This window comes from Somniosus microcephalus, chromosome 2, assembly GCF_052327205.1.
Source record: "Somniosus microcephalus isolate GS21.2 chromosome 2, FLI_Smic_1.0, whole genome shotgun sequence".
In the NCBI taxonomy this organism is placed as follows: Eukaryota; Metazoa; Chordata; class Chondrichthyes; order Squaliformes; family Somniosidae; genus Somniosus; species Somniosus microcephalus.
This window is the reverse complement of record NC_140988.1, coordinates 318839198-319415913: the sequence shown is the minus strand read 5'-3', so window position 1 is coordinate 319415913 and position 576716 is coordinate 318839198. Positions and strand designations below refer to the sequence as shown.

Sequence of the window (576716 nt, the reverse complement as noted above, 5' to 3'; positions counted from 1 at the left end):
AGAAGGTGGCAGCATCTACCATGACCAGTTCAGAGGCAGTTGATGGTTGTCCACTGTTTGTGAGGAAGGTTTGATCCTTCAGGTTGTACTGTGGGGTCCTCTATAAGGAATCTATTCCATATGTCACAGTTCTTCCAAGCATTTCGCCAGCGGTCATCAAGGCTGAGGGGGAAATCGCTGAAGGGCTTCGGCGACGGTCCAAAATGGCCTTCTAGATTTGAGACGGGTTGGTGGTAGGTTGTTCAAGTCGGCCTGGATCGGCATGTCTTTGCTGGTGTAGCGGTCGTATTCGCTGGAGACTGCATATTCGCGGTGTATGTGTCAGAGGTGCTGTCCTTTGGTGGGATTAACACAAGTGTAATGATCAGTAACCTGTCATTCTGGAATGGTACACTAGGTGGTGCTGTATGTATATAAGAGTGGGCTACCCACGATGCACCAGGCTACCCACAAGGCAGCAGTCAAGATGGATGCCTTTACAGATACTGTACCTAGTCCACATGTGCTCAATAAAGTGTCTAGCAAAAGCTAACTGTTCTTAATAAAAATGACTAGTTATTAATGAACATAACATGGTACCAGGATTGGTAAGATCTGCTGAATATTGTGTAACGCGACATGGAGAATTTGAAGCCACCAGAGCGTTTGAAACTCACAGAAAATGTCGACTACAATTGGCAGACTTTTAAACAACAATTCAAACTCTACATTGCTGCCATCGGGTACAGTATGAAGCCAGACGCAAGGAAAATAGCATTGCTGTTCACGGTTGCAGGCCCATAGGCAATAGAGGTATTTAATACATTTGTATTTAATCCAGAGGAGAACAGAGAAAAATTAGACGATGTGATAAAGAAGTTTGATACACATTGTTCTCCCAAAAAGAATGAAACCTATGAGAGGTACATCTTCCATTCTCAGACACAGCAGCAAAATGAGACTTTTGATAGCTTTATGACTGATCTGAAACTGAAAGCACAGACATGTAATTTCTCTGAGCTGAAAGCATCCATGATTCGTGACCAGATTGTGTTTGGTATTCATGATAAAAAAGTCAGGGAATGTCTGTTGAGAGAAACCGAACTAACATTGGAAATTGCTGTGAAAATATGCCAAGCCAGCGAGCTAGCTCAAAAGCACGCGAAGACTTTCAGTGAAATCAATAATGATGCGATTGTAATGAGTGATAATGCTGCTGTCGGTGCTGTGTCCTACAAGGGGAAGAAACGTGGGCAGAACAGAAATGAAAAGCAATCGGAGGATGAAATTTTTAATTGTAAACGCTGTGGTTACAAACACCAGTTAAGACAATGCCCAGCGTTTGGAAAAATGTGCACAAAGTGTAATGGAAAGAATCACTTTGCCAAACAATGCTTTTCAAAAGTAAAAACAAAGAAAGGGCAACGAGTTAATGTGATTGAGGACACTGATTTAAGTGAGACATTTTTTGTAGGAATGGTGTCATGTGACAATATAGAAAAGGATACAGAAAATGTGCAGCCCTCAGGAATAAACAATGCTGAACATAAAGTTAATGCAGTAAAAGAGGACACATGGATGATCCCACTGCAGGTAAATGGAGCATTAGTTACATTGAAACTAGACACTGGGGCAAAAGCAAACTTAATCAGTATGAGTGACATTAAAAATATGAAAGAAAAGCCCAAAATACAGAAAAAGTTAGTACTACTGAAGAGCTATAATGGACAGAAAATAGATAGCTTAGGTGTATGCAGACTTAAAGTGACAGTCAAAGACAAAGTGCATCATCTCATGTTTTCTGTTGTGGCTGAAGGACTTGATTCACTACTAGGTGACAAAGCTTGTGAGGACTTAGAACTGGTCAAGAGAGCATACCGTATAAACTGTGCCATAAACAGACCAGACGACTCAGTGGATTCTGTAGTAAATAATTTCCAGGATGTGTTCAAAGGATTTGGAGTTCTACCATTCACATACAAGATCCAGCTAAAGGAGGATGCTCAGCCAGTGGTACATGCTCCACGAAGAGTTCCAGCACCCCTGCGTGACCGGCTCAAGAATGAACTGGACAGAATGACCACACTAGGAGTCATCAGGAAAGTCAAAGAGCCAACAGACTGGGTTAACTCCATGGTATGTGTAAAGAAAAAGAACAATGATCTAAGAATATGCATGGATCCAAAGGACTTAAATGCAAACATAAAACGTGAACACTACCAGATTCCCAAGCGAGAAGAAATCACCAGTGAAATGTCAGGTGCCAGATACTTTACAAAGCTCGATGCGTCACAAGGATTTTGGCAACTAAAACTGGATGAAGAGAGCACCAAATACTGTACCTTCAACACACCATTTGGCAGGTATTGTTTCCTCAGAATGCCTTTCGGGATAATATCTGCATCTGAAATCTTTCATAGAGCGATGGAACACATAATTGAAGGTCTGGAAGGAGTTCGGGTCTATGTTGATGACATCATCATCTGGGGCTCCACACTGGAAGAACACAATGAGAGACTGACTAAAGTGCTACAGAGCATACGCCGGAATGGACTGAAGCTCAACAAAGCTAAGTGTCAGTTTGGCGTCCAGGAAGTCACTTTCCTAGGAGATAATCTATCTGGTAAAGGAATAGAGCCAGATATGGAAAAAGTAAACGCCATACTCAAAATGCCCCGACCCACTGACAAAAAAGGAGTGCTACGCATTATGGGGATGATAAACTTCATTGGAAAGTTCATTCCTAATTTGTCAGCCAAGACAGCCTGTCTGCGAGACCTGCTACATAAAACAAATGAGTTCGCATGGACAGAAAGACATGAACAAGAGTGGATAAACCTCAAAACAGTGCTGACAACCACACCTGTACTCACCTTCTTTGACCCAACAAAAAGAATCAAAGTGTCAACGGATGCATCAAAAGATGGCCTAGGTGCGGTCTTGCTACAAGCAGAGGGTGAAGATTGGAAGCCTGTTGCCTATGCCTCCAGGTCTATGACTGATACTGAGTGTTGATACGCCCAGATTGAAAAGGAATGTCTAGGCTTGGTAGTTGGACTAGAAAAGTTTCATGGCTACATATATGGACTTCCCACCTTCACAGTTGAGACAGACCTCAGCCCTCTGGTTGCCATCATAAAAAAAAACCTGAATGAGATGTCTCCAAGGATTCAACGACTCATGATGAAGCTGCAAAGATATGACTTTGAACTGATCTACACACCAGTGTTAGCAGATGCACTATCCCGAGCACCCACAATGAGTCATGTGAGCTCTACTGAAGAAGACGTGGATGTTCATGTGAGTATGGTCACTGCTGCGCTGCCCGTGTCAGACACAAAATCAAAGCAAATAGCAGAAGAAACTGTAAAAGATACAGTATTACAAACAGTAATAGAGAACATTCTTCATGGTTGGCCAAAAGGTTCCTGTCCAAAATATTTTCACATAAGGTCAGAATTGAGTGTCGCAAGTGGACTATTACTAAAACAGAACAGAATAGTCATTCCACAGGCTCTACGTCAAGACATGCTCAAAAGGATTCATGAGAGACACCTCGGAATTGAAAATTGCAACAGGAGAGCAAGAGACACTGTTTATTGGCCTGGCATAAATAAGGACATTGAGAACATGATAGGCAAATGTGAGACATGTCAGAAACACCAAAACAAACAAGCAAAGGAACCAATGATAGTAGCTGACATGCCAACAGCACCATGGCAAAAGGTTGGTATGGATCTTTTTCATTTAAATGGTAAAGACTATCTAATAGTGATTGATTACTATTCTAACTATCCTGAGATGGCGCTGCTCTCAAGCACCACAGCAAGCAGTGTCATAATACATGTGAAATCCATCTTCCCCAGACATGGAATTCCCAGGATTGCCATTAGCGACAATGGTCCATGCTTCAACTGTAAGGAGTGGCAACAGTTTGCAGCACATTATGACTTTCAACACATCACATCCAGTCCTTTGTATGCTCAGTCGAATGGTAAGGCAGAGAAAGGTGTTCAAGTTCTCAAGCAGCTACTGAAGAAAGCGACAGAAAGCAAGTCTGATCCTTATCTCGCCCTGCTGAGCTACCGAGCCTCACCTTTAGACTCTGGCTCTTCACCTGCTGAACTCCTAATGGGTCGCATGTTGCGTACCACGCTACCCTGCTGTGCAAAAGAAAAGCAGAGTAAGGAACTGAGACAGAGACTTCAACTGTTAAAGCTGAAACAGAAATCATACTATGACAAGTCATCCAAAACTCTGAAACCATTGACAAGGGATGATGTTGTCAGGATTGATGATCCAGATGCATGGAACAGGAAAGTTACAGTTCTTGAGGAAGTAGGACCAAGGTCATACACTTTTAGAACTGAGGAAGGACAGATTCTCAGGAGGAACCGCCGTTCCCTCCTAAAAACACAAGAGACTATCAAAGAGCAAATCGATGACAATGCCGCAACTGAATCTTGTCACTCATCACCAGAACAATCTAACACAAATACACATACAGGCTCTCATGAAAACACATCAGACTTACCTGTGCTGAGAAGATCCACACGTGAAGTAAAAAAGCCTGATAGACTTAATCTTTGAGTACAAAGAAAACTACATTGAAAATGTATTGACTGTTGAAGATGTTTATGTTGTTATGATTGATTGATATTGATTGATACTGATTTTGTTTAACCTCAAAGAAAGGGGGATGTAATGATCAGTAACCTGTCATTCTGGAATGGTACACTAGGTGGTGCTGTATGTATATAAGAGTGGGCTACCCACGATGCACCAGGCTGCCCACAAGGCTGCAGTCAAGATGGATGCCTCTACAGATACTGTACCTCGTCCACATGTGCTCAATAAAGTGTCTAGCAAAAGCTAGCTGTTCTTAATAAAAACGACTAGTTATTAATGAACATAACACCAAGGTCCCATTTTATCTGCTCTGATATTATAAGTGAATGTTAAATAATCCATGGTACTATATGAAATAGAGTGGGGTGTTCTCCCTATGTCCTAGAAAGATTCTTGCTTCAGCGAACGTCACAAAAACAGATTAACTGGTCATTCATCTTATTGCTGTTTGTGGGACTATGTGCACAAAATGGTTGCTCGTTTGCCTATATAACAACTATAAATCTACTTCAAATGAATTCAAAGCACTTTGGAATATTTGAGATAAGGTGGTATATAAATCAAAGCATTATTTTTATTATTGCTATTATATATACTGCTACTTTGTTGCTGACTGATATGGTTTGGTAGCAGAGTGGGTATGTTACTGGACCAGTAATCCAGAGGCCTGGACTAATGGTCAGGAGACATGAGTTCATCATCCCACCAGGGCAGCTGGGGAATTTAAATTCAATTAAATAAATCTGGAATAAAAAGCTAGTATCTATAATGGTGACCATGAAACTACTGGATTGTTGTATAAAACCCATCTGGTTCATGTATGTCCTTTAGGGAAATCTGCTGTTCTTACCCAGTCTGGCCTATATGTGATTCCAGACCCACAGCAATATGGTTGACTCTTAACTGCCCTCTGCCACTCAGTTGTATTCAACTTCTCGAGGGCAATTAGGGATTGGCAATAAATGCTGGCCTTGCCAGTGACGCCCACATCCCGTGAATGAATTAAAAATAAATGGAACTAATTACAATATTACAATACTAATTACAAAGATAGCAAAAATGAGTGTTTTTGTTGCCAACTTCATTGTCACTTACAAAGGCTGGCTCTGATCAGACAACTGTGAAATTGGGTGTAACTCAGTTCTGCCAGGATACCAACAGTACTCTGCTTGTGCCCGTACAAGAAATTCTGGGGGGAAGCTTGAACCTTTCATCCCTGCATCCCCCACCCCCCCACACACACACACATCAAGGGGACATGTCTTGGGGAGTTTCCAGCTTAGCTCAGGAATTCTGCCCTGGGTAGGCCTCAACCAAATTCACCAGTTGGTGAGAGTTCCGTGAAGGTCCCAGGAAAGATTCTAAATTCTCCCAGACAGAGTAAGTCAATCCCGGAGGGGATTAATTTTCTTTGGCTCCTTTTAGAGCTGAAGATTTTGCAAGTTACCTGAGACTTTGGCCCACAAAGGCTGGATCAGGCTGCTGCTGCTGAAGCACCCCTGCATAGGCTGACAGCTGAACCTGACTATGCTAATGACCCTCTCCCTGCAATTTAGGTTGAGTGTCTCCATCTTCAGTATTGGCGGACATACAGTCCACTCCGCCACGCTTCCACTGGCTGAGTAGGTCCATCGCAAATTGGCACTGGGGTCCTAGATTTGGCCCAGCACCAAAATTTCCTCCAGATGAACAAATTCTCCAGTAGTACTAACTAATCAAGTGAAATTTGACTCCACATTTGAAGTTCTCTGTATACAAGGAAGAAAGGACACTTTTTAATTTGGTACTTCTGTAGTTCAGATTGTGGGACAGCAGCATCTCTGTTCTGGCTCCCCACGTTTATATTGTCAAAAATGACTCTGTTATACCTATGGCATAATCGTTAAGGTCTATGGGGGGGATTTTCCCAGCCCTGGGGAGGCGGGTATGCAGGTGGGACTGCCGGGAAAATGGCAGAATCTGGGAGCGGGTGCCCATCCCGCCCCCAACCTGCCTCTGTGCCATCTTCCCAGGAGGTGGGTACCCAACCCATGCTGGGTCCCGTCTCCTCGAGGCGGGAAGGGGATTAGCGCCAATTATACTGCCAGTTATCAGGCAGTTAACAGGCAGTTTTTTGGCTAATCCCTATTTTGAGCCCTAAAGTGTGGGCTTCCCGACGGCTCCAAACCTCACCAGGGTCAGCGAGGCGAGCCGTGGGTCTGCCGGGGTCGGAGGGGCCGAAATGTCCGGTGTGCAGGTGCGTGATGAGTGCAAGTCTGGAGAGGCAAGTGTGTGAGGTGAGTCTAAAGTGTTTTAATAAGATTACTAACCTTTGCTTCTTCCTCCAGGCTTCATCCCTTCAGGCTGCGGAGCTGCCTCATCTCCACGGCAGAGATGACAGAATGGTTGCTGCATTCTCCGATGCAACAGCCATCTGATTTTTGCTGAGGAAAGAGGTTTGGTGAGTCTCAAGTACAAGGACTCACCAAAGAACAGAGATTGTCAGTGTTTGGCAGCTTCTCAAAGCTATCAAATGATGACAATTCATTTGTCAAAGATTTTTGACAGATGAAACATCATACGCTGATGTTCTCTGTCACTGGATTTCCCTTAATTGGCCGGCTAGGCCTGCTGGGCGGGCTTAACAAGGCCAATCAAGGGAAAATAGCATGGGTTGGCCAGATGTCGATGGAGGTGGGACTAAAACTCGACAAGCAGCTTTCCCGCCTCCATCACGTTCCCATTGATAAAATCACCCCCTATGATTCTGTAATTGGGATAAGAGAGACAGTTGTAGCTGCCGCAAGGATCCCATGACCTGAACTAGAGAAGTACCGAATGTAAAAATAATGATTCTGTCTGGGAGAGAGTTTCACAGGCAGGAGAAGTGGTGCACAAAGTTTCACTGCTAGAAAACTGTGTGGATCTTATTGCAAATAAGTTCAAGTCCCACTCCAGGGACTTGAGCATATAAAGCTAGGCTGACACTCCAGTGCAGTGCTGATGGAGTGCTGCAGTGTCGGAGGCACCGTCTTTCAGATGAGATGTTAAACCGAGGCCACGTCTGCTCTCTCAGTTCGACGTGAAAGATCCCATGGCACTATTTCGAAGAAGAGCAGGGGAGTTATCCCCGGTGTCCTAGTCAATATTTATCCCTCAACCAACATAACAAAAACAGATTATCTGGTCATTATCACATTGCTGTTTTGTGGGACCTTGCTGTGCGCAAATTGCCTGCCGCGTTTCCCACATTACAACAGTGACTACACTCCAAAAAAGCATGCCATTGGCTGTAAAGCGCTTTGAGACATCCGGTGGTCGTGAAAGGCGCTATATAATGCAAGTCCTTCTTTCTTCCAAATCTTTCATAAGTTGCTCTTAAGTTGGTCACACTAGTGAACCGACTCCCAATGTGCAGGTCTCACACTCTTAGCAACGACCTCCCATCCCCTTTTCCCTTACTCTGTACATGCTTAAAAGCTGTTCAGCTCCAACATCTTCTAGTTCGGATGAAAGGCCATCAACCTGAAACATCTGTTTCTCTCTCCACAGATCTGCCTGCCCTGCTAAATGTTTCCAGCATTTTCATTTTTTTATTTCCGATTTTCAGCATCTGCAGTATTTTGCTTTTGTGCCAAAATAAGCTTGCCAGATTCACCGAGGCTGGTCACCGGGGAGACTTGGTGAAAAGCGAGTCTCTGGGCCATCGGTTAGTGAATTTGGCGAGTTTACTTTGCCCTTATGCCTGCTGTGCAAGATCCAAATGCTGAGACCAGACGGCACTAGACCAGAATGAAATAATATAAAAGCAGCCACAAACCCTCCCACATTTGGCACAATCTACATTTACAGGTTTCCCAGCTCCAGTGCCCGATCTAATAATAATCCATCAGACATAATGATGAGCAAATTATGGTCATACCCTTTGCAACAAAACATACCCAAAGCAAATGAACCTAGCAGTAATGTAAAATGTTTTCACAAACAGGCTTTGCCTCTGAAAGGGCCTCTTTTGTTAGCAAATCTCTCATTACCTCCACTCATGCTGCCTAAATGCTTAAGTAGCATGTTTTTTAAAAAGGAAACCAATTAGTGCCTCATCAGCGCCAATTAGGAGAGACAAAGGCAGTGTAAAGATAACTCAATGAGAGAGAGCAGCACAGCGTCATTTAAGTAGTTAAGACACATTGAACGATTCACGCTGCTGGCTGTGCCAGGACCATTCACCTTTTCTCCTTTCGGATGCATTTAAGCCCTAATTCTGCTTTGCTGGGAAGCTGCTCCTCCTGGGAGTCTCAGAGATCCCATTCAGAAGCTATCTGCTCTGAGCTCCCAAAGCAGAAGGGCCCAGACAATCGCATATTGTGAGCTGAATGCTTACTTAAACCACTGCAAAAATTCATCAACAAAGCCGTGTTTTCAGTGACTAGACAGAATAAGTTAAAGGCCAGCTTTACATTCATTAAAAGCTCTATTTGTACTATCTAATAATGACATGGGAGGGCAACAATGTAATTCTCTTCCAATAAAAAAAACCCCGGCTTCAGGCAGTTAATTTGGTGCTTGTAATAAATGACCAAGCATTAATTAGCGCACGGGGAAACCCTAATTTCCTCTGCAGCTTTCCTCTCCATTTACTCCCCTTTTACACAAGCTTGGATGAGCCGTTCTAATGAAATTACCTCATTAATGCCTTTGTTCAAACACAGTAACTCTTTCAGTCTGCTCCATTTAGTGCTAATTTGATGCTGTCAAAAGCAGGAGGGTGCATTCATGTCTCCGATTAAGGATTTTTTTTATATAGTGGATAGTTTTAAATAATGAGGACTGCAAGCAGTGAGATATAATTGGGAGCAAGCAGCACTTCAGCAAATATTTGAAATCTTTTTTGAGCACAACCCCATGTACGCCGTCTATTAATTAACTGAAAATGTTTTCAAATGAGACAAGATGTTTTTGTGTCAACAGACCTGCCTTCAACTGTTGAGGAGAAAATCCGAACATAAAGTGCCCTTTCTGGGGCTGCACTCATACCAAAGCTACACAACATCTTATTGAAAACAAAAAAGTGCAGGATTTTGTTGAATTCTGAAAGCTTTCAGGCCACATAAAGTGTGAACAAATTGTAACTCCGAAAGAATTTGGATGGTGTTTTATGGACACTGATGGGATTCATTAGGACAATCCACATTTCTATAGTTATTTTTAATGAGGTTAAAACTTATTTTGCAACATAGATATACAATTGTCTTTATTTTTTTAATTAAGGAACCTAGATGAAAGGACTATGCCCTATTGCAGGACGCTCATAAGATTGAAAATAATAGAAAATATGATTTAAACTAAGAAGTAGTGGTTGTGTGATGGCAAACTGGGGTGTAAAAGCTTGCAGATTATAGAAAGAAGGGAAGACTAATACTGTTCTAACTCTATCCCACCCAAGTCCCACGCCTTTATGTGTCCACTGCAACTGCACTAAGAATGTATCTATCTCCTTGTCAAACACTTGCATGATTTTTATATTTTTGTTCTTGTTGAGCAAATTATTAATATATCCTAAGGCATTCTACTTTATGCTTTATATTCCCTTTTGATTCATAATTATTGTTGGATTAGGCTTTTGTAGTACTTAGGCTCAAAGCTGCACTTTAAAAGACAACCTATTGGATCTCCGAAAGGATCTCTGTAAGACATTAGTACTGATCTTACATGTCTAATTTCATTTCTTGGAAAGGAAGAAGTCAGATTGGAGACCTTTTTTAGGACACGACTTATTTTCCATATTCATAAATTAAACCTATAAATAAAATGTATTTTTCTATAATGATACTTGATATAAATATATAGGTAAGCATCAAAGAATATACTATATAAAATACAGTTTATATGAAATCAGTCTTTATCATCATCATCATCACAAGACCCATGCTACTACATTCTCCTTTCTGCTATCTTCTGCATCTGCTTGGTCATTAATACTTTTCTTTCTGGATCTTCCTGTACACTGTCCCACCTTCTAAGGCTTGACTTCTGCCTAACTGGAGCTCATCTATCACCCTTCCAAGGGGAAACATGGCCTGTTCATTGCAATGGGTGCACATGTCCTACTTAGTGCAGTCTTCTCACAATTTTCTGGGCTATTTCTGCATGCAGGCCCCTCTTCATTAGCTTTGGTCACTCTGGCCTCAGAGCTGATAATGTGCAGCATGGTTGAAAAGCATCTAGCTTTTGCTTTTCTTCTCACATCAGGATGTAAGTCTCAACACCAATCAAACAAAAATGGGTACTTACCTAAGCACCCTCCTTTCATGTATGGAATATGCATTTATTCCTAACACTTTTTAATTCGAACTAATTAATAACATTTTTTGAAGGAGGTGAAGTGAATTTACAGCCCTGATTTTGCTGGAGCAGGGCATCTCACAATGTGTCCTGTTAGTTAGACTTGTTCGTGCATGTTCAGGTTTTAAAATATTTTGTCCACAAAGTTGCTGAAAGTGCAAGCTGATAATGGCGTCGCGAGGTCAACAGGGCATCTGGGACTTCAGTCAACAACGGGACCAACAGCCTATCTCCTTAACCAATGAGATTAAAGGATTGAGAAATAAACAGAAGAAGGACTGAGAAGAGGGATGAATTAGAGTGGGTGACTTCAAATCAGGTACAGAAAGAGAAATAAAGAGAGGGAAAGAAAGATTGGATTAAGAAAGAGAAAAAAAAGAGACAGAAAGGAAAAGTAAGAGAAAACATTGGCCCAGTAATTCGGGTCCCAACGCGTGAGTACGGACGGGGTACTCACGCGTGGGCCCGATGGAAGTGCCGGTTTTCAGAATGCACAGCGCATGCGCTGAAAACCGGCATTTCCTGTCCTCTGAAGCAAGGGGTTAAGAGGCGGAACGCGTGCAACGTTTCAGGCAGCGCGTGCGCGCTGAAATTCCTTTTTTTTTAAAGAGTTGCCCATGCGTAAAGGCCTCCGGTTTTTACGCGTGAAAAAGCAGACGTAAGTACTTCGTTTTAAAAGGTAAGTGGTCTATTAATAAAATTTAGAATTTTTTTCCACAGGTTTATTATTTCTAAAGAATTTATAGTAAGGTAAGTGTATTTTTAGACCCGATTTGTTAAAAAACTATTTTTTTCAAAAATTTGATTAATTGTTTAAAATAGTTTTTTTACAGTTATTCATAGTTCATTTATTTAGTGGGATGTTTTTTTAACTTTTATTTGAAGTTTAAGTACTGTTTTGGGCGCCCTGAGTTTTCATGAGTTTGACAGTTCTTACTATCAAACTCATGAATGAACTTTTGCAACCTCCAATTGGTTGCCCAGTGCTCACGTGATCCCAGCTGGCTCATCGAACTAACTACGCCGCTGGATCACGCAAGCACAGCGCGTCGGGAGCTGGACCGGGTCACAGAGCGGAAATCCACGCAGGCCCAGGCCTCAAATGTCGGCGCGATAGGTAAGTGTAGGTCGGAGGCTTGCACCCGCGGGAAGCCCCCGACCCGAATTTCTGGGGCATTAACAAAATTAAAATTTGAGATTTTTTGAACCTCCTAAAACAATTCACAACTTGAAGGATTGAGAATCCACACTTTTAATTGTTCCCTTTCTGGATAAGAGAGGTTGATTGGCAGTCATTAACAATTATCACATCATCAATAAGATGCTGTTAATTAATAGACTTAACTTCCTGTGGTGAGTTTAATGTGCAAATGCAGCAACTTAATGGTGAGGCTAAGAAGCCATTTACACGAAGCTAAGGGTGGAGCGGCGCAAATCGTCCAGCAACGTGTGGCGATTTGCAATTCACAGGGTATCTCTTCCTCACCACAAATTGCTGGCCGGTTTGCACATTAATAACAGTGTTTGTCATTCGGACGCTGTTATTTTTCACAAAATCTGGGCCTATGCTTATCAAGGAGATGCATGATAGTAGAGAATGGAACATTGTTCCACATAATTGCACTCATGTTTGCATCAGGCACTCCAAGTCAAATACAGCATGAGATACAGAATAAAGCTTTCTGTAAGCTGTCCCAAAATGTACCTCCACCTCAAAAATCACATCTTCTACAACAGCTACTGAGGGCTTCCCCATATCCCATACCAGCTGCGGTCTGTCTGACTCAGTATCAATTTTTGCCAAATTAGGATACATTTGTACTAGTGTTACATAAGAACATAAGAAATAGGAGCAGGAATAGGCCACTTGGCCCCTCGAGCCTGCTCCGCCATTCAATAAGATCATGGCTGATCTTGGGCTCAAAGCCACTTCCCTGCCCACTCCCTATCACTCCCTTATCTTGCAAAAATCTGTCTATCTCCACCTTAAATGTATTTAATGACCCAGCCTCCACGGCTCTCTGGGGCAGAGAATTCCACAGATTTACGATCCTCTGAGAGAAGAAATTCCTCCTCATCTCAGTTCTAAAAACTAGAAACTTGGTTATGAATGTTTAAGTTTCTTTTGCTTAGGACCTTTAAGACTATTAGAATTGCCTGCTTTACCCTTATGGTGCCAGCACAGTAGCAACATCTCGCACCAAATTTACATCGGCAGATTTATGGAAGTATGAACTGTTATACCAGCTGAAGTGATACTGACTCGTCCCCACGAGCATCCATTGAATTATTAAACAGGATTACACATACATGAGACTTAAAATAGTAGAAAATAAAAAGCAATAATTTTGTTAAAAAATTATATTTCAATAAACGTCCAAGAAAAACAACTGGAGTGTGTGTGTAATTACAGAAAAATGTACACTGCATTCTAACCTCAGTGGTGTTGTAACGTTTTCTTAAGTTGTCCTATTTATTGTTATTAGTATATTACAGACTTTGCTTATCGCTTGTAGAGAATTGCAAATCACTAATACTAAAATAGATCAAAGATTAAATCTAAAAATCTCCTGTAATTAATCTTTTTATGTCAAACTGCTCCTTTGAAAATATGTAGGAGTTGTCAGCCTGTTGTACGTTCAGTCATTGTCTTCCTTCGATGCCTAATCCTTAAGAATTACAATACTTTCAGCTTTGCTCATCTCAGACAAAGCAGAAATCTACCCATCAGAGCGGCTCTCCAATCTCCACACCATATGGCACTCTGCTAACCAAAAAATTATCTATGCGCCTCATTCTTTTAATACATTCCAATAGGAGCTGATTCTGACAATTTTTTCTCAGTTAATTCTGATCAATTGAATAATCTGTTTGCAGCAAATGGTATTCTCTTAGGCAAAACGAATACAAGTATTTTTATAGAAATATTAGTTTACATTTTTTAATTAATCTGCTTGGGAAGAAAGCAGCCATTATTACATGATGTAAGATGAGACTGATTAATTGGGCTGTAAGCAGAGTCAAAAGGGATTCACCTATCTTCCTCGTTCAGATGCTACTTGACCTGCTCCGTATTTCCAAAATTTAAATTTCTTTTTATTTCAGGTTTTCAGCATTTCACTATGGCAGCCAGGCAAGTCAAGCCATTAGAGGCTGACATCCAATGTGGAGGTCATTCATTTAGGCCCAATCGTTCCTTTTAACTTGATTCATTTGTTGAGTGAGAAAGAGAGAGAGGAGTGATTTTGTCAGAACACTATGGGGTCGATTTTCAGTGTGCCGTGGAGTCGGGATTGGAGGCGTGCGGGGGGTTAAATTCCCGAATTCGGGGGTCCCGACACCATCCCGCCCAAAACCCGCCTCCATGTAAGTTTCAAAGGAGGCGAGTACCTGCCCCGCACTGGGACCCGCCGACCCGAGGCGGGAAGGGATTAGTGCCAATTAACTGCCTGTTAACAGGTAGTTAACAGGCAGTTTTTAGCCTAATCCCTATTTTGAAGGTTGTCGTGTGGGATTCCCGATGGCTCCAAACCACGCCAAGTTAGAGGAGTCAGGCCGTCGGGTTGAAGGACTTGGAGGGGTCGAGATGTCAGTGTTCAGGTGAGTGATGAGTGCATGAGTGCAAAGGTAAGTGTGTTTGGTGTGTCTAAAGTGTGTAAAGAAGTTTAAATTACCTGTACTTACCTTTACAGCCTTCCTTCCTCTAGGTTTCGGGAGTCCATCATCCAGCCGGCACAGAAAGCAGAATGGCTGCGATCTGTCAAAAGTGACAGCCTGCAGCTTTCAGTGCCAGTGAGATTTCTGAGTCTGCGTAGAAGGACTCAGATTAGAAGTAAGACTGTCAGTGTTTGACAGCTTCAAACAGCTGTGAAACACTGATATTTCATCTGTCAACACGTCTTGACAGATGAAATTTCAGTCTGTGACGTCACCTGTTGCCGGGTGGCCCTTAATTGGCCTGCTGAGCCCGCTGGGTGGGCTCAACAAGGTCAATCAAGTTAAAATCGCGTGGATTGGCCGCATCTCGATGGAGGTGGGATTACAACCCCGAAAGTTGTAGTCCCGCCTCTTTCCCGCCTTCTGAATGAAAATCCTGCCCTATGGGCTAGAAATTCGGCTCCTTTGCGCCTGCTGTTAACGCCTCCGGAGGGCGCTAACGGGGCGCAAAGGGATTATTGTCTGGGGGGAGGGGGAGCGAAAAATGTGCTTACCAAGAAATTCGGCGGGGTGTTGCTGAGGCGCTACCCGATAGTGGCGTGCCCCTGCCAGTAGCGCCCCGGGCCGCTGCACCACCTGCGAGCGCTGCGACCTCTTACCGCCCCGCGGCAGAAGTTCAGCTGCGCCCTGCGAGGCTTCCACGAGCAGTGTCAGCGCCAGCCCCGTGGGTCACGAACCAGGCCGACCTCCGCTCGCGGGGCAGTATTTAAAGGAGAGGTGCGGCCACGACCCCATGCTGCCATTTTCTTTTTTTGGCCGACCTCCAGGTCGACCCTCCGTGGTGGGCCATGGCGTGGTCCTGGCCAACATCGCACAGCCCGGCACCTTGTCTCGGTCTCTCTGTTCCTGCACCCACTTTAAAATTGTAGCCTTTAGCTTATATTGCCTCTCCTCATTCTTCCTACCAAAATGAATCACTTCACACTTCTTTGCATTAAATTTCATCTGCCATGTGTCTGCCCATTTCACCAGTCTGTCTATGTCCTCCTGAAGTCTGTTACTATCCTCCTCACTGTTTACTACATTTCTGAGTTTTGTTTCATCTGCAAACTTTGAAATTATGCTCTGTATACCCAAGTCCATATCAAAAAGAGTACTGGTCCCTGGGGGACACGACTACACAATTCCCTCCAGTCTGAAAAACAACCGTTCACCACTACTCTTTGCTTTCTGTCCCTTAGGTAATTTTGTATCCATACAGCCACTGGCCCTTTAATTCCATGGGCTTCAATTTTGCTAGCAAGTCTCTTATGTGGTGCTTTATCAAATGCCTTTTGAAAGTCCATATGCACAACATCAACTGCACTACCCTCATCCGTCCGCTCCTTTACTTCATCAAACAACATAATCAAGTTAGTCAAACATGGTTTACCTTTAACAGATCCGTGTTGGCTTTCATTTATTAACCCATATTTTTCCAAGTACTAATTCGTGCCACAGAAGTGCCAGGCAATGACTATCTCCAACAAACAAGAGTCTAAACACCTCCCCTTGACATTCAATGGCATTACCATCGCCAAATCCCCCACCATCAACATCCTGGGGTCACCATTGACCAGAAACTTAACTGGACCAGCCACATAAATACTGTGGCAACAAGAGCAGGTCAGAGGCTAGGTATTCTGTGGCGAGTGTCTCAACTCCTGACTCCCCAAAGCCTTTCCACCATCTACAAGGCTCAAGCAAGGAGTGTGATGGAATACTCACCACGTGCCTGGATGAGTGCAGCTCCAACAACACTCAAGAAGCTCGACACCATCCAGGACAAAGCAGCCTGCTTGATTGGCACCCCCTCTACCACCTTAAACATTCACTCCCTCCACCACCGGTGTACCATGGCTGCAGTGTGTACCATCTACAAGATGCACTGCAGCAACTCACCAAGGCTTCTTCGGCAGCACCTCCCAAACCCGTGACCTCTTCCATCTAGAAGGACAAGGGCAGCAGACGCATAGGAACACCACCACCTCCCAGTTCCCCTCCAAGTCACACACCATCCTGACTTGGAAGTATATCGCCGATCCTTCATCGTCGCTGGGTCAAAATCCTGGAACTCCCTCCCTAACAGCACTGTGGGAGTACCTTCACCACACGGACTACAGCGGTTCAAGAAGGCGGCTCACCACCATCTTCTCAAGGGCAATTAGGGATGGGCAATAAATGCTGGCCTTGCCAGCAATGCCCACATCCCATAAAAACAAATTAAAAAAAATAATAATTTTGTCCCGGATTAATGGGGTGATTTTCTCACTGGAGGCGAGTTTCGGCTTGGGTGTGTCTGAAACTCGCCTCCACTGATAGTCTACAAAAAAATTGAGATTTTCCCATGATTGGCCACTTGATTTCAGAGGTGTGGGATGCCTTGCTCAATTAGTGTTTTGGGACTGAAACTTGCCTCTGTTGACAGAACTTTTCCAGTCTGATTTTATGGCTTCTTGCCCCCTTGACTCATTCCACAGCATTTCTGCTTCTCCTGCACCACCTCCAGCATCTTTTGAGATACCTATGTCCAATTCCAAGGCAAGGGCCTACCCGAGGCTCTCAGATGAGGTGCTGCAAATGTTGTTTGAGGGGGTGAGAACTAGCATAGACACATAGAAACATAGAAGATAGGAGCAGCAGTAGGCCATTTGGCCCCTCGAGACTGTTCCACCATTTAATGAGATCATGGCTGATCATCCAAATTCAGTACCCTGTCCCTGCTTTCTCCCCATATCACTTGATCCCTTTAGCCTTAAGAAATATATCTAACTCCTTCTTGAATATATTTAATGAATTGGCCTCAACTGTCTTGTGTGGTAGAGAATTCCACAGGTTCACCACTCTCTGGGTGAAGAAATTCCTCCTCATCTCAGTCCTAAATGGCTTAGCCCTTATCCTTAGACTGTGACCCCTGGTTCTGGACTCCCTGCCATCGGGAACATCCTTCCTGCATCTAGTCTGTCTAGTCCTGTTAGAATTTTATAAGTTTCAATGAGATCCCCTCTCATTCTTCTAAACTCTAGAGAATATAAGCCTAATCGACCCAATTTCTCCTCATACGTCATTCCTGCCATCCCAGGTATCATTCTGGTGAATCTTCGCTGCACTCACTCGATGGCAAGAACATCCTTCCTCAGATAAGGTGAACTAAACTGCACATAATACTCAAGGTGTGGCCTCACCAAGGTCCTGTACAACTGCAGCAAGACATCCTTGCTCCTGTACTCGAATCCTCTCGCTATGAAGGCCAACATACCAGTTGCTTTCTTAACTGCCTGCTGCACCTGCATGCTTACCTTCAGCGACTGGTGCACAAGGACACCCAGGTCTCATTGCACTTCCCCTTTTCCCAATCTATTGCCATTCAGATAGTAATCTGTCTTCCTGTTTTTGCCACCGAAGTGGATAACCTCGTATTTATCCACATTATACTGCATTTGCCATGCATCTGCCCAATCACCCAACCTGACCAAATCATACTGGAGTTTCTCGGCATCCTCCTCACAGCACACATGCCCACCCAGCTTTGTGTCATCTGCAAACTTAGAGATATTACATCTAGTTCCCTCGTCGAGATCATTTATATATATTGTGAATAGCTGGGGTTCTAGCACCGATCCCTGCGGTAACCCACTAGTCACTGCCTGCCACTGGGAAAAAGACCCGTTTATTTCAACTCTTTGCTTCCTGTCTGCCAACCAGTTCTCTATCCAAGACAATAGCTTACCCCCAATCCCATGTGCTTTAATTTTGCACGCTAATCTCTTATGCCGGACCTTATCGAAAGCCTTCTGAAAGTCCAAATACACCACATCCACTGGCTCTCCCTTATCTATTCTACCAGTTACATCCTCAAAAAATTCCAGTAGATTAATCAAGCATGATTTGCCTTTTGTAAATCCATGTTGACTTTGTCCGATCCTGTCACTGTTTTCCAAGTGCTCTGCTATTACATCTTTTATAATGGACTCTAGCATTTTCCCCACTACCGACGTCAGACTTACCGGTCTATAATTCCCCGTTTTCTCTCTGCCACCTTTTTTAAATAGTGGGGTTACATTAGCTATCCTCCAATCCATGGGAACTGTTCCAGAGTCTATAGAATTTTGGGAGATGACCAGCAATGCATCTACTATTTCTAGGGCCACTTCCTTAAGTACCCTAGGATGCAGATTATCAGGCCCTGGGATTTGTCGGCCTTCAATCCCATCAATTTCCCTAACACCATTTCCCTATAATTACTGATTTCTTTCAGTTCCTCCCTCTCATTAGACCCTATGTTCCCCGACATCTCTGGGAGGTTATTTGTGTCCTCCTTTGTGAAGACAGAACCAAAGTATGTATTTAATTGGCCTGCCATTTCTTTGTTCCCCATTATAAATTCCTCTGATTCTGACTGCAAGGGACCTATGCTTGACTTCACCAATCTTTTTCTCTTCACATATCTATAGAAGCTTTTACAGTCAGTTTTTATGTTCCCTGCAAGCTTACTCTCATTATCTATTTTCCCCCTCTTAATTAATCCCTTTGTCCTCCTTTACTGAATCCTAAACTGCTCCCAATCCTCAGGTTTTCTGCTTTTTCTAGCCAAATTGTATGTCCTCTCATTGGATCTTATGCTATCCTTAATTTCCCTTGTTAGCCACGGTTGAGCCACCTTTTTTGTTTTATTTTTATGTCAAACAGGGATAAACAAATTCTGTAGTTCATCCATGCGATCTTTAAATGTTTGCCATTGCCTATCCACCATCAACCCTTTAAGTAATGTTCCCCAATCCATCCTAGCCAACTAGTGCCTCATACCATTGTAGTTTCCTTTATTTAAATTTAGGACCCTAGTCTCTGAGTCAAGTACTTCACTCTCCATTTAAATGAAGAATTCTATCATATTATGATCGCTCCTCCCCAAGGGGCCTCGCACAACAAGATTGCTAATTAATCCTTTCTCATTACATAATACCCAGTCTAAGATGGCCTGATCTCTAGTTGGTTCCTTGACATATTGGTCCAGGAAACCATCCCGTATACACTCTAGGAATTCCTCCTCCACAGTATTGTTACTAATTTGGTTGGCCCAATCTATATGTAGATTAAAGTCAGCCATGATAACTGCTGTGCCCTTATTGCATGCACCTCTAATTTCCCATTTAATGCCATCCCCAACCTCAGCATTACTGTTTGGGGGTCTGTATACAACTCCCATTAATGTTTTCTGCCCCATGGTATTTCTGAGCTCTGCCCATACAGATTCCACATCATCAGAGCTAATATCCTTCCTTACTATTGTGTTAATCTCCTCTTTAACCAGCAATGCTACCCCACCTCCTTTTCCTTTTTTCCTGTCCTTCCTGAGCATGGAGGTGCTCTTCTACTCATCTCGGAGGAAGAGGCCTGCCAAAGAATCCAAGGCTGTGTGGGTGCAGCTGGCAAGGGATATAAGCTCCAGACATGTGTGTAGATTGGGAGACTGTTTCTGTGTATTGATTAAATGCCCTCCCTGTTGGAAAGCATTAACATGATTTGATGCCAAAATGTTGGCATTATGCCATCTGTTACTTAGCCTTAGGGAGCTCCACATTGCGGGCAATGCCACACTTGCGTTGTCAGGTTGGTGGCCTGACTGAAAGGAGGCCAGAGAGTCATGTCCATTTCAATGAAGTCCTAGCATGGAGCCAAGGATATGTGCCAACTTGGCCAAACTATACAAATCTGGCCATGATAAGCTCATCCCTTGCATCCCTGGCAGCCATCTGCTCGCATGCTGCCACTGCCGCTGGTCGAAACACCGGCGCTCTGACCTCCTCCTGCTCCTCCTCCTCCTGCTGCTCCTCCTCCTGCTCCTCCTCCTCCAGATCCTCCTCCTCCTTCTCAGCTTCCTCCTCCTCCTCATCCTCATCCTCATCTGAGGTCCAAGGTGAAAGGAAATGAACGTTTCCCATTCTGCTTGCAGATGCCTCCTCTGGGGAAGCGCTCATTGTAAGCGGGGCGAGGGTCTTCACAGGAGGTCTCACAGTTGATGGAGTCAAGCTGTAGCACCTCCGACTTCGGAAGGCCTTCTAAAAGTGCTTAGAGACCTTTTAAAGCCAAGGTCTGGCACCTGCAAGTAATCCTTGCTGCAGTAAACAATGTCTTGTTAGGCCTGCAGCAGTGAGGAGGCCACCCACGAGTCAACCCGCCAGGTTTACCTGGCATGGTTCAGAAGTTGCATGAAGCATGCCGAAATGATGGGAAATTCACGAGGGCCTCTCAAAATAGGCTTAGAGAGGCCCTTAATGAGCATTTGCAGCATTTCATTAACGCAATGGCCAGCTGGAGGCAGAAAAATCCCACGGAGGTGGGTTGGAGTCGGGTTTCGAATCCGACCTCATTGATTCTAATTTTCCCACCTTTCCCGACTCCAAATCCGCCTCCTCCGGCGTCAGAAAATCGTCCCCAATGTCTCCAAAAGTTTCGTTCCTAGATGGGTTCTAAAAATTTATGAATCTGAGATAAATAATTCAAAATTTCTCCCCCAAACTGCGCACAGTAATATGCAGGAAGAAAACCATTAAAATATACACTTTGGTGCTGAAACAATCTTCAGTTTCAAACATTGAATGTTGGAGATTTGAAATAAACACAGATGTCCTGAAATTCTGCTGGGATTCTCCTGGATTCCTGACGCAACTCCTTTTTTAGTGGTTCTGCCTGTCTCCTTCTGGAGTTACAGTGGGATACCGGGAACCACCACCCCCCCAAAACCCCCCACTGCCCCCGACCCCTTGCAATTTCAGGGCCAGATGATGCTGGAGAACTGCAGCAGATCAGTTAGCACATGAAGAGAAAGACACGTTAATGTTTTGGATGTGAATCTATATCAGATGCGATGAAGGGTCCCACCTGAAACGCTCACCTATTTATCTTTTTGAGATCCCGATTGACCTGCTGTGAATTTTCAGGGAAACATTTAGAAAGCTTTGACTCACGCTACTAGAATTAAGATCCATAATTAATTTTTTTTAAATGAATTCACGATTTGTGGACATTTATTGCCCATCCCTAATTGCCCTCGAGAAGGTGGTGGTGAGCCGCCTTCTTGAACTGCTGCAGTCCGTGTGGTGATGGTGCTCCCACAGTGCTGTTCTATCGGGAGTTCCAGGATTTTGACCCAGCGACGATGAAGGAACGGCAATATATTTCCAAGTCAGCATGATGTGTGACTTGGAGGGGAACTTGCAGGTGGTGGTGTTCCCATGCACCTGCTGCCTTGTCCTTCTAAGTGGTAGGCGTCGTGGGTTTGGGAGGTGCTGTCGAAGAAGGATATGCTACAAAATACTTTGCAATTGTTGACTTTTCTCAGTCATATTCCATTCACAGTGTTTCAGTTCTGAATTGGTTTTCTCAATGCTTAGGGACAGATGGTTATTTCTTAATCAATTGAAAATTAAGCTATGACGAGGATAAAATTACTGATATTTCGTGAAGAGATTTCCTTTGATAAACAAAAGCTATGATCATTGACATACATTTCATTTGGCTGCACACAGATGGCAAGCTATTAATCTAGATAAGGATAAAAAAAGCAAGTGACCACCATGACTAAATTGTTTAATACAGTCCTGTAAGGATAAAAATCTTATAGTAAACGTTGTCTTTTTGTAAAGAACACAGAAACGATATAAGTTGGAAGCTTAATGGGCCTTAAATTTGTGGAATTGCTCTTCAATCCCTTTCCACATGGGAGCAATGTCTACATTTATAAGGTCAGCAAGCATCACCCTCTGATGCACACAATTAAGAAATAATTCTGATTTTTTCACTATTTCTTATGATTGAGGCTTAGCCCCTTGCTTCGTTTATCTTCTATAATAAACTGTCAGCTTGTATTGAATGAATTGGACTGAGCACAGCAAGGATTGTCTACCACAATCACTATCAGATTGGACCACGGTCTCCGTCGTTTTAGGAAATAAACTATTAAGCCTGGAAAGTCTGGTGCACAATTGCAACACCTGTTGTCTAGGGGCAAAGATAAGCACTTGTGGATAGAGCATTGGGATAATATTCCGAGGTTTTATGTGTTTTTAAAATATTTATACCTATACATATTCAATATGAATTGATTATAAATTCATACAAGGTCCATGAGTTTCCTTGAAGTAAATAAATATGCACAAATACATTTGTTGATTAAAGAACATGTTTTGTTAGAAGGAAAAGTGAGTTGCCATTCTCACAGCTAACCAGGTAGAGCACCAGAGTTTGTAACACAAATCCCAAAATGCGAACAATGCCTTCCTCACCAAATTCTCCTCCTTCTGGTCTTCTTTCTGTCTCTGCACTGACCAACTTGCGATTTGAGCATACAAGCTAGGCTGCCACTTCAGTGCAGTAGTGAAGAAATGCTGCATTGTCAGAGCTGGGGTTTCTTCTGCTGAGATGTTAAACTAAAACCCCATCTGCGTGTTTAGGTGGATGTAACAGATCACATGGCACTATTTGAAGACAAGCGGGGAGTTCTTGGACAGGGTACAGTGGAGATTTACTGAAATGGTACCAGGGATGAGGGACTTTGGTTGTATGGGGAGACTGGAGAAGCTGTAATCGTTCTCCTTAGAGCAGAGTGGGTTAAGGGAAGATTTAATAGAGGTGTTCAAAATTATGAAGAGTTTTGATAGAGTAGATAGGAAGAAACTGTTTCCACTGGCAGGAGGGTCGATAACCAAAGGACACAGATTTAAAAGAACCAGGGGGAAGTTGAGACATTTTTTTCTAAAACACAATAAAGCAAAGAGAGAGAGAATCACAAACCCCAGTGCTAAGCGAACCAGGAAAAATCTTCAGAGCAACCATATGTCTCTCGACAGGGAAAGGTCGTCCGCCCCCAACCAGTCAAGAAATCCCACCCCCTCCTTCCCCCTGACAACTACAGGAGATGGTGGGGACACAGGAGGGAGCTGTAGGAAGAAGTATTTGACCCATCATGTCAAACAGTGTGCACTCAGGAATAAGATTAGACAGGAAACAGCTGGATCCAATTAATAACTGCTTGTTACTACATCAACCATAATGAAATAATGAATGAGAAGAGTATCTATCTGAATTAAGTTATTAAAATCTTTCCTTTGCAATTTTCTAGTTATTTGCTGTAAGTATTTTAGATGCTAAATAGATTCCTGTTATCAGTATACCACTAAGTAATTTGTTTTGTACTATAAAAGACATTATAATATTAAAGCAAAAAATACTGAATTATTATCTACTGATTCATTTCACCGCATATCATTTTTGTTCTGCAATGATCCTTATCTATTACATTTTTCCAATTATTGATTCAATACAGAGTACATTGAATGTCATTAGTCTATTGTAGTATTTAGTCAAAAGACAATGGCCTAGAAATTGGGTTTTGGCGCAGCGACGGCTTTAGCGCCGGAAGTTAGTGCCGGAGCTAAGTCGCGCTGGGCGGGCCAAAAATTCACTAGTTCTGCGCCCAAACGGCTGCCGGCGCTGCTGAAAGCTGTTTGCGCCTGAAAACTGGCGCTACGCGCTGAATTGCGGCGCTATTCCGGCGCTGCGGCGCCCGCTGCGGTGCGGCAGGTTCGGGAAGTGCAGGCCTCCTCCTTCCCTTAAGGAGGAGCTGCCTGCACCCGGCCGCGGCCCGCGAAAATCATTGTAAAAATGAGCCCAGCACCTCGGACAAGTGCCGGGCTTGCATCTGTCCCGGGGGGGGGGGGGTGGGGGGAGAAGTCCGGGGAGGGAGCTGCGGCCAGGCGGCCGGCGGGAAAGCGGCCGGCCGCCGCGGGGTCTTTAATGCGCCGGCGCAAAGTCCAGTAAGGCACCTCTGCCAGAACGTTGCTTGCGGCTGCCACGGGCGAGGCGGCCGCAAGTCAATTTCGGAGTTCGGGCGGGTTACCATGGCAACCGGGACGCTGCGCACACCAATGACGTCATCGGTGCTGGCGCAGCGCTAACGGCCTAACGCCGATTTAGGGACCCACTCAATTTCCAAACTGGCCATAACTCCGGCGCTAGGCCCTCTAGCGCCTCAAAAGCGGCGCCAAGCCTACCGAATTTCTAGGCCAATTAGTATTATCTTGTAAGTAATCGTCTTTGATTTTAAGATCATTTATAATAATTAAAAAAAAATATTGGTTTGATATCAGTTATTTCAATAGATATTACCATTATATATTGCGATACAAGTGTTATAACACTGAAAATGTAATGTTGGTCGAGGAATAAATGTTGACCAGGACTCTAGGAAACCTCCCCTACTCTTCTTCAACAGTGCCATGGGATCTTTTATGCCCACCTGAAAAAGCAGACAGAACCTCGGTTTAATGTGTCATCTGAAAGACATCACCGCTGACAGTGTAGCAATCCCTCAGTACTACACGGAAGTGCCTGCCTAGATTATATGCTCAAGTCTTTGGAGATGGGGGGCGGTGCGTGGGGGTATATTTCCAACTGCCGACCACTTGTTTCTCATCTGAAAAACGGGCAGCGGTATGGGGCGGGTGGGGGCATATTGATGCCCAAAGCCCGCCTGAAAATTTTCAGGCGGGTGTCTAACTGGGCGAGCAGCAGGAGATTGCTTAGTATTCAAATCTGGATACAATTGCCTTTTTCAGGCACGCTCCAGCCATTTGTACCTTAAAGGGACTGCAGAAGTGCTCCTCCTGGGACCATGAAAAAATTCTGGGCCGCCGCTGATCTGTATGACATCTTCACTCAGGATTGCGTTTCCTGTTTTCCGCCCACCGCTTATCGGAGGCAGTTAAATGCTGAAATAGTTCAGGCCTCCCGACATGGCCTTTGGGCGAGTGCAGCCGTTCTGCCAACCTCATGCCTGTTTCTGTCAGAAGTTGAATTCGTCCCCGGGCTTGACTTCACGAATGACTGACTCAGAGGCAAGTGTGCTACCACTGGACCGAAGCAGAGACACATACGACTTGGAATCCCAGTGGTACAGAAGAAGGCAGCAACTGAGAGAGTCCTGCATCACTCAGGCAAACTTTCACAACAACCAACACAGCTTCATCCACTCTGGGGGATTTTAGGTAGTAAGCTTGAGGGGTTTGTGCCCTTGATCCCAGCCCACTTTCCAGGGTTTAAAATATTTTGGATGGGTGTTAGGGCCATTTATGACATCATTGAATCACTCACCTCAGGTGGGCAGAAGAGAATTCACTGTGGCGACTTGCCACAGTCTTGGCCCAAGCAATTGCAAAAAGTTTTACAAGTGCTAAAATCATATTCTTTCAGGAAACCAGCCTTTTAACATTTAATAGATGATAGAAAACACGTCTTATGATCTATACCTATCATAGTGTCATAGTACCCACCTCTATTTCCAGTGTATTTTTGAGTGGTGCAAAACGGGGTAGGGAGCCAACGTTAGGGACTCCCCACACATTTTGCACCTCTAACCACACAGATTATGTTGGTTTCTTGGCATAATGACGGAATAAATTCAGTGCCTTTATATCCTGTTGTCTTGCCTTCCTCGCACAGGTTTTTAAAACTAAAGCTTTTGTATAACCTAACTAATACTTATTAACTTATCTTATGTTCTCTTCCCTGCCACTTTTTGTCAATCTTGGTAGTGCCCTGAATTTTGGACTATGGCCTTTCATCTCAGTTTCTCAATAAAAAAATATGGATATGCCCATATTGCAATATGGATCAATGTGGGTAACATAGAGACATAGAGTCATAGAGTTATACAGCACAGAAAGAGGCCCTTCGGCCCATCGTGTCTGCGCCGACCATCAATCCCTGTCCAGTCTAATCCCATTTTCCAGCATTTGGTCCATAGCCTTGTATGCAATGGCATTTCAAGTGCTCATCCAAATGCTTCTTGAATGTTATGAGGGTTCCTGCCTCTACCACCCTTTCAGGCAGTGAGTTCCAGATTCCAACCACCCTCTGGGTGAAAAAGTTCCTCCTCAAATCCCCTCTAAACCTCCTGCCCCTTACCTTGAATCTATGCCCCCTTGTTACTGACCCCCCTACTAAGGGGAAAAGTTCCTCTTTATCTACCCTATCTATGCCCCTCATCATTTTGTACACCTCAATCAGGTCCCCCCTCAGCCTTCTTTGCTCCAAGGAAAACAACCCCAGCCTGTTTAGTCTTTCTTCATAGCTGAGGCGCTCCATCCCAGGTAACATCCTGGTGAATCTTCTCTGCACCCTCTCCAAAGCAATCACATCCTTCCTATAGTGAGGCGACCAGAACTGCACACAGTACTCCAGCTGTGACCTCACCAGCGTTTTGTACAGCTCCATCATAACCTCCCTGCTCTTATATTCTATGCCTCGGCTAATGAAGGCAAGTATCCCATATGCCTTTTTAACCACCTTATCTACCTGTTCCGCTGCCTTCAGGGATCTATGTACATGTACACCAAGGTCCCTCTGACCCTCTGTACTTCCTAGGGTCCTACCACTCATTGTGTATTCCCTTGCCTTATTTGTCCATCCAAAATGCATCACCTCGCACTTTTCAGGGTTAAATTCCATTTGCCACTTTTCCGCCCATCTGACCAACCCGTTTATATCGTCCTGTAGCCTGAGGCTTTCCTCCTCGCAATTTACCACCCCACCAATTTTTGTGTCATCTGCAAACTTACTGATCATACCTTTTACATTCTCATCCAAATCATTTATGTAGATCACAAACAGCAAGGGTCCCAGCACCGATCCCTGAGGTACCCCACTGGACACAGGCTTCCAGTCACAAAAGCAACCTTCGACCATCACCCTCTGCCTCCTGCCACTCAGCCAGTTTAGGATCCAACGCGCCAAGGCACCCTGGATCCCATGGGCTCTTACCTCCTTGACCAGTCTCCTATGTGGGACTTTGTCAAAAGCTTTGCTGAAGTCCATGTAAACCACATCCACAGCATTTCCCTCATCCACACACCTAGTCACCCCCTCGAAAAATTCTATCAGATTGGTCAGACATACTTTATCATTAATGCATGACACCTCCAAATATATCAGTATGGTATAAACACACATTCTAACTGACATTTTGAGATATATTAGAAATGGATTTCAATTGTATAGGCTTTAGTCTTCTAGTGTGGACTAAGCCTTGGCCCAAGTGTAACACCTAATGGCAGTGAAATGGACTGTGTTACTTTTCAGAATTTTCTACTTTCAATCCACTGGCATAAAGAAAAAAAGAAAGACTTCAAAGAACTTCCACTTACTTCATCGTATCTCTCAGAAACGTCTCAAAGTGTTTCACATTCAATGAATTGTTTTAAAGGTCAGTGGGGGAAAAATTCAGTATCGCCCCGTTTGGGGCGCCATTATCGGCCGTATGCAAAGTTTAGCGCCTGGCACAAATGATCACCTCCGACGGCAAACTTGGCTTTTATTGCCCCTGGAGGTGATTGGAGCGTTAAATCAGGCACTTCACACCTGTCTTAAGGCGCAAAGGACAAGGAGCGAGGCGCTACCTGACAGCGCTGGTGAAGCAAGGAAGGGCAAATCAAAATGAACCTGCAAAGTGCTGCTCAGTACCCAATACTCCTTCACACAGCGTTGAATCTCTCCAGAAGTGTCTCTCTCTCTCTCTCAGAATGCGTGGTGCAAAAATGTCGCCAACAAAATAAGGCAGGAAGCAGTCGCCTTTAAATAGTGCTCCCGCAGTCCCTTTCTGACTGCAAAACGCTCCTCTCAAACTGTCGTTGCTAGCGGCAGGCAGTAAGGCAGGGGGCGCCACTCAATATCCGGTCCAGGGTGCTACCGGGGTGTTGCGCACTCGACTGACATCACAATCTGCCGGTGCAGGAGATTGCGGCAGTAGTGTTTAGCGCCGCCGCAAAATGTCTAGTTAATTTCGCGAGCAGCGCAAACATCGCCGCGCCCGGCGCTAGTTGCTTTACGCCCCATTAGCGCCCTCTTAAGGCGCTAACCGGAGGCGCAAACAACTGAATTTTTCCCCCAGTGTCTGTTGTTGCATAGGCAAGCAACTTTTGTAAAGGCTGAAAAGACTTACTACAGTACATGGCTGTAATTTGTCATAGAAATGATTTTAGAGTTGGGATATCACTCCAAAAATTATTAGTGGGGGAAATAATAAGCCTCATTTTATGATTTAAAAATGAATCTCCCACAGGTGGTCTGGTTGAGAAAAATATCAATGGAAGACTCAGCAACTGAAAATATCTAGAATCTTTCACAGTAAGTCATGGTAACTGTTGTGTATGTACCTTTAAGAGAATAACTGGTCTCAGACTGCAGTACCGGCAGTGACCACCCCTGTATAAAAGGCAATAGAGAGCCTCTGTTTGTTAGTTTCACTATTGACTTCCACCAGTAAAGACTTGTTTGTTTTCACTCCTGCTGGTCCGTGTCTCAATCATTCACGGACTTAACACTGGCGACGAATAAGAAACGAACTTACCTGCAACTCGGCAGCACCTCAGACGACGTTATTGAAGGTCGGAGCCAGAAGAAAGAAAAAAAAAAAATAGAGTCCAAAGAAACTCGGGAAACGGGCGTCGACCGTCAATCATCGGTTTGAAAACTTGCAGGAGAGACTGTTCAGAGCCAGGCTGGGTTCCTCGGTCTGTGGTTTCCCAGCTAATCGGGCTGGTGGCAGGTAGTGCTCTGATCCTTCCTGGGCTGCGGCGGGCTGAAGCTTGATCGGGTGGCTTTTCAACAGGGCCGGGCAGCGAGTCGGGAAGCAAAGAGAGAGAGAGAGGGTGGAGCACACAGGGCGCGGCCGGTGCTTCGAAGCCGGGCAGCGTTCGGACCTAAGAAGAGGGAGGGAAGTGTCCCAGAGGGTCCGCTCCATGACGGGAAAATAATAAAAGAAAAGAATCAATATTTAACGCGCAAGAAACCGTGGAAAGCAACGCTAACAACAGCGGGGAAGAAGGCAAAGTGCGGGAGGCGCCATTTTGTTAAATCGGGGAAGAAGGCAAAGCGCGGGAGGCGCCATTTTAGATTTGCAAGATGCTGAAGACTGGCTGTATCACTGCTTTTGATAATACATTAGAGGACTGGACCACGTATGTGGAAAGAGTCAAGGTATATTTCGAGGCAAACGAAATAGCGGAGGGGAAAAAGGCATCAATATTGCTAAACTTAATGGGCGCTAGAACGTACGGCCTATTGCGGGACCTGATTACTCCAGCCAAACCGAAGGCGAAGAGTTTTAACGAAATTGTTGCTGTCCTACAGGAACACTTAAACCCTGCACCGCTGTTGATAGCAGAGAGATTTAAATTCCACAGGAGAACTCAGCACAAAGATGAGAGCAATGCTGAGTATCTTACGGAACTATGCAAGCTATCAAAGCACTGCCAGTTCGGAGCAGGACTGGCAGATACCCTACGGGACAAATTTGTCTGTGGACTCCTGAGTGAAGGAACACAGAAGAAGTTACTCTCAGAAAAAGAGCTGACGCTAGATAAGGCTTTCAGCGTGGCAGTATCATATGAAGCAGCAGCCAGGGGAGCTGCAGAAATTCAACAAAAACCACAGGAATACGGCACCCACGAAATGACACGGGGATTTGCAAAATGTTATCGCTGCGGCAGAACTAACCATGACCAGAAGGACTGCTCGTCCAAAGACAAAATATGCAGACAATGTGGGAAGATTGGACACATTGCACGAGTTTGCAGGTCTGGGAAGAAGACCAGCGACAACAAAAAGGCTACTAAGGAACCGTACAAGAAAGTACAAAAGATGACGGACAGTAGTTCTGAAGACCAGATGAGCGATAGTGAATCCGGAAACAGGAGACTAAGCTGTCTCAAACTTCACAATGTAATCGCAAAAGAGGATCACCGAGCCATTTGGGTCACCTTCACGATAGCAGGGTCCCAAGTTAAAATGGAATTGGATACAGGATCAGCACTAACCGTCGTGAATCGACGAGACTACGAGCGGCTATTTTCACACATACCCTTGAGAGAGACATCCATCGTCTTGACGACATACACGGGGCAAAAAGTATAACCCAGAGGAAAAATAAGGGTGCCTGTCGAATACAATGACAAGAAAATACGGAAATTGTATCTCTACATACTGCCAAATGGTGGACCACCGTTATTGGGACGGGAATGGATCAGGAAGATAAACTTAGATTTGCATTCCATTCATGCAATGACGGTGGACGGTAAAAAAGATGAAGATGTCACTCCTGGACGATTGTCAACAATCTTAGCTAACGCCAAAGAGGTATTTCAACAAGAACTGGGCACGCTTAAAGGCATAACCGCCTCGATAAAAATAGAAGAGAATGCAGTTCCCAAGTTTTTCAAAGCAAGACCGGTACCATATGCAATTCGCCCAGCCGTCGAGGCAGAGCTGGAGAATCTGGAGAAGGTGGGCGTATTGTCTAAGGTCGACTGGAGCGAGTGGGCAACACCCATCGTTCCTGTCATGAAGAAAACATTAAGCAATAAGCCCAGAGAGCCAAGGAAGATTTGCATCTGTGGGGATTTCAAGGTGACAGTGAACCCTGTCCTTCACACAGTACAATATCCTCTTCCAAGGATAGAAGACATCTTCGCCTCACTGTCTGGAGGGAAGCGTTTTACAAAAATTGACCTAGCACAAGCATATTTGCAGATGGAGGTTGAAGAGTCCTCTAGGAAGTATCTCACGATAAACACTCACAAAGGTCTTTACCAGTATCATTGATTGGTATTCGGAGTAGCATCGGCTCCGGCGATATGGCAAAGAGTGATGGAACAAGTCCTGCAAGGGATTCCGGGGACTCAGTGTTACTTGGACGACATCCTTGTAACAGGTGAAGATGACAGTGAACACCTTAACAACCTAGAACAGGTGCTCACTAGACTACGGGAACATGGGCTGCGAGCCAACCGCCCCAAGTGTGAATTTTTAAAGAAACAGATATCGTATTGTGGCCACGTGATTGATGAAGAGGGGTTACATAAGTCCCCTGACAAAATTGAAGCGGTTGTTAAGGCCCCAGTGCCTGAAAATGTGTTGCAACTGAGGTCATTCCTCGGGTTGGTGAATTACTATCATAAGTTTTTGCCGAATTTGTCGACAATTTTGCACCCACTGAACGCCCTGCTACGAACGGGGGTAGCATGGAAATGGAGCGATGATTGTAAGCGTGCTTTTCAGAAGAGTAAGGACTTAATCACTTCAAGGGAAGTATTGGCTCACTACAACCCAGCACTGCCAATCAGGCTGGCGTGTGATGCGTCTCCCTACGGCATTGGGGCGGTACTGTCACATAAATTCCTTGATTGTTTAGAGAGGCCGATAGCTTTTGCGTCACGCTCGTTAACTTCTGCCGAGCGTAACTACGCCCAGATTGACAGAGAGGCCCTCAGCCTAGTGTGGGGGGTGAAGAAGTTCAATCACTATCTGCACGGTCAAAAATTTACTCTACTAACCGATCATCAACCTCTTGTCTCCATTTTCAACCCTCAGAAGGGTGTAACGATAATGACGGCACAACGGCTGCAGAGATGGTCCCTTTTCCTAGGGGCACACCAATGTGACATCGAGTACAAAGGAACTAAACAGCATGGAAATGCTGATGGATTGTCATGCCTACCGTTGCCGACGGTGGAAGAAGAAGATCTTGCAGTGGATCCAATGGAGTTATTCCACTCGACCATAGTCGAATGTCTACCTATGACGAATGCAAACATAGAAAAGGAAACACGGAATGACCCGACACTATCACGGGTCTATGATTTAACGGTGAAGGGATGGCCAGCACATGGCGAACCACTGCTGCCAGCATTCTCGCCAAGAAGAGAACAGCTGTCAGTGTGCAGAGGAACCTTGATGTGTGGATCCAGAGTAGTAATTCCACCTAAGTTGCCGGATAGAGTACTCAATGAGCTTCATGAGGGTCATCTGGGTGGGGTAAAAATGAAGAACTTAGCCAGAGCGTTTGTGTGGTGGCCGGGAATTGATAGAGAAATCGAAGAGATGACCAAGAGCTGTGCAGGATGCCAGAAGGTCCAAAACGCCCCACCACAAGCTCCTCTGCATCCATGGGAGTGGCCCTCATCTCCATGGCAACGGGTGCACATTGATTTTGCTGGTCCCTTCATGGACTCGATGTTTTTAATTGCGGTGGATGCACATTCAAAGTGGCCAGAGGTAATAAAAATGTCCTCAACCACCACGGAAAAAACTATTACAGTTTTGCGAACCATATTCGCCAGGAATGGGCTGCCTGAACAGATTTGCTCTGACAATGGACCACAGTTTGTGTCTGAAGAATTCCGGAGGTTCTTAAAGAACAATGGCGTTAAGCATTACACATCTGCCCCATATCATCCAGCCACTAATGGATTGGCCGAGAGGTTTGTCCAAACATTCAAGAAGGCTATCAAGGCAATGTGTAATGAAGATATACCCCTACAACACAAGGTGGACAACTTCTTGTTTGCCTACCGGAATGCGACACATGCGGTTACCAACCAAACCCCAGCCATGATGTTCTTCAATCGAAGACTACGATGCCGCTTGGATTTGGTTAAGCCAAACGTCCGAAGAGATGTGGAGAACAGGCAGTTTCAGAATATGAATGAAAGGCCGACCAGGAGTTTTAAGATAGGTCAACCAGTTTTGGCCCGGGGCTACCGCACTGAGAAATGGCAGCCAGGAACGATTTGTACACGGCAAGGACCTCTCATGTATACCGTGGACGTTGGAGAGAGCATTGTACGACGCCATGCTGACCAGATTCTAGAGTCAATGGAAAACGTCAACTCCACACCACGATCTGATACACCTGGCAATGAAATTGACGTACCAATTGCAGCTACCGCAGAATCGGTGATATTGGAAGCAGATGAACCAAACAACGACATTGATCTCGACTCAACATTGCCAGAAGAACCTGATACCCCAAAGAGGCGTTATCCAGACAGAATCAGGAAGCCTCCTCAAAGACTGAACTTATAATTGCTTAAACTTAACCAATGTATCTAGCAACCGTGATTGTGATTGTAATTAGTTATCATTTAGTTGTTAAATGAATGTTATGTACTGTTTATCTAAAAGGGGAGGAATTGTTGTGTATGTACCTTTAAGAGAATAACTGGTCTCAGACTGCAGTGCTGGCAGTGACCACCCCTGTATAAAAGGCGCTAGAGAGCCTCTGTTTGTTAGTTTCACTATTGACTTCCACCAGTAAAGACTTGTTTGTTTTCACTCCTGCTGGTCCGTGTCTCAATCATTCACAGACTTAACAGTAACCAATGAGCAAACCCAACATTATTTCATTTTCCTTTGTCCCAAATTTGAATACAAATCCCATGACTACTCGAACCATCTCTGTTGTATTCCTAAACTGAACGGCAATAGATTGGGAGAAGGGGAAGTGCAACGAGACCTGGGTGTCCTTGTGCACCAGTTGCTGAAGGTAAGCATGCAGGTGCAGCAGGCGGTTAAGAAGGCAAATTGTATGTTGGCCTTCGTAGCGAGAGGATTTGAGTACAGGAACAAAGATGTCTTGCTGCAGTTGTACAGGGCCTTGGTGAGACCACACCTTGAGTATTGTGTGCAGTTTTGGTCGCCTTATCTGAGGAAGGATGTTCTTGCCATGGAGGGAGTGCAGCGAAGATTCACCAGACTGATTCCTGGGATGGCAGGAATGACGTATGAGGAGAGATTGGGTTGATTGGGCTTATACTCGCTGGAGTTTAGAAGAATGAGAGGGGATCTCATTGAAACTTATAAAATTCTAACAGGACTAGACAGACTAGATGCAGGAAGAATGTTCCCGATGGCAGGGAGTCCAGAACCAGGGGTCACAGTCTAAGGATAAGGGGTAAGCCATTTAGGACAGAGATGAGGAGGAATTTCTTCACCCAGAGAGTGGTGAACCTGTGGAATTCTCTACCACAGAAGGCAGTTGAGGCCAGTTCATTAAATATATTCAAGAAGGAGTTGGATATATTTCTTGAGGCTAAAGGGATCAAGGGATATGGGGAGAAAGCAGAGACAAGGTACTGAGTTTGGATGACCAGCCATGATCTCATTGAATGGCGGAGCAGGCTCGAGGGGCCGAATGGCCTACTCCTGCTCCTATCTTCTATGTTTCTATGTAACAGGATGAAAGCAAAATCTTTTTCACCTCTGGTCCCTATCTATCTCTCTCTCTCCATCACAACCATTCTGTTCCTCTCCCCCTATTTTATGAATACTGTTATTTTATGGCCATCGCTTCTCTGAACTTTCTTCTCTTCTTCCTGCTGAGCTTCAAATATGTCAACCTGCATAATCATCTTTTCCCCTTGCATTCCCACTATGTTGAAATCAAAACTTTGGAGCTCCTTAGCTGCTTTAATCCTCAAGCTATTAAAACCTAAGTTTAGTGTCACCTAACCACTGCGTCTTGTTGGTGTCCTGCACCATGGTCCTTCATTCCATGTTCTCAATAACAAAAAAAAGCAGCTACCAACACAACAACTTGCATTTATGAAACAGGAAACCTTAATGGGTCTCAAGAAGGAACTAGACAGATTCTGGTCAACAAATGGTGTTTAGGTTTATTAGAAATGCACCAAGGGGCAATTGTGGATTGGTGAGGTAGATGGACCAAAGGTCTTCTCTTGCCTGAAACTGTCACTGTGTCACTATGTTACTATGTTTTTTCTAACCAATGTCTGATAGTAAACAATTTAAGGTTTCATCAGTCTGATTTACTGGTTTCATTTTCACTCTGGATTATTATGAAGTTTAACTGATTCAGAGCATCTTGAGATCGCACTCTGTGATACTAGTGTGCGAACATTTAACACGTCAATGTGAAATGCCTTCCTCTGTAATGTTGTAGGAGGCATTAACCCATTTAAAATAAATGGGTTAGCACCTCTATTAAAATGGGTTGAGGAAAAAATTTCATATAAATGTGTTAAATGATTGTATGCTAGTATCTCATCACGTAATTTCAAGGCTAAAATACATAAAGATTTGAGACTGCTGTCGGTTGCGGAAGCCTGTATAAACTGCATTAAGTTTTCAGTGTGAAAATTCCATAACTGAGTAAACAAATTGTAGACAATAGCACCATCTTGTGGTTAAATCGATTGAGGATCATTTTGGAACGAACAGCTGAGTATTTATCGCTTTACGAAGCTTCACATGTAACATAGAGATCATTATCATTAAGCCTAGTTGGCCATTCTTTATTAGTGCTATGAACTCAAGTAAGGCAGAGTTTGACATCTGAATATATTGCTATCACATTCATTTTACACCAGTCCCCTTACTTAATAATCCTTACTTTTTAGGGCTTAATGTTATTTTATATGGGCTTAATACTGTTAGTTTGGGTTTGCTGATGTCACCCACTTCAGAATTATGCTGGAGTGCTGGCTTCTTATATTACATATGTTAGTTCTGTGTCATTGTATGGCATCATTTAATATTTAAATAAATGCTTAATGTTATTTGCAGAAGGCTACGTGGCCAACCACAGTACAGATAAATTCTCCGCCTGCACCCATAGTAGTTCTAACAGTAATTGATGTACATGCACACATCCAGCCCAGGTAAGTACGAGCTGGATGACTTGTGTCCAAAGAATAAAGATTATGGATAAACCTGTGACTTGAATCTGATATTTAAAGAAATAACAACAACAACTTGTATTTATATAAAATATATACTTTGACCAGAATTAAAGATGTATGCTCAGAGAAGGAAATCCTTCAGCATCTAAGCAGTTACAGCCCACCTTCAATGCATAAGGAGCTTATAAAACCAGGTGGAACAGGTAACTCTCCCACTACCAGGTTGGCCAGGGCACTCCAGAGGGCTCAGTGTTCCTCTAGGCATGTTGTGTAAATATACATCTGGAGAGCTGTACACGGCAACAACCCTTGTGAAACTAGACTGAGACTACCTGAATGATTCGGCCGTAGGGAATTGAAAACAGCACAACATGAAACCTGATGGTGAGAGTACTGGCAGGTGAATCTTTCTGAAATTGATCATACTTCGAAATGCAAATGACTTCTAAGCTGATTCTGTTTTCTTACATTAAAGGGGTGAATTTCTGCCAGGGCTCTCCTGTTCATCCGCTGGGTTCCTTGCCTGAATGATAGGCCACAGGGAAGTATAAATTCATTAAAACCTACATCAAACTGGCCTCAACACTATTCTAGGCTTAAGGAGGGTAAATGCCCTTAGGGGGGTTCTCCTGCTCATCCACCATCACTCAGAGTAAGAGCCATGGAAACCTCGGAAAAATGGTGTAAACCTGGGTTTGTAGGCTCATTTTACACTGAAAGTGTGCTGAAACTGCTTATATGCTGGAGGATTTCCTATTAAAGGGCATACATCGCTGATCATGGCTTATCAAAGGTTATTTACCTCAATAGAAAGGGAGGAGAAAGAAACAACAACAATTTGCAAGACCCGTCTTCAGGTTCTTTGGGAATCTAAATCCTAGAGTGGGAAAAGACTGACCACTCTATCCTCTCTGCATTCAATAGGGGAACGGTAGCATAGTGGTAATGTCACTGTGCTAGTAATCCAGATGCCTGGACTAATGATCCACGGCAGCTGGGGAATTTAAATTGAGTTAATTAAATAAATCTGGAATAATTACCAGTATCAGTAATGGTGCCCAGGAAACTATCAGATTGTTGTAAAAACTCATCTGGTTCACGAATGTCCTTTAGGGATGGAAATCTGCCGCCCTTACCTGGTCTGGTCTATATGTGACTCCAGACCCAAAGCAATATGGTTGACTCTTAATTGCCCTCTGAAATGGCCTAGCAAGCCACTCCTAACAAAAACAATAAAAAGAATGAAACCGGACGGACCACCCAGCATCGACCTCAGCACCGGCAACGGTAAACCCAGCCCAGTCGACCCTGCAAAGTCCTCCTCACCAATATCTGGGGACTTGTGCCAAAATTGGGAGAGCTGTCCCGCAGACGAGTCAAGCAACAGCCTGACATAGTCATACTCACAGAATCATACCTTTCAGCCAATGTCCCTGTAATGTATATACCTTTAAGGGGGGGAACTACTTTTTACAGCTCATGTATACTGTAGTACCGGCAGTGACCACACCTGTATATAGCACTGAGTAGTAATCTGTACAGTCAGTTCAACTGTGAGCCACGTTGAGTAAACACCTGTTGTACCGTTTCTGCTGCAGTCTGTATCTTATTATACACGGACGCAACAATGGTGACAAGGCAGGTTCGAACCTAGCTGCAACTCTGCATCACCTCCCGGGTATTCGTTCCTGGAGAACAGTGGATTGGAGGTCAAGGCCAGAGACTCGGGCGTCGACCACGGGCAACCGCCCAGTCATCCAGCAGAGACTCGAGAATTGCGGTGGAGGCTGTCGAGAGCCAGGCTTGGCTTTCCAGTCGAGGTTGTCCAGCGAAACGGGCTGGCAACAGGTAGTGCGCAGACCCTTCCCGGACAGCAGCGGGCTAGAGCCCGACCGAGCGGCACAGCAAAGGGCTGAGCAGCGTCGATGGGGGAGAGAGAGAGAGAGGGCAGAGCGCACAGGGCGCAGCCGGTGTTCAGGGGCCGAGCAGCATCGGAGAGAGGTAGAGAGAGATGCGCAGAAACCCGCGAGGCGCCGCCATTGCCATGAGGACCGCCGAGAGCGGCATTGGCAGCAGCGCAGGAGAAGTGCGCGAAACCTACAGGGCGCCACCATTGCCATGAGAACTGCCGGGAGCGGGGGAGGAAGGAAATCGCAGGAGACACCATTTTAAGCCATTAGGAGACGCCATTTTAAACCACACCCAAAATGCCGAAGAGTGGCAGTATCACCGCATTTGACAATGAAGTCGAAGATTGGACTACATATGTCGAACGAATAGAGGTGTACTGCAAGGAAAATGAGGTGTCAGATGACAAGAAAGCGTCGGTATTGTTAAATTTAATGGGTGCAAAGACGTATGGTTTATTACGAAATCTAGTAACCCCAACGAAGCCAATGGAAAAGAGTTTTGAAGACATAGTAATGATACTAAAGGAACATTTAAACCCCACACCGCTGCTGATAGCAGAAAGATTCAAGTTTCACAAACGGAACCAGCATAAGGATGAAAGCAATGCTGATTATTTAACAGAACTGCGCAAACTATCGAAACACTGCCAATTTGGAGCGGGACTGGCAGATACCTTAAGGGACAAATTTGTGTGTGGGCTTCAAAGTGAAGGAACCCAGAAACGGCATTTATCTGAAAAGGACCTTACGCTGGAAAAGGCTTTCAGCATTGCGGTATCATATGAAGCAGCAGCACGGGGCGCTGCAGAGATACAACAGAGACCGCAAGAATATGGCACAAACGAAATGTCATATGGAACAGAGAAGTGCTTTTGCTGCGGCAGAACAACACACGACCAGAATGATTGCTGGTTCAAAGACAAAGTGTGCAGACAGTGTGGAAAAGTAGGACACATAGCACGAGTCTGCAGGTCGGGAAAGAAAACCAGCAATAAGAAACCTACCAAAGGAAAGTACAAGAAGGTACATAAGATGACGGAGAATAGTTCAGACGAACAAAAGAGTGATAACGACTCCGAAAGCAGGGAACTGAGTTGTCTGAAACTACATAATGTGATCACAATGGAGGATCACCGAACCATTTGGGTCACTCTCAAGATAGCAGGAGTCCAGGTAAAGATGAAATTGGACACAGGATCAGCCCTAACAGTCATAAACAGACAGGACTATGAGCGGCTACTCTCACACGTACCCTTGAGAGACACAAAAATTATTTTGAAGACGTACACGGGGCAAAAAGTCTACCCCAAAGGAAAAATAAGGGTGACCGTTATATATAACGGTAAGGAAACACCAAAACTAGACCTGTATGTATTGCAAGATGGAGGACCACCATTACTGGGACGTGAATGGATCCGGAAAATACAACTGGATTGGCATTCCATACAGGCACTGACTGTGGCTGATAAAAAGGATGACGACATCACACCTGGGCGACTGTCAAAGATCCTAACTGACGCGAAAGAAGTGTTCCAGCAAGGACTCGGAACACTGAAAGGCATGACACTGACGATTCAAATTGAAGAAAACGCAAGCCCAGAATTTTTTAAGGCCAGACCGGTACCTTATGCGTTCCGCCCAGCCGTCGAAGCAGAGCTGGAGAGTCTGGAACGTTCAGGTGTACTGTCCAAGGTAGACTGGAGCGAGTGGGCTACACCCATCGTCCCTGTGATAAAAAAGTCATTGAGCAGTGATGTAAGAAAAAGGAGGCTTACCATCAAGTAACTTTAAAGTAAGCTTTAAGTAACTTATAAACACACTATATACAAGAGAGGTCTTTACCATGCCTCTGGTAGAAGCCTCTTACAATACTGAACAGACCAGTATTTATACCAGTCCAACAGGAAGTGACACATGACAGGAAGTGAGGTATGTACACAGTTCATAGTTCACAGTTCACAGTTCACAGGAAGTGATGACATAACTTCCCGGAAGTTATTATTTTTATCACATTCTTCCCTCCTGCAGGTTTAGGAGGCTGTGGTCTACCTTTTGGTCCGCAGCCGCCGAACAAGGAAGAGTCGCACCCGTTTGGATTCCCGTCGTAGAGGATCGCTGGTCCGCTTACATGCGGTTGGCCATTGGCCAGAGTCCGTGTGGCCTGGATTGCCCTGTGAAGGGTCGGGGAGATCATGGCTTCGAGTACGAGCCCCAATAGGTTCAAAGTCAGACTGCCTCTGTTCAGAGGGAGGTGCAGAGCTGGTCTGTGGCAGACCAGTACTTTCATGCGTGGTACTGGGAGGGTCGCAACCTTGAGCACGGGGTTCTACCGGCACCAAGCTAGTTGGTGTCCGATCAGGATCCTGGAGAGGGGTACCCGATAGGTCCCAAGAGTTTCCTGGTGAAATGCCATCACCCGATGTCCCACTAGGTCCTGGTGGGCAGGGAGCCAGATCCCGTAATGATACGGTAGATTCTCGGCCGTCGGAATATCGTATGTTTGCATAGGTGGGGTTGGCATCGGTTAGTTCGACCTCGTCTACAAGAGGATCATTTTTAGACGTCCGAACGTATCTTCGGAGTAATACAGGTCCAGGAGTAGTTAGCCATGACGGGAGTGATGTCCCATGAGATGAGCGACGCTGGAATCCAAAGAACCGCTCATGAGGTGTAGTATTTGTGGCTGTAGAAAGCAGGGACCGTATAGAGTGCAATGCATCCGGAAGCACTGTTTCCCATTGCTGGTCTGGTAGGCCCCGAGATCTTAAAGCGAGACGTACGGAATTCCAGATGATACCGTTATACCTCTCTACCTGCCCATTTCCGATGGGATGGTATGGTGTTGTTTTGCTTGTAGCAATTCCCCGTTCTGAGAGGTAGTCCTTGAGTTCCCTCGACATAAAGGATGGACCCCGATCTGAGTGAATATAAGCCGGCATGCCACAGAGAGAAAATACCTGCTCAAGGCAGGAGATTACTGTGGACGCCAGCATATTGGAGCAGGGGAAGGCAAACGGAAAACGTGAATATTCGTCGATCATGGCGAGCAAATATGTGTTCCGAGTTGAAGAGGGCACTGGGCCCTTAAAATCGATGCTAAGTCGTTGCATCGGTTGGGTTGCATGTATGAGTATACCATCTGAGGGGCGGAAGAACTGAGGTTTTAATTCCGCACAAAGCCGGCATTCTGAGCATATTTTCTTTACATCTCCAGTGGAAAAAGGGAGATTCCGTGATCGTACGAAATGTAGCATGCGCGTAACGCCAGGATGGCACAAACCATTGTGGACATCCATGAGGGTGGAGGATGACATAGTGGAGCAGAATGCCCGTGTGAGGGTGTCCGGGGCCACATTCTCCTTGCCAGGCCGATAGAGAATGGTATAACCAAAAGAGGCCAGTTCCATCCTCCAAAGTTGTATTTTATTATTCTTAATTTTGGTTCGTTTTCGATTATCGAGCATGAAGGCGACTGATCGTTGGTCCGTGATCAATGTAAAGTGCTGGCGAGCTAGAAAATGGTTCCACTTCCGTACTGCCTCAATGATGGCTGTGGCTTCTTTCTCAACCGGAGGATAATGTAGCTCGGCACCTTGTAAGGTCCTGGACATAAATGCTACAGGACGACCTTCCTGATTCAGAGTAGCCGAGATCGCCACCTCCGAGGCATCACATTCAACCACGAAAGGGAGATTCTCATCAATGGAGTGAAGAGCCGCTTTCTCCAACTGTTTTTTGAGAAGGTTAAAGGCTGCAACAGCCGCTGTTCCCAGTGGAAATGATCTAGCATGCAGCAAGGGTTGGATTTTGTCCGAAAAATTAGGAATCCATTTAGCGTAGTATGCAAACAGACCGAGAGCCCGACGTAAAGAAGCCGGATTCTTAGGTGACGGGAGCTCTTGGAGCGGGCGAAGTCTTTCTGGGTCTGGCTTAATGATACCATTGCCTACGCAGTAGCCAAGGATGTTGATGGTCGGTTGCGACTCAACAGATTTGGATTCATTCAGGGTCAAATTACGGCGATGGAGGGCATCCCGAAATTTTTGGAGGTTGGAGTCGTGTTCCTGTTGATCGTGACCTGCAATGGTAATGTTATCAAGATAGGGAAAAGTGTCCCTTAGGTTTTCCTGCTTAACCAGGCCATCCATTGCCCATTGAAAGACAGCCACTCCATTAGTAACCCCGAATGGGAGGCGACAAAATTGGTAAAGCCGTCCATTAGCCTCAAAGGCTGTGTACTGCTTATCTGAGACCTTCAAGGGTAACTGATGATAGGCACTTTTTAAATCGTAAGCTGAGAACACTTTGTATTCGGCCAGTTTATTAACCATATCATCAATGCGTGGCAATGGGTAGGCATCCAAGTCGGTATATTGATTGATGGTTTGCGAATAATCGATGCATAGTCGCTGTTTGTGAGGTTTTAGAGGGTTCTTGACAATGACGACTTGAGCCCGCCAGGGCGACGAACATGGTTCAATGATATCCTCTGCTAGAAGTCGAGAGATTTCAGCCGCAATAAAAGATTGGTCTTCCTGATTAAAGCGCCGCGATTTCGTTATTATCGGTTGGCATTGAGGCGGAATACTGGCAAATAATGAGGGTTCATCAAGTGAAGCTGCTGATAATGCACAAAATGGTAATTTAGACGGTATATTAGAAATAGTAAGTCCGGGTTTGGATCCACCAAACTCAATGGTGAGTTTCTTATGCTGTTTTTGGAAGTCCAGTCCTAAGAGGAGATCACTACATAAGTCCTTGAGCACCGAAAGTCGGGTGGAGGGATACATACGACCATGAAGTGTCATATCAACAACACAAAAGCCGGAGATTCTGGTATTAAGTGATGACTGGGCCATCGCAATTGCCTGGTCCGATGGGAAGACATGTAGTTTCAATTTCGCAACAATCTGTTCCTTAATGAAACTATCAGTACTTCCTGAGTCAATTAAGGCATCTAAGGTATGCCCTTTAATTGAAATTTTTGTGGCAGCATGAGACAGGTTCTGTGGGCAAGCAGCTGTAATTGGTGTCGTTGCACAGAGAGTGGCTAAAACTCTCGGTGTGCTTCTTCGGGAGAGAGCTCGAGAGGAAGCTTGATAGGTCCTAGCTGGAGCATCTTGATAGGCCCTAATTGGGGCAGTTCGGTAGGCCTTAGCTGGATTGGCCCTCGTAGAGGCCCTTGATAGGCAAACTTTAGCAAAGTGTCCTTTTTTCCCGCAATAACTGCAGATTGCATTGCGAGCAGTGCAGGTTTTCCTAGGGTGAAAAGCATCTCCACAAAAGAAGCATTCCTTCCTAGATTGCCAAGAGGCTGCTAAAGTGGGGTCATCCTCCTCTTCTTCATCAGAATTATCAGAATTAGATTCCCCCATGATAGGGTTCACCTGAGACCGCTTGAATTGTCTGGTTGCAGCTACAGCAGCAGATCGAGATCTGGGCAGCTGATAGAGGTCTGCATTTCTCTTTGCCAAATCCAGTGAACAAGCTAGGTCAAAAGCTTTTTGTAGCTCAAGTGTTTTACTTTCTAGTAGACGCTGGCGTATAAATGGAGAGGCAATCCCGCAGATGAAAGCATCACGAATCATTTCTTGGCGGTACAGCTCAGCTGAGGCTGCCTGAAAGTTACAATCTACGCTGAGCCTGCGAAGTTCTTGCAGGAATTCGTCAATTGATTCCCCTGGCCCTTGTCGGGCTGTGGCCAGTAGATGTCTAGCATAGACCTCATTTGGGGTCTTGGCATACAGTTTCTTAAGTGCCCGAATCACCTCATCGTAATTATCCCATTCATCAACATATTCGAACACTTTTGGGGTCACATAATTGATAAGTATCTTCAATCTAGCAGGAGCATCCGCTTCACATTCATCCAGAAAATTCTCAAAAGTACGGTACCAATGCTTCCATACCCTGCCAGCTGCTGGTGCATTCGGGTCCAAGTCCAGACGAATAGGTCTAAGGATTTTCTCCATGATGGGTGGTTCCCTGGATCCTTAATTCCGAGTTTTTCCGAAGGTCTAGTATTCGTGAGTGTAAATACTAAGTTACTTAAATTGATGTAAGAAAAAGGAGGCTTACCATCAAGTAACTTTAAAGTAAGCTTTAAGTAACTTATAAACACACTATATACAAGAGAGGTCTTTACCATGCCTCTGGTAGAAGCCTCTTACAATACTGAACAGACCAGTATTTATACCAGTCCAACAGGAAGTGACACATGACAGGAAGTGAGGTATGTACACAGTTCATAGTTCACAGTTCACAGTTCACAGGAAGTGATGACATAACTTCCCGGAAGTTATTATTTTTTATCACAAGCAGCATGCCTGGGGAACCAAGGAAGGTTCGCATCTGTGGGGACTTTAAGGTAACAGTGAACCCGGTCCTTCACACCGTACAATATCCACTTCTGCGGATTGAAGATATTTTCGCCTCGCTATCTGGAGGGAAACGCTTCACTAAGATTGATCTGGCCCAGGCGTATCTGCAAATGGAGGTAGAAGAAGCATCAAAAAAATACCTCACAATCAACACCCATAAAGGTCTCTACCAATAAAACCGGCTGGTATTCGGGGTAGCATCAGCTCCGGCTATTTGGCAGAGGGCAATGGAACAAGTCCTGCAAGGGATCCCAGGGACCCAGTGTTATTTGGATGACATCCTGGTCACGGGCGAAAATGACAGTGAACACCTTGCCAACCTGGAGCAGGTGCTCACTAGATTGCAGGAATATGGGCCCCGAGCTAACTGCCCCAAATGCGAGTTTTTTAGAAAACAGATCTCGTATTGTGGCCACGTTATCGATAAAGAGGGGTTACATAAGTCCCCAGAGAAGATTGAGGCAGTAGTCAAGGCTCCAGCACCAGAAAATGTGTCACAACTGAGGTCGTTCCTCGGGCTGGTAAACTACTACCATAAGTTCTTGCAAAATTTGTCTACAATACTACACCCACTGAACACCCTACTGCAAACTGGGGTGCCATGGAAGTGGAGTGACGAATGTAGACGAGCTTTCCAGAAGAGCGAAACACTAATCACATCGAAAGAGGTATTGGCCCATTACAACCCAGCATTACCAATTCGGTTGGCATGTGATGCGTCACCCTACGGCATTGGAGCAGTGCTGTCGCACAAATTCTCGGACGGCTCAGAGAGGCCAATAGCCTTTGCGTCACGATCACTAACCTCAGCCGAGCATATCTACGCCCAGATTGACAGGGAGGCCCTCAGCCTAGTGTGGGGAGAGAAAAAGTTCAATCACTATCTGCACGGGCAGAAATTCACTTGGTGACTGATCACCAGCCTCTTGTCTCCATTTTTAATCCGAAGAAGGGTGTTCCGGTGATGACTGCGCAACGACTACAAAGATGGTCACTTTTTCTAGGGACGCACCACTATGAGATTGAATATAAGGGCACGAAACAGCATGGAAATGCTGATGGGCTATCACGCCTGCCACTGCCTACTGCGGAGGAAGCACCAGCAGTGGATCCTGTCGAAATATTCCATTCGACTATAGTTGAATACCTACTGGTCACTAACGCTTGTATCGAAAAGGAAACCCGAAATGACCCGACACTGTCTCGGGCATATGATTTGACGGTGAAGGGATGGCCAGCACATGGCGACACACTGTTGCCAACATTCTCGACAAGGAGAGAACAGTTGTCAGTGTGCCGGGGGACCTTGATGTGTGGATCCCGAGTGGTAATTCCATCCAAGTTAAGGGATAGAGTGCTCAATGAGCTTCATGAGGGTCATCTAGGAGGGGTAAAAATGAAAAGCCTAGTCAGGGCTTATGTGTGGTGGCCGGGAATCGATAAACAAATTGAGGACCTGACCAAGAGCTGCTCAGGATGCCAGAAAGTCCAAAATGCACCACCACAGGCCCCTCTACACCCATGGGAGTGGCCCTCATCTCCATGGCAACGGGTGCATATTGATTTTGCTGGTCCATTCATGGACTCAATGTTTTTAATAGCCGTGGATGCGCACTCGAAATGGCCTGAGGTCATCAAAATGTCCTCCACCACCACGGAGAAAACTATTGCAGTCCTACGGACCATTTTTGCCAGGAATGGCTTGCCAGAACAGATTTGCTCTGACAACGGACCACAGTTTGTGTCCGAAGAGTTCCGGAGGTTCATGAAAAAGAATGGGGTAAGGCATTACACATCCGCCCCGTATCATCCAGCCACAAATGGATTGGATGAGAGTTTCGTACAAACCTTTAAGAAGGCAATAAATGCTATGTACAGTGACAACATTCCGCTGCAGCACAAGGTGGACAATTTCCTGTTCGCCTAACGGAATGCGACACATGCAGTCACCAACCAGGCCCCAGCCATGATGTTCTTTAACCGAAGGTTAAGATCTCGCCTGGATTTGCTCAGACCAAACGTACGAAGAGATGTTGAGAGTAAGCAATTTCAGCACATCCATGAGAAGCCAACAAGGAGCTTCAATGTAGGGCAACCAGTCTTGGCCCGCGACTACCGAACAGAAAAATGGCAGCCAGGAACGATATGCACACGGCAGGGCCCACTAATGTACACAGTGGATGTTGGGGAGAGCATCGTGAGACGCCATGCTGACCAGATCCTAGAGTCACAGGAACAAGTCAACCCCATGCCTCGCCCATACGTACCTGGTGATGAACCTGATGTACAGGTAGCATCTACCCCAGAAACAGTAGCATCGGAAGCTGATGAACCAACCGATGACAGGGGGCCAGAATCGCCTCCGCACCAAGAGCAAGACACTCGGGAAAGGCGCTATCCAGAAAGGATCAGGAAGCCTCCCCAAAGACTGAATTTATAAATAGACTATTTTCAGCTAATGTTGCATGTTAAAAGTGTTAATTGTAATTAGTTTGATATTTAATTGTTAAATGAGTGTTATGGTACTGTTAATCTAAAAGGGGAGGAATTGTAATGTATGTACCTTTAACGGGGGGAACTACTTTTTACAGCTCATGTATATTGTAGTACCGGCAGTGCCCACACCTGTATATAACGTTGAGTAGTAATCTGTACAGATCAGTTGCAGTCTGAGCCACATTGAGTAAACACCGTTTGTACCGTTCTCCGCAGTCTGTGTCTGATTATACACGGACGTAACACTTTTCTTATCTGCTCTGCTTCATTCCCCATTACTAGATCCAATAGCGAATCCTCCCTTGTTGGGCTTTTTACATATTGGGTTAGAAAGGAGTTCTGTACACATTCTAGTAACTCCATTCCCTTATCCCCTTTTCCCAAATCTTCTGTCCCATTAATATCTGGGTATATGATGATACAAGACCATCTACGGCCCAAGCACCCAAGGCCCTTCCCCACTGCAGGCCAAGAATGGAGAGGTACTCATCAAGGACAGAGAGGCAGTCAGTGCCCGCTGGAAGAAACACTTCAAAGATCTCCTTAACCACGACTCTGTCTTCGACACGAGTGTCCTCAACTCCATCCCACAGCATGCTACCCGCCACCATCTCAGCACAACCCCAGCCTGGCATGAGATTGAAAAGGCCACCTGACAACTGACGAACAACAAGGCCTCAGGAGCAGATGGAATCCCCGCCGAGGCACTAAAGCATGGTGGAGAAGCACTACTGGCGTGAATTCATGAACTCATTTCTCTTATCTGGAAGGAGGAGAGCATGCCAGGGGATCTCAGAGATGCCGTAATTGTGACCATCTTCAAGAAAGGTGACGAGTCCGATTGCGGTAATTACAGAGGAGTTTCCCTGCTGTCTGCCACAGGGAAAATCATCGCAAGAATCCTCCTCAATCGCCTTCTCCCAGTGGCCAAAGAGCTCCTCCCAGAGTCGCAATGCGGATTCCGCCCACTAAGGGGCACAATGGACATGATCTTCACCGCACGTCAATTACAAGAGAAATGCAGGGAGCAGCACCAACCGCTGTACCAGGCCTTCTTTGATCTCACAAAGGCCTTCGACACTCAGCTGTGAGGGATTATGGAGTGTCATCCTCAAATTCGGCTGCCCTCAAAAGTTTGTCACTATCCTCCGCCTGCTTCACGACGACATGAAAGCCGTGATCCTGACCAATGGTTCCACCACAGGCCCAATTCACGTACAAACCAGGGTCAAGCAAGGCTGTGTCATCGCACCAGCGCTCTTCTCGATCTTCCTTGCTGCAATGCTCCATCTCACCCTCAGTAAGCTCCCCACTGGAGTGGAGCTAATTTACAGAACAGACGGGAAACTGTTCAACCTCCGTCGCCTCCAGTCCAGATCCAAGGTCATCCCATCCTCTGTTGTCGAAGTACAGTATGCAGATGAAGCTTGCGTCTGCGCTCACTCGGAGGTCGAACTCCAAACCATCGTCAACACCTTCACTGAAGCGTACAAGAACATGGGCCTTACACTAAACATCCGTAAGACAAAGGTCCTCTACCAACCTGCCCCCGCCACACAGCGCTGCCCCCCCGATTATCAAAATCTACGACAAGGCCTTGGACAATGTGGACCACTTTCCATACCCGGGGAGCCTACTATCAACAAGGGCAGACGTCGACGACAAAGTCCAACACCGCCTTCAGTGTGCCAGTGCAGCCTTCGGTTGCCTGAGGAAGCGAGTGTTTGAAGACCAGGACCTCAAACCCGGCACTAAGCTCATGGTCTACAGAGCAGCAGTGATACCTGCCCTGCTGTATGCCTCAGAGACATGGACCATGTACAGCAGGCACCTCAAAGCACTGAAGAGGTACCACCAACACTGCCTCCGCAAGATCCTGCAAATCCATTGGCAGGATAGGTGCATCAACGTCAGTGTTCTTGCTCAGGCCAACATCCCCAGCATCAAAACATTGACCACGCTCGATCAGCTCCGATGGACGGGTCACATTGTCCGCATGCCCGATACGAGACTCCCAAAACAAGCACTCTACTCGGAGCTCCGGCACGGTAAGAGAGCCCAGGTGGGCAGACGAAATGCTTCAAGGACACCCTCAAAGCCTCCTTGAAAAAGTGTAACATCCCCACCGACACCTGGGAGTCCCTGGCCCAAGACCGCACAAAGTGGAGGAGAAGCATCCGGGAAGGCGCCGAACACCTCGAGTCTCTTCTCCGGGAGCAAGCGGAAGCCAAGCGCAGGCAGTGCAAGGAGTGCACGTCGACCCAAGCACCCCACCCACCTGCCCCTTCAACCACCATCTGCCCCACCTGTGACAGAGACTGTAGGTCCCGCATTGGACTCATCAGTCACCTGCAAACTCATTTTTAATGTGGAAACAAGTCATCCTCGGTTCCGAGGGACTGCCTAAGAAGAAGAGAAGATATGATGATATTATATTTTGTATACATTTTTACCCCTCAATTTCCTTCCTCTTCTTCTGAAGACCCATGATGGGCTACAGTAACTGGTTGTCCTTACATTACCTCACCTAAGTGGCCACAAGATTCTTGTGGCACAGTGGCATAGTGGTTAGCACTGTTGCCTCACAGCGCCAGGGACCCGGGTTCAAATCCGGCCTCGGGTGACTGTCTGTGTGGAGTTTGCACATTCTCCCCGTGTTTGCATGGGTTTTCTCCGGGTGCTCCGGTTTCCTCCCACAGTCCAAAGATGTGCGGGTTAGGTTGATTGGCCATGATAAAAATTGGCCCTTAGTGTTAGGGGGGATTAAATATGTGGAGTTACGGGGTTATGGGGATAGGGCTTGGGTGGGATGGCTGTCGGTGTAGGGACCGTGTGCTAGGGTTTGGATGATCAGCCATGATCTCGTTGAATGGTGGAGCAGGCTCGAAGGGCCGAATGGCCTACTCCTGCTCCTATCTTCTATGTATCTTGACTGTGGGTGACTTTGATTATGAAGGGCATCACAGCTGAATAAAACCATTCACCTTCCAGCAGTGGTTACTAGATTGTGATCAGCAGTGGCCACCTTGGACGATTGTCCCCTTCCTAACACGGGAAACGAAGGCCAAATGTGAAGCCCCAACTTAGTACAGACTGGGGATTGAACCAAGGTTAGCATGCAATGATCCACACGTGGGCAGTGCTGTTAACAACTGAGCCATCAGGGTTTTAACTTCATTTTAGTTCCATGAAACAAGATACTCTGGCCTAGAAATTGGATCATGCTCGAATTGGGGCCTAATCCTAATGGCCACACGGAATTAGTTTGCCGGCCTCATCTGTTTATTGACCAGTTGTGGCCCCAGAGGCAGCTCGATGATCCCAGGAGGAATGTAGATGGTAAGCAGAGTCCAGGAAGGTGGGGGGTGGAAGCAATCGTGAGGGCAGCGGCCCACAAATTTATTGCAGAGCCGGGAGAAGCAGGAGTGCTCTTCCTGGCTCCGTAATAAGTTTAGTACAAAAATAAAAACTTACCTTTCTGAAGGCAGCCTTTTAAGGACAGTTGGTTTGGGTGCCAAGCCTGAGAAGCGCTAATAAATTTTGCAAAGGGGGCCGGCAACAAGCGTCAAGGCCCTGGATGTCTATATGCATACCGCCCACCATATTGGATGCATAGGCTTCCATTTTAAGCATGTAAAATGGACATGGCGCCAACAAATTTCTAGGTCTCTATGGTTACAACAGTTGTAGAAGTTTTGGATGTGGTGATGGAGTGAATTACATTACCTCACCTAAGTGGCCACAAGATACTTGTGTATCTTGACTGTGGGTGACTTTGATTATGAAGGGCATCACAGCTGAATAAAACCATTCACCTTCCAGCAGTGGTTACTAGATTGTGATCAGCAGTGGCCACCTTGGACGATTGTCCCCTTCCTAACGCGGGAAACTTCATAATCAAAGTCACCCACAGTCAAGATACACAAGTATCTTGTGGCCACTTAGGTGAGACCATGATAATTATAAATCTAGATGGTATAAAATAACAATTAGATGTGTAACAACAGGCTACAAAAGAAAGTAGATGTGGTTTATTATGCTAATTTCATAAATCTGGCCCAGTCGATGATTTATACATTTGAACAAACCTGCAGAGCATTAAGCTAAAATATACAGAGCAATAATTTGTGTCAATCTGTGCATTGCTATCGTTTTCCTTGAGAAAATTTCTGAGTTGATGCACCTTATCTGGAATTCTGATTGCTGCTATTCATTCTATTGATAAAGACCCTTGACTCTTCTATCTGTGTTGTAGTGTGATATGATCATAACTCACTCATAAACATTTTGCCCATTAATTATATGACCATCTGACATGTGAAAATGAAAGTCACATCACATGAGCATCAATGAAGCGCTATCCAAATATTTCAAACTTGGTGATAACGTTCTTACTTTTAACTTCTTTTAAGAGTTCTTTGTAATCCAAGATTGAAAGAAAAAGGAATAATTTTATTGGGGTTCAAAATATAGCAACAGGAGTAGGCCATTCAACCCCTTGAGCCTGTTCTGCCATTCAGTTAGATCACGGCTGATCTGTATTGCAACTCCTTTTACCCGCATTGGTTCCATGGCCTAGAAATTCAGTATAGCCACTTTTGGGGCGGTAAAGTCGGGCGGCCGCTAAAGTTTGCGCCCGCTGGAAAGTGGAGGGCAGTTCGCCGAAATTCAGTAGCTTTGGCCAAGGAGTTTGCTCGAGCGCTAAAACTGGCGATGCACGGCTATCCTTAGGTGCTAAGCCAGCGGTGCAGACTGATACCGCCGAGGCCGGGCGCAGCGCAGGTGCGGTCATGTTTTGATTGACAGCAGACACCCTGGCGCCGGCCAGCTCTTAAAGGGGGAAGGGTCGACTTGGTCTGCTGCCACGCCCTGGATACTGCAGCCCTCCAGCTAGGCCTAAACACTGCTGCTGGAGAGAAATAGCGCCAGGAAGGATGCAGAGGGCCCGTGAGCGAGCGCAGCGCTTCTCTGGCCATGATTTAAAGGTGCCGGTTAGGGCTTTGGAGAAGAGAAGCCATATCTTGTTCCCGGACAGTGGCAAGAAGCCTCCCAACAGGGTGTACAGGAGAGCCTGGAGGGATATCGCCCAGAGGGTCACAGCCACCTGCGATGTCCCCCGGACTGTTGTCCAATGCCGGAAAAAGTTTAACGACCTCACTCGGATTGTCAGGGTGAGTACCCTTTCCAGTGTCCTCCTCATCTTTGCATGTGCACCGTACATTATGGGCAAAGGGACCTCAAAGGCCTAATGGCCAGCCCTCATCCAGCAGCTATGGCACTGGCATGAACATCAATTGCACTTTCTGCACTTTACACACTGGCCAAGCTATTCGACCATGGGAGGCAGTGCACACAACAACAGGGCACCACACTGGCCAAGCTATTCGACCATGGGAGGCAGTGCACACAACAACAGGGCACCACACTGTACTTAGAGGCCGTCCTTTCTCTTGCAGGCCAAGCTGGCCCAGAATCTGAAGAGCCGGACTGTCACCGGGGGAGGCCGTCCCCAGTTCCAGCAGCTCAGTGACCTGGAGGAGCACGTGGGTCGACTCATGGGTGCCCGGGTGATTGGCCCCGTTGCAATTGGAGATGCCGACCCTGTGCTGGGCCCCAATGGTAAGGACATGACCTTTTGGACCTCTCTCGTTCCCCTTGCGCTTCAGATCTACATCCTTTGCCACTGTCCGACCAATGCGCAGAATGCCACCACTCATGCCTCCCTCGCTGACGCCCTGTCCTCACTCTAAAGCTACTCTTGTGCCTTCCTGCTTTCAGCTGGTGAGGAGGAGGTCCCTGAAGCTGCGAGTGTCAGTCCCTCGGAAGAGGAGGACGAGGAGGAGTAAGAGGAAGGCGGCCCATCGGGGGAACCCTCATCTGCGCCAGGGGATGGCAATGGAGGGGACACGTCTTCCCTGGAGGAGAGCCAGGGGGAAGTGTTGCAGGGGGGTATAGCTCCTGTGCCCAGTGGCGTCCAGCCACGCGGGAAGGGTCGGGCAGCACGGCTGCCTTCTCCCCAGAGGGGGGAAGTGTTGCAGGGGAGTGTAGCTCCTGTGCCAAGTGGCGTCCAGCCACGCGGGAAGGGTCGGGCAGCTCGGCTGCCTTCTCCCCAGAGGGGGGTAAGTGTTGCAGGGGAGTGTAGTTGCTGGGCCCAGTGGCGTCCAGCCACGCGGGAAGGGTCGGGCAGCTCGGCTGCCTTCTCCCCAGAGGGGGGAAGTGTGGCAGGGGAGTGTAGTTGCTGGGCCCAGTGGCGTGCAGCCACGCGGGAAGGGTCGGGCAGCTCGGCTGCCTTCTCCCCAGAGGGAGAGTCCGGCCTCCAGTCCGGAGACGGTCCTCGCCCAGGAGGTGCGCCTCCTTGATCAAATGTCCGCGGACTCGGATCGTCGGCACACTGAGTTCATGGGGGTTGTGGCACGGTTGCCTGAGGCCATTGAGTCCCTGGCTCATAGTGTGTCCGATTTCGGGGCCTCACAGGCCAGGGGTTTCGAACAACTCGCGGCAGCACAGGCCAGGGGTCTCGAACAATTCGGGGCATCACAGGACGCGAATCGGGCCGAATTCGGGGCATCACAGGACACGAGTCGGGCCGAATTGAGGGCAGCACAGGACGCGAGTCGGGCCGAATTCAGGGCAGCACAGGACGCGAGTCGGAACGAATTCAGGGCAGCACAGGCAGCGAGTGGACAGTTGATCAGTGGTGCTGTGCAGTCACTGGCTGGTCTGATGCGGGCACAGACCAGGGCAGTACGGGCACTCACTGCTGCCACACTCGCTGTGTCAGGCAGGCATCGCCAGGGCACCTGCCGCGCTGCAGCAGCACAGCGGTCTGGCCTTCACCAGATTGCTGCGCTTGCTGCAGTGCCAGCCCGGCCGAGTGCCAGTGTCTCAGGCGAGCAGCGAGCGCCTGGCATCAGCCAGCTTGCCCCCATTGCTGCAGCCGCCACTGCCACTCCCCCAGCGAAGCTGCGACGAGCTGCTGGAGGGACTGATGCTGCCCAGCCACAGCTGCAGCAGTCAGCAGCCGGCCCCTCGAGGGCCAGAGCTCGTCTAGGCCGACCCCCAAGGGCATCTGCCGTCACGCAATGTGCCCCTCAGGAGCCTTCCCCCAGCCTTGCAGCACCCACAGGGCCCAGGTTGAGGCAGAGCAGCAGGTCGGCCAGGGGCCGGAAAAGCCTGGACAAGGACTCGCCCTCTCGGCACACAAAGTAGAGTGTGTTGGCAAATGTTTTTTTATATGGGGGTGGTTGTGTTGTCTATGGGGGGTGTTCTTTTGGTAAGGCCGAGGATGAAGGCCATTTGGATGGACAAGTTTTGTTATTCCTCCCCAGGTTGTGGGAGTGAGCTATGTTTTTGACTGTTTTTTGGGGGTGTTGTCTGTTTTAGGGTTTCATGTGGGAAGGGCCCTGAGTTTGTTCAATAAAGCTTTTTCTTTATTCAGCTTGTCCATGTGTGATGTTTCAAGTGGTTGTTGCGTTAACCGGCTGAGGGCTTGCGGAGCGGCTGCATTCATGTGCCTTCATTGCCACAAGCCATTCCCTGACAGGGGGCCTAGAAGTGTCGTTCAATAAGCCGCTGACGGACGGCCCTTGGACCTTGTGGCTCCCTCCTGGGCTGGTACTCCTCCTCCTCCTCCTCCTCATGCTCCTCCTGCTCGTCCTCCTGAGGTGGTGGTCCAACGTGAGGTGGCAGTGCCTGAGTCCTGCGGATAGCCAGGTTGTGCAGCATGCAGCAAACGACGACGAACTGGGAGACTCTATCCGGCGAATACTGCAGAGATCCGCCGGAGCGATCCAGGCAGCGGAACCGTTGCTTGAGGACGCCAATCGTTTGCTCTATGATGTTCCTTGTGGCTTGATGGCTTTCGTTGTATGCCTCCTCAGCAGGGGTCCTGGGCGCGAGGAGCGGGGTCATGAGCCATGTACACAAAGGATAGCCTTTGTGACCGATAAGCCATCCTCTTGGGGGAGGCTGTGCCTGGAACATGTCAGCCACAGTAGTCTGGCGCAGGATAAATGCATCGTGGCTGCTGCCTGGAAAGCGGGCATTGACAGCTAGGATGCGCTGCCTGTGGTCACACACCAGCTGTACATTGAGGGAATGGTAGCCCTTCCGGTTGCGGTAATCCTCGGCATTGTCGATAGGTGCCCGCAAAGCCACATGCGTGCAGTCAATGGCGCCCTGCACCATGGGGAAGTCGGCGATCCTCGCAAATCCGACTGCACACTGCTCCTGCCTCTCTAGGGTCATGGGGAAGGAGATGAATTGGTGTCTCCTTGTGAAAAGGGCATCGGTGACCTGCTGGATGCAGCGATGCATGGCGAACTGGCTTGGAAGGAGCCGCTTGCATAAAAGTTCAGAGCCACCGTGACCTTCAATTCCACCGACAGAGACGTCCTGCACATCAGCTGTGGACGCAGATCTCTGTGAAGCAGCTGGCAGATCTCTGCAACCACCTCCCTTCTGAAGCGCAGCCTCTTAACACACTGCGCGGCAGTCATGGTGAGATAGGACACCTGCTGGCGGTATTCCCTGAGTGGGTAAGGCCTACGTTGCCGACGCCTGATGACCCCTCTGCGTCTAGGCATGGCTGCCCCTCTCACACAGCATCTGCGAGCCCTTCGCACATAATGCTGGAACTGAGGGTTGGAACCCCATGCAGCCCCCATAATATACTTGCAAACAATGAAATCACAATGAGTCAAATTTCCAAGCTCTGGCCAGAAGCCAAAAATACCTCTCCTATATTGGGCCAAATCAGTAAGGTCTCTTCCTTGGTCTCTGTCCAGAAATCCGTTGCAGAATAGTCATTGCAGCAAAATGGCTGGCCTTTATAGTTCAGTGTAAGTGCCCTTTAATTAGCGCTCCCCGAGGCCCGCAGGGCCTCTGCTGCGTTCCACTTCACAGTTCTTAACACCGCCATGCCCACATTGGGCGGGCGCGACTGAAGTTCCGGTTTGGGGCGCACAAAGGGCGTTGCACGATGAAATGATGTCATAAGTTGCGCGCGCAGCTGAGCGCGCGCAAACACTTTGCGCCGGCGCTAAATGTCTACTGAAGTTGGGCGTAGGCGCAGATCGTCCTGCGCCCGGGCGCTAAGTGCCTAGCGCTCGAGATCTACCCCTCCTAAGGCGCTAACGGCTGGCGAACGCAACTGAATTTCTAGGCCCATATCTCTTAATACCCTTACCTAACAAAAATCAATCAATCTCAATTTAGAAATTTTCAATTAACCTAGCCTCAACAGCTTATTAGAGGAAGTTTCAGATTTCCACTACTGTAATATACTTGGGTAGAATAAATGAAGGACAGAGACACGATGAGCTGCTAGTCCATGTGCTTGCTTTATTAGGCCAGAGTGAACTGAGCATGCTCATACCAAACCATACCAAACATTACACTGCTTTCCCTCTTTAAAAAAAATGTATGTATTCCCCTCTGAAATAAAACAAAACTATGGTCCTATCTTTCCCAGCATTACATGTACCACATAACATGGCTTTTTTTCTTTTAAATGAATTACAAATCCAGTTTAATAACAGGTTTTGGTGTTGAACCAATTTCCGGGCTGTTATGTTTTGGTTCCAAACTCAAAGATGATCCTGTTTCTATCTCAGACTTGTTTCAACCTGATACTTCAGTTACTGAAGTCTGAACTGAGTCAAACTCACGTATGTGTTCATGATCAAGTGGTTCAAGATGACAATCCAATCCACGCCAGTAAACAAAGCGTCTTGCAAATGATTTCATACTGACGATCCCTGGATGTTCAGTGTGAAGTTCGGTCAGCATTCTATCTCTCAAAGAAGTAGGTACCACCACTCTGTTTCCCCACTTGATACAACCTTGCCACAAGACAATTCAGTATGACAGTTATGGAATGGTTTCAACTCTGTGTCCAGACACTGATCAGTCTACCCATTCAAGGTGTTTTCATACACCCTTTTGAGTCTCATCTGGAATCTCAGTTGCATTCACGAGAATTTTTTTGTCAACTGCACCTAGTGTGAAAATCGCACCTTCATCCCCAACACACAAGTCCTCATGTGGCAATCTTGACAAGGCATCAGCGATTGCATTTTGCTTTGAAGTGTGATATTCACTCGTATAGTCATATTGTGACAACAACACTGCCCAATGTTGCATTCTTGATGTGGCCATTGCAGGGATGGCAGATTTGGGCTCCAATATTGCTAGGAACGGTTTGTGATTGGTTATCAGGGTAAACTTTCTGCCGATCAGGAACTGTTGGAATTTCTTGATTCCAAACACAATGGCAAGTACTTCCTTTTCAATTTGATCATAGTCTCGTTCACTCTTTGTGAGAGTTCACGATGCGAATGCAATTGGTTTCTCATGGCTGTCATCCATTACATGGCTTATGACAGCTCCCATATCGTAGCTAACAAGGTCGCTAACTCAGGTAAGAAATGTGTGTAGTACTGGACCATTCCAAGGAAAGATCTTAACTCAGACATGTTCTGTGGCTTTGGAGCATTGATGACAGCATCAACCTTTTCCTTCACTGGTTGCAAGCCATTTGCATCGACTTTCAGACCAAGGTACACAACCTTGGGCTGCACAAAAGCACATTTGCTCCTTTTCAATTTGACATTGTGGGTATTCAATCTTTGAAGTGCTATATCTAACACTTCTAGATTTTCTTCCTTGCTGCTTATTGCAATCAGCCCATCATCTTGATTGCATAAGCAATTTGGAACTCCTTGCAAAATCGTATCCATTGTAGCCTGGAAGATTTTGGGGAGAACTTTACACCATACAGCAGCTTGGTGTATGAGTACAGTCCCTTGTGTGTGTTGATGGTGAGATACTGTTGACTCTCTGTGTCAATATTCAGCTGAGTATAAGCGTGCGACAGGTCAAGCTTGGAGAAAATCTTTGACCCAGAGAGTGCTGTATACAAATCTTGTGATGCAGGTACTGCTCATCATCAACTGCTTGGTTGATAATAACTTTGCAGTCACCGTCTGCTTTGGGCACTACCACAATTGGGGTAGGTCATTCACTTTTGTCAGTTTTTACTTGCACTCCGTTCTCTCTGAGCTTTGCCAGCTCTTCCTCCACTTGACTTTTCAATGCATAGGAGACTGTCCTTTCCTTACAATAGACAGGCTTCACGTTGGACTTGATGCGGATATGTGCGTCATACCCAGTGATGCCCTCATAACTGATTGAGAACATGCGTTCGGACTTATTCAGCATTGTGTCAAGTCGCTTCTTTGAAGTATCTACACTGAAGATGTTTTTCCAGTCCAGTTTTAACTTTCTCAACCAGTCCTTGCCCATGAGGGTTGGCCTGTTGTTGTGGCTCGCTAAAATAATAGGCAGCTTTACTGATGGCCCATTGTGTTGAACTGTATGTTTCATTTATCCACATGTCTCTAGGATTTCTCCAGAGTAGGTTTTTAACACTACAGTACTCTTTGTAAGTGGTATTTGATTAAACTTACTCTCATATGTGTCCTTACACATGATAGAGCAGTCCGCCACCGTGTCAATACACATATCAATATATTGCTCATTGATCAAAAGCTTTGTACGGAAGTCTTTCTCACGACTGCTAGCATTGCCACTAGTGGCATAGATACTGTAGATGCCTAGTTCTTCAACATCAGGTGTGTTCATAGAGTCATAGTCATAGAGTCATAGGCCGCGATTTTGCTGGTGCTTAGAGGGTGGGCTTGGAGGCGGGACAGAGGTTAAAGTCGTTTTGATTGACGGCAGGTTCCGAATCCACTGTCAACCCGCCTCCACACAACCTTCCTAAGTGTCAGGTCCCCGATTTTTGAATGGACCCGACACCTAGAGGCGGGAAAGGGATTAAAGGCAATTAACTACCTATTAACAGGTACTTGTGAGTAGTTTTCAGGCTGTTTTTCAATTTTCCAGCTTCTGGGTTGGGTTTCACGACATCTGGACAACACGCCAGGTAAGTGTGGCGTGTTGTGAGTCTGGTCTGATGTTTGTGAAAAGATGACAGCTGCAGAAGTGGTGTGAAGGATGCAATGTTGCACATGGTGAGTTTCAGAGCAAGGAAAATATTGGTTACTGCATTTTTAATACATATACAGATTTCTTTAGCTTACAAGTTTTTAAATCCAACTCTATGTCCAGTGCTACTGAAGGGATAATTACTAGTCCTAGCCTTTCGGGCTACTCCGGATCAGGCGTATTCCCCAGACGTTCACCTTCAACTAAAGTTCGAGGTAGCCGAATCTCAAAGAGGCTTAATTGGGTCTAAAGGTCCAGACTATCTCTCCCTAAAGGAAAGGAATGACCTGAAGATGTTACCATCCTCCAGATAGCACTTTTAATAAGTTTAGCTAGACTGTAACCTTCCGGATATTATGAGTGTCCGGAAAACTCCCCCAGAATTCTGCAACTCCTCACCAAAGAGTGTACAGAGATTGAGTTTGCGAGTTTGATACAGAAGTACTGTGTGAGACAATTCTAAAAAAATATATATTTATTAAAGAACCGGCATGTAATTTACAGCTGGTGATTCAGTTGCAACATTAACAGTTCCAAATACAAAAGCTTACAATTCTTATTATCAGAGATCCTTATTCTCAAATCTTAACTTCATTACATTTTTACATTTTTTAGCCTTATTACAGGGTATCCACCAAAATCAAATACCTTTGATCCCCGAGACCCAAAGAGTTGTAAACTTACAGAGCCTGCCTCTGAAGCCTGAGAATCGCTTTGCCCCTTTCAGCGAATCTATCTTCCCATTTGAAAGCTCTATATTTATACCCTTTTTTCAGTGGTATATCCTTTGAAGTTTTCTGCTGATGTAAGCTAATTATCTCTAGTCATTTTTCTGTTGACTCCTGCTGTTCTTACAGTCAGTTCAGCTGTAGCATTAAGAATTATGTCTCCTCCTTTAGGTGTTCGAAGCTTATCATAAAAACAATGTGACAGCAGTGGTTCTATTTGATGTCATTTTTATCAAAGTCTCTTGTTTGTATCTTTTGCATTTAGAACACCTCAACTGGTTGCAACATCAACTTTGTGTCTCCTAGGTGTTCCAAGTTCAATGCAAAAACAATGTGATGGCTGGTGCCTCCTGTGTTTCATTTGATGTCAGGTGTTTCTTTTACTTGATGTCATTTTTACAAAGGCACATGTTTCTTTAATCTTTCTGTGTTTCTTTCTGAAGTGTTGGTTTAAGACAATTTAACTGGGTATAGTATTGTGTTCTTTCCAAGGCTGCAGACTTTCAGGAACCTCTAACCTTCTGTTTCAATAGGGCTATTGTTTCAGTGTCAACAAGTTATCTTATCTCAAAAGCCTGTATGCTGTTTACAGCTTTTGATTGTTAAGGCTTCCAGACTTCCAAACCCAGTATGTCATGTTTTAATAAAGTCAGAATATTCCATAGAATGGTGTATTTTTCTGAATAGGTATGGCTCATTCCTTCACACCACCTCATTGGGAGAACCTCTTTCACCAGTGACAGATCGCTTCTGTCATCTCACCTGCAGCTGCCATCTATTCCAGCAACAACAGAGCCAATGAAACAATTAGACCTCGGTCCTCCGAATCCTTCCACAATCATTCCCAACACCAATATCACCAACCTCATCACCAACCTTCGCCGCCATCACCTGATGTTGCACTGGACACAGGGCATTAGCCCCTGACAAAATTGCTGGCCGGGAGGCCAGTGATGGCATCACCATGGCCAGACTTTCTTCACTTGATGCTGTAAACCCTGGGTGCCACATGATGCGCCATGTTGACACCATCCCACACCAGCACCGTGAAGCATTCCTTTAATGTCCAAGCTATTCCATGCACACACATCACTATAGCTGGGTGGAGGGTTGGGTGGAGGTGCAAGGTAAGTTGGTGTCCTGGGAAGGTCTCTTCTGCCCTTGGAAGGGAAGAGAACCTCACTGAGTATTGTGACTCCCTCCATAAGCATATGGAGGGAGTCATCGGAGAGCCTGGGTGCAAGAGTTCACCTTTGTGCAGTGATTGTCAGTGTTTTCAGCACCTCAATGCTGTCAAACACTGAAAAATCAACTGTCAAAATAAAATTGTGCATGGTCCCTTTAAAGAAACTGGCAGATGACACATCATCAAATGATGTCATCAGACCCGCTTCCTGTTATTGGCTGGTAAGCCTGCAGGGTGGGCTTAACAAGGCCAATCAAGGGAAAATCACATCTGCAGAGTGGAGGCAGCAGGGGGCAGGACTGGAACCCGGAAACCAGCTGACCCGCCCCCATCCCAGCACCGCTGAGAAAATTGTGGCCATAGAGTCATAACGGCACAGAAGGAAGCTATTTGGCCCATCGAGTCCATGCCAACTCTCTGTAGAGCAATCCAGTCAGTCCCATTCCCCCGCTCTGTCCCTGTAGCCCTGCAAGTTTATTTCCCTCAAGTGCCTGTCTAGTCTCCCCTTGAAAACATTGAGTGTCTCCGCTTCCACCACCTCCGTCAGCAGTGAGTTCTAGGTCCTCAACACTTGCTGCGTAAAGAAAGTTTTTCCTCAATATTGTGGACTCCTCCCTTTTGTTGTCGCTGCTTTGCATTGCCACTAGAATGGTTCTTACTTCCTGCTTTAGATCTAGCTCTGCAAGCTGTTGAAATATGGCCTTGCTTCTGGCAGTGAAAACACTTCACATTTTTGTATTGGCAGGACTGTGCTGAGTGATTTCCATTGCAGCGATAACAATTCACTGAACTGCTCTCACTGACATGTTTTTGACTCGGTCTTTCAGCTTTAAGTTTGGAGGTGGCTTTGTGACTGTAGACCTCAGCTACACTAGTCACTTGAGTTGGATGGAGCTCCCTAACATTCTTAGACACCATCTTCACAGATAGGGCAATTTTGCATGCTATGTCAAACGTTAGGTTCGGTGTGTTCAGTAACTTGGACTGTGTGCACTCATCCACCACACACACTTATCTCGCAAAGCACGGTCCAAAAATGTGCCGAAGTTACATTGCAAAGACAGGTTCTTAAGAGCTACAATGTACTCACTGATGGTTTCACTTTGCTTTTGGTTTCTGGTACCAAACTTATAGCTCTCTGCTATCTCTAACAGCTTTGGGTTGAAATGGTCCTTGAGTTTCTCGACAATGTTTTCAAGTGACGCATCCTTCGCTTCCCCTGGTGCGAGTAGGTTTGTCAACGTTCTGTAAGCATCTGGCCCGATCACCGTTAGAAAAATCACTTTCTTCCGTTCACGAATTACTTTATTTTGAGCTTGAACATTTTCATCTGCACCTTCAGTCTCAATAATGTTATTGGCCCTAAAAAACATCTCCATCCGCTTGATATAAGAACTGAATGGTTCGTGAGCTCGGTCATACATGCCAAGGCTTCCGATGAATCATGTCGGCGTGGCCATGATTGTCCCGATCCTGTCGAACAGTGACTCAGCACACTACTTGTGTACATGTGAGAATCAACACTGTTGTTGCTGTCTATACAGACATGAGAAGGCAAAGCACAGACGATTCTGCATCAGCATTAATGGTAAAACATCGCAAAAATTCAGTTTAGGTGTCACAAATTCACCTTAAACTTGTCCACTCGAATGAAACTTAATATACTTGGGTAGAACAAATGAAGGACAGAGACAGGATGAGTCGCTAGTTCATGTGCTTGCTTTATTAGGCCAGAGTGAACTAAGCATGCTCATACCAAACAATGTGATAATACATTACAACTATGCATTGTGTGAAGAAATGCTTCCTGACATCACCCTTGAATGGCCTAGCTCTAATTTTAAGGTTATGTCCCCCTTGTTCTGGACTTCCCCACCAGAGGAAATAGTTTCTCTCTATCTACCCTATCAAATCCTTTAATCATTTTAAACACCTCAATTAGATCGCCCCCTTAGTCTTCTATACTCCCAAGGAATTACAATCCAATAATGACTGGCTAATGCTTGCAGTAAATCAGTGTAATGCGCCAGTAAAATTAAAAGTTTTGTGTAGCACATATTTCCTGGCTGCTAAATGCTGCATCCAATATTACTGTACCTGGGTAAGAAGCTTTGGTGTGTTAACATGCAAGGTCCACATTTAAGTCCAATTTACATTATTAGTGCTGGCACAATTGATGGTTTACTGGGGAATTAAGCAAATCGGATAGAGTTCACATTGTAAGTGTGCTGCGTTCCTGCTTCCCTTATGAACTCAAGTATAGCAGCTGAGCCAGCATCTCAGCTGTGGTGAGTAACTAGGATACATATATATTTCTACATACATATGTTTGGAATTTCTGTGAGGATTCTTCAGCAGGAGATTGGCAGAGCCCCTGGAGAAATGGTGCAACTGGCTCATAATGGCCATTTACGATGTTTATTCAGCAACTTTGCTGAGCTGCCGAAGCTATGGTAAGAGATCAGAATAACCCTAAGGAAACTCAGTCTACAAAGTTTACTACAATGGGAATTGTATTCAGCATTCCTCATCACTCAACTTAACTGACAAAGATCAGCAGGAGTAGTAAAGAACTAGCCTAGGTGAAAGATGGCAGCAAAGACGTAGGGCTGGATTTTGTGGGGGATCAGTGGGCATGATCGGTGGCGGGTGTAGGGGGGCATCCTTTACCTGGTTTACGGTAATTTACCTTCCTTTACCTGGTTTACGGTAATTCACCTGGTCAGGCAGCCTTTTTCCACTGCACGGTGACCAATCCCAATCAATGGTTTCGAATCGCTAATCCACCCCTTCAAGTTCTGACTGGAGGAACTTATAATTAATGATATATTAAAATGGACAAATGGTCTGGATGCGAGAAAGTCAAACTTTATTAAACTAAAGAAACTACACCACACGATCTTGTAATCACGGTAAAATTGCTTAAATAGGGGAGGAAAAAAATGGATACAAGGAGGGAAAGCGACTAAAAAACAATTCTAAACGAAGTCCCCACTTTACCCCCACCCCTAAGCCTACCCTAAGTTGCCTTGTGGAAGGCCAGAAAAATATATGCTCACCACTATAATGCCAGCTCCGTGCCCCATGAGATCTTCACTGTCCTGATGTAAAGAAACACCCCAGTGTTTTAAAAGTAAACTGCTGGTGTTTTTACCTCTTCAGACAGACTCCACACTGTAGAGGGGACACGGAGGCAAGCCAGAGAGAGAGAGATGCCTCTGAGAAGCTATCTCTTATCTCCAATTTTGGGGCCCAAATGTTCCCGCCCAGATCCGGAAGTTTCTGGGCTAAAACAAAAGGGATCCAACTGTCCCCATTGTCCAGTAATGGGTGATTCAAACACATTCAATTTTAAACTGTTCCTCTTCTCAGCTTAAGTGTCTCTTCTGTGATAGCTGCAGTTTTGAATGTGTCTTCATTCATCCTGATGGGTTTGCATGGAGTTGTATTACTATGTAAACAGAAACCCATTGTCTGTGGTCAACTGAGACTGCAGTCTCAAGCAGTTACTCCTTGTGCAAAGATCCTTGTAGCAGTTTCTGTAAACAAATCGATTGTCTCTGCAGGGAGGGGCTTCCCGAACTGCTTTTGATTGGCAGATTCAAACAGGCTACTCCCCAGTGTAAACAAACAGCTTGTAGGTTACCTGACCCACCCAATACCACAGGGTGATTGACAGCTCGGGCTCCATTCAAATGCTAATGGCCTGTCTGTCCTTTTTCCTGCTGAAAATTCTGTTTCCATGAGATTCAAAACTCAAGAGTACATCCTTTTCTTTAATAAAATGTACTATCTTAAAGTGTGCGATTTTTACAAAGTCCTTTGATTCCAGTGTCCAAGTGCTGCTTAGCTCATGGGCTCCTTAACGCAGCCTTTTGCGGTTCTGGGCACATTTTAAAAACTTGTCCAACCCAGAGACAATTTAAATCACACAAAGTCTTCGTCCACGATGTGGATTAATATTTCCTGATCTTCGGGGGCTGAGGAGATTTTGTGAACCCCTACATTCCCCCCTTGGATACTCCCAACTTGCTTGTAGTACCCTCTTGAAGAAGTGAGCAAAATTTTCTGACCCCCGACAAACAACCATCCCCTGTATTTACCTATAGCTACCTATCACTGATCCCCCGACCAGTCTATTTTCCTCCAATCCAAGAAAAAACGTGGTACGGTAGGCATTTACAGATACATCAATTACAAAATGTTACAATAAGGGGTCTCATACCCCTGCACCACTTGTTACATTATAACATATTACAAAATGTTGCAATCTTGGTTATACAATGTAATCAAAATGATTCCAAGCACGGAGAGTGTCTTATGCCTCTGCACCACTTGGAACTGTAAAACAAAATACAAAAATCTCCATTAAACATTTGAAACAAAATGCTGAAATAAACCCTGACCATCACGTGCCAATGATGGGTCGCGAAATTCGAGTGGGTATTGCTCCTCCCACCCGAGCAATAAATGTTCCTTCCACCCCCCCTTTTAATGGTCTTAAACTTTTAAAACACACAGAATGGATTTTACAGAACAGTCTGATCCACCAGCCCCGAGCCGTTCCCTTGTCCCTTTGTGGAGGTGGGGTACCCCTCATGTTTCACAGGCCGAGACCGGGGAGTATGGGATCGCGACTCCCAGTCCCTCCCCCTCCCGTCTTCCCTCGACTGGCTGGAGAAAATGATGGGTGCCTGTGTGGCAGCTCTCACTGGCCCCACACTCAAACTTGGATCCCAGATCCGGCCACCCACTCATCCTTCTCAGCCACACTTACACTCTAACTTTGCCCGTGGGCCCCGGGTGAATTCCTCCCTTCCCCGGGTGCACCCACGCGACTCTCAGGTCTCCCCCTCCCCTTTACAATCTTTCCCGGGCCATCACCACCCACTGCCGGGGAACGCATCCCTATCTGACAAGGTGCCCACACTTCCCCACCATGACTCCTCAATAGCGAGGTCTCCCGCAAGTGAAATTCGGTCAGGATAGTGCTGGGTTGCAGCTGGGGCCATCTCTTCCACGTAGGATGAGTAGGCAAGTTCCTCCGGACCCTGTCCGGTTTCTCCTGAAGGTCACTGCGGGGTCTCCTCCTGGATTTGTCCAGTGGCGAGGTGATCCCCAACATTCTGTATCCATATCTTCATTCGATGCCCAGCTCGGGCTGGACGAACAGGGCTGCTCCTTTGTCCACTCTCCTGCAAAAGAACTTAAAAGGACATGCAGCCCGGTCTCTCACTGACCTGCTGCCTTAGGTGGAGACATGGTCGGGTCCCTCGACCTCGGACCAAAATACAAGCATTTGGCTGGGAACCTTCTCCCCCTGATGCAAACAGCCCGCACTGTTTAATATACCTGGCAGCCTGCCGGTACTCCGGGTTTGTCTCCTTTTCCCTACCCACTCCTGTACTGGGGGCAGGTATTCCCTCACCACCCGCTGCTGTTGGCTGAAAATCTTCCTCCCCAGGTCTAAAACCTGGTACCAGCTCCTCCCATTTGTCCCCTGCAAGAGGAATTGCTATCTCTTCCTCCCCAGAGTCCCACACCATAGGGGGAACAACTCTAGAAGCAGGCTGGGAAGCTTGTCCCTTTAAGCAGGTGACTGCACCTGCGCGAACCTCCTCCCCGGAGTCCCCCGGCAGAGGCTGTGAAACCTCTGTCTTCAAACAGGCGACTGCGCCTGCGCAGGAAAACTGAAGAGGAGCCGCTGGGGTCACAGGCTGGGGAACTGCGCCTGCGCGAACCTCCTCCCCAGAGTCCCCCGGCAGAGGCTTTGAAACCTCTGTCTTCAAACAGGCGACTGCGCCTGCGCGGGAAAACTGAAGAGGTGCCGCTGGGGTCACAGGCTGGGGAACTGCGCCTGCGCGAACCTCCTCCCCAGAGTCCCCCGGCAGAGGCTGTGAAACCTCTGTCTTCAAACAGGCGACTGCGCCTGTGTGGGAAAACTAAGGAGGAGCCGTTGGGGTCACAGTCTGCTGCGAACCCAGTGTTGGGAAACCTCTCCCCTCAGGTGCGTGACTGCGCCTGCACAGGGAAACTGAAGAGGGTCTGTGAATGAACTCGCAGCAGCCTGCAGATTTACATAGAAACATAGAAGATAGGAGCAGGAGTAGGCCATTCGGCCCTTCGAGCCTGCTCCACCATTCAACGAGATCATGGCTGATCATCCAAACCCTAGCACTCGGTCCCTACACCGACAGCCATCCCACCCAAGCCCTATCCCTGTAACCCCGTAACCCCACGTATTTAATCCCCCCTAACACTAAGGGTCAATTTTTTTATCATGGCCAATCAACCTAACCTGCACATCTTTGGACTCTCAGGCTGCTGTTTTTCTGTTTCTGAACTAGATAACTGGTTCAAATTTAAACTTTGGCCAAAACTTAGGTCCCACTGGGGCGGGGAAGTGTCCCAATTGGTGTGCCAGACAACTTTTCCCTTGGAACAAGCCACAGTGCCTGTCTTTACAGCCTGTGAACTTGAACTTGTATGGTCAGATTTATACAATTTACATTGGTTGGCATGGAACCACTTTGTGCACCGGGGTAGTTTTACTGCATAGACCATGGGGCTGGCCCTATCAACTATACTATAGGGTCCCATGTGGAGTGGCTCTAAACTTCCCACCTGGGCATAGTTTCTTACCATCACTAGGTCTCCTATCTCCCACTGGTGGCTCTTGCTAGGCTCGAGCAGCAGCCGGTTATTCAGATGCTGCTTCCCCATGCTGTCTGCTGCCTGCCCATAAATTCGTTTGAGGTGTTCTAGAAGGGTTCGGGCGAATTTATCCCGGTTTATTTCCTGCAGTTGTCCTTCAGTGAGGACTGGGGCAAGGACATGAGTGGGGGTCTTCATAACTCTGCCGGTCATGAGCTCATGTGGTGAATGACCTGTACTCTTGAATTGGCTGGCCCGGATCCCCATGAGGATCAGAGGTAGGGTCTCTGCCCATTTTTGGGGCGACCCCACTGTCTCTTTCCTCAGCCGTTCCTTAATGGTCTGGTTCATGCGCTCCACAATCCCTGAGGACTGGGGATTGTAAGCGACATGCCATTTCCCCTGAATACCAAGCAGCCTGAGGGTGTTCTGCATGACCTGGCCAGTGAAGTGGCTTCCCTGGTCGGACTCCACGAACTGGGGCAGTCCCCACCGTGAGAACACCTCCTTCACCAAGATCTTTGCAGTCCCCATTGCTGTGGCCGTCCTGCAGGGGAAGGCTTCCACCCACTTGGAAAACACATCCACCAGGACGAGGCAGTATTTGTAGCCTCCCTGGGTGGTGGGCAAGGGCCCTATATAGTCGATCTGGATCAACTGCCATGGTCCCTCCACCCTTCTAATGTGTCCCATGGGCACCTTCCTTTTGTGGGGATCGGGATTATTTGCTGCACACACAAGACAGCTAGCACAGAATTGGTGGACATCATCCCGGAGTCCTGGCCAGCATCCCGCCTGTTCCACCCATTGCCAGGTGGTCTCAGGCCTGGGGTGTCCTGCTCCTGGCCCCTCATGGGCCAGCTGAAGGAACTCCCTCCAGTGTTGCTGGGGTACTACCCACTGTTACCCCCTGAACAGCATGCCTTCCCTTATGGAGAGGGGGGCTGCGCTGTAGGGGCCTTCTAACTTCCTGCCCTCCATCACTGCGCTAATGACAACTTTCAGGACTGGGTCCTGGGCTTGGACCGTCTTGAGGTCTGGGGCTAACACTACTCCTGATTTTCCCTGTGTCCCATCCCTGCCTGTTATCACTGCCACTGGCCCGGACTCATATGGGTCACAGAAAGTGCCTGCCCATGCACCCTCCTTGGCCAGCATATCGGCTTGCTGGTTGCCCTGGCTGCGGGGTTCTGTGGAGGAATGGGCTTTCACCTTATGGATGAAAACTGCACCTTCCTCCCCCACAGCTGCCAGGATTTTCTCCAGCAGGTGCTTTACTGTCAAGGGTTTCCCGTCGGCGGAGGTATACCCACGACGGGACCAGATGGCCAAGTACTCCGTACACGAGTTGCAAGTGAACATACTGTCAGAGCAAATCATATACGGGGTAGGGAAGATGTCGGGGTGTGTAACCACGTACATCACCGCGGACAGTTCAGCCTGCTGGGCACTCATGGTGTTAGGGAGCTTGATTGCCAAGGCAATGTCTGCCGTTGGGTCAAAGATCCCGCAACCCGTGAGTCGTACTCCAGCGGATACCATGCTGGAACCGTCTACATAGATCTCGCGGCCCTTGGGATGTATCCCAGCCCGTAAACCTATGTTCACTTCCCATACCCCATCTATGGAACATCGATGGGCTGTCCCAGGGTATACCACATTGGCTGCAAGCTTTGGCTCGCAAAGGCTCTTTACCTTCAGATCCATCTGTGAGAGGAGAAGGGTCCAGCGCGCAATGCGGATGCTGCTGACTGTCCCATCTTTAATCCTCCCATCCAAAAGCATCTGAGTGGGTGTGTGGTGTGTGAGGAGGGTGATGGGAGAGGTGCCTGTGAAAATTAAAGATCTTTTCACAGCCCAATGTGTGGCCAAAAGGTGCCGTTCACAGTTGGAGTAGCTCCTCTCCACATCCGTGAGGACTCTGGAGGAGTAGACCACGGGCCTTAGCCTGCCGTGCCGCTCCTGGAGCAGCACAGCACTCAGGCTATCCCCACTAGCTGCTACCTCCAGAAAAAACTCCCTTTTTCCACCTATCGCTCCTAGGGCTGGTGCGGTCTGCAGGTCTCCCTTTAACTTAACAAATGCCACCTGGCATCCCTCATCCCAGGACCACTCCACTCCCTTGTGTAGGAGACGGAGCAGAGGGGCCGCTGTGGCTGCATAGTCCTCTATAAAATCCCTGCAGTACCCCGTCAATCCCAGGAACGACCTCACCCCTCTAACTGAATTGGGAATCGGTAACTCCTGGACCGCTTCCCTCCTTGCCTTATCTATGGCCCTCTCTCCTGTGCGGACAGTCAGACACAGGAATTTAACCTCTTGCTGACCGATCTGCGCCTTCTTGGGGTTGACTTTAAACCCCTTTCTCTGCAGCAGCTCCAGCAGCTCAGCCAGCAGTGGGCCATGCTCCCTGACCGAGTTGGTAAATAAGAGCAGGTCATCAACATACTGCAGTAACTGAGTGGGCTGACTGAACTCTTTTAAACTATCCTTCATGCATTGGTGGAAGATGCTGGGGCTGTTGTGGAAACCCTGTGGCAGACAGGTCCAGGTATACTGCTGTCCCTTAAAGGTGAAGGCAAACTTATATTGGTCCTCCCATTTTAAAGGGATGGACCAGAACCCATTCGAAATGTCCAGCACCGTGAATGTGTTCGCGGATGCTGGAATACTGCTAATAAGATTAGCTACTGCTCCTACTGTGGGGGCACATGCGGGGATATTGCTGTTAAGCACCCGATAGTCCACCGTGGCTCTCCATGAATTGCCCGGTTTCCTAACCGGCCAAAGTGGAGAATTAACATGTGTGGCTATGGGCCTCAACACTCCCTGTTTAACTAAGGAGGTGATGGCTGCCTCCATGTCGGGTTCTGCCTCCTTGGGGAAATTGTACTGCTTCTGTGGTCGGGCCATGGGGTCCCCGTCTATTTTAACCTCAAACCCTGTGATCCTCCCGCAGTCGTGTTTATGGGTGGCAAAGGCTATGAGGTTTGCCTGCATGACTGCCTGCAGTGCCTCCAGGACACCATTTACCATGAGCCCGAGGTCGTAACATTCTTTGGGCTTCACAGTACACAAGGTCCCCTTACCCTCCTTGGCCGGGATGACCACTACACCTTCTTCCATGTCTGTGCTAGCCCCCCAAAGGCAATGGTTGCGGAGATCCACGAGGATCCCGTGGCCCACCAGGAAGTTGGCTCCTAGGATCCGCTTTCCTTCCTCCTTATTCCACTTTGCCAGGATGCACGTCCACTTAGTTTGGAGCATGCCCAGACGGACTGAGAGGGGTCTGGAGTATACCCCCGCCTGCTCCTGACCGGTGAATCCCGATAGTATGTATGGAACCCCGTCAGACAGAGGTGAGGTGGTGGGATTATCCATATGGATCACTGTAGTGTATGTACCTTTAAGGGGAGAACTACTTTTTACAGCTCCTGTATACTGTAGTACTGGCAGTGACCACACCTGTATATAAACACTGAGTAGGGATCTGTACTGTAGTTTTAGAGTAACCCTCATCCAGTAAACACCTGTTGATTGTTCCTCTGCAGCCTCTGTCTATTTCTTGAAGGACACCATACATCAAGATTCACGGATTTAACATTGGCGACGAGGCGATTCGAACCTACCTGCAACTCTGCAGAGGAAGGCTGATTCCAGAGGCACGGGCGTCGACCATCCGGCGGAGACTCCAGCGAGGCGGGCTGGCAACAAGTACAGCGCAGAACCTTCCCGCTCAGCGGCGGCTAGAGCCAACCGACGGCACAGGATAAGGCCGAGCAGCGTCGACGGGAGCAGAGAGAGAGGGTAAAGCGCACAGGGTGCAGCCGGGGTTCAGGACCGAGCGGCATCAACGAGAGAGGCGCGCAGGAAAATGCGCAGAGCGCGGCCAGTGTTCAAGGGCTGAGCAGCGTCCGCGGGGGAAGAAAGGAAAGCGCGGGAGATGCCATTTTCGAACCGCAGCGGAGAAGAAGGGAGAGCGCGGGAGACACCATTTTTAGCCAGTCTAACCATACCCAGGGATGCCGAAGAGTGGCAGTGTCACAGCGTTCGACAATGAAGTCGAAGATTGGGCGAAATATGTAGAACGCATAGAAGTGTACTGCAAGGCGAATGAAGTGCCAGATGCCAGGAAAGCACTGGTATTGTTGAATTACATGGGTGCAAAAACGTATGGCTTACTGCGAAACCTAGTAACCCCAGAGAAGCCAGTGGAAAAGGATTTTGAAAGCATAGTAGCAATCCTACAGGACCACTTAAACCCCACACCGCTGCTGATAGCAGAAAGATTTAAGTTTCACAAAAGGAACCAGCATAAAGATGAAAGTAATGCTGAGTATTTAACGGAACTGCGCAAGCTATCGAAACACTGCCAGTTTGGAACGGGACTAGCAGATACTTTAAGGGACAAGTTTGTGTGTGGGCTTCAAAGTGAAGGAACCCAGAAACGGCTTCTATCAGAAAAGGATCTTACGCTGGAAAAGGCTTTCAGCATGGCAGTATCACACGAAGCAGCCGCACGGGGCGCTGCAGAGATACAACGGAGACCGCAAGAATATGGCACAAATGAAATGTCATACGGAGCAGTGAAGTGTTATCGCTGCGGCAGAACAACACACGACCATAAGGATTGTTGGTTCAAGGACCAAGTGTGCAGACAGTGTGGAAAAGTAGGACACATAGCAAGTGTCTGTAGGTCGGGAAATGAAACCAGCAGCAAGAAATCTCCACAGGAGAAGTACAAAAAGGTACATAAGGTGACGGAGAGTAGTTCAGGCGAACAGAAAAATGATACAGACTCCGGAAGCAAGGAGCTGGGTTGTCTGAAACTACATAATGTAATCAAAATGGAGGATCACCAAACTATCTGGGTCACGCTCAAGATAGACGGAGTCCAAGTGAAAATGGAATCGGACACAGGATCAGCCCTAACAGTCATAAACCAAAGGGACTACAAGCGGCTATTCTCACATATACCCTTGAGAGATACAGAGATTGTCTTGAAGACGGACACGGGGCAAAAAGTCTACCCCAAAGGAAAAATAAGGGTGAACGTTATATATAATGGCAAGGAAACACCAAAAATGGACCTATATGTATTGCCAGATGGAGGACCACCACTACTAGGACGTGAATGAATCCGGAAGATACAGCTAGATTGGCATTCCATACAAGCACTGACTGTAGATGCCAAAAACGATGATGACGTCACACCTGGACGACTGTCAAAAATGCTAACTGACGCACAAGAAGTGTTCCAGGAGGGACTCGGAACACTAAAAGGCATAACAGCGATGATCAAAATAGAGGAAAATGCAAGCCCAAAGTTTTTTAAGGCCAGACCGGTGCCTTATGCGATCCGCCCAGCCGTCAAAGCAGAGCTGGAAGGTTTGGAACGTTCTGGAGTACTGTCCAAAGTGGACTGGAGTGAGTGGGCTACACCCATCGTTTCTGTAATGAAGAGGTCGTTGAGTAATACGCCTGGGGAACCAAAGAAGGTTCGCATCTGTGGGGACGTTAAGGTGACAGTGAACCCAATCCTTCACACGGTACAATATCCGCTTCCGCGGATTGAAGATATTTTCGCCTCACTATCTGGAGGAAAATGCTTCACTAAGATTGATCTGGCCCAGGCGTACCTGCAAATGGAGGTAGAAGAAGCCTCAAAACAGTACCTCACGATCAACACTCATAAAGGTCTCTACCAATACAACCGGCTGGTGTTCGGGGTAGCATCAGTTCCGGCTATTTGGCAAAGGCCAATGGATCAAGTCCTGCAAGGGATTCCAGGGACCCAGTGTTATTTGGACGACATCCTGGTCACGGGCAAAAATGACAGTGATCATCTCGCCAACCTGGAGAAGGTGCTCACTAGATTGAAGGAATATGGGCTACGAGCTAATCGCCACAAATGCGAGTTTTTCCAGAAGCAGATCTCGTATTGTGGCCACGTTATTGATGAAGAGGGGTTACATAAGTCCCCTGAAAAGATTGAGGCAGTAGTCAAGGCTCCAGCACCGGAAAATGTGTCACAACTGAGGTCGTTCCTCGGGCTGGTGAATTACTACCATAAGTTCTTGCCGAATTTGTCTACAGTACTACACCCACTGAACACCCTACTGCAAACGGGGGTACCATGGAAGTGGAATGACGAATGTAAACGAGCTTTCCAGAAGTGCAAAGAATTGATCACATCAAAAGAGGTGTTGGCTCATTTCAACCCAGCACTACCAATTCGGTTGGCGTGTGATGCATCACCCTATGGTATTGGAGCGGTGCTGTCGCACAAATTCCCGGATGGCTCGGAGAGGCCAGCAGCCTTTGCGTCTCGGTCACTAAACTCAGCCGAGCGTAAATACGCCCAGATTGACAGGGAGGCCCTCAGCCTAGTATGGGGAGTGAAAAAGTTCAACCACTATCTGCACGGGCAGAAGTTCACCTTGCTGACTGACCACCAACCACTTGTCTCCATCTTTAATCCAAAGAAGGGCGTTCCGGTGATGACTGCGCAATGGCTACAAAGATGGTCCCTTTTTCTAGGGGCGAACCAATATGAAATAGAGTATAAGGGCACGAAACAGCATGGAAACGCTGATGGGCTATCACGCCTGCCACTGCCTATGGCGGAGGAAGCACCAGCAGTGGACCCTGTCGAAATATTTTATTCGACTATATTTGAACGCTTGCCAGTAACTAACGCGGATATAGAGCAGGAGACCCGAAATGACCCGACACTGTCTCGGGTATATGACTTGACGATGAAGGGATAGCCAACACATGGCGACTCACTGATGCCAGCATTCTCATCCAGAAGAGAACAGCTGTCAGTATGCCAGGGGACCTTGATGTGTGGATCCCGAGTGGTAATTCCACCCAAGTTAAGGGAGAGAGTTCTCAATGAGCTTCACGAAGGCCATCTGGGAGTGCTGAAAATGAAAAGCCTTGCTAGGGCTTATGTGTGGTGGCCGGGGATCGATCAGGAAATCGAGGACCTGACAAAGAGCTGCTCAGGATGCCAGAAGGTCCAAAATGCACCACCACATGCCCCTCTACACCCATGGGAGTGGCCCTCCTCTCCATGGCAACGGGTGCATATTGATTTTGCTGGTCCATTCATGGACTCAATGTTTTTAATAGCCGTGGATGCGCACTCGAAATGGCCTGAGGTGATCAAAATGTCCTCCACCACCACGGAGAAAACGATTGCAGTCCTACGGACCATATTTGCCAGGAACGGCTTGCCAGAGCAGATTTGCTCTGATAACGGACCACAGTTTGTGTCCGAAGAGTTTCGGAAATTTATGAAAAGGAATGGGGTAAGGCATTACACATCCGCCCCGTATCATCCAGCCACAAATGGATTGGCTGAGAGGTTCGTACAAACCTTTAAGAAGGCAGTAAGGGCCATGTGTGATGACGACATTCCACTGCAGCATAAGGTGGACAATTTCCTGTTAGCCTACAGAAATGCGACACATGCAGTCACCAACCTGACCCCGGCCATGATGTTCTTTAACCGAAGGTTGAGATCTCGTCTGGATTTGCTCAGACCAAATGTACGAAGAGATGTTGAGAATAAGCAATTCCAGCACATCAATGAGAAGCCGACAAGAAGCTTCAGTGTAGGGCAACCAGTCTTGGCCCGTGACTACCGAACAGAGAAATGGCAACCAGGAACAATATGCACACGGCAGGGGCCACTAATGTACACAGTGGATGTTGGGAGGAACATTGTGAGACGCCATGTCGACCAGATCCTAGAGTCACAGGAACGAGTCAACCCCATGTCTCGCGTACCTGGTGATGAACCCGACATACAGGTAGCATCTACCCCAGAAACAGTATCATCGGAAGCTGATGAACCAACCGACAACAGGGGGCCAGAATCGCCTCCGCACCAAGAGCAAGACACTCAGGAAAGGCGCTATCCAGAAAGGATCAGGAAGCCGCCCCAAAGACTGAATTTATAAATGGACTATTTGCAGTTAATGTTGCATGTTAAAAGTGTTAATTGTTAAATGAATGTTATGGTATTGTTAATCTAAAAGGGGAGGAATTGTAGTGTATGTGCCTTTAAGGGGAGAACTAATTTTTACAGCTTCTGTATACTATAGTACCAGCAGTGACCACACCTGTATATAAACCCTGAGTAGGGATCTGTACTGTTAGTTTTAGAGTAACCCTCATCCAGTAAACTCCTGTTGATTGTTCCTCTGCAGTCTCTGTCTATTTCTTGAAGGACACCATACATCAAGATTCATGGATTTAACAATCACGGTGCATGATGCCCCCGTATCCAATAGATAAGACCCTGTAACCTTCTCTACCTCCATCTGTACGAGTGGTCTCTTCCATTCATCGTACCGGAGATTACACAGACGGACAGGCTGCTCGGGCTCCAGTCATTGTGGGGAGGCAGAGGTGGGCGAGGGGGCTGCAGCACCACTGATGGCTGCTACCTTTCCCTGATTGGCCCTGAGGAAAGTTTTTATCGACTCCATGACGGACTCGACTGTATCGGGAGGAGTTTCTGTTTCTGCCTTCTGAGTTGGGGCTGCGGGGGTCCTGGCTTTATCGTCTCTCCCAGGCTTTTTACAATCCCTGCGCCAGTGGCCCTCCTCCCTGCACCTGTAACAAGTGACCTTGTTCTGGGAGGGACGGCTCCCCTCCTGGCACCACTCTTTCTTGTATTGAGCCCCAGGTTTAACCTCGTGGACCATACCCTTTTGCTGGGGGGTCCCACTATTCCTACCGTTCCTATATGCTACCGTGAGCTGCTGGATTACAGTCTCTTCAGTTGCTAGGGGGTCTCAGTGGTCAAACCAAGTATCAGCCTTTGCTTTTATCTGGGGCAGGCAATTGGACACCAGGCAACGATGCCATTGGGTCCGCTGCTGCGGTTTCAGGTGTGCCCTATTTTGTCCCCCTGTACACGCGCTGTTGTAGACTGGCCACAGCCTGTCTGCAAATGCCTGTGGGGTCTCCCCTTCCTTCTGCAGTGTTTTCCCTATGCGATCGAACGGACTGCCGTCGTTCGCACCCATGGCTTCCAGTATTTCCTCCTTTAGGTCCTCAAAACCCTTCTGCCCTCTCTTAGCCTCGTCTGAAAGGGTCTGATAGAGCTTACTATCTACAGAGAAAAGCAACATTTTGGCTTTCTCTTCGTCATCACAGCCGTTAACACAGGCTGCCTGTTCTATCCCTTGGAAATGCACTGAGGGGTCTCCTTTTTCAGAGAGCAGGGGAATATGTTACACCAGGCCTCTGAGCTGTGGGGTATCATAGGGTACCAGATAGGTATGCTGAACAGCCCCTGGGTCATTATCGTTCACGGGCAGACCGTACCTCCGTTGTCGGAGGGGGTACACTGTTCCTGGTCCCCGCCTGCCTAGCGGGACCTGCTGGTGTTCTCCTACCACCCCATTGTCCACCCCTTCTTCCTGCCAGATCTCCTCAAAACTCGGAGCTGTGGGCTGCGGTCTTGGGATCTCTAATTCCCTGGCCAGCTCTGTTCTGGGTGCTGCCTGTGGGGCGGTTTGATTTGGGCGGCTGGTACTGTCCAACGGACTTCCCTTTGGACTTATGAGACATACCATCCCTTTAGTCCTTTATAACTCCATACCCAAACTCTCTATCTTTCTGTTACATGGGGTATGATCTGCTCCACTAAACCTTTGGTCGCAGACCAGCTTATAAGCTGCCTTTACCTCCCTAACCATTTCCTCCTGCTCTGTTACTTCTAAGGTGAGGTGGGCATTCTCTTCCCGCAGTCTCATCTCGTTACTCTTAGCTTCTGTAATTTGGCACTTTAGGAACTCTATCTTGTGCCTCGCGTGGCTTTTGCCCTCGCTAGCTTCTTGGGTGAGGTGTGTGTTTTCCTCCTGTAGCCTCATCTCACTGTCCCTAGCCTCTGTGACTTCCTGCACAAGGCGCTCTATCTCTGCCTGGCATTTTGTGACCTCTAGTGTGAGGCGTGCATTTTCTTCCCGCACCCTCATCCCAATATCCCTGGCCTCATTCACCTCTCTTATGAGGCATTCTACCTCCGCCTGGCATTTTCCAAACACTGACTCCCGATTCTTGGCCTTTTTAACCTCCTCCCACACCCTCATCTCACCCTTCTTAACCCAGCCACCTATAACATAATAGGTCAGCTTACACGCTGCCGCTAACTTCTGTAGGGCTACCCACAGACTAAAAGCAAGAAAAGCAAGAGCTGATGCTTTCTCCAGATCCAGACCACTTATCATATCAAAAACAGCCTCCAGTCCTGCCGCGGTCGTCAATTTGTAGGGGGGCATCCTTTACCTGGTTTACGGTAATTTACCTTCCTTTACCTGGTTTATGGTAATTCACCTGGTCAGGCAGCCTTTTTCCACTGCACGGTGACCAATCCCAATCAGCGGGTTCAAATCGCTAAACCACCCCTTCCAGTTCTGACTGGAGGAACTTATAATTAATGATATATTAAAACAGACAAATGGTCTGGATGCGAGAAAGTCAAATTTTATGAAACTAAAGAAACTACACCGCACGATCTTGTAATCACGGTAAAATTGCTTAAATAGGGGAGGAAAAAAAACGGACACAACGAGGGAAATCGACTAAAATACAATTCTAAACAAAATCCCCACTTTACCCCACCCCTAAGCCTACCCTAAGTTGCCTTGTGGAAGGCCAGAAAAATATATGCTCACCACTATAATGTCAGCTCCGTGCCCCACGAGATCTTCACTGTCCTGATGTAAAGAAACACCCCAGTGTTTTAAAAGTAAACTGCTGGTGTTTTTACCTCTTCAGACAGACTCCACGCTGTAGAGGGCACACGGAGGCAAGCCAGAGAGAAAGAGATGCCTCTGAGAAGCTATCTCTTATACTCCAATTTTGGGGCCCAAATGTTCCCGCCCAGATCCGGAAGTTTCTGGGCTAAAACAAAAGGGATCCAACTGTCCCCATTGTCCAGTAGTGGGTGATTCAAACCCATTCAATTTTAAACAGTTCCTCTTCTCAGCTTAAGTGTCTCTTCTGTGATAGCTGCAGTTTTGAATGGTCTTCATTCATCCTGATGGGTTTGAATGGAGTTGTATTACTATGTAAACAGAAACCCATTGTCTGTGGTCAACTGAGACTGCAGTCTCAAGTGGTTACTCCTTGTGCAAAGATCCTTGTAGCAGTTTCTGTAAACAAATCGATTGTCTCTGCAGGGAGGGGCTTCCCGAACTGCCTTTGATTGGCAAATTCAAACAGGCTATTTCCCAGTGTAAACAAACAGCTTGTAGGTTACCTGACCCACCCAATACCACAGGGTGATTGACAGCTCAGGCTCCATTCAAATGCTAATGGCCTGTCTGTCCTTTTTGCTGCTGAAAATTCTGTTTCCATGAGGTTCAAATCTCAAGAGTACATCCTTTTCTTTAATAAAATGTACTATCTTAAAGTGTGCGATTTTTACAAAGTCCTTTGATTCCAGTGTCCAAGTGCTGCTTAGCTCACGGGCTCCTTAACGCAGCCTTTTGTGGTTCTGGGCATGTTTTAAAACCTTGTCCAACCGAGAGACAATTTAAATCATACAAAGTCTTCGTCCACGATGTGGATTAATATTTCCCGATCTTCAGAGGCTGAGGGGATTTTGCAAACCCCTACACAGGTCAGGTGGGAAAGTGCTTTTTTCCCCCAGCGGGTCGGGACCCCGCTGTGAACCAGCCACCACGCACCTTTACCAAATGTCGGATCTGTCAGCGCTGAACAGACCCGACACGCAGCGGCGGGGGAGGCAATTAAAATCATTAGTGGTTTGTTTACAGCCACTTGTCAATGATTTTTCCCCAGCTTTTTGAATTTTGGTTTCCCGCTGTGCCTAAACCTCATCTGTGAAGCTGAGGTGGGTGGTCAGTGGCCATTGAATCAGCTTCAAATGTCAAGTCAAAGCTCCCAGCTGATTGAGACATGTTCCCTTAGCCACTAACTTCTCTAAAGTGCATTTCCACTACAGATTCAGGATGCTGCAAGTCTTTACACAAGTCTGCATCAAGTTTGACCTCATTACCTCTCCTACCATTGACAGATCGTTTCTGTCATCTCTACTTCACCTGCCATCTATTCCATCAGCATGGGTGCCCTTGAAACTCTTTCACCTTGGTCCTCAGAATCCCACCACGATCAGCCCCAACACCAGCATTACCAGGCACACCAGCATCACCAACAACAACACCAACCTTCTCCGCAATCAACTGATGCTGCACAGGACAGAGAGCATCAGCACCCGACCACATTGCTGCTTGGGAGGCCAGGGATGGCCTCACCATGACGAGATTTACTTCACTTGATGCTGTACACTTTGGCTGCCACATGATGCACCAGGTTGGCACCACTCCACACCAACACCATAAAGCATTCCTACAATGCCCAAACCATTCCTTTCACACTCATCACCATTGTGGTGGGGGGGGGGGGCGGTGCTACCGTTATGTCTCAACATTCTCTGCAGCTCACTAAGCCACTTCCAAAGGTACACACAAATCTGTCCAAGAAATCAAAGTGTTGAAAATAAAGGTTTCAATGTTTGACACCACATTAACAAAAACTTTACATGAATGTTGCATAAAACACCCAAGTGCCTTCCCTTGTGTGTTGTTAGTTGGTATGCTTGCACCAGGATGAGGGTGAGTGTGAGGGTGGCCAGTGAAATGAGGATGTGATAATGTAGATAGAGAAGGATGGGTGGAGGTGCAAGGTAAGTTGGTGTGAGTAAGGATGTGCAGGAGTAGTGTAGGGAAGGCAGAGTGATGGAGATGTGATGAGAGGCACAGCAGGATGAGGTTGAGTGTGGCTTTGTACTAACATTTTGTGACCTACTGAGATCATTGAAACATTTGCGGCACTGCACCCAGGTCCTCCTGACCACATCCCTGCTTGTGCCATCCTCTACAATGTGCAAAGTGTTGATCTCCTGGGGAGGTCTCTTCCACCCATGGGGAAGGGAGAGGACCTCCCTGTGTGCTGTGACTCCCTCCATAAGCATATGGAGGGTGTCATAGGAGAGCCTGGGTGGAGCCTGCACCTCTGTGCAGTGATTGTCAGTGTTTGCAGCACCTCAATGCTGTAGAACACTGACAGCACAAACGTCAAAGTAAATTTGGACATGGTCCCTTTAAGGAAACCGGCTGACAATGCATCATCAAATGATGTCACCAGACCTGCTTCTTCTAATTGGCTGGGAAACATGCTGGGTTCACAAGCCCAATCAAGGGAAATTTATTTCAGAGGCCGGGATGGAGACAGCAGCAGGGTTGGGACCCGCCACCAATGTTGCCCGCCACGGACCCGCCGCGGTTCGTACAATCACAGCCGTACTGCCTGAATCTATTGCTACGCTGTCATAATGGAAGAGACATCTGGTGGTATCATGTGCATGCTGAGCATTGTTTTATTTAAAGGGCTAAGTACCTCTAAACTGGGCCAAATTCAGATGGTTAAAAATTGATCTGAAATTTGGATTTATGCATCAGGCTTAGTGCTCAATCCTAATGATCACAGAATCACAGAATCACAGAAACCCCACAGTGCAGATAGAGGCCATTTCGGCCCATCGAGCCTGCACCGACACATATCCCACCCTATCCCTGTAACCCCAACACATATCCCACCCTATCCCTGTAACCCCACCTATTTAATCCCCCTAACACTAAGGGTCAATTTATCATAGACAATCAACCTAACCCGCACATCTTTGGACTGTGGGAGGAAACCGGAGCACCCGGAGAAAACCCACGCAAACACAGGGAGAATGTGCAAACTCCACACAGACAGTTGCCCGAGGCCGGATTCGAACCCAGGTCTCTGGCGCTGTGAGGCAACAGTGCTACCCACTATGCCACCGTGCTGCTAATTAAGGTAATTCAAAACACGTTCCTTCCAATACTTTCTCAATATGTATTTGAAGTTTCTTTTACTGACATATTTAAAGAAATACCTCAGGTTAGTTGTCTATATATCTGACTCACCAATTTTGGATAAAAAGGCTAATATTGGTAAAAAGAACATAAGAACATAAGAAATAGGAGCAGGAGTAGGCCAATCGGCCCCTCGAGCCTGCTCCGCCATTTAATAAGATCATGGCTGATCTGATCCTAACCGCCAATCTACTATCACAGAACCATCTCCTGAATCTAACAGAATTAGACACACAAAATAGGAGCAGGATAAGGCTACACGGCCCCTGGGCCCGCTCCGCTACCCACAGGGCCATGTCCGATCCGAACCTAGACTCATGTCAAAATTCCTGCCCGCTCCCCGTAACCCTTAATTCCCTTTACTTCTAGGAAACTGTCTATTTCTGTTTTAAATTTATGTAATGATGTAGCTTCTACAGCTTTTTGGGGCAGCATATTCCATGGACCTACCACCCTCTGAGTGAAGTAGTTCCTCCTCATCTCAGTTTTGAAAGAGCAGCCCCTTATTCTAATACTATGCCCCCTAGTTCTAGTTTCACCCATCATTGGGAACATCCTCCCCGCATCCACCCGATCCAACCCCTTCACAATCTTATATGTTTCAATAAGATCGCCTCTCATTCTTCTGAACTCCAATGAATAGAGTCCCAGTCTACTCAACCTCTCCTCATATGTCCATCCCCTCATCCCCGGGATTAACCGAGTGAACCTTCTTTGTACTGACTCGAGAGCAAGTATGTCTTTTCTTAAGTATGGACACCAAAACTGTATGCAGTATTCCAGGTGCAGTCTCACCAATACCTTGTACAACTGAAGCAATACCTCCCTATTTTTATATTCTATCCCCCTAGCAATGAAAGCCAACATTCCATTGACCTTCTTAATCACTTGTTGCACCTGCATACTAACCTTTTGAGTTTCGTGCACCAGGACCCCCAGATCCCTTTGTACTTCAGTACTTTCCAGTTTCTTGCCATTAAGATAATAGCTTGCTCTACGATTTTTCCTGCCAAAGTGCATAACCTCACACTTTCCAGTATTGTATTCCATCTGCCAAATCTCTGCCCGCTTACTTAGCCTGTCTATGCCCCCTTGCAGGTTTTTTATGTCCTCCTCACTTACTACTTTCCCTCCCATCTTAGTATCATCTGCAAACTTTGATATGTTACACTCGGTCCCCTCCTCCAAATCGTTAATATAGATTGTAAAGAGTTGGGGACCCAGCACCGACCCCTGCAGAACACCACTAGTTACTGATTGCCATTCTGAGAATGAACCATTTATCCCAACTCTCTGCCTTCTGTTAGATAGCCAATCCTCTATCCATGCCAGAATATTACCCCCAATCCCGTGATTTTTTTTATCTTAAGCAATAATCTTTTGTGTGGCACCTTGTCAAATGCCTTTTGGAAGTCTAAATACACTACGTCCACTGGTTCCCCTTTATCCACCCTGTGAGAACACACCCTATATGTTACTTCCTCAAAGAACTCCAGCAAATTTGTCAAACATGACTTCCCCGTCATAAAACCATACTGATGTTGTCCTATTAAATGATCATTATCCAAATGTCCTGTTACTGTCTCCTTAATAATGGACTCCAAAATTTTACCTACCACAGATGTTAGGCTAACCGGTCTATAGTTTCCAGCCTTCTGTCTACTGCCCTTTTTAAATAAGGGTGTTACATTAGCAGTTTTCCAGTCTGCCGGGCCCTTTGCTGAGTCCAGGGAGTTTTGGAAAATTATTACCAATGCATCCACAATCCCTACCGTCACTTCCCTCAAGACCCTAGGATGTAAGCCATCAGGTCCAGGTGATTTATCTGCCTTGAGTCCCATTATTTTACCGAGTACCACTTCCTTAGTGATTTTGATCGTGTTTAGCTCCTCCCCCCCTATAGCCCCCTGTTTGTCCAGTGTTGGGATATTCTTAGTGTCTTCTACTGTAAAGACTGATACAAAATATTCATTCAGTGTTTTTGCCACCTCCATATTTCCCACCATTAATTTCCCGGTCTCATCCTCTAAGGGACCAACATTTACTTTAGCCACCCTTTTTCTTTTTATATAACTATAAAAACTCTTACTATCTGTTTTTATATTTTTTGCTAAATTACTTTCATAATCTATCTTCCCTTTCTTAATCAATCTTTTTGTTATTTTTTGCTGTCTTTAAAGTTTTCCCAATCCTCTATCCTCCCACTAGATTTGGCTACCTTATATGCCCTTGTTTTTAGTCGAATACTATCCTTAATTTCTTTACTTAGCCACGGATGGCTGTCTTTTCTTTTACACCCTTTTCTTCTCAGTGGAATATATATTTTTTGGAAGTTGTAAAATAACTCCTTAAATGTACACCACTGATCATGTATCGTCTTACCCCTTAATCTATTTTCCCAATCCACTCTACTCAATTCCACTCTCATACCTTCATAGTCTCCTTTATTCAAGCTTAGCACGCTTGTTTGAGATCCAACCTTCTCACCCTCTAATTGAATATGGAATTCAACCATGTTATGGTCACTCATTCCAAGGGGATCCTTTACTAGGACATTTTTAATTAATCCTGTCTCGTTACACAGGACCAGATCTAAGGTTGCTTGCCCCCTGGTCGGTTCAGTTACATACTGCTCAAGAAACCCATCCCTAATACACTCAATGAACTCATCCTCAAGGCAGCCCTGCCCAATTTGATTTGTCCAATTAATATGATAGTTAAAATCCCCCATAATTATAGATGTTCCCTTATTACAAGCCTCAACTATTTCCTGATTGATACTCCGTCCAACATAGTTGCAACTGTTCGGAGGCCTATAGACTACGCCCACTAGTGTTTTTTTTCCCCGTATTATTCCTTATCTCCACCCAAACTGCTTCATTATCCTGATCTTTTGACCCAATATCATTTCTCTGTATTACAGTGATTCCTTCCTTTATTAACATAGCCACCCCACCTCCCCTTCCTTCCTGACTGTCCTTCCTGATCGTTAAATAACCTGGTATGTTTAATTCCCAGGCATTGTCACCCTGCAGCCATGTTTCTGTAATGGCCACAAGATCATACCCATATGTAATTATTTGTGCCATTAGCTCGTCTATTTTGTTACGAATGCTACGTAAATTGACTGCATAGGTTTTTGAAGCAATGTTGGCCAGGAAAATGTTGACCTTAACAATAAATACACAAAACACAATCAGTGATTCCAAAGATTAATCTGTTTAGAATATATTCCAATGGGTAAGTTAGCCAAAGGTCTGCTAACTCAGGCAAATCTCCAGAGATAGTTGTCTATAGAATCTTTGATTTTCCCAAATAATGACAGAGACAGACACAGCTGGAATGAATCCATCTTATTTCTATGTCTTCATTTTCAGACAAATCCCTCAACAATATGTGCTTGCTCATATATGAGGACTTGCGGCTTACAGCATGCAATGTAGAGGAATAATGTTTTCTCATCTATCTGACCCTCTGTTGACAAATGAAATCCAGATAAGCTGAGAGAAAGCGGACTGCACTAACTCATTTTCTCACCCAAGGGGGAAAAAAAGATCTTGTTGTAGATGTTTACAGGGAAACTGATAAGTTGTAAAAGCTCATGAAGTGAGCCACACTGCTCACAAATTTCATGCTGGTTTCTGAACAGGCCATGGGGAAATGCTCTTGTATTCAGAGCCAGAATTCTGTATAGTCACCCTTAAAGACAAGATAATAGGTCCTTAATGGATTAGTATTCCTTGGACTGCAGCCATTTTGCATAATTTGATAGACTTTTCCAGACTGACGGGTCCAATTCCTTGGTTGATACTGCAGTCAGTAAAAAAAAAAGGAAATGAACTTGATGTGATCTCTTTAAACTGAGTCATTTCTATTAAGGAAAGATAAAAATACATCTCAGATTAGAATATATTCACCAACGCCGCTAGCTGCGGAGAAAGTGAAGGGTCAGTTGACGACATAATAAGACTTGCCTTTACTTGTAGTGGCAGTGTTCTAAAACGATATTTTCTTAATGTTTCAAATTAATTGCCCCACCAAGAATTATGTTCCATTTAATTATAAATCTTTACAGACAATAAGTAATTGTTGTCAGGACCTTTAGTGGGTAACATGGAATCACTGACATATCTCTAAATGTGCAACTTTTTTGTTTACTGGTGATAACTAGAATTTACAGGCCTGTCTCCAACTAAAATGTATTACGGATGAAAATCAAAACACCCAAGTCTTTAGCCTAATTGTAGCTCTATTTGTATTCTAGAAGGATACAGTAGTGTAATGCTTATGTTACTGGACTAGTAATCCAGAGGCCTATTAAATTTAAATTTTACCATGGCAATCTGAGAATTTGAATTGGGTTTTTAAAAAATTCTGGAAATAAAGCTGTTGCAGCCCAGTCCATCCTGCAAAGTCCTTCTCACTAACATCTGGGGACTGATGCCAATGTTGGAAGCTAAGTAATGGAAGGAGTTGTCAACAGTGTTAGGTCATACCTGGCACAAAGGAAGATGGGTGTGGTTGTTGGAGGCCAATCATCTCAGCCTCAGGACATTGTTGCAGAAGTTCCTCAGGTCAGCATCCTGTGCCAACAATCTTCAGCTGTTTCATTAATGACCTTCCGTTCATCATAAGATCATAAGTGGGGCTGTTCACTGATGTTAGCACAGTGATCAGCTCCAATTGCAATTCCACAGGTAATGAAGCAGTCCATGCCTGCCTGCATCCAAGCTTGGTCTGAAAAGTGGCAAGTAACATTCGTGTCACACAAGTGCCAGGAATTTGATGTCTCCAACAAGAGAGAGCCTAACCACCTCCCCTTGGCATTTAATGGCATTATCGTCGGCAAATCCCCCACCATCAACATTCATGGGATCACCATTGATCAGAAGCTCAATTGGACCAGCCGCATAAATGTCATGACGATCATAGCAGGCCAGAGGCTGGGTATTCTGAAACAAATAGTTCGCTTTCTAACTCCACAATGCCTCTCCACCACCTACAGGGCACAAGTCAGGAGTGTGATGGAATACTCTCTTCCCTGGATGGGTGCAGCTGCAACAATAGTCAAGAAGCTCAACACCATTCAGGATAAAACTGCCCGCTACTTTATTGCTGGGCCAAATTTCTGGAATTCGCTATGTAACAGCATTGTGAGAACCACTTCACCACATGAACTTTAATGGTACAAGACGAAGGCCCACCGTTATCTTCTCAGGGCAACTAGGGATGGGCAATAAATGCTGTTCTTGCCAGTTGTTACGTCTGTGTATAATCAGGCACAGACTGCGGAGAACGGTACAAACGGTGTTTACTCAACGTGGCTCAGACTGCAACTGATCTGTACAGATTACTACTCAACGTTATATACAGGTGTGGTCACTGCTGGTACTACAGTATACATGAGCTGTACAAAGTAGTTCCCCCCCTTAAAGGTACATACATTACAATTCCTCCCCTTTTAGATTAACAGTACCATAACACTCATTTAACAATTAACACTTTTAACATGCAACATTAGCTGAAAATAGTCTATTTATAAATTCAGTCTTTGGGGAGGCTTCCTGATCCTTTCTGGATAGCGCCTTTCCCGAGTGTCTTGCTCTTGGTGCGGAGGCGATTCTGGCCCCCTGTCGTCGGTTGGTTCATCAGCTTCCGATGCTACTGTTTCTGGGGTAGATGCTACCTGTACGTCGGGTTCATCACCAGGTACGTATGGGCGAGGCATGGGGTTGACTTGTTCCTGTGACTCTAGGATCTGGTCAGCATGGCGTCTCACGATGCTCTCCCCAACATCCACTGTGTACATTAGTGGGCCCTGCCGTGTGCATATCGTTCCTGGCTGCCATTTTTCTGTTCGGTAGTCGCGGGCCAAGACTGGTTGCCCTACATTGAAGCTCCTTGTTGGCTTCTCATGGATGTGCTGAAATTGCTCACTCTCAACATCTCTTCGTACGTTTGGTCTGAGCAAATCCAGGCGAGATCTTAACCTTCGGTTAAAGAACATCATGGCTGGGGCCTGGTTGGTGACTGCATGTGTCGCATTCCAGTAGGCGAACAGGAAATTGTCCACCTTGTGCTGCAGTGGAATGTTGTCATTGTACATAGCCTTTATTGCCTTCTTAAAGGTTTGTACGAACCTCTCAGCCAATCCATTTGTGGCTGGATGATACGGGGCGGATGTGTAATGCCTTACCCCATTCTTTTTCAAGAACCTCCGGAACTCTTCGGACACAAACTGTGGTCCGTTCTCGGAGCAAATCTGTTCTGGCAAGCCATTCCTGGCAAAAATGGTCCGTAGGACTGCAATAGTTTTCTCCGTGGTGGTGGAGGACATTTTGATGACCTCAGGCCATTTCGAGTGCGCATCCACGGCTATTAAAAACATTGAGTCCATGAATGGACCAGCAAAATCAATATGCACCCGTTGCCATGGAGATGAGGGCCACTCCCATGGGTGTAGAGGGGCCTGTGGTGGTGCATTTTGGACTTGCATTTTCTTCAATTTTAATCGTCGCTGTCATGCCTTTTAGTGTTCTGAGTGATCAGTTAGGATCTTTGACAGTCGCCCAGATGTGACGTCATCATCCTTTTTGTCAGCCACAGTCAGTGCCTGTATGGAATGCCAATCCAGTTGTATTTTCCGGATCCATTCACGTCCCAGTAATGGTGGTCCTCCATCTTGCAATACATACAGGTCTAGTTTTGGTGTTTCCTTACCGTTATATATAACGGTCACCCTTATTTTTCCTTTGGGGTAGACTTTTTGCCCCGTGTACGTCTTCAAAATAATTTTTGTGTCTCTCAAGGGTATGTGTGAGAATAGCCGCTCATTGTCCTGTCGGTTTATGACTGTTAGGGCTGATCCTGTGTCCAATTCCATCTTTACCTGGACTCCTGCTATCTTGAGAGTGACCCAAATGGTTCGGTGATCCTCTGTTGTGATCACATTATGTAGTTTCAGACAACTCAGTTCCCTGCTTTCGGAGTTGTTATCACTCTTTTGTTCATCTGAACTATTCTCCATTATCTTATGTACCTTCTTGTACTTTCCTTTGGTAGGTTTCTTATTGCTGGTTTTCTTTCCCGACCTGCAGACTCGTGCTATGTGTCCTACTTTTCCACACTGCCTGCACACTTTGTCTTTGAACCAGCAATCATTCTGGTCGTATGTTGTTCTGCCGCAGCGATAGCACTTCTCTGTTCCATATGACATTTCGTTTGTGCCATATTCTTGCGGTCTCTGTTGTATCTCTGCAGCGCCCCGTGCTGCTGCTTCATATGATACCGCAATGCTGAAAGCCTTTTCCAGCGTAAGGTCCTTTTCAGATAAATGCCGTTTCTGGGTTCCTTCACTTTGAAGCCCACACACAAACTTGTCCCTTAAGGTATCTGCCAGTCCCGCTCCAAACTGGCAGTGTTTCGATAGTTTGCGCAGTTCTGTTAAATAATCAGCATTGCTTTCATCCTTATGCTGGTTCCGTTTGTGAAACTTGAATCTTTCTGCTATCAGCAGCGGTGTGGGGTTTAAATGTTCCTTTAGTATCGTTACTATGTCTTCAAAACTCTTTTCCATTGGCTTCGTTGGGGTTACTAGATTTCGCAATAACCCATACGTCTTTGCACCCATTAAATTCAACAATACCGACGCTTTCTTTTCATCTGACACCTCATTTGCCTTGCAGTACACCTCTATTCGTTCGACATATGTAGTCCAATCTTCGACTTCATTGTCAAATGTGGTGATACTGCCATTCTTCGGCATTTTGGGTGCGGTTTAAAATGGCGTCTCCCAATGGCTTAAAATGGCGTCTCCCGCGCTTTCCTTCCTCCCCCGCTGCTGCCGGTTCTCGTGGCAATGGCGGCGCCCTGTAGGTTTCGTGCGCTTCTCCTGTGCTGCTGCCAACGCCGCTCTCGGCGGTCCTCGTGGCAATGGCAGCGCCTCGCGGGTTTCTGCGCGTCTCTCTCTCCCTCTCTCCGACGCTGCTCGGCCCCTGAACACCGGCTGCGCCCTGTGCACTCTGCCCTCTCTCTCTCTCTCCCCTGTCGATGCTGCTCGGCCCTTTGCTGTGCCGCTCGGTCGGGCTCTAACCCGCCGCTGTCCGGGAAGGGTCTGCGCACTACCTGTTGCCAGCCCGTTTCGCTGGACCACCTCGACTGGAAAGCCAAGCCTGGCTCTCGACAGCCTCCCCCGCAATTCTCAATCTCTGGCCTTGACCTCCAATCCACTGATCTTCAGGAACGAATCCCCGGGAGGTGATGCAGAGTTGCAGGTAGGTTCGAACCTGCCTCGTCGCCAATGTTACGTCCGTGTATAATCAGACACAGACTGCGGAGAACGGTACAAACGGTGTTTACTCAACGTGGCTCAGACTGCAACTGATCTGTACAGATTACTACTCAACGTTATATACAGGTGTGGTCACTGCCGGTACAACAGTATACATGAGCTGTACAAAGTAGTTCCCCCCCTTAAAGCTACATACATTACACCAGTGATGCCCACATCCAAGATGAATTTTTAAAAAGCCCTTCAGGCTATTAAGAGCCTCTTTTTTTTTGCCAATGTCAAAGTCCCAAAGCACATAAAACATGAGTTATAAACATGGTTACATCTCTAACATTCTTCAGTTCTAATGAAAGGTCATTGACCTGAAACGTTAACTCTGTTTCTCTCTCCACAGATGCTGCCTGACCTGCTGAGAATTTCCAGCAGTTTCTGTTGTTATTCCATAAAACATGAGCTTTGGTATTAGACAATCAGAACTTCATCTTGAGAATGAATAAAAGAAAAGTTGGATGCTGTGGTTGATAGAGAACCATAGGTTTCAATGGAAGTATAAAGTAGGTAGACTGATTGACCTCGCTCATCTATACTTTGTGATATTGTAGACTACCTATAACATCATGAAAAATTTCAATTAACCTCACAAACTAAGTAATAGGGCTGGAATCTTGAGAGTGGGGGTTGCTTGGCAACTTAATGTGGCAGGTGCTCTGATACTTGCTGTTACTGAAAAAAAATACAGAATAAGGTTATGTCCTTAAAATGGCATTAAGTGATGCTGCATATTTCTGGAAAGCTATTTGAAAAAAATATTTCATAAAACAAATTCCAGATGTTCTTACTTCCTTATGTTATGGGCCCATTATGAAAAAAATATTTTCCATAAACAACTTCTTCCTTCGTTTTTTATTTATAAATTACAATCAGATGTCCCTGTTGGTAAGACATATATCAGAAATCACTTGTCCTTCACATGTAATGTGAGGTATGTTACCCCAGAACAGGGAAAGCACAATCTCGCTTAACCCATGGGAGCAAGTACAATTTGCTGTAAGATGATTTTTTCTATTTGTTATGGTCAGCCAGAAAAATAGACTCCAAAACTGGTGGAAGCAGAAGAAAAGCTTTCAGAAATACAAGGGTCTATTTTTGTCAGTTACATTGGCCTGCAATTAAAATGGCAGGCAGTGATTTTGCATTGGACAATTGTGTTACATAGGATTCTATTAGTGGGAGCAACTGAAATTCACCAAACACGAGTACCTATAAAAATGTTCTTTGTTCTCGTCAATTTACTATCCGATACGTCCCCTATCTGGGGAATATATATTAAATTGATTTTTGGAACAGGGAGATGGAATAGGGGCTGACTCCATCCACTCCAAGCATCAACACTCTGGAGAGACATTAAAAATGAAAAAAAAAGCCATTTAATAGATATAAGACAAAAGTTCAGTAATCCAGCTGTGGATCAAGGCTCCAGATAACTTATGTTAATATACATACTTGTGTTTATCAATATTATAGCAATTCCTTCTACTGTATTAGGTTCCTATCATTAATTTTGCTTAGTTTCTTTACACCTCTTTGTCACCAATTTCCCTGTTATTATATTTTTCTTATTCTCCATTTAATGTATTTCCTTCCCTGTGTGCCCACTTTCTAGTGTTCTGTTTGCCTCCGAGGTCAGCTTTCTCTAACATATCCTCTGCATTACTAAAACTGCTTCCTTTTACCTCCTCAGTATTACCTGACACTGCCCCCACTTCTCCCTTTCTACTGCCAAAATCCTAGCCCATCACTTCATCATCGTAAGGCTTGACTTCTTCTATGCCCTCCCATCTAATATTTTTATTTTTTTTATTTTTATTTTTTTATTCATTGATGGGATGTGGGCGTCGCTGGCTAGGCCTGCATTTAGTGCCCATCCCTAATTGCCCTTGAGAAGATGGTGGTGAGCCGCCTTCTTGAACCGCTGCAGTCCATATGGTGTAGGTACACCCACAATGCTGTTAGGAAGGGAGTTCCAGGATTTTGGCCCAGCGACAGTGAAGGAACGGCGATACAGGTCCAAGTCAGGATGGTGTGTGGCTTGGAGGGGAACTTGTAGGTGGTGATGTTCCCATGCGTCTGCTGCCCTTGTCCTTCTAAGTGGTAGAGGTCGCGGGTTTGGAAGGTGCTGCCGAAGAAGCTTTGGCGAGTTGCTGCAGTGCATCTTGTAGATGGTACACACTGCAGCCACAGTGCACCGGTGGTGGAGGGAGTGAATGTTGAAGGTGGTGGATGGAGTGCTAATCAAGCGGGCTGCTTTATCCTGAATGGTGTCGAGCTTCTTGAGTGTTGTTGGAGCTGCACTCATCCAGGCAAGTGGAGAGCATTCCATCACACTCCTGCCTTGTGCCTTGTAGATGGTGTATCCCTGTATCAACCCTCCACAAGCATCAACTCTTCCAAAATGCCACAGGCCATGTGCTCATCTGCATTAGGCCCCACAATCTCATCATCCCATCCTCTCTAAGCTGCACCGGCTCTCTGTGCCCCACTGTGCTCATTTCAAAATTTCTGTCCTGGTTTCAAATCACTCACCCAACCTGACCTCAGTAACCTCTTATTGCCTGCCTGATATTTTTACATGCACGCTTCACTCTTCTAGAATCAGACATCTCCTCACCCTTCCACTTCCTCCACTTCATCATTGGTTGCCTCTTGTCCTCTGAAATGATCTAACCAGAGTTTTCCACCTCATCACCTTCCAAAGAGCTCCTCAAAATCTTCATCTTTGACCATACATTCCGCTCCTCATCCTGGTCTCTCCATTTCTCTCTCCTTTCCCCATGCTCAATGCCCACTGCATTTCTTTCCTTCTTATTGGAAAGTCATTTGCACATGAGAAGCACTATGTAAATGTAAGTTGTTGTAATTATTTCACAATTGGGCTAAATTGGATTTTGTATTCCTTTCCTCATGTATATCTAGTTCTAGTCCATTTTGTCTAAATAGTTATGCCTTCACAAACACCATCTCAATCTAACCCTAAACAGAAATCCACACTGTTACTATTTCCCAAAACATTTTATTTGTGCTCAGAAAGAAAACCCAGATTCCACAGGCAAACTGTGAACCAAGTATGTGATATAACATGTTACAAGGTAAACAATGAACCTTTCCATCATTTAGTTATTCACCAAAAATTGTAAGGTTGACCTGATATGTCCTCCTGATTTCTTCAAACTGGTGGAATACATTGCACTGACAGATTATATAACTCAGACGAGAAAAAAATTAAACGAGTTTCTTGTAAGCATTAGAATTCATAGAATCATAGAATAGTACCGCACAGAAGGAAGCCATTCAGCCCATCGAGTCTGCGCCGGCTCTTTCGAAGAGCAATCCAGTTAGTCCCAGTCCCCCGCTCTTTCTCCGTAACTCTGCAATTTTTTCTCCTTCATTTATCCAATTCCCTTTTGCAGGCTAGTATTGAATCTGTATTCACCACCCTATCAGGCAGTGCATTCCAAATCCCATCCACTTGTTGCGTGAAAAAGTTTTTCCTCTTGTCGCCTCTGGTTCTTTTGCCAATCATCTTAAATCTGTGCCCTCTCATTATCGACCCTTCAGCCATTGGAAACAGATGGTAAGCAGAGTCCGGGAAGTGGGGGAGGCAATGGGAATTGGGGCCAGTGGTGGCCGGCAGCTGCCCAGAAATTTAATGTGGAGCCGGAGGAGCAATCCTGCCGGATGTTCAGATGGAACTGTCCGACTCAAAAGTAATGAAATTATGGAATAAGACTATTAAAGCGCACAGTATAAATGGGCCCAAAAGATTGGATGTAAGAGCAAGATTGGGACACCCTGAGGATATTATATGGTGCTATATACATACAAGGTCGCTGAAATTCCTCGGGGCATGATCATCTCTATTCATGGTCCCCTTAGCTCCCTGAGCAAGGGGACTGATCTACAAAAGATAGTAAAATAAATTATTTGGGGGTCGACATCCACTCTTGTGGAGACCAGTGCCTCTCCACTCACTCAGCGTACTGGTCTTCACTGATATGTTGGGTCCCACTAGAGCCTAAAGAGTGGGACTTCCTGGAATCGGGAGTCCCCACCCCTGGCTCTGCCCTCTGGCTGTCACTTGCCTGGTAAGAAGTGTGGAGGAAAACACCACGTTATCAGATGGTAACATTTCAGCTAAAATTATTGGTCAGATTTATTTATACGTAAGGCAATTACAAGGAAGTAAAAGAATGCAGAAATACAAATCTTTGAGTTACACTTAACTTACATGGGTTAAAAATAATATTATTGAAATTCACAAGATTTTGCCTGTATGAAGTCATATAAAAAAATACAATTTACTGTTTGAGGCATAATTGAGGCATAATTTTCCCATCTTTGTACAAAACAAAGACTTTTAAACTACCCAAATGGTGTAATTGTACAATATTTTGGTCCTAGCTCTGTCTCCAGCCCTAACTGTTGCAGTCTGAGTGGTGCCACTATGGTAATGGCATGGAATGTTCTAAACTTTTGCAGCAAAATTTCACTGCCTCCCCCTTTTTAAAGGGAGAACAGATCAGCGAATCAGTATTATATTGTTGTAGCCTTATTTCTGGCTCACACTCCCTTTCAGTGAAGTTTCCTACCGGGTGCTCAGGATCAGTGAATTAGCCCTTCTAACTCCCAAATGCAATTCTTATCCTCACTTTCATTTCTACATTTCTCCCATCCTCCCCTGAAGATATTTACCCTAGATTTTTGAGAGGCTAGGTACAGAGTTTTGTTTACAAAATGCCAATAAAACTGATTATCTGTAGGTTTTAATCCCGCAATCCAAAACTGAATAAGGAGAAATGCACAAAACTCAAAGATTTTTGAAAAGTTTTCTGCATTTCCTGAATATACAATGCAATTCTAATGTTAAATATTTCTGTTGTTACTCCAATACTGGTGCAAAAATGATCAGTGGGGCTTTCAGCGAGATAAGCTAAATACGTGGCTTGAGCAGTGGTGCAAGGGAGAGGGATTTAAATTCTTGAGGCATTGGAACCAGTTCTTGGGGAGGAGTGACCTGTACCAAGGGGACGGTCTACACCTGAACTGTGAGGGAGCCGATGTCCTCGGGGTAATATTTTCTAGGGCGGTTCGGGAGGATTTAAACTAATTTGGCAGGGGGATGGGAACCTAGGTAGTGGAAAAGAGGGAAGTCATATGAAGTCAGAAATAGATGGTAGAAAGGTGAGAAGCAATAAGCAAAGGAGAGAAACACAAAGGGCCAAACTAATTCATAATGAGAGTGTGAAAAAAGCAAGCCTGAAGGCTTTGTATCTTAATGCTAGAAGCATTAGGAACAAGGTGGATGAATTAGTTGTGGAAATAGAGGTAAACAAGTATGATTTGATTGGGATTACAGAAACGTGGCTGCAGGGTGGGCAAGGCTGGGAACTTAACATCCAGGGATATACAATATTTAGGAAGGATCGGCAAAAAGGTAGGGGAGGTGGGGTAGCATTGCTGGTAAAGGAGGGGATTAATGCAATGGAAAGGAAGGATATTAACTCGGATGAAACGGAATCTGTATGGGTAGAAATGAGAAATAGCAAGGGGAGGAAAACGTTAGTGGGTGTGATATATAGGCCTCCAAATAGTAATATGGAGGTGAGGGAAGGCATAAAAAGGGAAATTAGAGAAGCGTGCGATAAGAGCACAGCTGTCATCATGGGTGACTTTAATTTACATATTGATTGGACTACCCAAATTAGTAAAAATTCTGAGGAGGAGGAATTCCTGGAATGTTTTCGGGACGGTTATCTGGACCAATATGTCGAGGAGCCGACTCGAGATCAGTCCATTTTAGACTGGGTATTGTGCAATGAGAAGGGACTTATCAGCAATCTTCTTGTACGAGGCCCCTTGGGTCAGAGCGATCATAATATGATCGAGCTCTCAGTCGAGATGGAGAGTGAGGAAATTGAATCAGAGACTAAGGTCCAGAACTTAAATAAAGGGAATTACGAGGGTATGAGACGGGAATTGGGTAAGATTGATTGGGTGGTGTTTCTGGGGGGATTGACAGTGGAGAGACAATGGCAAGCATTCAAAGATAGAATGGAAGAATTCCAGAACATGTTTATACCGGTTTGGCATAAAAATAAACCTAAAAAGGTGACTCAACCGTGGATAACGAGGGAAATTAGGGACAGCATAAAATCAAAAAAAAGGGCATATCAACTGGCAAAAAAAAGCACCAGACCGGAAGATTGGGGGCAGTACAAGATACAGCAAAAGAGGACAAAGGGATTAATCAGGAAGGGGAAAATAGAATACGAAAGTAAACTTGCAGCAAACATAAAGACAGACTGCAAAAGCTTTTATCGGTATATCAGGAGGAAAAGACTGGTAAAATCCCAAGTCGGTCCCTTGCAGTCCGATTCGGGAGAATATATAATGGAGAATAAGGAAATGGCAGACCAATTAAACTCATACTTTGGTTCTGTATTCACAAAGGAGGACACAAATAACCTCCCAGGAATATCGGCAAACATAGGGACTAATGAGAGGGAGGAGCTGACAGAAATTAGTATCTCTAGGGATATGGTGTTGGGTAAGTTGAGGGGACTGAAGGCCGACAAATCCCCGGGGCCTGATAAACTACATCCTAGGGTACTTAAGGAGGTGGCCCTGGAGATAGCAGATGCTCTAAGGATCATCTTCCGGAACTCCATTGACTCGGGAACAGTACCCGTGGATTGGAGGGTAGCTAATGTTACCCCAATATTTAAAAAGGGGGGTAGAGAGAAAGCAGGGAATTATAGACCAGTAAGCCTTACATCGGTTGTGGGCAAAATGCTAGAGTCCATTATTAAGGATAAAATAGCGGAGCACTTGACAAATGGGGAAAGGATCGGACAGAGTCAACATGGATTTACAAAGGGTAAATCGTGTTTGACTAATCTGCTGGAATTTTTTGAGGAAGTAACTGGTAAAATAGATGGGGGAGAGCCAGTGGATGTGGTGTACCTTGACTTCCAGAAAGCCTTCGATAAGGTTCCACACAAAAGATTATCATGCAAAATTAAGGCTCATGGGATTGGGGGCAAAGTATTAACGTGGATAGAGAACTGGCTGGCGGATAGAAAACAGAGAGTTGGAATAAACGGCTCGTTTTCGGAGTGGCAGGCAGTGACCAGCGGGGTGCCGCAAGGATCTGTCCTGGGACCCCAGCTGTTCACAATATATATAAATGATCTGGATCAGGGAATTGGATGCAATATTTCCAAATTCGCTGACGACACTAAACTAGGAGGAGGGGTGGGCTCTGATGAGGATGTCAGGAGGCTACAGTGCGATTTGGACAGGTTGGGGGAATGGGCAGATACGTGGCAGATGCACTATAATGTGGATAAATGCGAGGTTATCCACTTTGGGGGTAAAAACAGGAGGGTAGATTATTATCTAAATGGCAATAGATTGGGAGATGGGGAAGTGCAGAGGGACCTGGGTGTTCTTGTGCACCAGTCACTGAAGGAGAGCATGCAGGTGCAACAGGCGATCAAGAAGGCAAATGGTATGTTGGCCTTCATATCAAGGGGGTTCGAGTATAGGAATAGGGATACCTTACTACAGCTGTACAAGGTGCTGGTGAGACCGCATCTGGAGTATTGTGTACAGTTTTGGTCGCCCCATCTGCGGAAGGATGTTCTTGCCATGGAGGGAGTGCAACGGCGATTCACCAGGCTGATACCTGGAATGGCGGGAATGACCTACGAAGAGAGATTAAATAGTTTGGGCTTGTACTCACTGGAGTTTAGAAGATTGAGAGGGGATCTCATCGAAACATATAAAATTATGGCAGGCCTGGACAGGCTGAATTCAGAGAGAATGTTTCCAATGGCCGGGGAGCACAGAACCAGGGGCCACAGTCTAAAAATAGCGGGCAAATCATTTAAAACAGAGATGAGGAAGAATTTCTTCACTCAAAGAGTGGTGAGCCTGTGGAATTCCCTGCCACAGAGGGCTGTGAAGGCTAATTCAATAAATATTTTCAAGAGAGAATTGGATATATTTCTGAAGGCTAAGGGGATTAAGGGTTACGGAGAAAAGGCGGGGACGGGGTACTGAACTGGTAAGATCAGCTATGATCTCAGACGAAGATCAGCCATGATCTCATTGAATGGCGGAGCAGGCTCGAAGGGCCGAATGGCCTACTCCTGTTCCTATCTCTATGTTTTCTATGTTAAATAATTGCAGTAATTGATCCATCATGGATTGGGAAAAAATAGGCATTGGGTATCTAGAGAATTTTTAAAAAATGTGAAGGCAGTCTTTGTCAGAATTCAAGATAAATGACCCAACAGTTCCCCGTGAGGGCTGGGAAAAGTGTACGAGTCTTTGCCCGCACGCACACGCATTTATGTGGAGGATGTTTCTCCAATCATGTGGTGAGAGGCCACAGTGAAAAACCGAGCTCCAAAACCCAAGTGACTCAAACTGGGCAAGTTCAGTTCAGTTTGCTAAACACCACATTTGTCTCAAATCAACTTTGTACATCTTTTGCAAGCAAGGCCATGTTCCTATCGCTGAAGTTGGTGGATAAGTAATTTTCACCTGTAGTGAGAATTCCTACAACAACCATTGCTATTTTTTTTTAACATATATTTTAAAACTTTAATCCAATTCTCTTATTCTATTCGAATGTTAAACAACAGGAACATGCCATTTGGCTCATCAAGCGTCCCTGGTATTTATCTCTATGTGAACCATCTAATCTAATTACACTCTTCTGGTTGCTCCACATACCCTTTAATATTCCCATTTTTTTCAAGCAGTTATTTAAGTCCTTTTTGAAAGAATTGATGAACTCTGCTTCAGAAACATTCAGAGAATTTCACATTGTAACAACACTCTAGGGGCTATTTTAACTCTATCCACCTGGCATAAATCGGGTAAGCAGGCAGTTAAAATCAGCCGGGTGACCTACCTACCTGCCGGCGTCCTGCATGGATCCCACCGTCTTCAATGTTAACCATGCTTTTCTAAATATGTAGAACCGTGCCCAATGATGTCACTTGGCCCTGACTGCAATTTTAACTCTTGCTTGAGCTGGAGAGCCGTTGTGGCTTTCCCGCCTGGTGAAGCGGGAAGAGGATCCATGACCAGAAGAGGCCATTTAAGGTAAGCTTACCCCGCTCCCCGAATCTCATTACAGGTTAAAATCGGGGCTTCTATGTAAAGAAAGTTTTCTTGAATTCTTCTTATGTTTATCTTAAATGTGTGCTCCCTTTTACTTTCTCGCCAACCAGTGGGAACAATTTATCACTATTTACCGCTTCATAAAAACATAACCTTGAAGAACTTTACAAGGTCGCCCTTTAACCTTAACATCTCAAGAAGAAATGGCAAAAATTGCTAGTCCAGGAACTTGAGCACATAATCTAGACTGACACTTCGGTGCAGTACAGAAGGAGTGCAATATTGTTGGAGTTGCTGTCATTTAGATGAGATGCCCCCCCCCCTGCAAAGCGTGCAACTGGTTAAAGGATTTTTCAATGAAGGACATTATAAATTAAAAAGGTAGCTGAAAATTATGAAAGATGAGGATAGGTGTATGTTCTGTTTATATACTCACATCAGCTTGCACCTGGCCTAAGTTTCCAGCAACTAATATGCAGAATAACAAGCTGAGTCTGATTCATTTTAATTGAAAAACCTAAATGAAGAATCAGGGCTGATCATACAGGACAGCACAAAGTTTTGAAAGAATTGGAGGGCAAACCAGACAAAACAAGCATTATTGTTAGGTAACAGCAAGCTTGGATTTAAAAGCCTGTACTTGGAGGTGAAACTTAGGTAAATATCATGAAATAATTGACAAGCAAAAGGGCTGCAATTGTGTGTGTTGATGCCTGTTGGTGTGTGCGTTGGTGTGTGTGTTGGTGTGTGTATTGGTGTGTCTATTGGTGTGTGTGTGTGTTGGTGTGTGTTAGTGTGTGTGTTGGTGTCTGTTGGTGTGTGTGTTGGTGTGTGTGTGTTAGTGTGTGTGTTGGTGTCTGTTGGTGTGTGTGTTGGTGTGTGTGTTAGTGTGTGTGTTGGTGTGTGTTGGTGTGCGTGTTGGTGTCTGTTGGTGTGTGTGTTGGTGTGTGTGTGTTAGTGTGTGTGTTGGTGTGTGCATTGGTGTGTGTGTGTGTTGCTATGTCTGTTCGTGTGTGTGTGTGTTGGTGTGTATATGTGTATTGGTATGTCTGTTCATGTGTGTGTGTGTTGGTGTGTGTGTGTTGGTATGTCTGTTCGTGTGTGTGTGTGTGTGTGTGTGTTGGTGTGTATGTGTGTATTGATATGTCTTTGTGTGTCTGTTGGTGTGTCTGCTGGTGCCAAATAGGACATTTCATCAAACATCAGAAACACAAAGCCGGAATTTTCCTTACCTTGGCGGGTCCAGTGCAGGCGGTGGCCATGTCGGGTCGCGACCCCACTGCTGGTTCCATTCCGCTGTAGAAAATGAACTTACCTTAATGGGGCCTATTAAGCCCACCCAGCGTGTAACCCAGCCCAATGAGATGGAGCGGGTCTGGCGACGTCATTCATGACATGTTTTCAGCCGGGATATTTAAAGGGTCCATGGCCACATTAAATCTGAAGGTTAATGTAACATAGTGCATTGGAGTGCTGCAAACACTGACACAGAGGCAGAGGGCTGCACTCAGGTTCTCCGATGACTCCCTCCATATGCTTATGGAGGGAGTGAGATCATGCAGGGAGGTCCTCTTCCCTTTCGATGGACGGACGAGACTATAAAGTATGTGTCTATACTTAATGCAATAATGACGAGACAGCTTGGAAGATTCAACGTAGGTCTTTACTTAATACCAACAGGCGGGAAACTGAGGGGAGATCAGTATCCACAGTACTATTTATACCCCTATGGCCAGGAGTGGTACTACGGTATCACTACGCCCTACAAAGTAGTGCTGCCCTGGCCATAGGTTTAAAGTAACATACCTATTACATACACAACATTCCTCCCCTTTTAATTAAAACGTACCCGTGCAATTAAGTCAATAGATGCCCCATAACTAGGGCTAATAACATTTGGTAACACAATATACATAACGGCCTAGAAATTCAGTTGCGTTTGCGCCCAATTAGGGGCGAAAGAGTGGGTTGCGCCGGAAGTTGCGTCGCGCCCGAAATTAGGTGGGCCCTAACATCGGCGTTAGCCGGTAGCGCTGCGCCAGCACCGATGACGTCATCGGTGTGCGCAGTGCCCCGGTACCGCCCGAAACCACGCCGATCCCCATCTTCAGTAGCGGCCGCCTCTTCCGTGGCGGGCGCTAACAACATCGGGAGACCGGGTCCTTACTGCAGCCTTAGCGGCGCAAGTTAAGGTGGAGGTGCGGGGCGGCCGCTTTTTCGGCGGCCGCCTGCCCGCACCTCCTTCCCCGGCCTCCTCCACCCCCCCCCCGCGGCATTGCCGGCTGGTTTCCGTGGAGCCCGGCACTTCTCCGTTGTGCCGGGCTGTTTTGCCGGCACTTGCAATCGGGGCTCCGGCCGTTGCAGGCACCTCCCCCTTAAGAGAAGGGGGAGGCCTGCAGTACAGCAGCCTGCCGCACCGCATCGGGTGGCGTAGCGGGACCGGGAGCGCTGAAATTCACTTTCAGCGCCCCAAGCGGGGCGGACACACCCTGTACCAGCGCCCGGTTCCGCTTTGGGGCGCTGAAAGTGAATATGGGGTGGGCACAACTGGCTCCGCGGCGGGCGCAAAATTTTCGGCGCAAACGTGCTGGCGGGGCTATACCCAATTTCTAGGCCAACATATTTACATCAAGAGTTGTCTACTTATCTATATATAAACAGAAACATGTTATAGATTCAGTCTCTGAGGAGGCCTCCTGTCTCGACTAGGATAACGTCTTTCTCTAGTCGGTCTCGGTGTAGGCGGCGGTACTTCCGTCACCCCTTCATCGCTGGACTCGTCGGTGTCTGATGGCACATCCTGTGCCGTGGAGATCACTGGAGTGCTGAACTCCTCGCAATCCTGAGACCTCTGTAACGATAAGCTGGGCCGTGATTCCGCTGTAACAATGTGCTGAGACGTTTGAGGTAGTGAATCAGTTGGGTTTCTGGACTCCACAAGTTGATCAGCATGTCGTCTGATTATGCCTTCCCCTGTCTCAACTGTGCACCTCAAGGGTCCCTGGCGGGCCTTTATCGTACCAGACCGCCACGTTTCCTTCCTATAATCACGGGCCAACACTTGCTGCCCCACCTCGAAGCTCCGTGTCTGTCTGTCAGGAGCCCTACAAAATACTCGGTTTTCCACATCTCTCCGAATGTTTGGTCTGAGCAATTCAAGGCGAGACCTTAACCTTCTATTAAAGAACATGACGGCGGGGGCCTGGTTGGTCACTGTATGTGCAGCATTACGGTATGCGAATAGGAAGTTGTCCACCTTGTGTTGTAGTGGCAACCTTTCCTCCCCCATCGCCTTGATGACCTTTTTAAAAGTCTGTATAAATCACTCTGCCAGCCCATTTGTAGCCGGATGATATGGTGCGGACGTATAATGTCGCACTCCATTCCTTTTTAGGAATGCTTGAAATTCTTCTGCCACAAATTGTGGCCCATTGTCCGAACAGACTTGCTCGGGCACCCCGTTTCTGGCAAAAATGGTCCTTAAGACTGCGACCGTCTTTTCGGCTGTCGTTGATGACATCTTTACGACCTCCGGCCATTTTGAATGGGCGTCCACTACAATAAGGAACATCGCATCCAGGAAGGGGCCAACGAAGTCCACGTGGATCCTTTGCCACGGCGTTGAGGGCCACTCCCACGGATGTAGTGGGGCTTGTGGTGGTACGTTCTGTACCATCTGGCACCCTTGGCACGCTTTTGCTACTTCCTCAATGTCCCTGTCAATGCCGGGCCACCAGACGTAGGCTCTGGCGAGGCTTTTCATTTTGACACCCCCCAGATGACCTTCGTGTAAGTCCTGCAACACTTTATGTTGTAATTTTTGAGGGACCACCACCCTGGCTCCGCACATCAATGTGCCCCGGCAGACGGACAACTGGTCCTTCCTTGCCGAAAACGCCGGCAATGATGCGTCACCCTGCGCCGGCCAGCCTTTCACGGTTAATTCATAAACCCTTGCCAATGTCGGGTCGTTCCGTGTTTCGTATTACATACACAACAGAGACCTCCACAGGAGACCAACACAGCCTGGTTGCAGATTGCAGAGGAGGTCACAAGCAGGGATGTGCTCAGGAGGACCTGAGTGCAGTGCTGCAAACGTTTCAATGATCTCATTAGATCAGGAAATGTTAGTACAAAACCACACTGAACATCATCCTGCTGTGCCTCTCATCACATCCCCATCATTCTGCCTTCCCTACCCTACTCCTGTTCATCCTTGCTCACACCAACATACCTTGCATGTCTCCCTATCCCTCTCTCTCTATCTACATTATCACATCCCCATCTCACTAGCCACCCCTCACACTCACCCTCATCCTAGTGCAATCATACCAACTAACAACACACAAGGGTAGCCACTTGGGTATTTTCTCCAATGTTTATGTAAAGTTTCTGTTAATATGGTGTCAAACATAAAAATCTTTTCAACACTTTCCGGTCTTGGACAGATTTGTACGCACCTTTGGAAGTGGCTTAGTGAGTTGCAGTGAATGGTGAGACATAATGGTACCCCCCACAATGGTGATGAGTGTGAAAGGAATGGCTTGGTCATTGTAGGGATGCTTTATGGTGTTGGTGTGGGGTGGTGCCAACCTGGTGCATCATGTGGCAGCCATATGGGTGTACAGCATCAAGTTAACTAAATCAGGCCATGATGAGGCCATCCCTGGCCTCCCAGGCAGCAATGTGCTCGGGTGCTGATGCCCTGTGTCCTGTGCAACATCAGGTGATTATGGAGAAGGTTGGTGTTGTTGTTGTTGCTGCTGGTGCGCCTGGTGCTGCTGGTGTTTGGGCTCATCGTGGTCCGATTCTGAGGACCAAGGTGAGACTGTATAAATGGCACCCATTTTGATGGAATAGATGGCAGGTGAAGTACAGATGACAGAAGCATTCTGTCAATGGTGAGAGGGTTCTTCCAATGAGGTGAGACTGGATGGAGACTTTGCTGGAAAGATTTGCAGCCTGCAGAATCTGTGCTGGAAATGGACTGAGCAACAGCTTCTGGCTGAGGAAAGTGATCATCTGTCAGGTTGGAGCTTTTACTGTACATTTGATGCTGTCAAGTAATCAGCTGGAGCAATGGCCATGGAACTCCTGCCTCAGGTGGACAGACGTGGATCCCAACCTGCAAGAATCCCGTGGCTATGCAGGGAAATTAAAAAAGTAAGTGAAAAAAGGCTCTTAAGTGCCTGCCAACTATCTGATAATCATCTCAATTGGGTCCCCCGCCGCTGCCGGTCATGTCAGCTCCACGATGACAGATGCGCCAGGGGAAAGGCACGTGGGAGCGAGGTTACATTGGGTTCACGACCCGTTGTCAAAAATAATAACTTTCCCACCTGACCCGCCACCGATCGCGCCCACTACGACCCTGGAAAATTCCGGCCAAAATGATTCATGGGTGATGTCATTATTAATGGCCCAGAAATTCGGGTCGGGGGCTTCCGGCGGGTGCAAGCCTCCGACCTGCACTTACCTTGCACGCCGGCCGTTGACCTGTGGGCCCACGTGGAATTCCGATCCTGGGCCTGCTCCAGCTGCCGACGCGCAGTGCTTGCGTATCCCAGGGGCGCAGTTAGTTCGATACATCCCCGAGGATCACGTGGGCCATGGGGAGCCAATCGAAGCAGGGAATGCTCCATTCATAAGTTTGACAAGAAGAGCTGTCAAAACTTATAAATACTACGGCCCCAAAACATCACTAAAACTTCAAATAATTTTTTTTTTAAATCACATTTTTTAAATAAACTATAAATTATATGAAATAACAACAATAATTTAATTTTTTGAAAAAAATAATTTTATTTTCTAACGGGGCTAAAAATAAACTTACCTTGCTTTAAAGTATTTAAAAATAATAAACCTGTGGAAAAAATGCTTTAATTTTAATTAATTCACCACTTACCTTGTAAAAAGCAGGCCTTACGCCTGCTTTTTAAATGTGTAAATTCTGGAGACTTACCCTCCCGGGAAAACCTATAAAAAAAACCTAAGTTCGATACGCACGCGCAGCCTCTCCTGCGCACGCGTTCGACCTCTGAACCCCTGCTTTCAGTGGAACGGAAGTGCCGGTTTCCCGCGCATGCGCAGTGCATGCAGGAAACTGGCACTTCCATTGGGCTTATGGGTGAGTACCCCGTGCGTACTCACCCGTGGAGACCCGAATTTCTGGGCCCATGATGTCCGAATAAACACTCAAATTGGTGTGGTAATAACCAACTGCTCTTTTATTTCCAGACCCTATAGAAAATTCTCATCAAAGAATAATAAAAGTAAAAAATAAATAAAGTAATGCAAGAGAAGTGTAATTGCTGCAGTGTGCTTACTTCCTAGGTTGCCATCTAGTGTCCAGTTAACAGTATGTTTCCAAGACTGTCACTGACTTCATTTCCTTTGGAGATCTTCCCCCCACGGCCGCCAACCTCATAGTTCCCCAACCCCGCACAGCCCGCTTCTACCTCCTTCCCAAGATCCACAAACAGGACTGCCCTGGTAGATCCATCGTTTCAGCCTGTTCTTGCCCCACGGAACTTATCTCTTCCTATCTCGACTCTATTTTTTCTCCCCATATCCAGTCTCTTCCCACCGCGACTCTTCTGACGCCCTCCGCCACTTTAACAGTTTCCAGTTTCCTGGCCCTAACCGCCTCCTTTTCACCATGGACGGACAATCCCTCTACAATTCCATCCCCCACCAGCGTGGCCTGAGAGTGCTCTGCTTCTTCCTTGAACGGAGGCCCAACCAGTCCCCATCCACCACCACCCTCCTCCACCTGGCTGACCTTGTTCTCACATTGAACAACTTCTCCTTTGACTGCACTCATTTCCTCCGAATTAAAGGTGCTGCTACGGGTACCCGCATGGGTCCTAGCTATGACTGCCTTCTCGTGGGATATGTGGAACACTCTTTGTTCCAGTCCTGCTCGGGTCCCCTCCCTCACCTCTTTTTCCAGTACATTGATGACTGTATCGGTGCTGTCTCCTGCTCTCACCCTGAACTATACAATTTCATTCACTTTGCCTCCAATTTCCGCCCTTCCCTCACCTTCGCATGGTCCATCTCCAACTCTTCCCTTCCTTTCCTTGACTTCTCCATCTCCATCTCTGGGGATAGGTTATTGACCAACATTCACTACAAGCCCACTGAATCCCACAGCTACCTGGACTACACTTCCTCCCACCCCGCCTCCTGTAAGGACTCTATTCCATTCTCCCAGTTTCTCTCTCTCCGCCGCATCTGCCCCGACGATGCCACCTTCCACACCAGTGCTTCCGACATGTCTTCCTTTTTCCTCAACCAAGGATTCCCCTCTACCGTGGTTGACACAGCCCTCGACTGTGTCCGTTCTATCTCCCGTACTTCTGCCCTCACCCCTGCGCCTCCCTCCTGGAACCATGATAGGGTTCCCCTTGTCCTTACCTTTCACCCCACCAGCCTCCACATTCAACAGATCATCCTCCGCCATTTCCGCCACCTCCAACGTGATCCCACCACCAAACGCATCTTCCCCTCCCCTTTCAGCATTCCGTAGGGACCGCTCCCTCTGCGACACCCTAGTCCACTCCTCTATCACCCACAACACCCCTTTCCCTTTGCCCGGCACCTTCTCGTGCAAGTGCAGGAGATGCAACACCTGCCCTTATACCTCCCTCCTTCCCACTGGCTAGGGCCCCAAACACCCCTTCCAGGTGAAACAGCGATTTACTTGTACTTCTTGCAATCTAGTATACTGTATTCGCTGCTCATGATGTGGTCTCCTCTCCACTGGGGAGACCAAACACAGATTGGGTGACCGCTTTGCGGAACACCTCTGTTCAGTCCGTAAGGGTGACCCCGAGCTTCCGGTCGCCTGTCATTTCAATTCATCGCTCCACTCCCACTCAGACCTCACCATCCTCGGCCTCTTGCATTGTCCCACGGAAGCTCAGCGCAAGTTTGAGGAACAGCACCTCATCTTCCGATTAGGCACTTTACAGCCTTCCGGACTCAATATCGAGTTCAACAATTTCAGATCATAACCTCGGCCCCTATCATATTTTTATATATTTTTTATCCACACTTTTGGTTTGTGCCTTTTCCTCTTTTTTTCTCTCCCACATGGCAGCTGTCTTTCATTCTGCCAGCGCATTTCACACTTCATCTAGAGCCATCCTTTGTTTGTTTACCTGCCTATTACCATCTTGTCTCGCCTTGAATATCTCTTAATGTCTCATCACCTCTCACAGACCTTCCCTTTTGTTCTTTCATCTGCTCCCCCATTTCCCAGCCCCCAAACTTGCTTTTTCTTCCGTTTCATCTCCTGCTTTTCTCTCAGTTCTGACGAAGGGTCTTCGACCTGAAACATTAACTCTGTTTCTCTCTCCACGGATGTTGCCTGGCCTGCTGAGTTTTTCCAGCGTTTTCTGTTGTTATGACAGTATGTAAGTACATTTTGAATATATTGCACAACTTGGAAGATTACCGAGGGAGGGCTGGGAAGATTTCTTGATTGCCTTTCTGATCTCATGTATGCAAATCAGATATAATATGAGAGAATATTATATTAACCTAACATGGAAATTTATAATTTCAGGTAGGCATTTGATACTGTCGCACATAACAGGTAGATTCACAGAATGCAGGTCCATGGAATAGATGGCGAAGTAATTAGCTGGATTGATGCATGGGTGAAAGTTTGACAATAAAGCATGGCGGTGCGTGATGGTGTTGGAGTGGTAAACTGTTGCCGGTGGATCCCGTTGAGGATCATTTTTGGGGCATCTGTTTATTATAAATGACTTAGGGGATGGAACTTTGTCCAAGGTGTCTAAGATTTCAGATGACACCATATTGGGTGCAGTGGCCAGTAATGCTAATCAACGTGCAATAATCCAAAGGGATCTGGGCAGGCAAAGTCCATGGGCAGCGAGGTGGCAGATGGAGATGAAGTGTAAAGACTTGAGGTTAGGTAGAGGACCACTGATTAGGCCACTCAACCCTAGCAGCAACAGGCAGAGCATATGTTGTGCATGCTCTACCCATTTGTACCTTATGATTTTGTCAGGGATCCATGTATGTCATTGGACCCCAATATTCTAGTAAGATAGTGAAAGAATTGTGGAACAGGTTATCAGCAGGGATGGTGGTATACAAAGCCATTGCAGATTTAAAAACAAGACTGGATGACTTCCTACTAGGAAGTGAACAGACTGGTGTTGGGATGGATGACTTTTGTCAGGCCAGCGGGAGCATTCATGTTCTTCCTGGCCCTACAAAAATCAAAGGAAAATGAATAAAACCGTACCTTACTCCAAGCAGCTTGCAGCAGTCCCTTTAAGGACCGCTGGTAGCAATGGGCGAAGCCGGTGTAGTGCACGCTTCACCTATTGGTATCTAAAAATTGCATCAGGAGCCCCTGTACACCATAGGACCCCAATTAACATATTGGAATGAGGCTCCCACCTGATACAAGCATAGCGAGGCTCCCCAGGAAAATGGTGGTTGATGATAATGGAGCAGGAACGGGGTATAAATTACAGCCCTATGATTTTCAGCTTGCTCCCCAACCCCCATCCCACCTGATCCCGCCCAGCGTGACACGATGGTTCTTTGCTATCTAAAATATTATTACTATATTACTGCTACTACTCTGTTACTAACAAACACTTGCTTGATGGCCTTTGGGGGTGAAGGAACATTTCCCAGAGTTTTTCCTAAATTGGCCTAAGAAGTGTTTAGGAGATTGCAAGACTGTGGGGTTGGGGGTTGTTGGGGGTGAGTGGTGGGGAGGGGGGATGGTATATGTGCTGCACTATGTCAGGATGGAACAGGCTTGATGAACCAGTTGGTCTTTTTCACGAGTTTTGCATGTTTCAGGATTACACTGAGAAGAGGTAAAGGACACCCTCATCTTTCTCGTTTCACTTAGGTGATAACAAAATCCTAACGGACGTTAAGTATGTAGCATATAGAACATGTGCCCAAACAGTTCTCTTTCAGCGTTTGAAGTTCTGAGCTTGCTTTGGCTGATGTTGGTCTTTTTTTAATTTCTTAGGTTTGAATATTCAGCAGAGTTCAGCCATCTCAGCCCCTATCTGGGTTTGAGATCTTCTTGGACCCGCATGGACCTGTTCCATACAGGTAATGAAATTACCAACTGAGCCATCAGGATAAGTCTATTCTATCCAAATGTACAGTTGTTCCAAGTATATCATCAGCAATTTCTGGCTAGCAATTGAGAAATTCCTGTCAACAAAGCAGTAAGATAGCAGCAGGCATCCAAATCCTTTTCTGTTCCCACTTTCTCTCATTTCAAGCTGCTCAATCTTACTTTGCTCTTTAGCTGGGAAGAAGGGCAACACAATAGCTTCCCAGTGTCACTCTTTGATTTAAGGAGGCACAAAGAATGCATGGTGAGGATATCAGCCTTTGCTTTTTTGCTGAGAGGGTATGTATGAACCTGAGGATTGGGAGCAGTTTAAGATTCAACAAAGGAGGACAAAGGGATTAATTAAGAAAGGGAAAATAGAATATGAGAGTAAGCTTGCAGGGAACATAAAAACTGACTGTAAAAGCTTTTATAGATATGTGAAGAGAAAAAGATTGGTGAAGTCAAGCATAGGTCCCTTGCAGTCAGAATCAGGGGAATTTATAATGGGGAACAAAGAAATGGCAAACCAACTAAATACATATTTTGGTTCTGTCTTCACAAAGGAGGACACAAATAACCTCCCAGAGATGTCGGGGAACATAGGGTCTGATGAAAGGGAGGAACTGAAAGAAATCAGTATTTGTAGGGAAATGGTGTTAGGGAAATTGATGGGATTGAAGGCCGATAAATCTCCAGGGCCTGATAATCTACATCCTAGGGTACTTAAGGAAGTGGCCCTAGAAATAGTTGATGCTTTGCTGATCATCTTCCAGCATTCGATGGAATCTGGAACAGTACCCATGGATTGGAGGGTAGCTAATGTTACCCCACAATTCAAAAAAGGTGGTAGAGAGAAAACGGGGAATTACAGACTGGTAAGCCTGACATCGGTAGTGGGGAAAATGCTAGAGTCCATTATAAAAGATGTAATAGCAGAGCACTTGGAAAACAGTGACAGGATCGGGGAAAGTCAACATGGATTTACAAAAGGTAAATCGTGCTTGACTAATCTACTGGAATTTTTTGAGGATGTAACTAGTAAAATAGATAAGGGAGAACCAGTGGATGTGGTGTATTTGGACTTTCAGAAGGCTTTCGATAAGGTCCCGCATAAGAGATTAGTGTGTAAAGTTAAGGCACATGGGATTGGGGGCAAGGTATTGACTTGGATAGAGAACTGGTTGGCAGACAGAAAGCAAAGAGTTGGAATAAACGGGTCTTTTTCCGAGTGGCAGGCAGTGACTAGTTGGGTACCGCAGGGATCGGTCCTTGGGCCTCAGCTATTCACAATATATATTAATGATCTAGACAAGGGAACTAGATGTAATATCTCCAAGTTTGCAGATGACACAAAGCTGGGTGGGCGTGCGTGCTGTGAGGAGGATGCCAAGAAACTCCAGGTTGATTTGGACAGGTTGGGTGATTGGGCAAAAACATGGCAGATGCAATATAACGTGGATAAATGCGAGGTTATCCACTTTGGTGGCAAAAACAGGAAGGCAGATTATTATCTGAATGGCAATAGATTGGGAGAAGGGGAAGTGCAACGAGACCTGGGTGTCCTTGTGCACCAGTCGCTGAAGGTAAGCATGCAGGTGCAGCAGGCGGTTAAGAAGGCAAATGGCATGTTGGCCTTCGTAGCGAGAGGGTTTGAGTACAGGAACAAGGATGTCTTGCTGCAGTTATACAGGGCCTTGGTGAGACCACATCTTGAGTATTGTGTGCAGTTTTGGTCGCCTTATCTGAGGAAGGATGTTCTTGCCATGGAAGGAGTTCAGCGAAGGTTCACCAGGCTGATACCTGGGATGGCAGGAATGACGTATGAAGAGAGATTGGGTCGACTGGGCTTGTACTCGCTGGAGTTTAGAAGAATGAGAGGGGATCTCATTGAAACTTATAAAATTCTGACAGGACTGGACAGACTAGATGCAGGAAGGATGTTCCCGATGGTCGGGGAGTCCAGAACCAGGGGTCACAGCCTAAGGATAAGGGATAGGCCATTTAGGACAGAAATGAGGAGGAATTTCTTCACCCAGAGAGTGGTAAACCTGTGGAATTCTCTATCACAGAAGGCAGTAGAGGCCAATACATTAAATATATTCAAGAAGGAGTTGGATATATTTCTTAAGACTAAAGGGATCAAGGGGTATGGGGAGAAAGCAGGGACCGGGTACCGAATTTGGATGATCAGCCATGATCGTATTGAATGGTGGAGCAGGCTCGAGGGGACGAATGGCCTAGTCCTGCTCCTATCTTCTATGTTTCTATGTTTCTATGTATTGTCCATCTCCTGCCCAATCAAAGCCAGCGAGTGCCAGTGTGTAGTGAATAAAGGACGTTCCTTTAAAAAAAAGGTTTAAATATATTGTGCATGCTGTTTATTACATTGTCATTCCTCTACCATGCATGCCAAGCTCACACATCCTACTCTGACTACTTCTTGTGCCAGTCACCTTGCTGACTGCATCTACCATGCATGGAATGCACCTATTGCAAAAAAGTGAAATGTGTGGCGAGCTGCCCCGGGGGTTTGAGGTCATTAACACTCCAACTCTGGTATCAGTCCAACAAGACCACTGCAATTTTTATAATAATTATATATTATTCCACAGTTTTAAAGATGCAATGTTAATGGAAATATCTTTCTGGCTCGTGGCAAGATATTGCCAGTTTTGATATAAACACCAATAATATTTGAAATGTCAAAAGTTAAGTTTACTTGCCTAAAATGTTTGTGTAAGGAATAGCTAATATATCCGTTAAGCGTTTTTAGCTCTGGCAAAGAATGCTGAAAATGTCACTGCTGACATTGATGAATCACCAGTCACTCTAGTACACAACAGCATAATCAACATCACGCAAACCCAGCTGATGTTTCCCTTCTGTTGCAGTAATAGTGGAAAATCAAAGGAGCCAACTCCTCTTACAGAATTCTCAGCATTGCTTCTGTATGTACATCAGCAATAGTGTGGATCCTGATTTGACATTTATAGCTGCTCTGAGAGCAATGCACTGGGTTCTGCTGGCCTGTTCACATCCATCTCAAGCCATAGTTAAGTTCTGTACATGCAAACTAAAGGGTAAATCTTGCCAGGCCCCATGTGGCCTTGCATGCACCCAGCATATATCGGAAAATCGCAGTGCACTGTAATCTTCCAATATGGCCGTGTGCAAGACCCTAGCTGGCAAAATCTACCCTCAAGTGTAGGTGCAGAACCAGAATGCTGGTGAAGCTTTTTAAATTATTAACAAGCGAACGGTCTTGTCAGTTTTTTCACCAACATTAAAAACTGAAAAGTGAATTACCTGGGACATACTTATAGCTGGATTGTAAAATTTAAAAAGAGTGCTTTGTACGCGGCACCATGGTATCATATTACTTCTGATATGTTGTTCAGATCATTATTTTTTTATTGAGAAAAGCAAGAGAAGGGCCAGTGCCTACTGTGCAGAACACCAATAAGGTTGAAATGTTTAAGCATAAGACAAAACAAGTCAGGAAGTAGTGGTTAGTGAATGCCAAGCTCGGGTCTCAAATAACAGCTATATGATAGATTCCGCATGAGTGTTATGTGAAAACTGTCAAATCAATGCAATAGCATGTAGTATAAATGGCTGTAACATTTTCATAGATAATTCAACAAAGGAAAATTGGTGAACACTAAATGTTTCTTCATCATATTTCTGTTGGTGGTGGTATAGCCCCTTTCTTCCCACACAATCAGAATTATTATCAAACTGTCCATGTTGATGAAAACGTTGTCAGAATATTCAGACATATTGGGGGTGAAATTGGTCAACGCCAGTAGCACGAAACAGGGCGAGAGCGAATCGGCCACCCATTGCACACCACGACTGGTTTACTTTTCCTTTGAAGTAAATGGGCGTGATGTAAAATAGGCTGCTGATTCGCTATCAGCCCGTTTTGTGGTACTGCTGGTGACCAATTTCACCCTGATATTCACAAAACAGAGTGACACAAATTATGTTATTTCACAGTACTGCACTCATTCAATTAATGCCCCTTATGCCTCCCAGCTTAACCTTTCATGCTTCACATACACTACTGAACAGGTGCACACTCTCCTGCCCTCTCAGTAAATCTGTCAGAATGAGAAATAAATATATGTTTGCTTGATAATTGTAGCTGTCCAAAAACGATTATTGCAAAATCTTCTGCAGGCTCTTCCCCCACTTAATGCTTCAGATTTGTCACTGCCAAGCCAATTTTGACCTTTTGGGCAGCCTTATCTAAAATCCAAAAGCTCATTGTTGAAAACTCACCTGTTGACTTGTTCAGCTACTGGCCATCAACAAAGTGGCATCCAACTGAAACCAATGTATGGTATAAAATGCTGGACAGATGCATTCAGTTGACTAACTAGTTGAAAGAGATTGCTTGACCTGTAAACATTCAATATTTATTGCTGTAACCAGTGCAAAACATAGGTCCCGATTTTAACTGGGGCCTGTTTTCGGCGGATGAATTTTGATATCAGTTCAAAACTCAGCCGCTGCAGCAAAAATAAGGCCCGGGATATTTTAATTCCCAGGTCAAATTTAAATGATGCCAGTTAACTTCCCACCTGTTTGTGACCGAAAGTTATCTGGAAGCGTTGCAAATTTGCGCGGCCTCACCAAGAGCAGGTAACTTCACGGGATCAGCTCCTGCTCCTCCTGTCTCCACAAGGAAATGACCTCTTGGGCCATCTTCTGGCCCTGATCCAGTTTCTCGCTTTGAGGAGAAGATAGCTCATATTAACAAAGGAAGGCCATACGCCATAGTGTATCTAGATTTGCAAAAGGCCTTAGGTAAAGCGCCACAGAAGAGATCTCATTACGAACTAAAGTCAGTAGGTATTAAGGGTAAGTCACAGTAATTGACTAAAGGGAAGGAAGCAGAGATACTTGTAAGGGAGGTTAGGTCAGAATGGCAGGAGGTATTTAGTGTGGTGGTCCAACTTATATACTAAGATCGCTCTTATTCCTGGTAAGCATAAATTATTTGGATTTGCAGTCTTAATGCAAAGTAGATAACTTTTCAAATTACATTAAACTGAGGACTCAGAGGAGGCTGACAAGATCTTACAAAGAGAACCCAACAGGGTATGCATCTGGGCTGATCAATAGAAAATAAAGCTCAATATGGATAAATATAAGGTTCTGCATATTGGGAGTAAAAGTATGTGTGGGATAGTTGATAGCCAAGGGGGTGGATGAAAGTGTTGGTTGACTCGTCACTTCATCATATCTAAAAGTATAAAGTGACAAAGACACAGGATGCTGGATATTTGTCACATTAGTTGAGTTCAGGAGTCATGCTGAAACTGTTCAGTGCTCTGGTTAGGCTGCAGCTTGGATACTGCATATAGTTCTGATATATGAGGGGCTTCCAGGCCTCATAAGTGGTGTAAAGGAGAGCAATAAGACTGATTCCCAGGCCAGAATTTTCTTTACCTGGGCGGGTCTGGTGCAGTCGGTCACCGTGGTGGGTTGCGACCCCATTCTTGCTTTCATCCCACTGCAGAAAATCAACTTTGCACTATTGGGACCTATTAAACCCACCCTGTGCATTACCTGGCCCTATTAAATGGTGTGGGTCTGATGGCGTCATCCATGACACGTTTTCAGCCGGGATATTTAAAGGAGTCATGGCCATATCACATTTCAATGTTCATCTAAATGTGTGCAGTCACTGCAGTGGAGCTTTTGATTGTTCCAAACACTTGGAAACATGACTGCACAGAGGCAGAGGACTGCACCCAGGTTCTCCGATGACTCCCTCCATGTGCTTGTGGAGGGAGTCAGTGCATGCAGGGAGGTCCTCTTCCCTTCAAATGGGTGGAAGAGACCTCCCCAGGAGACCAAAAGAGCCTGGCTCCAAATAGCAGAGGAGGTAAACAGCAGGGATGTGTTCAGAAGGACCTGGGTGCAGTGCTGCAAATGTTTCAATGATCTCATTAGATCAGGAAAGGTGAGTACAAAGCCACACTCAACTTCATCCTGCTTTGCCTCTCATCACATCCCCATCACTCTGCCTTCCACAACCTACTTCTGCACATCCTTACTCACACTAACATACCTTGCATGTCCACCCATCCCTCTCTCTCTATCTATATTATCACATCTCCATCTCACTAGCCACCCCTCACACTCACCCTCATCCTAGTGCAATCATACCAACTAACGACACACAAGGAGGCCATTTGGCATTGGCACCCCACTCCATCATAATCTACCTCTAAAGATGTAACCCATTCCTTACACTCATTCCATCACTCTCACTCAACCTTCTCTTCTTTCCCTCCTTGCAGGAAAAGAGAGCGCACAATAAGAGGGAGAGGGGGAGAACTGGAGGTGGCCCTCCATCATTTGCCACACTCACAACAGAGGCGGCAGTGTTAGAAGTACCGGGAGTGGCCGAGCAGCTGGAGGTGGGAGACATAGAGAGGGAGACATCTCAGCAACCCGGTGACAGAATTACATCTCATATAGCTACATAGCATACATCAGTCACTCATATGGGGACTGATTTCATCAGCCACTGAATGATCATCATGTGTCCAATGGTATCTGTACCCATTCTTCATATGACATATCTAACTCATCTCTTTATTCTCCCACAAGTCCATCAAGAGCCCCTCCAACCCGCTCCACTATCCAGGAGGAAGAGGAAGACGACTCCTCAGAGGAGCCTCCAGCCTCTGAGGGCGCAGCATCACCAGACATAAGCGCACCCAGCACCAGCACAGATACGTACACCTCGGTGGGTCACACGTGAGATAGAGTAGTTTTGTCACCTAGTGTGTCACAAGTCACAAGAGCAGATGGTGGAGACAGGGACAGCAGTGGGGAGTCCACGTTGGATGGCACAGGACTCTCCAAGCTCTGCTCGGCTGCATGCAGACGCTGAGCCTCAGGGGCCATCTAGAAAGAGGGTGTTCCTGGAGGTGCAGGAAGAAGTGCAGGGGGCTCTGACAGGTTTTGCAACCGCGATGTCTGCAAAAGTTCAGAGAATGGAGGAGTGCATCTCCAACATGAACACCACCATGTCGCAGACGATGGCGACTGCAGGCTCTTCCATGGAAAGGATGGCCACCTCCATGGAGCAGCTAATGTGCCACTCACATGAGCATATATTATCTATGGAGGATAGATGGCAGAGGCTCATCAGCCTCCTCTCTAGGAGGGATGCCAGCATAGACGTGGGTCCTCATGGCCCCACTGATGTGCAGCAAGGTGCTCTCCAGCCCCTTGCGAGCGGGGAAGTGTGGGTGGCCCATGAGAGGGATGATGGTGAGAGGGTCATGGATGTATGAGCTCCTCTCAAAGCACCTACACTTCTCCCCCGTTGCCACCCTCTCAGTCAGGGCCCCAGCTGCCTCCTCGGACCGTGATGGCTGAGTCTGCTCCTGTACTGTCGCAGGAGGAGCAGACTTTGGCAGGGCCATCAGAGGCTCCAAAACCCAGAGGACATCCACCAAGAGTGTCTAAGCAGTCGCTGCAGGGAACTGAGCAGGCTGCCTCTACCTCTGCTGAAGCCACAGCAGTAGCACACATAAGAGAAAGATGACACACAAGTAGATTCACAAGCGTAGCCACTTGAGTGTTTTATTCAATGTAAATGTCAAGTTTCCGTTAATGTGATCTCAACCATACAAATCTTTATTTTCACCACTTTCTGGTCTTGGACAAATTTGTGTGCACCTTTGGAAGTGGCTTAGCGAGATGCAATGAATGGTGAGACATAATGGTACCTCCAGCAATGGTGGTCAGTGTGAAAGGAATGGCTTGGTCATTGTAGGGATGCTTTATGGTGTTGCTGTGGGGTGGTGCCAAACTTGCGCAGCATGTGGTAGCTATATGGGTGTACTGGGTAAAGTAAATCTGACCTCATCCCTGGCCTCCCGGGCTGCAATGTGCTCGGGTGCTGGTGGGATCTGGACCGCAGGTTCCTCCAGCTCCTGCTCCTGCTCCACCTCGTCTTCCAGCTGATGCTCCTCCAGTTCCTCCTCCTCTGAAGAAGCTGTGCGCTCAGTGCCTTGCTCCTCATGCAGCGCTAATCCTCGCTGCGGCGCTATGTTGTGCAGGGTGCAGCAGACCACGATGATTCTGGAGACCCTGGCTGGTGCATACTGAAGGGCTCCTCCAGATCTGTCAAAGCATCTGAAGTGCATTTTGAGCATGCCTACTGTCTGCTCTATGACACATCTGGTGGAAATGTGGCTTTCATTATATCTCTCCTGAGCCTAATTACTTGGCCTCCTCAAGGGTGTCATGAGCCATGTCTTCAGTGAATAAGTCTCCAAACAGCCAGCATGAAAGTCTGTTTGGAGGTGTGAAGAGCTGAGGGATGGTGGACTGGCAAAGGACGAAAGAGTCATGGCAGCTACCAGGGAATTTGGCACACACATGCATGATGATCTTACTATGGTTGCAAACCAGCTGCACATTGAGGGAATGGAAGCCCTTGTGGTTGACAAAGACTCCTGGGTGATGATGGGGTGCCCTGATGGCCACATGTGTGCAGTTGATGATGCCCCGCACCCGTGGGAAGCCAGCCAGAGCAGCACAGCTGAATACCTGCTCAGTAACACTGGCTTCATCAGTGGTAAAGTTTATATAATTGTCTGACTTGTCAAGGAAGGCATCGGTGACCTATGCAAAGCATCTGTGGGCGGCCGACTGCGTGATGCTGCAAATGTCTGCTGCAGATCTCTGGAAGGAGCCTGAGGTGAAGAAGTTGAGGGCACTGGTGACTTTGACAGCCACTGGTAAGGCATGTCCACCCGCTCCTCTGGGCTGCAGGTCTTGCCCCAGCAATGTGCAAATGTCTGCGATGACCTGGCGTCCTTTGGCACTGCTGTTCAGTCATGTTGAGGAAGCCTGTATACCCTGTGTTGGGGGTACCGCTTGTGGCGCGGTGCAGCCCTGCGCTGATGCCCTCTGACCTGTACAGCATTAGATGGTTGAGGAGAAGGTTGGTGGAGTTGTTGTTGGTGCTGCTGGTGTGCCTGGTGCTGCTGGTGGTGGGGTTCATTGTGGTCAGATTCTGAGGACCAAGGTGAGATAGTATAAATGGCACCTATGCTGATGGAATAGATGGCAGGTCAAGTACAGATGAGAGAAGCAAGCTGTCAGTGGTGTGATAGGTTCTACCAATGAGGTGAGACTGGATGGTGACTTTGCTGGAAACATTTGCAGCCTGTAGAAAGCTAAGTCTGTGGTGGGAATGCAGTGAGCAACAGCTTCTGCCTGAGGAAAGTCATCAGCTGTCAGGTGGGAGCTTTTATAATACATTTCATGCTGTCAAATAATCAGCTGGATCAATGGCCACTCAACTCCTGCCTCAGGTTGACATACATGGTTCACAAGCTGCGAGAATCCTGTGGTTATCCAGGGAAATTGGAAAGGTAGGCAAAAAAAGATGCTTAAGGGTCTGACAACAAGTTGATAATGATTTAAATTAGCTCACCTGCCTCTGCTGTTTGGGTCTCTGCCGCACTGGCAAACGCGCCCGAGGGAAAGGTGCATGAGGACAGGATGACGGTTCCTGACCCACTACAACTTATTTCAAATTTTCCACCCCACCAGCCTCCGATCGCGTCCGCACGGACCCCAGAAAATTCTGGCCCCAGTGTTCGATGGATGCGCTTTGAGGAACAACTAGGTAAGTTTTAGCTCTTCAACAACTAGGTAAGTTTTAGCTCTTCAACAACTAGGTAAGTTTTAGTTCTTCAGCCTTGAAAATGATATCTCAGGGAGGACCTTATAGAAATATGCTTAATATGACAGAGAATAAAAGCCAGAATAATACTTTCACTGCACTAAGACACCAGGATACATTAGGATAGCAGGACAAGAAGGCATATGTACAAGGTTGTGAAGACCAAGTTTAAGAAGGACATCATGAACTAGTTCTTTACCCAAATGGTGATCAACAGCGGAAATTGGATGCCAAAAATGGTGTTTGAGGCCAGGAAACTGGACTCATTTAAGAAAGGTTTTCTTAAATGAATCCAATTAGGTACTCAATTAGATTGGAAGACAGTAGGATTAATATTCTGGGAGGATGAAATTAAATGGACAGAAGGACCTTTTTAAATCTCAACCTATCTTGTAATTTCTTCTGTTATGAACAATCTATTACCTATCATTACCTATTTATAAAGATTAAAAATGCAACGATTCCTAAATAGAGAAGGCCTGAACAAAACAGAAAATGTTATGAAAGGTTTGCTACAGAACCAAGATGCTATAATTGCTCGTATTAAGGAAGAATTTGCACAATTCCGTCTCCCACAGATCTGATCTGTTAAATGCAACTCCCAGTGCGAAAGAACATCTGCTCAAAATTTACCATTCTGAACTGGTATATTATGGAATTACCTTAAGACTCTAGAACTTATCTCAATTATTACATTTGATAAAAGTATTTCTTCGATACTGATAATGAAATAAAATTCTACAACAGCAGTGCAAAATTTATTACATCCTCACTGGTTCAATCTCTTCAACTGAGTCCCAATAGAAAAGAATTGCAATGCAGTTTTGAAAGCCATTTCACTTCCATGTTGATGTTCTCTTTGGGAGTTCCTGCGATGAACCTCTATGTCTGTAGTCTTCTCCTGATCCCCAATCGGGACTTTCATGGCTCTGGGGCTCCTCCCCAGTGGCGCGATTCCCACGGCCAAAAGCCTTCAGTTGGAGCTCTGCAATGTCATTTCTAATGTCTGCCAACATCAGAAGCAAAAAGTCAAAGGAGCCTGGTGGACCCTGCAACCAACAATTTCAAAATTAGTTCTGAATTTCAATCTAATTGCTGTTTGAATTTCGGTGAGTCGACAGTTTTGCAAATACTTTTAGAATAGCTGGTACAACCATTTTGTTTCACTATTTCTAAGAACACAAGAAAGCATAAGGAATGAGGAAAGGGCATTCAACCTGTAACACTTGTGAGTTTATTTTACTTTTTTGTCACATAAAATAACTTTGGCTTCCATGTTTCAGACTACTCTCATGGAGTGAAGGAACACCACCTTCTCAAGGGCAACTAGAGATGGTCAATAAATGCTGGCCTTGCTAGTGACAGCCATATCCCGTGAATGAATTAAAAAAAAAAATTGCAAGTGAAGACTGGGGACATAAAGGACACTGTGCTACCTCATGGGTATTGATACTAAGTTATTAAAGCACTTTAACACAACAAGGGAGAAATGGTTGCAAATGGTGGACATGCTTAATACAATGCATTCTTGGAAGGTATGGCTGGCTCCCCTTACCTTGCCCAACTGGTGTGGTCATTAAACTTTTTGCACATTAAGTGGCCATGAGTTGAATATTGACATTTATACTGCAAGCCCTGGTCATTTCCTTTCATCTATCTGTTGTACTCTTCTTGAGGCCTATTATGAGAGATCTATCCAATGTCCAGGGCTCAGCCTGATTATTCAAATGGAGCAGATTCCAGTAACTTTGCCAGAGTTGGTGCTTTTGCCTTCGGGATCAGGGACCTCCACCTCCCCACAATGCTGACGGTGATTGCACTGTCAAGGGAAGTCCAAGCTAACGTATTTACTGATCTTCCTTCGTGTTAGAATTGTGCTGCGTACAGTCAATGTACATACCAAGTACTTCCACTCTAATACAAAAGGAAATGTGAAAGTGCACTCCCTATTAACGGATCATAACTTATCATGAGTTGGCTCTCATAGCTACAAATGGAAACTAAGAAGCACTTTGGTGGCACTGATAGATGCAGGGTCATGTTCTCGCATATTTAAATAAATTAAATATTCTAAAAATATATGCAAGGTTAAGTTGAGTACTCTCATGCTTTCAGCAAGAAGCCATGCTTGAAAAACGTCCAGGGCAGAAATTGAGGCTACATAGTTGTAGCCCTATCTCCTTCGAGCACAGCTTCCCCTCTGGGAACATGGAAACTTTGAACTTTGTACTCCAGCTGACTTTCTGCATTTTAGTAATAAATTATATTAATAGAACTCTATAGGAGGTTGTCGCCTTTTATATATATATTATATACTAAAATGTGCACTTTTATGAGAAACATTTTAATTGTGCCTGCAATTTTCTTTTATTGTGTACACTTTTTAAGATCTACAGAACTATGCAAATTAAACATGTTTTACTTACAGGGGATCCCCTTGGTCCTGGAGCACCTCTCTCACCCTGTGATGGGACAGGACAATGATTATTACTGTCTTTGATTTTCCAACATCTATAACATTTGTGACCTTATTAAACAGAAAGGATAGGTTACATGAGATAAGCATGGAGATTGTTTTTCATTATTTCCCCCTCCTCGCCCTGAAGGCAGTGACTCAGGTTGGAATACAGTTCTAAATGTGTCAACAGCCCTACACTACCTCGCCCAATGGCTATTCTTTGTGCATGAGCCTAGGAAGGGGAAGAGATTGCTGGGGGGTCGGCCGATCGTGGGGTGGGAGAGGGTCGGGGAGTGGGTTAAATCGTTAAGAATATCAAACCTGACCCCAACCCGTCACGATCATGCCTACTTCCGGTTTAACCATGGCAGGTTTGGGGGCCTCTGGCTAACATGCTCTGGAGAGGCGGGCCTGTAATTATAATATTTAAATGAGCCTCTGTTCCTCAGATTTTGGGAGGTATTTGAATTTAGTGGCTGCGGGCTGGGATTCCCAGGGCTTGGGAAACCCCAGGGCTTGGGAAACCCCGCAGCTAAAGGGGGGCGAGAGCTGCCAGATCCAGCACTGCTTGTGGGCCAGGAGGAGCAGGAGTGTTCCCCTCCCCCGGCCCCTCAAGTAAATCTTCTGCTGCGATCACTCCCTCCCCATGATCGCCCCACCCCCATCTGCGGCCTTCTCCCACTGGCTTTCCCACTCGCCAGCCAGCCAGCCTGGCTGACGGGCAGGAAACGGGCATTATAAAATGCTAATGTGGTCCTGCTGTTAAATTCGGCAGGACTTCTGCATTCTCGACACTTCCAAGTTTCCTGGCTGCAAACACACGCCCCTGCTCCCTCCCCGCAAATATCGGGGCCTGCGTGTCAGCAGGCCATTTGACCATATAGGGCATCAAACCACTTCCTGACCCTATCCTCACCTGATGTCCCTATGCATGTACTTTTCAGCAGAGTTCGCTGAATAGTGAGACCCAACTTGATTTCTTACTTTTCAGTACGGAAGAAGGGTCCACACTGATATGTCAACGTATCTTTTCTTTCCACAGTTGCTGGCGGAACTGCTGAGTGTTTCCAGGATTTTCTGTTTTTGTTTCAAATTTCCAGCATATGCAGTATTTTGTTTTTTACTGATTTGTATCCCCCCTTCCTAGGCCAGGCTGCCTGCCCAGGCTGAGATGTACAGGCCAAAGATTCAACTTGGGATTCTTCTGGTCTGTACCATCTATTGACAAACCATGCACGATATTTATTCACCAATCCATCAAGGGAAAACAGATTTTAAACAAATTTTTACCCTGCATTTTCATGATTCAATCCACTCCTATGGCCACACATATTGCACAAATTCACTGGTAGGTGTATGAGAGAGGGAAAGTTCCCTTTCAATCCATATTCATTCTATTCTGATATTTCATCCCTCCCTGAGGAGAAGACCTCACATCTGTATAGCACCACTTTCAAAGTATTTAACTGATTGTGAAGTATTTTTGAGATTTCTCAGAGATGTGAGGAGACACCATGGGCCAGAAATCTGTGGCCCACTTGGCACTCTCCCGCCATAACTCCAGCGGGAGTCCCACGGAAAGGGCACAAATTAGGTTGTGTCCTGGATGCAATAGGGAGCGGGAGTTAAAAAAAGGAGCACCTATCAGATGGCAAACTTTTAATATTATCCTAAGAGTGCGATAGAAGTGCCAACAAAAGCCTCCTCACATACGGAAGCAACAGTCAAGTCTTGCTTAAGTAAAGAGTACATAAAGGAAATGTATTTTTATAGAATTATAGAATCATAGAACAGTTACAACACAGGAGGAGGCCATTTGGCCCATCGAGCCTGTGCCAGCTCTCTGCAAGAGCGCTTCAGCTAGTCGCACTCCCCTGCCCTTTCCCCATAGCTCTGCAATTTTTTTTCCTTCAGGTACTTATCCAATTCCCTTTTGAAAGCCATGATTGAATCTGCCTCCGCCACCCTTTCAAGCAGTGCATTCCAGATCATAACCACTGGAAGGCACTGCCTGAAAGGGTGGTGGAGGCAGATTCAATCGTTTTCAGATTTTACCACAGGGACAGGCCCTTTTATGAGGCTCTTTTTCAGTGCCTGTGACATGTGAAAGTCAATTTTACAAAACTGAGCTCCCAATGCAAAGTCTTGCCTGCCAGGAATGCATATTTGGCCATGCACTTCCTACCATTCTCTGTCCATAAATATACCTGTGATGCATTAAAGTAAGAAAGGACATGCATTTTTATAGTGCCTTTCATGTCCTCAGGATGTCCCAAAGTGCTTTATAGCCTGTTAAGTACTTTTTGATGTGTAGTGACTGTTGTAATATAGGAATCGGGGTGGCCATTAGACTTTGACCAGCATCTGGCCTTTGCCAATGAGTGTGGTGGAAGCTATGGTCATGTTAATAAAAAAAACAATCGTTTTAAGTCATTTTGGCATTGATGTTGTAAAACATGTGGGCTGCTGTGCATACCTTGGTACCATCTCTTCCAGGTGCTCCTGGCAGTCCCTAAAATAAATGCAGCAATCATTATCATCATAAAAAACCATAAAAGTAAGGTAATGACACCAGAGAATTAAACAATATCCAGTAGAGTGCAGGTCCACAATCCTTGGCACATATAAGAGAGAAAAGGGAATCTAATTGATACTATTTGAGACCTCTTTTGCCTACATAATTTGCAAACGCTCAGTTAAAACAATTCCTAATACATTCATCAGTTTTCCCCCTTTTTTGCCCTCTTCCCTTGTAAGGGCCGATACAAGTTTGTAGCTTGACTGACACCAGGTGCCCTCAAGGACCACATCCAAGTGGTCACTCTTCTTTTGTGAGCCAAGGCTATGATTGTGAATAGGTTATTTACTATGAAGGATGCTCTTGTCTTCATTCAACACTCACCCATGCACATTTTTCAGCAAGGGTCACTGGGCAACAATAAAAGGTAGACAGGGAGGAGATTTGTGAAGTTGGTCATGGTGAGGAAGTCAATAAGCACATGAGGAGATTCAGGTTCAGCTCTCATGGTTATTATTTCTTGTACTTGGCTGGATTAAGAACTCTTGTGGGGCCCTGGGCACCAAGAACATTCGGGACCCACTAGCAACGCCCACCACAACCCCTCCAATCCATTAAAAACAAATGTGTTAGTAAAAGGCACAAGAAAATAAGAATGTTTACACCCTGCATTGATAATAAAGCAAATCATATCACAATGAAACAGATCCAATGGTTGTATGCAGTTTTTCTGCCTTATGCTGGGTTTTACTGAAATCTCCACATTTGGCCAGGGCCTCTGGGCCACCCATAGTTTACCACCAGCTTTATTGGATTCTATTACACACCTTATCATAATGGGTTTGCACTCAGAACCTCTGGGTTGTTAATCAAGTAGCATAATCCCACACCACCCTACCGCTGCTCATTTCTAATTGATTGATTTCATAATAAAATTGGTAACCAAAAATACAATACAAAAACTTGGTGATCTAATAGAAACAGTAAATAAGACATGGAGATTTTGACATTATTTTAACTGTGTCACAGATAGTTTGCTGATGTAAAAAACTCAGAGGGTAACCTTCGACTTCAGTGGGGTCAAATAACTGGCACTATCAGATTTGCTCACCCGTTATACACCCCACCTGATCTTCTTGTTCAATGCTACCAATTTTTCACTTCCGCCAAAGTTGAACGTTACCTCAATAGTATTTGACATGCTTTGTTGTTTGTTAGCTAATTACGAGCAACATTTCAGGAAAATCATAGCGTTTCTAAAAACAGATACTGACCACTGCCCCTCTTCTTCCCTGTTTAATGAGAGATATGTCAGGTGAAGGGCCAATAGGTCCCATCATTCCTCTGGGTCCTGGTGGTCCTGGGGGTCCTGATTGTCCCTTTGGACCAGAGCTTCCTTTAGGACCAGGCAGACCTGTACAGTATCAGATAAGACAATGATAAGATTGTATGAATTTAGAATAATATTTCAAGAAAATGCTGTTGAAGGATCTTGGGCTAGAAATTCAGCTCCTTTCCACCTGCTGTTAGCGCCTCCAGGGGCGCTTACGGGGCGCAAGGAGCTTATCGCTTGGGGTGGGGGGGGAAAAATCGCCTCCCGAGAAATTCAGCGGGGCCTTGCTGAGGCGCTACGCGATAGTGCCGCGCCCCCGCCATTAGCGACCCGGGCTGCTGCGCCGCTGACGATGACGTCATCGCCGTGCACCGCAATCCCTTAGCGCCCCACCACAGCGCCATACTGCCTTGCCGTAGAAATTCGGCTACGTCCCGCGAGGCTGCCGCGGGCGATGTCAGCGCCAGCCTCGCGGGTTGCGAACTGGGCCGACCTCTGCTCGCGGGGAGGTGCGGCTGTGACCCGTGCCGTCATTTTCTTTTTTTGGTGGTGGGCCATGGCGTGGACCTGACCGCCATCGCTCTGCCAGGCACCGTGTCTCGGTGCCAGGTTGCTGCCATGGCACCACGCTGCCCTGGAGGCCCTGCAGGGTGCGCACCGGCCCTCCCCTTTAACTGAAGGGGAGGGACGCTGAAACGTGACAGCGCTCCGTGGAGCACTGCCGATCATGCCCAGACATCGCCTCAGTTACCGCTCCAACAGGAAGTGGATAACTTCACCAATCTTTTTCTCTTCACATATCTATAAAAGCTTTTACCGTCAGTTTTTATGTTGCCTGCAAGCTTACTCTCATATTCTATTTTCCCTTTCTTAATTAATCCCTTTGTCCTCCTTTGTTGAATCTTAAACTGCTCCCAATCCTCAGGATTATTGCTTTTTCTGGCCAATTTATATGTCCTCTCCTTGGATCTTATACTATCCCTAATTTCCCTTGTGCGCCAGTCGCTGAAGGTAAGCATGCAGGTGCAGCAGGCGGTTAAGAAGGCAAATGGTATGTTGGCCTTTGTAGCAAGAGGGTTCGAGTACAGGATCAAGGATGTCTTGCTACAGTTGTACAGGGCCTTGGTGAGACCGCACCTTGAGTATTGTGTGCAGTTTTGGTCGCCTTATCTGAGGAAGGACGTTCTTGCCATGGAAGGCGTGCAGCGAAGATTCACCAGGCTGATACCTGGGATGGCAGGAATGACGTATGAGGAGAGAGTGTGTCGATTGGGCTTATACTCACTGGAGTTTAGAAGATTGAGAGGGGATCTCATCGAAACCTATAAAATTCTGTCAGGCCTCGACAGACTAGATGCAGGAAGGATGTTTCTGATGGCCGTGGAGTCCAGAATCAGGGGTCATAGTTTAAGGATAAGGGGTAAGCCATTTAGGACTGAAATGAGGAGGAATTTCTTCACCCAGAGAGTGGTGAACCTGTGGAATTCTCTGCCACAGAGGGCGGTGGAGGCCAGTTCATTAAATATATTCAAGAAGGAGTTGGATATATTTCTTAAGGCTAAAGGGATCAAGGGATATGGGGAGAAGGCAGGGACAGGGTACTGAATTTGGATGATCAGCCATGATCTCATTGAATGGCGGAACAGGCTCGAAGGGCCGAATGGCCTACTCCTGCTCCTATCTTCTATGTTTCTATGTTTCTATGTTCTGCCTTCCACCCCCAATGACAATGAACCCACCCGCCAGTGAATAGAAATCATGGCCAAACCACATGGAGCAGAGAACAACCAACTCCCCATAGATGAAAAAGTATCCACTGTGACCACTGATTGTTCCCCACCCACCCACTTAGCAAACATTGCGACAAGTCACATCATCCCCATTGATCAGATATTACCCACATCCCAGCCCTCTCCACCTGCCTGCCTGAAGGAGAGAGGGCTTTGGGAGGTTCTCGCGAGAGGGAAGTGGGACAGGGCAGGCCTAAACTTCCCTTGGGTTTCCTGCTCCTCCTAGCCTCACAAGGAAAGTAAAAAAACTTACCATAAAAGGCCTCTTCTGATCTGGGTAGGGTTGAAATTTCCCTTTTTATTTCAGTATATCATCATGCTGAAGTGTGATGTGTTTCTTAACAGATTATGATACAGCCATAAATGTCTTGTTTGTGGATCTTTGTAGCTTAAAGTCAGCACATATGATCACATAAGGAGTTTTAGGGACAAGCAAAGGCCATTAGGCCCAATCAGCCTGTCCCTGCTTCAGAGATCAATCCCACTGACTTGTCTTTTCACTTTATATTCCTCAACCCTTTCTCTCGCCAGAAAGATGTCTAATTGACGTTTAAACCTAATTTATGCTGGCCCAGAAATTCGGATCCGAGGCTTCCCGTGGGTGCAAGCCCCCGACCTGCACTTACCTAGGGCGCCGGCCGTTGTGCTGTGGGCCCGCGTGGGATTCCGATCCTGGGCCTCCTCCAACTGCCGGCGCGCAGTGCTTGCGTATCCCAGGGGTGCAGTTTGTTCGAAACGTCCCCTGGGATCACGTGGGCCATGGAGAGCCAATGGTAGCAGGGAATCTGTATTCATAGATTTGACAGGAAGAGCTGTCAAATCTATGAATATAATTCAGCCCCAAAACATCATTAAAACTTCAAATAAATTTTTTAAAAATCACATTTTTAAAATAACTATAAATTACATAAAATAACTATTTTAAACAATAATTTAAATTTTTGAAAAAATTAGTTACAATTTCTAACGGGGCTAAAAATAAACTTACATTTCTTTAAAGTATTTAAAAATAATAAACCTGTGGAAAAAATGTTTAAATTTAACTTAATTCACCACTTACCTTGTTAAAAGCAGGCCTTGCGACTGCTTTTTACAAGCATAGCTCCTGGAGACTTACCCTCCCGGAGAAAGTTGCAAAAAACCCAGAAGTTCCAGGCATACGCGCTGCCTCTCCGACGCACGCATTCGACCTGTGAACCCCTTCCTTTAAGGGAACGGAAGTTCCGGTTTCCCGCGCATGCGCAGTGCATGCACGAAACCGGCACTTTCGTTGGGCCTACGCGTGAGTACCCAGTGCATACTCACCTGTGGGGACCCGAATTTCTGGCCCACTGTCTATTTCAATAGCCTTATCTGGTAATTTATTCCACACCTGCATTACCCTTTGAAAAAAATAATGTTGGTTGACTAACTTTCTTACTCCATACTTCCCAATTTTTAACTTGTTTTTCTGGTATTTGAACCCTTCATCATGGTGAACTGCAGGTTGCAATGTTGAGGGAACCATGAAGGTTATTTCTTACCTGAAGGCCCTGAAGGCCCAGGCTGTCCAATGAGTCCAGTATTGTAACTGTTAGCTGCAAATAACTTTTCACTGTTTGATCTTTGCTTACTAATATCAGCAACATTGTTGGGCAATAAAGTGATCTGAAAAAAGATGAAATTCAAGGTTACTTTAATCAGTAAATGAACCAGCTATTAATCTTGTATCCACACAGATGCTATGATTTAATAACTGGCTTTCAGCATAATAGAAATATTTTTTTTTCCAGTTTCCTCCTCTCCTGTCCTCACTGAGAAATGGCTGTAATGGTGCCAGCACCTCATTCAATAGGCTATTCTTCATGTGCGAGGCTGAAAAGTAGATAATGGTAGGCTACATCGGACAACACAGGGAACCATGGCTAAGTTTTTCCCCTCCCTAGTGCATTAGCACTGAGGCTAATTGTATCATTCCTACTGCCTGGTTAAGCTTAGATCAGCTAACTCAGCAACAAACTGGGAATCAAATCTGGGATCAACATTCCCATTAAGTTGCGCAGCCTCGTGGCCGCGCAGTGGTCTGGAGGTCTTCTTAGGCAGTCCCTCGGAACCGAGGATGACTTGCTTCCACACAAAAAATGAGTTCTCAGGTGACTGGTGAGTCCAATGCGGGACCTACAGTCTCTGTCACAGGTGGGGCAGACGGTGGTTGAAGGGGCGGGTGGGTGGGGTTCTTGGGTTGACGTGCGCTCCTTCCACTGTTTGCGCTTGGCTTCCAATTGCTCCCGGCGAAGAGACTTGTGGTGTTCGGCGCCTTCCTGGATGCATCTCCTCCACTTTGAGCGGCCTTGGGCCAGGGATTCCCAGGTGTCGGTGCGGATGTTGCACTTTTTCAAGGAGGCTTTGAGGGTGTCCTTGAAGCGTTTGGAGGTCTGCGCAGGCCACTCACTGGCTTGTACACGGGAAAAACCGCGCATGCAAAAAATTTGAATGGGCCGTCCAGCCAGTTAAAGGGGCCGCACAACAACAAAAAAATGATAGGGAACATTGCCTGAAAGTTAAGGCTCACGACTGTAAAGGGTGGGGTTGAGGGGTGATGACACCTTACCCTTGGTTGTGAGGTGATGACACCTTACCCTTGGTTGAGGGGTGATGACACCTTACCCTTGGTTGAGAGGTGATGACACCTTACCCTTGGTTGAGAGGTGATGACACCTTACCCTTGGTTGTGAGGTGATGACACCTTACCCTTGGTTGAGAGGTGATGACACCTTACCCTTGGTTGTGAGGTGATGACACCTTACCCTTGGTTGAGAGGTGATGACACCTTACCCTTGGTTGAGGGGTGATGACAACTTACCCTTGGTTGAGAGGTGATGACACCTTACCCTTGGTTGAGGGGTGATGACACCTTAACCTTGGTTGAGGGGTGATGACACCTTACCCTTGGTTGAGGGGTGAAGACACCTTACCCTTGGTTGAGAGGTGATGACACCTTACCCTTGGTTGAGGGGTGATGACACCTTACCCTTGGTTGAGGGGTGAAGACGCCTTACCCTTGGTTGAGAGGTGATGACACCTTACCCTTGGTTGAGGGGTGATGACACCTTACCCTTGGTTGAGGGGTGAAGACACCTTACCCTTGGTTGTGAGGTGATGACACCTTACCCTTGGGTGAGGGGTGATGACACCTTACCCTTGGTTGTGAGGTGATGACACCTTACCCTTGGTTGTGAGGTGATGACACCTTACCCTTGGTTGAGGGGTGATGACACCTTACCCTTGGTTGAGGGGTGATGATACCTTACCCTTGGTTGAGAGGTGATGACACCTTACCCTTGGTTGAGAGGTGATGACACCTTACCCTTGGTTGAGGGGTGATGACACCTTACCCTTGGTTGAGGGGTGATGACACCTTACCCTTGGTTGAGAGGTGATGACACCTTACCCTTGGTTGAGAGGTGATGACACCTTACCCTTGGTTGAGAGGTGATGACACCTTACCCTTGGTTGAGAGGTGATGACACCTTACCCTTGGTTGAGGGGTGATGACACCTTACCCTTGGTTGAGAGGCGATGACACCTTACCCTTGGTTGAGGGGTGATGACACCTTACCCTTGGTTGAGAGGCGATGACACCTTACCCTTGGTTGAGGGGCGATGACACCTTACCCTTGGTTGAGGGGCGATGACACCTTACCCTTGGTTGAGGGGCGATGACACCTTACCCTTGGTTGAGGGGTGATGACACCTTACCCTTGGTTGAGGGGTGATGACACCTTACCCTTGGTTGAGGGGTGATGACACCTTACCCTTGGTTGAGGGGTGATGACACCTTACCCTTGGTTGAGGGGTGATGACACCTTACCCTTGGTTGAGAGGTGATGACACCTTACCCTTGGTTGAGAGGTGATGACACCTTACCCTTGGTTGAGGGGTGATGACACCTTACCCTTGGTTGAGAGGTGATGACACCTTACCCTTGGTTGAGGGGTGATGACACCTTACCCTTGGTTGAGGGGTGATGACACCTTACCCGTAAATGAAGCCTCCCCGCCTGGCTATACCTTCCACCAATTGCCCCGCTCAGATTGCCATGGGGGTGGTGTGGCTCTCAGCACCAAATCACAAAGAAGGTCATAGACTTAGGTAGCAGTGGGGAAATTAAAAACCAGAGCGTGTCAGGAAGGGGCAGAAGGTATGGAGTAAAAGGTAAAGTAATAAAAAGGGCAAAAGCAGGAACTAAGTGTCACAAAACATCTTTGAAAGTTCTCTATCTGAATGCACATAGCATTCGTAACAAAATAGATGAGTTAATGGCACAAATAACTACATATGGGTATGATCTTGTGGCCATTACAGAAACATGGCTGCAGGATGACAATGTCTGGGAATTAAACATACCAGGTTATTTAACGATCAGGAAGGACAGGCAGGAAGGAAGGGGAGGTGGGGTGGCTATGTTAATAAAGGAAGGAATCACTGTAATACAGAGAAATGATATTGGGTCAAAAGATCAGAATAATGAAACAGTTTGGGTGGAGGTAAGGAATAATAAGGGGAAAAAACACTAGTGGGCGTAGTCTATAGGCCTCGAACAGTTGCAACTCTGTTGGACGGAGTACCAATCAGGAAATAGTTGAGGCTTGTAATAAGGGAACATCTATAATTATGGGGGATTTTAACTATCATATTAATTGGACAAATCAAATTGGGCAGGGCTGCCTTGAGGATGAGTTCATTGAGTGTATTAGGGATGGGTTTCTTGAGCAGTATGTAACTGAACCGACCAGGGGGCAAGCAACCTTAGATCTGGTCCTGTGTAACGAGACAGGATTAATTAAAAATGTCCTAGTAAAGGATCCCCTTGGAATGAGTGACCATAACATGGTTGAATTCCATATTCAATTAGAGGGTGAGAAGGTTGGATCTCAAACAAGCGTGCTAAGCTTGAATAAAGGAGACTATGAAGGTATGAGAGCGGAATTGAGTAGAGTGGACTGGGAAAATAGATTAAAGGGTAAGACGATACATGATCAGTGGTGTACATTTAAGGAGTTATTTTACAACTTCCAAAAAATATATATTCCACTGAGAAGAAAAGGGTGTAAAAGAAAAGACAGCCATCCGTGGCTAAGTAAAGAAATTAAGGATAGTATTCGACTAAAAACAAGGGCATATAAGGTAGCCAAATCTAGTGGGAGGATAGAGGATTGGGAAAACTTTAAAAGACAGCAAAAAATAACAACAAGATTGATTAAGAAAGGGAAGATAGATTATGAAAGTAAATTAGCAAAAAATATAAAAACAGATAGTAAGAGTTTTTATAGTTATATAAAAAGAAAAAGGGTGGCTAAAGTAAATGTTGGTCCCTTAGAGGATGAGACCAGGAAATTAATGGTGGGAAATATGGAGATGGCAAAAACACTGAATGAATATTTTATATCAGTCTTTACAGTAGAAGACACTAAGAATATCCCAACACTGGACAAACAGGGGGCTAAAGGGGGGGGGGGAGGAGCTAAACACGATCAAAATCACTAAGGAAGTGGTACCCGGTAAAATAATGGGACTCAAGGCGAATAAATCACCTGGACCTGATGGCTTCCATCCTAGGGTCTTGAGGGAAGTGGCGGTAGGGATTGTGGATGCATTGGTAATAATTTTCCAAAACTCCCTGGACTCGGCAAAGGTCCTGGCAGACTGGAAAACTGCTAATGCAACACCCTTATTTAAAAAGGGCAGTAGACAGAAGGCTGGAAACTATAGACCGGTTAGCCTAACATCTGTGGTAGGTAAAATTTTGGAGTCCATTATTAAGGAGACAGTAACAGGACATTTGGATAATCATAATTTAATAGGACAAAGTCAGCATGGTTTTATGAAGGGGAAGTCATGTTTGACAAATTTGCTGGAGTTCTTTGAGGAAGTAACATATACGGTGGATAAAGGGGAACCAGTGGACGTAGTATATTTAGACTTCCAAAAGGCATTTGACAAGATGCCACACAAAAGATTATTGCTTAAGATAAAAAATCACGGGATTGGGGGTAATATTCTGGCATGGATAGAGGATTGGCTATCTAACAGAAGGCAGAGAGTTGGGATAAATGGTTCATTCTCAGACTGGCAATCAGTAACTAGTGGTGTTCCGCAGGGGTCAGTGCTGGGTCCCCAACTCTTTACAATCTATATTAACGATTTGGAGGAGGGGACCGAGTGTAACATATCAAAGTTTGCAGATGATACTAAGATGGGAGGGAAAGTAGTGAGTGAGGAGGACATAAAAAACCTGCAAGGGGACATAGACAGGCTAAGTAAGTGGGCAGAGATTTGGCAGATGGAATACAATACTGGAAAGTGTGAGGTTATGCACTTTGGCAGGAAAAATCGTAGAGCAAGTTATTATCTTAATGGCAAGAAACTGGAAAGTACTGAAGTACAAAGGGATCTGGGGGTCCTGGTGCACGAAACTCAAAAGGTTAGTATGCAGGTGCAGCAAGTGATTAAGAAGGCCAATGGAATGTTGGCTTTCATTGCTAGGGGGATAGAATATAAAAATAGGGAGGTATTGCTTCAGTTGTACAAGGTATTGGTGAGACCGTACCTGGAATATTGCGTACAGTTTTGTTGTCCATACTTAAGAAAGGACATACTTGCTCTTGAGTCAGTACAAAGAAGGTTCACTCGGTTAATCCCGGGGATGAGGGGATGGACATATGAGGAGAGGTTGAGTAGATTGGGACTCTACTCATTGGAGTTCAGAAGAATGAGAGGCGATCTTATTGAAACATATAAGATTGTGAAGGGGTTGGATCGGGTGGATGCGGGGAAGATGTTCCCGATGATGGGTGAAACTAGAATTAGGGGGCATAGTCTTAGAATAAGGGGCTGCTCTTTCAAAACTGAGATGAGGAGGAACTACTTCACTCAGAGGGTGGTAGGTCCATGGAATATGCTGCCCCAAAAAGCTGTAGAAGCTACATCATTACATAAATTTAAAACAGAAATAGACAGTTTCCTAGAAGTAAAGGGAATTAAGGGTTACGGGGAGCGGGCAGGAATTTGGACATGAGTCTAGGTTCGGATCAGTCATGGCCCTGTGGGTAGCGGAGCGGGCCCAGGGGCCGTGTAGCCTGATCCTGCTCCTATTTCATGTGTCTAATTCTGTTAGATTCAGGAGATGGTTCTGTGATAGTGGATTGGCGGTTAGGATCAGCTCAGCCATGATCTTATTGAATGGCGGAGCAGGCTCGAGGGGCCGATTGGCCTACTCCTGCTCCCATTTCTTATGTTCTTATGTTCTTATGTACACCTTGGTCTGTTCCCCTACTCCTCCGGCACTTTCTTCTCCGTTGAGCATCTCACCTTATTCCACCCCTCTCACCTCTCACTAACACCCACCAAAGTCCATAAAAATTTTATTACTGAGATATCTTCACTGCTTTCCTCCCTCAGCATCTATTGGTGATTTCAACCTCCATCTCAATTCATCATGCTCTCTCTCCTCTGCGTTCACTAGCCTCCTATTCTCCCTTAATCTCTCCCTCCATGTAAACTCCTCAACCCATATTTACAGCCACCCCCTTGACCTTGCCATCTCTCGTGTCCTCGCTTCTCCCATCGTGTCAATCGCAGATAAGGCCATCTCTGACCACTTCCTCGTGCTCTCCACCCGCATCCCCCTTCCACTCCCGCCCAACTCTACTTCCTTCGGTATCCGCCCCTGGAAAAAACTCTCTCCCAACTTTCTTACAACTGCACTTATGAAATCCCAACAGTCCAGCCTTTGGCCCTCCATTCACCACAGCATTTCTGCAGCTACCGATCTGATCAACCACACCCTGACCACCACCTTTAATGCCCAAGTCCCTATTAAAACGATTACTCTCTCTCACCCTGGCCGTTCCCCCTGGTATGGCCCTCATCTTCACTCCCTTAAGTCCAAAGGAAGCAGACTTGAATGGATATGGTGGACAACTGGTTTAGCCATTCACCGCCAGATCTGGCTGGACCACATAAAGAATTATCGGCTCCTGCTTTTGTCTCCCAAAACTGCTCACTATTCCAGAATCATTCTGAAATGCAAAGATAAACCCCAGCTTCTATTCTCCACTACTAACCGTCTTCTTAAATCCCTCTCCCCTGTCTACTCCACCCTCACCTCCGAAAACAAGTGTGAGGAGCTCATGGACTTCTTTGTCTCTCTGCCTCTACCACTTCCCTTCCTTCCCAAGCCCACTGGGCTAAATTTCCTCTAAGGCTGCCCCTGCACTAGTCTTGAACTCACATCTTTCTCTCTGATCTCCCCTCATGACCTCTCCGTGCTCATCTTGTCCATGAGAACCACTTCCTGCTCCCTTGACCCTATTCCCACCAAACTGCTGACCACCCAAATTCCTTTTCTGGCTCCCATATTAGCTGACATTGTTAACGGTTCTCTCTCCTCAGGTACTGTCCCTCTCTCCCTCAAATCTGCCGTCATCACCCCTCCCCTCAAAAAAAACCCTTGGCCCCTCCGTTCTGGCAAACTACTGCACCATCTCAAACTCCCTTTCCTCTCCAACATCCTTGAACATGTTGTCACCTCCCAAATCCGTGCCCATCTATCCCGCAATTCCATGTTTGAATCCCTCCAATCAGGTTTCCGCCCCTGCCACAGTACCAAAATGGTTCTCATCAAAGTCACAAATGACATCCTTTGTGACTGTGACAAATGTAAACTATCCCTCCTCGTCCTTCTTGACTTGTCTGCAGCCTTTGACACGGTTGACCACTCCATCCTTCTCCAAAGCCTCTCCACCGTCGTCCAGCTGGGTGAGACTGCACTTGCCTGGTTCCATTCTTATCTATCTAATCATAGCCAGAGAATCACCTGCAATGGCTTCTCTTCCCACTCCCACAACGTTACCTCTGGTGTCCCCCAAGGATCTATTCTTGGCCCCCTCCTATTTCTCATCTACATGCTGCCTCTTGGCGACATCATCCGAAAACACAGTGTCAGTTTCCACATGTACGCTGATGACATCCAGCTCTACCTCACCACCACTTCTCTCGACCCTTCCACGGTCTCTAAATTGTCAGACTGCTTGTACAACATCCAATTCTGGATGAGTAGAAATTTTCTTCAATTAAATATTGGGAAGATCGAACCCAATGTTTTCAGTCTCCGCCACAAAATCTGTTTCCGAGCCATTGACTCTATCCCTCTCCCTAACATCTGTCTGAGGCTGAACCACACTGTTTGCAACCTTGGTGTCATAGTTGGCCCTGAAACGAGTTTCCGACCTCATATCTGTGGCATAACTAAGACTGCACAATGCACTCCTGGCTGGCCTCCCACATTCTACCCTACATAAACTTGAGGTCATCCAAAGCTCGGCTGTGCATGTCCTAACTCACACCAAATCCCGTTCACCCATCACCCCTGTGCTCGCTGACCTACATTGGCTCCCGGTTAAGCAACGCCTCGATTTCAGAATCCTCATCCTTGTTTTCAAATCCCTCCATGGCCTCGCACCCTCCCTATCTCTGTAATCTCCTTCAGCCCCACAAACCCCCAAGATATCTGCGCTCCTCTAATTCTGCCCTCTTGAGCATCCCTGATTATAATCACTCAACCATTGGTGGCCGTGCCTTCTGTTGCCTAGGCCCTAACCTAAGGAATTCCTAAACCTCTCCGCCTCCCTACCTCTCTTTCCTCCTTTAAGAACATAAGAAATAGGAGCAGGAGTAGGCCATTTGGCCCCTCAAGCCATTCAATAAGATCATGGCTGATCTTCTACCTCAACTCCACTTTCCTGCACTATCCCCATATCCCTTGATTTCCTTAATATCCAAAACGCTCCTTAAAACTTACCTTTTTGACAAAGCTTTTGGTCACCTGCCCTAATTTCTCCTTATGTGGCTCGGTGTCAAATTTTTTGTCTTTTAATACTCCTGTGAAGCACCTTGGGATGTTTTCCTATGCTAAGGACGCTATATAAATACAAGTTGTTGTTGTTTGGTATGTACACATACTGAGTCACCGGAGGAGTTTCATACACATTTTGAAATACTAAGTGTTGCAATATCTAATAATTCGTATTCGTGTTCAACTGAAGATCAGTTTTGACATGAAACAAACCTTGAACTTAATGCACTAAGTATTTGGAATATCATTGCTGCAGGGCAAACAATAAGCTCTTCTCCTGGCTCAAGAGAGTTGGGACCTGCTGGCAACATGTAAAGGCCTAAACAGGTAATTTTTTAACTTTCCTTTGTGGGACCGCACAGTTCTTCATTCAATTTTACAATTAAAAAAACTGTTCTCAACAATTTTAACACCAACGCATTTAGTTGACTCTGGCACTGAGACTGGTCAAAACAGTATTAAAAGTGTGCTGGTCCTACCATTTTTATTGGCCCAGAAATTCGGGTCCCAACGCGTGAGTACGCACGGGGTACTCACGTGTAGGCCCAACAAAAGTGCCAGTTTTGTGCATGCACTGCGCATGCACGGGAAACCGGCACTTCTGTTCCCCTGAAAGAAGGGGTTCATGGTCGAACGCGTGCGCCGGAGAGGCAGCGTGTGCGCATGGAACTTACGTTTTTTTTGCAGGTTTCTCCGGGAGGGTAAGTCTCCAGCAGTTACACTTTTAAAAAGCAGGCGCAAGGCCTGCTTTTAACAAGGTAAGTGGTGAATTAATTAAAATTAAAACATTTTTTCCACAGGTTTATTATTTTTAAATATTTTAAAGAAAGGTAAGTTTATTTTTAGCCCTGTAATTAATTTTTTCAAAAATTTAAATTATTGTTTAAAATAGTTATTTCATGTAATTTATAGTTATTTTAAAAATGGGATGTTTTTTAAAAAATGTATTTGAAGTTTTAGTGATGTTTTGGGGTTTGACAGCTCTTCCTGTCACACTTATGAATGAAGCATTCCCTGCTACCATTGGCTCACCATGGCCCACGTGATCCCAGGGGACACATCGAACAAACTGCGCCCCTGGGATACGCAAGCACTGCGCGCCGGCAGTTGGAGGAGGCCCAGGATCGGAATCCCACGCGGGCCCGCAGCTCAACGGCCGGCGCGCAAGGTAAGTGCAGGTCAGGGGCTTGCACGCAGGAAGCCCCCGACCCAAATTTCTGGGCCAATTGAGTAAATTTAATTATCTATATAACAATGCACCTAACATTCAGCAATATTTACCATTAGAACTAAGCGCTTTGAGGAAAAACATTTTTATTTCAAGTAATCTCTTTACCTTCTGCTTTAGCTGTAGTACTGTTTGTTTCATCTGTTGGAAATCTTCACATGTTGTGGAACAGGTGCCAGCTTTCATCACAGTGTCAGATTTTATAAACTGGCCTGCTACAATTAAAAAGTCAAAACATCTAGTTAATTGAAGAAGATGCAATTTTCCCATATTGGCATTAGCTATATTTAATCTTTAGACTGCCAATAGATCCTACAAAACTATTGTCTCCCCAGCTGATCAACTTTGTTTACTTTCAGTTCTTGTATGTGATGCTGAAAATAATGCTACCATGGTAATAATGCTACCATGGTAATAAAGCTATGTAAACAGCTGGAGTAGTCTTGCTACTGACTGCAGGATTTCCACAGTTTTGAGATTCTAGGAAACATTGGGGTAGATCTTGGATGTGCGATGGTGTAAACTGAGTGATAGCGAGTCAGCAGCCATTGTACATCGCTCCCAAATTTTACATTAATGGAGGTAAAAATCGGGAGCGATGTAAAACGGGCTGCCGATTCACTATCACCTGTTTTACACGACCGCACAGTCAAGATGTACCCCAATGAGAGTGTGAGAACGTGTGGTCAGTGTTGATTTGAACATGTTGAGAATGCAGGGCGGAGGAGTGCATGGGATGGTATATTTGGAACTTTAGAACAACAAAACAGGAAGGGTCCATAGAATTACACAGAATTTACAGCACAGAAACAGGCAATTTGGTCTGGTCTATGCTGCTGTTTATGCTCCACACGAAGTCTCCTCTCACCCTACATATCCTTCTGTTCCTTTCTCCCTCATGTAGTTATGTTCCCCTTAAATGCATCTATGCTATTTACCGCAACTACTCCATGTGGTAGCAAGTTCCATATTCTAACCATTCTCTGGGTAAAGAGGTTTCTCCTGAATTGCTTATATAGAAAACAATAGATGAACAGTAACCATAGTAGTATTGATTATATATAAAAAAATGATGGAGAGAAGAGGGAGACTAGAGGTGCATGAAGAATTGTTTATCAAATGACAAGCTTTTTCTTGTACCTTGTCTGGGAATGGGGGGGTGTTGCTTAAATAGCCTGGGAACCAGGAATTACAGAGAGCTAGGAGTTGTTGCGAGCACAAGAAATATTTGGCACAAAGACAGAAAACAAGCTTCTTAGTAACAGCTTTAGCGATGCAATGATGTGGGGTTTGAGAGCAAGGCCTAGGTTTTCCAATTATAATGTAAATGGATGGTGACCCATCCATTTTAATGGGTTACCATCATCATTAAGACTGGAAAGCTCAGACCTAAATCTCAACTGTTTTGCAGAACACAAAACCCTGTCTTGAAGTGCAACCCATACACTGGTCCATATCAAGAATTAAAAGATCCAGGTTTTGCACTGCTGTGAAACAACAGGTTATAAAAATTCTAAACTTTAGCAGATGAGTACTGGATGGTTGTCCCAATTATTGAAAGTTGAATAATGGCCATTTTTAAATGGGCTAATGTGGAGGCGGATTGAATGCGCCAATCTTTAAAACTAAAATGTGTCATTTTGTAATTACTAACACAGTCAAAGACACAGAGATCATATTTCTACACCATATCCAACAACAATAGAATCTGTAAGTGACCTTGCCATTTTCCATGATAAATTGTAAAAATGACTGTGCTCCGTATACTTGGTTAATTATAGTTTATAAAATTTGGCGTTTTTTGGAAAAAAATATTTGAGTACAATATATAGAGAGAGAGAGAATATTTGTGTCTGTTTTAGGACAATGCCAAGCTCCTAGTTCCACATGATTTGCAGTTGTACAAAAAAATGAATTATTCTGGGTTGGAATTGTGGAAAAACATTCTCAACTTTACTACCACAGGAATATTCCAGACAGGAACAGGGGACACCACAGAAGCAACCACTTTGTTTGGCTTTTTAATAACTGGTGCTGGGGTAGATTTCTGTCTTTACAGCCTTCAGGGTTAATCATTGCTCAGGCATAGCGCAGAAAGAAAAATCTGGCAGGGAGGTCCGCATGCCCCAACGGAACCCTCCGGGTGTTCCTTCTATTCATTTCAATGGAAGAAAAATCCGGCAGGCTCTGTAACAATCCTGCGAATCTCCCTACCAGATTTTCCATCTTGGGCTCCATCCAGGCGACGTTTAATGCCCAGGCGGCAAAGTGGAAAATCTACCTTACTCTTTTCTGCATAATGAAAGAAAGACAGACTGCAGGATACAGCAGCAACTAATATTATTACATTTCGCTGTGCTTGCAGTATACATTTATTTTGCTCCTCTTTTTCCTATAAGTGTTGGTCACCCATGTGACTGAATGCCCACAAAGGTGAGGGTGTAGTATTAGAATTCCTTGTTATAGTACATTTGCCTTCCCATTATGGTATGTATGAAGTAATTTGTAAAACCCTGCTGAAGAGAGATTTTTCTATCACATTTAACACAGTACCAGTATCCTTAGTGAGAAGGGCACAATAATTTTTCAGTGTGATTTTGGCCGTAAAAATGTTGAACTTGTGAGCCTTGCCTGAAAATGTTTGAGAGCCACTGCTTTAGTGGATAAATGCCTTCTGTTGTGTGCTACTGAGCCATAGGAAGGTTCCAGATTCACTTTGCAGTCTATGCTGAGTTAGCTGACCTCAGCCAAGAGGCAATAGGAGCATTACATTTGACCTCAATGCTCCTATGATAGAGAGGGAATAATTGGTCCTCATTCCTCCCCTTTGTCGATATGCAATGACTTTGGCTGGAAAGTGCATGTGTGTAGAGATCAGGTGAGAATAGAATCAAACTCAGTGACAATGCCTCCCACAGTCAAATAGCCTGCTCATACTCACTATCTCGGCTCATACATGAAGGATAGTCACCTGGGCAAGGTGCTGGAGGGTGATTGCCACCTGTGTATTCCAGCATAAGTCAGTGCCTTCAGCAGAGCAAGAGAAAATGGGAGGGAGGAAAAGCAAAAAGGAACAATCTATTCTGATGAAGTATTGAAGGCATGACTCAAATCCTCCTTCAGTAGTTGAAGGGCCAAAGGACAACTCCAGCCTAATTATTATGCAGATAAGCTGAATGGTCACTTACCATTCTAACTTCCTGTGAGTTCCTTGGTGTGGTTCTGAAAGAGAAATGTATAATGGTGTCACCCTAGTTTATAAAAACTCAGGGGGACAATTTTCAAATGTTCCTTAATTTTATTGCAATATTTTTGCGAGTAAATGTTTTATTTGTTAAGGTGAGGAATGTCAGGAATGTCAACCCTGGAAAATGGAACCCTTTCTTACTTCAGGTATCCAGCACTTCTTTGCAAGGTGTCACATGGGTTAGATACAAACTAAGATGCCATATACTCTGCTCTAAAATGTGCCTTAACCTCATAAAAACAACCTTTACTTTAGAAGTCCTTGTGGTTTCTGTTAGTGAGATAGCCAATTTTGTGCTGTGGCACACACCAACTAGGATTCAGAAGGAAATCAAACTCATTTCACCTAGGAACCTTAAACCAGCAGATGGATGAGACTTGAACCATAAGTTTAGATTGGATTCAAATCTGGGCCTTGAGCTAAAAGGAGAATGTGCACTATGTTGCCCAATCCCCTTTACTACATATTTGTTGTCATTCCCATTATAATGTTAGTATAGTCTTTCAATGGACTTGCAAAGAAAGCATGAATCCTGCCATTTTGCAGAATTATTCAATACAACCAAATATATCACCAAACAAGAGCTCACAAAGGGGCTATGAATTAATTTAGGTTTGTAAACTTCAGAGTTAAATGTAAAGTGAACCAAAGCAAGCCACTGGACCACTAGGGGGATCAGCATGTATTGAAAATTTACCCAAAGAGCACTTCAGTGCCGCTTTTGTCAAAGCTTCATGACCTTCTCTACAACATCGAGCAACTGACCCATTCAACAACATTCAAAGGGGCCACAATGTCATAGCAATTTTTAAAGCAGAATCATTTGCACTTCAATCTCATTTGAAAAGGAGCCACAACCTTACATTTTCCCCATCTCATGAAAAGTTGTTCCAATTGCAACCAAGTCATAAAATGCCAATTTGCAAATAATTTGTGATTTAAAAATGGCAATGTAACCATCTGTGAATTAGGTAAAATTGTTTTCCTCCCCTTAAGTACAGTTATGTATAGTTTCTGACACTAGAAGGTTCCCTTACAAGGACACATGTGAAAGAAAAAAAACTAGAACAGTAAGTAACCTTTCAGCTTATCCTCATTGAATAAATAAGGTGGAGTTGCCTGTCAACTTGATGCTTTATCTATGAAGGTAAAATAGTCTAATCGAAAATCAAAGTATTTTCATTCTTTATATTCATCAGCTCACAACTTACCACTTTCACTTTTGCTGCAAGTCTTCCCATCCTCTTTGAGATAGAAGCCTTCCTTGCATGCACATTGGTAACTGCCTGGTGTGTTGAGGCAGATATGAGGACAAACAGTCCCATTGCTTTTGGTGCATTCATCAATATCTGTCAAATAGACATTTAAAATAAAACATGCGTCAATGATCTAAAGAAAATTGTTTTAAAATGAAATTGTTTTAAAATTATTTTTTCAGCTTCCTTCATGGTTCAACTGGTTAAGATAGTGACAGCTGAACCATAAGAACCAGAAAGTTCCCAGGTTTGATTCCTGGTCTGTGATGAGTTAGCAGATCTCAGCCAAAATGGCAGAAGGGGTGCTACAATTAACCTCAGTGGGGAAAGCGTGCGCAGGAAAGGCTGCACGTGCGCATCGAACTTACATTTTTTTTGCAGGTTTTCCCGGGAGGGTAAGTCTCCAGAAGTTAGACATTTAAAAAGCAGTCGCAAGGCCTGCTTTTTACAAGGTAAGTGGTGAATTAATTAAAATTAAAACATTTTTTCCACAGGTTTATTATTTTAAAATACTTTAAAGAAAGGTAAGTTTCTTTTTAGCCCCGTTAGAAAATAAAATTATTTTTTTCAAAAATTTAAATTATTGTTTAAAATAGTTATTTCGTGTAATTTATAGTTTATTTAAAAAATGTGATGTTTTAAAAAAAATTATTTGAAGATTTAGTGATGTTTTGGGGCCCGTAGTATTTATAAGTTTTGACAGCTCTTATGAATGAAGCATTCCCTGCTACCATTGGCTCTCCATGGCCCACGTGATCCCAGGGGACGCATCGAACTAACTGCGCCCCTGGGATACGCAAGCACTGCGCGCCAGCAGTTGGAGGAGGCCCAGGATCGGAATTTCACGGGGGCCCACAGCTCGACGGCCGGTTCGCAAGGTAAGTGCAGGTCGGGGGCTTACACCCGCGGGAAGCCGCCCACATTTTAAAAATAAACTATAAATTACATGAAATAACTATTTTAAACAATCATTTAAATTTTTGAAAAAAGAATTACATTTTCTAACAGGGCTAAAAATAAACTTACCTTTCTTTAAAGTATTTAAAAATAATAAACTTGTGGAAAAAATGTTTTAATTTTAATTAATTCACCACTTTCCTTGTTACAAGCAGGCCTTGCGCCTGCTTTTTAAAAGTGTAACTGCTGGAGACTTACCCTCCCGGAAAAACCTGCAAAAAAACATAAGTTCAATGCGCACGCGCTGCCTCTTCGGCGCTCACGTTCGACTTCTGAACCCCTTCTTTCAGGGGAATGGAAGTGTCAGTTTCCCGCGTATGCGCAGTGCATGCATGAAACCGGCACTTTTGTTGGGCCTACGCGTGAGTACCCCGTGCGTACTCACGCGTAGGGACCCGAATTTCTGGGCCAATATATATTAATGATCTAGACGAGGGAACTAGATGTAATATCTCCAAGTTTGTAGATGACGCAAAGCTGGGTGGGCGTGTGTGCTGTGAGGAGGATGCCGAGAAACTCCAGTATGATTTGGACAGGTTGGGTGATTGGGCAGATGCAGTATAATGTGGATAAATGTGAAGTTATCCACTTTGGTGGCAAAAACAGGAAGGCAGATTATTATCTGAACGGCAATAGATTGGGAGACGGGCAAGTGCAATGAGACCTGGGTGTCCTTGTGCACCAGTCACTGAAGGTAAGCATGCAGGTACAGCAGGCGGTTAAGAATGCAAATGGTATGTTGGCCTTCATAGCGAGAGGATTTGAGTACAGGAGCAAGGATGTCTCGCTGCAGTTGTACAGGGCCTTGGTGAGACCACACCTTGAGTATTGTGTGCAGTTTTGGTCACCTTATCTGAGGAAGGATGTTCTTGCCATGGAGGGAGTGCAGCAAAGATTCACCAGACTGATAACTGAATTGGCAGGAATGACATATGAGGAGAGATTGGGTCTGTAGTGTATGTACCCGTCTATCTTTAAGGGAACTATTGAATGTAACCGTTCACCTTTAAGGGAACTACTTTAGGTGTGGCACTATTTGTTTGGCTTCTGTATACTGTAATACCGATAGTGACCACACCAGTATATAAGTGTTGTGGCATGATTGCTGGGGCAGATTCGCCCGGACCTTCGAATAGTAAAGACCTGTTTGTTTGTTACTTCTGAAGTTTGTGTATTTATTAACTGCACAACCCACAGACTTTACAGTGGCGACGAGTCCGATCGTACCCTGCGGCAAGACTACCAAAAGCAACGAAGAGCGTCGAAGAGAGACAACCGCCCTCGTCGTGCTACCAAAAGAAAACACGAGGCTGCAACAACAGAAAGCAGGAAGACTAACAACAAAAGCTGTATCAGCAACAGGCACTGACTACCCTTCTGCCACGGTGCGGAGTGAGCCGACCAGCAAGAAACAAGGCGGCCGAAGAGACTGTGAGTAGGGGAAGGTGTAGAAGTATCCGGAGGATAAGGGCAGAGCACTCAACCTCGGTCGAGGGGGAGCTGTGCCGGCCAAAAGTCGGGTCCAACGGCGTCGGGTGACAGCCGGACCGCGATCGGCGGGAAAACTCCGGGCAGCGACCGCAGCCACGAAGCGCTGAGCCTGCGAGTAGGCGCGGGAAGAGAAACCCAGCCGCAGCCGGGGAGGGAAACATCGGTCTGCGAGAGGGCTGGGGAGGCAAACGGGAACCGTGCGGGTGAGAGCCGGGTGCGGAGAGAGAGACTGCGAGGAGCCAGTCCAGCGGCTGAGCTGTTCTCCACCAACGGGGTACTCAGAGCCGGCAAAACCGAATGTGCGGGAGTGGGTGAGAGACACAGCCGAAAACGGGGTGAGAGACTGCGCGAGAGCCAGTCCAACGGCTGAGCTGTTCTCCACCAACGGGGTACCCAGGGCCGGTAACACCGAACGTGCGGGTGAGAGAGCGACAGAGCCGGGTACGGAGAGAGAGACTGCGCGAGAGCCAGTCCAGCGGCTGAACTGTCCTCCGTTAACGGGGTGTACCCAGCGCCGGTAGAGCCATGCGGGCGGGAGGAAAAGACATAGCCGAGTAAGGGGAGCTGTGCGGTAGCCAGCCAGCGGCTGAACCTGTCCGCTGTGGGGGAAGCGTACCCCTTCCACCGGGAAGAAACGCGGGAAGCCGCCATTAGGCAGAGAAGACGCCAGAAGCGGGAAACCGCCATTGAAGTGGGCGGGGCAAGAAAGGAAGAGCGGGAAACCGCCATTTTCGCGGGAAAACCACCATCTTGATTGACATACCGCCATTGAAGTGGGCGGGGAGAGAAGGAAAGAGCGGGAAACCGCCGATTTCGCGGGAAAACCGCCATCTTAGAAACAAACAAATAAATAAGAATACTTAAAGAAATACTGGTGCTGCTCCCAAGGGAAGAAAGATGCCTAAGCGAGGGAATATTAACGACTTTAATTCTGAAATAGAAGACTGGGCCACGTACGTGGAATGCATAGAGATCTATTGCGAAGCCAGCAAAATAGAGGAAGACGACAAGGCGATAACATTGCTAAACTCGATGGGGGCAAAAACATACGGGCTCTTGAAGCATCTAATAGCACCAAATAAACCAGCGGATCAGACCTTCGAAGAGATTGTGGCTGTGCTGAAGGACCACTTGAACCCCACACCGCTGATGCTGGCTGAACGATTCAAATTCTACGCAAGAACGCAGAAGAAAGACGAAAGCAATGCGGAATACTTGGTCGAACTGCGTAGGCTAGCGAAATACTGCCAGTTCGGAGGGAATCTGACAGAAGCGCTGCGGGACAAGTTCGTATGCGGATTGTCCAAAGAAGGGACGCAGAAGCGACTACTGGAAGAGAACGACCTCACACTGGACAGGGCTGTCCTTATAGCTGCATCGCACGAAGCCGCAGCGAAAGGAACGGCGGAAATGCAACTAAAGGCGGCGGCACTCGGGGTGGACCAAATTACTTCAAGCACAACAAAATGCTACCGTTGTGGGAAGACAACGCATGACCAGAATCAATGCTGGTTTAAGAACCAAGAGTGTAGGAAGTGTGGCAAACTGGGTCACATCGCGAAGGTATGCCGGTCCGGGAAAAAGACCAATAATCAAAGGAAGCCACCACCAGAAAAGTACAACAAGGTACACAAGGTGGCTGAGAAGAGTTCAGACGAACAGAATCCAGACTCAGACCCAAACAACCAGGAGCTGGGTAGTCTGAGAATCCACAATGTGGGTAAAGAAACGGATCTACAGGCCATCTGGGTCATACTAAAAATAGCTGGAGTCCAAGTAAGAATGGAGCTGGACACTGGATCAGCTCTATCAGTCATCAACCGAAGGGACTACCACCGGCTATTCTCTCACATACCTTTAAGAAATACCAAGTTCGTATTACAGACATACACGGGGCATAACGTATACCCCGTGGGGAAAATAAGAGTCAAGGTGAGAGATAGGGGTAAAGAACACCCAAGAATGAACTTGTACGTATTATCTGAGGGAGGACCACCACTTCTAGGACGGGAGTGGATTAAGAAAATAGACATGGAATGGCATTACCTAAAAGCCATAATGAGGGAGGACTCGGTGCAAGCTATTAGCTCAGATTCTGAAATGGATGATGATAAGACCAAGTCGGAAATGGAAGACAAGGCTAAAAGGGACTTGCCGACGATGGGAAAGAAAACGAAGACATGCAGAAGGACTTATGGTACCAAGAAGAATAAAGCTGCAGAGCAGAACTCCAGGTTGACAGAGAATTCTGAGCCTGTTCAAGCAAAGGATTCATCCATGACGGAAGAACACCGAGCTCGGACGCAAACTTATGTCAAAGTACGACAACAATTAGAACAGTTGAGTGACCGTCTCGTACAGGAGATGAAAAATATGGAAAAGTTCTGGGACACCGAATGGGGGAACCTGGAAAGACTACAGAGACAGCTAGCTCAAGCAGAGAGCGACCATAGAGCCATCGTGGTCAAATACCAATCACATTCCCCTGATGCTGTTCAGGAACTAGAATATTTACAGAATGAACCAAAGGAAGAGGAATCTTCAGGGAGCCAGGATTTTATTCCAGTTCTTCTCTACGACTCCTTACAAGCAGAGTGTGAGAAGTTGAAAGAACAGTATGAACAGGCCCAGGCTACAATTCTGGAGGGGGTTAACTCGGCAGCCTCCGAAAAGCTAGTTTCAGTAGAAGCATATGAACAACTAAAGGTTGAACATGAGCAAGAAGTCCAAAGGATGCAGGAAATTCTTGATGAACTCAAGGCCAAGACAGACTCATCGATAGAAGCTCCATCCATAGATGAGCAATTAGAGGTGAAAATCATGGCAGCGCATGAAAGACAGGATGTCCAAGAACTTATAAAAACATTGAAGGACACCCAAGACAAGTATGAGGTGGCAATGACCGAGGTTCAACAACTTGAAGAACAGATTCAACTGGGAATCCTTTCAGTGGAAGAACAGGACACTGTAAGAATGGTCCCTGAACATGAACTAGAGAGCATCAGGGCGCAACTTTGCCGAGCGCTGAAAGCCAAAGTTCAAGAGGAACATAAGGTGGAAGTATTGGAGAAAGAGGTGGATGAAATGGAGAAGACTCTGATCCACCGTGTTCCCAGGGAAGAGTTAACGGTCGGCCAACTCCTTCATATGCTGAAGGACAAGACTCGGCAAGGGGAACAATCTGAACACAAGCTTCAATCTTCAGGGGGAACGAGTTCGGAGCTCTCAAAAGTCACGGAGATAGCTGAGGTGGCAACACAAATTTTACAAGGATGCCAAAAGTACATTGAATCACGTCAAGGTGAACAGAAGAATGTGGAAACCGTTATTTCAGTAGAAGGGTTAAATAGCCTGATAACGCAATTACCGATGGAAAGGAAGGTATTGAACTCACAAATGAGGTCCGTCGTGAAGGAATGGCAGATAACCCAGGAAGAGCGGGATGAATATGAATGCATGAAGAAGGCTTTTCAAGAAAGATGTTTAGGGAAGGAACCACCGTCAGCTAACGTCCAGACGGGTGAGGAGGAAGAAGAAGTCTCTCTCGCTGGCCTAACTCAGTACGAACCTGAATATTACCATGACCTGTTGAGTGACACTGAATATTACGAGGATGTGGTCTGCCCAGCTTGTGATGAAAACTCTCAAAGTGCTGAAATCCGGATGAAGCACTTAAGGTCTAAGGAACATAGAGAGTTGGTGGCGCTACAGCTGGCAGCCGAGAAAGGAGCTCCGAGAGTTTCAAAAAGGCAGAAAAGAAAAAGAAGAAGCAGAAGATAATAACTGTCTAAAATATTAGCACTTCTACCATTCCAGGCGGGACATTACGAAAGGAGCTAAATTAGTTGAAAAACTGGAAAATGTCAAGACAGCCAGTTGGTTGTAAAAGTCCGCACTGCTGGTTCAACAGGACGAAAGTTCAAGCTGTTACGTCAAGAAAAAGGCTATGGAGGAGTCACGCTAGCCAGGTGAACCGGCTACACCAAAGAAATGTTGTTCGGAACGAGTCAAGATCAGAGACTGAATCTATGAACTGTTTCCGCAGAGACTGAACCTGTGAACTGTTTCCACCGAGATTATATTTGTAAATTGTTTTATATGACATTGACTCCACCGAGATTATATCTGTAATTTGTTTTATAGGAATTTGAAGATATGTATGTTTAACGGGGACTCTGTAAGTAATAAGCTAAAAAGGGAGGATTGTAGTGTATGTACCCGTCTATCTTTAAGGGAACTATTGAATGTAACCGTTCACCTTTAAGGGAACTACTTTAGGTGTGGCACTATTTGTTTGGCTTCTGTATACTGTAATACCGATAGTGACCACACCAGTATATAAGTGTTGTGGCATGATTGCTGGGGCAGATTCACCCGGACCTTCGAATAGTAAGGACCTGTTTGTTTGTTACTTCTGAAGTCTGTGTATTTATTAACTGCACAACCCACAGACTTTACAGGGTCGATTGGGCTTATATTCGCTGGAGTTTAGAAGAATGAGAGGGGATCTCATTGAAATTTATAAAATTCTAATAGGACTAGACAGACTAGATGGGGGAGTCCAGAACCAGGGGTCACAGTCTAACGATAAGGGGTAAGCCATTTAGGACAGAGAGGAGGAGGAATTTCTTCACCCAGAAAGTGGTGAACCTGTGGAATTCTCTACCACAAAAGGCAGTTGAGGCCAATTCATTAAATATATTCAAGAAGGAGTTAGATATATTTCTTAAGGCTAAAGGGATCAAGGGATATGGTGAGAAAGCAGGGACAGGGTACTGAGTTTGAATGATCAGCCATGATCTCATTAAATGGCGGAGCAGGCTCGAGGGGCCGAATGGCCTACTCCTGCTCCTATCTTCTATGTTTCTATGTTTCTATAAGAAATAGGAGCAGCAATAGGCCACTTGGCCCCTCAAGCCTGCTCTGCCATTCAATAAGATCATGGCTGATGTAGGGCTCAAAGCCACTTACAAGCCTGCTTCCCATAACCCTTCACTCCCTTATCTTGCAAAAATTTGTCTATCTCCACTATAAATGTATTTAATGACCCAGCCTCCACAGCTCTCTGGGGCAGAGAATTCCACAGATTTACGACCCTCTGAGAGAAGAAGTTACTCCTCATCTCAGTTCTAAAAGGGCGACCCTTTATTCTGAGACTGTGACCCCGTGTTCCAGATTTCCCCATGAGGGGAACCATCCTCTCTGTATCTACCCTGTCGAGCCCCCTCAGTATCTTTTATGTTTCGATAAGATCACCTCTCATTCTTCTAAATTCCAATGAGTATAGGCCCAACCTTCTCAACCTTTCCTCATAAGTCAAACCCCTCATCTCTAGAATTAACCTAGTGAATTGTCTCTGAACTGCCTCCAATGCAAGTATATCCTTCCTTAAATAAGGAGACCAAAACTGTACGCAGTACTCCAGGTGTGGTCTCACCAATACCTTGTACAGTTGTAGCAGGACTTCCCTGCTTTAATACTCCAACCCCCTTGAAATAAAGGCCAACATTCAGTTTGCCTTTTTGATTACTTGCTGTACCTGCATGCTAACTTTTTGTGTTTCATGCACAACGACCCCCAGGTCCCTCTGAACTGTAGCATTTTGTAATCTCTCTCCATTTAAATAATAGTTTGCTTTTTTATTTTTCCTGCCAAAGCGGATAACCTCGCACTTTCCCACATTATACTCCATCTGCCAAATGTTTGCCCACGCACCTAGCCTGTCTATATCCCTTTGCAGATTCTTTGAGTCCTCTGCACAACTTGCTTTCCCACCCATCATTGTATCATCCGCACACTTGGCTACATTACACTCGATCCCTTCATCCATTCTTGTTCTTGATTACTATCCAGTGACCCTTACTGAATTATCCATCCCAGCCCTGACCCAATTTCCTGAGTCAGGGCTCAAGAAGTATGCATGCCACAATTCTACCCATGGTGTGGGTTAAGATATGGGCAGCTGACATTTGGATTAGTTGAAGTTGATGGAGGGTGGAGGGTGGGAGGGAGCATTGGAATAGTTATATCTGGGTGTGACAAAGTCATGGATGAGGATTTCAGCAGGAAATAGACTGAGGCAGAAATGGAGGCGGGTAATATTATGGAGGTGGAAGAAGTGATTTTTGTTATGGAGAGGATATGGGGTCAGAAGCTCAGCTCAGAGTTGAATAGGATGCCAAGATTATGAACAGTCTTGTTCAACCTGAGTCAGTGTCCAGGGAGAGGGATAGAATTAGTGGTGAGCGTATGGAGTTTGTGGCTGGGCCGAAAATTATGGCTTTGGTCTTCCCAATATTTAACTGCACCCGTGTGGTCGCTGGTGTGCAACGGCCACCCCACGTTAAAAGAATTAACGCACAGGCATCATCCACCCTTTAAAATGAAGTTCGGGACATGGAACGTCAGGACCCTTATGGACAACCCCAATAGTGACAGAATAGACGTACTGCTATTGTTGCCCGGGAGCCCGCATTGGACTTGTCAGTCACCTGAGAACTCATTTTTAATGTGGAAGCAAGTCATCCTCGGTTCCGAGAGACTGCCTAAAAAGAAGACGATTTAACTGCAGGAAACTGCAGCTTGTCTAAGACTGGAACAGCCTGACAACACAGAGGTGGTGCAGTCTATACAGGTGGTGGAGAGATCGATCTGGGTGTACATGTAGAAACACACACCAGGTCTTTGGATGATGTCGGCTGTGAGCTAGAGGAGGGGGGCCAAGGATAGGTCCATGAGGAACTCCAGAGGTAACCGAATGAGGGCGGGAAGGGCTGAAGAAACAAACACAAATACTTCCAGAAAAACAGGTGGACACAACAAAAAAAAGAACATAGGGTCTGATGAAAGGGAGGAACTGAAAGAAATCAGTATTTGTAGGGAAATGGTGTTAGGGAAATTGATGGGATTGAAGGCCGATAAATCCCCAGGGCCTGATAATCTACATCCTAGGGTACTTAAGGAAGTGGCCCTAGAAATAGTAGATGCATTGCTGATCATCTTCCAACATTCGATGGAATCTGGAATAGTACCCATGGATTGGAGGGTAGCTAATGTTACCCCACTATTCAAAAAAGGTGGTAGAGAGAAAGCGGGGAATTACAGACCGGTAAGCCTGACATCGGTAGTGGGGAAAATGCTAGAGTCCGTTATAAAAGATGTAATAGCAGAGCACTTGGAAAACAGTGACAGGATCGGACAAATTCAACATGGATTTACAAAAGATAAGTCGTGCTTGACTAATCTACTGGAATTTTTTGAGGATGTAACTGGTAAAATAGATAAGGGAGAACCAGTGGATGTGGTGTATTTGGACTTTCAGAAGGCTTTCGATAAGGTCCCGCATAAGAGATTAGCGTGTAAAGTTAAGGCACATGGGATTGGGGGCAAGGTATTGACGTGGATAGAGAACTGGTTGGCAGACAGAAAGCAAAGAGTTGGAATAAACGGGTCTTTTTCCGAGTGGCAGGCAGTGACTAGTGGGGTACCGCAGGGATCGGTCCTTGGACCCCAGCTATTCACAATATATATTAATGATCGAGACAAGGGAATTAGATGTAATATATCCAAATTTGCAGATGACACAAAACTGGGTGGGCGTGTGTGCTGTGAGGAGGATGCCGAGAAACTCACGGATGATTTGGACAGGTTGGGTGATTGGGCAAAAGCATGGCAGATGCAATATAACGTGGATAAATGTGAGGTTATCCACTTTGGTGGCAAAAACAGGAAGGCAGATTATTATCTGAATGGCAATAGATTGGGAGAAGGGGAAGTGCAACGAGACCTGGGTGTCCTTGTGCACCAGTCGCTGAAGGTAAGCATGCAGGTGCAGCAGGCGGTTAAGAAGGCAAATGGTATGCTGGCCTTCGTAGTGAGAGGGTTTGAGTACAGGAACAAGGATGTCTTGTTGCAGTTATACAGGGCCTTGGTGAGACCACATCTTGAGTATTGTGTGCAGCTTTGGTCGCCTTATCTGAGGAAGGATTTTCTTGCCATGGAAAGAGTTCAGCAAAGATTCACCAGGCTGATACCTGGGATAGCAGGAATGACGTATGAGGAGAGATTGGGTCGATTGGGCTTGTACTCGCTGGAGTTTAGAAGAATGGGAGGGGATCTCATTGAAACTTATAAAATTCTGACAGGACTGGACAGACTAGATACAGGAAGGATGTTCCCGATGGTCGGGGAGTCCAGAACCAGGGGTCACAGTCTAAGGATAAGGGGTAGGCCATTTATTCAATTCAATTCAATTCAATTTTATTTGTCATATATGCAGCAGACGTGTGTACTGCACAATGAAATGTTGATTTTTACGAGTCCTCCCATTTAGGACAGAAATGAGGAGGAATTTCTTCACCTGGAGAGTGGTGAACCTGTGGAATTCTCTACCACAGGAGGCAGTAGAGGCCAATACATTAAATATATTCAAGAAGGAGTTGGATATATTTCTTAAGGCTAAAGGGATCAAGGGGTATGGGGAGAAAGCAGGGACCGGGTACTGAATTTGGATGATCAGCCATGATTGCATTGAATGGCGGAGCAGGCTCGAGAGGCCGAATGGCCTACTCCTGCTCCTATCTTCTATGTTTCTATGTAAAAACATACAGTTTATGAATTCATGCTCTCACTGCAGAATCAGCTTGTTTGTAGCATTTATTGTGAATGGACTTGCTGCAATTCTAAAGGATTTGACCAGATCTTCAGACCTGAGGATGCAGGAGGAAAGCTTGTGCGTCTATGTCATTAAATTTTATTGTTGATCTGATTCTTGTTTTTCCTATAAAAATAGAAGCTGGATTCTGTCTGCGGTAATCTTCACTCAACAATCACTTTCAGCAGGTTTTAGCTAGCTTGCTAGATGGGCTGCTTCATGTAAGGTACTTATTCAGACAGAAACGATGAGATTGATATAGTTTGTTAACTCCTTTATGAGGGTATATAAGTGTGGGTATGAAGGTGTTCATAAGTAGACGCTTGATGCTGTGATGTTTGTATAGGTGTGATGGGCGAGAGTTGGCATGAATTCAATGGTGCAAGTGTTCATACTGACCAAGACAATATGGCTTCTCTCTGTTCCTGTGTTTCACACGGTCAAAGTAGTATCCCCGGTAACATGTACACAGCACTCTGCCAAAGTTATCAGTGCACTGTTGTTCACATGGAGCTCCTAAACACACATCATAATCTGGAACAGAAACAAAAAGATGAGAGTTATCACTGAATGATTAAAAAGATCTCATAGAAGACTCAGAGCTGCAAGATTCAAACTGGAAAAGGGTATCTCAGGCTCGGACTTGGGACTCCTGCCATTTATAATAAATGTCAATGATTTTTATGAGGATACTAAAAGCAACAATTCAAAGTTTGTAGATGGTAGTTTTGGAGATGGAGCAAATAATGAGGAGGAACACAACCAACATTAGGAGGATTTTGAACTTAGCAGTCTAAACCAATTGAAACCAAGCACAGTTCAAAGTAGACAAATGCAAAACAATTTCTCTCAAACCACGAACCAAAGTAGGCAGTATAGGGCTTATAGTCTGGTCCTTGTGCAGCAGTGGGTCTGGGCGAATTGTTCAGGCTCCCTGGGATGAATTTCCACATTTACCCTTGGGCCAAAACTGGGCGGTAGTGGATTGGCTGCTCATTTTACACCCCACCTTAGTTTCATTTCCATTAGAGCCACGCCCATATGTTCCATTGGTACGTTGTGTAGAGCCTCGCCAATGGTCCTTAAAGAGTCCGCTGTAGGTTGCTCCCATAAAATGCAATGGCATTGATTTTGTGGGGCCAGGCAGAGCTGCTTTTGCTCACACAAAAATCTTCTCACCCACAGCTGGTCCCTTCAAGCCCTTCTTCTGGGGTTTGCCTCCCCTCTTTAAGATTTGACTTTCGTCTCGGCTCCCGCTGCCGGCATGTCCGCAGTAACCGCCCCTCCCCCCACGATTGACTTACTTTCCTTATTGTGCTCCTTCAGCTCAGCTCCGCTGAGAAGACACTGGTAGTTCTGCTCCCCTCCCTGCAACAGTGCTCACAGCTCTCCAGTATTAATCAAAGAGACTGTCCTTCAAAATGATTCTGACCTCTCAGAAAGGAGTTAGGGCAGGTGGCACAAGTGCTCCACGCTGTGCCCACCCGAAGGTTGCCCAAATAGAAATTTCCAAGACTGAGATGAGTAGATTTTTGTTTAGTAAACGTGTCAGCGGGAAAAACTTTTTTGTAAAGAACATAAGATATAAGAGCAGGAGTAGGCTCAACCCCACTCCTCCATGTCTGAAGTCTCAATTCCTCAAACTGGGTGCACCTCAGCACTTACACCAAGATGTGCCACGCCACAGATTTTCAGGGGCACTATATACAGAGATTCAAATAAAAATGAGAATTTTTAAATTGTATTTGAATCTCTATATATAGTGCCCCATAAAATCTGCGGAGTGGCAAATCTCGATGTAAGTGCTGAGGTACACCCAGCCCGATCTCCAACACTGACCCTACCAAAGTTGACCAAAAGGGAAGGTCCCACAATGAAAGATAGCTTCAGTGGGCTGGGGTGGCTGGGGCCCTGCCCTACCAAAACCATCACAGTGTCTGGGGTCAGGACAGTGGGGTCAGGTCTGCTCCTGGAAATAACTAATTTGGTGTCCTCATGGCATAGGAAGGATACGAGGCTTTACAGAGGGTGCAGTGCAGATTTACAGGATGCTGATGGTATGAGGAAATATAAATACAAAGAAAGACTTCAAAAATCAGGGCTTTTTTAGTTAGAGCAACACAAATTACGGAGTGATATGATAGAAATGTATAAAATAAAGAAAGGATGGGACAGGGTAGATTGGAGCAGACAGGGTGAAGAAAAAGAGGCTGTAGATACAAAAATAATGTGAGAGATTTAGACGAGAGTGGAGGAGAAACTTCTTCTCACAGTGAGTTGTGAGGATGTGGAATTTGCTTCCAGGGTTAGGGATTGAGGCAGAAAATGCGTCAACATTCAAGATTAGATTAGATAGGTGGATGAAGGAAAAGGAGTTAAAGCGATATGAGAACAGGGTGGGTAAATATGATTAGAATAATTTTCTCACATGGAGGGTAAATGACAACATGGACTGGTCGGGCCGAATGGCCTGTTTCTGTGTTTGAACTTCTGTGTATTCCTATGTGAATCTGCTTGCCTTGGTGGCAGTTCAGAGAAGGTTCATTAGGTTGATTCCTGGGATGGAAGGGTTGTCTTATGAGGAAAGGTTGAGCAGGTTGGGCCTATAATCATTGGAATTTAGAAGAATGAGAGGTGATCTTATTGAAACATATAGGGGGAAAAATTCAGTATTGCCCCGTTTGGGGCGCGATTATCGGCCGTGCGCAAAGTTTAGCGCCTGCCGCTAATTATCGCCTCCAACTGCAAACTTGGCTTTTATCGCCCCTGGAGTTGATTGAAGCACTAAATCAGGCGCTACACACCTGTCTTAAGGCACAAAGGCTGAGGAGCGAGGCGCTACCTCAGAGCGCTGGCTAAGCTCATGTGATGTCAGTCAGCAATGGAACACAGACACAATAGCGCCAGCCAGTTCTTAAATGGGAGGGTTGATCTTGCTCTACATCAACATCCTGCTCATTGCAGCCTTGAATCTCAGCCTGGAGAGACCTGTACATCAAATCTGCTGGAAAGAACAATGGAGAGGCCCAGGGAAAGAGCTCAGAGTGCAGCCCCCACAGTCTCTTCTAAATCAATACAAGGAAGGGCAAATCAAAATGAACCTGCAAAGTTCTGCTCAGTACCCAAAACTCCTTCACACAGCATTGAATCTCTCCAGAAGTCTCTCTCTCTCTCAGAATGCGTGGTGCAAAAATGTCACCAACAAAAAAAGGCAGGAAGCAGTCGCCTTTAAATAGCGCTCCCCCAGTCCCTTCCTGACTGCAAAATGCTCCCCTAAACCTGTCGTTGCTAGCGGCAGGCGGTAAGGCAGGGGGCACCACTCAATATCCGGGGTGTTGCACACTCGACTGACGTCACGATCTGCCGGCGCAGGAGATTGTGGTGGTAATATTTAGCACTGCTGCAAAATGTCTAGTTAATTTCGTGAGCGGCACAAACATCGCTGCGCACGGGCGCCAGTTACTTTGCGCTCCATTAGCGCCCTCTTAAGGTGCTAACGGGAGGCGCAAACCAACTGAATTTTTACCCCATAAGGTATTGAGGGGGATGGACAGGGTAGATGCTGAGAGGAAGTTTCCCCTCATGGGGGAATCTAGGACGAGGGGGCATAGTCTCAGAATAAGGGGTCACCATTTACCCCAGAGAGCTGTGGAAGCTGTGTCATTGAATATATTCAAGGCTGAGATAGACAGATTTTTGAGCAACAGTGGAGTCAAGGGTTATGGGGAATGGGCAGGAAAGTGGAGTTGAGGCCAAAATTGGATCAGCCATGATCTCATTAAATGGCGGAGCAGGCTCAAGGGGTCGAATGGCCTGCTCCTGCTCCTATTTCTTATGTTCTTATGTCCTTATCTCCTTAGCGTGCCAAAAATGAAGGATGGCCAAACTATTCAATTTGAATCAGCTGACCCACAAGTAAAGATAAGGGGATCCAGGCTTAGTCCAGAAGCATTGTTTGTACTTGAATACTGGTGTAGTTGTGAGGGCTACAGTTTTTTTCATGTCTTTTGTTTCAATATATTTTCAAAGGATTCTGAACGATATATCATCGGTTGACTTTATGCTAGTCAGCAGTCAGCCAGAAGCCAGCAGGCAGACTGAGCTAAATTAGTGGTTCCGTGGTAGCGTTTTACTTTGTAAGAAGTAAGCAAACATGTTTCCAGGAACAATTTTATGTTCAAAGGTAGTGCTAGAGAAGTATTTTTGTTCTGATATTTCAAAGAGTATAACAGAGGTTGTAATTACTGTAAATGTAGACCCTGAAATTACAGCGGTGGATTGGCCGTATTTGCACAAATGATTCTGAAATTCCACCAGTCAATGGTCTGCAAAGCTGAATCCAGCAGAATTTCATGGGTAAGCTCATTGACATATCCATTGGAGGATCCATTGGCACAAATCCTGTATAAAACGGGAAGTAATGTGCTGGGGGCGCTTGAAAATTAGAGTGCAGCCTTTAAAAAGCCAATTCTGGTTTAAGATTGCAGCAGCAGGCAAGTAGCAAAATATTTGGTTCACTCCCCTGACATTAAGGAGCTCACCCACCATGAGGAGCAGGTCATAGTGCTGATGAAGAGGCACTCTGCTCTTGCCATGGGAGATGGTGAGGTTGGGGCCCTATTTCTGCTACCAGGTTATGGACTGCAGAACTACACATCCCTGTCAAGCACCACACAGCCGCAAGCTTCCACCCCATTCAATGTCTCCTTAATCCCAAGGCAGTAATGCTCACCCATTCTTAACTTGTACCCTCCTATCCTGCAAATCCATCACATTAATGGGGGTAGTTAATGAGGAAGAGGAGGAACATGATGGTGATGCTGAGGAGGAGGAGGAGGAGAGACAGAACATCTTCCTCGTGGATTATGAAGGCGCCAAAGGCAAAGAGGATGATGATGAAGACAGATTAATTCCTGCACCAACATCCCTCCCCGTGCTTCTCTGCCACAGCCTTCATGATCTCATCCCCTGCATCACTTACTGTTTACCTCCCACACAGCAGTTCAAATACTTTTACCCAGGGGGAATTAGATAGTGTTAGTGAAGATTTTGGCACTGGATAATTCACAGAACATGTGGGAGCCAGAGGAATGGGTGAGGATATGCCACCTTCCAAGTGAACACCGAACATTGCCTGAAAGGGTGGTTGAAGCAGATTCAAAAGTAACTTTCGAAAGGGAATTGGATCTATACTGAAAAAGGAAAAATTTGCAGGGCTTTGGGGAACGAGCAGGGGAGTGGGACTAATTGGTTAGCTCTTTCAAAGAGTCAGCACTGGCACGATGGGCCAAATGGGCACCTCTGTGCTGTATGATGGTATAATTCTATGAAATGGTTGCCCACAGCAGTTGCAACTGACAGGGAATTTTCTTTTTCATTGCATGCATCAATGAAAAGTGTGGTAGCTTCATTGGAATCTGCAGCAGTGCCCCACCTAAGAAGTGGCCAGGGATGAGTCAGTGCCTACACTTCCATGATAGCACAGACTGCTATCTGGTGGCAGTTGGGGATAGAGGAAAATTGGCTTCCAGACCCTGAGTTCTTGAACTCACTTCCTAGATCCTTCCACGTTGTCACTTTCCTCCCTGTTTTTAATAACCTTCTTAAAATGCTTCTCTTTGACTGAGTCTTCTACCCTTTCAACTTCCTTAGTTTTCCCAATCTCCTCTTGCTCAGCATCTGCCATTTTTCCTGTACAACCTAAAGCTTCTTGAGATCTCTTCCTGTACATAAGGAGCATTACATAAATAGTACAGTCAAGTAAGAGCAACTTACATTTCTATGGTGCTCCTCATGAATTTGGTAAAAAAAAAAAGCTTTGGGTGATGGAGTGGGAAAGAATAGATTGGATAATGATTACTCCTGGCTATCCTTGCGAGGGACCCCCAAAATCCAAATGCGACTTGGATTTTTTTGGTAGGTAAAGCCCTGAGAAATTAAGGAATTTAGCAGATCTATTTTTTTCTGTATACACTTAATCCGAGGATTCCTTCCAGTTGTACCTATTGGGCTCCAACTTTTGTGCTTCAGAAACCTCCTGAATCATCTGTTCCTCATATTTTATCACACATTGTGCATCTATGCAAAGTGGTTTTCAAGTCTGCTTTTATGCAAGCTTTGGATCCAATGTTGCCTGACTCAAATTTAGGCAGGCAGTTGGAGACTGGCTCAAGGAGGCAGTCGCATATCACTTTGGCTTTGGACTGGTTGCAATCTTACTGGCGTTTAGGCAGACCTTTAATTAACTGTGTGTATAAAAAAAGCTTAAGGAAAGGGCCTCTCTGTTTCTACCAATGAGCATTAATTGCACTCTGGGAACTATCTGTTGTTAGTAGAAAATCAATGTTCCTTCTATTTGTTACTAGTTTTGTTTCACTTTTCTATCACATCTCAGTGTCCACATACATTATGAATAAATTACTATGATGTAGAAGGAGGTAGTCTCACTCTGCTTGGCTTCAGAGTCAGTTCAAGACTTGTCATCTGGTTTAGATTCCACAAGTTTATCAGTGGTACAAAACCAAATCAGCTTCACACCAATGCTAAACTTTTAGTACGAATGCACTGGCATTTCTTCAAATGAAGCCACTTTCTTCTCCACAAAGTTATTGGTGTCGCTTACCTTCTGGGATGCATTGGCCAAGAACAAATTTATAACCTCGACAGCATTTCTTTCTGAAAAAGAAAATAGATATTTATTGCACAGGACAGAACCACGTAACAAATGAGCTCATTTTAAAGCAACCATGTAATATATCACATGTTTTAAATTAATTGAAAATTTAGATAAGATACTTACTCTCATTATTTTAAAACTATGATTAAAAGGTAAACTTTCCGATTGCGTGCTCCTGGCGTGGAAGCTACCTCACTGGGAAATTGGGAAATTACACGTGCACTCACCATTATTTTCCATACATTAAAATTAACGTAAAATCATGGTCACATGCAATTTCCTGATATATTCTCCTAGCTGGTCAAGTCCAGCTCTACCTTAAAATCATTTGTAAAAAGTCTTTGGGGGTGAAATTGGATGCATTTGCACCTCCCATTAGTGCCCCCGAGGGCACTAACAGGGTGCAAATGGCTTTGCGACCTGGCGCGGCGCTGACATCTACGCCTGCCATATTCGGCGGGAGTTTTGCGGTGGCGTAATGGTGTATTGGTCCGATCTCCTTCGCCTGAAGATCGTGACGTCATCGCCGTGTGCATCGCCCTGGACCCGAAAACACCGACAGCTGCAGGAGGCGTGCATCGGGTGGCCGGCCGCTTCGGGGGTGATGATTAAAGGCGAGGTGGCCGAGGTAAGTGGAAAAAAAACGTACCTTTCCTATTCTAGTTTTTATCGCGGGTTCCCGCCCACAATCAATCAGCCCGGCACTCTGCTTGAGTGTTGGGCTGAACGCGTGGGATCGCAGCTGCCTTGGTGGTCCAGGTAGGTACTTTTTAAATTGCAGCGCCTGCAGCGATGGCCCTTCCCTTTAAGGGAGGGAAGGAGCCTTTGAACGAGGCAGTGCTGCTCGGCCCATTGTGCAATGCTGCTGAAGTCTCCGCCCCGCTCTCCAACGTTAGTGCCTTAAGAAGGAAGTGGAGCACTTGATTTAGCTCTCCACTTCCCTCTTGGCGCGTTAAAACGCAATTTCGCGGTCACCGGCGCTAATTAGCGCCGGGTGCTAAAGTTAGTGTCCAGGCGATGTTAGCGCCCCAAAATGGTTGATACTGAACTTTTCCCCCTTTAAATCTAATTTTTTGGCTATGCCATAGTGGAGTATTACAAAATTATATAATTCTCTTCAGGCCAGAAACTTTGACAAATGTAATTGTGACAAAATTTACATAATTTTGTCTAAGGCTTGATTAGTGACCGTTTCTTTAAAACCCAGTCATTGTGCTTAGAGAGTTTAACAGCCAGCTAAAGGCTGCTGCAACAGAAGGGAAATGGTGAGCGTCTAACTTCTCAAAGGTTGGTGTGGAAGTGCTGCTGTCCCAAATTTGAGAACGGAGGGGTGCCATTGTTGAAATACCAGGGAAGACGCTGTCACATGCAGCAGCATGGGCCATGTGGAAGAAGGTAGCTGTGGCTGTTGAAGTAAAGCTGGGACACTGGACTGGTGACGTATAAAAGCATAATGGAAGTGTATTGTGACTTCTTGTGCAAGAAGCTGAGCCTGTCATCACAAATAACCTGCACATTTAGAGAGTGAAAGTCTTTGTGGTTCATATCAATATGGGGGTTTACATTTGAGCACACAATGTGCAATCAATAGTCCTCACAACCCTGGGCATTCCAGAGATTCATAAAAATGTGATTGGCCTCTCAGTCATCTGTCTAGAAAGGAAGGAAGGGCTTGCATTTATATAGCGCCTTTCACCAACTCAGGACGTCCCAAAGCACTTTACAGTGAATGAGGTAGTTTTGAAGTGCAATCACTGTTGTAATGTAGAAAACACAGCAGCCAATTTGCACACAGCAAGGTCCCACAAACAGCAATGAGACAACCAGATAATCTGTTTTAGTGATGTTGGTTGAGGGATAAGTATTGGGCCAGGATACCGGGGAGATCTCCCCTGATCGTCTTCGAAATAGTGCCATGGGATCTTTTATGTCCACCTGAGAAAGAAGAGGGGGACTCGATTTAATGTCTTAGCTGGAAGATAGCACCTCCGACAGTGCAGCACTCCCTCAGTACTGCACTGGAGTGTCAGCCTAGATTTTGTGCTCAAGTCTCTGGAGTGGGACTTGAACCCACAACCTTCTGACTCAGAGGAAGAGGGAGTGAAAGCCTTGTGGTTCTTATAAATATACGGGTTTTCATTTGGCCGCACAATGCCACATGAGTGCAATCAATAGTCCTCACAACCCTGGGGATCCACCGATTCTTAAACATTTGATGGCCCTCTCAGTCATCTGTCTAGGAGCATTGTCAAATTGTATAAATTGAGTTGCCATGGCAAATAGGGCATTGGTGACATGCTTTATAGAGGAGTGCATAGCCAATTGGCTGATCTGACAAAAGTCTCCTGTGGCATCCTGGAATGACCATGTGGTGTAAAGTTGAGAGCTGTGGTCACTTTCTCTGGCACAGTCAGAGGTATACATGTTGTGGACCTTGGTTGCAGATCTGGCTGCAGCAATGAACAAAGTTCTATCAAAGCTTCATGTCTGAAGTGCAGCCTCCTGAAATCTCCTTAGTTCCAGGTAAAAAGGTCTTGGAAAGTGCACCTGGGTAGATAGATCATGCTTAATGGGTAGTGCTGGGAGGGTCTGGCTATCCTTTAATGCTGCCTGATTAATATGAGTTCCCTTTCAACTTCCTGCAGCTTCTCTTCCTTGAGCATGTATATCATGTACAACAACAACAACAACTTGTATTTATATAGAGCCTTTAACACAGTAAAACAACTCTACTGCTCTATTTTCTTTGGGTAAGAGGCTAGAAAATTCATCCCCATATATGTTGTGATCAGGAGGAAAGAATATGATAAATAATCCATCAGAGATAAATGTTTGCGTGCACATGATGTCTGAGTATGCATTGTGTTAGAATGCATGTGGGGTTAGAGTGCATGTGGGGTTAGAGGGCATGTGGGGTTTGAGGGCATGTGGGGTTTAAGTGAACTTATAGTAAACAAAAGGTTGTTTTTCTCTTTCCACTATTAATTATATGGCCAATCTTTGACAATGGTAAGGAAATCTGTGAGCGAATGTAATGGATCAATCAGGTCATTTAAACAATGAGCACCTTAGACTCCGTATTGTGCTTTTCCTTAACACCTTGTGGAGCCCACCCTAGCCTGACTGAACTCTAACCTCATGATTTATCTTTTGAAATACCTTTTATGACCTTGGGTTTTAACCCCTCACATGTTGGTTCCGGCAATGAAAAATACAAGTTAAAAATTCAATAAAGGCAAAAAAAAATATCAATTTCTCTCACAGGGATATATTGTTGGGCTTAATAATCTTTTCCTGTTTCTAAAAATTCTTCTGTTCTTTGAAGCATAAGTCAATTAGCTCTTTTTATTTGCAATTTATGAAATCCTCGTGTTTAGTCTTATGAGTTGCTGTCTACTGATAATGTTTAATCAACTACAGAAAATGACAATCTGCACTTCCAACTGGGGATTATCCTAAAAAAGCATTCCGTCAAGCTCTACGGGTATAAAATTACAGTTTGAGCATACAGTGCAAGAACAGTTGATTTTTCCTAATATTTGAAAGCATCCTTGTAATATTTAATAAATATACTGCCCAGTAGTTTTCACAGGGGCATTGTAGAAACTCTTATTGTGTTCACTTATTTACTTTGATAATGTAAAAATAAACTTTAACCATGGGAAAGCTATATTTAACTTCCATGTAAAGGAACATAATCCCAGGACTTTATATCCAAAATTCCTGTAAAGGCTTTCTGGCATGTAACCATCCAGAAACAGTATCAGCTTTCTTCTAAAACCAAATAGGATTCCATGAAAGTGAAGAACTGAGTATCAAAGATAAACAAAATAAAATTGCATTTATTAATTTAGCTAAGTGCAAGATTAAAAAAAAAGTGCCACTGCACATAAAAATTACAAGATTGTTGAAACTTTTCCAGTCAGCACCTCATGATCTCCATTGGTCAGGCTTCTGCTAATTCTTTGAACAAAGAGAAGTGTCTTGTTAGGGAGCTATGCCACTCTAGCAAGTGTGGTTAATTGCTTCAGATTACAGAAGCATTCCTGAAAGGCTGTTGCTAAGTGCACCGCTGGATATAGAACTGCACCAAATGCAATTGTGATCCAGGTTCAATCTTCAATCTCTGCTCAATTGGCTGATTACAGGTTGGGTCGTACAAAAGGCCTTAAGTGTTGGAAAAACCCTTATAAATCATTGGTTTGGCCTCAGCTGGAATATTGTGCCCAATAATGGGCAACACACTTCAGGAAGTAAGTCAAGGCCTTAGAGAGGGTGAAGAGGAGATTTACCAGAATGGCACCAGGGATGAGGGATTTCAGTTACGTGGAGAGACGAGAGAAGCTGGGATTGTTCTCCCTCGAGCAGAGAAGTCTAAGGGGAGATTTTATAGAGGTGGTCAAAATTATGAGGGGTTTTGAAAGAGTAAATAAGGAAAAACTGTTTCCACTGGCAGGAGGGTTGGTAATCAGAGGACACAGATTTAAGTTATTTGGCAAAAGAACCAGAGGGGAGATGAGGAGAATTACTTTATGCAGTGTGTTGTTATGATTTGGAATGCACTGCCTGAATGGGTGGTGGAAACAGATTCAATAGTAACTTTCACAATGGAATTGGATAAATATTTGAAGGGGAATAAATTGCAGAGCTAATTGGATAGCTCCTGCAAAGAGCTTGCGCAGGCACAATGGGCCGAATGGCCTCCTTCTGTGCTGTATGATTCTATGACTCATTTACAGGCTGAGATAGGAGAAATTATAATGGGGAAGAAGGAAATGGCAGAGAAATTAAACAAATACTTTGGGCTCGATTTTGCCAGGCCCGAGTGGTGGGATTGGAGGCGTGTGAGGTGTTAAAATTGCAAAAACTGGCGGGCGGCCCCGATCCCGCCTCCATCCCGCCACCGAGCAATTTTCCCACATGCGAGTTTTCTGACCCCGTCTCCATCCCACTTCCCATAGAAACATAGAAGATAGGAGCAGGAGTAGGCCATTCGGCCCCTCGAGCCTGCTCCGCCATTCAATGAGATCATGGCTGATCATCCAAATTCAGTACCCTGTCCCTGCCTTCTCCCCATATCCCTTGATCCCTTTAGCCTCAAGAAATATATCCAACTCTTCCTTGAATATATTTAATGAACTGGCCTCCACCGCCCTCTGTGGCAGAGAATTCCACAGGTTCACCACTCTCTGGGTGAAGAAATTCCTCCTCATTTCAGTCCTAAATGGCTTACCCCTTATCCTTAGACTATGACCCCTGGTTCTGGACTCACCGGCCATCAGAAACATCCTTTCTGCATCTAGTCTGTCCAGGCCTGACAGAATTTTATAGGTTTCGATGAGAACCCCTCTCAAACTTCTAAACTCCAGTGAGTATAAGCCCAATTGACCCAATCTCTCCTCGTACGTCATTCCTGCCATCCCAGGTATCAGCCTGGTGAATCTTTGCTGCACTCCCTCCATGGCAAGAACGTCCTTCCTCAGGTAAGGTGACCAAAACTGCACACAATACTCAAGGTGTGGTCTCACCAAGGCCCTGTACAACTGCAGCAAGACATCCTTGTTCTTGTACTCGAACCCTCTTGCTATGAAGGCCAACATACCATTTGCCTTCTTAACCGCCTGCTGCACCTGCATGCTTACCTTCAGCGACTGGTGCACAAGAACACCCAGGTCTCTTTGCACTTCCCCTTCTCCCAATCTATTGCCATTCAAATAATAATCTGCCTTCCTGTTTTTGCCACCAAAGTGGATAACCTCACATTTATCTACATTATAGTGCATTTGCCATGTTTCTGCCCAATCACCCAACCTGTCCAAATCGTACTGGAGTTTCACGACATCCTCCTCACAGCATACCCTCCCACCCAGCTTTGTGTCGTCTGCAAATTTGGAGATATTACATCCAATTCCCTCGTCCAGATCATTAATATATATTGTGAACAGCTGGCGTCCTAGGACCGATCCTTGCGGTACCCCACTAGTCACTGCCTGCCACTCGGAAAACGACCCGTTTATTCCAACTCTTTGCTTTCTGTCCGCCAACCAGTTCTCTATCCAAGTAAATACCTTGCCCCCAATCCCATGTGCCTTAATTTTGCACGCTAACATCTTATGCGGAACCTTATCGAAAGCCTTCTGAAAGTCCAAATACATCACATCCACTGGTACTCCCTTATCTATTTTACCAGTTACATCCCCAGAGGTGGGATAGGCCCTTAAGGCCCTTAACAACCAGTTAAGTGCCTCTATAATCCCATTTTGAGAGGCCTTTCCGATTTTAACAGTTTTCCCACATGCTGCACGCCTCCTCTGAAACACGCCAGTGAAAGCTGGCGGCAGCACAAGTGGATTGCTTACTAACAGCTGCAGCTCCGCCATTAAAAAGGAGTTTTCACCAATCTTCATTTGCAGGTGGCAGAACTTTGTTGTCTCAGGTCTGGGGGAGCTTTTAACAGGCCTACTCATTGTTGTGGAAGTTTGGAGCCTGACCCCCATCTCCAGTGTGACCTCCTGGAAAACCCCTCTCCCCACCTTGAATGAGCGCTTCCTCAACTGAGGTATATACCAGAAGAATGGGAACCATTTATTTCCTTTCCTCCTGGACATCAGATTCGGACGAAGACCAGCCGCGGCAGCAGCAGAACCCTGAACAACAGCAGCACCAACAGCAGCAGCAACAACAGGAGCTCCAAGCTGCTGCTCACCCAACTGAAGCTGCACAGGCCAGAAGGCGCCAGCGTGCGACCACATTGCTGCCCGGGATGCAAGGGACACACTCATCTTGGCCAGATTTGCTTAGCCTGCACAATCAAACACATTTGCCTCGCACATTCTTATCAGACCATCGACAATAGCCAAGAACCTGCGGATTCCTATCACTCTGACCACCATACTGAGAATTGCAAGTTGCCCTAAGCCCTCAGTGTGGAAGTCCCATTTGTGAAATGACACATGCCACAACTGCAACAGTTTGCCATCAGAATTTTTATGACAATAAGCAATGATGGCATTTTAAAAATAAACACATTACACCCAAGTGACTACCCTTGTGACTACTTGTGCATTATCTTCCTCTTATGTGTGCTCCTATGTGGTGCTTCCCCTGTGGCGTCAGCAGATGTGAAGTCCCCTTGCTCACTTTCTTGCTGCTCCTGTCTCGACATCTTTGCGTCCGTCCTCTGGGGTTGCGAACCTGTGAGGGCTCGGCAACAGTCAGCTGCTCCTGCGGCTGTGCAGGGGCTGAGACGCCGATCTCAGTTGGGTGGGGACTCTGGTGGGACTCTGACCGAGGGCTCTGCAGTGGCATGGTCGTGTGAGCGCTTGGAGAGGAGCACCCACTTCCTTGTTGTATGCCATCAACATCCCTTTCATGGGTCAGCCCCACTTCAGAGCTAGCAAGTGGCTTGACAGCACCTTGCTGCAATTCAGGGGGGCCATGAGGACCCGTTTCTGTACTGGAAGTCCTACTCCCGAGGACTTGCCTGAAGGTCTGGTTTGTTTGCTCAATAGCTGACCATCGCTCCTCAAGAGATGTCAGTCTATTCTGAACAATGACCTTGTTTTCATGACTCTGGCGACTCAGCTCCTCCATGGCCATAGCCATCCTCTCCTCTACGGTAGCCATCCTTTCTACGGAGATTGCCATCCTTTCCGTGGTGATGCGTACATGCGCCGACGCCTCCACAAAGGCTCTGCTCATGTTAGCGATGGACTCCTCCATTCGCTCCACATCGCAGCGACCCTGGAGACAAAACCTGCCAGAGACTCTTGCAACTCTTCCTGGAGTTCCAGCACCGCTCTACTTCTGGATGGACCCGGAGGCAGAGGGTCGATATGCAGCTGAGCCAAGCTGGCAGAGTCCTGCGCCCTCCAACTAGGACTCTCCACTGCTGTCCCTGTCTCCACCATCTGCTGATGCTCATTTGTGAGCTGTGATACACCAGGTGACAACACTGCACTATCTTGCGACGGTCCCACCGAGGTGTGAGTGTCTGCGCTGGTGCTGGGTGCACTGAATTCTGCTGACGCTGCGCCCTCAGAGGTTGCAGCTTCCTCTGAAGAGTCTGGAGGCTCAGGCTGTTCCTCCTGGCTAGTGGGGATGGGGGCTTTCGATGGTCCTGTGGGGGAGTAAAGGAAAGAGTCAGAGATGTGAGGCCAAGGTTACATGCACATTGAATATTGCAGATGATCAAAAGTCAATCTGTTAGAGCATCAGAATCATTATCAGTGACTCATGCAATGTCAATGACAGAGGTGATAAACTATTCTGTCACCAGCTTGCTCTGATGCACCCGTCTGTCCTTCCCCCACTTGCGCATCCTCCTCCACTCCGACGATCTCCAGGGCCGCCGCCTCCCAGGGGGTGAGCTGGGCTACTGAGGGTGGCCCTCCTCCTGTCCTCGCTCTTTCCCTCTTATTGTGAGCTCTCTTTTCCTGCAATGAGGGAGACAAGTGGAGTTTAAGTGAGAATGAAGAAGCGAGTGTAGAGAATCCATATCATTGATTGTTAGAAGGAGACAAAGATGGAGTGAGGTGGCAAAACCAAGGGCCCTCCCTGTGTGTTGTAAGTTGTTTTCATAGCATCACAGTGATAGGGAGTGTGAGGGCTGCATAGTCGAATAGTTAGGTGAATGTGACCATAGAGAGAGAGGGAATGGGTAAGCGTGCAGGGATGTCAGTGTCAGGTGGGATGTAAAGGAAGAGGTTGTCAAAGCTGAGTGCTGGTGAGGAGAGGCAATGGGGATCAGTTTGAGGGTGATGGGAAAGTCATACTCACTTTTCCAGTGCGCAGAAGGTCATGAAACCTCTTCCTGCAGTGCAGCCAGGTTCTGTGGCAAATAGACAAAGAGTTGACCTCCTGGGTCACTTGCAACCACACAGCTTTTGTCTGCTGGGGAGATTCTTCCTCCCTGAGGAAGGGAAGAGCACCTCCTTATTTCCTCTTGCTCCCTCCACCAGAGCTTGCAGGGTGGCGTCATCGAACCTTGGTGCAGACTTTGGCCTACTGCTGGACATATTGGCTGGAGGAATCTATCACAGCAAAGGGCATAAGGTTTGCAGTCTGCAGAAGAAGCAAGGCTGCTTGCAGGCCTTAAATCCACCAGCACTGATGTTGTTATCGGAGGTGACTTTCAGGATGGAAAGACTAAGTGGGCCAGGGGTTCCCACACGCTGGAAATCAATTGCCCAATTCGGTGAAAATCGCATATTTTTCCCACATCAAATTGGAGTCGGGTGGCTAACACGAAAAGCGGCTGACACGTACCCAGCCTGCCCCAATGGCAAAATCGAGCCCTTTGTGTCTGTCTTCATGGAAGAAGATGCAAAAAACTGCCCGGAAATAGTGGGGAACCAAGGGTCTAGCAAGAATGAGGAAATGAAAGAAATTAGCATTAGTAAAAATATAGTACTGGAGAAATTAATGGGACTGAAAGCTGATAAATCCCCTGGACCTGATGGCCTACATCCTAGGGTTTTGAAAGAGGTGGCTATAGTGATAGTGGATGCATTGGTTGTAATTTTCCAAAATTCCATAGATTCTAGAACGGTTTCCATGGATTGGAAGGTAGCAAATGTAACCCCACTATTTAAGAAAGGAGGGAGAGAGAAAACGGGGAACTACAGACCAGTTAGCCTGACATCCGTAGTAGGGAAAGTGCTAGAATCTATTATTAAGGACGTGGTAACAGAGCACTTAGAAAATAATAATAGAATTGGGCAGAGTCAACACGGATTTATAAAAGGGAAATCATGATTGACAAATCTGTTAGAATTTTTTGAGGTTGTAACTAGCAGAATAGATAAGGGGGAACCAGTGGAGGTGGTGTATTTGGATTTTCAGAAGGCATTCAATAAGGTGCCACACAAGAGGTTATTAAACAAAATTAGGGCTCATGGGATTGGCGGTAATATACTAGCATGGATTGAGGATTGGTTAACAGACAGAAAACAGAGAATAGGAATAAATGGGTCATTTTCGGGTTGGCAGGCTGTAACTAGTGGGATACCGCAAGGATCAGTGCATAGGACTCAGCTATTCACAATCTACATCAATGATTTGGATGAGGGGACCAAATGTAATATATCAAAGTTTGCTGATGATACAAAGCTGGGTGGGAATGTAAGTTGTGAGGAGGATGCTTATGTTCTTATGTTCTTATGACTCCTGACCCTGATTGCGATCCAGGGATTCTTGCTGGAACTCCACATGTATGGAGGTTGGGTGAGGATAGAATTAGGCTTGGCAGTCATAAATCCTCATAAACAATTGTCCAATCAATGCTCCCAAGGGCACACCTTGTTGAGGTATTGGAGTACTGCAGGCACCTGTGGAAATAAATCCCATGTGAGGCAGGATCTTTAGGAGAGGATCAGTGAAGATTGAAGGAAAAAAGTATAGATAGACTTAACTTTGCCTGACTTAAAAAACAGACTGCCTTGAACCGAGCTTATTTATCACGTAAAATTCCTGCTAGACTATGTAATACATGTTGGTGTTAATCTAAATGAATATATATTGTAAACATTGGACTTTTTTCCCCTTTAATTCTCTCCCTTCATTCCTTCGCTCAATGTATTAGGGAACTGGGTTACTTTCTTGGACAGTTTTGGCAAGAAAGATAATTTAGACATAGCCAGATGGGAAGAAAGGTATTCACTGAATGTATAAAAACAATAACCTGGATTCCTTTCAATTAGATCTGAAGGAGAGGTTAATACCCTTGGTAAAGCAGATAAGAAAATGGATATCAACTTTTCGTAACTGTAGGAGCGCAACCCACAGAACCCCAGAACACCAAAACTTTGGACTAACAGAAAAGTTTGACTCTCACCAATGGCTGCTTACCCACCTGCAAACCGATGCACCTATAGGCTTCCCAAGATGGTTCTCCACTTATTATCATTTTGATTTTAATCAGGTGGTGTGCTTAAGTTCCAGTAATTTGCCCCTTTTGGCTTCACTAGCTGGTCTTACAGTCAGCAAGCACTCTGCTTAAAGAGATTTTAATGCAGACTTTGGCCCTAAATTTATTTTGAGGGTTCTACCAGACTCCTGCTGTAACTCTGTCAACAGTTTGTCAGAATCCACCAGAAAAAAAACAGGGACTCGATTACACTGGCTTATTGCTGATTTTGGGGGCTTATGAGGACAAAACTCCTGTCCACCCCTCACAAGGCCAATGAAGCCAAGTGGTTGAAGCCTATGCTTGGGGCTTTTCCCTTCCCTGGCAGAAAAACCCAGTGTATTATTGCAGGTTGGTATGTTAAAAGAGCTAGGTTCTAGGGGAGGGGAGTGGTCTAGACTCCTGAAGAGGGGTAAACACCTAAAAAAAATTATGTCAGCCCCCTCACGAAGGGAAGATGGATGGGGTCTTGGGAAGGGTGGACGATGCCAGGCAGGCACCAAATTTCTGACTGTATGGGGTACGTGGGCATTAGAGATGTGCCTGTCATCATGCAGATGCCTGCTGGCCCCATACTGATTAGATGATCTCCCTCTGACCTCACAAACACAGGAGGGAGCAGCCCTGGAGGGCACCACAGGCACGAACCCAGCATAACTACCTTTAATTTTAAACAGTCCCAGTGAGCGGAGTGATGCTCGGAGCAATGTGGAGAGTAGAGAGCGACCAAGTTCAGTACATAGAAGCTGAACTCAGGTGGGAGTGGGAATGGGCAGTGGGGGTTTGGGGGGGGGGGGGTGTTGAGTTGGCGGGGGGGAGTTGGGGAAAGGGAGATGGATAACAATTGAAGGGGGAAATGGATGGTTATACTATGATGTTTATATATATAACAATTGTTTGTTTCTCCCCAACCTACACTTGGCTTTGATTGGCATAAAAATGCTTTAAGAGAGTGGAATGAGGTCTGTCTTACCTCTCTGTTCCAAACTTGAGGATAATAAAATTTCCAGGAACTGTGATGGGACTAACAGTAAAGTGTAATATTGTAATTATCAATGTACCGTGTTTTTTAAAATCCTATTGTTACCAGCTGGGTTCAAATAATTCAATTTATTGCTGTAAGTAAACATTTCTCTTTTAAATGATGGCAATGAAGGTAGCAAATGTTTGTCTATTGAAGGGGGCAAATGAATAGTAATTAAAGGGGGTGGTGGATGGAAATTGGGAGAGGGACAAGGTTTTGGCATTATTGTGAATAACATAACATTGTGTGATTTGCACATATATTTTACAAATAAACCAAGCATTATCACAATAAGATTTCAATACATATACGTATAGAACCGCTTTTGGATTTTCCTGCAGGAATTGAAATGAATCTGTTCAAAATGTTCAGATTCTTAAAACATGAGCTCAGGGAATTGACACTATTAAGTGCATCACCTGTCTGAAGCTGACTTAAGGCATTAAAAATGGAAGCACTATACTAACTTATGACAGCTGAGCATTGATTACATTTGCGCCGTTGATCTTTTCTCTTGTGAAATATTAATCTGTCAGCATCCATTACACAAAATGTACTTTCCAGCCTGTAAATTACCGTGAAGGTTTTTAGAGTCTGCTGAAAATATATAGATGTAAAAAGTTTTTAAAACATGCATTTTTCTTCAGTGTTGCTGACCAGAGAATGTACTTGTTTTAGTAACCTTTTGTAACTGATAAATGTTTGGCTGCTGTGGCTTCATCTAGGTGAACTAAATGAATGTCCGTAAATTTGATGTTAATGTGGTAGGCCCCGAAATTCCACAGGCTATTATGTTGGGACCACGCCCATTGCTGTGCTATGCAGAGTCAGGGGGAGGGCACCTAATTAGCATGCAGCCAACAGGCACTTACTTCACTAGGGTTGTATCCCAGGCTGCCCCCAGAAACACTTCAATTCAGTCCCAATATAAGTATATTCAGTATAAGTCCCTTTAGAAGTGGGCCCTCTTTCTGCCCCAAACAAGCTCCCTGGATGCCAACATTGCAGCATATCTGGGTCCTCACTTATTTCCCTACATATGGATGATCAGCCATGATCTCATTGAATGGCGGAGCAGCCTCGAAGGGCCGAATGGCCTACTCCTGCTCCTATCTTCTATGTTTCTATGTTTCCCGGGCTCTCACTGCACTCCCCCGGAGTTTTGGCCGGAATGCACCAGAAGGCCCACATATTTTTGGTGCCATGGGCCTCTATATATCCCATAGTATAACTCAGAGTAAGGTTAGCTCCCACCCAAAGATCCCTGCTGGGCGTCCCCAGGCAACTCGCTGGTGAAGACCATTTGAATTTCGGGCCGCTGCACTGCAGGCAGAGGCCCTCAGGTAGATTTTGGAAAGTAGCAGGAGGCAGACAATTGGCAACTATTGCAGAAGAAAATCAGTGCCATTCTGGGCTTTGCAACTCAGGGTCACTCTCAGCTCCGCCCCGAGAGCTCTGCCCAGCTCTGCCCCACAGCACTACTCCCAGCCCTTACCTGATGTTGCTGTTGCTCTGGGAATAGAGCACTGATGATTAGCTTCTCCCCCTCCCTTAAGGCCACAATGGCACTCTTCTCCCCTCTCAGTTCATACTGGCACTTTTATCTGTCCTCGCCCCAGTTCATGCTAACATTCACCTCCTTGCTCATGTCTAGCAGGCACCATGCTGCTCTATCCATTGATGCTGCCTCCTCCCGTCTTAGCTCATTCTGCCATCCCTCTCCTTCTCCCCTCTCATTCATGCATGCGCCCTGTCTCCCTGATGTGCCTCAATAATTCCGAGACTCGAAGGTAGCAGAACAAAACAAGGCTTTTATTAACTTAGAACGAAACACGTAAGCGAGAGAGATGTCGTCCTTCTGGAGACTGGGGCTAGACTGAAGCTAGCTTACAAACGGGGCCAGGTATGGGCGGAGCCCTACACACAGCACATTCCAGTATACAATACAGCACATTCCAGTACACAATACAATGAGGTCTGGGGGAAGGGAAATGACACTGAAACCGATCTCAGTCACAGGCAGTGATGAATGGAAATATTTCATCACATTCACCCCTTCTATAGATTTAGTCTGTTCGGGGGTTTGATAGTCCTCTGCGACCGACGTGGCTGTTGCGGTGCCGCGGGTGTCGGCTGGGTGTCCCCGGTAGCCTCCTGGGTCTCTGCCGGGGGTGCCGCCAGGGTTGTTGAAGGGGTAGTTGGTGGGGGTGCCGTTGGTCGGTGTTCTTCCGGGGGTGATGAAAGAGTAGTGGGTGGGTAAGAGTTGCTGTGATCGTCGTTGCCGCTATTGCCGTGGTTGTTGTCGATGCCGGCTGGGGCGACGTCTTGTATGGACACGGTGTCCTCCCTTCCGTCGGCGTGCCGGACATATGCGTATTGGGGGTTGGCGTGGAGTAGGTGTACTGGCTCCACGAGAGGGTCCGTCTTGTGGCCCCTCACATGCCTTCGCACGAGTACCGGACCTGGGGTGGAGAGCCATGACGGCATGGATACGCCTGAGGTGGATTTCCGGGGAAAGACAAACATTCGTTCATGAGGCGTGGTATTAGTGGCCGTACATAATAGCGACCGTATCGAATGGAGCACATCCGAGAGGACTTCCTGCCAGCGGGAGATAGGGAGGCCCTTGGTCCTTAGAGCTAGAGTGACTGCTTTCCATACTGTCCCGTTCTCTCGCTCCACTTGGCCGTTACCCCGGGGGTTGTAGCTGGTGGTACGGCTCGTGGCGATCCCCCTGGACAGCATGTACTGGCGTAGCTCTTCACTCATGAAGGACGCCCCCCTATCCGTATGGATGTAGCTCGGCATACCGAACAGGCAGAACAGGCTGTTGAGGCATTTAATGACCGTGGCGCTGGTCATGTCTGGGCAGGGGAAGGCGAATGGGAACCGGGAGTATTCGTCCACAATGTTCAGGAAGTAAACATTGCGGTCGACGGATGGGAGGGGGCCCTTGAAATCTAAGCTGAGCCGCTCAAAGGGCCGTGTAGCTTTGATTAAGTGGGCTCTATCTGGGCGGTAGAACCGAGGCTTGCACTCAGCGCAAGTGCGGCAGTTCCTGGTCAGGGACCGAACTTCCTCAATCGAGTAGGGTAAGTTACGGGACTTTATGAAGTGGAACAGCCGCGTGACCCCTGGGTGGCAGAGGTCATTGTGGAGGGTCTGTAGCCGATCCCCGGTGGCGCTGGCACACATCCCTCGTGAGAGGGCATCAGGGGATTCGTTAAGGGCCCCTGGCCGGTAAATGATGTCGTACTCGAAGGTGGAGAGCTCGATCCGCCACCTAAGAATCTTATCATTTTTAATCTTCCCCCTCTGTTTATTATTGAAAATAAACGCTACCGACCGCTGGTCGGTAAGTAGGGTGAAGCGTTTGCCGGCTAGGTAGTGGCGCCAGTGGCGCACTGCCTCCACGATGGCTTGGGCCTCCTTTTCCACGGAGGAGTGTCTGATCTCGGGCCCTTGGAGGGTCCTCGAGAAGAAAGCTACGGGCCGCCCCGCCTGGTTGAGGGTGGCCGCCAAGGCGAAGTCAGACGCATCACTTTCCACTTGAAATGGAGTGTTCTCGTCCACTGCCTGTAGCGTGGCCCGCTCAATATCCTGCTTAATGCTTTTGAAGGCGGCGTGGGCCTCAGCAGAGAGCGGGAAAGAGGATGCTTTCAAGAGGGGGCGGGCTTTGTCGGAGTAGTTGGGGACCCATTGGGAATAATAAGAAAATAACCCCAGGCACCTTTTCAGGGCTTTGGGAGTGTTGGGCAGGGGCAGCTCCCGTAGGGGGCGCAATCGGTCGGGGTCTGGTCCGATTTCCCCATTCTCCACCACGCTGCCTAGTATGCAGAGGCGCGTGGTGTTGTAAACGCACTTGTCCTCGTTGTAGGTGAGGTTGAGTTTTTGTGCGGTTTTCAGGAACCTCTCGAGGTTCGAGTCGTGATCCTGCTGGTTGTGACCGCAGATGGTGACGTTGTTGAGGTAGGGGAAGGTTGCCTGCAAGTGGTGGTCATCGACCATGCGGTCCATCTCTCTCTGGAAGACCGAGACCCCATTCGTCACCCCAAAGGGGACTCTGAGGAATTGGTAGAGGCGTCCGTTCACCTCGAAGGCAGTGTACGGGCGGTCCTCTGGTCTGATAGGGAGCTGGTGGTACGCTGACTTGAGGTCGATGGTGGAGAACACCCGGTATTGGGCGATTTGGTTCACCATTTCTGATATGCGGGGTAGCGGGTAGGCGTCTAGTAGGGTGTACCTGTTGATCGTTTGACTATAGTCGATCACCATCCGTTTCTTCTCGCTACCCCTTACCACTACCACTTGGGCGCGCCACGGGCTGTTGCTGCATTCAATAATGCGCTCTTTCAGGAGCCTGTCTACCTCGGTCGCGATAAACCGCCTGTCCTCCCAGCTGTACCTCCTGCTTTTGGTCGCTATTGGCCGGCAGTTAGGGGTAAGGTTCGCGAATAGCGAAGGCGGCTTTACCTTCAGGGTAGCCAGACCACACACTGTGAGGGGTGGCTGGGACCCACCGTACTTGAGCGTGATGCTTTGGTGGTTGCACTGGAAATCTAGGCCCAAGATCACGCTCGCACATAGGTTCTTCATGATTAATACTTTAAAATTATCATATACCGTTCCGTTAACGCACAATTGTACCGTGCAGTAACCCAGAATGGTCGATGTCTGGGTTTTGTCAGCCATAGAGATGGTACCCTGAGTAGGGACCACCTTTAGGGAGAGTTGTTGTGCCAGTTCTGGGTGGATAAAGCTCTCCGTGCTTCCACTCTCAATTAAGCATTTAACCCGGCACCCGTTTACCTCGATGTCCACCATTGATCTGGATAGCGGGTGCGGCCTGGTCTGGTCCACTGTGACCGATGCCACTGTAGGGCCCTGATCGATACAAGATGGCGTCCACGCTGTCTGCTCACAAGATGGCGGACCCCACGAGGTCGGGCAAGATGGCGTCCAAGATGGCCGCTCCCACGGCGCACACGCGGCGGTGGCGGGTTTTCCGGCGGTTGGTTTTCCGGCGGGGTTCCCCCTGCACACCTTCCCGAAGTGACCCTTCTTACCGCACTTAAAGCAGGTGGTGCCTTTCGCCGGGCACAGGTTTCTGGTGTGCTTTGGCTGCCCGCAGAAGTAGCAGTTGGGTCCCTGACGCGTCGCGGCTGTCGTAGGGCTTCTGGGGGGAGAGCGGGGCCCAGCCGGTGTCGGGCTGTCGGGCGGGGAAGATGCCTTCCAAGATGGCGGCGTCCTCGGTGCACACGTGGCGGCGTGGACGGCGCGGGCTGAAGAGTAGGCGTCCGAGTTTCTCTGGGCCACATCCAGGGATCGCGCGGTGTCCGCAGCCTGTTTCAGGTCCAACCCCGTTTTTTCCAGCAGTCTTTGCCGGATGTAAGTGGAGCTGAGGCCTGTGATGAAGGCATCGCGAACAAGCTCGTCAGTGTACACTGCGGCTTTTACATCTCGGCACTTGCAGTCTTTGCCAAGCATTTTCAGGGTGCTTAGGAACTCCTCTACCGATTCCCCAGGTCGCTGTGCGCGGGTGGCGAGCAGGTGCCTAGCATACACCTCATTCGTAGGCTGCTGGTAATGCGCCTTTAAGATGTCGCAGGCGGCCAGGTACGTCTCGGCGTCTTGGATGAGGGGGTAAACCCGGTGGCTTACCCAATTCCGCAGAATTCCGAGTCTCATCCTTGCAGCGTCCGTAGCGTCTTTGACGGCTGCGGAATTGTCCAGGAAGAATTCCATACACTCAAACCAGTGTCCGAAGCGCGCTGATGCGTCCGGAGCATGTTGATCCAAATCCAAACGTTCGGGTTTCAGGAGTTGATCCATAGTGTTGAAAATAAGTTAATAAAATTGATGTGCCTCAATAATTCCGAGACTCGAAGGTAGCAGAACAAAACAAGACTTTTATTAACTTAGAACGAAACACGTAAGCGAGAGAGATGTCGTCCTTCTGGAGACTGGGGCTAGACTGAAGCTAGCTTACAAACGGGGCCAGGTATGGGCGGAGCCCTACACACAGCACATTCCAGTATACAATACAGCACATTCCAGTACACAATACAATGAGGTCTGGGGGAAGGGAAATGACACTGAAACCGATCTCAGTCACAGGCAGTGATGAATGGAAATATTTCATCACACTCCCCATCCACACTGGCAGAGCACACAGGTCGGCTGCCTGTCCCTGCATCAAAGATGCCCCTACCATTTTGAGGACCCTGCCATTTTAAAATTTGGCGGGCCAGTTGCGGGGCACCAAACAGGATTGAGGCTTCAAGATCGGGCTGGGACATCTGTCACAAAGTAAGTTATAGAGGGGCGTCACAGCTATGGAGGATGGAGTTCTGTGGGCACCGGAGGAGCAAGCTTGCACACAAAAACTGCGACACTTACCTTTGGCAGCCTTCTTCGGTTCCATCGCCCATGCACGGTGCAGGCGCTGACCAGTTCTGACCTAAAATGGCAATCGGGTTCTATTTATGTTATAGGGCCCCAATTTGCATGTTAAAAGGGGCCCTTCATTTGAAACAGGCAGACACTTTGGACACCCAACAGTGGGCCCCTTATAAAATGGAACTGACCGCATTACGGGTCTTATGAACATAAGAAATAGGAGCAGGAATAGGCCACTTGGCACCTCGAGCTTGCTCCGCCATTCAATAAGATCATGGCTGATCCTGGGCTCAAAGCTACTTCCCCGCCCGCTCCCCATAACCCTTCACTCCCTTATCTTGCAAAAATTTGTCTCTCTCCAACTTAAATGTATATAATGACCCAGCTTCCACAGCTCTCTGGGGCAGAGAATTCCACAGATTTATGACCCTCTGAGAGAAGAAATTCCATCTCATCTCAGTTCTAAAAGGGTGACCCTTTATTCTAAAACTGTGCCCCCGCATTGTAGATTTCCCTACGAGGGGAAACACCCTCTCTGCATCTACCTTGTCGTGCCCCCTCAGTATCTTATATGTTTCAATAAGATCACCCCTCATTCATTTAAATTCCACTGAGTATAGGCCCAGCCTGCTCAACCTTTCCTCATAAGTCAACCCCCTCACCTCTGGAATTAACCTAATGAATCATCTCTGAACTGCCTCCAATGCAAGTATATCCTTCCTTAAATAAGGAGACCAAAACTGCACGTAGTACTCAAGGTGTGGTCTCACCAATACTTTGTACAGTTGTAGCAGAATTTCCCTGCTTTTATACTCCAACCCCTTTGAAATAAAGGCTAACATTCCATTTGCAGTTTTGATTACTTGCTGTACCTGCATGCTAACTTTTTGTGTTTCATGCACAACGACCCCCAGGTCCCTCTGAACTGTAGCATTTTGTAATCTCTCTCCATTTAAATAATACAGGAAACTTTGGTTTATCCGGAGGTTGTATGTCCGGAATACTCGATCTAACGGCAAAAATCAGGAGCCGTTTTCTGTAAGTTTTTTTAGATCTCGTTCTTTTTTTTCCCAGTCAGCCACTGCAAGGTCTGTAGCTATAGCAACAGCTTCAGCTAGAGACGCTTGCAGTTGCAGCCGACTCTTTAGAAGTTGTTGCTAAGCAACAGTGTTTGTTGTCAGATACGGAGATGAAAACCTCCGTCTGCTTCAACATTAACTTTGTATGTCCGGCAGTTTTGATAGATCGGCAACACGCCGGTCCCATCGATGCCGGATATCACAAAGTTTCCTGGGGTAATTTGCTTTTTTATTTTTCCTGCCAAAGTGTACAACCTCGCACTTTCCCACATTATACTCCATCTGCCAAATGTTTGCCCACTCATTTAGCCTGTCTCTATCCCTTTGCAGCTTCTTTGAGTCCTCTGCACAACTTGCTTTCCCACCCATCTTTGTATCATCCGCAAACTTGGCTACATTACACTCGGTCCCTTCATCCAAGTCATTAATGTAGATTGTAAATAGTTGAGGCCCCAGCACTGATCCCTGTGGCACCCCACTAGTTACCGTTTGCCAACCGGAAAATGACCCATTTATCCCGACTCTCTGCCTTCTGTTAGTTAGCCAATTCTCTATCCATGCTAATGACCCCCAATTCCATGAGCTCTTATCTTATGCAGTAACCTTTTACATGGCACCTTATCGAATGCCTTCTGGAAAACAAAATACACCACATCCACTGGTTGACCTTTGTCTACCCTGCTCGTTACCTCCTCAAAGAACTCCAGCAAGTTTGTTAAATATGATTGCCCTTTCATAAAACCATGCTGACTCTGCTTGACTGCATTATGATTTTCCAAATGCCCTGCTACTGCTTCCTTAATGAAGGACTCCAGCATTTTCCCAACGACAGTTGTTAGGCTAACTGGTCTATAGTTTCCTGCTTTCTGTCTCCCTCCTTTCTTAAATAGGGGTGTTACATTTGTGGTTTTCCAATCAACTGGGACCTCTCCAGAGTCCGGGGAATTTTGGTATATTGCAACCAATACATCCACTATCTCTGCAGCCACTTCTTTTAAGACCCTGGGATGCAGCCCATCTGGTTCAGGGGACTTGTCATCTTTTAGTCCCATTATTTTACCAAGTACTATTTCCTTAGTGATAGTGATTGTCTTTAGTTCCCCCCTCCCTGTGGCTCCTTGATTATCCATTATTGAGATGTTGTTGGTGTCTTCTACCATGAAGACAGATACAAAATATTTGTTCAGAGTCTCTGCCATTTCCCTGTTCCACATTATGAATTCCCCAGTCTCATCAATGTTTACTTTAGCTACCTTCTTCCTTTTTGTTATGTATTGTGTGTTCTCCTCCCACCTGCGGTGGCGCTGTCACAGCAGATACATTGTTGGGTGTTCTCTTGGTTAAGTTTAGCTCTTTGTTTGGAACTCTCCAGAACTTTCCTTTCCTTCCTGAATAAAGCACTTCATGTTTGAATCTCTGGGTTCTGAGTCCTAATTGTGTCTAGGTAGAAAGGTACCGACACAACAAGTGGCGATGAGGATCGGATGAATCTGCGTTCTGGGAACTTTCTTGTTTTCGACTACAAAACACTCGGAACAGAGATTGCAGCATCACATTAATGTTACGGGTGCAGTGAGTAAACAGAAATTTTAATTTGAAACGTGAGATGGCTACTATATTAGGAAACATTGGTGATTTTGATGAAAATGTGGAGCAATGGAGTGCTTATACGGAACATTTTGACTATTTTGTATTGGCGAATGCGGTGGCAAATGAAAAGGTCGTGCCTACCTTTTTGAGTGTAATGGGGCCAAAGACATTCAATTTACTTCGCAGCCTTGTGCAGCCAGATAAGCCAGGAACTAAAACATATAAGCAACTAGTGGAAATTCTTGGAGCACATTTTTCACCAAAACCTCTGGTTATTGCTGAGAGATTTAGATTTCACAAACAGAATCAAGAGGAGGGGGAATCAGTGACGATGTTTATTGCTGTTTTAAAAAGGTTGTCAGAACACTGCGAGTTCAAGGCGGTGCTGAATGACACCATTAGTGACAGACTTGTGTGTGGTCTGCAAAGTGCAGCCACACAGAAGCACCTTCTTACTGAGGACAACCTTACTCTTGAAAAGGCCATTGAAGTTAGTGTCTCCATGGAGATGGCGGAAAAGGAGGCTCACCAGTTGAGTTCAACAGGGAGAGTTCACAAGGTGTCATCTGAGCCTAAAGGTGCGTGGAACGGCACATGTTACCGTTGTAGGAAAACGGGCCATCACGCTAATGACTGCTGGTGTACGGAGCTGGAATGCCAAAATTGTGGCAAAAAGGGTCACATTGAATGCGCCTGTAGAGGTAAAAAAAAGAACAGACAGAGCTGGGAAGCATGAAGAAAAATGTTTGTATTTGGACAAGAGAGGAAAAAGAGTGTTCATTCAGTGCAGTATGATGGAACAAGCAAAACAGAGGGGAGCGACACCTCTGAGGAGGAAGAGGTGCACATACTGATGGTTGCAGGTGGTTCAAATGGCTACTGGGTGTCACCACTGGTGGAGGGACAATCAGTGCGGATGGAGGTGGACACAGGCGCGGCTGTGTCCCTTGTTTCAGACACTGCCTACAACAAAATGCAAAAGCATCTTACCCTTCAGCCAACAAACATTGTGCTAAAGACGTATACCGGCGAACCTGTGGCCATGAGAGGCGCCATTGAGGTGACAGTTAAATTGAACGGACAGACTGCGAAACTGCCACTATATGTGGTAAAGGGAAATTACCCATTGGTACTGGGACGTGCGTGGCTAGAGAAAATCACGCTGGACTGGCCTGCAGTCTGCATGATGTCAAAAGGGGAGTCAGGTCTGACTGCAGTGTTAAACAAACATGCAGAACTCTTCAATGGGGAACTTGGGAGCATGAAAAAGATCAGCGCGAGACTGGACATTAAACCTGACAGCAAGCCGAAGTTTCACAAAGCCCGACCTGTACCCTATGCAATTAGGCCAAATGTTGAGGCTAACTTGGAGGCCTTAGTCGAGAATGGAGTCCTGGAGCCTGTGAGCATGAGCAAATGGGCCACACCCATTGTTCCTGTCCTGAAAAAGGATGGATCTGTTTGAATCTGCGGGGATTTTAAAGTGACTATTAACCCGGTGCTGTCTGCGGAACAGTACCCTCTTCCCCTCATTGATGATCTTTTTACGGGCCTGGCCGGAGGGCAAAAGTTCAGCAAAATAGACTTATGCCAGGCTTATCTACAAATGCATGTCGATGACAAATCAAAGGAGCTGCTGACAATTGTGACACACAAGAGGCTATACAGGTACTGCCGCCTTCCGTTTGGAATTACGTAGGCCCCTGCTCTATTCCAAAGGGCAATGGATCAGATTTTGAGTGGAATGCCAGGAGTCCAGTGCTACCTGGACGACATCCTTGTCACTGGGACAAATGAGGAGGATCATCTTCTAAGCTTGGATGCGACACTACAATGACTGAAAGAGTACGGACTCAGAGTTCATAAAGACAAATGTGAATTCTTTCAGTCTTCAGTTGAGTACCAGGGGCATGTGATTGACGCTACTGGCCTGCCTAAGGCGCCGTCAAAGGTCAAGGCGATCGTGGAGGCCCCAGCACCCCAGAATGTGAGCCAGTTACGTTCATTTCTGGGGCTACTTAACTACTATGGGAAGTTTATTCCAGACTTAGCAACATTGCTGAAGCCGTTACATCAGTTGCTATGTCAAGGCAAAACCTGGAAATGGACTGAACTGTACAACGAAGCTTTCGCCCAAGCAAAGAAAGCATTGCTGAAATCGGAGGGCCTGACACACTTCGACCCAAAGCTACCCGTGCAGCTAGCATGTGATGCGTCACCATATGGTGTGGGAGCAGTCATATCCCACATCATGCCTTCTGGTGAAGAGAAACCTATCGCCTTCGCATCACACACCTTGAACAAGGCCAAGAGTAACTATGCACAGATTGAGCATGAGGCCTTGGGAATCGTTTTTGGAATTCGAAAATTTCATCAGTACCTGTTTGGGAGAAGGTTCACACTCCTGATGGACCACCGTCCATTGACTTCAATCTTCGGGCTCCACACCGGAATTCCGTCTCTTGCTGCAAGCAGGATGCAAAGGTGGGCTTTACTGTTGTCAGGACACACATACGACATCAAATATCGCAAATCAGACTTGCACAGCAACGCAGACGGTCTCTCGAGGCTACCCTTGCCTGTTACTCCCCCAGAGCCTCGTCAGATAGACATCTTCTACTTTAGACAAGTGGAGGGAGCACCTGTCACGGCAGTTCAGGTGCGAAGGTACACCCGCAACGATCCAGTCCTGTCTGAGGTAATGGACGATGTCATTCAAGGGAGAGCTATAGGAGATTCTCCTAGTTTGAAACCTTACGTTTCAAAAAGAAATGAGCTCTCCGTCCAGGCAGGCTGTCTTCTTTGGGGATGCTGTGTCATCATTCTGCCACCTCTGAGGGAACCTATATTGCAACAACTTCATACAGGCCACAGTGGGATGGTTCGGATGAAGGAAATGGCAAGAAGCTTCTTCTGGTGGCCAGGTCTCGATGGAAATATTAAGGAGAAAGCCAAAACATGTTCCCCATGTCAAAGTGTCCGGAATGTTCCACAGCTGGCAACCCTACACCCCTGGGATTGCCTGCAGAAGTGTGGCAGTGAGTACATGCGAACTTCACCGGCCCTTTCGAAGAGAAGATGTTTATGGTGGTTGTGGACGCTCATAGCAAGTGGCCAGAGGTCGCTGTGATGAGGTCTACCACAGCAGAGAAAACAATTGAGAAACTTGGTGAGATGTTCAGCCGTTATGGCTCACCGGAACAACTCGTAAGTGACAACGGTCCACAATTTGTATCACAGGAGTTTGCAACCTTCCTGCATGTGAATGGTGTCCAACACATCAGGTCTGCGCCCTATCATCCCTCTACTAATGGCCTGGCAGAAAGGTTCATGCAAACTTTGAAGCATGCCTTGAAGGCATCGCAAGGTCAGGGCTCAATCCACCAACATCTGAACAGCTTCCTGTTGTCCTACAGGAACAAGCCGCATGCCACAACCAAAACTTCCCCTGCTTCGCTCATGATGAAGAGGCAGTTGCGGACAAGTTTTGACTTACTCAAACCTCCAAGGACAGAACAGGTTGTCCATTGTCAACAACAAGCTCAAGTTGAAAAGAGAGAGAAAAGAGCCAAGAAGAGATGGTTTCACCCTGGAGAGCATGTCCTAGCTCGAAACTACAACACTGGACCGAAATGGGTTCCTGCTACGGTGATCGCGCAGACGGGCCCTGTATCTTACACAGTTGAGACTGCCGAGGACGTCGTCTGGAGAAGACACGCAGATCAACTGTTGCTAGGAGCAGAGACAGCCACAGAGGCTCCAACGGCTGGTTGGCCTGAACTGTTTCCGGATGATACCGCAAACTCGCATCCTTTGCCACAGTGCTCTTCTCCAACACAGGAAGTCATAGAGGCTGTTCCACCTGTGCAAACTCCTGACTTTCGACTGACACAGGCACCTTCTCCATCCAGACCTTTGTCAATGCCTACTGCTGTGGAAGCCAGCGATGACCACTGGTACCCTGTCAGAGAGCGGCGGCCTCCAAGACGCTTGGATCTGTAGGCTTAGTGACTTACCCACAAGACTGGGGCAGAATAAACCCCAGGGTAAAGTCAGGGTTTGAGGCAGTCTACCTCTACCCTTGGTTAGTTGAGTGCATTGAAAGTAACTTACCTGTTGAGGAATAATGTGGACCTTTCATTTAAGAGGGGAGGAATATGTTATGTATTGTTTGTTCTCCTCCCACCTGCGGTGGCGCTGTCACAGCAGATACATGGTTGGGTGTTCTCTTGGTTAAGTTTAGCTCTCTTTGTTCGGAACTCTCCAGAACTTTCCTTTCCTTCCTGAATAAAGCACTTCATGTTTGAATCTCTGAGTTCTGAGTCCTAATTGTGTCTAGGTAGAAAGGTACCGACACAACACTTTTTATATACCTGTAGAAGCTCTTACTATCTGTTTTAATGTTTCTTTCCAGTTTACTCTCATAATTCATCTTCTCTCTTAACGGGGCGGTAAGGCTGCCAACGGCTTATTGAGGCCGTTTACATCAGGCGAAGCAATGATACCCAACCCCCCTATGCATACAAGAGCGATGTAGGTGGACTTCTTTACTAATTTTTTCCCCCTTTCCATTCATTTATCAATCTTCTTGGGGAAAAGTCTTGCCTATGCTTAGTGATTCCTGCAGACTGTGACCAAGAACTCGTTCTCTGTGATATCAGAGCCATTTCTGGCTTCTACACGATGTTGCTGCTCTGTGAGTGGGAATTCCTGATCTCTCAAAACTATTGGGAGAATTCCTGCTCACAGCAGTGTTCTATTCCCAGAGCAGCAGCAACATCAGGCAAGGGCTAGGAGTAGTGCGGAGGGGCAGAGCTGGGAGCAGCTCTCGGGAGCGGAGCTGAGCATGGCCCTGAATTGCAAAGCCCAGAACGGCACAGATTTTCTTCGACAAATACAGAGAAGTGGACCCAGACCTCAAAACATTGTTTTTCAATGTCAAATGCAGACAGTTGACATCTATGGAAATGGAAAGTGTTCAGTTCCCCAACATAAAAATCCCACACCTTTATTCACAACATAAAGATATTCCAGAGTGATACCACTAAATAGTTCAGTCATTATTTTTAAATTCAGGAAATTAGATTTATGATTTTAATGCATCTGTGTGGAATGTGTGATTTATTATTTTCTACTGTACGCTACACTGCATGGTACAGTCCCAAAGGAGATTAGAGTTGATAACCACTGTCTATAGCCAGTATTTATCTGACCAAAATACTTTCTTGACATGAAACTGCACCAGTAGCTGAACTAGAAGGTCAGGTTACTGAAGGAATTGTCAGAGTTAAAGGATATGCTGATTTATCAACTTTTGAGAAGCTGCTAAAATTTTCCAGAACTCAACACAACCCCTGCCCTGTCCTCGATCTAAGGCCCATATCACAGTGGTTTCTGATGTCTGGTTCAATACATTTATCTTTCTTTTAAGGTTCAAACTACGGTCTCTTCAGCCTGACAGAGAGGAAACAGCTTAACTGTTGTGTTAAAATCCAGTTCAAAATATATACGAACCAAATATATGTGTTCCATAATCACTGGAATCTCTGTATTTAATTAACTACCCCATTTATTGTCTGCTCCAGATTGTTTTGCTATAATTAGAAAAAGGTATAAATAAGAACATTAAGAAAGCGGGTTTGTCCCTTGGGATGGAATGGAATTAATAACAAAGCAAAGTAAATTACTTCTTTTGAATGTGCTATCTGGTGTCACTGACTTCAAACCAAGTGTTCAGATGGTGTTCCAGAGAATCTACCCACAGTTAATCGCGGATGAGAAAAATAATTAAAGTCAGACTACATCCGTCAAATAATCGAAGCAATTAAATGTGAGATTATGATCAGGTGCACTCCCTAGCCAACATCTTTGTCTGTAACACAACAAATTGGGTGCCAAAATTCCTTGGGTGAGGATCCCAGGGGTTATGCTGGGAGTACACCCGCCAGTCGCTTCCAATGCTGACTCCACCAGAGTTTGTGAAGTCAGTGGGAGAGCCCTTCATTTGCATGGGGAAGATGGGTGCAAGTGCCACAATGGTAGCATCTCCGGCTACCACCTGCCCCATGTGGCTGGTAAATCCAGTGCCTATAGGCCATGGGAAGTGGTTGCCTGATCCCAGCCATGTCCTCCTTGGCCCTCTGTGTAAGGGGGATAATCAGTAAATATTTTTAAAAATGACTATCCTTTGGGGCTCCAGACAACTTTCCTGGCCTGGAGCACCACTTTTCACCCATCCTGAGGCCGGTGCATTCTGTGTACCGTCCTCCACAGATACACTGGGTCCCAACTGAACCAGACTTGCAGGGACTGCCGTATTGGGACCCCTGAGGACATGTGCTTTGTAAGAGGCAGGGAGAGGTTCTGCCCCTCACAAAGCAAGTCAGAAACTCCTGAAAGCGGCGGAGACACAGCACAAGCAAAATTACAGTGGGAGACCAGCGGATCCTCCTCAGAATTCTTTTGATGAAGTTACAAATGCTATAAAAATAATTTTACCTTATGTCCTCCGATTTCCCCACAAAATTTGAACCAGCTAAACAGGAAGGCCCTGCACTCAATTGCTCAGTCAGAGTGGCAGTAGAAATGCTACCCAAGCACCTCTGGGAACACAAGAACAGGAGCAGGCTATTCAGCTTCTTCAGCCTGTAGCATAATTGAATTAGATCGTGGCTGATCGGTACCTCAAATCCCTTGGCTGGAAGGGGCAGAATTAATCAAAGTTCCTACTGCTGACCACTATCCAATGGCTACTACTAGAAAGTGTGGATGTCACGTGGGTGGGAATAGAGCTCAGCTATGATGCCCTCTATGGATAAATCACCTGCCAACACTCACTTGTGGCTCACACATGAAACATAGAAACATAGAAACATAGAGATAGGAACAGGAGTAGGCCATTCGGCCCTTCGAGCCTGCTCCGCCATTCAATGAGATCATGGCTGATCTTCGTCTGAGATCATAGCTGATCTTACCAGTTCAGTACCCCGTCCCCGCCTTTTCTCCGTAACCCTTAATCCCCTTAGCCTTCAGAAATATATCCAATTCTCTCTTGAAAATATTTATTGAATTAGCCTTCACAGCCCTCTGTGGCAGGGAATTCCACAGGCTCACCACTCTTTGAGTGAAGAAATTCTTCCTCATCTCTGTTTTAAATGATTTGCCCGCTATTTTTAGACTGTGGCCCCTGGTTCTGTGCTCCCCGGCCATTGGAAACATTCTCTCTGAATTCAGCCTGTCCAGGCCTGCCATAATTTTATATGTTTCGATGAGATCCCCTCTCAATCTTCTAAACTCCAGTGAGTACAAGCCCAAACTATTTAATCTCTCTTCGTAGGTCATTCCCGCCATTCCAGGTATCAGCCTGGTGAATCGCCGTTGCACTCTTTCCATGGCAAGAACATCCTTCCGCAGATGGGGCGACCAAAACTGTACACAATACTCCAGATGCGGTCTCACCAGCACCTTGTACAGCTGTAGTAAGGTATCCCTATTCCTATACTCGAACCCCCTTGATATGAAGGCCAACATACCATTTGCCCTCTTAATCGCCTGTTGCACCTGCATGCTCTCCTTCAGTGACTGGTGCACAAGAACACCCAGGTCCCTCTGCACTTCCCCATCTCCCAATCTATTGCCATTTAGATAATAATCTACCCTCCTGTTTTTACCCCCAAAGTGGATAACCTCGCATTTATCCACATTATAGTGCATCTGCCACGTATCCGCCCATTCCCCCAACCTGTCCAAATCGCACTGTAGCCTCCTGACATCCTCATCAGAGCCCACCCCTCCTCCTAGTTTAGTGTCGTCAGCGAATTTGGAAATATTGCATCCAATTCCCTGATCCAGATCATTTATATATATTGTGAACAGCTGGGGTCCCAGGACAGATCCTTGCGGCACCCCGCTGGTCACTGCCTGCCACTCCGAAAACGAGCCGTTTATTCCAACTCTCTGTTTTCTATCTGCCAGCCAGTTCTCTATCCACGTTAATACTTTGCCCCCAATTCCATGAGCCTTAATTTTGCATGATAATCTTTTGTGTGGAACCTTATCGAAGGCTTTCTGGAAGTCAAGGTACACCACATCCACTGGCTCTCCCCCATCTATTTTACCAGTTACTTCCTCAAAAAATTCCAGCAGATTAGTCAAACACGATTTACCCTTTGTAAATCCATGTTGACTCTGTCCGATCCTTTCCCCATTTGTCAAGTGCTCCGCTATTTTATCCTTAATAATGGACTCTAGCATTTTGCCCACAACCGATGTAAGGCTTACTGGTCTATAATTCCCTGCTTTCTCTCTACCCCCCTTTTTAAATATTGGGGTAACATTAGCTACCCTCCAATCCACGGGTACTGTTCCCGAGTCAATGGAGTTCCGGAAGATGATCCTTAGAGCATCTGCTATCTCCAGGGCCACCTCCTTAAGAATAGCCTATTGGATGAGGTATTGAAAGTAACTGTACCCCAGTTTCAGTCAGCATCTTCAGGGGAGGAAGAATAACTTACACATCTCTTAAATTAGTAGACAGGCCTAACTAAGGTCTTGTACAGATCAACACTTCTTCCTTGCTTTTGGGTATGGGGCAAAATTGGGTAGCGCCCTCGTGTCTGAAATTCACTGGTAGTGCCCCAAGAGGGAGGCGGGGCACTACTGGAAGCCTTCCCCCTCCCTCTTGGGGTGCTGCGAGTGAATATCGCGGCACTATGTGCTGCAGCTCCACACAGCACGTCGCGCCGCAGTACTACAGACCTTCCTCCCCTTATTAAAGGGGAGGGGCCATGCGCAGCGTGACCCGGGGCCCAGCTGGGCCACCAGGGATCGGGGTGCCGGCAAAAGAGTCCAGCACTCAAGAGGAGGGCCGGGCTCACGGAGCGCAGCTGGCACCCCGTGGGGGGGCTTTACAGGAGGCCAGGGACAGCAACGGGGGCAAGTGCTGGCAAGCAGTAGGCAACAAAAATAGCCGCCCGGTACTCCCCTTTAATTTGCGTCGCCCCGGATGCAGGTAGACCCCCCTGACCCTGTCGGACATAGCGTCTGGCAGTAAGTCAGGGGGCGCTACCAAAGATCGCGGCCAGGGAGCGAGCGGGGCGCTGTGCATGGCGATGATCCAGAGATGTAGCGCCGCGGGGCACTAACGGTTGCCGCTGCAGTTAACCTCCCACTGAATTTCGTGGGGGGCGTTAGCGGTGCCGCGCCCGGGCGCGAGTTGCTTTGCATCCCATTAGTGCCCTCTTTAGATACAAAACCAAGGAGAACATTTTCCTTTTTCATGGCTTAATTTACTTGTGCTGCCAACTTTAATCACCTGTGTGTCTGCACACCAATGCCCTGCTGCTCCATTTACAATCTCAATAATTAAGATGTCTTTGCATTCCCTTTTGTTATTTCTATAATTTGTTATTTTATATTGTTTACATTGAACTGCAGCTTCCACCTATCTGCCCGTCCTGCTGGCCTATCAAGGTCATAGAGTCATAGGGCGCAATCTTGCCAGCCCTGGGGAGGTGGGTATGGAGGCGGGACTGCCAGGAAAATGGCAGAATTTGGGGGCGGGTGCCCAACCTGCCTCCGTGCCATCTTCCCAGGAGGCGGGTAGCCGTCCCGCCTCGGGTCCCGTCTCCTTGGAGGTGGGAAGGGATTAAATAGGAGAAAATAGGATTATCCCCTTTTTGCCCTCACAAGTGCAGGCTTCCCGAAGGCTCCGAAACCCACCAGGTCAGTGAGGCGAGTAGTGGGTCTGCGGGGGTCGGGGGGTGCAAAGGTGTGCTGTGAAGGTAAGTGATGGGTGCAAGTGTGGAGAAGTGAGTATCTGAGGTAAGTGCAAAGTGTTAGTAAAAGTGTACTTACCTTTGTTTTTTCCTGCAGGCTTCAGTCAGTGTGTATGCGGAGAGTCTCGCACCTCCGCGTTGGAGATGACAGATGACTGTTGCATTCTCCAATGCAACAACCATCTCATTTCTGCAAAAGAAAGAGGTTTTGATGTCAGAATGTCACTGATGACAATTCATCTGTCAAACATTTTTGATCGATGAAACGTCATACGTTGACGTTCTCTGCAACCGACTTTCCCTTAATTGGGCTGCTAAGCCCACTGGGCGGACTTAACAAGGTCAATCAAGGGAAAATAGCGTGAGTTGGCTAAAAGTTGTTGGAGGTGGGACTGAAACCTGACAAGTGGGAGACCCGCCTCCAAAAGCTCCCCATTGGCAAAATCACCCCCATAGAGTCATAACAGTGCAGAAGGAGGCCATTCGGCCCATCGAGCCCATGCCAGCTCTCTGTAGAGCAATCCAGTCAGTCCCATTCCCCCGCTCTATCCCCGTAGTGCTGCAAGGTTATTTCCCTCAAGTGCCTATCCAGTTTACTCTTGAAAACATGGAGTGTCTCCACTTCCACCACTTCCATTGGCAGTGAATTCCAGGTCATCACCACTCGCTGCGTAAAAAAGTTTTTCCTCACATTCCCCCTGTATCTCTTGCCCAAAACCTTCAATCTGTGTCCCCCAGCCCTTGTACCATCAACTAGTGGGAACAGCCTTTCCCCATCTAGCCTATCCAAACCTGTCATAATCTTGTACACCTCTATCAAATCACCCCTCAACCTCCTTTGCTCTAATGAAAACAAATCCAGCTTCTCCAACCTGTCCTTGTAGCTAAGATCCCCCATCCCCGTAACCATTCTGATAAATCTCCTCTGCACCCTCTCAAGTGCCTTCACATCCTTCCTAAAGTGTGGTGACCAGAACTGGAAGCAATACTCCAGTTGTGGCCTAACCAGCACTTTATAAAGGTTCAGCATAACTTCTCTACTTTTGTACTCAATACCTCTATTTATGAAGCCCAATATCCCATATGATTTGCTAACCACTCTCTCAATATGTCCCTCCACCTTTAGGGACCTATGCACAATAACTTCCAGGTCCCTCTGTCCCTGCAAACTCTTTAAAACTGTGCCATTAAGTGTATATTGCCTCTCCCTTTCCCTTCTGCCAAAATGCATCACCTCACACATCTCTGTATTAAATGCCATCTGCCACTTGTCTGCCCAGTCTGCTAGCCTTTCTATGTCCTGTTGCAGTCAATTGGTATCATATCACTGTTTGTCACACCCTCAAGTTTGGTGTCATCGGCAAATTTAGAAATTCTACACTGTATTCCAATATCCAGGTCATTTATATATATCAAAAAAAGCAGTGGCTCCAGCACTGAGCCTTGGGGAACACCACTGTCTACCATCCTCCAATCTGAAAAACAGCCATTTACCACAACTCACTGTTTTCTGTCCTTAAGCCAATTCTTTATCCAAGCTGCCACTGACCCACCTATTCCATGAGCTTCAATTTTGTTAACCAGCCTTCTATGTGGTACTTTGTCAAACGCCTTTCGAAAATCCATGTAGACAACATCCATTGCATTCCCTTCACATGCCTGGATGAGTGCAGCTGCAACAACACTCAAGAAGCTCGACACCATCCAGGACAAAACAGTCTCTTTGATTGGCACCCCATCCGCCACCTTAAACATTCACTCCCTCCACCACCGGCATACCATGGCTGCAGTGTGTACCATCTACAAGATGCACTGCAGCAACTCACCAAGGCTTCTTCGATAGCACCTCCCAAACCCGTGACCTCTTCCACCTAGAAGGACAAGGGCAGCAGGTGCATGGGAACATCATCACCTCCAAGTTCCCCTCCAAGTCACACACCATCCTGACTTAGAAGTATATCGCCGATCCTTCAGCGTCGCTGGGTCAAAATTCTGGAACTCCCTACCTAACAGCACTGTGGGAGTACCTTTACCACACGGACTGCAGTGGTTCAAGAAGGCGGCTCACCACCACCTTCCCAAGGGTAACTAGGGATGGGCAATAAATGCTGGCCTTGCCAGCAATGCCCAGATCTCATAAACAAATAATTAAAAAAAAATCCTCGTTACTTCATCAAAAAATTCAATTAGATTAGTCAAACATGTCCTCCCACAAATTTTTATATTCTTCATCTCAATTTGCTGTACCCTCCACCCCCCCGCACCACCCCCACCCCCGCAACCCCGTAGTGTGGGGTCCTCAGCCAACTTCAAGGTAACTCCCTCTATTTCCTAAATCCGGATTATTTAGTAAATAAGACAACACCATTTACCATATCTTTTTAACCTGAATAGCCTAGCAATCCAGAGGTTGTGAGCTCAAATCCCATAATGGCAAGTAGTAAAATGGAATTCAATTATTCTGGTGGGCTGGCATCAAATAAAATAATCGCGAAAGCTGGTGGATTGTTGTAAAAAGCCTAATGGTTCGCTAATGGCCTTCAGAGAAGAGATATGTCATTTCTACCTAGTCTGACTTACATGTGACTCCAGTCACTATATGGTTAAATTTTAATGCCCTCAGTGTAACTGCTTTCTAACCATCTCTCTCTCCATATGGCCACATTCTCTTTAAATCTATGTTTCATTATTTTCTCTTCTTATCAAATGCTTTTTGAAAATATAAACCACATCCACTTCACTTTCTTTATCTATCACCTTGTTATTTCAAGCACAACCTATCATATTTTTATATATTTTTTATCCACACTTTTTGTTTGTGCCTTTTCCTTTTTTTCTCTCCCACATGGCAGCTGTCTTTCATTCTGCCAGCGCATTTCACACTTCATCTAGAGCCATCCATTGTCTCTTTACCTGTCCTATTACCATCTCGTCTCGCCTTGAATATCTCTTAATGTCTCTTCACCTCTCACAGGCCTTCCCTTTTGTTCTTTCATCCCCTCCCCCATTTCCCAGCCCCCAAACTTGCTTTTTAATCTGTTTCATTTCCTGCTTTTTTCTCAGTTCTGATGAAGGGTCTTCGACCTGAAACATTAACTCTGTTTCTCTCTCCATGGATGTTGCCTGGCCTGCTGAGTTTTTCCAGCGTTTTCTGTTGTTATTTTGGATTTCCAGCATCCGCAGTATTTTGCTATTGTAACTTTTAGAAATCTGTGCTTTACTAGTCCTGATTAGCTCATGTTTCTCCAAGTGCTTAGTAATGTCGCCTCATAATTTAGACTCTACAACACAACTTGCATTTATATAAATGCCTTTAATGTAAAAAATCGCTCAAGGTGCTTCACAAATAGAAATAGGAAAGGGAACAAAGGAGAAGATTAAAGGCATGACTAAAAGCTTGCTTGAATATGTTTTAAATGTGGAGGAAAAAGTGGAATTATAGATGGTTTTAGGGAGGGTGTTTAAAAGAGTATGGTCAACTTGGCTGAAGGCTCTGCCACCACTGGTGGAATGAATGGAGGACAGGATGCAGAACTACTCTGGTAGTTTATTAACAGCTAGCCCGTAAGACTAGCTGACCTACTCCTATCTTCTATTTTGAAGAGGGAAGTCAAATTTGCCACCTTCTAGTGCTTTGGCACACTTTTTTAAGGCACATGGGATTGGGGGCAAGGTACTGACTTGGATAGAGAACTGGTTGGCAGACAGGAAGCAAAGAGTTGGAATAAACAGGTCTTTTTCCGAGTGGCAGGCAGTGACTAGTGGGGTACCGCAGGGATCGGTGGTAGAACACCAGCTATTCACAATATATATTAATGATCTAGACGAGGGAACTAGATGTAATATCTTTAAACAACCCTTCCAGGTGAAACAGCAATGTACTTGTACTTCTTGCAATTTAATATATTGTATTCGCTGCTCACGATACAGTCTCCTCTACATTGGGGAGACCAAACGCAGATTGGGTGACCGCTTTGCGGAACACCTCTGTTCAGTCCGTACGGGTGACCCTGAGCTTCCGGTCGCCTGTCACTTTAATTCACCACTTCACTCCCACTCTGATCTCTCTGTCCTCGGGCTATTGCATTGTTCCAATGAAGCTCAACATAAGCTCAAGGAACAGCACCTCATCTTTCGATTGGGCACTTTGCAGCCTGCCGGACTCAACATTGAGTTCAACAATTTCAGATAATTATCCCTGCCCCCATTTTTCATGCAGTATGATTTTTGTCATTCCCATTTGCAACATTTTATCTTTCCTGCCTCTTACAAAAGTACAGGATGTTCTTTCTACTCCTTCCTCCCCTCCTAACCCCCGTCTCTGCACCTCCTTAATATCTGTTACATCTCCAGCTTTTTCCAGTTCTGATGAAGTGTCCCAGACCTGAAACGTTTACTCTGTTTCTCTCTCCACGGATGCTGCCTGGCCTGCTGAGTATTTCCAGCATTTTCTGTTGTTATTTTAGATGTAATATCTCCAAGTTTGCAGACGACACAAAGCTGGGTGGGCATGTGTGCTGTGAGGAAGATGCCGAGAAACTCCAGTATGATTTGGACAGGTTGTCTGATTGGGCAGATGCATGGCAGATGCAGTATAATGTGGATAAATGCGAGGTTATCCACTTTGATGGCAAAAACAGGAAGGCAGATTATTATCTGAATTGCAATAGATTGGGAGAAGGGGAAGTGCAACGAGACCTGGGTGTCCTTGTGCACCAGTCGCTGAAGGTAAGCATGCAGGTGCAGCAGGCGGTTAAGAAGGCAAATGGTATGTTGGCCTTTGTAGCGAGAGGGTTCGAGTACAGGAACAAGGATGTCTTGCTGCAGTTGTACAGGGCCTTGGTGAGACCACACCTTGAGTATTGTGTGCAGTTTTGGTTGCCTTATCTGAGGATGGATGTTCTTGCCATGGAGGGAGTGCAGTGAAGATTCACCAGACTGATACCTGGGATGGCAGGAATGACGTATGAGGAGAGATTGGGTTGATTGGGCTTATACTCGCTGGAGTTTAGAAGAATGAGAGGGGATCTCATTGAAACTTATAAAATTCTAACAGGACTAGACAGACTAGAGGCAGGAAGGATGTTTCCGATGGCCGGGGAGTCCAGAGCCAGGGGTCACAGTCTAAGGATAAGGGGTAAGCCATTTAGGACTGAAATGAGGAGGAATTTCTTCACCGAGAGAGTGGTGAACCTGTGGAATTCTCTACCACAGAAGGCAGTTGAGGCCAATTCATTAAATATATTCAAGAAGGAGTTAGATATATTTCTTAAGGCTAAAGAGATCAAGGGATATGGGGAGAAGGCAGGGACAGGGTACTGAACTTGAATGATCAGCCATGATCGCATTGAATGGTGGAGCAGGCTCGAGGGGCCGAATGGCCTACTCCTGCTCCTATCTTCTATGTTTCTATGTTTCTAGGTTTCCTTTTCACAGAATTTTGTAAAGGTGTAGTCAGAGGGTTGAAAAATTGGACACCACTGCACCCGTTTTTCAGGCACAAAATGGGGCCACAAAGCACCGATTTCATGGTGCTGTCTCATGCGCTCCAAGGACACCTGAAATACGTCCGACCCCTAATTGGGGGCAAACTTGGAGGACTCACCTGATGCTGCCTCCAACCGCAGCGCCAGCTTCATGATAATGTGGCCTAATATCCTGGGCTCCTTGGACATAACCATTTGTACATGGTTGAATAATGCTGCGTGGGGTTGGGGGGAGCAGGAGGATTGGGGTATTGTGATCCCAAAAGTGGGCACTCCCAAATTTAACCCACTATGCCTTTATTTATAACATCCAAAATTCTATTGTTTTTTTATGGCCTTATCTACATGCATTAGTAGGAAATTAAGTATTTTAGCTCCCGAGATCTCTGTTCATTAACACCCTGCAGTGCCTTTCATTGAGTATATATTCCCATTTCTTGTTTTTGCTTCCAAAATATACTATCTCACACTTCTTCACATTAAATTCCAGCTGCCATCTATCTGGCCATTCTGCTTATCTGCACGATAAAGAATTTTTTACATCTAGAGAATTAGTAGTTTTTATCCAGATCACAGAGTACTTTGCTTTAACTGCCTTAATTATTAATACTCCTTTAGTGACCCCACATTATTATGGTTAAAAAAAGACAACTGGAACTGCTCAGACCATAAGTATGTAAGGAACTTTGGAAGGAGAAAAGACTATTTAGCCCATCAAGACCATTCTTTCTATAAACTGCATCCAATGCAACTCTATCATGGATTCTACTCCACCCATTTAATCATGTGCTAAGCTTCAGGTGGATAAAGTATATTTATGGAGGTGGATTCAAAACTAGGAAGTAATTGAAAGATTTCATAATTGTTGATGGGGGCCATTACAAAGAGTCTAAGGTTCTTCTGCTTCAAATCTCTTGGTTTCTTTAACTAACTAGATGATAAGCAACTATTAGACATTGTTTAGACAATGTAATTTACACTGAATTCAAATTTCATAAGTGTCAACTTGGCTCAGTTAGTAGCACAGTCACTTCTGAATCAGAGCTTGTGCATTTTATTTATTCGTTCTGAGATGTGGGCGCCGCTCATTTATTGTCCATCCCTGCACTATCAATGCTATCCTTTGAATGAGACATTAAATCGAGGCCCCACCTGTCTGTTCAGGTGGATGTTAAAGATCCCATTTCATAATCTGAAGAAGATCAGGGAGAACACCAACTCTACCAGCTTCCCAGTAACAATTTTTTCTTAAGGAAAATGACAGTAAAGTGTGCCTCTGATACTTTTATTGAGAAAAATTTAGATTACAAGGTGCAATGGCATTCAGGGCCCTACAGGTGCCTTTAATCTGGTAAACAATGAACATTTACTAGAGTTTTTTCTAATACTTCAGTGCCAAAATACCATACTTGAAATGGGCCTGGTGAGAAGAGGGAAAGGTGATGGTGATGCATCGTAAAAGGATAGGCTTGTTAGACCCAATAGACTTTTGCTGCTCCTACAAATTCTTACTTTCTTATAACATGATGGAGTTAGGTACAAAACAGAACAAAATAACACAACATAGCTGCTTATATGGCTACAGTAATTTCTACAGCTTGGTGTTTTAGTGTTGACTGATTCTGTCTGTTAGTGGATCTATTCAAATACAACCCTTGAAACTGGATGGCAATGTTCCTTTAAAGGATATCTAATTTCTTTCCATTCAATTAACTTTGTTGTCACATGGAGAATTATAATACTAAGATAGATCTTTAACATGTGCAAATTATTGGAAAGTAAAACTCAGGTTTGCTCTGTTAAAGAGCCAAAGAGCTAAGAGATGTCGAGTGAGTGACTACAGGTAAATTTTGAAATGACTTATTACATGTTGGTCTGAAAAGCTCCTACTTTTGAATGGCTCCCTTGTCTAAGGTTAACAACCAATTTTAAATGGCTGTCTTATGCTTGAAATATTTTTACCACTCTGTGGGGATTGTTCATGTAGTCATTCATTTTATGGCTGAGGTTTGCCCTTCTACCACTTAATTAGCTTGCTCAATGTGAGTACCAGCAGGAGTCAGGATGTGATAGCATGCAGCTTATGCAGGAAATGTGAGAGTTGGATGTGTATTGTACCCATAACAAATGTTATCATTAGATGATTGTTAGGCAAATAACCTTGGAAAAGGCATTACTTTAATTTGTGGAGGCCTACAGGCTATGCTAGTTATATCACATTGCATGCAGCAGGGATTATTGTGTACAAACTACATGCTGGGAACTCTGCAGTATAGAATGAACTATGTTAGGGAATGATCCAGATGATTCCTTGATAATCACCTCAATACAACAATCATTTTAGCTTCTTGATACTGTTGTCAGCATAATTTGTCTGTTCGTGGTGGATATTTTTATACAGAGAGGGACTGAAAATGGCAATACGAGCCTCCCTCAATGACTCAATGGTCAAATACAATAATGTGGTGTGGAACTAAGCAATATGGTGTCAGTTTTGATTCCTGATCTATGCTAATTTAATTGAGGGTTAGGGTAGCCCAGTAGTGATCATAACAATTAGCCGCAGTAACACCAGGACTAAGAAAACAGAAGAAATCAACCAGAGTTCCTATTCCTGACTACTATCTAGTGACAGCAGTTGTTGAAAAGTTCACCTGTGGATTGGTGAGGTGAAGATCAGTCTTTTCTATTGCATTGCTCCATGGTCAAGTAAGCCTGGTCAGCACTCACAGTCCAGGCTTAATGATTAAGAGTGGTCACTTGGGCAAGGAACCATATCCCAGGGGAGGGGAGAGAAAAGGGCAAAAAGCTGTGGAAAAACCAATGAATGAACAGATACCAAGGAATCATCTGAGTGTATCTTCTTGCTCTTCTCAGTTCTTACCTCGACACTAAAGGGGTCATTTTTAGACTTTGAGCTCTTGGCAAAGAGCCTTACCTGCCGGGAGCACATATTGGAAGTTTCGATTCGTGCTGTGCAGCATCTGGCAGCTATTAGATTTAAACAGTTGGAAAATTATACACAGTGCTCACCCCTATTTCCAATATGCCTTCCCAGCAGGGGAGTATCTCCGTCAAAAGCAGAAAATTACCCTTAAATAAGATTACTTTAGCATCTTTGGCATTCATTTATGTCGGTGCAATGCTTTGGATTTTTTGGAGTATGCTACAATGGAAACCATGGTTTCTGTCTCTGCTTCTCACGTTCTATTATAAGATTAGTGTTAGATGCTCATAGAAAGATCTATTCCCTTAAAGCTCTTTCCAGTGGAATATAATTATCATGCACTGTCAAAACAGTTCTTTCATACAAGATGGAGTTAAGTGACATTGTAATGCTTTTATAACTCATTTCAATTATTTTTTACTATCCTCCAAAAATAACAAATATATTAATTAACAAAATAATGGAAAATGACACTATAAGGGATGTTTACTTTTCCTCCCCCTGTCCTTGCTGCCATGTCAGAAAATAAAAATGTCTGAAAGAGCTGCAGGGAGTTGACTGTGAAATAACATCTTCTCCTCAATAGAAGGAAGGATTCATTATTAAATCCCCTCTCGCGTGTAATTTATTTTGTTCCTTTCTCACTTAGATTTTCCCAATTACTCAGTCAAAAGGTCAGGCAAGCAACCTCCTTAGAGTCATAGGGGGAGAAATTCGGTATCGCCCATTTTGAGGCGCGAATATCGGCCCGGCGCAAATTATCGCCGCCGGCTGCAAAATTCGCCTCTCTTGCCCCTGGAGGTGATTGGAGCGCTAAATCAGGCGCTACACAACTCTCTTAAGGTGCTAAGCCTGAGGAGCGAGGCGCTACCTCAGAGGGCGGGCGCAGCGCAGGTGCTGTCAGTTAGCGATTGAACACAGACACACTGGCGCCGGCCAGTTCTTAAAGGGGAGGGTCGATCTTGCTCTGCAGCCATGCCCTGCTCACTGGAGCCTTGATTCTCGGCCTGGACAGACCTGTGGCGAAATCTTCCAGCCAGGGTCTATGGAGAGGGCCAGGGAGTGAGCACAGTGCTTCAGCGAGCGTGCCTTGGAGGCTCTGGTTGGCGCGGTGGAGCGCAGAAGATCTCCACTGTACCCAGAGAGTGACAGGAGGCCTTTGCCAAGCGAATACAGAAAAGCGTGGAGGGAGATGGCTCACAGAGTGACCTCAAGCAGCATGGTGCCTAGGACCCCTGCGCAATGCAGGAAAAAGTTCAACAACCTCACTCGGGTCGTCAGGGTGAGTGCCTTTTTTCAAAACCTCCTCATCCCTCCATCTCCACCTCACTTTATGGCCAGAGGGTCTTGAAAGCCCCAATGCCCAGCATTCATCCAACACCTATGGCCATTTCATGAAACACATTCCACACTTTGCATACAGTAAGGGCTATTCAACCATGGGAGGCATTTCAGGCAAGATCATGGCTGCATACAGTAAGGGCTATTCGACCATGGGAGGCATTTCAGGCAAGATCATGGCTGCATACAGTAAGGGTTATTTAACCATGGGAGGCATTTCAGGCAAGATCATGGCTGCATACAGGAAGGGCTATTCAACCATGGGAGGCATTTCAGGCAAGATCATGGCTGCATATTTGCTCAGAAGCCGTCCTTTTTCTTGCAGGCCAAGCTGGCTCATAATAGGAGACAGCAGCAATGGACCGATGGAGGGCGGCCTCACCTTCAAGCCCTCAGCAATCTGGAGCAGCGCGTCCACAGGGTTGTGGCAAGCCGGATGCTTGGTCCCGTCGCCACTGGAGATGCCGACCCCCTTCTGGCCAGCAATGGTAAGGTCATCACCCTTTTGTCCTCTCTCCTTCCACTTGTTCCTCACAACAGCAGCCTTTGACACTTTCAATCCAAATCAGTACATCGCTGCACTCATGTCTCCCTTGCTGCCACCCTGTCCTCACACTAAAGCCACACTTGTACCTCCCTGCTTTCAGATGGTGATTCACCAGGTGAGGATTCGGGCCCTCAAGCTGCCATTGGGAGTGAAGCTGAAGGCGAGGAGGAAGTGGAAGCTGGACCATCAGCGCAACCCTCTGCTGAGGCAGCCCATGCCCATACTGGGGACACGATTTCCCTGGAGGGGAGCGGAGGGGAATGGTCTGATGAGGGTGAAGCTCCAGGACCCAGCGGGCTGCAGCAACGCGAGGGGGTTAGGGAAGCTCGGGGGCCTTCTCCCCGGATGGAGAGTGTAGCCTCGAGTCCTGCTGCACTGAACGCAGACAAGGAGCAGGTCCTTGCTGAAATGAGCGCCCAGGTGGAGCAAAGGCACACTGAGCTCATGGCTGCAGTGGCAAGGATGCCCGAATCCATTGAATCACTGGCAAGGAGTGTGGAGCACTTCGCTGGAGCACAGGCGGCTGCCACGCAAATGCTAAATGCTGCAATGCAGTCAGTGGCTGGTCTCATGCAAACACAGATTGAGGTCACGCGAGCACTGACTGCTGCCACCCTCGCTGGATTGGGCAGATGTCCCCGGGGCTCTCTCCGCACCGCAGCAGGCCAGCAATCTGTGCTCCAGCAGATTACTCCGCATGCTGAGGTGCTGCCCCGTCGGAGTGCCAGTGTGTCGGTCGAGCAGGGAGTTGCTGTCCTTGCTCAAGATGACAGCATTCCTGCTGCCAACACTGTCACTTCTCCACTGCAGCTGCCACCACCTATAGGACAGACTGCTGGCGCCCATGCAGAGTTGGAGCAGTCAGCAGCCGGGCCCTCCAGGCCCAGAGCTGGCCCAGGCCGTCCCTCAAGGGCATCTGCAGTCTCAGTTTCTGACACTCAGCAGCCTCCCCCCAGCCTTGCTGCAGCCACTGGGGTCCCATTACGGAGGAGCTGCAGGGTGGGAAGGGGGCAATTTCGCAAGGGAGGCAGATCACCCTCGAAGGGCAAAAAGTAGGAGATGTCGTAAAAAATGTATTTCATTGTTTTATTGAAGGCCGAGGGTCGTGGTCAAATTTTTGTTACTGTTTTGGACATTGTCTCCAGGTTGTGAGAGCCAGTTATGTGAATGACTGTTTTTTGGTGTTTCTTTCTATTACTTTGTCATGCGGAAATGAGACACAGTTTGGGAAATAAAGAAGTGTCTGTAATCAAAATGTGCATGTTTGGTCTTTGCACTCATTGTTGCCTTGACCGGCTTAGGGGTTGCGGGATGGTTTCATTCAGGTTGTTTGAATGGCAGAAGCCATTCCCTCAGAGGGGGCCTAGAAGCAACTTGCTATGAGCCTTTGACGGACGGCCCTTCCACTTTGTGCCTCCCTCCCGCCTTGGTGCTGCTGATGACCATCCTCCTCATCCTCCTCCTCCTCTGCTGGTGCTCCAATGTCTGGTGGCATTGGCTGGGTCCTGAGGATTGCCAGGTTATGCAGCATGCAGCACACAACAATGAAGTGGGAGACTCGCTCAGGTGAGTACTGCAGGGCTCCTCCAGAATTGTCCAGACAGCGGAACCATTGCTTGAGCATGCCGATTGTGTGCTCAACGATGTTCCTGGTAGCTTGATGGCTCTCATTGTATCGTAGCTCAGCAGGGGTGCTGGGCGAACGGAGTGGGGTCATCAGCCAGGTGCACACAGGATATCCCTTGTCCCCGAGAAGCCAACCTCCTGGTTGAAGCGGTGCCTCAAAAAGGTCTGCCACAGAAGTCTGGCGCAGGATGAAGGCATCGTGGCTGCTGCCTGGAAAGTGGCCATTGACAGCGAGTATCAGCTGTCTGTGGTCACAGACCAACTGGACGTTCAAGTAATGGAAGCCCTTTCAGTTGCGGAAATCCTCGGCATTCTCTTGTGGCGCCCGCAAAGCCACATGGGTGCAATCAATGGCGCCCTGCACCATGGGGAAGCCCGCAATCATCGCAAAGCCCGTTGCGCGTTCTTGCTGCTTGTCCGGGGTCATGGGGAAAGAGATGTACTCTCGTCTCCTTTTAAAGAGGGCATTTGTGACCAGACGGATGCAGCAATGCACCGCAAACTGGGAGATATTGGCGATGTCCCCAGTAGCAGATTGAAAGGAGCCGGTGGCATAAAAGTTGAGAGCCACTGTTATCTTCACTGCCACCGACAGAGACATCCTGCTCCTCAGTTGAGGCTGCAGATCTGGCTGAAGCAGGTGGCAGAGCTCAGTGACCACCTCCTTGCTGAATCGCAGCCTTCGCAAACACTGCTCCTCAGACATGTTAATGTGTGAGAACTGTTGGCGAAAAACGCTGGGAGGGTAAGGTCTCCTGTACCAACGCCTGTTGGCCCTCCTCTGTCTGGCCATGATTGCCACTCTCTCTCTGCGTCTCTGTGCCCTCCGAATGTGATGGAGAAGGACGACGTTCCCATCCATTGCAGCCCCCATAGTATCTGGACAATCAAAGTTATGACGGTCAAAAAGCAAAGTACCTGCAAAGTTATGGTCAGAAGCCAAAACTACCTCAGACACCGTTGACTCAATGCAGAAGTCTCTCTCTCTTTGTCTCTCTCCAAATCACTCTCTCTCTCTCTCTCTCAGAACGAGTGGTGCAAAAATGGCTACCACACAAAAACCAGGAAGAGGCCCCCTTTAAATAGCGCCCCCCAGCCCCACAGCGACTGGGAAGCGTTCCAGTCAACCTGTCGTTGGTCGCGCCAGGTGGAAAGGAGGGGGGGACACTGAATTTCCCGTCCGGGGCGCCCCAAGGGCGTTGCACTCTCGAATGACGTCAAGATCTGCGTGCGCAGGAGATCGGGTGGTAGTGTTTAGCGCCGCCGCAAAATGTCCGGTCAATTTCATGAGAGGCGCAGATATCGCCGCGCCCGGGCGCTAGTTGGTTTGCGCCCCACTTAGCGCCCTCTTAAGGCGCTAACAGGTGGTGCTACCAACTGAATTTTCCCCCCATAGAGTTATACAGCCATTCAGCCTATCGTGTCCACGCTGGCCATCAAGCCCTGTCTACTCTAATCCCATTTTCCAGCACTTGGTCCGTAGCCTTGTATGCTATGGCATTTCAAGTGCTCATCTAAATGCTTCTTGAATGTTGTGAGGGTTCCTGCCTCTACCACCCTTTCAGGCAGTGAGTTCCAGATTCCAACCACCCTCTGGGTGAAAAAGTTTTTCCTCAAATTCCCTCTAATCCTCCTGCCCCTTACCTTGAAACTATGCCCCCTGGTTATTGACCCATCTACTAAGGGGAAAAGTTCCTTTCTATCTACCCTATCTATGCCCCTCATAATTTTGTACACCTCAATCAGGTCCCCCCTCAGCCTTCTCTGCTCTAAGGAAAACAACCCCAGCCTGTCCAGTCTCTCTTCATAGCTTTAGTGCTCCAGCCCAGGTAACATCCTGGTGAATCTCCTCTGCACCCTCTCCAATGCAATCACATCCCTCCTATAGTGTGGTGACCAGAACTGCACACAGTATTCCAGCTGTAGCCTAACGAGCGTTTTGTACAGCTCCATCATAACCTCCCTGCTCTTATATTCTATGCCTCGGCTAATGAAGGCAAGTATCCCATATGCCTTTTTAACCACCTTATCTACCTGTCCTGCTGCCTTCAGGGATCTATGTACATGCTCACCAAGGTCCCTCTGATCCTCTATCCTTCCTAGGGTCCTACCATTCATTGTGTATTCCCTTGCCTTGTTAGTCCTCCCAAAATGCATCACCTCACACTTTTCAGGGTTAAATTCCATTTGCCACTGTTCTGCCCATCTAGCCATCCTGTCTATATCGTCCTGTAGCCTGAGGCTTCCCTCCTCGCTATTTACCACTCCACCAATTTTTGTGTCTTCTGCGAACTTACTGATCATACCTCCTACATTCATATCTAAATCATTAATGTACAGTACAAACAGCAAAGGACCCAGCACCGATCCCTGCGGTACACCACTGGACACAGGCTTCCAGTCACAAAAACAACCTTCGACCATCACCCTCTGCCTCCTGCCACTAAGCCAATTTTGGATCCAATGTGCCAAATTGCCCTGGATCCCATGGGCTCTTACCTTCTTGACCAGTCTCCCATGTGGGACTTTGTCAAAAGCCTTACTGAAGTCCATGTAGACTACATCCACTGCACTACCCTCATCCACACACCTAGTCACCCCCTTGAAAAATTCAATCAAATTGGTCAGACATGATCTCCCCCTGACAAAGCCATGCTGACTATCCCTGATTAATCCCTGCCTCTCCAAGTGGAGACTAATTCTGTCCCTCAGAATTTTTTCCAATAATTTCCCTACCACTGATGTTAGGCTCATTGGCCTGTAATTCCCTGGTTTATCCCTACTACCCTTCTTGAACAATGGTACTATGTTAGCTGTCCTCCAGTCCTCTGGCACCTCCCCTGTGGCCAGAGAGGGTCTGAAAATTTGCAGACCTCTTCGAATTTCCTTCTTTAATTGGTGAGAAGGAACCACGTAGGGATTGGCCAGGGTGAATCGCCCTGCAGTTTTCTCTCCCTCTCTGTGGGCAAGTACCTGGTTTGGCTTGGCACGTTTGCCTGATGGCACAGCCAAGTCCAGTTCCTAATACGGAAGAGACAAGTGTGAAGTCCAGTCCTACCACACTGTAACAAAGCAGGCGACGGCACCAATGCTGCTATGCACCACAGTTTTCTAATGATGTGATAGAGCATACACCATGGTTTGATAGCAGTAAATCCAAATAAGATAATCAAATACTTAAGTCCCAACACACCATAACAAAGCAAGCTAGAGCACCAATGTGCCTTGTTGCTATGCACCATAGATTTCTACGGATGTGATAGAGAGTACACGAGGGGTTTGGTAGCAGTAAAACCAATTTAAATAATCAACTACAGAACTGAAGAATTTTACTGTTGCTGTGAGTAACGGAAATTCTGAAGTAAACCATAGGAAATAATGGAGAAGGACCATCGAGGCTTGTGAAAAGTATTGAAATCATTTCTCCTAATAACAGTTTCAAAATACTACTCCTAATTAGCTGGTTAAAAGTTGATTTGGAGCTTCACAAGAATAACGTGAGGAAAACTGGGTACACACTTGGTGTTTAAACTGTTCAACCCTCCCTGTGGGCATATAAATAAATTCATAACGATATATTTTGGATTGTGTTATTAAGGAAAATAAATGAAAATGCACTACCACTTCATCAATTATACTTTTTATTTCTTCAAAATAATTTAAATGATTAGTTGACCTTGTCCCACATTCTGTAACATTTGCACTGCCAATGCATTTTGTTATGATACAAAGAATTTCACTTATTCTACCCCCTTCCTACGCAAAGGCACATCACGCTTTTATTGTGCCAGGACTTCACCTTCTCTCAAGGGCAATTATGGATGGGCAATAAATGCTGCCCTTGCCAGCGATGCCCACATCCCAGGAACAAATAAAAAAATAAGAATGAGGGCAAAGACTGACTTGTTACATCAGTGCCCATCCCAACAAAACAGGGCTGAAAATGCCACACATGTTGATCATGTTTTACATGCCCAAAATGCCTGTCTTACCCACCCAAGTAATGAGTACAGAATAACAACAGAAAATGCTGGAAAAACTCAGCAGGCCAAGCAGCATCTGTGGAGAGAAAAATAGAGTCAACGTTTGACTCTATTTCTCTCTCCACGGATGTTGCCTGGCCTGCTGAGTTTTTCCAGCATTTTCTGTTGTTATTTCGGGTTTCCAGCATCCGCAGTATTTTGCTATCATAATGAGTACAGACCCTTGTCTATTACTTTTACTTTTTCCCGATGAACTAAATCCCAAGGTTTGAATGTGGTTGCTGATAGAACACTATCAATGTATGCATGATCTACAGGAGGCACTGCAGCAAATCACCATGGTTACTTCAACAGCACCTACCTCCCTTACAATCTCTACCACCGAGAAGGATAAGAGGAGCAAGGTCATGAAAACACCATCACCTCCACATTCCCCTCCAAGTCATTAGAGATCCTGACTTGGGCATATATCACCAATTCTTCATTGTTCCTGGGTCAATATCCTGGAATTCTTTCATTGTGGGAGCACTATAATCAGCCGTTCAAGGAGAACACCTTCTCAGGGCAACTATGGATGGGCAATTAATGTGGCCTTGCCAGTGTCACCCACATCCCGAGAACAAATAATAAAGAATCCAGAGGTACATATAATGCAGTCCACCACCACTTCTTATAGGTTGCAGGTATACTGCTGCTACCAATCTGAGACTAGTATTGTAGCTGGCACATTCGAGTTATACTGCAGGGTGACCATAATCTGATTGGCACTGATTGGCACAACAGAACTTTGCACGAGTGATTTGCCGCATGCTTAGGGCTCCAATCTCCCAGCAGCTCACTTTAAATATTAGGGAAATTGGCAAGAGCGCCCACTTTATCATAACATTAAAAAGATTCCATACAAAATGTTAAAAGTTCCCAGGCAGTTCAGTTAAGTTTAAAAATGTGGCTTTGCACTGGATTGAAATTTACTGCATCCAGTGTGAGGTAAAAGCAATGTGAGAAAGTGTCTGGCAGAAGGTCTCACACCATTTTGCATGGGTGTCAGATCAGGTACTTGAATGAGTGATTGCACACTCACAGCTCGTATGGTTAAGCAGCTGTTTAGTTAGTTAATTAATGTTTTTGCAGGTGTTTCCAGAATGACACTTTACTTTAAGTACATCCTAACATAGACAGCTTCAAGAAAGTGCAGAGAGTAAAGTTATGGTATTTGGCGAGTGCATTAAAAAAGGAAAAGAAAACCACCCATTTAACACACCTTGGGGTAGATCTTGATTTTATGCAATAATGTATAACAACTGATAGCGAGTCAGCAGTCTGCTTTACATCTCTCCCGATTTTTATTTCCATTAACTTCATTGGCATTGGCAATGAAAATGACCTGACAGCAGGATACCTGAAACCCTTCAATGTTTATTTATTTTTAAGAGTTGGGAAATGGGGGGAATAAATCACAAGATACTTGTGGATGAGGACAGCCATTCGGTCTATCTCAATTCATCCATCCAGAAAACCCTACATTCCTCCCATTGCTGTATCTAATTGTTTTTTAAAAATGAATCCAGGCTTTTCACCGCCATCACCCTGCTCAGAGGTGCATTTCAAGTGTTGACCACTCAGCTCGAAGTTACATTTTACTAGTGCAAATTTATGTCCCCTTGTCTTATTCTCATAGTTTCACCTTGTGATCAACCTTGCGGCTCTTGTCTGTACAATCACCAGTGCTGAATGTCTTCCTTCTTTCTTGGTGACCAGAACTGAACAGAATACTCAAGGTGTGGTCTGACCAGAGCACTATACAGTTTGATCATGATTTCCTCTGAGTTCTATTCTACTGTTTTGACTATGTAGCTCAACATTCTATCAGCTCTGTTGATTGCAGCTCTGCAATAGTTGGACATGTTGAGAATTAATTCTACAAAGACTCCTTGGTCTCGTTCAACCTAATCATAGGAATTGTGCATATTTGAATAAATCCTACACGACATTTGTCATTAAATTGAATTGCTTGGCCCTTCCCTCAAACAACAGGCACAATTAAACCAACTAATTCCATAACAATTGCATTGAGTTAAGCTGGGATTTCTGTATGTAAAGTAGTTTTTTACACCCTTATATACCTTAACAGCATTAAAAAAGCTCATCTTGGGAGAAAAAGGTTTCATTTTTGTCACAGGATCCATCTTAGAAATGAATGGTCAAATGCACCAGCTAGTATATTACTATACCATATAGACTAGCAGATAATAGGTTCTGATGCTGAGTGATCTCAGCCAAGTAGCAATTTAGGCACTGTAAATGGTCTGAACAATCCTGGTTCATGCTCAAAACTGTATCCAGTAACCTTGCATTTATTAATTTTGGGCGAGAAAAGAATTGGACTTCGCTGTATTGTCGCCAATGAATAGCCTACCAACACTAGCCTCAGAAATAAAAAAAATGTTGAAGGGGAAAATATTAGAGGGCATCATGTGTCCATGGAACAACATTTGTTAAAGAAGGAAAGATCTTACATAGAAACATAGAAGATAGGAGCAGGAGTAGGTCATTCGGCCCCTCAAGCCTGCTCCGCCATTCAATTAGATCATGGCTGATCATACAATTTCAGTATCCTGTCCCTGCCTTCTCCCCATATCCCTTGATCCCTTTAGCCTTAAGAAATTTATCCAACTCCTTCTTGAATATATTTAATGAATTGGCCTCCACTGCCTTCTGTGGTAGAGAATTCCACAGGTTCACCACTCTCTGGGTGAAGAAATTCCTCCTCATCTCTGTCCTAAATGGCTTACTCCTTATCCGTCGACTGTGACTCCTGGTTCTGGACTCCCCGGCCATCGGGAACATCCTTCCTGCATCCAGTCTGTCCAGTCCTGTTAGAATTTTATAAGTTTCAATGAGATCCCCTCTCATTCTTCTAAACTCCAGCGAGTATAAGCCCAATCGACACAATCTCTCCTCATACGTCATTCCTGCCATCCCAGGTATCAGTCTGGTGAATCTTCGCTGCACTCCCTCCATGGCAAGAACATCCTTCCTCAGATAAGATGACCAAAACTGCACACAATACTCAAGGTGTGGTCTCACCAAGGCCCTGTACAACTGCAGCAAGACATCCTTGTTCTTGTACTCGAACCCTCTCGCTATGAAGGCCAACATACCATTTGCCTTCTTAACCACCAGCTGCATCTGCATGCTTACCTTCAGCGACTGGTGCACAAGGACACCCAGGTCTTGTTGCACTTCCCCTTCTCCCAATCTATTGCCATTCAGATAATAATCTGCCTTCCTGTTTTTGCCACCAAAGTGGATAGCCTCACATTTATCCACATTATACTGCATCTGCCATGCTTCTGCCCAATCACCCAACCTGTCCAAATCATACTGGAGTTTCTCGGCAGCCTCCTCACAGCACACATGCCCACCCAGCTTTGTGTCATCTGCAAACTTGGAGATATTACATCTAGTTCCTTCGTCTAGATCATTTATATATATTGTGAATAGCTGGGGTCCTAGGACCGATCCCTGTGGTACCCCACTAGTCACTGCCTGCCACTCGTTTATTCCAACTCTTTGCTTCCTGTCTGCCAACCAGTTCTTTATCCAAGTCAATACCTTGCCCCCAATCCCATATGCCTTAACTTTACACGCTAATCTCTTATGCGGGACCTTATCGAAAGCCTTCTGAAAGTCCAAATACACCACATCCACTGGTTCTCCCTTATCTATTCTACCAGTTACATCCTCAAAAAATTCCAGTAGATTAGTCAAGCACGATTTACCTTTTGTAAATCCATGTTGACTTTGTCCGATCCTGTCACTGTTTTCCAAGTGCTCTGCTATTACATCTTTTATAATGGACTCTAGCATTTTCCCCACTACCAATGTCAGGCTTACCGGTCTATAATTCCCCATTTTCTCTCTACCACCTTTTTTGAATAGTGGGGTAACATTAGCTACCCTCCAATCCATGGGAACTGTTGCATTTGTCCGGCACCTGTCACATCCACAGGGCATCTAAGCTGCTTCAGAGCAAATGAAGTACTTTTGAAGTGTCGTCACTTGTAATGGAAGCAAATCCGGCAACCAATTTGCAAATAGCAAGGTCCCACAAACAGCAAGGACAAGACAATCTTTTTTTTGATGGTGTTGGTTGAGGGAGAAATGTTGGCCAGGACAGCTCCCCTGCTCTTCTTCAAATAGTGCCATGGGATCGTGTACAAAGAACGCTGGGTTTCAGTATCCAGACAAATATATGCCAAGGAACCAGACAAATCCTTGATACCCTCGCTAGGAAGCATCTGGTGTTTACCTTCCAGCATAGAAGAAGAAGAAGGTCCAGGAGTGAGTGGTGCCTGAGTCCGCTTGTACTACATTAACCAGTTTGAATTAAATTCAAGTTTTAGTTTCACCCACAATTAGAATACGCACAAGTTACTGAGTGAATGAATTAATCCTTTCTTTCCAAATCATCAAGGAAGTCATCAGACAACAATAAGACAGGCACGATAAGACTGTTTATTAGTTACAAATCACAACTTAAGGTTAAAGTTGGGTACACAAACATTAATGTATATGAATAGATGTAGTCAGAGTTATCTAGCAGGTTAAATAACAAATCATTAATGGATAGAATTACTTAACAAAATTAGTAGTCAAAGTTGCATAGACAATTTAGTGTATCACTGTGAATCAGCAGTAATGGATATTGAGCATTAATTATAGCAGTGATCTGAGTATGAGATTATTTTAGGGTTAAACCCTATATAGCTGACAAGTTAACACAATGGATAGCCAGTCTGTTGGATAGATTAGCATTTGGATACTGGTGGTTTGCAATGTTTCAGAGCTTATACGACCTTGTCTTTATGAGCAGCATGGTTGCTCCTTACTTTGTTAGGTCCTGCAGCGTCGAGTTGGTGAGCTCTCTTTCGTCAGCGGAGTTATCTGTTCCACTTGGATCTTTGGTTCTGGCTGAACCTGTCTTATGCATGCGCAATAGTATCTGAGCTGGCTCCACTCTCACCCTTCTCTGATCTCGCACACTTATAAGATTAAATGAAACTTTTCTTATCCTGCAAATGCCTCACAAGCTAACTTGGTATTTTGCTCCCTGTTCCAATATACTGTACTTATAAAGGCACCTTTCAGTATCTGCCAGATAAATCTTCTTACAGAACAAAGAGAGCCTGAGAACTCACAAAGAGAGAGACTGCTATTTCTAAAAGAAAGACTTGCATTTATATAGCGCCTTTCATGACCTCAGGATGTCCAAAAGCACTTTAAAGCCAGTGAAGTAGTTTTGAAATGTTACGGTTGTAAGATGGAAACGTGGCAGACAATTTGCTCACAACAAGGTTCCACAAACAGCAATGAGATAATGACCAGATAATCTGTTTATAGGTGTTGGTTGAGGGATAAATATTGGCCCGGACACCAGGAAAACTCCCCAGCTCTTCTTTAGAATAATGCCATGGGATGTTTTATATTCACCTGAGAGGGCAGATGGGGCCTTGGTTTAACATCTCATCCAGAAGACAGCACCTCTGAAAGTGCAGCACTCCCTCAGTACTTCACTGGAGTATCAGTCTAGCTTTTAGTGCTCAAGTCCCTGGAGTGGGACTTGAACCCACAACCTTCTGACTCGGGGTGAGAGTGCTCCCCCTGAGCCACAGCTGAGAGAGAGACAGCTTGCTCTCTCTACTACTGAACTGCTTCTAGAAAAAGATGACTACAGACTGCCTACTCTAGAAGGGTGTAAAGCCCTCTATTTTATATCTAAATTTCAAAAGCAAGTGTCCCTACATTCACTTAACTAATCAGGGTGACACATGTACTTTGAGGTCTCCTTCCCTGTTTTGTCCACTGGAGCATGGTTTCCTTGGAGCGGGACAGACTTCTGTCTGTTTTTACGAACCCCCCTACTGATCCATTTTGCATTTCTCAAGGGTTTTTCACAGAGATGTGGAGATGTGACATGTTTCTGTTCCATTAGGTGTTATCTAAGTGGTTTGAGTTTTCCAAATGTATTTTTTGACACCATTAAGGAATGATGTAATTACACAAATCTTCCTAGTGTAATTAACTTAGCGGTTCTGTGACCTGATTACCTGAGAACTTCCATGGATTGAACCAACTGAGACAGTTTGCTTTCCAGCCACTTCCCAGCATTCAGTTCAAAAACTGAACTCTATTTTGGTGGGCAACTTTAAAACTGAAAAGTCCATTTTAAGCACGTTATCATAGAATCATAGAATGATTACAGCACGGAAGAAGGCCATTCGATCCGTTGAGCCCATGCCGACTCCTTGCAGGAGCACCTCAGCTAGTCCCACTCCCCCGCCCTTTCCCCGTAGCCATGCATATTTTTCTTTCAGGTACTTATCCAACTCCCTTTTGAAAGCCGTGATTGAGTCTTCCTCCACCACCCTTTCAGGCCGTGCATTCCAGATCCCAACTACTCGCTGCGTAAGAAAGTTTATTCTTATGTCGCCTTTGGTTCTTTTGCCAATCACCTTAAATCTGATTCCTCTGGTTCTCGACCCCTCTGCCAATGGGAACATTTTCTCTCTATCTACTCTGTCCAGACCCCTCATGATTTTGAACACCTCTGTCAAATCTCCTCTTAATCTTCTCTGCTCTAAGGAGAACAAACCCAGCTTCTTCAGTCTATCCACATAACTGAAGTCCCTCAGCGCTGGAATCATTCTTGTAAATCCGTTCTGCACCCTCTCTAAGGCCTTTACATCCTTCCTAAAGTGCGGTGCCCAGAATTAGACCCAATACACCAGTTGAGGCCGAACCAGTGTTTTATACAGGTTCATCATAATTTCCACACTTTTGTACTCGATAGCTCTATTCATGAAGCCCAGGATCCCATAAGCTTTTTTAAACTGCTTTCTCAACCTGCCCTCCCACCTTCAACGATTTGTACACATATACCGCTCGGTCTCTTTGTTGTGCACCACCTTTAGGATTCTACCCTTTAGTTTATATTTCCTCTCCTCATTCTTTCTACCAAAATGTATCACTTTGCACTTTTCTGCGTTAAATTTCTTCTGTCACGTGTCCGTCCTTTCCACCAGCCTGTCTACGTCTTCTTGAAGTCTATCACTATCCTCCTCACTGTTCACTATACTTCCAAGATTTGTGTCATCTGCAAATGTTGAAATTGTGCCCTGTATATCCAAGTCCAAGTCATTAATATATATCAAGAAAAGCAGTAGTCCTAGAACTGACCCCTGGGGAACACCACTGTCTATCTTCCTCCAGTCCTGAAAAACAACCGTTCACTATTCTCTGTTTCCTGTCACTTAGCCAATTTCATATCCATGCTGCCACTGTCCCTTTTATTCCATGGGCTCCAACTTTGCTGGCAAGCCTATTATGTGGCACTTTGTCGAATGCCTTTTGGAAATCCATGTACACCGCGTCAACCACATTGCCCTCATCAACCCTGTAGTGTATGTACCTTTAAGAGAGAACTACTTTTACAGCTCCTGTATACTGTAGTACCGGCAGTGACCACACCTGTATATAAGACCTGTGCAGGGATCTGTACTGTTAGTTTTTAGACTACCCTCATCCAGTAAACACCTGTTGATTGTTGATTTGCAGTCTCCGTCTATTTATTGAAGAACACCATACGTTAAGATTCACGGATTTAACAGTGGCGACGAGGTCAATTTGAACCTACCTGCAACTCTGCATTTCCTCCCAGGGATTCGCTCCCAGTGCGGCATCGGCAGTGGGTGGAGGCAGAGCAGCGCGGCAGAGTGACTACAAGAGGCCTCAGAGGCTCAGGTAGGCCTCACCAATCTCTAATCTCAGGCAAGGAGAGAGGTAAAAAGTATTCAAGGTGTGACGTCACCACAAAACAGGTAGGTGATTGGTTGGAGTATTTCTCTCGTTTTAAAACTTTAAGTCTGTGGTTTATAGTTTTTAAGGTTGCTGTGGTGTACCAAGGCTTTTCTGGTGCAGAGTGACTGTTGGTAAACCATTTAACTGGTGTAACTAGAGGGATTGATTTAATTTAAATCCAATTAATTAAAGGGGATACTAGCATCTAAAATCGGACAGAGGGTGTCCATAACTAACAATAAAAAATTAATTAATTAAATAGAATGGAGCAGGTGATGTGTTACTGTTGCGAGATGTGGGAGCCGGTGAACCCCATTGAGGCTCACGGTGATTATGTCTGTGACAAGTGTCTGCTGCTACAGGAACTCCAGCTCCGTGTTGATGAGCTGGAGTCTGAGCTTCAGACACTGCGACACATCAGGGAGGGGGAGAAGTACCTGGACTCTGTGTATCAGGAGGTGGTCACACCTATGAAGTTAAGTAATTCAGATGTAGCCCATGGTCAGGGACAGGACGGTGTGACTACAAGTGAGGCAGGTACGGGGATCCAGGAGGTAGAGCTGGAGGAGCTGCAGCCCTTGCTCTTGACCAACAGGTTCGAGGTTCTTACTCCCTGTGGGGACAGGAGCAGGGACTACAGGGAGGATGAGCAACCTGGCCACAGCACCGTGGAATGGGGGGCCATTCAAGAGGGGGGAGTAAATAGAAATATTGTAGTGGTAGGGGATAGTATTATTAGGGGGATAGATAGAGTTCTCTGCAGCCGAGAGCGAGAGTCCCGAAGGCTGTGTTGCCTACCCGGTGCCAGGATTAAGGACATCTCCTCTGGGCTGGAAAGAAACTTGCAGTGGGAGGGGGTGGATCCAGTTGTCGTGGTCCATGTTGGTACAAACGACGTAGATAGGACTAGGAAGCCGGTTCTGTTAAAGGAGTATGAGCAGCTAGGGGTCAAATTAAAAAACAGAAACTCAAGACCTGAGCCACGAGCGAATTTGGCTAGGACAAATAAAATTAGAGAGTTAAATGTGTGGCTCAAAGACTGGTGTGGGAGAAATGGGTTTTGCTTCCTGGGACACTGGCACCAGTACTGGGGCAGGAGGGAGCTGTTCCGTTGGGACGGGTTTCACTTGACCAGTGCTGGGACTAGAGTCCTGGAGGATTATATAACTAGGGCTGTAGAGAGGGCTTTAAACTAACTAGTGGGGGGGAGGTTCCTAGAGAGCAAATAATAAAAATGACAACAGAGAAGGTCATAGACTTAGGTAGCAGTGGGGAAATTAAAAACCAGAGTGTGTCAGGAAGGGGCAGAAGGTATGGAGTAAAAGGTAAAGTAATAAAAAGGGCAAAATCAGGACCTAAGTGTCACAAAACATATTTGAAAGTTCTCTATCTGAATGCACGTAGCATTCGTAACAAAATAGACGAGTTAATGGCACAAACAACTACATATGGGTATGATCTTGTGGCCATTACAGAAACATGGCTGCAGGGTGGGAATTAAACATACCAGGTTATTTAACGATCAGGAAGGACAGGCAGGAAGGAAGGGGAGGTGGGGTGGCTATGTTAATAAAGGAAGGAGTCACTGTAATACAGAGAAATGATATTGGGTCAAAAGATCAGGATAATGAAACAGTTTGGGTGGAGGTAAGGAATAATAAGGGGAAAAAAACACTAGTGGGCATAGTCTATAGGCCTCCGAACAGTTGCAACTCTGTTGGACGGAGTATCAATCAGGAAATGCATACTTTGGGTCAGTCTTTACGAAGGAAGACACAAAAAACCTCCCTGGGATATCGGGAAAAATAGGGACATTGGCAAAGGAGGAACTGACGCAAATCGATATCTCTAAGGATATGGTGTTAAGGAAGCTAAAGGGATTGAAGGTGGACAAATCCCCAGGGCCTGATAACATGCATCCTAGGGTACTGAAGGAGGTGGCCCTAGAGATAGCGGATGCACTAAGGATGATTTTTCAGAATTCATTAGACTCGGGAACAGTGCCGATGGATTGGAGGGTAGCTAACGTTACCCCACTATTCAAAAAGGGGGGTAGGGAAAAAGCAGGTAATTACAGACCTGTAAGCCTTACATCAGTTGTGGGCAAAATGCTGGAGTCCATCATTAAGGATGAAATAGCGGAGCACTTAGCAAATGGGGACAGGATAGGACAGAGTCAACATGGATTTACAAAGGGTAAATCGTGCTTGACTAATCTATTGGAATTTTTTGAGGGAGTAACTGGTAGAATAGATGGGGGAGAGCCAGTAGATGTGGTGTACCTGGACTTCCAAAAGGCCTTCGATAAGGTCCCACATAAAAGATTAGCATGGAAAATTGAGGCTCATGGGATAAAGGGGAAAGTTTTGGCGTGGATAGGGAACTGGCTGTCAGATAGAAAACAGAGAGTTGGAATAAACGGCTCATTTTCTGAATGGCAGGCAGTAACAAGTGGGGTACCACAGGGATCTGTCCTGGGCCCCCAGCTGTTCACAATTTACATTAATGACCTGGATCAGGGAGTCGGATGCAGCATTTCCAAATTTGCAGACGACACTAAACTAGGAGGTGGGGTGGGCTCAGAGGAAGAGACCAGGAAGCTCCAGAGCGATTTGGACAGACTGGGCGATTGGGCGGATAAATGGCAGATGCACTATAATGTGGACAAGTGCGAAGTTATCCACCTTGGGTGCAGGAACGGGAGGGCAAATTATTATTTAAATGGCAATAGATTGGGAGAGGGGGAAGTACAGAGAGACCTGGGTGTTCTTGTACACCAGTCACTGAAGGCGAGCATGCAGGTGCAACAGGCGGTCAAGAAGGCAAACGGTATGCTGGCCTTCATAGCAAAAGGGTTAGAATACAGGAACAGGGATACCTTGCTGCAGCTGTACAGGGCACTGGTGAGACCACACCTCGAGTACTGTGTACAGTTTTGGTCGCCTCATCTGAGGAAGGATGTTCTTGCCATGGAGGGGGTGCAGCGGCGATTCACCAGGCTGATACCAGGAATGGCGGGAATGACCTATGAGGAGAGACTATGTAGTTTAGGGATGTACACACTGGAGTTTAGAAGATTGAGAGGGGACCTCATAGAAGTGTATAAAATTCTGACAGGTCTAGACAGACTGGATGCAGAAGGAATGTTTCCCTTGGCGGGTGAGAACAGAACTAGAGGACATAATTTAAGGATAAGGGCTAAACCATTTAGGACAGAGATGAGGGGGAATTTCTTCACTCAGAGAGTGGTGAACCTGTGGAACTCATTGCCACAGAGGGCAGTGTACGCCAGCTCATTAAATATATTTAAGAGGGAATTAGATATATTTCTACGGGCAAAAGGGGTTAAGGGTTACGGAGAGAAGGCGGGGACGGGATACTGAATTAAAGGATCAGCCATGATCTCATTAAATGGCGGAGCAGGCACGAAGGGCCGAATGGCCTACTCCTGCTCCTATCTTCTATGTATCTATGTATCTATGAAATAGTTGAGGCTTGTAATAAGGCAACATCTATAATTATGGGGGATTTTAACTATCATATTAATTGGACAAATCAAATTGGGCAGGGCTGACTTGAGGATGAGTTCATTGAGTGTATTAGGGATGGGTTTCTTGAGCAGTATGTAACTGAACCGACCAGGGGGCAAGCAACCTTAGATCTGGTCCTGTGTAACGAGACAGGATTAATTAAAAATGTCCTAGTAAAGGATCCCCTTGGAATGAGTGACCATAACATGGTTGAATTCCATATTCAATTAGAGGGTGAGAAGGTTGGATCTCAAACAAGTGTGCTAAGCTTGACTAAAGGAGACTATGAAGTTATGAGAGCGGAATTGAGTAGAGTGGACTGGGAAAATAGATTAAAGGGTAAGACGATACATGATCAGTGGTGTACATTTAAGGAGTTATTTTACAACTTCCAAAAAAAATATATTCCACTGAGAAGAAAAGGGTGTGAAAGAAAAGACAGCCATCCGTGGCTAAGTAAAGAAATTAAGGATAGTATTCGACTAAAAACAAGGGCATATAAGGTAGCCAAATCTAGTGGGAGGATAGAGGATTGGGAAAACTTAAAAAGACAGCAAAAAGTAACAAAAAGATTGATTACGAAAGGGAAGATAGATTATGAAAGTAAATTAGCAAAAAATATCAAAACAGATAGTAAGAGATTTTATAGTTATATAAAAAGAAAAAGGGTGGCTAAAGTAAATGTTGGTCCCTTAGAGGATGAGACTGGGAAATTAATGGTGGGAAATATGGAGATGGCAAAAACACTGAATGAATATTCTGTATCAGTCTTTACAGTAGAAGACACTAAGAATATCCCAACACGGGACAAACAGGGGGCTATGGGGGGGAGGAGCTAAACACGATCAAAATCACTAAGGAAGTGGTACTCGGTAAAATAATGGGACTCAAGGCAGATAACTCACCTGGACCTGATGGCTTACATCCTAGGGTCTTGAGGGAAGTGGCGGTAGGGATTGTGGATGCATTGGTAATAATTTTCCAAAACTCCCTGGACTCAGCAAAGGTCCTGGCAGACTGGAAAACTGCTAATGTAACACCCTTATTTAAAAAGGGCAGTAGACAGAAGGCTGGAAACTATAGACCAGTTAGCCTAACATCTGTGGTAGGTAAAATTTTGGAGTCCATTATTAAGGAGACAGTAACAGGACATTTGGATAATCATCGTTTAATAGGACAAAGTCAGCATGGTTTTATGAAGGGGAAGTCATGTTTGACAAATTTGCTGGAGTTCTTTGAGGAAGTAACATATAGGGTGGATAAAGGGGAACCAGTGGACGTAGTGTATTTAGACTTCCAAAAGGCATTTGACAAGGTGCCACACAAAAGATTATTGCTTAAGATAAAAAATCACGGGATTGGGGGTAATATTCTGGCATGGATAGAGGATTGGCTATCTAACAGAAGGCAGAGAGTTGGGATAAATGGTTCATTCTCAGAATGGCAATCAGTAACTAGTGGTGTTCCGCAGGGGTCGGTGCTGGGTCCCCAACTCTTTACAATCTATATTAACGATTTGGAGGAGGGGACCGAGTGTAACATATCAAAGTTTGCAGATGACACTAAGATGGGAGGGAAAGTAGTGAGTGAGGAGGACATAAAAAACCTGCAAGGGGACATAGACAGGCTAAGTAAGTGGGCAGAGATTTGGCAGATGGAATACAATACTGGAAAGTGTGAGGTTATGCACTTTGGCAGGAAAAATCATAGAGCAAGCTATTATCTTAATGGCAAGAAACTGGAAAGTACTGAAGTACAAAGGGATCTGGGGGTCCTGGTGCACGAAACTCAAAAGGTTAGTATGCAGGTGCAGCAAGTGATTAAGAAGGCCAATGGAATGTTGGCTTTCATTGCTAGGGGGATAGAATATAAAAATAGGGAGGTATTGCTTCAGTTGTACAAGGTATTGGTGAGACCGCACCTGGAATACTGCATACAGTTTTGGTGTCCATACTTAAGAAAAGACATACTTGCTCTCGAGTCAGTACAAAGAAGGTTCACTCGGTTAATCCCGGGGATGAGGGGATGGACATATGAGGAGAGGTTGAGTAGATTGGGACTCTACTCATTGGAGTTCAGAAGAATGAGAGGCGATCTTATTGAAACATATAAGATTGTGAAGGGGTTGGATCGGGTGGATGCAGGGAAGATGTTCCCGATGATGGGTGAAACTAGAACTAGGGGGCATAGTCTTAGAATAAGGGGCTGCTCTTTCAAAACTGAGATGAGGAGGAACTACTTCACTCAGAGGGTAGTAGGTCCATGGAATATGCTGCCCCAAAAAGCTGTAGAAGCTACATCATTACATAAATTTAAAACAGAAATAGACAGTTTCCTAGAAGTAAAGGGAATAAAGGGTTATGGGGAACGGGCAGGAATTTGGACATGAGTCTAGGTTCGGATCGGCCATGGCACTGTGGGTAGCGGAGCGGGCCCAGGGGCCATGTAGCCTGATCCTGCTCCTATTTCGTGTGTCTAATTCTGTTAGATTCAGGAGATGGTTCAGTGATAGTAGATTGGCGGTTAGGATCAGATCAGCCATGATCTTATTGAATGGCGGAGCAGGCTCGAGGGGCCAATTGGCCTACTCCTGCTCCTATTTCTTATGTTCTTATGTTCTTATGTTCTTAAAGACAAGGCCAGAAGCACGGGCATTGACCACGAGCAACCGCCCAGTCATCCAGCAGAGAGTGAGCATCGCAGGGGAGGCTGTTGAGAGCTGGGCTTGGTTCTCCAGCCACGACGATCCAGCAACAGGCTGGCAACAGGTACAGCGCAGACCCTTCCTGGACAGCGGTGGCTGGAGATGACCGATGGCACAGAAAAGGCCGAGCAGCGTCGACGGGGTAAGAGAGAGGGTAAAGCGCACAGGGCGCAGCCGGGGGTTGAAGACCGAGCGGCGTCAACGAGAGAGGCGCACAGGAGAACGCACAGAGCGCAGCCAGGGCTCAAGGGCTGAGCAGCGTCCGTGGGGGAAGAAAGGAAGTGCGGGAGACGCCATTTGAGCCGCGGAGAAGAAGGGAGAGCGCGGGAGATGCCATTTTAGCCAGTGTAACCGCACCTAGGGATGCCGAAGAGTGGCAGTGTCACAGCGTTCGACAATGAAGTCGAAGATTGGGCGACATATGTGGAACGCATTGAGGTGTACTGCAAGGCGAATGAAGTGCCAGATGCCAGGAAAGCACTGGTTTTGTTGAATTCCATGGGTGCAAAAACGTATGGCTTACTGCGAAACCTAATAACCCCAGAGAAGCCAGTGGATAAGGATTTCGAAAGCATAGTGGAAATCCTACAGGACCACTTAAACCCCACACCGCTGCTGATAGCAGAAAGATTTAAGTTCCACAAAAGGAACAAGCATAAAGACGAAAGTAATGTTGAGTATTTAACGGAACTGCGCAAGCTATCAAAACACTGCCAGTTTGGAATGGGACTAGCGGATACGTTAAGGGACAAGTTTGTGTGTGGGCTTCAAAGTGAAGGAACCCAGAGACGGCTTCTATCAGAAAAGGATCTTACGCTGGACAAGGCTTTCAGCATGGCAGTATCACACGAAGCAGCCGCACAGGGCGCGGCAGAGATACAACGGAGACCGCAAGAATATGGCACCAATGAAATGTCATATGGAGCAGGGAAGTGTTATCGCTGCGGCAGAACAACACACGACCAGAAGGATTGTTGGTTCAAGGACCAAGTGCGCAGACAGTGCGGAAAAGCAGGACACATAGCAAGAGTCTGCAGGTCGGGGAAGAAAACCAGCAGCAAGAAATCCCCACAGGAGAAGTACAAAAAGGTACATAAGGTGACGGAGAGTAGTTCAGACGAACAGAAAGTGATACAGACTCCGGAAGCAAGGAGCTCGGTTGTCTGAAACTACATAATGTAATCATAATGGAGGATCACCAGACTATCTGTGTCATGATCAAGATAGACGGAGTCCAAGTGAAAATGGAATTGGACACAGGATCAGCCCTAACAGTCATAAACCGAAGGGACTACAAGCGGCTATTCTCACATATACCCTTGAGAGATACAGAGATTGTCTTGAAGACGTACACGGGGCAAAAAGTCTACCGCAAAGGAAAAATAAGGGTGAACGTGATATACAAGGGCCAGGAAACACCAAAAATGGACCTATATGTATTGCCAGATGGAGGACCACCACTACTAGAACGTGAATGGATCCGGAAGATACAGTTAGATTGGCATTCCATACGGGCACTGACAGTAGAGGCCAAAAAGGATGACGACGTCACACCTGGATGACTGTCAAAAATGCTAACTGACGCACAAGAAGTGTTCCAGGAAGGACTTGGAACACTAAAAGGCATAACAGCGATGATTAAAATAGAGGAAAATGCAAGCCCAAAGTTTTTTAAGGCCAGACCGGTACCTTATGCGATCCGCCCAGCCGTCGAAGCAGAGCTGGAAGGTTTGGAACGTTCAGGAATACTGTCCAAAGTGGACTGGAGCGAGTGGGCTACACCCATCATTCCTATAATGAAGAGGTCATTGAGTAATACGCCTGGGGAACCAAAGAAGGTTCGCATCTGTGGGGACTTTAAGGTGACAGTGAACCCAGTCCTTCACACGGTACAATATCCGCTTCCGCGGATTGAAGATATTTTCGCCTCGCTATCTGGAGGAAAATGCTTCACTAAGATTGATCTGGCCCAGGCGTACCTGCAAATGAAGGTAGAAGAAGCCTCGAAACAATACCTCACGATCAACACTTACAAAGGTCTCTACCAATACAACCGGCTGGTGTTTGGGGTAGCATCAGCTCCGGCTATTTTGAAAAGGGCAATGGATCAAGTCCTGCAAGGGATTCCAGGGACCCAGTGTTATTTGGACGACATCCTGGTCACGGGCGAAAATGACAGTGATCACCTCGCCAACCTGGAGCAGGTGCTCACTAGATTGAAGGAATATGGGCTACGAGCTAATCGCCACAAATGCGAGTTTTTCTAGAAGCAGATCTCATATTGTGGCCACGTTATTGATGAAGAGGGGTTACATAAGTCCCCTGAAAAGATTGAGGCAGTAGTCAAGGCTCCAGCACCGGAAAATGTGTCACAACTGAGGTCGTTCCTCGGGCTGGTGAACGACTACCATAAGTTCTTGCCGAATTTGTCTACAGTACTACACCCACTGAACACCCTACTGCAAACGGGGGTACCATGGAAGTGGAATGACGAATGTAAACGAGCTTTCCAGAAGTGCAAAGAATTGATCACATCAAAAGAGGTGTTGGCTCATTTCAACCCAGCACTACCAATTCGGTTGGCGTGTGATGCATCACCCTATGGTATTGGAGCGGTGCTGTCGCACAAATTCCCGGATAGCTCAGAGAGGCCAGTAGCCTTTGCGTCTCGGTCACTAACCTCAGCCGAGCGTAACTACGCCCAGATTGACAGGGAGGTCCTCAGCCTAGTGTGGGGAGTGAAAAAGTTCAACCACTATCTGCACGGGCAGAAGTTCACCTTGCTGACCGACCACCAACCACTTGTCTCCATCTTTAATCCAAAGAAGGGCGTTCCGGTGATGACTGCGCAATGGCTACAAAGATGGTCCCTTTTTCTAGGGGCGAACCAATATGAAATAGAGTATAAGGGCACAAAACAGCATGGAAACGCTGATGGGCTATCATGCCTGCCACTGCCTACTGTGGAGGAAGCACCAGCAGTGGACCCTGTCGAAATATTTTATTCGTCTATAATTGAACGCTTGCCAGTAACAAACGCGGATATAGAGAAGGAGACCCGAAATGACCCGACACTGTCTCGGGTATATGATTTGACGGTGAAGGGATGGCCAACACATGGCGACTCACTGTTGCCAGCATTCTCATCCAGAAGAGAACAGCTGTCAGTATGCCAGGGGACCTTGATGTGTGGATCCCGAGTGGTAATTCCACCCAAGTTAAGAGAGAGAGTGCTCAATGAGCTTCACGAAGGCCATCTGGGCGGGGTGAAAATGAAAAGCCTCGCTCGGGCTTATGTGTGGTGGCCGGGAATCGATCAACAAATCGAGGACCTAACAAAGAGCTGCTCAGGATGCCAGAAGGTCCAAAATGCACCACCACATGCCCCTCTACACCCATGGGAGTGGCGCTCCTCTCCATGGCAACGGGTGCATATTGATTTTGCTGGTCCATTCATGGACTCAATGTTCTTAATAGCAGTGGATGCGCACTCGAAATGGCCTGAGGTGATCAAAATGTCCTCCACCACTACGGAGAAAACGATTGCAGTCCTACGGACCATATTTGCCAGGAACGGCTTGCCAGAGCAGATTTGCTCTGATAACGGACTACAGTTTGTGTCCGAAGAGTTTCGGAAATTTATGAGAAGGAATGGGGTAAGGCATTACACATCTGCCCCGTATCATCCAGCCACAAATGGATTGGCTGAGAGGTTCGTACAAACCTTTAAAAAGGCAGTAAGGGCCATGTGCGATGACGACATTCCACTGCAGCATAAGGTGGACAATTTCCTGTTAGCCTACAGAAATGCGACACATGCAGTTACCAACCAGACCCCGGCCATGATGTTCTTTAACTGAAGGTTGAGATCTCGTCTGGATTTGCTCCGCCCAAATGTACGAAGAAATGTTGAGAATAAGCAATTCCAGCACATCAATGAGAAGCCGACAAGGAGCTTCAATGTAGGACAACCAGTCTTGGCCCGCGACTACCGAACAGAGAAATGGCAACCAGGGACGATATGCACATGGCAGGGGCCACTAATGTACACAATGGATGTTGGGGAGAACATTGTGAGACGCCATGTTGACCAGATTCTAGCATCACAAGAACGAGTCAACCCCATGTCTCGCGTACCTGGTGATGAACCCAACATACCGGTAGCATCTACCCCAGAAACAGTAGCATCGGAAACTGATGAACTATCCGACGACAGGGGGCCAGAATCGTCTCCGCACCAAGAACAAGACACTCAGGAAAGGCGCTATCCAGAAAGGATCAGGAAGCCGCCCCAAAGACTGAATCTATAAATGGACTATTTCAGTTAATGTGCATGTTAAAAGTGTTAACTGTTATTTGAATGTTATGGTACTGTTAATCTAAAAGGGGAGGAATTGTAGTGTATGTACCTTTAAGAGAGAACTGCTTTTACAGCTCCTGTATACTGTAGTACCGGCAGTGACCACACCTGTAAATAAGCCCTGAGCAGGGATCTGTACTGTTAGTTTTTAGACTACCCTCATCCAGTAAACACCTGTTGATTGTTGATCTGCAGTCTCCGTCTATTTATTGAAGAACACCATGCCTTAAGATTCACGGATTTAACAAACCCTCTCTCTTACCTCATCAAAAATCTTGATCAAGTTGGTTAAACATGATTTGCCTTTAACAAATCCATGCTGGCTTTCCTTAATTAATCCACACTTGTCCAAGTGACTGTTAATTTTGCCCCTGATTATTGTTTCTAAAAACTTCCCCACTTCCAAGGTTAAACTGACCGGCCTATAGTTGCTGGGTTTATCTTTACACCCGTTTTTGAACAAGAGTATTACATTTGCAATTCTCCAGTCCTCTGGCACCACCCCCAATTCTAAGGAGGATTGGAAGATTATGGCCAGTACCTCCGCGATTTCTTCCTTCACTTCCCTCAGCGTCCTAGGATGCATTGCATCTGGTCCTGGTGACATCTACTTTAAGTACAGCCAACCTTTCTAGTACCTCGGCCTAGAAATTGAGTTTGCGCTGCGCCAGGGCTTTAGCGCCGGAAGTTAGCGCCAGCGCTAAAGCCCTTTGCGCGCGCCAAAAATTCAGTAGCGCCGCGCCCAAACGGCTGCCGGCGCTACTGAAGGGTTTTAGCGCCTGAAAACTGGCGCAACGCGCCGCATTGCGGCGCTATTCCGGCGCTGCGACGCCCGCTGCGGTGCGGCAGGCTCGGGAAGTGCAGGCCTCCTCCTTCCGTTAAGGAGGAGCTGCCTGCACCCGGCCGCGGCCCGCACAAATCTCATCAAAAATGAGCCTGGCACCTCGGACAAGTGCCGGGCTTGCATCTGTTCCGGCGGGGGGGGGGGGGAGAGAAGTCCGGGGAGGGAGCTGCGGGCAGGCGGCCGGCGGGAAAGCGGCCGGCCGCCGCGCCTCCTTAAAGCGCCGGCGCAGACTCCGGCAACACTCGTTTGCTGGAGTCTTAGTTGCGGCTGCCACTGGCGAGGCGGCCGCAACTGAATTTTGGCTTGGGGCCGGGTTACCACGGCAACCGGGGCGCTGCGCACACCGATGACGTCATTGGTGCCGGCGCAGCGCTACCGGTCTACCGCCGCGGAAGGGCGCCAGGCAATTTAGGAACCGGCGCCAATTGCAGCGCTAGGCCCTCTAGCGCCGCAAAATCGGTGCTAAGGGCACTGAATTTCTAGGCCCTCATCTTTATCAATTCTTATCCCATCCAATTTCTCCTCTACCTCCTCCTTCACTATGTCTATGGCAGCATCTTCTTCCTTGGTGAAGCCAGATACAATGTACTCATTTCATACCTCAGCCATACAGACTGCCTCCATGCGTAGGTCTCTTTTTCAGGCAGTTTACACGGCATTACCCTTACGGATTTTAAAGACAATCTTTGGGCAACTCAGGAATCACTTTTAAGAAAATCTTTTGAAAGAAAGAAGCATTACTGAAGACTTGTGCTCCAGGACTAGCCTCACCTCTAGCCAGGCTGTTCCAGTACAGCTACAACACTGACATCTAACCGACAACGTGGAAAACTGCCCAGGTACGTCCTGTCCACAAAAAGCAGGACAAATCCAATCCGACCAATTAAGGTCCCATCAGTCTACTCTCAATCATCAGCAAAGTGATGGAAGGTGTCATCGACAGTGCTATCAAGCGGCACTTACTCACCAATAACCTGCTCACTGATGCTCAGTTTGGGTTCTGCCAGAACCACTCAGCTGCCGACCTCATTACAGCCTTGGTCCAAACATGGACAAAGGAGTTGAATTCCAGAGATGAGGTGAGAGTGACTGCCCTTGACATCAAGGCAGCATTTGACCGGGTGTGTCATCAAGGAGCCCTAGTAAAACTGAAGTCAATGGGAATGGGGGGGAAAACTCACCACTGGCTGGAGTCATACCTAGCACAAAGGAAGATGGTTGTGGTGATTGAAGGTCAATCATCACAGCCCTAGGACATCGCTGCAGGAGTTTCTCAGGGCAGTGTCCTAGGCCCAACCATCTTCAGCTGCTTCATCAATGACCTTCCCTCCAACATAAGGTCAGAAATGGGGATGTTCGCTGATGACTGCACAGTGTTCAGTGCCATTCACAACTCCTCAAATAATGAAGCAGTCCATGCCCGCATGCAACAAGACCTGGACGACATTCAAGCTTGGGCTGATAAGCGGCAGGTAACATTCGTGCCACAGAAGTGCCAGGCAATGACTATCTCCAACAAGCGAGAGTCTAAACACCACCCCTTGACATTCAATGGCATTACCATCACTGAATCCCCCACCATCAACATCCTGGGGGGTCACCATTGACCAGAAACTTAACTGGACCAGCCACATAAATATTGTGGCAACAAGAGCAGGTCAGAGGCTAGGTATGCTGTGGCGAGTGTCTCACCTCCTGACTCCCCAAAGCCTTTCTACCATCTACAAGGCACAAGTAAGGAGTGTGATGGAATACTCTCCACTTGCCTGGATGAGTGCAGCTCCAACAACACTCAAGAAGCTCGACACCATCCAGGACAAAGCAGCCTGTTTGATTGGCACCCCATCCACCACCTTAAACATTTACTCCATCCACCACTGGCGTACCGTGGCTGCAGTGTGTACCATCTACAAGATGCACTGCAGCAACTCGCCAAAGCTTCTTTGGCAGCACCTCCTAAACTGCGACCTCTTCCACCTAGAAGGACAAGGACAGCAGACACATGGGAACACCACCACCTCCAAGTTCCCCTCCAAGTCACACATCATCCTGACTTAGAAGTATATCGCCGATCCTTCATCGTTGTTGGATCAAAATCCTGGAACTCCCTCCCTAACAGCACTGTGGGAGTACCTTCACCACACGGACTGCAGCGGTTCAAGAACGCGGCTCGCCACCACCTTCTCAGGGCAATTAGGGATGCGCAATAAATGCTGGCCTCACCAGCGACGCCCACATCTCATAAAAACAAATTTAAAAAAATTATATAGTGCGTTTCATGACCTCGGGCCATAAACCATTTTACAGAAAATTAGGTACTTTTGAAGTGTTGTCACTATTGTAATGTAAGTAAACACAGCAGGCAGTTTGCACACAGCAAGATCTTGTAGACAGCAGTGAGATACTGATCAGGCCAGGACATCATCAGAACTCCATTGCTCTTCTTTGAACAGTGCCGTGAAATTTTTTATGTCCACCTGAGAGGGCAGGCAGGGCCTCAGTTTAACATCCTATCCAAAAGGGAACACTTCTAACAGCACTTTTGCAGTACTGCACTGGAGTGCCAGCCTAGATTATGTACTCAAGTTTCTGGAATGAGACTTGAACCCACAATTTTCTGACTCAGAAATGAGAGTGCTGCAACTGAGCCAAGGCTGACACAATAACACTTTTAGGAGGGAAGCGAGAAAAAAGGAAAGGTTTGTCAAATAAATAAATCGGTGGCTTAAACAAAGATTTTCCAGATCAATAATTTTAACAACCAAGCGAACAGGATATAAATTGTTTTTGTTGACTGCCCAAGCATTTGTCAATTAATTAATAAGTATATTCATTGCTTTATTTATGAAGTGGTGAATTTATGAGCTGTGGGTTTGCTTCAACCTCTTAGCATTTCTCAGCTAGAAATGTCTGACACCAGAGTGACAGAACAGTTTCCAAACAGCTCATGCTGCATGAGTCTTTTATGTGAGGAGGTGTTGTTTTTGGCAAAAAATATATAATTTTCCTCTTTTTCTTTTGTTTTATCGAATCTGTTGGGTAAATCCTAGTGTTAAAACAAACATGATGCTTTAAATGAATGTGATAGCAAAGGGAAAATTAGAAATGTCAAACGTGAGAGGCAACATGTGCAAATGAACTCTAAATAATTTGGAGGGGGAGGGGTTGCTTTACGAGACTTATCTGGAAGAGAATGAGCACTGATTTATGCCAGAAATCAAAACTAATCTGAATTTCTTTTGTTTAATGATGCCAATACTAATCATTGCACCTTTGGGGTTTGGATTTCTTACATATGACATAATTACATATGGCACAAGATATCTGAACACCGATCTATATTGTTATAATAAGAACAGAACCAGATTTTCATGACTCTATTGATGGCAATAACAATTTAAGCAGTTGATAAGTGGCTCCAGGTTTGATTGGGATTGATTTGATCATTTCAAACCCCTATCCAATCTACTGTTATTTTGCTCATCCCTGCTATCTTGTACTTTGAATGAAGAGGCTTCTCTTTAAGTATGTAAATATCCACTTAGCTGCCTATGGATACATTATGGCAACCCCCCAGTAAGGATCACATTGCGTAAGAGTTCTACCAGCCTCAACCTAAATCACAATGAACCTGCTGTCTGTTCAAGTGGTAGTGCTTTTCCGGGGTGTTTCTCCATGAATTGGTGGAATGAAACATTGGGATGAAAAACAAAAGTGGCAGTCAGAGAAATCAACGGTTTAAATCAAACGTGGCCACAGTAAATAATAATTCTAATAGGTCTAAGAGCGTTAAAAAAACAAGCCTGAAGGCTTTGTGTCTTAATGCGAGGAGCATTCGTATTAAGGTGGATGAATTGGCTGCGCAAATTAGAGGTAAACGAATATGATTTGGTTGGGATTACAGAAACGTGGCTCAAGGATGGCCAAGACTGGGGACTCAACATCCAGGGGTATTCGATATTCAGGAAAGATAGGCAAAAAGAAAAGGGAGGTGGGGTAGCATTACTGGTTAAAGAAGGGATTAACACAATTGTAATGAAGGATATTAGCTCTGATGATGTGGAATCTGTATGGGTAGAATTGAGAAATACTAAGGGGAAAAAAACATTACTGGGGGTGGTATATAGACCTCCAAACAGTAAGGCGGAGGTTGGGGATGGCATTAAAAGGGAAATTAAAGAAGCGTGCAATAAGGGCACAGCAGTCATCATGGTTGACTTTAATCTACATATAGGTTGGGCCAACCAAATTAATAACAATACTGTGGAGGAGGAATTCCTGGAGTGTTTACGGAATGGTTTCCTGGACCAATATGTCGAGGAACCAACCAGAGATCAGGCCATCTTAGACTGGGTATTCACAGAAATCACAGAAACCCCACAGTGCAGATAGAGGCCATTTCGGCCCATCGAGCCTGCACCGACACATATCCCACCTGATCCCCGTAACTCCTACACCAACACATATCCCACCCTATCCCCGTAACCCCATGTATTTAATCCCCCTAACACTAAGGGTCAATTTATCATAGCCAATCAACCTAACCCGCACATCTTTGGACTGTGGGAGGAAACCGGAGCACCCGGAGGAAACCCACGCAAACACGGGGAGAATGTGCAAACTCCACACAGACAGTCACCCAAGGCCGGATTTGAACCCGGGTCCCTGGCGCTGTGAGGCAACAGTGCTAACCACTATGCCACCGTTATGTAACGAGAAAGGATTAATTAGCAATCTTGTTGTACGAGGCCCCTTGGGTCAGAGCGATCATAATATGATCGAATTCTTCATTAAGATGGAGAATGAAGTAGTTGACTTAGAGACTAGGGTCCTCAATTTAAATAAAGGAAACTACGATGGTCTGAGGAGCGAGTTGGGCAGGATTGAGTGGGGAATGGCGCTCAAAGGGTTGACGGTGGATAGGCAATGCCAAACATTCAAAGACCGAATGGATAAGCTACAGAATTTGTTCATCCCAGTTTGGCATAAAAATATAACAAAAAAGGTGACTCAACCGTGGCTAACAAGGGAAATTAGGGATAGCATAAGATCCAAGGAGAGGACATATAAATTGGCCAGATAAAACAATAATCCTGAGGATTGGGAGCAGTTTAGGATTCAACAAAGGAGGACAAAGGGATTAATTAAGAAAGGGAAAATAGAATATGAGAGTAAGCTTTCAGGGAACACAAAAACTGACTGTAAAAGCTTTTATAGATATGTGAAGAGAAAAAGATTGGTGAAGTCAAGCGTAGGTCCCTTGCAGTCAGAATCAGGGGAATTTATAATGGGGAACAAAGAAATGGAAGAACAACTAAATACATATTTTGGTTCTGTCTTCACAAAGGAGGACACAAATAACCTCCCAGAGATGCCGAGGAACATAGGGTCTGATGAAAGGGTGGAACTGAAAGAAATCAGTATTTGTAGGGAAATGGTGTTAGGAAAATTGATGGGACTGAAGGCCGATAAATCCCCAGGGCCTGATAATCTACATCCCAAGGTACTTAAGGAAGTGGCCTTAGAAATAGTAGATGCATTGCTGGTCATCTTCCAGAACTCGATAGACTCTGGAACAGTACCCATGGATTGGAGGGTAGCTAATGTTACCCCACTATTCAAAAAAGGTGGTAGAGAAAAAGCGGGGAATTATAGACCGGTAAGCCTGATATCGGTAGTGGGAAAAATGCTAGAGTCCATTATAAAAGATGTAATAGCAGAGCACTTGGAAAGCAGTGACCGGATCGGACAAAGTCAACATGAATTTACAAAAGGTAAATCATGCTTGACTAATCTACTGGAATTTTTTGAGGATGTAACTGGTAAAATAGATAAGGGAGAACCAGTGGATGTGGTGTATTTGGACTTTCAGAAGGCTTTCGATAAGGTCCCACATAAGAGATTAGCATGCAAAATTAAGGCACATGGGATTGGGGGCAAGGTATTGACTTGGATAGAGAACTGGTTGGCGGTCAGAAAGCAAAGAGTTGGAATAAACGGGTCGTTTTCCAAGTGGCAGGCAGTGACCAGTGGGGTACCGCAAGGATCGGTCCTAGGACCCCAGCTGTTCACAATATATATTAATGATCTGGACGAGGGAATTGGATGTAATATGTCCAAATTTGCAGACGACACAAAGCTGGGTGGGAGGGTATGCTGTGAGGAGGATGTAATGAAACTCCAGTACGATTTGGACAGGTTGGGTGATTGGGCAGAAACATGGCAAATGCACTGTAATGTGGATAAATGTGAGGTTATCCACTTTGGTGGCAAAAACAGGAAGGCAGATTATTATTTGAATGGCAATAGATTGGGAGAAGGGAAAGTGCAAAGAGACCTGGGTGTTCTTGTGCACCAGTCGCTGAAGGTAAGCATGCAGGTGCAGCAGGTGGTTAAGAAGGCAAATGGTATGTTGGCCTTCATAGCAAGAGGGTTCGAGTACAGGAACAAGGATATTTTGCTACAGTTGTACAGGGCCTTGGTGAGACCGCACCTTGAGTATTGTGTGCAGTTTTGGTCACCTTACCTGAGGAAGGATTTTCTTGCCATGGAAGGAGTGCAGTGAAGATTCACCAGGCTGATACCTGGGATGGCAGGAATGACGTATGAGGAGAGATTGTGTCGATTGGGCTTATACTCACTGGAGTTTAGAAGATTGAGAGGGGATCTCATCGAAACCTATAAAATTCTGTCAGGCCTGGACAGACTCGATGCAAGAAGGATGTTTCTGATGGCCGGGGTGTCCAGAACCAGGGGTCATAGTCGAAGGATAAGGGCTAAGCCATTTAGGACTGAAATGAGGAGGAATTTCTTCACCCAGAGAGTGGTGAACCTGTGGAATTCTCTGCCACAGAGGGCGGTGGAGGCCATTTCATTAAATATATTCAAGAAAGAGTTGGATATATTTCTTAAGGCTAAAGGGATCAAGGGATATGGGGAGAAGGCAGGGACAGGGTACTGAATTTGGATGATCAGCCATGATCTCATTGAATGGCGGAGCAGGCTCGAAGGGCCGAATGGCCTACTCCTGCTCCTATCTTCTATGTTTCTATGTTTCTATGAAAGGACAATCCCAGCAAATGCCTTGAAACGGTATGAAAGAATACTTTAGAATATGCTCGACAAAAGCTAACACCTTTTACTGGAGATTTAATTTGAACATCTTATCATTTTGAAATGTTACAGAGATTTTAAGACAGATTATACACTCCCAGTCATTGAATTCTTTAGAAAAAATAGGAATAAAAAGGGCAGGAAAGATTTTAAAAGAATTATAAAAAATAATGGGAAAATGATTTTTTTAAAAGATGAAACTCCACTAATATCGTCAAGCCTTAAGCCTAGGAAACCCCAAATGGAGGCAGTCCTATCAATTAATTAGGTGCATTTGGTTTATCTAGGCAATGTATGAAAGACTTTTGATCATTTGTAGTCTATTAAATTTGTTGCTGTTTTAGCAACCCGTGTTACCTCAGTAATCTGTCACTTCTGAAGAAGTTTTTTTTAATTTGTTTCTGGGATGTGGGGGTTGCTGGCAAAGCCAGCATTTATTGACCATCCCTAATCGCCCTTGAGAAGGTGGTGGTGAACCACCTTTCTGAACCGCTGCAGTCCCTGTGGTGATGGTACTTGTTAAGTCTGTGTGTTCCAGTTGTATTAAGATTAATTACTGACACTGACTACAAGAATAAAGTTCAACAGGTCTTTACTAGTTGGAGGTCAGGACTATACTAAATACAATATCACTACACAGTACTTATATACCGGTGGTCACCACCGGTATTACGTATACAGCAGCCAGAGAAAGTAGTACATCTCTTAAGGTGGAACAGGCTTAAGTTCTCTTAAGGTGGAACAGGTTACATACACCACAGTACTCCCACAGTGTTGTTAGGGAGGGAGTTCCGGGATTTTGACCCAGCGACGATGAAGGAACGGCAATATATTTCCAAGTCAGGATGGTGTGTGACTTGGAGGAGAACATGGAGGTGGTGGTGTTCCCATGCGTCTGCTGCCCTTGTCCTTCTAGGTGGTAGAGGTCGCAGGTTTAGGAGATGCTGTTGAAGAAACCTTGTCGAGTTGCTGCAATGAATCTTGTAGAGGGTACACAGTGCAGCACGTTGCGCTGGTGGTGGAGGGAGTGAATGTTTAAGGTGGTGGATGGGGTGCCAATCAAGCGGGCTGCTTTGTCCTGGATGGTGTCGAGTTTCTTGAGTGTTGTTGGAGCTGCACTCATCCCGCCAAGTGAAGAGTATTCCATCACACTCCTGACTTGTGCTTTGTAGATGGTGGGAAGGCTTTGGGGAGTCAGGAGGTGAAACACTCTCCGCAGAATACCCAGCCTCTGATCTGCTCTTGTGGCGACAGTATTTATGTGGCTGGTCCAGTTAAGTTTCTGGTCAATGGTGAGCCCCAGGATGTTAACGGTGGGGGATTCGGCGATGGTAATGCATTGAATGTCAAGGCGAGGTGGTTAGGCTCTCTTGTTGGAGATAGTCATTGTCTAGCACTTGTGTGGTGTGAATGTTATTTGCCACTTATAAGCCCAAGCCTGAATGTCATCCAGGTCTTGATGCATGTGGGCATGGACTGCTTCATTATCTGAGGAGTTGTGAATGGCACTGAACACTGCAGTTATCAGCGAACATCCCCACTTCTGACCTTATGATGGCGGGAAGGTCATTGACGAAGCAGCTGAAGATGGCTGGGCCTAGGACACTGCCCTGAGGAACTCCTGCAGCGATGTCCTGGGGCTGAGATGATTGGCCTCCAACAGCCACAACCATCTTCCTTTGAGCTAGGTATGCGTTTTCTGCCTGTAGGTGCAGCGAATGTTGAGCTTCCTTGTTGAATCCTTCAACTACCATTTGATTTTTTTTACCTTCCCATCTTTTTAATCCCTTTTTGAAATAATTGTGTAACCCATTTTTATATCTCTCATGGACAATAATCCAAACTTTAAGCATTATTTTTAAATATTTCATTTCTTACAATAATTACATATTTTGTCCTAACCATTTGACAAAGTCTTCTAGTTGACCTTATCCTTGCTGGTTTTTCTAATAACTGAAAATTGAAAGAAAGCCAATAAAAGTGCCTATCCAGATGACCATTTACTCATTTTATTGGTAAATCACTAAAGCCAGTAATATTAATTTTTACAAGCAGTTAAAACTCTCAAATATGGAACATTGATCTTGCCGCCAATAGGAAAATTGAAGTTGTTTTGCCCTTTCCCGGGTAATTTGTCAATTGCTTTACAGTTGCCTTTACTGTAATAGACTGGATAATGTTGCAGAGGCTGGTCTCCTAACTCATTATACTTATGGAGCAATAAGAAAAGGTTGTACATGGGCATATTAATCAAATATACCAGCTGGCAGCAAAACTATGTCAAATTATCTAATAAATTCTCAGTTTGATAGCTGCCAAAGAATATAATAAGTTAACTATCCCTTCCCACACGCACATTAAGAATCACATAGAAACATAGAAACATAGAAGATAGGAGCATTTATTAATTTTGGGCGAGAAAAGAATTGGACTTCGCTGTATTGTCGCCAATGAATAGCCTACCAACACTACCTGTCTAGCCTCAGAAATGAAAAAAATGTTGAAGGGGAAAATATTAGAGGGCATCATGTGTCCATGGAACAGCATGTGTTAAAGAAGGAAAGATCTTACATAGAAACATAGAAGATAGGTGCAGGAGTAGGCCATTCGGCCCCTCGAGCCTGCTCCGCCATTCAATGAGATCATGGCTGATCATACAATTTCAGTACCCTGTCCATGCCTTCTCCCCATATCCCTTGATCCATTTAGCCTTAAGAAATATATCCAACTCCTTCTTGAATATATTGAATGAATTGGCCTCCACTGCCTTCTGTGGTAGAGAATTCCACAGGTTCACCACTCTTTGGGTGAAGAAATTCCTCCTCATCTCTGTCCTAAATGGCTTACTCCTTATCCTTAGACTGTGACCCGTGGTTCTGGACTCCCCGACCATCGGGAACATCCTTCCTGCATCTAGTCTGTCCAGTCCTGTCAGAATTTTATAAGTTTCAATGAGATCCCCTCTCATTCTTCTAAACTCCAGCGAGTACAAGCCCAATTGTCCCAATCTCTCCTCATACGTCATTCCTGCCATCCCAGGTATCAGCCTGGTGAATCTTCGCTGAACTCCTTCCATGGCAAGAGCATCCTTCCTCAGATAAGGCGACCAAAACTGCACACAATACTAGGGTTGCAAAGGGGTGGAAAGTTTCCGGTAAATTTCCGGAAATTTTCCACGGGAAGTTTAGCTTGGGAATTTTGGGAATTTTGCCCAAAAAAGCACATGCTAGCATAATATTGTTTTTTTTGTATTTCTTTCTTTTTTTTCCACAGGTCCTCTCTTAAAATTACTAACAGAGATGGTGTTAAGTCTGTGTGTTATAATGAGAATTACTACACAGACCACAAGAGTAAACTTTAACAGGTCTTTACTGGTTGAAGGTCAGGGCGGAACTGCCCAATAAATCGTTACACAGCACTTATATACCGGTGTGGTCACCGCCGGTATTACAGTATACAGCAGCCAAGATAAAGTAGTGCAACTCTTAAAATAGTTCTCTTAAAGGTGGAACGGTTACTAAAATAGTTCTCTTAAAGGTGGAACGGTTACATACACTACAATCCTCCCTTTTTAGCTCAACAGTATATATATATATTCCCCATTAAACATAACATCATAACATATATACACAACTTCATGTAAAAACAGTTCACAGATTCAGTCTCTGCGGTGGCGCCTTCTGCGCTTCCTGACTCGGTCCGGATAATGCCTCGGTGGTGTAGTAGTTCTCGGTGGTGTAGTAGGTTCTCGTTGCTGGGGTGACTCATCTAATAGTCCTTCACTGGACTTAACAGCTTGAACTTTCGTAACTTCAGAGCCAGCATTGCTGACTTCTAAAGGCTCGAGTACCTTGGGAAGTTTTTCTACTTCCAGACTGATTTGGCTCAGTTCGGAGGGACCACGTGCGTGACCTGGTAGGGGTGATAATGGTTCAGATGAGTCGTCATTTTCTGCTTCTTCTCTATTGTCTTCTATTTCCTCCGTCACTTCAGCCTTTGCCTCTGCCACCAATTCTCGGAGTGGCTTATTACTGCTGACACTGCTCACAAAAGGGTGCTCTTTCTTCTTAGCTTTCAACTGATCGATGAATTTGACATATTCCCTTTCTTGCTCAGCTTTGATTCGTTTGGCCTCATCGCGCAGACGGTTTGTGTGTTCCTGTTCCATTTTCTCAATCAGCTGCTTCTGCTGTCTTTCCAGAATCTCCCACTCTGTGTCAAAGAACTTTTTCGTTGCATTCATCTCTCGCTCAAAACGGCGAATCATTTGTTCTAATTGCTGTTGTAGTTTTAGATTGAATTGAGTTCGAGCCCGGTGCTCCTCAGAAATGTGCATGTCTGTAGACTGAACAGACTCAGAATTCTGTCAAACTATGTTGTTGTTGTTCAGTGGAATTCTGTTCTGATACTTTGTGCTCTTCTGAAGCATTTATGCACTCCTTCGTTTTTCCGTCATTAGTCTGCAAGTCCATTTTAGACTTGTCTTTTGCACATGGGCTGATCTTACCATCATCAGTTCCAGAGTCTGAGCTGATCCTGGGTAGGCGGCAATCTTCCTCGCCGTCAAAGAAACTGCACGGCTCGAGTCTTCCCTCGCGATCGGACGTGATGACAGTTCTGGTGGAGTTGTAGTAGTATTCCATATCCTCGTCAGAAGACGTGCTTGGATCATCGGCTCCGTCTACCTGCCCTTGAGTTGACTGCTCTCCTCTTTTCTTCCCCGAAGGATCTCGGTAGAATGGAAAATCCTCTTCACCATATGACTTGCCACCATAAAAGGGAGTCAACCCGAAAAATGTAGTTGAGCGGGCCCGGGCACTGCGTCGGGGGTACCTCCTTTTGTTTGAATTATTATCCTGGGCTTTGTTCCCGTCACCATCCTCCTGTGAAGTCTGGTTTCCGCACTGCAGCACGTGCTTCTGAAACAGGTTTTTCACCCTTTGTTTGTAGACTTTGTTGCACGTTGGACACCTCAGGACTTCCCGCTCATTTTCTGGACTTTCCGTCATTGCTTTTAGGGGGTGCCAGTCCATATTTATTTTCCTGATCCACCCCCGTCCCAGAAGTGGTGGACCTCCCTCAGGTAGTACATATAAGTCCATTCCTTGGTGTTCTTTGCCCTTGTGTCTCACCTTGACTTTTATCTTTCCGATGGGGTATACTCTTTGCCCCGTGTATGTCTGCAATACTATCTCCGTATCCCGTAGGGGGATATGTGTGAATAACCTTTTATAATCTTGCTTATTCATGACCGTCAACGCCGATCCGGTGTCCAATTCCATCTTCATTTGGACTCCTGCGATCTGCAGTGTGACCCAGATAGTTTGTCGGTCAGCTTCCTTACTCACATTGTGAATTCTCAGACTACCCAGTTCCTTGCTGTTGGAGTCTGAATCCGAATTCTGTTCATCCGAACTCTTCTCAGCCACCTTATGTACCTTTCTGTACTTTTCCTGCGGTGACTTTTTGTTGCTGGTCTTCTTTCCTGACCGGCATACTTTAGCTATGTGACCAAGCTTGCCACATTTTCTACATTCCTGGTTTTTAAACCAGCATTGGTTCTGATCATGTGTTGTCTTTCCACAATGATAACATTTCGTTGTACCCAAAGCCATTTGATCTACGCTGAGTACCGCTGCCTTCAGCTGCATTTCCGCAGTGCCTCTCGCTGCGGCTTCGTGCGATGCTGCAATAGTGACAGCCTTATCAAGTGTAAGATCATTCTCTTCAAGCAGCTGCTTTTGTGTTCCTTCTTTCAACAATCCACACACGAATTTGTCTCTCAGTGCCTCTGTCAGATTTTCCCCAAACTGACAGTATTCCGCCAGCTTACGCAGTTCAATTAAGTACTCCGCGTTGCTTTCCTCTTTCAGTTGCGTTCTCGCATAAAATTTAAACCATTCCGCTAACATCAGCGGTGTGGGGTTCAAATGATCCTTCAGGACAGCAACAATATTAGTGAAAGTCTGATCCGCCGGTTTAGCTGGTGATAGAAGATGCTTCAATAGCCCGTATGTCTTTGCACCCATTGAGTTTAGTAAGGTTAGTGCTTTATCTTCATTTGATATTTTATTTGCCTTACAATATATCTCTATGCGTTCTACATACGTGGCCCAATCTTTCACCTCGGGATCGAAATCGTTGATGTTACCACGCTTAGGCATCCTTGCAATCTTCTTGAGAGACAAAAAGAAATTTTTCTTTTATTTTTTTTTTTCAAAATGGCGGTTTCCCGCGCTCGTCTTCTTCCCTGCCTTTTTAAAATGGCGGTTTCCCGCGCTTGTCTTCTTCCCCGCCTACGAAAATGGCGGCTTCCCGCGTTTGCCTTTCACCCCCGCTGGCTGTCTCTTGTCACTCCCGCTCGCTCGGTCTCGGTCTCCCTCGCTCGCTCTGTCTCCCTCGCTCGCTCGGTCTCGTTCTCCCTCGCTCGCTCGGTCTCATTCTCCCTCGCTTGGTCTCGGTCTCCCGTCTCGCTCGCTCGCTCGGGCTCTGTCTCTCCCGCTGGCTGTAATGGCGATTGCCGTATTGCTGCGTTCGCCCTCCCCAGCGGTTTTCAATTCGTGGCTCCCAGCCCCTCTTGCAGTCCGGTCCTTTCCCCCCCGGCTGCGGCTGAGTTCCCCGCGGGTTTTTTTTTTGTATTTTTTCCCGCGCCTTACGCTGTCCCTGTCGCTGCGCCTCACGGCCTCGGTAGCTGCCCAGCCTTTTTCACCGGCCGCGGTCGAGCTCTCTCTCGACGCTGTTGCGTCTCCCAGCCCGCTTGCAGCCCGGTCTCTCACTCCGGCTGCGTTTGCATTCACCGCGGCTTCCGTGCCTTACGCTGCCGCAGTCTCAGCGCCTCTGGCCCCGACTTCTGTCCGGCTCTTTTCCCCGGCCGTGGTCGAGTTCTCCGCCCTTATATCCTCCGTTTCTTTTTTATTTTCTCCCCTACTCACAGTCAACGTGGCCGACTTGCTGCTCGTCGCTGATCGGCTTACCCACCACCGTGATAGAAGGGATGATCACTGCCTGTTGCTGATGGAAGGCTTCATGTTAGAATTCTTCCTTTGCTCTGCAGACCCGAGTCTTCTCTCAGCAGAATGATGAGGGCGGATGCCTCTTCTCGACGCCCGTCAACTGCCTTGGATGTATCTCTGCCGCAGGGTAAGATCGTACTCGTCGCCACTGTTAAGCCTGTGTGTTATAATGAGAATTACTACACAGACCACAAGAGTAAACTTTAACAGGTCTTTACTGGTTGAAGGTCAGGGCGGAACTGCCCAATAAATCATTACACAGCACTTATATACTGGTGTGGTCACCGCCGGTATTACAGTATACAGCAGCCAAGATAAAGTAGTGCAACTCTTAAAATAGTTCTCTTAAAGGTGGAACGGTTACTAAAATAGTTCTCTTAAAGGTGGAACGGTTACATACACTACAGATGGAATCTTAATTATTAAGGAATTTCTTAATCAATATATGTTTATCTTCTTACTTGGCTTGTTTTAATAATTACAAGTTTTGTGTGTGACTGTGAACAAGTGTGTCCTGATTGGTTGGATGAGTGGATGAGCGATTAGCTCCCTCTATTTGTAATATTTGCATATCGAATTGTGATTGGCCTGCAGGCATCTGTAAGACTGCTATAGTTTTGTAAGATCCAGGTTAGGGGTCCTGAGGGAAGTCATTTTGTTTTCTGCTGATGTTGTGATGATGCAGTAAGTAAATCAGACTTTATACCAAATAAACCAGTTACTTGTTGAACTCTGTTGTCCTTCAATTTAAAATATACAAAATAATACACTATTGGTGATGTAGCATCGTGTGTGTACAGGTCATGCCTCCATCACATGGAGCATCAGCAAAAATGTACTCACCCTGTTGCAATCGTGCTGATCGACTGCAGTTCGACACAGAGATGAATGCCCTTTATTTCTCTGCATAGAACAATGCCACGTTTACCGTCGGATGTGTGGAAGCATTTTACCCCAGGCATTAAAGATGGAAAGACTGTGTACATGTGCAAACACTGTAGAAAGCCATATGTAAAGAATGCCACAAAGATGCAGCAGCATTTATCCAAATGCAACAACTTCACTCAAAGCTCACAGCAGTCAGCCCAAAGTTCCTCTGCTTCCATTCAAGAAGATGATGGTTCTCATTCAGCATCAGGCTCCTTATCATCAGCAACTCCTGGCCCACTTGGAAGGTTCTTTGATACAATGGATAACCATAGCCAGAAGAATGCAGATGAGTGCCTTGCTCGAGCTGTATATGCAACAGGCTCACCCCTCATGCTCACAGCCAATGTGTACTGGAAGAGATTTTTCAATGTTATTCGCCCTGCATACTGTCCTCCCACCAGACATGCTTTGTCTACTTATTTGCTGGAGGCTGAGTATAACAGAGTCCACGGAAAGCTCAAAGAAACGATAGCAATGGCAGACTGTGTTGCAATTGATATACCTATCAATTCGTCCAATGAAAAGCGACGAGTTAAGAAAGTAACTATAGGTTTTTATTGACTAAATGACAGAGCCCACCCTCGTGGGTGATCGGATCCAAGAAGGAGGAATACCAGCCAGTCGACCACCTTTATACCTGGGCAGGTAGGTGGAGCCATGGGCGGAGTCGGCAGTAGTCAGCCCAGGTATAGCAGCGTGACAAGAGGCGACCTCGTACAGTGATACAACAATGTGAACAGTGATAACTATAGGGAAACGATCTAACAGTGATAACTATAGTGTAACGATAGTGAACGGTAAAAGTGGTTTACCACAGCAATTATCACAGATGGGTGGTCAAATGTACGAGGGGAGGGCATCATAAACTACATCGTCTCCACTCCTCTCCCAGTGTTCTTCAAGAGCACAGACACGAAGGACAACAGACACACAGGCACATACATTGCTGATGAGCTGAAAGCGGTCATCAACGATCTTGGATCACAAAAGGTCTTTGCAGTAGTTACTGACAATGCTGCGAATATGAAGGCTGCTTGGGCTCAAGTGGAGGAGGCCTACCCTCATATTACGTCTATTGGGTGCGCAGCTCATGGGCTTAACCTGCTCCTCAACGACAAATGTGTCCTGATTGGTTGGATGAGTGGATGAGCGATTAGCTCCCTCTATTTGTAATATTTGCATATCAAATTGTGATTGGCCTGCAGGCATCTGTAAGACTGCTATAGAGAGCCAAGCAAGTTGTTAAGTATGTCAGGGGAAAACAGGTAGTTGCAGCAAACTACAACTCCAAGCAAATGACAAAGAACAAGAACACCATACTGAAGCTGCCCAACAACACTAGGTGGGGTGGTGTTGTCATAATGTACAACAGCCTTCTGGAGGGTAAGGAGTCGCTGCAAGAAATGGCAATATCCCAGTCTGGGGATATGGAAACCACCATCAAGAAAATACTGCTGGATGATGTGTTTTGGGAGAGAGTGGTTAGCAGCCTTAAACTACTCTCACCAGTAGCATCTGCAATTGCTCAGATTGAAGGAGATGACGCTGTCTTGTCAGATGTTCTCAGGCTTTTTACTGATTTAAAAGAACAAATCAGCATTGCCCTACCCACATCCCTGCTGCTCAAAGCAGAGGAGAAGGCAATTGTTCAATTCATACAGACGCGTCAAGAATTTTGTGTCAAGCCGATTCATGCTGCAGCATACATGCTGGACCCAAAGCATGTTGGGAGACCAATACTTTCTGGAGAACAGATCAACAGCGCTTACAGTGTGATTTCTACCCTCTCACACCATCTCAATCTGGATGTGGGCAAAGTTCTGGGAAGTCTGGCAAAGTTCTCTACCAAGCAAGGTCTTTGGAATGGGGATGGGATATGGGAATCATGCAAGCATATCAGTGCACATACCTGGTGGAAGGGACTTTGTGCATCTGAGGCCCTGTCACCTATTGCATCGGTGATACTCCAAATCCCACCTTCATCAGCGGCCTCTGAACGAAACTGGTCACTTTTTGGGAATACGCATACAAAGGTGCGCAACAGGCTGACTAACAAGAGAGTGGAGAAACTGGTGGCTATCCGGGCGAACCTACAACTTATTGAGCCAGATACAGAAGTGTCCACCACACAGCTAGACACTGACACAGAGGAGGAAATGGACACGTCAGAGCCAGAGTCAGAGAATCAGGAGGAGCAATGAGGAGTAGAAGACTCAGAAGACTCATGAGTAGAAGACTCAAAGGGACAAAATAAGGACAAATTACAGGCTAAATAAGCTGACGCTCTTTTTATTTTATTTTAGATGGGTCTTTTTTGTGGGGGTTCAATAAAGTTCAAAATTATGACCTAAATAAAGTTTTGAAAGCCTGTTTATATTTGTATGGAACAGTATGTCTATTTTGACGACAAAGATAATATAAGGGTCAGAGACAAAAACCATCAGTGTGCAAAAAAACTCAAAATTCCCATAAATTCCCAAAATTCCTGAAAATTCCCATGGAAAGTTTCCTCTTTTAAAAATTCCCAGAATTTTGCAACTCTACACAATACTCAAGATGTGGTCTCACCAAGGCCCTGTGCAACTGCAGCAAGACATCCTTGTTCTTGTACTCAAACCCTCTCACTACAAAGGCCAACATACCATTTGCCTTCTTAACCGCCTGCTGTACCTGCATGCTTACCTTCAGCGATTGGTGCACAAGGACACCCAGGTCTCGTTGCACTTCCCCTTCTCCCAATCTATTGCCATTCAGATAATAAGCTGCCTTCCTGCTTTTGCCACCAAAGTGGATAACCTCACATTTATCCACGTTATATTGCATCTGCCATGCTTCTGCCCAATCACCCAACCTGTCCAAATCATCCTGGAGTTTCTCGGCATCCTCCTCACAGCAAACACACCCACCCAGCTTTGTGTCATCTGCAAATTTGGAGATATTACATCTAGTTCCATTGTCTAGATCATTAATATATATTGTGAATAGCTGGGGTCCAGGACCGATCCCTGCGGTACCCCACTAGTCACTGCCTGCCACTCGGAAAAAGACCCGTTTATTCCAACTCGTTGCTTTCTGTTTGCCAAACAGTTCTCTATCCAAGTCAATGCCTTGCCCCCAATCCCATGGGCCTTAACTTTACATGCTAATCTCTTATGCGGGACCTTATCGAAAGCTTTCTGAAAGTCCAAATACACCACATCCACTGGTTCTCCCTTATCTATTTTACTAGTTACATCCTCAAAAACTTCCAGTAGATTAGTCAAGCACGATTTACCTTTTGTAAATCCATGTTGACTTTGTCCGATCCTGTCACTGTTTTCCAAGTGCTCTACTATTACATCTTTTATAATGGACTCTAGCATTTTCCCCACTACCGATGTCAGGCTTACCGGTCTGTAATTCCCCATTTTCTCTCTACCACCTTTTTTGAATAGTGGGGTAACATTAGCTACCCTCCAATCCATGGGTACTGATCCAGCTTCCATCGAATGTTGGAAGATGATCAGCAATGCATCTCCTATTTCTAGGTCCACTTCCTTAAGTACCCTAGGATGTAGATTATCAGGCCCTGGGGATCTATTGGCCTTCAATCCCATCAATTTCCCGAACACCATTTCCCTACAAATAGTGATTTCTTTCACTTCCTCCCTTTCATCAGACCCTATGTTCCCCGACATCTCTGGGAGGTTATTGGTGTCCTCCTTTGTGAAGACAGAACCAAAATATGTGTTTAATTGGTCAGCCATTTCTTTGTTCCCCATTATAAATTCCCCTGATTCTGACTGCAAGGGAGCTACGCTTGACTTCACCAATCGTTTTCTCTTCACATATCTATAAAAGCTTTTACAGTCAGTTTTTACGTTCCCTGCAAGCTTACTCTCATATTCCATTTTCCCTTTTTTAATTAATCCCTTTGTCCTCCTTTGTTGAATCCTAAACTGCTCCCAATCCTCAGGTTTACTGCTTTTTCTGCCCAATTTATATGTCCTCTCCTTGGATCTTATGCTATCCCTAATTTCCCTTGTTAGCCATGGTTGAGTCACCTTTTTTGTTTTATTTTTATGCCAAACTGGGATGAACAAATTCTGTAGTTCATCCATGCGGTCTTTGAATGTTTGCCATTGCCTATCCACCGTCAACCCTTTGAGTGACATTCCCCAATCAATCCTACCCAACTCGCGCCTCAGACCATCGTAGTTTCCTTTATTTAAATTCAGGACCCTAGTCTCTGAGTCAACTACTTCATTCTCCATCTTAATGAAGAATTCGATCATATTATGATCGCTCCGACCCAAGGAGCCACGTACAACAAGATTGCTAATTAATCCTTTCTCGTTGCATAATACCCAGTCTAAGATGGCCTGATCTCTGGTTAGTTCCTCGACATATTGGTCCAGGAAACCATCCCGTAAACACTCCAGGAATTCCTCCTCCACAGTATTGTTACTAATTTGGTTAGCCCTATCTATATGTAGGTTAAAGTCACCCATGATGACTGCTGTGCCCTTATTGCACACTTCTCTAATTTCCCTTTTAATGCCATCCCGAACCTCCACATTACTGTTGGGAGGTCTATATACCACTCCCACTAACGTTTTCTGCCCCTTGCTATTTCTCAGTTCTACCCATACAGATTCCACATCATCGAAGCTAATACCCTTCCTTACAATTGTGTTAATCCCTTCTTTAACCAGCAATGCTACCCCACCTCCCTTTCCTTTTTGCCTATCTTTCCTGAATATTGAATACCCCTGGATGTTGAGTTCCCAGCCTTGGCCACCCTGGAGCCATGTTTCCGTAATCCCAATCAAATCATATTCGTTTACCTCTATTTGCGCAGCTAATTCATCCACCTTATTGCGAATGCTCCTCGCATTAAGACATAAAGCCTTCAGGCTTGTTTTTTTAACGCTTTTAGACCTATTAGAATTATTATTTACTGTGGCCATGTTTGATTTAAACCACAGCACATAAACTCTGAAAAATTCAGCTTTATGTCCATCAATTCTTTAGCGAAAGGAATAAAAATGGCAGGAAATAAAATTATTTTTAAAAAGGTGACACTCAATTTTCTTTGGGTGGGGGTGGTAGCGAGTGGTGCACCTGAAGAGTTTGGGGTCATGGTGGCCCTTCCAATCTTAATTTACGGGACCTTATTTAAGTAAAATTCCCAGAGTCCCGGCTGACACCTGGCCAGATCCACTACCTGGCTGACAGGTGGGAGCGGAAAATGCGTGGCAGAAGGCCACAGCTAGGGAACTCATGGGAGCGGACCTTGCCAGTCAGGTCTGGTGGTGATCCAGGATTGGATGGATGGGGCAGCAGGGGTGTGGTGTAAGCTTCCAGCACGATCGGGGGGAGGCCGGGGCTAGGGAGGCCCATGAGCTCCTTGCGGGACCTGGGGGGAGCACTCCTGCTCCTCCTTGACCCACAAGGAGTGCCACATGAGGCAAATTTCTAAAACTTACCTTGGCCTGTTCTGGCCAGTCGGCTCCACCCGCTGTGCTCTGCTGCCAGAAGGCAGACAGTGTGGAACTCCCTCTGTGTTGACATTAGTATTATTTTGCAACGCCATTGATGTCATTGGGCCTGACATTTGCATATTAAGTAGGCCCCCGCCTGCTGTTAGTGGGAACCTCATCAGTGGCCTGAATCAGCGGCGTTAATATTATGGCGGCCAGGAATGTAGGGGTTTGGAGGCGGGTTTGAGGTTTTCAAGATTTTAACACCTCGCCTGACCCTTTCCTACCTGTCGGGGTTGGCAGGTTAAAATCAAGGCCGTTTCACCACTAATATCTTTAAGCCTTAAGCTGGTGCCTAGGCAACCTCAAATACAGGAAGTCATATCAAAGTCGTTGGAGTGACAGCCCTGCATGCTGGTCCACACCGGCCTACGGTTAGAGCTAAATTTGGCTTCCGGCCTCACTTAAATGCTGCTGTGAGCTGTAAACAGCAAATGGATGCCCTGCTGCAGCTCGCCAGTTAGGAGGGTGGGAAATAAAGTGGCAACCAATGCAAAGCCGGCCGGCAGGTCGGATCTGGGGAGGGGATTTGCTGATTCTGGTGGAGGCCTTGAACGAGCCGGCAGCAGGCAGAAGTTTTTTTGCGAGGCCCGGAGGAGCACGCCTGCATTTCTTGGGCCCACAAAAATAAAAACTGAAAATTTCCTGGGCTTACTTTTAAGCTGCCTTCAGCGGTTCCTTTAATAATTGCTGGCTAGGTAGCTCAACGCCCAGTACAATAAGTAGTGTATGCATGGTGCATGCTCTGCCCATTTGTAGCTGAATTTCTCATTCGGGGTCCCACAAATGGAGAACCCTGATTTGCATTTTTAAAGAACCTAACACCTGTTTCAGGCAGGTGCCCTGGCTGACTAACAGTCAACTGAGTCAATATGGCACCCAGCGCATTGCCAACACAGTTCCGATGCAACAGATCGTGACGTATTTGGACGTCTTACGCCAATTTTAACCTAGAAAATCAGACAGCCTTCAGTTGAATTTCTCCCCAATATATGCTCACATATCATCCCTCAAGATGGCGCCCGAGATGGTCCGGTGCTAGCGCGCTCTCCCTGTTTTGGGTGGCCCGCTCTCGCCGTTCGCTCCCACAACCGGATCGAGGTGTTCGGCGAGTCGGGCGGAGGCAGCACAGCGCGGCAAGCAGCAGCAGCCATGTCGACCCACTAGGGCACGTCGGCCGGCCGCTCCTCAGCGGGAAGGGATTCCGACCGGGAGGAGGGGAGCTGAGCATGGCGGCCAGAGGCTGGACTGGAAGCGGGAGAAGCAGGCCTGGGCCGTCGGACCGTGGAGCCGGCGACGGTGAGGTGGAGGCCGCGGTGACCGGAGGATGTGTTGGGCGAGTCGGGCGGAGGAGCGCAGCGCATCGGGACGCAGCAGCAGACTCGACGACTCGCAGTCCGACTGGGAGGAGGGGAGCCGGGAATGGTGGCCAGAGGGTGAGCGGGAGAAGCAGGCCACCGCACGTGGAGCCGAGCCGGCAACAGTGAGGAGGACGGAACGGCTGAGGGACATCGTGCTCCCACTGCCACTGGATGCCAAAGAATTGACTTTCTGAACACGGCGCTGTAAAAATAGCTGACGTGTCTCTGTGAGCTCCCATAGCTTTATTGTGGGAGTGATTGGGGAGTAAGCATTCCATTGTACTAGTTACATGTGGCAAATAAAGAATCTTGAATCTTGAATCTCAAGACGTATAATTTGTCTGTTGAGCATTTGAAGGAGGGATTATTGAGACTCTTACAATTATTGTTCCTCTTTACATTTCCTCTTCAATTTTTCACAATCTTTTGTTGATTAAGTAGTGTTCCTATAATTGTAGACTTTGATGTAAATCATGTCTTGGTCTCACCTGCATCTTTCTCATACAATATTTCTGTGTAAAAATTGAAGCAAGTTTCATTGTGAGATTCTTTAAGTAGTGCTGACATAACTATGCACAACGTATAGATAAGATCAAAACCTGCATTTTCCATTTCAACCATCCATACTCCCTCTCTAAGTGAGACTAGAATCTAAATTAGTATTATATTATGAGCAATTTTGTGGTGTAGACCACATCTACAGAAGCTCTAAATTCAATTCAGGTGGTATCCTTACAACTGGTTGTGTGAAAAGACTTGCATGCCATCGATGGAATTGGATTTGATCTATCTTTAGCATATGATCTGAATTTTGCAGCGCAGTTTGCCATATGGGGCATTTAATGATCCTTGGTTTGAACCAGAATAACAAAAACCTGCATTTATATACCACCTTCAATGTAGAAAATGACCCACTTCACTTTATAGAGGAGAAAAGGAGCAGGTGACCCTTTGCGAGAGGGTTAGGAGAGGTGACCAAAAGCTTGGTCGAAGATGTGATTTGAGAAGTTTTTTAAAATGGGGAGGGAGGTTTGGATGCAACAGCTTTCAGGGAGGGTGTTTCAAAGAGTATGATAACTGCAGCTCAAGACTCTGCCACCAAAGGCAGAATGGAACAAGGGAGGGGTACACAGAAGACTAGAGTCAAAGGATTGGTGGATATGGGAGGGGATGTAAACCTGGTGAAGGTTGCATGGGTTGTATTGGCTACCGAGGGATTTGTGGATAAGGAATTTAAATTCAATTTGTTGGGGGAATTTGGAACTAATTTTATTGGACTGGGAGGATGGGGTGACAGGCAAGCTATGCTTCGTGTGAGACCGATGTGAACAATAGAGTTTTGGATGGATTTGAGTTTATGGGCTCAGTGGTAGCATTTACACCTCTAAGTCAGAAGGTCATTGGGTTCAAGCCCCACTCTAGAGACTTGACCACATCATCCAGGCTGACACCTCAGCGTACTACTGAGGGAGTACTGCACTGTCAGAAATGTTGCTTTTTGGATGAGATATTAAACTGAGAACCCTGTCTGCTCGCATGGGACTGTTTGAAAAAGTGCAGGGGAATTCTCCTGGTATCCTAGCAATATTTATCCCTCAACCATCACTAAAAATAACTTATTATCTGTCATTATCACATTGCTGTTTGTGGGATCTTGCTGTTTGAAAATTGGTTGCAGTTGTTCCTACATCACAACAGTGTCTGCACTTCAAAAATACATCATTGGTGGAAAAGTACTTTGGGATGCCCTGAGGTCGTGAAAGGCACTATATAAATGCAAGTCTTACTTTCTTTTCTTTTTGAAGTTGGTAAAACACTTCTCTCCAAAATCATGTTTCTCTTTAAACTGCATATCTTCACAAATTATGTAAACCAGATGTGCATTTTATTTTGATCATTTCTTCACTCTTAGTTTCTCAGGTATTTACTGAATCAGATATCCAAAAACTACAAAACAGTTCAAACAATGGCAGGTGAATTGAAAAACACTTTAGTTGTTTGCATGAATACAAAACACAAAGGGTAAATTCAACGATCCCATGTTCCCAGTGGGGAGTCACACTCAAAGGAAGCTTGGGGCAGCAAAGGGCGACACGACTTGTGCTCCTTTCAAGTGTAGCTCCCAACTTGGAATGTGAGAGTGGTGAGTCATAGTCATAGAGTCTTAGGCCTAGAAATTCGGTTTTGGCGCAGCGAGGGCTTTAGCGCCGGAAGTTAGTGCCGGCGCTAAGTCCCCCTGCGCGCGCCAAAAATTCAGTAGCGCCGCGCCCAAACGGCTGCCGGCGCTACTGAGGGGTCTCAGCGCCTCAAAACTGGTGCCACGCGCCGCATTGCGGCGCTATTCCGGCGCTGCGGCGCCCGCTGCGGTGCGGCAGGCTCGGGAAGTGCAGGCCTCCTCCTTCCGTTAAGGAGGAGCTGCCTGCACCCGGCCGCGGCCCGTGATAATCTTTTTAAAAATGAGCCCGGCACCTCGGACAAGTGCCGGGCTTGCTTCTGTTCCGGGGGGCGGGGGGGGGGGAAGTCCGGGGAGGGAGCTGCGGCCAGGCGGCCGGCGGGAAAGCGGCCGGCCGCCGCGGGGCCTTTAATGCGCCGGCGCAAAGTTCTGTAAGGCACCTCTGCCAGAACGTTGCTTGCGGCTGCCACGGGCGAGGCGGCCGCAACTCAATTTCCGAGTTCGGGCGGGTTACCATGGCAACCGGGACGCTGCGCACACCGATGACGTCATCGGTGCCGGCGCAGCGCTACCGGCCTAACGCCGATTTAGGGCCCCTGTCAATTTCTAAACTGGCCATAACTTCGGCGCTAGGCCCTCTAGCGCCTCAAAAGCGGCGCTAAGGCCAGTGAATTTCTAGGCCATAGAGTTTTACAGCACAGAAAGAGGCCCTTCGGCCCATCGTGTCTGCGCCGCCCATCCATCCCTGTCCAGTCTAATCCCATTTTCCAGCATTTGGTCCATAGCCTTGTATGCAATGGCATTTCAAGTGCTCATCCAAATGCTTCTTGAATGTTGTGAGGGTTCCTGCCTCTACCACCCTTTCAGGCATTGAGTTCCACATTCCAACCACCCTCTGGGTGAAGAAGTTCCTCCTCAAATCCCCTCTAAATCTCCTGCCCCTTACCCTGAATCTATGCCCCCTTGTTATTGACCCCCCTACTAAGGGGAAAAGTTCCTCTTTATCTACCCTATCTATGCCCCTCATCATTTTGTACACCTCAATCAGGTCCCCCCTCAGCCTTCTTTGCTCCAAGGAAAACAACCCCAGCCTGTCCAGCCTCTCTTCATAGCTGAGGCGCTCCATCCCAGGTAACATCCTGGTGAATCTTCTCTGCACCCTCTCCAAAGCAATCACATCCTTCCTATAGTGAGGCGACCAGAACTGCACACAGTACTCCAGCTGTGGCCTCACCAGCGTTTTGTACAGCTCCATCATAACCTCCCTGCTCTTATATTCTATGCCTCGGCTAATGAAGGCAAGTATCCCATATGCCTTTTTAACCACCTTATCTACCTGTTCCGCTGCCTTCAGGGATCTATGTACATGTACACCAAGGTCCCTCTGACCCTCTGTACTTCCTAGGGTCCTACCACTCATTATGTATTCCCTTGCCTTATTTGTCCGTCCAAAATGCATCACCTCGCACTTTTCAGGGTTAAATTCCATTTGCCACTTTTCCGCCCATCTGACCAACCCGTTTATATCGTCCTGTAGCCTGAGGCTTTCCTCCTCGCAATTTACCACCCCACCAATTTTCGTGTCATCTGCGAACTTACTGATCATACCTTTTACATTCTCATCCAAATCATTTATGTAGACCACAAACAACAAGGGACCCAGCACCGATCCCTGAGGTACCCCACTGGACACAGGCTTCCAGTCACAAAAGCAACCTTCGACCATCACCCTCTGCCTCCTGCCACTCAGCCAGTTTAGGATCCAACGCGCCAAGGCACCCTGGATCCTATGGGCTCTTACCTTCTTGACCAGCCTCCTATGCGGGACTTTGTCAAAAGCTTTACTGAAGTCCATGTAAACCACATCCACAGCATTTCCCTCATCCGCCCCCCTAGTCACCCCCTCGAAAAATTCAATCAGATTTGTCAGACATGATTTACCCTTGACAAAGCCATGCTGACTATCCCCGATTAATCCAAGTGGAGACTAATTTTGTCCCTCAGAATTTTTTCCAATAATTTCCCTACCACAGATGTTAGGCTCACTGGCCTGTAATTCCCTGGTTTATCCCTGCTACCCTTTATTTAACCTAAATATTCACATTGGTGGTACAACATAGGAACATATGAAGGAACATAGGAACAGGAGTAGGCCATTCAGCCCCTCGAGCCTGCACCACCATTCAGTTAGATCATGGCTGATCTGTATCTTAACTCCATTTGCCCACCTTCCTTGGAGCTTCTCCAGCTCTGCCACCGTAACTTTGGAGGAGGTTCGGTGCACGTTAACAGGGTTTCCACTGAAGGTACAGTGGTGGAAACTCTGAAAAGATTCACCCTCATTATCTTCAAAAGCAAAAATTATATTCCCCCCTGTATGTTGATGGTTAAATACATTGTCCAGGGCGCTACTGAGCAATACAGATCAAGAAAGTCCCAGTTTACAGCTGGTCTGTGCTGACGTTGATGACCTTGTTTCATGTGGCATTAGGGGCACTACAGCTGGGCTCAGAGTTAAGGAGGGAGGAAAAGTTGCCTGGGTTCCCTGTTCCTCATCTGTGACATCTGAGGATGTTGAGTGAGTACAGGGTCCATCTCAAATGTGATGCCTGACTTCTCAACTAGCTTGCTGAAACTCACTGTCTAGGATGGCACAAGACAAAATTGCCACTTAGGAATTGATCGACGAAAAAAGACCAAGTCCATCTAGTTCGCCTTCTGCCATCCTGGTAGTCACATGATACAGCAACAATGGAATTGTTGACTAACTATGGCAATCAATCACTATCAATTAGGCTACAACAACAACTTGTATTTATATAGCATCTTTAACATAGTAAAATGTCCCAAGGCGCTTCACAGGAGAATTATAAGACAAAAAATTTGACACTGAGCCACATAAGGAGAAATTAGGGCAGGTGACCAAAAGCTTGGTCAAAGAGGTAGGTTTTAAGGAGCGTCTTAAAGGAGGAAAGAGAGGTAGCGAGGTGGAGAGGTTTAGGCAGGGAATTCCAGAGCTTAGGGCCTAGGCAACAGAAGGCATGGCCACCAATGGTTGAGTGATTATAATCAGGGATGCTCAAGAGGGCAGAATTAGAGGAGCGCAGATATCTCGGGGGGGTTGTGAGGCTGGAGGAGCTTATAGAGATAGGGAGGGGCGAGGCCATGGAGGGATTTGAAAACAAGGATGAGAATTTTTAAATCAATGCATTGCTTAACTGGGAGCCAATGTAGGTCAGCGAGCACAGGGATGATGGGTGAATGGGACTTGGTGCAAGTTAGAGCAGGGGCAGCTGAGTTTTGGATGACCTCAAGTTTAAGTAGGGTAGAACGTGGGAGGCCAGCCAGGAGTGTGTTGGAATAGTCAATTCTAGCGATAGCAAAGACATGGATGAGGGTTTCTGCAGCGGATACAAGGGCGGAGACGGGTGATGTTATGGAGGTCGAAATATGCGGTCTTAGTTATGCCGCGGATATGTGGTTGGAAGCTCATTTCAGGGTCAAATATGACACCAAGGTTGCGAACAGTGTGGTTCAGTCTCAGACATAAATTAGGGATGTTACAACAGATCCAGAAATGACACGAGGAAAACACCAGTAGTGGCGAGCTTTGGGAACCTTAGGCCCAAAGTCACCTTTTTCCTCTCAAGCATGTTACACTTGTCACATGTCACTTGGGTGAGTTACCAGAGGGTAATCAGCACCTGCTGAACTAAACCCCTGGAAGAATTAAGGGGAGAACATGTGAGGAAAATATACGACTTACAAAAGGTTAAAGAGTAAAGGCTCTAAACAGAGTTTTGAGAAATTAACCTTTTTACTTGATTCCTGCATTTAAAAAGGAAAACAAAACATTGAATATTCTAGAAATTGCATCTTTGGTGTAAAGTTGTTCTCCCCATGTACAATGCAAGTAGCATCATTTATTAATGTTAAGTTTCCTTTATGATTTCACAATATTTATTCCTGCAGGCAAAGCAGGTTCAAGGCATCACATTCCTGTGAATTCCAGAAATTAGTTTAATGAACTTATTAACATGTTAAGGATCTCAGCGACCAGATCAATAATTCAAAAGTGCACCTTTTGCATTCCGTAGCTTAGAATCCGAAACATGTTTTGACTGTCTTCCAAAACCCAATCTCCATTTGTATTTTCATGTGATTTAACATGTAATGTGGTACAGCACCAATGTTACACATCTCTGTCACTTCATAATTATTCCACTAAAGTGTTCAGATTTGAGAATGTGTAAATGAGAGATTTCAGCAGCTACACAAGGAGGTATGAAGCTTTGTTTTAATAATAGAGGTGCCACAATATCAGAGCCATATTAATCTGTTGGAACAAAACTTTGATTGCATTTTTTAACAATGCTTCGCAAGGTGTGCAGGGGTGCTAATCATTTTTAAATAAATTCTATCTTTCATGCTCTGAATTCATGTCGCTTCCCATTTCTGCACATCTTAACTGTACACTGTAAACTCAAATGCTGAGGAACCTACGCATCTTAACTTAAATTCCACTATTCATTTTCCTTTCAAAAGTAGGCTCTTACATTTTTGAGCTTCTGTAAGGATTTAATTATATTTTATTTCTTTTGAATGTTATTTTCTAGTGGCCAATTTATTGATTTTGAACTGACGAAATAAGTGACTTACGCTATAGAACATAAATGTTTACGGCACAGAAGGAGGCCATTCAGTTTATTGTGTCTGTGCCAACTCTTTGCTAGAGAAATCCAAAGCTAATCACGCTGCTCCACTGTCTTCCCAGAGCCCTGGATCTTCTGTTTCAAATATTTATCCAATTTTCCCTTACAAGACTCTGTCTCAACCAATCCCCGTATGCTCCAACAACTCTTAGTAATAATTTTAAATTGAAGACCAATCATCACTGATTTCCCACCCCATAGAATTAATCTTTCCCTGCTCACTCTATCAAAACCCTTCATAATTTTATAAAGCTTCTATGAAATCTCCTTGTAGCCCTCTCTGTTCCAGTAGAAATTTTCCTTGTGTCTCAAGTATCTCCTCATGACTAGGGATTTCTATCCCTGGTATCATCCTGGTGAATCTTCATAGTATGCTCTCTATGACTTTAATGCTCTTTCAGTAATTTGCTTTGATGGAAAAAGGTTTAATTTTTCCATCAATCCAAATTGTAGGAAATAAATCAGGGAAGAGGTACAAGACTACCTCAAGGAGAAAGTCTGGCTTCGCACTAACTAAAGTATAACTGCAGATGTGAATATAACACACTAGTTTATGAATTCCTTTTTAATGCTAATTGTGCAATAAATAGCTCAAGTATATTTTTTATTGAGAAATATAGGGGGTGAATTTCCTCGAAGCTATCCCCCACTCTGACAGGGTTATTTTGGAAGGAGTTTGGTGGAATCACCGTTTATATGGTTACCCTCACTTCAGAAGCCCTGAGGAAATGTACCCGCCCACCCCCCCCACAGTTTAGGGGACAATGTCCACAGTGCAGGACACCAGCAAGGTTGAAAAGAGTACAAGAACAAGAACAACAACTTACACAGCACCTTTAACATAGCAAAACATCCCAAGGCACTTCACAGAAGTGTAATCAGACAAAAATCTATACAATCCAAAGAAAGAGATACCTTATTACCAAATCTCACCCTGGTCTGTCCCCCTAACCTCCTGGCCTCCCCTCACCTTGTTCCACCCATCTCCATCTTCTTGGCATGAGTAGACCTTTCCCATGCAGGGCAGGCGTATTCGGCAGTGGAATAGCAAAGAGCAAGTGCACTGGTTCACAATGTTTTCGGGCTTGTTCCCCATCTTGTGTTAGTGAGCTTATTCAGGATGTTGTTTCATACGCTCACTTTTGCCTTTGTCTTCTCGATGTGGTTCTTGAAGGTGAGGCATCAGTCAAGGGTGACTCCTAAGTAGATAGGGTGCTCGCAATGCATCAGTGTTGCTCCACACCAGGTTACTTTCAGCTGGCGTTTGGCTTCACGGTTTCTGAGGTGGAATGCACAAACTTGCGTCTTTGATGGGTTTGCGCGAAGATGGTTTTCTTCATAGTAGGATTTTAGTCCCTCCAAGGGCTCAGAAAGCGTTTTCTCCACGGTGTTAAAATCAGTGCTTTGGGCAGTGACACATAAGTCATCAGCATATATAAAATGGCGTGTAACACCGTCTATAGGTTGGTCATTCGTGTAGATGTTGTACAGCAGCGGTGCAAGCACGCTTCCCTGAGGTTAATGACAACCACCTCTGCCTTCTCCAGTGTTGGAGGAGAATGGTGTGTTCAACTGTGTCAAAGGCTGCAGAGAAGTCGAGAAGGATGATGAGGGATCTCATTAGTGACTTTGATTAGGGCTGTTTCATTGCTGTGGCAGGAGCCTGAACCTGATTGGTGAGATTCAAACATGGAATTACGGGAAAGATGGGCATGGATTTGGGGGGTGACAACATGTTCCAGCGCTTACGCACTTCCAACGGGTAATCAGATTCATGAGAACACTGGTCAAAGATCTGGTTACAGCACTATAGCACCAATTCTCTGACCCACTTTCGCTTTCATCAGGGCTCCCCACTAGGTGCACTGAATTTACCCTTAGAAAGAAGGTGAGATAAATTATGATGGGTAGCTGATGCCAAGTGTGAAAGAAATGCAGGTAGCAGCAGGTAGCATGTATATAGTGCCTTTCCTATCCCCAGGATGTACCAAAACACTTCACAACCAACGATTACTTTTGATGTGCACTCACTTATGAAGGCAATAGAACTATCAGTTTGCATACAGAAAAGTCCCACAAACAGAAAATGCGATGGATAAACAGTTGATCTATTTTGCTGGTTTTGGTTGAGGGAAGGCTATTGGTTAGGACACTTGAACAACTCCTGCTCTTATTCAAAAGGTGTGATAGGATTTTTTATGTCCACCTGTACAGGCAGCTCAGACCTCAGTTTAGCTTCTTATCTGAAAGACAGCATGGTTGATAATGCAGCACTCTCCGTACTGAACAACACTGCAGCATGGGTCAAAATACCTCAATGTTGCTGAAATCGCAATTTCATAAGATATTTGCATTATTTATTGTAGAAGTGGTCCTGGAGCTGAAGAATACTCCAGGATTTGGAACTTCCAGAAGTCAAGTAATATAGCAATAATGATAGGTCACATTATTAGGTAACATTCCATCCTAGAAAAAGGACATTCTATAGAGAATTAAAAACATTCTGAAAATATCACTATCTCTAGCACACATAAACAACATGTGGATCATGACATCCCAGTTACATATTCTGTTTTGCATTGAAATCAAACTCCAATTGTCTTCTTATCCCACCTCTTCCAAGGGTTTGGAGCATGAGAACATCCCATTACACAGCCATTACTACTTTTCCTATTATGCAATATTCCAGATCACATCAATCAACCCATTTCTATCCAGACCTTCCTCTGAGAATTATTCAGTCATCTATTATATCTGGTGAGGATTAAGTTAGATTGCTAAAAATCCTAAAACTGACCACAATAAGGAAGTGGACTAGAAGTTGAAACAAAGGGGTCAGGCGAGAACCTATCCAGTTTCTAAGGTGCATTACCAAATTAAATGAAAAACATGTGCTGCATGGTTACTGTCTTTGCAGAATGTTTAATACACACAATGATATAAAGGAATAACAGAATTTAACTATTTGCTCAGGGTCTGCACAGAGCGGGATTAAATGGAGTGGACTTGAACAGAGTGTTTTATTTGGGAATTTGGAAAGAGTTGGAATTCGGGGAAGGAGTTGCTGCTTTTTGCCTACACTATTTGTAGTGCTTTGTGTTACAGGTAGATATATAATTTCATTACCCATAACTTAATCTAGATAGTAAGTAGTCAAGAAACTACACTGTAAACTAAGTTACCTCATTAAAATTGAATTAAATTTAATTAAATAAAACAAGGTCATATAGGGATGGCAGTGCAGGTGGTGTGCTGCAACTGCAGCATGTGGGAGTTTGTGGAGAGCATTGTGATCCCAGACAACCACGTTTGCAGTAAGGGAGCTGTTCCGTTGGGACAGGCTCCACTTAAACCGGGCTGGGTCCAGTGTCCTGGCGAACCGAATAACTAGGGCAGTAGACAAGGCTTTAAACTAATGAGGGGGGTGGGGTTGGAGGATTCAGGAAAGAGTAAATTTAAAAACAGCGAGAGAAATGTCAAGGCTCTAGAGCAGAGTAGTGTTTTGGGTAAAAATAAGCAGAGTGGGTCAGGAAGGGACAGAGAGAGTAACAAAGGTAATAAGGCATCAGTGACTAAGGTGACATCAGGGAAAAATAGAAACTGAAAGCGAAAGGCACTATATCTGAATGCGCGAAGGATTCGCAACAAAATAGATGAATTAATAACGCAGATAGAAATGAACAGGTTTGATCTAATAGAAAGAAAGACTTGCATTTATATAGCACCTTTCACAACCACCGGGTGTCTCAAAGCACTTTACAGCCAATGAAGTACTATTTGGAGTGTAGTCACTGTTGTAATGTAGGAAATGTGGCAGCCAATTTGCACACAGCGAGCTCCCACAAACAGCAATGTGAAAATGACCAGATAATCTGTTTTGTTATGTTGATTGAGGGATAAATATTGGCCAGGACACCGAGGATAACTCCCCTGCTCTTCTTCATAGTATTATTAGGGGGATAGATAGAGTTCTCTGCAGCCGAGAGCGAGCATCCCGAAGGCTGTGTTGCCTACCCGGTGCCAGGGCTAAGGACATCTCCTCTGGGCTGGAAAGAAACTTGCAGTGGGAGGGGGTGGATCCAGTTGTCGTGGTCCATGTTGGTACAAACGACGTAGATAGGACTAGGAAGCCGGTTCTGTTAAAGGAGTATGAGCAGCTAGGGGTCAAAGTAAAAAACAGAACCTCAAGGGTGATAATCTCTGGATTATTACCTGAGCCACAAGCGAACTTGGCTAGGACAAATAAAATTAGAGAGTTAAATGCATGGCTCAAAGACTGGTGTAGGAGAAATGGGTTTTGCTTCCTGGGACACTGGCACCAGTACTGGGGCAGGAGGGAGCTGTTCCATTGGGACGAGCTTCACTTGGCCAGTGCTGGGACTAGAGTCCTGGCGGATCATATAACTAGGGCTGTAGAGAGGGCTTTAAACTAACTAGTGGGGGGGAGGTTCCTAGAGAGCAAATAATAAAAATGACAACAGAGAATGTCATAGACTTAGGTAGCAGTGAGGAAATTAAAAACCAGAGTGTATCAGGAAGGGGCAGAAGGTATGGAGTAAAAGGTAAAGTAATAAAAAGGGCAAAAGCAAGAACTAAGTGTCACAAAACATATTTGAAAGTTCTCTATCTGAATGCACGTAGCATTCGTAACAAAATAGACGAGTTAATGGCACAAATAACTACATATGGGTATGATCTTGTGGCCATTGCAGAAACATGGCTGCAGGGTGACAATGCCTGGGAATTAAACATACCAGGTTATTTAACGATCAGGAAGGACAGGCAGGAAGGAAGGGGAGGTGGGGTGGCTATGTTAATAAAGGAAGGAATCACTGTAATACAGAGAAATGATATTGGGTCCAAAGATCAGGATAATGAAACAGTTTGGGTGGAGGTAAGGAATAATAAGGGGAAAAAAACACTAGTGGGCGTAGTCTATAGGCCTCCGAACAGTTGCAACTCTGTTGGACAGAGTATCAATCAGGAAATAGTTGAGGCTTGTAATAAGGGAACATCTATAATTATGGGGGATTTTAACTATCATATTAATTGGACAAATCAAATTGGGCAGGGCTGCCTTGAGGATGAGTTCATTGAGCGTATTTGGGATGGGTTTCTTGAGCAGTATGTAACTGAACCGACCAGGGGGCAAGCAACCTTAGATCTGGTCCTGTGTAACGAGACAGGATTAATTAAAAATGTCCTTGTAAAGGATCCCCTTGGAATGAGTGACCATAACATGGTTGAATTCCATATTCAATTAGAGGGTGAGAAGGTTGGATCTCAAACAAGCGTGCTAAGCTTGAATAAAGGAGACTATGAAGGTATGAGAGCGGAATTGAGTAGAGTGGATTGGGAAAATAGATTAAAAGGTAAGACGATACATGATCAGTGGTGTACATTTAAGGAGTTATTTTACAACTTCCAAAAAAAATATATTCCACTGAGAAGAAAAGGGTGTAAAAGAAAAGACAGCCATCCGTGGCTAAGTAAAGAAATTAAGGATAGTATTCGACTAAAAACAAGGGCATATAAGGTAGCCAAATCTAGTGGGAGGATAGAGGATTGGGAAAACTTTAAAAGACAGCAAAAAGTAACAAAAAGATTGATTAAGAAAGGGAAGATAGATTATGAAAGTAAATTAGCAAAAAATATAAAAACAGATAGTAAGAGTTTTTATAGTTATATAAAAAGAAAAAGGGTGGCTAAAGTAAATGTTGGTCCCTTAGAGGATGAGACCAGGAAATTAATGGTGGGAAATATGGAGATGGCAAAAACACTGAATGAATATTCTGTATCAGTCTTTACAGTAGAAGACACTAAGAATATCCCAACACTGGACAAACAGGGGGCTATAGGGGGGGAGGAGCTAAACACGATCAAAATTACTAAGGAAGTGGTACTCGGTAAAATAATGGGACTCAAGGCAGATAAATCACCTGGACCTGATGGCTTACATCCTAGGGTCTTGAGGGAAGTGGCGGTAGGGATTGTGGGTGCATTGGTAATAATTTTCCAAAACTCCCTGGAATCAGCAAAGGTCCCGGCAGACTGGAAAACTGCTAATGTAACGCCCTTATTTAAAAAGGGCAGTAGACAGAAGGCTGGAAACTATAGACCGGTTAGCCTAACATCTGTGGTAGGTAAAATATTGGAGTCCATTATTAAGGAGACAGTAACAGGACATTTGGATAATCATAATTTAATAGGACAAAGTCAGCATGGTTTTATGAAGGGGAAGTCATGTTTGACAAATTTGCTGGAGTTCTTTGAGGAAGTAACATATAGGGTGGATAAAGGGGAACCAGTGGACATAATGTATTTAGACTTCCAAAAGGCATTTGACAAGGTGCCACACAAAAGATTATTGCTTAAGATAAAAAATCACGGGATTGAGGGTAATATTCTGGCATGGATAGAGGATTGGCTATCTAACAGAAAGCAGAGAGTTGGGATAAATGGTTCATTCTCGGACTGGCAATCAGTAACTAGTGGTGTTCCACAGGGGTCAGTGCTGGGTCCCCAACTCTTTACAATCTATATTAACGATTTGGAGGAGGGGACCGAGTGTAACATATCAAAGTTTGCAGATGATACTAAGATGGGAGGGAAAGTAGTGAGTGAGGAGGACATAAAAAACCTGCAAGGGGACATAGACAGGCTAAGTAAGTGGGCAGAGATTTGGCAGATGGAATACAATACTGGAAAGTGTGAGGTTATGCACTTTGGCAGGAAAAATCGTAGAGCAAGTTATTATCTTAATGGCAAGAAACTGGAAAGTACTGAAGTACAAAGGGATCTGGGGGTCCTGGTGCACGAAACTCAAAAGGTTAGTATGCAGGTGCAGCAAGTGATTAAGAAGGCCAATGGAATGTTGGCTTTCATTGCTAGGGGGATAGAATATAAAAATAGGGAGGTATTGCTTCAGTTGTACAAGATATTGGTGAGACCGCACCTGGAATACTGCATACAGTTTTGGTGTCCATACTTAAGAAAAGTCATACTTGCTCTCGAGTCAGTACAAAGAAGGTTCACTCGGTTAATCCCGGGGATGAGGGGATGGACATATGAGGAGAGGTTGAGTAGATTGGGACTCTACTCATTGGAGTTCAGAAGAATGAGAGGCGATCTTATTGAAACATATAAGATTGTGAAGGGGTTGGATCGGGTGGATGCGGGGAGGATGTTCCCGATGATGGGTGAAACTAGAACTAGGGGGCACAGTCTTAGAATAAGGGGCTGCTCTTTCAAAACTGAGATGAGGAGGAACTACTTCACTCAGAGGGTGGTAGGTCCATGGAATATGCTGCCCCAAAAAGCTGTAGAAGCTACATCATTACATAAATTTAAAACAGAAATAGACAGTTTCCTAGAAGTAAAGGGAATTAAGGGTTACGGGGAGCGGGCAGGAATTTGGACATGAGTCCAGGTTTGGATCGGTCATGGCCCTGTGGGTAGCGGAGCAGGCCCAGGGGCCATGTAGCCTGATCCTGCTCCTATTTCGTGTGTCTAATTCTGTTAGATTCAGGAGATGGTTCAGTGATAGTAGATTGGCGGTTAGGATCAGATCAGCCATGATCTTATTGAATGGCGGAGCAGGCTCGAGGGGCCGATTGGCCTACTCCTGCTCCTATTTCTTATGTTCTTATGTTCTTATAGTGCTATGGGATCTTTTACGTCCACCTGAGAGAGCAGACAGGGCCTTGGTTTAACATCTCATACGAAAGATGGCACATAAAGAAAAAGAAAGACTTGCATTTATATGGTGCCCTTCACGACTAACGGACATTTCAAAGCACTTTACAGCTGATGAAGTACTTTTGAAGTGTAGTCACTGTTGTAATGTGGGAAACGCAGTAGCCAATTTGCACATAGCAAGGTCCCACAAACAGCAATGTGATAATGACCAGATAATCTGTTTTTGTTATGTTGGTTGAGCGATAAATATTGGCCAAGGCATGGGGGATAACTCCCCTGCTCATCTTTGACATAGTGCCATGGGATCTTTTACATCCACCTGAGAGAGCAGGCGGAGCCTCGGTTTAACGTCTCATCTGAAAGACGGCACCTTCGACAGTGCAGCACTACCTCAGCACTGCACTGGAGTGTCAGCGTAGATTTATGTGCTCAAATTCCTGGAGTGGGACTTGAACCCACAACCTTCTGACTCGGAGGCGAGTATGCTACCCACTGAGCCACAGCTGACACTAAAAGCCATAACGGAGATGTGGTTGCAAAGTTGCCAAGGTTGGAAACTAAATATTCCAGGATACTTAACTTTTAGAAAAGATAAGCAAAATGGAAAAGGAGGATTATAAAGGATGGGATAAAGACAGTAGAGAAAAAGGGTCTTAGCTCCGAAAATCAAGAAGAGAATCAGTTTGGGTGGAGCTTAAGAAACAGCAAGGGCCAGACAATACTGGCGGGAGTTGTTTATAGGCCCCCAAACAGTAGTTGTAATGTAGGGCAGAGTATAAATCAGGAAATTAGAGGCTTATGTAACAAGGGTAATACAGTAATCATGGGGGTCTTTAATCTACATATAGACTGGGCAAACCAAATTTGCAGTAATAGTGTGGAGGACAAATTCATGGAATGTATGCAAGATAGTTTTATGGATCAGTATGTTGAGGAACCAACTAGAGAACAGGCTATTTTAGATCTAGTATTATGCAATGAGAAAGGGTTAATTAATAACCTTCTAGTAAATGGGCCTTTAGGAAAGAGTGACCATAATATGATAGAATTTTATATTGAGTTTGAAAGTGATTTAGTTAAATCCGAAACTAGGTCCTTAAATCTAAACAAAGCAAACTACGTAGGTATGAGGGGTGAGTTGGCTAAGGTAGATTGGGAAACTACATTAAAAGATATGACAGTAGAGAAGCAATGGCTAGCATTTAAAGAATTAATACATAATTTACAACAAATATACATTCCTTTAAGGCACATAAACACCACAGGAAAAGTGGTCCAATCGTGGCTAACAAGAGAAGTTAAAGATAGTATTAGATCAAAGGAAGAGACTTAAAATGTTGCCAAAAAGAGTAGTAAGCCTGAGGATTGGGAGGATTTTAGAATTCAGCAAAGGAGGACCAAGAAATTGATAAAGAAAGGGAAAATAGAATATGAGAGTAAACTAGCGAGAGACATAAAAACAGAATGTAAAAGCTTCTATAGGTATGTAAAAAGGAAAAGATTAGCAAAAGTAAATGTGGGTCCCTTACAGGCTGAGACAGGAGAAATTATAATGGGGAATAAGGAAATGGCAGAGAAATAAAACAAATACTTTGGCCGTGAATTTAATAGCACTCAGAGGGCGGGTTTGGAGGCGGATCCACTGTGAAAAAAGTAAAGATTGACAGCGGGTAGGAAACCCGCTGTCAGCCCGCCTCTACGTGAGTCTCCCAGGTGTCAGGTCTGTCAGCGGAGAACTGACCCGACACCAAACGGCGGGGGAGACAATTCAGCTTGTTAAATGGCTTGTTGAGAGCCAATTTAAGAGTATTTTGAGGCTTCCTTCAAATTTTACCTTCTCCCCCAAGGGTTACCCGCTGTTTGGGGAACACGCCAGCTCAGCCTGATGTGTTTTGAGTCTGCTCTGATGTTTCTGATAAGCTGACAGCTGCAGAAGTGGTATAAAGGATGCCATGTTGCAGATGGTGAGTTTCAGAGTGCAGAAAATGTTGGTTACTGCATTTTTTATACATATAGAGATTTCTTTAGCTTACAAGTTTTTAGATCCAACTGTATGTCCAGTGTTACCTCATTGGGAGAACCTCTCTCACTATTGACAGATCACTTCTGTCATCTCACCTGCAGGTGTCATCTATTGCAGCAACATCGGTGCCCTTGAAAAAATCAGATCTTGGTCCTCCGAATCCTTCCATGATCAGCCCCAACACCAACATCACCAGGCACACCAACATCACCAACAACATCACCAAACTTCTCCGCCATCACTGGACACAGGGCATCATCCCCTGACAACATTGCTGCCTGGGAGGCCAGCAATGGCATCACCATGGTCAGATTTTCTTCCCTTGACGCTGTAAACCCTGGCTGCCACATGATGCTCCAGGTTGACACCATCCCATACCAGCACCGTAAAGCATCCCTTTATTGTCCATGCCATTCCATGCACACTCATCACTATAGCAGGGTGGGGGAGGGGAAGTTGTGTCTCAACATTCACTGGAACTCAGTAAGACACTTCTCAAGGTGCGCATAGATCAGTCCAATAAGGGGCAGTGTTGGAAAAATAGATTTCACTGTATGACAACACATTACCAGAAACTTCACATGGACATTGGCTAACCCTCTCAAGTGCCTACCCTTGTGTGTTGTTAGTTGGTATGCTTGCAGTAGGATGAGGGTGAGTGTGAGGGGTGGCTAGTGAGATGGGGAAGTGATAAAGTAGATAGAGAGGGATGGGTGGAGGTGCAAGGTAAGTTGGTGTGAGTAAGGATGTGCAGGAGTAGGGTAGGGAAGGCAGAGTAATGGGGATGTGTTGAGTGGCACAGCAGGATGAGGTTGAGTGTGGCTTTGCAATAACGTTTCATGATCCACCGAGATCATTGAAAGGTTGGCGCCACTGCAGCCAGGGACCCCTGACGACATCCCTGCTTATGCCCTCCTGTGCAATGTGCAACCAGGCTGCGTTGGTGTCCTGGGGAGGTGTCTTCCGCCCTTGGAAGGGAAGAGAACCTCCCTGCGTGCTGTGACTCCCTCCATAAGCATATACACTAACCCTCCTTGTATTTGCATAAGCCGCTTCGTTTAGCTTGATACTGTTTCTTACTTTATTTGTTGACTATGGTTGCTTAACTACACAAGTGGAGTTTTGCATCTAGGGGTATGTATTGCTCTTGTATCGTACCAAATACTTCTTTGATACTTTCCACTGCTTATCTGTAGGTTTACCTATTGACAGTTCAGCCCAGTTCATTGCAGTCAATTTATTTCTCATCTATTCGAAGTTTACCTTACTTAAATTTAAAACACTGGTTTGTGACTCTCCCTTCTCCCTCTCAAACCTAATATCAAATTCAATCATAATGGGACATAGGAAAAGGAGTAGGCCATTCAGCCCCTTGAGCTTGTTCTACCATTCAATAAGATCATGGCTGATCCGTATCCTAACTCCGTCCACCTGCCTTGGCTCCATATCCCTTAATAACCTTGGCAAGCAACAATCTATTGGTCTCAGGTTTAAAATTCTTAATTGCTTCTATTGCTTTTTGTGGGAGAGAGTTCCACAGTTCTACCACGCTTTGTGTGTAGAAGTGTTTCCTAACTTCTCTCTGAATGGACTAACTCTGATTTTAAGGTTATGTCCCATTGTCCTAGATTCCCCCACAAGCGGAAAAAAATTCTCTCTATCTTGCTGGATCATGCTGGAGTGGGCCACCTTGTGGCAAAGAACAGGTGCAACGCATACCAATTTCTACCCCACTGCTCTAGAAAATGATCCCTAATACATTTGAGTAATTCATTGGGCAGGATTTTCATTGGGCCGTGAAGGCGGGATTGGAGGCGTGTGAGGGGTTAAAATCCCTAAATTGGGGGGCACAATCCCTTCCCGCACCCAACCCACCTCCATGCCAGTTTCAAAGGAGGCGGGTATCCGACCCGCACTGGGACCCGCCTCCCCGAGGCGGGAAGGGGATTAGTGCCAATTAACTGCCTGTTAACAGGTAGTTAACAGGCAGTTTTAGCCTAATCCCTATTTTTAATGTTGAAGTGTGGGATTCCCGACGGCTCCAAACCATGCCAAGTTAGAGGAGGCGGACCATTGGGATGAAGGGCTTGGAGGGGTCAAGATGTCCGGTGTTCAGGTGAGTGATGGGTACATGAGTGCAAAGGTAAGTGTGTTTGGTGTGTGTAAAGTGTTTAAATAAGTTTTACTTACCTTTACAGCCTTCCTTCCTTCAGGTCTCGGGAGTCCCTCATCTCACCGGCACAGAAAGCAGAATGGCTGCGAGCTGTCAAAAATTGCAGCATTCAGCTTTCGGTTCTGGGGAGATCTCTAAATCATCCTGAGAGGAAGGAATTAACTTAGAGTACAGATTGTCAGTGTTTGACAGCTTCAAACAGCTGTGAAACGCTGATATTTAATCTGTCAAAAGGTCTTGACATATGAAATATCAATCTGTGACGTCACCTGTGGTTGGGTGGCCCTTAATTGGCCTGCTGAGCCCGCTGGGCGGGCTCAACAAGGTCAATCAAGTCAAAATCGTGTGGGTTGGCTAGAACTCGATGGAGGCGGGACTACAAACCCGAAAGTTGTAGTCCCGCCTCATACCCGACTCCTCAGTAAAAATCCAGCCCATTGTAATAATAATAATAATAATAAACTTTATTGTCATTGTTAGTGCACAAGTGCAGTACAACGAAATGTAGGCTTGCGGCTCCCGAGAGTGTACATTTAGATTAAGACATTTAAACATTCACATTCATTTGGCTTGTAATACATTAACATAAACATAATAAAGTGCATTGGCAGATGTGCAGGCTTTAGAGTTTATTTGTGGAGTTCAGTAGGATGACAGCCCTGGGAAAGAAGCTGTTCCTAAATCTGGTTGTTCGGGTGCGAATGCATCTGTAGCGTCTCCCAGATGGCAGGGGGGCGAACAGACTGTGGCTGGGGTGGGTAGGGTCTTTGATGATGGTCCGTGACCTCCGTAGACAGCGTTTCTGGTAGATGTTCTCTATGGTCGGTAGCCGGGTGCTGGTAATGCGTTGGGCAGTTTTGACGACCCGCTGCAGGGCTTTCCGGTCATAGGAGCTACAGCTGCCATACCATACTGTGATACAGTTCGTCAGGATGCTCTCTATTGTGCAGCGGTAAAAGTTAGAGAGGATCAGGGGTGACAGGTTACATCCCTTCAGCCTCCTTAGGAAATATAGGCGCTGCTGGGCCTTCTTCACCAAAGAGGAGGTATTGAGGGACCAGGAGAGGTCTTCCATGATGTGGACTCCAAGGAACTTAAAGCTGTCCACCCTTTCCACCACAGCCCCATGGATGTGGATGGGGGTGTGACTTCCACCTTTAGACTTCCTGAAGTCCACAATGATTTCCTTGGTTTTCTTGATGTTAAGGGCCAGGTTGTTATCGGCGCAGCACTTCACTTCACTATTGCTGCTTGAGTTGTTCTGCTTTTCCTAGTCTATGTGAAAATTCAAATCTCCGATTATAACCACATTGTTTTTGCTACATGCTTCCTGGATCTTTGTTTATACCTCACCCCAACTATATTAGCATTATCAAGAGGTCAGTCAACAACTCCTACCAGAATTTTGCATCTTTTGCTGTTCCTTAACTCTACCCTCATTGTTTCCCATAGTATTTCCACTGCATGTTCATCCTTACTGAAACCCTTCTTTCTACTGCTATAATTCTCTTTTTTTTATCAATATTGCTACTTCTTTCTCAATTTCCCTGCCCTTTCTAAAGATCCTATAACCTGGAATATTTAGCTAAATTTGTGCTTCTAAGTCACTTGTTTTATTTCTTATGCTATGTGCAGTAGTATCCACAGCTCTTATTTGCGTAACTGTCGCCACCCTGCCCATATTTTTCCCACACTATCTAAATTTGTGGATTTTCTCCTCCCCCCCGCCGCCCCCCCCCACAGACTGGTTGAAATAATTCCCTGCTGCCCTATTTATCCTTTCAAGAAGGCCATTAGTATCTCTCCACTTTAGGTGAAGGGCATCCCATCTGTATAGCCTTCCCTGGCCCCAAAAGTGGTCCCAGTGTCCCAGGAAGCACCCCACTCTGCACCATCCTTCCAGCCACCCATTGGCAATCATAATCTTTCGCTCCCTGTCTGGTCCAGGGCGTGGCAATGGGAGTAATCCAGAGATTACTATCCTGGAAGTTCTGCTCGTTAATCTAGAACTTAACACCTTGAAATCCCTTTATAGAGCCTCAAATCTACTCCTACCAATCATTGGTACCTACATGAACCATGACCTCTGGTTGCTCATCCTCTCATTCCAGAACCATCTGTATTTGCTCCATAATGTCCCAAACCCAGGCACCTGGGAAGCAACATACCATTTGGGACTCTGGATTGCGTCTACAAGAGAAGACATCCAACCCCCTGATTATAGAATCCCCCACAATCACCACTCACCTCAGTTTCCCCCATGAGTAACCACTTGCTCCTCAGTGCTTTGTTATCCACAGTTACCCTTGTCTGCATCACTTTTTTTGTCCACATCAATGGTACTTAAACAAATCTTAAACAAATCCAGCTCCATATATGATCCCCTTTCTATCCTCACCTGTTGATTCCTGCCCTCTCTGCCAATGGTCACCCGGTCTTCCTTACCAGCTTCACTACTCCTGGCAACCTGTGAGGTGACTACCCTCTGGGACATCTGCTTCAGAAAACTTTCTCCCTCCCGAATGTTATGGATTGTGTCCAATGGACTCTTGAGCTGTCCTGCTTTCGGCTTGAGGAGTGCAACCTTCAGGCATGTGTATTCACCCTGTATGTGAGTCCAGGACGGTCAACATCAAGCATGCCACACACATCACCCCAGACTCTGCCCCTGCCATACCTATTGCTTGCTGAATTATTTCTGTTTACTCACTCTAATTTGTTATTTTTACTTATTATGTTTTGAAAGTCTCTGGGGGAAAAATTGGGTTGATTTACGCCTCCATCGGGGCGCTAACCCCTAGCAAAGCCCCTAGCGCCCGGGTGCGGTGCAGCTAACACCTCCCGCTAAATTCAACGGGAGGATAGCGGTGGCGGTATCCGGTAGCGTCCCGTGGTGCTGTGCCTCCGGCAATGACATCATCACCGTGTGCAGCGCTCCACTCGCACCCCGGCCGCAAACTTCGCTCGCGTCCCCTGACCTACTGCCGGATGCTATGTTCGACAGGGTCAGGGTGCCGAGTTTGTGGTGACGCAAATAAAAGGGCAGGTGCCGGGTGGCCAGTTTTTTTGGGCTGCCTGCCAGCACCTGCCCCCTCTGCCCTCCTCCTGTGGGGTGCTGGCCGCGATTGGTCAGCCCGGCACTCCTCTTGCGTGCCGGGCAATTCTCTCGGCACCCCGCTCCCCGGTGGTCATGCAGGGCCCCGATGTGCACTGCGCTAGGCCCTCCCCTTTAATCAGGGGAGGGAGGCCTGTAGTACTGCGGCGCTACGTGCCGACATGTGTGGCGCTGTTGCACGTAGTGCCGCGATATTGAATGGTGGTGTCCCAAGAGGGAGGGGGAGCGCTTCCAGTAGTGCCCTGCCTCCTGCTTGAGGCGCTAACATTCAATTTCCAGCACAGGGGCGCTAACTTTTTTAGGATGATAAAAGTAGCACCCGGCAAAGTTAGTTCCCCAAAGGGGGCGCCACCCAATTTTTCCCCCACTGTCTGTCACTTATGTTCAAGACTGTAAAAGCTTTTATAGATATGTGAAGAGAAAAAGATTGGTGAAGTCAAGCGTGGGTCCCTTGCAGTCAGAATCAGGGGAATTTATAATGGGGAACAAAGAAATAGCAGACCAATTAAATACATATTTTGGTTCTGTCTTCACAAAGGAGGACACAAATAACCTCCCAGAGATGTCGGGGAACATAGGGTCTGATGAAAGGGAGGAACTGAAAGAAATGGTGTTAGGGAAATTGATGGGATTGAAGGCGGATAAATCCCCAGGGCCTGATAATCTACATCCTAGGGTACTTAAGGAAGTGGCCCTAGAAATAGTAGATGCATTGCTGATCATCTTCCAACATTCGATGGAATCTGGAACAATACCCATGGATTGGAGGGTAGCTAATGTTACCCCACTATTCAAAAAAGGTGGTAGAGAGAAAACGGGGAATTACAGACCGGTAAGCCTGACATCGGTGGTGGGGAAAATGCTAGAGTCCATTATAAAATTGCAGAGCAGTTGGAAAACAGTGACGGGATCGGACAAAGTCAACATGGATTTACAAAAGGTAAATCGTGCTTGACTAATCTACTGGAAGTTTTTGAGGATGTAACTGGTAAAATATATAAGGGAGAACCAGTGGATGTGGTGTATTTGGACTTTCAGAAGGCTTTTGATAAGGTCCCGCATAAGAGATTAGCGTGTAAAGTTAAGGCACATGGGATTGGGGGCAAGGTATTGACTTGGATAGAGAACTGGTTGGCAGACAGAAAGCAAAGAGTTGGAATAAACGAGTCTTTTTCCGAGTGGCAGGCAGTGACTCGTGGGGTACCGCAGGGATCGGTCCTTGGACCCCAGCTATTCACAATATATATTAATGATCTAGACAAGGGAACTAGATGTAATATCTCCAAATTTGCAGATGACACAAAGCTGGGTGGGCGTGTGTGCTGTGAGGAGGATGCCGAGAAACTCCAGGATGATTTGGACAGGTTGTGTGATTGGGCAAAAGCATGGCAGATGCAATATAACGTGGATAAATGTGAGGTTATCCACTTTGGTGGCAAAAACAGGAAGGCAGATTATTATCTGAATGGCAATAGATTGGGAGAAGGAGAAGTGCAACGAGACCTGGGTGTCCTTGTGCACCAGTCGCTGAAGGTAAGTATGCAGGTGCAGCAGGCGGTTAAGAAGGCAAATGGTATGTTGGCCTTCGTAGCAAGAGGGTTCGAGTACAGGAACAAGGATGTCTTGCTACAGTTGTACAGGGCCTTGGTGAGACCACACCTTGAGTGTGCAGTTTTGGTCGCCTTACCTGAGGAAGGATGTTCTTGCCATGGAAGGAGTGCAGCGAAGATTCACCAGGCTGATACCTGGGATGGCAGGAATGACATATGAGGAGAGATTGTGTCGATTGGGCTTATACTCACTGGAGTTTAGAAGATTGAGAGGGGATCTCATCGAAACCTATAAAATTCTGTCAGGCCTGGACAGACTAGATGCAGGAAGGATGTTTCTGATGGCCGGGGAGTCCAGAACCAGGGGTCATAGTCTAAGGATAAGGGGTAAGCCATTTAGGACTGAAATGAGGAGGAATTTCTTCACCCAGAGAGTGGTGAACCTGTGGAATTCTCTGCCACAGAGGGCGGTGGAGGCCAGTTCATTAAATATATTCAAGAGTTGGATATATTTCTTAAGGCTAAAGGGATCAAGAGATATGGGGAGAAGGCAGGGATAGGGTACTGAATTTGGATGATCAGCCATGATCTCATTGAATGGTGGAGCAGGCTCGAAGGGCCAAATGGCCTACTCCTGCTCCTATCTTCTATGTTTCTATGTTAAGAGTGTTATCAGTAGCACGAGAATCATCTGTACTTCTGTTCAGCTCCAACAATTTTAAAACACTGGCAGAACACACCCTGGCCTTCAGGCTCAGTAAAAGCGAGACTTCAACTCAATCAAACCTTTAAAGTACTTGTGTGGAGCTCCCCACAACATTTCATCTCATTTGTCTTCATTCACATCCACTCCAAGGAGAATTCACTTTTACATCATCGTGGTAGAGGAGATAACAGTTTATACTTTGAAAAGCATCATGTTTTAAATGTTTTCAATATTACTGTAAACAAGGTTTCACTTCACTCTCCACACCCTAAAAAGGAATCCAATTAAACAGCAAGTAACATCTCAGAAAGTTTCAGGATTTGGCGTATTAAGCCCGGAACTCAGAATCCATTATCAGCAACATGTAATAATTTTCAAGCAAAAATGACCTTATTGATCCATAGCAAAGTCACCAGGTCACGTGCTGCTTTAATATCTTCTGCTCTCGAAGCCACTCCTCCCCACAGTGCTGCTGCCTGCTAACCAGGCTTCAGCTGCTCCCTGCTCATCAGAAAATGCCACTCAGGCTTTTAAAGTCTTGATTCTATTAAAGTCCTTGGCCCCAATATTTACGGGGAGGCAGGGAGGGAGCGGGGGAGTGAGTTTGCGGGGGTGGGGGGTGGGCCTTGAAATGCCAGGAATGTGAAGGTTCTGCCGAATTTTTTATCCGTTTCCCGCCCGGCAGCCGGCCAGATTGAGAGGCTGGAAGGCTGCCGCACGTGAAAGCCAGTGATAGAAGGTTGCAGCCAGACACCTAGTCCTGATTTTAAACTAAATAAATTACTAAACAACACACAGAATCATAGAATGATACAGTACAGAATGAGACGATTCGGCCCTTCGGACTTGTGCCAGCTCTTTGGTAGAGCTAATCCCAGTCTCCTGCTCTTTCCCTATAACCCTGTACATTTTTTCCCTTCAAATATTTTTCCACTTCCCTTTTGAAAGTTACTATTGAATCCACTTCCACCACACCTTTCAGGCAGTGCATTCCAGATCACAACAACTCGCTGTGTAAAAAAAAGTTTCCTCACATCGCCTCTGGTTCTTTTGCCAATCACTGTGAATCTGTCTCCTCTGGTTACTGACCCTTCTGCCACTGGAAACAGTTTCTCTTTATTTATCTATCAAAACCATTCAGGATTTTGAACACCTCTATCAAATCTCCTCTTAACCTTCTCTGCTCTAAAGAGAACAACACCAACTTCTCCAGTCTATCCACGTAAATGAAGTCCCTCATCCCTGGAACCATTCTTGTAAATCTTTTCTGCACCCACTCCCAGGCCTTGACATCCTTCCTAAAGTGTGGGGTGTATATTGTAGAAAGCCAATGCACCTGGGTGTTACACCATGTTGGGACATCAATTAGGGTACTTCAGCATGCCGTAAGTTGAATCCTATGGTTCCTGATCCCAGTAGCATTACTGTCTAGAGGGACTGAGTGAAGTAATTCCCTAGAGATGATGGTGGAAATATCAATAGGACCACCCATGCTTGCTTCCTGAACCAGTTCAGAGTGGCACAGAGCTTGGAGGGTTCCTCCATTACAACAGTGACTATACTTCAAAAATATTTCATTAGTTGTAAAGTGCTTTGGGACATCCTGAGGTCATGAAATGTGCTATATAATAAATGCATGTTCTTTCTGTCCTGACATAGCAGTTACCATCACTTCCTGTCATTTGCACCCCATCTGTTAGGATTGCTAGTGCATTTCTGATGGCTATGTGGTTAGCGGGGGGGGGGGTGGGGTGGAGGTGGAGAGGGTGGAATTTAAAATTAAAGGTTCACATAGCCTATACAATCGATCTTAGGGGACCAATTCCACAGGCTGAGATGCTATTTAAAGAAAAATTAAATTTTTCTTCTGAGCCCAACCCTGAGGCCATGCTGGCAGATGCCTACCTAAATTATGCAAAACAGCCTGTTCCTGGAAAATTGGCCTGGTGGGCCATTGGTGTGGGCAAAGCTCCTGTTCAAATATGGCCTACTAGGATACCACTAAAGTGGAACATCCTGGCTCTTGTCTCTCGAGTTCTTAATGTTTTAATGTTCTAGGATATTTGACATGCTTATATTTACTTTCAGTGCCTAAGTCACCTTTGTAGCTTAGAAACAGCCAGGGCTCAAGCACTCATTCCACTCAATACCCCCACCCCAGTTTGACATTACACCGATCAAGGGTATTCTGTCACCTATTTTCTAACTACCTTTATATTCAGTCTATGTTCTACCCTGGATTTCTGTGGGATTTTTAGTCCAAGTTATTCCATTTAATTTACATCTAGAGGTAAATTATTTGAGGCCTCACGCCACCAGTGGGGCCTCATGCATAGCAGTTGGCTTATCGGGAAATTGTGGATACACTGCTCAGTGATTTTTCCATCTATATTGAATTATAGATGCTGCAAAATGGATGGAAAATTATGGGAAGTGCGCCGGCTGCATTTAGGGCAAACCAATTTGGTAAAGGAGCCATCAAACAGGTGCTAGGGCCCCAATTTGCATATGAAAAGGGCCAAATGCCTGTTTCAGGCACAGGCCTTGAATGCCTCTTTGATGCTTATACCAATATACTGTCTCAGAATGTGCACTGTCCGCCATATTAGTCACTTGGGAACCCATTTTACACCTATAAAATGGGCGTAACATCGTCAAATTTCTAGGCCAAATCAGAACCAGAGGACACAGATTTGAGGTGAACCAAGGGCGACGTAGAGAAAAACTTTTTTACGCAGTGAGTGGTTAAGATCTGGAATGCACTGTTGGGAGGGTGGTGGAGGCAGACTCAATCTTATCTTTCAAAAGGAAGTTGGATAAGTATCTGAAGGAAATACATTTGCAGAGCTATGGGGAAAGGGCAGGGGAGTGCGACTAGCTGAGAGTCGGCATGGGCGCGACAGGCCAAATGGCCTTAAGAACATAAGAACATAAGAAATAGGAGCAGGAGTAGATCATTTGGCCCCTCGAACCTGCTCCGCCATTCAATAAAATCATAGCTGATCTGATCTTGGCCTCAACTCCACTTTCCTACCTGCTCCCCATAACCCTTGACTCCCCTGTAGTTCAAATATCTGTCTATCTCAGCCTTGAATATATTCACTAACTCAGCCTCCACAGCTCTCTGGACTAGAGAATTCCAAAGATTCACGACCCTCTGAGAGAAGAAATTCCTCCTCATCTCTGTCTTAAATGGGTGACCCCTTATCCTGAAACTATGCCCCTAGTTCTAGATTCCCCCACTAGGGGAAGCATCCTCTCAGCATCCACCCTGTCAAGCCCCCTCAGAATCTTATATGTTTCAATACGATCACCTCTCATTCTTCTAAACTCCAATGATTATAGGCCCAACCTGCTCAGCCTTTCCTCATAAGACAACCCTTTCATCTCAGGAATCAACCTAATGAACCTTCACTGAATACCCTCCAATGCAAGTTTATCCCTCCTTAAATAAGGTGACCAAAACTGTACGCAGTACTCCAGATGCTATAATCATTCTATGATTCTGTGATTCTATGATATGAAATCATGCTGTTCATATCATACATTAATAAGTAACTATATACAAATAATGAAGAACTGTTAGTGAGTTAAAAGAGATGGGCTTAATGGTGCACTTATTCCTTAGTGGTTTGGTTCCAGTGCAGACTCTAGTGTGAGAGTTTCTTCAACCTTTCTTCTTTACACCTGGAATCAGTCTTGTTCCCCTCTTCTGCACTCTCCTGTGCTCGGTCACCTCTCTGGTACCTCAACCAAGTAGCCGTTCTTTATAGGTGAGCCCTGACAGTGAGTGTCAGGCTGTTCGATCATGGGTACCATTACACCCAAACCTGACCCTGTCCCCCTCTACCCGAGTTTATGAAAACACATTTTCCACCAGGGTCCAATGGACAACAATCACTTTTTCCTTCTCTAGATGCACTGTGGCCAACTGTATCATTCCATCCTGATCTATATGGCTCAGCACCACATGAGTGATCCATTGATCCAAAGAGCCACTTAGTGTTATCATATAACCATGTTATGTTCCAGATTTACTACAAAAACATGACTCAATGCAGCAAAAATAAAGTTATGCATTTGTGTTTACAAATGTATACCAAAGCATTAAAAGGCTTGCATAATCCTTGTAACCTTAGATCTCAGTATGAGCTACTTGATTAAAAGAAAAGCACAAGTATGTACTAACAAAGCCAAACTTATTATACATTAGTAATCACACTTTGGCACAATGTACATTCTCTTAAAGTGACAAAGTACTCCTCTCTTACATGTTTTCATAAAACACCACGTGTTTTCTTTTAATCTCTCTTTAAGTAAGAAAATTGCTTTTCAAAGCTGCTGATTGTGTTTAGTTGATTTGGAGCCAACTTTATATTTCACAGGGGCAATCCATCATTCTGGAACGATGAGGTTTACTCTTGTTCATGACAAATCAATAGAATGTAAACATTACAGTTTGAAATGGCACTGTGGCACAAGAACATCCTTTAAAATAAAAACCCAGGGGTAGAGTTTCCGCTCGGTTGCAGTGGTTTTTTTGACGCAATTCGCCTGAAATCAGCTTAACCCGCGCAGAAGATCACGGAATTTTAAGCGCAAATTACCTTCAGCGCAACTCGCGTTTCCGTGATCTTTTGCGCTGGTTTAAAAAACAATGTGCCAGAAGCTGGCCCCGCCCACAAAACTGGCCACACCCCCGAGGATAAATTAATCACCATTAGGAGTTTCCGCTAATTTGCAGGGCTTCGAGGAGGCTCTAAAAAGTAAGGTGGTTCTTTTGGATGCAAGGACATTAATAGGCATGTTTTAAAAGCTTTTGAATATAATTTTTTTTTAATTTACTAAGAAGCTGACTACTGTACCCCAATATAACTAGGAAATGTTTCTGTATATTTTTTAATGGTAATTTTCAGTCATTTAAACACGGGTTACTCACAGGTGGTGGACTAGACAGCGTGATTAAAAATGTTTATTTTTTGTGATAAACCCAAATTAATCAACTGTATTAATCAAACTGCACCAAGTTACCACTTTTAAATCTGTGAAGGAATCTAGTGAAAGCAATTTTTTTTAAATTACATTTTAAAAGGCTGATTGTGCCCAAAGCTGAAACTCTACTCCCCAATATTTAGTTATTAATGCCCTTGTCAGTTGGTAGCAATCCCACTCCACTGTGGACTTGAGAACATAATCTAGGCTGAAACTTAAAGTGCAGTCCTGGGGGAAATGCTGCATTGTTGCAGGCGTTATTTTTCAGATGAGGCGTTAAACCGAGGCCCCATCTCCCAGCTCAGATGGACTTAAAAGATCACATGGCACTACTGAACGACAAGCAGGGGTTCTCCCTGTATCTGGGCCTACATTCTTCCCTCAACTAACGCCACTAAAACAGATTATCTGGTCATTCATTGGCTGTTTATGTGCAAATTGGCTGCCCTGTTTTTCTCTATAACAGCAGTGACTGCACTTCAGAATATTCTATTCAGTTAACAGCAGTTTGGAACATCTTGAGGATGCAAAAGTCAGTATATAAGTGCAAGTTCATTGATGCTTCATAGTCAAATATGTTGGTTACTGAGAAATTCAAATTAACCTCTAAAATTGACTATTTAGCTGTGTTCCATTTTTGGGTCTTTTCTGCCCTTCTTACTTTAGATTATTTTGACCATCATATCATCTACACGGTTGCCTTAATGCCTTTTTTCATCTTGGACGATTTCATCCATGAACTGCTTTACAACTGACCTCACGACCTAGAAATACGATCATACCCAAAAATGGGGGAGCAGGGGGCAGGGTGCACACTGAATGCACCTGTTCACATGGTTTGAAGCATACAGCCCACGCTATCCGCGCTACTTAGTGGCTGCATGCCTGTTTAAGGGAGCAGGAAATCAAGCTTGACTGATGCCACTTAAAGATACTCAGCACCTCTTAAAGGGGAGGTACACTCTAGCTGCAGAAGGGAAGAAAGGTGCCTGAAGAACAAAACAGCTGCAAGACCTGGAGATCGGGCTCCCGGGTCACTGATGCTACATTGGAGGCCCTGGTCCAGGCAGTGGACAGAAGGAGGAGCATTCTGTTCCCCCAGGGCAATAGAAAGCCCTCCAGGTAACATCACTGGCACCAGTGGGAAGAGGTTGCTGAGGACATTAATGCCAGGAGCTTAGATCTCAGGTCATGGCTGCAATCTGGAAAAAAGTTCAGTAACCTCACCACAGTTGTTAAGAATCCTGATCTCTTACTCTCTGCTCACACCACCACCACCTCCAGCCTCACGACTCGCGATACTCCCCTCCCCCACCGCCCTTCACTTTCCTACAATCACTGCAACACATTTCAATCCACCTCCTACTCACACACTCTGCACTTCCTACTCACACACTCTGCACTTCCTACTCACACACTCTGCACTTCCTCACTATTGCAACCCTCGCTACTCCGCATGTCATATCTTACACACTACATACGAACTATTCAAGAATGACAAGCACATTCTCTAAACACGTCACTAACACACTCCCTTCTATTTTGTAGTAGAAGGTTGTGCACAGCTTGCGACAGGAGGCCACAACCAGAGGAGGCCGAGCCCTCTCATAGAATGATACAGTACAAAAGGAGGCCATTCGGCCCATTGCGTCTCTGCCGACTCTTTGGTACTGGCCATCATGGCAGGGGGAGAGTTATGGCCGTGGCGAGTGGCAATACTGAAAGAGACATCGTCTAGTGTTTCTTCACATCCTTATCCTCTTTTTCCTTCTTACTACTATATCACCCTGCATGACAAACTGAAGCTGCTTTCGCCAGCCACTTCTCTCTCTGCTCTCCCTTCACACTAAGAGCTAACCCTTGTGCTTCTCTTTCATTTCCAGTGCTGAAAATATGGATGCCCCTCTGCTATTTCAGGAAGAGGAGGACAGCCTTCCTGAAACTGCAGCATCACTCGATCTGACCCTAGCAAGCAACAGCTCAGAGACTGGTACCACATGTATGTTAGAGGCTCAGCTAGAGGAGGAGTCTTCATGTGGTCAATCACTGGCCACATGTGTGCAGGAGGTAGGGCAGGGGGAATAGGATGCCACAGGTGCCAGCTCTATGCAGAGGTTATATTGGAAACTGAGCTGAGCTTAGCCCCCATGCCACGGGCACAGACGCACCCACACTTTGGACCAGCACAAGCTCATTTTTACCAGGAGGGCAACATCAGGGCTCTAATGTAAATGCATCAGGTTCTTCTGAAAGAGGTGGACTTACTCAGTGTAACAGTTGCTCAGTAATTCCCTTCCCATCTGTTGCAGTGTTTGTATCTGAACAGAACAGTATACCATCAGCTGCAGTAAGAGGGTTCACAATACTCAGAGTACAACTGCTCTGGGAGTTTAGGGTAGAGTGGAGTGCCTTTAAATTCTTTCTTTTTCCATCTGTTTCTGCCTCATTAAATCATGGAACTACCGATTTGTACAATGTATATGATAGTTATGGCTTAGCATTTGGTAAACCTCCAAATGTCTTTCAAGCTTCTTTTTCCATTTGCTTGCTACCACTTCTAAAGCCTCTGGTCAACCTAAATCCTCAGCTGTGTTGGTCTGGTGCTAGCTCTGATGCTGTAATGTCCTTACAAAATGAAGATCACTTGGCTTGAACCAAACTCTAGGGCATAGGCCCAGGACTATCACTAGAAGAATGAAGAGGGAAAGTAGAAGGTTTTTTTTCCACAGGCGGTTATCAAAATATGGAATAGTTTACCAGAACTGGCTATTGAGGCAGAAACTATAACATAATTTAAATTGGAATCAAATAAATATTTAAAAGGAAGAGTATGTGGAACGGGCAGCGAAATGGGACTAGTGTAGATAGCTCCAATAGGAGCAACAACATAGATGCAATGGGCTTCTATACTATAATTTTTATCATCCTATGATCCCATGGAATTACGTTGAGTAATAAGGTCTTGATATTCTGCCCCTCTTGCCTGAGTGCAGGACAGGCAGAGAACATCAGAAGTGTATTCCACTTTTTCAACCTGCCATGCTCCCAAATTTGGTGTCCCAGTCTCGGGGGAGGGGTGCGTCCCGGCACAAGACCCAGTGCAACCTTCCTGGAAATGAGCAGCTCTTGGCTATAAATTGAGGAAGTCGAGGCGGGAGAACCAGGAATGCTCCCTCCCATTTATATTACAATGCTGGGTGGGCCTGCACTTATTTCAGGGTCAAGCCGAGGTCTACTCATGTAGGCTAGCTCTGGAAATCTTGGGCAATATAAGGGAGCAGAGACACTTTTCTTTTCTTTAGTGCCTGGGAAATAAGGATAACTCAGGCACTACAGATAAAAAGATCAGTGCCAATCTCTTTTTGTCCTGAATAAATTAGTCCTGTACCAGACTCTAGTGCACAGATCTACCGATGGCCCAGTTGATTAGTGCACTTTGCAGTGAAGAACTGAGCCATACAGACCATGAAGAACTTAGGTTCAATCCCTGGTCTGCACAGGGTTAGCTGATGCTCAATCAGGGCCCTGGGCTTGTGTTGAAATCTGGGTCTTCCGCCTCAGTTGCTCCTGTGAGCGGTCTGAATATCCTACTTTTATGGGAGTTCACTCCTTATATCTACCTGTACAATAGCACAACCTGGGAGGGCTAACAGTAGAGCCTCCTTGTGATCTGAAATGGATATCTATGTGTTTTGCATGTATTTCTTCAATCTCTTCCTGAGGTGGACTAAGTTAACATTCGGTGAGGTAAGATTTGATTCAAATTGCTAAATTGCTTTACTCTGAAGTAAGATTAATACTGTATGCAGAGTAACAGTTATGATCTGATTGCCCTTGTTCAATCGGTAAATCTTATTGTTACATAATGATATAAAAATACTGACCACGCTACGCTACCCACTTCAGTGAGTGATCTTAATTAAACAACAACAACAACAACTTGTATTTATATAGCACCTTTAACGTAGTAAAACATCCCAGAATATGTCTTCTACATTCTGACTTTTAGAACCTACCTCAGCTGCTGCTGCGGTTACAAAATTTAGGCTGCTTTCTAGATGCTTTATTTGATTTACATTCTGCTTTATTTCTGACTGCTCACAGAAAGAGATCAAAATCATTCCGACACAATGGATACGAGTTGTTTATTAATTACAGAAAACAATGTGCTGAAAAAGTCTGAATGGCTTATTATTTAGTCTATGAGGTAACAACATTAAGGCCAGCTCATTAGCATTTTAACTGCCTACTGTCTCCGACCCCTTTGTTACTTGTAGCTACGCTCGTAACATTTGGATAAAAATGTTTTTAAAAAAGCCCTGAAACAGGACAGCTTGGAAAAGCAAAAACAAAATCTACCAGGGTTCTTGCTCCTACTCGCCAATGAAAGACTTTTTGGAAATTGTGTATAGTTGTATGTCAGGTGAAGACAGGGTCAGGCTTATCTGTGGTGCTTCCCATAATTAAATAGTCTGTCAAGTCTCAATGTCTAGGATCGCACAAGAAGAATCGCACTTGGTTGAGGTGCTGGACAGTGGCCTATGGCTATCGAACTGTACCTCAAGCTGAGTCAAGCTGTTCAGAAAGAAAGGGAGAAAGTTGAAGGAAAAAAGATGTGGCCACAATTTACATTGAGATATTTAAAATATTACTACATAGTTCTCAAAAGGTTGTAAAATGACACCTATACCAATAAGACTTTCAGCATATTAATTTACTAAAGGCAGCTGCATCATATCACAGCTCAGAAACCAACGAGGTGGGAGCTGTTTCTTCTTTACCAGGATGTGGGAGATTCTGTATCAGATGAGGCAGAGTTATCATGAGCTCGCCTTAAAATTCTTTCCAAAAACTGTCACTAAATGAAGGAGTCTGGGCAATTAGAGATTAGCCTCCTAGCAAGTTAGAAACACACTGGTGTTACAGCTCTTATGCTGGCTGCCAGAATATTTTAATTCTTTTTTCCATTTGTTCTCACTATGCTTTTCCTCCTGTAGCTGGTCACCTTCACAGGCAGAAAAACATCCAATATGGCACGTGCAAATTCTGAGCCGGAAGTGCATCGCCCGCCATGTTGATATAGGCATCAAAAGTGGCGTCCAGGTCTTGCGCTTGGAACAGGTGTTAGGCAGTTTTCATAGAAGAACATAAGAAATAGGAGCAGGAGTAGGCCATACTGCCCCTCGAGCCTGCTCTGCCATTCATTAAGATCATGGCTGAACTTCTACATCAACTCTACTTTCCCGCCTGATCCCCATATCCCTTATATCCCCCTATGGAGTTAACTATTAAATCCTCATTTCAGGCTTAATGTGTGACATTTTCAAATCTGACACTGTTGAAAGGTTGATGCGCTATCAATTACTCATAAAAGACTGAGAGTTAAGAGAGTAACTAAAGGCTTTTATTAACAAAAGAATGAAGGTCTGCCTCGAGTGGTCGACCGGTCCAGAATACAAAGGGCTGGGGAGCAGTCACCTTTATACTAGGACTTGTGGGAGGAGTCAGCCGAGGCATGTCCAGGCATGTACACAGTGGAATACAAACAGTGGTTTACCACATTCACCCCTTGTTTAAAATTGAGTCCGGCGGGGTGAAGTGTATTAAAAGTTAGTGTATTGGAGTCTCTCCGGAGGTCTTGTCTGCTGCTGTGATCGGCGTGGCGACGGCAGGGGTAGTGGAGCTTCCGGCGTCGAGTCCTGCGTAGGCTGTGGCACAGGCATGTCGTCCTCGTAGATGTCGAGCGGGTCGCGGGGCCCAGGCCTGCCGTCTGCTGGGGCTGGATATCGGATCGGGGGGGGGGGTGGTAGTGAGTAGTGGGTTACTGCGGCCCCCGAGGGTGCGAGGTCTCTTATGGAGGCTGTGTCCTCCCGCCCGTCCGGGTATGCAATGTAAGCATACTGGGGGTTGGCGTGGAGGAGGTCGACCCTCTCGACCAGGGGGTCCGTTTTATGGGTCCTCACATGTCTTCTCAGTAGGACCGGCCCTGGGGACGTCAGCCATGGCGGTAGCGATGTCCCCGATGTGGACTTCCTTGGGAAGACAAACATTTTCTCGTGAGGGGTGGCATTAGTGGCAGTGCAGAGCAGTGACCGAATAGAATGGAGCGCATCGGGGAGCACATCCTGCCAGCGGGAGGTTGGAAGGCCCCTAGACTTTAAGGCTAGCAGGGCGGCCTTCCAGACTGTCGCATTTTCTCTTTCCACCTGTCCGTTCCCCCGGGGGTTGTAACTGGTGGTCCTGCTTGTGGCAATACCCCTAGTTAGCAGGTACTGACAGAGTTCGTCGCTCATAAACGATGAGCCCCGGTCGCTATGGATATAGCTGGGGAAACCGAACAGGGTGAAGAGGTCGTTCAGACATTTAATGACCGTGGCACTGGTCATGTCCGGGCAGGGGATGGCGAACGGGAAACGGAGTACTCATCAATAATATTGAGGAAGTACACATTGCGGTCGGAGGAGGGGAGAGGCCCTTTAAAATCAACGCTCAGGCGCTCGAAGGGGCGAGTGGCTTTTATCAGGTGGGCCCTGTCTGGTCTATAAAAGTGCGGTTTGCACTCAGCGCAGACTTGGCAGTTCCTGGTCATGCTCCTGACCTCCTCAATAGAGTAAGGCAGGTTGCGGGCCTTGATGAAGTGGAAGAACCTGGTGACCCCCGGGTGGCAGAGGTCATTGTGGAGGGCCCGCAGTCTATCGATCTGCGCGCTGGCGCAGGTGCCACGCGATAGCGCATCCGGGGGTTCATTGAGCTTCCCGGGCCGGTACAAGATCTCGTAATTGTAGGTGGAAAGTTCGATTCTCCACCTCAAGATCTTGTCATTTTTGATTTTGCCCCTCTGCTTGTTGTTAAACATGAAAGCAACTGAACGCTGGTCAGTGAGCAGGGTAAATCGTTTTCTGGCCAGGTAGTGCCTCCAATGACGCACAGCCTCCACAATCGCCTGGGCCTCCTTCTCAACAGCGGAGTGTCTGGTCTCCGGGCCTTGGAGGGTTCGTGAAAAGAAGGCCACGGGTCTCCCCGCCTGATTGAGGGTAGCGGCCAGGGCAAAGTCGGATGCGTCGCTTTCCACCTGGAAGGGGATGGATTCGTCCACTGCGTGCATGGTGGCTTTGGCAATGTCCTCCTTGATACGGTGGAAGGCTAAGCGGGCCTCTGCCGTCAAGGGAAAAGAGGTGGACTTGATCAGCGGATGGGCCTTGTCCGCATAGTAGGGGACCCACTGGGCGTAATAAGAGAAAAACCCTAGGCACCTCTTCAGTGCCTTGAGGCAGTGGGGCAGTGGGAGTTCCATAAGGGGACGCATCCGGTCGGGGTCGGGGCCGATGACTCCGTGTTCCACAACACAGCCAAGGATGGCGAGACGGTTTGTGCGGAATATGCACTTCTCCTTGTTATATGTCAGGTTCAGGAGTTGGGCGGTGCGGAGGAATTTTTCGAGGTTTGCATCATGGTCCTGCAAGTCACGGCCGCAGATGGTCACATTGTCCAGATATGGGAAAGTGGCCTGCAACGCATTTTGATCTACCATCCGGTCCATCTCCCTTTGGAAGACGGAGACCCCGTTGGTGACGCCAAAGGGAACCCTAAGGAAGTGATAGAGGCGGCCGTTTGCCTCAAAGGCAGTATACTGGCGGTCCTCAGGGCGGATAGGGAGCTGGTGGTACGCTGATTTCAGGTCAATGGTCAAGAAGACGCGGTACTGCGCGATCTGGTTGACCATATCAGCTATGCAGGGGAGTGGGTAGGCGTCCAGCAGGGTGTAGCGATTTATTGTCTGACTGTAGTCGATGACCAGGCGCTGCTTCTCGCCGGTCTTAACGACCACAACCTGGGCTCGCCAGGGGCTGGTGCTGCCCTCAATAATCCCTTCCTTCAGGAGCCACTCCACTTCGGTTTTAATGAAAACCCTGTCCCCGGCACTGTATCGCCTGCTCTTTGTGGCGATGGGCTTACAGTCGGGGGTGAGGTTAGCAAACAGTGGGGGGGGGGGTGACTCTGAGTGTGGAGAGGTTGCAGCTGGTGCGCGGCGGGCAATTTGGAAGTTGCTGGCTGCGGACTGAGTGGGGGTAGGGGTCCACCGTACGCCATCGTAACACTTTTAAGGTGGCACTGAAAATCTAACCCCAGCAGGACGGCAGCGCAGAGGTCGGGCAGGACCAGAAGTTTAAAATGATCGTACACAGTCCCGTCTACTACGAGTGTCACCACGCAGTAGCCGCCGATGTCCGCCGACTGGGACTCGGAGGCCATAGAAATCCGCTGGTGCGCAGGCAGGACTGGGAGAGAGCAACGCCGCACCGTGTCGGGGTGGATGAAGCTCTCCGTGCTCCCAGAGTCAAAAAGGCAGATTGTATCGTGACCATTTACCTTAATGTCCATTGTGGAACTGGCCAGCTGGTGCGGTCTCGCTTGGTCCAGTGTAACGGATGCCAGCGTAGGGGTCGGTGTGTCGCTGCGGGTATCAGATGAGGCGGTGTTGGGGGCCTGCTGCATTCCGGCTGTCGTCCAAGATGGCGGCATCCATGATCCCCATGTGGCTGGAGGCGTCCAAAATGGCTGCTGTACCGGTGGTTCGCACATGGCCGGGGAGGCCCAAGATGGCGGCCCGCATGGCCCACACACGGCGCTGCTGGGGTTCGGGGTGGCTTTGGCCCTGCAGACGCTAGCGTAGTGTCCCTTCTTCCCGCAGCCCGAGCAGATCGCGTTTTTCGCCGGGCAGCGCGCTCTGGGGTGTTTTGCCTGGCCACAGAAGTAGCATTTCTGGCCTTGGGGCACTGCTGTCTGTCCTTGGGACACTGCTGCAGTGGTTGGGCCGTTGCTGGGGTGTGGCTGGGGTGGCACGGCACTATGAGGCGGTCCTACCGTGTCCCAGGCTGTCATTCCCCGCGGCGTCCACGGTGCAGAGGAGTAGGCATCCATGCCCCGGTAGGCTGTATCCAATGATAGTGCGAGTTCAGAGGCCTTGTTGAGGTCGAGGTCACTCTGCTCCAACAGTCGCTGTCGGGTGTAATTGGATCTGTGGCCCGCTACAAAAGCGTCCCGGATAAGTTCCTCTGTGTACACGGCGGCCTTTACATCCTTACAACCACAGGCCCGGCCAAGCACAGACAGTGCCTGAAGGTATTCCATGGTCGATTCCCCAGGTTGTTGTTTACGACTCCCCAGAAGGTGCCTGGCGTACACTTCGTTCACTGGGCGCGTGTACTGGTCCTTGAGGAGCTTGATAGCGTCCGCGTACGAGGTCGCGTCTTGGATGACCGAGTACACTCGGTGGTTCACTTTGGAGGTCAGGACATCCAGTTTGTCCTCGTCCGATTTGATTGCTGCGGAGGCGGTCAGGAATTTTTCGAAACACTTAAGCCAGTGAGTAAACTTGGTGGATGAGTCCGCCTCCCGATGACCTAAGTCCAGGCATGCTGGTGTGAGGATCTTCTCCATTATAAAAATTTTGTTAATAAAATTGATGCGCTATCAATTACTCATAAAAGACTGAGAGTTAAGAGAGTAACTAAAGGCTTTTATTAACAAAAGAATGAAGGTCTGCCTCGAGTGGTCGACCGGTCCAGAATACAAAGGGCTGGGGAGCAGTCACCTTTATACTAGGACTTGTGGGAGGAGTCAGCCGAGGCATGTCCAGGCATGTACACAGTGGAATACAAACAGTGGTTTACCACAAAGGTATGACGTGATGAATGTGCATTAGATGCCAGCAGCATTCATTTCCATGGGAGTTCTTCCGATCAATACACTGTAACTTCAGTGAAGGATCCACAGGAACCCAGAGAAACAGAATAAGTGCTGTTTATGGAATTTCTCTGGATCTTTTGCTGAAGCTATGGCAGACAATCTTGGCGAACCCCTCGCACAAATTCAACCCAAAGATGTTTCATTAGCTGGATATATTAGCTGGGTATTAGTTGGAGTCTGTTGGAACAAATTTTATTTTGTGTCTGATCCATTTTCTTGCATTGTTTAGCAACAGGTGCCATGTGAATATTGCTGGCCAGGCCACGCCGTGCTGTTGATGCGTGATGTCAACCTCCTTGAATGATTAAATTAAGCTAGAAATTACTATTATTGATGTTTTATGTTTAATGTTTTAATTACGTGTTAAAATAAATGGATCATGATTGTGCTAAAATAATGGACGGAGTAAAGTCATACAAATGCATCGAGTTTTCATCTGCTATTATGTCAACAGTAATTTCTGGGTGAAATAAAGAATAGATTTGCCTTCCAAAGCTAGGCTTTATTAACTTTAAAATCTGCAGCACATCTTTCCACATCCAGTCCCAACCAAAGCTCGAAAAGAACTGAATTTAAGGTGGCCACCACACATCATGTGACATCAACTACCAATGAGATTACAACATATATCCCAAGGCAGTTAACAAACAACAATCACAATACTTTTACTAAACAAGGAATAATCACCACACTGGGCTTTACTGATATAATCATGATGACCAAAATGTAAACTGCAATTGACTTCTGGGAATAACACTCTAATATATATTATGCTAGCTGAAGTGCCCGGTGGTGCCGAGGGTTTTTTGAGGGCATGTTATTGTTGGAAGAGAGAGAGAGAGCAACTGGGGAAGAGAGAGAGTGACTGGGGGGAAGAGAGAGAGAGTGACTGGGGTGAAGAGAGAGAGAGACTGGGGGAAAGAGAGAGAGAGACTGGGGGAGAGAGAGAGAGACTGGAGGAGAGAGAGAGAGACTGGGGGAGGGAGAGAGTGACTGGGGGAGAGAGAGAGAGACTGGGGGAGAGAGAGAGAGACTGGGGAGAGAGAGAGAGACTGGGGAGAGAGAGAGAGACTGGGGGGGAGAGAGAGAGTGACTGGGGGAGAGAGAGAGTGACTGGGGGAGAGAGAGAGAGTGACTGGGGGGAGAGAGAGAGAGAGAGTGGGGAGAGAGAGAGTGGGGGAGAGAGAGAGAGAGTGGGGGGAGAGAGAGAGAGAGTGGGGGAGAGAGAGAGAGAGAGTGGGGGAGAGAGAGAGAGAGTGTGGGGGAGAGAGAGAGAGAGAGTGGGGGAGAGAGAGAGTGGGGGAGAGAGAGAGAGAGAGTGGGGGGGGAGAGAGAGAGAGAGAGAGAGTGGGGGAGAGAGAGAGAGTGGGGGAGAGAGAGAGAGTGGGGGAGAAAGAGAGAGAGTGGGGAGAGAGAGAGAGAGTGGGGAGGTGAGAGAGAGAGAGAGAGTGGGGGAGAGAGAGAGAGAGAGTGGGGGAGAGAGAGAGAGAGTGGGGAGAGAGAGATAATGGGGAGAGAGAGAGAGTGTGGGGGAGAGAGAGAGAGAGTGGGGGAGAGAAGAGAGAGTGGGGGAAGAGAGAGAGAGAGTGGGGAGAGAGAGAGCGGGAGAGAGAGAGAGAGTGGGAGAGAGAAGAGAGAGTGGGGAGAGAGAGAGAGAGTGGGGAGAGAGAGAGAGTGGGGGAGAGAGAGAGAGTGGGGGGAGAGAGAGAGTGGGGGAGTGAGAGAGAGTGGGGGAGAGAGAGAGAGTGGGGGAGAGTGAGAGAGTGGGGGATGAGAGAGAGTGGGGAGAGAGAGAGAGAGTGGGGGAGAGAGAGAGAGAGTGGGGAGAGACAGAGAGAGTGGGGGAGAGACAGAGAGAGTGGGGGGGGAGAGAGAGAGAGAGAGTGGGGGAGAGAGAGAGAGAGTGGGGGAGAGAGAGAGAGTGGGAGTGTGAGAGAGAGAGTAGTGTGTGAGGAGGAGACTGGGAGTGTGAGAGAGAGAGAGACTGGGAGTGTGAGAGAGAGAGAGACTGGGAGTGTGAGAGAGAGACTGGGAGTGTGTGAGAGAGAGAGAGAGAGGGAGAGAGAGACAAAGAGAGAGAGGGAGAGAGAGACAGAGGGAAAGAGAGAGAGACAGAGAGGGAAGGAGAGAGAGAGGGAAGGAGAGAAAGGGGAAAGGGGTGGGGGAAAGGGGTGGGGAAAGGGGGGGTGGTGGGGGAAAGGGGGTGGTGGGGGAAAGGGGGGGTTGGGAGGGAGGAAAGGGGGGTGGGATGGGGGGAAAAGGGGGTTGAGAGGGGTTGAAAGGGGGGGGTGGGAGGAGGGGGAAAAGGGTGTGTGTGAGGGGGGGAAAGGGGGGGTGGGAGGGGGGAGGGGGGAAAGTGTGTGTGTGGGGGGGGAGGGGGGGGGTGTGGGGGGGGAAGGGGGGGTGTGGGGGGGAAGGGGGTGTGTGGGGGGAAGGGGGTGTGTGGGGGGAAGGGGGTGTGTGTGGGGGGGAAGGGGGGTGTGGGGGCAGAAGGGGGGGTTGTGGGGGGGAGGGGGTGTGGGGGGGAAGGGGTGTGTGGGGGGGAAGGGGGGTGTGGGGGCAGAAGGGGGGGTGTGGGGGGGAAGGGGGTGTGTGGGGGAGGGGGAAGAGGGTGTGTGGGGGGGAAGGGGTGTGGGGGGTAAGGGGGGTTAGGGGGGAAGGGGGGATGTGGGAAGGGGGGGGTGGGAAGGGGGGGAAGGGGGGGTGTGGGAAGGGGGGAAGGGGGGTGTGGGAAGGGGGGTGTGGGAGTGGGGAATGGGGTGTGTGTGGGGGGGAAGGGGTGTGTGGGAGGGGGGGAAGGGTGTGTGTGGGAGGGGGGAAGGGGGTGTGTGGGAGGGGGAAGGGGGTTTGTGTGGGAGGGGGGAAGGGTGTTTGTGGGAGGGGGGGAAGGGGGTGTGGGAGGGGGGAAGGGTGTGTGTGGGGGGGAAGGGGGGGTTGTGGAAGTGGGGGGGAAGGGGGTGTGTGGGAGGGGTGGAAGTGGGTGTGTGGGAGGGGGGAAGGGGGTGTTGTGGGAAGGGGGGAAGGGGGAAGGGAGTGTGTGGGAATGGGGAGGAAGGGGGTGTGTGGGAAGGGGGGAAGGGGGTGTGTGGGAGGGGGCAGAAGGGGGTGTGGGGAGGGTGGGGAAGAGGGGGAAGGCAGTGTGTGGGAAGGAGGGGGGAAAGGGAGAGGGGGAGCCAGCAGACCCTCTATCCTCTGCCAGTGTTGGTCCCTGTCTGGGCCGGAAGCCTGGGACTGGAGTTGCGCTGCCGGCCGTTGGAGAAGCCTAGGCCTTGGGCCCCTGCACTGACATGGCCCAGCCTACCTTTTAATACCTTGAAACATGAAACTTAAAGTACTCATAAAACATTTTTGGTAAATCTTTCTATAACATACACTTTACAACCTCACCAATCTTTTTATTAAAAAAGGGGGTCCTCACCTGTCAGTGTGTTGTATCACAAACAACAATGGCTGCCGCTTGCTGTTCAGTTGGAAAGATTAGGCCCCGCCCACACACTCGATTGTCTCTCCAGGACCCGATTGGGAGCACTGAAGCCCCACCCACTCTATGTTCCTGTACTAAGATGGCCGCGCATGCACTCTGTTACACACTGAATCAAAATGGCGTCGCACTGAAACTTTTCACCCTCCTTGACAAAGATGGCTGCCATTAACCTGGGGCTGTCAGCAGAAGAAATCCCCTCAGCTGCAAACACAGGACCTTCAGATAATTATTCGGGGCTTGCGACCTACCCCAGTTGCTTATGAAGCCTCCCCACCTACCGACCCCGGGAATGGAGCGGAGGCAGCAGACCCCCCTCCCCTCTGCCAGTGTTGGTCCCTGTCTAGGCCGGGAGCCTGGGACTGGAGTTGCGCTGCTGGCGGTTGGAGAAGCCTAGGCACCGGGCCCCCGCACTGACATGGCCCCGAGAAATAAGTCACACACTGGACTCATTTATTACACGCAAATTATATAATGAGCTAGTTGGGCTCCTAAGTACCAAATTTGTGCTGGATAAAATCCCCTCCACACACACAGAAAGTGGGAAAAATAAGTCAATAGTTAGTAGTTAGTAATCAAGATGGCTGACACTCACCTCAGTTCAGAATGATAAGGCCCGCCCACACATGCACCGATTGGTCAACCATCAGGTCACTGAAGTGTAGGATTGGTCAATGGTCCTGTCACTCGACTGTAGGATGGCCTGCCCATGCACACAATGAACCCGCCCCCACTCGATGCAAATGAGCGGATAATGAGTGGAATTTTGAACAGTTTTTGGATACCGTCGGCACAATTTTTGTCCGACCAAAAAGTAAATACGCCTACAAGAGTCCCCTAATGATGAGCTTTCTTTTGATATAACATATGTGTAGGTACGCTCTATAACTTTTGATTGTATAGCCGGACAGAGAGAGAGACAGAGAGAGAGACAGAGAGAGAGACAGACAGAGAGACATATCCTTTTATATATATAGATGAAGTAACTTTGCAAGACTTCATTTCAGAATGTTCATATTTTAAAAAAGTGCCTATCCCCTCTGTTTGTCTTTGGAGCCAGATAGAGGTAGATACCTAGTGAAAATAGGTTCCATGCCAAATCTTTGCTGCTACGCTCTCACTGAGCCAGCTTTGGGCTCCAAAACCCTGGAATTTGTGGCCTCTGATTTCTGCACATTACTGCATGTCATTCAGGAACAAGATCCAAGTTAACTTTTCCCATCCTTAACTGAGGGAGCTCTGAGCCCCATTGTATCCTCTTACTGTTGCCCTGGCAGAGGATTTGAACTTGGGACCTTCCTGTAAAAGAAAAGAAAGAACTTCTAGAGCTTAGTACTACACTGGGCACTCCAAGGAATCCCCACTCCAGGGGATGGATTTTGTCAATGGGGAGCTTTTGGAGGCAGAACTCCCACTTGTCGGGTTTTAGTCCCGCCTCCATCGACTTGTGGCCAAGCCGTGCTATTTTCCCTTGATTGACCTTGTTAAGCCCGCCCAGCGGGCTTAGCAGGCCAATTAAGGGGAAGTCGGTTATAGAGAGTACGTCAGCTCTGTGAAACTGTCAAACACTGACATTCTCTGTTATTTGATGAGTTCTTGTATTCAAGACTCATCAAACCTCTTTTGTGAGCAGAAATTAGATGGCTGTTGCATTGGAGAATGCAGCAGCCATCTGTCATCTCTGCCGGTGAGATGCGAGAGTCTCCGGATCCTCAAGGGTTGAAGCCTGCAGGAAGAAACAAAGGTAAGTAAACATTTTCTATCACTTTCCACTCACCTCACATATTACCTCTCCATACTTGCACCCATCACTTAACTTCACAGCACACTTTTGCACTCCTCTGACCCCCGCAGACCCACTGCTCGCCTCGGTGACCCTGACAGGGTTTCCCGATGTCAACAGGCAGTTAAGTGGCTGTAATCCCCTTCCCGCCTCCAGGAGATGGGACCTGGCATGGGTCAGCTACCCGCCTCCTGGGAAGATGGCACGGAGACGGGTTTGGGGCGGGATGGCTACCCGCCCCCAGATTCTGTCATTTTCCCGGCAGTCCCGCCTCCAAACCCGCCTCCCCTGGGCTGGCAAAATTGCCCCCCCAGGAATTTTATCATATTTGAGACTGTTCATTTGTTTTCCCCCAAGTGTGAAAGCCTTTTCTTTGCTTCACCTGTCATTTGATTAAGTCACAATAAATAAACAAATTTTGTGTTTATTGCTGACTCCAAGGGCTCGATTTTGCCATTGGGGCGGGCTGGGGGGCGTGTCAGGTGTTTTTCGAGTCCTGAACCCGACTCCAGTGTGATGTGTGAAAAAAAGTGCAATTTTCCCCTAATTGGGCACTTGATTTCCAGCGTGTGGGAACCCCTGGCCCAATTAGTCTTTCCATCCTGAAAGTCGACTCCGATGATGTCATCAATGCTGCTGGATTTACGCCTGCAAGCAGCCTTGCTTCTTCTGGAGGCTGCAAACTTTATGCCCATTGTTGTGATCGCTTCATTCAGCAACTATGTCCAGCAGTAGGCCAAAGTGTGCTCCATGGTTTCAAACGTGCTCTGGTGGAGGGAGCAAGATCAAATAAGGAGGTGCTCTTCCCTTCCTCAGGGAGAAAAAAGCCTCCCCAGCAGACTAAAGCTGTGTGGATGCAAGTGGCTCAGGAGGTCAACTCTATGTCTATGTGCTGCAGAACCTGGCTGCAGTGCAGGAAGCAGTTTCATGACCTTCTGTGCACAGGAAAAGAGAGTATGACTTTCCCATCACCCTCAATCTGATCCCCATCGCCTCTCCTCACCAGCACTCTGCTTTGCCAACCTCTTCCTCTACATCCCACTTGACACTTACATCCCTGCACCCTTAAAGAGGGCTTTAAACTAATTAGTGGGGGGGGAGGTTTCAAGAGAGCGAAAAATAAAAATGTCAGCAGAGAAGGCAATAGAGCAAGGTAGCAGTGGGGGAATTAAAAACCAGAGCATGTCAGGAAGGGACAGAATATATAAAGATAAAGGTAAAGTAGTAAAGGGGGTAAAAGCAGGAATAAGTTGTCAAAAAACATATTTAAAAGTTCTTTATCTGAATGCATGCAGCATTCGTAACAAAATAGACGAGTTGACGGTACAAATAACTACACATGGGTATAATCTGGTGGCCATTACAGAAACATGGCTGCAAAGTGACCATGACTGGGAACTAAACATCCAGGGGTATTTGACTATTAGGAAGGACAGACAGGAAGGAAAGGGAGGTGGGGTGGCTATGTTAATAAAGGATGGAATCACTGCAATCGTGAGAAATGATATTGGGTCAAAGGATCAGGATAGTGAAACAGTTTGGGTGGAGATAAGGAATAATAAGGGGAAAAAGTCACTAGTGGGCGTAGTCTATAGGCCTCCTAACAGTTGCAACTCTATTGGTCGGAGTATAAATCAGGAAATAGTTGGGGCTTGTAATAAGGGAACAGCTATAATCATGGGAGATTTTAACTTTCATATTGACTGGACAAATCAAATTGGGCAGGGCAGCCTTGAGGAAGAGTTCATAGAGTGCATTAGGGACGGATTCCTTGAGCAGTATGTTACTGAACCAACCAGGGGGCAGACAATCTTAGATCTGGTCCTGTGTAATGAGACAGGATTAATAAAACATGTCCTAGTAAAGGATCCCCTTGGAATGAGTGACCATAACATGGTTGAATTCCAAATTCAGTTGGAGGGTGAGAGAGTTGGATCTCAAACCAATGTACTAAGATTAAATAAAGGAGACTATGAAGGTATGAGAGCAGAGTTGACTAAAGTGGACTGGGAAAATAGATTAAGGTGTAAGACGGTACATGAGCAGTGGCATACATTCAAGGAGATATTTCACAACTTTCAAGAAAAATATATTCCACTGAGGAAAAAGGGGCGTAAAAGAAAAGACAGCCATCCGTGGCTAAGTAAAGTAATAATGGATAGTATCCGACTGAAAACAAGGGCATATAAAGTAGCCAAATCTAGTGGGAGGATAGAAGATTGGGAAGCATTTAAAAGCCAGCAAAGAATAACTAAAAGATTAATTAAGAAAGGGAAGATAGAATATGAAAGTAAACTAGCAAAAAATATAAAAACAGATAGCAAGAGTTTCTGCAGTTATATAAAAAGAAAAAGGGTGGCTAAAGTGAATGTTGGTCCCTTAGAGGACGAGACTGGGAAATTAGTAGTGGGGAACATGGAGATGGCAAAAACGCTGAACAAATATTTTGTATCAGTCTTTACAGTAGAGGACACTAAAAATATCCCAACACTGGACAAACAGGGGGCTATGGGGGGGAGGAGCTAAACACGATTAAAATCACTAAGGAGATGGTACTTGGTAAGATAATGGGACTTAAGGCGGATAAATCCCCTGGACCTAGAGATAGGAACAGGAGTAGGCCATTCGGCCCTTCGAGCCTGCTCCGCCATTCAATGAGATCATGGCTGATCTTCGTCTGAGATCATAGCTGATCTTACCAGTTCAGTACCCCGTCCCCGCCTTTTCTCCGTAACCCTTAATCCCCTTAGCCTTCAGAAATATATCCAATTCTCTCTTGAAAATATTTATTGAATTAGCCTTCACAGCCCTCTGTGGCAGGGAATTCCACAGGCTCACCACTCTTTGAGTGAAGAAATTCTTCCTCATCTCTGTTTTAAATGATTTGCCCGCTATTTTTAGACTGTGGCCCCTGGTTCTGTGCTCCCCGGCCATTGGAAACATTCTCTCTGAATTCAGCCTGTCCTGACCTGATGGCTTACATCCTAGGGTCTTGAGAGAAGTAGCGGTAGGGATTGCAGATGCATTGGTGGTCATTTTCCAAAACTCCCTGGATTCAGGAAAGGTCCCAACAGATTGGAAAACTGCTAATGTAATGCCCTTATTTAAAAAGAGAGGTAGACAAAAGGCTGGAAACTGTAGACCAGTTAGCCTAACATCTGTGGTTGGTAAAATGTTGGAGTCCATTATTAAGGAAGCAGTAACAGGACATTTGGATAAGCATAATTAAATCAGACAGAGTCAGCATGGTTTTATGAAGGGGAAGTCATGTTTGACAAATTTGCTCGAATTCTTTGAGGACGTAAAAAACAGGGTGGATAAAGGGGAACCAGTAGATGTGGTGTATTTGGACTTCCAAAAGGCATTTGATAAGGTGCCACACAAAAGATTACTGCACAAGATAAAAAATCACGGGATTGGGGGTAATATACTGGCAATGGGTGGAAGATTGGCTATCTAACAGAAAACAGAGAGTTGGGATAAATGGTTCATTCTCGGGTTGGCAATCAGTAACTAGCGGTGTTCCGCAGGGGTCAGTGCTGGGACCGCAACTCTTTACAATCTATATTAACGATTTGGAGGAGGGGACCAAGTGCAACTTATCCAAGTTTGCCGACGATACAAAGATGGGAGGGAAAGCAGTGAGTGAGGAGAACATAAAAAACCTGCAAAAGGACAGAGACAGGCTAAGTGAGTGGGCAGAAATTTGGCAGATGGAATATAATGTTGGAAAGTGTGAGGTGATGCACTTTGGCAGAAAAAAATCAAAGAGCAAGTTATTATCTAAATGGAGAGAAACTGCAAAGTGCTACAGCACAAAGGGATCTGGGGGTCCTGGTGCATGAAACACAAAAGGTTAGTATGCAGGTACAGCAGGTGATCAGGAAGGCCAATGGAATCTTGGCTTTTATTGCAAGGGGGATGGAGTATAAAAACAGGGAAGTCTTGCTTCAGTTATACAGGGTATTGGTGAGGCCACACCTGGAATACTGCGTACAGTTTTGGTTTCCATATTTAAGAAAAGATATACTTGCTCTTGAGGCAGTTCAGAGAAGGTTCACTTGGTTGATTCCGGAGATGAGGGGGTTGACTTATGAGGAAAGGTTGAGTAGGTTGGGCCTCTACTCATTGGAATTCAGAAGAATGAGAGGCGATCTTATCGAAACATATAAGATTGTGAGGGGGCTTGATCGGGTGGATGCGGGGAGGATGTTTCCACTGATGGGGGAGACTAGAACTAGGGGGCATAATCTTAGAATAAGGGGCTGGCCTTTCAAAACTGAGATGAGGAGAAACTTCTTCACTCAGAGGGTAGTTAATCTATGGAATTTGCTACCTCAGAGAGCTGCGGATGCTGCGACATTAAATAAATTTAAAACGGAGATAGACAGTTTCCTAGCTGTTAAGGGAATTAGGGGTCACGGGGAGCAGGCAGGGAAGTGGACGTGAGTCTAGGTTCGGATCAGCCTTGATCCTATTGAATGGTGGAGCAGGCCCGAGGGGCAGTATGTCCTACTCCTGCTCCTACTTCTTATGTTTTCTTATCTTATGTTTTACCCATTCCCTCTCTCTCTATCGTCACATTCACTTAACTATTCGACCATGCAGCCCTCCCACTCTCTATCACTGTGATGCAATGACAACTTACAACACACAGGGAGGGCCCTTTGTCTCCTTCTAAGCATCTATGCTATGGAATCTCTACACTCACTCCTTCATTCACACTCAAACTCCACTTGTGTCCCTCATTGCAGGAAAAGAGAGCCCGCAATAAGAGGGAAAGAGCAAGGACAGGAGGAGGGCCACCCTCAGTAGCCCAGCTCACCACGGAGAAGGCGGCCCTGGAAATTGCCGGGATCGAAGATGATTCCCAAGTGGGGGACGGGCAGGCAGGTGCATCACAGCAAGCTGTTGTCAAAATAGTTTGGCATCTCCCTCATTGACATTGCATGAGTCACTGATAATGAATCTGATGCTCTAACAGATTGACTTATGATCATCTGCACAATTCAATGTGCATGCGACCTTTTCCCCACATCTCTAACTCTTTCCTTTACTCCCCCACAGGACCATCGACAGCCCCCGTCCCCACTGTCCAGGAGGAAGAGCCTGAGCTTCCAGACTCCTCAGAGGACGCTGCAACCTCTGAGGGCGCTGCATCAGCAGAATTAAGAGCACACATCACCAGCGCAGACACTCACACCTCGGTGGGACCTTCGGGACATAGAGTAGAGTTGTCACCTGGTGTATCCAAGCTCACAAGTGAGCATCAGCAGATGGTGGAGACAGGGACAGCAGTGGAGAGTCCGCTTCGGAGGGCACAGGATGCTCCCAGCTCGGCTCCGCTGCATGTCGGCCCTGTGCCTCCGGGTCCATCCAGAAGGAGACCGGTGCTGGAACTCCAGGAACAGGTGCAGGAGTCTCTGGCAGGTTTTGTCTCCAGGGTCGCTGCGAGTGTGGAGCGAATGGAGGAGTCCATCGCTAACATGAGCAGAGCCTTTGTGGAGGTGTTGGCGCATGAACGCATCACCACTGAAAGGATGGCAACCTCCGTGGAAAGGATGGCTACCTCCATGGTAAGGCTGGCTACCGTAGAGGAGAGGGTGGCTACGGTAGAGGAGAGGATGGCTACATCCATGGAGGAGCTTAGTTGCCAGGGTATGGAAAACATGGTAATTGTTCAGAATAGACTGACATCACTTGAGGAGCGATGGTCAGCTATTGAGCAAACAAACCAGACCTTCATGCAAGTCCTCAGGAGTAGGACTTCCAGTACAGAAACGGATCCTCATGGCCCCCCTGAAGTGCAGCAAGGTGCTGTCAAGCCACTTGCTAGCTCTGAAGTGGGGCTGACCCATGAGAGGAATGTTGGTGGCAGACAACAAGGAAGTGGGGGCTCCTCTCCAAGTGCTCACACGACCATGCCACTCCAAAGCCCTCGGTCAGAGCCCCACCAGAGTCCCACCCAACTGAGATCGGTGTCTCAACCCCTGCACAGCCGCAGGAGCAGCAGACTGTTGCCGAGCCCTCACAGGTTTGCAACCCCAGAGGATGCCCGCCAAAGGTGTCGAGACAGGAGCAACAGGAGCAGCAAGAAAGTGAGCAAGGTGCCTCCACATCTGCTGAAGCCACAGGGGAAGCACCACGTAGGAGCACGTGTAAGAGGAAGATAATGCACAAGTTGTCGCAAGGGTAGTTTCTTGGGTGTAATGTTATGTTTAATTTTGAAAAGCCATCAGTTGGTTATTGTCATTAAAAATTCTGATGGCAAACTGCTGCAGTTGTGGCGTGTGTCATTTCGCTAATGGGACTTCCACATTGAGGGCTTAGGATGACTTGCAATTTTCAGTATGGTGGTCAGAGTGATAGGAATCTGCAGGTTCTTGGCCATTGTTGATTGTCTGATAAGAAGGTACGAGGCAAAAGTGTTTGATTGTGCAGGCTAAGCAAATCTGGCCAAGATGAGTGCGTGCCTTGCAATGTGCTTGCATGCTGCTGCCGCTGGTTGATGCGCCTCTGCAAGCTGTTCGTTGTCGCTCTCCTCCTCCTCCTCATCTGAGGAGGCTATGTGATGAGCCACTTGTTCCTCAAGTATCTGCAAGCCACAATGCTGTGCCATGTTGTGAAGTGCACAGCAAACCATGACCATTCTGGAGACCCTGGCTGCTGAGTACTGCAGGGCTCCACCTGATCTATCAAGGCATCTGAAGCGCATCTTCAGCAAGCCGATGGTTTGCTCGATTATGGATCCGGTGGAAATGTGGCTGAAGTTGTAGCGCTCCTCAGCTTTGGTGGATGGGCTCCTCAACGACATCATTAGCCACGTCTTCAGGGGATAGCCCTTGTCTCCAAGTAGCCATCCGAAAAGTTGGTCTGGTGGACTGAAGAGTGGAGGCACACTAGACTGGTGCAGGATGAAGGAGTCAACTGCCAGGGTACTTGGCACAAACATGCAAAATTTCCTTCTTGTGGTCACACACCAGCTGCACGTTGAGGGAGTGGAAGCCCTTGCGGTTGACAAAAATACCTGGATTGTGATGGGGTGCCTTAAGGGCCACATGTGTGCAGTCAACAACGCCCTGCACCCTTGGAAAGCCTGCCAGATTGTCGAACCCAACCGCACGTGCAATTACATTGGCTTGATCCTTGGAGAAATTGATGTAATTGTGCGCGATGACAAAGAGGGCATCAGTTACCTGCGTGATGCAAATGTGTGCGGCCGCCTGGGAGACGCTGCTGATGTCTGCTGCTAATCCCTGGACTGAGCCTGAAGCAAAAAAGTTGAGTGCGGTGGTGACTTTGACGGCCACTTGTAAGGGGTGTCCACCTGCTCCTCTGGGCTCCAGGTCTTGCTGCAGCATTGCGCAGATGTCACCCACTACCTCTCGCGAAACTCTGAGCCTCCTTAGGCACTGTTGCTCAGTCATGTTGAGGTAGCTGATCCTCTGTCTGTAGACCCTGTTTTGGGGGTATCTCCTGCGCTGACGTGCTTCCATGCGCTGGCGCCTTCTGGCCTGTGCAGCTTCAGGTGGGTGAGCAGCAGCTTGGAGCTCCTGCTGTTGCTCCTGCTGTTGGTGCTGCTGTTGGTCAGGGTTCTGCTGCTGCCGCAGCTGGTCTTCGTCCAAATCTGATGTCCAGGAGGAAAGGAAATAAATAGTTCCCATTCTTCTGGTATATACCTCAGTTGAGGAAGCACTCATTCAAGATGGGGAGAGGGATTTCCCAGGAGATCACACTGGAGATGGGTGTCAGGCTCCAAACTTCCACAACAATAAGTATGCCTGCTAAAAGTTCCCCCAGACCTGAGACAACAAAGTTCTGCCACCTGCAAATGATGATTGGTGAAAACTCCTTTTTAATGGTGGAGCTGCAGCTGTTAGTAAGCATTCCACTTGTGATGCCGCCAGGATTCACTGGCATGTTCCAGAGGAGCACGTGGGAAAAGTGGGAAAATCAGAAAGACCTCTCAAAATGGGATTATAGAGGCAATTAAGTGGTTGTTAAGGGCCTTAAGGGCCTATCCCGCGTCTTGGAGGCGGGATGGAAACAGGGTCAGAAAACTCGCATTGGGAAAATTGCTCGGAGGCAGGATGGAGGCGGGATCGGGCCCGCATGCCATTTTTTGCGATTTTATCACCTCACACGCCTCCAACCCCGCCTCCTCGGGCCTGGCAAAATCGAGCCCCAAGTTTTAAGCCTGTCAAAAAACAAAGGATGACATTTACTAATGTCATATAATTAGCCAATTAGTGGACACTCAGATATTTCCACAGAAAGTCTGCTCCACTTACTCCAATTTCCAACTGAGCGTTTAAAGTGGTTTGGAAGTATGGGCCACTTTGACTACAGGTGCAGTTGAATTGCTTTTTTCAGTGAGTTCATTGGAATGTGAGCTACGATCGGAAATTCCGTCAGGGCCAATAACACTCAACTTGAAAGCTCAAATGAGCTATGGGACCACACTGTACTCACCAGAGTCAACAATTAGACAATAGGCACAGATTCGAGTTGCAGTGCCACCTCACCCCCGCCCCCATTACTTCACTTAAAAATTATGATTTTATAATACTTCCCATTTTTATGACATGTGCCAAAACATTGCAGGGTCTTTTGTTCCTGATTTTGAGAATTTTCCAAAACTCCTGCCACTTATCACGTTTTCTGTCTGTTCTATGTCAGGAATTTCCAGCTCCCTTTCTTCATGTCTTCTTGTTCTCCATAAGTAATTGCTAGAAATAAGTCAGTCTGTGTTTTGATTTCTGTACAGTATTCTCCAGGGGAAACTGAAATAAAATATTATTCGTATTGTATTGATTAAAAAGTAACCTGTTTTCTCAATTACAGATGTGCAACTACAGAATATGGACCTAGAAATTTGTTGGCGTGTGCCCGTTATACAGGCACATAAAGGACACCTAAGCATCTAACATGGCAAACAGCACACGCGCACCCATTCCACACTGGAAGTGCACCGCCCGCCATATTGGTAAAGGCTCCTGTATAGGTAGCCACGGGCCAAAACAGGCCCTATACAAGTAGGGGGCCTAATGCCTGTTTCAAGCCCCCTTTCCAAAATTCGTTAGTGACTGACTGCAGCGTGCGCTGTGACTGGCGCTCACAGCTCGCTGGTAATAAACAAAGGACCAATTTTGCATGGTTCTACCACCAGTGCAACATGCTCCAATTCGGTCGTGATTCAATTTCTAGGCCATAAACTTTATACTATTAAATCTATTTTTAGTCGTCATTTACAGGGAGCTGAACTGTGTAGAGGTAGGACAGACTGGACTTATGAATGTACAAATTTACAAGACTGAAAAAGACCATTGTGTCCCATCTGGCTGGTCGCAAATTTCAAAAAAAAAATCATATATACTCCTTAATCACTTTAGCCAACAAAAAAGGCTTTCAGCTCTTGATTTGCTAACATTTGTCTCCTCCACTATCTCTCTGGGCAATTTGACTTATTAGCCTAGAAGTTACTACTAGTGATTTCAGCAGACACTTAACACATTCGTCTGACATTCTTCAGTCTGCTATTTTAACCTAGGTGTTAACCCATTTAAAATAAACATTAAACATGGACAGAGGAACGTATATGAAGGCATATACATTTATTGAAAAGTAGTCCATAAATCATTCAACGTAATAAGAACGTAAGAGGAGAAAAAACAGCCATTGGACTCCTGTTCCTTTCACTGGACCTCACACATTAATTTATATTGTCATGGACTCACTCTACTTCATCTCCTGGAAAGTAAACCATAAGTAAACTTAGAACAGACAGTGAAATAGAAGAAATCAATTTATCATTGCTTAACCTGTTACATTCCACAGGTGACACTCCTACAGTTAGAACTGGACTGGAGACATTGGGCGAGATTTTCAGTGTGCCGTGAGGTGGGCTTTCAGGCGTGCGGGGGGGCAAAAATTCCGAATTCAGGGGTCCCGACACCATCCCGCCCAAAACCCGCCTCCATGTAAGTTTCAAGGGAGGCGGGTACCCGCCCCGCACTGGGATCTGCCGACCCGAGGCGGGAAGGGATTAGTGCCACTTAACTGCCTGTTAACAGGTAGTTAACTGGCAGTTTTTAGCCTAATCCCTATTTTGAGGGGTGTCGTGTGGGGTTCCCGACGGCTCCAAACCACGCCAGGTTAGAGCAGGCGGGCCGTCGGGTTGAAGGACTTGGAGGGGTCGCGATGTCGGTGTTCAGGTGAGTGATGGGTGCAAAGGTAAGTGTGTTTGGTGTGTCTAAAGTGTGTAAAGAAGTTTTACTTACCTGTACTTACCTTAACAGCCTTTCTTCCTCTAGGCTGCGGGAGTCCATCACTCAGTCGGAACTGAAAGCTGAATGGCTGCGAGCTGTTAAAAGTGACAGCCTTCAGCTTCCAGTGTCGGTGAGGTTCTAACTGAGTCTGCGTAGAAGGACTCAGGTTAGAAGTCAGACTGTCAGTGTTTGACAGCTTCAAACAGCTGTGAAACACTGATATTTCATTTGTCAAAACCTCTTGACAGATGGAATTTCAGTCTATGATGCCACCTGTTGCCGGGTGGCCCTTAATTGGCCTGCTGAGCCTGCTGGGCGGGCTCAACAAGGTCAATCAAGGGAAAATTGCGTTGATTGGCTGGACGTCGATGGAGGCGGGACTAAAACCCAAAAGTTGTAGTCCCGCCTCCTTCCCTACAGCTTAATGAAAATCCAGCCCATAGTGCTCCATGGAATATTTGATCATTTGAACATGTACTTATTCCCTGTACAATCAATAATACTGGAGGCGATTTTGAACTGCTGGTCGCCTCATTTGCAAGCTAATTGAAAATGCCAGGGAAGTAGCAGCCGCCCTGTGGATGCCCCAGGCCTGCCTGATGAGATTTTGAGGCAGGCCTGTAAATGGACACCCAGCCCTCCTGCCCGAAACAGGTGGGAGGCTGATTTGCTAAAGCGACTCAGCGCCATGCATGCTCCCTCAATTTTTAGCAGGCGGAGAGCAGCCTAACAAGCAGTGGTCCTTAAAAGGACTGCTGGAGGCTTAACCCAAAATGGCCTGGAACATTTATCGGGGAAATTCCTGTGGGACTGGAGGAGTAGGAATTCTGGTTGCTGGATAGCCCCAACCCGGTGCACCTTCTTCCTCCCACTTTTACTGCTGATTTCCAGCTTGGCTCACTCATGGAGCAACCGGATTTTACCCCCTTGGTACTTTGAAATGTGATTTGAAAGGAAAAGAATGGTTTTGTTGACAGTTGGGCAGTTGGGCTCTTCACTTAAATTCTGGTATGCTCTTCTTTGCCTGGACACTCAGTTGGGAGGATAAGGGCAGGTGCTCTGAGGGTCCTCTTCCCTCAGTTGGGCCCTCCAGCAGCATTCCTGTTTTCTTCCTCCTTTTCAAGTACTGGGAATTCCCTACCACACGTGTAGAATTCTCTACCACAGAAGGCTGTGGAGGCCAAGTAACTGAATATATTTAAGAAGGAGATGGATAGATTTCTATGCACAAAGGGCGTCAAGGGGTATGGGGAGAGAGCAGGAATATTTTATTGAGATAGAGGATCAACCATGATAATATTGAATGGCGGAGCAGGCTCGAAGGGCTGAATGGCCTACTCCTGCTATTATTTTTCTATGTTTCTATGAATTCCAGAGGAATCCACATGCAGCAAAGGGCTAGGCTATTTGTTACATTGATACCAATCAAATCTTCCTGAAAATTCCTTTCACACACTGAGTGCTTAGGCTGAGCAGAAAGACACTCGCATGAATGAAAAACATTTGCAAACAGTGTCTGGTATTAGCTACTGGGCCCTTGAAATGGTTGTCATTTCAAAGCCATGCCCACAGTTTGTAGTGTGCATGGCTTGTAGTGCCATGAGGCCTCCAGCTTGTGAAATTGCATTGACATCTTAATGACATACTTTGGGGCGATTCAAATACAGGAAACTCTCGTTTAAACGGCACCTAAATATCCAGAATTCTCTAATAACTGGCAAAATCCATACGCCGAAAACAGCACCTCAATAACTGGAAATGTTGTCGAGTCCGAGTCTCCCGCGGTGGCCGAGTTAGTCAGTGGGGGTAGTTCTTCAAACTGCCACTACTCGGCTTCTTGGCGCTGTCGGAAGTCTCTTCCAATCCAAATTATAGATTACCCTCAACTGGCAGGACTGTACTTAATCAAGCATCTTCCACCATCCATTTAACACAACATTCTGTGAGTACCCAATTATACTGCACATTTCTTGATTTTTTTATTTTTGTTTGTTAAAAATAGCCTTGGTAGATATACCTCTCTGTTATCCAGAATTTTTAATCAACCGGCACCATCCTGTTCCCGTCGGTGCCGGATACAAAAGAGTTTCCTGTATATCAAAGTAGCTCCCACCTTTTCAGATGGGGGCTCCACCGCTGGAAAAAGATCCCACCGGAAAATGAAGCGGTTCAAAATAATTGGGCAGGAATCAGTGGGACGAGGCTTTTACACCTGATTGTGCCCAAAATCAGGGCAGCATGGAGACTAAAGTCAGTCTCCATGTCTTCATTTCATGTGAGAAATGACTGACAGATGATACAAGTATGTTCCCATTGATAAAGGAATGCTTTGCATGTATTCACAATTTTCTTTTGTCCAATTTTCCATGGTGCTCACAGGTATTTACCTGTAACCGCCACTCAACTTTCAGACCCAGGTAGCAATTCATGGATAAGCAATTCACACTTCATTTTGAAAACGTTTATGATTTTGCTTGAATTAATGGCCAGAGAAAATCTAGATTTACCCATTTACAATGTGGCTACACAAAGTCCATTTTGAAGCTGTCATTCTTGGCTCAGTGGTAGCACTCTTGTGGATTCAAGTTCCATTCCAGAGATGAACACATAATCTTGGCTGACACTTCAGTGCAGTACTGAGGGAGTGGCGCACTGTCAGAGGTGCCATCTTTCAGATGCGACATTAAACCGCCATCTGCCCTCCCACGTAGATGCAAAAAATTCCACGGCGCTATTTGAAGAAGAACAGGGAGATCTTCCTGGTGTCCTGGCCGATATGTATCCCTCAACCAACATCATTAAAAGAGATTATTTAATCATTACCTCATTGCTGTTTGTGGGACTGTACAAACTTGCTGCCGCACTTCCTACATTACAACAGTGACTACACTTCAAAAGTACTTCATTGGCTGTAAATCGCTTTGGAATGTCCTGAGGTCATGAAAGGTGCTATATAAATTCAAGTTCTTTCTTTCTATGAAACAACCTGGGCAATTCTTTCTCCCCCCTCAGTATCCTGCACTTATCACTTTTACCCTTCAATAGGTTTCTCAATTTTTAAAAGATGATCACAAATGCTTCAGGAAATAGCCTTTGGTATAATACCACAAACTCTCCTGGTGTTATAGAAAGAATTTCAAAACAATAAAAAGTAGATTAAAAATGCAACTGGACCAGGATTCTAAAACAAAAATACAAAGGGTAAATGTGGACGTGCTTTTATTCACGTGGTGATATGACTTGAGCAAACTCTTTGCATCATTATGTAGGTGTTAGAGTATCCGTATGATAACCAGATTGTTCCACACTTCTGCCAGAACTATGTGCAAGCTGGATTCGGGCCAGGCATCGCATAGTTTGTATACGACTGCCATGGCATCAAAAACTGAACACACTTGCATGAGCTTGACTGATGCTGCTGACATTGATGTATTTGACTTAAAAAAAAAAGTTTCTTACATTTTTATAATCAATTCCAAATTGACTTCCGTAACTATCTGGCTCTTTACCAGACCTTCTTAGGGGTGAGATTAGACAGCTGTTATCACTCTCAGCGCAGAGACACAGACGTGGATTGTTTATGTGGATGCACTGCAAAAACAAGATTTCTTTCGAAGGTTTAACCATTGCCTGATCTACCGATTTGCAGTTTGCTTTCTTTTTGCCCAAGTGGTTACTCTGCACGCGTGAGCCTCGGCAGTGAGGGTCAGCAGGCCTTTCCACTGTAGAAACATCACAGCTGAGCTCTATCCTGCCGTGACACACACACACACATTTCAGCTGTCAGTTAGGAAGGAGGAATTCTGACTGATTTTTTCCCCCTCCCTCACCCAGGAGTGTGGTCAGGTCAATCGTAGCACCTGTGCATACCATTGTTACAGCTGAGCGCAGCGAACTCAACATAGACCGGGGATTAAACCTGGGAGTTCCCTTATTGCTCAGTACTACATCAGCTGGTGAATTTACCCTGACTGAGGCACGGGGGTGCTCTGCAGTTTGAGTTTAATATGCAGCAAGCAAGCAGAATTATTCACAAATTTATCACATGAAGTGTTGGTAAATTATGCAATGAAGTTTGATAAAAAGTAATTAGTTAAATAATTCGACAGAAATTGTCAGCCCCACATATTATATTTATATGTTTCTGTAAATATATATATTATACTTATATTACCATATATTTATCATATTACATTACTATTATTTCCAGTGGTAATTGAGGCTTTTTTGCACTATTCATCATATCCTGCAACTTGGACTGTTATTGCTATACTTTCTGCTTATTTGCTTATTGTTTTTATTTATACTTGTTTTTATGTTTTGCTTTTATATTTATATGCTTGCATTGTGGGAGTGAGTGGGGAGTAAGCATTCCATTGTACTAGTTACATATGGCAATAAAATGATCTTGAATCTTGAATCTTGAATCTTAAATAGCTGTGGATTTATATGCTATCAACTAATGATTTTTCCATTTAATTATTTGCCTAAAACAATTTGATTAAATACCAAAGGCTATGTATACAATGAATGCCAATATTTATTTTAGGATTATCCAACATGTTCAATTAAGATGACTTAATTTAACAGAAAATCATTGGAATGAAAAGTGCAACAAACTAGTTGACACTTGTACCCAGGTTATTTTGTAAAGTTAATCTACAGGATGAAATATTTGACATGGTTGATCAAATTAAGAGACTTTGACCCAGTGTTGTAAATAGGACCAAATACGCATACAAGTAAAGAGTCATTGATTTCAATGGTAATGAAAATCAGATGGTGTTATAACAGGCGGGTGATCGCTGTGATGATTTACCGCCCAAGAGGAAAGATGAAAATTATCCTCCAAGTCACAAAGATCACAAAGTACATATAGGCCCATCTATCTCATCATAGCATCAGTGAATCATAGATGATGTAGTACAGAAGGAGGCCATTCAACCCATGGTGCCTGTGGCGGCTCTTTGGTAAAGCTATCCAATTACATGGACAAAGGAGCTGAATTCCAGAGGTGAGGTGAGAGTGACTGCCCTTGACATCAAGGCAGCATTTGACTGAGTGTGGCATCAATGAACCCTAGTAAACCTGAAGTCAATGGGAATCGGGGGGAAAACTCTCCACTGGCTGGAGTCATGCCTAGCACAAAAGAAGATGGTTGTGGTGGTTGGACGTCAATCATCACAGCCCCAGGACATCACTGCAGGAGTTCCTCGGGGCACTGTCCTAGGCTTAATCATCTTCAGCTGCTTCATCAATGACCTTCCCTCCAACATAAGGTCAGAAATGGGGATGTTCGCTGATGACTGCACAGTGTTCAGTGCCATTCACAACTCCTCAGATAATGAAGCAGTCCATGCCCGCATGCAACAAGACCTGGACGATGTCCAGGCTTGGGCTGATAAGTGGCAGGTAATATTTGCGCCACACAAGTGCCAGACAATGACTATCTCTAACAAGCGAGAGTCTAACCACTGTTCCTTGACATTCAACGGCAATTCCATTGCCGAATCTCCCACCATCAACATCCTGGGGGTCACCATTGACCAGAAACTTAACTGGACCAGCCACATAAATACTGTGGCAACAAGAGCAGATCAGAAGCTAGGTATTCTGCAGCAAGTGTCTCACCTCCTGACTCCCCAAAGCCTTTCCACCATCTGCAAGGCACAAGTCAGAAGTTTGATGGAATACTCTCCACTTGCCTGGATGAGTGCAACTCCAACAACACTCAAGAACAAAGCAACCCACTTGATTGGCACCCCATCCACCACCTTAAACATTCATTCCCTCCACCACTGGCGTACCGTGGCTGCAGTGTGTACCATCTACAAGATGTACTGCAGCAACTTGCCAAGGTTTCTTCGGCAGCACCTTCCAAACCAGCGACCTCTTCCACTTAGAACAAGAGCAGCAGGCACATGGGAACACCACCACCTGCAAGTTCCCCCCCCCCATTCCTTCATCGTCGCTGGGTCAAAATCCTGGAACTCCCTCCCTAACAGCACTGTGGGAGTACCTTCACCACGCGGACTGCAGTGGTTCAAGAAGGCAGCTCACCACCACCTTCTCAAGGGCAACTAGGGATGGGCAATAAATGCTGGCCTTGCCAGCGACGCCCACTTCCCATGAATTAATTTAAAAAAATTAGTCCCACTCCTCTGCTCTTTCCCCATAGCCCTGTAATTTTTATTTTCCTTCAAGTACTTATCTAATTTCCATTAGAAAGTTACTATTGAATCTGCTTCCACCACCCTTTCAGGCAGAGCATTCCAGATCACAACAACTCGCTGCGTGAATTATTCCTCATGTCACCTCTGGTTCTTTTGCCAATCACTTTAAATCTATGCTCTCTGGATACCGAACCTTCTGCCACTGGAAACAGTTTCTCCTTATTTATTCCATCGAAAACATTCATGATTTTGAACACCCCTAAATCTCCTCTTAGACTTCCCTGCTCTAAGGAAAACAGCCCGAGCTTCTCCAGTCTCTCCACATAACTAAAGTCCCTCATCCCTCATCCCTGGTACCATTCTAGTAAATCACTTCTCTACCCTCTCTAAGGCTTTGACATCCTTCCTAAAGTGTGATGCCCAGAATTGAACACAATATGACAGCTGAGGTCTAACTGGTGTTTTATAAAGGTTTAGCATAACTTCCTTGCATTTGTACTCTTTGCCTCTATTAATAAAGCCAAAGGATCCCATGGGGTAAATTTTCCCGAACCTGTTGGGAAGAAGGCGGGACTTCAGCTTTCGGGTTTTTGACCCGCCTTCATCGACGTCCAGCCAATCCGCGCGATTTTCCCTTGATTGACCTTGTTAAGCCCGCCCAGCGGGCTCAGCGGGCCAATTAAGGGCCACCCGGCAACAGGTGATGTCACAGACTGCAATTTCATCTGTCAAGATTTCTTGAGAGATGAAATATCAGCGTTTCACAGCTGTTTGAAGCTGTGAAACACTGACAGTTTGAGTTCTAACATGAGTCCTTCTGTACAGACTCAGTTAGAAATGTCACCGGCACTCAAAGCTGAAGGCTGTCACTTTTCACAGATCGCAGCCGTTCAGCTTTCAGTGCCGGGTGAGTGATGGGCTCCTGATGGCTACAAGAAGAAAGGCTGTGAAGGTAAGTACAGGTAATTTAAACTTCTTTACACACTTTAGACACACCAAACACACTTACCTTTGCACTCATGCACCCATCACTCACCTGAGCACCGACATCGCGACCCCTCCAACTCCTTCAACCCGACGGCCCGCCTGCTCAACCTGGCGTGGTTTGGAGCCATCGGGAAACCCACACGAAACCCCTCAAAATAGGGATTAGGCTAAAAACTGCCTGTTAACTGCCTGTTAACAGGCAGTTAATTGGCACTAATCCCTTCCCGCCTGGTTTCGGTGGGTCCCAGTGCGGGGCAGGTACCCGCCGCCCCTGAAAGTTGCGTGGGGCGGGGTTTTGGGTGGGATGGTGTCGGGACCCCCAAATTCGGGATTTCCCCCCCCCCACATGCCTGAAACCCTGCCTGACGGCTCCCCGAAAATCTAGCCCCATATGTTTTTCAAACAGCATTCTCAACTTGTCCTGTCACCTTTTAAAGATTTGTGTTCATACAGGTCTCTCTGTTCCTGCACCCCCTTTAAAATTGTACCATTTAGTTTATATTGCCTCTCCTCATTCTTCATACCAAAATGTATCACTTCACATTTTTCTGTGTTAAATTTCATCTGCCATGTGTCTGCCCATTTCACCAGTCTCTGTCCTCCTGAAGTCTGTTAATATCCTTCTCATTGTTTATTACATTTCCAAGTTTCATGTCAGCTGCAAACTTTGAAACTATGCTCTGTATATCCAAGTCCAGGTCATTAATATATATCAAAAAGAGCAGTGGTCCTAATACCGACCCCTGGAGAACACCACTGTATACTTCCCTCCAATCTGAAAAACAACCGTTCACCACTACTCTATGCTTTTTGTTCCTTAGCCAATTTTATATCCCTGCTCCCACAGACCCTTTATTCCCATGGGCTTTAATTTTGCTTACAAGTCTAATATGTGGTACTTCACCAAACACCTTTTGAAAGTCCTTATACACATCAACCACATTACCCTCATCAACTCTCTCCATTACTTCATCAAAGAACTTTAACAAATCCATGCTGACTTTTATTTATTAGCCCATACTTTTACAAATGCTGATTAATTTTGTCCCGGGTTATTGTCTCGAAAAGTTAGGCTGACTGGCCTGTAGTTGCTGGGTTTATTGCTCTCCCCTTTTTTAAACAATGATGTAACATTTGTAATCCTCTTGTCCTCTGGCACCACCCCAATATCGCAGGAGGATTGGAAGATTGTGGCCAGAGCCTCCGCAATTTTCTTCATTACTTCCCTCAGTTACCTCGGATGCATCCCATCCAGACCGGGTGACTTTTCTACTTTGAGGACTGCCAACCTTTTACGTACCTCCTCTTTAACTATTTTTATCTTATCCAATATCGCTACTACTTCCTCCTTTACTGCTCATTGGCCGCATCCTCTTCTCTTGTGAAGACAGGTGCAATCCTTCCATAGAAACCTACAGTCATCTCATCACCATATCTAACAGCTACTGGAATGATTTCAGAAGTTTTGTCTGTATCACCTTACCCAGCAAATGAATTCAGGTTTCAATAACTCTTTGCATGAAGAAATGCTTCCAGATATCAATCCTGAACTTTGTATCTGTGTTCTCTTGTCATGGTTTAACTTAAATTAATCTTACTATTCCACTTTGTTTCTTGTATACCTCTTTATGGACCCCTCTCATTCATCTCCTTTCACCACTGAGCGGTCCAAGTTTCATTCATAACTCAGTCCTCTGGCACCAGGGATCAGCCTTATGGCTCTTCTCTGTATCACTTACAGAACTTAACATGGTTCCCTTTTGAAATATTAGCCAACTCGGAACATAATGCGTGAGATGCAGCCTGGCCAGACCACCATATAGCTTCAGAATGAGCACCTCAGATTTGGCAATACAGTGTAATATTCAACACTGTAAAATAAATGGATATGATCGGTGTTGAATTTTCTGTTTATTAAGTACTAATTATGTTCTGGGCACGGCACCTCAGGAAGGATATATTGACCTTGGAGAGGGTGCAGTGCAGATTCATCAAAATGATAGCGGGGTTAAAAGTGTTAAATTATGAGGACAGGTTGAATAGACTTGGCTTGTATTCCTTTGAGTATGAAAGATTAAGGGATGATCTAATTGAAGTGTTTAAGATGATTAAAGGAGTTGATAGGGTACATCGAGAGAAATAATTTCCTCAGGTGGGGACTTCCAGAACAAGGGGACATAACCTTAAAATTAGAGCTAAGTCATTGTCACGAAGCACTTCTTCACAGAAGGAGTAGTGGAAATCTGAAATTTGCTACCCCAAAAAGCTATTGAGGCTAGGTCAATTGAAAATTTTGAAACTGGCTGGTAGACTTTTGTTAGACAAGGTTATTAAGGGTTATGCAATCTAGGAGGGTAAATGGAATCAAGATACAGATCAGCCATGATCTAATTAAATGGCGTAACAGGCACGAGGGGCTGAATAGCCAACTCCTGTTCCTATGTTCCGAATTGACCTCCCATGGTATTGTAGTCTTAAGGTGAAGCGGGGTTGGAGGCCAAGGGGTAATTGGATGAGGGTGATCAAATGTAATTAATTCCCCCATTTTAAAGCGGTGCATTCTATTTTTTTTTTAATCCTTTTCTTCAGGGGTTCATGCTGCGGCTGAATTAGTGAAAGGCCTGCCACGGATTTGCCAGATCCTGACTGAGCCTAAGCGGAGTAGGGAGTTCACACCCCGGTCTCTACCCTCTTGCTGCCACTTTCCTTGAAACTGGCAGAACCCCATAGGAATTTCAGGGTGAACTGTGCAGAAATAGAAATAACAGAAACATACTGGGTGGAAATCCCAGGAGGATATTTCAATCTAAATAGCAATAAAGAAAGGAATGATCTGATTGCCAGGCTAATCTTGGTATTAATTCTTGGTAGCATCCACCTTTTGTGGAACTTGAAAGAAATATTTCAGAGACGGCTGACTATAAAAACATTTCTCATGATAAACTCACTGCAATTCCTTCAATAAAATTTTCACTGTGATGAAGGGTGCAAATACCTGGAGAGAGACAAATCTAAAATTAGGACGTTAGGAGTAAGAAGGGAGTCAGGCAGAGCTATAACTTACTTTCCAATTACTGTCGTGAACCCTATAGCCGAGAGGATTTTATGTGACAGAGGTACTTGATAAATTAAGGGGATTTAAGACAAACAAATGAATGGGTTTGAATTAGCAGGAAAATTAGAAAGGGCCCTGAGAATGATGATAGATTTGTCACTTTCAATATCTGGACAATGCATTGGAGCAATTAATAAAGCTAGTAGAATGCTGGGGAAAATAAGCCAGAATAGTAGAGTATAGGCTTATGCTTTGACTTTACAATGCACTTTCAGACCACATATGGAGTACTGTGCAGAATTCTGATCATTCTACCACAAGACATATATACAATCATATAGATAGATAGATTTTTGTACTCTAGAGGAATCAAGGGATATGGAGATCGGGCGGGAAAGTGGAGTTGAGGTCGATGATCAGCCATGACCTTATTGAATGGCGGAGCAGGCTCGAGGGGCCGTATGGCCTACTCCTGCTCTTACTTCTTATGTTCTTATGTTCTTAAGACATATATACAATCATGTAGAAGAGTGGAGAGAAGAACAATACAACTAACCTCGAGTGTAAATGGGATGAGCTGTGAGAATGATTAGAGAAAATCAGGATTTGCTGTGTAGAAAGAAAAGTTAAAGTAGGTTGTCACTAAGGGGTATATGAGAATATGACTTCCAATAAAGCCAGGAAAAAAGGACCAGAAGACATAAATTTAAATTGTTGAAGAGTAAATTTAAAAGAGCTAGCAGGAAGACAATATTTTACTCAATGATAACTATTTGGAGTGACCTGTCAACAGGAGGTGAGTGAAGGTAATGGAGACAAAAAACTTCAAAATTCAAAATGCAGCTGGATGCTATATTGGGAGAGTCAGGGTATAACTTTTCATCCCTGTGTATTAACAGTCTAACTCACTAGATACTATTATAAGATCTCAATGATAGCAGCCGCAATACTACCATTGTACAATGAAACCGAGAAGCAACACTTTATTCTGTATTTTTTTCTTTATACTAGCAGAGCTCCTGTGGTGTTGCTCAATGTGAATCAGAGATTTCATAAGAACATGAGTATTACGTTAAGCAGTATGACCCTGGAAACTGATATATCAGCATCATAGAATCATAGAAATTTACGGCACAGAAGGAGACCATTCAGCCCATCATATCTGTCCTGGTTGAAAAAGAGCTACACAGCCTAATTGCACTTTCCAGCTCTTGGCCCGTAGCCCTTCAAGTTACAGCTCTTCAAGTGCATATCCAAGTACTTTTTAAATACGATGAGGGTTTCCGCCTCTACCACCCTTTCAGACAGCGAGTTCCAGACCCCACCACCCTCTGAGTGAAAACAGTTATCCTCAGCTCCCCTCTAATCCTTCTACCAATTACTTTAAATCTATGGCCCTTGGTTAATTACCTCTCCTTTCTATCCACTCTATGCGGGAGAAATTCCCCTAGAGGGCCATTTGGGGCGCTAAGTGAAAAATGTTTGAAAAGTCGGAGCCAGGCGCTAACCTTTTCAAACATTTGAGAAATTCCCATTGTTTGCTGCAAGAGAGAAGTGGAGCACTGAATCAAGTGCTCGACTTGTCTCTTGGCGCGCAAGAGGTGGGGAATGTCTGGTGCTCAGAGACTTTTTTTTTTCATTGGCAATTTTTTTCATGTCGGCCGGCCACCACACCTTTAAATGGCGCCCCTGGAGCAGCCGGCCTCACTGTTCGGGACCCCTGCAGCAGTCGGTAACATCGCCCGGCACTGCTGCGGAGCATGAGGGGGAAATTTTCTCCCGAGGCATTATCGGGGTGCTGCACCCGGAGATGACGTCATGATCTCCGGGCGCAGAAGATCGGGCCGATACCTGGTAGCGCAGCCGCTAACCTCCTGTGAAACGCGGTTACTCGGTGGGGGCGAAAAGCCATTTGTGCCCCTTTAGCACCTCCCACCAGAATTTAAATCTATGCCCCCTGGTTATTGACCTCTCTGCTAGGGGAAATAGGTCCTTCCTATCCACTCTATCTAGGCACCTCATAATTTTATACACATCAATTAAGTCTCCCCTCAGCCTCCTCTGTTCCAAAGAAAACAACCCCAGCCTATCCAATCTTTCCTCACAGCTAAAATTCTCAGTCCTGGCAGCATCCTTGTAAATCTCTTCTGTACCCTCTCTAGTGCAATCACATCCTTCCTGTAATGTGGTGACCAGAACTGCACGCAGTACTCTAGCTGTGGTCTAACTAGTGTTTTATACAGTTCAAGCATAACCTCCCTGCTCTTATATTCTATGCCTCTGCTAATAAAGGAAAGTATCCCGTATGTCTTCTTAACCACCTTATCTAACTGTCCTGCTACCTTCAGCGATCTGTGGATATGCACTCTAAGGTCCCTCTGTTCCTCTACACTTCTCAGTATCCTACCATGTATTCTGTATTCCCTTGCCTTGTTAGCCCACCCCAAATGCATTACCTCACACTTCTCTGGATTGAATTCCATTTGCCTCTTTTCTGCCCACCTGACCAGTCCATTGATATCTTTCTGCAGTTTACAGCTTTCTTCCTCACTATCAACTACATGGCCAATTTTTGTATCATCTGCAAACTTCTTAACAATGCCCCCTACAATTAAGTCTAAATCATTGATATATACCACAAAAAGCAAGGGACCTAGTGCTGAGCCCTGCAGAACCCTACTGTAAACAGCCTTACAGTCACAAAAACACTCGTCGACCATTACCCTTTGCTTCCTGCCACTGAGCCAAATTTGGATCCAACTTACCACTTTCCATTGGATCCCATGGGCTTTTATTTTTCTGCCATGTGGAACCTCGACAAAATCACAGATCACAGAAATCACAGAAACCCCACAGTGCAGATAGAGGCCATTTCGGCCCATCGAGCCTGCACCGACACATATCCCACCCGATCTCCGCAACCCCTACACCAACACATATCCCACCCTATCCCCGTAACCCCACGTATTTAATCCCCCTAACACTAAGGGTCAATTTATCATAGCCAATCAACCTAACCCGCACATCTTTGGACTGTGGGAGGAAACCGGAGCACCCGGAGGAAACCCACGCAAACACGGGGAGAAAAGCCTTGCTAAAATCCATGTCGACTACATCAACCGCACTAGTGTGACCCTGGGGCCTGAGAATACTGGGAAAAGAGCTCAGGGTCTGGTAATACTGCTGTAGTGTCTCAGCATCCAGCAGAATTTCGAGATGAGTCACAGGGTCTGGGGTCATCCAGAAGGCAGGTTCTAGGAACACTGGGCAGGTCCCGGGATCTGAAATCACTGGGAGAGGGATGCTGGAATCTGGGAGCATGAGGGAGCAAGACTTTAGAATATGTGAGCATTAGGGCAGTTCTGAAATCAAGCAGCACTGGGAATAAGGGTCTGTGAGCATTGAGAGGGGGTCGTGGGCTTAGGGATGAAGTAGAAGTCTGGGAGTGGGTGCTGGGATCTAGAAGGATTGAGAAAATGGATTACAAGCTAGAGGGCTAGAGTCTGGCAGTATTTGGTTGTGTAGTGTTATGAAGGAAGTGGGCCCAGAAGAATGGAAGTCAAACTGCTGTTGGCCCCTTTTGAACCATCAGGTCACAACCCCATGTACCTGCCCATCAGCCTCCCCTTTGACTCATCCGCAGGTATGACCCACCTCACCATTTTCTCCATTGTCAGCTAGTTCCTGTATTTATGTTCTTGCCTTAAAACATTTAAGCATAAGTTGTCTGCTTCTTAAAATTAGTGGTTGGAAAATCACGTACTGGGCTTGTAGTTTCCTGATACGATCTCCCGGCGCATGCCAAGAGTGCAAAGTGAAAATTCACTGAGCTTGCTGATGCATAGAGGCTTTAAATTCCATAAGTTTATTCAAGGCTGAGATAGATAGATTTTTGGGCTCTAGGGGAATCAAAGGATATGGGGATCGGGCAGGAAAGGAGTTGAGGTCGAAGATCAGAAATGATCTTGCTGAATGGCGGAGCAGGCTCAAGGGGCCGTATGGCCTACACCTGCTCCAATTCTTATGTTCTTATAACATAACACAAATTCCATAAACAAACAAAAAATACTCAAAGCGCTGAAAGATTCATTATTGAGGCAATTTCCAGGTTTTTATGTATAAAAAATTCCTCAATTCTCAAAAATAGTTCAGAGATTTTTCAACAGCAATAACACCAATCCATTCTCTGTAAACAATATCTTTGTTTACTTTTCTAGCCATCAGCAAAGAAAACATGGTCACAGGCACTTCTGTTCACATGTAGTGTTCACAGGTGTTGTTTGTCTGTGAGAAGTTCAGAATCAAAAGGCACAATTGTTAATATGAATGTCATTTACTTGCCTGAAATAAAGCTTTGACAATAATGAAAAAGCAAAGAAATTGCATATGAGGAATGCACCCTTACTTTCCTTCAATCACCGTCGGTGCATTGTTTTCATTCTGGAAAATTCCACAAGCTGCATATGTTTAGAATGCACTGATGTATGAACGCTCTCTCTAACAATATTGAGGTCAAACTATCCAGTCAAAGACCATGCTTTTGAGCCTGAGGCCTCGAAGTAAAATTTTAAAGACACAAAAGATAATGAAATGGGTGTCTTTAATCATGCTGTTATGAAACATGTATTTTCTATTAATTTTTTGTTTTATCTTAAAATCTTTTGGTCGTCAGAGATTTCGGTTACTGAGAAAAAAATTTTTGTTGCAAAAAGCGTTTTGAGTGATTTGTGGGGAAAAGATAATACATTGTTACTTAGTGCTCATAACCTGTATTTACATTGTGACGGGCGATAACTGACACAGCAAAACTGAATGGAAAATGTGGACATGGAAATTTGCAATGAGAAAAGTTGGCACAAAAGTGACACCAGAATTCGTGACAACAGGAAGTAAGGTTTGTGAACAGGAAGAATATGCCTTATGCAAGACAGGTATTTTTTCCTTCCACTTTTCTCTCCTCTCCTCCTCCTGTGGTTCTAAACCACCCCAGTTTTAGGCTCCACAGTTGCCAACAGCCCTCGAGTACCTCACTCAAGTGATGCATGTGTGAGGTGAGGAGGTGTGTTTCAGCAGGCTATTTGACATTGAAAGGCATTACAGCCAAGGCTGATCCTGATGCACTCAATGTTGACTTGAACACTTTCTAGCAGGGCTAGTTCATGATCAGGTGCAAGAACCTAACCTGATTTTTTTTCCCCTTCCAAGCTTAAGGGAGCTGAGACTAGTTGTACCTTGCCAGTTCCTGCCCTGGCTGAGATCAGCTAACCCAACACAGAACAGTGAGAAAACTGGCAGCCTTCTGGTGTTTATCGATTGTACCACATCTTGCCTGCTTTTAGATGTTAAACTATTACATTTTCAACGTACCTGTAAATAGGAGCACTCTTCATAGAAATGCTTTCTTGCTTTCAAAAGCCTTCTAAAAACCTTCCTCTTTGACTTTGCTTTCATCGCCTCCTAACTCCTCTCTCTCTCTTGCTTGGTGTTCACTGCTCTGTAAAGCACACTGAGATGCCTCGCTATGTGAGGAGCCTATACAAATGGAAGCTGTTGTTTGTATTGTTTGCAGCAACACATGTTTCGCTTATAGAGGAAGAAAAACCAAGCGTCACTCTCAGCATGAAGACACTATGGGGTTGATTTTTATGCCGGATGCAAATCGAGCAGGCAGTGAGAGGGATGATCAGAACGACTGCCCTCCATCAGTATTGAGAGATCCGAACAAATTTTGGTGGTCAGGCCTCATTTAAACCTTATAGCAGAGCTGCCCACACACTAATAGCACTGATTGACAGCTCTGCGTTTTAGAGGGTGAGATTTGTGGCGCGCCCAACAAACATTAAAAGCGAGCTTGCACCTCTTAAAGTGTGCGTTAAATTCGGAAAATAGTTTTGCCAGGATGCATGGAACTTTCTCTGAAAGATGTTGCCTGCAGGGACTCCCAGGTTCAAGGGTTACAGTGATGGAATTCCTAGTGGAGCAGGTGAGATCTCCGGAGACAGGTAGCCTTCCCCACAAATGGCAGAAGGGAGCCCAGGTTGAGGATGTCAATGCCAGAAGCATCATCCCCAGGACATGGGTGCAGTTTCATAAGAAGTTCAATGACCTTACCCGGGCAGAAAAGGTGAGAATGACATCTTGCTATCCCTTTTTCTCAGGATTTGACATAGAACTTCACCACCCCCCCACTCCGCACTCCAAACACTTCACTCCCCTGCTTCACATGCTTCGCCTCCAATCACAAGGGGACATTGCACTAACCCTCCCTTTCATTCTAATCACACGTTCACCCATTGCTGCTGTCCTCACAATAGGTACAAATAGCATTCTGCTTTTAACTGGTAAAAACTGGAAAGCATTTCACTCTTCTGCTAATACCTTCCACATTTCACACGAGAACCACTTTCTTGCGCATGATCATCTTCCCATCTAGCTCACAACTGCTTGTCCCCCTCACCGCTCCCACTATATGAAGCTGCCTCACATATTTACACCATCTTTTACAAGAACCACACACTGGGGTAAACTTTCGTCTTTGCTGCAAGGGCAGCACGGCTTGCCTGCCAATTATAGAAGGCCCCCAATATTCATCCCATGGAAATCACTGGGAAGAAAATCAAGCGGCTTCCATAATGGGTGGGTGATATGCTCCGCCGAACTGGCACCCAAGCTGCGAAGGTGAAAATTTACCCCGCCAGCTCACTCCTACTCTTTCTGCAGGACAAGATGGCTCATAACACATGGGAGAGGACCAGAGCTGGGGCGGACCAGCCTCCTTACAAGCCCTCACTCAGATGGGGCAGACAGTAGGAGAAGCAGCAGGGATGGTGAGGCTAGTCTTATGTTCATTAATAAATAGACATTCTTATTATGAACACAGCTAGCTTTTGCTAGACACTTTTATTGAGCACATGTGGACTAGGTACAGTATCTGTAGAGGCCTCCATCTTGACTGCTGCCTTGTGGGTAGCCTAGTGCCTCATGGGTAATGTAGTCTTAATATACATACAGCTGGGTAGTGTAGTCTTATACATACAGCTATATACAGCTCTACACAGATGTACGGCTCCACCTAGTGTTCACTATAGAATGACATGTTATTGATTATTACATCCCCCTTTCTTTGAGGTTTAACAAAATCAATATCAATCAACTTTCAAGAAAACAATAAAGATAATATCAGTAACACTTTTTCAAAGCTTTACATTGTACTCAAAGATTAAGTCTATCAGGCTTTTTTACTTCACGTGTGGATCTTCTCAACACGGGTAAGTCTGATGTGTCTTCATGAGATTGTTCTGGCGGTGAATGACAAGATGCAGTTGCGGCATTGTCATCAATCTGCTCTTGAATAGTCTCTTGTGTTTTTAGGAGAGAACGGCGGTTCCTCCTGAGAATCTGTCCTTCCTCAGTTCTAACAGTGTATGACCTTGGTCCTACTTCCTCAAGAACTGTAGCTTTCCTGTTCCATGCATCTGGATCCTCAATCCTGACAACATCATCCCTTGTCAATGGTTTTAGAGTTTTGGATGACTTGTCATAGTATGATTTCTGTTTCAGCTTTAACAGTTGAAGTCTCTGTCTCAGTTCCTCACGTTGCTGTTCTTTTGCACAGCAGGGTAGCGTGGTGCGCAACTTGCGACCCATTAGTAGTTCAGCAGGTGAAGAACCACAGTCTAAAGGTGAGGCTCGGTAGCTCAGCAGGGTGAGATAAGGATCAGACTTGCTTTCTGTCGCTTTCTTCAGTAGCTGCTTGAGAACTTGAACACCTTTCTCTGCCTTACCATTTGACTGAGCATACAAAGGACTGGATGTGATGTGATGAAAGTCATAATGTGCTGCAAACTGTTGCCACTCCTTACAGTTGAAGCACGGACCATTGTCGCTAACGGCAATCCTGGGAATTCCATGTCTGGCGAAGATGGATTTCACATGCATTATGACACTGCTTGCTGTGGTGCTTGAGAGCAGCGCCATCTCAGGATAGTTAGAATAGTAGCCAATCACTATTAGATATTCTTTACCATTTAAATGAAAAAGGTCCATACCAACCTTTTGCCATGGTGCTGTTGGTATGTCAGCTACTATCATTGGTTCCTTTGTTTGTTTGTTTTGGTGTTTCTGACATGTCTCACATTTGCCTATCATGTTCTCAATGTACTTATTTATGCCAGGCCAATAAACAGTGTCTCTTGCTCTCCTTTTGCATTTTTCAATTCCGAGGTGTCCCTCATGAATCCTTTTGAGCATGTCTTGACGTAGAGCCTGTGGAATGACTATTCTGTTCTGTTTTAGTAATAGTCCACTTGCGACACTCAATTCTGACCTTATGTGAAAATATTTTGGACAGGAACCTTTTGGCCAACCATGATGAATGTTCTCTATTACTGTTTGTAATACTGTATCTTTTACTGTTTCTTCTGCTATTTGCTTTGATTTTGTGTCTGACACGGGCAGCGCAGCAGTGACCATACTCACATGAACATCCACGTCTTCTTCAGTAGAGCTCACATGACTCATTGTGGGTGCTCGGGATAGTGCATCTGCTAACACTATGTATTTGCCTGGTGTGTAGATCAGTTCGAAGTCATATCTTTGCAGCTTCATTATGAGTCATTGAATCCTTGGAGACATCTCATTCAGGTTTTTTTTTTATGATGGCAACCAGAGGGCTGTGGTCTGTCTCAACTGTGAAGGTGGGAAGTCCATATATGTAGCCATGAAACTTTTCTAGTCCAACTACCAAGCCTAGACATTCCTTTTCAATCTGGGCATATCGACACTCAGTATCAGTCATAGGCCTGGAGGCATAGGCAATGGGCTTCCAATCTTCACCCTCTGCTTGTAGCAAGACCGCACCTAGGCCATCTTTTGATGCATCCGTTGACACTTTGATTCTTTTTGTTGGGTCAAAGAAGGTGAGTACAGGTGTGGTTGTCAGCACTGTTTTCAGGTTTATCCACTCTTGTTCATGTCTTTCTGTCCATGCGAACTCATTTGTTTTATGTAGCAGGTCTCGCAGACAGGCTGTCTTGGCTGACAAGTTAGGAATGAACTTTCCAATGAAGTTTATCATCCCCATGATGCATAGCACTCCTTTTTTGTCAGTGGGTCGGGGCATTTTGAGTATGGCGTTTACTTTTTCCATATCTGGCTCTATTCCTTTACCAGATAGATTATCTCCTAGGAAAGTGACTTCCTGGACGCCATACTGACACTTGGCTTTGTTGAGCTTCAGTCCATTCCGGCGTATGCTCTGTAGCACTTTAGTCAGTCTCTCATTGTGTTCTTTCAGTGTGGAGCCCCAGATGATGATGTCATCAACATAGACCCGAACTCCTTCCAGACCTTCAATTATGTGTTCCATCGCTCTATGAAAGATTTCAGATGCAGATATTATCCCGAAAGGCATTCTGAGGAAACAATACCTGCCAAATGGTGTGTTGAAGGTACAGTATTTGGTGCTCTCTTCATCCAGTTTTAGTTGCCAAAATCCTTGTGAGGCATCGAGCTTTGTAAAGTATCTGGCACCTGACATTTCACTCGTGATTTCTTCTCGCTTGGGAATCTGGTAGTGTTCACGTTTTATGTTTGCATTTAAGTCCTTTGGATCCATGCATATTCTTAGATCATTGTTCTTTTTCTTTACACATACCATGGAGTTAACCCAGTCTGTTGGCTCTTCGACTTTCCTGATGACTCCTAGTGTGGTCGTTCTGTCCAGTTCATTCTTGAGCCGGTCACGCAGGGGTGCTGGAACTCTTCGTGGAGCATGTACCACTGGCTGAGCATCCTCCTTTAGCTGGATCTTGTAAATGAATGGTAGAACTCCAAATCCTTTGAACACATCCTGGAAATTATTCACTACAGAATCCACCGAGTCATCTGGTCTGCTTATGGCACAGTTTATATGGTAGACTCTCTTGACCAGTTCTAAGTCCTCACAAGCTTTGTCACCTAATAGTGAATCAAGTCTTTCAGCCACAACAGATAACATGATGATGCACTTTGTCTTTGACTGTCACTTTAAGTCTGCATACACCTAAGCTATCTATTTTCTGTCCATTATAGTCCTTCAGTAGTACTGACTTTTTCTGTATTTTTGGCTTTTCTTTCATATTGTTAATGTCACTCATACTGATTAAGTTTGCTTTTGCCCCAGTGTCTAGTTTCAAGGTAACTAATGCTCCATTTACCTGCAGTGGGATCATCCATTTGTCCTCTTTTACTGCATTAACTTTATGTTCAGCATTGTCCATTTCTGAGGGCTGCACATTTTCTGTATCCTTTTTGATATTGTCACGACACCATTCGTACAAAAAATGTCTCACTTAAATCAGTGTCCTCAATTACATTAACTCGTTGCCCTTTCTTAGTTTTTACTTTTGAAAAGCAGTGTTTGGCAAAGTGATTCTTTCCATTACACTTTGTGCACATTTTTCCAAATGCTGGGCATTGTCTTAACTGGTGTTTGTAACCACAGCGTTTACAATTAAAAATTTCATCCTCCGATTGCTTTTCATTTCTGTTCTGCCCACGTTTCTTCCCCTTGTAGGACACAGCACCAACAGCAGCATTATCACTCATTACAATCGCATCATTATTGATTTCACTGAAAGTCTTCGAGTGCTTTCGAGCTAGCTTGCTGGCTTGGCATATTTTCACCGCATTTTCCAAATTTAGTTTGGTTTCTCTCAACAGACGTTCCCTGACTATTTTATCATGAATACCAAACACAATCTGGTCACGAATCATGGATGCTTTGAGCTCAGAGAAATTACATGTCTGTGCTTTCAGCTTCAGATCAGTTATAAAGCTATCAAAAGTCTCATTTTGCTGCTGTGTCCGAGAACAGAAGATGTATCCTTCATAGGTCTCATTCTTTTTGGGAGAGCAATGTGCATCAAATTTTTTTAGCGCATCTTCTAATTTTTCTCTGTTCTCCTCTGGATTAAATACAAATGTATTAAATACCTCTATCGCCTGTGGGCCTGCAACCGTAAGCAGCAACGCTATCTTCCTTGCGTCTGGCTTCGTACCGAATCCGATGGCTGCAATGTAGAGTTCGAATTGTTGTTTAAGAGTCTGCCAATTGTAGTCGATGTTTCCTGTGAGTTTCAAACACTCTGGTGGCTTCAAATTCTCCATGTCGCTTTTCACAATTTTCAGCAGATCTTCACCATCCTGGTACCATCTTATGTTCATTAATAAATAGACATTCTTATTATGAACACAGCTAGCTTTTGCTAGACACTTTTATTGAGCACATGTGGACTAGGTACAGTATCTGTAGAGGCCTCCATCTTGACTGCTGCCTTGTGGGTAGCCTAGTGCCTCATGGGTAATGTAGTCTTAATATACATACAGCTGGGTAGTGTAGCTATATACAGCTCTACACAGCTCTACACAGCTCTATGGCTCCACCTAGTGTCCACTATAGAATGACATGCTATTGATCATTACAGCTAGAGGCCAAGCCTGTTTCTCTTTCCTCAAGCATTCACACATACAAGCAGCTGCATTATGTGGCCACTCATCTGCTACTACATAACCTTCCCATTAATTGCTGACCCAAGGCCCTCTCCATTGTTCAGTATTTTCAACAGTAATAAGAAAGACTTGCATTTATATAGCGCCTTTCATGACCACTGGATGTCCCAAAGTGCTTTACAGCCAATGGAATACTTTTTGAAGTGTAGTCACTGTTGTAATGTAGGAAACGCGGCAGCCATTTTGTGCACAGCAAGGTCCCACAAACAGCAATGATAATCTGTTTTAGTAATGTTGATTGAGGGATAAATATTGTCTAGGACACTGGGGATAACACCCCTGCTCTTCTTCAAAATAGTGCCATAGGATCTTTTACGTCCACCTGAGAGGGCAGACAGGGCCTCAGTTTAACATCTTATCTGAAAGGGTAACATATATTTTATAGAGCTGGGCCATTGCATATGTCATTGTTATTTTTTTCATCTAATATGTACAACTATGTGGACTTCTAGCATGACTACAATCAAATTACTGTTTCACAATTCTGCCAAATCTTTTCTCTTTTTGAACAGTATCTGTTTTGGTTACTTTAGCAGCCTGTGCCAGATATTCATTTACTTAGTCACTGGTATAAACTTGTGTTTGGATTCATTTACTGGTTTTGCTTAATGTTATGTCAACAAGATGAATGTTTCAACTTAAACAAAATGCATTGGTTCTATCTCAAGTGGCCTCTTTATTAAATTATAGATTTATTGTGCTTGACGCTATTTACCACATAGTACTCTGTTATGAAAGGTTCTTGTTTATTTGTAGAGGAATATGTACTTGTAACTTTCATTGGTATCTGTTTACATCCTAAATAAACTTTAATAATGAGTATCATCAATGCAGTGATGTCTTTGAAACTAGATTACAGGTGGAAAATGCCATAGAAAAGGTCAAATAGATCTCTGGGACATCGAATACACTAGGAAGGGAGGGTTAGTTTTGATTGTTCTAGCAAAAAGCCAGCTCATACCCGATAGGCTGACTAGCCTCCTCTGTCCTGTAAAACTCTGTGGTTTTATGATTCTAGGTACAAGACATAGGCCTAGAAATTCAGTAAGGCCCCGCCAGCTCGCTTGCGCCCAAAAGTTAGCGCTGCGCGCGGAGCCAGTTGCGACCGTCAGAAATTCAGTTTTTGCGCCCCAAGTCGGAACCGGGCGCTATTCCAGGGTGTGCCCGCCCCCGCTTGGGGCGCTGAAACTGAATTTCAGCGCTGTAGGTGCCGCTGCGCCACCCGCTGCGGAGCGGCAGGCTGCGGTACTGCAGACGTCCTCCTTCTCTTAAGGGGGAGGCGCCTGCAACGGGGAGATCGCCGCTTGATAGTGCCGGCAAATGAGCCCGGCACCACGGAGGGGGGGGTGGTGGAGGAGGTGGGGGAAGGAGGTGCGGGCAGGCGGCCGCCGAAAAAGCGGCCGGCCGCACCTCCGCCTTAACTAGCGCCACTAAGGCTGCAGGACGACCACGGTTGCAGAACGTTGTTTGCGGCCGCTGCGGAAGAGGCGGCCGCAACTAAATATGGGGGTCGGGCCGGTATCGGGGCGGAACCGGGGCACTGCGCACACCGATGACGTCATCGGTGCTGGCGCAGCGCTACCGGCTACCGCCGCCATTACCGCTGCGCTGAATATCAGCGCAAACTCCTCTATTGGCGCAGAAGCCCTCTTTGGGCGGTAACTGGGCGCAAAGCTGGCGAGGCCTTACTGAATTTCTAGCCCATAGGCCTTTGGAATATTTTGTGCAGTTTTAACCACCCCATTACAGAAAGGATGTTGAACAAAATATAAAAGGTACCACATAGATTCACTAGGACACTAGGGATAAAAGGATATAGTTATAAGATAGACTTTGTCATGGTTCTCAAAGATTAACACCACTAGGGTTTTCCTTGCCATATGTCTAGGTCTGTTGCAGACTAATTAACAGAGAGTGATTGCCATGATTTAATCAATAACTCCATTATTGTTGTATTATATGACTACCAGCTGCCTCGGCCCTATTAGAACTCCCTTCCAAAGCCTTCTGCCTTTCCACTTCTCCCTCTACTTTTAAAACCTTTTTCAAAATCCATCTTTTCAACCAAGTTTTCAGTCTCTCTTAATGTCTTCCTTTATAGCTTGGTGTCAGTTCCCTTATCTACCTCTATTGTGAATGCCTTTTTTACTTCAAAGGCACTATATAAATGTAAGTCATGTCATGTAGTTGTTTACTGGATTCATTAACTAACTCATGTGCTGTACTTATTTGCAATTTACAGAACACTACCAGGAAAAGAATTAGACGATATTAGAACAGTGTAGGAATAGCTAGATTCCTAACTAAAGGACTGAGGTCGAGTCAGTCTATCAAACAAACAATGTTTAATACTAATCAACAGAGTTTAAAACGAAAACACAGGAGGACTACATTACAGGTCTGTACTCTTTGCTGGCTCCATGAGGACTAGCTAGGGCGGCTTCCCGGCCTGACGTCATGACGTTTTCCCGCCGCTGGAGGATCACGTGATCAACGTGATGACGTCATCGCGTTTGGTCTCATTCTTAAAGGGACCGCGCTATGTACATGCAATGGTATGAACAAAGATACAGATTCATTCTGTAGCTAATAATTTGTTAAAGATAATTATGTACATTAGATCAGAGTCCCCTGGTGGCTCCGCCACATGCGCCCCCCCAGAATTGTCTTTAACAGTAAAAGTCAATCGACTAGGAGGTCTGACAAGCCTGTCAGAGCGACTCCTGTATTCTTGGAGTGGACGTTGTTGAACAACGGGCGGGCTGGCGGATGGAAGCCTTCGGTCTGGCGTGGATGCAGCAGGAGGTCGACCACGTCGTGGTGGCTGTGCGGTCTCCACTGGCCGGTCGATGTCCAGGTGTGCCGGTTTGAGACGGTCAATGGATATGTGGTCGGGTTTACCACCGATGTCTACAGAGAAACTCTTGTCGCCGGTCTCCAGTACGCGAAAGGGGCCTGTGTAAGGGGCCTTGAGCAGATCCCTATGGGCATCATGATGAATGAATACAAATTCAGCATTCTTTAGCTCCGCTGGTACGTGTGAAGATGGAAGGCCGTGATGCGAAGTTGGGATAGGTGCAAAAGCCTTGGCTGTTTCCCAGTGGCTGCTGAGTTGGTTGGCTGCGGACCACGGCTCAGTTGGAAGCGGCAGGAAATCTCCCGGTACGCGGAGTGGCTGGCCGCACACGAGCTCCATGGCGGACGATTGCAGGTCCTCTTTGGGTGCCGTGCGGAGACCCAACATGACCCATGGAAGCTTATCCACCCATCCGGCGCCTTGGAGGCTGGCCCTCAGCGATGCCTTTAACGATCTGTGGAAACGTTCGCACAAACCGTTTGCTTGCGGGTGATAGGCCATGGTGCAGTGAAGCTTGGTGCCGAGACCCTGGGCCACAGCGTTCCAGAGCTCGGAAGAGAACTGTGGACTGTGGTCTGAAGAAATGTCAACCAGAATGCCGAAACGTGCGACCCACGAGGAGAGGAATGCTCTGGCGACATCAGCGGACGTAGTAGACGCCAGAGGAACTGTCTCTGGCCATCTAGTAGTACGATCGACCATGGTGAGGATGTGTATGAACCCCTGTGATGGTGGAAGCGGCCTGATGAGGTCCACGTTGACATGGTCGAATCGATGTTCTGGTACTGCGAACGTGGCCAATGGGGCCTTAACGTGACGTTGCACCTTAGACGTTTGACAGATGACGCAGGTGTTAGCCCAGTCGTGGATATCCTTACGCATTCCTCTCCAGACAAACTTAGCCGACATTAATTTTTGAGATGCCTTCATGCCAGGATGCGAAAGCCCATGTATGACGTCAAAAACTTTGCGGCGCCAGGCGACTGGAACGATCGGGCGGGGATCTCCCATGGAGACATCGCAGAATAACAAGGTGCCTGCAGCGTGGAATTGCACATCGGCTGGTTGGAGGCTAGAGGTGTCGGTGCGATACGCCTGTGTTTCAGGGTCAGATGCCTGATCGGTAGCCATGAGGGCATAATCGATGCCCAGCTGGACCGCTCGTACGGTCGCGTGAGCCAAGTTGTCCTTGCCAGCTACGTGTTGGACGTCTGTCGTGAATTCTGAAATGAAAGTTAGCTGTCGCTGCTGTCGAGCCGACCACGGTTCGGCGGTCTTGGCCATGGCGAAGGTCAGTGGTTTGTGATCTACAAACGCAGTGAAGGGATGTCCTTCTAACAAAAAACGGAAATGGCGGATAGCCAGGAACAGCGCCAGCAACTCCCGGTCGAAAGTGCTGTATTTGCGTTCATTGCGCCGGAGTTGGCGGCTGAAAAATGCCAATGGTTGCCACGTCCCATTGACCCACTGTTCCTGCACAGCGCCTATGGCATAGTCAGAAGCGTCGGTGGTAAGGGCGATGGTGGCACCTGGCAGAGGGTGCGCCAACATAGTTGCATTGGCTAGAGCGGTTTTTGTGTTGTCGAAAGCGTTGTCCATTTCGACCGTCCAGGCTATTGTATCCTTTCCGGCCTTGCCTTTGAGGGCCTCGTAGAGGGGCTGCATGAGTCGTGCTGCCTTGGGCACAAAGCGGTGGTAGAAATTCACCATGCCCAGGAATTCTTGAAGAGCCTTGGTGGACTGCGGCCTTGGGAATGCCGTAATTGCTTCGACCTTTGACTGCAGCGGAATTGCGCCCTCTGAAGTAGTGCGGTGGACCAAGAAGTCAATCTGCTATAGGCCGAACTGACACTTGGCCGGGTTGATTATGAGGCCATGTTGGCTGAGGCGCCGAAAGAGGGTGCGGAGATGGCAGACGTGTTCCTCTTTGGTAGTGCTGGCTATCAGGATGTTGTCAAGGTAGACAAATAAAAACGGAGGATCCCGCAGGACCGAGTCCATTAGTCGTTGAAAAGCCTGTGCGGCGTTCTTGAGCCCAAATGGCATCCGTAGACACTCGAACAGTCCAAAGGGAGTGATGACAGCCGTTTTCTGGACGTCCTGCGGGTGTACGGGAACTTGGTGGTAGCCACGGACGAGGTCGACCTTGGAGAAGATGGTGTTTCCCGCCAAATGGGTGGAGAAATCCTGTATATGCGGGATCGGGTACCGATCGGGAGTCGTGGCGTCATTAAGGCGTCGGTAGTCCCCGCATGGCCGCCATCCACCACCGGGCTTCGGGACGATGTGGAGAGGCGAGGACCAGGGACTATTCAACTGGCAAATAATCCCCAGCTGTTCCATCGTGGCAAACTCTGCCTTCACAGCTGCGAGCTTGCCGGGTTCCAGGCGCCGAGCTCGCGCGTAAACCGGAGAGCCAGTCGTAGTAATGTGGTGTTCCACACCATGCTTAGTGGCCGAGGAGGAGAAAGTGGGCTTGGTCAGCTCCGGGTATTCACTTAATAGGCGAGTGAACTCATCCGGCGAGGGCAACACGCAGGAGACAGTGTGCGACGTTGCGGAACTGCGGAAGCAAGGGATGGAGTGGAAGGTGGCCACGTTAACCAATCGACAATTTCTTACATCCACCAAGAGGCTGTTGGCGCATAAGAAATCTGCGCCGAGGATGGCTTGTGAAACCTTGGCTGTAATAAATTCCCACTGAAACCGTTGCCCGCCGAAGCACACCTGGACCCGCCGTTTGCCAAAGGTACGAATGGCCCCGCCATTAGCTGCCTCGAGGGAGAGGCCGTGCCTCCCAGACTGAATATCGAGTACTGAGGCAGGAAGGATGCTGCACTGCGCCCCGGTGTCACATAAAAAGTGCCGGCCCGAGAGGGTATCTGTAATGTAGAGGAGCTTCCCGGAATTTCCAATCGCCATCACAGCCGCGGAACGTCCCTCAGACTCGATCCTCCTTTTCTGGAGTTGCTGCTGGTGTTGATGTCGTTTTTTTTTAGGCGCGAAACTGCTGGGAGGGCGGCAGCCTCTGGCTTTCGCGCCAAAACGAGCGTGGTAAAAGCACAAGCCGGGGGAAGGAGGCGTCGGGGCAGCGTTCGCGGGGGAGGGGTGCCTCGTGGCGGCGCAGTCTTGCTGCGTGACCGCATAAATCTTATCTGCTTCTGCAGCAAGTGTTGCGCAATCTGTGGCTTCCGATCTGGCGAGGGCAGCCTGAACCTGCTCGGGTAGTTGACTCAGGAATAACTCCCGAAAGAGGAAACATTGTGGTTCTGAGCCAAGGAGCGTGAGCATCTGGCTCATTAACTCAGATGGCTTGGGATCACCAAGCCCGGGCAAAGCGAGTAGCCGGTGGGCACGCTCCGCCTTCGTAAGCCTGAAGACCTGTATTAACCGCGCTTTAAGAGTATTATACTTGCTGTCAGCCGGGGGGTTTTCGAGCAGGCTGATGATCCGTGAGGCCGTGGAGCTTTTGAGTGCGGAGACCATGTAGAGGTAACGGGTCTGATCCGCAACAATGTTTCGGAGTTTGAATTGTGCTTCTGCTTGTGTGAACCAGGAGGCCGCCTGTTGTTCCCAAAACTGTGGGAGCTTCAAAGCCACGGAGTTCGCTGCCATGTTTCATTGCGCTTCGCTTCTTCCACGAAAATTGTTCACGAAAATTCGGGGTCACCACTGTAGGAATAGCTAGATTCCTAACTAAAGGACTGAGGTCGAATCAGTCTATCATACAAACAATGTTTAATACTAATCAACAGAATTTAAAACGAAAACACAGGAGAACTACATTGCAGGTCTGTACTCTTTGCTGTCTCCATGAGGACTAGCTAGGGCGGCTCCCCAGCCTGACGTCATGACATCATCACATTTTCCCGCCACTGGAGGATCACGTGATCAACGTGATGACGTCATCGCGTTTGGTCTCATCCTTAAAGGGACTGCGCTATGTACATGCAATGATATGAACAAAGATACAGATTCATTCTGTAGCTAATAATTTGTTAAAGATAATTATGTACATTAGATCAGAGTCCCCTGGTGGCTCTGCCACAACAGTACGATAAATCATAAATACCTTTAGAAATGTCAACAAGGGTTTCATTAACCCTTTTGATGAAGACAATGGGCCAGATTTTGCTGTGAAAATAACAGTGAGTCTAATGGCACTCACCGTTATTTATGTGCAAATCGGACAGCGAGTGCATAGTTAAACGCGAGAATCAGAAGTTGCTGTCCGAGCTGCGCAGCTCCTCCGTAAGCTAAGCAAAAACGGCATCTCGCCATCTGGCTTCCCATTCAAATGTATCGAATGGCATGAAGTTCCTGCACTTATGTCGTAAATATGGGCTAAACTCGCCACTAAAAGTTAAGCCAAGTCATTCCAGTCTAAGTACCTTTTTAACAGCGTGATAGGTCTTAATTACTGCCAATCAATCTCTCTGGCACTGAAAATTAACTTTAACAAGTGTGGAGTCTCATTCCTTCAGATTTTAATTATTGTTGGAGATTTTTTTTAAAAATCAATAATTTTTTGTTTACTTTTTCTGCCTCTTTTATCTCTCTTAATCTAATCTTTATTTCCCTCTTTATTTTGCTTTCTGTACCTGATTTGACATTGAATTCAATGTTCTAATTGACACTTCCTGGTGCATAGTCTGTGCTACTCATTAACGATTCTTTAATCTGATTGGTTAAGGAGATACAGTTGCTTGTCCTGTTCACACAGCTCCCAGATGCCCTGTAGAGGGCGCTGCACCATTTGTATGTCCCACTGACAGTAACTTGCTGTGTAAATTACGACAGAAAGTTTATGGGTAAGTGCAAGTCTATTGAACAAAGACCGCCTATTTCTACCTCCATAACATCACCCGTCTCTGCCCTTGCCCCAGCTCATCCGCTGCTAAAACCTTCATCCATACCTTTGTTACCTCTAGAGTTGACTATTCCAACACACTCCTGGCTGGCCTCCCACATTATACCCTACGTAAATTTGAGGTCATCCAAAACTCAGCTGCCCGTGTCATAACTCACACCAAGTCCTGTTCGCCCATCACCCCTGTGCTACATTGGCTCCCGGTTAAGCAACGCCTCAATTTCAAAATTCTCATCCTTGTTTTCAAATCCCTCCATGGCCTCGCCCCTCTCTATCTTTGTAATCTCCTTCAGCCCCACAACCCCCCGAGATATCTGCGCTCCTCTAATTCTGGCCTCTTGAGCTTCCCTGATGATAATCGCTCAACCATTGGTGGCCGTGCCTTCTGTTGCCTAGGCCCTAAGCTCTGGAATTCCCTGCCTAAACCTCTCTGCCTCGCTGCCTCTCTTTCCTCCTTTAAGACGCTCCTTAAAACCTACCTCTTTGACCAAGCTTTTGGTCACCTGCCCTAATTTCTCCTTATGTGGCTCGGTATCAAATTTTTTGTTTTTTAATACTCCGGTGAAGCGCCTTGGGACGTTTTAATACGTTAAAGGCACTATATAAATACAAGTTGTTGTTGCATTTACCCAGTAAGCCAGCAGGGCAGCTACCACAGTGATCCTCCTGTTGTACTAAGACTGACTTATGCTGAGTTGCGCTGGGTGATCATACTACAATCAAATATGTAAATATTTAGATTTCCCCTTTCTCCCAACCAACAACTGGGCTTCACTACACTTACATGTCTCTGTTTTTTGAGTATATTCCTTACGTTTTGCAGAACTCTCTTGGCACATGGCCACTAAAGCCCACCCATATAACAATCTCTGTTTTAGTTGTTTGATGGCAATTAAGGCAATTAAGTCAAAAACAAACTGTCATGCTGTGTGTGAGTATCAACTCTAAGTGCCAGCACTTAAGATTGCTTTTTTAAACATTACGCGGAGGCCCAGAAAAGGGAGTTTGAGTTGAATCATCAAGAGATTTTCTAAATAATTGCACTCAAAGGAACGCATATATAATTTTAATAAACACTGCAGAAAATAAGTTAGAAAGAGCCAAACAACATGGGAACTTCAAGTGGGACTCTGTAGGTATTTGAAATGTAACTCTTTTAATTGTAATTGGCAACCTGATCAACCCCTTTCCTGTTCCATTAAGCTATGTCAGAAAGTAACAGACTCTAACCAAAACCATGCCTTGGCTTTTCTATTTTAGTCATAAAAGGTGATTTAGTTTTCTTGATGCGGGTACCAAATGTTTACATAGCTGCACTTAACCATCTTAAAAATGAAAAGTATTTGGATAATTTTGCCCTCATTATGTGCTGGAATACATTATGCAATAGAGCTGATTTGAGTCAAGTTAATTTGGCTGACAGGCCAGTTTAAAGTGTTTACTATCATATCCTAAGCAATGACAACCTTTTGGTGGATTATAGATTATTGTTGGCTTTGATTGTTACTGAGGCCTCATGATCAAAATGCTTCCCGCATCATAATGTCTGTAATACTCTTTTAAAATTGAGAAACCGAGGTGACGAGCCAAAACACAGTGCGTCAAGGTTGAAAAGTATCAGAGAGAAGAGGAGGCAAATCCAAAACTTGTGACTGGGTGATGCTCAACTTAAAACACAAGCTTGGCATTACTGAATTTCTACTTTGATTTTCTGCAACTTTTTTCTTACTCTTTCCAACCTTGATGTTGAATAGTTTACGTGCTAATGAGTAATTTATTTCACACGACCTTAGTGCAGAGAATGCTGAGGCAAATGCTGGTGGTTTTCAGTAAGGCTCCCATAGAGACCCAGTAAGACCCACAGTAAACATTCTACATTTATACAAAAAAAGGGAAGTTCACCAATCTGCTGGGAGCTGATCAGGAAGGGAATTTTTGTAGCCTTACTTCTGACCCACTCTCCTTTCCAGTGCGGTTTCCCCAGTGGCAAACTGGGATTGATGAATTTACCCTAATGATTACTGGATAGCTGCCATGGTAAACTTGGTCTTTCTCCCTCTGTTGCAGGAGCAAGCATTCCCATCATTTAACTTACTGTTGCCTTCGCCTAATCAGAAGTTCATGTAACACAAGTGACAAAGGCAAAATCGTGACTTAAATCAATTTAATGCCTATTATGAGTGTTTCCGCAGGAGGATAATTAATACAAGGTTTTGTTTAATTCTAATAAGCTCCACAAAACTCTACACTAATGTTATTATAAAGATCACACCAAGCTTGCATTACTGCCACCAAATGTGATGCTATTAAATACAATCTAAACTAGTTTAATCTGATACCATCAATGCTGCCTCCTCATCCTCATCAAAAGGATAACATGGTCCTTTAGTAATACCAAAACCCTCACGTGAATTGAGAATAAGAAAAAACTGTCAACTTAATACAGCTCCTTCATTGCATAGAGGGAAATGATCTTAACATTCATTTCAAAATATATAAATATATATAAGCCTAGTATATTATTCGAGCTAATGAAGCAGTCCGTGCCCTCATGCAGCAAGGCCTGGACAACATCCAGGCTTGGGCTGATCAGTGGCAAGTAACATTCACACCACACAAGTTCCAGGCAATGACCATCTCCAACAAGAGCTAGTCTAACCACCTCCCCTTGATAGTCAATGGCATTTCCATCATTGAATCTTCCACCATAAACATCCTTGGGGGTCACTATTGACCAGAAACTTTATTGGACAAGCCACATAAATACTGTGGCTACATGAGCAGGTCACAGGCTGGGTATTCTGCAGAGAGTGACTCACCTCCTGACTCCCCAGAGCTTTTCCAGCACCTACAAGGCACACAGGAGTGTGATGGAATACTCTCCACTTGCCTGGATGAGTGCAGTTCCAACAGTAATCAAGAATTTCAACACCATCCAGGACAAAGCAGCCCGCTTGATTGGCACCCCATCCACTTTTTTAAACATTCACTCCCTCCAGGCGCAATGTGGCTGCACTGCAGTAACTCACCAAAGATTCTTTGACAGCACCTCCCAAACCCGCGACCTCTACCACCTAGAAGGACAAGAGCAGCAGGCACATGGGAACACCACCACGTCCAAGTTCCCTTCCAAGTCACACACTGTAGTGTATGTACCCGTCTACCTTTAAGAGAACTATTGTATGTAACCGTCCACCTTTAAGAGAACTACTTTAGTTGTTGCACTACTTTGTTGGCTTCTGTATACTGTAATACCGACGGTGACCACACCGGTATATAAGTGCTGTGTCAGGATTTATTGGGCAGATTCGCCCTGACCTTCGAATAGTAAAGTCCTGTTTTAAGTTACTCTGGTGGTCTGTGTATTAATTAACTAAACAACCCACAGACTTTACAGTGGCGACAAGTCCGATCGTACCCTGCGGCAACAATACTTCCGAAGCAGTTAACGAGCGTCGAGAAAAGGCAACCGCCCTCGTCGTTCTGCTGGGAGAAAACTCGAGGCTGCAGAACTAGAAAGGAAGAAGAAGTTAGAGACAAAGACTTCCATCAGCAACAGGCACTGACTGTCCCTTCTGCCACGGTGAGGAGTGAGCCGATCAGCACGAGAAGCAAGCCGGCCACGGTGACTGTGAGTAAGGGAAAAGTAAAAAGAATAATTGGAGGATAAGGGCGGTGCACTCGACCACGGTCGAGGGGGAAAGGAGCCGGACAGAAGTCGGGCCCAGAGGCGCTGAGACTGGGGCAGCGTGGAGCAAGGAAGCCGCGGTACAGACAGGCTGGGGACGCAACGGCGTCGTGAGACAGCTAGACCGCGACTGGCGAAAAAGGCCGGGCAGCGACCGAAGCCACGAAGCGCTGCGACCGGGAGCGTAGGCACGGGAAGATATAAAAACTCAGCCGCAGCCGGGGAGGGAAGCACCGGACTGCGAGAGGGCTGGGAGGCGCGATTGGGAGCTGAGCGAGCGGGAGAGGCAGAGCCGACCAAGGGAGGCTGAGCGAGAGCCAGTCCAGCGGCTGAAACTGTTCGCTGTCAACGGGGTGTACCCAGCGCCGGTAGAGCCGAGCGAGCGGGAGAGAGACAGAGCCCGAGCAAGGGGAACTGAGCGAGAGCCAGCCCAGCGGCTGAAACTGTTCGCCGTCAATGGGGTGCCCAGCGCCGGTTGCCCTGCCGAGAAAAGGGAAAGCACTGAAGCCGACGCGCAGGCTGTGAACCTGAAAGCCAGCGGCCGTCGCCCGTGGGGAAAGTGTACCCCTCCCGCCAGGGGAAGAAACGCGGGAAGCTGCCATTAGGCGGAGAAGATAAGCACGGGAAACCGCCATTTTCGCGGGAACCGCCATCTTGAAGAAAAAAAAAGAAAATTTAAAGAAATAATCCGTGGTGTTATCAGGAAGAGAGGAAGATGCCTAAGCGTGGTAACATCAACGATTTTAATTCCGAGGTAGAAGACTGGGCCACGTATGTGGAACGCATTGAGATCTACGGTGAGGCCAATAAAATAGAAGAAGATGACAAAGCTATAACCTTGCTAAACTCGATGGGCGCGAAGACATACGGGCTCTTGAAGCATCTACTAGCACCAGCTAAACCGGCGGATCAGACTTTCGATGATATTGTTGCTGTCCTGAAGGATCATTTTAACCCCGCACCACTGATGTTAGTGGAACGATCCAAATTTTACGCGAGAACGCAACGGAAAGAGGAAAGCAACGCGGAGTACCTGATTGAACTGCGTAGGCTAGCGAAACACTGTCAGTTTAGGGAAAATCTGGCAGAGGCACTCAGAGACAAATTCGTGTGCGGAATGTCGAAGGAAGAAACACAAAAACGACTGCTCGAAGAGAACGACCTTACACTTGATAAGGCTGTCCTTATTGCTGCATCGAACAAAGCCGCAGCGAAAGGAACGGCGGAAATGCAGCTAAAGGCAGCGGCACTCAGTGTGCAGCAAATTACTTCGGGTACAACGAAATGCTATCGTTGTGGGAAGACAACACACGACCAGAACCAATGCTGGTTTAAAAACCAGGAATGTAGGAAATGTGGCAAGCTCGGTCACATAGCTAAGGTATGCCGGTCAGGAAAGAAGACCAACAATAATGAGTCACCACAAAAGAGGTACAGGAAGGTACATGAGGTGACTAGGAAGAGTCCGGAAGAACAGAATTCGGACTCACACTCCAACTGCAAGGAACTGGATAGTCTGAGAATTCACAATGTGAGTAATGAAGCTGACCGACAAGCTATCTGGATCACACTACAGATTGCAAAAGTCCAAATGAAAATGGAAGTGGACACCGGATCGGCGTTGACGGTCATGAATAAGCATGATTATAAAAAGTTATTCAAGCATATTCCCCTACGGGATACGGAACTAGTATTGCAGACATACACGGGGCACAAAGTATACCCCATCGGAAAGATAGAAGTCAAGGTGAGATACAAGGACAAAGATCACCAAAGGATGGACCTGTATGTGTTGCCTGAGGGAGGTCCACCACTTCTGGGACGGGAGTGGATCAGGAAAATAAAGATAGACTGGCATTCACTAAACACCATGATGGTAGGTTCCGGAAAGGAAGATGTCAAACCTGAACGGTTGTCCAGAATATTGGACGAAGCTAAAGAGGTATCCCAGCAAGGACTGGGAACACTGCGAGGAATTAAAGCAAAGGTTAAGATTGCAGAACATGCAAGCCCAAAATTTTTCAAAGCCAGATCGGTACCTTACGCGATACGACCTGCTGTGGAGGCAGAACTGGAAGAACTTGAACGATCAGGGGTACTGTCAAAAGTGGACTGGAGTGAGTGGGCCACGCCCATTGTTCCCGTCATGAAGTCTTCACCAAGTAACAAGCCAGGGGGACCGGGGAAGGTCCGCATCTGCGGAGACTTCAAGATCACAGTGAATCCGGTGCTTCACACGGTACAATACCCGCTTCCGCGGATTGAAGACATCTTTGCTTCGTTGGCTGGAGGGAAACACTTCACCAAGATAGACCTGGCACAGGCATACTTACAAATGGAAGTCGAGGAAGAGTCGCGTCAGTACCTCACCATCAACACACACAGAGGCTTGTATCGTTATAATAGACTGGTTTTTGGGATAGCTTCGGCTCCAGCAATTTGGCAGAGGGCCATGGAGCAGGTATTACAAGGAATTCCAAGCACGCAGTGTTACTTAGACGATATCCTGATTACGGGAGAAGACGAGGAAGAACACCTCACAAATTTGAAACTGGTGCTCACTAGGTTGAAGGAATATGGCCTTCGAGTTAATCGCAAGAAATGTGAGTTCTTCCAAAAACGGATCGCGTACTGCGGTCATGTCATTGACCGAGAGGGGCTGCACAAGTCACCTGACAAGATAGAAGCTGTCGTGAAGGCCCCCGCTCCGGAAAATGTATCACAGTTAAGATCATTCTTGGGGTTGATTAATTATTATCACAAGTTTCTGCCGAACCTATCCACGGTGCTGCATCCGCTGAATGCTCTGTTGCGGAAAGAAGTACCATGGAAGTGGAGTGAGGAATGTAAAAAGGCCTTTCGCAGAAGCAAGGCGTTGATTACCTCTGAAGAAGCGTTGGCTCATTTCAACCCAACGTTACCTCTTCGTCTAGCTTGTGATGCTTCCCCCTATGGAATTAGAGCAGTACTTTCACACAAGTTACCAAATGGCTCGGAAAGGCCAGTGGCATTCGCGTCCCGATCATTGACCTCCGCGGAGCGAAATTATGCTCAAATAGATAGGGAGGCCCTCAGCCTTGTGTGGGGCGTAAAGAAATTCAATCATTACCTGCAGGGCAAGAAGTTCACATTACTGACAGACCACCAGCCGTTGGTGTCCATATTCAACCCTAACAAGGCCGTTTCCACCATGACAGCGCAAAGGTTACAGAGGTGGTCCGTGTTACTTGGGGCACACCAATATGACATCGAATACAAAAGGTCCAAACAGCATGGAAATGCTGATGGGTTATCGCGCTTGCCATTGCCAATAGTAGAAGAAGCGACTACAGTGGACCCGGTAGAGATGTTCCACTCATCCATAGTGGAATGTCTACCAGTAACAAATTCGATGATCGAAAACGAAACAAGAAATGACCCGACTCTCTCACGAGTCTATGATTTAACGGTGGAGGGATGGCCAGCACAGGGCGAACCAACGCTGCCAGCATTTTCGCAGAGAAAAGAACAGCTGTCAGTGTGTCGAGGAACCCTGATGTGTGGATCTAGAGTGGTGATTCCACCCAAACTTCAACAGAAGGTGTTAAAGGAGCTGCACGAGGGACATCTGGGTGGAGTGAAAATGAAGAACCTAGCAAGAGCGTTTGTGTGGTGGCCAGGCATTGATGGGGCCATCGAAGAAATCACTAAGAGCTGTCTAGGATGCCAGAAGGTCCAAAACGCGCCACCACAGGCTCCTCTGCATCCATGGGAGTGGCCCTCATCTCCTTGGCAAAGGGTACACATCGACTTTGCTGGTCCATTTATGGACTCAATGTTTCTAATAGCGGTGGATGCACACTCCAAGTGGCCGGAGGTAATAAAGATGTCCACCACCACCACGGAAAAAACCATCACAGTGTTAAGGACCATGTTTGCTAGGAATGGGCTGCCGGAACAGATCTGTTCTGATAATGGACCGCAATTTGTGTCCGAAGAATTCAAGAAATTCTTAAAGAGCAATGGGGTTAAGCACTACACGTCAGCCCCATACCATCCCGCCTCCAATGGATTGGCTGAAAGGTTTGTCCAGACCTTCAAGAAGGCCATAAAGGCCATGGGTAATGAAGCCATTAACTTACAACATAAGGTGGATAGCTTCTTGTTGGCGTACAGGAATGCAACACATGCGGTCACAAATCAAACTCCCGCCATGATGTTTTTTAATAGACGACTAAGATGCCGGCTGGATTTGCTTAAGCCAAACGTCAGAAGGGACGTAGAGAACCGACAATTCCAGGGCATGAATGAAAGGCCAACTAGATCTTTTCAGATAGGTCAACAAGTTTTGGCCCGGGACTACCGTACCGAGAAATGGCAGCCTGGAACTATTGGAAAAAGGCTAGGGCTGTTGATGTATACGGTGGACATTGGGGACAGTATAATAAGGCGCCATGTTGACCAGATCATAGGGTCAGCCACAAATGGCCAACCAACTCCACCACCTTACACGGTTAATGTTGAGACAGAGATACCCAGAACACCTACCTCCGATCTGGTAATACTGGAATCAGATGAACCTGACACTGTCCTTCAAGCTGAATCGACCTTGCCAGAAGCACCTACTACCCCGCCGGGAGTTACGACACCACCGAGGCGTTATCCGGACAGAGTCCGGAAACCTCCAGAGAGACTGAATCTGTGAACTGTCTTGCATAAAGTTGTATATATGTTATAATGTATGTTTAATGGGGAATCAGTATGTTGTAAGCTAAAAAGGGAGGATTGTAGTGTATGTACCCGTCTACCTTTAAGAGAACTATTGTATGTAACCGTCCACCTTTAAGAGAACTACTTTAGGTGTTGCACTACTTTGTTGGCTTCTGTATACTGTAATACCGACGGTGACCACACCGGTATATAAGTGCTGTGTCAGGATTTATTGGGCAGATTCGCCCTGACCTTCGAATAGTAAAGTCCTGTTTTAAGTTACTCTGGTAGTCTGTGTATTAATTAACTAAACAACCCACAGACTTTACACACACCATCCTGACTTAGAAATATATCACCGTTCTTTCATCGTCACTGGGTGACAATCCTGGAACTCCCTACCTGACAGCACTGTGTGAGTACCTTCACCACAAGGACTGCAGTGGTTCAAGAAGGCGGCTCACCACCACCTTCTCAAGGACAATTAGGGATGGGCAATAAATGCTGGCCTTGCTAGCGATGCCCACATCCCCTGAATGAATAAATACATGTTTTTGTATAAATTTCACATCTAATTTGAGAACTTGTGTATATAAAGAACTGACACTGGGGTGATTTTTACAAAGGCATTCCTTTATTACATTTATTTTTTCTCCTCTCCTTAATGTGTCAATTCATTCTAGGTACAGTTCCAATGGTACTTGAAGAACCCCAGTACTTATCCCAAATGAGCCTAGACAGTGAACAGGAGGCATTGTGGCTTGGGGGTGGTTCTCTTCATGGTACATGATTCATAAATTTGCAGCAGGAGTCACTAGACAGCAGCTGGAGAAGCACTTGGAGTGGGAAGGGGAGGGTCCAGTTGTCGTGGATTACGTAGGAACCGACGACATAGATAGAACTAGGAATGAGGTTCTGCTGAGAGAGTTTGAGGAGTTGGGGTCCAAATTTAAAAGCAGAAGCTCAAAGCTAATAATCTCTGGATTGTTACCTGAGCCACATGCCAATTGACATAGGGATAAGCAGATTAGAAGGTTAAATGCATGTCTCAAAGAATGGCGTGGGAGGCAGGGGTTTTGCTTCATGGGCCACTGGCACCAATACTGGGGAAAGAGGAAGCTGTTCCAATGGAACGGGCTACACTTAAACTGGACTGGAACCAGTGTCCTGGTGAATCGAGTAACTAGGGCAGTAGACAGGGCTTTAAACTAATAAAGGGGGGGGGATGGGAGGATTCAGGAAAGAGTAAATTTAAAAGCAGCAAGAGAAATGTCAAGGCTTTAGAGCAGAGCAGAGATTTGGGTAAAAATAAGCAGAGGGTCAGGAAGGGACAGAGAGAGTAACAAAGGTAATAGGGCAGCAGTGACTAAGGTGACATCAGGGAAAAATAGACAAAAGTCAAAGCTAAAGGCACTATATCTGAATGTGTGAAGCATTCGCAACAAAATAGATGAATTAATAGCGCAGATAGAAATTAATAAGTTTGTTCAAATAGCCATTATGGTGACATGGTTGCAAATTGACCAAGGTTGGGAACTAAATATTCCAGGATACTTAACTTTTAGAAGAGATAGGCAAAATGGAAAAGGAGGAGGGGTAGCCCTGATAATAAAGGATGGGATAAAGACAGTAGAGAGAAAGGATCTTAGCTCAGAAAATCAAGAAGTAGAATCAGTTTGGGTGGAACTAAGAAACAGCAAGGGGCAGAAAACATTGGTGGGAGTTGTTGATAGGCCCCCAAACAGTAGTTGTAATGTAGGGTAGTGTACAAATCAGGAAATCAGAGGCGCATGTGACAAGGGTAATACAGTTATTTTGGGGAACTTCAATCTACATATAGACTGGGCAAACCAAATTTGCAGTAATACAGTGGGGGACGAGTTTGTGGAATGTATACAAGATAGTTTTCTAGATCAGTATGTTGAGGAACCAACTAGGGAACAGGCTATTTTAGATCTAGTATTGTGCAATGAGAAAGGGTTAATTAATAACCTTGTAGTAAAGGGGCTTTTAGGGAAAAGTGATCATAATATGATAGAAGTTTATATTGAGTTTGAAAGTGATTTAGTTAAGTCCAAAACTAGGGTCTTAAATCTAAACAAAGCAAACTACGTAGGTATGAGGGGTGAGTTGACTACGGTATATTGGGAAACTACATCAAAAGATATGATGGTAGCCTAGCAATGGCTACCATTTAAAGAATTAATACATAATTTACAATAAATATACATTTCTTTCAGGCACAAAAACCCACAGGAAAAGTGGTTTAACCATGGCTAACAAGAGAAGTTAAAGGTAGTATTAGATCAAAGGAAAAGGCTTATAATGGCCCAGAAATTCAGGTCGGGGGCTACCCACGGGTGCAAGCCCCCGACCTGCACTTACCTTGTGCGCCGGCAGTTGAGCTGTAGGGCCCCATGGAATTCCGATCCGGGGCCTGGCCCAGCTGCCAGCGTGCAGTGCTTGCATGTCCCAGGGGCACAGTTAGTTCGATGCGTCCCCTGGGATCATGTGGGCCATGGGCATGCCAATCGGAGGAGGGAAAAGCCCATTCATAAGTCTTGACAGGAAGCGCTGTCAAGACTTATAAATACTACGGCCCCAAAATAGCAGTAAACCTTCAAATAATTTTTTTTTAAATCACATGTTTTAAATAAACTATAAATTACATTAAATAACTATTTTAAACAATAATTTAAATTTTTGAAAAAAATAATTTTATATTCTAACGGGGCTAAAAATAAACTTACCTTGCTTTAAAGTATTTAAAAATAATAAACCTGTGGAAAAAATGTTTTAATTTTAATGAATTGACCACTTACCTTGTAAAAAGCAGGCCTTATGCCTGCTTTTTAAATTTCTAAATTATAAAGACTTTTCCGCACGGAAAAACCTGTAAAAAAAATGTAAGTTCAAAGCGCACGCGCAGACTCCCCTGCACACGCATTCGACCTCTGAACCCCTTCGTTCAGAGGAACGGAAGTGCTGGTTTTCCACGCATACGCAGTGCATGCACGAAACTGGCACTTCCATCGGGCTTACGGGTGAGTACCCCGTGCGTGCTCACCCGTGGAGACCCGAATTTCTGGGCCAATGTTGCCAAAAAGACTAATAAGCCTGAGGGTTGGGAGGATTTTAGAATTCAACAAAGGAGGACTAAGAAATTGATAAGGAAAGAGAAGAAAGATTGTGAGAGTAAATTAGCAAGAGGCATAAAAACAGATTGTAAACACTTCTGTAGGTATGCAACTAGGAAGAGATTAGTGAAAGTAAACATGGGCCCATTAGAGGCAGAGACAGGAGAAATTATAATAGGCAATAGGGAAAAGGCAGAGACATTAAACAAATACTGTCTTCACAGTAGAAGACACAAAAAGCATTCCGGAAATAATGCTGAACCAAGGTTCTAGAGAGAATGAGGGACTTAAAGAAATCCGTATAAGTAAAAATATAGTAGTGGAGAAATTAATGGGACTAAGTGGCGACAAATCCCCTGGACCTGATGAACTGCATCCCAGGGTTTTAAAAGAGGTCGCTGCAGAGATAGTGGATGCACTGGTATTAATCTTCCAGAATTCCCTAGATTGTAGAACAGCTCCCAATGATTGGAAGGTAGCAAATATAACCCGCTATTTAAGAAAGGAGGAAGAGAAAAAATGGGAAACTATAGGCCAGCTAGCCCTGACATCAGTAGTAGGCAAAATGCAAAAATCTATTATTAGGGACTTGGTAACAGGGCACTTAAAAAATCGTAATATGATTAGGCAGAGTCAGCATGGTTTTATGAAAGAGAAATCATGTTTGCCAAATCTGCTAGAGCTTTTTGAATATGTAACTAATAGGATGGATAAGGGGGAACCAGTGGATACAGTATATTTGGATTTTCAAAAAGCATTCGATAAGGTGCCACACAAGAGGTTATTACACAAAATTAGGACTCATGGGATTGGGGGTAATATATTAGCATAGATTGAGGATTGGTTAATGGATAGAAAACAGAGAGTAGGAATAAACAGGACTTTTTCAGGTTGGCAGGCTGTAACTGGCGAGGTACTGCAAGTATCAGTGTTTGGGCCTCAGCTATTTACAATCTATATTAATGACTTAGATGAAGGGACCGAGTGTAACGTATCCAAGTTTGCTGATGATACAAAGTTAGGTGGGAAAGTAATCTGTGAGGAGGACACAAAGAGGCTGCAGAGAGATATAGACAGGTTGACTGAGTGGGCAAGAACATGGTAAATGGAATACAATGTGGGGAAGTGTGAAGTTATCCACTTTGGTAGGAAAAAAGTAGAATATTTTTTGAATGGTGAGAGACTGGGAAATGTTTACATTCAGAGGGACCTGGGTGTCCTTGTACATGAATCACAGAAAGTTAACATGCAGGTACAGCAAGCAATTAAGAAAGCAAATTGTATGTTAGCTTTTGTTACAAAGGGATTAGAGTATAAGAGTAAAGAAGTCTCACTACAATTATACAGGGCACTGATGAGGCTACACCTGGAGTATTGTGTACAGTTTTGGTCTCCTTAGTGCAATGAAGGTTCACTAGACTGGTTCCTGGGATGGGGGGATTGTCCTATGAGGAGAGATTGAGTAGACTAGGCCTATATTCCCTAGAGTTTAGAAAAATAAGAGGTGATCTAATTGAAACATATAAAATTCTTAAGGGGCTTGACAGGGTTAAAGCTGGGAAAATGTTTCCTCTGGCTGGGGAATCTAGAACACAGGGTCACAGTTACAGAATAAGGGGTAGGCCATTTAGGGCTGAGATGAGGAGAAATTTCTTTACTCAAAGGGTTGTCAATCTTTGGAATTCTCTACCCCAGAGAGCTGTGGATGCTCAGTTGTTGAGTATGTTCAAGACAGCGGTCGAAACATTTTTGGGAACTAAGGGAATTAATGGATATGGGGATAGTGCGGGAAGGTGGAGTTGAGGTAGACGATCAGCCATGATCTTGTTGAATGGCGGAGCAGGCTCGAAGCGTCAAATGGCCTACTCCTGCTCCTATTTCTTATGTTCTTATGACTAGGAGTGGAAACATTAACTGATTTGTTCCCTCCCTAGCTGAGGGGTCCTGAAGCCAACTGAACTGCTCCTACTGCTGTCCTGCCCGAGGTTAAATAACTCAGCACAGACCGTGAATCAAACCTGGAACCTGTTTGGCTGTTTTGTAACTTCTGTCTGTATCTAAAACAGAATATTTTACCGTATTAGACTTTTTAATGAATAAGAAGCAACAATATATTTTTAAACTTTAATAAAGAATAAAATAGAAATACATGCTGGGTATTTTGTTGTAATAGACACTAGCTATAAAATGGAATGACATGCACAGGTGTAGCTATACACACATATACAACTGTACGGATTTCTTTCTGCACAGGTTCGAGGTCATATATCAAATAGGATGCTGTTTATTGTGGGTAACTTGACTGATCTGAGCTGCACTTTGAAAAGGTCAGATGTCACGTGTGATAGAGGCCATCAGAGAGCAGATTTCACACCTGTAACAACAATAGTGTCTGTTACTCCAGACAGTGAATTAAGTAACACTAGTAGTAAGACAGTTTGTGATCAACTGGTCTGTTTTTCACCACTTTGGTGTTTATTTTTTCTGCATTTGTTGGTCTGTTAAAGTGACAATTCTGCGCTATTTCTGTTGCATCCGACAGCACTCAGATTTTGAACTGCAGGGTTCCGCACGAGGTCTGTATGTCTGGTAACGGCAGTTTGGCACCTTTCATCGTTGGCAGTACTAGTCTGATGTTACAGATCCCTCAGTGCTGATACGCATGAATACCTTCCCAAAGTGACCACTTTTCATGGTGAGCGTAAACAATGGGCACGAGCACAGCTGTGCTTGATCTTATGCTCACTCTGCGTTCACATACACACATTCTGGCGGGAGACAGTGGACAGTAATCAGGAGCTATTCCCCCCCCCCCCCGCCTTTGCTACCCCCAGGAGCATTGAGGCAAAAAAAAGAAAGACTTGCATTTATGTAGTGCCTTTCACAACCTCAAAACATCCCAAAGCGTTTTACAGCTTTGCTGTCTAGTCACTATTGTAGTGTAGGAAATGCAGCAGCCAATTTGCACACAGCAAGGTTCCACAAACAGCAATGTGATAACGACCAGATAACCTATTTTTCAGTGATCTTGGTTGAGGGATGAATAGTGGCCAGGACACTGGGAGAATTCCCCTGTTCTTCTTCAAAATAGTGCCATGGGATTTTTTACATCCTCCTGGGAGATCAGACTGGGCCTTGGTTTAATGTCTCATTCCAAAGGCGGGAACTCCAACAGGGCAGCGCTCCTCTGCACTGCAGCGGAGTGTCAGCATAGACTTTGTGCTCAAGTCTCTGGAGTGGGGCTTGAATCACCTTCTGACCCAGAGGTGAGAGTGCTACCATTAAACCATGGCTGACACCTTGTGTTTGTCAAGGTTGACAAATTGTAGTGCCTCCACTGCTGCCCAGCTGGGCTAAGCAAACTCAGTGAAGGCCATAGGTTATCTCAGCTGTCATTTGAAATAGGAGGAATTGCAGCACAAAACCCTACAGATTTATCGTATTCCTCCTCATAGCTGGATATGTGATGGAATCTAAAGAGGACAAAACAATTAAAAATAAATGATAATATGCATATAAGAAAGTACCTTGTGGAAGTAGCCTACAGCAGTTTAAGATTCATCACTGAACAGAATTTGTGAGTGAAAATGGTTCATCAAGATGCAGTAGTTCATCTTTCTTCGCCATCCAAAACCAATTTGTTGTCTGTATTCCGTTATATCAAAGAATTCCCATGCAGTAAACCATGAAGGATATATTCACTCATTGAGAGTAAGAAAGAAACACAAAGCATATGTTAAAATTGAAATTAATGATATCAGGCACCATAACATGGAACAATAGGGCTAGGGTCACGTCTGTTGTTCTAGTGAAAAATGAATTTCCAATCACAGCCAGGCTGTCAGGGTGAAGTGCCAAGTAGAAACAAGCAAGGAGGGAAAATCAGAGGTCAAGTCAAGCCTGGGTCATCTTGTGCAGCCCTTGGAAGATGCCTGGAGAGCAGCAGTGGGTCAGAGCAGGAAGAGAAAAGACTTGTGGTCCTCTCACGCAGGACATGCCACGTGATGTTGGGAAAGGAATATAAAAAAGATAGAAAATGGCAAAAAATGGGTGGGGGGGGGGCAAATCAATTGAAATAAATTCTAATAACAGAAGATTATCTTTATTTATACTTCATGTGTTAGAGACACAGGTTTTCCCAACTACATCTGAAATGTGTTATCTCATTTCTTACTGTTGCAAAAATCACCACACAGCAAATTACCAGCTCGCTGACCCCCATCTGGTAAATATTTTTGTAGCTGTTGTGCATCTAGGATCCTTAAAAATCTGGTGTCAGACACAAATGCAAGCAAGCTGAGATCAGCGCAGCGCTTCCTGTTTTCAAAGCTTTTTTTCGCAGGGCTGCCAATGCCATAGATATCCTGTTGATATGTTAATTAAATACACTTGAAGATACATTCTTTTCTATACATCCACATGCAAGCCTAAGTAATCATGGACCTTTGCTTTGTGTCCTTCAAAACTGTTTTCCAATTGAAGACAAATTCCTGTTTATTAAAGTATTCAGTCAACTTGCTTACATCTCGGTATCAGTGGTGTTTTGCATTATTTTGGCTTTCTTTTCTCCTCCTGCTCCAAAAATGCTAAGTTATAGTTCCCCTGGTATTTGGCATGTCACCCAAGTGGCCATTCATCATGCATCAGCTTGTTCAACCAGAAAGAGGGACACAGGGAGCCCTATCCTGTCCTTATCCCACATTGGCACATGCGGGGTGTACATGCACACACGCATGTGCATACACACACACCGACACACACGCACACACAAATATACACACACCTTCCAGCAGGGGTTACTGGATAGTAAGTATGAGTCACCAGGATAATTACTAGAAGCAGAAACTCTGACTAATTTTTTCCCCTTCTCTAGCCAAGAGGTCAATTGTAGCACCCTGATCACCACCCAAGCTGAGATCAGCTATCAGAACACAGACCAGATACTGAACCTGGCACCTTCCTGGCCTTATGGCACAGTGCCATGTTGGGTGCTGCATTTACTGACTAAGCCTTTAAGCAGCTCTCCTTGCTGTTTTAACTTATGGCCTGCTGGTGTGATCCAATTATGGTCAACTGTTTTACTCAATAAGGAGAGTGAATCTTTTTTGAATCCATTTCAGACTGACGGGGGTGAAAGTTTCTCCCTGTCAGCTTGAAGGGTTCTATGTAAAATAAATATAGCAGGTGTGATCTGGTCAACTTGGGAACTGTAAACAGCATCAGTTTTGCAAATTCAAAGATGGTATCTTATATCTTCAAAATGTGAGTGTGTGATATGTAATTCTGTGAGACTCTTCTTGGACAGTTTCACAACTGTGTCCTTACAGAGTAGTTTTCCAGTGGTAATCACTTTCACATTGCTCCTTGTGATCAACTTTTAGATTCAATGGTAAATGGCAATAATCACGATCTCTGTGTCTGGGTCTAATAATCCATCATGATTGTCAAAAAAACAGAACAATAATCTAATAGTACAGTACACCAATTCTGTATGCTACATATTCCAGCATATTTGAAAACCATAAAGCTATTCCTGATGATTTTGCACTGTCCAGTTCATCATATAGCAGGACAATATGGGCTAGATTTTCAGTATAGGCAGTTTTGGGGCGCTAACCTTAGCGCCCGCCCGAAGTTAGCGCCCGCCCCAAAGTAGCGCCCCGTTGCCGGAAATTCAGTGGCTTCGCCCTAAGAGGTTGGTGGAGCGCTAAAAGAGGCGTTCCACTACTATCTTTAGGCGCTAAGCCGGCGGTCCAGAGGGATAGCGCCCAGGCGGGGCGCAGCGCGGGTGCGGTCATTTTTGGACTGACAGCAGACCCCGTGGCGCCGACCAGCTCTTAAAGGGGGAAGGGACGAATTGGTCTGCTGCCACACCCTGCGCACTGCAGCCTTGCAAAGAGGCCTCAACACTGCTGCTCAGCCCCAGGGAGTCATGGCAACGCCAGAGAAGGCCCGTCAGCGTGCCCTGCGCTTCTCAGAGGGTGATCTGGACATAATGGTCACAGCTCTGGAGGTGAGGCGCAAGATCTTGTTCCCAGAGAGTGGGAGGAATCCAACCCACCACGACTACACCAAAGCCTGGAAGCAGATCGCCCAGAGGGTGACGTTCACCGGCGATGCCCCCAGGACCCACAAACAATGTCGTAAAAAATACAACGACCTGACCAGGATTGTCAGGGTGAGTACCCTTTCCAGTCTCCTCCTCATTCTTGCATATACACCTGACATGATGGGCAAAGGGAGCTGAAAGTCCTATTGGCCAGCCCTTAGCCAGCAGCATTGGGACAGTCATGAGCATCAATTGGCCATTCGGCACTCTACACTCTGGCCAAGCTATTCCACCATGGGAGGCTGTGCACACTACATCAGGGCTTCACTCTGGCCAAGCTATTCCACCATGGGAGGCTGTGCACACTACATCAGGGCTTCACTCTGGCCAAGCTATTCCACCATGGGAGGCTGTGCACACTACATCAGGGCTTCACTCTGACCAAGCTATTCCACCATGGGAGGCTGTGCACACTACATCAGGGCTTCACTCTGTCCAAGCTATTCCACCATGGGAGGCAGTGCACACTACATCAGGGCTACACTGCGCACTTACAGCCCGTCCTTTCTCTTGCAGGCTAAAGTAGCCTTTAATCGCCAGGCCCGTGCCAGGGGTGGCCGCGCCAAGCTGCAGAAGCTCACTCGGCTGGAGGAGCGCGTGTGTGTGCTCATGGGAGCCCGTGTGATCGGCCCCACAGCGTCCGGAGTAGCCGACCCTCCACTGCCCGGCAATGGTAAGGACCTCGCCTTTTGGCCCTCTCGCGTCGCACTGGCCCATCCGAGCTACCTCCTTTGCCACTGTCCCACCAATGCGCTGAATGCCACCAGTCCTAACTCCCTCGCTGATGCCGTCTCCTCACTCTGAAGCTACTCTTGTGCATTCCTGCTTTCAGCTGGTGACGACCAGGACCCTGAAGCTGCCAGTGACAGCACCTCCGAGCAGGAGGAGGAGGAGGAGCAAGCCGGACCATCGGGGGAACAGTCACGTCCCGCAGGAGAGGAGGAAATGCTTGACACCTCCTCACTGGACGAGTGCCTGGAGGAACTGTCGCAGGGCAATGCAGCTTCTGGGACCAGTGGCGTCCAGCCACTCAGGAGCCGTGCGCGTGGCCCGCGGCCTTCCCCCCAAAGGGGGCAAGGATCAGAGGGGAGTGCTGCTGATCGGCACACTCGCCGCCACCAACGTGGCAAGGGTCCCCTAGTTCGGCCCCCTCCTCCCCAGCGGGAGAGTCGCGACTCCAGTCCGGACACCTTCACCTCGGAGGAGGTGCGGAAGCTGGATAAGATGGCCGAGGATTCGGACCGGCGCCACACGGAGCTCATGAGCGTGGTGGGGTGCATGCCTGAGGCCATCGAGTCGCTGGCGACCAGTGTGCGCGAGTTCGGGGCAGCAACTGCCGCGAGTGGCCGCATGCTGACTGATGCCGTCACGACCCTGGCGGATGTGATGCGGGCGCACACCAGGACAACAGGGGCACTCACTGCTGCCACACGCGCTGTCTCAGGCAGGCATCGCCAGGGCAGCCGCCGCGCTGGACCATCCCAGCAAGCCGCCCCTTGGCTGATTGTTGCGGATCCTGCAGTGCGGGCCCGGCCGAGTGCCACCGCGCCACAGCACCAGCCAGCGCATCCCAGACGCCAGCTGGCCCACATTGCGCCATCCGTCGCCGCCATTCCCCCACTGGGGCATCAAGGGCAAGCGGCTGCAGCTGATGGTGGCCAGGCTCAGGTGCGCCACTCAGCAGACAGCCCCTCGAGGCCCAAACGCCGTGTAGGCCGCCCCCCAGCGGCATCTGGCGGAAGGGCATCTGAGCCTCAGGCGCCTTCCCCCAGCCTCGCAGCAGCCACTGGGCAGAGCTTGCGAAGGAGCAGCAGGCCGGGCAGGGGAGGCAAAAGGCTGGGCAAGGTCTCGCCCTCGTGGGCCACTCAGTAGAGGGTGTGGCCAGCTTTCCTTTTATATGGCGGTGGCCATCTTTATTTTGCCCATGGTTGTGTTGTTGGAGGGCTTATTTTTTGCGTTAGGCCGACGTTGAGGCCCGGTTTGAAGAAATGTGGAGTGACTCCTCCCCAGTTTGTGGGAGTGAGTCGTTTGTTGGGCTTTTTGTGGGGCCCGTTTATTGTTTTTGGGGATTCATGTGGGAAGGGCTTTTCATTTTTGTGTAATAAATAATTATCTTTATTCATGCAGTCTCCATGGTTGTTCTTCTTAGTGTTTGTTGGCTTCGCCGGCTGAGGGCTTGCGGAGCGGCTGCATTCATCTTCCCTCATGGCCCCTGGCCATTCCCTGACAGGGGGCTTAGAAGTACCGTGTAATAAGGTGGCGTCGTGCGGCCCTTGGCCCTGGTCGCTCCCTCCTGGGAACGTACTCCTGCTCCTCCTCCTCCTCCTCCTCATGCTCCTCCTGCTCCTCCTCCTGAGGTGCTGGTCCAACGTCAGGTGGCAGTGCCTGAGTCCTGCGGATAGCCAGGTTGTGTAGCATGCAGCAAACCACCACAAATTGGGAGACCCGGTCCGGCGAATACTGGAGAGCTCCTCCGGAGCGATCAAGGCAGCGGAACCGCTGCTTGAGGACCCCAATAGTTTGCTCGATGATGTTGCGGGTGGTTTGATGGCTCTCGTTGTAGGCCTCTTCAGCAGCGGTCCTGGGCGCGTGGAGCGGGGTCATGAGCCAGGTGCACAAAGGATAGCCTTTGTCCCCGAGTAGCCATCCTCTTGTGGGAGGCTGTGCCTGGAACATGTCATGCACAGTACTCTGCCGCAGGATAAAGGCATCGTGGCTGCTGCCTGGGAAGCTGGCATTGACTGCCATGATGCGCTGCTTGTGGTCACACACCAGCTGCACATTCAGAGAATGGTAGCCCTTCCTGTTGCGATACTGCTCGCCATGCTCCAGAGGGGCCCGCAAAGCCACATGCGTACAGTCAATGGCGCCCTGCACCAAGGGGAATTCCCCAAGTCTGGAAAATCCCAATGCGCGCTGATGCTGGCTCTCCAGGGCCATGGGGAAGGAGATGAATTGGCTTCTCCTTCTGAACAGTGCTTCGGTCACCTGGCGGATGCAGCGATGCGCGCCGTACTGGGAGATGTTTGCTATGTCCCCAGCAGCGTATTGGAAGGAGCCGGTGGCATAGAAGTTCAATGCCACCGTCACCTTCACTTCCACCGACAGAGACGTCCTGCACCTGAGCTTTGGCCGCAGATCTCGGCGAAGCAGGTGGCAGATCTCTGCAATCACCTCCTTTCGGAATCAGAGCCTTTTAACACATCGCGCGGCACTCATGTTTAGGTAGGAGCGCTGCTGGCGGTATAGCCTGACTGGGTAAGGCCTACGTGGCCGACGCCTGTAGCCCCCTCTGCCTCTAGCCAGGGCTGCCCCTCTCACAATGCGTCTACGGACATGGAGCTGCAGCTCCGCGTTGGCACCCCATGCAACCCCCATCAAATCCTGGCAAACACTCAAATTTCCAAAAGGCCACTTGCAGCGCTCTGGCCTGAGTCCAAAAATACCTGAGCTCTTGCTGCTTGAAACCAGTTAGCTATCCTCCTTGTTGTGTCTCCAGAAATGCGTTGCACAAGAGTGTTTTCTGAAAAAAGGCTGGCCTTTATACTGGAGAGCACGTCCCCTTTAATTTGCGCCCCCCAGGGCCCGCGCTGGTTGTGTTGCATTCCTTTTTCCAAACGCTCCGGCCGCCAGCCGCACAATGGGGCGGTCCGACTGAAGTTTGGAATCGGGGCGGCCAAAGGGCGTTGCACGAGGATGTGACGTCATTTTCTGCGCGCGCATCCGGCCGGGCGCTAAACTTTGCGCCGGCGCTAACGGGCAACTTAATTTGGGGCGGGGCGCAAACTGCACTGCGCACGGGCGCTACACGCATAGCGCCCGAAAATCACTTCTCTTAAGGCGCTAACTGCTGGTGCTAGCAACTGAAAATCTAGCCCTATATCTCTTTGTAAAGTCAGCTCTTTAAAAACAAATCAGATGTTGCGCAAACAAATGTAAAAATAATTGTCCTTTCACATTTTTTGCTCATCGAAGCTTTATACAAAAATATGCTGACCAGTCTGTAGCCAGCACTCTCATTAGTTCGTATAGCACACATAGAATAATAGAGTGATACAGCACAGAAGGAGGCCATTCGGCCCATCTTGTCTGTGCCGGCTCTTAGAAAGAGCTATTTAATTAGTTCCACTTTCCTGCTCTTTTTCCATAGACCTGCAATTTTTTCCTCTTCAAGTATTTATCCAATTCCCTTTTGAAAGTTACTATTGAATCTGCGTCTACCGTCCTTTCAGGCAGTGCATTCCAGATCATAACACGGCGCATAAAAATGTTTTCAATCTCAATTTCAATTTTTATTTGTCACATAACCAAATACAACAAGTGAAATCCAGTCAGTGAAATGCTTTTTTCTTAACGAGCCGAGCGCACCTCATGGCGCCTCTGGTTCTTTTGCCAATTACTTTAAATCTGTCCTCTGGTTATCAACCCTTCTGCCACTGGAAACAGTTTCTCCTTATTTACTCTATCAAAACCCTTCATGCTTTTGAACACCTCCATAATAATGCCCTCCTAAACTTCTCTGTTCTAAGAGAACAGCCTCACCCTATCAGGCAGTGCATTCCAAATCCTAACCACTTGTGTAAATAAGTTTTCCCTCACATCACCTTTGGTTCTTTTCCAATCACCTTAAACCTGTGTCCTCTCGTTATCAACCCTTCAGCCATTGGAAACAGTTTTCTTCAAACTTTGAAATTATGCCCTGTATACCCAGGTCCAGGTCATGAATATATATCGGGTTCTTATTTCCAGTATATTGTGGAATTTTACTTGGAACTTGTATATCTGGTCGTAACCCTTGCCCCTTCTGACACAGTGGCCGGAATTTTCCTGTTGTCATGCGTGCAGGGTTGGAGGCTGTAAAAATAGCAAAAATAGGTAATGCGTCGGGAACCCATCGTAATCCTTCCTCCTCACGTCTTTAACTCAGGTGTATTTGCCAGCGTGCCACGGACCTGATCGGGAGAGGCGGGCGAACTAATTAAACTCATTAAAAGATTGTTAGCAGACCCTTAACAGGGTTTTTAACTGTAGCTTCTGAATTTAACGGTGTAAGCACAGGAAGCACGTGGCTCGGGAACTTCGCCTGTGAAGGGGAGGTGGAAGTTCAGCGGCCATTGTGTGAGGGCATGAATTAACAGCTGGGAATACCAGATAAATACACACACCTCCTTACACCTCATTAGTTGCCTAAGGCAAAGGCTGTTGGTGACTCCATTTTGTGCACAGATTTAGGTTTCTAGAGTTTGCAGGTCATTTCTGCAACCTTGGAAGCCACTCTCACCACATTGCTAGTCACTATCACAACATTGAGGGATTGCTCCTCTGATCGCTACTTGACCTGCCATCTACGACACCAGCATGGGTGCCGCTTATACTGTCTCACCTTGGTCCTCAGAATCGGACCAAGGTGAGCACCACTACCAACAACACCAATCACACCAGCAGCAACATCAGCAACCACAACAGCAGCCTTCTCCTCAATGACCTGATGCTCCACAGGAGAGAGGGGGGCACCACAGGGCTGCAGGGTGCCAGAGGCAATACCCCCACTCTAGCTGGCTTCCCACAGGTGCAGGGCAGCATCGACTGCACATATGTAGCCATGAAGGCACCCCATCATCTCCAAGGAGTATTTGTGAACCGCAAAGGCTTTCAATCCCTCAATGTGCAGCTCGTCTGCAACCATAAAAGGATCATCATGCATGTGTGTGCCAGATTCCCTGGCAGCTGTCATGACTATTTTGTGCTGCACCAGTCCACCCTCCCTCAGCTCTTTGCACCTCCAAACACACTTACCAGCTGGTTGATTCGAGACAAGGGCTATCCACTGAAGACGTCGCTCATGACACCCCTGAGGACGCCAAGTACTGAGGCCGAGGAGCGTTATAATGAGAGCCACACCTCCACCAGATGTGTCACAGAACAAGCAATAGGCATGCTGAAGATGCGCTTCAGATGCCTTGACAGAGTTGGAGCAGCCCTTCAGTATGCACCAGCCAGGGTCTCCAGAATCGTGATCGTCTGCTGAGCTCTGCACAACATAGCGCAGCAGCGAGGATTGGAGCTGTAGGAGGAGCATAGTGCACAGCACACAACCTCTTCAGAGGAGAAGGAGGACGAGCAGGTGGAAGATGAGAAGGAGAAGGAGAAGGAAGCTGAGATGCCACCAGCAGTGGCGCACATTGCTGCCTGGGAAGCCCGGAACGGCCTCATCATGGCCAGATTTACTTAACTTGCTCCAATTCAGACACATGGCTGCCACTTATAGCATCATAGAATCATAGATTGGTTCCAGCATGGAAAAAGGCCATTCGGCCCATCGAGCCCGTGCTGGACCTCTGCAAGAGCACTTTAATAAGTCCCACTCCCCTGCCCTTTCCCCATAGCCCTGCAAATTTATTTCCTTGAGATACTTATCCAACTCCCTTTTGAAAGCCGTGATTGAATCTGCCCCCACCACCCTTTCAAGTAGTACATTCCAGATCTTAACCACTCGCTGCGTAAAAAAGTTTTTTCTTACGTCGTCTTTGGTTCTTTTGCCAATCACCTTAAAGCTGTGTCCTCTGGCTCTCAACCCTTCGACCCTAAGATCCCCCCGCCAACAACACCATAAAGCATCCCTACAATTAACAAGCCATTGCTCTCACCCAAAGGCGCAATGCTCAAGGTTAAATAATGTGTCACCATTCACTCCAAGTGACAAAGCCACTTCCAAGATTTGAGGCAAAAATGGACAAGACCCAAAAGTGGTACAAAGAAAAACATTTATGTGTCCAATCCAAACAGCTGAAACTTAGCATGAACATTTGTTGATACACCCATGTGCTTACCCTAGTGCATCTACTTTTATGTCATTTTTTGTTTGCAAGTGCTTCTAAGAGGTACAGCCCCTGTGGCTTCAGCAGAGGTAGTTGCAGGCTGCTCACTTCCCTGCTGCAACTGCGTAGACACATTTGGCGGACGTCCTCTGGGTTTTGGATCCTGTGATGGCCCTGCCAAAGTCTGCTCCTCCTGCGACTGTGCAGGGGCAGACTCGGCCATCGTGATCCGAGGAAGCACCTGGGGTTCTGACTGAGGGGGAGGCAACGGGGGAGAAGTGGGAGCACTTTGAGAAGAGCCCCTACTTCCATGTCCCCTCTCACCATCAACCCTCTCCTGGACCACCCACACTTCCCTGCTAGCAAGGAGCTGGCGAGCACCTTGCTGCACAGCAGTGGGGCGATGAAGGCCCAATTCAACATTTACATCCCTCCTTGAGAGGAGCTGTATGAGCGCCTACCATCTGTTGTCCACAGTTAGCATGTGCTCATGTGAGTGGCGCATTTGCTGCTCTATGCAGATGGCCATCCTTTCCATGGAAGAGCACAACATCGCCATCCCCTGTGACATGGTGGTGCTCATGTTGGGGATGGACACTTTCATTCTCTGAACATTTGCAGACAATGCAGCTGCAAAAGATGCCAGAGCCTCATGTCACTGCCCCTCCAAGATCACCCTCTTTCTCGATGGCCCCCGAGGCTCAGCATCTGCATGCAGCTCAGTGGAGCTGGGAGCGTCCTCTGTCCTCCGGCAAGGAGTCTCCACTGCTGTCCCTGTCTCCACCATCTGCTCTTGCTCACTGGTGAATTGTGAGACACCATGTGACAATTCTGCTCTATGGCGCAAAGGACCCACCGAGGTGTATCTGCACTGGTGCTGGCTGCGCTTGGGTCTGCTGACGCTGCACCCTCAGAGCCTGGAGGTTCCTCTGAGGAGTCATCTTCTTCCTCTGTCTGGACAGTGGGGGGGGGGGAGCAGTTGATGGACCTGTGGGAGAGTAAAGAGATGAATTAGAAGTGTTATAATAAGAATGGATAACGTTACCATTATGCACGTGATGACATTTCACTGGCTGCTGACATGAGTCACCATATGGGTGACTGTTGTATGCCATGTGGCTTTATGAGATGTGATTCTGTCACTAGGTTGCTGGGTCGTGTCCCTCTCTCCGTCTCCCACCACCAGCGTCTCTCGAGCTCTGGACATTTCCAGAGCCGCCTCCACTGCTGCTGTGAGATGTGCAACCACTGGAGGGCCAACTCCGGTTCTCTCCCTCTCTCTGTTGTTGTGGGCTCTCTTCTCCTGCAAGAAGGGAAAAAGAGAAGTTTGAGTGAGTGTGATGGAATGGTGTAAGAAATGGATAGGTTACATCTGTAGAGGGTGACTGTGCGGGAGTGGACTGCCAATGCCAAATGGCCTCCTTCTGTGGTGTTACTTGCTATGATTGCATTACAAAAAGGGTGAGTGTGAGGGGTGGTTTGTCAGATGGGGGTGTGAGTATGTACATAGAGAGAGAGTGATGGGTGGACCTGCAAGGTATGTTGGTGTACGGAATGATGTGCAGGAGTAGGCTTGGGAAGGCAGAGTGATGGGGATGTGTTGACAGGAACTTCAGGATGAGGGTGAGTGTGGCATTGCACTCACCTTTCCTGACCTCATGAGATCATTGAAGTGCTTCCTGCACTATATCCAGGTCCTCCTGACCACATCCCTGCTGCTGACCTCCTCAGCAATATCCAGCCAGGCTCTTTTTGTTGCTTGTGGAGGTCTCCTTTGCCTGTCAGCAGGGAAGAGAACCTCTGACAGCCTCCACAAGAGTATGCAAGGAAGAATCTGAGAACCGGGTGCAGCCCTCTGCCTTTGGCTATCTATGTTTCAAAGTTTTATTTCTCCTGTGACCTTTCTTTCACACCTTACACCTTCCACCCTCCCCTGGAAACCTTCAAGTGAGTTCAGTGCAAGGCTGCTTCAAATATGGCCACTGGAAACGAGTCATCGATGACGTCATCAGACCCATACCATTTATAGGGCCGGGAAATGCGCATGACTCTTTCAATTGGGGCCATTAAGTGAAAGTCGCTCTGAGCAGTGCACTGCTCAGAACATTGCATTTCGGACTCACTAAGCTGCTCGCACACACCAAACCCGACACAAAGGTGAAAATTCTGGCCAGCATGTTTAGCCAGCTCCTCAGGTAGCAGCAGGCACAGGGTGGGCTGGATCTCCCATTTCGGCCATGGCTCAGTGGTTGCACTCTTGCCTCTGAGTCAATAAGTTGTGGGTTCAAGTCCCAGTCCAGAGACTTGAGCACAAAAATCTAGGCTGACACTTCAGTGCAGTACTGAGGGAGTGCTACACTATCAGAGGTGCCATCTTTTGGATGAGAAGTTAAACCAAGAGGATGCTTTCCCCCTCAGGTGGATATAAAAGATCCCATGCCACTATCTTGAATAAAAGCAAGGAGTTCTCCTAGCCAATATTTAACGAACATCACTAAAGCAGATTGTCCGGTCATTATCACATTGCTGTTTGTGGGACCTTGCTGTGCGCAAATTGGCTGCTGCGTTTCCTACATTACACTTCAAAAGTTATTCATTGGCTGTAAGGTGCTTTGGGACATCCTGAGGTTATGAAAGGTGCTATATAAATACAATCTTTCTTTTCTTTCTTTTTCCTTGGTGCTGATGATCGAACGCTTGTAATGGGCCAGGCGGGAAGCTTGATCCCCGATGTGCTCCACAATATCATTCACAAAGGTGTCCGTGACGCTCATGGCCTTTGAGGAGAAGTGGAGGAAGCATTTTACTGTGCTTTTATACTATTACTTTTGTATTGATGCAAAGCACACTAAAGTGGCAGTATAACACAGGAGTGAAGTCAGGTGCTTGATCCTTCAGTGCACTAAAAAAAAAACTAATCCGCCCAGGAGCTCAACGGGAAGTGCAGCTGATGAGTAACTCAGGTCAGCGGGCTGCTCAGCACATTATACAAAGTGCAGACTGAGATCCAATCCTAATCTTGAACTGTTCTGTTATGCCCATTGAAAAAATGGATAATTGAACACATGTTTCCATCACGGCAATAATCACGAATTGTTCTTATTTTACATTGAAACCAATCCATTTTTTGAAACTGCATAAACTACATGTTTGCTACGAGGCAAACTGTGGCCTAAGAAGCATTCGCAGAAGCATAAGGTATGCACCGTGGGAATTCTGTACTGGGAATATGTTCCAAGGTTCTTGAATGGAAATAGCAGTAAGCTGACCAAAGTTCTTCACCATTACAAAGACAGGGGCCCTGAAATTCCATAGGCTGCCACTTATTTCCTGTCACAAGTCTGACGGGCGAGCAGTGGAAACCTGAAGGAAACGGCATGAACAGCTGGAAACGCCTGCTTACACCATTTCATTGCGGGGGGCTATCTGTCTCCCATGGAGGTCCGATGATAGTCCTCCAGATATTACCTGCCAAAATATTGTTTTCTAGTCCTGGTTATATTTTATGATAATCAGACAAAAGTAAATATGAATCAAACAGCAAACCTAATTACAGAAGAACAGAATCCACAGTATACCCTCATCCCATTTTTATATAATTTTGCCACTATATATGAATATTTATTTACATTTATATTTCTCACAGTTTAAAACATGCTAACACTTTTATTCCTATTTTATTCCAATCATTCAAATCAAAGAGTTTAGATAATGTGGTTTACATTTCTAGAGGTTGAAATGATGCTGTTCAATATTACTAACAAACGTGTCTCTATAAGATTCCTCTCTCTGCTATTTTAATCTACAACAACAACAATAACATCAACTTGCATTTATATAGCGCCTTTAACAAGCGTGTTATCGAACACAATTTGACACCGAGCCACAGAAGGAGATATCAGGACAGATGACCAAAAGCTTCGTTAAAGAGGTAGGTTTTAAGGAGTGTCTTAAAAGAGGAGAGACAGAGAGAGTGTAGGGGGTGGCGTGTGGTGGTGTTGTTTGGCGCGTGCGTACGCCCAGTCAGTTATGCCCCTGACTGTTTTGTGAGCAGTTCGAATCGCTCCCACGCCCCTGGGTTCTAGACACCGGACTTAGGTACAAGGCGGCGGTACAGAGAAGACTCGAGTAGACAGGTGGTTGGATGTGAACAAAAACCAAGATTTTATTGAAGAGGAAAAACTTGATACAATCTTATGGGAAAAATTACTAGTGTACACTTCTACAGGCAAAATTACAAATGCAAAAGAATACTTATATACTTATACAGGGAATGGGGAACACACGGCACATCGAGGGAAAACAACTATCTTAACAATCCCCTTATCCTTATCCCACCCCCTATACCTAACTAGATTAAGTTATGAGGGGTCAGAACTTCATGCTCACCAATCAAAAGGTTTGTTAGACTCAAAACAGCGATTGGGTTCGCTCTTGGTGCTCTCTGGAGCCTGTCGTCGTCACGTGGCCTCCAGGCGCTGCAAGGGCGTTGACCAGGTTTGAGTACCCCAAAATTAAAGTCTCTGTTTGGGTACTTTACCTTGCAGGGATGATTCTTCGCCGCCAGCCGCCAGATTGAGTTGGTGTGCAGATATTCGAAGGTCGGCTGAGGCTGAAGGCCCGATAATTCGAAGCCTCCCCTCAGTTCGTCTCCTCAGTTGGTCTTCTTCAGCCGGTCTTCCTCAGGTGGCCTTCCCTCCGGTGGTCTTCCCTCCTCCCCTTGTCGCGTCCCGCCTCGCCTGCCCTGAATTGTCCGTGTCCGCCCGACCCAGTGCCGGGGCTAATTCCAGATGGAGTGGGAAAAGGGCTCGGGCAAAGGCCAGGGGGTAAGTGCGGGACGGGGAAAGAGCGAGAGCCACGAGGGCGAGGGGCCGAAGAGCGGCAGCACCAGCACACCAACCAACAAGAACACCGAACACGAACACACCCGACCCGACTCCTTGCTACCCGAGGGGGCCTTCAATTATACCTTCGTCGAAAACCCTTATCTGTGCGCCAAATCAGGTTAGTTCTTTGTTTTAATCTTGGTGGGCTATTTTAAATAATGGTAGCAATCCATACTAACTGGTTTTAGATGGCCGGTAATCGCATCTGCCGGCCTGATAATTGACTTGTATTGTCCTGAAAGTTCCTTGATGGGCCTGTCCGGTTTCGATGGCTCTGTTAATCTGTTTCCGATAATATATGTAGACTGCTTGATGGCCTTAAATATAGGCCTAAACTGAATTTAGATTTGCCTCCAATTCGGTCTAATGCATAATTCAGAGTCCTGTCTGGTTCCAAAATACAAGGGCCGAGAAATTCAGTGGCCTGCGCCACCAGTTTGCGCCCAAAGAGGGCTTTTGCGCCAGTCTGCAAACTTCAGGCGAAATTCAGCGGTGCGCTAATGGCGACGTTAGGCTATAGCGCTGCGCCGCCACCGATGACGTCATTGGTGTGCGCAGCGCCCCGTTTCCGCGAAGAACGCCATATTAAGTCGCGCCCGCCTCTTCAGCGCCGGCCGCAAACAGCGACCGGTACACAGGGCCTACCTGTGGCGGTAGTGGCGGTAATTAAAGTGGAGGTGCGGCCGGCCGCTTTTTCGGCGGCCGCCTGCCCGCACCTCCTTCCCCGGCCTCCTCCACCCCCCCCCCGCGGCATTGCCGGCTGGTTTCCGGGAGCCCGGCACTTCTCCGTTCTGCTGGGCTCTTTTGCCGGCACTCGCGATCGGGGCTCCGGCTGCTGCAGGCACCTCCCCCTTAAGAGAGGGAGGAAGGCCTGCAGTACCGCAGCCTGCCGCTCCGCTGCGGAAGGCGCTGCGGCCACTAGCGCGCCGATAATCAGTTTCAGCGCCCAAGCGGGGCGCCGAAACCCCTGTTTAGCGGCCGCCTTCCACTTGGTGCGCTGACACTGAATATCCCGCTTGCGCAAGTGGATCCGCGCGCAGCGGTAATTCTGGCGCCCAGGCGAGCTGGGCGCCCCAAAATGAATTTCTAGGCCAAAGTCTCTCTTCACAGAAGCCTGCAGCTTGGTTTCGATTTCTCCAAACTGTCTGCGTTGCAGAGTCCATTTTAAAATCTCACAGGCTTGCTGCCACGAGGCTTGGACGCCATCTTGGGTACCCTTTTTGGTTTAAAATGTCCACACAGGGTCCCATTTATTAATAACAGCCTTCGGGGAAATGCAGAAATTTTGCAAATCTTACAAGAGAGGCGGAAAGGCTTAGCAAGGGAATTGCAGAGTTTAGGGCCTAGGCAGCTGAAGGCACGGCCGCCAATGGTGGAGCGATTAAAATCGGGTTTGCGCAAGAGGCCAGAATTGGAGGAGCGCAGATATCTCGGAGGCTTGTAGGGCTGGAGGCGGTTACTGAGATAGGGAGGGATGAGGCCATGGAGGGATTTGAAAATAAGGATGAGAAATTTGAAATTTAGGTGTTGCGTTAAACCATGTCAAACCTAAATATTAATCTGTGTGTTAACACTTTCACTAAAATAACAAAGAAAGGAATTTTATCCAATCGCATTAAAATTTTTGATACTAATATTACACAGTACAATTTAAAATTCTACAGGAAACTCTTTTTTATCCGGCACCGACGGGACCGGTGTGGTGCCGGTTTATCAAAAAGTCCGGATTACAGAGAGGTATAGTAAAAGGTACGAGAGCTCCATACACAGCAACAAATCCAGGCTTCCCTGTCGCTTAGCAACAGGTGCAAGAACCCCGGCCACAGACCAAGCATCCTTGTTGCTTAGCAGCAAGTGCAGGAACCCCAGTTACACAGCCACAGATCCAGGAACGGCCACTAATATGAAGTAAAACTTACCTGAACCTACTGCTGAATTTTGCCGTTTAACAGAGATTTCCGGTTATTTAGGTGCCGGTAAATCGAGAGTTTCCTGTATAAAGATAGAACTTTCATTAATACAGTGCCTTTCATGACCTTAGGACATCGCAAAGTTCCTCACAGCCAATGAAGCAATTTGAAGTGTAGTCACTGTTGTAATGTAGGAAGCACAGCAAGGTTCCATAAACATCAATGAAATAAATGATGAGATCATCTGGTTTTTTTAGGCATTGGTTGAGGGATAAATACTGACCAAGACACCAAGAGAACTCCCCTGCTCTTTTTAAACTTCGGTGTTGTCTGCAGATTTAGAAATTGTGTTTTTGATTCCAAAGTCTAAACCATTAATATAAATTGTGAACAACAGATACAAGGGTGTTAAGTGTTATGGAACCAATGTGGGTAGATGGAGTTAAGATACAGATCAGCCAGATTCTAATTGAATGGTGAAACAGGCTCGGGAGCTGAATGGCCGACTCCCATTCCTATGTTCCTAGCTTTTTTGATTACTTTTTGTACCTGTGCACTAGCTTGTTAAAAGGAGTCAATGGGGTAGATAGAGGGAAATTATTTCCTCTGGTGGGGAGTCCAGACCTAGGCGCATAACCTTAAAATTAGAGCTAGGCTATTCAGGAGTAAATTCAGGAACCACTTCTTCACACAAAGGATAGTGGAAATCTGGAACTATATGACAGTTGTAGATTTCACTGTAAATATTAATGTATTTGAAAAGTTTATGGCCTAGAAATCGGTTTGTGCCCAAATTGCACGCTGCACGCGCCTAATGAGCCCAGCGACAGGACTGCGGCATATTGGTCCTGCTCCGCCCGGCTCCACAATAAGGTCAGTAAAAAACATTGGCCTAGAAATTCAGTAAGGCGCTGCCAGCTTTGTGGCCAGTTACCGCCCAAAGAGGGCTTCTGCGCCAATAGAGGAGTTTGCGCTGATATTGAGCTCGGCGGTAATGGCGGCGGTAGCCGGTAGCGCTGCGCCGGCACCGATGACGTCATCGGTGTGCGCAGTGCCCCGTTTCCACCCCGACGCTGGCCCGACGCCCATATTCAGTTGCCGCCACCTCCTCCGTGGCGGCCGCTACTAACATCCGGAGACCAGGGCCTTACTGCAGCCTTAGTGGGGCGCATAAAGGTGGAGGTGCGGCCGGCCGCTTTTTCGGCGGCCGCATGCCCGCACCTCCTACCCCGGCCTCCTCCACCACCCCCCCCCGCGGCATTGCCGGCTGCTTTCCGCGAGCCCGGCACTTCTCCGTGGTGCCGGGCTCATTTGCCAGCACAATCCAGCGGCGATCTCCCCGTTGCAGGCACCTCCACCTTAAGAGAAGGAGGAGGCCTGCAGTACCGCAGCCTGCCGCACCGCATCGGGTGTCGCAGCGGCACCTAGAGCGCTGAAATTCAGTTTCAGCGCCCCAAGCGGGGGCGGGCACACCCTGGAATAGCGCCCGGTTCCGACTTGGGGCGCAGAAACTGAATATCTGACGGTCGCAACTGGCTCCGCGCTCAGCGCTAACTTTTGGGCGCTAGCCAGCTGGCGGGGCCATAGTGAATTTCTAGGCCATTGAACTTACCTTTCGGGTGGCAGCCTCCAGCATCCCTTTAAGGACTATTGATTTGGCTGTTGAGTGCCTGAAGAAACTGACCGCAGCATGCACATATGCTGCGGTCACTCGCAAACCAATTTCTTGAAGGAGCCTGGAACAGGCATTAGGCCCCTGATTTTCCTAAGGCAACGGGCCTAATGTCAGCTTCAGGCACGCGCCCTGGACGCCTACTGAGCAGTCCTAACCAATGTGGTGTGTGTTGCACTTCAGGCGCAGAATGAGTGCGTGCACTCGGACCGTCATATTGGCCCCTTAAGCGCCCATTTTGCGCCTGTAAAACGGGTGCAACGTGATTGAATTTCTAGGCCTATACTTCAGCATTACTTATCTTGTTCTCATTTGCATGGGTTGAATTTTTTATTAATATATGACAATCTTCTCAGATTCACAATAATTGTTTCTGATCAAACTACTGCAATGTACTGCTTTAAAATATAGTAGAATTCTACTCATGTGAAAGCTGTTATAAGGAATTAAAATAGGTTCAGTTCAGCCATTAAAAATATGTTATTTGGTTCATTTGGGTTCAGTTTGGCTGATTAAAAATTAACTTTTTCTTTATATTTATCTTTTTTGAAGGACACAAGAAGACAGATAACAATAAATGGAACGATTCGTGAAAAAAAAGAAAGACTTGCATTTATACACCTGAATTAACTCCTGTGTTATACTGCCACTTTAGTGTGCTTTGCATCAATACAAAAGTAATAGTATAAAAGCACAGTGAAATGCTTCCTCGACATCTCCTCAAAGGCCATAAGCATCATGAACACCTTTGTGAACGATACTGTGGAGAGCATCGCGGATCAAGCTTTCCGCCCGGCCCATTACAACAAGCACTTGGTCATCAGCTCCAAGGAAAAGGAAATGGAAGATTGTATTTATATAGCACCTTTCATAACCTCAGGACATCCCAATGTGCTTTACAGCCAATGAAGTACTTTTTGATGTGTAGTTACTGTTGTAATGTAGGAAACGCAGCAGCCAATTTGCACACAGCAAGTTCCCACATAATCTGTTTTTGTTATGTTGATTGAGGGATAAATATTGGCTAGGACACCAGGGATAACTCCCCTGCTTTTCTTCAAAATAGTGCCATAGGACCTTTTACGTCCACCTGAGAGCAGATGGGGCCTCGGTTTTATATCTCATCCAAAAGACGGCACCTCCAACAGTACAGCACTCCACTGGAGTGTCAGCCTAGATATTTGTGCTCAAGTCCCTGAAGCGGGACTTGGAACCCACAACCTTCTGACTCAGAGGTGAGAGTGCTGCCCACTGAGCTACAGCTGACATACATTAAATACTTATAACGTTTGATTCTAAGTAATAAAGTTGACCAGAAGTAAAGAAGTTCACATTTGTTAAAGCTAAAGATTCCTTCTCCAATAAATTGAAATGTAAAATGTGATTTGGTTTTTTTGAGGAATGTACATGAAGGCTCATGCAGGACACCATCGGGATTGAAAAGTTGTGACTAGCTGAAGATAATTTATTTCTTTAGCTTATTTTAGCATGTGCAGGCTAACCATTAAGACAAAGTAAAGGAAGAGCCTGCATCTATACAGCACCAGTCACATTCTCACGACAGTTGTAAGTGCTTCACAAGCAAGGAACCACTTCTGAAGGGCAAGCATTGAAGTGATACAGGCAACACAGCAGCCAACACTGCACAGCAAGTGCGCACTTTAAAAGCTTTGAGACTGTAAGAAGGAAAGACAGAAGGAGAAAAGGCACTTTCATGGTATTGAGGCCCTAGGAATGAATGATTTAGAATATATACTCTAAGTCTTGAGGGGTAATTCGGCAATCTAAGTGGAAAACATCGCTCATAGGGAGAGCATCGGGAAATCATTTTCATTCAATTAATTTAATTAAGAGAAAATGGTGGGCTAGATGCCCATGAATTCCCTCGATTCTGTCCCTGCAAGTATTGCCCCCCTGCGCCTGCTGTGAGAATGGATCCCGGAATCATCCATTTGATGTCAATACACTGAAGCTACAGTGCTAAAGTTAAATAAATACTTGAGCAGAAAATTGTCCTTTGCCCTCATATTTGAGCAGTATCTGCCCACATTATAAAGAGTATCTTATTAAAATATCATTAAGAATTGGTGCAATAGTTTAAATTGTACACTGTCAGTGTTTTGCTCTTCCTCACTATTTTTATATATTTAAACAGGGTTTGGGATTTAAATGTTGAATGGGGAGATGTAAATAATGTTCTCATGTCTAACAAATTTACAAATCAGCGCCAAAATGGTAAAAATATGATATCCTCATATAAATCAATAGGAATCTTTTCTCTGTTCCATTTGACCTGCTAAACAGGAATAAATGTTAGCATTTTAAAAACCTTTCTGAGCCAGCTTGAGTAATTTCTGGTCATTGTTGGTCTGGCCTGATCAAACCATCCAAATTCAGTTTAACACATATTTATAGTGTGAATTTATGATTATCCTGACTGAATAAGGCTATTTGCATCCAGGGACCGTAACAAATTGTTCCTACATCAGGGATTCTAGAGGAAGTTATAAATTGGATAATGAATTGGTTGGATAATATGAAACAGACAATAGTTATCAATGGTTATAATTACAACTGGTGTGTCACGACCAGAGGTCATGCTTGGAACCAGGGTTAATAACTTTGATACGACGATCACAACAGAATAACCCTGTGTGTGGACGGTGCCAAACTAAGTGGGAAGCATTGTTCTGAGGGGAAAGATATAAGAGTTAAAGTCACACTTAGCCATATTAGTAAAGTTCCTCTATGTGCTATTTAAAATAAGCAGGTTAAGAGTGGACAAAATAATCTCAGATGAACATGTTAATGTGTTCGTAACTGATATCACGCAGCATGATTTCAACCCCACACACTGGACTCCATTTTCTTCATTCCCATTATCTGAGTTTCGGTTATCCACCAGAATTTTTACAGGGGCAGGAAGACTAGTTATATTTATCAGGGGTATGGTAGCATAGTGGTAATGTTACTGGACTAATAATCCAGAGGCTCTGGGCTAATAATCTGGTAGATATGAGTTCAAATCCCACCACAGCAGTTGGGAAATTTAAATTCAGTTAATTAAATAAATCTGGAATAAAAAGCTAGTGACCATGAAACTACCGGATTGTTGTAAAAACCCATCTGGTTCACTAATGTCCTTCAGGAAGGAAATCTGCTGTCCTTACCCGGTCTGGCCTTTATGTGACTCCAGACCGGTTGACTCTTAACTGCCCCTTTGAAATGGAGGCTTGCCACCACCCTCTTAAGAGATGGGCAATAAATGCTGGCCTTGCCAGTGACGCCCACATCCTGTGAATGAATTTAAAAAAAAATTCCAGCCTTCTGGACCAGTCGAGACATCAGCTGCAGTCAGGGTTTTGTTCCAGGAGATTCTTATGATCAGTGGGTGCCAAAGCTGGCAGCGTTTAAGTGGCGGGTAATATTATAATTACGACTGTTTAAAGCACAGATCTGCTATGAAGGATGGATGTTAGAGCTAGAGAGAAGCCAACAGTTCTGCTCAGCTGTTACCTTGCTGTAATAATCTGAGAAAGAAAGAAACTCCCACCAATTCTGATTATCCATTAGGGACGTCCCCTGGAAGGAGATTTCTTATCAGGTAATTAGGATTCTACTGTGGTTTAAAGTCGTTTACAAACTTCTTTATATGGGGTTCCCTTGCCAATATTAACAAACACCTAGGGATCTCACATAGTTATTGGCACATTCCTGGGGAACCTTTGTTCTAATATCCAAAAGACAGCTACCTGAAGATAAATAATGCAAGAAATATTTTTTTTCTTTATTAGGATATGCAGTAAAAGACATGGGGACTGGTTTTCCTCAGGTCAACATGTGGGCAATGCCTCTTCTCTGGGCATATAGGTCAGGAAAAGGAGACAGAGACTAATAGTCCTGGGATCCACACCCTCCCCCCATCTATTATGTAGCCTTAAAATGTCTGGGGCTTCCTCCAAGAGGCAGAGCAGAGGCCTGCACCTGCAACAGACGTGGGCCGATAACTAGCATAGAAAGGAGATAGGAGGGGATATTCTTGGTCCTCGCACCTCACTTTCCTCTCATTACTCTGGAAGGGTTCTCAAACACAGGGGTACCCTAAGAAGCTGACATTGAGCATTAGGCTTGGACCCCTTCAGATTGGAAACCCACACACTGCCACTATAGGGCTAATTTTTAAAGTTCTCATTGTTGGTGAGGCTCACTATCAGCAGAACAAACTTGGAAAAGCAGCTCTTGATTCCAGGCTACATGGACCACACTTCCATAGAAACCCAGGCTGGGAAATTCCTCAGCTGCTCCTGCTCTGAGGAATTCCCCAGCAATCATTTTAAAAAATCACAAGCAGTTGCTAACACCTTTATTTTCACCCTCCTCTTTCTGTTGTTCTCCACGTGCCACTCCCAAGCTGGGATGGGGGTGGATAACCAATTCTCAGCTCTCTAACAAAGTTGTTCTTGATTTGAATGGTCAAAGGTAGAGTCGCACAAGTACGTCAGTCCTGTTCAAGTGATTTCACCAACAATATTCATTTATAAAGCTGAAACATTACTGTTGATGAAATAAACTAGAACAAAAAAGAAAACTTATATTTATAAAGCATTTTTCATCACCTCAATATATCCTAAAGTACTTCACGGCCAATGAATTACATTCCTTGATGGTTAGGAACTGGTACAAATTTCCCCAGAATGATATTGTGTTAATAGCACAGTTTTCCACGATCAACTATTTCATAATTAGTCACAGCTCCTGGTGCAAATTTGGATGAGTGCAGGGAGCGTGCAAGTGGTGAGAGTGAAAAATTGCATGTCAGTGAAATTTAAAAGGATGTGGACAGTTAAAGGGAAGTGGCAGATTAGGACAAAAATTTGTAGAGCCTTTGGAGAAATTTAGTAGCATCCCAGCCCATTAGGTTGAAAGAGAGCATTGCAGCATGTTTGAAAGAGGATGGCGGTAGGTTTGAGGCTACAGCTGACTGATGGCTGTGCCAGCCCAGTTGTGTACATTATAGCAGAAGGCGTCCTTGCAACAGATAGCACAGCCTTGTATCTGGATCTCTGCTGATCCAGATACCGTGAAGACAATTCTCCACAGTTATTTCCAGGTAGGTGTGACCATACCTGGTGGCATCCTAACAGGATTGGCCAACCAGGCAATGCTGGCTGTTGATCACCCTCACATGCTGTCCTTCATGAAATACCAGTAAATGAAAAACAAAAATGGTCTAAAATATCAAGTTAAACTGCTAATTGGTCCTTACCCAACGTTTCCAAAACCTTCTGTTTAAATTCCTATGTAATCAAATAGGATTCCTATTGGTTTTTGTGAGAAAAATACCATATTGTGGTGGGGACCACATAGGGACAGTAACACAATTCACTATTCCTACATTGGTGACCCCGTTTCTCTTTTGGACGTTTCCAAAGACTTTATCCGAGATGGCGACGAACGCCGTTTCTCTCAAATTACCAGAGTTTTGGGAACGACAGGCTGCCGCTTGGTTCGCCCAGGCCGAGGCTCAGTTTGCACTCCGGGACATCACCGCGGACGACACGAAGTATTATTACATCGTCTTTGCTCTCAGCAGCTCCACTGCGCCAGAGTCGTGAGCCTGCTCGAGGACCCCCCGGAGCACCACAAATTTGCGACGCTGAGAACTCACCTCCTACAGACTTTTGGACTAACTGAACCCGAGCGTGCACGCCAGCTTCTCTCTCTACCCGGGCTTGGCGACTCCAAGCCCTCAGAACTGATGGACCACATGTTAACCCTCCTGGGCAAGCACAAGCTGTGCTTCCTCTTCAGAGAACTGTTCCTACAACAGCTGCCAGGGCAGGTACGGTCGGCTTTAGCCAACTCTCATATTAGTGATTTCCGCGCCCTGGCCAAGGAGGCTGACAAATTTTTCTCCGCCGGGCAACAGTACTGCGCGGCCATGCGGGGCCCTGCCCCCACCGCCACAGCCCAACGGCGGCAGCCCCCAAGCATGTGCTTCTACCACGCACAGTTCGGCCCCAAAGCCAGGAAGCGCCGGCCCCCGTGTAGCTTTACTGCATCAAGAAACACGAAGGCCCACTCATTAGCTACCATGGCTGTCGGCCGTTCAGGTAGTCTGTTATTCATTACAGACACTGACTCTGGACGTCGTTTCCTCTGCGACACGGGTGCCCAGGTGAGCGTCCTGCCCGTGTCAACCGTAGACATACAGGGGGGAACCACGGCCCCGCCCTCGAAGCCGCCAACGGCAGTTCCATCCGTACTTTCGGGAAATGGAACGTGGCGCTGTGTTTTGGCGGGCAGCGTTTCACTTGGGACTTTGTTACAGCGAAAGTGTCCACCCCCCTTCTCGGTGCTGACTTCTGTAGTGTATGTACCTTTAAGGGGAGAACTACTTTTTACAGCTCCTGTATACTGTAGTACCGGCAGTGACCACACCTGTATATAAACCCTGAGTAGGGATCTGTACAGTTAGTTTTAGAGTAACCCTCATCCAGTAAACACCTGTTGATCATTCCCTGCAGTCTCTTGTCTCATTATTGAAGGAAATACAACATCAAGATACACGGATCTAACAGTGGCGATGAGGTGATTCAAACCTACCTGTAACTCTGCATCACCTCCCAGGGATTCGCTCCTGGAGAACAGTGAAAGAAGAAGGCCGAGTCCAGAAGCACGGGCGTCGACCATCCAGTGGAGATTTGAGCATTGCAGGGGAGGCTGTTGAGAGCTGGGCTTGGTTCTCCAGTCACGGTGGTCCAGCTAAACGGGCTGGCAGCAGGTACGGCGCAGACCCTTCCCGGACAGCGGCGGCTAGAGCCGACTGACGGCACAGAAAAAGCCGAGCAGCGTCAACGGGAGAAGAGAGAGGGTACAGCGCACAGGGCACAGCCGGTGTTCAGGACCGAGCGGTGTCGACGGGAGAAGAGAGAGGGTAGAGCGCACAGAGCGCAGCCGGTGTTCAAGGGCCGAGCAGCGGCAAAGAGAGAGAGGCGCGCAGGAAAACGCGCAGAGCGCAGCCGGTGTTCAAGGGCCAAGCCGCAGTGGAGCAGAAGGGAGAGTGCGGGAGACGCCATTAAGAAGGGAGTGCGTGGGAGACGCCATTTTGAGCTGCAGCGGAGAAGAAGGGAGAGCGCGGGAGATGCCATTTTGAGCCGCAGTGGAGAAGAAGGGAGAGCGTGGGAGACGCCATTTTGAGCCAGTCTAACCACACCCAAAAATGCCGAAGAGTGGCAGTATCACAGCGTTCGACAATGAAGTCAAAGATTGGACGACATATGTCGAACGCATTGAAGTATACTGCAAGGCGAATGAAGTGCCAGGTGACAAGAAAGTGCTGGTATTGTTGAATTCAATGGGTGCAAAAACGTATGGCTTACTGCGAAACCTAGTAACCCCAGAGAAACCAGCAGAAATGAATTTTGAAAACATAGTGTCAATCCTACGGGACCACTTAAAGCCCACACCGCTGCTGATAGCAGAAAGATTTAAGTTTCACAAAAGGAACCAGCATAAAGATGAAAGTAATGCTGAGTATTTAACGGAACTGTGCAAGCTATCGAAACACTGCCAGTTTGGAACGGGACTAGCAGATACTTTAAGGGACAAGTTCGTGTGTGGGCTTCAAAGTGAAGGAACCCAGAAACGGCTTCTATCAGAAAAGGATCTTACGCTGGACAAGGCTTTCAGCATGGCAGTATCACACGAAGCAGCCGCACGGGGCGCGGCTGAGATACAACGGAGACCGCAAGAATATGGCACAAATGAAATGGCATACGGAACAGTGAAGTGCTATCGCTGTGGCAGAACAACACACGACCATAAGGATTGCTGGTTCAAGGACCAAGTGTGCAGACAGTGTATAAAAGTAGGACATATAGCAAGAGTCTGCAGGTTGGAAAAGAAAACCAGCAGCAAGAAATCTCCACAGGAGAAGTACAAGAAGGTACATAAGGTGACGGAGAGTAATTCAGACGAACAGAAAAGGGATACAGACTCCGGAGGCAAGGAGCTGGGTTGTCTGAAACTACATAATGTGATCAAAACGGAGGATCACCAAACTATCTGGGTCACACTCAAGATAGCCGGAGTCCAAGTGAAAATGGAATTGGACACAGGATCAGCCCTAACAGTCATAAACCGAAGGAACTACAAGCGGCTATTCTCACATATACCCTTGAGAGATACAGAGATCGTCTTGAAGACGTACACGGGGCAAAAAGTCTACCCCAAAGGAAAAATAAGGGTGAACGTTATATATAATGGCAAGGAAACACCAAAAATGGACCTATATGTATTGCCAGAGGGAGGACCACCACTACTAGGACGTGAATGGATCCGGAAGATACAGCTAGATTGGCATTCCATACAAGCACTGACTGTAGATGCCAAAAAGGATGATGACGTCACACCTGGACTACTGTCAAAAATGCTAACTGACACACAAGAAGTGTTCCAGGAGGAACTCGGAACACTAAAAGGCATAACAGCGATGATCAAAATAAAGGAAAATGTAAGCCCAAAGTTTTTTAAGGCCAGACCGGTGCCTTATGCGATCCGCCCAGCCGTCAAAGCAGAGCTGGAAGGTTTGGAACGTTCAGGAGTACTGTCCAAGTGGACTGGAGCGAGTGGGCCATACCCATCGTTCCTGTAATGAAGAGGTCATTGAGTAATACACCTGGGGAACCAAAGAAGGTTCGCATCTGTGGGGACTTCAAGGTGACAGTGAACCCAGTCCTTCACACGGTACAATATCCGCTTCCGCGGATTGAAGATATTTTCGCCTCGCTATCTGGAGGGAAACGCTTCACTAAGATTGATCTGGCCCAGGCGTACCTGCAAATGGAGGTAGAAGAAGCCTCGAAACAGTACCTCACGATCAACACTCATAAAGGTCTCTACCAATACAACCGGCTGGTGTTCGGGGTAGCATCAGCTCCTGCTGTTTGGCAAAGGGCAATGGATCAAGTCCTGCAAGGGATTCCAGGGACTCAGTGTTATTTGGACGACATCCTGGTCACGGGTGAAAATGACAGTGATCACCTCGCCAACCTGGAGCAGGTGCTCACTAGATTGAAGGAATATGGGCTCCGAGCTAATCGCCACAAATGCGAGTTTTTCCAGAAGCAGATCTCGTATTGTGGCCATGTTATTGATGAAGAGGGGTTACATAAGTCCCCTGAAAAGATTGAGGCAGTCGTCAAGGCTCCAGCACCGGAAAATGTGTCACAACTGAGGTCGTTCCTCGGGCTGGTGAACTACTACCATAAGTTCCTGCCAAATTTGTCTACCATACTACACCCACTGAACACCCTACTGCAAATGGGGGTACCATGGAAGTGGAATGACGAATGTAAATGAGCTTTCCAGAAGAGCAAAGAATTGATCACATCAAAAGAGGTGTTGGCTCATTTCAACCCAGCACTACCAATTCGGTTGGCGTGTAATGCATCACCCTATGGCATTGGAGCGGTGCTGTCGCACAAATTCTCGGACGGCTCAGAGAGGCCAATAGCCTTTGCATCACGATCACTAAACTCAGCCGAGCGTAACTACGCCCAGATTGACAGGGAGGCCCTCAGCCTAGTGTGGGGAGTGAAAAAGTTCAACCATTATCTGCACGGGCAGAAGTTCACCTTGCTGACTGACCACCAACCACTTGTCTCCAGCTTTAATCCAAGGAAGGGCGTTCCGGTGATGACTGCGCAACGGCTACAAAGATGGTCCCTTTTTCTACGGGCGAACCAATATGAAATTGAGTATAAGGGTGCAAAACAGCATGGAAATGCTGATGGGCTATCACGCCTGCCACTGCCTACTGCGGAGGAAGCACCAGCAGTGGACCCTGTCGAAATATTTCATTCAACTATAATTGAACGCTTGCCTGTAACTAACGCTGAGATAGAGAAGGAGACCCGAAATGACCCGACACTGTCTCGGGTATATGATTTGACGGTGAAGGGATGGCCAACACATGGTGACTCACTGTTGCCAGCATTCTCATCCAGAAGAGAACAGCTGTCAGTATGCCAGGGGACCTTGATGTGTGGATCCCGAGTGGTAATTCCACCCAAGTTAAGGGAGAGAGTGCTCAATGAGCTTCTCGAAGGCCATCTGGGAGGGGTGAAAATGAAAAGCCTTGCTAGGGCTTATGTGTGGTGGCCAGGGATCGATCAGCAAATCGAGGACCTGACAAAGAGCTGCTCAGGATGCCAGAAGGTCCAAAATGCACCACCACATGCCCCTCTACACCCATGGGAGTGGCCCTCATCTCCATGGCAACGGGTGCATATTGATTTTGCTGGTCCATTCATGGACTCAATGTTTTTAATAGCCGTGGATGCGCACTCGAAATGGCCTGAGGTGATCAAAATGTCCTCCACCACCACGGAGAAAACTATTGCAGTCCTACGGGCCATATTTGCCAGGAACGGCTTGCCAGAGCAGATTTGCTCTGATAACAGACCCCAGTTTGTGTCCGAGGAGTTTCGAAGATTTATGAAGAGGAATGGGGTAAAGCATTACACATCCGCCCCGTATCATCCAGCCACAAATGGATTGGCTGAGAGGTTCGTACAAACCTTTAAGAAAGCAGTAAGGGCCATGTGCGATGACGACATTCCACTGCAGCACAAGGTGGACAATTTCCTGTTAGCCTACAGAAATGCGACACATGCAGTCACCAACCAGACCCCGGCCATGATGTTCTTTAACCGAAGGTTGAGATCTCGTATGGATTTGCTCAGACCAAATGTACGCAGAGATGTTGAGAATAAGCAATTCCAGCTCATCAATGAGAAGCCGACAAGGAGCTTCAATGTAGGGCAACCAGTCTTGGCCCGCGACTACCGAACAGAGAATGGCAACCAGGAACGATATGCACACGGCAGGGGCCACTAATGTACACAGTGGATGTTGGGGAGAGCCTTGTGAGACGCCATGTTGACCAGATCCTAGAGTCACAGGAACGAGTCAACCCCATGTCTCGCCCATACGTACCTGGTGATGAACCCGACATACCGGTAGCATCTACCCCAGAAACAGTAGCATCGGAAGCTGATGAACCAACCGAAGACAGGGGGCCAGAATCGCCTCCGCACCAAGAGCAAGACACTCAGGAAAGGCGCTATCCATAAAGGATCAGGAAGCCTCCCCAAAGACTGAATTTATAAATAGACTATTTTCAGTTAATGTTGCATGTTAAAAGTGTTAATTGTTAAATGAATGTTATGGTACTGTTAATCTAAAAGGGGAGGAATTGTAGTGTATGTACCTTTAAGGGAAGAACTACTTTTTACAGCTCCTGTATACTGTAGTACCGGCAGTGACCACACCTGTATATAAACCCTGAGTAGGGATCTGTATAGTTAGTTTTAGAGTAACCCTCATCCAGTAAACACCTGTTGATTATTCCCTGCAGTCTCTTGTCTCATTATTGAAGGAAATACAACATCAAGATACACGGATCTAACAACTTCCTCTGTGCCAATGGCCTTTTGGTGGACGTCAAGAACCGACATCTCATCAACGCTGAGACTTTCAGTTCGCTCCCGTGTTCGCTCAGTGGTTCCGGCACGACGAAGTTGTCCAGCGCACTCTCGGCCTCCAACGAGTTTTCCCGCCTCCTCGTCGGGTTCCCGGACCTCACGAAGCCCACTTTCTCGTCCGCCACCACCAAGCACGGGGTAGAACACCACATCCCGACCACCAGTCTGCATGTCTACGCCCGCGCTCGGCGCCTCGACCCGGGGAAACTCGCCATCACTAAAGCCGAGTTCGACACGATGGAGCGCCTCGGCATCATTCACCGGTAGGACAGTCCATGGGCCTCGCCACTCTACATCGCACCGAAACCAGGCGGCGGTTGGTGCCCGTGCGGCGATTACCGGCGCCTCAATGACGCTACGACCCCCGACCGCTACCCGATTCCACACATCCAGGACTTTTCCGCCCGCCTGGCCAGGAAAGATGTTTTCTCTAAAGTGGACCTCGTTTGGGGTTACCACCAGGTCCCCATTCGGCCACAGGCCGTTCCGAAAACTGCGGTGATCACCCCGTTCGGGCCATTCGGTCTCAAAAACGCCGCTCAGGCTTTTCTACGCCTAATGGACACCGTGTTACGGGACCTGCCATTCCTGTTCGTCTACCTGGCCGACATTCTCATCACCAGCGCCTCCAGGACGGAGCATGTGTCCCACCCCCACCTCCGGACTCTCTTCGAACGCCTCAGCCAGCACGGCCTAATCGTCAATCCGGCCAAGTGCCAGTTTGGGCTGTCCTTGATCGACTTTCTCGGGCACTGCATCACGAAGGACGAGGCGGTGCCACTGCCATCGAAAGTGGCAGCTGTAAAGGATTTTCCGCGACCCCTCACCGTGAAGGCCCTGCAGGAGTTTTTGGGCATGGTGAACTTTTATCATCGCTTCGTACCCCGGGCAGCCCAGCTTATGCGGCCCCTTTATGAGGCCCTCAAAGGCAAGCCCGCCAAGCTCGCCGTCGACTGGTTCGAGGAGATGGCCAATTCTTTCACGGACACGAAAAGGGCCCTGGCTAACGCGACCATGCTGGTGCACCCATTGCCCGATGTGCCGATCGCTCTCACCACTAACGCTTTGGACTATGCTGTCGGCGCCATCCACGAACAGTGGGTCAACGGCACCTGGCAGCCGCTTGCCTTCTTCAGCTGGCAGCTCCGCCCCAACGAGCGGAAGTACAGCACCTTCGATCGCGAGCTTCTCGGCCTCTACCTCGCCGTCCGACACTTCCGTTTCCTGCTGGAGGCCCGCCCGTTCACGGCGTTCGTGGACCACAAGCCATTGACCTTCGCCATGGCCAAAGTTTCCGAGCCGTGGTCGGCCCGTCAGCAGCGCCAGCTTTCCTTCGTCTCCAAGTTCACGACGGACATCCAGCATGTGGCTGGGAAAAACAACCCTGTCGCCGACTGTCTCTCCTGGGCCATCGCCAGCGCCGTACACCTCGGCATCGACTACACCCGCATGACGGCTGACCAGGCCTCCGACCCGGATGTCCAGGCCTACAGGACGGCTGTCACGGGCCTTCAGTTAGCGGACGTCGCATTTGACGATGCCGGCATCACGCTCCTGTGCGACGTCTCCGCTGGGCAGCCATGCCCTGTCGTGCCCGACGGGTGGAGATGGCAGGTTTTCGACGCCGTCCATAGCCTTTCCCACCCGGGCAGGAAGCCGTCACAGAAGCTGGTGGCGGCTAAGTTCGTCTGGCACTGGCTCAAGAAGGACGTTCGCGACTGGGCCAATACCTGCGTGGTATGCCAGCGCTCGAAAGTGCATCGCCATACTAAGGCCCCGTTGGCGCCTTTCGCGGTGCCCGAGAGACGGTTCGACCATGTTAACGTGGACCTGGTGGGGCCCCTGCCGCCCTCCCGCAGGTTCACCCACCTCCTCACGATGGTCGACAGAACCACCCGATGGCCGGAAGCCGTCCCGCTGTCGTCAACAACGTCCGCCGATGTGGCTCGGGCGTTCATCAACACTTGGGTCGCCCAGTTCAGCGCCCCATCTGACGTCTCCTCCGACCGGGGGCCCCAGTTCACGTTGGAGCTCTGGATCGCTGTCGCCCAAGGCCTCGGTTGAGACTCCACCGCACCACCGCATATCACCCTCAGGCTAACGGGCTGTGCGAACGGTTTCATCGCTCCATGAAGGCTGCGCTCCGGGCCAGCCTCCGGGACGACAGTTGGATCGACAGACTCCTGTGGGTCATGCTGGGACTCAGGATTGCCCCCAAGGAGGACCTCCAGTCGTTGTCCGCCGAGCTCGTCTATGGGCAGCCGTTGCGGGTTCCCGGGGATTTCATCCCCAACGCCACGGACCCTTGGTCCGCAGCCTGGCAGCGGTCCGCCCTCCTGGACAACGCCAAGGTTTTCATGCCGGTTCCAACGTCCCAGCACGGTCTCCCTCAGTCCCACGTTCCACTCGACCTTCGTGCGGCGGAGTATGTTTTCGTCCGCCACGACGCCCACTGGGGACCTCTTCACCCACCCTACGACGGACCATTCCGCGTCCTGGAAGCCGGGACAAGGCCTTCGTGGTGGATGTCGGCGGTAAGCCGGACTACATTTCCATGGACCATCTTAAGCTGGCCCACCTGGATCTGGACCGACCCGTTGGGTTGGCTCAGCCCCCACGGCGGGGCTGACCTCTGGCTTCTGCACCCTCAGTCCACCACCGAGCGCCCGGCGACCCTCCTGCGACCCCCCCATCCCCGCCCCGGACTTAAGGAGCCGTTTCGGCCATGTGATCCGGGCCCCTCAACGACTGACATTGCCAGTTCTAGTGAATTCTGGGGGGAAGTATGTGGCGGAGACCACATAGGGACAGTAACACAATTCACTATGTATAGCCAATGTTGTTATCGCTCCACATTATGTACGGAACTTGGTTGGGTTATCGGGGCAAGGTCCCTTTAAGAGTCGTCGATTGTGTGATGATGTCAAAGCCCTGCGACGAGGCCGAGTCCTTCAGTCCATGCGGAGAGTAAATAAAGCTAACACGCGTTTTTCTTTGCTGCTATGAAAAACTCGCAGTCTGTTTATTTCCAGCGACTCCTACAATATACTACGTATAAAATACTAGATTTTTGCTTTGCTTGTAACATTTATAGATTATAAGCAGGAAGTTCCTATAAAATCTGAAGACATAATTGGAACTGGATGGCCTTAAAGTTTCATAATGCTTTGAAATTTGAAGCTTTCCTGGGTAAAGTGCCAACTTCTTTCCCCTGTGATGCATTATGGTTATAATATTCAGTAACAGGTTCCATACAGCTCATGTGGAGCATATAGGGCAGCTAAATGTCTGTGTGGTTAAATGTCTCAGGTTAGGTCTCAGCTGGAGTTAGAATCATACAATTATACAGTACAGAAGGAGGCCATTTGGCCCATCGTGTCTGTGCTGGCTATTTGAAAGAGCTATCCAATTAGTCCCATTCCGCTGTCCTTGCCCCATTGTCCCATTGCCCTGCAAATGTTTCCCCTTCAAGTATTTATCTAATTCCCTTTTGAAAGTTAATCTGCTTCCGCCATCCTTTCAGGCAGTGTATTCCAGATCACGACAACTCGCTGCATAAAAAAAATTCTCCTCATCTTGGCTCTGGTTATTTTGCCAATCACCTTAAACCTGTGTCCTTTGGTTACAGACCCTTCTGCCACTGAAAACAGTTTCTCCTTATTTACTCTATCAAAACCCTTCATAATTTTGAACTCTTCTGTTAAATTTCCCCTTAACCTTCTCTGTTCTAAGGAGAACAACCCCAGTTTCCCCAGTCTCCCCACATACCAGTCTTTCACCCCTGGTGCCATTCTAGTAAATCTCTTCTGCCCCCTCTCTAATCCTCGACGTCCTAAATTGTGGTGCCCGCAATTGGGCACAATATTCCAGCTGAGGCCTAACCACTGATTTATAAAGGTTTAGCATAACTTCTTTACTTTTGTACTCCATGGAATCAATATTAACCACCCCCCCCCTCTCCATGACGGGCGGGAAAATAAAAAATCGCAAAACGCAACCCCATCCCACCGCGAGCGCACCAGCCACCATTTTAACAGTGGCGGGTTGTGAGCCGTGCATGTGTCCCATCTTTGAGAGGTGGGGCACTGAATTATAATATTTAAATTAAGCTCCCACAGTGCATTTGGGAGTCAATTGGCCAGCTGCTGGGCAGGAAATAAAATTAAAAAATGATAATGCCATTAAATTCGGCTTATGGGATCACCGGGATTTCTGGGTTCACCCCCCCCCCACCCCCCACAAACACATTCCCCTGCTCCCTCCCATGCCTGTGCCTCTGCTTATAAAGTCAACAATCCCGTATGGTTTGTAAACAGCCTTCTCAACTTGTCCTGCCACCTTCAAAAGTTTGTGTTCATACACCCCCAGGTCTCTCTATTCCAGCACCCCTTTTAAAATTTTACCATTTAGTTTATATTGTTTATTGAGTTGAAGAGTATCAGGTTGTCGTGAGTTAATGTTTCAAGGTTGTCCAAAGAGAATGCTGCAGATACGTTTTTTGCCTGAGGCTTGGCACTGTGGTTTCATTCCACCTGCTGACCTTTGAACTTCCAGGCTATAAAAACAGACTCCGCAGCTCCTGCTGGTTACACTTTGACCTTGCAAAAATTGAAATCTATTTTGTTTTAAGTGGCCTTTACAAAATCTTGCATTTATACAGCAATCCTCACAACAAAGAGCATTTCACAATGTGGGAAGGTGGACACTGAGCAGGAATAGAAATAATTTAGAGGGGAGGGGAGGGATAGAGCAATGGTACAGTTGCCAGTGAGGTCAAGGAGAATGAGGAGAGGCAGTCAGAGTCCTGTCCCACTCAGCTGACATTAAAGAACAGTATTGTACAGCATGCATTTTGCCAGACAAGAGGTGTACTTTTGTAAGACAAGGTGGCTGATGGTACAAGTTGTTCCTCTTTAAGATGGAGTGCGCTATTGCACTTTAGTCTCGCTGCTAGTTTTCCATCTGATGTTTAACAATGAAGACTTACAAGTTTGAATGCTAGTGGACAGATGGATTTGAATTCATGTCCTCTTGGTCAGAAGCCTAAAACCTGTGAAACTATAGTCACCAGACCAACTTAGCTTTTGAAAAACAAATATATTTTCCACCGCTTTTTGTTCTCAATATAGGAGCATAAATTTTTTAGGAATTCGCATTCCCAGCACAGAACTCCATGTACCAGCAGCGTGTATCAGGACTCGCAGCACAAAGGCCGGTGGGGTCACAGGATTTCTCATATGGAACACCCTGGAGGGCCCGTCAAGCATCGTGCCTGAATTCCTGATGTGCTGACAAAGTGCAAAGCTCTACGCGGCATTTCATGAACATTTTCTGAAATTGGAATGTTTTTTAACGGACCGTTTGCTCAGACACTGATTCATCCCTTATTCTTTCCTGTCACACAATAACATTGGTTTATAGGCACAATTACATTCAGGAATTTTCTTTGTAAGCTTAAATTTAACCACATTACAGTGTTATTATTTTCAGATGCAGAATGCATTGACACATGTACAAGGGAGGAACACTCAGTTATATAGAAGGTAGAAGTTAATTTTTATAACATTTTCATTTAACAAATAGAGCAGGTATTCCTTATCTGCTGTAAACAGTGATCAAATGTAGGTGACCAATAATTGTCAGAAAAACTGCAGTCAGTTGTAGCTAGGCTCAGATCTGCTTTTCAGATGAACACAGTTACTTCTAATAAAAGCAATGGTCACAGTTTACATTTTATAAAGTTACAAAGTACTGTGTTCTTTTGTGTTCAGTGCTAAAGGGTTTTCATAAAGCGATTATATATAGCTGGCATATATGAGTAAACTTTGTATTCTCTCCTGTTATTGGCAGACAATAGACACATCTATAAAAAACACTCATGGGTCCAGTTTCATAGCCTCTTGTCATTAAAAGCAAACCTACTGTTGGAGATGGGTTAATGGCTTGAGTTATTGTGCACACAGGATATTACTGTCAGTTGGGATAATCACGTGTTTGCTCAAAAGGAACGGACAAATAAAGGGAACACTTTGCTCACCAGGGGTTTGTTTCCAGTAAGAGCCTTCTACTGTACTGAGAAACACAGCTACTCTGTCCTCAGAAAATTGGAAATTGGAATCTAATTATTCTTGGACCGAGCACAACAATGCCAATGCAGTTCTCTTTGGATTAAATGCATACAACTTCAATGCTAGGTAATAAAGCAAACGTTAAATTGTTTCGAACTGAAGTAGAATATCTTGAAGTTAGTCATGCTTTGAAGCTTTTCTTCCAGCTCGGGATGGGTTCAAACACTTTTAAAAGCAGTATGCCTCTATGATGTTGCGGCTCAATGAGGCTTCAGGCACTTCTTTGAGCAGATCTTACAAGTATTCTGAAGTTACTTCAACAAGCTAACAAAGACTGAACCAACAAAATGAGAATGTAATGTTCCACAGCATTTTGTTTTACAGAATGCATTAAATATTTGTTTAATTAAGAATGAACATTCTGTTGAAAGTTATGTGGCACAGCTGCAGTTTACAAGCCACCCACAGCGATGTAATATGATTGAAAATAATAGAAGAGGGGCTCAGTGTACTTGCATTGAAGGAAATGCATCAGGGGATATAGGAGAGAAGCCATTGTCAATCTGGCTGGATGTGCAGGTTCAGCTGTTTACATACTCCCATACCTGGATGGAATGTACTGTCAAAGTGAAATTAAAACAAAAGGATAATAGATAAGTAAAAACAAATGCTCTGTTAATTGACCTATATTTCCTGCTCGAGAACATAGGGTAGGTAAATGTCTAGCTCTCCTCCTCAGATGGAGAAGGGAGGAAACACTATGGGAGGGAATATACCAGAGTTGTAAAAATTTCAATAAAGAACTTGCTTATCTCATGGCCGTTTCTTATATTACAACAGTGTCTACACTTCAAAAGTACTTCATTGGCTGTAAAGCACTTTGGGGTATCCTAAGGTCATGAAAGGTGCTGTATAAATTGCAAGTTCTTTCTTTCTTCTTTCTTAAAATTAAGTTATATTTTCCTCCATTTACAAATTTTACCAAAAAAGCAGATGTGGTGTTCCCTACTTTCTATTCATATCTCCTTTTTTTGCTAAAGTTAGCAAATGGGAGAAAATATTGCCCCTTGTTTGCTATTTTATTTTCGTGCATAAGGGTAAGGTAGTCTAGTGGTTATGGCAGTAGACTAGTAACCCAGTAGGTGATGAGTTCAAATCTCTGTTTACGGTAAGTTGTTATAATTGAATTCAATAAATCTAAATTGGAGTGCCAGTGACTGCAGCATGTGCTGTGCGTGCGACTCTCCTGGAGACTGCGGCGGTGATCTGAGCCAGCTGATCTTGCTGCCTCCCCGTGATTGGTGAGCCAGCTACAGGGCCACAAATGGTGCCCCCTGCTTGCTGGTACCATTCTAATGAGACCAGCAGACCAATTTGCTGTGGTTCTGCTGCTGGCCTCATTAGGCGCGTGCGCTGTACTGGGATCGTGACCCAATTTCTAGGCCTACAACACCAGTTGGTGCCTTTACCCACTGAGCTAACAGGGGAGTTGTGGTTGATTCTTCCTGCAGTTGGGAGCAAGCACTGAAATTAAGTGCACAGTTGCTCTTATAAGCTATGCAATTAGATATTTGAAGTGAATACTAATATTAAATAAATTCTGTGATAAGAGAATTGGAACACTGGAGTCATTTTCAGTTTCACTGTATCGGGATTACTAAAAGCAGTTCTACTATGTCAGATTTGTGTCTGTACTTTTGTCCTCTTTAGTATTTTCAGAATTAAGCTAAAAGGTTGAGTGATGCTAAATGCATAATGCTAAAACTGCACAGTGGCAGAAAATATTTAATGGGCCGAATTTTGCGACCCCCTATGGGTGCTAAAACCCGGCACTTGCGATCTGTCAAGAATCCCCTGGAGATGGGCCTCTGTGGGTGGAGAATTGTGCTTTTTGCACAACTTCCGCCTGCTGAAAGGCCGTGGAATTCTTACGCCTGGTAAAAGCAGGCGTAAGGCCTGCTTTTACCAGCATAAGAGTTTAAAATAACATTAAAATATTTTTTTTCAATCATTTAAACATTAAAAAACCTGTGCAATAAGATAAGGTTATTTTTAGCTCCTTTAAAACATTTAAATTTATTTTTCAAAAAATTAAATTTTTGCTTAAAATATTTAATTAAATGGCATTTTAATTAATTTTTTATATGTAATGGTTTTTATTTATTTATTTCAGTGTGTTGGTGCATTTTTGCAGTCATCCCCATTCATACTTTTGACAGTTCCGTGCATACAGATCAGCCATGATCTCATTAAATGGCGGAACAGGCTTGAGGGGCCGAATGGCCTGCTCCTGCTCCTATCTTCTATGTTTCTATGTTTCAAATGTGTGCAGGGGGATTGCCTTCTTCCATCAGTTCGCCTGGCCCATGTGATCCCAGGGGCGCTTGCGAACCGCATGCACCCCTGGGATACGTGGGCCTCTACGCATTTCGAACAGGAGAGGCCCAGGATCGCAAGGCTCAATATCTACGGAACCAGCAGGTAAGTTCGTCGATTTTTTTCTGATCGGAGGCATCTGCCCACAGGAAACCTCCGATCGGAAATTCAGGGCCATTGTGTCCCTGAATACTGGTAAACCAGGATTTATTCACTTGCTCTTGATTATGTTTGAAGATGAGTTTTTGAATGTCTTTATGAGCAAAAGCATTCATTCTACTCTATACCACAAAAATTTTCTTTTCTCCTGACTAATGCCAAAAAATTGTGTTGTGTAAATCCACATTAATTTGGGAACTAAAACGATGTCGGGAAAAGTCTGTTCGTCTTGAGGGTGGGCCAATGAAAACATAATGAGTACTGAAACTTGGAAAGACAATAGTAAATGGATTCAAACTGCGGAGGGTACCATCTGTGAGTAAAAACATGACGCTCAACATTCATCACTAACTTCTGATCAAACACTGTTTTTATAGAGTCAATGAGCCATAAAGTTATACAGCACAGAAAGAGGCCCCAGAAAGAGGTACACAGCCCCTCATAATTTTGTACACCTCAATCAGGTCCCCCCTCAGCCTTCTCTGCTCTGAGGAAAACAACCCCAGCCTATCCAATTTTGAAATATTAACTCGTCTTTATATTTGTTGTGTAATTCTCGTGTTTTCTGTTATATATCAGTCAACATGTGTCTTTCTCTTTAGTCGACCCCCTAGCACAGAATGATTAAATCCTGCTGAGGTTGGATCGATTTTAGTAATGAAGAAACCTAGTTCCCAATTTGTCACAGTTCCGGCTCTCTTGGATCTTTTTTTATTGGTGCTCACAGCAAATTGCAACTTACATCAGCAGATTCAGGTCCCCTATGATCCTGCTTGGATAATAAGGGCTAGAAATTCATTATAGCCAAGGGCAGGGTGGGGAGGATAGTCAATACTGAGGAGGACTGTGACAAATTACAGGAGGACATTAATAAACTTGCAGAATGGGCATATAATTGGCAAATGAAATTCAACACAGATAAATGTGAAATATTACGTTTTGGTCGGAAGAATAGAGAGCTCACTTATTACTTGGAGGGTGTGAGTCTGGGTGGGGTAGATGAGCAAAGGGATCTCGGAGTACAAATACATAAATCATTAAAAGTTACGACACAGGTTAACAAGGCCATAAAAAAAAGCAAACCAAGCACTAGGGATTATTTCTAGAGGGATAGAATTGAAAAGTTGTGAAGTTATGCTAAACTTGTATCGAACCTTGGTTAGACCACACTCTGAGTACTGCATACAGTTCTGGTCACCACATTATAAATTGGATATAGAGACACTGGAGAGGGTGTAGAGAAGATTTACAAGGATGATACCAGAAAAAGATGAACAGGCTGGGTCTCTTCTCTCTTGAAAAAAGGCTGAAGGGTGACCTAATAGAGGTCTTTAAAATTATGAAAGGATTTGATAGAGTAGATACAGAGAGAGTGTTTCCACTTGTGGGGAAGAGCAAAACTAGAGGCCATCAATATAAGATAGTCACCAACAAATCAAATAGGGAATAAAAACAGAAAATGCTGGAGATACTCAGCAGGTCAGGCAGCATCTGTGAAGTTAACGTTTCAGGTCAATGACCTTTCCTCAGAACTCGAAAAAAGCAGGAAATGTCTTTCATTCTGCCAGCACAATTTACACTTCATCTAGAGCCATCCTTTGTTTCTTAACCTGTCCCATTACCATCTCCTTCTGCCTTGAATGTCTCTTAATGTCTCCTGCCTTCTATCCTATCACCGACCTTCCCTTTTGTTCTTTCATCCCCTCCCCCCTTTCCCAGCCCCTACACTTGCTTAAAAATCTGTTCCATTTCCTGCTTTTTTCCAGTTCTGACGAAAGGTCATCGACCTGAAACATTAACTCTATTTCTCTCTTCACAGATGCTGCCTGACCTGCTGAGTATCTCCAGCATTTTCTGTTTTTATTTCAGATTTCCAGCATCTGCAGTATTTTCTTTTTTAAAAAATCAAATAGGGAATTCAGTTAGATGAATTTAAATTCTACATTGATTTTAGGAAGGCATTTGACAAAGTACCACATAGAAGGCTGGTTAACAAAACTGAGGCTCATGGAATAGGTGGGTCAGTGGCAGCTTGGATAAGGACAGAAAACAGTGAGTTGTGGTAAATGGCTGTTTTTCAGACTGGAGGATGGTAGACAGTGGTGTTCCCCAAGGGCCAATGCTGGGGCCACTGCTTTTTTTGATATATATAAATGATCTGGATATTGGAATGCAGAGTAGGATTTCTAAATTTGCCAATGACACCAAACTTGGGGGTGTGGCAAACAGTGAGGATGATACCAATCAACTGCAACAGGACATAGAAAGGCTAGCAGAATAGGCAGATAAGTGGCAGATGGAATTTAATACAGAGAAGTGTGAGGTGATGTATTTTGGTAGAAGGAACAGGGAGAGGCAATATAATGGCACAGTTTTAAAGAGTATGCAGGGACAGAGGGACCTAGGAGTTAATGTGCATAGGTCCCTGAAGGTGGAGGGACATATTGAGAGAGCGGTTAGCAAAGCATATGGGATCTTGGGCTTCATAAATAGAGGTACAAAAGTAGAGAAGTTATTCTGAACCTTTATAAAGCACTGGTTAGGCCACAACTGGAGTATTGCGTCCAGTTCTGGCCACCACACTTTAGGAAGGATGTGAAGGACCTTGAGAGGATGCAAAGGAGATTTACCAGAATGGTTCCGGGGATGGGGGACCTTAGCTACAAGAACAGGTTGGAGAAGCTGGATTTGCTTTCATTAGAGCAAAGGAGGTTGAGGGGTGATTTGATAAAGGTGTACAAGATTATGATGGGTTTGGATAGGCTAGACGGGGAAAGGCTGTTCCCACTAAGTGATGGTACAAGGACTAGGGGACACAGATTTAAGGTTTTGGGCAAGAGATACAGGGGGGGTTGTGAGGAAAAACCTTTTTACGCAGCGAGTGGTGAAGGCCTGGACTTCGCTGCCGACTGAAGTGGTGGAAGCAGACACTCATGTTTTCAAGGGGAGACTGGATAGGCACTTGAGGGAAATAAACTTGCAGGGCTACGGGGATAGAGCGGGGGAATGGGACTGACTGGATTGCTCTACAGAGAGCCAGCATGGACTCGATGGGCCGAATAGCCTCCTTGTGTGCTGTTATGACTCTATGAGGAAAGATGGGAGGAGGCTCAACTGGAGCATAAACACTGACATGGACTGGTTGGGCCGAATGGCTTGTTTCTGTGCCATATATCCTATGTAATCCTATGAAATCCTATGTAAGGAATGGGCAGTATCAGTAGAAAAGTTGGAGAATTAGTGCCTGGCACTAATGCTTTAGACTGCACTCAAAATTCATGCTCACTGCTCAGAAAAATTATTGGAGTGCTAATTCAAGTTTTAAAGCCCAAGCTCATTGGCGTTACACTCAAAGGGTGGACCAATGTCAGGTTCAGTCTAATCGCAACTCATCATTGCCACAGACTTTTTTCACTACTTAAAGGGATGCTTCATTGATGCTGCAGAAGCTCTGTGCAGCTGCCGCAGGAAGCAGAATAGATCATAGAATCATAGAAAGTTACAACACGGAAGGAGGCCATTTTGGCCCATTGTGTCCGCGCTGGCCAACAATGAGCTATCCAGCCTAATCCCACTTCTCAGCTCTTGGTCCGTAGTCCTGCAGGTTACAGCATCCCAAGTGCACATCCAAGTACTTTTTAAATGTGGTTAGGGTTCCTGCCTCTACCACCCTTCAGGCAGCAAGTTCCAGACCCCAACAACCCTCTGGGTGAAGAAATTTCCCCTCAAATCCCCTCCAAACCTTCTACCAATTACTTTAAATCTGTGCCCCCTGGTTTTTGACCCCTCTGCTGAGGGAAATAGGTCCTTTCTATCCACTTTACTTATGCCCCTCATAATTTTATACACCTCAGTAAGGTCTCCCCTCAGCCTCCTCTGTTCCAAGGAAAACAGACCCAGCCTATTCAGTCTTTCCTCATAGCTAAGATTCTCTACTCCCGACAACATCCTTGTAAATCTCCTTTGTACCCTCTCTAGTGTAATCACATCTTTCCTGTAATGCAGTGACCAGAACTGCACACAGCTGAGGCCTAACTAGTGTTTTATACAGTTGAAGCATAACCCCTCTGCTCTTGTATTCTATGCCATGGCTAATAAAGGTAAGCATTCCGTATGCCTTCTTAACCACCTTATCTACCTAGCCTGCTACCTTCAGGGATCTGTGGACATGCACTCCAAGGTCCCTTTGTTCCTCTACACTACTCAGTGTCCTACCATTTAATGTGTATTCCCTTTCCTTGTTATAAGCAGGACAAGGAGAAGGAGCCGGAGGACTGAACCAGGTGTACTCATGGCAGAGCCACGCCCCAGGGAGAGAGTCGGCAGATTCTGCAGTCAAGCATTGGAGACGTTGGTGTTTGCTGTGGCGGTGGTGCTCTACCCGGCAAGTGGCAGGAGGCCCTCGCCGCAAGTCTTCCGTGCCATGTGGAGGGAGGTTGCCCAGCATATCTCAGGCAGCACTGTGGTTCCCAAGACCCACACACAGTGCAGGAAGAAATTTAACAACCTCACTCAGGTGGTCAGGGCAATTGAATGCTTCAACAAATGCTACATACCACTGTCTGAACCATAGCCTGCACACACTGCCCGAAGCACCACATCCTCAGCACTCACCCAACAACAATCTCCACCTACCAACACTCACACCCACATCTCACACCTTGCACACAATGACAGCTATTCAACTATGGCATGCACATCACCCAAACAGCTTGCTCCACACTCACTTACACACTTTCATTTCTCCTGCAGGCCAAAGTTGCTCACAACAGGAGGGAGCAGGAGCACACATTTGGGGGACAGGCCGTCACCGAACCACTGTCTACGCTGAAGAATAGAGTGCTGCAGATTATTGGGTGCCAGGTGGTGAGCGCCATGGCCACTAGTGACTTTGACCCCCTTGGGGACAACAATGTTATGTTCATCCCTACTCCTTCTCACATCCCACTTCCCCCCTCACCCTACAAGTGTTTCACACTTTCCAGTTAATCATGCTGTGTGCATGCATTTCTCCCTTCCTGACCCCTCCCCTCACCTTAACCTGGCTTTTGTGCCTTTACACTTTCAGATAATCAGCAAGCACTTGAGCAGCCTGTCCCTGAGGGCACCGCTGGGAGCGAGGCGGGAGAAGAGGAGGAGGAAGAACACACCGCATCACTGCTTGTCTCAGCCGCAGGCAGCAGCTCAGATACTGGCACTACGCATTCTTTAGAGGCTAGAATAGTAGCAGTATCTGCACAGGGTGAGGCACCGGGGACGAGCGGGCTGCAGTAAGGCCAGGGGGAAAGGGCAGCTCGGGAGCCAGCTCCCCGGGGGGTGAGTTCACGCATGAGTTCTGCTGCACAGGACTCAGATGAGAACCTCGATGGAGAGGTGTTTAGAAGAAGGGTGATGGGCATGCACACCGAGATGATAGGTGCAATGGAAAAGGTGCCTGAGAGCCTGTCGCAATGGTAAGGAGTGTGCAGGAGTCTATCTCCAACATTGCACAAGGCTCTGTGCGCACCATGGACCCCATCATTTGCAGTCTGCAAAGGATGGTAGACTCCCAGAGAGACCATGGTGACCCAGACCTGATGCCTAGTGATGGGCGATCTGGCAGCTTCCATTGCAGCACAGGTAGAAGTGACACAACGTCTTAGTGCTGTAATGCTCTCATGCAGTCTCAGCTTGATGCCACGCAAGCCCTGACTGCTGCCATCGTGGCTGGGCCTACCACCGTCAACCGGGCTTTCACGGTGTCGCAGCAGGCCAGAAATCTGTGCTGCAACAGATTGCTAGGGATGCTGAGGTGCTGCCCCAGGGGAGCGGCAGTGGGTCAGTGGAGCAGGAACCTGCTGTCCTCTGTCAGGATGACAGCTTTCCTGCTCTCACCATTGGCACTCCGCCATTGCCCTTGTCGCTGCCTGTCATCCAGCCAGCCCAGACTGCTGCCGCCCACACTTCCAGGCAAAGAGCTGGTCAAGGACATCCTGCAAGGCCATCTGAAGTCTCCCGCACGGACACTCAGAAGCCTTCCACCAGCCCTGCTGTAGCCATTCACTGATTTTTGAGAAATTTATGAATTCAGTTTGGATTCAGTTTGTAATTGGCTCCAGGTCCCCCAACCATTCCAATTCTAAATTCTCATCCTCACATTCAAATCCCTTCATGGTCTCACCCCTCCCTATCTCTGTAACCTCCTCCTTCCCTACATCCCTTCAAGAGCTCTGCTTTCCTCCAACTCAGTATATCTTGTGTATCCCCCACTGCCTTTCCCTCACCATTTGTGGCTATGGCTTCAGCTGTCTAGGCTCTAAGCTTTGGAATACCCTCCCTAAATCTCTCTGCACCTCCACATCACTCTCCTCCTTTAAGTCCTTCCTTAAAACTTATTTATTTAAGCAAGTTTTTAGTTACGCCTCCTAATATTCCTTCTTTGGCTTCATGTCAATTTTTGTCAGTGTAGAGCTTTGGGTAGTTTTTCTACATTAAAGGCGCTATATAAAGGCAAGTTGTTGTTGTATAATTTGAACCAAGATTGAACTAAAGTTCTGTCACACAAACCAATTATTTACTCACCAAAGGAGTTGACTAAAGCTTTTCATCCTGTTTCACCATGAAAAGTAACAGTAGGCAAGATATTTGATTGAGTAGTGTGGCTGAGATACAGAATACAGATCTGTAAGTGTATAGTTTTTATGCATGGAGTTATGAAATTTTGGAAAGGTAACTGTGCAATCTATGTACTCCTCTGCTTTGATTGGAATTAATCTAATCCATGGTCACCATATTGTAACCAGAACATAGAAATTGCATTATGAATATAAAATTAAATTCTTAAAAGTAATAGGCAATCATCAGCATAAAAACTTCTGAACCAGATATTCTTCAACCTTCCCAAGCTATTTGTGAATTTGATGTTCTAATGATCCTGAGGGACTTGTGTGTAGGAAGGTGAAGTATTGGCCCAGAAATTCAGGTCTCCACGGGTGAGTACGCATGGGGTACTCACCCGTAAGCCCAATGGAAGTGTCGGTTTCCTGCATGCACTGCGCATGCGTGGGAAACCGGCACTTCTGTTCCCCTGAATGAAGGGGTTCAGAGTTCGAACACGTGTGCAGGAGAGGCTGCGCGTGCGCATCAAACTTACGTTGTTTTTGCAGGTTTTCCCGGGAGGGTAAGTCTCCAGAAGTTACACATATAAAAAGCAGGCATAAGGCCTGCTTTTTACAAGGCAAGTGGTGAATTAATTAAAATTAAAACATTTTTTCCGCAGGTTTATTATTTTTAAATGCTTTAAAGCAAGGTAAGTTTATTTTTAGCCCCGTTAGAAAATAAAATTATTTTATTCAAAAATTTAAATTATTGTTTAAAATAGTTATTTCATGTATTTTATAGTTTATTTAAAAAATGTGACTTAAAAAAAAATTTATTTGAAGATTTAGTGATGTTTTGGGGCCCGTAGTATTTATAGGTTTTGACAGCACTTCCTGTCAAACTTATGAATGGGCATTCCCTGCTCTGGTTGGCTCTCCATGGCCCACGTGATCCCAGGAGACGCATCGAACTAACTGCGCCCCTGGGATATGCAAGCACTGCACGCCGGCAGTTGGAGCAGGCCCAGGATCGGAATTCCATGGGGGCCCACAGCTCAACGGCCGGCGCGCTAGGTAAGTGCAGGTCGGGGGCTTACACCCGCGGGAAGCCTCCGACCCGAATTTCTGGGCCAATAGCTCCTCTCATCCCTTGGGAACCGGGAAGCCTACAAGGTAAACCCCACAAAATGGACATCACATGGACTAGTTTTATTACTGTAATGGTAGTGTTCATTCAATGTCACAGTGTGCAATTTGGAAACAAATGCAATTGGCTCAGCCCGGGGAGACAGGAGTATTGCTGAACTTGCTGGTAATTGAATTGAAAATGCATCTATATATATAAAACGGTCCATCTCTCTTTCCGTCTGTCTTTCCGTCTTTCTGTCTGTCTGTCCGGCTATACAATCAAAAGTTATAGAGCGTACCTACACATATTTTATATCAAAAGAAAGCTTATCATTAGGGGACTCTCATAGGCATATTTACTTTTTGGTCAGACAAAATTACTATACAAAAAACGTTCAAAAATCCTCAAAAATCCACTCATTAGCAGTTCACCAATCCTACCTCTCATTAGCGTTGAGTGACATGCTGCTTGACCAATCCTACAGTTCAGTGACCTGATGGTTGACCAATCGGTGCATCATGGGCAGGACCTAATCCTCCAGTCTCCCTAAACTTTGCCGCCATTTTTTTCATCCCCACAGGGACAGCACCAGCCAAACAAACCCCCACATTGCGACTCCGGGAGCGGCAGGTAAGTTTACACACAGCGAGCGGGTCATCGGCAGCAGCCGCCCGTCAACCACGCCACCCGCAGGGGAGCTCAGCTCGGGTCCGTCTCGCCCCGAGAGCCCGGCCGAGCCTCAAGCGCTAGGCCCGACACACACGCAGCGGGCAGGGGGTTGGCAGCAGCCGGCCGTCAACCACGCGATCCCCTGGGGAGCTCAGCTCAGGTCTGTCTCGGGCCGACATCCCGGCCGGCCCTCAACTGCTAGGCCCTGCACAGCCGCTATCACAACGGCACCGGGCCTGATGCGCTACGCAGGGAGAGGGGAGGGAGAGACAGAGAGAGGGGGAGAGACGGGAGGGAGGGACAGGAGAAGAGAGGGGGAGAGGGAGGGAGAGAGAGAGGGGACAGACAGGGGCAGGGAGACCACGTGGCCCAAAATTGCCCTGGCAACGCCGGGCACCCCCTGCTAGTAACTAATATAAGACCATCAGAAATGCCTCTCCCTCTAATATTAAAAAATAAAGAATTAACTAAGAACTTCCCCCCCCCACCCAACATTAGCTTTTCACCACTGAGTCTGTGATGATGACTCCAGCTGCAAATTGTCTGTCAGCTGTTATGTTGATGGGGAACGAAATGAAGGGGTAATGAATATCAAGTCTGAAAAATTCCAAGGGGGAAAAATTCAGTTGTTTGCGCCTCCCATTAGCGCCTTAAGAGGGCACTAATGAGGCGCAAAGCAACTAGCGCCCAGGCGCGGCGATGTTTGCGCCGCTCGCGAAATTAACTAGACCTTTTGCGATGGTGCTAAACACTACCGCCACAATCACCTGCGCCAGCAGAGCGTGACGTCTGTCGAGTGTGCAACGCCCCGGTAGCGCCCTGGACCAGATATTGAGTGACGCCCCCTGCCTTACCGCCTGCCGCTAGCAATGACAGGTTGAGGGGAGCGTTTTGCAGTCAGGAAGGGACTGGGGGAGCGCTATTTAAAGGCGACCGCTTCCTGCCTTTTTTTGTTGGTGACATTTTTGCACCACGCATTCTGAGAGAGAGAGAGAGACTTCTGGAGAGATTCAACACTGTGTGAAGGAGTTTTGCATACTGAACAGCACTTTGCAGGTTCATTTTGATTTGCCCTTCCTTGTATCTATTTAGAAGAGACTGTGGGGGCTGCACTCTGAGCTCTTTCCCTGGGTCTCTCCATTGTTTTTTTACAGCAGATTTGATGTACAGGTCTCTCCAGGCCGAGATTCAAGGCTGCAATGAGCAGGATGTGGCTGGAGAGCAAAATCAACCCTCCACTTTAAGATAAAAAGAGAAAATGCTGGAGAAACTCAGCAGGTCAAGCAGCATCTGTGAAGAGAGAAACAGAGTTAACGTTTCAGGTCGATGACCTTTCGTTAGAGCTCCACTTTAAGAACTGGCCGGCGCCAGTGTGTCTGTGTTCCATTGCTGACTGACATCACATGAGCTTCGCCAGCGCTCTGAGGTAACACCTCGCTCCTCAGCCTTTGCGCCTTAAGACAGGTGTGAAGCGCCTGATTTAGCGCTACAAGCACTTGCAGGGACGATACAAGCCAAGTTTGCCGTCGGAGGCGATAATTAGCACCAGGCGCTAAACTTTGCGCACGGCCGATAATGGCGTCCCAAACGGGGCGATACTGAATTTTTCCCCCCAAATGTTTTAAGACAACATCAGGTAAAATAAAATATGGGAAACATAGCTTAGAAATTGGTAAATGTAAAAAAGATAAATTATGAATATATTCCTTGAGGAAAAATATAACTTCTTATCCCATGAGTTTAAGCATGTGATTTCATTCTTATTCTTAGAAACTTTGCACAATAGCCACATTACTGAATAGAGCTTCTTTGTTTTTTGAGGAGGGAAGAGCTGGTCTTTGGAGGCCCGAATATTTGTAATGTTGAGATGCAGAGACTAAAGGCCAATCTCCAGAAGCAGAGCTCTCTATACTGCCAGGGAACACTGATGCATTCCTCCCACTAGGGATCTCATACATGTGTACCACTGAACCACCAAGAATTGGACAATACCCACACTAGACCACCAAGAAAAGCAAATGCATAACCACCACAAGGCATACTAGAAGAGGACCCCCGCCAGATTAGACCACCAGGAATCAACAACCATTTCTCCTACCCAACATTAGCTTTTCACCATTGAGTCCGTGATTATGACTTCCACCACAGATTGTGCATCTGCCAGCTATTGTGTTGATGGGAAACTACATGGGATTGTGAATATAAAAAGAGTCAATGTGATACTCTACATATGTACACAGTCATTTATTAAAAGCAAGAAACACTGTCAAAGTTTGAATAGTTAGAATTTCAGCCAGACCTGAGGTTTAAATGAACAAACATTGGACCATTATGGTTCACTTCTCACTCCAGGGGATGATTGTCCCTGTTCACAATGTTCTAATGGAATTGTAGCTGAATTCTTTATACTCATGTGTATGATTCCCCTATAAATAGAGAAATTGTTTCCCCTCCATTATCAACTTAATTCATCTGTGAAATAACAGGTCTGTTCTTACTGAAGTGTATACATTGTGCAACTTTAAAAATCATAAATTACTGCAAGTATAACATTTGCCAGATTTCAGCAATGGTGGCAATAGTGTGCTTGTATACTTGATTCCACTAGCGCACTTTTGTACCATTGGAGAGATCGTGTTGGATGGATGAACCGCATGGATGAACTACAGAATTTGTTCATCTCAGTTTGGCATAAAAATAAAACTAAAAAGGTGACTCAACCGTGGCTAACAAGGGAAATTAGGGATAGCATCAGATCCAAGGAGAGGACATATAAATTGGCCAGAAAAAGCAGTAAACCTGAGGATTGGGAGCAGTTTAGGATTCAACAAAGGAGGACAAAGGGATTAATTAAGAAGGGGAAAATAGAATGTGAGAGTAAGCTTGCAGAGAACATAAAAACTGACTGTAAAAACTTTTATAGATATGTGAAGAGAAAAAGATTGGTGAAGTCAAGCGTAGGTCCCTTGCAGTCAGAATCAGGGGAATTTATAATGGGGAACTGTAGTGTCCGTGTGTTGACAGAGACACTGAAGACAGGAGTTGGTTCATAGGTGTTTACTAAGCAAAGTCTGGAGGGGTACTAACGGATATAACACAATATACAGGCTTATATAGCCCGAGTGGCCATTACCGGCATTACAGCACATATAGGGCTCTTAAAGGCACATACACTACAATTCCTCCCCTTTTAGCTAACCAGTACATCATATTTTAAGTAATTATTAATTACATGTTATAAGAAAAATAATATACACATTGCTGTAGTTAATTAATTATAAGTCAGTCTCTCTGGAGGCTTCCTGACTCGGTCCGGATAACGCCTCGGTGGTGTAGTAGTTTCTGGTGGTGTAGTAGGTTCTTTTGGCAAGGCGGATTCGGCTTGAATGCCAGTGTCGGGTTCATCGGGTTCCAGTATCACCGGATCGGAGGTAGATATGGGTATCTCTACTTCATCGTTCGGCGTATAGAGTTGTGGTGTAGGTTGTCCCTTTTCGGATGACTCTATGATTTGGTCAGCATGGCGCCTTATTATGCTTTCTCCGATGTCCACGGTATACATCAGTGGTCCTAGTCATGTGCAGATAGTTCCAGGCTGCCATTTCTCGGTACGGTAGTCCCGGGCCAAAACTTGTTGACCTATCTGGAAGGTTCTAGTTGGCCTTTCATTCATGCATTGAAACTGTCGGTTCTCCACGTCCCTTCTGATGTTAGGCTTGACCAAATCCAGCCGGCATCTTAGGTTTCTATTGAAGAACATCATGGCGGGAGTTTGGTTGGTAACCATATGGCCTAGAAATTCAGTTAGGGGCGCCCAGCTCGCCTGGGCGCCGGAATTACCGCTGCGCGCGGAGCCACTTGCGCCAGCGGGATATTCAGTTTCAGCGCCCCAAGTGGAAGCCGGCCGCCAAACAAGGGTTTCGGCGCCCCACTTGGGGCACTGAAACTGAATATCGGCGTGCAAAGTGCCGCAGCGCCACCCGCTGCGGCAGGGCAGCCTGAGGTACTGCAGGCCTTCCTCTCACTCTTAAGGGGGAGGTGCCTGCAACAGCGCGATCCCCGCTCGCGAGTGCCGGCAAATGAGCCCGGCACCAAGGAGAAGTGCCGGGCTCTCTGGAAACAGCCGGCAATGCCGCGGGGGGGGGGGGGGGGGTGTAGGAGGCCGGGGACGGAGGTGCGGGCAGGCGGCCGCCGAAAAAGCGGCCGGCCGCACCTCCACCTTAACTCGCCCCACTACCGGCACAGGTAGGCCCCGTGTACCGGTCGCTGTTTGCGGCCGGCGCGGGGGAGGCGGCAGCGACCAAATATGGCCAGCGGGGCGATAGCGGGGCGCTGCGCACACCGATGACGTCATCAGTGGCGGCGCAGCGCTACTGGCTAATGCTGCCATTAGCGCCCCGCTAAATATCGTGGTAGGTTTGCACAGTGGCACAAAAGCCCTCTTTGGGCGCAAACTGGTGGCGCAGGCCACTGAATTTCTAGGCCTATGTGTTGCATTCCTGTATGTGAACAAGAAGTTATCCACCTTGTGCTGAAGTTTTATGTCTTCATTACCCATGGCCTTTATGGCCTTCTTGAAGGTCTGGACAAACCTTTCAGCCAATCCATTGGTGGCAGGATGGTATGGGGCGGACGTGTAGTGCTTAACCCCATTGTTTTTTAAGAACTTCCTGAATTCTTCGGACACAAATTGCGGTCCATTATCAGAACAGATCTGTTCCGGCAGCCCATTCCTGGCAAATATGGTCCTTAATACTGTGATGGTTTTTTCCGTGGTGGTGGAGGACATCTTTATTACCTCCGTAAACTTGGAGTGTGCATCAACCGCGATTAAGAACATTGAGTCCATAAATGGACCAGCAAAGTCGATGTGTACCCTTTGCCAGGGAGATGAGGGCCACTCCCATGGATGTAGAGGGGCTTGTGGTGGAGCGTTTTGGACCTTCTGGCATCCAAGGCAGCTCTTGGTCATTTCTTCGATGTCTCCATCGATACCTGGCCACCATACAAACGCCCTGGCTAGGTTCTTCATTTTCACTCCACCCAGATGCCCCTCGTGAAGCTCCTTTAGCACTTTATCCTGGAGTTTGGGTGGAATCACCACTCTGGATCCACACATCAAGGTTCCTCGGCACACTGACAGCTGTTCTCTTCTTTGCGAGAATGCTGGCAACAGTGGTTCGCCATGTGCTGGCCATCCCTTCACCGTTAAATCGTAGACCCGTGAGAGAGTCGGGTCATTTCTCGTTTCCCTTTCAATGGCAGAATTTGTTACTGGTAGACATTCCACTATGGCAGAGTGGAACATCTCCACTGGGTCTACTGTAGGTGCCTCTTCTACCGTTGGCAACGGTAGGCGCGATAAACCGTCAGCATTCCCATGCTGTTTTGATCCTTTGTATTCTATGTTGTATTGGTGTGCCCCTAGAAAAAGGGACCACCTCTGTAGCCTTTGCGCTGTCATAATGGGAACACCCTTTTTAGGGTTGAATATGGAGATGAGGGGTTGATGGTCAGTCAACAAGGTACATTTTTGTCCGTGTAGGTAATGGTTGAATTTCTTCACTCCCCATACCAGGCTGAGTGCTTCCCTGTCGATTTGGGCATAGTTACGCTCAGCTGAGTTCAATGAGCGTGACGCAAAAGCTATCGGCCGTTCCGAGCCATCAGGGAATTTATGCGATAATACTGCTCCTATGCCGTAAGGGGATGCATCGCACGCCAGTCTGATTGGCAGTGATGGGTTGTAATGAGCCAAAACTTCTTTGGATGTGATTAAGTCTTTGCATTTATGGAAGGCACTTTTGCAGTTTTCGTTCCATTTCCAAATTACTCCTGTTTGTAGCCGTTCATTAACAGGGTGTAGAAGAGTTGATAAGTTCGGTAAAAATTTATGATAGTAATTTATTAATCCCAGGAACGACCTTAATTGTGAAACATTTTCAGGTGCTGGGGCTTTTATGACCGCTTCAATTTTTCAGGTGATTTATGCAACCCTTCCTTATTTATTGTGTGGCCACAATATGATATTTGATTTCGGAAAAATTCGCAGTTGGGGCGATTTGCTCGTAGGCCCCGTTCTCTCAGCCTAGTGAGCACCTGCTCTAAATTGGCAAGGTGCTCATTGTCGTTTTCTTCTGTTACAAGGATGTTGTCTAGGTAGCATTGAGTCCCCGGAATCCCTTGGAGGACTTGCTCCATAGCTCTTTGCCAGATAGCTGGAGCGGATGCTACTCCGAAAACCAGTCGATTGTACTGGTACAGACCTTTGTGTGTATTTATCATGAGATATTTTTTAGAGGCCTCTTCAACCTCCATCTGTAGATATGCCTGTGCCAAGTCAATTTTGGTGAAACGTTTCCCTCCAGATAGTGAGGCGAAAATATCTTCTATCCTCGGAAGAGGGTACTGTACCGTGTGAAGGACCGGGTTTACAGCCACCTTGAAGTCTCCACAGATGCAAATTTTTCTCTGTTCTTCAGATTTATGATTCTTCAATGCTTTCTTCATGACTGGGACGATGGGTGTTGCCCACTCGCTCCAATCTATTTTAGATAATACGCCTGCCTTTTCCAAATTCTCCAGCTCTGCCTCGACTGCTGGACGAATCGCGTATGGTACCGGTCTTGCCTTAAAAAACTTGGGAATTGCTGCATCTTCCACTTTTATTGAGGCGGTGATGCCTTTCAAGGTTCCTAGTTTCTCTTGAAACACTTCCTTGGCGTTGGCCAAGATGTCTTTTAATCGTTCAGGTATGACGTCATCATCATTTTTTTCCTTACTGGTCACCGTCAGTGCCTGAATGGAGTGCCAGTCTAAACGTATTTTCCTGATCCATTCACGTCCCAACAGTGGTGGACCACCATCTTGTAGAACGTATAAATACAACTTCTGTATTTCCTTGCCGTTGTATACAACAGGCACCCTTATTTTTCCTTTGGGGTATACTTTCTGCCCCGTATATGTTTTCAAGATAATGGATGTGTCTTTTAAAGGTATATGCGGAAATAGCCACTCGTAATCCCGTCGATTTATGACGGTCAGAGCTGATCCTGTATCTAGCTCCATTTTAACTGGGGACCCTGCTATTGTGAGGGTAACACAAATGGTCTGGTAATCTTCTTTGGCAATTACATTATGTAATTTGAGAGAGCTTAGTCTCTTGTTCCCGGAGTCGCTATCGCTCTTCTGGTCTTCGGAGCTACTGTCCGTCATCATTTGTACCTTTCTGTGCTTTTCCTTATTGATTCTTTTCCTGTCTGTGGATTTTTTGTTTCCAGATCGGCACACACGTGGAATGTGTCCCATCTTTCCGCATTGCCTGCATGCTTTGTCCTTGAACCAGCAGTCCCTCTGGTCATGGGTGGATCTGCCGCAGCGATAACATCTCTCGAAACCCCGTGTCATTTCATGGGTGCCGAAGTCCTGTGGCCTTTGCTGTATCTCTGCAGCTCCTCTTGCACTGAAAGCCTTGTCCAGTGTTAAATCTTTCTCAGAAAATAGCCTTTTTTGTGTTCCTACACTTAGGAGACTGCAGACGAATTTGTCTCGCAGAGAATCTGCCAGTCCTGCCTCGAATTGGCAGTGTAGGGTATCAACAATCTCCTTAATATTCTTGTCCATCGGTTCGGCTGGAGTGATTAAGTTTCGTAACAGCTTGTATGTCTTTGCGCCCATTAGATCCAGAAGTACTGAAGCTTTTTTCTCATCTTCTATTCCATTTGCGGTGCAATATACCTCCACTCTTTCCACATATGTGGTCCAATCCTCTATCTCGTTATCAAAAGCATCAATATTGCCAGAATTAGGCATCTTAGAAAAGATATGGCGCTTCCCGCGCTTTTCTTTCTTTTCTGCAGAAAAGATCACAGAATCACAGAATCACAGAAGCCCCACAGTGCAGATAGAGGCCATTTCGGCCCATCGAGCCTGCACCGACACATATCCCACCCGATCCCCGTAACCCCTACACCAACACATATCTCACCCTATCCCAGTAACCTCACTTATTTAATCCCCCTAACACTAAGGGTCAATTTTTATCATAGCCAATCAACCTAACCCGCACATCTTTGGACTGTGGGAGGAAACCAGAGCACCCGGAGGAAACCCACGCAAACACGGGGAGAATGTGCAAACTCCACACAGTCACCCGAGGCCGGATTCGAACCCGGGTCCCTGGCGCTGTGAGGCAACAGTGCTAACCACTATGCCACCGTGCTGCCCGCGCTTTCCCGCTGCTGCTGCCGATGACAACGCTGTTTCCTGCGGTTTCCGTTCTTTTTTTATTTATTTATTTATTTACAGTTGGAGACTCGTTCCCGCCAGACTCTCTCTGTAGGTCTGAACGCCGACCTGCTTTCAGCCGCGGCCGTCTCCCGAGTGCTCCCTCCCCGTCTGTTACTGCTTGCCTCCGTTTTCGCTGCTTGGCCCAGCTTTAGAGCCAGCCGCTGGAGCCCCAGCCTGACGCCCAGGAAGGATTACCGCAGTACCTGCCACCAGCTTGGCCAGCTGGTGAAACAACAGCTTCTTTCACTTCTTGATTCTTCTGGACGCCAGAGGAACCGATGTCCTTGAGGTGCTGCCGAATTGTAGGTAAGTCCGTTTCCACTTCGTCGCCACTGTAGTGTCCGTGTGTTGATAGAGACACTGAAGAGAGGAGTTGGTTCATAGGTGTTTACTAAGCAAAATCTAGAGGGGTACTAACGGATATAACACAATATACAGGCTTATATAGCCCGAGTGGCCATTACCGGCATTACAGTACATATGGGGCTCTTAAAGGCACATACACTACAGGAACAAAGAAATGAAAGACCAATTAAATACATATTTTGGTTCTGTCTTCACAAAGGAGGACACAAATAACCTCCCAGAGATGTCGGGGAACATAGGGTCTGATGAAAGGAACTGAAAGAAATCAGTATTTGTAGGGCAATGGTGTTGGGGAAATTGATGGGATTGAAGGCCAATAAATCCCCAGGGCCTGATAATCTACATCCTCGGGTACTAAGGAAGTGGCCTTAGAAATAGTAGATGCATTGCTGATCAGCTTCCAACATTTGATGGAATCTGGAACAGTACCCATGGATTGGAGGGTAGCTAATGTTACCCCACTATTCAAAAAAGGTGGTAGAGAGAAAACGGGGAATTACAGACCGGTAAGCCTGACATCGGTAGTGGGGAAAATGCTAGAATCCATTATAAAAGATGTAATAGCAGAGCACTTGGAAAACAGTGACAGGATCGGACAAAGTCAACATGGATTTACAAAAGGTAAATCGTGCTTGACTAATCTACTGGAATTTTTTGAGGATGTAACTGGTAAAATAGATAAGGGAGAACCAGTGGATGTGGTGTATTTGGACTTTCAGAAGGCTTTCGATAAGGTCCCGCATAAGAGATTAGCGTGTAAAGTTAAGGCACATGGGATTGGGGGCAAGGTATTGACTTGGATAGAGAACTGGTTGGCAGACAGAAAGCAAAGAGTTGGAATAAACGGGTCTTTTTCCGAGTGGCAAGCAGTGACTAGTGGGGTACCGCAGGGATGGGCCCTTGGACCCCAGCTATTCACAATATATATTAATGATCTAGACAAGGGAACTAGATGTAATATCTCCAAGTTTGCAGACGACACAAAGCTGGGTGGGCGTGTGCGCTGTGAGGAGGATGCCGAGAAACTCCAGGATGATTTGGACAGGTTGGGTGATTGGGCAGATGCATGGCAGATGCAATATAACATGGATAAATGTGAGGTTATCCACTTTGGTGGCAAAAACAGGGAGGCAGATTATTATCTGAATGACAATAGATTGGGAGAAGGGGAAGTGCAAAGAGACCTGGGTGTCTTTGTGCACCAGTCGCTGAAGGTAAGCATGCAGGTGCAACAGGCGGTTTAGAAGGCAAATGGTATGTTGGCCTTCATAGCGAGAGGGTTTGAGTACAGGAACAAGGATGTCTTGCTGCAGTTGTACAGGGCCTTGGTGAGACCACATCTTGAGTACTGTGTGCAGTTTTGGTCGCCTTATCTGAGGAAGGATGTTCTTGCCATGGAAGGAGTTTAGCGAAGATTCACCAGGCTGATACCTGGGATGGCAGGAATGACGTATGAGGAGAGATTGGGTCGATTGGGCTTATACTCACTGGAGTTTAGAAGAATGAGAGGGGATCTCATTGAAACTTATAAAATTCTGACAGGACTGGACAGACTAGATGCAGGAAAGATGTTCCTGATGGCCGGGGAGTCCAGAACCAGGGGTCACAGTCTAAGGATAAGGGGTAAGCCATTTAGGACAGAAATGAGGAGGAATTTCTTCAGTCAGAGAGTGGTGAACCTGTGGAATTCTCTACCACAGAAGGCAGTAGAGGCCAATTCATTAAATATATTCAAGAAGGAGTTGGATATATATATCTTAAGGCTAAAGGGATCAAGGGGTATGGGGAGAAAGCAGGGACATGGTCCTGAATTTGGATGATCAGCCACGATCGCATTGAACAGCGGAGCAGGCCCGAGGGGCCGAATGGACTACTCCTGCTCCTATCTTCTACGTTTCTGTGTGTTGAAGTCTCGGGACTGCAGGTGCTTGAATCTCACATTCTCATTGCAATATAACATCCGCTTGGTAGAAGTAAGTCACATTGTAATTGTGAAGAGTTTTGAACCTTGGGTAGCAAAAAAAGAAACTGGAATTACCTATCTTATTCCTGGCCAATATTTATCCTTCAACTAACATTACTAAAACAGATGATCTGGTCATTTATCACACTGTTGTTTGTAAGACCTTGCTGTCCGCAGAATTGGCTCCCACATTTCCCTACATTGCAACAGTGACAACACTTCAAAAGCACTTCATTGGCTGTAAAGCGTTTTGGGAATTCCAGAGATCCTGCAATTAATTAATTCATTAATTCATTAATTCATTCATTTTCTTTCTTTCTTTCGTTCTTTCCTTTCCTTTCATATAGCCACATATCTTGCTGGCCACTCAATAACAAATGAGTATCATCGATGGATTCAACAGTCTAAATAGAAGATATTTGTATGATTGCCCCCATTGCAATCTGAAATAAATAACACACACCAGTTATCAAGGGTCGTGTCCATAAATATTTAACCCTAAACCAACAACACTAAAAACAGATTATCTGGTCATTATCGCATTGCTGTTTATGGGACCTTGCTGTGTGCCAATTGGCTGCTGTGTACGTGGGGTTACAGGGATAGGGTGGGATATGTGTTGGTGTAGGGGTTATGGGGATCGGGTGGGATATGTGTCGGTGCAGGCTCGATGGGCCGAAATGGCCTCTATCTGCACTGTTGTGATTCTGTGGTTCTGTGATTCTGTGATTACAACAGTGACTACACTTCAAAAGAGTTTCATTGGCTGTAAAGTGCTTTGGGATGTCCTGAGGTTGTGAAAGGCGCAATATGAATGCAGGTCTTTCTTTTACATAGTTGACAGATCTGAATGGCACTGTCAGCAGCACATCCAACTTTGCCCAGCAACAACAGAGTGCTTAACTTCAGTTTGTAGCAGAGCCAGTTGGTTGACTGCCCAAGGAATGTTTTAAACGTGCCTTCCCACCAGATGATGTGGTGGTCTCACACCTCATGGTTTCAGTGTGTTTGAGAGGCAGGCTACTCCTGAGTTATGCTGTTATTTTTGTGTCCATGTGCATCCTGAGCCCCCTCTCCACTGATGCAAAAGTTGGTCCATAAACAAGCTATTTCTCTCTTGGGCTGTGCCTTAACAGAATTACTAGTTTGTACATAAAGTTACTTGAAGCAGCCAAGGTCAGAGATCATTCAAGCATGGCATAACACACAATTACTGCAGCTAACAACCATAAAATATTTGCAGAAGAAAAAAATGAGGACCCTCCTTAACCAGAAACATGTGGAAAAGATCAAATGTAAATAGTGCTAAAAATGTAAATTATAGGCCATTCGTTGTTATTTTGACAATGAAGTGACCTGTCACCTCACAAAACCCAAACTGTATATTATTTCCTTTTAGATTCTTGTTAAAGATTTAGTACAGCTCCTCTTCTCTTCAAAACCTTAAGTGATTTTTTAAAAGTTTAACTTTAATATTAGGGTTTGTTTAACTGGCGATTTAAACTCTTCCACATGTTTTCAGATACAGGAATTACTTGAAAATTAAGCGCAGTCAACTGCTGTCATTGACAACATTTCCGCGGGGGCTGTTCTGATCTCCCGCTATAATTTTGACAGATGAGTGGTGGAACCCCAGATAAACAGTGTAAAAGGCCATTTCCATTGTTCTCCCAAGGCTTCCGACGAACTCCGGCCGGAGTTACAGTGACAGGTCAGGGGAACCCCACAGAAATTCTTGAATCATTGAAAATGTAAAATCCAGCCCTTTGTTTTGTTGTGGTTTCAGTAGTAGTCAACAAGATAATAGCTACTGTTCAAAAAATAAATTTCATTTATTAACCTGGAACGTTGAAAGAAATATCATCTTATCCTTGTGGTATTCTAGTTCCATTTCGTTGATTTAAAAAAAAAATGCCCTCCTCCTGTCCTGACGGTGCTGTCGTCTGCTGTGACATCGATACTTTGTCCAAGTGGCCATTCTTCTTGCTAGTGAGTGTTGGCAGGGATTTAAGGGATTGAATAGCTAGCAATTTATTTTATTTGCTCCAGTTATCCTGTGTCGCACTTGATTGGACAAAAGATTTTCATCCTTTTGTGTCTGGGGACACCCTTCAAATCTTGACACATTCCCAGGGACCCCTGCCCTAAATTACAGACAACAGTGTCAGTCACCTAAAGCGCTATCACTGTCCAAGTTTGCAGACGGTATCTCCAAGTTTGCAGACGACACAAAGCTGGGTGGGCGTGTGCGCTGTGAGGAGGATGCCAAGAAACTCCAATATGATTTGGACAGGTTGGGTGATTGGGCAGAAGCATGGCAGATGCAATATAACGTGGATAAATGCGAGGTTATCCACTTTGGTGTCAAAAACAGGAAGGCAGATTATTATCTGAATGGCAATAGATTGGGAGAAGGGGAAGCGCAACAAGACCTGGGTGTCCTTGGGCACCAGTCGCTGAAGGTAAGCATGCAGGTGCAGCAGGCGGTTAAAAAGGCAAATGGTATGTTGGCCTTCGTAGTGAGAGGTTTTGAGTACAGGAACAAGGATGTCTTGCTGCAGTTGTACAGGGCCTTGGTGAGGCCACATCTTGAGTATTGTGTGCAGTTTTGGTCGCCTTATCTGAGGAAGGATGTTCTTGCCATGGAGGGAGTGCAGCGAAGATTCACCAGGCTGATACCTGGGATGGCAGGAATGACGTATGAGGAGAGATTGGGTCGACTGGGCTTATACTTGCTGGAGTTTAGAAGAATGAGAGGGGATCTCATTGAAACTTATAAAATTCTGACAGGACTGGACAGACTAGATGCAGGAAGGATGTTCCCGATGGCCGGGGAGTCCAGAACCAGGGGTCGCAGTCTAAGGATAAGGGGTAAGCCATTTAGGACAGAAATGAGGAGGAATTTCTTCACCCAGAGAGTGGTGAACCTGTGGAATTCTCTACCACAGAAGGCAGTAGAGGCCAATTCATTCAATATATTCAAGAAGGAGTTGGATATATTTCTTAAGGCTAAAGGGATCAAGGGATATGGGGAGAAAGCAGGGACAGGGTACTGAATTTGGGTGATCAGCCATGATCTCATTGAATGGTGGAGCAGGCTCGAGGGGCCGAATGGCCTACTCCTCCTATCTTCTATGTTTCTATGTTTCTGTCCAAATTTTTTCCTCATTAATATACAGCAACGGATATTATGTGCCAGTAAATCAACAAATATAGATAATACAGAAACACAATGACCTTGTGGAACCCTGAGATTTCCTCATGCATCTCTGAGAGTCCAGGAATCCCACTTTGAAAACAATTAGACAAGCTATGCTGCAGTTTTTGTGTTAATGTGACATGGTTTTCCCATTGCATTGTTGCACAAAGCACAGTATAATTCTAAATCTAAAACAGATAAGTATGGTAGTTTGGGGCAGGGGTGGTGGTGGGCTGAGGGCGGGAGGTTCAGTTGACTTCACCAGTCAAACTAGGGAATGTAAATGCATGGATGTGAAAGGCACTGTTTGAATCCAAGTTGTCTTTTTCTTTAAACGTCAACTGAGGTTGCCATTTCTGATCACTATCACTATCCAATCATTGCTACTGGAAAGTATGTGTGTATTTGTGTGTGTGTGTGTGTCGGTGCATCAAGTGAGGACAGAATTGGGCTCAACTATGGTTTCCCTTCCCCATGATCAAACACCTGCCAAGACTCACTAGGTTCAACCTCATTTGGTTTAAAACTTAATTGATATCAGGTGCCTTCACCAATTAAGAAACAACATGTGCCCCCTTCTTAAAGGGACACAACCAATAAAACTGTAACTTAAACAAAAATTAAAGGAAACTTAACAAATCAAATTAAAATTTGGTTCCCAGGGGTGATGGTGCACTCCAGTCCTCAAGCGTACCAGAGGACACCGCGTGCTCCATCTCCAGGGACGCCTGGGCACGAACATAGCCGCGGAAGAGAGGCAAGCAGTACTCACTAGGTTCAAGCAAGAAGAATGGCCAATTGGGCAAAGTCTCGGTGTCACAGCACGAGACAACACAATCAGGATGGGAGCCAGAGAAAAATTAAAAATATCAACAAAATGGAGCTTGAATACCACAAGAATAAGATGATATTTCTTTGAATGTTCGATTTTATTATCTCAAAAGAAATGCAATTTTTTGAACAGTAGCTATTTTCTTGTTGACTACAACTGACAGCTATAGCAAAGCAAAAGGCTAGATTTTACATTTCCAGTAATTGGGAACACTAAGGGGTCGATTTTCATTGATCTGTGGAGTCAGGATTGGAGGCGTGCGGGGGGGTTAAAGTCCTGAATTTGGGGGTCCCGACACCATTCCACCCCCAACCCGCCTCCATGTAAGTTTCAAAGGAGGCGGGTACCCACCCCGCACTGGGACCCACTGACCCGAGGCGGGAAGGGATTAGTGCCAATTAACTACCTGTTAACAGGTAATTAACAGGCAGTTTTTAGTCTAATCCCTATTTTAAAGCTTTAAGTGTGGGATTCCCGATGGCTCCAAACCACGCCAACTTAGAGGAGTTGGGCCGTCGGGTTGAAGGACTTGGAGGGGTCGAGATGTCAGTGTTCAGGTGAGTGATGGGTGCATGAGTGCAAAGGTAAGTGTGTTTGGTGTGTCTAAAGTGTGTAAAGAAGTTTAAATTACCTGTACTTACCTTTTCAGCCTTCCTTCCTCTAGGTTTCGGGAGTCCATCATCTAACCGGCACAGAAAGCAGAATGGCTGCGAACTGTCAGAAGTGACAGCCTGCAGCTTTCTGTGCCAGTGAGATTTCTAACTGAGTCTGTGTAGAAGGACTCAGGTTAGAAGTAAGACTGTCAGTGTTTGACAGCTTCAAACAGCTGTGAAACACTGATATTTCATCTGTCAAAACGTCTTGACAGATGAAATTTCAGTCTGTGACATCACCTGTTGCCGGGTGGCCCTTAATTGGCCTGCTGAGCCCGCTGGGCGGGCTCAACAAGGTCAATCAAGTTAAAATCGCGTGGATTGACCGCATCTCGAGGAGGTGGGACTACAACCCCGAAAGTTGTAGTCCCGCCTCCTTCCCGACTTCTGAATGAAAATCACCCCCTAATACTCACTGCGGGGATGTGATTTATCCTTTTCTCCCCTCCAGTTTAATTTTACTGGGGGACAGTTTCACGGACATCGGTAACTCAAACCTATCAACACTTCCACTCTCCAGCAGGGGCTTCAGAGATTTGTAGCTTCTTAAATGCAGCAGCAACTGAAATCAGCTAACTCAGCACAGATGGTGGATCAAACCCGGAGCCTTCCTAGCCTCTATGGTTCAGTAGCATATGGGCAGTACACTTACAACAACAACAACATGCATTTATATAGCACCTTTTAAAGTAGTAAAACGTCCAAAGGCGATTTACAGGTACGTTATTAGCCAAAATTTGATATTGAGCCACATGAGATATTAGACCAGGATTTTTTTTTAAATTATTTATTCACGGATGTGGGCATCGCTGGCAAGGCCAGCATTTATTGCCCATCCCGAATGGCCTTTGAGAAGGTGGTACTGAGCCGCTTTCTCGAACCGCTGCAGTCTGTGTGGTGAAGGTACTCCCACAGTGCTGTTAGATAGGCAGTTCCTGGATTTTGACCCAGTGACAATGATGGAACGGTGATATATTTCCAAGTCAGGATGGTGTGTGACCTGGAGGGGAACTTGGAAGTGGTGGTGTTCCCATGTGCCTGCTGCACTTGTCCTTCTAGGTGGAAGAGGTGGTGGGTTTGAGAGATGCTGCCGAAGAAGCCTTGGCGAGTTGCTGCAGTTCACCTTGTAGATGGTACACACTGCAGCCACGGTACGCCAGTGGTGGAGGTAGTGAGTGTTTACGTGGTTGATGGGGTACCAATCAGGCGAGCTGCTTTGTCCTGGATGGTGTCGAGCTTCTTGAGTGTTGTTGGAGTATTCCAACACACTCCTGATGTGCCTTGTAGGTGATGCAAAGACATTGGTGGGTCAGGAGGTGAGTCACTTGCTGCAGAATACACAGCCTCTGACCTGCTCTTGTAATCACAATACTTATGTAGCTGGTCCAGTTAAGTTTCTGATCAATGGTAACCCCCAGGATGTTGGTGGTGGGGGATTCGACAATGATAATGCCATTGAATGTCAAGGGGAGGTGGTTAGACTCTCTCTTGCTGGAGATGGTCATTGCCTGGCACTTGTGTAGAGCGATTGTTACTTGCCACTTATCAGCCCAAGCCTGGATGTTGTCCAGGTCGTGCTGCATGCCGGCACGGGCTGCGTCATTGTCTGATGAATTGCGAATGTGACTGAACACTGTGCAATTATCAGCAAACATCGCCACATTTGACCTTATGATGGTCGAAATGAAGCAGCTGAAGATGGTTGGGCCGAGGACACTGCCCTGAGGAACTCCTGCAGTGATGCCCTGGGGCTGGAATGATTGGTTACCAATGGCAACAACCAACTTCATTTGTGCTAGGTATGACTCCAGCCAGGGGAGAGTTTCCCCCCCGACTCCCATTGACTTCAATTTTACTAGGGCTCCTTGGTAAAGAGTGGCCTTCGAATGCTGCCTTGATGTCTAGGGCAGTCACTCTCACCTTACCTCTGGAATTCAGGCTGTAATGAGGTCTGGAGTCGAGTGGTCCTGGCGGAACCCAAACTGAGCATCGGTTGATAGCTTGATAGCACTGTCGACGACACCTTCAATCACTTTCTTTTTATTCATTCATGGGATGTGGATGTCTCCGGCAAGGCCAGCATTTATTGCCCATCCCTAATTGCCCTCAAGAAAGTGGTGGTGAGCCGCCTTCTTGAATACAACTGAGTGGCTTGCTAAGCCATTTCAGAAGGCAGTTAAGAGTCAACCACATTACAAGGTAACAATGGCAGATTTCATTCCCTAAACGACATTAGTGAACAAGATGGGTTTTTACTACAATCCATTACTGATACTAGCTTTTTATTACAGATTTATTTAATTTAATTTAAAATACCTGTCCCTGGATCATTAGTCCAGGGCCTGTGGATTACTGGTCCAGTAACTTAACCACTGTGCTACCGTACCCTTAGGTGACTAAAAGCTTGGTCAAGAGGTAGCTTTTAAAGAGGGTCTTAAAAGAGGTGAGAGAGTTGGAGAGGTTTAGAGAGGGAATTTCAGAGCTCACGGCCTAGGCAGCTGAAGCCTGTCCAACTGAGCTGCTGGGTTTAGGTAAGATTTAACATTCTTTAATTTTATTTGAATGTCCTGTTAAAAAACTATTAGGACCCCTGTCCTGATGACATTAACCAGACTAAACTCCAAACCCAGAGGTTAATGGAAACTGTAATGATTTAGTGGAGTCACCACTTTGACTCCAATTTACATAGCAGCTGGTTTCAGAAGTCAGACATGTGGAATTAAACCAACGTCTGAAAGCGCGCCAGTGGTTTAGTGCACTACTCGTTGTGAAATCCATGAGCTGCACCAATACACAGTACTCCTACACAAACATTTTAAACCCTTTGCCAACGTTATTTGTATTACTACAGACTAATCTAAATTTATAGTGCTATGTGAGAAACTGGAAAAGTACATCTGAAACTGATTTCTTAAACAGCTTGTTTGTCATTTTCGAAGCTCAGTTTTTTTTTAGCAAAAGAAGCTTCGAAAAGCTGCCGTTAAGATAATGGCTAAAACTAGTCGTAAGCTCCTCTATAGTTTCTATAGGAGAATATTGGAAAGATCAGCTTGAACATAAATATTTGGACATTTATTATCATTAATTTCTCCAAGATAACTATCATACTTCCAGTGGAATAAAGAAGACAAATCTGAATAAGAAACAAATGCAATCTTCTTTTATTGCTTAATATTTTTTGTATGAATGCCCCTACCGCACAAGCCACATGTGATAAATTCCAGAAGTTAATGAACATAAGAACAGCTAAGAACAAGTAAAGATCATTAACTGCAACAAGGCTATCCCTTTTTGACAGATTTTAGTGTCACCTAATTGCCTTCTCATATTTTCAATCCCACCCCACCTTACGGGGGAAGCAGTAACTGCAGTATCTATATGGTCGAGTTGACTCGAAGGTGACAAGACTGCCAATGAGGGATTGGGACTGGGCCAATCCTCTGTGGTAGACCTCATGGGTAAATTTAGTGAGGTCTGCAGTGCCCGCGGGGCCACACCCGCAGCCTGCGCATATATTAAAATCAGGAACACATTGCCCATGATTTTCCATCCACTAAAATTGAAATGTACCCTGGGCACTGTTAGTGATTGACTGGCAAGCCTGACTGATCAATGGGAGCTGGAGGGGTAGATCTGTTATTGGAGGCTGGGATTCTTTCTAATCAGCTCCAGGTTACCTTGCAAGCCAATTCTCTAACAGGTTGGATGGCCAAGTGGTCAGTGCTTTGTGCTGGTAGACTGCATGATTTTAGGTGGTTAGATGTCAGTAACAATCTGCATTCTTGAAATCTCCCCAAGCCTCGGCCATTGCCAGCTTAAATTGTTTGGGCTCAGGTAAATCTAGTGTGTCCCTCCAGGGAGAGAGTGCGCCCTCCATATTAGACAAAATGCCCCGATTTTCGGCATGTGTGGGAAATGGTCGGGCTTCCCCAAATGTGGGGTTTCTGACACACATAAAAAAGTGTCAGCCAGCTCCACGCAATTTTCCCTCAAGTGGCCAATTAATTCCCAGCATGTGGGAAGCCTTGCTAATTGTCCAATTCGAGTCAGAAATCCCCACACTATGATGTCATCATTCATGGTGCTTTCAAAGTGTCCAGCAAGCTTCTCCACCTCTGCAGGCTTCTCAACCACTCTTGCACAATGGCAGAGGAGCCTGCACCAGCTGCTGCCAGCGGCAGAGGCTGAGCTGCCTTCAAATTCGACGAGGCTTCACTGCAGGCATTATTGGATGGGGTTAGGGCCCACAGGGAGGTCTTCTTCCCTAGGTCAGGGAGGAAGCGGCCTCCCACTGAGACCAATGCTGCATGGATGCAGGTGTCAGCAGATGCCAACTCGCTGGGAGTCACCAGAAGAACCTTGGCATTACATCTCTAACTCCTTCCTTTACTCCCCCACAGTACCATCCAGAGCCCCCGTCCTCACTGTGGAGGAGGAAGAGGCTGTGCAGCCAAACTCCTCAGAGGAAGCTCCAACCTCGGAGGGTGCAGCATCAGTGCAGAAGTAAGTGCACCCAGCACCAGCGCAGACACTCACACCTCGGGGGGACCTTCGGGACATAGAGTAATGTTGTCACCTGGTGTTTCACATCTCACAAGTGAGCCTCAGCAGATTCTGGAGACAGGGACAGCAGTGGAGAGTCCTCGTCGGAGGGCACAGGACTCTGCCAGCTCAGCTCAGCTGTGCTGCATGACGACCCTCTGCCTCTGGGTCCATCCGCAAGAGAAGAGGTGATGGATCTCCATGCACAGATGCAGGCGTACTGACCTCTACCTAGCGGAAGCTGAACGCCAACTCTCCGACACCTCCTCCTACCTCCACCTGGACCATGACCCCACTACCGAACATCAAACCACCGTTTCCAAGACTGTCACTGACCTCATCTCCTCTGGAGATCTTCCCCCTGCTGCCACCAACCTCATAGTTCCCCAACCCCGCACAGCCCACTTCTACCTCCTTCCCAAGATCCACAAACAGGACTGCCCTGGTAGACCCATCGTTTCAGCCTGTTCTTGCCCTACAGAACTTATCTCTTCCTATCTTGACTCTATCTTTTCTCCCCTTGTCCAGTCTCTTCCCACCTACATCCGCGACTCTTTTGATGCCCTCCGCCACTTTAACAGTTTCCAGTTTCCTGGCCCCAACCGCTTCCTTTTCACCATGGACGTACAATCCCTCTACACCTCCATCCCCCACCCGGATGGCCTGAGGGCGCTCCGCTTCTTCCTTGAACAGAGGCCCGACCAGTCCCCATCCACCACGACCCTCCTCCGCCTGGCTGAACTTGTTCTCACATTGAACAACTTCTCCTTTAACTCCACTCATTTCCTCCAAATCAAAGGTGTTGCCATGGGTACCCGCATGGGTCCTAGCTATGCCTGCCTTTTCGTGGGCTATGTGGAACAATCTTTGTTCCAGTCCTACTCGGGTCCCCTCCCTCACCTCTTTTTCCGATACATTGATGACTGTATCGGTGCCGTTTCCTGCTCTCGCCCCGAACTTGACAATTTCATTCACTTTGCCTCCAATTTCCACCCTTCCCTCACCTTCACATGGTCCATCTCGGACTCTTCCCTTCCCTTCCTCGACTTCTCCGTCTCCATCTCTGGGGATAGGTTATCGACCAATATTTACTACAAGCCCACTGACTCCCACAGCTACCTGGACTACACTTCCTCCCACCCCGCTTCCTGTAAGGACTCTATTCCATTCTCCCAGTTTCTCCGCCTCCGCCGTATCTGCTCCGACGACGCCACCTTCCACACCAGTGCTTCAGACATGTCTTCCTTTTTCCGCAACCAAGGATTCCCCTCTACTGTGGTTGACACTGCCCTCGACCGTGTCAGTTCTATCTCCCGCACTTCTGCCCTCACCCCTGCCCCTCCCTCCCGGAACCACGATAGGGTTCCCCTTGTCCTCACCTTTCACCCCACCAGCCTCCACATTCAACGGATCATCCTCCGGCATTTCCGCTACCTCCAAAGTGATCCCACCACCAAACGTATCTTCCCCTCCCCTCCCCTTTCAGCATTCCGCAGGGACCGCTCCCTCCGAGACACCCTAGTCCACTCCTCTATCACCCCAAACAGCCCTTCCTCTTCGCCTGGCACCTTCCCGTGCAAGCGGAGGAGATGTAACACCTGCCCCTATACCTCCCCCCTTCTCACTGTCCAGGGCCCCAAACACCCCTTCCAGGTGAAACAGCGATTTACTTGTACTTCTCGCAATCTAGTATACTGTATTCGCTGCTCACGATTCGGTCTCCTCTACATTGGGGAGACCAAACGCAGATTGGGTGACCGCTTTGCGGAACACCTCCGTTCAGTCCGTAAGGGTGACCCCGAGCTTCCGGTCGCCTGTCATTTTAATTCACCGCTCCATTCCCACTCGGACCTCACCGTCCTTGGCCTCTTGTATTGTTCCACGGAAGCTCAACGTAAACTCGAGGAACAGCACCTCATCTTCCGATTAGGCAGTCTGCAGCCTTCCGGACTCAATATCGAGTTCAACAATTTCAGATCATAAGCTCGGCCCCCATTTCATTTTCTCTTGCAATTGTTCCACTCCTTTCCCCCCCCCCCCTTTCCTTTTGTTTCTCTCTCACACCTGGCAGCTATCTTTTGCCCTGCCAGTACACTTTACACCTAATCCCAGCCTATTACCATCTCGTCTAGCTTCTAATCTCTTTTACTTCTTTTGTTTCTTTTATTCTTTTGTCCGATCGCAGCCCTGCCTCCGATCTAGTTTCTTTTCTTTCCAGTTTTGAAGAAGGGTCCAACCCGAAACGTCAACTCAAATTTCTCTCCACGGATGTTGCCTGACCTGCTGAGTTTTTCCAGCATTTTCTGTTGTTATGCAGGAGTCTCTGGCAGGCTTTGTCTCCAGGGTCGCTGCGAGTGTGGAGCGAATGGAGGAGTCCATAGCGACCATGAGCAGAGCCTTTGTGGAGTCATTGGTGCATGAACGCATCACCATGGAAAGGTTGGCAACCTCCATGGAGGAGATAACTCGTCAGCATACGGAAAACATGGTGAGTGCTCATAAGAGAATGACATATCTTGAGGAGCGTTGGCCATCTGTTGAACAGAGAAACCAGATCTTCATGGAAGTCCTTCTGAGTAGGACTGCCAGTGCAGAAACGGGTCCCCATGGCCCCCTAAAGTGCAGCAAGGTGCTCTCAAGCCACTTCCAAGCGCTGGCCCCTTCTGGCTTGTGCAGCTTCAGGTGAGTGAGCAGCAGCCTGCTGCTACTGGTAATCATCCTGCTGTTCCTGGTTCTGCTGCTGTCACCTCTGCTGTTGGAGATCCTCTAATGCCAGGAAGGGAAGGCGCCAAAGGCCTCCCATGCTTCTAGCAGATGCTTCGGTTGAGGAGGTCCTGAGTTAGGGTGGTGAGAGGGGCTTCCCAGGAGCTCACACTGAAGAAGTGTGTGAGGCTCCAACTTTCTGCAGCTGCTCCTAAGGCTTCAAATAGTTCCTCCAAGCCTTGATCAACAAGGTCCTGCAGTCTGCAAATGCTGCCTCTTTAAATCTCTTCAGCCCTCAGCGACCTGCTGCTGCAAGCAAGCAAGCCAGCTGTTTTCACGCCAGCTCTCATCAGCGGGGTTCCCCGCAGGCGGGTTTCAGGTGGGGAAAGCCCCAAAGTCACAACGGCCCCGGAAAATCGTCCTTAACAAGGTGATCATTGGTGATTAGTGCTGCGACGAGCAGTCCCGCCAGCGGCGGGTGGGACTGAAGCGGGGCGCGTGGAAACGGCGGTCCGAAAGTCAGACGGGGCGGGGAATCAGGCGGGGGGAATCTCGACCCGCTTTTTCCGCGATTGTCGGACCACGGCCGCATGAAAAGCCGCCCGACAGCTGCCCGAAAATTGGGGCCATAGAAACTCCAGTTATGTGGATTATTCAGTAGCTTGGTTTGGAGACTCTTAAGTATGGTGATGAGTTACTGTACATGTCAGACACCAGACTGACCCCCCCAAAAAAAATTCTCTCTCCAGAAACATATTTCAGTGCCATTTAGTTGTCAGCTGTGGCTCAGTGATAGCCCCCTCGCCTCCCGCTCCAGAGACTTAAACACATAATCTAGGCTGACACTTCTGAGGGAGTGCTGCATTGTTGAAGATGCCATCGTTCAGATGAGATGTTAAACTGAGGCCCTGTCTTCCCTCTCAGGTGGATGTAAAAGATCCCACAGCACTATTGAAAGAAGAGCAGCGGTGTTCTTCCCGTGTCTTGGCCAACATTTAGCCCTCACCAACGCCTAAAGCAGATGAACTGGTCATTTATTTCATTGTTGTTTGTGGGAGCTTGCTGTGCACAAATTGGCTGCCCTGTTTCCTACATTACAACAGTGACTACACTTCAAAAGTACTTCATTGGCTGTGAAATGCTTTGGAATGTGCTAAGGTTATGAAAGGTACTATATTTTCTTTCTTACTTTATATTGCTTACTTCAATAGCCTTCTCTGGTAACTTGTTCCATAAGTTTATTGCCCTTTGGATGATAAAGCCCTGACAGAATTCCCATCTTACTCCGCATGTTCTAATGCTTAAGTTGTGCAAAACAATTTAAGCAGCAGAAAATTAGGAGTAAGGTGGCAATCCGAGGCATTGCTGGTGCACTTAAAGGCACTAATGTCTCTGTGCCTCATTGTGGACTTCCCATGAAGGCAACTGGAAAGTAACAACACATAAGTATTTTTTCTAATTGGGTGAATCAGTAATTAGCGGTTACTTGTGCATCTTTATGTGTCTAATGGATCTCAAGTGAGTGGTCTTTTCCTTGTGGTAGAATGGGGCTCATTGCTGCCCTCTGGTGGCTAGTTTATCCTTGTTGTAGCATTTTCAAATGTAAGAAGTCACACAACACCAGGTTATAGTCCAACAGCTTTATTTGAAATCACAAGCTTTCGGAGCGCTGCTCCTTCGTCAGGTGAAGTGGAGAAATGCATAAAGACACAGCTTATATAGTCAGAGAATAATGTCAGATGTTTACAGGTAATCTTTCCAACTGCCATTTATCGCACCTCGGCAGAGAGATAATCATAGCAATCAAAGGTGTGAATGGTGTCCAAACAGGTCAGTAAGGAAAACATTACATCAAAGAACATGCAGATGCTGGGGTCTGTATGAAAAACAAAAAAGACAGAAAACATTTTTTTTGCTGGAAATCACAGCAGGTCCGGCCGCATCTGTGTAGAGAGAACAAGCCAATGTCGACTCGAGTCTGGATGACCCTGCGTCAGGTGGGGTTACATGTAGCGTGACATGAACCCAAGATCTCGGTTGAGGCCGTCCTCATGGGTGCGGAACTTGGCTATCAGTTTCTGCTCGACGATTTTGCGTTGTCGTGTGTCTCGAAGGCCGCCTTGGAGAATGCTTACCCGAAGATCGGAGGCTGAATGTCCTTGACTGCTGAAGTGTTCCCCGACTGGGAGGGAACACTCCTGCCTGGTGATTGTTGCGCGGTGTCCGTTCATCCATTGTCGCAGTGTCTGCATGGTCTCGCCGATGTACCATGCTCCGGGGCATCCTTTCCTGCAACGTATGAGGTAGACAACGTTGGCCGAGTCACATGAGTATGTACCATGTACCTGGTGGGTGGTGTCCTCACGTGTGATGATGGTATCTGTGTTGATGATCTGGCATGTCTTGCAGAGGTTGCTGTGGCAGGGTTGTGTAGTGTCGTGGTCGCTGTTCTCCTGAAAGCTGGGTAATTTGCTACGAACGATGGTCTGTTTTCTCTGACTATATAAGCTGTGTCTTTATGCATTTCTCCACTTCACCTGACGAAGGAGCAGTGCTCCGAAAGCTTGTGATTTCAAATAAAGCTGTTGGACTATAACCTGGTGTTGTGTGACTTCTTACATTTGTCCACCCCAGTCCAACTCCGGCATCTCCACACCATAGCATTTTCAAAGCAATGCATGTTTATTATTATGGAAATATATTATAGCTGGACTCTCAAAGATAGTCAGCAGTATACCATGTTATAATGTGAAAATTATGAAAACAATTGTGTCGTTGTTTGGAAGCCATCAATTTTAGATCACAGTGCCACTTTAAAACCCACCCAATACTTTTTCCCCTTAGTTTCTTTTGTGTCTGAGAATTGCTAGTTGCAACTTTTCTGTATTAAGTCTCTAGCTCCAGCTGGCCCCATTGAGAGGGAGTATTTAGCAGGCTGGCAGATAAAGCACTCTTTGATATCACGCCACTCTCAACTATAACCTAATTAAGAGAACCAAAGGAACAACTAAAAACAAAAGTACTGCTATAAGAAATACAGTGCTGTTCAATGGCAAAGCAAGAGTGCATTATATTACAATATGGATCAGATTGAACTTTACTGTCATTAACAATAAAAACAATGAGCAATTGTGTAAATCATTGCATGGATCAGTACATCTGCATACCCACGATCATAAAATTTGGTAAAACAATATTTGTTTTGGAAGATAACTTCAAAATTTAAACAAAATTATTAAATCTCAATGTTGAAGAAATGGACATTCCCAACAGGCAGAAAAATTATTAAAAAATTATCAACAGACTTAAATTATAGATGATGAAAGGAAGTTGTAAATTAATTGTGACAAAGTTGACCAGGCAATTTGTTCATTATGGTGAAGAGTTTCAGCTATTACCGTTTAAAAATGAGGAAATTAGAGGTAAGAAGGGAAATCAGATTGATCTTTATCTCCTAAAAGATAATAGAGTCTTAGACTAAGATGCCAGGAAAAATGGACAGTGCAAATGGGTCTAAGAAACAATTAAATGCATTTCCAGCGAGAAGGATCCGAGAGGTAGAGGAAGGGAAGAATTTTCAACTTCCACCCAAAACAGGTGTGAAGTGGTCAGAGCAGGCACGCACCTGCCTGAAGCTGGTGTGGGTCGGAATCATTTTCAGGTACAGGTCTCATCAGAAAAAGTCAGTTCAGCTGCCGCGTGCTAGCAGGCAGCTTATCACACCCAGGGGCGGGAGATCCAACAGCTCCATGAACAAGTCGAGTCAGGAGTGTTTAGTAAAAGGGTGTGAGGGGCGCTGGGGTGGGGGTCCACCACCTAAGGACCGGTAATAGGCCACAGTATTTTTGCTCCTGTTCATCCTGGTCCCATAAAAATCCCCCCCGCCCCCAACCCCAGAAACATTTCTAGGCCTATTCTTGAGTGGCCTACTGCAGTCAGACTGCTGGGTAGGCTGCTTACTATCTGGTACAAATGCGCAAAGCGTGCAGAATGCACACTCCAACCAATGGTGCCTGAAAACTGCAAATGGGGTCCTGCAATGGCTGTAGCACCCCGATTTAAGCAGCCTCCCATCGGAAGTAGGAAGGCACGCTGTGCTCCCATTTACAGACCCACCTGAAATTTTCACAGGGAGGCCTTGGGTGTCAATAAGGTGGCAGGGGCTCCCCAGCCCCAATTTACCACAGCCAGTCACCCATTTTGCAGGCGAGAATTGGGTGGGCTGCAATTGGAATTTGTCTCCAAGGTAAGAAAGTGAGCAGGTGCAGCTGGTCTATAAAAACAGGATGGGCTTGTTGAGTTTGTTTGTAAAAATAATCATGATTGATGACTTACTAAAGTTTTATGTAGGCTCATGGTTACCTCTTGGCTTTTTTAGTCTATACCTCTTATAATAAAACCTAGAATTCCATATATGTTTTAATGGCCTTATCAACCTGAGGTGCTGCCTTTAATATCCTGTAAACCTGTAGCCTCAAATCTCTCTGCTCTTCCACAGCATTTGGAGTATAATTACTGTTGCTTTTTTGCAACCAAAATTCATCGCTTCACATTTGCTGACATTGAATTTCATCTGCCACATTTTAGCCCATTCCCCCATTTGATCAATATTCCATTCTAGCTTTCTTTGGTCTTATCTACAAGTTTTGACACTACTGCCTCTCAGCCTATATCCAAATCATTGAAATACACAGTGAACAGAAGTGGCCCCAGAACTGAAACCTGAGGGGCACTTCAAACCACCACTTCCTTCCCTCGAATCAATTTTTAATCCGGTTTGCTATCCTCTCCCTAATTTCAAACTCCTTAATCTTCTCTAGTAATCTCCCGTGTGATACCTTGTCAAAGGCTTTCCTAAAGACCAAATAAACTATCTCCTGCATTTCCCCCATCTACCATTTCTATTACTTCCTCAAAGAATTCTATGCGGTTTGTCAATCACAATCGTCCCTGTGCTGGCTATTTCTAACTATTTTATCTTTATCTAGATAATTTCATCCCTAATTGAACACTAACATTTTTCCTACCACAGATGTTGAGATAACTGACCTATAATTACACAAATTAGATTTGTCTCCCTTTCTAAATATTGAGTACAACATTGTCCATTCTCCAGTCCTCTGGCACACATCTGTGCTCAATAGAGCCCTGAAATACAGGGGGGAATTTTCACCCCCAAGAACGGGTGGGTTGGGGGTGGGTGGGAAGTTGAAATAATTGATTTTTGGATTGTGACTGCATCTTGGCTCCAACTTGCCCACTTCTGGGTTTAACAGAGGCGTGTTTGGATGCCTGCGAGTAACCTACTCACCCCAGTCAGGACCTTAATTAGTGCAGGCAGGTGGGTAGCTATCACAGAAATTAACATCCTTATGAGACATTAATTAGGTCTTTTTAAACTGAATTTCACTGACCTTTAAATTTAATCTCTCCAGCACAGGTTTCCTGAGGCTTGTGAATCTCACCAGTGAAACAGAGGTGAGATTGAGCCACAGTTTATGTGGGTATTTAAAGTTATGATTGCCCCATCTGAATAAAAGCTCAGTTATTACAGCTGGTGTCTCAGTTCCCTTTGGTAAACGTTTGGCAGAGAGGTCTTGTGTTGATACAGCTTTTCCAAAACTTTGGAGCCTTTCAAACTGACAAGGTCAGGATGGGAGGTGCGTTGGATGTGTTCGACAGTATATCAGATGAGGAAGACTATCACCATCCACGGCAGCGACGATGTGCTGTGGTGGGATCAGCATGTGCACAGGAGAGATGCACAGGAGAGAGATGCACAGGAGAGAGATGCACGGGAGAGAGGGGCACGGGAGAGAGGTGCACGGGAGAGAGGGGCACAGGAGAGAGATGCACAGGAGAGAGGGGCACGGGAGAGAGGTGCACGGGAGAGAGGGGCACAGGAGAGAGGTGCACAGGAGAGAGGGGCACGGGAGAGAGGTGCACGGGAGAGAGGGGCACAGGAGAGAGGTGCACAGGAGAGAGGTGCACAGGAGAGAGATGCACGGGAGAGAGGGGCACGGGAGAGAGGTGCACGGGAGAGAGGGGCACAGGAGAGAGGTGCACAGGAGAGAGGTGCACAGGAGAGAGGTGCACAGGAGAGAGGTGCACAGGAGAGAGGGGCACGGGAGAGAGGTGCACAGGAGAGAGATGCACAGGAGAGAGGTGCACAGGAGAGAGGGGCACGGGAGAGAGGCTCACGGGAGAGAGGTGCAAGGGAGAGAGGTGCACGGGAGGGAGGTGCACGGGAGGGAGGTGCACAGGAGAGAGGTGCACGGGAGAGAGGTGCACGGGAGAGAGGTTCACGGGAGTGAGGTGCACGGGAGGGAGGTGCACGGGAGAGAGGTTCACGGGAGTGAGGTGCACGGGAGAGAGGTGCACGGGAGAGAGGTGCACGGGAGGGAGGTGCACGGGAGGGAGGTGCACGGGAGGGAGGTGCACGGGAGGGAGGTGCACGGGAGGGAGGTGCACGGGAGAGAGGTGCACGGGAGAGAGGTGCACGGGAGAGAGGTGCACGGGAAGGAGGTGCACGGGAGGGAGGTGCACGGGAGAGAGGTGCACGGGAGGGAGGTGCACGGGAGGGAGGTGCACGGGAAGGAGGTGCACGGGAGGGAGGTGCACGAGAGGGAGGTGCACGGGAGAGAGGTGCACGGGAGGGAGGTGCACGGGAGGGAGGTGCACGGGAGGGAGGTGCACGGGAGGGAGGTGCACGGGAGGGAGGTGCACGGGAGGGAGGTGCACGGGAGAGAGGTGCACGGGAGGGAGGTGCACGGGAAGGAGGTGCACGGGAGGGAGGTGCACGGGAGAGAGGTGCACGGGAGGGAGGTGCACGGGAGGGAGGTGCACGGGAAGGAGGTGCACGGGAGGGAGGTGCACGGGAGAGAGGTGCACGGGAGAGAGGTGCACGGGAGAGAGGTGCACGGGAGAGAGGTACACGGGAGGGAGGTGCACGGGAGGGAGGTGCACGGGAGGGAGGTGCACGGGAGAGAGGTGCACGGGAGGGAGGTGCACGGGAGGGAGGTGCACGGGAGAGAGGTGCACGGGAGAGAGGTGCACGGGAGAGAGGTGCACGGGAGGGAGGTGCGCGGGAGAGAGGTGCACGGGAGAGAGGTGCACGGGAGAGAGGTGCACGGGAAGGAGGTGCACGGGAGAGAGGTGCACGGGAGGGAGGTGCACGGGAGGGAGGTGCACGGGAGGGAGGTGCACAGGAGAGAGGTGCACGGGAGAGAGGTGCACGGGAGGGAGGTGCACGGGAGGGAGGTGCACAGGAGAGAGGTGCACGGGAAGGAGGTGCACGGGAGGGAGGTGCACGGGAGAGAGGTGCACGGGAGAGAGGTACACAGGAGAGAGGTGCACGGGAAGGAGGTGCACGGGAGGGAGGTGCACGGGAGGGAGGTGCACGGGAGAGAGGTGCACGGGAGAGAGGTACACAGGAGAGAGGTGCACGGGAAGGAGGTGCACGGGAGAGAGGTACACAGGAGAGAGGTGCACGGGAGAGAGGTGCACGGGAGAGAGGTGCACGGGAGGGAGGTGCACGGGAGGGAGGTGCACGGGAGAGAGGTACACAGGAGAGAGGTGCACGGGAGAGAGGTGCACGGGAGAGAGGTGCACGGGAGAGAGGTACACAGGAGAGAGGTGCACAGGAGAGAGGTGCACGGGAGAGAGGTGCACGGGAGGGAGGTGCACGGGAGGGAGGTGCACGGGAGAGAGGTACACAGCAGAGAGGTGCACGGGAGCGAGGTGCACGGGAGAGAGGTGCACGGGAGAGAGGTGCACGGGAGAGAGGTGCACGGGAGAGAGGTGCACGGGAGGGAGGTGCACGGGAGGGAGGTGCACGGGAGAGAGGTGCACGGGAGAGAGGTACACAGGAGAGAGGTGCACAGGAGAGAGGTGCATAGGAGACTATAAAACAGACTGTAAAAGCTTCCATAGGTATGTAAAAATTCAAAGATTAGTGAAAGTAAATGTGGGTCCCTTATAAGTTGAGACAGGAGAAATTATAATGGGGAATAAGGAAATGGCAGAGAAATTAAACAAATACTTCACGGAAGAAGACGTAAAAAACTTCTCGGAAATAGTGGAGAATGAGGAACTGAAAGAAATTAATATTCATTAAAAAAAAGTACTGGAGAAATTAATGGGACTGAAAGCCGATAAATCCCCTGGACCTGATGCCCTACATCCTAGGGTTTTGAAAGAGGTGGCTATAGAGATTGTGGATGCATTGGTTGTCATCTTCCAAAATTCCATAGATTCTAGAACGGTTCCCGTGAATTGGAACGTAGCAAATATAACCCCACTATATAAGAAAGGAGAGAGAGAGAAAACGGGGAACTGCAGACCAGTTAGCCTGACATCAGTAGTAGGGAAAATGCTAGAATCTATTTTTAAGGATGTGGTAACAGGGCACTTAGAAAATAATAATAGAATTGGGCAGAGTTACCATGGATTTATAAAAGGGAAATCATGTTTGACAAATCTGTTAGAGTTTTTTGAGGTTGTAACCTACAGAATAGATAAGGGGGAACCAGTGGATGTGGTGTATTTGGATTTTCAGAAGGCATTCGATAAGGTGCCACACAAGAGGTTATTAAACAAAATGAGGGCTCATGGGATTGGGGGTAATATACTAGCATGGATTGAGGATTGGTTAAAGCAAATGGTATGTTGGCCTTTATTACAAGAGGATTTGAGTATAAAAGTAAAGGGCCCAGAAATTCAGTTGTTTGCGCCAGCCGCTAGCATCTTAGGAGGAGGAGATGTGGGGCGCTAGGCGGCTAGCGGCCGGGCGCAGTGCGATCTGCGCCTCTCCCCAACTTCAGTAAAGATTTAGCAGCGGCGCAAAGCCTTTGCGCGCGCTGAGCTGTGCGCGCAGATCCTGACGTCATTTCATTGTGCAACGCCCTTTGTTCGCCCCAAACCAGAAATTCAGTGGCGCCGGCCTATTGTGCGCCTGGCGCCCCTAGCAACTGGTAGAGGGGAACGGTTCTCAGTCGCTGCGGGGCGCGGGGGGCGCAAATTAAAGGGCACTCCTCCTGCAGTAGAAAAGGCAGCCATTTTGCAACACTCCTTCTTTGTGAGAGACGGATCTTTGCAGAGAGACAAAGGTAGAGAGCTTTCTGGTTTGGCTCAACACTCGCACAGGTACTTGTGGCTTCAGGCCACAGCTTTCCACTTGTCTTTAACTTCAGAGCCATATCATTGATTGGAAACATATAATGGGGGCTGCAATGGGTGCAAATGTTGGCCTCCTCCATTGCATTCAAAGGGCTCACAGACGCCGTGAGAGAGTGGCAGACATGGCCAGACGGAGAGGGGGCAACAGGCGTCGGCAAAGGAGGCCTTACCCACCCAGGGTATACCGCCAGCAGTTCTCATATCTGAACATGTCTGACGAGCAGTGTGTTCGGAGGCTGCGATTCCGAAGGGCGGTGGTCACTGAGATCTGCCACCTGCTTCGCGGAGATCTGCAGCCACAGCTGAGGAGCAGGACGTCTCTGTCGGTGGCAGTGAAGGTGACAGTGTCTCTCAACTTCTATGCCACCGGCTCCTTCCAATCCGCTACTGGGGACATTTCCAACATCTCCCAGTTTGCCGTGCATTGCTGCATCCGCCAGGTGACCAATGCCCTTTTCAGAAGGAGACGTCAGTTCATCTCCTTCTCCATGGCCCTTGTCAAGCAGCAACAGCGTGCAATGGGCTTTGCAGCATTAGCGGGCTTCCCCATGGTGCAGGGCGCCATTGACTGGATCGTTCCGGAGGAGCCTGACAGTATTCGCCTGAGCGAGTCTCCCATTTCGTGGTCGTGTGCTGCATGCTGCACAACCTGGCTATCCGCAGGACTCAGCCACTGCCACCAGACATTGGAGGACCACCAGAGGAGGAGGAGGAGGAGGAGGAGGACCAGCACAGGAGGGAGGCAGAAAGTGCAAGGGCCGCCCGTCGGCGGCTTATTGAACGTCGGTTCTAGGCCCCCTCTCAGGGAATGGTTTGTAGCCGCTCCACAAGCCCTCAGCCGAGCAGGGCAACCAGGACTTCTAAAAGAAAGCATGGACAGTGCGATTTAAGAACATTTATTTCTTTGAAACCTCTGCCCTTCCCACATTACAAACGAATGGAGAGAAGCCCCCCAAAAAACACAAATCGACCAGTCTCGGCCTTTCAAAAAACACAAATACACCAGTCTCGGCCTTTCAAAAAAACAAATCCACCCTCCCCCTTTAAGAGCTCACCGGCGCCAGAGTGTCTGCCGTCAATCAGCAGCTCACCGCATCTGCGCTGCGCCCGCCCTCGGGGGTTTCGCCCCGGGCCGCCGGCTTAGCGCCTAATGATAGTCGTGCATCGCCTGTTTTAGCGCAGCAGCAACTTCTTGGGGCGATGCCACTGAATATCGGCGAAGGTGGCGTGAAGTTGCGCCGGGCGCAAACTTTAGCGGCCGCCCAGCTGTAGCGCCCCAAACGTGGCTATACTGAATTTCTAGGCCAAGATGTCTTACTGCAATTATATAGGGCCCTGGTGAAACCACACCTGGAGTATTATGTACAGTTTTGGTCTCCTTACCTAAGGAAGGATATAGTTGCCACAGAGGGAGTGCAACAAAGATTCACCAAACTGATTCCTGGGATGGAGGGAGTCTCCTATGAGGAGAGATTGAGTAGACTAGGCCTGTATTCAGGGAGGAGGTTTCCCTTGGCTGGGGAGTCTAGAATGAGGGGTCACAGTCTCAGAATAAGGGGTCGGCCCTTTAGGACTGAGATGAGGAGAAATTTCTTCACTCAGAGCGTGGTGAATCTTTGGAATTCTCTATCCCAGAGGGCTGTGGAGGCTCAGTCGTTTATATTCAAGACAGAGATTGATAGATTTTTAAATATTAAGGGAATCAAGGGATATGGGGATAGTGCAGAAAAGTGGAGTTGAGGTAGAAAACCAGCCATGATCTTATTGAATGGTGGAGCAGGCTCGAAGGGCCAAATGGCCTACTTCTGCTCCTATTTCTTATGTTCTTATGCTATGTTCTTATGGGAGAGAGGTGCACAGGAGAGAGGTGCACAGGAAGGAGGTGCACAGAAGAGGGGCCGAGGTTGCAGGAAGCATTACCCATGTCTCAGGGTTTACAGACAGAGGCTCAGCTTCCTTGACCCTTTGGAAGAGCAGTGCTTCCCCAGGTTGCCACATCAAGTGGTTGGAAACACCTGCAGCCTCCTCGAAGAAGACCTGGTACCTGCTGGACCTGGTGGCCACGCATTACCAGTGGCTCTGAAAGACACCACCGCCCTCAATCTTTTAGCCTCTGGTTCCTTCCAGGAGGCTACCGGAGACATCTCTAGGATCTCGCAGTCCGCTGCACATAAATGCATAAGGCAAGTGACGGATGGATTGTTTGCCAGGACTGGGAGTTATGTAAACTTCCCCTGTGATGACAAAGCCAGAATGAACAGGTATTTTGATTCACCTCTCTAGCTGGATTCCCACAGCTACAGGGTGCCATTGACTGTACATGGTGTGGAGATGCCGGAGTTGGACTGGGGTGGACAAATGTAAGAAGTCACACAACACCAGGTTTGAGTATAAAAGTAAAGGGCCCAGAAATTCAGTTGTTTGTGCCAGCCGCTAGCATCTATTTGAAATCTTTATTTGAAATCACAAGCTTTCGGAGCGCTGCTCCTTCTTCAGGTGAAGTGGAGAAATGCATAAAGACACAGCTTATATAGTCAGAGAATCATGTCAGATGTTTACAGGTAACCTTTCCAACTGCCATTTATCACACCTCGGCAGAGAGATAATCACAGCAGTCAAAGGTGTGAATGGTGTCCAAACAGGTCCAACACCCATGAGGACGGCCTCAACAGAGATCTTGGGTTCATGTCACGCTACATGTAACCCCACCTGACGCAGGGTCATCCAGACTCGAGTCGACATTGGCTTGTTCTCTCTACACAGATGCGGCCGGACCTGCTGTGATTTCCAGCCAAAAAAAATGTTTTTTGTCTGTTTTTTTGTTTTTCATACAGACCCCAGCATCTGCAATATTTGACCCCTTGTGACCCCACCTCATTGTTCTTTGATGTAATGTTTCCCTGACTGACCTGTTTGGACACCATTCACACCTTTGACTGCTGTGATTATCTCTCTGCCGAGGTGTGATAAATGGCAGTTGGAAAGGTTACCTGTAAACATCTGACATGATTCTCTGACTATATAAGCTGTGTCTTTATGCATTTCTCCACTTCACCTGAAGAAGGAGCAGCGCTCCGAAAGCTTGTGATTTCAAATAAAGCTGTTGGACTATAACCTGGTGTTGTGTGACTTCTTACATTGACTGTACAAACATGGCAATCCCAGCACCACCACAGCAACCAGGATTGTTTTTAAAACTGCGAGGAATATTATTCCACTGATGTGCAACCAGAAGAAAAGGTTCATCCAGGTCATACTGAGGTAGTCCAACATCCCAGACCTTTTTGTTCCAGGAAGCAGACATAAGGGCTGGCTCGTAGGAGGCAAGATATACCCCCTTCAAAGTTGGCTCATGACACCTGTGAGGAACCCCAGGAGCACTACAACGAGATCCATATAACCACCAGGTGTGTCACAGAGCAAGCCATCGGAATATTGAAGATGCGCTTTAGGTGCCTAGATAAGTCTGGAGACGCCCTTTTGTATTCGCCAGCAAGGGTGTCAAGACTAACAGCGATGTGCTGCGTATTGCACAACATTGCGCAGCAGAGAGGATTGCAGGTGGCGGAGGACGAAAGCGCTTATCACTCATCTTCGGATGAGGAGAACATTGAAGAAGAGGAGGAAAAGCAATATGAAAGCAGGGCACCCATCACCAGCCCAGCCCTGTACATTGCTTCCTGGGATGCCAGGAATGCCTTACTAGCTCAAATGTTCAGCTAGTGGTGACTCACACAGGAAAACATCAGAAATGAAATTCTCCTGCCCGCTCCCACCACCAGCACCAATGGCCCACCTCCCTTTGCACTAAACGGTCCTTCAACCATGTATCCATCCATTGTACGTCCACCCAATGGGTGCCGTCATGCATTGACATTCATCATGAAACAAGGGTGAGTTGGCATTCGGGGACGCAATATTGGGCAAGATGTGGAAGTGGTACTAAGCAATAAAGTTTATGTGTTGTTATAAGGAATGGAAACTTAACAACATAACATTTTGTCAAACACCCATGTGCATACCCTTGGTGAATTACAATAGCTTTCCCTTACGCTTCCCACCACTTCTACGTGGTGCATCCCATGTGGTTTCAACAGAGGTAGAGGCGGGCTGCTCAGATCCCTGTCCTGACTGCTGAGGTGCTTTTGGCCGATGCCCTCTGGGTGTTGGAGCCCCAGAGTTCCCACCAAAGACTGTTCCACCTGCACCTGTGCAGGGGCAGTCTCGGCCATCAGGAGAGGGGCAGCATGTCGGGTACTGGCTGTGGGGGGCGGGGGTGGGTGGTGGGTGGTGTAGAAGTGGGAGTGCTTTGAATGGATTTCCCACTTTCATGTCCCCTTTTGCCATTATCCCTCTCACATTAGCGCTACCACTCTGCTGCAGACCAGCTTGGTGAAGATCAGTGATGCATTATAAGGCCACGGTTAAGGTATATGTCATCATGTTTAAGGTGGCGGACATATTGGCATCCAAAGTCTGCACAGCCATGCACATGGCCTGCATGGATTCATTTAAGAGCTGTGCTTGAAGCTCCTTGGAGTCAGCCACTGTCTACATGGCAGACATTCTCACAATTCCCTGTGCCAGCAATCCACGAGTGATCGAGTTGGACTCCTCCATCCTCTCCGCTATTGTGGAGAATATGCATGACACGTCTGTCAGTACCTGATTAAATTGCTGATGCACCTCTAGCCTTCTTCTTCTCAATGATAGCCCCTGGAGTTCAGCATCTGTGTCCAGCTGAGCAGAGCTTGGAGAATATTGTGCCCTCCTTCAAATTCCATTTCTACATTGTCCCTTTAAATAGAGTTGAGATCGTGTCATGTGGGTACGTACCACGCCTGCTGTGCAGCTTGGAGATGCGAAACCCTGAAGTCAAAATTTATTGCCTCAATCAAGCTGAAATTGGAGAATCCGACATGCTGACTTTACTTCCGGCTTTCGCCCATACAATTCCACCCCCTCGCTTGGAAGCTGCCTTCACATTAATATCAGGGCCATAATTTCTAGAACTGTGGCAATTATTTCCCTCATCTCCCTCAGGATCCTAGATATATGCAGTCAGACCATGGTGCTTTTTTTTCCTTTAACCTAACTTATCTAAAATTTGCCACTTATTCATCATAATATTGCTCATCTCACTCTTAACCACTTCAGGATTTGTCTCCTTTTGCTATCCTTCTCTTTAATAAAGACTGATACAAAGCCCTTATTGATTACCTCTACTATTTTTTGATCATGTACAAATTGACAGGGGTCCCACTTTGCTTTTAACAATTCTCTCTTTACTGAACTACTTGTAAAACACTTTACCGTTCTTGACCTGTCCTAAGATCTCAACTGGGACAGCAGTCTGAGCATTCTAATTGGCCGCAATGCTACTGGGCTAGAGAGTGAAAAATCATCTAGGCCTCCCATTCCTAACTTCCATCTAGTGACTTCTGCTGGAAAATTCGCACCAGGTTAGAACAGGATTGTGGTCAGTTGTGATGGCTCCCATGTGGACTAGTCTGTCAACACTCCCTTTCAAGGCTAACACAAGAAGAATACATGAAGAATAGCCAAAGGCTTTCCACAAGGAACAATAAACTATCTTTTCAGATGTGGATGGACGTGCTGTGTGATCACAGCTTTTTTGCTTTTATTTCAGGTTACCAGCAGTTACAGTCTTCTTTTACTTCACTTCTCTGCTGAACAATGGCCAACTGACTTGAGGCTCAGGGCAGCTGCCAACACATGTGATCAAAAGCCTTGCATGAGTCAGTGTCTTCAGGAGAAGTGGAGAGAAAATTGGGAATAAAGTTAAAAGAAAATAACAATGATAGGCTAGTGTGTCAAGGGACCAACACACCTCGGGATTCAGCTGATACTGGTGGTTATCATTTCATCATAACCCCTCAAGAGCTATAAATATGTAACACCCGTCAGCCCATGTATAATCTTATGCATGATTCATTCATACTTACCCATTACCCTTTGCATTATGATTTTCTTTTTCCACAGAAGGACGTGAGTAATGCTTGGAGAAGATAACTAGTTCAAGGCAGGCAATAAGTGGTGTCTGATGGGGTGCAGTAGCTCACGATGGTTGACCACTAGTTGTAAAATTCTCAAAGCTATTTTATTAATACTCCTACACAGGCATTTTACACCTGCTGCCAACTTTTGCTTTTCCTTTTGCTGTGGTAAATAAAATGTGGTCGTATGACCATAAAAACATAGAAACACATATGGGTTTGAGTTTTCATTACTGTTTGTTTATTTTATCCTCTGTTCAACCTCTCACTGTGTTTCAAAGTGACTCAAATCCATAAGATCTTCCTTTAAATTGCTGACTGTAGTTAAAGGTTCTCACCTTACTTTCAATAGCGTAGCCTCACAGCATCGAACAGCAGCCGAGCAATTCTACCATATGGGACAGCGAGAGGACTTGTCATTAAAACAGAGGTTTAAAACCTCCGACTCCTCTTGAAATGTTTTTGGAAACTATCCGGTGGATTTTCCTGCTGAGCGGTGGTGTTTTTGTGAGTTTTGAGATGGTAGTATCCGTGACAGCTGGGCTACTAGAAGCTTTTCCATTTTTTTCCCCTGCTGCTGCTGGCAAGGAGCTATGGCTGAGGCTCAGGAAAAGTAGGCAACTCATTTAAACTGGGCAAATGAGCCATATTTACCACTTAAGTGAACTTTCTGTCCTTTACAATTTACCAGCGCTGGTCATGAAAAGCAGCCACAGCAATGCCTAAAGCCTGCTGACTGAACACATACATATTTCAATTTGATAGTTGTCTTCTGGCTTTAAGGTCCTGCATGAAATCAGCTTGGGCAGTCTCAATGCAGTCATCTTCTCTTAATGTAGCATTAAGTTGTCAATCTCAGTTAAAAGGCCACAAGGATGGTTGGGAAATGGAAGATGCAACAGATGGTGCATCAGGGCGTTCTTCCAAGGTGGTAGCTGAAGCACTTTATTTTTTTGTTGGTTAGAGTATGGGGAGCTTTACTCCACATCTAAACATTTTGCCCCTGGCCTGGTAGGCCTGGCACTGAGTACTCATTACTAGCACCAGCTCCCCCACTCCGATCCACACTTTGTGAACATAAAATTCACAAAAATAATAAAAAATATATTTACTGGAATGAGAGAGAACAAATGTCAGGCAGCAGTAGAGTTATTCGGCAGTAAAGATGACCTTCAAAGGTGTTTTTATACTCACTAGCAAAGGGACAGTGTGGCCACTTGTAACAATTACCACCACCCTGGCCTAGATCAGTCACCGCAGCATAAACCAAGGTTTGAACCTGGGACACTCCCTGACCTGTATAGCTCAGCACCACACCGGACAGTGAACTTACCAACTGAACCATTGGGGATCTGAGATTTTGAACATTAAAGGGAAATGTTTCTCAAATCCGCGAGGGAGGGGGGAAGGACATAACTCGGACATGAGCCGGCAGAGCCACTGCTATAAAGTGTAACGGCAGATTTAAATGAGAATAGGCTCAGGCTCAGTTGTCACCATCAGATAGTGCACCGGCACTCACTGGTTAGATTCATACATGAACAAATGTAATTTGGCAAGATACTGGTGTGTGGCTGGCATCTATCAAACTGTGCCACTACAAGGGATGGCACCTGCAAGAGAGGAGGACAAACCTTTTTAAAATGTTCAGAATCCCATCAGTGTAAATTCCAGCCCTATCCATTCCCAGGAATGTGACTAAAATTAAACATCCATCTATATTAGCTACCAATCAAAAAAAAAAATTATCAGGATCCCCAATCACATTCAATTAAACCTGCACACAAACAAAGCATTAAAAGAGTTTGAATTTTAATTACAGGGTCAGAAATGATGTCCAGCTGTGTTTTCTGGTTTTTTTATGGTTACTGGACATGTTTGAGTTGATAGATGCCAGGTCCTTACACTATCTGCAGTTTGATAATGTCATTCTGTACTGTTAAACATCAATCCTGATTGGATTGAAGTGGGATGATGATTTATAATGCATTTGAGAGAATGGGCAGATATCAGCTGGCAGGAGGTATGTGCTTGTGAGATGGTATGAGATTGAGTAAGCAATTCCTTACTGTGATATGTTCCACTTAGTGAGCTATCAGAGAAATGATGGAACATGGATCCATCTAATGATTTTCCCTACATTACAACAGTGATTACACTTCAAAAGTAATTAATTTTCTGTGAAGGACTTGGAACTTGGGACTTGAGGTTATGAAATGCGATACTTGAATGCAAGATCTTTCTCTCTTTTCTTACACAGTTAAAAGCTTTGGCCGTGATTTTGCTGACCTTGGTGGGTCCGGGGCGGGCGGTGTCGGTGTCGGGTCGTGGCCCCGCTGCTGGCTCCATCCCGCTGTGTAGAATGACGTTCCGTTGATAGGGCTTGTTAAGCCTGCCCAGTGCATTTCCCAGCCAATTAGAGGAAGCGGATCTGGTGACATCATTTGATGACTCATCATCAGCCGGTTTCCTTAAAGGGACCATGTCCAAATTTATTTTGACACTTGTACTGTCAGTGTTCTACAGCATTGAGGTGCTGCAAACACTGACAATCACTGCACAAAGGCATATGGCTGCACCCAGGCATGACTCCCTCCATATGCTTCTGGGGGAGTCACAACATGCAGAGAGGTTCTCTTCCCTTCCCATGGGTGGAAGAGACATCCCCAGGAGATCAACGCAGCCTGATTGCACATTGTAGAGGATGGCACAAGCAGGGATGTGGTCAGGAGGACCTGGGCGCAGACTCACAAATGTTTCAATGATCTCAGTAGATAATGAAACATTAGTACAAAGCCACACTCAACCTCATCCTGCTGTGCCTTTCATCACATCCCCATAACTCTGCCTTCCTTACCCTACTCCTGCACATCCTTACTCACACCAACTTACCTTACACCTCCATCCATCCCTCTCTCTCTATCTATATTATCACATCCCCATCTCACTAGCCACCCCTTACACTCACCCTCATCCTCGTGCAATCATACCAACTAACAACACACAAGGGTAGTAGGCACTTGGGTGTTTTATGTAATGTCCATGTAAAGTTTCTGTTAATGTGATGTCAAACATTGAAACCTTTATTTTCATAACTTTGCATTCTTGGACAGATTTGTGTGCACCTTTGGAAATAGCTTAGTGAGTTGCAGTGAATGGTGAGACTTAACGGTACCCCCCACACTGGTGATGAGTGTGAAAGGAATGGCTTGGAAATTGTAGGGATTCTTTATGGCGTTGGTGTGGGGTGGTGCCAACCTAGCGCATCATGTGGCAGCCAGGGCGAGCTGTCAGATTCAAAAGGTAAGTTTAAAACCATTGTTAAGTGGCTGTAAACAAGCCACTAATCATTTAAATTGGCTCCCCCACCGCTGCCTGTCGGGTCTGCTCAGCGCTGGCAGATCCGACATTGGGAAAGGCAAATGTGCACGATTTGACAGCGGGTTCCCGACCTGCTGGCAATCAATGCACATTTAACTGCCGACCCGCCACTGATCCTGTCCGCTGAGCACTAGCAAAATTCCAGCCATGGTTCCTGTAAAAGGTTGTGGGTAGGGACTGGGGTAATGGTCCATTTGGACCTCAGTAAAAGTGATGATTAGGGTAAGTGGACCTTGTCTAAATATAATTGAGAAACCTTCCCTAATTTATGACATTGAGCAAAATAAATAATTAGCACAAGACAGATTACACCTTTTTATATGTAAACCCTTGGAATTTTGATGCATGACCCAGATACCCTTGAATAACAGCCCACTCCTTCAGTGCTAGACTACTACAGTCTGTGGTGTAATGGGGGGAAGGCCACTGAGCAGATCTGTTCCAATAGCCATTTCATTGACAGAAATGTACCTCTGCACATGCAAAGTTCAACACTGAAAGGGACCTCTAAAATGGTCCAGACAGGGTCAAATTTGTATATTTGCAAACTAGATCACTTCTGATTCTGAATTGAGGTGCAGGTCCAATGCTTTGGATTTTCAATGACTCCAGTCAGATTTTACTTCTCTGATAATGTGAGTCGCCCAGGATCATACAAAATTTGACTAATTAGGCTTCTTGAGGTGTAAAATGAGCATTTCTACACTACTTGAGCAGTTGTACAAAATTTGTAAATGAAATGGAAATAGCATGGATTCGTGATACCTAAAAATCTTTAAAATGCCAAAAACAAAGCTAATGTAAATATTCTTTGAAAAAAATAATCTAGGATGAAAAGAGAAAATCGAAAAAGCAGATTGCAACAGACATGAGCAGAACGTAAGAATTTATTTTCAATATGTTGTTACAGGCAAGATCTAGCGAGGCCCCTAAAGGGTGAGAGAGGGTGAGATAGGGAAGCCTAAATGATGTTACAATTTTAATACTTTTTTCCATAATGTCTTATAGCAATCATTAATTATTAATCATATTCCCAATCTATAACTGGAAAGGTGGAATGCATCCAATTTCTCAGAAAAAATTCATGCAGAAAATAAAATGTGAAGCAATAAAAACTCCTTTAAAAATTTGGTACTGTGCCAGCTCGATGTTCACAGAGAGAGTCACGGAAGAGTGTAAAGCAGCTAATGATATTATAATCTTTTTAGATGACAGGAGCATTATCTGGAAATTATCGCCCTTTTAACTTGACATCTGCACCGGGGAAAAACTCTGACATCTATCATAAGAGAAACAATTCAAGGCCATTTGAATTCAAGTGAAGATAATAAGCGTATGATTCAAGTGAAGCTAACACAGCCTTTTGAACAGTAGGGCCTAGAAATTCACTATGGCCCCGCCAGCTGGCTAACGGCCAAAAGTTAGCGCTGGGCGCGGAGCCATGTGCGACCGTCCGATATTCGCTTTTTGCGCCCCAAGTCGGAACCGGCCGCTATTCCAGGGTGTGCCCGCCCCCGCTTGGGGCACTGAAACTGAATTTCAGCGCTCTAAGTGCCGCTGCGCCACCCGATGTGGTGCGGCAGGCTGCGGTACTGCAGGCCTCCTCCTTCTCTTAAGGTGGAGGTGCCTGCAACGGGGAGATCGCCGCTGGATTGTGCCGGCAAATGAGCCCGGCACCACGGAGAAGTGCCGGGCTCGCGGAAAGCAGCCGGCAATGCCGCGGGGGGGGCGGTGGAGGAGGCCGGGGAAGGAGGTGCGGGCAGGCGGCCGCCGAAAAAGCGGCCGGCCGCACCTCCACCTTAAAGCGCCCCAGTAGCGCAGCAGTACGGCCCCGTTTTTCAATCGCTGTTTGCGGCCGCTGCAGAAGAGGCGGCCGCAACTAAATATGGGGTTTGGGCCGGAAGCGGGGCGGAACCGGGGCACTGCATACACCGATGACGTCATCGGTGTCGGCGCAGCGCTACCGGCTACCGCCGCCATTACCGCAGCGCTGAATATCAGCGCACACTCTTACACTGGCGCAGAAACCCTATTTGGGCGGTAACTGGGCGCAAAGCCCACTGAATTTCTAGGCCTAGGTCTTATCAAATAAATTTATTGGTATTTTTCAAGAATGTCACAGAGTTAGCAGCTTAAAGTCATAATATGCTTGATATATATCTCAACTTTCAGAAATCAGGTGATAAGGTCCCTCAGAAGAAACTTCCAAGTTTAACTGTAGATGTGCACTTCCACACATGTGCAGAAGTCCTCTCCCAACAACTACATTTTTGTTTAGACAGGGCAGGTGTGGCAGTGTCCACACCAGAAGATGAACTGACCAGGCAACAGGGGCCAAGCAGTAGTCATCATTGCTAATGGTTCTAATTGAGTAACTGTTACTGATGCTCCAGATAGTTTGCCCACAGTCCATATTATTTATTAATGATGTCGCTAAAGGTATTGGGGGAGAACTGCCACTGGGCTCTCCTGATTCTCCCACAGGAACTTCGGCAGAAATCCTGGAGAAAGGAACTAAACAACCGCTTTTTGGCTGTTTAGGCTGTTTTTCCTGCAGATTCTGCTGAAGTTACAGTGGGAGATCAGGATAACCCCTGTGGAAATTCCAGGAGATTGCAATTAAGTGGCTTTCATTTTGCACCAAATGCTAACGTTGCAGTATATATCCTGAGAAGCAGTGCGAGACTCCCTGGAGCGGGAGGCTCACAGCACTTGGGTTTGACATTACATGGAGTGTAATTCGAGTACTGTGGCAAAACAGAATTTAAAAAGTGCTCGCAGGTCTCCTGAGTCTCCGAGTCATTTTTTAAACCTACTTGCAGTTAATTTTAATGTTTAGACAGTGTGGACACTGCCACCTGTGCCCTCTAAACATTTCGAAATGGGAGAGGGGTTCTGTGCATGGTCTGCAACCATGCACGTGCCGAGCTCTCCTGATCAGGAGAAGTAGAATTCGAGCAGTGTAAACATGGTACTGCTTGGCTGGAACAGCCACAGCAACAACAGGTCTAAGACCTGTAGCAACATTACTAGATGATGTTTGTTGTTTGCATACCTGAGCTATTCTTAGCAAGATCTAGCACTTATGGGGGATGTGGAGGGGGAGAAAGCGAAATAAACACTCTCTGTTCAGCATAAACGGGTTAGTAGTAGCCCAAGAATGGTGTTGGGTCTCTTGTCGCCTCAGTTACGCTGCCACTCCAACTGCTGCCATCTTCGGAAGGGTCCTGCAATAGACGCCTGTTTCAAGTGGGAGGCTACTTATAATATGAAAATTGGGGTCCTACGATGTACTTAGAACCCCGACGATAATAATGAGGCACAAATGGGTGGAGTGTGCGTGGAATAACCGGCCAAACCAGTGGTCTATAAAGGAACCGTTCACAAAGTGGCCCAGGAAGCTTTTAATTTTGTTTTTGGTGGGGCCAGAAAGAGCGCGCTTGCTACCTCCTGGGTCTACAAAAATCTTTGGGCCTCTGCCAGCCCATCTTGAGGCCCCTCAGATCCCCTAGCGTTGCCCCCCCCTCTTCCCAGGTTCCGATTGTTGGCCGGCTCATCGTGGGAGCCGGTGGATTTCCTGCCCTAACCAGAACCAGCGAGCTGCAGGTGTCCGCTTGGAGGCCTGCAGCATGCCAGCAGAATGGAAATGAGGCCCAAGCCTCAAAATGGCTCCGACCTCATACCGGCAAGAACAGGGGGGGCGATGGGCACGCTTTGTCCACTGTCCGCCTCTTCGCCACCAGTAGTTAAAATCAGCCCTAAGAATCTGAAGGAGGAATTTAATATGAAAATTAATACTGAATGATGAGGAAATCTGAATATGTTGAATGAAGGTTCCCCACTTCAGCTTTGTGTTCTTTTTCTGGTAATAGTTCAAAAAACATTGCATTTGAACTATTTGCAAGAGCCAGTCTCTTCTAGTAATTACTGCAGCTCTACATAACTTGGTAAAGTTGCTACCTTGGTTTGTAAATACATGCTACAACTAAAATCTCTACCTGATTTTTAGTTTGTAATCCATTAAAAGGTATCAAAAGAGAATGGAAAACTTGTAGAATAATTGGTAAACAAAACCTTTGATGCCAAAAATTCAGGTACATGTTAAGAAAATACAAATTTTGGTCGCGTTCACACCATTTAGATGTGAATAATTAGTCTTCTTTCTATCTTTGTAAAGAGCATGGGTTGGAGATAGGGCTACGACACTGTACCATTGATTCTCCAATCTGTATTTCCTGCAAGTGTGGTTTGCTATGGGGCGCACTGGATCATGGAATTGCCCCTTCTTTTTGTAGTCATACTTAAGAGATTCACGTGGGCAGGCATGAGATTTCCAGAATGTTACTCAGGGATATCTGCTTGTGTCAAGCCCTTGTTTGTTGAGGGTAAAGGGTCAAAATCTGAGACTGAAGCCCAAATGAATCCAAAAGTTTATTCCAAAAATGCTGGAAGTTGTAATTCCCCATCCTACAATTTTTAAAACAACCATCATTGCCTCTTCTGGCTTTGCTGAATGCATGAACAAGCCCAGATTAACTACACTGGAGGGAGTGTTCTCACCCCTCAAAAAACTGGCCCGAAGAATTTGAAATGTAAACGAACTTTTGACTTTTCAAGCTACACTAGCTCAAGGGAATTATACGTTCCCTCCTTCTGACCTTATACATACCAGACCACCATATCAGATCTTACAAATTTGTGTGAATTATGTATTCCCTTCCCTAATTTAACCAGTGCCCAAACTTAACTGCACTGACACTGCAAATTGTCTATTCTCCTGGTTGAATGTGAGCCTGAGTGACCAGCTGAGGCTGATTAAAACCCTTTGCCGTGCTTCATTGCTTCCCAACATCAAACGTCCCCTTAAAACCTCCTCTCTGTCACACCTTTGGTCACCTCCTCTAAGTCCTGCTCAATATCTCTTTGCCCTCTCCCCATTCCAGTGAAAGGCCTTGGGATGTTTTGCTTTGTATAAGGTGTGATATCTTTTCAAGTTGTTGTTGAAATGAAGATCCAACTCTAAACCTTAGCTAAAATCAAACAATCTTTACTGTTGAAGAAGAATCTGTTGAAGATATTTACTGCTGGGTAATGAATCCAGGTAAATGCCAATGCATAATGATTAACCTTATCACCTCATGTGGAAATAGGGAGGGAATAAAATATTCAGTATGTCCCAAAAATGAAGAAGAAAGGAATTGGGAAAGTTTGTAGGGATTGTGTTGAGCAATAATTTCAAGCAGAAAAAAATGGTTTCAATTAGAAAATCAGGGTTACATCAATTGGAATTAAACGCTTTTGTTTTTTGGGTTGGATTTGATAGAGTAGATAGGGAGGAACTGTTTCCACTGGCAGGAGGGTCGATAACCAGAGGACACAGATTTAAGATAATTGGCAAAAAAGCCAGGGGGGAGATGAGGAGAATTGTTTTTACCCAGCGAGTTGTTATGATCTGGAATGTACTGCCTAAATGGGTGGTGGAAACAGATTCAATAGTAACTTTCTAAAGGGAATTGAATAAATACTTGAAAAAGAAAAATTTGCAGGGCTATGAGGAAAGAGCAGGGGAGTGGGGTTAATTGGTAGATTTTTCAGACAGCTGGCACAGGCATGATGGGCTGAATGGCCTCCTTCTATGCTGCATATTTCTACTTAATAATGGGGCTGATTTTTTCCACCCTTCTGCCTGGGTGCTGGTCAAGCAGAATGCACCAAAGTGCTCTCCATCTGATATGACTTGAATCTGCCTGTATTTCTGGGTTCAGGTCATACAAATAGGCCAAGCACTCCCCTAGTGTAAGACCCATTCAGGAATATCAGCTGGAATGGCCACCAGCTGTCCAAAAACAGCACTCAGTAGGCCCCATGCTCTACCTGAAAAAGAAGGAATGTATCTTTTGCCTAACTCCAATGATTGGTACCCAGGACCTGCTCAGGTCCTCCAACCTGAGTGGGCTGGATGCAAGGCAATGGGCCAACCTTCAAATGGGCATCCACCTGGTTTGCATAGAAGAAAGTTAAATGAGAGACACTTTAATATGACTCCCGTCTCATTGGTATGGGATTTCCCTGCTTGCATCTGCCGTGGGCTTACCTGCTCTTCCCCTCCCTCTCGCCTGGGATCCCCAGGAAATACTCGGCACAGAACCTTAATATCTTAAACTAGAAAAATAGAAACGGTTATGATATTTGCCTTTGTGCTAAACACTTCTACTATGTACAATGTCACATGTATAATAAAGAAAGCAAGAATTATAAAGGCTTGTGAGACAAACGTAAGCTGTTTCTGTAGCAGTGGCACATTTTGGGACCTCTGCCATTCCACATAGTCAGATATGACATTGGGCATCATTCATACATACAAGACAAGCTGTGCTTTATTAACCTGGCATAATATACTCACCCCACCACAAGAGTCTGAATATTAATAACATGTCATTTTAGGAAGAAATGCTGAGTGAAGACATGTTTACTAAGGCAACATTTATGGAATTGAAAAGGTGGTGGTGGCACATTTTTCTTGAACCGCTGCAGTCCCTGTGGTGAAGGTACTCTCCCACAGTGCTGTTAAGTAGGGAGTTTCAGGATTTTGACTCAGCGACAATGAAGAAATGGTGACAGACGTCCAAGTCAGGATAGTGTGTGACTTGGAGGCGAACTTGGACATGGTGGTGTTCCTATATACCTGCTGCACTTGTCCTTCTAGGTAGTGGAGGTCACGGTTTTAGGAGATATTGCCAAAGAAGCCTTGGCGAATTACTGGAGTGCATTCTGTGGATTGAACACCCTGTAGCCATGGTGCGCTGGTGGTGGATGTTTAAACTATTGTATATTTTTAAGTTAAAACATTTTGACAAGCAATATAACATCCATAGGGCTCCTACCTTAAAGGTAAACATAGAATGGAGTATTTTATATGCAAACTATTCTCATGTAAAGACAAGGCAGGAGATATTTGCCTTTTAATTTGTTTTCCCCTTTCACAATGATCCATCACTTTGGGTCTCTATACTCAGTTGGTAGTCACCCTGCTAATGCATCTATTGAGACCCATTGCCCTTGCAGCTCAGCCAATTCCCCATAATTAGCACCTAGAAATGTTCTAGTTACTGATTAGGACTTGTCTGAAGCAAATTGCAATACTAAACATAGTGATTGCGTTATAAAAGAAAATAGTTTACAATATGCATTTTGTGCTCAAACATTTGTGCTTCTTCCCCTTGTATGAATTTCTTCTCTATTTATTGTTTGCTGCTGTTGTTAATAAATCACTGCTGACTGATGCTATGTTTAAATATAATTGCTTAATTCTTTTACTGTTATGTTCCAACAGCTCAAGTTTTTTTTAAAGTTATGACTCTTTCATCTTCAGGGCCACATACTAATCAATTGTCCTGAAGATTGAAGAGGAATGTTTTACAAAAGCTTGAAAAATGAGTTGGAACAGCACTGTGAGAGGAAACTGTGGGACGTTTTGCTACATTAATGCCCCTATATAAATGCAAGTTGTTGTTGGTTTTAAATCTCTATAGTCCCTGTTTCCTACAGTTTTAAGATCGCTGCAAAGACTGCCAGGTTTTAAGCAGCAGTATCTGTTTATCTGCTTCAGTTTTTTGGATGTGGCAATATTTGTTTGCCAGTGGAAGTTCCCATGATTGCAGAAATAGAGGATATGAGTATAATGCTGGTAACTATCAAGCAAGACAAGAGATTTTTTTTCAACATAAGGTAATAGTTGTAAGGAGCATAAGGGAATATTTTCCAATTTGGTGTACCTGGCATGCGCCAGTACTGCCTACGTGGACAATCTCCTTCACAGTTTTATATAAAGTACTTAACACTATATTAAAAAGGAGTTGGCAAATACCTAATAAAGGATAGGACTACATTCTAAATATAGAAATAGATGATAAATACTCTAAAGAATACTATGGTTCCCATTTTTCAGGCTATGGGAATATCATCTGTAGAATGTAAATGGTTAGGGTTGAGTAACATAGATTGTAAGTTGGATTCATATTGCAGGGTGTTTGCTCAATTTTTGGGTCAAGTTCAAGGAGAAATTTCTCATCTTGGAATTTTTTTTGATTTGTGCTTATTCACTTCCCTTAGGAGATTAAGGGGGAAAAATTGGGTATCACCCATTTTGGGGCGCTAATATCGACCGGGCGCAAATTTTTAGCGCTCAGTGCAAATTATCGCCACCGACTGCAAAATTCGTCTCCAGCACCCCTGGAGGTGATTGGAGCACGAAATCAAGCGCTACACACCTCCCTTAGGGTGCTAACATCGGGGAGCGAGGCACTACCTCAGAACACTACCGAAGCTCAGGCGATGTCAATCACCTTGTACTCAGACAGACTGGCGCCGTCCAGTTCTTAAAGGGGAGAGTCCACCTTGTTACACAGCCAAACCCTGCTCATTGCAACGTTTGACATCGGCCTGCAAGCAGTTAAAAATTTTCACCACAGATTTATGATGGATACTCAGAGGCCCAGGGAGAGAGCTCAGCGCTTTAGTGACCAGGCATTGGTGGCTCTGGTTGGCGCTGTGGAACAGCGACAGGCAGAGTTCTTTCCAGAGACTGGCAGTAGGCCATTGCCCTGGGAGTTTACAAGGGTCTGGAGGGGCGTTGCCCAGCACATTTCATTGAGGAGCCTGGTCCAAAGGACGCATACGCAGTGACGTAAGAAGTTCAACGACCTCACTCAGGTGGTCAGGGTGAGTACCTGAAAAACATCTACATCCCACCATCTCAACCTCACTCTGTGCCCAGACGGTATAAATACCCAAATGCCCAACACTCACCCAACAACTATGCCCATCTCATGAAAGTCACATGCACATCCCACACCTTGCACACATTAATGGCTATTCAACTATGGTAGGCACATCTGCCAAACACATTACTGCACACTCACTCACACGCTGTCCTTTTTCTTGCAAGCCAAGCTTTCACATAGAAACATAGAAACATAGAAGATAGGAGCAGGAGTAGGCCATTCGGCCCTTCGAGCCTGCTCCGCCATTCAATGAGATCATGGCTGATCATCCAAATTCAGTAGCCTGTCCCTGCCTTCTCCCCATATCCCTTGATCCTTTTAGCCTTAAGAAATATATCCAACTCCTTCTTGAACATATTGAATGAACTGGCCTCCACCGCCCTCTGTGGTAGAGAATTCCATAGGTTCACCACTCTCTGGGTGAAGAAATTACTCCTCATTTCAGTCCTAAATGGCTTACCCCTTATCCTTAGACTATGACCCCTGGTTCTGGACTCCCTGGCCATCAGAAACATCCTTCCTGCATCTAGTCTGTCTAGTCCTGTAAGAATTTTATAGGTTTCGATGAGATCCCCTCTCAATCTTCTCAATCCTCTAAACTCCAGTGAGTATAAGCCCAATCGACACAATCTCTCCTCATACGTCATTCCTGCCATCCCAGGTATCAGCCTGGTGAATCTTCGGTGCACTCCCTCCATGGCAAGAACGTCCTTCCTCAGGTAAGGTGGCCAAAACTGCACACAATACTCAAGGTGCGGTCTCACCAAGGCCCTGTACAACTGTAGCAAGACATCCTTGTTCCTGTACTCGAACCCTCTTGCTACGAAGGCCAACATACCATTTGCCTTCTTAACCGCCTGCTGCACCTGCATGCTTACCTTCAGTGACTGGTGCACAAGAACACCCAGGTCTCTTTGCACTTCCCCTTCTCCCAATCTATTGCCATTCAAATAATAATCTGCCTTCCTGTTTTTGCCACCAAAGTGGATAACCTCACATTTATCCACATTATAGTGCATTTGCCATGTTTCTGCCCAATCACCCAACCTGTCCAAATCGTACTGGAGTTTCCCGACATCCTCCTCGCAGCTTACCCTCCTGCCCAGCTTTGTGTCGTCTGCAAATTTGGAGATATTACATCCAAAACATGGCAAATGCACTATAATGTGGATAAATGTGAGGTTATCCACTTTGGTGGCAAAAACAGGAAGGCAGATTATTATTTGAATGGCAATAGATTGGGAGAAGGGGAAGTGCAAAGAGACCTGGGTGTCCTTGTCCACCAGTCGCTGAAGGTAAGCATGCAGGTGCAGCAGGCGGTTAAGAAGGCAAATGGTATGTTGGCCTTCGTAGCAAGAGGGTTCGCGTACAGGAACAAGGATGTCTTGCTACAGTTGTACAGGGCCTTGGTGAGACCGCACCTTGAGTATTGTGTGCAGTTTTGGTCACCTTACCTGAGGAAGGACGTTCTTGCCATGGAGGGAGTGCACCGAAGATTCACCAGGCTGATACCTGGGATGGCAGGAATGACGTATGAGGAGAGATTGTGTCGATTGGGCTTATACTCACTGGAGTTTAGAAGATTGAGAGGGGATCTCATCGAAACCTATAAAATTCTAACAGGACTAGACAGACTAGATGCAGGAAGGATGTTTCTGATGGCCGGGGAGTCCAGAACCAGGGGTCATAGTCTAAGGATAAGGGGTAAGCCATATAGGACTGAAATGAGGAAGAATTTCTTCACCCAGAGAGTGGTGAACCTGTGGAATTCTCTGCCACAGAGGGCGGTGGAGGCTAGTTCATTAAATATATTCAAGAAAGAGTTGGATATATTTCTTGAGGCTAAAGGGATCAAGGGATATGGGGAAAAGGCAGGGACAGGGTACTGAATTTGGATGATCAGCCATGATCACATTGAATGGCGGAGCAGGCTCGAAGGGCCGAATGGCCTACTCCTGCTCCTATCTTCTATGTTTCTATGTTTCTATGACCCGATGGAAGTGCTGGTTTCTTGCATGCACAGCGCATGCGCGGGAAACCGGCATTTCCTCCAAGGGGTTCAGAGGTCCAACGCGTGCGCGCAGGACTCTGCGCGCACGCATTGAACTTCCTTCTTTTTTACAGGTTTGCCCGTGTGTAAGGGCCTGAACTTTTTACGAATGTAAAAAGGAGACTTAAGGACTTGATTCTTTAAGGTAAGTGGTCTATTATTTAAAATTATAACATTTTTTCCACAGCTTTATTGTTTTTAAGGACTTTACAGTAAGCTAAGTGTGTTTTTAGACCCGATTTCTTAAAAAATTAATTTTTTTAAAAATTTGAATAATTGTTTAAAATAGTTTTTTTAAAGTTATTTATAGTTCATTTAATTAGTGGGATGTTTTAAAAAATTTTATTTAAAGTTTAAGTAGTGTTTTGGGTGCCCGTAGTTTTCATGAGTTTGACAGTTCTTACTATCAAACTCATGAATGAAGTTTTCCCTCCCCTGATTGGCTGCCCAGTGCTCACCTGATCCCAGCCGCTGGATCAGGCAAGCACAGCGCGCCGACAGCTGAACCGGGCCAGTGACAGGAATTCCAAGCAGGCCCAGGCTTCAGCTGTCGACGCGCCAGGTAAGTGCACATCGGGGGCTTGCACGCGTGGCAAGCCCCCGAACCTAATTTCTGGGCCAATACCTTACCCCCAATCCCATGTGCCTTAATTTTGCACACTAATCTGTTATGCGGGACCTTATCGAAAGCCTTCTGAAAGTCCAAATACACCACATCCACTGGTTCTCCCTTATCTATTTTACCAGTTACATCCTCAAAAAATTCCAGTAGATTAGTCAAGCATGATTTACCTTTTGTAAATCCATGTTGCCTTTGTCCGATCCTGTCACTGCTTTCCAAGTGCTCTGCTATTACATCTTTTATAATGGACTCTAGCATTTTCCCCACTACCGATGTCAGGCTTACCGGTCTATAACTCCCCGCTTTTTCTCTACCTCGTTTTTTGAATAATGGGGTAACATTAGCTACCCTCCAATCCATGGGTACTGTTCCAGAGTCTATCGAGTTCTGGAAGATGACCAGCAATGCATCTACTATTTCTAGGGCCACTTCCTTAAGTACCCTAGGATGTAGATTATCAGGCCCTGGGGATTTATCGGCCTTCAGTCCCATCAATTTTGCTAACACCATTTCCCGACAAATACTGATTTCTTTCAGTTCCACCCTTTCATCAGGCCCTATGTTCCCCGGCATCTCTGGGATGTTATTTGTGTCCTCCTTTGTGAAGACAGAACCAAAATATGTATTTAGTTGGTCTGCCATTTCTTTGTTCCCCATTATAAATTCCCCTGATTCTGACTACAAGGGACCTACGCTTGACTTCACCAATCTTTTTCTCTTCACATATCTATAAAAGCTTTTACAGTCAGTTTTTATGTTCCCTGCAAGCTTACTCTCATACTCTATTTTCCCCTTCTTAATTAATCCCTTTGTCCTCCTTTGTTGAATCCTAAACTGCTCCCAATCCTCAGGATTATTGCTTTTTCTGGCCAATTTATATGTCCTCTCCTTGGATCTTATGCTATCCCTAATTTCCCTTGTTAGCCACGGTTGAGTCACCTTTTTTGTTTTATTTTTATGCCAAACTGGGATGAACAAATTATGTAGTTCATCCATTCGGTCTTTGAATGTTTGCCATTGCCTATCCACCGTCAACCCTTTGAGTGACATTCCCCAATCAATCCTACCCAACTCACTCCTCAGACCATCGTAGTTTCCTTTATTTAAATTGAGGACCCTAGTCTCTGAGTCAACTACTTCATTCTCCATCTTAATGAAGAATTCGATCATATTAAGATCGTTCTGACCCAAGGGGCCTCGTACAACAAGATTGCTAATTAATCCTTTCTCGTTATGTAATCCCCAGTCTAAGATGGCCTGATCTCTGGTTGGTTCCTCGACATATTGGTCCAGGAAACCATCCCGTAAACACTCCAGGAATTCCTCCTCCACAGTATTGTTACTAATTTGGTTAGCCCAATCTATATGTAGATTAAAGTCACCCATGATGACTGCTGTGTCCTTTTTGCACACTTGTTTAATTTCCCTTTTAATACTAGCCCCAACCTCCTCCTTACTGTTTGGAGGTCTATATATCACTCGCACTAACGTTTTCTGCCCCTTAGTATTTCTCAATTCTACCCATACAGATTCCACATCATCAGAGCTAATATCCTTCCTTACAATTGTGTTAATCCCTTCTTTAACCAGTAATGCTACCCCACCTCCCTTTCCTTTTTGCCTATCTTTCCTGAATATCGAATACCTCTGGATGTTGAGTTCCCAGCCTTGGCCATCCTTGAGCCACGTTTCCGTAATCCCAACCAAATCATATTTGTTTACCTCTATTTGCGCAGCCAATTCATCCACCTTATTACGAATGCTCCTTACATTAAGACACAAAGCCTTCAGGCTTATTTTTTCAACACTCTTAGACCTATTAGAATTATTATTTACTGTGGCCACGTTTGATTTAAACCGTTGATTTCTCTGACTGCCACTTTTGTTTTTCTCCTTCCTATCTTTTGCTTTTATCCTTGTTTCCCTTTCCTCTGTCTCCCTGCTCAGGTTCCATAATTGCAGGGAGCAACAAAAGGACAGGAGGATGACAGGCGGAGCTGCACCCCCTCACACAATTGGAGGAGCAAGTCCACAGACTCATTGCCAGTCATGTAGTTGGCGCTGTGGCCATTAGAGAAGTCGACCCCCTTGGGGACAGCAACAGTATGTTTATCAGATTTCTCTCCTCTCTCATACCACTTCCCCCTCACAACACCAGCCTTTTACACTTTCAATCCAACTAACTGTCTCCATTCCTTGCTCCCTTCCTGCCCCCCTGCCCTCACGCTAAAGCCACTCTTGTACCTTCCTGCTTTCAGATAGTGAACCACCAGCTGACCAGCCTGTCCCTCAGCCTCCCAGTGGCAACGACGCGGCAGAGGAGGAGGAAGAGGAAACCGGAGCCTCACTGCCTGGGTCTCCTGAGGGTGACACTTCCGACACTGGGGCCACACGTTCACTGGAGGAGAGCAGGAGGTTTGCATTTGATCTGGGTGAAGCTCCGGAACCCAGTGGCCTGCAGCAACGCCATGGGGGAAAGGAAGCTCAGGGGCCATCTACCCGGAGGGTGAGTAGGTGCACACGAGTTCTGCTGTACAGGACTCAGATGAGGACCTTGATATAGTGGCCATGAATACTCAGGCTGTGAGCATGCACACTGAGCTCGTGGGTGCAATGGCAAGGGTGCCCGAGAGTATGGATGCACTGGCTAGGAGCATGGAGGAGTCTACCGCCAGCACAGCTGTCATTTGTGTGCAAACCCTTGAACCCATCCTTGCTCGTTGCAGAAGATGGTTGAATTGCAGGGAGACCGTGAGGACCCAGAACCCATGCCATGTGTAATGGGTGAGGTGGCAGGATCTAATGCAGCACAGGCCGATGCAACGCAATGGCTTAGTGCTGCAATCGAGTCATTGGCTGGTGCCATCCAGTCTCAGACTGCTCTCATGCAGTCTCAGATTGATATCATGCAAGCACTGACAGCTGCCATCGGGGATCTGATGGTGTCGCAGCAGGCCAGCAATCTGTGTATGAGCAGATTATTCCAGATGCTGAGGTACTGTCCTGTGGGAGTGGCAGTGTGTCGGTTGAACAGGAAGGTGCTGTCCTCTCTCAGGATGACAGCATTCCTGCTCTCACCACTGCCACTCCACCATTGCACTTGCCTCAGCCTGTAACACAGCCAGCCCAGACTGCTGCCGCCCATGCAGAGTCGGTGCAGTCTGCAGCCGGGCCCTGTAGGCCCAGAGCTGGCCGAGGGTGCCCTTCAAGGGCATCTGCAGTCTCTGGATCCAACATTCAGCAGCCTTCCGCCAGCCTTGCTGCAGCCACTGGGTCCACATTACGGAGGAGCAGTAGTGGGAAGGGGGGAAGTGCGCAGGGGATGGAGATCACCCTCGAAAGGCGAATAAGTAAAAATTCTCCAATAAATGGGGGGAATGTTGGTGTCAAAGTTTGATGTTCATGTTAATATGTTGTTCACTCTGTTTACACTTATCTCAATGTGGTAAGAACGAGTTTTGTTAGTTAATGAATTGTTGTATTTGTTTGTTATTGGTTGCACTGAATAAATAAGACAAAGTTTATCAGATAAATAAAACATTTTATTGGAACTTTACAACTTTGTTCATTTGACTCATTGGAGCTTTGTCCGGCAATAGGGGCTGCGGGATGCTTTCAATGATGTGCTTGTTCATCCCAAAAGCCATCTTCTCTATCATTCATCAGAAGCGGTATCTTATCAGGCGTTCACGGATGACCCTTACAGAGGCAACATCATATGCCTCACTTCCACGTTGGTATTGCTCCTCCTCCTTTTCATCCTCCTCCTCCGCCTCCTCCTCCTCTTCTCCCTTTTCCTCCTTCTGAGGTGGTGCATCAATCCCTGGTGGCAATGGCTGGGTCCTCATAATTGCGAGGTTGTGATGCATGCAGCACACAACAATGAAAAGCGATACTCGCTCGGGAGAGTACTGCAGGGCTCCTTCAGAGTGGTCTAGACACCGGAACTGTTGCTTCAGCACATCGATCGTCTGCTCAATGAGGTTCCTAGTGGCGCTATGGCTCTCATTGTATACAAGCTCAGCAGGTGTGTTGGGGTTACGGAGCGGTATCATCAGTCAGGTGTAGAGTGTCCCTGAGGAGCCAGCCACGAGGATGATGCAGTGGTTGGAAGAGGTCTGGGACACCAGTCTGGTGCAGGATGAAAGCATTGTGGCTGCTGCCAGGTTAGTGTGCATTGACAGCGAGCACACCAACTGCACATTCAGAGAGTGGAAGCCTTTGCGGTTACAGAACACCTTTGCATTTTCATAAAGTGCCCACAATGCCACATGCGTGCAGTCAATGGTGCCCTGAACCATGGGGAAGCCTGCTATCCTAGCGAAGCCACATGCGCATTCACGCTGTTTGTGCTGGATCATGGGGAATGAGATGTACTCCCTTCTCCTTTTGTAGAGAGCATTTGTGACCTCCCGGATGCAGCAATGGACAGCGAACTGGGAGATATTCACTATGTCCCCAGTTGAAGCCTGGATGGAGCCGCTGGCATAGAAATTCATAGCCACCGTCAACTGCACTGACAGAGATGTTCTGATCCTGAGCTGAGGCTGCAGATCTGGTTGTAGGAGATGGCAGAGCTCAGTGACAATCTCCTTGCTGAAGCACAGCCTCTGAAACACTGCTCCTCAGACAAATGGATACAGGAGAATTGCTCCCGGAATAGCCTGGGAGGGTAAGGTCTCCTGTGCAGAGGCCTGTTGACCCTCCTCCTTCTGGCCACATTTGCCACTCTCTCTCTGCGCCTCTGCTGCTACCGAAGGTGAAGCTGGAGGACGACGCCCCGAGTTAGTACAGCCCCCCATTTAACCTTGTAAATGTGTAAATATAAAGCTCAGAGAAATAGGAACCTGAAAAGTGTTGCTCAGGAACAAAACTCCTTGTAAGATTCCGTTAAATCTCTCCAGACGTCTCTCTCCCTCTCCCAACCTGTGTATGCCAAATATTTTGCCGACAGGAAAAGGCAGGAAGTGTACGCCTTTAAATAGTGCTCCCCCAGCTCCTAGCCGACTGCAAAACGTCCCCCCCCCCTACCTGTCGTCCTTGGGGCCGGCACTAAGGCAGGGGGCGAGAATCAATTTCCGGTCCGGGGCACTACCCGGGTGTTTCCCCCCCGGAGGCGCTTAGCAACCAATTTTTCACCCTATGTAAATTGGAGAGGATCCATGACATTGCAAATTGTGTAAGGTCTGTTTAAAGCAGTGATTTCAATGTGCTGAATGTTCTTTTCTAATTCTGCGCTTTCTTATCGTTTAAGGAGTTAATTCTTCCCACATATCAAAAGTAACTATACTTCAAAAAGTAAATCAATTACTTTTAGTCCTGAGCAATGCTATGTAAAAGCAAGTTATTTCTTACTTTCCCCCCTCATAACATAACAGGCTGAGCAGCTGCTGTTTATTGATAGTGGATCCTGTGAACATTACTCATTGGTACCCTCCTGATGCTCTCTCTGATCTTACATAAGAAAGCCCACCAGATACAGCAAAGGCTATGGGCCCCGACAACATCCCGGCTATCGTGCTGAAGGCTTGTGCTCCAGAACTAGCCATGCCTCTAGCCAAGCTGCTCCAGTACATCTACAACACTGGCATTTGACCGAGTGTGGCATCAAGGAGCCCTAGTAAAACTGAGGTCAATGGGAATCGGGGGGGGGAAAACTCTCCACTGGCTGGAGTCTTACCTAGCACAAAGGAAGATGGTTGTGGTGGTTGAAGGTCAATCATCTCAGGCCCAGGACATTGCTGCAGGAGTTCCTCAGGGCAGTGTCCTAGGCCCAACCATCTTCAGCTGCTTCATCAATGATCTTCCTGTTATCATAAGGTCAGAAGTGGGGATGTTCGCTGATGATTGCACAGTGTTCAGTCACATATGCAACTCCTCAGATAATGAAGCAGTCCGTGCCTGCATGCAGCAAGACCTGGACGACATTCAGGCTTGGGCTGAGAAGTGGCAAGTAACATTTGCGTCACACAATTGCCAGGCAATGACCATCTCCAATAAAAGAGAGTCTAACAACCGCCCCATGACATTTAACAGCATTATCATCGCTGAATCCCCCAACATTAACATCCTTGGGGCGGGGGGGGGGGGGGTGTCACTATTGATCAGAAACTTAACTGGACCAGCCACGTAAATACTGGCCCAGAAATTCGGGTCGGGGGCTTCCCGCAGGTGCAAGCCCCCGACCTGCACTTACCTAGCGCGCCGGCCGTTGAGCTGTGGGCCCCCGTGGATTTCCGATCCTGGGCCTGCTCCAGCTGCTGGCGCGCAGCGCTTGCATATCCCAGGGGCGCAGTTAGTTTGATGCGGCCCCTGGGATCTCGTGGGCCATGGGGAGCCAATCGGAGCAGGGAATACTCCATTCATAAGATTGGCAGGAAGAGCTGTCAAAACTTATAAATACTACAGGCCCCAAAACATCACTAAATCTTCAAATAATTTTTTTTTTAAATCACATTTTTAAAATAAACTATAAATTACATGAAATAACTTTTAAACAATAATTTAAATTTTTGAAAAAAATAATTTTATTTTCTAACGGGGCTAAAAATAAACTTACCTTGCTTTAAAGTATTTAAAAATAATAAACCTGTGGAAAAAATGGTTTAATTTTAATTAATTCACCACTTACCTTGTAAAAAGCAAGCCTTACGCCTGCTTTTTAAATGCGTAACTTCTGGAGACTTACCCTCCCGGAGAAACCTGTAAAAAAACCTAAGTTTGATGCGCACGCGCAGCCTCTCCCGCGCACGCGTTCGAACTCTGAACCCCTTCGTTCAGGGGAACGGAAGTGCCAGTTTCCCGCGCATGCGCAGTGCATGCAGGAGACCGGCACTTCCATTGGGCCTACGGGTGAGTACCCCATGCGTACTCATCCGTGGAGACCCGAATTTCTGGGCCACTGTGTCTACAAGAGCAGGTCAGAGGCTAGGTATTCTGCGGCGAGTGTCTCACCTCCTGACTCCCCAAAGCCTTTCCACCATCTACAAGGCACAAGTCAGGAGTGTGATGGAATACTCTCCACTTGCCTGGATGAGTGCAGCTCCAATAACATTCAAGAGGCTCTACACCATCCAGGACAAAGCAGCCTCCTTAATTGGCACCCCATCCACCACCTTAAACATTCACTCCCTCCACCACCGGCACAACATGGTTGCAGTGTATACCATCTACAAGATGCACTGCAGCAACTCGGCAGCACCTCCCAAACCCATGACCTCTACCACCTAGAAGGACAAGGGCAGTAGGTACATGGGAACACGACCACCTGCAATTTGCCCTCGAAGTCACACACCATCCTGAAGTGGAAATATATCACCGTTGCTTCATCGTCGCTGGGTCAAAATCCTGGAACTCTCTACCTTCACCACACGGACTGCAGTAGTTCAAGAAGGCAGCTCACCACCAGCTTTTCAAGGGCAATTATGGATGGGCAATAAATTGTGGCCTTGCCAGTGACACCCACAATTATAAAAAGGTGAGGTTTATGTGATCCCATGTGGTTTTGTTGAATCTTGGATTCATTAAAGTTAATTTCCATTTCTTCTAAATTTTGAAGAAGAAGAAGGCTTGCATTTATATAATGCCTTTCACGACCACCGGACGTCTCAAAGCATTTTACAGCCAACAAAGTACTTTTGAAGTGGAGTCACTGTTGTAATGTGGTAAATGCAGCAGCCAATTTCCGCACAGCAAGCTCCCACAAAAAGAGCAGTGTGAAAATGCTTAAATAATCTGTTTTTGTTATGTTGGCTGAGGGATAAATATTGGCCAGGACACCAGGGATAACTCCCCTACCCTTGTTCGAAATAGTGCCATGGGATCTTTTACATCCGCCTAAGAAAGCAGACGGGGCCTCAGTTTAACATCTCAGATGAAAAACGGCACCACCGACAGTGCAGCATTCCCTCAGTACTGCACTGCAGTGTCAGCCTAGATTTATGTGCTCAAGTCCCTGGAGTGGAAATTGAACCCATAACCTTTTGACTCAGAAGCAAGTGTACTTCCAACTGTGCCACAGCTGACACTGACACTGAAGCATAAATTGAAGGCATCATATTATTGTAGGATTGAGTAGACTTTAAACGAGAGATTATTTTACAAAGTTTACAAATGCAAAGGGAACCTGAAATACGTCAAGGGGAGGAATTTAGTATGTTAAAAAATGGTAATAGAGAAAATAATCTATATATATAAAAGGATACTTCTGTCTGTCATTCCGTCTGTCTTTCTGTCTGTCTGTCTGTCTTGATTTAACTCGAAAGTTATAGAGCGTACCTACACGTGCGTTAAGTCGAAAGAAAGCTGACGATTTCAGAACCGTCCTAAGCGTATTTACGTTTCGGCCGGACAAAAATTGCGCCCGCGGTATCCAAAAAACATTCAACATTCCGCTCATTAGCATCTCATTATCCGCTCATTAGCGACAGAGTGACCTCGAGGTCGACCAATCGTACGCCGGGTTCCTGGCGCGTGCGGGTGGGCCCTCCTACAGTTGAGTGACGGGACGATTGACCAATCCTACGCTTTGGTGACCTGACGGTCGACCAATCGGTGCGTGTGTGGGCGGGCCTTATCGTTCTGAACCGAGGTGAGTCGCCGCCATCTTGATTCTAAACTTTTCATTTCTTTTTCCCGCTTTCTGCGTGTTTCTTTTCAAATCTACATTTCCAGCAAAAAAAAGTTGCTTTTAAAACACAAATTGTTTTTAAAAAAAGTTAATTAATTTGTAAATCTTTTCTCTAACCTTTATAATTCTCCTACCTTTCACTGTTTTTCCAAGCCCGGGGCCTAGGCTTCTCCAACTGCCAGCAGTGCAACTCTAGACCCAGGCTCCCGGCCTAGGCAGAGACAAACACTGGCAGAGGAGAGAGGGTGTGCTGCCTCAGCTCCATTCCCAGGGTCAGTAGGTGGGGAGGCTTCATAAGCAACTGGGGTAGGTCGCAAGCCCCGAATAATAATCTGAAGATCCTGTGTTTGCAGCTGAGGAAATTTCTTCTGCTGACAGCCCCAGATTAACGGCAGCCATCTTTGTCAAGGAGGGCGAAAAGTTTCAGTGCGACGCCATTTTGATTCAGTGTGTAACAGAGTGCCTGCGCGGCCATCTTAGTACAGGAACATAGAGTGGGTGGGGCTTCTGTGCTCCAAATCGGGTCCTGGTGACCGAGACAGACAATCGACTGCGTGGGCAGGGCCTAATCTTTCCAACTGAAAGGTGAGGACCCCTTTTTTAATAAAAAGATTGGTGATGTTGTAAAGTGTATGTTATAGAAAGATTTACCAAAAATGTTTTATAAGTACAGGAAACTTTGTGCTATCCGCAGGTGAGCTATCCGGCAATCTGGAGCCACCACAAAAATCAGCAGCCGTTTTTTATTCTTTGTTTGTTTATTTTCCTTTGTTTGAACAGTCAAGCTGTGCAAGGTCTGTAGCTATAGCAACAGCTTCAGCTGCAGAGCTTTAGGGCCACACCCGAAGCTGTTGCTAAGCAACAGTGTTTGCTGTCAAATACGGAGATAAGAATCTCCGTATCTCTCAACATTAACTCTGGAGAGTAGGGCAGTTTTAAGGCAAGGCAGCAGCTCGGTCCCGTGGGTGCTGGATAGCACAAAGTTTCCTGTACTTAAAGTATATCTCCCCGCCTCCCTTTCCACCCCCCACACCCCCCCTCCACCCCCCACCCCCCTTCCCCCCCACACCCCCTCCACACCCCCCACCCCCCCTTACCCCAACCCCCCTTCCCCATCCATACCTCACCCCCCCTCCACACAACCCCCACCCCCCCTTCCCCCCCACCCCCCCAACACCCCCCACCCCTTCTCCCCCTCCCCTTCCCATCCGCTCTCTCTCGCTCTCTCTCTTCCCCCCCGTCGCTCTCTCTCTTCCCCCCCGTCGCTCTCTCTTCTCCCCCAGTCGCTCTCTCTCTTCCCCCCCAGTCGCTCTCTCTCTTCCCCCCAGTCGCTCTCTCTCTTCCCCCCAGTCGCTCTCTCTCTTCCCCCCAGTCGCTCTCTCTCTTCCCCCCAGTCGCTCTCTCTCTTCCCCCCGTCGCTCTCTCTCTTCCCCCCGTCGCGCTCTCTCTTCCCCCCAGTCGATCTCTCTCTTCCCCCCAGTCGCTCTCTCTCTTCCCCCCAGTCGCTCTCTCTCTTCCCCCCGTCGCTCTCTCTCTTCCCCCCATCGCTCTCTCTCTTCCCCCCAGTCGCTCTCTCTCTTCCCCCAGTCGCTCTCTCTCTTCCCCGTCGCTCTCTCTCTTCCCCCCGTCGCGCTCTCTCTTCCCCCCAGTCGCTCCCTCTCTCTCTTCCCCCCAGTCGCTCTCTCTCTTCCACCCCAGTCGCTCTCTCTCTCTCTTCCCCTCCAGTCGCTCTCTCTCTCTCTTCCCCCCAGTCGCTCTCTCTCTCTCTTCCCCCCCAGTCGCTCTCTCTCTCTCTTCCCCCCCAGTCGCTCTCTCTCTTCCCCCCCCCAGTCGTTCTCTCTCTCCCCCCCCAGTCGCTCTCTCTCTTCCCCCCCCCCCAGTCGCTCTCTCTCTCTCTTCCAACAACAATATGCCCTCAAAAGACCCTCGGCACCGCCGGGCACTTCAGCTAGTAGGATATAAGTTAGTCAAATCTTTCGGACCTGATTCATGAATAATGCCTTTGGATTGGAAAATTGCAGATATCATCCGTTGTTTAAGAAGAGATCAGATAATTACAGACCTGTCGGGTTACCATCAATTGTGAGGAAGTTACTGGAATCTGTCATCAGAGACAGAGTGAAAGGGCACTTGGACAAGTATCAGCTGATCAAAAAACATTGGCTCATATTTTCCGATTCCTACGGGTGTGTACGAGGTGTGTACATACCTGTAGGGCCCTCGCAAGTGCTGGTTTCAGGCATGTGAAGCGCATGTGCTGAAAACCGGCATTTCTGATCTGTCCAGAATCTTCTTGACAGATCGCACACCTGCCCTGGAGAAGGGCCTCTGCGGGGAGGGAGTTCCGCTTTCTGCAGTACCTCCGCCCGCTGAAATCCCTTAAAAATCTTGCACCTGGTAAAAGCAGGCCTGCTTTTACCAGCATAAGAGTTTTAAAAAGTTTAAAAAAAAATGTTTTCACTCATTTATAATTTTAAAATACTTTTAAAAAAGGTAAGTTTATTTTTAGCCCTGTAAAAAACTTTAAATTTTTTTCCAAAAAATTAAATTTTTGTTTAAAATATTTAATTTAATGTAATTTTAACTAATTTTACAAATGTGATAAAAAAAATGTATTTAATGTTTTGATGTGTTTTTGGGGTGCTCTCCATTCATACGTTTGACAGGTCTAAGCTGTCAAAAGTATGAAGGGAGATTCCCTTCTTTCACTGGTTCCCCATGGCGCACATGATCCCAGGGATGCTTTTGAACCGCATGCGCTCCTGGGATACCTGGGCCCTGCGCATGTCGTTGTGGAGAGGCCCAGGAGTGGAAATGGCCAGACCTCTGGAGCCCTCAGAGAAGGGCGTAGATTTTTTTCCAGATCAGCGGCCTTCGCACGCAAGAAGCCTCCGATCGGAAAATATGGGTCATTAACGTGGATTTGTGAAGGATAGATCATATCTGACTAATCTAGTTGGATTTTTTGAGGAGCTCACTAACAAGGTGGATAGGGGAATGTCTATGGATGTTTTCGATATAGACTTCCAGAAGACATTTGATAAGGTTCCGTACACAAGATTATTAGCAAAAATGAAAGCGCAGGGAATTGGAGGTAACCTTGTGACATGGGTTGGTAATCGGTTGGTAGATTGGAGACAGAGAGTAGGTATAAAGTTTTTGTTCTCTAATTGGTGAGATGTGACAAGTGGTGTTCCCTAGGGATCTATACTGGTGCCTTAGCTTTTCATTATATATATTAATGACTTAGATTAAGTATAAAAGAGCTGTATAACCAAGTTTGCAGATGGCACTACATTAGGAGGCAAATTAAGTAGTGTGGATGGGAGAAGGAAGTTACATAGGCAGGCTAAGTGAGTAGCCAAAGCTATGGCTTAGGGAGTTCAATGCAGGGAAATACGAGAGCCACTTGACCTTAAAGGTGAAAGACTAGGACTAGTTGGGCCTCCGTTCAAACACTAGGCACGTGAAGGAGCAAAGGGATTTAGATTGAGGACCAAATCGGAACACAGTACTCCAGATGGGGTCTGACCAACGCTCTGTACAACTGAAACATCACTTCCTCACTTTTGAATTTCAACCCCCTTGAGATAAAGGCCAACATTTCATTAGCCTTTTTGATTGCTTTTTGTGTTTCTTCCTTGAACGGAGATGCAACCAGTCACCATCCTCCTCCATCTGGCTGAATTTGTTCTTACATCTCCTTTGACTCCACTCACTTCCTCCTATGGGAACCTATATGGGTCTTAGCTATGCCTGCCTTTTTGTGGGATACGTGGAAAATTCTTTGTTACAGCCTACTCAAGTCCCCTCCCTCATCTGTTTATCTGCTACATTGATGACTGCATTGGTGTGCTTCCTGCTCTCACTCCGAACTGGAAAATGTCATCAACTTTGCTTCCAATTTCCACCCATCCCTAACCTTCACATTGTTCTCGACTGCTCTATCGCCATTTCTGGGGATAGGCTGTCAACCAATCTCTACTAGAAGCCCACTGACTCCCACAGCTACCTTGATTACACTTCCTTCTACGAAGCTTCCTGTGAGGGCTCTATTCCATTCTCTCAATTTCTCCATCTCCGTTGCATCTGTTCTGACGATGCCACATTCCACACCAGTGCTTCTGATATGTTTTCCTTTTTCCTCAAGCATGGATCCCCTCCATTATGGTTGAGAAGGCCCTTGACCGTGTCTATCCCATTTCGCACTTTTCTGCCCTCACCCCTTACCCTCCCTCCCAGGAGTCCCCCTTGTCCTCACCTTCCACCCAACCAGCCTCCACATTCAACAGATCATCCTCTGCCATTTCAGCCACGTCCAGCGTGATGCCATCACAAAACACATCTTCCCCTCCCCTTTCAGCATTTTGAAAGGACAGTTCCCTCCGTGACACGCTGGTCCACTCTTCCAAAACCACCAACATCCACTCCCCTTCAAACGGCACCTTCCCATGGAGATGCAACACCTGCCATTTCACCTCCTCCATTTCCACCATCCAGGGCCCTAAACACTCCTTTCAGGTGAAATATCGATTTACTTGTACTTCTTTCAATTTACTATACTGTATTTGTTGCTCACGATGCGGACTCCTGTACATTGGTGAGGCCAAACGTAGGTTGGGTAATCGCTTTGCGGAACACCTCCGTTCAGTCCGCAAGCATGACCGAGATTCTGGTCGCTTGCCAATTTAATTCTCTGCCCCACTCACATTCTGACTTCTCTGTCCTCAGCCTGCTACACTGTTCCAATGAAGCTCAATGGAAGCTCGAGGGACAGCACCTCATCTTTCAATTAAGTACTTTGCAACCTACCAGACTCAACATTGATTTGAATAACTTTGGATCATAACCACTGCTCCCATTTTTTCAGACAGCAGGTGCTGGTAATGGGTCTCTAGATCCATCTTTTGTTTCTTTACTTGTCCCATTACCACTCTCTTTTGCCTTGCACCATCATCCCTTTTGTCATTTAATCACTCCTGTCTTTCGCCCTATCACAGACCTTACCTTTTGTTCTTTCCTCCCCTCCCCCCCTTTCCCTGGCTCTGTACTTGTTTATAAAATCTTAAATCTCTAACTTTTCCCAGTTCTGATGAAAGGTCATCGACCTGAAACGTAAACTCTCTTTCTCTCTCCGCAGATGCTGCCTGACTTGCTGAGTATTTCCCGCATTTTCTGTTTTTATTTCAGGATACAGGAAACTTTGTGCTATCCGGCACTGACGGGACCGAGCTGTTGCCGTTCCCTCAAAACTGCCGGACACTCCAGCGCTAATGTTGAAAGATACGGAAGCTTCTGAGCTCCGTATCTGTCAACAAACCCTGTTGCTTAGCAACAGCTTCTAAACAGTCCAAGCATCTCTGTAGCATCTCTGTAGCTTAGCAACAGCTTCAGCAGACCTTGCAGAGCTTGACTGTTGAGGAAAAAAGCAACGAGAAAAAAAAAACTAACGAAAACGGCACCTGATTTTTGCCGGTGGCTCGAGCATTCCAGGCAGTTAGCCTCCAGATAACACAAAGTTTCCTGTATATATATTGGCTTTGGAAGGGTTACAGTGCAGATTCATTGGAATGATCCAGGGCTTCAAGAGTTAAATTATGAGGACAGGTTTCTCCAACTTGACTTGTATTGCAAAAGCAAAATACTGTGGATGCTGGAAATCTGAAATAAAAACAGAAAATGCTGGAAATACTCAGCAGGTCAGGCAGCACCTGTGGAGCGAGAAATAGAGTTAACGGGGTCGATTTTCATGGAGCCGTCAGGCGGGGTTTCAGGCGTGTGGGGGGGGGGGGAAATCCCGATTTCGGGGGTCCCGACACCATCCCGCCCAAAACCCCACTCCACGCAACTTTCAGAGGCAGCGGGTACCCACCCCGCACTGGGACCCGCCAACCCCAGGCGGGAAGGGATTAGTGCCAATTAACTGCCTGTTAACAGGTAGTTAACAGGCAGTTTTTAGCCTAATCCCTATTTTGAGGGGTTTCCCGACAGCGCCAAACCACGCCAGGCTAGAGCAGGCGGGCCGTCGGGTTGAAGGAGTTGGAGGGGTCGCGATGTCGGCGCTCAGGTGAGTGATGGGTGCATGAGTGCAAAGGTGAGTGTGTTTGGTGTGTCTAAAGTGTGTAAAGAACTTTTACTTAGCTGTACTTACCTTCACAGCCTTTCTTCCTGTAGCCGTCGGGAGCCCATCACTCAGCCGGCACTTAAAGCTGAACGGCTGCGATCTGTGAAAAGTGACAGCCTTCAGCTTTGAGTGCCGATGTGAGTTCTAACTGAGTCTGTGCAGAAGGACTCATGTCAGAACTCAGACTGTCAGGCCTAGAAATTCAGTGGGCCTTGCGCCCACTTAGCGCCTAAAGAGGTCTTCTGCGCCGGCGGGGTTGGTAGCGCGGAAATTGAGTGCAGCGTTAATGGCGGCGGTAGCCGGTAGCGCTGCGCTGGCACCGATGACATCATCGGTGTGCGCAGCGCCCCGGTTCCGCCCCGATGCCGGCCCGACGCCCATATTCAGTTGCAGCCGCCTCTTCCGCAGCGGCCGCAAACAACGTTCGTGAAACACGGCCTTCATGCAGCGTTAGTGGGGCGCATAAAGGTGGAGGTGCGGCCGGCCGCTTTTTCGGCGGCTGCCTGCCCGCACCTCCCTCCCCGGCCTCCTACACCACCCCCCCCGCGGCATTGGTGGCTGATTCCCACGAGCCCGGCACTTCTCCATGGTGCCGGGCTCATTTACCGGCAGAATCCAGCGGCGATCTCACGGCTGCAGGCAGCTCCTCCTTAAGAGAAGGAGGAGGCCTGCAGTACCCCAGCCTGCCGCACCGCATCGGGTGGTGCAGCGGCAGCTGGAGCGCTGAAATTCACTTTCAGCGCCCCAAGCGGAGGCGGGCACACCCTGGAACAGCGCCCGGTTCCGACTTGGGGCGCTAAAAGTGAATTTCTGGTGGGCGCAACGGGCTCCGGGCGCTGCACAAACTTTTGGGCGCAACTGAGCTGGCGGGGCCATACCTAATTTCTAGGCCCCAGTGTTTCACAGCTTGAAACAGCTGTGAAACACTGATATTTCATCTGTCAAGAAAATCGACTCCAACGTTTCAGGTCGATGAACCTTCATCAGAACTGGAAAAAGTTGAAGATGTAAAAGGGTTTTAAGCAAGTGTAGGGGCAGGGAGAGGGGGAGGAGAGGAAAGAACAAAAGGGAAGTGTTAAGTCTGTGTGTTATATTGAGAATTACTACACAGACCACAAGAGTAAATTTAACAGGTCTTTACTAGTCGAAGGTCAGGGCGGAACTGCCCAATAAATCATTACACAGCACTTATATACCGGTGTGGTCACCACCGGTATTACAGTATACAGCAGCCAAGATGAAGTAGTGCAACTCTTAAAATAGTTCTCTTAAAGGTGGAACGGTTACATACACCACAATCCTCCCTTTTTAGCTTAACAGTATATATTCCCTATTAACATAACACAATAACATATATACACAACTTTATGCAAAAACAGTTCACAGATTCAGTCTCTCTGGAGGCTTCCTGACTCGGTCCGGATAACGCCTCGGTGGTGTAGTAGTTTTCGGTGGTGTAGTAGGTTCTTTTGGCGAGGTCGATTCGGCTTGAATGCCAGTGTCGGGTTCATCTGATTCCAGTATCACCGGATCGGAGGTAGATCCTATGGGTATCTCTGCTTCATCATTAGGCGTATCGAGTTGTGGAGTAGGTTGTCCCTTTTCGGATGACTCTATGATCTGGTCAACGTGGCACCTTATTATGCTTTCACCAATGTCCACGGTATACATCAGCGGTCCTAGTCGTGTGCAAATAGTTCCAGGCTGCCATTTCTTGGTACGGTAGTCCCGGGCCAATACTTGTTGACCTATCTGGAAGGTTCTAGTTGGCCTTTCATTCATGCCTTGAAATTGCCGGTTCTCTACGTCCCTTCTGATGTTTGGCTTGATCAAATCCAGCCGGCATCTTAGTCTTCTATTGAAAAACATCATGGCGGGAGTTTGGTTTGTAACCGCATGTGTTGCATTCCTGTACGCCAACAAGAAGTTATCTACCTTATGTTGTAGATTTATGTCTTCTTTACCCATGGCCTTTATGGCCTTCTTGAAGGTCTGGACAAACCTTTCAGCTAATCCATTGGTGGCGGGATGGTATGGGGCGGACGTGTAGTGCTTAACCCCATTGTTTTTTAAGAACTTCCTGAATTCTTCGGACACAAATTGCGGTCCATTATCAGAACAGATCTGTTCCGGCAGCCCATTCCTGGCAAATATGGTCCTTAATACTGTAATGGTTTTTTCCGTGGTGGTGGAGGACATCTTTATTACCTCCGGCCACTTGGAGTGTGCATCCACCGCGATTAAGAACATTGAGTCCATAAATGGACCAGCAAAGTCGATATGTACCCTTTGCCATGGAGATGAGGGCCACTCCCATGGATGTAGAGGAGCTTGTGGTGGGGCGTTTTGGACCTTCTGGCATCCTAGACAGCTCTTGGTCATTTCTTCGATGTCTCCATCGATACCTGGCCACCACACAAACGCTCTGGCTAGGTTCTTCATTTTCACTCCACCCAGATGCCCCTCGTGAAGCTCCTTTAGCACTTTATGCTGGAGTTTGGGTGGAATCACCACTCTGGATCCACACATCAAAGTTCCTCGGCACACTGACAGCTGTTCTCTTCTTTGCGAAAATGCTGGCAACAGTGGTTCGCCATGTGCTGGCCATCCCTTCACCGTTAAATCGTAGACTCGTGAGAGAGTCGGGTCATTTCTTGTTTCCTTTTCGATCGTAGAATTTGTTACTGGTAGACATTCCACTATGGTTGAGTGGAACATCTCCACTGGGTCCACTGTAGGCGCCTCTTCTACCGTTGGCAACGGTAGGCGCGATAAACCGTCAGCATTCCCATGCTGTTTTGATCCTTTGTATTCTATGTCATATTGGTGTGCCCCTAGGAAAAGGGACCACCTCTGTAGCCTTTGCGCTGTCATAATGGAAACGCCCTTTTTAGGGTTGAATATGGATACCAACGGCTGGTGGTCTGTCAGCAGTGTAAACTTCTGGCCCTGCAGGTAATGATTAAACTTCTTTACTCCCCACACCAGGCTGAGAGCCTCCCTATCTATCTGAGCATAGTTGCGCTCAGCGGAGATCAATGATCTGGATGCAAATGCGACTGGCCTTTCCGAGCCATTTGGCAACTTGTGTGAGAGTACTACTCCAATACCATAAGGAGAAGCATCACAAGCTAAACGAATAGGTAGCGTTGGGTTGAAGTGAGCCAACACTTCCTCTGAGGTGATCAATGCCTTGCTTTTGCGAAAGGCCTTCTTACAGTCCTCGCTCCACTTCCATGGTACTTCATTCTGCAAAAGAGCATTCAGCGGGTGCAGCACCGTGGATAGATTTGGCAGGAACTTATGGTAATAGTTAATCAACCCTAGGAACGACCTCAACTGAGATACATTTTCCGGAGCAGGAGCCTTCACAACAGCTTCGATCTTGTCAGGTGACTTGTGCAGCCCCTCCTGGTCAATGACATGACCACAGTACGAGATCCGTTTCTGAAAGAGCTCACATTTCTGGCGATTAACTCGAAGGCCATATTCCTTCAACCTGGTGAGCACCAGTTTCAAATTTGCAAGGTGTTCCTCATCGTCATCTCCTGTAATCAGGGTATCGTCCAAGTAACATTGAGTGCTTGGAATTCCCTGTAATACCTGCTCCATGGCCCTCTGCCAAATTGCTGGAGCCGAAGCCACTCCAAAAACCAGTCTATTATATCGATACAAGCCTCTGTGCGTGTTGATTGTGAGATACTGGCGCGACTCTTCCTCAACTTCCATCTGTAAGTAAGCTTGCGCCAGGTCTATCTTGGTGAAGCGTTTCCCGCCAGACAATGAAGCAAAGATATCCTCAATCCGCGGAAGCGGATATTGCACTGTGTGAAGCACCGGATTAACTGTGATCTTGAAGTCTCCACAGATGCGGACCTTCCCCGGTTCCCCAGGCTTGTTACTCGATGAACGCTTCATGACGGGAACAATGGGCATGGCCCACTCACTCCAGTCCACCTTAGACAGTACTCCTGAATGTTCTAGCCCTTCCAGCTCAGCTTCCACAGCAGGTCGTATCGCATAAGGCTTTGAAAAATTTTGGGTTTGCATGTTCTGCAATCTTGATTTTTGCCTTAATTCCTCTCAGTGTTCCCAGTCCCTGTTGGAACACCTCTTTCGCCTCATCCAATATTCTGGACAATCGTTCAGGTTTGACATCTTTTCTTCCGGAATCTACCGTTATTGCGTTTAGGGAGTGCCAGTCCATATTTATTTCCCTGATCCACTCCCGTCCCAGAAGTGGTGGACCTCCCTCAGGTAGTACATATAAGTCCATTCCTTGGTGTTCTTTGCCCTTGTGTACCACCTTGACTTTTATCTTTCCGATGGGGTATACTCTTTGCCCCGTGTATGTCTGCAATACTATCTCCGTATCCCGTAGGGGAATATGTTTGAATAACTTTTTGTAATCTTGCTTATTCATGACCGTCAACGCCGATCCGGTGTCCAATTCCATCTTCACTTGGACTCCTGCTATCTGCAGTGTGACCCAGATAGTTTGTCGGTCAGCTTCCTTACTCACATTGTGAATTCTCAGACTACCCAGTTCCTGGCTGTTGGAGTCTGAATCCGAATTCTGTTCATCCGAACTCTTCTCAGCCACCTTATGTACCTTTCTGCACTTTTCCTGCGGTGACTTTTTGTTGCTGGTCTTCTTTCCTGACCGGCATACTTTAGCTATGTGACCAAGCTTGCCACATTTTCTACATTCCTGGTTTTTAAACCAGCATTGGTTCTGATCGTGTGTTGTCTTTCCACAACGATAACATTACGTTGTACCCAAAGCCATTTGATCTACGCTGAGTACCGCTGCCTTCAGCTGCATTTCCGCAGTGCCTCTCACTGCGGCTTCGTGCGATGCTGCAATAGTGACAGCCTTATCAAGTGTAAGATCATTCTCTTCAAGCAGCCACTTTTGTGTTCCTTCTTTCGACAATCCACACACGAATTTGTCTCTCAGTGCCTCTGTCAGACTTTCCCCAAACTGACAGTATTTCGCTAGCTTCCGCAGTTCAATTAAATACTCCGCGTTGCTTTCCTCTTTCAGTTGCGTTCTCGCATAAAATTTAAATCGTTCCGCTAACATCAGCGGTGTGGGGTTCAAATGATTTTTCAGGACAGCAACAATTTTAGCGAAAGTCTGATCCGCCGGTTTAGCTGGTGATAGAAGATGCTTCAATAGCCCGTATGTCTTCGCACCCATTGAGTTTAGTAGGGTTAGTGCTTTATCTTCATCTGATATTTTATTTGCCTTACAATATATCTCTATGCGTTCTACATACGTGGCCCAATCTTCAACATCGGGATTGAAATCATTGATGTTACCACGCTTAGGCATCCTCGCAACCTTCTTGAGAAACAAAAAGAAATTTTTCTTTAACTTTTTTTTTTAAATGGCGGTTTCCCACGCTTGTCTTCTTCCCCGCCTCCGAAAATGGCGGCTTCCCGCGTTTGCCTTTCTCCCCCGCTGGCTGTAACGGCGATTGCCGTATTGCTGCGTTCGCCCTCCCAGCGGTTTTCAAATCGTGCCTCCCAGCCCCTCTTGCAGTCCGATCCTTTCCCCCCCGGCTGCGGCTGAGTTCTCCGCGGTTTTTAAAAAAAAATTTCTCCACGCCTTACGCTGTCCCGGTCGCTGCGCCTCGTGGCCTCGGTAGCTGCCCGGCCTTTCTCACCGGTCGCGGTCGAGCTCTCTCTCGACGCTGTTGCGTCTCCCAGCCCGCTATTTTCTCCCACGCCTTACGCTGCCCTGGTCGCTGCGCCTCGCGGCCTCGGTAGCTGCCCGGCCTTTTTCACCGGTCGCAGTCGAGCTCTCTCTCGACGCTGTTGCGTCTCCCAGCCCGGTCTTTCGCACCGGCTGCATTTGCATTCACCGCGGCTCCCGTGCCTTACGCTGCCCCAGTCTTAGCGCCTCTGGTCCCGACATCTGTCCGGCTCTTTTCCCCGGCCGTGGTCGAGTTCTCCGCCCTTATATCCTCCGTTTTTCCCTTCCCTATTTCACAGCCAACGTGGCCGACTTGCTGCTCGTCGCTGATCGGCTTACCCACCACCGTGATAGAAGGGATGATCACTGCCTGTTGCTGATGGAAGGCTTCGTGTCAGAATTCTTCCTTTGCTCTGCAGACCCGAGTCTTCTCTCAGCAGAATGATGAGGGCGGATGCCTCCTCTCGACGCCCATTAAACTGCCTTGGATGTATCTCTGCCGCAGGGTAAGATCGTACTCGTCGCCACTGTTAAGTCTGTGTGTTATATTGAGAATTACTACACAGACCACAAGAGTAAATTTAACAGGTCTTTACTAGTCGAAGGTCAGGGCGGAACTGCCCAATAAATCATTACACAGCACTTATATACCGGTGTGGTCACCACCGGTATTACAGTATACAGCAGCCAAGATAAAGTAGTGCAACTCTTAAAATAGTTCTCTTAAAGGTGGAACGGTTACATACACCACAGGAAGGTCTCTGATAGGATGGAAGACAGGAGAGATTAAGAGACAAAATGGATGATGATGCAAGGCAAAAGAAGATGGTAATGGGACAAGTTAAGAAACAATAGATGAGACTAGATGAAGTGTAAATGACAATGGCAGAATCATCAACAGCTGCCGTGTGAAAAATATAGGGGCAGAGGTTATGGTCTGAAATTGTTGAACTTGATGTTGAGTCCAGAAGGCTGCAAAGTGCCTAATTGAAAGATGAGGTGCTGCTCCTCGAGCTTACATTGAGCTTCATTGGAAAAGTATAAGAGGCCGAGGATAGAGAGGTCAGAGTGGAGCGGAGAATTAAAGTGACAGATGACCGGAAGCTCAGCGTCACCCTCACGGACTGAATGGAGGTGTTCTGCAAAGCAATCACCCAATCTGCATTTGGTCTCCCCAGTGTAGAGGAGACTGCATCGTGAGCAGCGAATACAGTATACTAAATTGCAAGAAGCACCAGTAAATCGCTGTTTCACCTGGAGTGTTTGGGGCCCTGGACAGTGGGAAGGGAGGAGGTAAAATGGCATCTCCTGCGCTTGCACGAGAAGGTGCTGGGTGAAGGGGACGGGGTGTTGGGGGTGATAGAGGAGTGGACCAGGGTGTCGTGGAGGGAGTGGTCCCTTCGGAATGCTGGACTTGTATTGCCTTGAGTTTAGAAGGATGAGGGGTGAGCTAATCGAGGTGTTTAAAATGATAAAAGGATTTGATAGGGTAGATGCAGAGAAATTATTTCCTCTGGTGAGAGAATCCAGAACAAGAGGGCATAATCTTAAGATTTGAGCTAAGCCATTTAGGCTTGAAATCAGGAAGTACTATTTCACACAAAGGATAATAGAAGTCTGGAACTCTCTCCCCAAATGGCTGTGGATGTTGGGTCAACTGAAATTTTTAAGACTCAGATCGATGGATTTTTGTTCGGTACGGGTATCAAGGGATATGGAACAAAGGTGGGTAAACTTTTTCCAGTTCTGACGAAAGGTCATCGACCTAAAACGTTAACTCTGTTTCTCTCTCCACAGATGCTGCCTGACCTGCCGACTATTTCCAGTATTTTCTGTTTTTATTTCAGATTTCCAGCATCTGCAGTATTTTGCTTTTGTATTAGCTGGCAAAGAAAGACTTGCATTTATATTGTGCCTTTCACAACCACCGGGTGTCTCAAAGCACTTTACAGTCAATGAAGCACTTTTTTGAAGTGTAGTCACTGTTGTAATGTAGGAAATGCGGCAGCCAATTTGTGCTCAGCAAGCTCCCCCAAGCAGCAATGTGAGAATGACCATATAATCTGTTTTTGTTTTTGTTCTGTTGATTGAGAGATAAATATTGGCCAGGACACTGTGGCTAACTCCCCTGCTCTTCTTTGAAATAGTGCCATGGGATCTTTTATGTCCACCTGAGAGATCAGGCCTTGGTTTAACGTCTCATCCATAAGACGGCACCTCCGACAGTGCAGCACTCCCTCAGTATGGCATTGGAGTGTCAGACTTGATTTTTGTGCTCAAGTCTCTGGAGTGGGACTTGAACCCAGAACTTTCTGACTCAGAGGCAAGGGTGCTACCAACTGTAAATGGAGTTGTGGTACAAATCAAGCATGATATAATTCAATGGTGGAACAGGCACAAGGGACTGAATGACCTGCTCCTATTTCTATGTACAGGTGATGGATTGTTGTGTAAGAATCTGCTTTACAATTTACAGAATAGTGATTAACATGTTGGGATGTGTATACATTTAAGTTTCAGAATTACAGGTACTTCAACCTCATTATATTCCTCCAGCCACCTTGAAAGCCTTCGTCGTTAACAGTTGTGGCTCCTCTTCAGCAGGGGCATTGGTACTTTGGGACAGGGGCCCCTCTCCTGCAGCTGATGTACTTGACTCTCTGTTATAGGTGATCTTTTTAACATCTGTATTCATGCTAGATAATTTCACTGTGGGAGATTGACTGCATTTACAAAAATCTTCTGGATGTTGGATTCCATAAATTGGCCTGCATCCCAAATATGTTCTCCTGACATTTGCAAGCAATTAACTCCAATGATGCTTCTCTGAAGCCTTGTTTCCAGATTTTAATGAATTCCTCCATCTTATAAACATTAACATCAAAGCTGACATTAATTTTTAGTGCTGCAACATATATTTGGTTACATAACTAATTTTAACATTGGCAATATTACTCCCATAGAAAAAGTACATCAGATTCAAAGCTAAAGTGACTCTAACACTTGCTATAATCTAGCCCCTTGAGGGCATATTCATTATGCTAAAAGGGAGAACATATGTTTTAATTATATTAATTAGGTTAAGTACAAACAAGTGTTTTCTCAATAATCTACCTATAAGCCTAGAAATGGGTTAACATCTCTGCAGTTTTAGTGATGATGTTAACCATTTAAATAGGGTATTGTCTGCATTTATTATGTAGTGGTAAGTCGGACAGATTCCTTAGCTGCCTAATTAATCTAATATTCACTGAGCACCTGGGCACACAACCAGGAAAACCTTCCCCTATGTCCAAATTAACCCTCACAGGTTTTGCATTACATATACATTACATCTAATAGTCAGCAGATAAAATGCTGACGAATTCAAACCACAGTTTAAAAACCCTCCAGCGCTTGGTACACTATTTATGGACGGAATTTTGCGGGGGGTCAGTGGGCGTGATCGGTGGCAGGTCGGGTAGAAAAGTGTTATTTTTCCCCAGCGGGGTGGGACCCTACTGTGAACCCACTGCCATGCGCCTTTCCCTGATGTCGGGTCTGTCAGCGCTGAGCAGACCCGACACACAGCGGCGGGTTCACAGAGAGGGACCCAATTCAGGTAATTAGTTCTGAAGAAGGGTCCCCGGCTCAAAACATTGACTCTGTTTCTCTCTCTTCGATGCTGCCTGACCTGCTGAGTGTTTCCAGCATTTTCTGTTGTTAATTCAGGTAATTAGTGGCTTGTTTACAGCCACTTAAGAATGAATCTCAGCTCACCTTTTGCATTCGACTGCTCGTCCACGGGATCCATGCTGGTCGTGGACCACATCTGTGAAGCTGAGGTGGGAGGTCAGTGGCTGTTGAATCAACTGTTGCGTTGACAGCTTCAAATGTACAGTAAAAGCTCCCACCTAACAGAGATATCTTCCCTCAGCCACAAACTCTTCCTCACTGCATTTCCAAAACAGATTCACCATGCTGCAAGTCTTTACACAAGTCTCCATCCAGTCTGACATCATTACCTCTCTCACCATTGACAGATCGCTTCTGTCATTTCTACTTCACCTGCCATTTATTCCATCAGCATCTGTGCCTTTATTCTCTCTCACCTTGGTCCACAGAATCCCACCACGATCAGCCCCAACACCAGCAGCACCGGGCATACCAGCAGCACCAACAACAACACCACCAACCTTCTCCGCAATCAACTGATGCAGCACAGGACAGAGGGCATCAGCACCCGATCACATTGCTGCCCGGGAGGCATGGGATGGCCTCACCATGGCCAGATTTTCTCCAGTTGACGCTGTACACCCTGGCTACCACATGATGCACCAGGTTAGCACCACCCCAAACCAATACCATAAAGCATCCCTACAATGCCCAAGCCATTCCTTTCACACTCATCACCATTGTTGGGGGGGGGGGGGCGGTGCTACCGTTATGTCTCACCATTCTCTGCAGCTCACTAAGCCACTCCCAAAGGTTCACACAAATCTGTCCAAGAATACAAAGTGTTGAAAATAAAGGTTTCAATGTTTGACAACACATTAACAGAAACTTTACATGAACAGCACGGTGGCATAGTGGTTAGCACTGTTGCCTCACAGCGCCAGGGACCCGGGTTCAAATCCGGCCTCGGGTGACTGTCTGTGTGGAGTTTGCACATTCTCCCCGTGTTTGCGTGGGTTTCCTCCGGGTGCTCCGGTTTCCTCCCACTGTCCAAAGATGTGCGGGTTAGGTTGATTGGCCATGATAAAAAATTGGCCCTTAGTGTTAGGGGGGATTAAATACGTGGGGTTACGGGGATAGGGCTTGGGTGGGATGGCTGTCGGTGTAGGGACCGGGTGCTAGGGTTTGGATGATCAGCCATGATCTCGTTGAATGGCGGAGCAGGCTCGAAGGGCCGAATGGCCTACTCCTGCTCCTATCTTCTATGTTTCTATTGCATAAAACACCCAAGTGTGTTCTTAGTTGGTATGATTGGACTAGGGTGAGGGTGAGTATGAGGGGTGGCTAGAGAGATGGGGAAGTGATAATGCAGATAGAGAGGGATGGGTGGAGGTGCAAGGTAAGTTGGTGTGAGTAAGGATGTGCAGGAGTAGGGTAGGGAAGGCAGAGTGATGGGGATGTGATAAGAGGCACAGCAAGATGAGGTTGAGTGTGGCTTTGTACTAACGTTTCATGATCTACTGAGATCATTGAAAGGTTTGCGGCACTGTGCCCAGGTCCTCCTGACCACATCCCTGCTTGTGCCCTCCTGTGCAATGTGCAACCAGACTATGTTGATCTCTTGGGGAGGTCTCTTCTGCCCATGGAAAGGGAAGAGGACCTCCCTGCGTGCTGTGACTCCCTCCATAAGCATATGGAGGGAGTCATGGGAGAGCCTGGGAGCAGCCCTGTGCCTTTGTGCAGTGCTTGTCAGTGTTTGCAGCACCACAATGCTATAGAACACTGACAGCACAAATGTCAAAATTAATTTGGCCATGGTCCCTTTAAAGAAATCGGCTGATAAAGCGTCATCAAATGACGTCACTCGATCCACTTCCTCTAATTGGCTGGGAAACGCACTGGGCGGGGCTTAACAAGCTCAATCAAGAGAAATTCATTCTACACAGCACCGACGTCGCACACCACAGACCCGCCGAGTTTAGTAAAATCTCGGCCTTAATTACTGGGGGTAAAATTAAAATATATTTTATTTCTCCAAAAAGCTTTTTTTTAGTTGCTAAAATTAGCATGTGATTGCATCTTCTATTCAAGTGTACATTTAATGCGCCAAAAATTCAGGTCCCTACGGGTGAGTACGCGCTGGGTACTCACGCGTAGGCTCAACGAAAGTGCTGGTTTTGTGCATGCACTGCGCATGAGCGGGAAACCTTAACTTCCATTCCCTTGAAAGAAGGGGTTCACAGGTCGAACGCGTGCGCCGGAGAGGCAGCGCGTACGCCTGGAACTTCCGTTTTTTTTACAGGTTTCTCCGGGAGGGTAAGTCTCCAGCAGCTATACTTTTAAAAAGCAGTCGCAAGGCCTGCTTTTAACAAGGTAAGTAGTGAATTAAGTAAAATTAAAACATTTTTTCCACAGGTTTATTATTTTTAAATACTTTAAAGAAAGGTAAGTTTATTTTTAGCCCCATTAAAAACTGTAATTAATTTTTTCAAAAATATAAATTATTGTTTAAAATAGTTATTTTATGTAATTTATATTTATTTTAAAAATGTGATTAAAAAAAAAATTATTTGAAGTTTTAGTTAGGTTTTGGAGCCGATTTCTATTCATAGATTTGACAGGTCTTCCTGTCAAATCTATGAATAGAGATTCCCTGCTACGATCAGCTCTCCATGGCCCACGTGATCCCAGGGGACGCTTTGAACTAACTGCGCCCCTGGGATACGCAAGCACTGCTGGAGCAGGCCCAGGATCGGAATCCCACGCGGGCCCACAGCACAATGATCGGCGCGCTAGGTAAGTGCAGGTCGGGGGCTTACACCCGCGGGAAGCCTCTGACCCGAATTTCTGGCCCTATATACAGCAACACATCAAAGTAATAGAAAAAAAATTTTGTGCAATATTTTGGAGTTAGTTACGAGATAGGAACATTAGAAACAGGAGTAGGCCATTCAGCTCCTCAAGCCTGTTCCACCATTGAATTAGATCATGGCTGATCTGTACCTCAACCCAATTTGACAGCTTTTGATCCATATCCCTCGATACCGTTACCCAACAAAAATTTATTGATCTCAATCTTGTAAGTTTCAATTGACCCATCATCCATGGCCTTTTAGGGGCGAGAGTTCCAGATTTCTACTATCCTTTGTGTGAAAAAGTGCTTCCTGATTTCACTTCTGAATGGTCTGGCTCTAATTTTAAGATTATGCCCCTTTGTTCTGGATTCCCCCACCGGAGGAAATAGTTTCTCTTTATTTACCCTATTGAATCCTTTTTTCATTTTAAACACTTTGGGCAGGTTTTATCCAACCTCGGCAACTCCGGGGTGGGCGATGTCGGCGGTGCGTGGGGACCTCGCATCTGTCTCAATCCTGGCCTCCAACGCGATATTCCGATGATGGGCCTTGTTAAGCCCGCCCTGCGAGGTTCCTGGCCAATTAATAGGAAACGGGTCTGATGACGTCATTTGATGACGCGTCATCAGTCGGTTTTCTTAAAGGGACCATGACCAAATTTATTTTGACAGTTCTGCTGTCAGTGTTCTGAAGCATTGAGATGCTGCAAACACTGCCAAGCACTGCACAAAGGTGCATAGCTGCACCCAGGCTCTCCCAGTACTCCCTCTATCTGCTTATGGAGGGAGTCACAGCAGGCAGGGAGGTTCTCTTCCCTTCCAATGGGCGGAAGACCTCCCCAGGACACCAATGCAGCCTAGTTGTACATTGCACAGGCGGGCACAAGCAGGGGTGTCATCAGGAGGACCAGGCTACAGGGGTGCAAACCTTTCAATTATCTCAGTAGACCACAAAACGTTACTGCAAAGCCACACTCAACCTTATCCTGTTGTGCCACTCATCACAGCCATGACACTTTGCTTTCCCTACCCTACTCCTGCACATCCTTACTCACACCAACTTACCTTGCACCTCCACCCATCCCTCTCTATCTACATTATCACATTCCCATCTCACTAGCTGCCCCTCACACTCACCCTCATCCTACTGCAAGCATACCAACTAATAACACACAAGGGTAGGTACTTGGGTGGTTTAGCCAATGTTCATGTGAACTTTCTGGTAATGTGCTGTCAAACATTGAAATATTTATTTTCAACACTTTGCATTCTTGGACAGATTTGTGTGCACCTTTGAAAGTGTCTTAGTGAGTTGCAGTGAATGGTGAGACATAACGTTCCCCCCCACCCCCCCACAATGGTGATGAGTGTGAAAGGAATGGCTTGGACACTGTAGGGATGCTTTATGGTGTTGGTGTGGGATGGTGCCAACCTGGTGCATCATGTGGCAGCCAGGGTGTACAGTGTTAAGTGAAGCTAATCTGGACATGGTGAGGCCATCGCTGGTGTTCGGGGCAGCAATATGCAGGGGTGATGATTCCCTGTGTCCAGTGCAGCATCAGTTGATTGCGGAGAAGGTTGGTGTGGACGTTGGTGCTGCTGATATGCCCGGTGCTGCTGGTGTTGGGGCTGATCGTTTTGGGATTCTGAGGACCAAAGTGAGATTGTTTCCAGGGCACCGATGCTGATGGAATAGATGGCAGGTGAGGTTGAGATGACAGAAGTAATCTGTCAATGTTGAGATAGGTTGTTCCAAGGAGGTGTCAGTGATTAGAGAGGTTACTTCAAACACTTCAAAAGTGTACAATGCTCAAAAGTGGGTTCTAAATACTGAAGGCTGAAGATTTTGAGATTGGAAACTGACCAGCTGTAAAATGGCAAGTTTTAAACCACTTTTGCAGCTGTTACCTATTGAAAGAAATGGAGAGTTGTTCAGAATCCGACATCCTTACCTGGTGATCCTCGAGCGATGGAAACCTTGTGGAAAACTTGGCAAAATGCTTTGGAACTGGGAAAATGGGGATTTAATTACTTTAAACATCCTCCTAAGAAGCACGATTGAATGACCAGCCGCTTAATGCCATGTCTGCAAAGCACAAGCAGAAACGGCACTAGGGAAACTGACAAGGAGGCAGGTTCAGAGTGGGATACCGCCCCGCTATTTTTTTTTTATCTTGACAGCAAACCCACCTCCATACCTGCCCTCTGAGCGCTGGCAAAATTCAGCCCCTTGATCAGATCACCACTCAATGTTCTATACACAAGGGAATACAAGCCAAGCTTATGCAACAGGTCCTCTTAATTTAACATTCTAAACCCAGTATCATTCTGGTGAAGGCTCTATTCAACTGAAGTATAACTTCCTCCACATTGTATTCCAGCTCCCTTGAGATAAAGGCCAACATTCAATTAGCCTTTTTGATTACTTTTTCTACCTGTCCACAAGCTTTTAGTGTTTTGTGTACACGAACACCCAAATCTCTTTGCTCCTCCACAGTTCGTAGCTTCTCACCACTTAGAAAATGCTCCGATTTGTCTTTCTTGGATTCAAAGTAGATGACCTCACACTTCCCAACATTGAACTCCATTTATCACAGTTTTGCCCACTCACTTAGTCTATCAATGTCCCTTTGTAACTTCCTGCTCTGATCTGTACTACTTACTGTGCCTCCTAACTTAGTGTCATTTGCAAACTTTAATATACACCTCTCTATTCCTTCATCCAATTAATTGATAAATATAATGAACAGTTGAGGCCCCAGTATGGAGCCCTGGGGAACACCACTTGCCACATCCCGCCAATTAGAATATGGACCCTTTATCCCTACTCTCTGTCTCCTTCCTTCCTAACCAATTTCCAACCCATGCCGTAAGGTTGCCTCCAATTCCATAGGCTTTCATTTTTGCTAATCTTCTCTTGTACAGAACCTTATCAAATGCCCTCTGGAATCCACATAGATAAGATCCAGAGACACTCCCATATCCACCATGTTAGTGACATCATCAAAAATTCAACCAAATTAGTGAGTCATGATTTGCATTTTTCCAATCCAATGGCACAATTCTTGAATCAAGAGAACTTTGGAAGATTATTACTAATGCCTCTGCAAGTTCCTCACCTTTTAATACCCTGGGCTGATGTTAAGTCAAAATAACCAGAAGGACAATATTTTAAAAATAAACCTTATTTGCATTTGCACATCACACAATTCTATTAAAAAGGAAATCTTGCCATTGGTGTCTCTTCTTGATTTAGATTTTTAAGTGAAAGTGGTGCTCTGGAATGCCAAGGATGTTAGTACTGGGGTAGTTGAGGTATCAAGTATAACCAGAGATTCGGGTCGGGGGCTTCCCGTGGGTGCAAGCCCCCGACTTGCACTTACCTTGCGCGCCAGCCATTGAGCTGTGGGCCCCCGTGGAATTCCAATCCGGGGCCTGGTCCAGCTGCCGGCGCGCAGTGCTTGCGTATCCCAGGGGCGCAGTTAGTTCGATGTGTCCCCTGGGATCACGTGGCCATGGGGAGTCAATCGGAGCAGGGAAGGCTCCATTCATAAGTCTGACAGGAAGTGCTGTCAAGACTTAAAAATACTATGGCCCCAAAATAGCACTAAATCTTCAAATAAATTTAAAAAAAACATCACATTTTTTAAATAAACTATAAATTACATGAAATAACTATATTAAACAATAACTTAAATTTTTGAAAAAAATAATTTTATTTTCTAATGGGGCTAAAAATAAACTTACCTTGCTTTAAAGTATTTAAAAATAATAAACCTGTGGAAAAAATGTTTTAATTTTAATTAATTCACCACTTACCTTGTAAAAAGCAGGCCTTATGCCTGCTTTTTACATTTCTAAATTCTGCAGGCTTACATTCCCAGGAAAACCTGTAAAAAAACCAGAAATTCGATGCGCACGCGCAGCCCCTCCTGCGCATGCGTTCGACCTCTGAACCCCTTCGTTCAGAGGAACGGAAGTGCTGGTTTCCCGCGCATGCGCAGTGCATGCAGGAAACCGGCACTTCCATTGGGCCTACGGGTGAGTACCCCGTGCGTACTCACCCGTGGAGACCCGAATTTCTGGGCCAATATAGGTGCAGAGTAAAGCTTCTTCTATTCTGCCTCAACAATGTATCTAACTACAAATCAATGAGCATCTGCTTACCATCCCCCATGTGATATTTTCACACAAAACATCCTTTCATCTTTCTTAAGTGAGATAGCAATTTATTGTAAGTTTGTACTAAATATTTGTGCCATGGCTTCTTATCTAATAGGAACTGTTTTGAAATTGCCAAACAGATTTGTATAACCAACTGAGAGAATAGATCCTCATCCAATCAGTCTGGACTGGAGATAAAACCAGCTGAGAGGCAAGGTATTAATTAACCTGCTGTGCTATCCAGTCCTTTTCAGTAACTCTTTTAAGCAATTACTGTAATTTAAAAAGAGAATTACAATTAACTCGAATGTCCTTTAGTTTTACAGTCTATTTCTATTAACTTTTTTTTAGTATGTTTGCTTGCACATTGAGCGCTGATACATTACCAAGGAGAGCTGGCTTGAAGGAGTTAGTCAGCCTCACAATGTAAGGAAGCTGAGTTAATATTGTGCTGCAGTGTCATCGTATTTCAACTGTGCCTCATAACTTCTGGGTGCAGTAACTTTGGCTATCTGACGATGAAATTCACAGCTAATACGCTTTTATTTGTATTAGAATAAATGAGAACATAACTGCATGTTGTCTTCTGGCAAATGGAATTAAATGATCACTTTAAAAGCCTTTGGAGGAGTGAAAGCTACTGTTTCAAATAAAACAAGAAATTTTGTAAAATTTGAAATGCCAACCTAGCCATGATATATGACCTAAAGTGAATGCTATTTTTCTAAGGTGAAATTAATATTTGATTCTCAGTTGGTCTGTTTGAATGACTAGAGACTAGATTGGTTATAAACTGATATAAAAAAGTTAAAACAGAATTTGCATTTATATAGCACCTTTCATAAACTTCGCACATTCCAACATGCTTTACAGCTAATTAAGTACTTTTGCAGCCCAGTCACTCTTGTAATGTAGGGAAATATGACAACCAATCTTCACACAGCAAGGTCCCACAAACAATAATGAGATACATGAGTAGATAATCTATTTTAGTGATGTCAATTGAGGGATAAATGTTGGCTAGAGTACTGGGAGAACTCAATGCTCTTCTTAAAATAGTGCCATGGGATCTTTTACATCCACCTGAGGGAGTAAACAGGGGCCCGGTTTAATCTCGGCACCTCCCTCAGTGCTGCACTGAAGTGTTAACCTGCATTGTCGTCCTAGAGTGCTAGAGTGGACTTGAACCCACAACCTCTGACTCAGCAGCAAGAGTGCTATCACTGAGATAAGACAGAAAGGTAGCTGAAAATTAAGTGGGGTTGTTGTGCTCATATCTTCGTTCAATAAGCGAAGAAGAAAAGTTTACATCATATACAGATTTAAAACTAGCAGCTCTTTAATGCTGTTATTATGCTGTGTCTTTAATCCTAAATTCACGGAAACTCCTGTCCCCCAGAGTCAAACAGTTTTCTTTGCTCAGCTTGCGCACTATGGCACGGAAACAAAAAATAATATTACAATAATAAGGCTACTCAACCACCAGTAATCACTTTATTGCAGTAGAATTAATCATAAACTACTACACTGAACACCTAAAACAATATTTTAAGAAAAATAACAACATTAAACATTATCTGTACTCACCCGGTCATCTATTTGGGGCTAATTTTCTGAGTTCATGTTGCCAATGAGGAACCTTGCCCGCCAACAGTTCATATTGGAAATTTGTGGGCATGCCACCCATGACTTTTCCATCTGTTAACTTGTGGGCAGCTTGCCCATCATTTCTAACATGTGGTGCCAGTGAACACAGATTCTCACTGGCAGTGTGAACTCCGAAAATTACTCTCTTTGTTCTTTCGATTCTGTCTGCTCTTCCTTTAAAAGTTTCAATGCCATTTTTTTCCTTACCTATTTTACCTCCATCCGACCTACTTTAATGCTTGTTGCTTACTTTTTATTCCAAGTTTAAAATACTTTTCCTTTCCTGTAATTCTTCTGCCTCAGAAGCAACTTTCATTTAAAATGGTCTTAATATCCCGAAAAATGATGCAATCAGGTCGTCTTTGAAACAAGCATCACAGCAAAACTATAAATTGCTTGCCAGCCCGCAACCAAACTGTGACAAGCTGAATAAACTCATCGACATCACTGCAAGGTAGGGTTGCCAACTCTCCAGGATTGTCCTGTAGTCTCCAGGAATTAATGATTAAACTCCCGGACAGTGCTGTGAGCATCCTGGGAAAAAAAATCATAGTGGCATTAACAAAGAAATGTAGGTTTTTTCCATTATCTTTGAACGCTATCATTTATTAGTTAAAAAGATGAGAAAAAAGGCTGATTCATTGGTTGGAGGCTAGAGGCTTTCAGGAATAGGTCCAACCAGAGTTGGCAACCCTACTGCAAGGAAAAATAAGCCGCAATGCCATTGCTTGCCAGTTTGCTGTGGCATGGTGAGGATGGGGAACTCCATCCACATACACTTAAATGCACGTGTGGAACACTGCTTACCAGCATTGGACTGTCCATGATATTTTTATTGATCCAGAAGAACTGATGAGGCAGTCAGCCATTTTGTAAAACAGAATGGTGGTTTGGTGGGCTGTTTCATCTTCAACAAACGTTAATTAAAGGAAGATTTTGGATCAATATTATTTATACTGCTGACAATACATAGCTACGGTGATGCAAAACCATCTGTTGGAGGGAGTCTACTCTTTGCTTATAATTGTATTACATAGCATTTTGGCACCACTGTTGTGAAAATCAGAATGTGATAGTGGCATCAAAGGAAAAGCATAAAGAGGTGGATGGGCCTGGCCTCTGTCCTGTGCATGCCAATGACTACCATGATGGGCAACAGGACATGTGAGGAGAGCTGCAGACATGAATCTCCATTCCACAGACCAACAAACATGGCCACCACACCATTTCACTATGATCTACAACTTTGAAATAGAATCACTTTTGCACAAACTCCACAAACAGCCCAGGAGAGTTGCAACTGTGTTTTTTTTAACCCCCCACGAGAACCATAATTATAATCTGGAATAGTGGAATGGTTAAAACATTGAAACTGCAAACTCTAGTACAATAACAAAAATCTCTGTTTAAAGTAATTTAAGAAGTCCCAAAGCAACCATTCATTTAGCAAACACCAGTTACTGCAAAACACCTCTTATAATGAAAGATCATTCATTTTACCAGGACAAAAAGCAGTACCTAATAAACGGTCCTTTGTATTACATGTTGACTAGCACGTGTGATCAAAGAAAGAAGAAAAATATAACAAAATGTCACTCCTTTTTCTCTTGGTAATTTCATTGCATAGTGCCTTCAGAAAACAGTGGCCCGTATTTTCTGATGCCTACGGGTGTGTACGAGCTGTGTACACACCCGTAGGGACTTTGGAAATGCCGGTTTCAGGCATGCGAAGTGCACGCGCTGAAAACTGGCATTTCCGATCTGTCATAAATGCTCTTGACAGATCGAACGCCTGCCCTGGAGAAGGGCCTCTGCAGGAGGAGAGTTCCGCTTTCTGCAGAACCTCCGCCCGCGGAAAACCCTTAGAAATCTTACTCCTGGTACCAGCATAAGAGTTGAAAAAAGTTTTTTTTTTAAATTTCACCCATTTATAATTTAAAAATACTTTTAAAAAAGGTAAGTTTATTTTTAGCCACGTAAAAAACTTTAATTATTTTTTTCAAAAATTTTAATTTTTGTTAATATTTAATTTAATGTAATTTTAACTCATTTTAAAAATGTGATGGTTTAAAAAAAAATTATTTAATGTGTTAGTGTGTTTTTGGGGTGATCTCCATTCATATATTTGACAGGTCTATCTGTCAAAAGTATGAAGGGAGATTCCCTTCTCCTATTGGCTGGCCTGGCCCACGTGATCCCAGGGATGCTTGCGGACTGCATGCACCCCTGGGATACATGGGCCCTGCGAACTTCGACTTTGGAGAGGCCCAGGGGCGGAAGTGTCCAGACCTCGGGAGCCCTCAAGTAAGTTCGTAGATTTTTTTCCGATAGGAGGCATCTGCACGCAGGAAGCCTCCTATCGGAAATTACGGGCCATTGAGTCTTTAATATGTGGGGCAGGTCCATAAGGAGACTGCAGTAAACTAACTGGACGCCAATAGCAACAGGAGCAGATTTTATGTTGAGCTTAACTATCTTTACTAAATACACTATTTTAGTTTCCTATAAAATCACTGCCAACGAGGGACATAAAATAAATATCCCCCAAATGATGTGTGGCTGTGGACTAACACGCAAGACAAAAACCTGACAGAATATTACACAGTTTCTCATAATGAAAATGTTTTGAGCAATTTTATACTGGAACACCCATAACAAATATTAATTTATTGTTTAATAGATGTTTAACAGCTAGAAAACAAATGTTATTTTTCATGTTTAATGGAAGAGAAAAGTGTTGTTGGGTTTCACACTTGTAGCTGTATTGCAGAGAAGCTTAGGAAGGAAAAGCTAGGGAGAAATACATTCAGTACAAAGGATTCTCTCAAATATATTAATCAAAAGATAACAGTAGAAATGAGTTATACACTGGCCTTTCACCTCTGTGACCTGGGCTTATATCCAGCCCAGACTAATGGGATGACAGTCTCCTCTGTCTGCTGATTGTAAGGCTCCTATGTGAAATGAGTCTGGGCAGTCTCAATTCAGTTCTTGGGGGGCAACTGCTCTTAATTTAGTGTTAATTTGACAATCTATATTAGACAGCCCACAAGAAGGCTGGTGCTTGAAATGGAACTAATATCATAGTGATGCAGTAAGGAATTCCCTTCTGAGATTGACGCTGAAGCATAGCGTAAGTCTGGGGTAGCGGGAACTTCATGCTGCTTATAACCATACTGCTGTAGACCTGGGAGCACTTGATGTCTGAAATAGAAGGCGCATCAGTCCCCCTCCCCACTAATCTGTTTGTGCCTGGGTGACCCGCTTCCCTCACTGTGCCAGGGGGATCCCCCTCCCCACTAATCTGTTTGTGCCTGGGTAACCCGCTTCCCTCACTGTGCCAGGGGGATCCCCCTCCCCACTAATCTGTTTGTGCCTGGGTAACCCGCTTCCCTCACTGTGCCAGGGGGATCCCCCTCCCCACTAATCTGTTTGTGCCTGGGTGACTCGCTTCCCTCATTGTGCCAGGATGATCCCCCTCCCCACTAATCTTTTCTTGAAACGTGGAGATAGCATGACAATATTAATTAATCTGTGAAAAATAAATGACTTGGGCAGTGTTGTGAAGAAAGAGATTTTCTAAATAGGTCGTATAGACAGTGGGTGCGAAAAACTGACGTCCCTGAACAGTGTTATTGCATTATTTATAAACAGTGTCTGAATGTGTTTCAATAGTGTGGCGTCACATCTGCGGTAATTATATGCACATTTATTTTGCATTTGCAGTGTATATGTGCAACTGTTAAAATATGTGCTGCTAAAAAATGTTGCCTCGCTACGCTGCACAACCTACATTTTCCATCTTGGCTACTTTGCTGTGTTCCCACCCGGTGTGTCTCTGGATTTGGTTTAGAAAATATGGTCACCCTAAAGTGAGGATAATCAAAGAAGATGTGAAGTCACCAAGGGATGAAGGATGCAATCTGATAGTAAAGAATAAAGCATTGGCAGAGTTACTTAACAAGCATTATGCTAGTGCATTTACAAAGAAGGGAGCGGGATAACCAGAATCATAGAATCATAGAAACTTACAGCACTGAAGGAGGCCATTCGGCCCGTCATGCCTGTGCTGGCTCTTTGAAAGAGCAGTTGGGCTTAGTCCCACATCCCCGCTTTTTGTCCGTAACCCTGTAGGTTTCTCATCCTCAAGTACCTGTCCAACTCCCTTTTAAAATTATTTATGGAATCAGCTTCCACCACCTTTTCAGGTAGAGTGTTCCAGATCCCAACAACTCCCTGAGTGAAAAAAAAATCTCCTCATTTTCCCTCTAGACCTTTTGCCAATGATTTTGAATCTATGGCCTCTGGTTATTGACCCACTCGCCAGAGGGAATAGTTTTTCTCTAACTACTCTATCAAAACCTCTCATCATCTTGAAAACGTTTATTAGGTCACCTCTTAGCCTTCTCCATTCCAAGGAGAACAATCCTAACTTTTCCAACCTCTCCTCGTTATTGAAGTCCCTCATCCCTGGTAACATCCTGGTAAACCGCCTCTGTACCCTTTCTAAGACCTTTACATCTTTCTTGAAGTGTGGTGCCCAGAATTGTCCACAAGTAGAATGTAAGAGAACCAACAAGTGATATAAATATTAGACAATAAACAGTATTAAAAGGGTTAATGAGACTTAAAAGTAATACAACTTAAGGCCCAGATGGTCTACATGCTGTGATACTGAGGGAAGTTAGCAATGGAATAGCAGAGACACCAGCCCATAATCCACAAAAAGTCTTTGTGAATGGGAATTCCACCAAATGATTGGAGGGTGGTGAATGGGACACCTCTATTCAAAACAGGGGAATGGAATAAACCAGGTAATTATAGACCAGTTACCCTCATGTTGGTAGTAGGGAAACTGCTAAAGAACAGAAGAGTGAGCATTTAGAAAGGCACCAGGTAATCAGGGATGGTCAACATAGAGTTGTAAAGTAAAGATCATGCTCAACTAATTTGATCAAATTAATCAAAGAAATTGCTGAGCTTATAAACAAAGGAATACAATGGATGTGGTATATTTGGCTTTTCAAAAAAGCATTTGGTAAAGGGTAACATAACAGACGTTGGGGTAGAAATTTGTTATGGCCCATTTTGGGTGCATACCTGACTGTGCGCTTCCAGAACATGTCCACACCGGGAGGCCAAAGGCATGCCCGAAATTGGGCCTCAGGCCTCGTTGTAATAGTTGGGACATGCTGGCAGTGCCTGTCGTGCCTCTAGAGGCAGCTCACTAATTTCCATGCATCTACTTTGGGCCGCCTGCCTCACCATCAGTGGCCCTCAGGTAAATCTCGGCGGAGGGGAAGAGGAGAACGGGCGACGTGCAATCGCGGCTGGCAGTGGCACTCAGGAGTGTTGTGGAACTGGGAGAAGGATTCCTGCTCCTCCTGGCTGCATATGAATTTTAAAAAAAAATCAAGCTATTTTTGTGGCCTCTTGTTAAGCCACAACCACGCTAGGAAAACCTGAACGGAGCAGGCTCAGTACCTGCTCTGCGCAGGGACGCCCACTTTCAAGAAGGGGTCTTAAAACAGGTGTTAGGACCCTTATTAACGTATGCAAGGGGCTTACTGCCTGTTTTAGGTGATCGCCAGGGACACCTGAAAAATTTCCCAAGCCAATATGGGGTCAGACATATTTCAGGCGTCTTTGGGGCACAGGACACAACCCTGCGGAATTGGTTCCTTTTGCTCCCTTTTTCCACCCGGAAAATGAGCAGAACGAGGACCAATTTCTATCCCTTTTAGTGAAGATTAAGCCCCAATGATATTAAAGTTAAATGGCGGCATGGATAGAGAGACAGCTGAACGATAGGAAGCAGAGAGAAGGAGTAAAGAGAGGTTTCTTGGAATGGCAAGATGTAGCAACGGTATAATCTGGACTTTATCATGGACATTCACAACTGAATTCAATCATTTTGATTTGACTGCACACAGTAGCTCCCTCGTGGCTCTGCAGTTAATTGGTTTACTTCAGACATCATTCTGTTATTTAATTGCTGTAGCCAAACTGTGATCAGACCTTGCAGGACGATCATAAAATATGGCTGCCAATAAGACCCTAATTCCTTTTCTAAATTCAAAAGAACATAGAACCCCTAAAAAAATACTATGTGTATTTAGATTCACAGGCTGCACTTTGTTGCACAGACTCTGCAGACTTGCTCTCTACAGTAAATCTCTAACTTAAACTTTTAGATGGAGCAGCTGCCTTTAAAATCCAATTGATTTATGTCCCACTGTATAGAGCAAGAAAATGATGATTTGAAGCTACACTGTAACGGGGAAGAGAAGGTACTTCTACTTTTCCCAATGAGTCTAGCTGATTCCAATGGATGCTCTGCATTAGGTTTCTGCATTTGTTTTATTACCATCCTTTTTAGTCCACCGACATGCCTCTCTCTCTGAATAAAATGTCGGAATCAGCCTGGAATGGTTAGCAAATTTTATTCACCACAGAAGTGGTTCCATCAAAGCAGATCACACCACAAATGTTGAAAAAGCAGACTGTTAGAAAATATATATGTTCTCAGCCAACTAAAAGTCACAGATCTTAAATAATCTGCCTTATAATTGCTTCCACGTGTCCAGCACAGTTAGAGTTATAAAGTACGATGATCTGAACAAAATTATTACAAATTATAATGAGCAGGAAAGGTGACAAAAATACCATCATTTTTCTCTTTTCCAACTTTTTGATTAATCTTTTTTCCAGCAGCTGGGCAGGACAAGCGAGATGCTGCATAACATTCTGCTGTTGCTCCCCAAAGCAATTTGCCTCCACCCAAACTACAAAGGAAGCAAACTAGTATGGCAGCTTTATTTCCTCTATAAACAATACTTGTGGCCTGTCTGAGTGAGAGTGCCAATTTAATGGTAATTAATGCCAAATTATGAGCGAGACCGTGCCAGGGACTTGCACCCACTAGGAGCTGGATTGAGATTATCCAAATTCTATTCTCTTAGGACCCTTATACCCAAAAAAAGACATAGGGGAAGAACTTTCACATTGGCATAACAGCAGCAGAAACCCTGGAAAAACAACATAAAAGCCTTTCACATGATTTTTAGAGCATTCCCGCTGCTCTACTGCTGAATGAGCAGGAATGACCAGTGAACATTCACCTCCATAATTTCCCCTTATCAGCCTGGTTGGATTTAACCTGTCACAGTGGTGAAAGGTCATTGAACTACATCAGCCACTCAGCCCTTGATTATTTTTTCCTCTTGTCAGGAACCACAATTATTTTGATAATCAAGAAATATCATAAAATAAACCCATGAATATCTCAGCAAAGCCTCTGAATGTGATCGGTGAAGATTACAGGGTGGGAGAATCTGTGATGCAGCACTCCCAGCGGGGACCAGTGCTCACAGAGAGCATATTCAGGAAGTTGCACCATTCTGCATACATTAAGATCAATGTGTAGAAAATTGCCCACCATTTCCTTCACTGAGCTCCCTGTGAGGAGTATTGGATCACTGAAACTCCCCTTTTTTTTTATTATTCGTTCATGGGATGTGGGCATCACTGGCAAGGCCAGCATTTATTGCTCATCCCTAATTGCCCTTGAGAAGGTGGTAATGAGGCTTGTTAGGCCATTTCAGAGGGCAGTAACGAATCAACCACTCTGTGGGTCTGGAGTCACATATACTTTCCTTCCCTAAAGAACATTAGTGAACCAGATGGGCTTTTACAACAATCAGATAGTTTCATACTTTTTATTCTAGATTTATTTAACTGAATTTAAATTCCCCAGCTGCCATGGTAGGATTTGAACTCATATCTCCAGATCATTAGCTCAAGGCTCCTGGACGACTAATCCAGTAACATAACGACTATGCTGCTGTACCACTTGTGTTTTGTGAAGAAAGTACGGGTCCCAATTCTCTACAATGCTGTGATAATCACAATACTTTTTTAAACAATTAAGGGGCTAAATTCGATTGATTTGTGCCTCTTAGGGCGCTAACGGGGCGCAAATCAACTAGCGCCTGGGCGCGGCACTGCTAACGCCTCCCGCGAAATTCAGCAGGAGGTTAGTAGCTGTGCTAACCATTAGCGCCAAGCAGCAATGCGCCGCCGGCGATGATGTCATTGCTGTGCGCAGCGCCCCAGCTGTAATATTAAGTGACGCCCCCCCGATTTACCGCCGGATGCGATGTCCGCCGGGGTCAGGGGGGCCTACCTGCAGCCGGGACAGCGCTAGTTAAAGGGGGGGGGGGGAATCAAGCGGCCATTTTTGTTGCTGGCCGCCTGCCAGCACCTGCCCCCACCCCGCCGGCACTCCCGATCCCTGGTGGCCCAGCTGGACGTCAGGAGCCGCTACGCCAGGCCCCTCCCCTTTAATAAGGAGAGGAAGGCTTGCAGTACCGCAGCACGTAGTGCCATGATATTGGCTCACAGCGCCCCAAGAGGGTCGCGGGGCGATTCCAGTAGCGCCCATCCTCCCTCTCGGGGCGCTACCTGGGAAAATCGGCCGAGGGGGCGCTACCCAATTTTTACCCCTTAGTGTATATTTTAAAGCTCCTGTTGCAGTGTGGAGAAGTGTTACATGGGCAGGTGCTTTAGCCATACAGTCTAGGATGTCTAAAATTTGATCCCTTGTCTATGCTGATTTTTTTTTACCTTGGCTAGGAGTGCAGTGCTTAACTGGACGTGGACTAAGGAAGGAAAGCTAGGACTTGCATTTATGCAGCACCTTTCATGGCCTCAGGATGTCCCAAAGAACCTCACAGCCAATGAAGTATTTTTGAAATAATGGCCCAGAAATTCGGGTCTCCACGGGTGAGTACGCACTGGGTACTCACGCGTAGGCCCAATGGAAGTGCCGGTTTCCTGCATGCACCACGCATGCGCGGGAAACCGGCACTTCCGTTCCCTTGAATGCAGGGGTTCAGAGGTCGAACGCGTGCGCGGGAGAGGCAGCGCGTGCGCATCGAACTTCGTTTTTTTTTTTTTTACAGGTTTTCCCGGGAAGGTAAGTCTGCAGAATTCACACATATAAAAAGCAGGCGTAAGGCCTCCTTTTTACAACGTAAGTGGTGAATTAATTAAAATTAAAACATTTTTTCCACAGGTTTATTATTTTTAAATACTTTAAAGAAAGGTAAGTTTATTTTTAGCCCCATTAGAAAATAAAATTATGTTTTTCAAAAATTTAAATTATTGTTTAAAATAGTTATTTCATGTAATTTATAGTTTATTTTAAAAATGTGATGATTTTTTAAAATTTATATGAAGATTTAGTGATGTTTTGGGGCCCATAGTATTTCTAAGTTTTGACAGGTCTTCCTGTCAGACTTATGAATGGAGCATTCCCTGCTCCGATTGGCTCCCCATGGCCCACGTGATCCCAGGGGCCGCATCGAACTAACTGCGCCCCTGGGATACGCAAGCACTGCGTGCTGGCAGCTGGAGCAGGCCCAGGATCGGGATTCCACGGGGGCCCACAGCACAACGGCCGGCGCACAAGGTAAGTGCAGGTGGGGGGCTTACATCCGCGGGAAGCCCCCGACCCGAATTTCTGGGCCATAATCACAATTGTAATGTAGGGAAATGTGGCAGCCAATTTACACACAGCAATGTCCCACAAATAGCAATGAGATAAATAACCAGAAAATCTGTTTTGGTGGTGTTGGTTGAGGGATAAATGTTGCCTCTATTTTCATTATGCTTAATTCTTCTGATTGCTGCCAAGTAACCCGTACTGTAAATGTATACGTGTGAGCATTGGGTGAGAACAGAATCAGGTATGCTGCTGCCATGCTCTCCATGGAGAACAGCCAGCTGACACTCACCATCATCTCTAAAGTGCATTAGTCATCCAACTAAATTCGCAAACAGTGGACAACCATCAACCGCCTCAGAACCGGTCATGGTAGATGCTGCCACCTTCTCTATAGATGGAAGATTAAAGCATCCCCATCATGCGACTGTGGAGTTTCTAATCAGACCCTGGAGCACATCATTGAGCACTGCCCTCAGAGGAAATTCACAGGCATCCTACAAGATATCCACGCTATTACACCAGAAGCTTTGGCCTGGATATCTGACTTAGATATTAACATTTGATTTGCATTGCTACTACCATACGAAAGAAGAAGAAAAACTAAACTCTGAAGATATTGCAGGCAGTGTGAGCAGTACTAGGTACTATCAGGGCATACTTGTTCATTCAATATAGTGTAAGGCATTATATAAACCAGATTGTTTGACATTTAAGGCAGATTAATGTTATTTTCAAATTAAGATGTGCATTAAAGTTAGCTGAGTTGCTGAGTTAAATTCCAAAGAGATTTTTAATTAATTAATTGATTGATTGATTTTGACTTACTGTATTTAGAAATGTACCAAAATTATCTCTTCATTTAAGAGTTTCTATCCCTTGCAATCACTTGGAAATGCATTTGCCCCTGAGGGTGATGATTATGCTATTTACAGTGATAATGCTACAAGAAAGTTCTACCTTAATTATATTGTAATTTTTCACATTTGAGCATATTTATTTTTGACATTTTCACCCTTTCCCTCCTGAAGGTGCTAGTTTATAATACAGTACAGTTCCACAGGGGTCAGAAACCTTCTACTATCTAGTCTAAGTGGCCAATGTTCATGTAGGCACCTAGACGGTGAGACGGCAGGCTATTCAACCATGGAGAGTATTGCAGCCAATCCCAATTCAGTGCTCACCCAATATCTTCACCGGTGCAATTGCTAAAAGCAGCTACTCAATAGCAATCAGGAGCAGGAACAATGGTTGATTTTTCCCTCCCTAGCTTGGCCTGCTGTAATTAATGCTAATTACAGCACCAAAATTATTGGCTAGCCAAGATTATCTAGCACAGTACTGACCTGGAACCAAACCTGGGGCCTCTTGGCCAATGTGTTTCCATGTTATACTGGGCAGTGCTTTAACTCACTAGGCCATCAGATCAGGTCTCACTTTTGCATGTTAAGACCAGTTTTATGAAAGTGAGCAACAGTTGGATGCCTTGCCTGTCAAGAGCACATATTGGGGAATCGCAGGTGCAGTCCCCACAATTTTCTAGCCTCTAATTTTAAATTTCCCAAATTTAATTTTTTGATGTACATCCTGGTCAAGGCTCCACACCAGGGAGGTGATTTTGTAAAATCAGTCCTATGATGCCCACTTCTGCCCTTGTGCGGTGGGCCAGAAGATCTTCTGTTTGTTGTGCTTCAGTACAATCGGGTATTTGGACAACACAGTGAAACATTTGGCTGGTGTTCTTTCTTCACAAATGAATGTCAAACACCAGTAATAAGCATATTAGAAATCATCCGAATTTTTATCACCAATGTATTTGTTATTCAAAAAGTTAATAACAACTAAATATATTTTTTTAAATCTTTAATTGTCATAGAGGTCTGTATGGTGTAGTGACTGAGCACAGTATACTTTCACTTCTGAATTTTTGCTTAGACGGAAATAGTGTAAGTTTCTTTACCAGCTAGAGGGGATCCTAATTTGGACACTCTCAGACCAGTTTCTTGTCAGTGTAGATCCACAACACAAATCTATTCACTAAAGAACAATAATATCTGATTCTGAAAATAAAATTATACTTAATTGCTCATAAGGCTAAAAGTCACTGTTGGCAATAATAGTGAATGGGCACTTAATGAGTTGACACAACATTCCTCTGTCCACTATATTAATGGACACATTAACCTGTTTATTTAAAATGAGTTACTGCTTTCATTAAGATGCTGGACAGAGGAATGTTGGGCCAGAATTTTATGTCAAAATAATGGTGAGGCTAATGACGTTCGCTGTTACTTATGTGTAAATGATACAGCAACTTCAGGTGAAGGGCAGATGTGCGGGTAAAATCAAATATCCAAAAGTTGCTGTCTGAGATGCACTGCTCTGTCGCTAGCTTTGCAAAAATGGCATTTTGTTTACTGCTTCACTATTGAAATGAAAAGAAAGAAGAAAGAAAGACTTACATTTATATAGCGCCTTTCACGACCACCGGATGTCTCAAAGCGCTTTACAGCCAATGAAATACTTTTGAAGTGGAGTCACTGTTGTAATGTGGGAAACGCGACAGCCAATTTGCGCACAGCAAGTTCCCACAAACAGCAATGTGATAATGACCAGATAATCTGTTTTTGTTATGTTGGTTGAGGGATAAATATTAGCCAGGACACCGGGGATAACTCCCCAGCTCTTCTTCGAAATAGTGACATGGAATCTTTTACGTCCACCTGAGAGAACAGATGGGGCCTTGGTTTAAGGTCTCATCTGAAATGCAATGAAAGGCATGAAGTTGCTGTATTTGTGCAGTAGATACGAAGTAAACTCGTCACAGAACGTTAAGTGTTGTCATTTCAAGCACAAGTACTCTTATAATGACATGATAACTGTTAAATACTGCCAATCAACCTCTCTGGCACTGAAAATGAACTATTCCAAGTGCAAAATCACATTCCTTCAGGTTTTAATTGATGTTGGGCATTTTTACTTTTCCTTTCTGTCTCTTTTTTCTCTCTTAATCCACTCATTCTTTCCCTCTCTTTATTTCTCTTTCTGTACCTGATTTGACATTAAATTCACCCACACTAATTTACACTCCCTTCTCAGTCCTTGTGCTATTTATCTCACAATCCTTCAATCTGATTGTTTAAGGAGATACACAGTTGCTTGCCCCATTCACTCAGATCCCAGATGCCCAGTTTCCCTCACTGAGACGTTATCAGCTCGCACTTTCAGCAACTTGCTACGCAAAAAATTTACAAATTTAAATGTGCAAGGGCAAGTCAACTAACAGTGGACGCCATTAGATACCCGGCCACAGCAAAATCTGGGCCGTTACATAAACTCATTATATGCATACTCCCGATGATGTGAATAATTTATCTGGCATTATTGGCAACAGTAAATCCTAGCCTTCTGTTTTTACTATTGAAATAGTTCTAATGCCATCAGTATTTTCCAAGTCAATAGTGTTAACTGAAGTGGTCGGCACTCGATAATATCAACTGAAAAACGGTTTCTTCACTTCCTAGCCAAAAATCTCATTGTCTGTTGGGTTTAATGTGAATCTGACTTCGGCTTACTTCAGGTTACTTTGTCTTGTTGGAGATATGACAGAACCAAAGAAATAATTCATTGTGTCAGAGACTGACGTTCTACACGTATGATGTAGGAGTTGAGTCCAAAAATGGCAATCAGGATCCGAGGTACATCCTAGGTACATCATACGACCTCCGCCCCCAAACTATCTGTTCCTCTAATTCTCCTCTCTTGTGCATCCCCCCTTCCCTTCGCCCCACCTTTGACAGCCGCTCTTTTAGCCCCATACTCTAAAATTCCCTGTAGGGGCAGGGAGAGGGGGAGGGGGAGAAAAAAGAACAAAAGGGAAGGTCTGTGATAGGATGGAAGGCAGGAGAGATTAAAAGACAAAAGGGATGATGGTGCAAGGCAAAAGGAGATGGTAACAAGGCACAAAGTTAAGAAACAATAGATGAGTCTAGATGAAGTGTAAAAGGCAATTGCACAATTATCAACAGCTGCCATGTGAAAAGAAATAGGGGCAGAGGTTATGGTCTGAAATTGTTGAACTCAATGTTGAGTCCAGTAGCTGTGAAGTGCCTAATCGAAAGATGAGGTGCTGTTCCTCGAGCTTACGTTGATCTACATTGGAACAGTGTAAGAGGCCACCCTTCCCCGACCTTCACATGGTTCATCTCTGACTCTTCCCTTCCCTTCCTTGACTTCTCTGTCTCCATTTCTGGGGATAGGCTATTGACAAACATTCACGATAAGCCCACTGACTCCCCAGCTACCTGGACTACACTTCCTCCCACCTGCTTCCTGTAAGGAATCTATTCCATTCTCACAGTTTCTCCATCTCCGCCGCATCTGCTCTGATGATGCCACCTTCCATACTAGTGCTTCTGACATGTCTTCCTTTTTCCTCAACCAAGTATTCCCCTCTACTGTGGTTGACACAGCCCTTGACCATGTCCGTTCTATTTCCCACTCTTCTGCTCTCACCCCTTCCCCTCCCTACCAGAACCACGATAGGGTTCCCCTTGTCCTCACCTTTCACCCCACCAGCCTCCATATTCAACGGATCATCCTCCACCATTTCTGCCACCTCCAGCGTGATCCCACCACCAAACACATCTTCCCCTTACCTCCCCTTTCAGCATTCCGAAGCGGGACTGCTATCTCCGTGACACCCTGGTCCACAAGTTTCTTAACTTGTCCCATTAACTTCTCCTTTTGCCTTGCACCATCATCCCTTTTGTCTCTTCATAGAAAGTTACAGCATGGAAGGAGTCCATTTCGGCCCATCGTGTCTGCGCCGGCCAACAAAGAGCTATCCAGCCTAATCCCTCTTCCCAGCTCTTGGTCCATAGCCCTGCAGGTTACAGCACCTCAAGTGCACATCCAAGTACATTTTAAATGTGGTTAGGGTTCTTGCCTCTACCACCTTTTCAGGCAGTGAGTTCCAGACCCCCACAACCTTCTGAGTGAAGAAATTTCCCCTCAAGTAAGAACATAAGAACATAAGAAATAGGAGCAGGAGTAGGCCATTCAGCCCTTCGAGCCTGCTCCGCCATTCAATGAGATCATGGTTGATCTTCTGCCTCAACTCCATTCACCGGCCCTAATAAAGGCAAGCATTCCATATGCCTTCTTAACCACCTTATCTACCAGGCCTGCTACCTTCAGGGATCTGTGAACATGCACTCCAAGGTCCCTTTGTTCCTCTACACTACTCAGTGTCCTACCATTTAATGTGTATTCCCTTTCACTGCACTGGAGAGGTACGACCAATGCCGCCTCCGCAAGATCCTGCAAATTCATTGGCAGGATAGGCACACCAACATCAGTGTTCTCGCTCAGGCCAACATCCCCAGCATCGAAGCTTTGACCACGCTCGATCAGCTCTGATGGACGGGTCACATTGTCCGCATGCCTGATACCAGACTCCCAAAACAAGCGCTCTACTCGGAGCTCTGGCATGGCAGAAGAGCCCCAGGTGGGCAGAGGAAACACTTCAAGGACACCCTCAAAGCCTCCTTGAAAAAGTGCAATATCCCCACTGACACCTGGGAATCCCTGGCCCAAGACCGCACAAAGTGGAGGAGAAGCAGCCGAGAAGGCACCGAACACTTTGAGTCTCTTCGCCGGGAGCAAGCGGAAGCCAACCGCAAGCAGCGCAAGGAGCGCACATCAACTCAAGCACCCCACTCACCCGCCCCTTCAACCACCGTCTGCCTCACCTGTGACGAGACTGTAGGTCCCGCATTGGACTCATCACTCACCTGAGAACTAATTTTTAATGTAGAAGCAAGTCATCCTCAGTTCCGAGGGACTGCCTAAGAAGAGGATTTCCTTTCCTTGTTAGCCCTCCCCAAATGCATTACCTTACACTTCTCCGGATTGAATTCCATTTGCCAGTGTTCTGCCCACCTGACCAATTTATTGATATCTTCCTGCAGTCTACAGCTTCCTTCTTCAGTATCAACCACACAGCCGATTTTAGTATCATCTGCAAACTTCTTAATCATACCCCCTATATTCAAGTCTAGATCATTGATATATACCACAAAAAGCAAGGGACCTAGTACTGAGCCCTGCGGAACCCCACTGGAAACAGCCTTCCAGTCACAAAAACATCCATCAACCATTACTCTCTGCTTCCTGTCTCCAAGCCAGTTTTGAATCCAACTTGACACTTTGCCCTGGATCCCATGGGCTTTTAGCTTTGTGATCAGTTTGCCATATGGAACCTTAACAAAAGCCTTGCTAAAGTCCATACAAACTACATCATATGCACTACCCTCCTCAAAAAATTCAATCAAGTTTATCAGACACGTCCTTCCCTTAACAAATCCGTGCTGACTATCCTTGATTAATCCGTGCCTTTCTAAATGAAGATTTATCCTGTCCTTCAGGATTCTTTCCAATAATTTTCCCACCACCGAGTTAAGGCTGACTGGCCTGTAATTACCCTCTTAATCTCTCCTGCCTTCCATCCTATCTGAGATCTTCCCTTTTGTTCTTTCCTCTCCTCCCCCCTCTCCCTGCCCCTACACTTGCTTAAAAACCTTTTACATCTCCAACTTTTTCCAGTTCTGACGAAGGGTCATCGACCTGAAACGTTAACTCTGTTTCTCTCTCGACAGATGCTGCCTGACCTGTTGAGTATTTCCAGCATTTTCTGTTTTTATTTCAGGTTTCCAGCATCCGCAGTATTTTGCTTTTGTCTTAATAACTATGGTTTGCTTTTACTGAAGATAAGAGGAGTGGTTAGTGGTACAATGTACTCAACATTAAAAATAACTCCACTTAACTGCAGAAGATTTAAAATAAAGCTTGCCACTAGCAAAAAGTAAAAATAAGCATTATTTGTATTACTTTGCTCCATTATAAGCCTGTTAATGGTTATGATTAACATTGGGTGAAAGCATAAGTACACCAGCTAAGGTCAATACTCAATGGTTATTTGTGGGGCATGTTGTCATTGTTCGACTTAGGGGAAAACATGTTAAATGAAGAATCATGGAACCATTAAAACTCTCCTAGCATTTATATGTAAGATGTCCTTGGAGTATCTATACAAAGAACACACAAGCTATTTACACAAATAAATGAAAAACAATATGCTAAGCTTTTCAATTGAGAGAGAATTGAACTTTGGCCCTCCATTGAAAAATTTATGACAAACTTTCAATGGCCTTTTAATGCCTGTTGAATACACAGGGGCGAGAAATTCACTATTGCCTCGTTTGGGGCGCTAATTTTTAAAAGTTTGAAAAGTTAGCATTAGACGCTGACGATTTCAAACTTTTGAATAATTCACCGTTTGCACTCCAAGAAGGAAGTGGAGTGCTAAATCAAGCACTCCACTTCCTTCTTGGAGCGCAATCGGCAGCAGGCGGCGCGGAGACTAAACCAGCGCTGCACACTGGGCCGCAGCACTACCGCGCTCAAAGGCTCCTGCCCTCCCTTAAAGGGAAGGGCCATCGCTGCAGGCTCTGCAATATGACGAGTAGCTACCTGGACCACCAAGGCAGCTGCGATCCTGGGCGATCAGACCGGTACTCACGCAGAGTGCCGGGCTGATTGATCGCAGGCAGGAACCCGCGAAAAAAACTGCAACAAGAAAGGTACTTTTTTTTTACTTCCCTCGGCCACCTCACCTTTATTCATCACCCCCGAAGTGGCCGGCCGCCCAATGCACGCCTCCTGCGGTCAGTATTTTCAACTGGTGCTGCTGTAGGGGGTGGAAGTCAATTTTTGTTCCGGGACGCTACTGGGGCGATGCGTCAGGATCTGCGGGCGAAGGAGATTGGGGTGCAACACTGTATCGCCGCTGCAAAACTCCTGCCGAATATGGCGGGAGTCGATGTCAGTGCTGCGCCCAGTCACAAAGCCATTTGCGCCGCATTAACGCCCCCCGGGAGCGCTAACGGGAGCGCAAAGCCACCCAATTTCGCCCCACAACAATATTTTATTAATGCTGAGTCTTGCCACTGTTTTATTTCGGCACTATGTTTACTACAAATGTTTGTAACATCGTAAGTTAATGGAAGTGTGCCTCAGTAGATAAATCTTCCTTTGAAACTTAACTTGGTCAGTGACCCCTCATTATTTTATTGAAGTAATTCCTATATCAGTGACATCAATCTGATATTCTTACAGTTTAAAAATACCAAAGTTCCCAGAACTACTTCCTTAAATCATAAATGATCTACACAAGCTGTTCTTAGATCCACAAACACTGAAAATAACATGAGCTCCACTGCAGGCACTATATATACTGTTAATGCGCTATTTTGTTGCTATTTTAAAATAAAATGACCAGAGGAACACAATTTGACTTTAGAAGACTTCTCCCTCAGATAGTCACCTGATGGGCCGAATGGCCTGTTTCTGTGCTGTAGATTCTATGTAATTCTAAATAACATAGATTCCTCTTCTATCCAGCAACTTTCTCATTCTCTACTTCTCCAACTAGATCAGGCCACCTCCTGTCCTTTGAAGTTTAAGATTATGGAGGAGCTCTTGCAAAGCTGATTGCTGAGGAAATCAAATACGAAAGGACACCAGTTCAATATTATAAGTTAGGATTAAGAAGGGAAGTCAGGCAGAATTAATTTATCCAAAGACAATACATTTCTACAGTAAGTTACTGGGGACGTCCATTGAAGCCGACAGTAGAAATAGGTTCAAGCAAACTGGATGTGTTTCTGGAAAGAGAAGGATTGAGGGGTAGCGTGAGAAGGCAGAAAAGTGAGGTCGATCTATCAAAAAAGAATGAACTTGTTGGGCCTAATGGCCTTTTCGTATTCTTAAAATTTCTATGGGTAGTCATGATCAGGCCTTTCTATTGCATTTCCTTTACCAAGGCCTTTTGCTGCTGGGTTTAGCTCATCTAATGTCCAGGTTGCTCTTTTTGCTTAGAGAACTTTCTCAAACAAAGGTATGCCATTATCATTACCAGTAACATACATCCAACTCGCCCCCTCGTCCAATCATAATTAATTTCAGTTGTAATGTCCTCCATAATCTTGAAAACTTCAATTGGGCCACTTCACATGTGTTGAAGTCCCTTTGTGCATTATTTTTATTGCACTGGACTAAAATAATGTACAAAAGTATTAAACTCTAAAGTTTCCTCTTTTTCAAAGGATTATTTAAACCTTTCTTCACAATCTTTTAAGTACATAAATAAAAATTTATTTTAAACGTTACTCCTTTATTTTGCTATTATCCCTCAAAACTTTGTCTTACAAAATCTACATACAGCGCACTAGTTACATATGCCTGGATTAGGTAATGTACAAAAAATAACGCAGGGAAACAACAAAAGCAATTCAGGAAAAATACAGGAAATTGTTAGCAGTCTAAAGGGAAAGCTATTTTTAAAAGAGGGGAGTATTAGTCTCCTCTCAAACCAGGGAGCTGCCTTAATATTACATGTTACTATTGTTCCATAGAAGAAGCTGAGATGTGGTGCTTCATGTTGCCTGGAGGCTGAACTTGAGGTAGATGAGCATCCAACTGATGTTAATGCCAATTTCTAGTTACTGTGTGAAGCTGCTCCTACATACACCATAGCCAACATCACTGGTGTGAGAGTAAGCCTGCAATGACAGGTTCCCAAGGGAAAATGAGTAATAAAATTGACAACATGACCGAAAATAAATTCATTTCTTTATTTATATGAATTGGAGGCGTATGTGACACGGAAAGTATTCCCTCTCAGACTGTCCTTTAGGATAACAGGTCAAATCTGAAGGAACCCATTTCCAGTATGGTGAGACTGAACTCTTCCTATGCCTCAAAGTTTCTGTCTCTATCTTGTAAAGCAATTGTCAAGAGCTTGTGAAAAGAATCTTCTGTATACTTCTGTTAAATATAATGATGCTTTGATTTGCTAACATAGTGCCCAATTAATCAGAAAAGAATCACAGTCAATCTGATAAAGGTCTTTACTTTGAAAGGGGCTTCATTACTGAATGGGTTCTGAACTCCATACAGTCAATTCTGATTGACATCTCTCATGTCAAAACCAGAGACATGTTTCCTGGTCACTTCTTAGAAATAGCCAGATGAAAGACTTCTGTCACAATAAAGTACTTGTCAAGTCAGCGCTACCCGTCAGCTTTTCCACTGGAGCTGCTTTGGGTGTACAAGTCACACACAAGTAACAACAATGAACTGATTCATGTCTCAACAACAATCCTTTTCAAAAAAATGAAGTGATCTGTGACTTTTTTTTATACATTCCTTATTATACAATTATGACAGCTCAATGGTTCTCAGCCATCTTAGGCTGGGAAGTCAATCACTTGCTAGTACATAATAAATACAAATTCTTGAATTGCCATTTACTTACTTTTATGTAATGTTTATGTGAATTTTGCCTCCATCAAGTGGAACTATATTAGTGCTGAGGAATGAAACCCTGTTTCCACTTTTGTCACCCAGCATCGAGACTCTCGGCTAAATGCAGAGCAGAGTTCCTTTTATCGTACCCAAATGTTGTGCTGTAATGACCAACCTTACTACACTGGTGGGAAATTTTCCATTTCCCCAACAGCCACTCTTATGGTCTGCCACAGCAAGATTGCCTCTTTTGTGCCGTGGACATTTTGCCTGAGTTCACTGAGTACCTTTACAGCCAAGCAGCCAGAGGAGACCATCATTCAATCAGCCTGGGCTGGATTCCATCAGGCTGGACTATGACCACAGGTGAAATAGCCACATGTTAATCCACATTATGTTAACAGTGTAACTTGCATTTTGCTTTCAGTAAAATACAAGCCTCTGATGTGGATTCTATTTATAAGAAGGGCTATGCAATAAGCAGTAAAGTGTTTATGTTTTAAAATAATTCTGTATTAGTTTGTCATCATTTTCAAATATTCCTTGAAGTTATACATTTGGCAAACTCAAAGAAGACAGTCCTGGCAACTTTTGTCACTTATGAGGATAGCCCTCAGAGGCTGAGACAACAAAGCACAAAGAAAATTAAAATGTCTCTTTTCAGGATCTTTTGACCATTTTTCCAAAGAATTTGTAAAAACAAATTTACATTTAAATGTGTTTTAAAATAAAGTGTACCCACACAAGTTACAATGGCACTGAGATGGTAGGTGGCTAAATACCTAATAAGGAAAAAGCTTGTGTAGTGTATGTAACCGTCCACCTTTAAGAGAACTATTGTATGTAACCGTCCACCTTTAAGAGAACTATTTTAGGTGTGGCACTACTTTATCCTGGCTGCTGTATACTGTAATACCGACGGTGACCACACCGGTATATAAGTGCTGTGGCAGAAATTATTGGGCAGATTCGCCCTGACCTTCGAATAGTAAAGTCCTGTTTAAGTTACTCTTGTAGTCTGTGTATTACTTCGCTATACAACCCACAGACTTTACAGTGGCGAAGAGTTCGATCTTACCCTGCGGCAACAATACTTCTGAAGAAGTAAACGAGCGTCGAGAAGAGGCACCCACCCTCGTCGTTTTGTTGAGAGAAAACTCGAGTCTGCAGACCAAGAAAGGAGGAAGATTTCAAACACGAAGTCTTCCATCAGCAACAGGCACGGATTGTCCCTTCTGCCATGGTGGTGAGTGAGCCGATCAACACGAGAAGCAAGTCGGCCACGGTGACTGTGAGTAAAGGGAAAATAGAAACAAATAAATGGAGGATAAGGGCGGTGCACTCGACCACGGTCGAGGGGGAAAGGAGCCGGACAGAAGTCGGGCCCAGAGGCGCTGAGACTGGGGCAGCGTGGAGCAGAAGCCGCAGTACAAGCGGGCTGGGGAGCGTCGTGAGACGGCTAGACCGCGACGGCGAAAAAGGCCGGACAAATACCGTGACCACGAGGCGCTGCGACCGGGATCGTAAGGCGCAGGAAGAGATAAAAATAAATAAACCGCGGAGAACACAGCCGCAGCCAGGGAGGAAGCACCGGACTGCGAGAGGCTGGGAGGAGCGATTGGGTGAAAAAGGTCGGACAGTGACCGAGGCCACGAAGCGCTGCGACCGGGATCGTAAGGCGCGGGAAGAGATAAAATAAATAAATCGCGGAGAACTCAGCCGCAGCCGGGGAGGGAAGCACCGGACTGCGAGAGGGCTGGGAGGCGCGATTGAGAGCCGCGCGAGCGGGAGAGACAGAGCCCGAGCGAGAGCCGCGCGAACGGGAGAGACAGAGCCCGAGAGAGAGCGAGCGAGAGCCGCGCGAGCGGGAGAGACAGAGCCCGAGGAAGACTGAGCGAGATCCAGCCCAGCGGCTGAAACTGTTCGCCGTCAACGGGTTGTACCCAGCACCGGAGAGACAGAGCCTGAGCGAGGGAGACTGAGCGGGATCCAGCCAGCGGCTGAGACCGTCGCCGTCAACGGGTTGTACCCAGAGCCGGTTGCCCGGCCGAGAGAAGGGAACGCGCTGAAGCCGAAGAGCAGGCTGTGAACCCCGAAAGCCAGCGGCCGTCGCCCGAGGGAAAAGCTTACCCCTCCCGCCAGGGGAAGAAAAGCGGGAACCGCCATCTTGAAAGTGGGCGGGGAAAGAAGATAAGCGCGGGAAACCGCGGGAAGCCGCCAGTAGGCGGAGAAAAAGACAGAAGCGGGAACCGCCATTTTGAAAGGGGCGGGGAAAGAAGATAAGCGTGGGGAAACCGCCATCTTGGAAAAAAAAAGAGTTAAAGAAATATTTCGTTGTTGTTTATCAGGGAGGTGAAGATGCCTAAGCGTGGTAACATCAACGATTTCGATTCCGAGGTAGAAGATTGGGCCACGTATGTAGAACGCATTGAGATATATTGTGAGGCCAATAAAATAGAGGATGATGATAAAGCTATAACCTTGCTAAACTCGATGGGGGTGAAGACATACGGGCTATTGAAGCATCTTCTAGCACCAGTTAAACCGACGGATCAAACCTTCGATAATATTGTTGCTGTTCTGAAGGATCACTTGAACCCTACACCGCTGATGTTGGCAGAACGATTCAAATTTTATGCGAGAACGCAACGGAAAGAGGAAAGCAACGCGGAATACTTGGTCGAACTGCGTAGGCTAGCGAAATACTGCCAGTTTGGAGGAAATCTGACAGAGGCATTGCGAGACAAGTTCGTGTGCGGGTTGTCGAAGGAAGGAACGCAAAAGCGACTGCTCGAAGAGAACGACCTTACACTGGATAGGGCTGTCCTTATTGCAGCATCGCACGAAGCCGCAGCGAAAGGAACTGCGGAAATGCAGCTGAAGGCAGCGGTCCTCAGTGTGGATCAAATTACTTCGGGTGCAACGAAATGTTATCGTTGTGGGAAGACAACACACGACCAGAACCAATGCTGGTTTAAAAACCAGGACTGTAGGAAATGTGGCAAACTGGGTCACATAGCCAAAGTATGCCGGTCAGGGAAGAAGACCAACAACCAAAAAAAAAAGCCATCACAGGAAAAGTACAACAAAGTACACAAGGTGGTTGAGAAGAGTTCAGATGAACAGAATTCGGATTCAGACCCAAGCGGCCAGGAACTGGGTAGTCTGAGAATTCATAATGTGAGTAAGGAAGCTGACCTACAAACTATCTGGGTCATGCTAAAAATAGCCGGAGTCCAAGTGAGAATGGAATTGGACACTGGATCAGCCCTATCAGTCATAAATCGAAGGGATTACAACCGGCTATTCTCACATATACCCTTGAGAGATACCAAGTTCGTATTGCAGACATACACGGGGCATAAAGTATACCCCATGGGAAAGATAAGAGTCAAGGTGAGAGACAGGGGCAAAGAACATCCCGGAATGGACTTATACGTACTACCTGAGGGAGGACCACCACTTCTAGGATGGGAGTGGATCAAGAAAATAGACATGGAATGGCACTACCTCAAAGCAATAACGAGTGAGGACTCGGGGCAGACAATCAGCTCAGACTCTGAAACGGATGACGATAAGACCAGCCCAAGCATGAAAGACAAGTCTAAAATGAACTTGCTGACTAAGGTTGGTTGAACGAATGTGGGCATAAAGGCTTATGCTCCAGAGGAGAACAAAGTTTCAGAACAGAATTCCTCTGAACAACAACAACATAGCTTGACAGAGAATTCTGAGTCTGTTCAAGTTACAGACATATATATTACTGAGGAACATCGAGCTCGAATGCAAACTTATTTCAGATTACGACAGCAATTAGAACAATTGAATTGCCGTCTCGAGCAAGAGATGAAAGCAATGAAAAAGTTCTATGATACCGAATGGGAGAATCTGGAAAGACAACAGAAGCAGCTGGGGAAGAAAAGGGAGCAGGAGCACACAAACCGTCTGCACGAGGAGGCCAAACGAATCAAAGCTGATTCGGCTTCTGAAGGGGCGTGCTCCAATCCGGTGGAACAAGATGTGCCGCAACTGAAGGCGCTGGTTAGCAGGTTGCAGGCAGAAAAAGCTGAGTTGGTCGACATGACTTCCGAGCTCCTACTGAAGTTGGGTGCAGCATCACCGGACGATTCATTTGTGGAAATTCGAATGATGGGGGCTGCGGATGATGGCGAAGTAGAAGCAGCAAAGGAGCCCCAGGACAAGGTTCTAAACAGCTCTGCAGCTAATGGAAAAGGGATGAGGACAGAAGAGTTAACAGTCAGCCAACTCCTCCAGGGCAAGGTTATAAACAGCCCTGTAGTTAATGGAAAAGGGATGATGGCAGAAGAGTTAATAGTCAGCCAACTCATTCATGTGCTGAGGGATAAAACTCTAAAATGGGAAAAACTTAAATACGAGCCTCAATCTTCAAAGGGAAGGGAGCTCTCAAAAGTCATTGGAAGAGCTAAGGTGGCAACCCAGACTGAGAAGTCTGCAGCAGAACAGCCCTTGGATGCCAAAAGTACGCTGACGCACGGCAATGTAGAACAACAGAATACTGAAACAGCTACTTCAGTAGAGGGATTGAATAGTCCGATCAATCAATCTCCGAATGAAGTTGAAGTATTGAAATCACAAATGAGGTCATTAGTAAAAGACTTGCAGGAAGCCCAGAAAAAGCGGGATGAATCTGAACGCATGATGAAGTCTCTTCAGGACAGATGTCGGGATTTGGAACAAAAGTCGGCTAACGTCCAGCTGGGTAAGGAGGAAATAGAAGACCCTCTCGCGGGCCTAGCTCAGGACGACACCGAATATTACCATGATCTGTTGAGTGACACTGAATATTACGAGGACCTGGTCTGCCCAGCTTGTGCCGAGAACTCCCAAAGTGCCGAAATCAGGATGAATCACTTAAAGTCTAAGGAACATAGGGAGATGGTGGCGTTACAGCTGGCAGCTGACAATGGAGCCCCGAGAGTCTCCAAGAAGCAAAAAAGGAAAAGACGAAGCAGAAGATGATAACCATCTGAACCATTATTACCTCTACCCGATCACACACGTGGTCCCCCGAACGGAGCCAAATCAGTTGGAAAGTAGGAAAATTTCCCAAGGCAATCCAACTGTTTTTTGTTTGTTTTAAAAAGTCAGCAATGCTGGTTCAGAAGTGATGGAAGTAAAGCTGTTAAGTCTAGGGAAGGACTATGGGATGAGTCCCTCTAGCAAGGTGACCCGACTACACCACGGAGGCGTGGTCCGGACCGAGTCAAGAAGATCAGAGACTGAATCTGTGAACTGTTTCCTGCAGAGACTGAATCTGTGAACTGTTTCCGCAGAGACTACCTCTGTGAACTGTTGTAACATGAAGTTGGATATGTTATAGTGGTTAGCACTGTTGCCTCAAAGCGCCAGGGACCCGGGTTCGAATCCGGCCTCGGGCGACTGTCTGTGTGGAGTTTGCACATTCTCCCCGTGTTTGCGTGGGTTTGTTCCGGTTTCCTCCCACAGTCCAAAGATGTGCAGGTTAGGTTGATTGGCTATGATAAATTGACCCTTAGTATTAGGGAGATTAAATATGTGGGGTTACGGGGATAGAGTGTGATATGTGTTGGTGTAGGGGTTACGGGGATCGGGTGGGATATGTGTCGGTGCAGGCTCGATGGGCCGAAATGGCCTCTATCTGCACTGTGGGGTTTCTGTGATTCTGTGATGTTATGATGTTATGTTAATGGGGAATAAGTATGTTGTAAGCTAAAAAGGGAGGATTGTAGTGTATGTAACTGTTCTACCTTTAAGAGAACTATTGTATGTAACCGTCCACCTTTAAGAGAACTATTTTAGGTGTGGCACTACTTTATCCTGGCTGCTGTATACTGTAATACCGACGGTGACCACACCGGTATATAAGTGCTGTGGCAGAAATTATTGGGCAGATTCGCCCTGACCTTCGAATAGTAAAGTCCTGTTTAAGTTACTCTTGTAGTCTATGTATTACTTCGCTATACAACCCACAGACTTTACAGCTTGGATATTGTATCCCACAGACTGTAAATAATCGACAATTTATTAGCTTGTCTCAGCAATCGATAAAGACCTCACGTCCATTGAGCTTCTTTTTGACTATGAACAGAGGAAGATTTTTTTTTAAATCACACTGAGAATGAGATATACACAGTTAGGCAGATTCATAAAAGGCTGCAGTCAGTCAAGATTTAAAACAGAAAGCTGCAAGAAAAAGCCTTGGCCAGGCTCCGAAGGAAAATGTGGGGATTTTACAAACAGAAGTTGGAGAAAGATAGAAGAGTGAAAGTGATGACAAAAGTACTGCATGTGTGTTGTGTGGTGAGAAGGCTGGCAGTACAGACTATATGCAGGGTCAAGAGTTATGCAAAGCTGGGGGTGAATACACTTTCTTAATATATATCAGTATATCACATATACTATTTTCTTCAATAGCATTTTGGGTAAAATATGCCGCAACTTTATTACTCTTTGGAAAAAAATTGATCCATCTGACTTCCCATCTACCTGCTAGGGCTAGAAATTGGCCTCTTTTGCGCCTCCCGTTATCACCTCCGGGGGGCGATAACGGGGCGCTAATGACTTACCAATCGGGCGCGGTGAAAGAAACAACTCCCACGAAATTCAATGGGGGGGCTAGCGCCGGCAGTAAAACTTACTGCCTCGATCTCCTGCACCCCGGAGATCATGACATCATCTGGTGCACATCGACCCGTTACCGCCCTGGATCCTAAATTCGCTTCCATCCCCTGCAGCTTCACCGGGCATCAGCAACGGCAGCTGCAGGAGGCATTGTGACCTCAGCCGGCTGCTTGGGGAGTTGGTAATTAAAGGGATTGGTGGTCAGGTAGGCCAAAAAAAATTCTCACCCCTTGACATGAATCTTGTCATTCATGTGGAAATGACTTATGAAATAATACTGGGCGGCCTGCTGGTGGCGCTGTCCAGGGAGAGTATAAATACTCGGGCATGGGCCCAGCTTGCTCAGGACATTCTTTAACAGGAACTAGTGAAGGACACAACTAGATCTCCATGTTGAAAAACAGTTGATTAAAGCCTTGTTTAATACTCAGACCAAGTGCCTAGTAGTTTTCTTACGTCACCCCATTGTGCTGTATTAAAAAAAAAAATTCATTGCTGCAATTGATCAGCCTTGCACTCTCTTAGAGTGCTTGGGGTTGCTCCTCGTGGATCATGAGTGCCATCGCTGACCCATCCCCAACCTTACCTTTAACTGCTGTGAGGATTGGCCCCCTCCCTTTAAGGGAGAGAAGGAGCCTGAGAATCTGGTAGCGCTGCACAGAACCTTGATTAGCGCTCTGCCGATACCGCCACTCTCACTCCCTCTGGTGCTCTAAGGGAAGTGGTAGCACTTGAGTTAGCGTTCCACTTCCCTCTTGGAGCGCTACAACTGAATTTCATGGGAACCTCTCATCATTAGTGCCTGGCAATAAATTTTCCACTTCCAAAGTTTTAGCACCCCAAACGGGGCTATAATGAATTTCTCCCTCTAGTTTTTTAATATTAAGCATGTGTCTTTGTGTATTTTAATCCTTCACCATAGAGAATAATTTCCTTGAATAAGCAAATTCCCTTAATAATCTTGAAAACTTCAAATAGATAATATAAAAGTCTGTGTTTTACTAGCTATGAGCACAGTATATACATAGATACATCTGCTGTAAACACTTGTGTTTTTTGCCCAGGATTTCTCAAGATACAAGCAGTTGTGACCCATACCTTATTTAGACTCTTGGTGTGGCTGTATACATAAGCAATGCATATGTTGCTCCTAAAGCAACTCTCTCTAGCTGGGCTGGAGGAAGGGGAAACTGACTGTGAATGGCAGCAGGCCATGTCTAAGTAGACTAGATGTAGGCAGGTGGACAACTATTCTGGACTTTGCTTGGTCGCATTTAGAGACCAGGAAGTATCTTATAGAACTTTCCATGAGGTGATTAAATGGGAGATGTAGAGGGCATGAGAAGGTAAATTTTGCACAGTCTGTGGAAGGCATGGGTCAATGGGCTGATAAGCCTTTTCTCATTCTTATGTTCTTAAAACATGCCGGAGAGGTAATGCATTTATTGTGTTTCAAAATTTTGCCACGTTGGCTATGCCCATTCAATGTGCATATTCAAGTGGAGACAAGTGATTCTAGAGTCTTCTTTACCTTTCAGTCAAGTGTATAAATGGCATACTTCAGAATTTCTTCATCCTCAGCTAAACCTATCAAGTGAGCTTGAGTCCAACAACGCTCAAGAAGCTCAACACCATCCAGGACAAAGCAGCCCACTTGATTGGCACCACATGCACCACCTTAAACATTCACTCCCTCCACCACCGGCGTACCGTGGCTGCAGTGTGTACCATTTACAAGATGCACTGCAGCAACTCGCCAAGGTTTCTTCAGCAGCACCTCCCAAATCCGCGACCTCTACCACCTAGAAGGACAAGGGCAGCAGGCGCATGAGAACACCACCACCTCCAAATTCCCCTCCAAGTCACACACCATCCTGACTTGAAAATATATCGCCGTTCCTTCATCGTCACTGGGTCAAAATCCTGGAACTGTCTCCCTAACAGCACTGTGGGGGTACCTTCACCACACGGGCTGCACCGGTTCAAGAAGGCAGCTCACCACCACCTTCTCAAGGGCAATTAGGGATGGGCAATAAATGCTGGCCTTGCCAGTGGTGCCTACATCTCATGAACGAGTAAAAAAAAAATCATTCTGCTGCATCGAGTACTTGAATTGTGCACATATTACTTGTGCTACTGATTCTAATTACGAGGTTAGTGGTGACAGTTACAAATTATTTGAAGTGCAGAATGGAGTAGCGATGAAGATAGCTTGATTGCAGATAATAACAGCGTTCAGAAGAAATGCATGTTTATCAGTGCTAAGTGCTGTGCTGCTTATATTAAAATCTACCTGATCAAAATACTTTAATAAAGGAATATTGTCTGAGATTGGTGACTGAATAGTGAGGGGAATAAAACTGTGAATGGGTGTCCCCGCATGACTGGGTGGAAAAGTGAGTGCCTGTTTCAAGATGGCTGAATAGGTGAATGTGTGACTGTGTAAATGAATGTGTACAGGTAGACTATCCTTTATCCGAAACCTCGGGACCAGCCGTGTTTCGGTTTTAGGAAAATTTCGGATTTCGGAAGGTGCGCGAAAACACTTCGGTTTTCAGAGTAATTCGGTTTTCGGGAGTGCGGATAAAGGATACACTATCCCTTATCCGAAAGGGTGGGGGTCGGCGGACCTTATGAATACCTGAGTGGGATAAATAACGACTATAAATACTGTAGTTACAGGGATAAATACTGTAGTACAGTTTATTTGTAAGGAAAACATTCAGTAAAACTTCAAACATGTACAGGTACAAACTAAGCTAAATACCTGTACATAAACATGCAATAAAGGTACATTACATCTGGCTTGAGGATCTTGGAGAAGATGGTACATCAGTGTTGTCATCATTGTCATCAGGTTGGAGTTGGACATCTGAAGATGGGCCAGGAACAGGATTCTCAAGTGACGAAGCAGCATTACATCTGGCTTGAGGATCTTGGAGAAGAGGGTACATCAGTGTTGTCATCATTGTCATCAGGTTGGAGTTGGACATCTGAAGATGGGCCAGGAACAGGATTCTCAAGTGATGAAGCATGACTACGACAGACGGCCTTTTTAAAGACTTCTTCCAGTGTCATCTGTCTCATTAACATTGGTTTCTGTCTAAGCAGTCTCTCTTTAATTGAGTAAACTTGCATAATCTCTTGCTCACTGATAAATGCACGTTTTTCAAGGCCAGCAATTAACTGATCACACATTGTCACCATATCGTCTATGGGGATTTTTTCACCTGTGTTCACAATGTCATCATCATCATCACTACTGTCCTCATGCTTGTCTTTATTTAACACCATTTCAGCAATTTCCCCATCACTCAACGAATTCACAACAGGTGCATCATTGTCAATGTTCAGCACTTCTTCGATGTCAGCTTCCTCTAACGTATTTACACTTTCGGATGATAAACCTTTGGCGTAAGTGAGGAGGTTTGATATCATCATCTTCTCCTGACTGACAGGAAATCCTTCAAACTCGTCATCTGCAGGTCCATCTTCATGAAACATCGTTGAAGGCCAAAGTCTGTGCCAAGCATTTGTTAATGTTGGTTTGTCAACATCGTTCCAAGCATTAGCAACTGCATAAATGGCATCCTTAACATTGAATTCTTTCAGGAAGCTTTGGATTCCTTCGCCTCTGTTGATTGCATCAAGCATAGAGTTCAAAAAAACGTCTTTATATTTGCTCTTCATGGAGCGTAAAATTCCTTGGTCACAAGGCTGTATTAAAGATGTCACATTAGGGGGAAAGTTAATGCCGAAAACATAACTTTTCACAAGAAGTTCAGGAGGGGGATGTGCGGAGCAGTTGTCCAGGAACAATAAAATTTTGCAGTTTTCTTCCAGTCCAACTTGCTTGCAATGAGCTCGTGTCGCTGGTACGAAGTGGTTATTGAACCAGTGAGAAAATACTCCTCTGGTTACCCATGCTTTCCTGCTCGCATAATAATGCACAGGTAAATTGCATACACCTTTCAAACATCTCGGATGTTGGCTTTTTCCAATCACTACCAACTTTAACTTGTGTGTGCCTGCAGCATTGGCACACCCAAGAACAGTCAACCTGTCCTTAGCATCCTTAAAACCTGCTGGTGCACTCTCATCAGCCGTTGCTAATGTTTTTCTAGGAACGTAGCGCCAGAACAGAGCTGTTTCATCAGCATTGTAAATTTGTTCAGGACCGAGGTTTTCATCCGATATTATTTTTGCAAACTCATCTATGTAATTTTCAGCTGCTTCATGATCAGCAGAAGCTTTTTCACCACAGATTTTCAGATATTTTATACCATGACGCTTCTTAAATTTATGCAGCCAACCTTCTGAATATTCACACTCAACTTCAATGTTCAGTTCTTCATGGTATATTCTAGCTTGCTTCATGACCATCAAACCAGTCAGTGGCACACGTTCACCTCTGCGTTGTTGAATCCACTCAATCAGCACACGGTCAAGATCTTCATTTTTTGCCCTATGCAATGCTTTCCTACTTTTCATTAGTTTATGGTCATCACTGTCAGTGTAAAATTTCAACAACTTGTCTTTCTGTTTCTTTAAGTCATATACGGTGGTAGTTCCCACACCATATTCTTCAGTAAGATGTCACACAGACACACCACGATCAAGCTTCTGCAATAACTCCACTTTCTGCGATATCGATAATGAGCGATGCTTCCTTCTCTGCTTCTCACTGTTACCCATTGGGGTATCTGCAGCTCTATTTAGCATTTTCATAAATTGTTAAAAGCCAGCAAATATCTAAGAGAGCAGCAAATATCTAAGAGAGCTGCAAATATCTAAGAGAGCAGCAAATATCTAAGAGAGCAGCAAATATCACACAGAGCAGCATAACACCTGCGTGGGTCAAGCATCGGCAGCGTCGGGTCATGCTTTGCGCCACTTTCGGCTTTCAGAGGCTTTCTGGTTTCGGATGTGCGGATAAAGGCTGGTACACTATCTCTTATCCGAAATGGGGTGGGGGTCGGCGGGGGTGGGGTTCGGCGGGGGGGGGTCGGGGGTCGGTGGGGGTCGGCGGGGGTCGTGGTCGTGCGCATTTTGGTTTTCAGAAGTCATGCTTTGCTCCACTTTCGGCTTTCAGAGGTTTTCTGGTTTCGGATGTGCGGATAAAGGCTGGTACACTTACGCTGAGCGATTTCGGTTTTCAGAAGTGTGGAAAAATGCTACACTATCCCTTATCCGGCTAGGCCTGTAAGTCGTGCGCCACTCTGGTCATGTCGTGCGCACGACATACGCTGACCGAAAAAACCTTCGGTTTTTAGAGGGTTTCGGTTTTCGGAAGTCCGGATAAAGGGTAGTCTACCTGTATCAGCATGAGTAATTATGGGTCACTCTGAATGGATCACTTACTGAACAGTTGGCCCATTGATTATTTTTTCTCTAGTACTTGAACTAGAGTCAGTCACACCTTCAGAAATTGTTGCAATCAATATAATACGTATAACAAACACTAGAAACTGTGGTTGGTGCAAACTATTCAGGGTTTAATGCTGGGCTACTGAAGGTGTTTGGGAGAATGCTCACCTGCCTGTTAGCTACTGTTTTGAGAAACGCGTGTAAATTGTTGAGCTGCTGTGCCACAGTGCACTGGCCAGTGGAGCCATTTGCAAAGGAAAGCGCAGGTAAGGGGAGACTGGCGGCTGGCAACTGAAGGCTTCCTCAACAAAATCCCCATATGTGCTGCATGGGGTGCTACAGGTAGTGTAGGAAGAGTGGGCTGTCTTGTACGTATAGTAAAGGACTCTCCTCAAAAGCAGCTGATGCAATAAGCATGGCGGCACATAGCTGGCAGAGTCAGCGTTGGCTGCACAACTCAGTTGCCCTGGACCCAGACCCTGACCTAAAGAAAGCTGCTAAGCAGAACAGCATTCTATGCTAAGTACTTGCTCCAAGTACGCTCACCACAAAATGTTCCTTCACAACCTGTAACTCTTTTGTGTTGTCCTTTCCATAGTATTCATACAAGCTTATCCTCTGTGGTCCTGCCATGAGAAATGACAACCCACTGAATATTCCTGACCATATGGCAATATAAATTGCCCAAATGCAAGTAGCAACTTAAAACTGAAATTATTGTCGGACAGAAATCTAAGGAGCAACCCAGTGGTTAGGCCAGCATTCATGTGCGCACCAGTACTCATTGCATGGAAGGTCATATCCACCAGCTTCCATAGAGTTGAGTAAATTCTAAATTTTCAATAATTTTCTTGTGCCGTTTTCCTATCTGCAGGGAGAGGTCAGTCATGTAGTGGAAGTCTCAGAATCATCAGTGCAGCAGCTCTTAAATGACTGCTGCACTTTTAAAGGAAGGGATCAATCTTACAGGCCGAAAGCATTCTTTTTGTCAGGCTGAATAACGAGACAGAATGGTTGGGGCAGCTCCTAGAATTGCCTCCTTCAGTGAAGAGAGCTTGGGGTTTTATTGCAGGAGATGGCCCTGAGGAATCTTGACATTTTGGGGAAGAGGGAAATACTCCAAATAAAACTTGTCTACAGCAAGCAGGACAGGAGGTAGCCAGTCATGTGATTGCTGTCACTTCAGCGCATCGCTCATGGGGGTAAATGAGACTGAGGCAGAGTGCCAAGGTAGGGAAGACTAATAGGTGCTCAGTCAAAACAAGGGGATGGCTGGACTTGGTATGAACCAAACACTGAGCCCTCATGTGCATTATGGCCAGCAAAGCAGAAGCCCCCTCACTACTTCATCCTCCTAAATATTTGAAGCTCCATTACTAACTTGGTGACTGCCAAAGGACTAACTTTACTTATATGCACACAACCTTTCATATACTTTCTAATTATATGACTCCTAGAAGTACTTGCATGCTGCCTGATGCAGCTGCAGTATAGGTTGCTTTTTGTGATGTCCCTCTTCATACCTTCTAATATTCAAGCAGACTTTTTTTTCTTTTCAAAAGGAGGATATGCACATAATGATCAATGAAGAACCTGCACTGGTGATGGACTAGCCAATCTGTGATGTCTCCATCGCTACAAGAAGCAGGCAATCTAAATAATTGGTGAAGAGGCCATTGAGGGAGTGAACGAAGGAAAGTCAGGTGGCTTCATGTTAGCCCAACAATTTAAAGATTCAAAAATAAAAACAGAAAATGCTGGAAATACTCAGCAGGTCAGGCAGCATCTGTGGAGAGAGAAACAGAGTTAACGTTTCAGGTCGATGACCTTTCGTCAGAGGTTAAAGTTAAAGGTTCACTTCAACTTCCTCTTCTTGCTACTACTTAATGCTCAAACAGGAACTAACAGTCAGTCATGTCTGCTCCCCTGTTGCAAGGCATCAAAGTGGCCTTGCTATTGTGTACACAATCATTGTATTGCATACGCTATACTAACACACTTTCCATTTCTCTTTGTGTCGGAGATTCTTAAGATGAGGACGATGGCAAGGAAGCACCCATGATCCTAACAACAAACAGTCTAGATAAATCCATTTCAGAGAAATTAGAGAGGGTCAGTCAGGAGGAGCACTGAGCAATAATGAGGAGAAATAAGTGGAGGTGGCAATAGATGGGCAGAGACAGGTGGAAGAGAAGGTTAGCGTCAGACGGACAGCTGCTGTGGGACCCACAGATTTATCTCTTACTGGGGCTGCATACCATACTGCGCTCATTAATCAGCAGAAGCTCATCATGCAGTTCTTTAAGAATCTTCAGATCTACTTGCATGAAAGATGACCTATGATCTCCACTGATGTTTAGCATGAGCTCTTGGCAACTCCAGAGGAATCTGCAGTGGAACTCTAAGTGGCGGAGATGAATGCTGCTCTAGAATCCTTAGCTCTAATCTCCAAGAAGCTCTCTTATCCATCTTCAATATACTTGGAAATTAGATTAAGAGAACCTTAAAGCAGGATTCAAACCTCGTTTCTGCCTACAGGTCTGCTCCTACTTTGGCAATGCTGATGAAGTGCCCAGCAGAAGGGCTATGCCTGCAGTAGGCACATTGGGATCATTTTCTCTCAAGACAACATCACATCCAGCCCATCTACCATCCATGCACAAGTGACAGTCGATGCGCCAGAAAGTGGACAGGAGCAGGCAGCCACAGCAGTAGTGGGCATAGCTGAATCAACTATAAGCCATCTCAGGGATCAGCACACAGCCTATCTGAATCCCAATTAGCTTCCAGTGAAACCCTGCAACCAGCCACCGTGCTTATTTCTTCCATAGGGAAATCACTTAAAAGAGGTCACAAGTTAAGGTATTAGAAGGAACATGAAACATACCGGGGCTTAACATCCATAGGGGGCGTATCCCGGGGTAAGTGTTGGGATACACCCACCCGGACCTCTTCTGCTGACTCCACCAATGTTCATGGGGTTGGAGGAGTCCACTTAATTTGCTGGTTGTGTGGGGGGCAGGAAATGAGGCTAGACAAAAGCATTGTGGGTACCGCCTGGGAAGCAGACTTTGACCTACATGATGGGATGTCATTTAATTGTGCCTAGGAGTCCATGGAGCCATCAATCACCCCGGTACTTTTGGAAATCCAGAGGTCCAGTGAAACTCAGCATGCTGGCGTCTCTGGTCAGTGGGAAAGGCGATGAAGGTCTGCTGAGCACTGCATCGGTCATCATGTTTGATACTTGGGTTGACAAGTGGCAAGTAACATTCGCACCACACAAGTGCCAGGCAATGACCATCTCCAACAAGCGAGACTCTAACCATCTCCCCTTGACATTCAATGGCATTACCATCACTGAATCCCCCACTATCAACATCCTGGGGGTTACCATTGATCAGAAACTGAACTGGACCAGCCATATAAATACTGTGGCTACAAGAGCAGGCCAGAGGCTGGTAATTCTGCGGCGAGTGTCTCACCTCCTGACTCCCCAAAGCCTTTCCACCATCTACAAGGCACAAGTCAGGAGTGTGATGGAATACTGTCCACTTGCCTGGATGAGTGCAGCTCCAACAACACTCAAGAAGCTCGACACCATTCAGGATAAAGCAGCCCGCTTGATTGGCACTCCATCCACCACCTTCAACATTCATTCCCTCCACCACCGGCGCACTGTGGCTGCAGTGTGTACCATCTACAAGATGCACTGCAGCAACTCGCCAAAGCTCCTTCAACAGCACCTTCCAAACCCGCGACCTCTACCACTTAGAAGGACAAGGGCAGCAGACGCATGGGAACATCACCACCTACAAGTTCCCCTCCAAGCCACACACCATCCTGACTTGGACCTGTATCGCCATTCCTTCGCTGTCGCTGGGCCAAAATCCTGGAACTCCCTTCCTAACAGCATTGTGGGTGTACCTACACCATATGGACTGCAGTGGTTCAAGAAGGCGGCTCACCACCATCTTCTCAAGAGCAATTAGGGATGGGCACTAAATGCAGGCCTAGCCAGCGACGCGCACATCCCATCAATGAATAAAAAAAACATGTGTTGGCAGTAAATTACCTGATATTACAAATGCGCTAGGCATTCACATGGGACAATCCAGAGGAAGAATAAAATAATGGCAGCAGTCAACTTGACAGCCACTTTCAATGCCATCCTTATGTGTGAGGTTAGCTGCATGTCTTCTTGAAGCAGATGTCACATCTTCTGCTGCCTTGCTGCTAAACTTGATCATCTGGAGGCAACCTCCTCTTATTGCCAGATAACTGTGTCTCAGCTTGTCGATACATGGAGTGACATACTGGCAGGTGCAGACAGTATATCCCATACACCATCTGACATCTCTGGCAGTCATTCCCTTGAACTGCTTTTCCTCTTACACTAAATCAAGTAACAGGGGAGCCCTGCAAGTAACTCCAATTATTTGACTGCAAAAACTGATTACAACGGCTGCAGTTGATTCCAGACATGCAACAAAACATGCCCGAGCTCTAATATCCATTCCATATGGGTGAGATCAGCGCATTGTATGTGTGATGGATGAAATTGCAATATTGTAGGTTCCCCCAACACCAATATATTTTCATTCTGGAAGGCTACCTGGCCTTTTAAACTGCTGCAGGCATCTGATTCATACAGCAACTGTCATTTTCCACTCCCCCTGCTCCCGCCACCCCCAACCAGTGGGGAACTCTGAAGTGCAGGTGGCAACACTGTTTGGCAGCCCACTAAAAATGTGGTGATGGATTTGACCCCGAAAAATTTGCTGGGCAGCTGGAAAGCCAGCCCGGCCACAATTCCACCAGTGATTGGGCTGCCAAGAAAAATCCCAGATACGTTATGCTTTAAGTTGTCCCTAAGAGATGGAGATAAAGCTTCTCTCTTTGAAAAAAAACTCAGCAAATGTTTGGACAGAATCCACAGGCGCGATCTTGCCAACCCTGGGGAGGCAGGACTGCTGGGAAAATGGCAGAATCTGGGGGCGGGTGCCCAACCCATACCCAAACCACCTCCGTGCCATCTTGCCAGGAGGCGGGTAGCCGTCCCGGGCCGGGTCCTGTCTCCTTGGAGGCGGGAAGGGATTACAGCCACATAACTGCCTGTTAACATGTAGTTAACAGGCAGATAAGAGGATTATCCCCATTTTGCACACACAAGTGCGGGCTTCCCGAAGGCTCCGAACCCCGCCAGGGTCACCGAGGCGCGTCGTGGGTCTGTGGGAGTCGGAGGGATCCAAAAGTGTTCTGTGGAGGTAAGTGATGGGTGCAAGTGTGGCAAGTTATGTGAGGTAAGTGCAGAGTGTTAGAAAAAGTGTACTTACCTTTGTTTCTTCCTGCAGGCTTCAGTTGGTGGGTATGTGGAGAGTCTCGCACCTCGGCGGCAGAGATGACAGATGGCTGCTGCGTTCTCCAATGCAACAACCATCTAATTTCTGCAAAAGAAAGCTAATGAAGGCAAGTATCCCATATGCCTTTTTAACCACCTTATCTACCTGTCCTGCTGCCTTCAGGGGTCTATGTACATGCACACCAAGGTCCCTCTGATCCTCTGTCCTTCCTAGGGTCCTACCATTCATTGTGTATTCCCTTGCCTTGTTAGTCCTCCCAAAATGCATCACCTCACACTTTTAAATGTATTGCCCCAAGCCACTACTCCAATAAAATGTAAATGCAAAAAAAAAGTTCAAAAGCCAAAATCTAAACTTAACTGAAAGTTATGTGTGTCCGTTTAAGAAGTGCTGGCAGCATCTCTGTAATGCTGCTGCGCACACGTTCTGCTCTGCGTGGTTTGTGCAGGGTGGTATCCAGAGTGGCGACATCAAAAATAACAGATCGTGCATCAATTCAGGCTTTGCACGATTGACACCACGATCTGCATCATCAGCAGGCAATGGCAGCGCTGCTGACCTACCAAAATGGTGGTCGCCACGTTCCACGCCAGAAGTGGGCGGAAGCGAGGCGGCCACCATTTGTTTTGCCAAACCGGCCTTAACACCCGATGCTAAAGGTCCCAATTTTGCGGACAAAGTACACATATTCCTTTAATTTCCCTGAAGGCGGATTGAGTTAACACTAGCCAAGGCATCATTTGATTTGGATAATAAGCTGCTTTTTCCACAGAAATGACCACAGCAAGTGAAACATTGAGCCTGATGAAAGCCACTTGGTGCAATCAGTTCTGCTTCTGTTTGTGAATCATCCCAAAATAAAGAACACTTTGCAGGGTGCTTTAATTAACTTAAAAACACAAACTTTTGCTGAACAGGTTCAGCACATCTAGCCTGCTCCCATCTGTGTTTATTCTTTAAAAGCATCCGTTCAAAACTTGCAGAGATCAAATAAATTTGTCAACACCATGGTGTTAAATGTCTCCAGAATGACCAGAAATTGCTAAACAATAGGCCATTGTTTGGGATCTGTACAAAACAACTGCTCATCCCACATTTAAATCATCTTTTGTCTACACTATGGATGGCCACCTCAGCATGGGGCTGTCTGGGGAAACTATTCCCTCTCAGATAAGCTCCCGCCAAAAACACATATTAGAAAAGCTTATCTGGGTCTTAATCATGAAAAAAAATTGACCACGGAATCACGAACATTGAAACTACCCAAAGCCATTATATAAATGCAAGTACTTTCTTTCTTAAAGGTACTATATAAATGGTTATTAGTACAATTGTAAACCAACAAACTGGTCTCATGTCCCCTGCTGGGCACTATGAATGAAAACCATTCTACCATAATTGCACAAAATGCTCTAAATCACCACAGCTCTGTCACAGTTCAAGGTGGAAATTCACTTTCAAACTAGCTAATCTCAAGATAACAGGTCATATTCTCCCCTCTTAGAGGTTGTACCCATTTGTACACCAGCCTGAAGTCTCTCTGAAAGTCTCTGATTGGCTTAGGAGAGAAATAGAAAGTGAATGTGTGAGGCAAGTTTTTGACCTCTCCCTCAGCTCTGTATGTTGAGGAGTGGCTCTCTGTGCTGTCAAAATTACCAACTTTAATGAACTGCCATCCCTTAAAATGGGAGCCAGCAGCACCTGTATGTCTTGTCTAGCTAAGTCCCCTGCTGGGTACAATAAATGAAAACCATTCTATCATAATGGAGCAAAATGATCTGAATCAAATATAATAAGCCTCATTGTCTTAAGGCTAATATAACTACAAAAGTAAACAGTCTGATGCCTGGCCTGTTTGGTATCTCATCTGAGAATCATTCTGTAACCAGGGTATGAATTGCTACAGTGTGTACTCAATTTCAATTGTTCTCTTAATTAATTCAGTTGCTTTGCTCCTTCCATTAGAGCCCTAAGAGGGCGCAAATGGGGCGCAAAGCAACAAGCACCCAGGCGAGGTGCTGTTTGTGCCTCTCGCGAAATTGACCAGACATTTTGTGGCGGCGCTAAACACTACCGCCCGATCTCCTGTGCCAGGAGATCATGACGTCAGTCGAGCATGTAATGCCCTGGTAGCGCCCTGGACCGGATATTGAGTGGCGTCCCCTGCTTTACCGCCTGCCGCTAGCAACAACAGGTTGAGGGGAGCGTTTTGTAGTCGGGAAGGGACTGGGGGGGCACTATTTAAAGGCGACCGCTTCCTGCCTTTTTTGTCAGTGACATTTTTACACCACGCATTCTGAGAGAGAGAGAGAGAGAGAGAGACTTCTGGAGAGATTCAACGCTGTGTGAAGGAGTTTTGGGTACTGAGCAGCACTTTGCAGGTTCATTTTGATTTGTGCACTCTGAGCTCTTTCCCTGGGTCTCTCCATTGTTCTTTCCAGCAGAATTGATGTACAGGTCTCTCCAGGCCGAGATTCAAGGCTGCAATGAGCAGGATGTGGATGGAGAGCAAGATCGACCCTCCCTTTTAAGAACTCGCCGGCGCCAGTGTGTCTGTGTTCCATTGCTGACTGACATCACATGAGCTTCGCCAGCGCCCTGAGGTAGCGCCTCGCTCCTCGGTGTTAGCGCCTTAAAAGATGTGTGAAGCGCCTGATTTAATGCTCCAATCACCTCCAGGGGTGATAGAAGCCAAGTTTGCAGTCGGAGGCGATAATTACCTCCAGGCGCTAAACTTTGCGCCTGGTCGATAATTGCACCCCAGACGGGGCGATACTGAATTTCTCCCCCTAAATGTATGTAGCATTAGTCCAGATTGCATGTCAGCTGGCTACTGTTGTATAGAAAGAAATATTAGAAAAAGAGAAAATTCTGCTGATAAAACCCAAAATGCTGTACTCGGGCAATGTCTATTTATAGAAAAAGCTGCAGCTCTTACAATCTGGATGGATTCTGAGAATTCTCTGAGGTGGATTATATTATTCTTGAGGGATCTTTAGTTTGGAGAAAAATAAATAAAGTGCTAATGTTTTGGGAAATTTAGAGTACTAGCAGAGGCCCTATGACTTTACTTGTAGCAACTTGGATGATACACTGTTTTATAAGGACAGGAGATTTATACCGTGTAATGCACAATGTTATTCTGCTGCTAAGGTGAACTTGCTTTTAGATGGCCTGTCACATTAAAGCTGGGATGTGGGCGCTGCTGGCAAGGCCAGCATTTATTGCCCATCCCTAGTTGCCCTTGAGAAGGTGATGGTGAATCACCTTCTTGAGCCGCTGCAGTTCGTGCAGTGAAGGTACTCCCAGAGTGCTGTTAGGGAGGGAGTTCCAGGATTTTGACCCAGCGATGATGAAGGAACGGCGATATATTTCCAAGTCAGGATGGTGGGTAACTTGGAGGGGAATTTGCAGATGATGGTGTTCCGATGCGCCTGCTGCCCTTGTCCTTCTAGGTGGCAGAGTTCGCAGGTTTAGCAGGTGCTGCTGAAGAAACCTTGGCCAGTTGCTGCAGTGCATCTTGTAGATTGCTGAGGGAAGTTTGCTTATAAGGAAGTTATGTTGAATCTTTATAAAACACTGCCTCGGCCACAACTGGAGTATTGTGTCAAATTCTGGGCACCGCACTTTAGAAAGCATGTGAAGGCTTTAGAGAGGGTGCAGAAAAGATTTACAAGAATGGTTCCAGTGTTGAGCGACTTCAGTTATGTGGATAAACTGGAGAAGCTGGGATTGTTCTCCTTAGAGCAGAGAAGACTGGGAGGAGATTTGATAGAGGTGTTCAAAATCGTGAGGGATATAGACAAAGTAGATAGAGAGAAACTGTTCCCATTAGCGGAAGGGTCAAGAAACAAAGGATACAGATTTAAGGTGATTGGCAGAAGATCCAAAGGTGACACGAGGAAACACTTTTTTACTCAGCGAGTGGTTAGGATCTGGAATGGTGGTGGAGGCAGATTCAATCATGGCTTTCAAAAGGGAATTGGATAAGTACCTGAAGGAAAACATTTGCAGGACTACGGGGAAAGGGCAAGGGAGTGGGACTAGCTGAAGTGCTCTTGCAGAGAGCTGGCACGGGCTCGACGGGCCGAATGGTCTCCTACTGTGCTGTAACAATTCCATGATTCTATGATCCTATAAATGTTCGGTTCCAGGTCAGAAAAAAATCTAGAATCAAATGATTCCTTTGTTTTGTCGTAATTTTAACACTTTGAAATGTGATGTCTGAAGTACGATGGAAAATATGAAAACTTTTGCATATATAGATTTAAGTGACCATTCTGGTTCATGTTTTAACATGTTGGATGTGGTTCTGGGTCCAAATTTTGCGTGATGTGAAGGAAGGAACTAAGCAAATGGAGACACAAAGGAAGGAATTGAGCTGAGGAACTTGGGTGAGGAAGTGAGGAAGACTTATAGGAAACTAAACCAAGAAGCCAAGTGAAAAGAAGAAAGGAAATGAGACAGTTGTGCACAATGTTGGTTTTTTTTTTATAATAAGATTCTATTTAAGGCTCTTCCCCTTTCTTTCAGTCTCTGTGTGTTTTGTGCCATTGACCACAGAGAAGGAGATGGCCATGCTACTCCTGGGGTTCCACTGATGTTACTCTGAATTTGGATACTGGGAGATATGGCAGGGTGGCCCAGGCTAACTTCCCTCTGATTTTCTCTCAACTGTGGGAACTGCCATCTTTCTGTAGATTGGCCAAGATGATGAGGTCAGCATGTGAAATATTTACACACAAATTCACATCCTGTCACATTGGTGCTTTATAGTTCAATTGCTCTAAAAAAAAAAATCAATAATGCATAAGGGCACATCTTTTAATGGCTTTGTTGGTAAATACATTGTCTGATTGGTGCTGAGCCATACAAATCAGGAAGGCCACAGGCTTGATTTCCCAGTTTGTCTGAACTAGTTGATCTTAAACAGGGCTGTGGAACAGCTGATATAATTAGACTCAGGCCGAGAAATTCAGTAGGCTTTGCGCCCAGTTTTCGCCCAAAGAGGGCTTTTGCGCCACTTGCTGAGCTTTCGCCGATATTCAGCGCTGCGGTAATGGCGGCATTAGCCAGTAGCGCTGCGCCGCCACCGATGACGTCATCGGTGTGCGCAGTGCCCCGCTACCGCCCCGCTACCGACCCGACCGCCATATTTAGTTGCGGCCGCCTCTTCCGCAGCGGCCGCAAACAGCGATCAGAAAACGGGGCCGTCCTGTAGCCTTAGTGGGGCGCTTTAAGGTGGAGGTGCAGCCGGCCGCTTTTTCGGCGGCCGCCTGCCCGCACCTCCTTCCCCGGCCTCCTCCACCTCCCCCCCCCCGGCGGCATTGCCGGCTGCTTTCTGCGAACCCGGCACTTCTCCGTGGTGCCGGGCTCATTTGCCGGCACTATCCAGCGGCGATCTCCCCGTTGCAGGCACCTCCCCCTTAAGAGAAGGAGGAGGCTTGCAGTACCGCAGCCTGCCGCACCGCATCGGGTGGCGCAGCGGCGCCTAGAGCGCTGAAATTCAGTTTCAGCGCCCCAAGCAGGGGCGGGCACACCCTGGAATAGCGCCCGGTTCCGACTTGGGGCGCAAAAACTGAATATCTGTTGGGCGCAACTGGCTCCGCGCTCAGCGCTAAATTTTGGGCACACGCCAGCTGGCGTGCCCAAAGTGAATTTCTAGGCCTCAGTGTCCCTGGGAAAAGGCAAAGGAAAAACCAGCGAAGATTCCCTGTTCATGATTGCTGCTCAGTGAACATTACTGAAGGAGTATGTGTGTGTCGACACTGGGAGAAGATAGGATAAGGCTTGGTTGTTATACCCTCCATGGTGAATTAGAATGCCGACACTCACTACCTGGGCTCACACACTTGGACAAAGCTACTGGAAGATTGCCAGAGCCCATAGAATGATACTCAAGTAGAAGTCAGCGGCCTAGAAATTGGGTTGGGGCGCCAAAGTGGCACCAAAGTCGCCTGAGCGCAGGATTTAGCGCAGCGTTCGAGGCTTTAGCGATCGTCAGATATTCAGTTTAATTGCCCCTAGAGGGAGACGGGGCGACGCTCGAGGCGCTCCGCGTCTCTCTTAGGGCGCTGAAACTGAATATCGCAGTGCAACGTGCCGCAGCGCCACATGCTGCGGCACGGCACGCTGCGGTACTGCAGGCCTTCCTCCCATTGTTAGGGGGGAGGGGCCTGCAACAGCGCGATCCCCGCTCGCGAGTGCCGGCAAACGAGCCCGGCACCAAGGAGAAGTGCCGGGCTCTCAGGAAACAGCCGGCAATGCCGCGGGGGGGGCGGGGGTGGGGGTCAGGAGGCTGGGGACGGAGCTGCTGGCAGGCGGCCGCCGAAAAAGGCGGCCGCCCCGCATCTCCACCTTAACTTGCGCTGCTACCGGCACAGCAAGGCCCCGTGAACCGGGCGTGGGTAGCGAACAGCGCAACTGCGGCGTTCGCTACCAAATATCGCGAACGGGGCGCGAATGGGGCGCTGCGCACACCGATGATACCATCGGTGGCGGCGCAGCGCAAATGGCTAACGCCACCATTAGCACCCCTGCTGAATATCGCGGGAGGTGCAGCCAGTGGCGCTACAGCCACTGACTGCCTCTTTAGGCGCTAACAGGTGGCGCTACTCACCCCCAGCATCTTTTGGAGGGGAGAAAATTAGGTACACACATACACAGCCATGGGTGTAAAGAGGTAGCATACCCTGTCCATTGTGAAAATAATATAGTTAGTTTCAAGTTTTTTAAAGATATATATATATATATATGTATATATATATATCATTTTTGAACTGTCCTTTTTGAATCTGATTTAGGTTGTTGTGTTGCAAAGACATCTGCTGACATGATGTCCAAATAAGGCTATTTCTGATGTAGTTACTGAAAGAGGACAGAGAATTAAGCTCACGTTCCACAGCTTGGGTGGCACAGTAGGTTGGCAGCTTTTCTTTTCACCTTTGGGACAGGGTTTGAATCCAGCCCAGACTGATCAGATTAAAGTCTGCTGTCATCTGACTAAAGTTAGTTTGAGCAATCTCAATCCAATTCCTAGTGGGCTTGGACACAAACCAGAACTGTCCCTAATCTGTCAGTAAATTGGCAACTTTGTTCAGGGTGCAGAGGGATGGCAGACATGGGAAGTGGAAATATACTGTAGGGAATGCTGTATTAAGGTTGGAACTAAGGCACACTGTAGGGGCAGAGAAAGTGGGAGTTTAACTCGACATTAACCCTCTGCTGTGACTGATTTGACACTGCATGATATTAATACTGGTTGCCTGAAATGGAAAATGCTCCATTTCCTATTTCCCAAATCTAAAACTCTTAACAGAAAACTGTCTGTATAATATGGTAGGACTCAGATGACACCACATTCTGCAAAAACAGAAGTTAAGCTGTTGACTGTCTTCATCCATACTCTGAGATTAAATAACTATCATACAGATAGAAGGCCTGAAAATGTGAGGAGTGCAAAAGGAGGGGGGTGAGCCTACACTGGAACCTCTGCCTTCCCCTTAAAACCCAGTGCTGCCAAGAGCACTGGGTTGGAGGAGAGAACTCCTGACAGCCCTCAGTTGAGACCAGGCTTAAGATCGATGTAGGCGTAGTGAGACCATGCAGACTTGCCAGGTCCCAGTAGTAATGGGGCTCACTTGGAATCCAGACTAGGCTCGAGGACTGGAGGAGAAGCCACAGAGCAGTTGGGCAGAGGGGATTGAAATGGTCACTTTTCTAAGAGGGCAACTCGACAAAATGAACAGTCATCTTGGGTGAGGGGTGGGGGGAGACCTGGCACCTGACTGGCTGGCTAGCTAACACCAGTAGTCCTACGGTCTTCAGTAGGGCATGCTGCAGATATCCTCCACACCGCCATAGGTTCTCACTTGCAGGACCTGCGCCCTCACCCCCGCAGACTTCGGTAGATTCAGTGGCAGAATTCTGCAGTGGGTGTGATCAACAACAGCAACAATTTTTATTTATATAGTGTCCCTTGCTGTCAGAATCAGGGGAATTTATAATGGGGACAAAGAAATGGCAGACCAATTAAATACATACTTTGGTTCTGTCTTCAAAAAGGAGGACACAAATAACCTCCCAGAGATGTTGGGGAACATAGGCTCTAATGAGAGGGAGGAATTGAATGAAATCAGTATTTGTAGGGAAATGGTGTTAGGGAAATTGACAGGATTGAAGGCCGATAAATCCCCAGGGCCTGATAATCTACATCCTAGGGTACTTAAGGAAGTGGCCCTAGAAATAGTAGATGCATTGCTGGTCATCTTCCAAAATTCTATAGATTCTAGAACAGTTCCCATGGATTGAAGGATAGCTAATGTAACCCCACTATTTAAATAAGGTGGTAGAGAGAAAACGGGGAATTATAGATCGGTAAGTCTGACATCGGTAGTGGGGAAAATACTAGAGTCCATTTATAAAAGATGTAATAGCAGAGCACTTGGAAAACAGTGACAGGATCGGACAAAGTCAACATGGATTTACAAAAGGTAAATCATGCTTGACAAATCTACTGGAATTTTTTGAGGATGCAGCTGGTAGAATAGATAAGGGAGAACCAGTGGATGTGGTATATTTGGACTTTCAGAAGGCTTTCGATAAGGTCCCGCATAAGAGATTAGCGTGCAAAGTTAAAGCACACGGGATTGGGGGTAAGGTACTGTCCTGGATAGAGAACTGGTTGGCAGACAGGAACCAAAGAGTTGGAATAAACAGGTCCTTTTCCGAGTGGCAGGCATTGAGTAGTGGGGTACCGCAGGGATCAGTGCTAGGACCCCAGCTATTCACAATATATGTAAATGATCCAGACGAGGGAACTAGATGTAATATCTCCAAGTTTGCAGACAACACAAAGCTGGGTGGGCATGTGTGCTGTGAGGAGGATGCAGAGAAACACCAATATGATTTGGATAGGTTGGGTGATTGGGCAGATGCATGGCAAATGCAATATAATGTGGATAAATGCAAGGTTATCCACTTCGGTGGCAAAAATAGGAAGACAGATTATCATCTGAACGGCAAAGGATTGGGAAAAGGGGAAGTGCAATGAGACCTGGGTGTCCTTGTGCACAAGTTACATAGAAACATAGAAGATAGGAGCAGGAGTAGGCCATTTGGCCCCTCGAGCCTGCTCCACCATTCAATAAGATCATGGCTGATCATTCAAATTCAGTACCCTGTTCCCGCCTTCTCTCCATATCCCTTGAACTCTTTAGCCTTAAGAAATATATCCAACTCCTTCTTGAATATATTCAATGAATTGGCCACCACTGCCTTCTTTGGCAGAGAATTCCACAGGCTCACCACTCTCTGGGTGAAGAAATTCCTCCTCATCTCTGTCCTAAATGGCTTACCCCTCATCCTTAGACTGTGACCCCTGGTTCTGGAAACCCCGACCATCGGGAACATCCTTCCAGCATCTAGTCTGTCTAGTCCTGTTAGAATTTTATAAGTTTCGATGAGATTCCCTCTCATTCTTCTAAACTCCAGCGAGTACAAGCCCAATCGACCCAATCTCTCCTCATACGTCATTCCTGCCATCCCAGGTATCAGCCTGGTGAATCTTTGCTGCACTCCTTCCATGGCAAGAACATCCTTCCTCAGATAAGGCGACCAAAATGGCACACAATACTCAAGATGTGGCCTCACCAAGGCCCTGTACAACTGCAACAAGACATCCTTGTTCCTGTACTCAAACCCTCTTGCTACGAAGGCCAACATACCATTTGCCTTCTTAACCGCCTGCTGCACCCGCATGCTTACTTTCAGCGACTGGAGCACAAGGACGCCCAGGTCTCGTTGCACTGCCCCTTCTCCCAACCTATTGCCATTTACATAATAATCTGCTTTCCTGTTTTTGACACCAAAGTGGATAACCTCACATTTATCCACATTATATTGCATCTGCCATGCTTCTGCCCAATCACCCAACCTGTCCAAATCATACTGGAGTTTCTCGGCATCCTCCTCACAGCACACACGCCCACCCAGCTTTGTGTCATCTGCAAACTTGGAGATATTACATCTAGTTCCCTCGTCCAGATCATTAATATATATTGTGAATAGCTGGGGTCCAAGGACCGATCCCTGCGGTACCCCACTAGTCACTGCCTGCCACTTGGAAAAAGACCCGTTTATTCCAACTCTTTGCTTTCTGTCTGCCAATCAGTTCTCTATCCAAGTCAATACCTTGCCCCCAATCCCATGTGCCTTAATTTTACACGCTAATCTCTTATGCAGGACCTTATCGAAAGCCTTTTGAAAATCCAAATACACCATATCCACTGGTTCTCCCTTATCTATTTTGCCAGTTTCATCCTCAAAAAATTCCAGTAGATTAGTCAAGCACGATTTACCTTTTGTAAAGCCATGTTGACTTTGTCTGATCCGGTCACTTTTTTCCAAGTGCTCTGCTATTACATCCTTTATAATGGACTCTAGCATTTTCCCCACTACCGATGTCAGGCTTACCGGTCTGTAATTCCCCATTTTCTCTCTACCACCCTTTTTGAACAGTGGGGTAACATTAGCTACCCGCCAATCCATAGGTACTGTTCCAGAGTCTATCAAATTTTGGAAGATGACCAGCAATGCATCTACTATTTCTAGGGCCACTTCCTTAAGTACCCTAGGATGTAGATTATCAGGCCCTGGGGATTTATCGGCCCTCAATTCCATCAATTTCCCTAACACCATTTCCCTACAAATACTGATTTCTATCAGTTCCTCCCTTTCATCAGACCCTATGTTCCCGGACATCTTTGTGAGGTTATTTGTGTCCTCCTTTGTGAAGACAGAACCAAAGTATGTATTTAATTGGTCTGCCATTTCTTTGTTCCCCATTATAAATTCCCCTGATTCTGACTGCAAGGGACCTACGCTTGACTTCACCAATCTTTTTCTCTTCACATATTTATAAAAGCTTTTACAGTCAGTTTTTATGTTCCCTGCAAACTTACTCTCATACTCTATTTTCCCCCTCTTAATTAATCCCTTTGTCCTCCTTTGTTGGATCCTAAACTGCTCCCAATCCGCAGGGTTACTGCTTTTTCTGGCCAATTTATATGCCCTCTCCTTGGATCTTATGCTATCCCTAATGTCCCTTGCTAGCCATGGTTGATTTACCCTTTTTGTTTTATTCTTATCCCAAACTGGGATGAACAACTTCTGTAGTTCATCCATGCGATCTTTGAATGTTTGCCATTGCCCATCCACCGTCAATCCTTTGAGTGACACTCCCAAATCCATCCTACCCAACTCGCACCTCATACCATCGTAGTCTCCTTTATTTAAATTCAGGACGCTAGTCTCTGAGTCAACTATTTCACTCTCCATCTTAATGAAGAATTCTATCATATTATGATCGCTCCAACCCAATGGGCCTCGCACAACAAGATTGCTAATTAATCCTTTCTCATTACATAATACCCAGTCTAAGATGACCTGATCTCCAGTTGATTCCTTGACATATTAGTCCAGGAAACCATCCCGTATACACTCCAGGAATTCCTCCTCCACAGTATTGTTACTAATTTGGTTAGCCCAATCTATATGTAGATTAAAGTCACCCATGATAACTGCTTTGCCCTTATTGCACGCTTCTCTAATTTCCCGTTTACTGCCATCCCCGACCTCCGCATTACTGTTTGGAGGTCTATATACCACTCCCACTAACGTTTTCTGCCCCTTGGTATTTCTCAGTTCCACCCATACAGATTCCACATCATCAGAGCTAATATCCTTCCTTTCAATTGTGTTAATCCCCTCTTTAACCAATAATGCTACCTCACCTCCTTTTCATTTCTGCCTATCTTTCCTGAATATTGAATACCCCTGGATGTTGAGTTCCCAGCCTTGGCCACCCTGGAGCCATGTTTCCGTAATCCCAATTGTAAAGTCTGTGGGTTGTTTAGTTAATTAATACACAGACTACCAGAGTAACTTAAAACAGGACTTTACTATTCGAAGGTCAGGGCGAATCTGCCCAATAAATTCTGCCACAGCACTTATATACCGGTGTGGTCACCGTCGGTATTACAGTATACAGAAGCCAACAAAGTAGTGCAACACCTAAAGTAGTTCTCTTAAAGGTGGACGGTTACATACAATAGTTCTCTTAAAGGTAGACGGGTACATACACTACAATCCTCCCTTTTTAGCTTACAACATACTGATTCCCCATTAAACATACATTATAACATATATACAACTTTATGCAAGACAGTTCACAAATTCAGTCTCTCTGGAGGTTTCCGGACTCTGTCCGGATAACGCCTCGGTGGTGTCGTAACTCCCGGCGGGGTAGTAGGTGCTTCTGGCAAGGTCGATTCGGCTTGAAGGACAGTGTCAGGTTCATCTGATTCCAGTATTACCAGATCGGAGGTAGGTGTTCTGGGTATCTCTGTCTCAACATTAACCGTGTAAGGTGGTGGAGTAGGTTGGCCATTTGTGGCTGACCCTATGATCTGGTCAACATGGCGCCTTATTATACTGTCCCCAATGTCCACCGTATACATCAACGGCCCTAGCCTTTTTCCAATAGTTCCAGGCTGCCATTTCTCGGTACGGTAGTCCCGGGCCAAAACTTGTTGACCTATCTGAAAAGATCTAGTTGGCCTTTCATTCATGCCCTGGAATTGCCGGTTCTCCACGTCCCTTCTGACGTTTGGCTTAAGCAAATCCAGCCGGCATCTTAGTCGTCTATTAAAAAACATCATGGCGGGAGTTTGATTTGTGACCGCATGTGTTGCATTCCTGTACGCCAACAAGAAGCTATCCACCTTATGTTGTAAGTTAATGGCTTCATTACCCATGGCCTTTATGGCCTTCTTGAAGGTCTGGACAAACCTTTCAGCCAATCCATTGGAGGCGGGATGGTATGGGGCTGACGTGTAGTGCTTAACCCCATTGCTCTTTAAGAATTTCTTGAATTCTTCAGACACAAATTGCGGTCCATTATCAGAACAGACCTGTTCCGGCAGCCCATTCCTAGCAAACATGGTCCTTAACACTGTGATGGTTTTTTCCGTGGTGGTGGTGGACATCTTTATTACCTCCGGCCACTTGGAGTGTGCATCCACCGCTATTAGAAACATTGAGTCCATAAATGGACCAGCAAAGTCGATGTGTACCCTTTGCCAAGGAGATGAGGGCCACTCCCATGGATGCAGAGGAGCCTGTGGTGGCGCGTTTTGGACCTTCTGGCATCCTAGACAGCTCTTAGTGATTTCTTCGATGTCCCCATCAATGCCTGGCCACCACACAAACGCTCTTGCTAGGTTCTTCATTTTCACTTCACCCAGATGTCCCTCGTGCAGCTCCTTTAACACCTTCTGTTGAAGTTTGGGTGGAATCACCACTATAGATCCACACATCAGGGTTCCTCGACACACTGACAGCTGTTCTTTTCTCTGCGAAAATGCTGGCAGCGTTGGTTCGCCCTGTGCTGGCCATCCCTCCACCGTTAAATCATAGACTCGTGAGAGAGTCGGGTCATTTCTTGTTTCGTTTTCGATCATCGAATTTGTTACTGGTAGACATTCCACTATGGATGAGTGGAACATCTCTACCGGGTCCACTGTAGTCGCTTCTTCTACTATCGGCAATGGCAAGCGCGATAACCCATCAGCATTTCCATGCTGTTTGGACCTTTTGTATTCGATGTCATATTGGTGTGCCCCAAGTAACACGGACCACCTCTGTAACCTTTGCGCTGTCCTGGTGGAAACGGCCTTGTTAGGGTTGAATATGGACACCAACGGCTGGTGGTCTGTCAGTAATGTGAACTTCTTGCCCTGCAGGTAATGATTGAATTTCTTTACGCCCCACACAAGGCTGAGGGCCTCCCTATCTATTTGAGTATAATTTCGCTCCGCGGAGGTCAATGATCAGGACGCGAATGCCACTGGCCTTTCCGAGCCATTTGGTAACTTGTGTGAAAGTACTGCTCCAATTCCATAGGGGGAAGCATCACAAGCTAGACGAAAAGGTAACGTTGGGTTGAAATGAGCCAACACTTCTTCAGAGGTAATCAACGCCTTGCTTCTGCGAAAGGCCTTTTTACATTCCTCACTCCACTTCCATGGTACTTCTTTCCGCAACAGAGCATTCAGCGGATGCAGCACCGTGGATAGATTCGGCAGAAACTTGTGATAATAATTAATCAACCCCAAGAATGATCTTAACTGTGATACGTTTTCCGGAGCGGGGGCCTTCACGACAGCTTCTATCTTGTCAGGTGACTTGTGCAGCCCCTCTCGGTCAATGACATGACCGCAGTACGAGATCCGTTTTTGGAAGAACTCACATTTCTTGCGATTAACTCGAAGGCCATATTCCTTCAGCCTAGTGAGCACCAGTTTCAAATTTGTGAGGTGTTCTTCCTCGTCTTCTCCCGTAATCAGGATATCGTCTAAGTAACACTGCGTGCTTAGAATTCCTTGTAATACCTGCTCCATGGCCCTCTGCCAAATTGCTGGAGCCGAAGCTACCCCAAAAACCAGTCTATTATAACGATACAAGCCTCTGTGTGTGTTGATGGTGAGGTACTGACGCGACTCTTCCTCGACTTCCATTTGTAAGTATGCCTGTGCCAGGTCTATCTTGGTGAAGTGTTTCCCTCCAGCCAACGAAGCAAAGATATCTTCAATCCGCGGAAGCGGGTATTGTACCGTGTGAAGCACCGGATTCACTGTGATCTTGAAGTCTCCGCAGATGCGGACCTTCCCCGGTCCCCCTGGCTTGTTACTTGTTGAAGACTTCATGACGGGAACAATGGGCGTGGCCCACTCACTCCAGTCCACTTTTGACAGTACCCCTGATCGTTCAAGTTCTTCCAGTTCTGCCTCCACAGCAGGTCGTATCGCGTAAGGTACCGATCTGGCTTTGAAAAATTTTGGGCTTGCATGTTCTGCAATCTTAACCTTTGCTTTAATTCCTCGCAGTGTTCCCAGTCCTTGCTGGAATACCTCTTTAGCTTCGTCCAATATTCTGGACAACCGTTCAGGTTTGACATCTTCCTTTCCGGAATCTACCGTCATGGTGTTTAGTGAATGCCAGTCCATCTTTATTTTCCTGATCCACTCCCGTCCCAGAAGTGGTGGACCTCCCTCAGGCAACACATACAGGTCCATCCTTTGGTGATCTTTGTCCCTTGTATCTCACCTTGACTTCTATCTTTCCGATGGGGTATACTTTGTGCCCCGTGTATGTCTGCAATACTAGTTCCGTATCCCGTAGGGGAATATGCTTGAATAACTTTTTATAATCATGCTTATTCATGACCGTCAACGCCGATCCGGTGTCCACTTCCATTTTCACTTGGACTTTTGCAATCTGTAGTGTGATCCAGATAGCTTGTCAGTCAGCTTCATTACTCACATTGTGAATCCTCAGACTATCCAGTTCCTTGCAGTTGGAGTGTGAGTCCGAATTCTGTTCTTCCGGACTCTTCCTAGTCACCTCATGTACCTTTCTGTACCTCTTTTGTGGTGACTCATTATTGTTGGTCTTCTTTCCTGACCGGCATACCTTAGCTATGTGACCGAGCTTGCCACATTTCCTACATTCCTGGTTTTTAAACCAGCATTGGTTCTGGTCGTGTGTTATCTTCCCACAACGATAGCATTTCGTTGTACCCGAAGTAATTTGCTGCACACTGAGTGCCGCTGCCTTTAGCTGCATTTCCGCCGTTCCTTTCGCTGCGGCTTCGTTCGATGCAGCAATGAGGACAGCCTTATCAAGTGTAAGATCGTTCTCTTCGAGCAGTCGTTTTTGTGTTTCTTCCTTCGACATTCCGCACACGAATTTGTCTCTGAGTGCCTCTGCCAGATTTTCCCTAAACTGACAGTGTTTCGCTAGCCTACGCAGTTCAATCAGGTACTCCGCGTTGCTTTCCTCTTTCCGTTGCGTTCTCGCGTAAAATTTGGATCGTTCCACTAACATCAGTGGTGCGGGGTTAAAATGATCCTTCAGGACAGCAACAATATCATCGAAAGTCTGATCCGCCGGTTTAGCTGGTGCTAGTAGATGCTTCAAGAGCCCGTATGTCTTCGCGCCCATCGAGTTTAGCAAGGTTATAGCTTTGTCATCTTCTTCTATTTTATTGGCCTCACCGTAGATCTCAATGCGTTCCACATGCGTGGCCCAGTCTTCTACCTCGGAATTAAAATCGTTGATGTTACCACGCTTAGGCATCTTCCTCTCTTCCTGATAACACCACGGATTATTTCTTTAAATTTTCTTTTTTTTTCTTCAAGATGGCGGTTCCCGCGAAAATGGCGGTTTCCCGCGCTTATCTTCTCTCCCCGCCCACTTCAATGGCGGTTCCCCGCTTCTGTCTTCTTCTCCGCCTAATGGCGGCTTCCCGCGTTTCTTCCCCTGGCGGGAGGGGTACTCTTTCCCCACGGGCGACGGCCGCTGGCTTTCAGGTTCACAGCCTGCGCGTCGGCTTCAGTGCTTTCCCTTTTTTCGGCATGGCAACCGGCGCTGGGCACACCCCGTTGACGGCAAACAGTTTCAGCCGCTGGGCTGGCTCTCGCTCAGTCTCCCTTGGTTGGCTGTGCCTCTCCCGCTCGCTCGGCTCCCAATCGCGCCTCCCAGCCCTCTCGCAGTCCGGTGCTTCCCTCCCCGGCTGAGTTTTTATATCTTCCCGCGCCTACGCTCCCGGTCGCAGCGCTTCGTGGCTTCTGTCGCTGCCCGGCCTTTTTCGCCGGTCGCGGTCTAGCTGTCTCACGACGCCGTTGCGTCCCCAGCCTGTCTGTACCGCGGCTTCCTTGCTCCACGCTGCCCCAGTCTCAGCGCCTCTGGGCCCGACTTCTGTCCGGCTCCTTTCCCCCTCGACCGTGGTCGAGTGCACCGCCCTTATCCTCCGGTTATTCTTTTTACTTTTCCCTTACTCACAGTCACCGTGGCCGGCTTGCTTCTCGTGCTGATTGGCTCACTCCTCACCGTGGCATAAGGGACAGTCAGTGCCTGTTGCTGATGGAAGTCTTTGTCTCTGAATTCTTCCTCCTTTCCAGCTCTGCAGCCTCGAGTTTTCTCCCAGCAGAATGACGAGGGCGGTTGCCTCTTCTTGATGCTCGTTAACTGCTTCGGAAGTATTGTTGCCGCAGGGTACGATCGGACTCGTCGCCACTGTAAAGTCTGTGGGTTGTTTAGTTAATTAATACACAGACTACCAGAGTAACTTAAAACAGGACTTTACTATTCGAAGGTCAGGGCGAATCTGCCCAATAAATTCTGCCACAGCACTTATATACCGGTGTGGTCACCATCGGTATTACAGTATACAGAAGCCAACAAAGTAGTGCAACACCTAAAGTAGTTCTCTTAAAGGTGGACGGTTACATACAATAGTTCTCTTAAAGGTGGACGGGTACATACACTACACCAATCATATCATATTCGTTTACCTCTATTTGCGCAGCTAATTCATCCACCTTATTATGAATGCTCCTCGCATTAAGACACAAAGCCTTCAGGCTTGTTTTTTGAACGCTTTTAGATTTTTTAGAATTATTATTTACTGTGGCCATGTTTGATTTAAACCTTTGATTTCTCTGCCTGTCACTTTTGTTTTTCTCCTTCCTGTCTTTTGCTTTTATCCTTGTTTCCCTTTCCTCTGTTTCCCCGCTCAGGTTCCCAACCCGCTGCCATTTTAGTTTAAACCCTCCCCCAGAGCACTAGCAAACACTCCCCCTAGGACATCGGTCCCGGCCCTGCCCAGGTGCAAACCATCCAGTTTGAACTGGTCCTACCTCCCCCAGGACCGGTTCCAATGTCCCAGGAATTTGAATCCCTCCCCCTGGCACCATTCCTCTAGCCACATATTTATCTGAAATATCTTTCTATTTCTACTCTGACTAGCACATGGCACTGGTAGCAATCCTGAGATTACTACCTTTGCGATCCTGTTTTTTAATTTAACTACTAACTCCCTATATTCAGCTTTTAGGACCTCATCCCATTTATTACCTATAATCATTGGTACCTATATGCACCACGACAACTGGCTGTTCACCCTCCCCCTCCAGAATGCCCTGCAGCCATTCCGAGACATCCCTGACCCTTGCACCAGGGAGGCAACACACCATCCTGGAGTCGCGTTTGCAGCCGCAGAAACACCTATCTATTCCACTTACAATAGAATCCCCTATTACTATAGCTCTCCCCCTCTTTTTCCTCCCATCCTCTGCAGCAGAGCCACCCCTGGTGCCAGGAAGTTGGCTGCTGCTGCCTTCCCCTGGTAAGCCATCCCCCCCATCACTTTCCAAAGCGGTATATCTGTTTGAGAGGGGGATGGCCACAGGTGCCCCTGCACTACCTGCCTGTGCCTAGTACTCTGCCTGTTGGTCCATATCCCTTGATCTCTTTAGCCTTAAGAAATATATCCAACTCCTTCTTGAATATATTTAATGAATTGGCCTCTACTGCCTTCTTTTGCAGAGAATTCCACAGGTTCACCACTCTCTGGGTGAAGAAATTCCTCCTCATCTCTGTCCTAAATGGCTTACCCCTTATCCTTAGACTGTGACCCCTGGTTCTGGACTCCCCGACCATTGGGAACATCCTTCCAGCATCTAGTCTGTCTAGTCCTGTTAGAATTTTATAAGTTTCGATGAGATTCCCTCTCATTCTTCTAAACTCCAGCGAGTACAGGCCCAATCGACCCAATCTCTCCTCATACGTCATTCCTGCCATCCCAGGTATCAGCCTGGTGAATCTTCACTGCACTCCTTCCATGGCAAGGACATCCTTCCTCAGATAAGGCGACCAAAACTGCACACAATACTCAAGATGTGGTCTCACCAAGGCCCTGCATGACATCCTTGTTCCTGTACTCAAACCCTCTCGCTACGAAGGCCAACATACCATTTGTCTACTTAACCGCCTGCTGCACCTGCATGCTTACTTTCAGCGACTGGTGCACAAGGACGCCCAGGTCTCGTTGCACTTCCCCTTCTCCCAATCTATTGCCATTCAGATAATAATCTGCCTTCCTGTTTTTGACACCAAAGTGGATAACCTCGCATTTATTCACATTATATTGCATCTGCCATGCTGCTGCCCAATCACCCAACCTGTCCAAATCTGACTGGAGTTTCTCAGTATCCTCCTCACAGCACACACGCCCACCCAGCTTTGTGTCGTCTGCAAACTTGGAGATATTACATCTAGTTCCCTCGTCCAGATCATTAATATATATTGTGAATAGCTGGGGTCCAAGGACCGATCCCTGCGGTACCCCACTAGTCACTGCCTGCCACTCGGAAAAAGACCCGTTTATTCCAACTCTTTGCTTCCTGTCTCCCAACCAGTTCTCTATCCAAGTCAATACCTTGCCCCCAATCCCATGTGCCTTAATCTTGCATGCTAATCTCTTATGCGGGACCTTATCGAAAGCCTTCTGAAAATCCAAGTACACCACATGCACTGGTTCTCCCTTATCTATTTTACCAGTTACATCCTCAAAAAATTCCAGTAGATTAGTCAAGCACGATTTACCTTTTGTAAATCCATGTTGACTTTGTCTGATCCGGTCACTTTTTTCCAAGTGCTCTGCTATTACATCCTTTATAATGGACTCTAACATTTTCCACACTACCGATGTCAGGCTTACCGGTCTGTAATTCCCCGTTTTCTCTCTACCACCCTTTTTGAACAGTGAGGTAACATTTACTACCCGCCAATCCATGGGTACTGTTCCAGAATCTATCGAATTTTGGAAGATGACCAGCAATGTATCTAGTATTTCTAGGGCCACTTCCTTAATACCCTAGGATGTAGATTATCAGGCCCTGGGGATTTATCGGCATTCAATCCCATCAATTTCCCTAACACCATTTCCCTACAAATACTGATTGCTATCAGTTCCTCCCTGTCATTAGACCCTATGTTCCCCGACATCTTTGGGAGGTTATTTGTGTCCTCCCTTGTGAAGACAAAAGTTACTGAAGGTAAGCATGCAGGTGCAGCAGGCGGTTAAGAAGGCAAATGGATTCGAGCACAGGAGCAAGGATGTCTTGCTGCATTTGTACAGGGCCTTGGTGAGACCACACCTTGAGTAGTGTGTGCAGTTTTGGTCACCTTATCTGAGGAAGGATGTTCTTGCCATGGAGAGAGTTCAGCGAAGATTCACTAGACTGATACCTGGGATGGCAGGAATGACGTATGAGGAGAGATTGGGTCGATTAGGCTTATATTCGTTAGAGTTTAGAAGAATGAGAGGGGATCTCATTGAAACTTATAAAATTCTAACAGGACTAGACAGACTAGATGCAGGAAGGATGTTTCCAATGGAGGGGGAGTCCTGAACCAGGGGTCACAGTCTAAGGATAAGGGGTAAGCCATTTAGGACTGAGATGAGGAGGAATTTCTTCACCCAGAGAGTGGTGAACCTGTGGAATTCTCTACCACACAAGGCAGTTGAGGCCAATTCATTAAGTATATTGGTGTGGAGATGCCAGTGTTGGACTGGGGTGGACAAATGTAAGAAGTCACACCATCAAACTCACCATGGACTACTCCTCAGAATCGGTTTCATTCTTGGACACACGAATCTCCATCAAAGACGGACAGCTCAGCACTTCACTCTACCGCAAGCCCACGGACAACCTCAGGATGCTCCACTTCTCCAGCTTCCACCCTAGCCACGTTAAAGAAGCCATCCCCTATGGACAAGCCCTGTGAATACACAGGATCTGCTCAGACGAAGAGGAACGCGATGGACACCTACAGACGCTGAAAGACGCCCTCGTAAGAACGGGATATGACGCTCGACTCGTCGATCGACAGTTCCGACGGGCCACAGCAAAAAATCGCATGGACCTCCTCAGAAGACAAACACGGGACACAACCAACAGAGTACCCTTCGTCGTCCAGTACTTCCCCGGAGCGGAGAAATTACGCCATGTTCTTCGCAGCCTTCAATATGTCATCGATGACGATGAACACCTCGCTAAGGCCATCCCCACGCCTCCACTACTCGCCTTCAAACAGCTGCCTAACCTCAAACAAACCATCGTTCGCAGCAAATTACCCAGCTTTCAGGAGAACAGCAACCACGGCACCACACAACCCTGCCACGGCAACCTCTGCAAGACATGCCAGATCATCAACACAGATACCATCATCACACGTGAGGACACCACCCACCAGGTACATGGTACATACTCATGTGATTCGGCCAACGTTGTCTACCTCATATGTTGCAGGAAAGGATGCCCCGGAGCATGGTACATCGGCGAGACCATGCAGACACTGCGACAATGGATGAATGGACACCGCACAACAATCGCCAGGCAGGAGTGTTCCCTCCCAGTCGGGTAACACTTCAGCAGTCAAGGACATTCAGCCCCCGATCTTCGGGTAAGCATTCTCCAAGGCGGCCTTCGAGACACACGACATTGCAAAATCGTAGAGCAGAAACTGATAGCCAAGTTCCGCACTCATGAGGACGGCCTCAACCAGGATCTTGGGTTCATGTCACGCTACATGTAACCCCACCTGACGTAGGGTCATCCAGACTCGAGTCGTCGTTGGCTTGTTCTCTCTACACAGATGCGGCCGGACCTGCTGTGATTTCCAGCAAAGAAAATGTTTGTCTGTTTTTTGTTTTTCATACAGACCCCAGCATCTGCAACATTTGACCCCTTGTGACCCCACCTCATTGTTCTTTGATGTAATGTTTTCCTGACTGACCTGTTTGGACACCATTCACACCTTTGATTGCTGTGATTATCTCTCTGCCAAGGTGTGATAAATGGCAGTTCGAAAGATTGCCTGTAATCATCTGGCATTATTCTCTGACTATATAATCTGTGTCTATAGGCATCTCTCCACTTCACCTGACGAAGGAGCAGCGCTCCGAAAGCTTGTGATTTCAAATAAAACTGTTGGACTATAACCTGGTGTTGTGTGACTTCTTACATTAAATATATTCAAGAAGGAGTTAGATATATTTCTTAAGGCTAAAGGGATCAAGGGATATGCAGAGAAAACAGGGACAGGGTACTGAATTTGGATGATCAGCCGTGACCTCATTAAATGGCGGAACAGGCTCGAAGGGCTGAATGGCCTACTCCTGCTCCTATCTTCTATGTATCTATGTATTTAACATAGTAATACGTTCCAAGGTGCTTCACAAGAGCGTTATCAAACAAAATTTGACACAGAGCCACATAAGGGGATATTAGGGCAAAGCTTGGTCAAAGAGGTTGGTTTTAAGGAGTGTCTTGAAGGAGGAAAGAGAGATGGAGAGGTTCAGGCAGGGAATTCCAGAGCTTAGAGCCTTGGCAGCTGAAGGCATGGCCACCAATGGTGGAGCAATTAAAATCAGGGATGCACAAGAGGTTAGAATTTGAGGAGCGCAGATATCTCGGAGAGTTGTAGGGCTGGAGGAGGTTAGGGAGATAGGGCGGGGCAAGGCCCCGGAGGGAATTGAAAACAAGGAAGAGAATTTAATAATTGAGGCATTGCTTAACCGGGAGCCAATGTAGGTCAGCGAGCACAGGGGTGAATATTGAATGGGACTCGGTGCAAGTTAGTATATGTGCAGCAGCGTTTTGGATAAGCTTAAGTTTATGGAGGATGGAAGATGGAAGGGCGGCCAGGAATGTGTTGGAATTGTCAAGTCTAGAGGTAACAAAGGCATGAATGAGTGTTTCAGCAGCAGATGAGCTGAGGCAGGGTGGAGTTGGATGATGTTACGGAGGTGGAAATAGGCGGTCTTAGTGATGGCGCAGATATATGGTCAGAAGCTCATCTCAGGGTCAGGGAGCAGGAAGAGAAGCCATTGCAGGTGATTCTCTGGTTATGACTGGGTAGATAAGTATGGAACCGGGTGATTGCAGTCCCACCCAGCTGGATGATAGAGGAGAGGAGTTGGAGAAGGATGGTGTTGCCAACTCTGTCAAAGGCTGCAGACAAGTAAAGAAGAGGGATAGTTTATCTTTGTCACTCTCACATAGGATGTCATTTGTGACTTTGATAAGAGCCATTTCGGTACTTTGGCAGGGGTGGAAACCTGATTGGAGGGATTTGAACATGGAGTTCCTGGAAAGATGGGCATGGATTTGGGAGACGACAACACATTCAAGGACTTTGGAGAGGAAAGGGAGGTTGGAGATAGGGAGGTAGTTTGCAAGGACAGAAGGGTCAAGGGTTGTTTATTTGATGAGAGAGGTGATGATGGCAGATTTAAGAAGACAGTTAGCAGTAGAGAAATGAAGCCTGGGCTTACCTTTGGATTCCACGATGATCCTGGAATAGTGAACAGTTTTGGATGAGGAGAGCAGGACCTGATGGTGCTTTATGTAGTTCAGCCAGATCTGGCGGTGAATGACTAAACCACTTGTCCACCATTTACTTTCAAGTCTGTGTCCCTTGGACTTAAGGGAGCAAAGATGATGGCCTTACCAGGGGGAACAACCAGGGTGAGAGAGAGTAATGGTTTTAATGGGGACTAGGGCATTGAAGGTGGAGGGTGTGGTTGAGCAGATTGGTGGCTAAACCTCTGCCAAAACTGCTCACTATTCCAGGATCCCTCCCCTACTTATGAGATCATACCCCTGTGAAATCTCCAGGCCAGAAGGACAGCAGTTGGACTTTAGCATCTATGATCTATGAAATGAGAAATCAGCCAGGATTCCTGCAGCTGAAGGCTATCAAGAGCTTTTTGCTGGAAATTGCGGATATGTGGGCATTGATTGAGGACAAGTTCAGCTGTGAAGCCCTCCCCCCAACCCCCATGTCCAATTGCTTGCCAATACTCCCTGTTTAGACCAACGCACGAGGAATGGTCACTGTGGAGAGTTACTGAAGAACTTTGCGAGCCCATGTAACTGTACATTAGGAAGAGTCAACACCTTTAGTAGAGGAGGAGATAAAATTGGAAAAATAAAACATTTCATTTGAGATCTATCCTAGGGGCCCTAACTATTGTCCCTCAACTGCGCCAACAAAACATTATCTGGTTATTTATTTCAGTGCCATTTGTGGGACTCTACTGTGAACAAATTGGCTGCCACATTTATGTGCGTAATAATAGTGACTACTCTTCAAAAGTAATTCATTGGCTGTAAAGCACTTTGGAATATCCTGAGGTCAAGACATATACATAGTTAATTATATGTGGTAGATTTATTTAGTATTTACTTAGTTTTGGTTCTGCCTTTTACATCAACAATGGTTGTTAATGCACAAACCAACTGCCAGTGCATTCCACGTCACTGGTGCATAACAAACCTCATGGAAAGATTAATGACTCCAACTGCAGGAGAAATCACTTGCAGTTGGTTACTAACATTTTTTTACAGTCACTACCAATTATACTAATAGTTAATTATTCCTAAGCGTTGTTTAGATTTTCTTGATAAACCTTTCTGAGGAATTTATTTTTGATGTTGGAAATCAGATTATTGAAAAATGTGCATGAAAATGAATTAAATGTTCTGTCCCTCCGGCATGTGTGGGAAGGAACTGAAAGTAGTTCTGAATTACTTTATTGTTGCAATGGGGAGGGTTGACCACCACTGCTCCTTTTACACTGCACACGGCACACCAAACAGCAACAGCCAATAGCGAAGGGCCCATGTGTTGCGCATCTCACCGTGTAATGTGGCTATAGTTTACTCATTTCACTGATGGTCCTCCAAGCAGCTTTCTCAAATTTCTGGAAATTTACTCTTGAGCATCAGTCATCTGCTTCTTCCTTATAATGGCTAGATGTAATTTATGGTCAATATGTGGAAAATTTGGCCCAATTGAATGTTCTAAGTAGCTGCATATGACACATGGCAGTGTAATACATCCTTCAGAAAATTGATTGAACTCTGCAAGAAAGCATTAAAAAAAACTGAATTTGCTTTAAAGTACAGTCACTCTTATGCATATACATAGGCTCCTCCATTGGTGGAAACCAGGCCAGGGTTGGGGGGTGGTGGGGGGGGTGGTGCAGTTAAATGGAGCGGGGGGCATACCTATCTGATTGACTGCAGTTTTATATTGCACTTTTTTAGTTACACTTATTGCCAAAAATGATGACAGATGTTGATCCCGCCTCAATACAATGCCCAAATTCCCAACTAACTCCTGGCAGGTGAACCTCCATGCTGGAAGCAGGATTCCATAAACTCAGCTATTTTAACCTGAGGCCTGAGTGGGGCCGCAGTGATGGTTGCCCTGCCAGGCCAAATCTATCAGGAACAGGAGCTAGAGCCAGAACCAGAAGAAGCCCAAGAAGGTAAGCTTTTAAAAAGAAAATTGTTTCCTTATGGGCCAGGAGGAGCAGGAATGCTCTTCTGGGCTGCAGAAGGAAACCTTGGGCGTCCCCTGCCTAAAGTTTCCCTCCCTCGTCCAGGATACTCTTCCTGGAACACTTACCTTGTACCGGATACCATTCCCACAAGTCCCTGGTGGCACTGCCCAATTTCAACTCCTAGGCAGCGCTGCCCGCTGACGTCCTGGTCTTTTTGGTCAGAAAGTTGACAAGCAGCACGTTAATGAGGCCTGGCCATTAAAATCGTCTGAGCCTGCCTGCTGCCCCTCCCAGACGGCCACTTGGATCACTTTTCCGCGTTTCCCGCCCAGGAGTTAAAATCGAGCCCATACTTACACAATGTTGAGCATTTCTCCTCCCTGAAAGGAGATGTTCTCCATTTCCTCAGTGAGCAAAGCGGGAGACTGGAGACCTGCCATGTTAGGCTCCTTGGGTAACAGAATCTATACAGTGAGTCCATCTTTGGCTGGTTTCCTTTGTAATGAACAGGGATCAGCATCCTTCCGAATCAAAGATTCTGACCTTCAGACTCTGGCAGAACGACCTTAGTCCAATACTGAACTTTTTTGTTGCACTCCTTGCTGGAAATGGCATTTAGCATCAATGAAAGATGTTGATCCCACCTCAATACAATGGGAAGTGCATGCTAAAATTCCCAATGCACTCCTGGCAGGTGAAACTCCTTGCTGGAAGCAGGATTTCATAAGACCTCATAAGGCATTTTTTCACTTTCAGAAAACACAACTACCTGATGAAGCAGCGTCTATAATAGAAGTGATTCTTTCACATTCCCGGTTATCTGCACCTGAACTCTACACTTGGCAGTCTGTCTCTGGTGCAAGTGAACCTACCTCATGTCCCTCCTTTCATCTGCTTCCTCTTCCTCCAAAAAGGCAAATAGAGAGAATCAACTACAGAAATTCCCACATTCTAATTCGTAGCAATCAAAAATCTTGCCAACAGCTGAAATAAAACCTTCAAACAAAATAAATAGTCCAGTGTTCAAAAATCCACCAATGGAAAATCCAAAGATAAATGACACTATGAAAAATCTAATTATCAGAAATGCTTCACTTTAAACTTTAACAGTAAACCCAGAATATGTCTGGCTTTCATCATCCATTTCATATGGATGAGATGAGAGAACAGCACATTCCCCATGAGACAATCAGGAAATCGTGCAAGACCTTATTTAAATACAATTTTACATCATTTCAATATTAAAATAAAACTCTCATATATAGATGTGCAAGAGCACTTTGGCTGGCCTAAAAAACTGTCTGGAAGATTAGATGCTGTGTGATGTGGGTGATGATTTACCACTATTCCCTTGTTCAACTGTTCCACAACAGCAGGAATAATCCTACCGGTTGGAAAATACACCCTTCAGTCTATTTCAAATACATCTAAAGAATACAGTTTGAATTTTAACTTATGGACTTGCTTCATAAAGAAGAATTAGAGTGAACAGTCATTGCTATATAGAGGAGCATTAGGAGAGTATTTCACTTTTAAAATTCTCATCCTTGTTTTCAAATCCCTCCGTGGCCTCGCCCCTCCCTATCTTTGTAATCTCTCTGTAATGCCTCAGAGACATGGACCATGTACAGCAGGCACCTCAAAGCACTGGAGAGGTACCACCAACGCTGCCTCCGCAAGATCCTGTAAATCCATTGGCAGGATAGGTGCACCAACGTCAGTGTTCTTGCTCAGGCCAACATCCCCAGCATCAAAACTTTGACCACGCTCAATCAGCTCCGATGGATGGGTCACATTGTCTGCATGCCCAATACGAGACTCCCAAAACAAGCGCTCTACTCGGAACTCCGGCACGGCAAGAGAGCCCCAGGTGAGCAGAGGAAACGCTTCAAGGACACCCTCAAAGCCTCCTTGAAAAAGTGTAACATCCCCATCGACACCTGGGAATCCTTGGCCCAAGACCGCACAAAGTGGAGGAGAAGCATCCGGGATTTCTCCACTTCACCTGACGAAGGAGCAGCGCTCCGAAAGCTTGTGATTTCAAATAAAGCTGTTGGACTATAACCTGGTGTTGTGTGACTTCTTACATTTGTCCACCCCAGTCCAACTCCGGCATCTCCACACCATTGGCTATATAAATAAGTTGTTGTTGTTGTAGTGTCTGTAGCAATTACTGCCAGGAAGAAGTCCAAGCTACAGTCTATTTTAGAACCATTTGGCTATCAAGCCTGCTCTGTTATTTTGTTAACCCAATTCCCTGCCCTTTCTCCATATCTCTTAAATACCCTCCTTCCCTATTGGAAATCTGGAATTTTCTCCCCCAAAAGGCTGTGGATGCTGCGTCACTTGAAATTTTCAAGACTGAGATCGATATAGAGTTTTGTTAGGTAAGGGTGTCAAAGGATAAGGTGCAAAGGCGGGTAAATGGAGCTGAGGTACAGGTCAGCCATGATCTAACTGCAGGGTGCAGCAGGTTCAAGGAGCTAAATGGCCTGCTCCTGTTTTTATGTTCCTAAGGATATTAAGGACCACGAAAGGATATGGAATCAGGATTAAATACCTCATAATCATTATTAAAACAATTCAATTCCATTTGATTTTATTTCAACTTTAGATAAAACAAACTACAGAAAGTGCCCCAGACCTGGGTAGAATACATTCCACTGTGTGATCAAAACAGATTCATTCATAATTCTAAATAAACACATTTACGATTTGCTTGAATATAACAACCAGAGGAAATCTTCTCCCCACTGTGACTATATCTTGGAAGAATTTATTTACCAATTTTCTCCTCTCCACTTGCTGGATATAGCTCCATGGACACCAGCGGCCCTCTGGTATCTTGACCAAATGGTTCTCCATGTGTGCGCAGAGACAAGTGTGTGTTTGGAGCCTTTTGACCACGGAGGGCATCACAGTTGACCTCAAGCCTGTGTCTAAATAGAAGCACTTTCCAGCAGAGATTACTAGATAGCGATCATATGCAGGAATTCTGGCTGTGTATTGTCCCTTACCTATCCTTGGGCACTACGGCCGAATGTAACGCTCCAAGTGCTATTCAGTCTAAGATAGATGGTTTTAAGTATTTTGTGGTCTGGTAGTTATAGAATGAATACAACGCTGAACTGCTGCAGGTGCTGTTCTGTGTCTAAGGTCTTGAAAACATAGCAACATTTGGAATGCAATGCATGACAACAGCCATCATATGACGTCGCTTATCTCTGTTATCATTCTTACTTTTGCTGGTGTGAATAATTATATTGGGGAAGAGTGAAATTACAGATCATACATAGCCAAACAAGTTATTGTAAAATCACAAGTTTATCACTGGGAAGGACTGGCTTGAGTGTGATCTTCATACAATCGCTCTGTAATTTATCAGCAAAGTTTGGGAAGCCACGTGGAACTGCTCCAACCTCATCCTTCATGGATTAACTGATTCCTTACAAATTCCTTTAAACTGTCTAAGTGGTAACATGAAAAGTGCTGATAAACCAAAAAGCAATCCAAGTCCAGTTTAAAGTGACCGTCACTGTGGATTTTTCTCTCTCTCTCTCTGGGACCTGCAAATAACTCCTTGGTCATATTGCAACAAATGGATGCATTTTTAAAAGCAGCGTGAGCAAATGGCCACAGTTATATACTCCCCACTTTCATTGCGTTTATGTTGGGGAAAGCAGAGCTCCACAGATACACTTCCAAGTGCCAGCAAGATTTCTAAGGATGTAAAGAGCTGATTGGTTTGAAAGGCTGGCTAGCAGCATGCATGAATTAGCTTCAATTGATGTGCGTTGTAAATGACGGAAGACTTGCCAGCACATAATTGTCAATTTCTATAAATCTAGCAAAATTTCACTGCATATTTGGTTTTGGTGCACTGAAAAAAGTATTTAGTATAACTGTGGGCAAAAGATATTACGGTTCATTATATAATACATTAGCCCCAGAACCTTGGTGCTAAGTACCTGTTAATTCAGCAGGGTACAGCACACAGACTTATTGATGAATTCCACACTTCTTAAAACACTCCACAGAGATTCTTAACATTCATTTTTAATATTGTAAAGCACTTGACAAATAAAATAAAATGCATTTGGTTTCAACTGTACTATGCCATAACATTAAATAACATTAAAATTCAATGTGCTTTGTGAGAAAACTAAGAAAAATCTGGCTGCGGCACTTAATGCACATAAGATGTGATCACTGGCAACTGCACATTGACTTTCATTCAACACACAAAAGCTACCCTTGCTGAGCAGATGCTTTCTATTATCACCTTGGTCCAAAACCAGCTATCTTGGCAAAGTAAGGATCTCTTTTTTCACCCAAATTAAAGTTAGGGTTCCAATTGGATTCACATGTGAAATGGTGCCCACTGCACCCACTCCAGCTAAGGCTCTTTTAAGCCAGTTACGTTACACAGTTTGCATTGGTACAGTGGTTTTGGCTTCACACAGATGCAAAATACATGGTATTTTTAGCAAACTAAAAGGAGGTAGCCCCATAACATTTTTGTTCCGCATCAGTTCCAGTTATATTGCATGTGCGGAACTCCACTTTCCCTCACTAGGGTAGAGCGAGCAGTATAACTCAGTTCCGCAGGCTTCATATCATTGTAGGTACTGGTCTCAAACTGTGAGTGGGAAGTTGTTGTAGTAGTAGGAATATAACCGCATCATTATAGATAAAAGGTGAAATTCCTTTTAAAACTATAAACCAGTCTCTGTAATTCACACCCTACCCTTGAAAATGCAGGAATGTGTGATTTGTGAAAATGGGATTTTGTTACCAGATTGTTAATTAACGGAGAAAAACAGGCGTTCTTTCCCTAAAAGATAAATGTTACTTTGAATAACCGTCACGTAAGCAGAGACCATCACTCAGAAACAACATAGGCGAACCAATAAATAGATAAGAATCGGAGAGATCACTTCAAGACAGCGAACAAGTAGTTGAGAAAGTGATAGTTTGGAGGCGCTTACCTGAAACAGGTCGCCACTTCTCCAGTGGATTTCAAGCATGGGTACTCGGTTGTAATGACTTTGTTTTCCGGACAAGTCTCTCTGCTTGAAGATCAAATGGAGTTTTTCAGGTATCAGTGAAAGAGGAAAAACAAATTCCTAAACTAAATCTGTTTTCGTTCCCATGGAATTGAAAACGACTTTTTATAAACTCCCAAATTTAATTAAACGTGCTATTTGGAGCACAGTAGGTGGCACGCAAGTATGCGTTTTCCACTTTATATTAACCTTTAATTAGAATCAACAATATCTAGAACCATCATCGTTATTAGCAATAGTGGGGAGGAGGGGAATTTTAACAATTACAGAATGGGTAGGGGGGAAGAATGAGAAATAAAGTACAAATGACAAACCTGTATGTCTCATCTTGCTCTGATATGGCAAAGTAGGAATACGGGAATCCTGTGGACATCAGCGACAACATCAAGGCAGCCCTCAGTACATTCACAAAGCTTTTGTAAAACATTTTGCTCCCCGTATAATCACTGATCAGACACGGTCCAAGGATTGCCAGCAGAGTTACTGGGACAGAATCGCTCCACAAACTTTCGGGCTCAGCCACTTTTTTCAAAGACTTGAAGACTTTTCATGTGCGAGTGATCGACTGAGAGGTGCAGCTGGCTTTCTTCATTTCGCTTTTTTAAAAAAAAATATTGACTTTTCTGCAGGGTTAAGGACACTCGCGCCGAGATGGTATTTGTCAGCAGTGAAAGGTTTTTGGCTCTGCTGATGGGGCTGTTGTTTAGTTTAGATAAACTTAAAAAAAATATATTGCACAGGGTCAGACGCGCAAGTGAGCGGCGAGGGGAGGAACTTGGATGCGAGAGCGTGTGTACCAGATGATGTATGTCACTGTGTGTCAATGCTGTATGTGTGTAGAAGTTTGTCAATGTGAGTACGTGCGTACATATATGAATGCAATGAATGTGCGTGTGTCTGTGTGTATATGTATGAAGGCACACGTGTCCATATGTATTGGTGTGTATGAATAGATTGTACTTGCTTTCGATTCCTGTCAAATTCCCATCTTCCCCCTTTCCTTAACCCACATCACATTCTCGACAATAGAAAATTTCCTCTCAGAATCAGATCTGTCTGCACTTTGCTAACATCATTTGACCAATCTGTTTCTTGTAAACGGAAAAGAGCATTGTTTTCACAGCCTTGTTTAATTTTAGTTGCAACCCCCTCCACCTCTCCCGAATCTGCAACAAAACCCGGAACAAAATAAATAAAACCACATTATCCCAGTGTGTGTGTTTTTAAATTTAATCCATTGCGTCGCTCTGTTCGTTTTATTGGCAAGATAGCTCCCACTGATTGACTGCATTTGCGCAATCTGTTTAACAATCTGAATGAACCGTGGTGCGGATGACACTGGTTAATTTATTGCGCCGAACAGAGAAGACCCGAGTGCTGCAATCTGCACAAGTTGTTTCAAGCTGCATTCCAAGGCTGGCCCTCTTTGTTTACAAACATTGAACATTTTAACCCCAAAATGGAATAGCAACTTTTACAGCGACTCCACAATTAAGCATTTGTTTAAAAGGAGATTGCTTGTGGTGATGTAACTTTAATATTGGCGTTTATTATCAATTCATAAACCTGCAGTGGTCCACCTCTCTGGTCTCACTATCTCCTCAACCTAGGCAGTAAATCAGAAAGGTTCGTTTTTAACGAGGGGAAAGGCTTTATCGCTTTTGAACACTAGTGAGGTCAAAGCTGATAGGGAGGGAATTTCTGTGCCCACAGCAGATGAGATTAATAGGTTAGATTAGCCTGGTTGGGTAAAACTAGCTGTGAGATGTGAGTTAAACGAATGTAGCTGGGTCGTTAGAATAGTCACAGATGGTAGCCTGAATGAATGCTAACCTGACACTCAATCCAAAAGTGAACTGAATTGGACTGATTTGGCTTAATTTGTTGAATATTGAAATTGAATCCAGTCTAGATATTTACAGCAACAACTTGTATTTGTATAGTGCCTTTAATGTAGTAAAACATCCCAAGGCGCTTCACAGGAGTGTTATCAAACACATTTTGATATCAAGCCACATAAGGAGATATTAGGACAGGGGACCAAAGGCTTGGTCAAAGAGGTAGGTTTTAAGGAGCGTCCTAAAGGAGGAAAGAGGTAGCGAGGCGGAGAGGTTTAGGCAGGAAATTCCAGAGCTTAGGGCCTAGGCAGCCGAAGGCACGGCCACCAATGGTTGAGCGATTATAATCAGGGATGCTCAAGAGGGCAGAATTTGAGGAGCACAGATATCTTGGGGGTTTTTTGGGCTGGAGGAGATTACTGAGATAGGGAAGGTCGAGGCCATGGAGGGATTTGAAAATAAGGATGAGAATTTTGAAATCGAGGCGCTGCTTAACCAGGAGCCAATGTAGGTCAGCGAGCACAGGGGTGGTGGGTGAACGGGACTTGGTGCGAGTTAGGACACGGGCAGCCGAGTTTTGGATGACCTCAAGTTTACGTAGGGTAGAACGTGGGAGGCCAGCCAGGAGTGTGTTGGAATAGTCACGTCTAGAGGTAACAAAAGCATGAATGAGAGTTTCAGCAGCAGATGAGCTGAGGCAGGGGCGCAGATGGGCAATGTTATGGAGGTGGAAATAGGCGGTCTTAGTTATGCAGCGGACATGTGGTCGGAAGCTCACTTCAGGGTCAAATGTGACACCAAGGTTGCGAACCATCTGGTTCAGCCTCAGACAGATGCTAGGGAGAGGGATGGAGTCGGTGGCTAGGGAATGGAGCTTGTGGCGGGGACCGAAGACAATGGCTTCGGTCTTCCCAATATTTATTTGCAGAAAATTTCTGCTCATCCAGTACTGGATGTCTGATAAGCAGCCTGACAATTTAGAGACCGTGGAGGGGTCAAAAAAAGTGGTGGTGAGGTAGAGCTGGGTGTCGTCAGTGTACATGTGGAAACTGACGCTGTGTTTCAGATGATGTCACCAAGGGGCAGCATGTAGATGAGAAATAGGAGGGGGGCCAAGATAGATCCTTGGGGGACACCAGAGGTAACGATGTGGGAGTGGGAAGAGAAGCCATTGCAGGTGATTTTCTGGCTACGATTAGATAGATAAGAATGGAACCAGGCGAGTGCAGTCCCACCCAGCTGGACGACGGTGGAGAGGCATTGGAGGAGGATGGAGTGATCAACCATGTTAAAGACTGCAGACAAGTCAAGAAGGATGAGGAGGGATAGTTTACCTTTGTCACATTCACAAAGGATGTCATTTGTGACTTTGATAACAGCCATTTCGGTACTGTGGCAAGGGCAGAAGCCTGACTGCAGGGATTCAAACATGGAGTGCGGGAAAGATGGGCACGGATTTGGGAGGTGACAACACATTCAAGGACTTCGGAGTGGAAAGGGAGGTTGGAGATGGGGTGGTAGTTTAGAAGGATGGAGGGGTCAAGGGTTGTTTTTTGAGGAGAGGGGTGATTGAAAGGATTATTACTAGCCCTAGCCACTTTAGGGTTACCCTAGATCAGGCATATTCCCCAGACGTTCACTTTCAACTAAAATTTGAGGTAGCTGAATCCTAAAGATGCTTAATTGGGTCTAAAGTTCTGGACTATCTCTCCCTAAAGGAAAGGAACAACCTGAAGATGTTACCATCCTCCAGATAGCACTTTTAATAAGCTTAGCTAGACTGTAATGTTGTGGATATTATGAGGGTCTGGAAAACTCCCCCAGAATTCTGCAACTCCTCACCAAGGAGCGTACAGAGATTGAGTTCGCAAGTTTGATACAGAAGTATTATGTGAGACAATTCTAAAAATATATAGATTTATTAAAGAACCGGCATGTAATTACAGTAGGTGTTTCAATCGCAACATTAACAGTTTCAAAAACAGAAAGCTTATAATTCTATTATCAGAGATCCTTATTCTCAAATCTTAACTTTGCTACATTTTTACAGTTCTTAGTCTTTATTCCAGGATATCCACCAAAATCAAATACCTTTGATACCCGAGGTACAAAGAGGTGTAGACTTACAGAGCCTGCCTCTGAAGCCAAGAATCGCTTTGCCCCTTCAAGCGAGTCTATCATCCCATTTGAAAGTTCAATTTTTATACCATTTTGCAGTGGTATTTCCTTTAAAGTTTTCTGCTGATGTAAACTAATTATCTCATCATTTTTCTGCTGACCCCTGCTATTCTTACAGTTAGATCAGCTGGTAGCATTAAGAATTATGTCTCTACCCTAGGTGTTCGAAGCTTATCATAAAAAATGGTGTAACCAGCAGGTGCATCTATTTGATGTCATTTTTACCAAGGTCTTCTGTTTGTGTTTTTTTATGATGTGTAAATTAAAACACCTCAACTAGGGTGATCTATCCAATTCTTATTTACCTCAGCTGGTTGCAACACAGAATCGTGTCTCCTGTGTTTCATTTGATGTCATTTCTACGAAGGCATATGTTTCTTAATTTTCTGTGTTTCTTTCCAAAGTGTAATTTAGGACACCTTAACAGGGTGTACCATTGTGTTCTTTCCAAGGCTGCAGACTTCAGGAGCCTCCAACCTCCTGTTTCAATAAGGTTATTGATTCAGTGTCAACAGCTTATCTTATCTCAATAGCCTGTATGCTGTTTACAGCTTTAGATTGTTGAGGCTTCCAGATTTCCAGACCTAGTATGTCATGTTTTAATAAGGCTAGAATTATTTCATAGAATGGTGTATTTTTCTGAATATGGCTTATTCATTCACATGATAATGGCAGATTTGAAGGAGAGTGGTACAGTAATTGAGGCGAGCGAACCATTAACAATGTCAGCTAACATGTGAGCTAGAAAAGGAAGTTGGGTGGTCAGCAGCTTAGTGGGAATAGGGTCGAGGGAGCAGGAAGTGGGTCTCATGGACAGGATAAGTGTGGAGAGGTCAAGGGGGGAGATCGGAGAGAAACTGGAGGCAGATGCACGTTCAGGGCTAGGGTGGGGCAGGGGGGGACCTTAGAGGAAATTTGGCCCGGTGGGCTAGGGAAAGGAAGGGAAGTGGTAGATGCAGCTGATCGGATGGTCTCAATCTTAGAGACAAAGAAGTCCATGAGCTCCTCGCACTTGTTGTCGGAGGTGAGGGTGGAGGAGACAGGGGAGAGGGGTTTAAGAAGATGGTTAGAATGGAGAATAGTAGCCGGGGTTTATCTTTGCATTCCAGAATGATCCTGGAATAGTTAGCAGTTTTGGCAGAAAAGAGTAGTACCCGATAGTGCTTTATGTGGTCCAGCCAGATCTGGCAGTGAATGGCTAAACCAGTTGTCTGCCATATCTGTTCAAGTCTACGTCCCTTGGACTTGAGGGAGCAAAGATGAGGGCTGTACCAGGGGGAACGGCGAGGGTGAGAGAGAGTAATGGTTTTAATAGGGACTAGGGCATCAAAGGTGGTGGTGGGGGTATGGTTGAGCAGATCGGTAGCTGCAGAAATGTCATGGCGAGTGGAGGGCCAAAGGCTGGACAGTTGGGATTTCATAAGTGCATTTGTAAGAGAGTTGGGAGAGAGTTTTTTCCAGGGGCGGACACAGAGGAAGTAGAGTTGGGTGGGGGAAGGGGGATGTGGGTGGAGAGCGATACAAGGAAGTGGTCAGAGATGGCCTTATCTGCGATTGACACGGTGGGTGACTTGTCCCATTTACAGTAAGTGGCAATTAATTAGTCAATTTTTCTTACCAAGCTACACATTTGCTGTGCAAGTGATTACTGTCTGTGGCAAGTGCCATAGTAAAAATAGGTTCAGTTTAGGATCATCTAAATGTCAGGTCTTCTAAAGTCGATTCTGAGCCCAAATCCAGAGGACTTGACTAAAGATCCAGAGAAAACATGTTCCATTCCCACCATGACAGATTGTGAATTTAAATTCAGTTTAGAAAATCTGGAAATAAATAGCTGGTGGCAGTAAAAGTGACCATGAAACTGTTGGATTGTTAAAAATCCAACTGGTTCACTAATGCCCTTTAGAGAAGGAAAACTGCCATCCTTACTCGGTCAGGCCTATATGTGATTCCAGTTCCGCACCAACATGGTTGACTCTTAACTGCCCTCTGAAGTTGCCTAGCAAGACACTCTGTTGTATTAAACCACTTCAACAGGACATCTAGGGATGGACAATAAATGGCAGCCATGCCAGCGACACCACATCCCGAGAATGAATTTTTTAAAAACAGTCGAATAGATCAGATTACCATGGTCAGGAAAAGTAATGTGTCATAGTCAGGAAGAGAGCAGCATGATCGGGAAAGCTATAGTTTGATTGGGTGGGTTCAAATAATGTGGTCAGCAAGGATAATGGAGTGTGTGTTTATGTACCTTTAAGAGAATAACTGGTCTCAGACTGCAGTACCGGCAGTGACCACCCCTGTATAAAAGACGCTAGTGAGCCTCTGTTGTTTCAGTTTCACTATTGACTTCCATCAGTAAAGACTTATTTTGTTCCACTCCTGCTGTCTGTGTCTCAATCATTCACGGACGTAATACTGGCGACGAGCAGATATGAACCTACCTATAGTCTGCACCACCTCCTGGGATCCATTCCTACAGCGAAGTGAGCAGAGGTCAAGGCCAGAAAGAAAAGAAAGTAAGAGGCAGTAGAAACGGGCGTCGACCGTGGGCATCCACCCTGTGTTGCAGAGTTGAAGATTGCTGGAGAAGCTGTCGGATGCGGGGCCTGGTTCCTGTCGACGGTGCTTCAGCTAATCGGGCTGGTGGCAGGTAGTGCACTGATCCTTCCTGGGCTGCGGCGGTCGCGAACTCGAGCGGGTGGTTTGCAACGGGGCCGAGCAGCGTTGTCGGGAAGAAGAGAGAGAGAGGGTGGAGCACACAGGGCGTGGCCGGTGCTACGAAGCCGGGCTGCGTATAGACCCGCGAAGAGGGAGGCAAGAGTCCCACAAGGTTGTTCCACGACGGGAAAATAATTAAAAAAAAAAAAATATTAAACGCGCAAGAAACCGTGGACGTTGGGGAGAGCATTGTAAGACGCCATGCTGACCAGATTCTAGAGTCACTGGAAAACGTCAACTCCACACCACGATCTGATACACCTGGTAATGAAATCGACGTTCCAATTGCAGCTACCGCAGAACCGGTAATATTGGAAGCAGATGAACCAAACAACGACATTGATCCCGACTCAACATTGCCAGAAGAACCTGATACCCCAAAGAGGTGTTATCCAGACAGAATCAGGAAGCCTCCTCAAAGACTGAACTTATAATTGCTTAAACTTAACCAATGTATCTAGCAACAGTAATTGTGATTGTAATTAGTTATCATTTAGTTGTTAAATGAATGTTATGTACTGTTTATCTAAAAGGGGAGGAATTGTTGCGTATGTACCTTTAAGAGAATAACTGGTCTCAGACTGCAGTACCGGCAGTGACCACACCTGTATAAAAGGCGCTAGTGAGCCTCTGTTGTTTCGGTTTCACTATTGACTTCCATCAGTAAAGACTTATTTTGTTCCACTCCTGCTGTCTGTGTCTCAATCATTCACGGACGTAATAGTGTGGTCTGCTGTAAACATGCCAACATTTTCAAGTCAATCAGTGGAAGAGGATTATGGCATTCCACTGTTAGTCTGGTGTGAGCTGTTCTGGTGCTGGCCCTCAGTCTCAACATTTAATCAGAGACCTACAAATGTGGGAAAACATTCACATGATTGTGTCAATGACAGTTCTTACTTGTAAGCATTTTGACATTGAGATTGTGGTCACTTTACTTTCAAAACCCAATAAGCTATAATTACGTCGATGATACAAGGCCCGGAGAGCTACTGTGCTGTTCGGGAATATTGCATGGAAATTGTAGGTTGTGATTAGAGAGACTGGGGAAAAGAAAAATGCAATTGTGGCACATATATGGCAATCTCTCACTATAAATAGGAGTGTTGACATGTATGTAGCTGGATTAGAAGAGCACAGTTGATGGTAATAACACAGCATTGGTTGGATGAGTTAAATGATTAAAGAATGCAACACAACACGGTTAGCATAGCTTAGTCAGGTGGTTTAGAACACTTTTTAAAAAATTCATTTATGGGATGTGGTCGTCACTGGCAAGGCCAACATTTATTGCCCATCCCTAATTGCCCTTGAGAAGGTGGTGGTGAGCCGCCTTCTTGAATCGCTGCAGTCCATGTGGTGATGGTACTCCCACAGTGCTATTAAGTAGGGAGTTCCAGGATTTTGACCCAGCGACGATGAAGGATCGGAGATATACTTCCAAGTCAGGATGGTGTGTGACTTGGAGGGGAACTTGGAGGTGGTGGTGTTCCCATGCGCCTGCTGCCCTTGTCCTTCTAGGTGGAAGAAGTCGCGGTTTGGAAGATACTGCCGAAGAAGCCTTGGCGAGTTGCTGCAGTGCATCTTGTAGATGGTACACACTGCAGCCATGGTACGCCAATGGTGGAGGGAGTGAATGTTTAAGCTGGTGGATGGGGTGCCAATCAAGCGGGCTGCTTTGTCCTGGATGGCGTCGAGCTTCTTGAGTGTTGTTGGAGCTGCACTCATCCAGGCAAGTGGAGAGTATTCCATCACACTCCTTACTTGTGTCTTGTAGATGGTGGAAAGGCTTTGGGGAGTCAGGAGGTGAGACACTCACCAAAGAATACCCAGCCTCTGACCTGCTCTTGTTGCCATAGTATTTATGTGGCTGGTCCAGTTAAGTTTCTGCTCAATGGTGACCCCCAGGATATTGATGGTGGGGGATTCGGCGATGGTAATGCTGTTGAATGTCAAGGGTGGTGGTTAGACTCTCCCTTGTTGGAGATAGTCATTGCCTGGCATTTCTGTGGTGTGAATGTTACCTGCCACTTATCAGCCTAAGCCTGAATGTTATCCAGGTCTTGTTGCATGTGGGCATGGACTGCTTCATTATCTGAGGAGTTGTGAATGGTGCTGAACACTGTGCAGTCATCAGCAAACATCCCCATTTCTGACCTTATGTTAGAGGGAAGGTCATTGACGAAGCAGCTGAAGATGGTTGGGCCTAGGACACTGCCCTGAGGAGCTCCTGCAGTGATGTCCTGGGGCTGTGATGATTGACCTTCAACCACCACAACCATCTTCCTTTGTGCTAGGTATGACTCCAGCCAGTGGAGAGTTTATGATGAAGGAAGATGAAGTAGTTTGAAACTATGTTCATAAGCATACACATGACTGTCTCTGAGCCAAGAGACTGCCTGTTCTATACCATTGGTTGTGTGTCCTCTACTTCCGTCTGGCAATAGAGACTACCCTTACAATTCAAGGCCATCAGTGTATGAACACAGCCTAGAAGCATTATGTAACTGATAAGGAAACATACATGAAATAACTTTCAGGTCAAGTTGATCTGAATTGATTTCAAAATTATCATGGGAATGGGGGTTATTGAAAGTTTGTACTTAATGTGACTTTCCTTTTTAAAAATGTTAACATTTTTTTCTCTGTGCAGGCTTTCCCTTTCCAGATTGGAAAATCTGCCCTCTTGTGGCCATGTTTCGTATGAAACACAATAAAATGCAAATACAAACAAATTAGCTAAGAATGTATTTCTCCCGAGACTTATCCAGGAACTCAATTTTAAAAATCAGATTCAGGTATATAATTCTGTCAATTTAACTTACACACCTCATATAAGCAAATTCCTAATTAAGTAACTCCTTCATCTCCTGACCCATCAGCTTTGTTGGTTCTTTGTCAGAACCTGATCAGTGAGTTAACTTTCATGTCTTGTATCTGGGGCCACACTGATAGGGTGGAGCTCTCCTCACTCACTGTTAGCTGTAATGCAAATTGGGTTTAGCCAGTCTCTATCCAGTTCCTGAGGGGCACACGTCCACAGCTTAAAATTTAACACAAAATGGTGTTAAATTTTGGAATCTCACTCAAAGTGGCCATATGAACAGTTGATGTGGAAAATTATATATTTGAACTGTGGCAGCTGGGGTTGTCTTTCTGAAATAACAACAGAAAATGCTGGAAAAACTCAGCAGGTCAGGCAACATCCGTGGAGAGAAATTTGAGTTGACGTTTCGGGTTGAATCCTTCTTCAAAACTGGAAAGAAAAGAAATTAGATCGAAGGCAGGGCTGCGATCGGACAAAAGAAGTGAAAGAAACAAAAGAGCTAGACGAGATGGTAATAGGCTGAGATTAGGTGAAAAGTGTACTGGCAGGGCAAGAGATAGCTGCCAGATGTGAGAGAGAAACAAAAGGAAAGGTGGGGGCGGGGGGAAAAGGAGTGGAAAAATTACAAGAAAAAATGTGTAATAGGGGCCGAGGTTATGATCTGAAATTGTTGAACTCGATATTGAGTCCGGAAGACTGCAGAGTGCCTAATCGGAAGATGAGGTGCTGTTCCTCGAGTTTACGTTGAGCTTCTGTGGAACAATACAAGAGGCCAAGGACGGTGAGGTCCGAGTGGGAATGGAGCGGTGAATTAAAATGACAGGCGACCGGAAGCTCGGGGTCACCCTTACGGACTGAACAGAGGTGTTCCGCAAAGCGGTCACCCAATCTGCGTTTGGTCTCCCCAATGTAGAGGAGACCGCATCGTGAGCAGCGAATACAGTATACTAGATTGCGAGAAGTACAAGTAAATCGCTGTTTCACCTGGAAGGGGTGTTTGGGGCCCTGGACAGTGGGAAGGGGGGAGGTATAGGGGCAGGTGTTACATCTCCTCCGCTTGCACGGGAAGGTGCCGGGCAAAGGGGAAGGGCTGTTTGTGCTGATAGAGTAGTGGACTAGGGTGTCTCGGAGGGAGCGATCCCTACGGAATGCTGAAAGGGCGGGGAGGGGAAGATACGTTTGGTGGTGGGATCACTTTGGAGGTAGCGGAAATGCCGGAGGATGATCCGTTGAAAGTGGAGGCTGGCGGGGTGAAAGGTAAGGACAAGGGGAAGCCTATCGTGGTTCCAGGAGGGAGGGGCAGGGGTGAGGGCAGAAGTGCGGGAGATGGAACTGACACGGTCGAGGGCAGTGTCAACCACGGTAGAGGGGAATCCTCGGTTGCAGAAAAAGGAAGACATGTCTGAAGCACTGGTGTGGAAGGTGGCATTGTCGGAGCCGATACAGCGGAGACGGAGAAACTGGGAGAATGGAATAGAGTCCTTACAGGAAGCGGGGTGGGAGGAAGTGTAGTCCAGGTAGCTGTGGGAGTCAGTGGGCTTGTAGTGAATATTGGTCGATAACCTATCCCCAGAGATGGAGACGGAGAAGTCGAGGAAGGGAAGGGAAGAGTCAGAGATGGACCATGTGAAGGTGAGGGCAGGGTGGAAATTAGAGGCAAAGTGAATGAAATTGTCAAGTTCGGGGCGAGAGCAGGAAACGGCACCGATACAGTCATCAATGTATTGGAAAAAGAGGTGAGGGAGGGGACCCGAATAGGACTGGAACAAAGATTGTTCCACATAGCCCACGAAAAGGCAGGCATAGCTAGGACCCATGCGGGTACCCATGGCAACACCTTTGATTTGGAGGAAATGAGTGGCTTTAAAGGAGAAGTTGTTCAATGTGAGAACAAGTTCAGCCAGGCAGAGGAGGGTGGTGGTGGATGGGGACTGGTCGGGCCTCTGTTGAAGGAAGAAGCGGAGCGCCCTCAGGCCATCCGGGTGGGGGATGGAGGTGTAGAGTGATTGTACGTCCATGGTGAAAAGGAAGTGGTTGGGGCCAGGAAACTGGAAACTGTTAAAGTGGCGGAGGGCGTCCAAAGAGTCTCGGATGTAGGTGGGAAGAGACTGGACAAGGGGAGAAAAGATAGAGTCAAGATAGGAAGAGTTAAGTTCCGTGGGGCAAGAACAGGCTGAAACGATGGGTCTACCAGAGCAGTCCTGTTTGTGGATCTTGGGAAGGAGGTAGAAGCGGGCTGTGCGGGGTTGGGGAACTATAAGGTTGGTGGCAGCGGGGGGAAGATCTCCAGAGGAGATGAGGTCAGTGACAGTCTTGAAAACGGTGGTTTGATGTTCGGTAGTGGGGTCATGGTCCAGGTGGAGGTAGGAGGAGGTGTCGGAGAGTTGGCGTTCAGCTTCTGCTAGGTAGAGGTCAGTACGCCAAACAACAACAGCACCACCCTTGTCAGCGGGTTTAATGACAATGTCAGGATTGGATCTAAGAGAATGGAGTGCTGCAAGTTCAGAGGGAGGTAGGTTGGAGTGAGTGAGGGGAGCAGAGAAATGGAGACGGCCGATGTCACGGCGGCAGTTAGCGATGAAAAGATCTAGAGAGGGTAAGAGGCCAGGGGAGGGGTCCAGGTAGAACGGGAATTCTGCAAGCGGGAGAAAGGGTCAGTTGTGCGGGTGGAAGACTCCTGGCCAGAGAAGTGGGCACGGAGACGAAGGCGGCGGAAAAAGATCTCAACATCGTGCCGAGCTCGAAATTCATTGAGGTGGGGGCGTAAGGGGATGAAGCTCAGGCCTTTGCTGAGGACTGATCGTTCAGGGTCAGAGAGTGGAAGGTCAGAGGGGATAGTGAAAATGCGGCAGGGGGTGAGATTGGGAGAAGGGGGGTCAGAGAAAAGTGAAGGGGAAGAAGGCTCCGGAAGGGCGTTGGTGTCCAAGAGCTGATGAAGCTTGCGATCCTTGACATCGGAAAGGAAGAAAAAAAGTTTTTTGTTGAAGCGTCGGATGAGTCGAAGGAAGAACTGTGGACCCAGACAGCTTTGAGATAGAGTGCGCTCTGAAGATGGGGTTGGGGCAAATGTGGAGTAGAAGGAGCTTTACTCAGCATTTGGCCTGTACTATTTTTGATTTGGGAATGCTTTATGCTGACACTGGTTGTAAAAGTGGAAAAGAAAAGTTCCATTCACCAGCACTGATGCCCCTCACTTCGATGAGCATAAAATTCAGTAAAAAAAATGCATTATTATTTAATAAGGATTTCAGCATTATTTTGTTTGGATATAGATTTCTGCTATAGAAATAATAAGGACTGGGCAGGCGTTTATATGCAATTCAGCTTCACACAATTATTCTATAGTATGTTCAGTTAATGCTTTTTTTATACATTGCTGTACTCTGACATAATAGCCTTCTGAATAAAGCAATAACAACAAAACTTACATTTATATAGCACACCTCACGTCGAGAGCATCTCAGAACATTTTACAGAATGGTGGGCATTGGGCAGGAGAAAGCAAAGAGGAGAGGGAAAAAGATAGATTACAGAGGAGAAGCACAGGCACAGTTAAAGAGAAAGGTTAGCAGGAGGATGTTGGACGCAGCAAGGGAGGTGGTGAGGCAGATGGATTTTGGGAGAGAGTTGCAGAGAACATAGGCATAGTGGCTGAAAGAAAAGCTAGGTGGAGGGGAGAATAAGAAGTAGGCCAGGAGGCAAATGGTGCATCCAGGGACAAACTTCTGGAGGATATCATGGCAGAGATAGACATGGATGGACTTGAACATGAGAATGAGGATCCAATACCCCAATTGTTTTGGGTATAGTGAGCCAGTGGTGTTTGGTAAGAATAAGCTTGTGGCGGATGGAGACCGAGACACGAGCAAATAGAGCATTTGAGAAGGTGAGCCTTTAAAAAAGAAAAGAAAAACTTGCATTTATATAGCGCCTTTCACGACCACCGGACGTTTCATAGAAACATAGAAAAATAGGAGCAGGAGTAGGCCATTTGGCCCTTCGAGCCTGCTCCGCCATTCAATATGGTCATGGCTGATCCTATATCTCAATACCATATTCCCACTCTCTCCCCATACCCCTTGATGCCTTTTGTGTCTAGAAATCTATCTATCTCCTTCTTAAATATATTCAGTGACTTGGCCTCCACAGCTGTCTGTGATAGAGAATTCCACAGGTTCACCACCCTCTGAGTGAAGAAATTTCTCCTCATCTCAGTCCTAAATGTCCTACTCCGTATACTGAGACTGTGACCCCATGTTCTAGACCCCCCAGTGGGGGAAACATCCTCCCTGCATCCAGTCTGCCTAGCCCTGACAGAATTTTATACGTTTCCACGAGATCTCCTCTCATTCTTCTAAACTCTATTAATACAGGCCTAGTCGACCCAATCTCTCCTCATACGATAGTCCTGCCATCCCAGGAATCAGTCTGGTGAACCTTCGCTGCACTTCCTCTATGGCAAGTATATCCTTTCTTAGGTAAGGAGACCAAAACCACACACAGTACTCCAGGTGTGGTCTCACCAAGGCCCTGTATAACTGTAGTAAGGCATCCTTGCTCCTGTACTCAAATCCTCTTGCAATAAAGGCCAACATACCATTTGCCTTCCTAACTGCTTGCTGCACCTGCATGTTTGCTTTCAGTGACTGGTGTACAAGGACATCCACATCCCTCTGTACATCAACATTTCCCAGCCTATCACCATTTAAATAATACTCTGCCTTTCTGTTTTTCCTACTGAAGTGAATAACTTCACATTTATCCATGTTATACTGCATCTGCCATGTATTTGCCCACTCACTCAACTTGTCTAAATCGCCTTGAAGCCTCTTTGCATCCTCCTCACAACTCACAATCCTACCTAGTTTCATGTCGTCAGCAAACTTGGAAATATTACATTATTGTGAATAGCTGGGGCCCAAGCACTGATCCCTGCGGTACCCCACTAGTCACCGCTTGTCACCCCTAAAAAGACCCATTTATTCCTACTCTCTGTTTCCTGCCTGTTAACCAGTTTTCAATCCATGCAAGTATATTACCCCCAATCCCATGTGCTTTAATTTTGCATACCAACCTCTTATGTGGGACTTTATCAAAGGCCTTCTGAAAATCCAAATACACCACATCCACTGGTTCTCCTTTATCTATTCTACCAGTTACACCCTCAAAAAACTCCAGTAGGTTTGTCAAACATGATTTCCCTTTCATAAATCCATGTTGACTTTGTCTAATCCCATTGATAATTACTAAGTGTCCTGTTATCACATCCTTTATAATAGGCTCTAGCATTTTCCCTACGACTGATGTTAGGCTAACTGATCTGTAGTTCCCTGTTTTCTCTCTCCCTCCTTTTTTAAATAGTGGGGTTACATTTGCAATAGTGAGGTTACATTTGCTTTACAGTCAATGAAGTGGAGTCACTGTTGTAATGTGGGAAACGCAGCAGCCAATTTGCCCACAGCAAGCTCCCACAAACAGCAATGTGATAATGACCAGGTAATCTGTTTTTTTGTTATGTTGGTTGAGGGAGAAATATTGGCCAGGACACCGGGGATAACTCCCCTAGTCTTCTTCGAAATAGTACCATGGGATCTTTTACGTCCACCTGAGAGAGCAGACGGGACTTCGGTTTAACACCTCATCCAAAAGACGGTACCTCCAACAGTGCAGCACTCCCTCAGTACTGCACTGGAGTGTCAGCATAGGTTTATGTGCTCAAGCCCCTGGAGTGGGACTTGAACCATCAACCTACTGACTCAGAGGCGACTGTGCTACCAACTGAGCCACAGCTAACACTTTAGGTGATAAAGCCATGGACTGGGAATTCAACTGTGAGTGAGGGGATGAGCTCAGGAAGACATTGGGGCAGAAATTCCGATCCCTACGGGTGCGTACGCGCTGTGTACTCGCCCGTAGGGACATCGGAAATGCCGGTTTCAGGCATGCACTGCGCATGCGATGGAAACCGGCATTTCCGATCTGTCAAGAAAGCTCTTGACAGATCCTCCGGCTGCCCGGGAGAAGGGCCTCTGCGGGTGGAGAGTTCTGCTTTTTGGAGACCCTCCGCCCGCAGAAAACACTTACAATTCTTGCGCTTGGTAAAAGCAGGCATAAGGCCTGCTGTTACCAGGATAAGAGTTGAAAAAAGTTAAAAAATATTTCCCACTGATTTATCATTTAAAAATACTTTAAAGAAGGGCAAGTTTATTTTAGCCCCGTTAAAAACTTTAATTATTTTTTCATAAATTTAAATTTCTGTTTAAAATAGTTAATTTATGTAATTTCAAGTCATTTTAAAAATGTGATTTAAAAAAAATATGTTTTTGAAGTTTTACTATGTTTTTGGGGGTGATCTCCATTCATATATTTGACAGGTCTTCCTGTCAAATGTATGAAGGGAGATTCCCTTTTCTGACTGGCTCCCCATGGCCCACATGATCCCAGGGACGTTGCAAACTACATGCGCCTGTGGGATATGTGGGCCCTGCGCACCGGCAGTTTGGAGAGGCCCAGCATCGGAACTGTGTGCCTCCCGGGAGCCCTCAGGTAAGGGCGCAGATTTTTCCAGATCGCATCCCTCCGCCGGCCGGAGACCTGCGATCGGAGAATCTGGGCCAATATTTTAGAGTTGAGAAATGGGTCTTAGTGCTGGATCAGATGTGGTGAAGGAAGCTCAGCTTAAAATCAAACATGAGTTCAAGGCTTTGAAGTTCAAGGCTAGGTGTGGCATGGCATCTAGAGAGATTACAAAGCAGAGAAACATAGAAACGTAGAAACATAGAAGATAGGAGCAGGAGTAGGCCATTTGGCCCCTCAAGCCTGCTCCGCCATTTAATGAGATCATGGCTGATCATCCAAATACAGTACCCAGTCCCTGCTTTCTCCCCATACCCCTTGATCCCTTTAGCCTTAAGAAATATATCCAACTCCTTCTTGAATATATTTAATGAATTGGCCTCCACTGCCTTCTGTGGTAGAGAATTCCACAGGTTCTGTGGAAGTTTTGTACTATATATCATTTAGGCTATTGGCTAAATCATACCAAATAGCAGGACGGGTCAGTGGTACAGAAAAATCAGTCGTGATGTGATAGTGAAACGATTGATAAACCACAAACAAAACTACTACTACTACTCTCTGGCAGAAAAAAGGATAATTCTGCATTGTGGCCTATAAAAGTTCCTATGGCACAATGTTGGTAAAACCTTTATATTTTTGTATATATGTTTATCTTTTGATCAATTAGCCTCAAAATGGGGTCGGTATCCTTACTGCCCCGACATGGTCGTCACCATGTGCACTCCGACCAATTCCATGGCCGATAGGCGACCTAAGGTAAGATTGAAAGTATTTTTGTGGGGCAGGAGGAGTAGGAGTGGTCATCTGGGCTTCACAAAAATAATAAAATAATAGGGGTAGCTGCTGCCCAGGGAAACCCCTCTCCACTATCCCAACGCCCAGCCCCCTGCATTTACCTTGCTGCTGGGCTGGTAGCTGAATATTGGCCAGCCTTAATCTGGTGAGTTGCATCGGGAGGCCCATTTGGTGACCTGCACCTCACCGGTACAATGTAAACGATGTCGGGGACTCAGAATTATGGCCGCCTTTATGCCGCTGAGACGGGTGGCCGCCTGGCACACTCTGATGGTCAGCTACCCAAAACACAAAATCAACTCCAGAGTGTGACAGCAATTTAACCGTTCACATATTATTTGAATACAATTTCTAATTTTACTTTTGCTATACTATTAAATTTAGAGGGAAATTTTCAACCTCACTGCATCGACAGTAACTTGACAAAGTGGATCGCCTACCTATTGTAGAACCCACCTGTTGATGAACCCACCTGTTGGAGAACCCACCTGTTCATGAACACACCTGTTGATGAACCCGCCTGTTGGAGAACCCGCCTGTTGATGAACCCGCCTGTTGATGAACTCACCTCTTCATAAACCTGCCTGTTGATGAACTGACCTGTTGATGAACTGACCTGTTGATGAACCCGGATGTTGATAAACACGCCTATTGATGAAGTCACCTGTTGATGAACTCACCTGTTGATGAACCCACCTGTTGATGAACTCACCTGTTGATGAACCCACCTGTTGATGAACTCACGTGTTGATGAACCTGCCTGTTGATGAACTCACCTGCTGATGGACCCGCCTGTTGATGAACTCACCTGTTGATTAACTCACCTGTTGATGAACTCACCTGTTGATGAACTCACCTGTTGATGACCCCGCCTGTTGATGAACTCACCTGTTGATGAACTCACCTGTTGATGAACCCGCCTATTGATGACCCCGACTGTTGATGAACTCACCTGTTGATAAACCCGCCTGTTGATGAACCATCCTGTTGATCAACCCACCTGTTGATGAACTCACGTGTTGATGAATCTGCGTGATGATGAACTCACCACTTGATGAACCCGCCTGATGATGACCACACCTGTTGATGAACCTGCCTGATGATGAGCTCACCTGTTCATGAACCTGCCTGATGATGAACTCACCTGTATATGAACCCACATCTTGATGAAACTACCTGTTGCTGAACTCACCTGTTGATGATCCCACATGTTGATGAACGCAGCTGCTGATGAACCCACCTGCTAAAGAACTCACCTTTTGATGAACTCACCTGTTGATGAACTCACCTGTTGATGAACGCACCTGTTGATGAACCCGCCTGTTGATGAACTCACCTGTTGATGAATTCACCTTTTGATGAACATGCCTGATGATGAACTCACCTGTTGATGAACCCGCCTGTTGATTAACCTGCCTGTTGATGAACCCGCCTGTTGATGAACCCACCCGTTGATGAACTCACCTGTTGATGAACGCACCTGTTGATGAACCCGCCCGTTGATGAACCCACCTGTTGATGAACTCACATGTTGATGATCCCACATGTTGATGAACCCGCCTGTTGATGAACGCACCTGTTGATGAACTCAGCTGTTGATGAACCCATCTGTTGATGAACCCACCTGTTGATGAAACCACCTGTTGGTTAACTCGCCTGTTGATGATCCCACCTGTTGATGAACTCACCTGTTGATGAACCCACCTTTTGATGAACCCACCTGTTGATGAACCCATCTGTTGATGAACTCACCTGTTGATGATCCCACATTTTGATGAACCCACCTGTGGAAGAACCCACCAGTTGAAGAACTCACCTGTTGATGAACTCACCTGTTGATGAACCCACCTGTTGTTGAACCCGCCTGTTGATGAACTCACCTGCTGATGAACGTGCCTGATGATGAACTCACCTGTTGATGATCCCGCCTGTTGATGAACTCACTTGTTGATGACCACACCTGTTGATGAACTCACCTATTGATTAACCCACCTGTTGATGAACTCAGCTGTTGATGAACCCACCTGTTGATGAACCTGCCTTTTGATGAACTCACCTGTTGATGAACGTGCCTGATGAAGAACTCACCTGTTGATGATCCCGCCTGTTGATGAACTCACCTGTTGATGACCACACCTGTTGATGAACTCACCTGTTGATTAAACCACCTGTTGATGAACTCACCTGTTGATGAAGCCGCCTGTTGATGAACCCACCTGTTGATGAACTCACCTGTTGATGACCACACCTGTTGATGAACTCACCTGTTGATTAACCCACCTGTTGATGAACTCATCTGTTGATGAAGCCACCTGTTGATGAATCCACCTGTTGATTAACTCACCTGTTGATGACCCCGGCTGTTGATGAGCTCACCTGTTGATGAACCCGCATGTTGATGAACCATCCTGAAGATGAACTCACCTGTTGATGAACCCGCCTGTTGACGAAACCGCCTGTTGATGAACTCACCTGTTGATGAAACCACCTGTTGATGAAACCAACTGTTGATGAATGCATCTGTGGATTAACCCACCTGTTGATGAACTCACCTGTTGATTAACCCACCTGTTGATGAACTCACCTGTTGATGAACCCACCTGTTGATGACCCTGACTGTTGATGAACCCACCTGTTGATGAACTCACCTGTTGATGAACCCACCTGTTGATGAACCCATCTGTTGATGAACTCACCTGTTGATTAACCCACCTGTTGATGAACTCACCTGTTGATGAACCCGCCTGTTGATGACCCCGACTGTTGATGAACCCACCTGTTGATGAACCATCCTGTTGATGAACTCACCTGTTGTTGAACTCAGCTGTTGAAGAAATCACCTGTTGATGAACTCACCTGTTGCTGAATTCACTTGTTGATGAACTCATCGGTTGATGAACCCACCTGTTGATGAACTCAGCTGTTGATGAACTCACTTGTTGATGAACTCAGCTGTTGATGAACTCACCTGTTGATGAACCCGCCTGTTGGTGAACTCACCTGTTGATGAACCCGGCTGTTGATGACCCCGACTGTTGATGAACCCACCTGTTGATTAACCATCCTGTTGATGAACTCACCTGTTGATGAACTCACCTGTTGTTGAACTCAGCTGTTGATGAAATCACCTGTTGATGAACTCACCTGTTGCTGAATTCAGTTGTTGATGAACTCACCGGTTGATGAACCCACCTGTTGATGAACTCAGCTGTTGATGAACTCACTTGTTGATGAACTCAGCTGGTGATGAACTCACCTTTTGATGAACCCACCTGTTGATGAAGCCACCTGTTGATGAACTCACCTGTTGATGAAACCGCCTGTTGATGAACTCACCTGTTGATGAACCCACCTTCTGATGAACTCACCTGTTGATGAACTCACCTGTTGATGAACTCACATGTGGATGAACTTGCCTGTTAATGAACTCACCTGTTGATGAATTCAACTTTTGAAAAACTCACCTGTTGATGAACCTGCCTGTTGAAGAACCCGCCTGTTGATGAACTCAACTGTTGATGAACCCATCTGTTGCTGAACTCACCTGTTGATGAACACACCTGTTGATGAACTCACCTGTTGATGAACCCGCCTATTGATGACCCCGACTGTTGATGAACTCACCTGTTGATAAACCCGCCTGTTGTTGAACCCACCTGTTGATGAACTGACCTGTTGAACCCGCCTGTTGATGACCCCGACTGTTGTTGAACCAGCCTGTTGATGAACCATCCTGTTGAGGAACTCACCTGTTGATGAACTCACCTGTTGTTGAACTCAGCTGTTGATGAAATCACATGTTGATGAACTCACCTGTTGCTGAATTCACTTGTTGATGAACTCACCGGTTGATGATCCCACCTGTTGATGAACTCAGCTGTTGATGAACTCACTTGTTGATGAACTCAGCTGTGATGAACTCACCTGTTGATGAACCTGCCTGTTGATGAGCTCACCTGTTGATGATCCCACATGTTGATGAACCTGCCCGTTGAAGAATGCACCTGTTGATGAACTCAGCTGTTGATGAACCCACCTGTTGATGAACTCGCCTGTTGATGATCCCACCTGTTGATGAACTCGCCTATTGAAGAACCCACCTTTTGATGAACCAACCTGTTGATGAATCCATCTGTTGATGAACTCACCTGTTGATGATCCCACATTTTGATGAACCCACCTGTGGAAGAACCCACCTGTTGAAGAACTTACCTGTTGATGAACTCACCTGTTGATGAACCCACCTGTTGATGAACCTGCCTTTTGATGAACTCACCTGTTGATGAACGTGCCTGATGAAGAACTCACCTGTTGATGATCCCGCCTGTTGATGAACTCACCTGTTGATGACCACACCTGTTGATAAACTCAACTGTTGATTAAACCACCTGTTGATGAACTCACCTGTTGATGAAGCCGCCTGTTGATGAACCCACCTGTTGCTGAACTCACCTGTTGATGACCCTGACTGTTGATGAACTCACCTGTTGATGAACCCGCCTGTTGATGAACCCATCTGTTGATGAACTCACCTGTTGACGAAACTGCCTGTTGATGAACTCACCTGTTGATGAAACCACCTGTTGATGAATCTGCCTGTTGATGAACTCACCGGTTGATGAACCCACCTGGTGATGAAGCCGCCTGCTGATGTACCCAACTGTTGATGAACTCACCTGTTGATTAAACCACCTGTTGATGAACTCACCTGTTGATGAACCCACCTGTTGATGAACACACCTGTTGATGAACTAACCTGTTGATGAAACCGCCTGTTGATGAACTCACCTGTTGATGAAACCGCCTTTAGATGAACCATCCTGTTGATGAACTCACCTGTTGATGAACTCACCTGTTGATGTACTCACCTGTTGCTGAATTCACCTGTTGATGAAGTCACCGGTTGATGAACCCGCCGGTTGATGAACTCACCTGTTGATGAACCCGCCTGTTGATGACTCCGACTGTTGATGAACTCACCTGTTGATGAACCCGCCTGTTGATGAACCATCCTGTTGATGAACTCACCTGTTGATGAACTCACCTGTTGTGGAACTCAGCTGTTGCTGAAATCACCTGTTGATGAACTCACCTGCTGCTGAATTCACCTTTTCATGAATTCACCAGTTGATGAACCCACCTGTTGAAGAACTCAGCTGTTGATGAACTCACTTGTTGATGAACTCAGCTGTTGATGAACTCACCTGTTAATGAACCCACCTGTTGATGAACCCACCTGTTGATGAACTCACCTGTTGATGAACCCGCCTGTTGATGAACTCACCTGTTGATGAACCCGCCTTTTGATGAACTTGCCTGTTGATGAACCCACCTGTTGATGAACTCACATGTGGATGAACTTGCCTGTTAATGAACTCACCTGTTGTTGAACTCAACTGTTGATAAACTTGCCTGTTGAAGAACCCGCCTGTTGATGAACTCAACTATTGATGAACCCGTCTGTTGCTGAACTCACCTGTTGATGAATACACCTGTTGATGAACTCACCTGTTGATGAACTCACCTGTTGATGAACCCGCCTGTTGATGAACCCACCTGTTTTTGAACACGCCTGTTGATGAACCCACCTGTTGATGAACCCGCCTGTTGATGTACCCACCTGTTGATGAACTCAACTGTTGACGAACCCACCTGTTGATGAACTCACATGTTGATGAACCCGCCTGTTGATCAACCCATCTGTTGATGAACTCAGCTGTGATGAACCTACCTGTTGATGAACCCACCTGTTGATGAACCCACCTGTTGATGAACTCACCTGTTGATGAACTTGCCTGCTGATGAACCCGCCTGTTGATGTACTCACCTGTTGATGAACCCGCCTTTTGATGAACTCACCTGTTGATGAACTCAACTGTTGATGAACTCACCTGTTGATGAACTTGTCTGTTGATGAACCTGCCTGTTTATGAACTCAAATCTCGATGAACCCGTCTGTTGCTGAACTCACCTGTTGATGAACTCACCTGCTGATGAACCCGCCTGTTGATGAACTCGCCTGTTGATGAACTTGCCTGTTGATGAACCCGCCTGTTGATGAACTCAACTGTTGATGAACCCGTCTGTTGCTGAACTCACCTGTTGATGAATACACCTGTTGATGAACTCACCTGTTGATGAACTCACCTGTTGATGAACCCGCCTGTTGATGAACCCACCTGTTTTTGAACACGCCTGTTGATGAACCCACCTGTTGATGAACCCGCCTGTTGATGTACCCACCTGTTGATGAACTCAACTGTTGACGAACCCACCTGTTGATGAACTCACATGTTGATGAACCCGCCTGTTGATCAACCCATCTGTTGATGAACTCAGCTGTGATGAACCTACCTGTTGATGAACCCACCTGTTGATGAACCCACCTGTTGATGAACTCACCTGTTGATGAACTTGCCTGTTGATGAACCCGCCTGTTGATGTACTCACCTGTTGAAGAACCCGCCTTTTGATGAACTCACCTGTTGATGAACTCAACTGTTGATGAACTCACCTGTTGATGAACTTGCCTGTTGATGAACCTGCCTGTTTATGAACTCAAATCTCGATGAACCCGTCTGTTGCTGAACTCACCTGTTGATGAACTCACCTGCTGATGAACCCGCCTGTTGATGAACTCGCCTGTTGATGAACTTGCCTGTTGATGAACCCGCCTTTTGATGAACCCACCTGTTGATGAACCCGCCTTTTGATGAACTCACCTGTTGATGAACCCGCCTTTTGATGAACTCACCTGTTGCTGGACCCACCTGTTGATGTACTCACCTGTGGATTAACTTGCCTGTTGAAGAACCCACCTGTTGATGAACTCAACTGTTGAAGAACTCACCTGTTGATGAATTGCCTGTTGATGAACCCGCCTGTTGATGAACTCAACTCTTGATGAACCTGACTGTTGCTGAACTCACCTGTTGATGAACACACCTGTTGATGAACCTGCATGTTGATGAACTCACCTGTTGATGAACCCACCTGTTGATGAACTCACCTGTTGATGAACCCGTCTGTTGATGAACTCACCTGTTGATGAACCTGCCTGTTGATGAACTCACATGTTCATGAAACCGCCTGTTGATGAACCGACCTGTTGAAGAACTCACCTGTTGATGAACTCATCCGTTGATGAATCCACCTGTTAATAAATTCACCTATTCATGAAACCGCCTGTTGCTGAACCCACCTGTTGAAGAACCCATCTGTTGATGAACTCACCTGTTGATGAAACCACCTCTTGATGAACCTGCCTGTTGATGAACTCACTGGTTGATGAACCCACCTGTTGATGAACCCGCCTGCTGAAGAACCCAACTGCTGATGAGCTCACCTGTTGATTAACCCACCTGTTGATGAACTCACCTGTTGATGAACCCGCCTGTTGATGAACTCACCTGTTGATGAAACCGCCTGTTGATGACCCCGACTGTTGATGAACTCACCTGTTGATGAACCCACCTGTTGATGAACCATCCTGTTGATGAACTCACCTATTGATGAACTCACCTGTTGTTGCACTCAGCTGTTGATGAAATCACCTGTTGATGAACTCACCTGTTGCTGAATTCACCTGTTGATGAACTCACCGGTTGATGAACCCACCTGTTGATGAACTCAGCTGTTGATGAACTCACTTGTTGATGATCTCAGCTGTTCATGAACTCACCTGCTGATGAACCCAACTGTTGATGAACCCACCTGTTGATGAACTCACCTGTTGATGAACCCGCCTGTTGATGAACTCACCTGTTGATGAACCCGCCTTTTGATGAACTCACCTGTTGATGAACCCACCTGTTGATGAACTCACTGCGGATGAACTTGCCTGTTAATGAACTCACCTGTTGATGACTTCAACTGTTGACAAACTCACCTGTTGATGAACTTGCCTGTTGAAGAACCCGCCTGTTGATGAACTCAACTGTTGATGAACCCGTCTGTTGATGAACCCACCTGTTGATGAACTCACCTGTTGATGAAGTGCCTGTTGATGAACCCGCCTGTTGATGTACTCACCTGTTGATGAACCAGCCTGTTGAAGAACTCACCTGTTGATGAACCCGCCTGTTGATGAACCCATCTGTTGATGAATTCACCTGTTGATGAACCCGCCTGTTGATGAAACCGCCTGTTGATGATCCCACATTTTGATGAAGCCACCTGTGGAAGAACCCACCTGTTGAAGAACTCACCTGTTGATGAACCTGCCTGTTGATGAACTCACCTGCTGATGAACCCACCTGTTGATGAACTCACCTGTTGATGAACTCACCTGTTGATGAACCCACCTGTTGATGAACTCACCTGTTGATAAACTCACCTGCTGATGAACCCGCCTGTTGATGAACTCACCTGTTGATGAACCCACCTGTTGATGAACTCACCTGTTGATGAACCCACCTGTTGATGAACTCACGTGTTGATGAACCTGCCTGTTGATGAACTCACCTGCTGATGGACCCGCCTGTTAATGAACTCACCTGTTGATTAACTCACCTGTTGATGAACCCACCTGTTGATGAACTCACCTGTTGATGACCCCGCCTGTTGATGAACTCACCTGTTGATGAACCCGCCTATTGATGACCCCGACTGTTGATGAACTCACCTGTTGATAAACCCGCCTGTTGATGAACCATCCTGTTGATCAACCCAACTGTTGATGAACTCACGTGTTGATGAATCTGCGTGATGATGAACTCACCACTTGATGAACCCGCCTGATGATGACCACACCTGTTGATGAACCTGCCTGATGATGAACTCACCTGTTCATGAACCTGCCTGATGATGAACTCACCTGTATATGAACCCACATTTTGATGAAACTACCTGTTGCTGAACTCACCTGTTGATGATCCCACATGTTGATGAACGCAGCTGCTGATGAACCCACCTGCTAAAGAACTCACCTTTTGATGAACTCACCTGTTGATGAACTCACCTGTTGATGAACGCACCTGTTGATGAACACACCTGTTGATGAACCTGCATGTTGATGAACTCACCTGTTGATGAACCCACCTGTTGATGAACTCACCTGTTGATGAACCCGTCTGTTGATTAACTCACCTGTTGATGAACCTGCCTGTTGATGAACTCACATGTTCATGAAACCGCCTGTTGATGAACCGACCTGTTGAAGAACTCACCTGTTGATGAACTCATCCGTTGATGAATCCACCTGTTAATAAATTCACCTATTCATGAAACCGCCTGTTGCTGAACCCACCTGTTGAAGAACCCATCTGTTGATGAACTCACCTGTTGATGAAACCACCTCTTGATGAACCTGCCTGTTGAAGAACCCAACTGCTGATGAGCTCACCTGTTGATTAACCCACCTGTTGATGAACTCACCTGTTGATGAACCCGCCTGTTGATGAACTCACCTGTTGATGAAACCACCTGTTGATGACCCCGACTGTTGATGAACTCACCTGTTGATGAACCCACCTGTTGATGAACCATCCTGTTGATGAACTCACCTATTGATGAACTCACCTGTTGTTGCACTCAGCTGTTGATGAAATCACCTGTTGATGAACTCACCTGTTGCTGAATTCACCTGTTGATGAACTTACCGGTTGATGAACCCACCTGTTGATGAACTCAGCTGTTGATGAACTCACTTGTTGATGATCTCAGCTGTTCATGAACTCACCTGCTGATGAACCCAACTGTTGATGAACCCACCTGTTGATGAACTCACCTGTTGATGAACCCGCCTGTTGATGAACTCACCTGTTGATGAACCCACCTGTTGATGAACTCACTGCGGATGAACTTGCCTGTTAATGAACTCACCTGTTGATGACTTCAACTGTTGACAAACTCACCTGTTGATGAACTTGCCTGTTGAAGTACCCGCCTGTTGATGAACCCGCCTGTTGATGAACTCACCTGTTGATGAACCCGCCTGTTGATGAACTCACCTGTTGATGAACCCGCCTTTTGATGAACTCACCTGTTGATGAACCCACCTGTTGATGAACTCACTGCGGATGAACTTGCCTGTTAATGAACTCACCTGTTGATGACTTCAACTGTTGACAAACTCACCTGTTGATGAACTTGCCTGTTGAAGAACCCGCCTGTTGATGAACTCAACTGTTGATGAACCCGTCTGTTGATGAACCCACCTGTTGATGAACTCACCTGTTGATGAAGTGCCTGTTGATGAACCCGCCTGTTGATGTACTCACCTGTTGATGAACCAGCCTGTTGAAGAACTCACCTGTTGATGAAGCCGCCTGTTGATGAACCCATCTGTTGATGAATTCACCTGTTGATGAACCCGCCTGTTGATGAAACCGCCTGTTGATGATCCCACATTTTGATGAAGCCACCTGTGGAAGAACCCACCTGTTGAAGAACTCACCTGTTGATGAACCTGCCTGTTGATGAACTCACCTGCTGATGAACCCACCTGTTGATGAACTCACCTGTTGATGAACTCACCTGTTGATGAACCCACCTGTTGATGAACTCACCTGTTGATAAACTCAACTGCTGATGAACCCGCCTGTTGATGAACTCACCTGTTGATGAACCCACCTGTTGATGAACTCACCTGTTGATGAACCCACCTGTTGATGAACTCACGTGTTGATGAACCTGCCTGTTGATGAACTCACCTGCTGATGGACCCACCTGTTAATGAACTCACCTGTTGATTAACTCACCTGTTGATGAACCCACCTGTTGATGAACTCACCTGTTGATGACCCCGCCTGTTGATGAACTCACCTGTTGATGAACCCGCCTATTGATGACCCCGCTTGTTGATGAACCATCCTGTTGATCAACCCACCTGTTGATGAACTCACGTGTTGATGAATCTGCGTGATGATGAACTCACCACTTGATGAACCCGCCTGATGATGACCACACCTGTTGATGAACCTGCCTGATGATGAACTCACCTGTTCATGAACCTGCCTGATGATGAACTCACCTGTATATGAACCCACATCTTGATGAAACGACCTGTTGCTGAACTCACCTGTTGATGATCCCACATGTTGATGAACGCAGCTGCTGATGAACCCACCTGCTAAAGAACTCACCTTTTGATGAACTCACCTGTTGATGAACTCACCTGTTGATGAACGCACCTGTTGATGAACCCGCCTGTTGATGAACTCACCTGTTGATGAATTCACCTTTTGATGAACATGCCTGATGATGAACTCACCTGTTGATGAACCCGCCTGTTGATTAACCTGCCTGTTGATGAACCCGCCTGTTGATGAACCCACCCGTTGATGAACTCACCTTTTGATGAACGCACCTGTTGATGAACCCGCCCGTTGATGAACCCACCTGTTGATGAACTCACATGTTGATGATCCCACATGTTGATGAACCCGCCTGTTGATGAACGCACCTGTTGATGAACTCAGCTGTTGATGAACCCATCTGTTGATGAACCCACCTGTTGATGAAACCACCTGTTGGTTAACTCGCCTGTTGATGATCCCACCTGTTGATGAACTCACCTGTTGATGAACCCACCTTTTGATGAACCCACCTGTTGATGAACCCATCTATTGATGAACTCACCTGTTGATGATCCCACATTTTGATGAACCCACCTGTGGAAGAACCCACCAGTTGAAGAACTCACCTGTTGATGAACTCACCTGTTGATTAACCCACCTGTTGTTGAACCCGCCTGTTGATGAACTCACCTGTTGATGAACGTGCCTGATGATGAACTCACCTGTTGATAATCCCGCCTGTTGATGAACTCACCTGTTGATGACCACACCTGTTGATGAACTCACCTATTGATTAACCCACCTGTTGATGAACTCAGCTGTTGATGAACCCACCTGTTGATGAACCCGCCTTTTGATGAACTCACCTGTTGATGAACGTGCCTGATGAAGAAATCACCTGTTGATGATCCCGCCTGTTGATGAACTCACCTGTTGATGACCACACCTGTTGATGAACTCACCTGTTGATTAAACCACCTGTTGATGAACTCACCTGTTGATGAAGCCGCCTGTTGATGAACCCACCTGTTGATGAACTCACCTGTTGATGACCACACCTGTTGAAGAACTCACCTGTTGATTAACCCACCTGTTGATGAACTCATCTGTTGATGAAGCCACCTGTTGATGAATCCACCTGTTGATTAACTCACCTGTTGATGACCCCGGCTGTTGATGAGCTCACCTGTTGATGAACCCGCATGTTGATGAACCATCCTGAAGATGAACTCACCTGTTGAGGAACACACCTTTTGATGAACACACCTGTTGCTGAACCCACCTGTTGAAGAACTCACCTGTTGATGAACCCGCCTGATGATGAACCCATCTGTTGATGAACTCACCTGTTGATGAACCCGCCTGTTGACGAAACCGCCTGTTGAGGAACGCACCTGTGGATTAACCCACCTGTTGATGAACTCACCTGTTGATTAACCCACCTGTTGATGAACTCACCTGTTGATGAACCCACCTGTTGATGAACTCACCTGTTGATAAACTCACCTGCTGATGAACCCGCCTGTTGATGAACTCACCTGTTGATGAACCCACCTGTTGATGAACTCACCTGTTGATGAACCCACCTGTTGATGAACTCACGTGTTGATGAACCTGCCTGTTGATGAACTCACCTGCTGATGGACCCGCCTGTTAATGAACTCACCTGTTGATTAACTCACCTGTTGATGAACTCACCTGTTGATGACCCCGCCTGTTGATGAACTCACCTGTTGATGAACCCGCCTATTGATGACCCCGACTGTTGATGAACTCACCTGTTGATAAACCCGCCTGTTGATGAACCATCCTGTTGATCAACCCACCTGTTGATGAACTCACGTGTTGATGAATCTGCGTGATGATGAACTCACCACTTGATGAACCCGCCTGATGATGACCACACCTGTTGATGAACCTGCCTGATGATGAACTCACCTGTTCATGAACCTGCCTGATGATGAACTCACCTGTATATGAACCCACATCTTGATGAAACTACCTGTTGCTGAACTCACCTGTTGATGATCCCACATGTTGATGAACGCAGCTGCTGATGAACCCACCTGCTAAAGAACTCACCTGTTGATGAACTCACCTGTTGATGAACGCACCTGTTGATGAACCCACCTGTTGATGAACTCACCTGTTGATGAATTCACCTTTTGATGAACATGCCTGATGATGAACTCACCTGTTGATGAACCCACCTGTTGATTAACCTGCCTGTT

General features: G+C 46.1%; 1 protein-coding gene across 2 annotated transcripts; it reads right to left on the bottom strand.

Annotated features, from left to right (window-relative positions):
• Positions 1-119257: 119257 nt before the first annotated feature.
• Positions 119258-547639, bottom strand: ccbe1 (collagen and calcium binding EGF domains 1). Of its 2 annotated transcripts, none has more exons than XM_085974219.1 (11): positions 546841-547639; positions 546449-546529; positions 160260-160312; positions 154037-154171; positions 142492-142629; positions 138142-138248; positions 128434-128557; positions 125062-125201; positions 123746-123781; positions 121238-121273; positions 119258-119860 (listed from the first exon to the last, which is right to left on the bottom strand). In XM_085974219.1, exons 1-11 carry the CDS (start codon positions 546951-546953, stop codon positions 119648-119650), a joined length of 1176 nt encoding a protein of 391 aa, XP_085830345.1. In that variant the 5' UTR covers positions 546954-547639; the 3' UTR covers positions 119258-119647. The 2 variants fall into 2 exon arrangements, with proteins under 2 accessions (XP_085830345.1, XP_085830340.1); XM_085974214.1 differs by having other exon boundaries at positions 546449-546532; positions 546841-547637.
• Between the last annotated feature and the right edge of the window lie 29077 nt (positions 547640-576716).

Excerpts from the sequence above, each read along its gene's own strand:
- ccbe1 (XM_085974214.1), bottom strand. The coding sequence starts at position 546,953 with ATGTTTTACAAAAGCTTTGTGAATGTACTGAGGGCTGCCTTGATGTTG. Across the intron at positions 125,202-128,433 it reads TGGGCCTTCAGGGCCTTCAG|GTCTGCCTGGTCCTAAAGGA; the intron begins GTAAGAAATAAC and ends GATACTGTACAG. Across the intron at positions 121,274-123,745 it reads CTGGAAGAGATGGTACCAAG|GGTGAGAGAGGTGCTCCAGG; the intron begins GTATGCACAGCA and ends GTCCCATCACAG.